The 576,716-nt window shown below is 42.0% G+C and overlaps 9 protein-coding genes and 8 long non-coding RNA genes across 45 annotated transcripts; 10 read left to right on the top strand and 7 right to left on the bottom strand.

Annotated features, from left to right (window-relative positions):
- Window positions 1–913: 913 nt before the first annotated feature.
- On the bottom strand, window positions 914–80,429 carry LOC134161266 (uncharacterized). The gene is made up of 5 exons (XR_009963915.1): window positions 80,280–80,429; window positions 17,681–17,833; window positions 3,479–3,887; window positions 2,828–2,954; window positions 914–2,355 (listed from the first exon to the last, which is right to left on the bottom strand). It is a non-coding gene; the product is annotated as an uncharacterized LOC134161266 (long non-coding RNA).
- Window positions 80,430–123,964: 43,535 nt separating this feature from the next.
- On the top strand, window positions 123,965–137,125 carry KCNG1 (potassium voltage-gated channel modifier subfamily G member 1). Of its 7 annotated transcripts, XM_062613941.1 has the most exons (5): window positions 123,965–124,343; window positions 127,746–127,841; window positions 128,138–128,253; window positions 129,511–130,312; window positions 130,820–137,125. In XM_062613941.1, exons 4-5 carry the CDS (start codon window positions 129,557–129,559, stop codon window positions 131,588–131,590), a joined length of 1,527 nt encoding a protein of 508 aa, XP_062469925.1. In that variant the 5' UTR covers window positions 123,965–124,343; window positions 127,746–127,841; window positions 128,138–128,253; window positions 129,511–129,556; the 3' UTR covers window positions 131,591–137,125. The 7 variants fall into 7 exon arrangements, with proteins under 7 accessions (XP_062469925.1, XP_062469926.1, XP_062469924.1 ...); XM_062613942.1 differs by lacking the exon at window positions 127,746–127,841 and having other exon boundaries at window positions 123,965–124,231; XM_062613940.1 differs by lacking the exon at window positions 127,746–127,841.
- Window positions 137,126–148,218: 11,093 nt separating this feature from the next.
- Window positions 148,219–159,343, top strand: DPM1 (dolichyl-phosphate mannosyltransferase subunit 1, catalytic). The gene is made up of 9 exons (XM_062613937.1): window positions 148,219–148,711; window positions 149,055–149,154; window positions 151,265–151,298; window positions 152,800–152,876; window positions 152,994–153,019; window positions 153,935–154,030; window positions 155,414–155,482; window positions 155,766–155,880; window positions 158,948–159,343. Exons 1-9 carry the CDS (start codon window positions 148,254–148,256, stop codon window positions 159,050–159,052), a joined length of 1,080 nt encoding a protein of 359 aa, XP_062469921.1. The 5' UTR covers window positions 148,219–148,253; the 3' UTR covers window positions 159,053–159,343.
- Window positions 159,344–167,724: 8,381 nt separating this feature from the next.
- ADNP (activity dependent neuroprotector homeobox) lies at window positions 167,725–198,360 on the top strand. Of its 10 annotated transcripts, none has more exons than XM_062613933.1 (6): window positions 167,725–167,864; window positions 172,756–172,878; window positions 177,616–177,771; window positions 190,702–190,814; window positions 192,211–192,303; window positions 194,139–198,360. In XM_062613933.1, exons 3-6 carry the CDS (start codon window positions 177,735–177,737, stop codon window positions 197,280–197,282), a joined length of 3,387 nt encoding a protein of 1,128 aa, XP_062469917.1. In that variant the 5' UTR covers window positions 167,725–167,864; window positions 172,756–172,878; window positions 177,616–177,734; the 3' UTR covers window positions 197,283–198,360. The 10 variants fall into 10 exon arrangements, with proteins under 10 accessions (XP_062469917.1, XP_062469915.1, XP_062469918.1 ...); XM_062613931.1 differs by having other exon boundaries at window positions 177,613–177,771; XM_062613932.1 differs by lacking the exon at window positions 167,725–167,864 and adding an exon at window positions 168,025–168,303.
- On the bottom strand, window positions 169,129–190,215 carry LOC134161263 (uncharacterized). The gene is made up of 3 exons (XR_009963914.1): window positions 189,718–190,215; window positions 170,667–170,764; window positions 169,129–169,580 (listed from the first exon to the last, which is right to left on the bottom strand). It is a non-coding gene; the product is annotated as an uncharacterized LOC134161263 (long non-coding RNA).
- Window positions 198,361–201,570: 3,210 nt separating the features above from the next.
- LOC134161262 (uncharacterized) lies at window positions 201,571–202,856 on the bottom strand. Its single transcript, XR_009963913.1, has 2 exons — window positions 202,783–202,856; window positions 201,571–202,488 (listed from the first exon to the last, which is right to left on the bottom strand). It is a non-coding gene; the product is annotated as an uncharacterized LOC134161262 (long non-coding RNA).
- A 23,953-nt stretch (window positions 202,857–226,809) lies between these two features.
- On the bottom strand, window positions 226,810–241,678 carry LOC134161259 (uncharacterized). Of its 2 annotated transcripts, none has more exons than XR_009963912.1 (3): window positions 241,528–241,678; window positions 228,770–228,870; window positions 226,810–227,646 (listed from the first exon to the last, which is right to left on the bottom strand). It is a non-coding gene; the product is annotated as an uncharacterized LOC134161259 (long non-coding RNA). The 2 variants fall into 2 exon arrangements; XR_009963911.1 differs by lacking the exon at window positions 241,528–241,678 and adding an exon at window positions 236,034–236,144.
- Window positions 241,679–247,738: 6,060 nt separating this feature from the next.
- On the bottom strand, window positions 247,739–266,383 carry PARD6B (par-6 family cell polarity regulator beta). Its single transcript, XM_062613925.1, has 3 exons — window positions 266,223–266,383; window positions 261,482–261,704; window positions 247,739–252,231 (listed from the first exon to the last, which is right to left on the bottom strand). Exons 1-3 carry the CDS (start codon window positions 266,286–266,288, stop codon window positions 251,402–251,404), a joined length of 1,119 nt encoding a protein of 372 aa, XP_062469909.1. The 5' UTR covers window positions 266,289–266,383; the 3' UTR covers window positions 247,739–251,401.
- A 7,745-nt stretch (window positions 266,384–274,128) lies between these two features.
- On the top strand, window positions 274,129–327,404 carry RIPOR3 (RIPOR family member 3). Of its 9 annotated transcripts, XM_062613917.1 has the most exons (23): window positions 290,672–294,850; window positions 295,776–296,140; window positions 296,388–296,513; window positions 300,423–300,569; window positions 303,369–303,447; window positions 304,014–304,037; window positions 304,165–304,218; window positions 304,936–305,085; window positions 305,666–305,729; window positions 306,127–306,170; window positions 306,890–307,015; window positions 309,166–309,311; window positions 316,136–316,265; window positions 316,609–317,187; window positions 318,246–318,385; window positions 319,127–319,259; window positions 319,966–320,074; window positions 321,225–321,386; window positions 321,534–321,692; window positions 322,747–322,949; window positions 323,200–323,283; window positions 324,224–324,314; window positions 325,371–327,404. In XM_062613917.1, the coding sequence occupies exons 3-23, from the start codon at window positions 296,413–296,415 to the stop codon at window positions 325,469–325,471; spliced, it is 2,826 nt and encodes a 941-aa protein (XP_062469901.1). In that variant the 5' UTR covers window positions 290,672–294,850; window positions 295,776–296,140; window positions 296,388–296,412; the 3' UTR covers window positions 325,472–327,404. The 9 variants fall into 9 exon arrangements, with proteins under 9 accessions (XP_062469899.1, XP_062469902.1, XP_062469900.1 ...); XM_062613915.1 differs by lacking the exons at window positions 290,672–294,850; window positions 295,776–296,140 and adding an exon at window positions 274,129–274,151 and having other exon boundaries at window positions 296,385–296,513; XM_062613918.1 differs by lacking the exons at window positions 290,672–294,850; window positions 295,776–296,140 and adding an exon at window positions 274,970–275,130.
- PTPN1 (protein tyrosine phosphatase non-receptor type 1) lies at window positions 327,256–369,626 on the bottom strand. The gene is made up of 9 exons (XM_062613923.1): window positions 369,410–369,626; window positions 341,919–342,009; window positions 339,979–340,079; window positions 337,938–338,036; window positions 335,097–335,234; window positions 333,096–333,305; window positions 332,238–332,399; window positions 331,419–331,654; window positions 327,256–330,706 (listed from the first exon to the last, which is right to left on the bottom strand). The coding sequence occupies exons 1-9, from the start codon at window positions 369,575–369,577 to the stop codon at window positions 330,499–330,501; spliced, it is 1,413 nt and encodes a 470-aa protein (XP_062469907.1). The 5' UTR covers window positions 369,578–369,626; the 3' UTR covers window positions 327,256–330,498.
- Window positions 369,627–369,702: 76 nt separating this feature from the next.
- LOC134161255 (uncharacterized) lies at window positions 369,703–474,848 on the top strand. 2 transcript variants are annotated; one of them, XR_009963906.1, is made up of 4 exons: window positions 369,703–369,879; window positions 378,797–378,858; window positions 474,398–474,510; window positions 474,607–474,848. It is a non-coding gene; the product is annotated as an uncharacterized LOC134161255 (long non-coding RNA). The 2 variants fall into 2 exon arrangements; XR_009963907.1 differs by lacking the exons at window positions 474,398–474,510; window positions 474,607–474,848 and adding an exon at window positions 387,085–387,356.
- Window positions 474,849–506,771: 31,923 nt separating this feature from the next.
- Window positions 506,772–512,739, top strand: LOC134161257 (uncharacterized). The gene is made up of 2 exons (XR_009963910.1): window positions 506,772–507,029; window positions 511,896–512,739. It is a non-coding gene; the product is annotated as an uncharacterized LOC134161257 (long non-coding RNA).
- Window positions 512,740–521,801: 9,062 nt separating this feature from the next.
- On the bottom strand, window positions 521,802–527,023 carry CEBPB (CCAAT enhancer binding protein beta). The gene has a single exon (XM_062613924.1). It carries the CDS (start codon window positions 526,743–526,745, stop codon window positions 525,756–525,758), a length of 990 nt encoding a protein of 329 aa, XP_062469908.1. The 5' UTR covers window positions 526,746–527,023; the 3' UTR covers window positions 521,802–525,755.
- Window positions 527,024–529,754: 2,731 nt separating this feature from the next.
- LOC134161256 (uncharacterized) lies at window positions 529,755–531,882 on the top strand. Of its 2 annotated transcripts, none has more exons than XR_009963909.1 (2): window positions 529,755–530,324; window positions 531,125–531,882. It is a non-coding gene; the product is annotated as an uncharacterized LOC134161256 (long non-coding RNA). The 2 variants fall into 2 exon arrangements; XR_009963908.1 differs by having other exon boundaries at window positions 529,755–530,333.
- A 1,886-nt stretch (window positions 531,883–533,768) lies between these two features.
- PEDS1 (plasmanylethanolamine desaturase 1) lies at window positions 533,769–554,638 on the top strand. Of its 2 annotated transcripts, XM_062613909.1 has the most exons (6): window positions 533,769–534,009; window positions 537,233–537,352; window positions 548,958–549,049; window positions 550,532–550,676; window positions 551,317–551,529; window positions 553,479–554,638. In XM_062613909.1, the coding sequence occupies exons 1-6, from the start codon at window positions 533,769–533,771 to the stop codon at window positions 553,598–553,600; spliced, it is 933 nt and encodes a 310-aa protein (XP_062469893.1). In that variant the 3' UTR covers window positions 553,601–554,638. The 2 variants fall into 2 exon arrangements, with proteins under 2 accessions (XP_062469893.1, XP_062469894.1); XM_062613910.1 differs by lacking the exon at window positions 537,233–537,352.
- A 4,396-nt stretch (window positions 554,639–559,034) lies between these two features.
- UBE2V1 (ubiquitin conjugating enzyme E2 V1) lies at window positions 559,035–575,647 on the top strand. 2 transcript variants are annotated; one of them, XM_062613912.1, is made up of 4 exons: window positions 559,035–559,185; window positions 569,800–569,948; window positions 573,264–573,389; window positions 573,783–575,647. In XM_062613912.1, the coding sequence occupies exons 1-4, from the start codon at window positions 559,170–559,172 to the stop codon at window positions 573,927–573,929; spliced, it is 438 nt and encodes a 145-aa protein (XP_062469896.1). In that variant the 5' UTR covers window positions 559,035–559,169; the 3' UTR covers window positions 573,930–575,647. The 2 variants fall into 2 exon arrangements, with proteins under 2 accessions (XP_062469896.1, XP_062469895.1); XM_062613911.1 differs by having other exon boundaries at window positions 559,038–559,191.
- Window positions 559,815–567,063, top strand: LOC134161250 (uncharacterized). Its single transcript, XR_009963905.1, has 2 exons — window positions 559,815–563,721; window positions 564,305–567,063. It is a non-coding gene; the product is annotated as an uncharacterized LOC134161250 (long non-coding RNA).
- Window positions 575,648–576,716: the final 1,069 nt, after the last annotated feature.

Raw genomic sequence — 576,716 nt, 5'->3', positions numbered from 1 at the left:
AGACTTCAAACCCTAGCATCGACAGAGGAGGCACCATGGCTTTTGCTGGCAGCATAAGCCAGCAAATGCTGTGCCCAGCCTGATCCCCGTGAAGGTGCTGGGGTGGCTCTTTGGAGAGAGGGCGGGTTGCAAGGGAAGACTGATGTCCAGTCTTCTGGCACAGGCTCAAACCCAAGACTCAGGGTTCAGGTTGAAGGGAGCCTTACCAGGCTGGGAAGTAAACCCACGAGTGTTATTCTGCTATCACTTGCAAACTCATCCTTTTTTATAACAAAAAAATATTCCCCTTGTTGTAGGAAGCCTCAGGTAATTCCTGCCTAACTTCACCTATCAGTCAGAGCAGGGTGTCTGTGCAGGCCTTTCCAGCTTCAGGGCCAATACTCTCATCTCGAGGAAGGTAAATGAAGATTAAATGGTAGCTACCAGCTACCCAGGAGAATGTGAAACTAAGGCCTGCCTGAGAGATAGAAGATGCTTCAAGGTGCGAATATGAAACATTAAAGGAGGAAGAAAAGTGTGAGCTATATTGTTTTTCTAATTCAATAAATAGACTGGAACTCACACACATCTTCATTTTATGGATAGAATGAGGCCCAGCTTGACATTCATATTCCTGGAATCATACCTTTATCTCTGCACAAGCTCAGTCTCTCAGGACGAAGAGCAGCAAGGTACTGATCCTGAGCTGGGTACTAATCGCACTGCAAACACATTTCTTTCCAGCTACAAAAGAGCAGTCTGTTTCCCTTGAAAACTGAAACCCTTAAATCAAATCAAGCAGTATTGACCAGGCTCCCATGGCGGGAGGCAGCAGTAGAGCTGACGGGTACCACCCTGCTGCTCCGCTGAGAAATGCTGCCAGCCCCTTGGGAAGCACCCGAACCTCTGCACCATCACCAGGAGCTGGGTCAAGGGCAGGACAATCTGTCTTCCTCTGTGCACCCATCTGTCCTCCGTGGAGCCAGGCTGAAGCTAACACGGCAGTGAGACAGACCATTATCCTCCCAAAGGGTCCAGGGACAATCTGAGCTTCAGGCATGAATTTGCTGCCTCTGGTTGCATCGAGGCTGAATTTGGCCTCTAGTGTTTTTGCTCCAGCTATGCCCCTGCATGTCCCTGTAATGGGATTATCTGATGACTGTTCAGAAGCCCTAGCGTGAGTATCTGGATATTATATCCTATTATTCTACTTACTATTCAACCTTTTTATTTTAAGGACAGCTTTTCTCTCTCCTCCCACTCCCACCTCCCTCATGAAACTGTGGAGTCATAGAGCAGTTATGTTACTATAACATTTGATAAGCTCAATAAAAAAAGCAGAGAACATGTAGTACCAGAAGGGATACAATGGGATTTTCAACTATTGCTCTGCCTTTGTACAAGAGTAGTATCTTTAGAGCACCAAGCACTGATTTAGCACTACCAGACATCTCCACGATAGCCTGAATCAAGCTATGACAGGTTTCAGATGACACTACCTCCACCATAACTATGTAATCCAAAGCCCATTACCTTTTGATATACACTGCTGGTTGCTAGAAAAAACAGGGTAAGGCACGGCTGGCTGTCAGTGGTAAAATATCTGAGACCTCTAGTTTTCAATGGCTAAAATTTCAAGCGCATAAATTATCTGAAGTAGTTCAAGCAGTCTTTAGAAAGTCAGCTCCTATCAAAAGCTGATTTAGCAGCTGTTTTGACAGCTTTCCAACCTCTTATTGGGAACCCCGTTGTCTTCTTACCACAACATCATTTTTACATGGCAAACGGGCGTGGGACATTGCTCTGGCTGTGCACTGCACATGTACAAACCTTCGTGCGGTTTAGACTGTAAGCCTGTGGATGAAGAAACAAGCCTTGATTGCTAGGTTGTCAGAGTTCATGGATTAAAGCTTACCCAAAGGAAGGATTACTTTTTGTTACCAATGTACTTCGTTTTCAGAGAAGAAACTGCATATAACAAAAACCCTTCACTTGAAACAGGTCCATAAAAGAGAAAAATAATTGATACTATGGTGGGTTTTTTATCACCAGAAAGGAATGAGGTTTTAAAGCAGTTTTGTTCTTCTTTACAGCTGCTATCAATTCTGACCTTCCCATATAACTCATCAGCAGTCTCTGATTCAGACTCTTATTTCTTCTTCTTTAAATAAAGGGAAAGAAGTAATGAATTTTCACAAAGACATCTCATGCCTCACAGTTTCTCAGAAGTCTGAATTAAAGTAGAACTACAAAAAACCAGCAAGCTTCAAATAGTTTGAAAGAAGTTCTTATCCTCACCATGGATCAGCCTTTATCTTCATGGTATTTCTTGCTCCATGCCCATACCAGTTCTCCAGTCATTTAGGTAGAAAGGAGCTGATATAAAACAAAATAAACCAAACCACAGAGTGAAGGAATTTGACCAGTTAAAATGTTTGGGACTTCTATAAACAAGTATCATAAAGTAGGAATGAAATCAATTAAACCAAAAAAAGTTCACACACTTTTCACCCACGTGGAGTCCACCTCATCAAGAGAAATACCTTTGCTGGGAATGACCAAATCTCCTCTGGTCTCTGGTTTTATAAATGACATTTCTCTTTAGCATGGTACCCACTATTTGCTATAAACAAGTGAAGAAACTTGACCTACACATGAGATAACTGAGGAATGATCCAGCTCCTGACAAACTGAAACGTAAAGAACTGTTCTGAACAAAGATGTGCTGGTCCCACTGGCGTGTTCCTGAAAACCAGGTCCCCTTTCAGAGGCATGAGAGAACTTTATTTAGAAGTGTAACTTTATTTAACTTCAGTTATGGAAACCTTGGCCCTAAGACTTCACTCACCTGGCAGTGCTGCAGTTGACGATGACATTTCAGTTGCCCTCATGCAGCAGCTCTCTGCGCCCATGGCAATGCTTCTGAGCATCTCCCTTAATGAGTTACTTGGGTGAAAACAAGTTCAAGCTGTTGCCTAGTGAGAGAAGGTTAATCTGATGTTAGATATAAATCCTTCTGCATAATTAGTGACTGTCTCTTGATGATATAAATAGTATTATTAATTACACTGATATTAATATTGCCACTAACATTATAAGTTTTCATTATGGATACAAATTGAGTTTGCTGCAGGATCACAAAGCCATTAACAGAAGGAATGTGCAAATCAACCTTATCTGATTCCCTAAGCAGGACACAGGCATAGACCCAGAAATATACACTACAGTGCTCTTGTTAATTTTCAGTCCATCACCACTTTCCTTCCCTAGACAAAGGCTCTGGGCACACCAATATTGAGACGTTATTGAGATGTTATGCCTTACCATCACTGTAAGAAGCTGCGGCTTGTATGTGTTTTGCCTGTTGAAATCAAGTGAGGGAAGGGTGCACTCAACACAAACTAGGAGAACTTAGGAAACACAAGCATGCCAAATACCCAGTTGCTATTTACATGTTATTGCATTGAGATTCTATTTGATTTGCCCTCAAGACACTTACTGGTCTTATTTATTTGAGCAGACAAGCCAGCAGCTGTTGTGGCAGAATGTCCCAAATTCATCTCCTTCCCTTTATCCATTTCTGTATGTTTAAATTCCCCTAATAAGTTGGGTAGATGCTGCTCAGCTGCATGCCTGTCTTTCTTACCCAAGCAAAGCAATCTCAGAGATTCAGTGTGCATAAACACCCCAAAGCAGAGCTTCTCTCCATCCTTTTTGGTCACCTCAAGAAACAAAATATCCCATTAAGATTACTGGTTTGTCACATTTACTGTCAGGTCAGAAATTCATGTTCCTCACAGTATTTCACTCTGTTCACCAGATTCTGCCTGCAGCTCAAACTGGAACCAGGCACAAAGTAAATTCTTTGGCACTTGCAGAAATTGGTGGAGTAGGAGAAGCTTCCCACCCTCCGAGAGAAACAAAGGAAATCTAATTAATATCCATGTCTGCAGGGAGGCTGGGCTTCTGTTTCTTTGGATTTAGTCATTAATCTGTTTTCATTACTTTCATTAATATTGCCAGCCATGATTCTGCTACTTTATACTTTACCAAGTTAATTAATGCTGAAGATTAAAATGCAGCTGCCTAAAACATCTTACTAGGATTCAAGGTGGGAAAAAATATATTCTAGAAATAAAGTTTTATGAAAGAACCACGTTCTGAAAGAACTGGTGGAGCAACATTCTTAGATGTTAGAAGCAAGCTGAGCTTCAAACAGCACTGTGATCTCCAGAATTTCTCATCTGTGAGACAGATTAGGGAAAACAAAGAAAAAACCAGATCTCCTTTTCTGCTTAAAAACTGTTTAAATAATATCCATACTTGGAGAGCGTTTTATCTGGGAACATAAAATCACAAAGGACCCCAGACCAGTATGTAATCAATGGATTGCTTTGCCTTCTGCCTAGGAATAACAGGCCCCAAGCGAAATCCCTGGGGCCCTGCATGGCTGAGCGGGCTGGAGACTGCAGATGGAGCTTCCAGCCTCAGGTTGCTGCTGGCTCACAGCCCGTCTGGGATTAATCAGAGGCTATCACCATCCCTCCGCCGTTCCGTGACTCAGGGGCTGGTGCAAGCGCAGGCATTTGAATTCGTGCAGCTCATAAAATAAAACTGCTTCTCATTACCATTTGCAAGCATGCATTTTGTCACAGGCTGTTAGGAAGTTGTAGATGCAATGAACATTAAGGCAACAAATACTTGGAGGCTTTCGAAACCTCATAAAAACAAGGGTTTAAGTCATACTTAATATCAAAACCTCAACCTTCAGAGATCAGAAATTGTGATGTAGGTGCTTAATAAGTATGAACCCATATACTGCACTTAAAAACCATGGAAGAACCAAATGAGAATTTGTGAGGCCATTCTACTGGAAGAATCTCCCACACACTTGTACTGTTAATGAAACATTACAATCATGAGTTGCTCAACAGGGTGGGGGGAAAAGAAGAATAAAACCAAAGATGCTGCCAGGAGTGCTAAATGCATACATTGGCATATTTGTACTTATTTCCATTCATTTTATATTTCTGAATTAATCTGCACAGGGGGGTGTCAGGCTGTGTGAGCACTGGAAGAAGGGAGCAGGGGGCATTGTGCCACCAAACTCATGCATCCTGACACGGAAACTGCTGCTTGGAAAGAACATTAGCATCACCTTTTGCACCCCCTAGGACAGCACTGCACAGCCTGCAGCCTGAAACACTCGGACTAATTGGAAAACCATCATCCATAGAAATTAGCTGATGCTTTTTCTTGCTGTCTTTTCAAGAGTTCATATGAAGGCAAACATTCTTCTGATCTCACTTGAGCTCACTAAGAGAGCAGGGATGCAGCAAAGATGTGCACAGCATGCTGCAGGTGCCCCCATCCTGCATACACAATGCACAGCAGCAATACAGGGCACTGACAGCAGTAATGGTATTTTCTATAATAACAGCCTGGTGCAATCTGGTAGGAAAAATGGAAAAAAAAAATAGAGTAGAAAAACAAAATAAGTGATTGACAAAACTGTCAGAAACACCTGAATTTGATCAGTTACCTACTCAGGTGAAATTAATACTGTAAAAATGATCCTTTGCTTACAGTACACTAATTCCATGCTGTGAATCCCATTCAGAGGCTCACAAGCCATGCTCTTGAAGTTTAAAGATAAATATCATGTCTCCTGTTAAGACAGAATTTAGTCCAATCACATTAATGCTTTTGTAGAAGTAATTGCATAGTCTGTCTCTAATTGTACATCAAAAGGAGGAACAGTTTTTACTAATAACACACATGAGTGAGTACAGATGTATGTGTAAGGGCATTTTGAACTGTAAAACACTGGAACTGGATGACAATGCAGAGTCACAGCCTCAGCTCAGGAATTAAAAACAAACAAAACCTATGAACAAAGAAAGATCAGATTTATGATCTTTGCAGCTTTAATTTAATACCTTATGTTCTGAAATGACAATGTTCTCATCTGCAATCAAACGAGATGTCTGTGGCACAGCCAGGCACTAGATGTCCAACCAGACTTTTTTCCTTTTTCTAACTGTTTTCTTCTAAACACAAGAGAAGAGTCTTTGAGATCTCTTGAGTCATGTACCCATCCTCAGGCACACACCACGGGATGGGAATCTGGCACCCACACATTCTGTCACTTCTAGGGCAGCAGCTTCCCTGGATGTGATCCAGAGTACATGATGCCCTGGCCAGGCTGAATGCAGTTCTTCTTCAGCCCTCCCAAGAACTACACCAAAAAAAAACCCCAAGACAGTTTGTATTCCAAACAGAAGACAGCAGGCAGTCTTTGACTTCAGAACGTCAAACAGCCTTGTGTTTGCTAGGATTTTACCTCAAGCTAATCAGTTAATTGGAGCTAAGTACTCTGAGACAGCACACATCCCTCTTCTCCTAATGAAGAGGCCACTGCCGCCAGGCTCCACACACAGTCCACTCACAGCTCCCTGCCCCTCCGACGTGCTCAGAATGTAAAGCTAAGGAAATCAAGAGGACTGCGATTGAACCCAGAGGGTTTTCAAACCCACTCAAGCACCGCAAAGCCTTTGGATGCGCACAGCTAGAGAATTGCAAAACTTTATTACTGAACCAAATCTTGCAGGTTTTATCCTGTCTGGTGTCTCTTGCCTATGAGCTGGAATTTGGCAAGAGTGTGCAGCAAGTTGCCAAGATTTGCTTCATTACAGCAGAACCTTGCAGAGCAGTCATCCTCATGGAAAAGGACTTTGGGTCCAAGTGGCTGCTAGTAATAACTCATGGCAAGTGATCACTCTGGCATGTAATTATTAACAGTAAAAAATAGTGCCATCTCACTGCCCATCTATTTGCACGGTTTAAACAACCCGCACAATAGCTGTGATTATTAACAGCATTGCCAAGGAAGAGTTAAAAACTCACATCTAGGTGAAATAATTTGCCCAGCCAGTTGTCAACAGCAGAGCTAAAGGCAAAGCCACAAACTGGCATTACTAGGCTGTGTCCTCCTTTTCAGGTTGTACTTCTAACCATGACTGTCCCTCTGTGAGGACAGCAGCTGCTCGCTGCTGTCTCCCAGGGGTGTTTTTCCTCCTCCCTCTCCTTTTTGATCCTTTCCAAAGTAATCTGTGTGCTGATGGGGGCAGCCAGGTGAGCCCAGACCTGCACATCGGATGAACAGCTCAACAGGATGATGCTTCCCAGGAGCCTTTTTCCCAGGGCTTGGTGGGGAGCGATGGGGACAGGACTGGCAGCAAGAGGCAGTGACAAGCACCGGTGGCTGTCACCTCTTCCACTGGCGAGACAGGATCCAAAAGATGTGTCTATCTGCCACGGGAGCCTCTGTTCTGAGACCTTCAATATCACATTTTATAAATATTTCAAGCAGTGAGACTGTTAGCATACAGTGCACCTAAAGGCATCCAGAAGCTGTCAAGAGGTTTCCTTCCCCTCACTGCCTCCCCTCTCAGACTTGACTGTGATCTATGTCTTGCAGGAGGTTTTCAGCTGTTTTGATTAAATACTTACACTATCTATCCCTGCACCAGAACCAAGTCCTCGGTTGATATTTTGACAGTCAATTTTGCCTCCTTTTTCGATAAAATTTACTACTTTTTAATTGATACACTTCACATCATATTTTCAGTTTTCTTTCCCACTGTTCTTTTAACAGCATTATTGATTCAAATGGATGCAATAAATCCTATTCAAAGGAATATGGTTCCTGTTTAAGATCAAATCAGAATGTCAAGCCAAGTTAACTGTTGTCTTAAAAGTTGTAGTTAGATCACAGGATAAAAATCTTTCTATTGGGTCAGATTCTGATTACAGATTCAATGAGATTTGCATGGTATGAGACAGGACAAACCTGACCTTTAACATTAAAAGTTAAGCAATAAATCTTAGCAATTAGTATTTAAATAGCAGTAGCAATATGCACACTATTAGTTACTCTGAAATCTTCAGGTACCCTCAAACCTTTAACACAGGAGAGTTTTCCTATTAAAAATACTACTGAATCCTGATGATGTGGATAAAACCATAAACAAAATACTAAAAATATCTTTCTGTGGAGAACAGGGATGTTATTTATTCCAAGCCACCCTGTGTCCAAAACTCAGAAAGCTGATGTCCACGTGTTTTAGAGTTCCAAAATTTCCATATATATTTGAGTTTTATATACAGGCTACATTAGATTGCCAATATTGAGCCCTATGATGATAGGGATACAAGATAAACCTGTTATAGCAAAAAGGCCAAAAGAGAGTCTATCCTGCCTCTATAACTCATTTAGAACAAGTAATATCCACTGCAATGATGCAGCAAGCATTGCTGGCAGGGAGAGAGAATAATCTGAGGAAGATAAATCATTTTTAAAGCATCCTGCTTTGTTGGGAAGCAAACCCAGAGCTCAGAAACTGATGTCCTGGCAACTCTGGGCAGCAAATGCAACCTGTAAAAATAGGGTTGCAGCTGACCCCACTCACAAATGTGCTGCAGTGTTTGATTAACAAATGCCAGGACAGCTCCTTGTTTTCCCTCTGACAGTTCCCAGAGCGAGAATATCTACAGAGGCAAAGTCAGGGTTCAGAATATATTGACTTCAGGTTGCGTCAGGGAAGGCTTAGACTGGATATGAGGAAACATTTCTTTACCAAAAGGGTTGTGTAACCTGGTCCAGTGGTTATACCAGGCTGGACCTGGAACCAGGCTGCCTGGGGAAGTGGGGCACCATTCCTGGAGGTATTTAAAAGACATGTAAGTGCGGCACTGAGAAACATGGTTTAGTGGTGCTGGGTTAAGGGTTGGACCTGAGTATCTTAAAGGTCTTTTCCTAACCTAAATGATTCGATGATTCTACAATTCTCACTGGAGAAACTCCCTAAATCTGAAAAAAACCTGCTAGGCTCTGGCAAATACTTGAAGTAGCACTTCCTGCACTGAATACCTCTGCAAGCATGAAATAGCAAATCTACATCTCTCATCCCACATCAGGCTTGCACTGCATTAATTCATTGATATTACTCTGAGAATTAGGACTCTTGATCTCCTGTGCAGTTTAAACACTAACCTACATACCAAGTTTTACCTGGATTCACCCCAAACAAGGAAAACAATACGTTGGGGTTTGTTTGGGGGCTTTCAAACATGTTTAACAACATCCTTTTATACTGCCTGATTTTATACATCTATCTATGCAACCATGAGGTCTTATTACATTCATAAAGATTAATGACAGTAAAGATAAGCCAAACATATTTTCACTTCTCGTCTCACTGTGCCTAGATCCATCCAAGTTAGGCATGTGCTTAAAATGTTAAACACAGGGATCCATGGGAGACAACAAACCCACTTGCATGTGTAATGACAGGCATACAGTAAACGCTTTGATGAAATAGGACTGTTTGATAGGCGTTTTTTAGCAATAAAGAAGTTAAAGCTTGCCATTCTCCCTCTTTAGACTGCCATAACTCATCCTGTGGCTTAATTTTGATTCTGTTTCCCTGTGTCCTTGTCAGGAGCTCCTGTTGTGCAGCCTCAGAAAACAGGATAAGCAAAGTAACAGGCAGCAGCACACAGCAATACATGCTGTAGGGAGGAAGCCGGTATTGATCATTAATGCATCAGCAAGACACAAAGGGCCAACAATTTGTGGTTCAGTGAAAGTGTTCATTCCTTTCACTTTTATTCCCTGTGAGCATCCTCCTTTCCCTTCCTCCACTTCCTCCCGCTACCCACTGTTAAAGCTTTCAGAGCCATAAATTCAGTGGAATGTGTTTGAACCCATCATTTATACAGGGTGATAAATTGGAGCATCATCATTCACAGATGCAAAAGTTCACCCACCAAAACGTAAAATGGGATTTGATATTTGATATTGCTGTGCAGAACTTTACCTAACTTCTACTTTATGTTGCACATTACTTCAAGTTACTTCAAGATGTTGGATCAGGTAGAATTTCATGGGTCAACGAGTGGCTGTTTTCAGAGAGCCTAAGACGGTTCATTTCTTTACTGCAACGTATGAATGTGTAGCATAGATAGGGATGCTCAACTCCAAAAACTAGATAAGAGTTGAAAATCAGAACCACACAGCTGTATTTCTGTGACAAGCCAAAGTCTTTTCTTTCAAATGTGGGGGTTTAATTATTTTGTTCTTTGCTACAAAGCAACAAGCACACCCTTTCTGCAACCTGAGGCTGGGTAACTGCCAAATACCAAATCAGGTTTTGATACAAAGCTAGATGGATGCTAAAGATTTCTAAGGGCCAGAAAAAACAGTGCAAGTTGAACCCTATAAAACCTGTCAGTGTCTCTTTTTAGCTTCCGTCTCAAGATAAAACATATAGTTTACTACCAAAGCTCAGGTTTTACCCTATTTGGAAAGACAAGTGATATAGTAGTAGGAGAACAAGATTTTCTCTTCACTCTCAGGCAGCAGCACCCCCAAGCCAAGCACAGCCACAGCCCAGGTTCACTGCTGACAGGAGTGTTACACAAAACAGAGCAAACACTGCTTGAGTTACAAGAAACAGGCTGAGCAGGAAGTCAGAGAGATGTTAAAAAAACTGGCTTCGACTTGGGAGCTGAATAAACTTGACACAGAAGTGGTGGCTGAAGAGTAAGAGAGAGAAGCCAAGTGTTGGTGCTTTTACACTCGTGTTTTGAAGAAGCTTCTTTAAAAATAGCTTTTAAATGCTCTATGATTATCTGAAACTTTGAGAAAAAGATCTGGAGGAAAATCACTCAGAATTGCAACCAAAACTCTCAGGCCTGGACTTGCACTGTGTGGTCCAAACACCTGGACTTGCGCTATGTGGGTCAAATGCCAAGACAGATCTGAGATATTATTGTAAAAACAACGGTTTCCAACTTTCCTTGTGGTTTTGTGGGGTCATCGGAAGCTATCTGGGAAGGCAGACTTGTGAGACCATGTCCTACTCCATGCTCCTGCAGACAGAGAGACACCCCTCAGCTCTGCCATGGAGAGGACTGCGGAGCTGTTTGTCTGCCACTCGCTTATAAAACAACCAGTATTTTTAGATATCTCACTCACAAAAAACGCTGCTCCTCAACTTGTGAGAAACCAAAAGATCCCAGCGGCTGGAAGCTACCCAGAAGGAAAGGAGGAATTAGCTTTCCTAATTCAAAGAAAAAAGGTTTTTAAAATTGCATTCCAGTAGAGACTGAAAGGCACTGAAAAACCAGATCACTTTAAGCCACTGACTTTAAGGTTATGCCTGCAGGGAGTACAACAAACTCACTTTGGGTTGAAAATGCCAATTTTTATATATATATATGTGTATATATATATATGAAGTAGACAGGAGGTAAAGGGTGTTTTACGGAAGTATTTTCTTATGCACTGACAATTTAATTCCCTGACATGCAGATATAGAAAGGGATGGGAAAGGTTTAGGTGAGGGAGGTCTTGATTATTTCCCAGTGCTGGTTCCATGTCCACCCCAGGGTAGCTGAATTACAAAAATCTCACATTTGTTATAAATTTCAACCTCCTGTTTTTTCTGTCGCTCTCTGCAGCACATAGAAGCATTTTAATGTGTGCAATCCTTAAATGTCAGTATAATGGAAAGCAGATGAGTCTTTTATGACAGCAATTTTTCACTTGCTTTTCTTGTTAAAACTATGCAGTGGGAATAAAAAAAGATCTAGATGGTGAAAAGTGTGGTTTAAATCAGACACCACACTAATTCTCCTTGCTTGAGCCATGCGAGGCACACAGGTACTAAGGCATCAGCCTCCTTTCAGAGTGCTCTGATGCAAACAAAACTTGGGAAGTTGAATGAGAATTCCTCATTAGCATCACCCAACCTTTTTGCTAGTCAAGCTTTGTTAGGAACTTAATAATGGGAAGCTGTTATATGCTATAGCACTCCGTGGGCATTGCATGGGACACTTCAGATGAGTGACAGTGCACGACCAGACAGTAACACATTGCGGGGCATAACAATGTGAAGGAAAAGCAATTTTTATCCCGTTCCTCCTCCTCCCTCGCCTTCCAGAATTTTGTTCATGGCACTTGCACAGCCTGCTGAAGGAGCCAAAGATTTAATGAGCATTTGAAAGTTAAATAATTTGTAGATGTGACTGTTCTGAAGACTCTCTTTGCCGAGAGCCAAAAAAAGATACGTCTCTGTACGCAGATGAAGCTGAAGTGCTCACAATTATCCGAACATCTCTCCAGAAAGTACAGGAAATGCCAATTGAGCCAGATACACACCACATTCAGGAAGGTCCCTGTGTAAGGATATGTTCCTGTTACATTTGCAAATGGATAAAGATATCTGAAATGATGACCAGAGTATAAAATAGCATTTAAAAGGTGGATTAAAGTTATTGCAAGTCAACAACAAAATAAATTAGATGATCCCTTTTACATGTACAATCAATATCTAAGATGGTAAGTTAATGAACTTCCTTGGAAAATAAATCAAAATAACTTCATTGTAGGGTACTGTAATTCCTTAGTTTGTGTTAAGTTCTGTTATTTAATGTTTTTCATTGAGAAAAAAAAAGCTGTAATCCACCAGTGGGAAATTTAAATAGGTCCCTTCTTAAGGACATGCAAAACTTGTTTTGTGTGAAAAAGTAAAAATAAAAATCCCTCACACTAAACCCCCACTTTCTTATGTGCATGCAGCAGCAATGTCAGTATTCCTACAGTTCTGCTTCAGACTTTGTAGTATGTAAAAGCTTATCTCCAACAGTCAAATGGATTCTGGGCATCCAATGTGAAGTCTACCAGCATCTGAATATCCATACATCATCTACCTACTGCATAAGTAGATGAAACATGTATTTTCTTCCCACCCTTTTGAAAACTTCATTTCAAACATTAAGGTACTTCATTACACTGTTATTCGAATGTATCATAGCACAACCTTAAGGTATTTCTCATGTCAGGATGGAGGCAGCATAGAGCTCTAACTTTAAAACAAACTTATATGTAATAAAATTAAAAGCAAAAAAAAACCCCCCCACGACCTAAAAAAAACAACCTCCCCCCAAAAACAACCCTCCAGAAACATATACAGCCTGGTACTGTCAGCTTGGCTCTAATCACAGAAAACCACAAAGTATCTTTCTCATTAAGCCAGCTGCTGACTTGTAAGCATCATCTGAGATGCTTTGCTTCTGGCTGGGCTAAGGATCCACTTTTTCAGTTGATGTGAGAACAACTGCCTGTGGCAAGTGCCTAAGGTGAAAAAGAGTTTCAGCTGTACCTTTCTCATATCCAAAGACCTCTTACACTCAGTGCAAGAGATGAGATGCAGAAGGCAGGCAGAACTGTCACTATTTTAGGATCTAAACTTACATCCCTTTTTCGAAAGTTCACAGAACATGTCTTGCATAGTTATGCTCGTTATCAGTAAAAATGGGAACTGGATCCTAAATCATCACCAGTAGCCTTTTAAAATTCAACTCTGAGACTACCAAGATTTCACTACATGGAAGAGCAGCTGTTCCCAAGACTTGATACCTTTTCAGTAATATAAGGTGAAATGACACAAAAATCAGAAAATAATAAAATGTTAGAGTAGTTCGGGTTGGAAAGGACTTTAAGATCATCCAGTTCCAACCCCCTTGCCATGGGCAGGGACACCTCACACTAAACCCTGGCACCCAAGGCTCTGTCCAACCTGGCCTTGAACACCGCCAGGGATGGAGCATTCACAGCTTCCTTGGGCAACCCATTCCAGGGCCTCACCACCCTCACAGTAAAGAACTTCTTCCTTAGAGCCAATCTAAACTTTCCCTGTTTAAGTTTTAACCCGTTACCCCTTGTCCTATCGCTACAGCCCCTAATGAAGAGTCCCTCTCCAGCATCCTTATAAGCCCCCTTTGTCCTTAGTTTTTCTACTTGCCTAGAAAGATATTTGTTGTGAAGTTACCAACTTTGAGAAGAACCAGACAGCTGCTTTGTCCATGCAGTGCTCAAGGGAAAACATGCTTAAACACCTCTACCTCACAATATTCGCATCCTGCCATGCAGGGGCAAGAAGTGTTGAGGCCAGCCTGAAATCCATAGCAAGGTTATGCTGATACAGGACTCAGTAATCCAGATCCTCAGCCAAGGAAACACAGTCACAGTGGACATAGCTTTCAAGGTGAAGCTACTTGTTTGCCCATGACCTCATTAACCACCCAGTGTGGGACCCTGAATAGATGCTGTGGTCTTCCAGCTGTCAGATATGCCTTGAGCGCACATCCTGTGGCTCTACACCACATAAAAGCTTTGCTCTTAGATTCATAGGCTCAGCAAGGTGATGGGGACGTTGCACAATTCTCAGCCAGGCAGACTCTTGTAACATCCACTGGTGTAGATGGATTATCTTCTTCACAGTGGACTAACTAAATACAGGCCTGCCTGTCTGCTGTTCCTACACAAAGGTCTTTAAAAACTCTTGCTGAGGTGGCTGAAGCAACTAGGCATTTCCCAAAGGGGGTGCTGCAAACCCTACACTAGTTTCCTCTAAAGCCTGCAACTTTGCTTGCTGTTAATCAGCTACTAAATAAAACTCACACCTTCCTATGGTGCTGTTTACTCAGAAGAGCCAAGGAAACCACATTAGGAGGTGGTTTAACCCTTCAGGTAATTATCTAAAGCAGCTGTAATTAAAAATCTTCCTGTAACTGAACAAACTGGCATCAATACTTCATGCTCGGAGGCAGAACAGGACTGCCCTGTTGCTTGACAATTTGAAGATGGCTGACAAACAAGTGGCAGAAAGTTGAAGAGATGATCTGCCCAACATAGAAGTTCTTTTAATTTACCATGCCTTGTTAATGAAAAAGGCTTTTACAGTGCTGAGCCACCTAAAGTAACTAACAGTTCAAATCAACTCTGTATAAAGGCAGAACAAATTGTATCATTTGCAATGCAAATGTGATTTCAAGCTTCATTAGCATCTTCTTTAAGGTCTAGTGCCTCAGCAGTAGGATAGAATGATGCTCCTCAGCCTCCTAGACATGCGCCAAATGCCCTGTCACTCCTTAGTTCCTTTCATCACGGAATGCAACAGAGGAAAGCTACATTCATCAAAAGCCAACAGTGGTAACACAACTTGCTTTGCTCCAATTTGGAACTAAACCCAAAAGGCTAGATTCCATTTTAGTGGAGTAAATTCCCAAAGAACCCAAATATTGCCATTAATTCTGCCTTTGCTTAAATAGCTTCCTCAGCAGTGGATGTGAATGAAATTGAGTATTAAGTTCCTCAAAACCAACCCAGACCTCTGTGAGCTTTCTTTTACTCTCAGAATTGCAAATGAAATCAGATTCTGACAAAAAAAAAAAACTTTATAAAACTGGAAACATATGATAAGAGCACCAGGGTTTGACTGCTCCCACCCTGCTCTGCTTTTCTCCCCTGCATCTCTTGTGCTTACAGCATGAAGGCCAAATTCTGCTCCATCACACAGGAATGCAGCAGTGAACAGTGGAGTTGTGACCCTGGGACCTGAGCAGGGATGGGAACAGCAAAATTACACGGCAAGGAAAAGCAATGTGCACGCATCAGGATTCATAAGTACAGGCACAGCACTGTGTTGATCCAGACCTCCCAGCATATGTGGATGACTCCATGGTAAACTATTTGGTGGCTATATAATATGCAATCTGTTTCATACCGAGTTCATTTAATGGAAGATACAGGATCGAAGTAATGATATTTTTGAAACATAATATTAGAGATACTTAAAGGTTACTTACAGAGGAAACCTTATTGGTTAAGTTGGGTTGTGAATTCAAGCTGCTATGATTACACTAGAATAGCCTTCCATGAGGGTACGAGGGTACCGGATCAGTAAAGCGCCACATAATAAACTTAAACAAGTCCTCAGAAATATCCTTATTTGCATAACTGGAGAAGACTTCCCGTGCACACAAGCCTCCAAGGATGGTTGAAGGGTATGGAAATAGCAGTGTTTTGACACCGCAGTCCACTAGAGGTCCTGCTCAACTCAAAATGATCTAACCTCCCTCTATGAAACATGATAAAATGCAAATGAAAATATGTCCAAGTTGTGCACACAGACTGGCTACATAGATGCATGTGCTAAATTTAGGAAATGCAAATATGCATCTGATTCATACCCCCAGTGACTGCCAGTGCAGGAATAAATCACTGACTCAGGCCAGGGTAGCCAGACCACTGACTGCTGACCATTCTGTGTACATAATCGCACCAGCTGCATGCACAGTTGAATAAACACCTGTAATCAAGTCAGGCTCTGTATTATTAAAAAGAAAGCTGAATGCCTGGTGCCACATTCGGTCTTAAATCAAAATCTTATCTGGGGTTCATGGAACAGTTTCCCAAGGTTTAGCACAGGGCTGGTGAGAGCCCATCTGGCATTCAGGAGTCTAGCATGAAAGTAGGTGCAACCAGTACGTCTATTGGGAGCCAGACAATGGTAGGGAGAGACGTGAAAAATCAAACTCTGTTGGCAATTCAAAAGCAGCTGGGTGTGAGCAAAAAGATAGCTGTGCAGCTGGTGGCATCAGCTAAGGCAGAAGGTACCTTCAGTGAGGCTGATGCACACAGAGTGTTGGTTGCACAAAAAAATCTGAATGGGGAAACAAAACACGGATTATATGTACAGACAAATGTGCCTTAGATGATGTGTTGAACTTGGATCATTAGATCAGCAGGGCTGGAGTTCAGCCACTTTGGGAGCTGATGTGCCCCCTTTCAACCATTCACTTTTTGGGAAAGTGACCCATAGAATAGTTAGGTTTTCTTTTTCCATGGGGAGCTGTGGAAAACTGAGCAGGCAAATGGAGTGAGTGGCAGAGGACTGGAATGCAAGGATGCTGTGAATGCATGGCAGTCACTCATTGCTTTTTCACAGCCCACTTTAAATCTTGCTCTGCCAGAGGTAGAGCAGAAGAGCCTTACTCAGCTCCTGGTTTGCTCTTTGAGTCATAACTTTTTATTTTATTGACAAAAGCAAGTTTTCCACCTTCTCAGCTCTGAAGAACCAGCACAGGGAGCAGATTCCCCTGCATGCATCACGAAGACACAGCACAGCTCTCACAGCCAGTAGCTTTTTCTGAGGAATGGCAGATGCAGACAAATAAAGACCAGCTGGCAGAAAAATCAAGTCCTGATGTCTCATCTGAGGCTCGAGTTTTACCTTTGCATTTGAGAGGTCTCCTTTAAAGCAACACAAGAGGCTTTCCAAAGCTGCACACATTCCATTGCTCTGAAAACTTCTATAATTGTATCTTGTGAACAGACATGAGTCATGAGCAAGATTCTGAAAGACAAAAAGGCTTTAAAATTAATCTAAGTAATCATCACATTACCATCAGTGCTGCTTAAGTCCTTCCTATAACTTACTTTGTCATTTTACAGATAAAGATAAGCACATGAACAGTGTCCAACTGGCCAAGCTACCACAGGCTATAGGTGGGGATATGGGAGGAGAAAAGCAAAATGATACTGAGGGTTAGCTGAAAGGGATCCAGCAACCTGGTGAAGGGACAGATAGAGAAAGCACTCGAAATAACTGAATAATATTTTCTTTCCCCCCAGAAAATATTTGTTTAACTTTGAAACCTGAGCATCCAAACAACAAGGCTGCATCTGCGTGTTCAGCTGATGTTCTTCCTCACCATTTTCATGTCTTTTATTTGGATATTCAAGTAAGCGATGTCCAGAGCCACTGAGAGTCCGCAAAGCTGCAGTTACATATCCAGCTGCAGCCCAGGACATGGTTTTATGCAGGGCTTTGGTATGGCCTCACTCTTTTGCAGGAGCCTCTATATCAGAAACATCCACTGCCTTTCCATTTCTTGGTAATGGCCCATCTTATCCTCCTTACAGTTGAGACAACTTTGCATCCTGAGCAGAGGAACATCATACAGCAGAGTCAAAACAAAGGAAATATTTGGAACCAAGACAGAAGCCAGAAATTTGTCAGTTTTGGAGCTTTGTCTGCAATAACCCAGGAAGAAGGTCACAGAGGGAAGGACCTGATCAAGCTGAGATGGTCTGAGCAAAGCCCAGTGTCCCTAGGAAGGTGATGAGGAAAGGATGGGGGAATTGTTAATACCATAACTACAGCCTTCAGAACTAGAGGTGAGGGGTACAAGGCCTGCAGTAAATATGGGAGAAATGTGAGATTCAGTAGGTACTGCTGCACCACACAAAGTCCTTGCAGTGTTTTTCTGATAGAAAACAAGGTCTCTCATGTATCACTTCTAACTTCCATCAAGTATCAATGCAAGTGCACTACATCGCTCCTTAAAGTCCCATGGAAGCAGGTCACAATCTTCTTGTCAGATCATAGCTAAGAGGCACTATACATATATTTATTTCCATCTATTTATATAGCTTCCATCACCATAGTAACTTATCCTTCTGTTAATGCTACACGATATCTTCCTTTATTCAGGAGAAGTGAAATACAGTTTCCCATTATGAGCACACAAGGTTACTGCACCATTTTCACAGGTGACTTCAAGACCACATCATGGCTTGCCAAATTCTGCTGATTACTTTGGCCTGGGGTAGAAGAAGGAAAAAGAAGCTCTTCTCCAACAGGGCATCAGAAACAACACTGCACTGGAGCGCAGAAAAGAGCAGTATTTATTCTTGCGTTCCGTTCCATCTCATGCCAAATCAAGCGCTCTAAATATTGGATTTTTTTTTTCTCCTAATGCTTAAACTACAAAAAATAAAGGCAAGAGAGAATCTGAGTCCAAAGGGAGGCTGCAGGCACTGGTTACTGCATCTAATCACTGAAAGCTGTAGGGCTCTGAATATATTTCTGATTATGTTTCAGTTCTTCATTATTAAAAATGGGCTGCAGTTGATTCATAGTTTTGCTGCAATCAGCTGAAACCCAATTACCATCACAGCAGAAACCACTTCTGATGCGGACTTTCAGACTTCCAGGAAGAAATACCACTGTATTTCTAATGCACTAATTTTCCCCAGTGGCAAATACAGCTCATTTGTTTACACAGTTTGGAACTGTCTATAAAACTTTGTACAAACTAAAAATTACATGGACTTTTAGAGAGGGTCTGGACCACTCAATGGAGCTGGATTTTTCCTTTCCAGTGAACTTTAATTTGACATGGACCATGGCACTATGTTACAGCATCAGCAAAACAAATCTTTCCACCACGGGAGGGAGCTTGCCTCTGGCCTCCTGCAGGCGAAGAGCCCACACGGCACTAACATGCCCTACCTTCGTCCTGCAGAGCCACATCCTGCTCTCCCCGGTTGTCTTCTATCTTTAAAGTCAAATCTTTTCTCAATAGCCCACCAATTTTCTTTAGAACCACCACGGGGTAGCAGCAGGTTAAGGAATAATGTTTATCTTTTCGCCAGACATTCAGCATAAGCAGTGTGAGCAACAATGGCTTGTCACTCTGCCCATCTCTTTTTCCTTCCCTCCCTTCAACCTGTCACTTTTCTCTGGGATTGCTCACACAAAGAACTAGGAAATTACTTCCATTTTCCCTGAATATTAGACAGTTCCTCTGTAGATTCACTTTTAGTGCATTCTTCCTACAGAACAACAGCCCAAAGGGTGTTGGCAGGCATGGATGGCAAGGCAGCTGAGGAGTGTCACAAGAATCAACAAATCATTAAGCCACTACTGTGTTCTACCTCTTATTATAGGTAGCTTGCATTGCTAATGTGTTTAATTATGGCAAAATATAGCCCACGTTCAGAAAGAAGATAGATTTGTGCATCAAAGTTCAGGCTGCAGTATAGAGAAGCACAGAGAAGAGGAAATGACAGAAGAGGGTTATTAGGAAATCGCCAGCAGGAGAGAAATAAAGCATGCTGTGTCTTTGTGCTTCTGTCCTTCTTCAGAGGTTGTCAGTGAAGTCACATCTCTATTGGCAACATCACAATCGTCTCCACAGCAACAAATGTGATGCTGCAGAACACTGAAATATCTATTTTTAAAAAGGTAGGAGGAAAAAACAAATATGGAGCATGTAGGGGTTGAGCAGCCACACGTCTAATGACTATAACGGAGGTGCATGGAAATACTCACTGAAAGAGAAGCAGAGCAAAATCAGCTACTGAAAACGTCTCCAAACGTAACATCTCCTGGACCCCACATTACACTTCACGGGCAAAGATAGCAAAGAAGTCACAGAGGCAGCAAGATTCTCCCACAGCCGGTATCACTGCCTTTGCTCCAAGGTGCTCCCAGTCCCACAGAGCCAAGCTAGGCAAGTGCCAGCAGACGTGCTCACAACCATGAATGAAATATCTGTGCCTGTGACTTGCATAGTAAGAGGGACCAGCAAAAGCGTAAGCTTGTGTTTTACACCGTGTTAAGGAGCAGTAACTTTTCAGAGGAGGACCACTCACCCTTAAAAGGGCCTAAGAAGGATTTGCAGCCATAAAACATAACAGGAATTAAAGTGAAAGCAACTTTACTTTCCAAGTCTGATCTAGATGCAGCCAAAATGTTATGAGAAGAATTGCCTTTAGGTTCCTTTAGCTGTTGCTGAAAACACTAGGAAAGTTCTGTTATAATTTGTATCATCCAAGGTTGACACAACCTCTTCAGGTTAGCTGTTCTTGGGAACAGCTTTGTGACATTTTGGACTCTATTGAAAACTTCCCTTAAAACGCAAGCGTGTGTGAATCTGAAATCTCACTGACTGGCTCTGTCCCAAACCTTTCTGCTCAGGTCAGGCCTCCTGAGTGGCTGAGAATACCTTCTCCTTAGCAGTCAGAGAGTGGGATGCTAGAGAGAAAAACCCTTTAATCATCCTTGAGAAAACAGCCTTGGTTTAAAACGTAAGCTGCAAGAGGGCTGGCTGCAGTACTGAATTCTGTAATGAACTTAATTCTTTCATTTCTGAGACAACTCTCTTTAAAAGCCATTTTGTCATGAGGCCCAGTAGGGCTGCCTACAAAAGGGAGAGGTGGATGCGTTCTGTTCTCCTTTACCCTCCCCTCAGCCATTCCTGGACTCTAAATAATGATCTTTCTCATGCACGAAGAAAGCAAGCAGGACACTGGCTATCAGCAAGTGCATTGCTGGGTGGGACAGGTCCTTCCCCACCGCATCGGACAGCATTTACTTACAAAAAGCACCCAGAAAAAAAAAAGAGTGTGGGATAAGAATAGATTTGGGCAAATGAGTAGCAGTGACCTGCAATGCCTCCGAATGCCTCATATCACATTCTAGACAACATTGCTATTCCCTATGTTTGAAAATTTTAATCAAATTTATGCAAAACATAATTCTAAAGAGATGGAAAACTCTTAAACTTTGTATAGCAAATATAGTACTGTAAATATTTGTAATTGGCTCTGCGAATTATGTTTTATACTGCTTTGGCTGTGCACTGTGTACGTATTGAAATCAGTAGTTTATCACCGAAGCTGGCTGATAGTTTCCACTGCATGCACACTAACAAGAACTGGGATATGAGAGTACAATAAATACTGTGGAATAAATGGGAACACTTCTCACTGCAGAAGTAATATATCTTTCTTCAAAATGTGTCTCTCTCCTCTCCGGCTTGACGACACAATTTGATTGTCTTCAGCCAATCTGGAAAAAACCCAAGCCTCAGAAAATGCCAATTTCTCAAAAAAACAGAGTAATGTATCAATTTTTAAAAAGGTTTCATCTGGAAATGTTTCAGACCCTGAAGGACTTCCAGAAAGTCTAGGGAGTGGGAAATGTTTGCCCTGCTGGCCAGCGATGTCTGGAACACAGATCTAGACTCCTTTTCTCACTGGATCAACCCAAATGAGTGCCCACGCTCCGAGAAGCCTGCTCTTGCAAAGCAGGTAGATCTCCATCAGAGTTGTGAAAAGCTTCCAGCCTCACCCTCCAGCACAGCTCACACTTTTTTTTTTCATGCCACAGTGAAAATATTTTTTTCAGGACAGGAAATCAGTTTCCTTCCCAACTCCATTTTTAACCAGCAAGCCAGAACAAACCCACCTACTAAAGCTTCCTCCGTGCTTTCAGAGGTTTCTCTTTCTCTGCACCTTGCAACAACTACAATTCAGATATGCATAAAAAAAATGAGAAATAACAAGGTGATGGCACACGGCTGTTCTGATTTCTACAGCAGTAGAGCCAGCTGCCTGCAAGAAGAATGAGGCACAAGAGAAAACCAGACTACCCCTCTCTCCCTTGTATGAATGAACCCATAAGATGAACAATCCTACCCGAAGCAGGCCCATGGGCACATATAGCAGGCTCCTGGCAGTGGCCCAGGCACACTACAGGGAGGATTTCTGCATTCAGAATCATGCAGTAAATTTTCAAATCTCCATAAACTAGAAAAAAACCCCAACATTTCTTTAATAAAGCAAGAATTGTGGAACAAAGCTAATGTATGCCCTTCACGCAACATCAACAGAGGCTCAGTGAGTTGTTAATGCATTTACATTGCTATGTAACAGGAAAGAGAGATCCTCTCTGAAGATTTTCAATAACCCTTAGACGCCAGAAGAGTGAAATAACTCTGTTAAAAACTAAGAGACTCTGAGCATTTCTCACATTTCTGTGTTCATAGCAGTAAACTTTCAGGTAGGATTGCCACACAGCCTGGAGAGAACAGCACAAGGTCACAGCTCTGCATTTGGTATCACGTGTGTTCACTGAGAAATTGAGTTAGCCCACATCAAAACAGGTCCAGGGACTTTCAACAGCATGAGTGCTTAGAAAGAAACCTCTGAACACTGATCTTGCACTGTGAACTCCGCTGAATTGCCCAGTCTACCCCTGCTAAACAATAGCTGTGCCCATGATGGGTGATAAATAGTTTCTGTTATTGAAACGACATGTGTCTGTAGGGATTTAAAGATATCTCTTGGTTTAAAAATATCTTGAAGAAGGTATCTTCTTACAAAAGAACTGCACAACCATTCTTGTCAGCTGAACTGGTACCTGGTAACAGCTTCCTTTTCTCTTCCAAAAGCAGTGAAACTACTTCAGAATACAAAAACATGCAATGCACTTCCAAGGGTTTAGTTTGAGAGGTGTATTCTTGACCCTCCAGTGTCTCAGCCTCTCTGTCCACGTTTGTGCCTCAGTCCCTATAAGCCTCTGTGTGTGTGTGATTGTCACCTACAAGCAGGAAGGTGTCCCCCTCATTCACCTCTGGGTTCAAAATGGTTCCCTATTCCCAATAATAGGTATTTAGAGATCTACATTCCTCCCAGTGACATTACTTTATCTCTTATTTTTATACTGATAACAGAATATTAGCATGCACAAGTGCAATTCGTATTTTATTATTTTCCTATCTCATAAAACATGGAAATTTAAATCACCAAGGAATTAGGGGAATGAAGGGAGCATTATGTTTAAGCAGCAACATAATGTGGTTTGCATCATGTAATGGGACATGTTTAATGTGGTTTTACAGAGCAGCCTTTCATCATTTACATTTGCCTCTGGCTTAATAAACTGTGTCATTCTGTTTATGTTTGTTACGGTTGGATATAAATGCTTCCCAGGCAGCATCCCCATGAATAACACCTGGAACATGGAAATTGGCAATCAACATTTTCATACATCACTGATGTGCTCCTGCCTCCCAGCCTTAAGCTCTAATATTTTATTTAGGAGTGTGCCAAGTATTTTCAATTCAATTTGATGACCAGCCACGAGCACCACTCTCAGACAGCGTAAAAGGATGTAAGGTTTCTGCCTGCCGTTCTCATTCTGAGTGACATCTTGTTCCAGGAGTCATCATGCTAATGAGGATACGTACACCTATTAGTCATTGAACGAGATGAAACGGGGCCTCGCCGTATATTTTGTCACTACCACAGCTAAGTGTCCTCCACAAGGGAGGATCAAGTCAAAACCAGATTTCCCAGTGACTCCAACAGATAATAACTCACCTCAGCTGTCTGGCGGCTTTGAGTACATACAAAAGCAGTGAGCAAAGACATGTTACTAGAGACTGTTCCCCTGCAAGGTCGTGTTTCCCAGTGAAAACCTGCCTCTGTGTCATAGTCTTCATGTGCTGAGGAAGTCCTCCACAAATGGCCCTGTCTGAATGCCCAGAGTGGTGCATCACAGAACCATGGCAGAAGTTCAGCCTACTACAAGATTAGTTGACTTAATATATACTTCTAAACCCATAACATAAGTAAGATTTCACAAAAGACAGAAATTTATTCTATGTATTGTGAAACTGTCAAGAAACAGCCCCCTTCACATTGCAGCTGCTGCCTTTTGGGACAGTGGAGCTGCTGGAAGTAACAGAACTGGAAATAAGGAGCATGGAATTCTGCATATGGCCCAAATCTAACCCTGGGCTGCTGCAGAAGCAGTGTCTCTGGTGCTATTCAGCACACATATACAGTTTTGCTCCACGACTTGAGGCAAAGCTGTGCTGCAGGTAGCTGCAACGTGTATAAAAGGACTCACTGCAGGGGGATAATGCAGCCTGCAGCAAAGGGAGATGGCCCTGGAGTTTCACAGCCTCAAGGACAGGAAAGGAGTGAAGTATCTGGGAATTTGGTGGAACCCAGAGCACAACAGAAAAGTTCCAGTAGGAACAGGCAGAGCTGCATGGGGCCAGGGCTCTTCCTAGGGGCACTGCTAAGCACCATTGACAGGGTGGCGAGGTCTAAATAAACACTACTTTTCCCAACGTACAAGTGGGGAAAACATGTTTATACACATTTACCAACTACACCACAGTCTGACTGCCCTGTCCTCCTCAAACCAACAGGCGTTTGCAAAAGAGACTAGTAGCTTTGTACCACAGACACACTTGAAATGTGTGGAGCTAAAACCTGAGCATCCCTGGCTGCAGTACGCTGTGATAGCAGAATGGTATCTCAGTGCTATAGGGATGCAATCTACACAGCACAGAGCAATGCTGTTGTAGCAGGGGAACATGACAGCGGCAGTCAGAAAATGAAGACTGATTCCTTGACAATCAGTTTCCCAGTGTAAACATAAATCCAAGAACATCCAGAGAGTATTAGATTTAGCAACCAATAAAACAAGAATAAGCATTATCGGGATTTCTTTTAAAATTGCTATTCATAGATACTTTTATGCAGGTGCAGCGTGTAGAAATCTATTCACTTTATGAAAGAGATTACAAGCGCATAGATCTCTAATCTCTTTCATCAGTTTTCATTGACAATTAGGAGTTGTGCCAGGTTGAGAGATGTCCAAGATTTCATTACACTGGGCAAAGCTGGAAGAGGAATAACAATTATGTTCACAGGGATGAAGCTTTGCTCTCATTATAAGCTTCACGCTTTCCTCTCAATACTGGGCTTCCATTTTTTCCCTCCGGCACTTTCTGGCTCCTGTTCATTTTGATGTTCATAGTCTTAATTTAAATCCAGACGCAGTGTATATGATACAGCATAACAGGTTACAAATCTTGTTTGGAAAATTGCCTTTTTTTTTATAGGCATGTCAAGGAACTTTTCATAAGTTTCTACCTAAAATGCTCTTCACAAATAACAGAGTTACAAAGTCAGCATAACAGTAGCAAAAGAGGATGAGAGGGAGAAAGAAAAAAAGGAAATGAAGCAGGTAATAAAAAAGATTTTCAAATGAGATTTGAAACCAAAAGAAGTGCCAGGAAGGTATTTCAATGGAAAGGAACTACTCTGCATGTTAGGAATTGCAGAGGAGAAGGTTCTTGTATGAACCTTACAGTAGAGGAATGCAGGCAAAATAGATCACAAGCTACACAGATCACTATAACCAGGACAATTCAGGGATGAAAGGAGAGCTTAGAGAAGGATGTGGCTACATCCCTACAGCATGCCTGTAATGGAAGTGGCAGCACAGAGTGTGTGAAGAAAGGCGTGAGATCTGAATTAGGCACTAATAGTCACTGTCATTGTCTTTAGACACAACTAAACCTCTATCCAGGACACAGTGGCTGTGGGATTTTTGGACAGCAAGATGTTCAGACTCTGCGCTCTACTGGCAAAAGAAAGGAGTCAAGAACAGCAAGAAATGGGCAGGCAGTAAAACTGTGCTTTTAGTCTAATCATCCTCTGAAGGCAATTACACTGTACTCTGTAATTGCATGGATTGCTTCCATTCACAGCAAACTTCATTTAATTCCAAATAATTATAAAAGATATATCACAGCTGCAGTATTAACACATGCATACCCTGTCAAAGAGTAAGAAGGTGGCAGCCAGAAAAGCAGATAGTACTTCTGTAATACTTCCACACTTGAAATCACTGAAGTTAATCCCTAAGTTCCTTAATCAAAACTCATCAAGAAAACAGTTGATGAAATCAGAATATTGCTTGAATAACTCTTGAGATGGGATTGGAGATTTTTGAAGTACTACATTATTAAAAGTGGTGGGCAAATCCTCATCAGCTTCTAATAATGTCAAGTGTAACAATCCACCTGGTTTTAGGAGCTACCTTTACCCATTTTAACTACAAAATCACTATTAACCATAAACTTTTGATCTCAAATAGGTTTGGAAACCCCATTGAAACAGAAGTCAATTCATTATGCCTGCAAAATATCAACAGAAAACAGTAAGGAAAAATTTATGACCGGCCCACATCAAAATTCTACAAAGCAAAAAGAGCCCCAAAGTGGAGCACATAATGTGGAAAGCATAATTTGACCAAAGTGACAATCAATAAGACCTTCACTGTTGCCTACCAGGTAACATTCTGTAGTCCAAGTTTAATTATTTTTCTTTACTGAAGATTTTATACAAAAATCCATTGCAGCCTCCTGCTCTCTCAATCTTTCTATGGTATGCCAGGAGTTAAATCACATATTTTCCAACACAACACTGCAAGAACTATGATAAATCCATTCTGCAATGGCACTGATACATTATATTCATGACTTAAAATGATAAAATACCCTTAATGCAACATTTTATTGCTTTCATAAATCAAATTCAAGTGACATTACTTTCTGGGAACTTCATATGAAAGATCTCACTCTTTTGTTAGACTTATTTCTGTGCAAAATACAGAGTACTCCTACCGCAGGTCATGAGAAACCCTTCTAAAAATTCCCCCAATGCCTGCAGTTTTCATCCTGCCTTTCTAAAGGCTGGCTCGTTGTGGCCATTCCCTTTTCTAAGCCACAATAATTTGCAATAGTCTGGAATAAATCAACCAAACCAATGACAAACTCATTGTACCATGAAGATGGAGAGATCAAACCCATCGAAATCCAGGCGTGTCTGAGAAGCTGCAAGTGCTCCTCTTTTTCAGGCAGGGCTCAGAATTAGTAGGCTCATTACAAGATCAGCATGGCTATGATGTTAGCTCTTTGTTCTAAAACAGGTACAATTAACCATGCCACCCCATGTATGCACTGTTTGATGTCCCTCCATCTGCAGTTCTACTGTCACACTATGCATATAGTGTTTAAATAAATACATCTGGTTTATTTGTTAAGAGCAGGGGCACCAAATGACCCAGTCCCTTTAAAAGTCATCTTTTTGGCACTTCTAGGACTACACGCTTACGGCATTTAGAGTTACATATGGAAGAGAAACATGGACACTGGCCCCTACATAAATGGAAGAGAATTCTCCTGGGAATTCTCAGCCTTTCTTGTCAAGTTTTACTCATTTTCTGCTTCCAGCTGGATTGGGAGCACAGTTTTTGCTGCTTTAAGAGAACTTCCACTTCCAGCCTGGGTGGGAATTGGGGTTTACAGAGAAATGTGGAAACAATTAAACTAAGGAAAAAGCTACCCATGTTTTAATTTCATGCTTAGGTTCATTCAGAGTTTGAGATGAAGGAATGAGTCATCAGTTTTTATTTTATTCAAACTCAGCCCCTGGAGAATGGATTACATGAAGTTACAGCCTGTACTCTGGCAATTAACCAGGTTCGCATATAGGCTGCCATTTTTCTGATCCTTCATATCTGAGAATAAGCCCAAAATCCACCAGCCAAAAAGCAGAGCCCGCATTACACATAGCAGACCCAACCACCGAACTGCTGTGGCTTCATCACCTCTGTCATTAACACCGTGCCAAAAAAAAAACAGCTCTGGGAGGCTCCAAACATTTCCTTGGACATGAAGGACTGTGCAAGGCTTTTCGCAAGAGCCGATGCTTTAGGGTTATTGGTTGTGACAACTTATAGGAAACACATCCAGGAATGCTTGATGTAAAACAAACCACAACTAAACAAAGAGCTACTTGCCTGTCTCATCAATGCCCCTTCCCCTCCCTTAGTGATGCTGGTGCCACAGAATATAGAGAAAACAGTTGAATGTTGCTTGTGACTAAGGATTAACCACAACTTCTGAAGTTTAGACAGTGACCTTTCCTAAAACACATGATTTTCTGACAAAAGCACTTGTAAATTAGAACGAGCTTGTCTGTGTTTAAAGGTTTTGGTAAGGGGGAGACACTGACTTTTTTCTGCGCTATACATCATTAGCTGTATCGGAGACATTTCCTCATTGTAATTCTGAATGGGAATTGGCGCTGTTCCTTGCAGAATTCTCTACAGTCTCATCTCGTCCCATATTCTCTTTCAAAAAAAAGTATTTTTCATAATGTAGTGCAATCTGGTTTCAAAAAACAGGAAAACAAGAATGTCCATTTCAGCACAGAGCCAAAAGCCCCTCTCCCCCTCCAAAGATGACATACAGTACTGCTTTAACTAGAGCAGATGAAATTTTCATAAGCTCCTAAAATGCATCATGACACTTCACAATATATTCGCATAGTAAGAACACAAAAGTAAGAGAGCCCTCTTGGTCACACAATACACGATCATACCCGTGAGCCAGACAAATGGGATGTTGAGACTGTGACTCTGTTCTGGGTGTCCAGTGACACCCATAAAACAGAAACTCCAAAGCAAAAAGAAATTTAAAGGCTTAGCTCAGGCCAATAGTTGTCTGAGATGATCTAAGAAGCCAGGGTGCGCTTTTCTGTATATGATCTACATCCCCTGCTGTTTAATGAATACTGATCCGCTGCACAGCCACAGGAGCATATTTCATTTGAAACATGGAGCTGTTTGCTGTACTTGCAGAGACGAGGTTTCAATAAATGCAATATATAAGACACAGGTCTGATATTTTTTGTCTTTGGTTACTTATTTTTTCTGTTTTTTTTTACTCATATATATGAGTAATAAAAAAGAAGATGCATTTGTTAATGATCAGGCTTTCATTTACATTAGCAACTCCAATGTCCTTCAATTAGTTGCTTTAACAGAAATGGAAACACAACCAAATTAAAGGTTCATCATAATTCAGACTTATTTTTTGTAGTTCATACCAAATCACTTATACCTTGCACGTGCTATCCCTTCTAAGCTTTCATTACCCTTTATACTGCAGCTGGGCTCATAACTCCATTCTTTAAGAACGTGATTGTGGTTTCAAACCATCACCCATCAACAAAGACATTCCTGATGGTGGGTTGTGTGTACCTTGTACTTCTCTGAGGTCATCAGAGGTTTTCATAGTCTTTGTTCCTTTTGTTTCAGCAATTTTTAAAACTAATACATTGCATAGACATCATGCTTGATTTGTATCTAACTTTGGTTAAAAAAAAGGAAGGGTCTGAGCCCTTGTCCTGGGTTCAGCAGTAGCAGTCATTTTTCCCCTTCTTGGTAGCTGGTGTAGTGCAGTGTTTTGACTTTCAGCTCGGGAACAGAGCTGATAACAAGCGATGTTTTGGTTTGGCCAAGGACTTTGTGAGCCTCATGCTCTGCCAGGGAGGAGGGGAAGCCAGGAGGAAGCAGAGACAGGACACCTGACCCAAACTGACCAAAGAGGTATTCCATACCACAGCACGTCATGCCCAGGATGGAACTGGGAGTGAGCCGGAAGGGCTGGGGGTCTGCAGGGTTGGAGGAGGTATCGGTCAGAGCTTGGTCGGGCTGGGGGGGCGAGTTATCGGTCGGCTGGTGGTGAGATGATGTATTCTCTTCCCTTGTTATTTCCTTTATCATTATTATCACTGGTGGTAGCAGTAGTGATTTGTGTTATACCTTAGTTACTAAACTGTTCTTATCTCAACCCGTGGGAGTTGCATTCTTTTCGATTCTCCTCTCCGTCCCTCCGAGAGCAGGGGGAGGGCAAGAAAAGGGGGGGAAGTGAGCGAACGAATTACCTGACTGGGTTTAAACCACGACAGCCCTCTTATCCATAACGCCATTTTTGTAGTCACTCACAACATGCAAGATAGCCCTATACAAGCAAATAGTAAATTCGATGTATTGTGAGCTTGATTATTTATTATTGTGTCTTGGTTCATTACTATAGCACCAGCACACATTAGGTTTGTTCTTTCCAGCCTTCCCTCGGGTTGTTTTGACAAGAGAAAGACTAATTGGTAGTGGCTGCTGATGGGCTCCTGCCTCTGCTTGGCCTTAGGACATTCAGCAGGTACCTGGAAGCAAGGAGGCACACTGCTGAGGACTAGGATGGTCCAGTTGCTATTTGTTTTGCAGCCCCTTTTGGCCACATATACTCAGTTCCGGTTGTAACCACTGCTCCACAGAAAACAGAAGGGATTACACCAAGATAAATTCTCAGCTATTGGAAGTCTCTCAAAAGCAGAAAGACTGAGGTGCCTTTTTCATTCAGATCTACAAGCTTCAAAAATCCCCTCTAAACCATACTTTGTATGTGCCAGCACATGCAAATCATCAGTTTTAGTAGTGAAAAAAAAGGATTTCCAAAGTGGGGAACACTTGAATTCATCATTAGAAAATCTGTCATCAGTTTGCCCAGACCACTTCATAGAATTTATGAGCACTTCATATCTGTCAACACTCGTTTAACTGCCAGCCTCAGACAGGCTTTTCATCTTACAGACCTCTGCAGTGAAGCACAGGCCTGATCTGCCCCACGAACATATTGTTCGCTCCCCACCCCAGGAGTTGAGAGACAAGTGATTTTTTACAAGGGTCTCAGCTTCAAAGAGTCAAGTCCTGGCTGCATCTTGCCAATCTTCTGCAGTCAGCAAGTTAGACATCACATCTAGGTTTGGCAGTGAGCCTCAGCAATCTCTGCATTCAAAAGAGAAAAATACATTGGAAGGGTAATTAAACTCCTAAAACAAGTAGACAGATCACCCTGCGGATGCTCAGCTCCTCTTTGTAGCCTATAGAGGGAACTCAAACCCAGCTCTGCTGGGACATTTTGCATCTCGATGGTGCCTAGGTGAGTTGGAGTGAATAGTCAGCTGTTTCTATTAAGATACGTGTGCTGGTTTGCGCACACAGCTCCAGCCACTGCACACAAATCAAGCTGTACATTCAGAGGATACCATGCTCCCCAAAATGCAATCATTTCAATATCTGCACATCTCAGGAAACGTAAATCTCCTACAATATGGCACCTGAGGCATAGCCTGAAAGATACTTTTGAAAATCAAACTCGTCTGGCAAGAGATGAGAGGATTACCTGGCATGCTACCTGATAGTCAAGGAACTAACTACTCATTCCTGTTGACAATTGAATAGGACAAAATAGATCAGCATATACATAATTTTTGGATAGATAATTCTGCACCTAAAATCCCCAAAGAAATGTTTTTGAAAAATGAAACAGAAGCAAGTGAAGGCACTCAGAGCACCCAGGAAATGTATGAGAAGCCCCCAAGGTTTGGGGTCTCATGGGAAGTTTTGTTGTTCTATTTGAAAGATTGGATATTTTTAAATCTCCTGCCCAGAACCACATCTCTTTGTTTTAAAATCCTATGAAATCTTAAGCAACACCAATAGCTGGCATTACAAGAACACAATGAATTACATCCAGATAACAGTCAGCATCATGAATTTTACAAGTGACAAGAGTGTGAACCACCTTCCAGGTCAGATCAGTCCTTGGTAACCCAGATTCATGAACAGCAATTTTCACTTGAACAAGCAGCAAATGAGAAAGAAACCATGTATTTCAGAGTTACAAGTTGGATTTACAATTAGAAGATTTAAAACAAAACAAGACTGAAGGAGATGGAATGTTGAGGGCTGCTATATGAGTCATATGTCAAAAAGACTCCAATCTAGGGAGGGTGTAGGATGAAATTCAGCATGCTGATTTCAGCATCTTTAGTATTATAAACAATTTCCAGTGGTGCTAGATATTCAAAGATGGTCTATAAACTTAAAAAGACCTTGAAGGTTGCTGATACATTTGTTGTTAATTCAGAGTGGTCTGTTTAATGTCACCTTTCCTATAACTATAGCATTCCATCTGCTCAACGTAACTGGATAAATTGGTATGTATCTGATGATGCTTCATCTGCATAATCATCCCTGTATAGATTGTTAACTCTTAGTAGAGGAAGCGAATTCATTGTAAGTGTCTTTAAAAGCTCAGCAAGTAAAATATAAAAAACTGTATTCATCCCAGTCACTACCTGTCAGCACTTGGCCCATTACACGGTACACCACAGTGCCGGTGGGCAGGATGTTTCAAATCAGTCAATGCTATGGCTTTGTTACTATGGTTAATGACATTTGCATGCTGCAGAAGGATCCAGTTTAGCTCCCGCTGTGCCATATTCGTTTCTCCAATAAAAATCATGCATGTTGCCAAACCCTGCCCTGTGGTCCTCTTTTAGGCTTCAGGCAAAATTCTAGTAAATGCCAACAGAGACTTTTCCAGACTACACACTTCAGTCTCTGACCTTTTAATATTACACATATACATCAGAATTATGTGAGTAATACAACTTACTATTGGCACTTTTCAACATATGATTACATGTAAAGTTCTGCTACATATCTTAGCGTGTATTAAGCAGCCAGCAGTGTGAACTAGTGGGTTTGATTCCCAGCAAGGAGCTCCAAACACTAACATTTTAGCCACACAGACTCATTCTTTAGCCTTTGACCAGTTACTTGAAAAAGCTTTGGCCTCAGTTTCTCAACTTGTGCCATGTGGCATGGGAAGTAAAGAATTATCTTGTCTATATAGCAGTTTAAAAGCCAAAATACAAATAAATAGCATAGTACTTGGGAATTCACAATAAATACATTGAGCATTTCAGATTCTCAGTTGATTCTCATCCTTAGCTAGTGCAAGTCTAGTTACAGCTTGACTCCCACATACCAAGAAGTAGACCCTCAAGAAACAGAAAAGCAACTTTAGAACTGTGTGCCTGCAGCACAGGCTGCATGCACTCAAATTCATCCCACCCAGCATTCAGACACCGCATTTATAGGGATGTGATGGCTTTTGTCTTGCTCAGAGCAAAGACTGATCTCACAATCTTCCAGGCAAGAAGTAGAAGAATATTTGGAGCTGAAAAATCAGCTCTGGGAAGTGCCATTACAGCTTACTCAGACCCACTGAGGGGCTTCAGCTGGAGTGCACAGCAAACAACAGGCTGTACGGACACAGTTGCTGGAGGAGGACAAGCGCTAACAGAAGGGATTCCATTGAGAAGCGAGGGAAAATGTAAGAGGTAAAAGGATGCCTTCTAAGAGAAACTGAAATGCTCTCTGAACGGAGTGCACGTCAGAAAGGAAGGCAAGTTTCCAGTGTTATAAATAAAATATATTTAAAAGTATATATATAACACCCAGCTGCATACAAATACACGCTCAGTCCCAAGCTGAGGAAGGAAAAAAAAAAGCTTTTTTGGTAGAAAAGATGGTGAACCAAGGAGGAGGATGAGGGAGAGCTAACATCAGAGTAATACTGCCTGTTTCTCAACAACCTTATGAATACACAAAATATAACCCCCAGCTTTTAGCTGTTTTGCAAGTTCTTAAAATTGCCCTCAAAAGCAAAATTTGGGTTTCATCTTCAAAGTGAATGAGGCACGAAAACCAAATACGTTAATGACAGATACAGATGGGATCCATTAGAATTTCAATCTAAAACCCTGGTATGTCCCAGATAGAACTCACAAAAGAAGAAAAGAAACAGTTTTACAAAGCAATCCTGCAATGACAGTCACCTCACTAACATATTGATAGGATCATCGAAGGCTACAACAAGATGTAGAGAACAGCATTATCTCATTTTGGGTGACGTTTGCTTTTTCCAGGTCAGGAGCTCACACAGTCCCTCTCATCTCATTTCTGCTGCTCTTCCTTGTTCACCTTTGTGCAATCATCCTGTAAACCAGGGAGGTTTTAGTGAGTAAACCACGCAAGACAAGCATCACTTCAGACAAAATACTTTCCAAAGCTTAAGGTGCGCAAGAACTAACTTGTTTTACCCAAAGCACTAGGTGTCAGTGCTTCCTACTGTACCTAGCTCCAACAACTGCAGCTGTCTGACCCAGCTGCATACAAATACACACAGTCACAAGCTAAGGAGGAAAAATGAGCTTCTTTTCTAGCAGAAAAGTTGGCAAATCATGCAGAGAGTTGAGATAGAGTTAATATCAGAGTAATACTGCCTGTTTCCCAACAGCCTTATGAATTCAGAAGTATTCAAGCATGAAAGAGGACAGCTACAAACTTCAGTCTTAATCTGACCCTCTACTGAGAACAAAAAGGTATTAATTAAAATGTATCTACAGGAAGCTACAAAAAGCTGCATTTTAGAAGCAGAGCCCTTTATGCTCTTGAGAAGAGCCAGCCAGGCAGCACACATGAGAAGAGGGGTTAAAACTACAGGCTGAGAAGAAAAAGATGGCAGCGGTCTTTCACCTGCCTGACTCAGGGACCAGGCTAAATTGCTTCATCTCAGCAAAATGAACACCATGTTTAGCTGTCTTAGAGGAATACCGTCAACGTTTTCAAAGCACATCACAGAGGGTAACATAGAAGTAGCTCCATAGGAATAAAAGTAGCAGTAGTCAGTTCTCCATCATCATTAATACTATCATTCCTGTTCCAAGTAAACCAGTACATTATTTTTCCCATGCCAAAAGTTCCAAATTCCATGATGCAAGAGAATCCTCAGAATAAAGACTTTACAAACGATGGCCTGCTTAATCCAAACATTTAATCAAGTTAAAGAAAGCAGAAGAGCAGCAAAAAAAGGGGAACAGAGGCTAAGAAAGAATTAAAACATGTTAAAAAAATACAAAATAAGACTCACACCTTGGTTGTGGCTCTTACTTCACGGCTTAGAAAGCAGCTGGCTCCATGTGTCCTAATCCCTGGCCTTTCTAAAAGCAAATGTCAACACTGATGCCTGACTGCAGATGACGGCTGTGCTCCATGAAGAGCAGTGAATTCCAGCAGTACCTCATCATTCATCCCTTCTAACTCAGCAGCACAGACAGCCCAGAGCATCAACCTAGAATGACATTTGGGCTCCAATTATATATCATTGCATTAAAAGCCCGGAGCTAATCTTGCGGCATTGTTTTTCTGTATAGAACTTATTTATGAGATTCCTAAATGCTTTTAAAAACAAAGCTATGAGGACAGCTCTAATAATTACAAGAAACTAATCACTTTGAAGGGTAATTTGTGGTGGCTTTTTGGTGGGGACTAGCTGCTCTCACAGTTGTGTTTCTGGGCCTTTTGAAGCTTCCTGATGAATAAGAACTTTAAATGCTACACAGTAGAGGTACAGCCCTCTCCAGCCTACATGAAAGCTGGCAATTACACAGCTGCAGACAACATAAAAAGCCTTTAAAAAAAATTACAGATATACTTTAATAACACCTCTGCCTTCTTTTAGCTTTGCACACTAGGTGCTGTTTGAAATGCTCAGTTCCTACAGGGCCAGAGATTGGGAACGATGAGAGGCTGGCGAGGGCTGCAGGAAGGGATGGCTCCAACGCCTTGCTCTGCATAGTGATTACACCCAGGATATTACAGGGCATGACAAGCATGTCAGGGCTGTTCCCCTTCCCCAGCACACGCTGCCTCCTGAAATTCCTTATCTTCTCCAAGGAATCTAATTATCAAAAGACAGAGCTGCAGGGGACCTATGAATTGTGTACATGTTCTTGCAGCGCTTAACAACTGCTGTGCGGTTCCTGTTAATTAATGCTCATGATTTGCATTTACATTGGGCCTAACTTGATTACATACTTGGTTCCATCATCAGGGGACTGTGTAATTCCCTGGTTCAATTGCAGAGAGGGATGTATTAGAGTCCATTGATCAGGAGGAGATAATTCAGGTGCAGCGTGGCACTTCACGGCAGGCAAGTGACAGATGACTTCGGCTACCCTGTGCTGTGCCATTTTCCAACAGTACATGATGTACCTAAGAACTTAGAGGTTCTATTTTTAATTCCTTTCTCCTTTACCCTCTTTTCCCCACCTCTGTGCTCTAAACACATACATTCCCTCTTCCTTTCAAGTGTGTTTATAGCAACATAGTACACGAGAAATAGGAATAAAAACTACTGAGAGTGCTAGTGAAGAGTTCTTAACAGACTTTCAAGACCTCTGTGCATAAACCTACCAAAGTAACACTTAGCAGTAATTATATCACTGTCAGGCTGTTCTTCATGTAACAAACTTAAAAGAAAACTCAAACATTAGGAGACAACAGTCAAATCTCAGTACTGAGTTTTCTTTCAACCAAATTTACATGAATTACATGTTTAGTAACACACATATGTTTTGATGGGGTTTTTAATGATGTAGAGGATGAGAAAATTTCATATCTATGTATATATATACAGACCCTTACAGATTACCCCCATGCTATTGTGTTTATTCATGTAGTTCTATGGATAATGTTCATTGTCCTTCCCACGGTATGTTAACTTCATATCATCACAGTTCCATAAATTCTGGCATCAGTGCTAGAATATTTACAACTTGACAGCTCAGTTATCCCTTCATTGAGATGCATTGTGTGGTGCAGATTTATCCTTGGAGAACTAAATCTCCCACTGGTTGTCAAACGTAGGATACCAACCAGCTATTCTTCTTGGGGCCTTTTCACCTTCCCACATCTACATGCTGGCTGGAAGCTGACCTTGCCCATAAAGTAGGCAAGCAGAAGCACATAAAGCATGAATTCATTTTAGTATTTCTAATGGTCCACACCACTAGACAGACACTGGTTTTGAGATCAAATACCTTCTTTCCCTTTATCTTTCCATTTGACTGAGAATCTTCTAAGATGTTTAATTCTTCAATGCTGGACCTAGCTTTACCCTTTAACAGCAGTGTATTTCCTTCTGCTCAGCTTGAAAGGATTGTTCTAACTGATTATCTCAGACATGCTCCAGGAAGACTTGCTTTTAATTTAATTTTTAAATTAAGAACATCATGTTCACATTAGGAGAGGCAATAAGGGGAAAAAATAAAAAGAAAAAAGGATTTCTCAATAAGTATTAAAAAGACCAGAATTTCAATTAAATTCATGGCCAGTAACAGTAAGGGTAAGAGGATCCAATTACAGCAACTCTTACTTCCATCAGATGCTCCATGGGAATAAAAATGATCACGTGTGAGAGTAAAAATTGAAATATGAGACCCCACATTAAGATGTTGGCTCTGAACTGCAGCAAAAAGCTTTGATTTTCTGCCACTTACACTGACAAGCAATGCCCTTCTCTAACTTACACAAAATCAGTACTTATCAACAAGGTTTCATTTGGGTTAATAGATATAAAGAACCCATCACAAGTACCTTGTTCTATATCCTTCCAGTGTGCAGCAAAGCTCTGTAAATTTTCTATAAGCTCAGCTATACTGTGATAAGTGGAAGCAGAATTGTGCCAGCCACTCTATAAATGGCATTTTCAAGACAGAAAGTACATATACATACTGTACAATAGGATGAGAGATGGAGAAAGTTCTTGTCTGTCAGAAGAGCTGCTGTTGTGGGGAGAAAAAGGATGCGTATGTCCAATGTCCCTTGCTTCTGAAAAAGAACAAAATAAGTCTTTTCCCTTCCTATTTGTCTCATAGCAGGGATATCATCTCACTGCTACAATTTATGAATGACATCTGAATTGAAAGCTTCTGCCCACTGCAAAAGGGGAATGCATGCAACACCACATAATCACAGCTGTGCAGTGATATTTACTTTAATACCCTGCCCAGACAAGCAGTAAAAGCCAAACAAAATGGGCTCCTGCAAAAAGAAGGGAGTGAAGTTTAAGAGGTTACAGCTCAAGAACCATATGCATTATAAATTTATAAGGCTATTTCTTTGCGACATGCACCTTTGCATTGTCACATATGCTCTTATGAATTGGTAAAGGTACACCCCACTCTTGCAAATCACTGCATCACTTCAGAAACACTGAAAAGATTTTTCTAGAGTTCAAACATGCCATTCCAACAAAGGAGAAAGCAGAAGGTGTTAAGCTACTTTTGCAAAAGCTCACTGCTGCAGTGCTGGGCACCTTGGCATATATTCCATGTTACCTAGTTCACATATCATAAAAGAGCTAAGAAATAACACAGAAAGCTGTAGGCTCAATCTTCAACTCTATATTCTCCCCATTTCATGTACTTCACCTAGAAGTTCACAGAAAAAGCCAAATTTAACTATTAAAAAAACCCAAACACCTGGGTAACATAAGCCCAGTTCTCAAATCACTGCTGTAAGTGGGGGTGTCTTGAGACTGAACTGTCACCCAGCTGGTCCAAGTCTACCAAAGAGATCCCGGAGGGGAAGGGTCAACTGGCCCAAACACATTTGTCACAAGTGTGTCTGGGAGCACAGTTTGTAACAGCAGCTCACAGCGCGCCCACGCAGGCTGCCTATTTGTTCATGGAGTTTAATTGATAAGCAAATGTCAGGTTTGTTTGGTTTTTAATTATTCCTCTATTCAAGCCATCAAAACGTTCTGGAACAGAGGAGACAGCAGCTCTTCACAAAGGAAAAGGGCAGTTTCATATTTGTGTGATAAATTTACTGCAAATAATGTGTGTGTTTGAAATAAGTGATCTCTCCAGAGGGTCTGAGAGTGTCTTTCCTGAAAACAAGTAGGAAAACACATTTTATAAGTTCCTTTCAGTTCAGGGCAATGGAAGAGTTGAGGACATCAGTGCAAATATTTCAGCTGCTATGTCCACGTCTGAATCCAAACACAATTTGAGTGATGAAACATTTCAGCCAAGAGGAAGGATAATACTCTTCAAACCTTAAAGAATTAGAAGCATCTAAATCTGTGCTGCATGGCAAAACAAAGCATACACAGTTTGCAGACAGTGCAGTGAAATGCTGGGAGACGGACGGCTCCATCAGCTGCTCTCCTGCATCCTGTGATTACAGATTGCTCATCCTCAGCCCCAGAGCAGTGCTTAATTGTACAATGTGCTTTCCATCCAGGAGATCTCAGAATACCTGGGAAACTTCACTGAGTTACTTCAAGCGCATATCTAGCAGAAGGGTCACTACTGCAGACCCAGTTTATTCCCTGCTCACAAAGGCTTTGTCTCACATAAAACATACACTACAAAAAGGAGGAAACTCATGAACTTATCATGGTACCAGATAAGCAGCTTACTGATAGAGACTTCACTGACAGACAGCTATAAAGACAATTCTCTCATTTCAAGCCCTTGGCAGATATGAGGTTTAGTAATCTGCATGGGGAGTCATACAGGACATGGTGCTGGGATATGCAGAGAAATACAAGACAGCTCATGTAAACACACAAAAAGACAAGAAAGCTGCAATGCTGCCTGGGTAGAAATACAAGACCCAGTCTGAGCCTGGGGCTCCACGTAACAGTGAAACCGGACAAAGATTATCTACTGTCTGAAGTCCATCCCTGGTTTTGTTTCTTGCAGAAAGCCAATTCCTTCGGGGGATAAACCAGCAAAAATTGAGTACAATACTAGGTGTACAAACACCCTTATTTTGGCTAATTAGTCCTGCCCCAAAAGGCACCCTTTAATAAAGGGAACCTCTCTAAACATGGCTGCTTACTTAGCTGCTGCTCTACTGGAGCTGGGATTTTCTACACAAGACGACAGGCAAGTCTAATACAGTTTTCTAAAGTATTTAAAGGCACACCATTCAATTCTCAGGTTCTAAAATAGCACCACTATTAAAGTCGAAATGCTAGAACACTGAGAACAATCTTTTTCTACAGGAAAACAGAATAATATTAACTAGACAGAATCGGTTCACACTGGAATTTTACCACATAAAGACTGATGTTCTGTGCAAAACCAACCAACCAACCACTCCCATGCAGATATTTGATTCGCAAGGGCCACACTGGATTTTCCACACAGAGGTAATGGATGTATTTAATTTCTGAAATGGTACCTTTTGAATATTACATTTCCAATGTGATGGAAACTTTTATTCAACCTTTATTCATAAACAAGCCCAGCAAGTTTCTGAGAATCTGGCCACACTGAAATAATGGTGCAATTTATACTCATATTTAATGTATGATGAAAACCCACTTTCACTCCTTGAATTTCCAGTACTTCTATTACTTGCGGTAAGACAGCCCACAGAGCGACAGGGTTTACTTTCTCTTTGTTTTCAGAAAGTAACATAACCAACAAACTAAACTCTAGTATTAAATCTCATGCAGTGTGGGACAGCAATGACACACACCAGCACTGACTGAAAGAGAAAGTCATTAACCTCAAAAACAAAAGATACTTTTCTAAAAAGAAATATCTTTTCCTTTATAAGGGGAAGTCACTTATATAAAAGGAGAAAATTATTGATACCATTTGACGAGTTAAACAGGGGAAGTTTAGATTGGATATAAGGAAGAAATTCTTTCCTGTTAGGGTGGTGAGGCACTGGAATGCATTGCCCAGGGAGGTTGTGAATGCTCCATCCCTGGCAGTGTTCAAGGCCAGGTTGGATAAGGCCTTGGGTGAGATGGTTTAGTGTGAGGTGTCCCTGCCCATGGCAGGGGGGGTGGAACTTGATGATCTTAAGGTCCTTTCCAACCATAACTATTCTATGATTCTATGACAATAAATACATGCAGCTGCAACAAGACCTCAACTAAATTTATAGCATCAGAGTGTTTTACCTCCTGCCCGCTAAGAGCTGAGCATAAGCAACACGAATAAAGGTGCTCAGCATTGTTCACATCCTCACTTTAGCTCAGGTACAGGCTATTGGGGGTATATGTGCTTTCAGAAATATTTTTTTCCAACATACAAACACACTTCACAGTAAAGTATCTGGTTCCATTTTTCTCATGTTTTAAAACGGATTTTAGACAAATAATGGCAAAGCACAATTATTGTCCTCATTTTCTCCTACAGGTTCTCCCAGTGGTGCTGGGACTCGACCTAAATAGCTGGATAAATGAGAGTCAGAAGTCAGCAGTGGAAAGGAAGTGAGATAACAAAAAACCATTACCTGATGGAAGATGCCTACAGAGCTCAGCATTTTTATCAGCGCTTGACTAATGGAACTTCAAAACTGGGCAAAATAGGAAGGGAAAGAGGTCAAGGCCAAACACCGACACTGAAAAGGATGCTTGTAAAAAACCAAAAATCCAAGCCCACAGACCACTGAGCTGTCATACACCACTCTTAGCTCCCAGCCATGTAAAAACAACTGGCCTGAAGCACACTTTGCTGCTCTTAGCATCAAACTTCACCCAGCACGGAAAATTAATATAAACCTTCATATTGCATTTTGATACACAAAACGTACATCAGGTTTTAGTCTTATCTTCAGGAACATGGGATAACACCAGTGAGGTGTCTCTTCAGTAGCGGTACCACTGCCAGAGGCAGGGCAAGGCAATACAAAGGAAGATTTTGGTGAGGAGGGAAAGTTTTGCAAGTAAGAAATAGGGCTTTGTGTGCTTAAAGCTGTTTTTTAATTCAGCAATTCTAAAGCCAGTCAGTTTAATACTTCACACTCTCGTGGACTAATTTGGCACATCCCATACTATGCCTCTTCTTGTCTAACCCCTCTCCCTTAATTACTAGCAATTGTGACATCAACCTGCCCTCTGTGGCTACCACTGCAGAAGCAAACTGCTTCCCACTGCCCATTTCTAATACCTTTCTCCTTTGGACACCTCTGTTTCCTCTCATTTCTTTTACTGATATAAAAATATTTTAAAAAATGCTTGTCTTAACTATAGTAGTATTAGAATTGAAAGTGTTTCTAGAAATGCACTTACCAAAGCAATTGGATGCTTTATGAACCCAAGTCTTTTGTTGGATGAGAAAAGAATCAATGTCACTAGAGGCAGTGTGTATATAGGTTGTCACCTGCAATCAGGGCCAGCCCTGAGACCTTCTGCATCCACAGACCATCCTGGAGGGCTGTGCCTGTTCTAGTGTCTTCAAAATCTGGTCCTTAACCAGAAGAGCCTTAATTACAGGCCCAATGAGAAGCACAGTAGCAAACATACCACCAAATTTTAAACCAGATAAATCTGAGTGTTGTGATAACATTGCTAAATCACCTCCTAAGCACTACTATTCCTCTTCTGGGCTCTCCATCCCTAAATTGGTATGACAGGGGAGCCTGGGATGCTTCTAAAATGCTTTGATTGTGTTTAGTTTTCCCTTTTCTTCCTTCACGTCACTCTTCCCTCTTACTGAGTCAATAGAATAATAAGGAGACTGTTCTTAGATTTGAAGCCAAGCAAGTAAGTGACATTCCTATTCATTATTTATCTGCTTTGAAATGCTCATAAATACTGCCGGTGATAATCACCTAATTTCTATCAATTCACTTCTAGGTCACCATCACATAAAAAGTGTCCTGTAGGTAGCAGCTCAATCCAATATTTATGAAATGATTTTTTTTAATGAATATAGAGAGACTCAGTATAATTCAAACTAGAGCTGCTCTTTGAAATTCCAAACTGGGGACACATTGAGTGGAACTAGATCTCAGTTTGGTGGGGCTTACACAATGCCTTGAAAACATCAATCTTTTAAAAACACATATAGCAGACCTAGCCACATTGTGCTATACAGAATTAGACCTGCATAAAATGTCACTCCACCTAATAAGTTCTGCTATTTCTGCTCAGCAATGTAGTAGCGTACCACCATGATTGTCAGCATCCATCTGGGATGAGATAACAGCAACCTGTCCAACAGCCACAGGCAAGAGATTTTAGAGGTGACTGCAGAGAGTTTTAGTCCACGCACAACTGAGCTGTCAGGTCAGGGGTGGGGGGTGTGAGTGGTGGTGGTGGGGAGGGTGTCTCATATCAGCTTAGCACAGCAGAAAGTTGGCCAACTGTCACCAAGAGATCTCACTAAGAGATCTTCAAGGCAAGCCCGAGGCAGAGCTTGCTGGAGCAGCTGATGCTGATGGTGCCAAACCCATGAATAGTGTCAGACCTCTAATTGGATTATACTTCAGTGAGAAACTTTTCTGTGTTGAACCATATGGTGCTTCACTTGCTGCTCTCAAAACATTGCAATTAGAGGCTATCCATTCACAACAGTGTAAAAAATAGCCTGGGGAATTCATGCACTTTGGGATCTTTAAAACTTCCAGTAGATTGTAAGGAAAACTGATCTCCAGGCTGGATTTTGTCAGACAACCTTGGTAACTCCATCACATTTGACATGTTTTAGACTATAGAACTGAATTGCTTTCACATCCTATTTTACAGGGCTGTGTTATAGGTTGCAGAACAAATATGTATAATTTGGGAAGCTTTGGTAAAATAAAGGGCAATGACTAAAACTGATACGTTCAGACTGCAGTTACTGACAAAGGATGATAATGAGCTCTGTTGTACAGTTAACATGGAAAAATGAAAAATGGTGCAAACCCAAATGAATAGCAGCATTTAGTGACTGTCATGACACAAGCTACGTATTTTGCTCAAACCAAAGACTAGAAATTGTCTATGGCTGCAGATTAAAAACAAATTATACTTATTACAACCTCTGCCAATGCCGTTGCTCTGTATAACCCCTCATTTTATCAGATCTTAAGAATTGATACAGATCTTCTGTAGAAGGTTGGAGGTCACAGTGCACTTTTATTGAAATGTTGAACAAAAAGGGTTCAACTGCTCCTCCAGTGGACACATTAGAATCATCTGTTTGCATTGAATGAATTTGTAATGCCTCCCGTGCAGGACACTGGCAGCTCTGTTCCAGCCATGTCCATTTGCCTGGTGCAGGGTTAGTCCAGAACAGCCTCTAGATCCCCTTTGGGAGCCCAGGGCGCCTCCATACACTGGCATATGTTTGAGAAGAACCTAAAAGCCTGTTTTCAGTTCTGGATAAGGGTCAAAGCCAGGACCTTCAAAACCTGTTGAATATCTCAGGAAGTTTTGACTTGCAGCCTTTGATACAAACCACCATTCAGGGGCCTGGTGCCACCATCAATCCACAACCTCCATGTTATTTATCTTCTGAATCTGTACAGCCAAAGGAATCTTATTAAGACAGGTGACTAAAAGATTTCAGGACAGCTTATACTGAAATTGTGCAAGATGATTTATGAGACTTTAATGCTACTGAATCTGAACTCCGAGTCAACCTTAGATGTGAAGCAAAAGCTGATGTATATCTGAATGCCAACAGCTGTCTCCTACAGTATATCTACTCTTTACACTGTCCCAGCTATTCCCTAACCCAATTTAGGCAGCAGTGATCAACAGCAGACCCAGGCAGTTGTGAGTTATTTTCTTCTGAATCCAACAAAGTTTACTGTGACTCAGTCTGATCTTCATTCCAAAACAGGGAAGAGAAAAGCAGCCAAGATGAAGAGAAGCAGCAAAGGGAGGAGCAGGCAGTTGGAAAGAAGAGCAAAAGGAAGCTCAGATGTCAAAGTCCCAGGCAGAACCAGCATCCTACTTTTTTAATCTTTCCTTCTCCATTGAATTCAACAGTCACACAGGCCCTGGGACAAACAGGGGAGCAGAAAGAATGACATTTGTAATGAATGCATATGTAATGAATAATTATACTAAAGATCTTTTTCGGTGTACATAGACACCACACATGAAGAGGATGATCAGAAATCCTGGTGATGGGCATGGAAAAAGATCTAAAGAGGAAGCTTCCACACTAAGAATGCCCAAATCTGTGTCAGGAACAAACAGAAGATACACTGCAGTCTTTATCTAATGATTTGCTCTTCTCTCTCCTGCTCTGAGCACATTACAAGAGCAAATCCTCCCTCTCTTGGAGTCATTTATATAAGAAAACAGCAGTGGCCAGCTCTGCAGTCACTCAGTATTGAAACTCGGGCTACTGTGAGCTGGCTCTCCAACTGCATGTAATCTGGTAGCTATTAGCAAGAGAAGTGAACTAGAAAATAATCCATAAGCAGCACATGACCAGAAATGAAGTTTAAAGAAGAGACTCCATCTCAATGGGAAAGCAGCCATGAAACATTGCATGTGCTCCTTAAAAACCCTGCAGCGGGCACAGTGCTTGCTTCTAGAGTTTTCCTGCACTGGGGATAGTGTTAGGAAAACAGTACCAAGGTTTGTAGTCTGGATCTCTTTTCTTTCATACCTGCCACTCACTCCCTCATTTGTGTCTATGCGGATGTCAGCCAGGCCCCTTACAAAGTCCTTTAAGGATTTGCAACACACTTTTCTTGCCTAAATGCCAAAAGTTCCTGCATATGTTCAGCATTTTCTTCCTCTGGAGACTGGTTCTTCCAGTTGACCGAGTGCCCTCAGTCTTTACAGGACTGTTTTATTGCATGACGAGGGCATAAAAGAGTCTTTCTTGGTCCCTTTCTACCTGTGGGACCACACAAAGGGTGTGTGTGAGGCAACTGAAGCCTTCCTTTCAAGGCTCATGCTGTTCTAATCAATGCTATAGGAGTTCATGCTTGTAGGTCTGGTGGTCCCAGGGTCAGCACCCAAGTGGGTGTGACTGCATTTTGGGCCAGTGTCTTCCAGAAGGATGGGTGGTAGAAAACAACTATAAAAAGGAAAAGAAAATTAAGAAAGCTATCAGGAAGAAAATATCTGAGCGGAGCAGAGTGTCAAGAAGGGCAGTATCAAGTCGAAGGAGCACAGAGCAATGTCATTGCAGATCTCTGAACTGGTGGTGATAGAAGAGGCCATGATAAGGAGAGATGGATGTCAGGAAAGCACACAGAATTAAACTTCCTATTTCTCAAGTGCGAATATACACAGCTCACACCAGATATTCAGCAGGAGCCCTGTCCAAAGACCCAAAACCACACTGAGCAATAAGCTCACGCATTCGACCCCAATGTTCTTTATGGCCTCAAGGTACTTGGGGAAGCTGGAGCACCAGGAGGAAGGAACCTTCCCTACACTGCCCCACAAAATGGACCACTCACTGCAGTCTTGTTGCCATAACAACCATAAGAAAAGTCCATAAATAGAATATCTTCTGCCAGCAGGATATCATATTGGCAGAGAAGATTTCTCTCTAGCTTGTTACAATGCACCTGCTCCTTATATATACACATATATATACACACATTCAGAATGTATAAATGAATTCATATATATTCATAAAAGAACTATATAGTCAGAAATACAACTGTGTAAGTAACCAAGCCGTGAGTATGACTGCTCTGAGTTTTGTGGCAACTATGGAAAGATTGCTCAGGAGCTCCGTTTTCTCCTCTGTGCTAAGGAAGACATTTTTTCCAAGCTATGTGGCCTAAGAGCCCTGCATAAATCCCATCAACTCTGCCTAGAAAGAGTATACCACAACTTCCTGCTTCCTCTCACCTTTGAGCATCAAAAGATAAACAAGTACTACCCAATTACTTGCAAACGCACAGCAAATAATCAGACCACTCAGATAAGAAGGCAATTTCTGTGGCAAGAAAGAAGCAGGGGATTTTTCAGGGTCCACACAGCTCCCAGACACAAACAGAAATGTTCTTTCTCAGATTGCTGTATAATGCAAAAACTTTTACCACATCCCTTCAGTGAACACCAGCACATTAAACCTTCTGTGACACTCGGGGTTTTAGACAAGAAGGCATTTATTATAGAAACTGCATTGCTATTATTGTTTCATTTTTATTTTTTTTTACTTTTAAGCTTCAGCTGTCACAGCAGCAAGGGGCTTTTAAAATACACTCCCCCGATAATCATAATAGCTACATCCAGCCCTTGCCATCAGGGTTCCCTGAAAGGAAGTGAATGCGGTAATTCAAATCCCTTCCAACATAAATGTCAGTCATTGTTTTCAAATCTTATATATTGCCAGCAATAATAATACCTCCGCCTTCCACCCCCCAGAACAAGTCATACCTCCAGAGCTCCCTGCAGCCCCTTCACTTGCATATTTGACATGCACACTCCAGAGGCAGCAAAAGCACATACACCATCACCAAATCACTTTATGTGTAATAGAATCTGTCCATCTCTCCTTGTGTGCTCACAATCCAAGAGCAAAGCATCACTTCAGAAATCTGTGTAGCATCCAGGCACCCACACTCTAGTCAGCCTAACACTTTCTTAGTGAGTGAGGATAATAATGTGCCAAATTTTAGAGACAGGGACAGAAGATAGAGAGTACAACTTAAATGAGCCATGTAGGAAGCCTGAGCCAGGACAGGGCCCTGTAAGAATCAAGTCCCAGGGCTAGAGCCCTGAGAAGGAAGTGTGTGCACTAGTTTGCAAATACAGGACCACGATGACTTGTTAAAGGATGGTGTTAGCTTTCAGAATCAATGAACCAGCAATGTAAACAGATACAGTCCAAGCTACCCAGGCTCAGCTCAAAGTTCAGGGCTTTCCTATCCTAAATCCAGGAGCTGTCTGATGGCTCTATCAAAACCCAGTGAAAACTCCCAAGGATCACTCTATGTTCTTGTCTGTTTAAAATTACTTCATTAGGTGAAAGAGAACAGTGCCAACAGTGCCCCCCTGCCCAGCTTTCTCCCTCACATGTGAAGCCACCTCTTGGACAGCAAGGTCCTCTGTTGCTGTGGTTTATTGTGGAGACAAGTATCACAACCCTCATGATACAGAGGAGGAAACTGAGGCATGGAGACATGGCATGTTAGAAATAAGGTCATCCAGCAAAGTCATGACTAACACTCAGGCCAACTGACCATAACACTATGTTTTACCCACAGGTGAAACCGTATCTTAACCGGGCCGTAACAATCTCTATGATTAATAACTCTCCAGAGTCCTCAAGTCTCACCTGCACCAGATAATACACTGAGATAAATGAAGATAAAGAAAAAGCTTCCCAAGAACCTGATTACATCCCTATTATTTACTCTTGGTCTCCCACAGCTGCTTTAATCCTACTGATGTTGGGCTAAACTTGAAAAATTAACATGGTGCATTTTCCACCACCATTAAATGTAATTAATGGACACAACTAGTACAATTAGTCAGCCAAAGATAAAATCCCCTGGCAGAAGTCCCAGCAATGTGAATTTTTGCTCTATTTTTTTATGTTATTTATTTGGATTTTTGTCTTTGTTTTTCATTTATCATAACCTTTTTACACTCTAAAAATCCACGCAGGTCTCAATTCAAACTCTGCTCTTAATCTTATCTAATAAATGCAGATGTTAGGCCATTTCATATTCCAGTTCACTGGGAAGTTGGCTAAAACCATTTTTTAAAATACCATTTTTTTAATCTAAATATCTTTCAAATTAGGTTTCCAGCACATCCAGTCATCTTGCTTTCTTTATTCTTAATCTAAATCAACGTGTATCACAATAAACACCTTGACTATGGGCCAGCAGACATTCAAGTTCAGCCTACAAAGAGCTGATTCCCAGACTTTGTGCTTCTGATTTGGAGCCTATAAGCCATTCAAATAAGGGTTCAATATTGGCACATAAGGAACCACATACGTGTGTCCAGTTCCTCTGGATAGATACAAATGGCTTTTTATTTTTTACCCACAGCAACACCATTTGGGCCCGTGGTCCAACCAGTTGAAAGCATGTAAAGCAACAGCAAAATCTTTTTTCTATATACTCAGAGTTTTCCATGTCAAATGTTATAGAAAATCTTTTCCAAGATATATAATGTGAGCTAAATCACCACAACTCTAGAATGAGAATACCTCTGGGCTGAAATTTAATGAATTTTTACAAGAGAAACTTAAAAGTATGGCTAGAATGTGCTGTGCACTGAACTTGCAATGAAATACACAGCCAGGACACAGGGCTAACATCACAGGTCTTTCAAAAGGTGCTTGCATTGCCACAAGATCTTCTTAAGGTCCAGAAACATTTAAAACCTCAGCTTTAAATCAGAGCTAAAACAGCTCATTAGCAGTGCTCCATAGTTCACTTTACTGGCAGGAAACCTACCCGGGTCTGTGCAGAAGGGCTGCATGACCTTGCCTCTATCCCCCACTTCTAATCAACATAACCTCTCAATTAGGGGATAGGTGAAGGTAAAAACTCATCTGGCAGCTGACTGGTGGTGAAAAATTGGTAAAATAATGGAATACTAGTAAAATAATGGCCAAGGAAATTGTGAATGCTCCATCCCTGGCAGTGTTCAAGGCCAGGTTGGACAGAGCCTTGGGTGGCATGGTTTAGTGTGTGGTGCCCCTGCCCATGGCAGGGGGGGTGGAACTGGATGCTCTTAAGGTCCTTTCCAACCCTAGCTATTCTATGATTTTATCCTACTCCACACAGTAACATGTGTATCAGATAACTCTTCTATTCTACAAAATAGATGTTTGCAGTAGAGGGCTGAAGCAACTCCACAGCGTTTCAGGAGCACAAGCAGCAAAGTTACAAGCACTCGCTAGTGATCATTTTACTCAAATCTTCCACCAGTCCTCTAGTAAGAAATAAGAAGCTTCATCAAGAAGCCTCCTCAAACTAGTATGGTACAAACTTGCCCTCTGCAGTTAACGTGCTGCAACAAACTCCTCCTTTTTAACTGACCTCAGTAGTGCCTTTCCCATGTGAGAAATGATTTCTTGCTATGGCTGCAGTGAGCATCTCTTTACCAATGATTCTTTCTTCACACACCTTCAGGCTTACTTGAAAAGCTTACATCTCATATCAATCAAAAGAGATGAAAGGCAAGGTTCAAAACAGCTACTTAAGGAATATATATCATACACATCAAGTGAGTGGGTTAATATAATTATCAAAAGTTCTTCTAAAGAACAAAAAAAGTCATGGTCAAAATTTGTTATAATGGCACGTAAGTTTTCACTGAATAATAATAGATACGTGAGCTGAAATAGTGATAGAAAACAGTGTGGGTAACAGCTATCAGACCACAAACAGCTCACAAACTACAGGTCACAGCTTGGGAAAAAACCTTCCACAGATCAATATTAGTAACAAGTAAAACCAATTACAGGCTTTGATTTTGCAGAACATCAGAGCACAAGTTCTCCTCATCTCAGACCCCAGAGTTCAAATAAATATTCTAATATTGATTTGCCTCTAAACACCTCACTTGGAACAGAAACCTGAACAGAAGAAAGCTGAGTACATGAAACCATAAAAATAAAGAAAATCATTCTAGGCTGAGAAAATTGGGGCTGTTCAGCCTGGAGAAGAGAAGACTGCGTGGAGACCTCATAGCAGCCTTCCAGTATCTGAAGGGGGCCTATAGGGATGCTGGGGAGGGACTCTTCATTAGGGACTGTAGTCACTGTAGGACAAGGGGTAACGGGTTAAAACTTAAACAGGGGAAGTTTAGACTGGATATAAGGGAGAAGTTCTTTACTGTTAGGGTGGTGAGGCACTGGAATGGGTTGCCCAGGGAAGTTGTCAATGCTCCATCCCTGGCAGTGTTCAAGACCAGGTTGGACAGAGCCTTGGGTGATATGGTTTAGTGTGAGGTGTCCCTGCCCATGGCAGGGGGGTTGGAACTGGATGATCTTAAGGTCCTTTCCAACCATAACTGTTCTATGATTCTATTATTCTGTTAAAAATAAAGAAGGTTTTAACCCTTACCAAAACAAAGATGATCTAAAAAACTCAGAGGAACACAACCACAGGACAATTGGCCTTTGAGACCTAAATTAACATGTGAAGAATTAATTATTAATTCACTATAAATCATGTGGCTTTATCTGCCTCCTCTGACCCTGGATTTTAAACCAGCCCCTGCTATATCTACCTGTGGTCTACTCATTCCATGCTTTGATGAGAAAATGCTCTGGAATCTCAGCAGGGCTGAGAAAGCACCAGTTTGGACAAAAGCTACACCATCCCATACACATTTTGTACGTGTAAAATATCACAGTGGAAGTACCGCTTACCCAGCCTAATATTTGAGGAACATTTTGATTGTACATAGATCCGTACAATCACCCTTTGGCAGCAGGCAGGGACCACTGGAGTTGGTAGAGATGGACTCCAGAGCAGAGTCTGGAAGTCTGCATACATGGAGAAACACAGTGCTGTTACCCACAGTACATGCAAGAATAACCAGGTCTGATCTTCACAGCCATCCCCAAAATACATTTCTCAAACCTGAACACAACATTTGCTATGCAGCAAGCGGCTGTTCTCTTCATACGTGACCTGCTGTCACTTAGCTGTTATATCCCTTCCCAAATAACTTCTACAGCTTTACTTTGAAGACATTCTTCCCCTAAAATAAACCAATTTTAATGTAAAATGATTCCATAGCATTTTGCAGTTGAAATATGCTTCTGCAAGAACTAATCCATACTTTATTTTGAAGAGAGAATAAAATCAGAGGGAAACACTTATTTCTGTAACACAAATCTATAACAGCAAAAGTCAGCTGTAATTTAATTAGCAGCTATGGCAGATTAGAAGATCTGCAATTCCTTCAGTCAAGATTTTTTAGGAACAATTAACACAAGACCAGATGTGAAGCCTTGAAATTCAGAGAGAACAAAGGTGGGAGGCGGAGATGCAAATAAAGACACAGGAACTTGAAACAAGCAAGTTGTTTTCTAATTTTTAGCACAATTCCCTTTGCTTGGGGCAAAACAGGTCACTGCTTTGGTGGGTCAAATGCCTAAAACCGAATCAATGCTTCTGCATATGCAGAATATAACTCCTGTTCTCAGTGTCCCTCCATTTAAAACGAAGTTGTTTATTCATTTAGAAAAATAGATTACTGGTAGCAGAATTATCTTTGGGGGTTCATGAACCTTTATTATTTGTTGCATTTAATAAGCACAGAGAAAGGAAAAGATCATGTTTTGACTGGAATAGCTTGTTAGCTAATATATCAGCAACGCACAGCAGCTGAAGATAAACACAATCCACTTCTAGTTGCTGTATTTGATTGTTTTCCTTATGGCTTAATAGTGTAAATTGAAAGAGAGCTTGAATGTTAGCATATCTGACAAGATGGTAAATTCAAAACAAGAAGCAAGCAAATTAAATGGTTCATGGGGAATTTTGCAATATCTCAAAATATGTCAGCCACCAGATGTCACAGAACCTGCAAGTGATGATGCACTGCAATGAGAAGGGCAAGACTTTAGCAATAGCACCCAACTGCACAGCATGTCAGGAAGTTTTCCTATTAATCTCTATAAATCTTAGAGACTTGGAATAAAAGGCATTAAACACACCTAAGACAAAACAAGCTGATATTTTCTCTGCCGTCATTTATCTCAAAATGAAAGTAATGTGTTCAAAATCAGCATGACAGAAAATACAAGCTACCAGTGCACTAAAAAGGAGCATTTAAAAACATAACAGGGCCAATCTGATCTTGCATAAGCACTGACAAGGACAATAGGTTTACTATCACAAATTCTACAGATCCAAGCAGTTACTTAAACTGCCAAAAATACGAATTCTAAGCTATTTTTTATTCGCACACACATATATAAAATGCTCACTGTACTCTCCATGCAACAAATCCTATGTAAAAAACACCATTCATAATAACTAGAAAGTACTATCTCCACTGGCTTTGCCAAACCAATTATCACATCCTTATGGAAACACAGAAAAGATGTATGGGTTAACTTGCACCACATCCTCCTGCTGATAGCAAAATCACTAGTATAAGAAGTAATAATAAAGAACTTGACAAAGTCTCACTCTTCATATTAGTTTCACAAAAAACATATGAAGCTTCAACTGACATAAAGATTAAATCTCATTCTATGCAGTAATAGAACTGTTTCATGCATTGTAGAAAAAAAAAAACTGCATTTCCCCAACAAAATAGCAATGTAAATCAAGAACATCTATTGAGGGAAAGAGTACAATAGGTATGAGTTAGAGAGAAAGAGATTCCTAACATCCTGCATTCAAATAGAAATTCATTCAGAGCAATAAATAGCTTCGCTCTGTTAATATAAAACCCTGTTCCTTTTGTGTGATGCAGTAATCTCCAGAAGCTGTGACGATATGAAAGAAAACACATACTGAATTTGACCAAGGAGATAGCAGCTTGTAACCTCTGATAGCGCTGTCCTACACTTGATTGCTTTTATTTACTCCCTTTCTCTTTAAAAATTAAATGCTGAGCACTAGAATTATCTACTGCCAGTACCAAAACCTTGTATACTGCATGTCTGATGTGAAATGACAGTATTATATTGCACAACTCAGTAATCATAATTTTTCATCTTCTCTTAACCCTACTGTGGAGTGTTATTGTTGTACAAAGCGCTTAGAAATTAGAGAGATGGTCAGAGTAACCGTGTTTTATCTGCCTGAAAACTACATTGAGATTTTGTATTAGCATTTGTGTTTTCCACTATGATGAGACACACAGGGACCCCTGTTTGCTACTAATCTAAAACCTAATGTTAGAAAATAAACTCTTCTAAGCAAACACAGTACATGGATTACTAGTGCCTCCCCGATTTAGAATAAAACAGGTCGTTGCTAGAGAGAAACAGTACCTTTAACACCTTCAGTACACTGTTTTTAAGTGTGTTCACAGTTACAACGGGAGTCAGAACCAGGAGGTGTGGCACACTCAGATCAGGGATATAAGCATACAGGATTCATGTTTAGTCAATTAATTAGCACATTAAAGTCAATTCAGGAGAAACGGTTGGACAGCAGAGCCAGGAAAGAGGGACTGGAATTGCTTATTCCAGCAGCACCAAATTCTTAGGTTTAGTTAAGCCAGTTTTTTTCCCAACTAAATAAAGATCCAGATCCAAGGTTGCTAAAATACAATGGTCCTGCAAGATTAGTATGTTCTGAAACCTGGAGTCTAAAGCCTTAAATGCAGACCTGCACACAACACATAAATGCCCCTCCAATTAGTTGTGCTTGGGGGTCACAAATAACATGGCCCACATCAGGCCATGCTTTCCTTAGTCTTATGTGCTCGAAGCTTGGAAAGCTGTGGGAAATGCAAGGCCCTCAAAGTGCAAATGACCGAACCTAATTTAGTCAAAGGTAAGGCAGCAAAGGGCTTGAACAAACCTTTAACCTATGCAGGAAAGAGCCCTAGTAAATAAACTCTGCATTTAGGGTTTTTGAACACTTATAAAGGGCCAAGAAGAGAATTATCCCATCTGACTCTGGATTTATAGGGTTGGTTTGCAGCGACTGAGGAGCTCTGAAGAAGCATTACTACCACAACAGGGCATCCAGGCAGCAATACAGCAGGATGCCTGTGGACACGCAGACCCTTTGGCATTGGGGTGCAGCAGGGTAACAGGGTTAGTTAACAGAACGTTAGGGTAAGAGTGTGTTCAAGTTCATTGAGATAACTAAAGATCACCAGTGAGAAAATTAAAAAAAAAAAAAAAGTGATTTTCAACTGCTTTGACCTCAAGTTGTTAATGAAGTGCAGGTCTTCTCACTAGGAAATGTGGTTGCATGATAGTCTGTAACTGAATCTGCATAACATATACATCCTATTTATTTTCTTCTGGTTGAGGAAGCAATAAGGGAAATATGAGGCTTCTAATTTGAAGCAGCTTGTGACATATAGAAAGGAAACAGAAGTGGTTTTTCAGTCAGATCACCCACTACGTCCAAAATAACAATCCACCCTATCCACTCTGACAAAATAACACATAATAGAACTAAAAACTGTGCTGATAAAAATAGTCTGTTAAGCTTCTCATTCCTCTGAGGCCTGAAGTCTATTTTTAATGTTGAGAACTGAAGTTACATATTCCCCACCGAAGCCTGTCTTGGCTCAGCCAATTGAGAGAAGCAGCCTGCAAAGTATTAATAATTCATCTGATTCAGTTTAGCTGGCATAATTCAGCAACCAAACTGCACCAAACTCACCTGCAAGGAAAGAGAGAGGGGTTATTTCCGAAGGAGCTCTCCTCCTTCGCAGCAGGTTCTTTTTCCATTTACTTTCTTTCTCTTCCATGTATTTATTGGTGATGAAAAGTCTTCACAGGCAGTCCAGGAGAAAAAAGGTCTCCATATAGGATCAGAGTAAGAAAAGCAGAGATATCAATATTGCCATTTCAACTATGATCCACCAGTCTGATTTGTTTCTGGTGAAAAGCAGGTAATTCTGTGTTTCTTGATAGTCATTTTGAGAACTTTTCCATGGTATACAACAAATAGCAAAGACCTTTGGCTGCCATCTCTTTTTTCCATGCAGTCTTAAAGATGAACAAAACTTAAATGCAACACATATAGAAGAACCCACTATTTTTTCATATTGACATGAGCCATGGACAGCTTTAAAAGCAAAGTCTGCTGCTTTGCCACACCAGCACTTCATTAAGCTAATTCCTACGTTTATGTCCACTCATTTTACATTCAAAGTATTTTCTAGAAAATGGGAATGAATTAAACCATTGGCTGCCTCTAGGTTTATTCACTCAATCGATCGCTCTGGAGATGAGTGGGAGTACTTATTCTGAAAAGGTTCACTCAGGAGGGAACATGGAGGGTGCTAAATGTATTCACACTGGTGAATAACATAGCTGAAAGTGAGAAGAGATGCAACTATGAATGAATAAGAGTGAAAGTACACAGAGGACTGAGGTCTGCAACTGTAATTTTTGATGACCACAACTCCACAAAGAGGAAGTTGAGAATCTCCTGAATCAGAGATTTCTCTCTTCTGACTAAGCAGGTGAAGTCTAAAACACACAGCTTTAGTTCTTGACAGCCCTGTTCCTTTCTATGCAATGACTTTGGCAGGGGAAGAGTTGCAGTTATTTGGTTTTACAGAGTGTACTGGAAACCAAAGACTTGCATCTCCCGCAGCTGTGGGTGCCCCTTCCTCATCTTTCCTGACCACATGGCTTCAAAGGGCATTTGCTACTCATGATAACCTGTCCCTTCATTACCTCCCTTGGAGGACACCGCTGTAAGTTTCTGACCAAGCTGTTGAAGATGGTACAGCTTATAGCACTCTCTGTACAGCTGTCAACACTACTTCATATGCTGAACAAAACTGGGACCAATGCAACCAACATGCCTAGGGAAGTCCCATCTCCACCACAGGCTCCTAAAGGAGAAGGGGCCAACATCTTCAAGACTCCTGTGGCTAGACATGAAGCAAGATTTACTGCCTAAAAGGATTTGTCCCAGCTTAGTAGCAATATCAGGTTTCACAACATTTTGCAAGTAACAGAAGTCCTGTGAGACCCACAATTACCTTTTGTATCATTGTTAAAAGTGTGTATGTCAAAACCCAAGAAAGATGAATTATATTGCATGGTCATTAATCATCCCAGCACCTGGGGACTCAAAGCTCTACAAAAGGACACAATGTTTGATAACACAGCTCAAAGAGAAAGTACATGGTCTGAGACAGCTTGGGATTTCATCGAGAACAGCTACACCTCCAAACAAAAGGATTAGGAATTTATGCTTTCAGCTTTGTGTTTTTATATATATAAGCTATAGCTTAACAAAAAACACACAAGTTAGTCTACTCTGGCATTAATTTCTTGGTGGTTTTTCATTTGCATGAAACAAACCTAAAGTAATTTGTGTTCATTAAAAAAAACAAGACTTTTCACTATATTGAACTTCACCCTCTCATGGAGCAGGTCATTTATTGAATCATTATTGAATTATCTTTCAGTAATTAACTCTCTTCTATATAGCAGTTTTTCATTTGAGTAGGTCTTAAATTATTACAGAAAGAGAGAATTAGAGACCACTTTTAGAAAAGCCATTCAGTCTAGGAAAATAGAATATCATTTGTCCTTCCCAGTATGTTATTCTGGCCCACAGTACCACACAGTCCTTAGGCACTACTGGGTCAGACACAGAATTGCTTGGAAACATTTGCTCACCCACACAGGGGAGACCACCTTCTCCTTTGAGAAAACTCAGCATTAACCAGAGTGCTCACCTTCCCAGCTTTTGTAACTGCTTGTGCCATGCTAACAGGAGGTGAACAGCCAGATCTGTCAAAGCCACAGGAGCCACCACTGCAATATCTTGCAAACAAATAAACCACAGGAAGGACTTCTTTCAAAATATAAGTATCACATTGCCTAGGTTAGCTCATTGAGAGGCACTTCAGTGCCTTGGAGCAAAACCAGAAGCTACACGTAAGAAAAGCAGGACCAAGCCAATGTACTAGAGAAGTCCTGTAAGTTTTCTGGCAACAGATTTCCCCTTAGAAGTCCAGCAAACATCAGTCCCCACCTTGGCATCCATCAACCTGAGCACTGCACCAGGGATGGAGTCAGTCCTGTGATAAAAGCAGAATATGCTACAGTGTGAAGTAAAGAACCATAGTTTTCACTTTGAATTGAAACAGATTCTCCTTCGTAACAAGCTTCCTTCTGCACATGATGCAGCAATATTGAGCATTGCAGAGACACAGCAGGGAAAAACACCACCGCTGCCACCACCTCATTCCCAGGAGGCCTCAGTCTTTGGGAGCTAAATCACAAAGTGAAGGTCATTCTATGATTGCAGCTACCAACATGATGGTCCCAGGGGAAGCAGTGAAAAGTGCTGTGGATATGCTCAAGGCTAAGAGCACAAACCTGTAATAACAAATTCTAGATGCAGCCTCCCCATGGGACACACGCTCAGGTGCCTTTATCAGTACTTACTGGTTCCCCATCACTGGCAGTCCACAATTCAGTATATTTCTCTTCTCATGGGGAACACTTTTTCACATTCTCATTCTTTTTGGCTCCTGTGATTACTAAATTAAGTAGTTACTAAATTAATTAAGTAATTACTTAGTAATCACATAATTGCAACGATAATTTCAGCTCTTCCTCATTATTGTCCAGTGAATAATCCTCCATCTTCTAGCAAACAAAGAAAAAGGAGTAGCAAAACAGAGTGATGAAATGGTACAACTATGTTAAAATAAAAGAATCAAGGTAGCTTCCCTAGGGATAGCTGAAAACAGTATTCATTTCCTAGGTGGAATGCTGATGGTGTGTTTGATTCAAGAGAAAACACGCTTTCCCTTTATCAAAAGTTTACACACACAGAGAATACCAAGCTCCTTTCATAACCTCTGTAAGACCAAGTAAATGAAGATAAAATCATGTCTTAATTTTTCTGCCACTTGTAAAGCAGTGATTTATCCCCATCTCCATGGGCTCCTTGAGCTGCCTCTGCAGGAGTCCCTGGCTAGTCAGTCAGTTCCCAAAAAATTCTTTAGTAAGAATCCACAAGAACAGGGGGTTTGTCAAAATATACCTAATCCTAATTCCTGTATCCTTCCTCCAGATATGCCACCCCTTTAAGACAGCTGCTTAATTCATGTGTACAACAACAGCTCCAAAACAAGGTGGTGATGGTGGTTTTGAAACACCCGAGAGCAAAATACTGCCTAAAACAACAAAAGGACCATGTACTTCCTGTGACCTTTTTGGCGTTAGATGGTGATGAGAAACAAGAATACACTTCGGAGCCCTACCAAAAATGGTACAACTGGGAGATGGTTGGCCTTCTTCAGTGTCGCTCTCCAGGCAGAAAGCATAACTCAGGTGAAGAGCCTTTAAGGTCTGTCTGCTCTTGCAACTCTCCAGACGTGCCTTTTAAGGAGTTTCTTTATTTTTTTTGTCACAATAAATTTCCATCCGGACAGGAAGTTCTAACAAGTGCTACATCAGGAGAAGGTCATTTTTATCTGATGGCATCTTGCATCAGCCTTTACATTGCAAAACACCACCACTGCTACATGAGAGCTTCCTACCAAGTAAAAGGAAATCACTTCTTGGTGGAAGGCAACACAGAACTGCATCCATGTATTCAAAAACTGATGCTTCCTATAGGACAATTTTCAAAGAGGAGGTTAAAATACCTCAATATTTCAGCTGAGAAACATACGCTTTAATTTATGAAGTCTGTGTCCCATTTATTTTAACAGACTGCAGTTCTTGGGTGGATCATTTATTCTTTACGGGTCTTCTTTCTTCTTAAAAGAGCAGTGGATGCTGGACTGCAGCAACAAGGCAAGCTGAGAAACTGTCATAGTAGAAATAAGTGGAGGGAAAAAAAATAACGCTGCCAGATGTCCAACTGCACATGGAACCATGACAGAGTGTTTTCATGTTCTCTGTCAGCAAGCCTGGGGGCTTGAGAATAAGCTTGAGTCATTCAGAGATGTGTAAATCATAGAAGGGTGGAAGGGACTTCAAGCATCATCTGGTTTCAAAGTTTCTAGGCACAGCATGACCTAGGCTAGATGTCCCACCACCCTGTCCACCCACATCTTAGAAGTGTCCATTGCTGGGAATCAAACCGTTTCTCTAAAAAGGCATCCAATACATTTTGACTGATTTAGCCTCTTTTTCAAGAGAAGAAGTTGTCCATGCAGACAGGAATCTGATCATTTGTCTGAGGATTTCCAAGCCTTGAATAGTGCAACTCCCAGGGCTGCAAACATCAAGTCCTAAACAAATTGCCACTGAACAGCCTCAGTTTATCCAGTAGCACGGAACACGTTTGTAAGATAAAGATGCCCTTGCAGTGACCCCAAAAGCAGAGCCACATCACCACTCCTACAACCCAGTGCTAATTCAGTGGCCACATTCAGCCTCTCATGGGAACACCAGTGTCCATGGTCATCAGTGCTGGGGTGCACAGGCTGCACCCTGTTGTGGCCCCCAGGGGTTTTAGCACTTTAAGCAAGTGATGCACTTTCAGGATGTGAATGGCTTATTTAAAAAAAAAAAAAGCAGATATTTAAACAGCTTTTATGTATTCCAAGGATTTAAGAGCTGGAATCCTTGGCTACATAAGACAAAGTTCTGTAGCCAGAGCAGAAATTTCATGCATGGAAAGAAGAATGTTTGGAGACTCCAGGAGCAGTTGTAGTTTTTTGCAGGAAAGCTCCCTGTAGGTCAGCCTGTCCTCTGGTGCGCTCAAACAAGAGAATAATAAGAACACAGGCATGGTTTTCCTGCAGAGATATGGCCAGTTCTCATTAGATTTCATCTGATTAGGACAGAGAATCCAAATAAAGAAGTATAAATTGCCAAATGACCCAAATTGCATCTTTGAGACACATCACATACCTCATTTGCTTATCTGTTTGTTCCCTGCCCTCATTGCTCTTACAGCAAACAGAAACAGATGTTTTGCACACTGGTACAAAAAATAAGGTCTTATTTCTGTGTAGAATTCATTTATTAGGAAAAGAAATTCACAGGTAACACTAAGGGACTTACTCTGCTTTTATGCTCATAACTCAGGCTTCCCGATTTTGCTTGTCTCTGCAATTTCAGTATATGAGGCCTGTATTATTAAGTTGCCTGGCACAAAGCTGGCATCATTTGCCTGCTCTCTGATGCCAAATGCTCTTGCTTGTTACATCATCTTCCATGACCTCAGGCACACAGCCCAGCAGCCACCTGCAGAGCTTTCCCCTCCTCCCTGCAGTCTTCAGTCTAAGCAGCAGTTACTCAAAGACTGAGCCACAGTTCCCACAAGACTGCAGCTCTCCTTCAATCTGACTGCATTTCTAGCCAAGCTTCTTTCCTGTTTTATGACGTTATTCTAATCAGCAGCGTCATGTAACTTCACAACTCCTGGACAAAGCTGTCTGGAGTCCTGCAGCTTATTTCCATCGAGTCTAATGGATAAATTACATTTCCCAGCACTGAAAGATTAAACTGACAAACAAGCCCCCCACCCAAAAGCATGGGGATTTTGAGAGCTCTTGCCATCACAGCAAGATTTCCCAAGACAGGTAGGTTACCACAGGTCTCAAATCTGCCCTAAGTGAAGAGAGCCCCAGACCAGGCAGGTTGAACACTTGTTTCAATACCCAGTTGTTTCAGTTTTGAAGCACCGGAAAAGTCTGCTATTCTGCACACCATTCCCTTTATTTCATCTGGGAAATTTTAATCCCTGCTAATGATATTCCTTGCTGACAGCTGGAGTTTTCAACTCACCCAGGGTCACGCAGCAGCTCCCATCCACCACTGTGCTATGGGCTGCCCAGAGGTTATACGGGTTGTGCCCAGTTTACTTTGTTACTACTGGCCTCAAACACTGCATTGCACTGTATAGGGTGGCTTCCTCCCCTCCAATTTCCCCTCTAACCTGTGCTCTAGTTTTTATGCCTCCAGTCCCTTTGATCTCACCAACTCAGCAGAAGCATGTAAGGAAAGGGAAAATCAGCTTCATTGTTATGATAACTAAAACCCAGTATTTTCTGAGGATGAAGAATTTTGCATTTCTGATTTTATTTCTATTATCTTCATTTCCTGACCTAGGGTTGTTTGTTTTTTTTTTAAGTTGAAAGCTGCATCTATCACACTGCAAAATGCCATTGCTACAGAAATCACCCATTGGATACTGTGCCCATGCAGACCTATGGATAGACAGAGAGGGGGGTTTTGTAACATCTTTATTGATCACCTTAACAACAAAATAAATCACTAACTTCTGCTGCACCTGGACTGTTGCCACCACTCTCAGCAGTGATCCTGCAACTCTGTATGCAAACATGCCAAAACATCAGCCATAAAAAGGCTGTGCTTGTGAAGATTAAGCCAAGCAAACCACTCCCACTGAGAAAGACAGTCACAGCATCCCTCCCCAGCTACCCCTGCCCACAGCAGCTCAACACTAGGACATGCATTTGTCCACCTGCACCATGACCTGTTCAGAGTCAAATGTATACGGAAGGTAACCTGGCAGGTCAAAACCAACAACAAACCAAATTTGTTTTCAGTTGTTTTGTGGTCCAGGATGGCAGAGGCAGGGAGGAAGAGCAGAAAGCAGCATCACCCCCCATGCTGCACTCCTACCCCTGTGCTGCGATGGACAACGTGCAAGACTCATTGCTCACAGGGCTCAAACAGGTACCAGCAGAAGATGTCAGGATCTGTTGAATCACATATATTAGCTTAGGAGGAGACAAAGCAGGTTGCTTCCACTTGAAATTGGAGTTTTAAACTATGAAGGACTGATTGCAGCAACTGTAGTTTGACTAGGACACAAAATTACCAAGAAGTCAAGGTATTGCTCTAATGCCTTCCAGCATGTGGAAATAGGGTTACACAGCCTGGCATAACCCTTCTGACTGAAAGGCAATGTCAAGACCATCACTTCCCACAGCCCTGAATTAGTGACTAGAGTAAACATACTTCACTTATGAGCCAACTCATCACCAACTCCAAAGTCTTTAGCTTCTCGGGGACCAACGTGCCTGCACTGCAGTGCTGGCACACAATGTTTCTTTCTGCAATCCCCACAAGAGTTACACTGGTCAATAATTTCTCTGCCATCACTGCCCTTTCTGCACTCATTTTGCTGTGACAGAACAAAACACAAAGCCAGCCCACACAACAGCAAAACTGCTATCATCAAAGAAAAGCCTCCTGCCCTCATGCCATTCTGCCTCCGAAATTCCCCTCTGACAGCTAAGCACGTTCACCCAGAGTACACCACGTCCATCAATGAACACTGACTCTCATTTATTACTTTTTACTGAGAAATCAGCAAAATAATTCAGGCCGTTTTTAGAGTCTTCCCTTCAATTCATTTGAGCAGCTATTGTACTTCTCTGGTTAGCTGTGTTCTGTTTTTCACTTACTTAGGTTTGTGGCTGATGTTTGTTGCCCCTCTCCCTCCTTTTCTTTTTAATTCAGTGGGCTTACTTTGGTCCCCATGACCCTATGACATTGCAAGAAATTGCAGAGAGGACTGCAGCTGTGCTCACGACCATGATCAAATAAGCAAATCCACCACAGAGCCCTAATAACCATCATAATCCTGAAGCTTAGAAAATGCCCCTGCCTGTTCGTCAGACCTAAGCCTGACCTTCTTCATGCTGCACACCTCATTACAGGGATCAGAGCAAGCAGCTTTGAACTCCCTCGAAGTTCAAAGAGATGTGGCCATTTGGATAACCCCTGTATCTGCTGTAAAGATGAGATCATGTTCAGTGAAAGAAACAGAAGGAAAAGTCAGTCCTCTTTCTGGCAACTGTGTCTTGCTAAACTGCTGAAGTGAACTTGGAAGTGTGAGCTTAAGAAAGAGTTACCATCTTAGACAAATACAAACCATTCCTTTGTCCATCCTACATGACACCTTCAACTAAAGAAGTGTGTATGAGCATACATCCTGCTCTAATTACTTCTCTATCAACTCAGCCCCATTGCAGCTATAGAAATTTGTGCTGTCCATTATTTGAGTTATACATTTTTCCATTTGTTTCAGCCTCTTTTCTCAATGCAGGCTCATCTGGCTGCAGTATGCAAGCTGCTCGCCAAAGGCGCCAATAAACATTAAACAGCAGCAACAAGCACATGTAGCTAGTCTGTCTGCAGAGGAAATGTGCCACAGAGGCATCATGGCAGCTAAGCAGTCTCAGACACATTTGCCTAAGCCTGTATCTATTTAAATGGCACAATTGTAAAACTAGTCTGAACCACATTTATATAAAGGGCTTACTAGATGAACAGAATACACGAATCACACTTTCTTCATTTCCATGGCCACACAAGAAACCACAAGAACTGCAGAAACCTGTAATTCATCATGGTGACATTTGCAAGCCCCTCAGCAGCCATCCTGACAGCACTCAAGTGTCACTCAGCAAGTGCAGGGAGGTCTTTTAAACTTCAATGTTATGCAACGCATATTTGCTTCTTTCAACAGCCCATTCAGTCTTCATTCATTCCCCTATTTATGATGCACAATATGGGGTTTGGGGTTGTTTTGTTGTTGGTTTTTTTTTGCTTTAGAAGTTTTCAAATCAGACTTTTCTATTTCTCTATCCACGCTAAGACAAAATATTTAACCAGCTTGTAATGGAAGAATCCTTCCAAGGTCCAAAGAAATACAACTATTTCTACACCGAAATGCTAGATGTCATCAAAACAGAAACCAACAGTAAACACTGCTTTAAACATGCAATAGAATATATCAAAATATGTACGACATCAGCTAAAGGTACATTCTCTGCACAGATACTACTTGACAGCTTGTTAACCTGCAGAGAAGTAGCTTCTGCCCCTCTCAGCAATTCAGGAGATTGTGCACCCAAAGGTGCTTTAACATCAGTAATGCAGGAGATCGTTTTCTTTCTCTTTGAATTGCACAAACCCATTCTTTGCCCAGTTAAAAAGGCATAACAACTATTTGAAGATACAAGGGGTTTTCTTCTGTTTGTTTTTACAGTTATTTATTGTACCTTTCACGAAGGACCTGTTACCAACAATACTAGAAAAGGGCAGCTCCATCTCATTTCCGTTGTAATGTATGTCTCCAAGTACTAGATCTATTACTTTGTACTGTAACCCTTGGAAAGCAAATTTATTGCAACATTAGCCACACTTATTCCCTGGCTGCATGGATTCTCTGACCATCCTTTGCAGTACAAACACTACTGCAGAGAGATAACACAGAGGATGATTGTGATGTTTGTTTCCTCATAGAATTTTTCAGGTTTTAGTTGGCCAATGGCCCATTTATACAGAATGGTAAAACAAAATGAGAATTTTAAATTGACATAAGTCTCACACTTAATTTCAATTTAGGTTTAGCCCCCTTGCTGAACACCAGACACTTTTTTACATGCTAGCCAACCAATCACGCAAATACATGTGATTATTTAGAGACAAGCTTTTTCTGATGCCAGAATAACATGTCAAGCACTGGAATTAAATTTCCATTTCTAATGTTTTTGGAAACTGAGCACATCTCCATTTCCACAGCTGAATAGGAGTTAGGGCCATATAACTTTCATGAGTGTGCAGCCTTCTACCAACAACCACAAAAAAATGACTCATTGCCTGCAAACTATGCAGCAGCTGTGTTAGCATTCTCTGTAATCTCAAACTTGCATTATTATATCCAACATAACATGCAGTATAAGAGGAATGTTTTTATTTAACCCAGAATGTTATATAACTTAACTGTCAGCAGCATCTTCTCAAAGCCTAGTTCTGTATCTTCATAGCTTTCAGCAGTGCCCAAGCCATGAAAGTGTTTATTAAGCACACACTATGAGCTATGTGATAGTAAAGATTTAGCTATTCCCTAACCCTCTCCCATTGCCCCTCTTTCCATATACCTTCTCCTAATCAGCTTACGGAAGTGAATGTATGCATGCTGATGATCTGGGGAAGTTGCCGTTGTTGGGGGGTTGCACAGAATGACCCACAATACCCTAAAAGCAGAGTCTGACCACAGAGTTTGCAGGTACCTTTGATGTATCTTGTCTCCAGTTGTGAATCTTTCAAATTGTCCCACTCTGTAAAGTGACCTCTGTAAAGCTACAATTTACCCAGCTTTCTCTTACAGCTTACTTACAAATTTTACTTTTTCCAATGCTTTGTGTCTAAGCTACTTGGAGTACCCCAGGTTACTACTATCATTTCAGAAGAGCAGCTCTTCAGACAGGTGAAGGAAAGCAGAGAGGCCACTGATGAATGATGTGGATTCAGCCATCCCCAGATACCGTGACTTGCATTGCAGGAGAATATGGTGTTCTTACCAAGAATATTCACTACCTAGTAGTATAACAAAATAAAAGCAAACAATAGCCACATTCACATTAGTGTTTCTCTATATGAACAGCTCCTCAAAATGCTAACCAAGTTCACATGTCTGTTACTTTGAGGGTGCTTTACTATATACTTTCATATTTAAAAAAAAGCTTTGATAAAGATTACCTCTGATATTCTTAACATTGTTTTCAGAACACAAAGCTATCTCCTGTATGATGAAAATGTATTTTTCCTTGGTTTTAATTCCCCTCCAACTTGCAGAGACTTTATTTGGATGATGTCTTACACCATCTATTCTGAGTTTGGTTTATTAGACCATGATCATTGCTGTGGAGTTGCTTCTTAAGACAGAAATGTGGAAATTCACATGCAAATCCCAATTTTAAACCCCCAATTGTGAACCTATTCCCAGCATTTTCCTTGGGGTCATCCTTCAACTGACGTGAATGCATTTTTCACACCTATATTGTACAAAAGCCCTGAATACATGGAATCCTCTCCTTCAGACTGACGCTTCATGAGGTTGCACCCAAGGGGTCAGAAAACTTCAGAGTTTTATAGAGATCCTGTGGCTGATTAATCTGAGCCTGAAACAGAATCCACTTATGAAGACCCTTACCTGTTCCCTCTATGTTAACGCAAGATCAGTTATGTCTAGCCTACCACCACTAAACGTCTGGCCATGCAAATCTTCAAAGGCAAGAGCTCCCACAGCCCATTGCAATGCTTCACTACCCTGGCTGTTGACAGGTGTTCTCTCAAATCTGATCCAAATCTTCCCTTGCCTCAAATTAAACCAAATAATTATTGCCTTAGTCTCTCTCAAAAATCAAACTACTGCCATTGCTTATGTTGGTGGTTCATTGTGTACTGTACTTGAATTCAAATCCAGCTGCTAAATGAAACCAAGTGTCTTCAAACCCTAATCCTTCCCTCCTCTTTATTATTGTCTCTACAGAGGAAACAACTATTGCTGGAAGGTAGAAGTACTTATTCATGAAGCACTCACTGGTTTAGCTAATGGCTGCAGTCCTGAGCTGAAACTAATCTGAGCTTTGCCTAAGGTTCAGTAAAATCCTTTTACTATCTGGAAATTACTCCTGCCAGTCTGTAGTTTGTGGCTCCAACACAGCAAACATGCTTATGCCTCTTAAGTCTTGCTTCTACAGTACCAAACCCAAATTACAAGTGTCAGCATTTAACAGTACAAGACTCTTGCTTCTAAGTGCCAAAATACTATCAGACCTTTCATATGAAAGGGAGCAAACCATCAGGAATTACTGTAAGACAAACAGATTTAACAGCTGCTGTGGAGAACAGCAGATAGTAAAAGACCAAATGAAAGAAGCAACTCACCCATAGGCTATGAAATGTTCTAATGAAATATATAAGTAATTCAAGAAAATTTAGGTGAAGTTCCTAAGCACTATAATTTGAAAGTTGCAGTGAATAAAGGCAAGAAGTTCTCTCTAGACCAATGTAAAAGTTTTATTGAGTTTCTGTTCAAATAGTTGGTGATAATATTTGGCAAATTAACCCACAGAACTCTGATATTCTGAGAGACAGAAGTTATTTATGACTGACAAAAGGCACAAGATACCAGACCACATTACTTTGCAACAGAGGGGCAGGCTATACCAGATGTTACATGGCAGTATATATTCTCAGTCCTTAATTAAAAGAAGAAACAAGAACAAAGTCCCAAGTCACAATCATTACAAAGCTTTGGAGGAAAAAAATTAAATGAAGTCTCTTATGATCCCCTATGGACTTAATTCAAGTGAGTGCTCGATAGAATGGGCAGTTAACCATATAAGCAGAGAGCTCTTCACTGCTTAAATTAAATGTGACTTATGTAAGTCACACTGTTCTTGGAAGCTTCAGGTATGCTCTCCTCAAGGGGGAAAACTCCAGACTATACCACAGCATGAAAGTTTAGTCGATGGAAAATGCAAGCTTTGGAGGTAAAAATAGATAGTCAACTTATTACAAAGAACAAAGAACTTGTGAAAAGGTATGCTATGCGTTGTGACATTGAATACAAGTTTTTTTCTTCCAAGGGGAGGATAACAGGAAGAAGCTTCATCACACAGCATTTCAAGAGAATTGCAGATTTATAATGTATACACGTGAACACTGAACAAGAACCACCTTCAGGAAAGAATGCATGTCTACTTCCTCATCTTCAGTGAAGCAAGACTATTTTTAAGAGGTATACAATCTTCTGGTAAAGGGAGACAGAAATAAGGAGTGTGTCTTTCAGCATCAGGAGGTGTTCTATACTGAGCCTGCTCTTAAGTGAGCAGAGAAACTGTCCCAAATCCTGCCATCTGCAAATCACACCAGAAAGTCTGGGGAAGTTACCAAAATGTGACAGTGTTTTCATAGGAAATTGGGACAGTTTGGAAAACTTTGGGTTTTCTGTTCACAATCAGAATTAAAGTCTTTGTTACCAAAAGAGAAACCCAAAGGATGCATTTCGGGAAGAGCAAACCTGAAATGAAACACAGGTCGTGATACCTACTGCAAACCAATTGCATTGACTGGAAAGACTTGTCAGGCTGCTCCCAAAACTCCAAGTCCAGGGGTCCCCGCTCCCACATGGCCTCTCCTGGCTGGATGCCCCCAGTAGCACCCCTGGAACAGAACAGCAGCTCCTGGGACTGGGCTGCACTGCAGGAAGCTGTAAAGGTTTTTGTCTCAAAGCCCAAAAGAGGGAATGGCTAAGCTTGCAACTTCACCTCCCAGGCTAGTTTGTGTGCAAGTGCATACAACTGCTCAGATGGGAATTAAGGGAGACATTAAGGCTGGCGACTGCTGAGCCAACGTAGGTGAAGTAAGAAGAGGTTTAACTTGTCTGTCCCTTTAAGTTTAACTCCAGATCCTGTCAGGGATTCAAAACACTTTCAGTTAAGTGTTTTTCCATGACTCCTAGCCCTAGGGTTAGCACAGAAACAACTGCAAGAAGGAAGAAATGCTTTCACTGGCCTGTTGGAGAAAGCATAGCTAACAGAGTTAGAAACTCTCCTGTTTGAAGCTGCTTCGCTTCATTAGCTGCTCAAGGAAGCTGAAGAAATCCCCCAATTCTTGTGAATTTCTTCAAGTGGAAATTTTGAAATCCTAATCAAGAAACCCCCTTTAGCTCCCCTTTGCCTCTCTGGCAAATTTACTTTTCTCATTCTGTTGCAAAATGTGTATGTCTCTTTCATCCAAAATTGAGAAATGAACAAAACCCCTCAGCGAAAGAACCACAGAGGTGAAGATTCTTCACCTTGGGCAAAAGCAAGAACCATCATCAGCAAGGGCACCTTTCATGAAGGTGTTTTACATGGTTCTCTGCCTGCAGGTTTTCTGATCATAGCTTTATTGCATTGTTTGATCCCCTGGCATGAGAGAATACTATATGAAAGATTATTACAAAGCAGCTGAACAATAAGAGATGACCCAGCCTTAATCCTACCTCTGCTCTCTTCATCCCATTGTATCCACTGACCACTTTCTGTACATGGAAAGAGATCTCTACCTCTTTCTGGCTAAATACACCATTAAGAATTGCTCTCAAGGAGCATTGTACATGACTCCTAAGACTGCAAATAAAATAAAATGGACTTTTAAGCCTGGGTGGTAGACCCAGCTCTTTTCCCCTTTAGCACTCCCTGTACAGACATTACACACTCTCAGTTATGCGAGACAGTAATAACTGCCCAGATTAACTGCAGTCTGGCCAGACTTGATCACATCTTTATTCTGCTCCTTATTCATGTTGTATTACTGGCATACCACCTGCCTGCATGAGCGAATTCCTGCTTCATTAAGTACTAATTACAGCTTTGCCTCATGCTATAAGGAGTGTTGTGAACTGCGCATTAATGTCTGCCAAGTGCTTGGAAATCCTGAAACGGAGGTGCAACATATTAGATGGTTTATTATAAACTCTCTAGCCATATCTATAGCACAAGGGCTGGCCACTGGATCAACTAACATTAAAACTTTTGTAACAGCAGCAAGGAAAATTGAGTAACTTCAGTTTTAAGTGGAAATTTGCTTGTGAATTCAAATTTTTAATTACAGACAAACTGTACTTTGAATTACTACCCGTCGTCAAACAGAGTAAAGAACATTTGAAATGCTCTGTCCTACAACAGGGATGCATGCAAACACAAAGACATGACTGCAAAACTAATATGCAATCTAAACATCTCAAAACTGCCAGCTTGTCTTAAATCATTGGTTTTCAACCAGCTATCTCTGCTCATTACAAATCCCTTCCCCTGCCACAATCTTTATTGTTTTTAACATAAAGCAGGCAGCAATACTAAATAGCATTTGTGCAACTAACACTTACTTTAGTGGTTATTTTACCTCTGACTGAACCACAGAGGCTGTTATTGCTGCAGGATAAATCTGCACAAAGTGGTCACTGAACAGTTTAAGCTTCAGGGTAAGATCCATTTCACTCCAGTGACATTAAACTACATTTGAACTTCTGAAAACCTAATTTTCTTTTGGATCAATATAATCAATACAGGTGTTAGGGGAAAAACAATTACATTTGCTGTACTTCTGCATTTCATGATAACACACACAGACTGTTTGCTGGCCTAGAAAAACTCTGCTTTTCTAATGAATCAAAAGGAAACGCTGATCATATGCTACTCTGAGGAGAAAAACAATGGACAGAACCTTTACAGGTGTTAGAACGTGCAATTATTTCCTCTGCTGACCAAAATCACTCTGCTCTCACTTTAAGATTCAGGAGTCAAATGCTCCATCCCCCCCATTCCATCTTCTGTATTGGACAGTTTTCTGGGATATTAAAACAAGGAGTATTGGTGGTGCCAGAGCTCTCTGTGACAGCAACCTGTGGATCAACTAGAAGGTCTCTAACTATAATATTTTCCTATATACCTAGCAACAGTGGATTTATTGAGACAACTGTCAGCTTCTCAGTGGAGAAATTATATCTTCTTAAACATCTGTGCAGTATGTAGTAAAACACAACCTTGATCCAAATATAAGAAGTGTTTAGGTAGGAGATGAAAGGAGTGGTCTCCTGAATTAGAAATAATATCCTAGCCAGGAGATACTCATGAATGTGGAACCTTAATATTTACTTAGGCTTTCAGCAGCACCCATGTGCACTGCAATTTGTTAACTTTTCAAATACTGCAGTGTACCTGGATACTAATACATTACCCACAAGAAGCTTACATATATATGTGTGTATATATACATATCAGAGCAGCATCTATTTTAAACATAGATCTGGGTTTCATTCTTTTTCACAAAGTCAAGGATAAAATACTTATTTCCATATTTAAAAGTAGGATTTTTTTTCCCCCCCTTATACTGGAGCTCTAGGAAAAGGAAAGCATTATCACAGACCTCAGCTGCTACTCTAAACCAGCCCAGAAACAAGAACGTCTGTTGGCAGCACCTGAAAAGGCTGTGTGGATATTGTGGATTCCTGTTTCAATGACAGCCTCGTACCCCTCTGCTCCTAACACAGCAGTTGGAGCACTGTTAGCTACAGAGTTTCTCCAAGTGGTCTGCTGAAATGTTAGGATCCACTGGCACTCTTCCCCAAAATGGAAAGGTCCAGCCAAGGCAGCCAATTCTATCAAACACCAATAAGGACCTGAGAAACCCTCTGTGAGCCAAAAATCGAATGGAGACAGCTCTACTGCACAAAAAACACTACACCATTAAGTAGTCTGTTGGCACCTTCTATCTGAATGTGTAAACATCCATGGTGGATTGCTCCAGTTTTCAATTGTTAATAGCATCCAAGACTGTATTGACTGTTTTAGACCACACACAATAGCTCCTGTGTATTTCACATGTTTGTTCTGCACTGTCTAGAAAATCCTGAGGAGATGTAACTTGGCAAACAAGTTACGGTACGGCACAAAAAAGTTTACCAGTAAACCTTCTCCTTGCTCACTGCATGTAAATCGCTTCCATTTTAATAATTTCAGTTCTGAACACTTGAATCTAGCTGAAGATTCCTCAAGAAAAAATAATCAGACATTATTTACACAACAAAACCTGCGCATTTTACCATAAGTCAGGCCCAAAAAACATGCTCGGGGAAGGGCAGTGAAAGGGAATGCGAAAGCGTAAAAAGCTTAAGTGCCACAGATCTGAAAGTCTTCCAAAGGGAGGCACAGGTCTGGCATGTTGCTTTAGAAAAGAAAAGGTGTTGCAGCAAGAAACACATAGTCCTGTCTTCCAAGGCATGGTTCTCATCAATAATGAATACCTCTTAGCATTCAATTGGATTTCTTCACCGCTTAAAGTCTGATACGGCTTGTTCATTTTCAGTAGGTATTTTTCCCCTTGAGGAGCCCCAACACTTTGTTGTCACGGCTCCTAGAACTTCCTTGCTGGCACTTGGCCCAGACAAGTTGTTACTGAACACACACCTTTAATATTCCTGAACAAGACATAAGATTTGACAATTCTGATAGAGAACAAGAGCTGGACAATCCAAGGAACACTGACTGCTCCCCGCATTCTAAGCACTTAAAATGGTACCCTGAATATTTACAGGCCTCCAATTGAACTTGTTGCAAGAATAACTTCAAGGAAAAAATTCTCACTCCTCTTTGGCAGAGAAGCTGTGACACCTACAGTCTTGTAGCTAAGTATTTCAGTGTTGCAAAAACTGCCAGGCATCAGTCTGGATATGGTCAATAATAATGCATTTGAGTTAGTCTGGGTTGCTGAAACCTACTAACTCATAGGCTACACTTAGGTCTAGCCACCTGATGTGCCTCTGGTCTTGTTTCAAATACTTTGTTTAGATTAAGCAGCTTATTTCTGTTTTTTTAATCCATTCATGAAGTTACACAAAGTAGAATCGCTATCATCTTGCTCAGCTGCATGTGTCGCAGTGAGGTGTAAAGCACCAAATTGATGGATCTCATCACTAGTTTCCAGATACGTAATTTCTCCTCATCAAATTTGTCTATACCAGAAAAGCCTGCCAAACCAAAAAACATATGGTTTTCCTTAGCACACTTGGAGACCCTATTGCTTCCAAGCACAGGAGCACTCCAAACACCATATGGATAATGAACAGATATGCTTTCTAGCTGGCCATACCAGTTTAGCATTCATGAGTAAGTAGACCCCATACAGTTTTATCAGACCTGTCTCAGAATATTCTCCCATTATCGCCCAGCAGTGAATTTCCAGAGTCCCCTGGATCTTTTGCAAAGCCAAGATCTAAGTGACATTGTGACTAAAGTGAGCAGAGCTAGAAGAGGCAGGCGATAAACAGCAGTCTGAGTCAGGCAAAGGTGCTAAGTAATAATAGGACAGATAACAACACTTTCCTCTGCTAAAAATGCATCACCACACAGTTGTTTTTTTCTGTCTCATCCTATTCTCTCCCCCCTTCATTATGCCTTACTTGGAAAATAAAAATGCCAGTATGATCTCAGAGAGCTGAATCTGCACTTCAAAAAAAATCACACAACAGTTGCTGTTGGAAGGGACATTTGGACACACTCTAGTCCAAGGCCTCAACTCCAGACAGTTGCTCAGGACCTTGTCCGGTTGGGTTTTTAGTATCTCCTAGGATGGAGAATCCGATCCAGTGTATGACACTTTTCTTACATTCAAATGGTTCCCATATTTCAGTCTGGGCCCATTCATTGCCTCTTGTTCTCACACCTGATATAACTGAAAGGAGTACTACTTCTTTACTCCTACTCCTCACACACATACCCACTAGGTATTTGTACACTTTAAGGTGCTCCCTGAGCTCTCTTCTCCAATCTAAAGAGTTCCTCCCCTCAGAAGATGCAGAGTCCAAATGTATGTACTGGAAGATGCCTTATGTTATGTGAACCTTTTGATTATGCAGTAGAAACATAATTCAACTTGTACATCTGACCACATGCTGTGAAGCTCTACAAGACAAATGGATAGAACACTGTTGACAAACATAAAGGAACAAACCTTATTAATCTGTAGTAATTTGAAGGACAGACCTATTCTACAAGCTATGGATTCACAGGGCAGCAGGCACTGACAGCAGTTTTCAGTTCATGAACTGTTAACTATACATTACACTTTCCATGAGATGAGCATTTCTGATGAACAGATTGTCTTTAGTCCATTGACTGAAGACAGCAAAAAGGTACAGACTGGCTGAAAATATTATCTAATAATCCTTAAGACAAATATTATGATTTTTACTCAAATAACAGCACAATCCATATTATAACAACCAAAGTTATAATTATAATTAATCAGTTTCCTCTTTAAGAAGCTCTTATGCAGGAGAACCACACTAATATCCTTGGGACTTAGATGAGAGTAGGACCTAGTCTACAACTTGCTCTTTAAGGAAAGGACTGACTTGGAATTTGAAGTTTTTCCATAAATTCTATTTGGGGACACAAAAGGTAGGTGAACAAATGGTAAGCTGTGTTGCCAACCACAAATTCACTCAAGAAGAATGGGAAGAGATTCAGAGGGTATATCAATAAATGGTTGAGAGTCCTGCACAACCCAATGGCAGAGGCAGCATTAAAAGCGCTTGGTCTCTCCTATGTGAAGCATTCATTCTCAACACTAACAATTTGCAGAATAGGATTAAGCTGGCCAAGGAAAGATTAGGAACTGTCATTTGTATGACAACATTCGCCTTTTCGAAAAATTGCTCTAAAAGAAACTAAGAACTGTATTAGGTTTACAAAATTTACCTTCTAAGGAACATAGGCTGGGAACATGGCCATTAGCAACTGTCAAAGACTAGATCCGGAAAGAGAGTTCTCCAAAACAAGTCTAAGAACTACTTAATCTGCGTTTTTATCTTTTAACCTAAAATTAGAAAAGATTCAGACTATAAGAATCTTGTAACCAGTCATTTGCAATGCCACTGATGAAACTCAGAACAAAGCCCAGACCACTGCACCATGAATTCAAATAGAGAAACATTAAATTCTTTCCAGGCCAGTTGGAAGATCCTTATGTAAAAAGGAAACAAAAAGTTAATTTGTTATGCTTTTCTATTCACCTTAAAAACTAATGGCCAGCATGCTAAGCTTCTAGCCAAATTCCACCTGACATTCATTATTTGTCTTGTGAATTGTATTTACAGCTTGGAGCCACACAGTGGGACATTCAGAGTTACACAACAGCAGCATTGCACAGGGTTTTAGCACAGAATTGCATCCCTGAAATCCTTGGCTGCTTTGTGCTGAATATGCTAGAGAAACCATTCCCTGCAACACAGCAGGAACCTGCAGTATACTGTATGCTGCCATGTTTTTAACATACCTTAATGATTTCATGTCATAGCACTGTCAAGGTTAAGCTTGTACAAAGAGCAGGAAGGACTGAGGATGCTAAAGTAATGGGAGACTTTGAAACCAATGACAGAACCTAAAGCAAATGGATTAAGAGTGAAAACACAAGTGCTACCGTGAAGAGCTCGTGCCCTGAAACTGAGCATTCTTCTCTGCTTGTAGATACACTTGATACTGAAGACAAACTTCTACTCACATTATTGGTTTTGAGGTTTGCAAGTGTTTTAGCTAGAATTCCCTGTGGTAACACTTTCATCTCTTCAGTGCTACTACATTGCCAGAATCAAGTCAAATCCAATAACATGGTGCAACTTGCAAATGGGATATTTGTTTCTAACACATTTCTGAATGATTTTCATTATTACTATTGAAGATGCGAGGCTCAGAAAGCCTCTGTACTGAACACTTAAGGGTTTTCTACAAAGCTGTAAGAAATTTTGTAAGAGGATGGTAACTTTATGCTGCCAATCTGACCACAGATCTCAAGTCTGTATCAGCACACGATAAGAATGCAACCACATCAGCTTTTTGCAGGAGGATGGAAGGGAGAAATATGAGTGCTGGCCAGGCGCAAATTCAGCCTTCGTGTTATCTAACCTGCAGGCATCAGAGTTACTGGAGGAGTTAATATGCAGTTCCAGTAACTGCTAAGCAAGACTATATAATCAAGAGAGCCATTTAACTTGTTAAAAGTGAGGAACATTCCACACCAAAGTACTGCCTTTCACTTATGCCCAAAGAAATCCTTCTAATAGCAACATTTAAAAGACTTTTCTCCAGACCCCATTGTACCATGTGTTTGCTCTTTTCTTCCTCTTGCAAAGCCCACTACTGAGAGACCAAAGCTGTAATTTCTTCTGCTTGTAAGTGCTCCACAGGTTTAGCTGACATTTAGAAACTACATTCTTTTCCATCACTGTCTCCTTTAAAGCAGCTGCTTTTTTAGAGCACACCCCAAGATCCGAGACTTCCTGGTACCATGGGAGAATGACAGGCAGACACATCCTGCAGCATCAAAGACCACACAGGTTCTCCAAAACATTGCCTTCCTTAGCAAGGTCGTGGCAAGTACACAAGAAAGTCATTACCAGATGTGCAAAGAGCACACCTAGCCTCTAACATGCAATTCTGTCGCTGATTGCCCCACTCTTCCCTTGGCCAGCACTCCACTATTCAGCAGTACCTGGAGCCCAGACTCTCCTGTCTAATGCTTGTTATTAGCCCTGTGTGGAGCCTTGGGCAAATCACAGGGACCAGCTATTACAAACACCCCCCTTGCACATCAGCCTGGCTTGTGCATTCACTTGAGACAGCCTGTAATTTCTTTGAATTTAAAAAGATGTTATTTACAAGCCAGTCAAGCTCTTCATTAGAGCAAAGCATTTACTGTTCACCATGTATGTACAGGTCTATACAAGATAAGGCAACTAAAAAGGACTTTGACAGTATCAGGGGCTCTACCCCCACATGCTCACAAAGGGGGAGCACACTCACCATGGAGGAACACAGCTTGCTCAAGGACAATAACCATGAGTCTGCTCAGGAGAAGTCCATGGGAATTGCCATGGTAGAGACTTGAGGAACACTTAGCTGATCCCATCAAATGACCTGCTAACCAGGGCCCAGACTGCATGGGAGGGTGGAAACTCCATCCCCCATGGATGTGATCCTGCATTAACACCTTTATGACCCTGCATGTGTAAGCCAGCCACACACATCTCGACAGCTTTTTATATACAGTAATTCTAATTTGGATGGAGCCTTTGTTTACCTTGTTTTTTCCCTGCAAGTCAGGCAGATAAGTAGCCTTCTCCCTTGAATTTACCTCCCAAACTCTACACGTCAACATCTCTCAGTTTACCAGACTGAGCATTTCCAATTTCCTTTTCACTAATATATTTAAGACCTTTGTTTAATTAAATAACATAGAAGTCCACAGGATCCATAAATTAAAAAGTCATCCTATAATTGCATAGTGGGATAATGATCTAAATTCTTTCAAATAATTCATTAGGGACTGTAGTGATAGGACAAGGGGTAACGGGTTAAAACTTAAACAGAGGAAGTTTAGATTGGATGTAAGGAAGAAGTTCTTTACTGTGAGGGTGGTGAAGCACTGGAATGGGTTGCCCAGGGAGGTTGTGAATGCTCCATCCCTGGCAGTGTTCAAGGCCAGGTTGGACAGAGCCTTGGGTGAGATGGTTTAGTGTGAGGTGTCCCTGCCCATGGCAGGGGGTTGGAACTGGATGATCTTAAGGTCCTTTCCAACCCTGACTATTCCATGAGTCTATGAAAAGCACTAATTGCTGAGCCTGACTCCACAGGTGTCAGCAGAGCCTGGCACCATGAAGTGAGGTAACAAGGAAGCAAGAAGTCCAATTTTACAGAGCAAATGAAAGAAGAAGGTGACAGAAGCTAAATCAGAGGCTCCACCGTACCAGCTCTGAAGTACCAGAGCTCTTCCTGCATGTAACATGAACCACAGTTTGCAGTTCCAAGGTTTTACAGTATCAGAGCACTGGATCTCCCCACTCAAGTTTCCTGCCTTCTAATAGAGTGTGCTTGTAGAGTAACTTGCTGGCAAATAGCAAGCAAACAGCTCCTCTTCTCCTGCAGGTACTTCATAAGCTATGGGCATGCCAGTTGTGTCCTCCCCTGGACTCTGCCTGCATTATCACACTCTTAACTCACACGTAGAAAAGATAGCAACCAGCTGTAAATGCTCAAGGGTTTCATTCCCCACTACTTCCTCCTTAATGCTGATTTGCAATTAAATGTTCTTAAAGCAGCACTGTGAACAACAATGTGAACATTTCTGCAAGCTCCACAATAAGCCTTGTTTTCAATCACTTCCTCCAACAGAAGAAAACAAACTATTTTTACAACCTGACATTCAAAGCCAACAGGCAACAAGACTAAGATAAACCAGTGCATCTTGAGGGTGATATGTGGGAGAGAGATGTGCTAAGTAGATGGGTTGAGTTTTTTTAGAGACCTGCTGAGCCACTGACCAAGAGCACAAAGAAAGTGGAATTGAGAGAGATGCTGTTCACTCAGCTGTGGAGTGGTGGCCCATGTGCTTTGGGGATCCAGAGACATAATGCACAGGCTGTACTGTAGCAGCAGGGATATAATGAGCTTTCAAAGTAAAACAGTTTCCTCAATGATTATAGGATGATCTCCTCTGCATTACTATGACAATTTAACGACACCACTGCGCTGCAGGCTGATACTGTCCAGATCATTTGAGATTCAGAAGAAATTTTTTCCACTAAGCTCAGACGGTTTAAAGACGGCAAGTTTCCCCACATACACACTTCCGATCAGGAGACAGGGAAATGCCAAATCTCAGCAGCTGTAGGCTGATCTCTCAGTTATTCCCAACGCCATTAATTCACCATCTTCCTTTCAAAGTTCACTACAGCCAATAGTTTCATTCCTGAAATTTCCCACACTCTTCAGACCCTGACACTGCCCGGGTGCACAGAAAGGGAGGAAAGGATAAAACAAAACTAAACAACCTGCTCCACACTGTGTCATGGTGAAAGTTTTCAGCTGCAAGTCTCCTCCTCAGAAACCCCTAGCTTAGAGAGGAAACCCTTCTCCCATTAAAGATCTTTCTTATTCAAAGATGGGCACTTTATATACTCACTATATAAGACATACTGAGAAATCTGTTTGGATATGAACTTAAGCTTTAACTCCACAGTTATAACTACAGTCAAGATGTGTATTCTATACTATTGATACTTTACCACAGCTTTTGATATTAGCAGGACCAAACACCACCTTCATAGCACAGGTTGTATTTAGCACACGCTATCAATTCAATACACCTTCTCCCTTTAAGAACACAGGTCCAGAAAGGCAATTACAATACTTCTATTTCTGTTACAATCAGATACTGACACCACAGTCATGTACAGTATTTGAGGCCTCTGCATAAAAACAAACATTAACAACAGGCAGTAATTTACAACATACTGCCATTATGTTTTGCTAGATGTAGGACTTTAAAGGTCTTACAATTGGATCCTAAACGTGTTGCAGTCATCTGCAGAGCATGTGAATTTAAGACTTTCTTTTGGACTCAGCTTTAACCATAGCTGATCCTGCTAGGGTTTTTAAAGAGAAAGCATGGAAAGTTGATTTAACGTAGAGTGAGTTATAGCAAAACACCAGACAAGCTCCAACATTAGCCCTTAAAGGACATTCTCATGACATTAACAAAACAAACTACTACAACAACAAAAACCCAGACTAATGAGAATCTGGACCATCTTCATTTAGACTGTAACTCAACAGCTGTTCATTAGAGGTTATTAAGCTAATAAATTTAGTACAAAAAGGTGCTCTTGAGAATGCTTAAGTGGCTTCTCAATTTTATTAGAGAGTTTGAGGATGAAAGTTCTTAAATTGTCATGAAACCCACACCAAGAGAGGCATTCACATAAACATTATTTTAAGAAATAGTGTAGTACAGAGTCACCTCATCCAAAGCTCACAACCTATTAGTCACCATCATTTCAACAGCCCCATATGTACGAGACCTTATTCTAACACTGGTTTAGTGCAGCTTTAAGTCTTTACACAATTAACTTCCTACAAAGAAATTACAAAAAGCATTAATGATAGCAACATTTCATTAATTAGTAATAAATACAACTGAATCAGTCAAACTAACCAACTCAGTAGAACTTCTGGTGCTCACAGCATGCTAATACGCTGCTAATTAAGACCATCAACATTCCTTTTAATTATTATATTGGCTTGCTGAAGATTTGATTCATATTTTACCAGCTCTCCAGTTCAGAACATATGCCATCAAAGCCTACACAAAAAGAAAAATAAAGCAATTCCATTCAACACTTGTGGAAATAAGTTCAGCATTTTAGCTTCCTGCTCCTTCTGCTTTCCACATTAGGATATGAATGCGAGAGAAAGACAAAGGAAAATGTATCTGAATGCATGCACACATTCACATACACAGCTACATATTTGGGGGAGGTTAGAAAAGGAAGTTCTGGGAAGCCTGATCTGCCTGCAGATGCTGGCTGAAGCTCACCTCCAAGATGTGAGGTCCTGGTTCAGACCTCATTCCTGCTCAATGGTACTTATCTTTTGGGATGTATATTTATGAGGAAATTAAACTCTCTTCTGCAAGCATCGTCATTTCAAAGTGCTTCCCAGCCACACAACCCAGCCATCAACACCACAACACTGCAGGCATTTTACAGCTATTTCTCCTGCTTGCAGTCCAAATATCCATGAACACTGGTGCCTTCTCTAGGTGAGAGATAGGAAGAAAACTGATGACAGTAACACTGCAAAGATCACATTAGGACCTACTCTAGAGTTTCTCCTAACTTGGAATAGTATCTGGTTTGCACCAACACAGAGATTACCCAACAAAGAAGTCAGAAAAACAGTGCTAATTAAAATCATATTCTCACCTCCTTGTATGTTGAGTTTCACAATACTTGGCTTACAAAACACATGCTTGTGTCTTAACCAGCCTTTCCTGGCAAGTTATGTTGCAGCTACATTATATTACAGCTTTCCTATAAAGTGAATGACAGTTCTTGCTCATGAGGAATGCTAGCACTCTCCAGCAGTGTGTGACCCTAAAAGAGACAGCCTTACTATTTTAACAGGAGTGAAGTACCACATGACAGATCCTTTTTGTGGTTCTTTTTAGTTGTCATTTGAAACATTTTAAATATAAACGTAGAAAGAAGTTTAGACAAACTGTCTTCTCAACCTTGTTTTAAACAATCTTAGCATTAGAGACACAATAATGGTACTGGAACAGTGGAGAGGATCCTTTAATAGAAGAAACTCGTTTGTGCTCTGCAGTGGACAAGGACAATAATCATTCTGAAGCATCTGCAGCCTGAGAGAGTCAAGTAAAGGATATATAGTGACTACATGTACATCAGAACCAGAAGAATTCTGGATTCCTCCATAATCTGGTGCCTCTGAAGCCAGAGGCTGCGATTCAACCAGCAGTAAACAGAGCTTTGTCTTCCAGAATTTGAGAACAATATATATTGAGAACAAATCCTCACAGGACTGGACTGCTTCAGTGTTCACAAGATTTGTGTCTCATCAAGTGTAAAGTTAAAGAATAAATCAGCAAATCACCAGTTCAGATGCATATCTCTAAAAGCAAAATGACAACGATTTCTACTATACTACAGCACCTCTTCAACCACCAAAGAGCCACTTAGCAGATCCTCCCATCTGCTTTCTTCCCTGCTTGGATTGCTTCAAGTCTAACAGAGCTTCTGAGCAAGCTGTGTGCTTAACAGCAAATACCCTGAAGAGCTGTCAAGCTAGGATTCAGAAATTGTCAAGTATAACCTCATGAGAATTTACCTTGAGGCAGAAGAGGGAGATGAGAAACAAAACTATCACCATTCTTCTTTTGCTAGACATATTTTGAAGTATTAGAAAAATATCTAAGGGTTTCACATACATTAAAACTGAAGAATGGCCTTTAAGCAGTAGAGAAACTTCAGTTTCGGATAGATACATATCTTACCAATCCTTCATTCACCCTCTCATTCCCACTTTAGTTCCATTTCTACAATATTAGTTTCCTTTAAGACTGAACACTGCCAGGAACAAGAGGTTTCCAGTGGGTGTAAGAGTTGCATCTGAGAACTTGTAATACTGAGATTGTAATCAGTCCTTCCTATGGACCAAATTGAAGCACACAGTCATCAATTTACTCTCATCAGCCAGAGACCTCATACTGTTACAGGAAGTGCGAGCAGCTCACAGTAACCAAGTCACTCTTCAGTGGGGAGAGAGAGGGGAAACATTCATCTGAGATGGCTCTCACAAGAATCCACATCCACGTGAGCTAACCAGGTCTTTGCCCTTTGCAGCAGTTGGCTTAGAAACATGGGATTCCTGTTGTTAACCTGTCTTGATAACGACAGCACAGTTCATTTCCCCCAGCAACAGGGCAAAAGGAGAGTGAATCGCTATATGCATGCCTGCCCAAGTTCTTTGCACAATCAGACTTTTTTTAACCAGGCAAGAAGCACAACTGTATCCACACATTACGTGTACAGTGTCAGTACCCCTTCCAAAAGGGTTTCTTACCAGGGCATGTTCCCAGGGAAAGAAATTTGCTCCAAGAAGAAAAGTTCCCTAGAATCTGACCCCCTTTATCTCCTCAAAAGGAACCAACAGCAAAAATTCTTCAGTAATTACGTTTTTTCCAGGGGACTTTAGCCAGCGATGGAGACATCTGAGGGGTATAATCCCTCCCAGTGCAGTATTCCTTGAAGGGCTGAAATCCAAACGAGAATGTGCCTGGGATGGGAAAGTAAGGGGGGGAAGGGGGGAAGGATAGAAATAGAGGCATTAAGGAGGACAACCGTTCTGTTGGTAGATAGGCTCATGGTGAAAGGGGATTATGATGATTAAAGAAACTTTTAAAAAAGCCTCTTTAAAAAGGAGAAAAAACTCCCCACATTACAAGAAACAGAACAAACAAAAGTGTCCTGGCAGAAAACGCTGCACTCCACTGGGCCCCGCACATGGAAAATCCCTCAGAAATCCCAGTCCTTTGTTTGGATTTCATGTTACTTGTCAAGGGAGGAAAAGTGCTCTGCACATCTTTGTGTTTTACCCGTATTTCCCTTTTATCTTGGGGAGTTTCACATTCATTTTAAGTTTTGGGTGCAAAAAAGCACAGTCTGGCTTACGTCTCAAAGGCTTTCTCAAGCAGATGGTAAGTCTTGTACACTGACACCAGCAACTAATCCTCCCTGTATTAGGCAAAGAAACATCTGGCAGATCAAGTTTTTCACTACATAGAGCAGCAGGTCGAGATGCATATGCCCTGCAAAAGACAAGGGCCAGAAAACATTGTTCAGGTCACTATGACATCTTTTCCATTAAGAACTCTTACAATTTGATGGTAAATTAAGCAAATAAATCTACTCAATTTACTCAGAGACCCAAGACTGCTCTCCTAACGGACAGGCTTTCTCTGCCTTCTCCAAGCTGTGTGAAATGCCAGCTCCAACCTCCAAGAGGCTTGACAACAACCATATGGAGGATGCTGTTGGACTCTTTCCCCTGCCCTGAACAGCCATGGCAAGGACCAAGCCTGGGACATACCTCTCATGGACCATTTCATCCTCCTGGAAAAGCAGATGGCAGAAGGAATGTGCATGTTGCAATGTGCATACAGATGTGCTGGTATTTGTGAACCAGATTGCCAGCTATCAACCAGCTATTAGGTTGCCAGGGCTTGCTGTTACACTTTCAGAGGACTGTGGATTTGGTTCAAGCACAAAACTTCTGCAAGTGTTTCGCACTACAAAACTATCTGAAAATTGATGCCTCAATTTGTGCTGGTAAAATTAAACTGCTAGAGGGTTTAGGCTGCTTTAGACAGACCTATATTACTTCACCCACTTGAAGAAGCCACCTGTGCCCTCTCCATTACAACTCCAACACTGGAACAACATTTGGCATGGAATTATTAGTCAAAAGTAAAAGTGAATTACTCCCAAGACTCCCAGGTCTCCACATGCTGATAAGCTATTTAACCAGTCAGCTATTTTTAGCTCTGCCAAGAAATCAGGATGCTGCTCACAAAACACTTCACCTTAAAATATAATTGCTTTCCTCAGATGACATTGTCAGGATCTGTTCTTTTCACCTTTAATGTGAAGCTTCAAAGAAAAAGAGATAAGGTGGTTTATTTGAGAAAGTAAAGACCATTCCTAATGGTAGAGAAATGAATGTATAATAGCCTTAAATTTCACTTTAATGCTACCAAGTGATTTATCACTCTGTGAAAAGATGTTGAAAACTAATGGATGTAAAATAACAGGGAGGAGGCAAATTGGTCAAGAGTAACAAAAGGAGCAGCACTGCACTGCCTTTCACCAAGCATTTCTGAACCAGCTTTTGGAGAAGCTCTTCTCATGGCTACAACCTCAAAACCACACAAGAGCTTCAGATGATTTGAGGGTCATGTCTTCAGCGCCTACACTGCTCACAAAAGGCCTTCTGCCTTCAATCAACTGCCCACGGCCTCAGAAGAACCCAAGACCACCCTTAACAGCACAATCTCCAATACCAAACCATCTATATCTATACCCTGCCACACTCTTACCCTGATAGCATCTTGCCCATCTCCTCTTCTTTTGATCCCTCAGATCCCACACTTACCATCTCCCACACACAAATGCACTATCACTGTCTCCTAGTCTCAAAAAGCCCCTCTCTAACATACAAAGTTTTGCTCTAGCTGTCCACTCTCCCTAATCTCCACAAGCCCTGGAATTTTGATCTTCTCAGGCTTAGAATGAATGAGACAGTCTGAGGTTTCAAGAGATTTGAAGACGTCTGATTCCTGCTTAGGTCTCTGGGATGTTTATGTAAGCCCAGAGAAATGCCATTTAAAGCAGTATTACTTCGGGTGTTACACAGCATCACCGAGATAAACCCCAGTTCTGCTGCACATAAAGCAACAGGCTCATTCATGGAGCAGCATAAATAAAACCAGAAACACCCCACCACCAGAACACCAAGTGATCAATGTCTAGCAAGACATTAACTGAAGAATCAAACAATAACCTATGCTACACTTGTGTTACCAAAACCAGAATGGGCACAATTAACCTTGTGAAGTGACAAGAGAAATCTTTCCTGTATCACAAATCACCTTCGTCCTCAGCACATCTTTTGACTGTCACACTCACATTTGCAGAAAGGATTCATCTTTATCTGAAGCTGTAATTGAATGCTGGTAGTTACCTTGGTGACATTTAAAAATCTATGGCTGTGCTTTCCTGTCAACACTTTATGATAAAGTGCCTTGTGGAACAAGTCAGAACACAGCTTAGGAAATAGTTCCTATGACAACTATATGAATTGAGGAGATGGCAAAGATCCCAAAATGTCAAATGGACAGTAGCATGCAGGTAAAGAAAATCCAGGCTGAAGTCAGTGTGCTTCCTAAAGCTGTGCTGAACTGCAGCTCAGAGCCTGGCTCCAGCCACGTCCATAATGCAACAGTCCCCAGCCCTTGAGGTACTTTCCATTTTCACTGAGACTGCCAAGAGCCCTGAAATTCATTAAGCAATCAATTCAGCTGATTTCAGCAGACCTCTGTTGGGACTAATCATTAAGAATGAGGGAGGAAGAGCCAGGCTTCCTGTGAATAGTTTGTTGTACTTCAGATATTAAATAAGAGTTGAGAATTTAATTATCGGTCAAAATACAGGACTCCCATTCTGCTTATGACAGCATGTCCATTTGCTTTCAGATACTGGAACAGAGCAGCTCTGGAGTCACATTCAGTCTGTATTTACAAACTGATTGTTCATCAGTAACTCAGACAGATTTATTTCATTGTCACTGGTCCACAACTACATGCTCCGGGTCTAAACAAGACACTTGGAAGCCAACACACCCTGCCAAAGCTGAGTCTCCAAATGGCAGCCTATTTACTGCAAAGTCATCCCTGGGTCCTTTCCCAGGAAGGACACGAAGTCATCCCTTGAGGAGGTGTGGGGTCAGTTCCATCCCGAGTACATGGTTGCTGTACTCCATGCATGGCATGGTGGTCTGCATAGGCCAACACTACAGTGTAGCTCTGTACAGCTGGGAGACAACCTTGGCCAAAGCAAAGGATTGCTGAGGATAGCCCCCATTCAATTCTTTCCTCAGCACTGCCTGCCTGCCTCAGTTTCTTCTTCCTCTGTTCCTGCCTTTCTCTTCCCTTAAGTTTGCAAAGCTTTTCCACCCTCTTCCAGGCTTTCCTGCTTCCTCAAACAGCAAGTCTCCTCTCCAGCACACAGACCTCAGAACAGAAGCATCTGGACCATTGCCCCTAAAGTAGGGAATTAATTCTCTTTTGTTGTAAAACTAAATCTGAGCACCGGTTTGTTTGGAAAACACTCCAAAAACTAGCTGGTTTTGACTTCAGTCCTTCCATCACATAAAAGCTGTACATGTCTAATGTACCTGTACCGTATCTATATTCCAAAGTTCCAAGCTCATTTCCAGGCACCAGTTTGGAATGCCCTGAAGATAAGACTGAGCTTTTCAGCTGCTCTTTCATTATCAGAGGAAGCCATTCAGTAGAACAACACATTAGAAACTTAGGTTATTTATTTTAAAGAGCATCTCCTACTTGCACAAGGGTGATGGAACATACAACCCCACCAAGCACACTCAAGCACATGATTTCTCAAAATCTGAGCCTCAAACATGAAACTGCTCAGTAGGAAGGCTTACAAGAGAAACAGGCTGCCTACATACTTACAAAGGAAGGTCAAACAGACATGAACATTGCAACAAGAACCTGTGTTATGGTCTAACTCCAGATGGCAACTAAGTACCAGGCAGCCACTCACTCATGGCCTGCCAGTGAGATGGGGAGGAGAATCAAAAGGGTAAAACCTGTGGGTTGAGATAAGACCAGTTTAATAATTGAAGTAAATAAAAACGGGGGGGGGGGGGGGGGGGGAGAGGAGTAAAACCCAAGACAGACAAATGATGTGCAATATAATTGCTCACCACCTGCTGACCAATGCCCAGCCTGCCCCCAAGTAGTGATCAGCCCCTCCTGGCCAACTGCCCCCAGTTTCAATACAGAACATGATGTGCTATTGTAGGGAACATTCCTTTGGCTAGTTCAGGTCCTGGCTGTGCTCCCTCCTGGCTTCTTGTGCAGCTCTTTGCTGGCAGAGCATGACACTGAAAAGTCCTTGATCAGGGCAAGGGCTCCTGAGCAACAGCTAAAACATCAGTGTGTTATCACCATTATTCTCAGACTAAAACACAGCACTGCACCACTAAGAAAGACTATCCCAGCTGAAACCAGGACACTTGGTTCAGGTGCTAATAAGCTCTTTAGCAAAATCAGGAGAAGGCATAGTCCTCTGAACACAGTTCTGTTGATAGTATGGGGAAAGGGCACATGCCTCAACCAGAAAACACAACAAAAACTGGCTTTTTAGTACTGCCCAAAGAATTTTAGCCATGTTTTCACTGGAACCTCAACCTGAGAGAGGACAAAAACCCAAGTAACTGATATGCCCAAGAAAGACAGTCTGTCTTGTTTACACTCTCACCCTCCAATAAAGTATTTTTTTTAACCTTAAATCCACCTGGAATAACAATAATCTTGCCACTGGAGACCACAAAAAGACAAGTTATTTGCATAAAGAATAGGCTCACAGAAGATTAAACTGCTGTGGAAAACGAGGGCTTATTATGCAAGAAATGTGATAAGCTAAAACATACAAAAAATCCTCCTCAAGATCTGAGCAACACAAGCTAAAAATACCCCTAGTGCATGTCATTTACAAATTCAAAGGGTTGTTTAGGCTGCGTTTAGATTGTGATCAAACAACACTCGATACGTTTTTCTCCGCTTATGATTAAAGATAGTGCTGGATTTTAGGTGTTCTGATTGCTTTCCTCACTTCATTTTTATTTCTATTTTTAGTTTGCACTCAGAGTTCCCTGCACCCTTGCTGAAAGCAAACAACAGCACTGGGAGAGGACCAAGGGAACGTATGGTTATTGCACACACTGGCCACTCTTCCTAATGAAAGGAAAGGGCCCAGAGTGGGAGCTATTGCACAAGAACAGCCTGGAAAGTGCATCCCTGATTTACACAATAAACAGCAGAAGATGCTGCATTCCCAGCCTTTATTTTTGGTCATGTACGTTCTCACAAACGTGTTTTGCAGATGCAAGCACTATTAGCCACTGCACACACCTTTCCAGTAGGCCAATGAGTGTTTAAACTTCATAGACCTCTTGTGCCAAAAAGGTTTCTAGGCTCTGAGGCATCAAGCTACCAAACATCGAAAACTTCCTGAGTCACAGGCATTCAGCTGATGTTACACTACACAAGGCAGCACCGAGATAGGTGAAAGCTAGCAGCAGGGCAGGTATCCTGCACCTGCACATCAGAAGTGTTGTGTGCTGTGCAGGTGCAAGGGAGGTGAATGAAGAGTCCCAGCACAACTCTTCAGAATTTTCTTTCTTTCAAACTGCAAAGCAGAGTTCAGTGCTGTGATAAAAGATTCTTGAACATAAATTACCATCATTTTTCTGTTACACAACATGATCTATCCAAAGCATGTACTGGGCTCACTCCAGTTTCCACTGAAGTCAATAGAATTGTAAGCATTCAGCACCTCTGAAAAAAAATCAGGACATGCTTATTCATGGGTATAATTTATGGTACCCAAATTAGAACATTCTGTCCTGAAGTTACCAGTGCAGAAAAGCATGGCTTCTAACTCCTTTCCCTGCCTTGAGGGCATTAATGGAGCAATGCTGAAATTTACACCCGCATTGTCAGTGAAATGCTTAGAACTGGTCAAACTTGTGAGTTGTGGTTTGTTTAAAGATCTGAAACACTGGCTCCAGAAATCTTTTCTACCCATTCACAAAATCAAGTCAGCTCCAACCAAGATTTTTGTCTATGAGAGCCCTTACTTCCATGAGGTTCACAAAGGAGTAACTGCCACGGAGATGTTCCAATAGAAGCACATTTCAATTTATGCATGAAGAACTATCATACTAGCAAGGGCATCTGGAAACCTAAACCCAAAAGTCATGAGTTAAAAGCAAATGACAGCTCTGATCATCCTAGTGGCCACTGTCGCAATGAAGTACTATTTACTAACCCCTCTTTATGTCTTTTGGACTCAAGCCTTCATTCCTTCTGGGTGTATTCACAGCTTAGGTTGATCAAGGGTGGCAGTAACAACTCAAAAACCAGTCATGGATCTTTTATTTCTTCTGAGCAAAGCAGACAAAAATCTGCAAACCACAGTTCAGTCTTGCTTGAAGCTCCTGGGATCTCTTCTGCAGTACTGAACTGAGGGTTCCTCTCAAGCTTCCTTATGGGGTGAGGAACAAACGACATTGTAAAGAACCAACCCCTTGGTTATTTCTGGATGCTGAGAAGTTTGGGACTGCTAAATAACCCAAATACCCTCAACCTGCACCCTACCCCTGACATCTTAGACTACCTTACATCACAAGGTTGGTATGACCTTTCCTACACATCTTCAAGATACACAGACATAGAAGCAGCAGTTTGTGGGTCTGACCATCCAGCCATGTCCACAGCATTCAGTTGCAAGGCAAAGAGCACAGCCCAGGTAGCCAGTCCCAATCCCTGCAGCCCCATTGGGAAATGCAGAAAAAGAGAATGGGGGACAAAACAAAAGCCACCCAACCCAACTGGCACATTGCCAGTTGATCCAGGTTGGTTCAGTTCAGATGCATTGCATAGCACCATGCTGCCAAACCGGCAACGAGACCACAGTGCAACATTGCCCTTTGTTTCTTCACAGCCTCCTCTTGGTCACAGCCACATCGCCCTAAGCATCTTCCTCTCAAGGAAGCACTGACGTGGTGGGAGCAGTCCAAAGGTTCTGCTCAGTGGCATTTAAAGCAAAAGAAGTCCTTTTTCTTTGAATTGCTAAGCAAGATCCTTTCCCACCTAGCCACTAAGGAGCTTCCTAAGCTTTTCATAGACCTTTTGCTTTGCAGAGCAGGTAGGCACTAGGTCAGCTCCACCAGACAGAGAAGCAGAATCACCCTCACAGCCTGGGGAGAGAGGAGTTAAGTGAAACTTGGCTGGGAATACACCAGAGCCAGTAGGAAGATATATTTGCCGTACACCAAAGTAACAGCTCTTGTTTTTATCCAGTATCCCAGGCCCCACACAGAGGACAGGCAGATGGATCCCACCAATCACTCAACGCCACAGTTGTGCCACACAAATGTGCTTGAAGGAAAACTGCAGCACCAAGAACAAGGCTATTATAGGAGTCCAGAAACAACAGCTTGTGCGTTCGCATTTCTATTCCAAGTTCCAGATTTCTTTAGAAAACATAAGGCCAATCTAATCCTTTTGACTTCGAATCCTTTAGAGGAAGGATGCCTAATCTGCTCATCAACTGAAAAGGAGATACAAACCTTGTTCCCCTCAGCTCTGCTCCAGACCAGACTTATGCCAGGTCCACCCTACCTTCCCAGGTTCCGAAAGTCAAAAGGACTTTTCAAGAGATCTACTTGCAGGTGATCAGACAGCATGAAATACAGTGATTAAAGAGAACTGGCACATGCTGTGGAAGAGCTGAAAGCAGCATTGAGTTTTGCAACTGCAGCATTTAAGTTAAAAATATCAGGCTGGTGGAATTACATAAATTCTAATTTCTAACAAGTTCCTAAACGTAACCCTCCAAAATGGCCTAAACCACAGAGCATGTGTAAGTCACCTGATGAAGAAGGCCTGAAAACAATCACCCTGCAACCCCCCAAGAGATGTCATTTCTTTGCTTCATTCAAAGATGTGAGATAAACTGAGACTGTGGACAAAGACACCTACTATCACATAGAATCATAGAATAGTTAGGGTTGGAAAGGACCTTAAGATCATCCAGTTCCAACCCCCCTGCCATGGGCAGGGACACCTCACACTAAATCATATCACCCAAGGCCTCGTCCAGCCTGGTCTTGAACATTGCCAGGGATGGAGCGTTCACAACCTCCCTGGGCAACCCATTCCAGTGCCTCACCACCCTAACAGGAAAGAATTTCCTCCTTAGATCCAATCTAAACTTCCCCTGTTTAAGTTTTAACCTGGTACCCCTTGTCCTGTCACTACAGTCCCTAATGAAGAGTCCCTCCCCAGCATCCCTATAGGCATAATGAGAAGGTACTAAACTTCAGCAGGAGAACTTCAGCAATTACATTTCTGGAACAATACCTCACAGTTTCGTCATTCTTTCCTGCATACCTTCCATTACTGGTCTCTCCTGTCCACTGAGGCCACCTTTGCACTGTGTTTTTTCCAGCTCCATGAGGTAACATACACATCCCTACACCCATTTAATAGCTCCATTTTTCTTTCCAAACCCTGTTCAGTCAAGGATCAGGTTTTACAAGCTCCCTCCAACCTCAAGGGCATATATAGTTAAGCGCAGAATTTAGTCCAACAGTAGAAGACCACAGTGACCCCGTGATCCCAGGAGTCATTCATTTGCCACTCCATCACACTGAAGGGCATGGAGCAGATTATTTTCAGAGTAGTCAGTATGTCCAGACTATTAACAAGGGAACAGTTCTGTGTCCTCTAGGAGGACGCAACAGCCATGCAGAAAGCTTCCTTTTGCACCCCATTTTGCATTTGTGCACACACACCCCATGCTTTCATTCTTGTCACGTCTGAATCTTTGCACATCTGTAAAACCATACATGTTCTCTGGTTTATCCACCACTATTCCAGGAACAACCCCCCTCCAGCCAAGCAGCATATGGTCTTTAAGCATCCTTTCAGAGGGAAGCTTCTAGGCTAGAAACTGGATGACAAACCTGGAACAACAGTTGAGAAACTTCTGAACCAAAGTTATTTCCTAGCTGACTTCATCGCGAACTGAAAAGTACAAGTAACAATTAAAAAGCTTTTCCATATTTCAGCTGTTACAGAGAAAAGGTGATATACTGCCTCGCACCCTACTCGATGTCTATGAAACCTGTAGGAGCCAAATCCTTCTCAAAGGCCTCAGACTTCCCAACCAAGCTGTACATGGTGCTTACAACAGCTTCCTAAACTTGCAGCACAATGTACTCAACCGCAAAGTTATGGCAATATTTAACAGTACGTATTTCACAGGAGGTGGTGTGGAAGCTCTTTGTAAAGCATAGTGATTCATTAACACAGTGCTCTAAGTGCAGAAACAATAGGAAACTGTTCTTTTAGGATTGCTAATCCATTACTGTAGTTTCATCATCTGCTCATGTAATGCAGCACTCAAAACCAGCTAGCAATTAAAACCACAAAAGGCAGGAAATACTTTACATTAAATCCCCCACAAGCACTGGCAAACTTGCAGTGATTTCATACCAGTGTAATTCAGAGCAGTACTCCTCCAATATACACAGCAAAGCCTGAACAATGACAGCAGAATGTTCTCCAGCTCAGAAACAGCCTTACACCCTGCATCAGTTTTGAACAAGGAAGTCTCATATTTGCAAGAGAAGAGATCTGTATATGAAATCATAACGAGGTGACTGATGATCATTACTTTGGTGACATTTAAATCTCCACCACTGTGCCTTGCTGTCGGCACTTTATAACACAATGAACTGCCTAGCAAAGGAAGTCAAAGTATTACTCAGAAAAATGAACTTCCATGACAACAACGGCCTTCCTCACACCTAAACGGGTCTGATGCCATCACAGTTCCTTTGAGAGGGTCAGCTTACCTGGCAAGAGAGCCATTTTGTGGGTGTAGTTGACTTTAGCCCTGTGAGTGTTACCAAAAAGATTTGCCCGCCAGGGTTGCAACACCTCCACCGATACTTTCACTGCCAGAATGACACTGCTAAGGCTGGTAAGTTAATTCCTGTTCTCGCAAACCACCGTGTAGACCAGGCTTTAACAGCAAAACCACGTGGAGAGATCCCAAAGCAAAGAGCCCAACAGTATTGATTGAGGTGCTTTCCACCTCCTCAAGTCAAACACTGGTCAATGCCCATTACCCATATTGCAAGTGCTTTAGGGTTAGCAGAAGCATGACTGCAGTGCAGCAGAGCAGGATATACAGTTGGACTCAATCTTAAAGATCTTTTCAACCTGCATGATTCTATGCAAACCCAGATTCAAGCCTTACTTTCAGAAAGTTATTTCTAGAAAGTGACATTAAGCCAATCAAAACTTGCCCGGGTGACCATTAGGACAAGTGTGAATGGCACAGCCTAGTAACTCAACCTAGTATTTGTGGTGGTTGTGTTTTTTTTTTTTAATGTAAAGAATTTGATCCATGAAACCCCAAAATTGACTGATTTCCCACCTTAAGGGTCTCAAATAAAATTTTAGATACAACTATTTCAAGGGTCCCTTGTGTTGTGCGTAATATAACGTTTGTTATCTTAATTGCTACTCAGAAGTTATTCTGATCTCAGTCAAAGCCAAGCAGATGGTTTTAGTGGAAGACATGCAAGTTCTGTGCACTTCCAGCTATGTAGCCTTGAGCACAATGATCTGTTTATTGATTTCAACACACATGTGGGTGGTTTAACTTAAAAAAACTAATATTAGGTATCATGTGTTACAAAGTAAACTTTTCACTGACAGGGAAGTTGTTTCTATAGTAACTAATGTTTTTCTAGCAACACATTTCACATCAGGGTTGCTATAGAAACAGAACTATAGAGATGTGTTCAGCAAATAAGTTGTCAATAGCTTTTCCCCCAGCACACTGCACTCTTTGCACCATGCCTACCTAAGGATGAACAAACCATCCACTGTGAATACCTGAGGAGACTCCAGTTGTTCTCTTAAGAGTGTGAAACGTTCCCTACTCATGTGAGAGCATCGTTTCCCCCATACAGTTTCATGACCACGTTTTTCAGGAGTAAATGAAATGCTCAGTTCTGGATCGGGTTATAAATCCAGACAAACTGGAGATGTTGTGCAGTGGAACACCCTCATCTGCAGGGAAACTCTGAACAGTCAACCCCAGCTACATTCTTCCTTATAGAAACCTCAGCGTGTTGCTGGTACGTGTCAAAGGGACATCAACTTATGCCAGGAAGAAGACTGAATCTCTCTGGTTTTGAGCATATATTTAGGCTTAAGCATTCCCAAGGGTAGCATACCGACTCCCACTCACATCAGAGGAAAGTCTGCAAAAAGATCACAGCTATAATCTGGCATTTACATAGTAGCTAGGATTTTAATTACTATTTGTTCAGTACCTTACCATTCATTCAGTAACAGCCATATGTACACCTTCAGGACTATCACTGCTCCTGACCTTTGCTTTTCCTTCTTTCCCACTTTCATTTTTCACTTTTCTGAAGCGGTTTTTCCTCACAACTCCCTCCACCCTTTAACTCCCCGCCCTACCAAGTAGATGTAGATTTTCATTTACATAAGCAGCCCTCTCAGCCTTTACCTGTTCATCCTACTTAACTAAGAGCTAGAGCAGACATGCTCCTATGGATTTGGCCATGATGGTCCTTCTTAAGGCAGCTCAATTACCAAACCAAGACAGGTAGCTGTAGCACAAGCTGGTCCTACAAGATGCTGGTGGCAAGCTATGAAAGGTAACCTCCAGCATCACAGCTGCTTAGAGCATCCATTTGCTACTCCTTAATGCTTCCAGCATGGACAGTAGTAATTGCAGAGGCACTAAAGTGAAGATGGCTCCTCTCAGAGCCACTGCCTTCCAAGGCTTTGTGGATTCAGGAAGCCACCACTGCTTCATTTTATACTCAATTCTCTACTGCATGGGTGATCACACAAGCAGGAAAATAGCATGGATTCACAGCATCAAGCCCTGTGAAACAACCCTAGTGAGGTGATGCACAACCTTCCTCAGCGGAGTCTGCTCTGATGCATATTTAAATGCTTTACTGCCTCTGTAAGTCTCCACTGGTGCTCTCTGCCTTGCCTTCTCTTTAAGAGAAGCTTTGTTTCTTCAAGCAAATTTGGCATCTGATCGTTGGCTCAAACATTAGCAAAACAAACCCACCCTTCAGAGATGCCACAATGAGGGTAAGAAGCTATAATTGACTAAACCCACTCTACTCTACCCGTGATTGATCAGCTCCAAATTTATCAGCACACCTACCATATCCTTCACAGGTCTGCCCTTTCCCAGAGCCATTTTTCAGATGGAACCTGCTGAAGCAGCTTAAACAAATTTATATGGAAGAAAAAGGAGCAATTTATTCAAGTGTCACTAAGCATAGGTTCCAAGTCAAAACCACTGAAGGTGGATCCACTGTTCCCAGTGAAAGAGCTGTTCCTGCTCCATTCTTTACAGTGACATAGAAGAAAACTGGGGTTTTCTTGTTGCACTGGGGTTACATGATAAAACTTTTTCAAGCACAAACTGCAGCAGTACTTGTTAAAGTTTTCCATTATTTAATATTTCTGTAGCTATGCAATGGCATAACACTGTATGTGACATCCTCCCTATTTCCCCCTCTGCCCCCACCTACCCGTTATGAATAGAAGTAGCAGGAAGACTCGGTACATCATTCTGAGGTGTTACGAGACAATCTAAAATCAAACTGCCTTTAAGAAACAGTTTTCAGGAGCAGAGCAATAGCATCCCTGCTTCCACTAAAGACTCAATAATACAACAATGCAGCCTAAACCAAATAGGATCAATTTTAAATTGGGGTAGTTCATCACTAAGGTTTATAAGGGACCACTCTATGCCAGGTATGACAGGAAGGAAATACATATTAGAACTCTGCAGAATGCCACCAGAATTCCAAAATAGCGTTATATGAGTTATTATACAGGCTGGGCAGCAACTTGAGAATGACTTTAAAATTCCTTTGCTAACAGGTTCTGTGAGTTACAGGGAATTTTCCTAATTCATATGTACAGGTCTCACCCACCCTGGCCTCTGTTAGCTTGCAAAGCCCTAGGCAGGAGGCTGCTTAAGCCAAAAATTGTTTGCATATGCCCAGGAAATGCTAAATATAATCTGGACAATACACAGACAAATCATTTTTATGAACTTTGTAGGTCAAGGTCCAAGCCTTTGTTTGCACCTAAACACCACCAAATAGACAGTGCAAATCTGTCCCAGATAGAACTCTCAGCACTACTGCAACTTAAATAGCAGGTTTCAACTGCAGCCTTGCAACTTTTTTCCCTACCTCTCCATCCTGATCTTTAAAGTCATTTACCTCCCCAGCTCCTGCAGCTGAGCTGAATAGTCTCACCAGCTTGCTTACCCCAAGGCAAGCACTGTTCTCTGCAGGTTCACAAGGAGAATGACTAATGACCGGTGCTGGAAAGCCAGGAAGAGATAAACCCACTCCAAACCCATCTAAACCTATAGCATTTACAAACTAATTACTATCCTCACTAATAAAGACAGAAAATAAGTCTCACTAGAATTAATTAGCTCCAATGTCATCATACTGCCCAATAGCACTAAATATCTCCTTTTGAAACAGTGATAAAAATAGGTCTTAAAATGCATGTCTATTAATTCTTGCTTGTTTCAGTGCACAGCCTCTTGATAAAGACTACTTCCTACAGGTCATTCAGGTATTTAGATTATTTCATGAATTAAGGAACAACATATAAATCAAGAACTATAATGGATCATTTCACTAGTAATCTTTCTATGCGACAGATATGTTTGGTCAAAAGAGCCAAGAAAAAGTAGACTATAAGATCAAAAAGGCTGCAGGTTATTTTCACTAACAGTCTTTTCAGGTGCCCCAGTGTCACCTAACATTTCCTAGCAGGTTCAGAATTATTTCATTCAGTTATAAACTAAATCTAAGCCACAAAAATAAAGACATACTGGAGTTACAGCTAAGACCTATTTACCCTCTCCTTTTTAACCCCATCTTAAAAGAAGTAATATCTGAACATGCTGGCACAGGACAAGAACAGACTCCCAAAATACAACCGAGAAAAGTGTAATAATTATGCACATTTATATTTTAATCACATGCAGAAGTATTGGCTTTCCCAAGGACTGTTATTTTGGCATCCAGGGTCATGTTAATGAATAGCATCAATAGAAGTGAGCTACAAGATCTGGGTGCAAGTTTAAATATGCTCAGTATTCAGATGTGCTTGAACACATATCCCAGCAGAGATTTTTAACAGCAGGCTGTTTAAGCTTAATCGCTAATGACCATAGCTCCGCTGCTAAATTAAAATGATATTGAGGGCTGCATAGCTGCATGTGTTCATCAGCATTTAGTTCCTCGAGATCCAACAATGTGATGGTTACCAACATTTCATTCATAGATTTCAGCTGTTCTAATCGGTTGTTACAGATAGAAGTGTTAGGCAGGCAAGTCCTATGTCCAGATTTGTTTTGAGGACAGCCTGATCCTATTTTTAGGACACATTACTCAAAGTCACAAGTAAAATCCCAAACGTTTCAAAATTCTTCATAGCCTTCACCCCAACCAGATTCCATCCGCCCCTCGTCCCTCCTAGGGTGGTTGCCAGCAGCAATACAAATTGTTCTGCTATCCACATGGTCTTGTTTTGATTAGAAAGAAAATACGTGCCCTGGAGACAAGCGTGTTTGTCTCCCACTGGAAAAAAACTGAAGTCTCAAGCTCCTATACCTTGCACAGTAGATGTATCTAACCCCCTCTGTTTATTAGTCATGTAAGATCCCTAGGTTCAGCCTCAGCCCAATCTAACTATCTGCTCAGCCATCCTCTCCCGTACATCGGGTCACACTAATAATTTCAGTGTTTAAGTTATTACAAACTGATGGAAGATTTAGAGTTTAGTTGTATTTCAGAAGTTGGCAACGTCTGAGGCTGTCAGTGATTTGCACTGCTTTTTAAGTCAAGGAAATGAGTCTGAGTGATTATAGCTCTCCGGCTTTAAGTAGGCAACAATCAGGGGCCTTCAGAAACTCATTTAAAAGCACAGAAGATGCCCTCAGGAAAAGTGTGGAGTTTGGCAGTGGGGAGCACAATTTCCCCAAGCAAAGAGAAGCAGTAATGAAAAGGGAAAGGAAAAAAGAGAAAATCCACCTTCTCAAAATTCACACAAGTCCTTCAGGAGGGCCCCTTCCCTGCGCTTGGCTGCAACTGCTGCCTACAAGTTGCTAGAAGCAAACCCTGCAACAAAATTAGCTTTTCCAAATGGCAAAAACAGAAGGTGGCAAACCATGACATATTCCCAGGCTCATACACCAACAAAACATCCTGTAGCAAGTGGTTTTTCTTTTTTAAGGAAAACTTCAGGCGCACAGGCTGGGAACATAGTTACACTCTTAATAAGGATGCAAACTTCTACCCCGAAATCAAATCACACTGAAATACCAAAACAGGTGATGTTTCCTACTTATAATATCCACTGGTTATTTTTGCAACTCTGAGAAGAAAGGTAGAAGAAACCCCCAAACAATTAAAAACCTCAAAATGAAACTGTTTTGTTAAGATGGTGGATAAACTGGATGCTTGTTAAGCACTGGCTGCTTCTTGAATGTTTGGCTAGCCATCAATCTCTTGAAATAGAGAGGTTTCAGGATTTTTTCAGTCTGATCCCATGAGACCTGAATGGAAAGCCCACCTCATAAAATATCCTGCTGCCTTATGAAGTCCCACAAAATCGCCTAATGACTGAGATGGGACTGAATTCACTGCACCACCAAAGCCAGAAGCCAAACATGAAGTGTTCGGAGTTGCGCATCTCAGATTCCCCCGGAGAAATTAATTGTTTTAACTGCAGTAAATAGCACAGCATGTTGACAGTGGGCTAGGATAAACACAATGATCAGAGGCCACTCGATACCTAGATCAAGTCACCATCCAAACTGCAGCCACATGAGCATTTCTGTGCCCTGCCCAGGTTTCTCCTAAGTTCTGCTGCTGCCTTTTCCCATAGGTAACTGTGCCCCAGTATGTGCATGACCTCTGAAAACGCTGTGTGATGTTTGCTGTTCAGGAAGGAAACAAACACAGCATTTTCTGGTTTTCTCCTTCATCCAGCTAGGACATCAGCTTCTCTACCTTATTCTCTTGGTAAGATACATCAGTGCAGGGGATAAATATTCCTGGTTAAAACAGAATACAAATAAATCTTTTCTTTTTTTTTTAAATCTTCTGGGTATAGGTCTAGTTTTATAGCTTTCCAAGGCACCATCTTACAGCACTATAAATACTGAACTGCAATCAGTAATGCTGCCTCAAAACAAAGTCAGTGTGGAGAAGAAAGTTGGCGGTAGGAGCACTAACTAGACTGTCTTGGTGATAGAGCGGGTACTATTTGTATCACATCACATTTTCTAGTCCAAAGCCAATAATACCAGCTGCTCAGCATGATGACTAGTCCTTAGCTCTTGCTGGAAAATGCAGGCATGCACACCTGTATTTCTACCATGTAAAGTCAACATAAACCCTGTGAGTGCAAGCTTATGTGCTCCTGCATCAAGACACAACTGAGCATGCCACTGGGCAAAGCACATGGCAGAGAAATCGCAGCACAAAGCACAACACAGAACATGAACTTCTACAAGCAATCAGAAGGGAATAACAAAGGTACATGCTAATGAACTAAAAATTATTCTAAGATTCTTGTAAACAGAAAATAAAAGGTACCTTTTCACACACTCCAAGAGGCCACCCAACATCCCACTATCCAAAGAGTTGATTTGGCATCAGGAGCTTTGCTACCAACTTCACAGCACAGGCTCACCCAATTTCACCTCTGCAAGTCTCTGCAGCTGAATGATGGGGGTTTCTCAAGAACAAGGCTCCAAGGGGTTTAGAAATCCTAAATCCTGCTGTAAGTCTGCTATTGCCATCACAAGAGCTATGAATAAATTGCCTCAAATCACCTAAACCCTCATGTCAGTGTAACTTCAAATAAGCTTGGACAGAAAATATCAGCTACCCTGGGTTTGCATGCTTTGTTCTAATAGCACTGAATGCATGGGTAACAAGATGAAGGGCACTTCTAAAAAGACAAGTGGCAAGCAGCAGTAAATTGTATTATGCACTAATACCCACCCTTATTGACAACACTTATCTGTAAAACTAAAGGTCTGCACAGACGGGGAGTTAAAAGCTCTGTTATCGTCAGAAATGGCTCTGTTTGCACTGAAGTTTATCCAGGCTTTGTCCTCCCCATGTCTGGCTTCTAGACCAGAGGGATTCATGGGGAGTTTCTGACTCCACTGAAAACAACAGCAACATGAACTCCACTGGAGCCAGGTCCCAAACACAAAAGAAATGCTGTTTTACCTGCACCACGTGTTTACACATGAATAAACCAGCAGAGGTTTGTAAGAAAACCTCATGAAGTAGAGCTCCCCCCTCCCCAGTGGAGACTACCACTGCACACACAGGCACACCACCTATACTCCATCTGTTTGATAATACTCATAACACTGCTACCAATTAAGTCCTTCCTTTGTATAAGCAGCAAAACTGCAAAGTCCTTATATATCCTTACGCCTCTAGGAGCAAGGTAATGCAAAAGGAGATGGTTTTGCAGCAAAAGAAAAAGCACTTCAGACTTTAATTTAAAACCCCCTTACCTGCATTGCTTATCTCCTTCTAGTTTAGTATCACAAACTCACCTCTGCAACACCAAACAGCTTACATTTTGTGTCTGGTCTATTCCGTCTCTTCTTATATCATGTACTGAAAATTGATGACTGAATGTGCTCCCATCCCAGGCATTCCTGAGCTTGAAGCTTTGACCTGAATTTTAAGTGTTAGGGGAGTAGAGTTTTTTAAGAAACAAAATAAAATCAGCCAAGTGAGATCAACACATGGCAGGGAGGAAAGCAGCACTGTGGGTTTGGGAGGAGAAAAAACATGAGAAAGCTGGGAAAGAAAAACAGGGCAGTAGAAACAGCACCTGTGCCATACACATGATATTGCTTTCAGCTGCTTCGTAGCTCTGGGTTAAATACCTCTGTCTCCACTACAGGTGTTAGCAATAGATGCAGATTTCAAGTGATGACTTTTAAAGAGAAACCAACATATTCTTCTGAAGAGTAAAGCAACTGAAAGTCTGTTTTTAAAAAGAACATATTCAACTACCCCCAAAAATCAGTTGGGGGCTGTTGAGACAGTAAGGAATACCCCCCCCACACACACCCCCCCGCCACTGCTGAGAGTCCCTTTAGCAACATCCTGCTTTCTCCCAAAATTTCTTTTTCAAGGGTGCCTTAAAAGCTGAAAGAAAAATATAAGAGATGTTTATTACAAGAATATATTCTCAAATTCCTGCTTGTAAATCAGTTGAACAGGTTTTGGATTTGATGTGTTATCCCAACCCTTTTCCTTCAGATGATGACCATTTTCATATCCAGTTTTTCCCAGTACTCTCCTGCAAGGACTTGAACTCACAACCCTTTTTCTTTTCAGCTGCTCACAACCCTGCTGTCTCCCTAGCTGCTATCCCCTGTTCAAATCGAGGTATTGAGAGTCTGCTTCCTTTGGCATTGTACTTTATGGGATAATGTACCTGTAAGATGTAAAACATTTCAATTTGCTTTTGTTTCCCCATGCTCTATAAACCAGTAACCATGCTACAGATTTACAAAATATGTTGGTACAGGATACCAGAAGAGTTCACAACTTCTAATATTACTTCTACATCTCCACTATTTATGCATCCACACAGTGAGATAGGCTCGAGCCTAGAGCAGATCTCCATGTGTGCAGATGCTGTGAGGTGATGACTGTGCTGCCCGTCACTACCATGCTGCTTCCCTTCCACCACTGCCAGTGACTAACAGAGGGACAGTGGTGTGATCTGTACATTTCTTGTACCACCCTGAGCATTCAGGGCTTTAAGCTCAAGCCCTGCTGGTGCCACCCTATGTCAGTGCAGGTGGACACCACTCTCAGTGCAGAGTAGCCCTTTAAAATGCCTGGTTTAGCTTTCAGCGTTCCCAGAAAATCAATCTCTGCACCTTAGCAGGTACCAGCAGAAACTCCATTTAACCTTAAGCATTAACATCATCATTTGACAGCATCTTTCATTATCCCTCTTCTTCAAAGCTTCATGGTGTATCAGTTCATTACCAGAAAAGATCAAAACATCATTTACAAGACAAATACCACAAACACAAGATTAATTCAGTGGACCAGTTGATTTCAAATGAGAATGGGGATGTTAATTTCAGTGTTAAAAAAAAACTCTCAATCCAGTAATTAAATTCTGTTCCACCAGATACAGTCAAGCATATGCCCTGCCTACACAAGGGCTGATTAATTGACCCTGAGATGACATCATCCACCTAGCAGTGGCTATCAAACTGTCCTACATGCACAGGAGGCAGTGAGTCCAAGATACCCCCTCCTGCTGCTGCTGAAAAGGAGAATGGGCTCTTTTGTGCTCTGCTGAGCTCCCCAGTCCTTCCACAACAGGTTTTTCTCTTCTGCTTGTCAACACCCTCTCCCTAAGGTTCCCACTGCCAGGATGAGGTTAAACAGACTTCCCTGAGGCAGAAAGGGTGATGCTGAGCTGGATAAATCTTGGCGCTACTGTCCACAGTCTTGTGTTCACATAAACTTGCTCCACCTTTACTGGCTTGGTGCTGAGCAGTGTTTATGGGTTTTGCACAGGGAACATGGCAGGGCTCCAATTCGAGCTGGACATCAGACCATAGACTCTGCTTTGCAAGTTTCTTTATCTAGATTGATGAACGCAAGCTTCAGAAAGAGTATTTCAGCAGCCTCATATAAGGGGCATTAGTCACTGCTGCTTTGGTGCCTAGAAAGAGCCATCAATTTTTGTAAAGCAGACAGTCATAACCTTAGAAAAGATGGAGCCAAGCTCACTGACCCTGAGCTTTCTTTCCTTTTCTGAATCCACGTCTCTGATGAGGCCAATGGGAGTTGGACTTTAAAGGAACGCAGGATCATGCCAACAATAATCAACCTACAACCAATCCTCCATTCCCCAAGACAATCCATATTGACATCCATTGCTAATGGAAACAGCTGCTGGATTGCAGGGTTTCCCTGGGTCATCTCAAAGTTGCAGTGCAACATCCAGCTGCCATGGTGACACAGGGCTGCACATCTGAATATCCTGTCATGCCTGGCAACCCATGAAAGCAGGAATATTACATTTGTAATCATAAATCCCCATCTGAGAAGCATTTAAGCCATGATTCTTATCACTAACCCATCTGACTTTCTAAAACAAGAAGAGGACAGGAGAAAGAAAGCTTTACAATTTAGAAAACAACAACCCCTTTTGGAAGAACACTTAATACACATGCAGTTCTGAAACTGCGATCACTAAAAGCAATACTGAAAGTAAAGAAAAATATATGGAACTGAACTGGGTTTCATGGCAACACCAGGGAAGAAAAACTGAAGATGTTGGTCAGAATGACAGGATTTTGTTTAAGAACACATGTACTGCTTTGTAGCTTGGAAAAGAAAAATTGATTGTCTAGACACTGCTATAAAACATGTCAAGAAACAAGTGTAAAACAAAGAAAGCACAAGCTATAATGAGGTAATAAACCATCCCAAATTTTCTATGTATGCCCATTTAGAGGAGGAAGAAATTACCCTAGACTTAACTTCGCTCTCTGCCACAGGTCAAAAGACAAGAAACATTTATAGAAAGCAAAATTCAGTATTAAAACCCACAGGCACAGAGAATTATTGACAGAGTTGAGATATGAGCAGCCTGGGACCAAATGACTTGCTTGGTCCTGAGCAATAGCCATGATGCAGTAACCCCTGAGAGCTAGGAGCAGAGCCTGATGCATTGTGAAAACAAGGAGTGAAAGGAAATCTTTTGGCTGGAAACCCCATTCTGATCCCTAAGGTTGACCAGCAACTGGTGACAGAGAATATGGTTATGTGAAACTATTTTGAGTCTATCTATTATTCCAGGTCACAAGACAGGTGAGTATCAGTGACCTTTCACTGAGCCCAAAGGAGCTACAATGATTTATACTTGTATTACTTCAGACTGCACTGTGCAATAGTCTTTTTTAAGCACATTTTTTAACTCATGCTTACCATGTTATGCAGCCAGATAACGTATACTACCCATACATATCAAAGAGAAACCTCAGAGAAGCAAAGAATTGCTACAAAAATGGGCGTTGAGCCAAAATGACCATGGGGTTCTGGGCTATAAAACCAAAAGTTGCAGGATCATTAAGAAAATAATCCACTTGTACTAATTGTATACTGCTTGGTTAATTCTTTTGGGTTATTTAACCATGCTTTCCAAGTCTGCACTAATTCACTCCCTCAGTTGTGGCTTAATGCTATCTTGACACGTTTGCTTTCATTAGCCTGCTGATTCATTGCACATTTTATGCATCTTTGGTTTCTCCTTTCCTTTTTCTTTACGTTTTGGTAAATAGATCAGACTCACATAAGAGTTTGTCAAGAGCCTGAAAGTCAGAGCTAGGAGCTGCATTTATCATTCCCAGCTGGCTTTGGAACCAAGATCGGTAAGGACAGATCCCCATTTGCAGCCAGCCAGGAGGCAGTGGGAGTGAGGCCCTTTCAGTAGGCAATAGGTAAACAGAAGGAACTGCAGGAAGAGGAGGGGTGTATCTGGCACTGAATCTCCCTGGAAAACCAAAGGGATGGCCCTTCAGTGGTGAGAGAAGCTGAAGGTGAAGAAAGAAAGGTAGGTTTCGTGAACAGAGGCCAGCTGGTCAGCCTGGGGAGCAAACTGCACCGTGTCCTGCTTCACAGAATATGAATCACTACCACATTGTGGCAAAGCTTTATCTGATGTCCTCATTTTCCTGCCGTGCTCAGTATAACCCAATGTGAGCTTCCACTGATTGCACTACAAGGAGGGAAAACTGGAGACCAGTCAGGACTGCACACAGTCACCTGAATTGCTGTGACTCCTAAGGGATGTTGAAATGATGTTAAGTGGGAAATCTAAACATAACATCCATCTAGCTCCTCTGCTTCCCACAGGGATTGTTCTAGTGCGCCTCTGTTCCAGACCTGGACACTGGTATTAATCCCAGCCTCCCCCCGAAAGTTAGACAAAATCCATCTTGATTCATCCTCCCAAAGTAGGTCCCCATCTCAGGTGCAGGCAGTGGATAAGCAGTATCAGCAGAACAACAGGCACTGGGGGAGATACTTCCCTTGCCTCATGTGCTCTGGAATAGCAGCTTATCTTAGTGTGCAGAGCAAAGCTGAGCAAACCCTGCAAGTCCCTTAAAAGAGAGAAATAGAAAGGAGGGGTGTGTAGGTGCTATTACCGGTGCCCTTTTGTAGTTGTAATAAAGAAATCTACTTCTCCAGTTAATTTATTGCCAGTTCTCCCTGCAACAAGAAGTCAGCAGGGAGCTGACTGGCACCACGTGAATGCTGCAGTTCCCCAGCTCATGCCAAGATTTGAAACCACATGGCCATTCTCGGGGAGACCACATGGATTTGTTACACGCCTGTGAGGACTGTAGGACCGTGAACTAGCAAATTATTACAGAAAACCATAAGTATAATATATTCATCCATGACAGACACAATATTATTCCCCAAAAGCATGGGAACATCAAGCTCACTTGCCAAGATTAACAGCTTGAAGGCCTTAACTTTACAAATATGAAAGAGGATAATAAGAAAATATAATTAACTGATTTCATTTAATAAAATTGAGTAATTGGCTTATCCTTTCTGTTCTGAGTTTTTTATGTAAATTAAAAGCTATGGAGAATTAAGTTGAAAAGAACTGGGGAAACTGCTACTTACTTATTTCAGCATGGAACTAACATTGTGATATGTTCCCAACCTGGAACATACAGATTTTCCAACATTGCTATGACGTCATGTCTTGATGAAGTAAAAGATCTCGGAACTGCAGAACCTCCTGTGTATTTTCATCAGCCCACAGCCACTATCAATGTAAATCTGCCAGTCACCCAAGAGGTGAAGATTCTGAATGTGCCTAATTAATGCAGAAGTACAAATTCCATTTCAAAGGTGACTTCATTACATAAGGTTGGTATTTTTGGGTACCGAAGGTACTGGAAGATGCAGGCAGGCATATACTAGAATTTTCTAAGGTATCTACCAATTACATTATATACAAAATTACATTCAAGTAATTATCCTAATGGTAAGAGGAAAGCTGACTTGAGCTACTATTGCTCTAGTCTCCAAATCTCACTTTCAAAGTGCTTGATAAACTGTTCTTTACTTTGATGCTGGCCAAAACCATGGCATATAATTCCACTTCATTGAATATTGGCTGGATCATCGTTATCAAAGCCAGTGCAACAGCACATGCACCTTTCAGGAAAAGTCGGAAAGACAAACATGATATACAAAAAAAGAGCACGATGAGCTGGTGAAAATCACCAGACCCCATCAGTGATGAACAGAAAGGCTCAGTAAGAGCTGCACAGGATGGAGGAAGCTCCAAATGGAATTCAGTCAGTAAGAGGGTGATTATTGATGATTCAGTGCGCAATAAACTTTCTCAGCCAAATCTCTAAGCAGCATTTGGGAGCACTGAAAAGAGAGAAATGCCAGTATTCAAAAGAGGGCCAAGTCATAGCAGGCTGGACACCACGGAGTTTAAAAATAGGCTGCTGGCTCCTGCTAGATCCACTGCTTTGAAGTATCGCTCACGTGGAGTGTTACAGTCTGCTTCATTCTCAGCTGCACAGCATCCTTCCCTGCCTCTCCCACCCTCGCCTGTGCTACTGCGGCCAAACAAGACAATGTTTCACATGCTGGAGGGGTTGTGAGGTGCTGGCTGGTGGGAGGGAGTTAATGGATTTTACAGCATTTGCAGACGCACATGGATAACCAGATAGACAAGGCTGACTATTCAAACTGTCCCTCAGATTAACAAGTATCACTCATGAGAATATGCAATCACAAAACACGGCTTCTGAACTCAGAGTAAATCAATAATTCATCTGAAATGATAGTATTAGCCCAATTAATAATTCACAAGTGCCCATAAGAATGTTTAAGATTATTTTTATCAGTACATCAGACATGCAAACCACTCCAATGGGTAACACATCTGATTCCCAGCACAGAAATACCCAGCTGCCTCCAGGATCACATGGTATAGAATTCAAATGTTAAGCATGTTCTCTTCCCTGGGGACCACTTGATGCCTTTCATTATTCCAGGTTTATATTCGTTATTAATCCTTTCCACATCATTTCTCCAGCTAATAGCTCCCCAATTACGTATAGCCTTAGTAACTACTAAGAGCAGTGAGCTTAATACAATAAGACTTCTGGACACATTCATTTTCCATACATAAAGGATTTTAGTGGCACAGTTACCCAGGGTCTTTCATTCTATACAAGTGATCTCAACCTAAAAGGAAATAAAGACAAGAAAAACTTTGCTTCTGACATGTGATATCTTTTCAGCACAAATACTGGAAATTGTAGGCTTTCCCTGGCATTTATCTGTATCCTTTGAAGTCGTACCTAGAAAAGGGGCACTAGAAATACATGCTGTCTATTTTCATCTCAGGTGAAATGTGAATATAGCACATAAAACTACTTCTGGCAGTATAATTTAGCAACATGGTCAAATAGGAGTTGTTAAATGAAGTGTTTTACTGAGCAGCACCAATGTGTGATGACTAGTAAGAGGCTAAATAATTTTTGTCATGTCATACAATTACAACAAATGGTAATGTTTATTGTCCTCTGAGCCAAATCTTCATCAGGCTCTCCCATAACTAAACCTACGTATTAGATACTCCAGAACATGATCCTGAACTTGTATGGGTACACACACATGGGAAACAGACCACAAAGAGCCCTTTTTTTACCAATGCATGTTCAGAATAAGATACAAATGTTCATGCATTTGCCTCTGCTTTTACTCCTTGTGCAGGTAACTGAGAAAAATCCATATACACGTGGCAGCTCCTTCATCCAAAAGGCAATTTGGACATGCCTGCTCTAAGTACCTTTACAATTGCACCATGTGCCTGTGATTAAGGGCTTTGATCTTCCACATATTCAAGCATGTGTTTTAGTTAAACACCTGCGTCACCTCATTAGTTCAAGGGGAACTATTTACATCTAAGTGCATGTAAATGGATGCATGTACAGGTATTGGAGCACAAGGTTCAGCAATGCTGACATGTTTGCATTTTTGCAATCATATTCTCAGGGAGGATAAGGTTTTATGGTGGCCTTCAATCCTGACTCACAGGGCCCCATCATGGCAGACAGGAGGAGGAATGGATCCCAACCAATGTAAAAGGCCTTCCCAGTCCTGTTGTTCCTAGTGGCCATCTACTCCCCTGCACAGAGGCTTTGATGAACAGCCACTGCATAAACAGCAAAGCCATTGCACCTTGGATACTGATGTACCTGGGACATGCCAAATTTGCCACTGAGGTCTGAGATGCTCTCTACTGGATGAGATGCTTTCAGAGATCAGGCAGGTGTGCAATTGCTCCATTCACCATGGTGGGGTTATCCCTGACTTGTTTCGAAAGATCTTTTGCACAAAAACAGAGATGTAATACAAGACACTGTAGCTTTCTTGCTTTAGACTTAGTAGTGTTAACAAGCTATAAATAGAATAAATCAGAATTCAGAAAAAGATTTCTGGAAACCTACATAAAAACCTGAACCATATTTGTTTTATTTCAGTTTGTCTTATCCACCACTAAATAAACAAAGATTGCCCAGAATGTGTGTAATCTGCAGCAGTACCTAAATCAGATTTCCTAATTTGCATGTTTTACTTTGAACTTCTGAGATATATTGTTATGCAGAGAAAAATAAATGTTACTTTCATTTTCCTTAAGCCCATTTTTATACTTTTCTGTGATAAATTATTCTTTTAATTTGGAGTCTGGAAAGGAGACCGAAAAGCTATTTTCTGCAGGCTGAACCATCATTGTCAAAGTAAAATGAAATCATCCAGTTCCACAAATCTAGAGCTTTTTGTAAGTATAAATCTTTAAGAAAATCTGGTGGAGCTGCTGTTCCGAACCAGTGCAGCAGGTAGTGATGGTAACAAGCCTGACAATGACAGAGCCAAGCAGAGATAATTTAGCACACATACCTTTTTGCTATTACTGTCTGAAATGTCCCTGGTCTCTATAGCAGCACTGCTGTGGATAAATATTTCCCTTCTTTCCTTTCCTTCTCTAGGTAAATTTACATTTTTTCTCTTTAGATAGCAACTATCATCCTAGACACTGTCATATGTGTGCCAAATTCATCCTGGTATGAATCTTTCGTCTTACAAAAGGTGTAGTCAGGAAAGTACTGGATTAAGTGGAACTAAACTGAAACTAATTCTGTTATCATTATTCTGCTTACTCAGAAGATTTACATGCATAAGAAAAGCAATATTTATGGGCCAGTAAGGCCAGACTCTAACCCCAGATATTATGAACTTGGGAAGAATGTGGCCCAACACTCATTCCTCCAAGTGTGATTTGTAGTTTACCTCATTTGGACCTAAGCTGGAAGAATACATTTTGCAGGATTTAGGCCTTACAGTGTTGTATTGCACAGCTGTAGCTCTTCCTGCCCCCATAAATCACGTTTATGAGAGCAGCTATAGTGATTACGGCCAATGACTGGGATTGGCAATGATGCTTCTGTTCGTTCCTTATCAAACCCAGGGACACAGAAATTCAAGAGAGGTTCCAAGGAGTCTTGTCTCACAAAAAATACCTCTGCCCATGGGAAGTAATCAGTATATTGAATCATGTATTGCTAAGGACCATGGAAATTGTGCATTGCCCGCTCCTCTCCTTAGACAGCAAGATCAGAGAGACGCCACAAGATGCTTAGCCATCAATTTGCTAAGCACTGCTCCAAACGCTATGTGGTGTTTCATGTCTCCTTCTTGCTCAATCTATTATTCCTTTGGAATCCTTCCACCTTTGTCATAACTGATTATAATTTCACTTTGATGAAAAACTTCGGACTGACTGTTCTGAGTCATGGCAGGCAACAACTGTATTCATTCGAGAGGTTTAATTTATATCTGGCAAACTTGAGGCGTACAGTGCACTGAAAAAGGACTCAAAATGATAGATACAAATTACTCCTGCTGCAAACTTTAAATGCACTATGGCTCAAGAATCAGTCCTTGTTTTATTACATAAATAGTAGAAACAATAAGAGAGTTCTATATTTAAGAGGGGTGCAACTCTGGGACTGATGTGATGAGTCTCAAAATAAGCATTATTTACTGGAGAGGATCTTCAGGTAGTATTAGGAAAGGGTTAAAAATGCAATAAATTGTGCATATGGCAGTGCACTGGTACATTAGGCTATAGGAGAGCAGTAAAAATTTCTAACATATGAGCACTCAGAGGGAATACAATAGATCTTCCTGCAGATAATCATCAGGAGCTGGAACTATCCAGACACTGGGGGAAAAAATTGGGCAGCTTTTCCCCTGCCCAAAGTAGCAAGAATTAGCATCCATGGTAAAAGTGATGCTAAAATCTTGCAGCATTGGAGGATGCTTCATGAAGCCCAGGGGCAACAGAGCAGGTGGGAATGGGCTATGGGATGAACCAGGGAGGAATTCTCCTTTTACAGAGCGGACTGGATAGGTCCCAGCCCCTCAAAGTGAGTACATTACGGCTGCAACTCTATATGCAGATAAAACTGTTGCATCAGCTTTTAAGGAATAACTCCTGCTCACAGCAGGAGACATGAGCATTTTCCAGGAATTAAAAAAGCTATCCATATACTCTGAATCGACGCTACTCTGACTGCAGCAGACAATCACTCCTGCCCACAATACAGCATCAGGGAAGTTTGTTAGGGAAGTTTTTGACAAGTCTTTATGTGATGGCTTTCAGACAACAGATAGTCAGATGTGACTTCAGGCCACCCAGTAGTGCTACTTCCAGCTACAGGGGAAAAGACCAACTGTAATTTCAGTAATTACAAATAAAATCAGTGTATACTCAGCCGTCACAAGCCCATAACAGCAGTACAATTATACAATTACAACCCTGAAATTTGACCTACAAACCAATCTCCCGGGCAGTGTATCAGCATCTCAATCCAGATAAGCGCAGATGATCCCTGGAAGCAGAACAATCATGTTCCACAGAGCTCCCCAGAGAGGCAATGCTATCCACACCCACCCAACTGCTCAGCAAGTTGTCAGGGAAGGCTTTGCTGAGCTGGCAACAGAGCAGACAAAACCCTATTCTGTCCCCAGGGCAGCAGCATGTTTTGCAGGAGGAGATGGGGATTTCTATTGCTGGAGTAAAGGGGAAGGCTCAGGATGCCATGGCATCCCACTCCAGACACCACTTGAAACCTGGTGAATTATTAATTAAACAAATTCCCCATTAGCCACATGCAGTCTCCACCGAGCTGCCCTGAAGCATACCCACCTCCACAGCTGCAAATGGCTTGCTCCTTTTGTCCTCCTAGTACAGCTCTACTCCATAAAGGGTTATAACACAAATACTATAACCTTAGTACTACCTTAAAAGTGCTTGTCTCCATATAAACACAGCTAACACAGTTTATGCCAGACCCCTGAAGAGAGCTGGACCCAGCCAGCTCATCAGTTTTTGGTGTTCAGAAAGTCATGGACATCCTGTAACTTTCTTGTGTTTGTGTTGGCAGATGAGTGCAACAAAAAGCCAAAAAAGAGAAACTGGGCAAGGCTAACATGACTAGTCCAATTTTCTAAGGCACCGATGACTGCAAAGCCATAAACCAAGAGGAATGAAACTGCAAAATAAATGCAACCAGAATGCAGTACAAACCACCCATAACCGTATCCATAAAAACAACTGACTAAATTCATCATTAAAGTCATTTTATATACTCTACACTACAAATTGCACAAGTACCTAAATGTCTGCACACAATCCCCAGTGAAGCACTTCTGAAAATCCCACCCTGCAATTACATTCTGGTTTACATCTCCTGGACATTAAACACTGGTCATGAGAAGACAGGTAAGTCACTTACCGAAACAGAGTAGATGGTATCTCTCCACCACACACTGTGTTGATGCTCGAGTGCCCATTTTCCAATTAAATTGGCCTGTGTTGTCAGACATCTTTATCTTGCTGTCTGACAGAGAAAGAACTGCCAAGAACTCATTAATATCTTTTTATCAATGTACTAACTGCTAAACTAAGATTTGATTAGCAGTACAATCAGACACTGTCATGACTATGACAGCACTGAGGAGATGATATAGAAACTGAAAAGTGTGGAGATTTTTTCCTATATTTGTAGAAATTAAAATAGATCTTTACCTTCTTTAGTCCTAAAATGCCTGCAGATACAAGGGAGCAGGGTGACCTTAAATTGTATTTGTTCCTACAGAGGAACTATCCATTTGTGAGTTACTTCAACAGATTTGTCAAGACAGTGCTGGTTTTGCTATTTTATGAGAGAAATAACAAATACTAACATTGTTCTTCAATTCCCAACAGCCCCAAAAACCAACAGAGAACTCAGTTGTTCAGTGCACACACATCCCAAATCCTCTTCTTTGCCAGATTAAACACAGAAAAGGCATAAAGGACAGATTTATTTGGCTCATGCTGGAAAATTACTCTTTTTTATTTGCATTGTGGCAGCCTCTAGGAGCCACAGCAGTGGATCCGATCCTCACTGTATGAGGACAAACAGAATTAAGTGTGTTAGTTAAACCACAAGATGCTTAAAACCTAAGGCGACGTACACGCCAAATAAGAAAGAACTATGATAGTATGTGAACTTCTATTCTGTTCAGAGTGCCAAAAGATGTCAGCAAAAGCTGTGAATGCTACAATACTTAAAGTGCAAGAGACACAAAAAAGCCTCAGAGCTATTTGAGATCTCGCTCAAGAGGTGTGACCCGACACCAGTTTTCATTGAAACTAAGGCAATTTTGACATGAATTTCAACGGGAAAAACAATGACTGAGCTCCAAAACTATGCAGCTGAAGCCTGCTGCCTTGAAGGTTTCTGAGCAGGAAGCTAGAGTCGTGCACAATTATAACCAAACAGGAAATGTCAAGAAATAATACTTATTTTTAGACAGATCCATGCGTTTCAGAAGTTCAGTAAATGTGAACGACTAATGCATAGTAAACACCAATGAAGAACCTCATTTTATTCCTATGATTTCCACCATAATTATTTTTAGAGCAACATGTCATAAACTTAATAAGAAAGAAAAGAATCTTATTAACTAGAAAGCTGGTCTACATTTGGTGGCAATTTTGCTCTAAGCAAGACATACAGCTGAACAATAATTAGGTACAATAACTACATTATACACGTCTTACTTGTTGTGTGTGAGGTTCCATTTTTGAATTATAAGAATTACACGTTGGTTTTCCTTTGAATTCATCCATCTGCTACCATTGATTTTTCACATGCTACCAAAACCAAACCTCTCCTTGAGATAGCTGGCCTGGACTCTACTTTTTTTTAATTGTTAAGAATTTCAGCAGCTATTGAACCATAACGAGATTCAATTAATAATTTGAATTTAGCAAAAGAGATGTTAAGGTTCACCACGCAGCCATGGAGTATCTGGGAGATGAGTTATTCATTTAGAAGAAGAGTATGATGGTGCTATATACTTTCCAGAAAAATACAGTAACCCATAGGGAAATTTTTGAAGCAGGATCAAAAGCTTTTATTTGAGGGCTACTTACAGCTAAATATTAACTAGTTCCTTTAGTAATAAAATGCAATCAGTTCCATAAAAAGGGACACAAAGGGGTTAGTTACTACACACAGCTAGGTGGCCAGCTACAAAGTTAAAGGCTCTTAAAAATATTTTACAAATGCTTTAGAGGAATGCCAGTTTCTCTTCTCTAAACAGATATTCCTCTGATAGGACAACCATACCTGGCAATGATTCCTGACCACCCCTTACCATGGGGTTTCTCCATTAACAGGTTTCCAAAGACTTGGCACAGCAGCTCCATGTGAGCTACAATCACAACGCTCCACCTGCAGCTCCTCAGTTCTTGCCTGCAGACAGCACCCATGAAGCTGAAAGACCCAAGTGAGAGCAGAGTTTCAGTCCCCTCATGGAAACAAACTCCCAGTAAGCCAGACTTTTATTGCAATACCAAGCATGTACCTTTAAATTTTACAAACATGGAATACCATGTTGTAAAGGACCTTTAGGATCATAATAATTTGAGTGCCAGTAGAAGGGTCAGATGGCTTGTACATAATTTTGCCAGTCAAATAAGATCCATATTGGAGAGCCATAGAATCATAGAATCATAGAATAGCTAGGGTTGGAAAGGACCTTAAGATCATCCAGTTCCAACCCCCCTGCCACGGGCAGGGACACCTCACACTAAACCATCTCACCCAAGGCCTCGTCCAGCCTGGTCTTGAACACTGCCAGGGATGGAGCATTCACAACCTCCCTGGGCAACCCATTCCAGTGCCTCACCACCCTAACAGGAAAGAATTTCCTCCTTATGTCCAATCTAAACTTCCCCTGTTTAAGTTTTAACCCGTTACCCCTTGTCCTGTCACTACAGTCCCTAATGAAGAGTCCCTCCCCAGCATCCCTATAGGCCTCCTTCAGATACTGGAAGGCTGCTATGAGGTCTCCACACAGCCTTCTCTTCTCCAGGCTGAACAGCCCCATCATGCCGGTGTTTATGAAATGCATTGTAAAGTCTGCATATGAGTGAAATTTGTACCAAGTCTAAAGTTCCCTGCAGAAGCTGGGCAATGAGAGTCCTCAGTGAGTGTGCTCTCACCTAGGGAAAGCAGTCAGAGCTTAAACACATTGCAGGGTCATATGTGGGACTTTCACAGTGCTACACCTCTTCCACAATGAAGGAGTAGAGGATATCAGAAAGCAACTCTCCATTAAAGTATCCATAGCAAAGCCAGAGGGTGCGCTGTCATCTGGGGGCTGCCTGATATTGAACAAGGCACATCTGTGTCAAGCAGACTTTGCAGCAGCTACACAGCAAGCGGGCAGAGTCACCCACCCCAGAGGTCATTCTTTCCAAGGGACGCAGAATCACCCCATGAGGCTCCTCAGGAAAAACGGCTTTGCTCACAGAGAACAGAAATATCACAGTCTGGCTCCGAGTTTGAGGGACTGCTTGAAATTTCCTTTAGGGATATGGAATGGCACTGAGCCACAGGAAGCAGAAGAGTAGTGGATGGTCAAAAGCACCATCCCCAGAGCCAGACTGCAGCTCCCCACCCAGATTCATTGCTTACCATGGTCAAATATTTATCTTCTTTTTTTTTCCTCCAGGGCTACAACCCCTCATAAAGTCTTTTAATCAAAAGTGCCCAGCACGGCTTCAAGCATCTAATCAAACACTCATTCATGTACCAATGTATTTAACAGCCAGAGTACAACTGCAAAGAAACAGCAAGATGATGTTCCTAACCAACAAAGCCAATGGCAAGAATCTTGTCTTCACAACTGCATGCACACTGAAGGTTGCATACTAGCATATTTCCTCTGAGCACAGTTACCCCTCGTGCATGGAGAGAGTGTAAATTCCTATGCAAATGGCCAGTCAGACACTTTCACTATTATTTGGGACTGTAAGTACAGTAATAACTGCTACATTCAGAATTCTCTGCAAGTCCCACTGAGCCTGGGAGCTCATTCAGGACCTGTTTTACAGTTCATTCTCCAGATGGCTCCCTTTCTAAAGGGAAGCTTTCCAGCGGCGAACATGTGCATTTTTTTTTGCTGTTGAAAATGTTCTGCCTTGGCAGACGCAAGAGAGTCAAAACTAGGGAGGGAAAACAAGCACAGGCTGTACAGAAACTTCACCAGCCTTGCAGAGTTAAGACAGGAACCCGGATCTCTCTGCTTTTACCTTACTGGCGTCCTGTCCACTGCCTACTGTGTTCAGTCACACTGCTGGGCGAGCAAATGAAGTGCACGCTTATCTGCGTCGTGCAGAACAAGGTCCCCTGTGAGGGCCCCAAAGATACCCCCATTCATACCAGCTATCTGCTCACTTAAACAATGCAAATAAATTCCCCACGTTCTAATTTACTGGGTAAAATCTGAAAGGGGGAGGTTGCTGTGGATTAGAAACATAAGGATGAGGTCTTTGTTAAGTATTGTGTTCATTTGCGGAGATACTGAAATGTAAATCATTTCAGTTATACTGTATACCCACACCTGTTTGCAACAGCAGTTACAGTAGTCATGCACAATGAGGTTTTGCCTAATAAATCTTTTTCTTTTCTGTTGTCAAAATAACTTGTAAAACTGCAACACGCAATATAATATTGTACAAATCAAATGTATTATGACTAAGACAATTATTTCACATTCACTGAATGTATCACGAGTATTGAAAATTGACCAAGCTAGAAAAATAAATGTAATGAAAGTTCATCTCATCTCCTTAACTATATCTTTGAGCAGAAGTTAATGCCTGAAAACTGTGTGCCTAGTCACCTCCGATGACATTTTGACAGTGTGAGGAATCTATAATCAGGGAAAAACTGGCAAATTTAGTTTGGCATTAAAGACTCTATTCCCCTTGAAGTGTTTCATACCATAGGTTCTGTTTTAAAGTAGGGCCATTTAGCCTCTCTATTTCTTTTCCTGCCCATGACAGACAGAAATTCAAGAGGGCTGACAGAGGTTGTTAACTGAGAGACTCCCATTCAAATCAAAATGCACTAGAAGGGAATGGCTGACCCCAGATTTCTCCAGTTCCTTGCAGAAGGGTTGGAGTCTGACACCCTGGAACTTCACCATTAAGTAAACCCAAGCACGTAGCCCTAGAAAAGTAAAGGATTAAAATATGGATGTTTAGCTCTGAGTTTATTCAGTGGAGAGGAAAAAGGGCAGCATGAAGGGACCCTATTTTTTTGGAGAAAATACCATCTTCTGTCCTGGCCATCCTTGTGTCCTCTTCAAAGCCTACTCTCAGCCCGAAAACCTTCACAGGTAACAGCAAGATGAAGGCACAGAGCATGCACCATTGTGCTCTTTGCTGCCTGTAGATCACTCCATTTGTTACAAAGGTGGTACACGTGTTTTTCCTGCTCTGCCTTGCCCATAAGGAGAGAGCTGCAATCAGATGAGTGGGATGAAGATGGGTGGTGGGATGAAAGCCATGGTTGTGCTGCTATGGGAGCCCAGGGGAGCTGAATGCCATGAGTCTTTTCCAGTTAAGGGGAAGAGAGCCCCTGCAAGGAGTTCTGCACTCTGCCCAGACAAATCAAGGCATGGACATGGTCACCTGGGACTCAAACTTACCAACCTGGTGCAAGGTCTACAGATACCCAACAACGCTTACTGGGAGTTGTATAGTAGAATTCATATTGGCACCAGTTACGTTCAAAAACACATTCCTAGGCCCACATGCAAACTATATGAATACATTCACTTCTTTTTTCAGTGCCTGAACACAGGAGAGGAATGATAATTTTCTTTGACTAATCTGAGGCAGATGCGGTAATGAAGTACTTAGGAGCATTAGCCATTCTTACTCCTAAAGCCGAACAATACTGGTGCTTAAGCACATGCTTGGAAAGGCATTTCTCAGATCCTTGCAAGGCTCTTGCAGTTCAGTAATCTGAAAAGAAGTGATCTGTTTCTGGAAGTCCGCCAGAGCCATGATAAATAATACACTGCTCCTGATAGTTTCAATACAGCAGTTCCCTGAAACTCATTTCAGCCAAAGAGCCTTCCACTCCTGTAAACACTTTTGCTGGTCTTGCCAGTGCCTGATGTAAATTAATTATTTAAACACAGTTGAAGGAGTGCATTTTACCAAACTCTTTGGGATATAAGTATTTTTAAACCTGGCTCTCTGATAATGTGCCACACAGCTACAGTTGCATGCCTAAGCTGAAAAGGAATTCAAAGTGACAAGAGTCACCCGCATGCAAAATTCTCCTGTTCACCCTTTGCTAGTGTGTTAACCACACAGTCAGATTAAGCAGAATTTATGCAAAATATGCAAAACATATGCATGTAGAGGTTCCTTTCCTCACTCATGCAATTACTGGATTTTCCAAGGTTAGATGCAACCTTAACTGGAGCAGAGGGCTGCACAGCCAAGCACTTGAGATATATGGCTAAGTTGAGGAACCGATAGTGCACAGGCCAAGCTAACCCCTGTGAGGCTGTTCAAGTACATCCATAGCTCTCTACTTGTTTAAATTAAAAGGAGTTTTCAGCACAGCTATGCTCCTGACTTCTGTTTTCCAGTTTTAGATCCTGTTCATTTCCCAATTTCTTTGTAAAGTAAGAGTTTATGCTGATTATGTACCCTACTCAGAAAACTTTGCATTTTTCAGCACCATGGACTATAGGTATCAGTACACATTATCACCCAAAAGAGTATTCAGAACATTGATCAGCTTATCTGCAGTGGGGATATGGGGGAGGTTGGCAGCACGAGGTACTGGAGTAAAATTTCAAGTGTTTGTAAATTCATTTTAGTCACATCGGCCACCTTGCAAGCATAAACATAACATCTTCAGAGCTGCAGATGGAGGAGGTATGTGTTACTCTTCACTCCTTCAATGCCAAGGCTAACACGATACCGACGTGCAGAAGCTCGTGCAGGAGCTCTCCCGAATAATTTTCAGCAAGAACAAACTGAAGCAGAAGGGTGGCAAAGCCTGGTTCTGCCCATGCACAAGCACAAAGCTCAGAAAGCTGTACAAGGAACAGAGCTACAGGAAAGCTTTTCTCCAAACACAAATGTCTGAGGATTTGTTTAATGATTACAGATGAGAGTAAGATGACCAAATTTCATCCTTTCTGCGCTGCAGACCCTCTCTGATCTAACACAGGCGAGATCCCTGTGATCAGTGCCAGGTGAGAGCCCTCTGGCCATATGTGAGCATCAATGCCAGAGTCACCCAAGGTTGCTTGTAGGTGAATTGAGCTCGGGGGCACTCACTGGGACAGAGTGTATTGGTGTGCCTTAAGGTGGGTAACCACATTTGCTCAAGTGCATCTCAACTGGCAATAAAGGGAACAAAAGGTGATTAAATTGACACATTTACCTCAAGCAAGGCAGGTGAGGAAATCTTTAACGTTCCTTGGAAAAAGGCATCAAAACCAAACGCACTGCTATAGTGGAGACTGGTGCTTACCTGTATATGTGCACCAAGAGCTTTGAGACACGCTTTGAGCAGTGGCTCTGAGGCTTTAAAGCCAATTTATTCTGGCTGGCAGAGCCGTTCCCTGGGGAACTGCAGAAGAGATGAACAATACTGCAATGCAAGTGCACATCTATGTGGCTGGGAGGGACACGTCCTAGCCAGGGCATAGAGAAAACATGAGGATCGTGTTTTGCAGGCACTCTGAAGGATTATTCCAGCGGTAGGAGGGAGTGCAAGATGTGAGGAGCATGGAAATAGAAGAACGTGGATTGTTGAGTCTAGTCCCCTGCTACTGCAGCCCTGTAATACACCACTTTTGGATCTAAGCACCTCTGTGAATTCCAGAAAAAGACAAATTACTATTTTACCTGGGTTATTTGTAATAAAACTCAGGGACATGTTTTGAAGCTTTATCCAAGGGAAAGTGCTCTACAGAAGCACTGCATTAAGAGTAATGGAGCTATTCATGAGAAAAGACACAGAAAAGCAAGCAACAAAAATGCCCGCATGGGCCATAAATCAGCAAATAAATGTATCATGGTGCAGTGACAGAAGAATAGGGTCTACCTGCAGCCAGCATGCCATCTGCTTACCTTGACGGGACAGATCTCCCCTCACAGTGGTCACCCTGAACTCCTCAGGGGAAGCTGGCAATGGCAGTAGTATTTCAAACAGCAATTCCCACCGAAACCCAGAATTGCTCAGGCTGGAAGAGACTTCAGGAGAACTCTAGTCTAGCTTCCTGCATAAGGCAGGGTTAGCTGTGAGAACAGATTTGGTTGCTCAGGGCTTAATCCAATTCATGTCTGAAAATCCCCGCAGATGGAGACAGCACAAGTGCTCTGGCTGCTCCACTGCTTGACTGTCCTCATGGGAAAGAAGTTTTTCCTTACTCTCAGTTTACGACTCTTCTCTCCCGTCCTCCTGCCATGCACCACTATGAAGAGCCTGATTCAGTCTTTCTGACAACCTTCTTGTTGATATTGGAAGCTACCACGTCTCCCCAAAGCCTGCTCTTCTGCAGGCTGGACTAGCCCAATTTCCTTCAGCCCTGCAGCAGAGCATGTACTCCATCCACTGACCATCTTGGTGGCCCTCTGTTGAACACAGTCCAGTCGCTGGATGTTTTCCCTGTCCTGAGTAGCCAAAACTGGATGCAGTATTCTAGAAGTCATCTAATGAGTGCCAAGGAAAGGCAAGTAATCACAGCTCCTCATTCAGCTGGGTTCCTGTTGTTACATCCCAGGATGCTGTTGGCTTTCTCTGCTTACAAGGCACTTTGCTGGATCATGTTAAGCTTGTGGTCTACCAAGACCTCCAAGTCCTTTTTAGGAGAGCTGCTGAATAGCAGCATGCCCAGAGTCCCATCAAATAGCTGTTGTCTGAAACCAGATGAACTGCTGTGTAGAGTGAACCATGAGGTCCCACTAGTGCCCACAGCTTGAGAATTTCAGAGCAAGCCATGATCAGAAGTCGAATCTTTAGCCACTTAAAGCCCTTCTTTCCCAGCAGGACTGTCACATTGAAAGTGCTGATAGAGCTGAAGGTTGACAGATGTTTCCTGCTTCCTTTCCTGTGGATGGTGCTAATGGCTAAAGTGGTTGCACTCTCACTCCCCTTAACAGTCTGTACGCAATACAAAAATCATAAGTACCATTTTCTTCCTATAATAGCAGAAATCAAGGTACAAATGGATCTGAGTATAAACAGAAATAAAGAGACAGATTTCCTTCTTCTTGAAGAAATTCCCTTGTTCAGTTTGAGAAAGCCACTGACACACATCAGATGGTATTAAGGGCTTTGACATGTTCTTTTCTGAGACTTTTTTGAACCCCTATCAACAGCAGCCTGTGCTATCCACTTTCAACCTAACATTTTGCATACACATTCTATAACATCCTTAAAAGACAAAAGCATTAAATTTTCTAAGACCAGGTGGATAATTCACCGCCCATGATTTATTCAGAAAGGTTTGCTTCTCTCTGTTTACAGAGCTTTTCTCAAACAGATGGCATTTTTGTAATGTATTCATTAGTTGCAATTTTCTGATGAATAACTTTGGTGAATAATCCTTGGTCTGTAGCTCGGGTTTGAAAATTCTCACCTTTCAGCCTTGTAGATATTTAAGTTCTGTTTTATAAGACATTAATTTAGCCTCTTGCTTTGTTTGGAAAGTGAGAGGTGAAAGGTGCTGTGAAGTTGAAATACCTTGTTTTGCTGGCAGCACTGCTGCTGACTGCAGAACAGTGCTGGAATTATCTGCAAGAGCCAGAGAAACCATAGAACAGGATTTCAATGTCAACAATCAAAGGAACAGAAGGGAAAGCAGCCACAGGCTACAACAGTAATGAAAGTGGGATTAAATTTTTCTCTGCGGCAATGCTAATTCCTCAGGGAGCACGGAGTGGTAGATTTACTCTGGGAATCCTCAGCCAGTTGGCCATGCAGTCAGCTTATCGCTACAGGGAAACTGCTAGTGCACTACTTCTTATCTTCAAGGGCATGTACCACTTCAGTTTCTCACATGAGCTCTGTGCTCATGAAGGATGCAGGCAAGACATGCCTGAGGAGTAAAGACCTTCATTTGCCAGAACAGATTTAATATTGGCCACAGCCAGCTACCTCACCGGACTTTCATGTCTTATACCAATGTCAATGCCTTGACGTTACCTGAATCTGCCAGCCAAGTGTCCAAATGAGGTGGTGATTTCTACAGTAAGTCCCAGACAAGTTGCAGGAGATTTATATTTGCACTCACCACCAAGTAGTAATGATTTTCAGTCATTATTGCTCAAAACTGGATTTGAAAACTGCTTACTTGCAATGGATAGCTCCTGCTGTCTGTCTCTCTCCGTAAGCCACTCTTGGTCTCCAGATGTTAATCAGATACTGATCTGAATAGCACAGTCAGGTGTGATTTATTAAATACTAAAAAAACACTGCATTAAACATTTGAGGTGGTAACGAGTTCTCTTTTTGTGCCATGCCGCCATGGCTCTTCCTGGCAGGATAGATATAGCTTGTTTGACAGACCCAAACCATAGAAATATGGGCTGGGAAGTGTCTCAGATCACTGAAACTCTCCCCTGCCCTGAGGCAAGGTCACGCATGCTTTCATTTGAGTCTTCACTGAACAGATTTACAACCTCTTTAGATCGCAGCTACTCACACAGTAATGGTTTTGTTCCGTTTGTTTGGGGTTTTTTCCTGCTATCTAAAGTAATCTCCCTTATTGCACTTTAGAAAATTGCTTTTTATCCTGGCATTGGTGGTCACAGAACAACAGTTTACTGTCATCTTTATAAATGTGTTTCTAGATCTGAAGACAGTTGCCATGTCCTTACATGGTGGTTTCTTTTCCAGATGAAATAATCAAATTCCATCTTTCCACGTCACTTCCATTTCCTGAGCCTCTCACAGTTTTGGTTACTATTTTCCTATCTTGTTTGCCTACATCTTTCTTTAAGAGTAAGTGTAATGTTTGAAACTGGATAGAGTGCTTCAGCCAAGTCTGACTAGTCCTAAACGGAACAGAAATAACGCCTTCTGATGTCTTGCATATGATCCTCCTGTTACTAGAGCTCAGAGCAACATGACTGTTTTGCAGCACTGCACAGTCTATGATCCACTACAGTCCCAAGATTCTCTTCTGCAGTATTTTTACCTAATAGTCCTCATTTGACATGTGATATTCCTTTCTATGTGTCATACCACAATTATTTTCTCTAGAATTTTATTGTGCTGAGTTCAGATGAGGGCTGCAGTGTTTATCAAGGTCATTTTGAATCTCAGCCTTGCACTCTGCTTGGAAACACTACAAATGTTCCAACAGTGCCCTCCATTCCATCACCCAAGTTATTACAGAAAACACTGACCAAAACTGTTCCCAGATTATTCCCTGAGAGACCCTACTTAATGTGTCCTTCCTCTTTGACAGCGATTATCAACAAAGGCTTTTCAAATACAGGCTTTCACTAACAAGATTATTACAGACTATTATACAAAAGCCAAAATTCTTTATACATAGCACTGTGGTCAGTAAAAACAGTTACCTCCCTTCTGCAGATAAAGGCTGAGCCATGCTAAGAAACCTTTACAAAGTCAAATACAAATCATATGCAGTATCGGGGGAAAAAGAACACGAGATGCCCTCAGCCTGGCCGCTGTCAGCCCTCTGTACAACTGCTGTTTAGCAGCTACAGTTGACGAATATCAGCATAACTATTCCTGTGTGCCCACACAATTCTGAACCACAGTCCAATTTAGTTTAGGGGGAAAAAAGCAGTATTTTGCTAAAATTACCATAGTATAGGCTGCTCATTTGTATTACCATAGCAACAAAGGACCTTACTTGAAATGAGACCCCGAGCAGTGCACAATGATCATAACAAGAGACAGCCCCTGTCCCACTGAGCTTAGAGATGACTGTCACCATCCTGCCTCCAGGTGCAGGAGTTCGGCTGCAGGGAACTCCCTCCAAGACCAGTGCCTAAGCAGGTAACATCAGAGGCCAAAAGTATCACAACCCCTGCACCCACTGCGGGACATAGCCCACAGGATGGGAGTGGGTTGCACTTAGAGTCCATGTCAGAACTTAAACTGCTGGTGTCTCCTCAACCTTGGCACCAAGATTTAATTCACCACTTTTAAACATGGAGTAAATCCCAAACCGAGTGACTTCCACCCAGATGTCAAACACATTTCATTTAAAAGTAGAGATATGGAATGTTGTCCAAATCTCTGACAACCAATACTGGTGTGTTAATCGTCTCCGTGCTTCGCAAGGGTGCCACAGGAGCATGGCATAGGTTTATCTCTCCTGGAGTCACAGCTCTGCAGTGGGGGGAGGGATAAGTTCTGATTTACGCTTTAAAGGACCCTTTTAACGCCGCTTCTCGAAGCGAAAAATAGATCATTAAAACTACCACGGAACAGGCAAAGCACCAGAACTTTTCCTGACGACGGCAGCAGCCCGGGATGCCACCTGTGGACATCACCCACTGCTTCCAGCCACCCCGGAGAGTTGCCCTGGAGGAAGGACACCGGGGCAGAGCACACGGGCGGCCCCCCCGCTCCGCAGCACGCCGGGTGCGGGCCGAGGCTCGCCGGGGCGGACACGGCACAACCCCGGCCCGCGGCTCCCGCGGAGGGCAGCGCCGGGAGCTCCTCCTCCGCCATCCCCGCAGCAGGTCAGCACGGGCCCGCGGGGACTCCGCGCCACCCGCCGCTGCCTGCCCCCGCCGCCGGGCGGACCATGCGGAGGGTCGGGCTCCCCCCGCCCCATCCCCCGGGGCCGCCCCCGCCGCCGCACGGCGCAGCGGCAGCGCAGCGCGGAACGCACGGACCGGCACCGACCCCCCCGGCGCGGGGCTCCCGCCGGCCGCGCCCGCTGCCCGGCGCCGCGGGCAACTCGCAGGCAAGTTTCCAGGGAACTTTCCTTTCCTTCCAGGAGCGCCTCGGGGCCGGTGCGGGGGGCAGCGGCAGGCGCGGGGCTGCGGCGGGAGGCAGAGCCCGCCCGGGGCGGGGAGAGGAACGGGGGAGGGGGTCCCCGGGATCCCGCCCTACCCGCCTGGAGGGGTGTGCGGGGCGGGGAGGAGGCGGGGGGGGTCGTGCGAGTCCGGGCACGGGTGGTAGCAACAGGTTTTCTTCCGCAGCAGGGATGGACGAGAGGGACTGTCCCCCCGCGCCGCCATCCCCTCCCCAGCCCCGGCTGCCCGTGCTGCCGGCAGCGGGAGGCGCTCGGCCGGTGGCGGGACCGCTCGGCTGATTCCCGGCGTTCTGCTGTCCTGTCGCGAAGGAGGCTGACGGCGGTCAAGGCTGCTCCATCGGGCTCGGTTTGTGATGCTCGGTCTTCCCCTTCCCGGCTCTCCCTCTGCCCGAGTCCTGGGTCTGCACAGTGCAGCGTGGAGGCTTGTGTTTCTGATTTCTTCTCTGCCTGATCTGAAGGTCCTTTATAGCTTTAATTTTAAAATGATTGGGATGTCTTTTACATTGATCTAATTACTGACTTCTGTTCGTTGGCCACTGGCACATCAAGTTAACTGTTCTTGATAGGCAGTGTATTTCTGGTGGATTTTTTTTCATGGGAAAAGACTTGGGGGGGGGGGGGGGAAGGACCGACACGCATACAATAACTCTCCCATGACTACGTATCTTCATTTCAGTGGCAAAATATGTATCTATATAAATCAATGACAAATCCTTTACTGTTTTTCAAAAGATGTTTAAGAGATTGTTTTGAATATGACTTATTAAAATCTGTTGACATCAGTATACTTCACAGCAGGATAATAACTACAGTTGTTAGTTCTGATGCATTTCAGAACATCTTCCTGGGGATGTAAGTTATCTGCAAAGTTCTATCACTTCTGATTGTTATCGGTAGAATTAGGCTTAGCTTTATAAGACCAAACATTGAGTAATGTTTGTCATAATTTAGTTTGTAGGTTGTCGTAAGATGCCAAAAAGCAGAACACTGTCCAGCTCAGGGAGAGCAATGTATAGATATGAGCATCTCTTTTCAGACGATCTGTTTTCAGGATGATTTTGTTTGATATTATATATTAACCTTTACAAGTTTTACTTTGATTTGTCTGGAAGCTCACTTTGCAAGCAGAGCTGAAGTTTGAGATCTGTTCTTACTACGTGAAGAGCTGCATGCCTGTAGCTTCAAGTATTTCAGGAGGGTATCCTGACAGTGTTGATACTGTATGGAAATAATCTGTCAGAAGATAGCTGAATTTAACACTGCTTGAGAAAACTGCTTATTTTATCTAAGGGAAGAATAGGGGAAGGATCATTAAACTGTAGAGCAGTCTCTGACAGAATTCTTTCCCAAAAATCACTGTTTTCATAGTCAGCCTGCACTGAAATCTGAAAGTTGTTTGGGTTTTTTTAAACTTAATTTACAAATGGTAAAAAGCCTCAGAGACAAGTCCCAGGCACTGGGATTGATAGAAGCGTCTAGGGGGGAGTTCTGCATCTTCCTTGCACGCTTGTTATCATCCAGGCGCAACTTTGTCTTGTCTGCATCACAGAGCAGTATCAGGACTCTTTGCAGGAGCTCTGATTACATCAGAGATGCACTGCAGAATTCAAAATACTGCAGAGGACACTGGGAGGGGAAATGATTCTTGCAGTGGAATTTTAATCTTACTCATGATTTCTGTCTCTTTCCTGCAGAAGGGCGTCTTTAATAATTCTTTCCCCATTGTCTGGCACCCTCCCTACATTTCGGCCGAGAGTAAGGGCAGTAGAGATTCAAAGACGTTGTATCTCGCTTCACATGCACACCACACCGCTTAACGTCACCAAGAGCCTGTGCTATGGGCCAGTTATTCTGTATTACTGTAGTTTCTAGAAGCCAGAACAACGATCAGGATTGTATACTGTAGTAAGAGACAGTTCTTGCCCCAGTAAGCTTACAAACAAAATAGGAATGATGCTCAGAGAGAAGCAATTCGCCCAAGATGAAAACACATTATCAGCAGGGTAGTTGGAATGATGAACTGGGCTTCTCTAACTCCCAGGCATCCAAAGGGCAGAATGCTATCTCAGCCAAGGAGGGATTTTACCACTGGGCCTTACTGAAGCAGAGCAGTTTTATCTGATGATTTTACTGCTACAGCGTATCCTTAGAGTTCATCTTGTTTAATATTGAGGAAAATTGCTGCTATACAATAATGTGTTTTTCTGACCTTATATGCTGTATGTTGTGTTTAATTCTTAATGCATTTCTTACAGCCATCTCCAATGCCATCAGTCTGCCATGTATGACTAAAACAGTTTGCTCGGTTTTTAAGCTCAATAGCAAGAAAGACCCTTCCATTAATTAGATCTCTCCCATCTTAAAGCAGTGTCGTAGAAGCTCCTTCCAGAGGAAAACAAGAAACATACAGAGAAGTGTATGGCTTTGTTTTCCTCGTTCTTCCATTCCTTTGAGTCAGGCCATCTTTTCTGTTGTCCTTTATTGCCTCCTATTCTTCCCCCTTAGATGTGATGCTATGTGTATCTGAGGCAAAGAACACGTAAATAACACATGTGTGGCATCAAATACTATAGCTGCCTACGTGGGATGTGTGGGCTTGCCAGTTCTCATTATGGAGAAAGAAGGAGCCACCTTTTATAACTGCAGTCATTCAGTGTGTTACGTAGGGGATTCATTTGTCCAACTTATTGTCTTGCACAGGTTGAAAAGCTGGAAATGAAGAGAGAAATTCTTGTTGCTTTGCTCTTATTTCACAGGTGATGCCTCAGGGTTACAGCGTGTGTCTGACACACGCCGAACATTTACATTCCCCTCTCCCCATTTCTTCCCATTGTGTCAACAATGGATGCAGTGGGAGATCAGACCAGTGACAGAGATGAACTGCCTCCTCATTTTTCCTGGCTGAGTTTCAGAAGATTAGTTGTTGCTAACCAACATCATCTGGTATTACAGAAGGGAAAACAGTTAACAGCTCCCATTTATCCATAGTCTTACATCAGTCATAATCTTTATTCTCTTTGGGCCAGCCCTGCATTAAGCATAGGTTAGGCAGAGGGGAAACCACAGCAGTTGCTCTGAGAAAAGGAGCCCTACACAAATATATATCAGGTAGTCCTGTTTACCCATACCAAAACTATAGCTTGAACTCCCAGTGGCATTACTTCTACTTGGGAATGCTTTAACAGAAGATCAGCTCTGAGGTCATTAGGAGTGCTTCATGTGACAGGACTGTATGTCAGTGTAATTTCAATTTCAACTGTTCCGTATTTCCTCTGCTCTAGCTAGTACTATCTGCTCCAGTTATCACTCTCCTCAGATCCCTTCATTTCTCTGAGTCCTGCAGCTTTTCCAGTGGGCAATGGCAGAGTGCCATCATCTGTCATGAAGCTCTGCTGATAATCCCAGCACTGGCTAGAATTTCCTAAAGTGTGACTTTAAAATACAATTATGTTATGTGTTAATGTGCCTTCCAAAAAAAAAAAAAGGAAGGACTTTCCGGTGAGCAGGCCTTTGCTCAGGCTCTCTCAGGGCAAGAGACAAACCAGAATTGATTGGAAGTGTATTTAGGTGCAGGCTGTCATTGTTTGCATTCACCATTACTTCCAGAGGAGCTTCAGAACTGCCCCTCCCCTGCCGCAGGGATTTCCAGAGTCATAATTCTGGAGCAAAGACAGAGCAACTCACCAATACAAGCAAGTAGACAATGACAAGGCACTGAAAGGTGAACGCAGTTAAGATTTTGGCATGGAGAACAGGTTCCTTGCTAACTAGCTGTCCTCAAGTCACTAGTGATAGTAATGAAGAGATCCCACTTTGTGACAGAAGCAAGATGACAAAGGTTACCTCTTTGCTTACCTCAGGCCAGAAAATAGTACCACAGCTCTTGGAAGATCTGAATCATGCCTTGTCCATTCTTGCATATTGTTGTAGGTTTTCTTCATCCACATGCCCTAAAGGTAAGTAAATTAACAATTTCTTTTTTGTACTAAAGAGGATTACAGGTGAGGAATCAGGAAATACCACTCCATCCAAAGCTCACCCAGGGCCACATATTTGTAGCAGTACGTAAAGACCTGCTTTTTTCAGTGTATTCCATCTGGGAAGTTCAGGAGCAGAACTGAGATTGTACTTTATTGAAAGCAGACTTGTAAGTCCCATTGCATCAAGGAAAGCCTGTTGCTATTAAACTGAAGTGAAGCTATCTTTTGAATACTTTGCTGTTGTGTATTCATGGTTTTTTTTTCTATAATAGGTATGTAACACTATTGATGTCATTTATAAACCCCAGCTTCTGCAAACGACAGTTCTGTGTGTAAGGAGGTCACCCTAGCAGGGGCACATATCCCCAGGGTGCATATCAAAGGGGAGGTAAGTACAGCCAGGAAAAGGACAAAACTATGTATTGCTACTGAAGCCAGGCGAGTGTAGTATTTATTACTGGCCTGTGAACTCAAGGCTAGACAGTCAGAATACTTGTGCATAATTAATGTATATTTAATGTACAGTCTACTTAAAGAAATATTCTTACCAAATGAAAGTCAGCAGCTCCACGTATTAAGCTGGAGATGACTGCACAGGTGGAAGAGCGAGCAGCAGCACTGTGTGTGAGCAGACTTTCTGTCTGACTTTTAAAACACAGTGAGCTAGGCAGGCAAAAAGTTTAACATTTCCAGGACCTGCTTTTTATACCCATTTGAACCCTGTGGTCACTTCTGAGTGGTTACACTTAGTGTTGTGTGAGCAGAATTTGAATGTGATTTTCAAATTCATGGTGAGAATTTTCTGGTTCCCTATAATCCGAGGTGAAGGCACTCACCCTGGCTCTCAGCCACAGTTTAATCCATTGTAAGGATTATTATATATATGCCCTGCATCACTTACAACCAAAACAATATTCCAATGGCTATGTAGAAATCATGTATTCCTTTGCAATCTTTTGTAAATGAGGCCATAAAAAAGGAGTTGCCATGTCATTAAAAGTGTATAAACTGTACACACACATTTTATGTGATTATCAATGTAAGGGGGGTCTTTTTCCAAAAATTGTTTCCATATGGCCTTTTAGAAGTAAATCTTATACTAACTGTTTTTTTGAAGTGTGTATTTACTGAATTACAATATAATCGACTTCTGCTTGTTTCTATATACTTCATGGTATTAAAATACTTAAGATTTTATGTGTAATACTTAAATAAAAAGATACAATTTCCTTTTCTACAAAACAAAATTGAATTCTATGTTCTTATGTGATATTGTCATAATTTTTATACTTCCATTCTGAACCAGGAATATCCTGCCACATGCTGAGATTATTCCTGGTTTCCTTCTATATCCACTGGGAACTTAGACCTCTGTATCTGAGACAGGAGAAGCCACCCAGTGTGACACATATGCTGAGCAGAGCTCCTGAACGAGTCAACAGCCCTTGACAGAGTCAGTTCTACCCAGCTGGACAAATCCAGCCTCACCACAAAGGTCTTCTAACCATACTCAGCCACTGCTATTTTGTTTCCAATTGTTTTTATCAACTATCAATGTTTTTGAGCTCTAATCACTGCATTTGTTTCAAACTTGAAATCAACCTTTTATTCACTTACCCCATATATCTGGTCTTTTTTGTTCCAGAAGACACTTGCAGAAGTAGCCAAGTGATGTGAAGTTATCTTCCAAGATGACTGTTCTACCTGGAGAAAATTCCGACTATGACTATAGTGCCCTGAGCTGCACCTCAGATACTTCCTTCCACCACACATTCTTTCCAGAAACAGAAACACTTAAGGGAGTCTTTTACCAAAGAGCCAAGCTAATTCACCCTCAAGAGGATCTCCTGAAAGGCTTTCACCCTGATGATCGGAAGCATCATATTATTATAAACGTAGGGGGCATTAAGTATTTGCTCCCTTGGACCACGCTTGATGAATTCCCATTGACACGTCTGGGACAACTGAAGTTCTGTACTAATTTTGATGACATTCTAAACATCTGTGATGATTACGATGTGACATGTAATGAATTCTTTTTCGACCGCAACCCAGGGGCATTCAGGACAATCCTGACCTTTTTGCGGGTCGGAAAACTTCGTCTCTTGCGTGAGATGTGTGCACTGTCTTTCCAAGAGGAGCTGCTCTACTGGGGAATTGAGGAAGACAACTTGGACTGGTGTTGTAAGAGGAGATACCTGCAAAAAATGGAGGAGCTTACAGAAATAAATGAACGGGAGGATGACCTCATAGAAAATGAAACAGGTGAAACAGTAGAGGAGACAAGAATTGGCTTGTGCATGAAAAAGCTGCAAGACATGGTGGAAAGACCCCAGTCTGGCCTCCCTGGAAAGGTGTTTGCTTGTTTGTCTGTTTTATTTGTAACTATCACAGCAGTGAACTTATCCATCAGCACCATGCCTGACCTGAGGGAGGAGGAGGAAAAGGTAAGTTAGCTTTTCAGGATGGAAAATGGTATGTGCTGGAAAGAGCAGAACAAGTACAAGGTCTGATGGTTCTGACTTCCATGCGGATTTTGCAGCTGTCTTTTGGGGGGGGGGATAACACAAAGAATATTTGAAATCTGACGTGACTCTTTTCAATTCAATTACTCGTAAGAGAATTAATCGTACCAAGTTTTATGTCCAAAGAACATTTTGTTAGTGTGCACTCTTCTGTACAACTGCATTATTACCTTGTTTAGCTTTGTGTTTGCTGTTTAGAAAGCCTGAAGTTACTGAGCAATATCGTCTGTGGAATATATAGTTCCTTTCTAAGGTTTGCATTTAACTTGTTCTATTTTGTTAGTGTGTTTCCCCATAGCAACAGCTTCAATTCTTTTAATATTTTGGGTTTAAAAAAAAAAACAACACAGAAACCTCTCTTCCTGTCACTGCACCAAGTAAAATAGTTATTATCCAGTGCCGATTACAAACTCCTCCTCTTTCCTGCAGGGTGAGTGTTCCCAGATGTGCTACAATATTTTCATTGTGGAGTCTGTGTGTGTGGCATGGTTTTCCCTGGAGTTCCTGCTAAGATTCATCCAGGCAAAGAGCAAGTTTGCATTTCTGCGGAGACCATTAACCCTGATCGACATAATAGCCATTCTGCCATACTACATCACTTTGCTAGTAGACACCACGTCAGTGGGCTATAAAAAGCCCAGCTCTGGGAGCATCTACCTGGACAAAGTAGGTCTGGTCCTCCGTATTCTCCGTGCCTTGAGGATTCTGTACGTCATGCGGCTGGCCAGGCACTCCCTGGGGCTGCAGACACTGGGGCTGACAGCTCGCAGGTGTACCCGTGAATTCGGGCTCTTGCTGCTCTTCCTCTGTGTGGCCATTGCACTGTTTGCACCACTCCTCTATGTCATTGAGAATGAGATGGCGAACTCGCAGGAGTTTACCAGCATCCCCGCGTGCTACTGGTGGGCTGTCATCACCATGACCACGGTAGGCTATGGAGATATGGTTCCCAGAAGCATTCCTGGCCAAGTGGTGGCCCTCAGCAGCATACTGAGTGGCATCCTCCTCATGGCATTTCCAGTCACCTCCATCTTCCACACGTTTTCACGCTCCTACATTGAGCTAAAGCAAGAACAGGAAAGAATAATGTACAGGAGAGCACAGTTCTTATTAAAAACAAAGTCTCAGATAAGTAATGCATCACAAGGGAGTGATATTTTATTCCCCAGTGTCTCTTCTGAGACCAGGGACAATGAATGAAATTTAGGTTACTGTTTCTCCTGACGTCAAGTGATGTTTTGTTGTATCAGATTCCATCTTTTAATTTGCTTCGGAAGCATTTTGCAAAGGTAACCCTCATATTAAAATAAGAAAAAGAGTTATTAATCAGGAACTGAGAAGTCTATTATTATGCTGTTTCTAGTCCCCCCTCCAGTATAATATATAGGATCTTTCACTGAGATCATACAGTGGGATTTTAGGAATTAAAAGTCTCTGACAAAAATAGAACACCATATAATAATGCACTTGTCAGGCTGTTTTCCCATTTGTAATACATATTTTTCCAACCGAATCACGATGTATATAATCATTAAACAGGCTGCCATTTCTCTTGTTCTTCTTGTATATAAATAATGTAAATACAACAAAATTGATGGTGAAAAATCTCTCCCAGTAAAACGCCTTAGAGCATAATGGAAATATCCATAGATGTTTAATCCCATTGTGCTCTTAAAAAAAACATCAAGTGAGATTTGTAATTCACAACAGCAACTGTGTGTTTCTCTGCAAGTCAGCCCTAAACATACCAGAAGAATCGAGCTGTTTGTGTCATAATCTTGCTCAAGATGTAAATACTTATAGCTCACCAGCGACAAAATTTAACTGAAGCTACAGTGCTGACCTATGTCATTGAATGCAGTAATCCCAGGAACAAAGTCTTTGAGTTTTATAGCATTTAATATTATTACTAAGAGGTGACTAGCTGCAGATCAAATGAAATATGCATGATGAGATGCCAGTCATTCCCTACCATCTGTTTCCATGTTTTTACTTTACCTCAGATATGAAACAGAATTAAAAGAGGCCTGTTTCCAGGGGACACCCTACCATTACTTGGCAAATCGAAGCTTCGGCTACCCATTCACATTCAGCATTTGGTTCTTTAGAAGGAGCAGAAAATATATGGTCGTGGGAAGTTGCCAATGGTGAAGAAAAGAAAATATCATTTGAGTCATGGAGTGGGGGGTACTGACAGCTTTATACTTTACTGTCCTCAATCAGGAGGGACTTAAGACTTACTTAATCATACGTTTGCCATCATGACACACATCATAGGATTGGAGAAAATTTTAAATAGGATATGAAATAGCAGTTAAGGTCCCAAAACACACCCATGTATATTCTTCATCCATGTGTGTGTCTTGGTCTAGGTCCTGCTGAAGTCAGTGGGAGCACAATGGGTCAGTGAAACACTGAGGTTTGGCACAGGTTTCTGTGGAGATTAATGACAGAACTCCCATTTATTTTAGAGGGAATGAGACCAGTTTGCACAACAGTTCAGGAGGAAAACTCCAGAGATTAAAAAAACCCCAACAACCTATTTGTTTGATTTCATGTGTGCTTAGAGGTAAAGAAAAGCTAATCTCAAGGGTTTCACCTTCCCTCCTCCCCTCCTTTTTAGTACTTATTAACAGTTATGAGCCAAGGAAATTCAGAAGTTCCCATCACATTCACCAATGCTTCTCTAGATTCATTTCCAGAAATACTATTACTTGTTGGCATTTCTGGAGCAGGTTGCTCGAAATGCCAGAATACACAATGGGTTTGTGATTTGAATGAAGGCCAAGGACACAAACATTGTCCTTTCAATAAGGTAGAGTTAGTTCCTCAACCGTTGCTGTTTGGCCAAGCCCATGCTACATTGGTTTTCTTTTCAACTGTCTTTAAAATACCATTTGAAGGTGTTCTGATATACGTGCTCTTGAAGAATAATTCCAGAACATTAAAAAAGGCACTTTACAAGTAATGAGGGCTCTAGCATTCTTCAGCCTGCAGTAGGTAAATATGCGCATGGAGCATTTCTGCAGAAGTCTAAACTCTTGGCAGTTAATTATGTGGCAGAACTACAAATGTAACCAGCTTTTCACTCTTGTTCTTCTAATTAGAGTTGGACAAAAAACAGAGACATCGTGACAAAAAAGGGACACATTTTCCATCCAAAATGCACTTAATTTCAAAACTTCGATCATCTGTAGCATTGGCTTCAACACAAGTGCTATACATCCTTCTACCTTTGTGTCAGCAGTCGTTATAAAAAGAACTGGTAATTAGATTAGTCCTGTGAGCAACAGTTGCTTATCTAAGAATGTGTTTGACAGGCTGAGCCATAAATAAGAAGCTGTAAATGAATACAAGGAGAAATCAAGAATTACCAAATAAAACCTAAGCTTATTTCCATGTTATGCTAGCTAATAAATCCAGAAGGTCCATCCATTCTCTCAGTGTCTTTCCATTAAGTTAATGCTCATTTATTTCATGTATGACTTTATTTTTTTATCCCAAATTATCGCTTGATTCTAAAGTCCTTGTCTGGCAACAAAAAAATATCACCCTGCAGTTGGGTTGAAGTTGGTTGAGCAAACCTGTGAAAGCATCTTGCCTGTTCTGCCTAAGCCAGGAACAAGTTAACTGCCCAGGAGGCACCCCTATGTGGTTTTGTACTTGGCAGCACACTGACTGTAAGCATATCAACATGTTTTACTGTGAATCACTGTAACAAAGTTGCTTGTATTTTACAGGAGGCAATACATACTGTAGTCCTTATGCTAAATAAACCCAGCTACAAGTCTTAAGAGCACATTAGTATGAAACCCACATGCTGTGTTCCAGCTCTTACTGTGAAGGCTGGGGGCCTAAAGTGATTATGCCTCTTTACAGTGTATTACCCGACTTTTTAGTCAAATTCAGTTAAATTATGAGTTGATTCAAAAGCTGCCTGCTTCCAGTGGCACAGCTGATAGCTACCAAGTCAGCTATCACTCCATTTTGCATTTAGCAGCATGTGCAGTCAACAAGAAAGTCCCAATAAAAAAACACTTTGTGCTTTTATGAAGAAAAAGGTTTGAATTGCCACTGATAGTGGTGCACATCTGCAACAGAGGGGCTTGCATTGCTCTTTCTATTACCCTCTGTACAGTGCAGTACTATGTACAGTATGAAATGAAACAGCGGCAGCTGTATTAACTTTGATTAATAAAGTGTTAGTCTCCTTGCATTTCCGTGTGCTTCTTATGGTACAGAAAGACTGTCACACGTGCGTAGGTATGCTTGACAACCTGGGGTCAGTCTGAGAAGTGAGCAGCAGCTAAGGCAGAGTTTGGGCAATGAGCATTGCTACCTGAAGCAGGCTGGCTGTGATGGAAAGTATATACTAGGAAAGAAAACCATCTCAGTATAGAAAAATATAGGTAGCAATTCAGCAGCTTGTATAAGGAAACCTCTTTCTTGCATGTTGTCCCAAGAGTCACAGTCACGGTTACTTGGGATATAACTTTAAAATATTTTAACCATTCAATATTTTAACCATTTAACCAAAGAATCATCAGATTTAGAAAAAAACAGGAAGGATCCACTGAGATTGAGAAAGAGAAAAATCCCTGATAAAACCAGCATTTCCAGGGGAAGTGGTAGATTAAATTACTTGCTCCAGAATCTTTCCCTCCTCTGTCATCCTGCCTCAAAAAAAATAACAAAAGCAACAAAAATCACTTGGTGAGTGGAACACTAATAAATGAAGACAGAGCCACAAGGCTTCTTTAACTATACATCAAGGAACATAATTTGCAAGGTGAGTTGGAATAATTTGTATTACACTAACATTCATTACAGGTCAAGGTCTTAGGGAAATTTCTCTTTAGGGAATACATAGGACTTGTCTACATTTGTCCCTTTATATTTTTTCCACTGTAACTCAGTACTCCAGATTTCCATAGTCAGAGGCTTTAGTAGTGTCATTCAATAGTCCAAGGCCTTACCAATGCCCAATTAAACAATAAAAAAGATCATGCAGAACCGAAGCATGGATTTACACATCATGAGATGCACATCTGGGAAGGAAAGCTGGCATGCTCTATTCATTCATGACTTGTGTGGGTAGAGTTTAACCGGGGATTCAGGCTGATGCAAAAGCAAAGACTTTTGCTGTGGAAGGTTCTCATTCCTACTGCTATAGCTCTCCTCTGCAACTGAAGTTTCATAGGAATCTCTCTAAACAAAAGCTTTCCACTCAAACAGTCCTTTAGGCTACAGACTGAGAGTAAAAGTTCATTTTAGGCACTTACGGAAGTGCCTGAAGCAGCAGCCTCGTCAAAAGATCTGAATCAGCACTGGGGATATGTAGTCCTCTCTGGGGTTTATTTTTTAACTAAGGGAGCCTGGAATGAGCTAGATCCCTAACTCAGGTGTCACATTTAAAGGCCAGTGTTAGATGAATTGGAATGTTATTCTTCAATTGCACAGAAGCACTAGTATCTACCAGCCTTAATGTTATTTGTCCTTTGCACATCTCATTCAAAGTAAGTAGGGACCAAGGAATATAAGGCAGCACAAAGAATCCAGATCCAGAGAAGCCAGCTTGTTCTTGGTCCAGGTCAGTCTGAAACAATAGAACAGCAGCAAATACAAAGTTCTTGGCAGTTCATGCCTGACCGTGAAATAGTCCTGTTCCATACAATTATTGATCTTTTTGCTTAGATAACAAGACTAGGAAGTTAAAACAAGAGGAAAGGAACAGATACTTTTCCTAACAAAGCTATGGCATTTCATATCCCTCTTTTGGGTTTGCAACAGGCTGAAATCTGGAGCAGATAATCCTAAACCTACAGAGATTTCATTGCCTCTGTATAATCAGAAATTAAACAACAAAGTGACAAATGTGAGTTCAAAGACTGTGACACCAATCTCTGCTCTCATGTCGGTCACTGACATTAACCCCTAACCTGACGAGTTGACTCTGACCCAGGTATCGGAGTTTCACCATTTTCACATTCATTACTCACCATTTTCATTTCTACCAGTAGTTGCCACAATAGTACATGGCCCAGTTTCTTCTGTGTTAATAGTTAATTTTATGCAAGATTTGACAGTCAATTTAGTATCTATCCAAAAGGTGACAGGAATGCCAAAAACAGACAAAAAATAAGGAAAAGAAAGCACCCAAGTACAATGCGTTCTGGGATGGTGGAACTGTGGTACCCCATAGGCACAAAGAGTGCAACCACCAGAAATCAGACAGAGCTGAAGGCATGGAACTAGAATCCGTGACAGTGGATGAACATCACCCCTGTCAACAAAAATACACTTCAAATAATCTATTGCTTAAACTGAAAATGCTTAACTCTAGATTTACGCATTCACCCATTTACCACTTCCTCTGTGGCATTTTAACGTTCCCATTTCAGCATTACTAACGCTCTCAGTGTTCTCAACATAGCAGTGATCGTATAAAAAACAGGAAAGTGAAGACCTTTTTCGATCCAAAACTTGTACTTCACTGAATCAATTCAGCTCTGTGCATGTTCTGTCTTGTCCTGTAACATTATAGAGTGTAAGTCCTTAGGACAGGATTCCTTGTTTTGTAGCTGTCAGTCACTATGTAAAATCATACACCATAAATAAAGGTAAATTTCTACACCACAAATAGAGTCAAGGAGATTTTTGCCTGTGCTGCCAAACTGAAAATGTTCTGAGTTTGGCCTATTGATTATTAAGAATAAAACTAGATCTTCCTCCCTTTTTGCTCAGTGTTTTTCTTTGTCATTTTCCAGCATCTCATGTCTTCAAAATACTCCCTAGAAATCACTACAGCTATTAAGACTGCTATTAGCCCTGCCAAAAGTGTGGTGAAGAAACTGCAGGACCATAATTATCAGGGGATGTTTCGGCCCCATCCAACAGGGTTTCTCCTTTCCCTTCGCCCATGGCAACTAATTTAGAAGCAAATGTCACTTGAACAGAAATAAAGTTCTGCCATAACTGAGGCACAGGAGGCCCATCAGGGTAATTAGAGCACATTTGCTATACTTTATAAATATTAATTCGTTATCCCTGTAGCCCTTCTGACATGAGTTGAACAGTCTTGAGCAGCACTGAAGTCAGCTAGGGCACATAAACACATGTAACGCTGTCAAGCTGCAGTTTAAGCTTCTCCTTCATTAGGTACCCTTTTTAATGATTGCAGTTTTGTAGCCATTCTTAATTATGGTGGTAATTTTATTCCTACATTCATTGTGGGTGCAGAAAACAGGGCTGCAAACTGTAATAATTACCTGGCTCAAGTGAATGACCTGGAACATAAGTACCTCCCAGCCATCACCTAGAGATTAGAACATTTAAAAACCCAAGGCCATTCATTTCCAAAACCGGACAGTTAATTTTACAGGTCTCAGTCATGCAAGTAAAGTGGTCAGCAAGTATAATAACCTTTAGCATTCTGTAAAAGATAACAATCTAATTTAAATGGTGCCTATCACAGGAACAAAGTTGTGTGGACTAGCCTAGATTTCTACAGTTAATTTCATAGAGACATAAGGTTTTAACAAAGTTGCTGAATGAGACATGAAAGTAATGCTCTTGCTTTCATCAGTGGTGCACCTCATGTCACAAAGAAGCCGAGTGATATCATTCATAACTTTCACAGTGGTAGTTCACAGGTCAACCGAGGAAAAGACGACACATTTCACTCAAAAGCACTTTTGGGGAAATCAAGCAACAACATCCTCAAGCAAACCAGATCCAACACTAAGGACTTGCAGGTGTCTTTAACTTTAGAGAGGACTGTTTCTGGGGACAACCTGAGTAGGAAAAGCTAAGAATGCAAAGTATCGCATGCACAGGAAGTGCATGAAGTTATCTTCACAGTTTTTTAGGTGAAAGCAGAGAGCACAAATTCAACATGGGAATCACAGGATGAAAACGAACATAACTTGAACATTAGAACAGGAAAGAAAAATTAGCAACAACAGCATAAGGTGAGCTTGGCAACCTCATCCCACCACAGAGGCTGCTGTAAGCCCTGAAACTGTGTTAGTCAAACTCTCCTCTTGGTGGGACCTGTGTAAACCTGCATGTGCAGTTTTTCCCTACTGACTCTTTGCTCTTCCACTGACAGCAGAAACTCCGACCCGCACCTAAAGTACTTCAAGCACCTGCACAGGACCAAAGGCATATTTAGTTTTGTAGTGTACTACGACGCAAAGCCAAAGAGAAAGTTTTCCCTGTGAATCAAAACTTGTCATTATTTGCTGTATTTGAATATGGCTGCTTTTCTAACTATAAAAGCTATAGTACTCGAGATGCACTACTAGCCCCAGAGAATGCGTTGCTAGAAGAGTCAAAAGTTACTGAGAACAATATAAATCCAGGCTGTGTCAGTGTTTGGGTAAGAAAACCGGTTTTCATCAATGCAGAGTGGAGAATGTGCCTGATTCAAGGATCTTACATTGCCATCTACGGGCTGCTCCTGGCAGTCCTCGTCTGAGTGCCAGACCCTTGTCCTGAAGCATCCATCCCCACCAGTCTCTTTAAAAATACGTATAAAATATTATGAGAAATGATGTTTAACATGTAAAGAAAAATACCCAATCCACTGCACTGCTTGGCTTCTGCATGCGCGGCCTCTCATTTGCCAGAGAAGGCTGTTAGATCTGCCCGGAAACAAGGATGAAGATCCCACCAACATAGTTTCTGGTGAGTGTGAAGCACATACTGACACTCCATAAATGTCCATAAATCTATTTACACAGCATTTATTTGGCTGGAATTTATGTAAGTAACATTTTTCAGAAGCCTATCTGAGTAAAATTAACAAGCCTCAAGGTTAAAAATGCAAAGACCTCCATCGCTTGTGTAAGAGCAGTTGGGTAAGTAAGCAGTTAGGATTTTATTTATAAAAGAAGTTACAAGAGCTGCTTCAAAAGAAAGAAAACTCATTCAGTTAGTTGTATCTGTGCAACTTCTCAGTGTCCAAGGAGTTCAGAAGTGCCTTACCCAAAACCCTCACTACCACTTTGCCAGCCCCAGTCCCCCTGCTGCTGACAGAGCAGGAAATTTATCTTGTTTAAAGGGAAGAATAGAAGATTCACTGAGCCAGTTCACTGACAGTCACACAAATACATGGATCAGTCCAAGGCAAAGGGCAGTGAGGTGTCAAGGAAAACTTCACTCAGTGAGGCATCTACTACCACCCAGCTGACAGGGCTCCAGCAGGGATGCAGTTTCCCCAGCCATCCTAGGCACCAGTATGAAGCTGGGATCAAACATCATGCAAAGGAGAGATCTCTTTCTAATGACCTGGTGAGGTTCAGGTTCTAAATTTGCTTCCCTGTTGTCTGAGGTTTAGGAAAAAAAAAAACCAAACCAAACACATCTATTTCCAAAAGTGCACTAGAAGCCTTAAGGGGGGAACAGTGCGGTAGCTTCTTACAGCTCAGATGTTAAAAACTACCACATTAAACTTTTGTGGCAATTCATGTAGTAGTAGGGATGCACACACATTTAGCATACTGTCCATTAGCTGGAAATAGACCAAGCTACTATAAGTTCTGCATGTGATCCTTGCTCTGAACTTGTATCAGTAGAATTACTTAAGTAGCTTTGTCACTCCCTCTACTTCTGCAACCTGAGAGCTCGCTGGACAGAGAAGAAACAGGTAAAGAACAAAACCAGGTAGACATGAAGAACAGGCAGGGTGCAGCCACAATAAATAAGAAGTGTTCCTGTTACAGCACAGCTATCTCATCTTGCCAGCTCAGCTGGACTCCTGAGGCATTGCAACAGTAGTGAATCATAGGGAGAGAGGAAAAGAGAGTAAGGTGCCCGGCAGAGTGGGAGTCTGTCAATGTTGTGAGCAATGCCTGAACAAGAGCTTTTGCAATGTCACCACAGGTGTGGGAGAAAGGCTGACAGCCTCTTCCTGTCATCCACTCATTGGTAGACAAAAGAAAACTGAAAACAGCAGCAGTGTCACACAACTAGTCACTCTAGGACACCATCTCCAGGGAGAAAGCATTAGTTCCTCCAGTATGTATCAATTCAAGTTATCCAGCTGAATAATGGAAGAAGGAATGGATTTATTCCTTCATGTATTCCCCGAACTCCAATGAGTTCCAGCTCCTTGGACCAGCTGATTATTCCTTTGACCTAAAACTAATAATGGGAAGACTAAAAGAAAGCTGGTTTAGAGTGCTGGCAATCTTGTCTTGCCCTAGGACAAGTCACAGAACTTCCTCCTTTTGTTCAAGTTTAGCTACTGCTGGAATATCGAACATTCAGCAGCATCAAGGTATTATAAATCAGTCTCCATCAACATCTATGTTTTGAGTGCAAAAAGTTAAAACCTGTGCTATTCTCAGCAATTGTTACATTATGTTAGTAGAATAATGGTGCTTCTTTTTTTCTTCAAAGAACTGCACATCACTGCTACCACTGATTTTAATCACAGTACAAAGGGAAAGGAAATAAAGAAGGAAACCTAAGAACCTCAAATATGATCAGTGTTGAAAAAGGCCAACAAGATGAGAACATTAAGTTTGTCACTATGAAAACTGAAGAACTGGTTGAGGTAACTGCATCCAAGAAACAATTACAAGAAATTTCATCTCAGAATTGGTGCTTTGACTTAACTCTAATACAGCATTAAAGATGCTTTAACTGAGGAGATTAGCACGAATCAGGGCAGCAGATAAGGAGTCCCCAGAAGAACTTTGGGCAGAAAGCACAGGAAAGGGATTAAATTATTGTTTTTAAAGTGTTGATCAGTGAATCAAGAAAGAGTGATTGAAAGAGGAGCAGCAGGGTTCTGAGTGTTGAAGAACATCTTGGTGCTCTCATCTGAAAGGCAGGAAAACCAGAAAGGCATTAACAATACAAATTCAGTTTTAATAAATTGAAGGTGAAAAATCACCTACAGAACACTTCAACGAGTTCCAACCATTGTTACAGCTGCTACTTCCCACTGCTACAGTAACAAAACAGAAACTTGAGAGCAGAGCTTCAAAATGATATTTGGAACTGACAATATGCATGTCCTGGAAGTTATTTCTATAAATTCTGCCTTAAGGTAGAAGTCTTATGGTTCCATCACACAGCATCTTGAACATACCTGTGCTCTGGATGTGTACAACCATACATTATATGTACATATAAATATATCTATAAAAAGACAAGTTTAAGCACTTTGGTTTTTTTAAGGATTTCAAACCCTCACATTGTGAAGTCTGAAATCTGTTTCACAAAATAAGAACTTCCTTTCCCTGTTCATGAGCAGGTGAATGCCCATTTGTACAAGAGACTTCATTTCCCAGTCAAATATATAAGGAGCCATTTTAAATTTGGAAATACCCTTTCTCTGCAAGCAGAGATTTGGTCTCCTAGCAACAGCAGGAGCACCTTGTGAATGAAACTACGGCTTATTTGCACAGAAGGGCCTCGTGCCACGGGCACGGAGAAGCCATAAGAACATAAAGCTGCCACCTCTTCCCTGCGTGACAGATGGTGCTGGGTCAGGTCAGCAAAGCCTGCAGTGAACACGCACATCAGGAAGGACGGTAGCTGAAGCCATGCACCTTGTGTTGCGGTCTGGATTCTCCTATCTAAGTGGTCCTTTCCAGACCTTGGTCCTGGATACAGCTGTAGCCCAATTTTAGCTTTCAAAAGACAGTATAATTTTAAGTTGCCCTGATGCAGAGTAGGAATAACTTCCTTTCTGACTGGAAAACTGGTACCTCCATAGGACTAGACTGAGTTTATATCAATTTGCAGCTTGGATAAGATTCATAGGACATATAATTTTGGATGGAAGCTATCTTTTTGTTCTTAGTCTGAACATGAAATACTAGAATTGTGAGTACTTCACAATAAAAAGAACAAGAGGTCAGAGCAGCACCATCACATAGATACATTTCAGTTGGCTTTCACAACCAACTGAATCAAACACATGAAATACATTGTGAAGACCAAATGAACCCATTCAATGGTGATGACTAGAGAACAGGCAACCAGAAGCCATTTTCCTGTCCTGCTGTCGAGACCAGAACATGCCAGTTGCTTTTTTTGCTACTGTATGGAGAAGACGAAGAGCATGCACCTGTATGGCTCAAGATCCTGACTGCGTAATAAAGATTAAAACATATTTGCACTGCTTCTTTTCCTGCTCTGTATTTATTTTTCCTATAAAGATTTGGAAGCTGCGGTGTGTTGTAAGCAGTTTATTATTGTAAAATAATAAACCAGCAACCAATGACTTCAGCAGTCTTACAGCACGGATTCAGCAAGAACATTATTGGGACTAAACTTGTGACACAATGCAAGTGGCAGGATGAGTTCAACCAGTGAACCACAGCAAATGCAGCAGTAATTAACAATTACAAAGATATAAATTATGGACAGCCAGTGGTTATGTTCCTAGATTTTCAGTGTACTTTCTAAAAGTTCTATTAAAAGCAATACCTGACATCAAAATTATTACCTTTAATTTGCAAGTAGGGTTTTTTTTAATTCTTCTTTTAATATCTGCCACCTAAGTGTTAAAAAAATAACCTCTTTATAAACATTTGTCTGTATGAACAAAACCCATGCCTCCTAAGGAGTTCAACATTTGTGTTCCTGTTACTACCAAGTCACAGACACCATTATATCAGGCAAAAGGAGAAGTTCAGTTTTTTCCCCAAGGTGTTGTCTTACTGATTTTGCTCATGTGCATTGGAACATGAACTTGTTTCCCCAGTCACTATAAAGATCACCTTCTGATGTCTCAGGGACCACTATAATTGTATGGACCACCAGCTGAGGAACACTGCCCTGTATTAAGAATGTACTAGCAGCGACTCTATGTTGAATTTTATGCTAGTGTTTCTAACAACCCTTTTCTGTACAATTCTCCATTTTGGCTTGCACAAGTGTTTTGAAACAGCATGTGAAAAAATCAGGTCAAGTCTCTGAAATAAACAGCCCGCTGACAGCTCACCACAGAAACATAATTTCCATTATATTTTTCCAAGGAATACTGTAGGTGCTGTTCAACTGCCCCACTCCATTTTCTGCTATTTTGCCAGGCTTTTTCCAAAAGAACTGTACCACAATGCATTTTCACAAGCTGAACCTCAGCTCTTGCTAAGGTTGAACTGCATCCTACAACACAAAGAATGATCTGGTTTATTAACTTGCAGTGCCACCTAGCAAACACCCTTAACATTGTTTTCTTGATGTAGTTTCACAAACGACATTTTAGAGCTTTCAGATATTAAAAAAGACCAATTTGTGCTTGCAGCATTTTAAGCATCTGGTGCATCGTTTGGTTTTGAACAGTTAAATTCATTAGAACTGATGTTTGCAAATAGGATAGTAATAGAGATGCTCACATAACCAAAATACGTTCTGATACATGAGCATTAAGAACTAGTTTTCGACACATCCCTCATACATTTGTCTACAAACAGTTCCAATAATTGTTAAGGATATTTTTTAAATCATACACTTTGATAGTAGGTCAGTGATTAATTTATTGGAGTTTTGAGAGACTCCTGCCACCAAAATAAGGAAGATTTTAGCCTATCCAGGCACATTAGTACCTTGCATGCAGATGTCTTTTAGACCTGCATGAAAACCAGACCAGTTTGATTTGTCTTGCCTTAAAATAACAACCATACCCCAAGACAAAACAAGCTTAGCTATTTAACTGTGCCTGAACCGTGAAGCTATTCTACATACTTACATGTCTGACACTAGAAGGCAGCAATTCAGAATAAATGCTCAGCCACCTTCTATTACCCCCAAACCTCTAACAGGAAGCTCTTCCCCGTTTAATTCCTTTGCCAAATTATACTACGCCAATTAAAAGAGATTATAACTAAACAAGCAAAAAGCAACCTAAAGACATCAAGAGTGAAGGACAAAGAGAAGAATACACTCTGCTGACTGACCTTATCCTCTCTGATAAAGCATCTTAGACCAACGACTCTATAAGCTCCTTGAACAAAGCAGCTCATCTTCATTCACAGTGTCAATATGTTCCAAATGTTTAGCCAGCACTTTGGCACCAATACAAAATAAGTTTTATTGCTTCTCTTGGAATTTCTAAACAGAGTTCTGCTATTACAATTCCTGGTGATCAGAGAAACCACCACATGTTTTATAGAGTTCAAAAACTAAAGCAAGTCAAAACAAAAGATGTTTCCAATAATAAGAACAGTTTTGGCTTAGTTATGATCCTCTGGTCCTTGATTTTTCAGCATATCTCCAGAGTCCATCACTACATGAGGACTCTATTTACAGGAAGACTTGTGGATCACGTCAGCAAGCCAAGGGGAGAAGAAGAAATTAGTAACAGCCCAAGTATGTAAAGAATTAAATTTGTACAAGTACCAGAGACCCCATCTTTGTCTCAGATGCATGGCACATGCTTTTGTATTTGCTGCGAATTTAATTGCTATCCTAAGCCAAGGAAGAGAACATGTTTCCCCTCCCCAAAGAACCTGTATTTTGCATACTCCCGAGTTCTTTCCAGATTAACCATCTCTATGTTGTATGGCTCAATTAGTTTTGCACAGAACTCTATGCAAAACGAGCAGAGGCATTTCAGATGCTGCACTCCTGTAAGAACTTTGAACCTTAGCCCCTGCAGACTGGCAAGAATGGTCACTCCAGAAAGTCATTGAAATAGAAAAGATCCTTGAAAGTTTGTCTGTGACCAGCCTGACTTGATGCATTTACTTTTTTTGCGAGTTCTGGTATCATTCTTATGGTTTTGAACCATTTTGATTCATCTTTATCACTGCTTTTGGACAGAGTTCTTGAGATCCTTAATTGTCAGGCTGGTTTCATGCTTGAAACTGTGATACAAGAAATGCAATTATAAATTCGCTACAGAAAGGCCTCCAACCACTGCAGGCTTTAATGTCACCTCCATTTTCTTACCCAGAATGTGCACGCATCTGCTGCTAAAATGCTGTAACAAAGGAAAAGACTTTACACGTGATTTCTATCCTCTGGAGGTAGCACCCATTTACAATTAAAAGGTCTCTCCTTTTTCTCCACATCCATAGGTTCACCTTGCTTTGAATGATAAGAAAGGAATCACTGTGTTAGGTCAGGTGGGTATGTGATATACTATCCACTGTTGAGCATTGGGAAATGGGGTATTAGAGAATTATTGCTACTGTTACCTTCTCTGTTTCAGTTTCTTCTTGACAAGACAGTGAAGAAATGATAGGTGAAAACACAGATCAGACATTTCAGACAAGTCCCTCTGGTTTCTAATTCCAACAAGCTGAAACCCACCAGAAGTCAGATAGTTCTGACTGAAGTGGGCCTCCACAACTGTTTTGAAGTCCTCAACCAATGACTCTCTTACCACGTACCACGATGCTTAAACTTTTAAGTCACAGCCTTCAGTATTTTCACTGTCTCCTAAATTGCAAGAAATACGAATATTTTTAAATGCACAGTTTCCTTCAGAAGAGACCAAGATTCTTATCATCAGAACCCATGGCATGTTATAACACAGTAGGCAGCATGGATGTTCTCAGATTTATTTTACTAAAATATGCATTTTGACTACTAATTCTAATGATACTTTTTTTCCTTTTCTGCCTTTGTGTAATGTGAAGATTAGTCATGACAGGTGTTTTTTTCCTCCTCAGGAAGCAAAGGAAATCCATCCCTTAATTAAGAAGATAATTACTATGCTTAAGTGATGAAGACTCAGGCAGCTCTCTGTTGAGAAGCTATTTATTTCTCCTCCTTTTCATTCCGTTTATCTACAAGACCATTTTAGATATGTGTAGCTCTTGATGCCAGTTAACAAAATAGTGCAGTGCCACTGGCGATATGCACCTACCACAACTAACAGGAAGAACATTTAAGAAATACGTCTTTGTACTTGCAGAAGGGAGGCCACATATCTGTTTTTTTCTCTCTTACCTCTTCAATTCATACTCTTAGATCTTCCAAGCTCTCAGAAAAGCATTTTCTGTATGTTTTACAAACTTTCCGGGCTCAAACTTGATGTCTTATTAACATTTAACCACAGTTTCTCTACACAAGTCAGAGAACACATTTTTTTGGCCAGCCAGCAAGTGAGGGTAAGTGGCTCTGAAAGTTCTTCACAGAACAGCGTTGCTGTATGTGATGATAGCTGCAGCAAGCTCTTCTCTTTCATAAATACACAACACTGCTACAGAAAAAAGATGGTGACCAAACCACTCTGCTCAGTATTGTTTTGGCAATTCCCCATGATGAGCTCAATAGTGCTACTGAAGACCTCAACATTAATTAGTTATTTGGTTTTGCTCACTACATGCACTGTTGTGATGTGTTTGGCAGTTAAAGAGAAGGAGTAAAAACTTTCAGCACTTGACTCCTGTGCTTTGTCACTCTCTGGGTTGTAACTACTAATCAGGACTTGTTCTCAATTATCACACACACAATTAAGCAGTTATTCCAAGTTTTCACTGTTAAACAATAGCAAAGAAGCACTTTTCTTTCCATTTCCATGGACAGTTTTGCATTTTTATAAAAATAATCAGACGAAACACACATTTTTAAAATACCATTTAAAAAGCAACACAATACTTCTATCTCCTATGTCATCCACATGATACAGTTATGACACAGAGAAGATGAAACCCTATGGTACATATGCACTAGTTTTCACCATTTATATTTCTAATACTGAGGAAACATTGGGTCAATTTTAGTGGCCCAAGCCATGAGCCCCCCTTTAATATCTTTGGCTAACACAGAAGCAAATTCTTTGACAGTCAACTCCTGCAGAATTCTTACAGCCTTCTGGGAATCATTTCCTAATTTGCAAATAACATATACAGGAAAGGGTGTCTGGCCATTAGTTCTCTGCTTTTCTTCACAAATTCTTTTTTCCAAGTGTTCCAGACACTGTTCATCTTTTTCTTCTAATTTACTCAAAGGAATGTGAACAGAGTGTGCCAGACGACAGATATCCACTTCTACCTGTGGACGAACATCTAGCAATACATGAGGAACTTGCTCATCCAACAGTTTCTTGTATTGCTCTACAGATATCCTGTCTTTACTAGACAGCAGATGTAAAGTCCTACACTTGTCTGTTGCTGAAGAACCACAAAATGCCTCATAATCCTGAAGGCAGGTGACAGATGGATTATCACCACAAACAACACAGTCTGGTTTCTTTGGTCTTAACTTGATGTTGCGAAATCTCCCTTCTCGGGCATCAAACATCAGCATGAACTGATTGAAAGACGAACCCATTCCCGAGACGATCTTCAGCACTTCCAAGGCCTGTATGCACCCCATGATGCCTGGCACAACACCCAGCACTCCCCCATCTGCACAGTTGGTCACTGTCTCTGGTGGAGGGGGCTTGGGGAAGAGACACCTGTAACAGGGCCCTCCCTGGTAGTTGTACACGACCAGCTGCCCCTCCAGGCGCAGGGCACTGCCGGACACCAGGGGCTTCCCAGCCAGAACACAGGCGTCATTCACCAAGTACCTGGTGGGGACGTTGTCGGAGCAGTCGGCGACGACATCGTACTGCCGGACCAGGTCCAGAGCGGTGCGAGGGCTCAGGGCGCCGCAGTACGGCACGTACTGCACTGTGGAGTTCAGCAGCCGAAGAGCTGCCGCGGCAGATGTGGCTTTGGGCAGCCCCCGGCGGGCCTCCCCGTGCAGCACCTGCCGGTGCAGGTTGCTCGTCTCCACCACGTCGTGATCTACCAGACCCAGGCGGCCGACACCGGCCGCGGCCAGGTACTGGGCCAGGGGGCAGCCCAAGCCGCCGCAGCCCACAACGAGCACGGAGGAGCGGGCCAGAAGCAGCTGTCCCCGCACGCCGAGCTCAGGCAGCACCAGCTGCCGGCTGTACCGCAGGATGTCGGAGGGGCTCAGAGAGGCCTGGGCGGGCAGCGGGGGGAGCTCGGCGGGAAAGGCGGAGGCATCCTCCTCCGTGTGCGCGGCGTCCCCCGCGGCACCCCCCGCCAGGACAGTGGCCAGCCGGTCCCGCAGGCCGCGCAGCTCCCGCTCCCGCCGGCTGATCTCGGCGCTCAGCCGCTCCGCCTCCGCCATGCCGGCCATAGCCGAGAGGACAGCGACGAACCCCGCACACCGCTTCCGCTTCCTCCCGGTCACCTCTAGAGCATCGCACTTCCGTCCGCGTCGGGCGCGCCGGTTGGCTCCGTGTTCTGGCCGCCGGTTCCGGGTGCGCCAGCGCGCCGACATGGCGGGCGGCGGCCGCGGGGGTGACAAGTTCTCGGTGCTGCTGCCCACGTACAACGAGCGGGAGAACCTGCCCCTCGTCGTGTGGCTGCTGGCGCGCACCTTCCGCGACAGGTACCGCCTGCGGCGCGGGGGGGACCGGGCTGCGGGAGGGGCGGTCCTGCTGCCGGAGGGAAACCCCGGAGGCAGCTTTAGCTTTGCCCCTCTCGCGGTCCCGGGGCTCGCACCGGTCGCTGTGGTGAGGCTGCAGCGGGATGTGGCGCTGTTGCGGCTTAAGAGCTGAAACAGTGACCTTGGGTCACGGTTTATCCTGTAAGCGTGGTCCTGTGGCGGTAACTACAGCATCCGGCTGTCAGAAAGTCACCTTGTATTCGATTCAGGCCCGTGCCGCTCGCAGTGACACGGGCAGTGAAACTGGGTTTGCCGTCTGTTCATTTAAAAACGATTCTCATTTCAGCGGAAAGGATTTTGAAATTATCATCATAGATGATGGGAGCCCCGATGGGACACAGGAAATTGCTGAGCAATTGGAAAAAATATATGGATCAGATAAAATAGTGAGTTCTATATGCTGTATCTTTCATTTTTATCATATTGGAAAGTACTTGAAGTCTGGGGGGAACAGGAACCCTTAGAGAACCGGAACCCTTAGAGAACCAGAACCCATAGAGAACTCTTGGAGAGCAGCATCTCTGGATTACCTCCTTAAACAAGTTATTTAGTTTTTCCACAGCACTCCAGGCTAATGTAAAGCTACAGATGTTCTGCAGCAGCTTAGCAGCGTCATGGGCTAATATGCAGAATCATAAACTGTTTGCAAAGGTTTTCAGTACTTTGTGCATTGCTGCGTGCTGTGAATAACAAGTAGTGGTTGTTAGTTGTTACTTTGCGCACAGCTGAGGGAAAAATGAGGTCAGGATAAGGTTTAATCTCATTTTAAGTGACTGCAGGAATAAGGAAATTGGAAAGATAAAAGCTAGCCTGGACTTGTGATTTTTGAATCTGGTTGCATTCCTCAATGACAGGACTTTTTTCCCCCTATTTAATATATTACTATATAACCATCAATTACAACAAGATACTGTTACTTCTTTGGTGTTTACAACTTAAAGCCACCTTTTTTTGGCAATAAAGGCTTTATCACAGAACAGTGAACCCAACCTTCTGTGTGCTGGTTGTGCTGTAAGCAGGGGCACTTTCCTAATCTGTCACTGTGTAAATGCATGGGTTTAAAAAGTATCTGTGAATTAAGTACGATTTAGAGATTGTTTTAAGAACAACGTGTATAAGAAGTTTTGGAGTCTGCCTTTTTTTATCCTTTTACTTTCTTTTTTTTTATACCAGCAATAGAAAAGTTTCCTCACTGCATAAGAGTTTAGTTTTGAAGTTTAACCTGTGGACCATCCCCTGATGCAGTGTTGAGCTGAGCACAGTTGAGTGTGAATATGTGAAGGCACCACCATCAGCTCACACTGGCACCACTGCAGAAGGGTAAATCTGCTGAGAGTTTTCATTAGATGAATTTTCACTGTTTCCTGATATATATATATATTTTTTTTTTTTAACCTGAATTTTGTTTCCTGAGCAAAGTCACTGTTCTGATTTGCGCTCAGTTGTCATCATCTAAACAACTTGATGGGGCTTCTTGCTTACTACATTAAGCTTACTGAATGCAATGTGCTGTTGATTTAATGCAAGGCCAACAGCTTCACGGAAGTAGATGAGGAACTAAAGTAATTTTTTCTTGAGTTAATGTTCAAACCTAACTATATATTAAAAAGCAAACAACCAACCCAGAAACCAAAATAACAAATCAGCAGAAGCACTGAGGATTAACTCCTTCATACCTATGTCCATCTCCAAATTGCATTGCTTATGACCACTTAGATAAGGCATCAAAACTGGCCAAGATTTAAAATGTGTTTCAGAATTATGTTTAGATAACTGCTTAAAGATCTACTCTCTCCTCCCCAAATGCTGACTTATATCAGTGGCACTTTAGGAGTTAAATTACTGTCATGATGATCTAGAAATGAGATTCCTCTTTTGTTAGTGGTGGTGACCCCTTTTCCCCCTGCACTTCACAGAGCCCCGCAGGAGCTGAGGAAATGGGGCCTGGGTTTAAAGCTTGGTCACTCATGTTCTGGATGATTGATAATGTTGTTATAAGGTCATTACTCCTGGTTATGTCCATATGCACACTAAAATCTTGACATTCATATTCAGTACTGAAAGTGATTACTTTGGGAAACTTGCTAAAATATTTGCTGTTAGTGTCTGTGATCCCTGAAGAGTAACGGTGCTGGGGAGACTGTTGTTCAGATGTATAACTGTGTTTCAGAGAGTGGAATTTGGGGAAATCTTTTAGTTACTGAGATGGCACTTTTAATTTGGGGTTATTTTGTTGATTTTGTTTTTTACTGCAGAACTACTAAATAAAGCTTAAGAGGTGTTTGCTTTTAAATATGACCTGATCGAATACCTGTTTAATATAATGGTTTGTGTCTCATATATTTTGACAGATAAATTTATATTAACTAGATTTCTAAAAATCAAAAGTTCATTTTAAGATATTTTTGTACCTTGAAAATAGCAAATTTAAGGTGTCACTAAACTGAATTAAAAACTGTTCTTCGAGTAATGTCTGTATCTTAATATGTTCTGCAGCTTCTGAGACCCAGAGCAAGAAAGTTGGGCCTCGGTAAGTCCTGGCTAACTCCGGTTAGTACTAAAAAAAATAAATCTGCTGTATTCTTTGATTCTAGTATATGAAGTTTGAGTGGGAAAAAAAATCACAGCAACTGGATGAGCTTTAAGGTCTCTCCCAACTCAAACCACTCAAGGATGCTATGAAATTGCATTAAAACTTGTAGTATGAAAACTATTCTGAAATAAAGTGGAGATATTTCCATCTGTTAAGATCTTTATCCCTTCTGCCTTAAAAGAATGGAGCCAATGATAAAATGCAGTTTGTTGTTTGATTTATTGTCAATCGCTATCTGCATTTCTTGATAAATATCTTGCAATCCCCCACTGGTAAAACATCTGAGGTGTTCAGTGTTCTGGGTGCTGCACCTGATTTCCCCAGTCCACTGAACAAAAATCAAATTCTAATTTTGATACTGAATTTTCTGGTTAAATTTTCTATACTTTTTTCCTCTCATTTATCTAAGAAACTCCAAAAAGCTTACATGCTGTTATGTGTATGTTTTCTACTTTCTCATCCCATGTCTTAATTTGACCAGTATTATGGATTAAAACTGACTGAATTTGACTGTTTTGTGTACCATAGCTACCACTTGTGCACAATATACAAATCTGTGACACTTCTATGATGTAACTCTGCAAACAAGGGAAAGACAGGGAAGGCAGCTTGTTCACTAACCAGGAGTTTAGTTTTCTGTAGCAGTGCCTGCTAAGGACATCAGTTGAGTGTTTTGCGTTCAGTTTTATCTATTCCTCATGAAGTTAACAGAAAAACTCAAGAGTAATTTGGATAAGTGAGACTAATCTGCCAGTTTTTCATATCTGCTGTGCTGCTTTACGGTCTGCAGATACAGTGCTGCCTCTGGATGACATGACTGGGATCAGAAATTTGCATTCTTGAGGAAAACTGTAATAGCAGAACTTGTTACAGCTCCTATCCAAATAGCTACACCAGTTCATCCAGGATGAATAAAACACAACAAAGTCTAAAGAAAGAGAAAAGGGCTGTCTTCAGATTAGGTACCAGAATATTATTCATGGTATCAAGAACTAACTAAAATCTATATACAACTACTAGTAAATTCTGAGTCTAGAAATCAAGGGGGTTTTAACTGTTGGTGATTATGTTCTTGTCTGTGTCCTATTTCTAGTCTTCTGTGGCTCACAAGTGCCTGTGGCTCTTCTGAAAATGATATTTCAAATAGTGACCCACTTACCAAGTCATGCTTCTCTGCGCAGCTCTAGTGCAGCAGGATTTGCCAATTTTCTATTTATAAAATCTGTTTATAATCTATTTATATTTATAAAATCTAGTGCTGAAACTGGAGGGAAAAGGAAAAGGAATTTTAATGTTTGATCACCAATACATCATTTTAAAATAAATTTTATGAGGTTGTAATTGATCCTTTTCTAGTAGAGATTCTAGAAAATCATTGAAGACTGTGCAAGATTGCACATGTTAAAATAGTGAGGGAAATTCTTTACTGTTTCATCAGGCACTGCGTATATTCATGGAATGAAGCACGCCACTGGGAATTTCATTGTTATTATGGATGCTGACCTCTCTCACCATGTAAGTCTGTATTTTATCTACCATTTTTTTAATCTGCTAAAATTAAGTTTTCATTGATTTTTTTTTTTTTAACCCCCACTGCTTTATCTTTTCTGATCTGTTTTCTTTCCATTTCAGCCAAAGTTTATTCCAGAGTTTATCAGGTAGGTGCCGATCATAGTATGAGAGAATGACTTCTGAACGTTTATTGGTTTGTAGTAGTATTTGAAAGCTTTATATTCTTGTGTAGCTGTGGTAAGAAAATTGGCAAGGAAAGAATTTGAATAAAAGTGATTGGCCCTCATTAGATTTGTCCCAGAATAGTCCAGGAAAATAATTAGTTCCTAACTGGAGCAAAAATCCCCAAGTTTAAAGTAACAGAGTGCACGTGTGGCTAAGTAGTAGCTCTCTGCCTTGTAATGGCTGTGCAGCTTTAAAAAGCATATATATAAATGTCATCTTCTGATTCTGTTGATTTCATCATGTAAAGATGTTGAATAGAGGACCATGTCCTCAGTTATTAGTGAAATACTTCTCTTCCTTTTGCCTACCTCCACCTCCCTGTAACATTTCAGTTGGTGAGAAATGGACAAGAGGCATTACATTGGAGTCTAATGGCAGCAGTCCGTGTAATTAACGACCTTCTTGCCTAATAGAACTGGAGGCCTTACATTTTAGATGAGGTTCTGCAGCAGTCTGGACTAAGGATAGTTCCAGACTTTTTTTTCCTTATTATTGGTTTGTGTAATTTAAATGTTTAAATTTGTATTTAAAATCATTGTCTTTTATACTAGAGAGAAGCTTTAAAAATGCCTATTCATGAAGTAGTCTGTGAAATTCTGTGGCGTAGTTGGTAAAAGATAATCATGAGATTCCCTGAAATGGGTCTTTATAGGAGAATAATCACCAGGTTTTTAAATGCATAATGCTATAAGCACCATAAGGATTGCTTTCATCTCTCCTTATTCATTCAGAGGTTTGTAAAATATGGATTTTGTAAAAAGAGTGATTGTTTTTATTTTGTCCAACCTTCATACAAATAATCCTCCTGTTTCTCTGATAAAACCAATTGCTTATAGAAAGCAGAAAGAAGGCAATTTTGATATTGTGTCTGGAACAAGATATAAAGGAAACGGAGGAGTATATGGCTGGGATTTGAAAAGAAAATTAATCAGGTTGGTATTTTTCTACATATTTACACATAAATATGTTATTTAGAAACAGTAATTCCGAGGATTCAGCTCAGTCTGAGCTGAACTGAGTCTTCAGTCAATAGTACTGGGTACTGCAAAATTATGTTAAGTAATAGAAGCATGAATGGTTTGCAAATTCCTTAGTTAAAACCCACCAAGAAGGAATGTAATGACATAACTAAGCTTGAGAAATGGGTTGGAACAGTGAACAAACCTGCCTGGTGTCAGGTTGGGACAGTCAGCTTCATCATCCAGCAAATGACCTGAGACTGTTGTAAGTTTAAAAACACATTTAGTTAGCTCTACCAGCTGTAACCAGCTTTTCCCTAGGAGTAAATCACTTGCTAAACCCCTCTGTTGAAGCTCTGATTTGTCATCAGTTAAGGATTACCTGGCGTGATCAATGCTAACAAGTGATTGCTTAGACCTTGCTAGAAAACAGTTACAATGAACACCAGCACAAAGAGGAAAGTTCTGTCAAGGTTGTACAAGCATATGGAGGCTGATGTCTCAGGTTTACAGGGGCTTACAGACTCTGAGGAGGTAGTTGACAAGTTTCTGCATAGTCTTTCACACCTAATTTAAGAGAATAGGAATAATTTATATGTTACTGTAAAGAATTAGGAGCAGAAGTTGTGTTAGCAGTCTGATCTGGAGGTGATACCACAGGGACTGTGTTTGGGACTTCTGTTTTTAATGCTGGAATAAGTGCTCACCTTTTTGTGAATGTAAATAAAATCTACACCCAGCAAAAGAGCTGAATAGACATTACAGAGGAATCCTTTTACTTCGTGCTGGACAAGGTGAAGGATTTACACCTTTTATCAGTGTGTAATAGAGTCCTCAGCAAGATAATCGTAACTGGCCTCTCAGTGTTGTGACATTCTTCATCAGTGGAGATGATCCTTATCATGCTATAAGAGCAGTGTTACCAAAACTGAACCTTGATTTTTTTTAATCCAAGTCTCACATTTGTCCAGGAAACATTTTTATTCTCCGCCTACAGTGAATGTTAGAAGAAAAACATTTTGGCTGTTGTCAGATGTATTGTCTCAGTGTGTAGTTGCACTAACAGTTCTGCCAGAAAGAACCAGATTGTAAACCTGATTTCTAGAAACCATTTTCTCCTTCATAGTTCAATAATCTACTGATAATCTGTTTGAAATGCAAACATTAGGTTTTCATTTCAAGATTCTGTGATTTATTTGTCAAATCTAGAAGTGAAAATGTATTAGAAATAGTTTCATTTTCCTTTTTCTTATTTTCTTTGCTGGTAGGATGATTTTTGCTTCTTTTCTAGAAATTCCGCTTGATCTTCTGGAGTTGTGCACTGAGCAATTCTGACATTCATCTTTTCTTTCACAGTCGTGGTGCCAATTTTCTGACTCAGGTTTTGCTGCGACCAGGTGCATCAGACCTAACAGGGAGCTTCAGGTATGGGTCTGGTTTCCAATTCGTCAAGTTTATTTGAAATTAAGAAACTGCTGAACAAGGAACTGGAGGAAGAACAGACCTTCCTTACTGAGGGCTATGAAATCTGTTTGGAAAGGTGTAAGAAACAGACTAGATTGCAAGAACTGACTTTGTTAAAGATTGGTTTTTAAATAGCAATCATCTGAGTGAGTGATTCCAGTTAAAATTCCTACGCACTGTCTTGATTTCTAAAGTTCAGACGTTGTGCTTCAGATTTCTCTTTTCTTTTTGTAATCATTTACAGGTTATACAGAAAAGAAGTCTTAGAGAAGCTAATGGAAAAATGTGTTTCTAAAGGATACGTCTTCCAGATGGAGATGATTGTTCGGGCTAGACAGTTGGGATATACTATTGGAGAGGTATAGTGAAAGTTGTGATAAATATATTGTGCTTTCATTTCAATGTAGATACAGATTACTGGGAAAGCAGGAAGTTTTGTGAGCTTCCATGAAGCAGCAAGATTATCAAATCGATCCAGAAAGGTTACATATGTACAACTCTATTTTCCCAGCTTTTCCAGGTGAATAGGAGATCTGAAATCCAGCTGCATATTCATTCCCCTGGCTGATATGCTGCTCAGATCCTTCTCTTCTCCTGTTGCGATTTCTTTAGCCACATACAATTTTACAAGTTTTTTCAAATGAGGGAAGGCTAAAATACACAGTGAAGCTGCCCTGAGCCTTTTCTTTCCTCCTTCATATTGTACAGACATCTCTAGTTAGGTCTTTTCAAATCACTTTGTTTTCTCCACCAACCTGATTCTATTTCAGATTTAGTCTGCTCTCCATCATTTATTGCCTTGTTATTTTCCAACTTGCCACTTCTAAACCCTTTGAATGTGCTGTCTACCATTAGAAAAGAACTCCAAATAACTGGTAGCTGCTGTATTTCCAGCAGTCTGATTGTGCCCTTTTATGTTTCACTGAATTGCTCTTGCTGGTGTCTTTAAAGATGATTTCTTTTCTCTGGAATTCTTTGTGAATCTCAGAACCAGTTCCTTCATCATAATTTTCATGACTGACTTGTCAGAGAATTCTGTTGGTGGTACTTACCTCTCTAAACCTGAACATCTTGCACTTCTCGATCACCATTGGGCAGAGAATTTCCACACAATAAAGCAAGTTCTTTTCTTCCACCTTTCTCACTTATGGAGCAACATCACTATCCTGTTCTTAGCTGAGGTTTACAGTATTTTCTTTGGTCTTCCCATCCAGCTGGAGTCATGTACTGCTTTCTAGTATTACTGAATTAAATCCTCACCTGTACACCCAGAAACTGAAAACTCGGGCGAAATGGGGTTCATTTACAATACATTTTTAAAACAGTAAAATACAGTTCTCTGGCTTGAAAAAATTCAGTCTTGGATTGTTTATACCTCTTAAGGCTGCTCCTGCAAAGACCTTTTCTCTCCCTATTATTTGATTCCCACCATCGATGTATTTACATGCCACTACTGGTTGCATAGCATCAAATATAAGACGTTTGTCCTCTGGTTCAAGGCCTAGCAGTCTTGACTAAGCTTAATGTCTCTCCATCAGTGGTGGCGCACGTGCTCTCTTCTGTCATGGGTCAGTTACACCATCCTCCATAATTCAGCTGTATGTTCTCAAGCATCTCCTTCCCTCTGCCTTTGGATTCTCACAGCTGGGAAGAGTTCTCCCTAACATCTGAAAAGTTGCTTCATTGTTCTGCTTTGCCCTTGCCTTTAGGATTGCCTTTGTGATATCTGTAACAAACACGACAGTATTCAGGTTGCTGATGCATACCTAGCATGACTATGGTATTTTTCCTGTTCTCTGTATCATCTCTGTGTTGTAGCTTCCTGGAGTAGGAAATTTTCCATTACATTTCAAGTGCATTGATACAGTATTTCCTGATCATTACTTATGATCTTTACATAGTTTATAATTATCCAAACCGTAATACTAAAATTCCAGCAGAGGTGACACTCACACATCTCATTCCTGGTTTGCAGGTGCTGGAACTTTACACACAGAAAAGGGGGTTTATGCAGCTGTAAAATGTAGATACAATTCTGCCAGAAAAATATTTCTTAAGCAAAGTTGAAAATGAAGATTGAGACCTGCCAGTCTAATAGGAACAAGGGGATAATGAGATGAACTGGCATGAGCCATACCTGAATAGTCTTGTTTGCATCTGTTTCATTTTGCTGTACTTCTTTACTATACGTGAAATGTACCACAGTGCATGGAATACACCCTCTGGAAGATGCTTCCTTTAGAGTAATGGTAGAACTTCTTATGCAAGAAAGGCAAAGTCCAGAAGCAACATGGTGGTTAACTCCTATATTGAAGGGCAAGACTGACACCTTTTACTACATGAGATGTTAACCATTCTTTCATCGTGAGTCAGGAAATGTCACTGCTATGACTACATATTCAGTAGCGCCCCATAGATCAGCTGTCTGTACTTGCTTGGGATCATCAAAGGGACTCTACTAAGAAAGCCAGAGCCACTGCTGAGTCTCTCTGGATGCCTTTTTAGGTATCTTTTTACCATTTTCTTGCCCTGAGTTCTCTTCTACCATTGACTGAGCTAGAGTTGTGAGAAGTCCTCAGCCCTGGCACACATGCAAGGGTGTGGTGGGTTTTGTGTCCTGCTTGCCAGATGATTGTGGTTGAAGCTGCCAGCAGAACACTAAGCCAGTTTTCTAATGACTTTTGCAAATGCAGTTCTTTATTCCAGTCCCTGAAGTATTTTAATTCTGCATATAAACATGTATGGAAATTCTTGAATATTCTAATACAGTGTTGGCAGAATGTCCTGTTTATGTCATCTGTATGTGATGTAATTACTGAAAAGCAGCATTTACCCAGAGTTTTATGAGTAGGGAGTTAATCTGGTCAGTATAATCACTTCAGTAAGGAAACCCAAATTAGTGTTTTAAATGCCCTCTAATCCTGTAAATATTCTATAAAATGGTCAAAGAGCAATAAAGACAGGCATTGCTTGTAAAATATACACCAGCTGCCATACCCAGATGTCATCTTCCAGGCAGTGGTGAGGTGCAGAATACTGTTTCATGGTGGCGGGAAGTTTTTGCCTCCCTGAGGCGTTGACTCAAAGGTATTGAATTTCAGTGCAGGAAAGCAGTGAAGGTTCATTTTAAACCCCCAGGCTTTCAGTACACTTAAGCTATTAAGTTTCTTCTGACTGGTGTATCATCCAGCCACTGAGTAGTGTCTTTGGATCACCTTTAAAGGTGATAAACCAAATAATTTCATGCTCCCCAGCTATGGGGCATCATTAAAACCACCAGTAAGAGCTGGCACAAAGGAAGCTGATCTGATGTTTGCCTTCTTCCCATGTCTAAACCTGCTGTAGTTCAAAAGCCATTCTTATGTTTACAGTATTTATGATTCTTAAGGTTTTGAACCTTAAAAATAGTTTTGCTTGTTTCAACAGGTTCCTATTTCATTTGTGGACCGTGTCTACGGAGAATCTAAACTGGGAGGCAATGAAATAGTCTCCTTCTTAAAGGGGCTCTTGACCTTGTTTGCTACAACGTGATAGTTTATCCTAAATTAACTTTTTTAGGAAACCCTTTTCTGACATCTGTGTGGTTTTTAGTACATAATAGCAGAAGCCTGATAATTTGTGTGGTGACCAGAAGACCTTCTATAAACTAACAGTTAAATAAACCACCAGTAATGAACTACATATGTTGTACCCCAGAATGCTCCTTTCAAAATAAATGAACTGAATGTTAAACTAAAACCTAATAAAGACTAATGCTCTATTCTATTTTTGTAACAATAATGAAGTCTTAATAAAGAACTAATGATCTTTTGCATTCAGAAATGAATCATTATTCAGCAGAAGCTAAAGATGATTTTGAAATGAAGACAAGCAAGGACATAAAGAGAATACAGAATTTATCTTCTCTTTGTTCTGTGGTTTGCAGATAGTATTTTAAATATATACCAATTAGTTCCCTTTGCTCAGCACAGAGAGACATGTATCTTAAATCAGACATAGAACAGTCTACAGCACTGATAAAACCTAGGTAGCTTAAGACGAAACCCAGATGAATACAGTGATTTGTTCTTTGTAAAGCTGTTCCTAGACTGGAAAGAAGGAATATTCTTTGGATAAGAAAGAGAATTGTAGGTGTGGAATAATTTTGTATTCTGTGTATTTGTCCAGAAGCAGGTGATTCCCTTTTCCCATTTTCTTTAGAATCTAAACATTTTTAGAACCTGTAAAACAAGACTATGGCATCTCACCCAGCTTCAGGGTGAGACCCAGTTCACCTCACTGGATCCGAGAGGTTTTTCTTTGGTCAAACAACAGTTTGCAATGTGGAATCTGTCTTTGTTCCAGATCCTGATAAATGAAACACAAACAAGTAACACTGGGGTTTTTTTGTTTCATGTTGTTATATGGATGAAGAATATGTCCCATTTTTGGGGGGTGAGAGTAGTTCTGTGGATATCTGTATGAGAAAATTAATGTTAGGAGAAGCCACAGATGTTGCTTAAAAATGATGCCTATTTGGCTGGTGTTTGTATTTCTTTAGTACAGTAGATAGAATTTTTAATATTAGAAAAATTAAATAGAAAGTTTGTAAATAAATGATAAATTCATATCTCAGTTACTTATCACAGTGACAAAAATGGTTAAATACAACTTTAAAATGACAGCATGTTTTCTAAGGGACTGCTTTAGACATACTCCTTTCTTTAGTGATGTGCTACAGATTCTGGTATTTCTCTCCTTTCCTGACTATTCAGAGCAAACATTAATTTGCCTTAAAATAATACAAAACCTATAGCTGTAGGTTTTGAATCTACAAATCACTGGATTAGTGACTTAACTGTACGTTTTGTGACATTTGCCTGTACTTTTCCAGCAAATTACATATAATTTCATTTGGTGCAGGCTAATCAGATTTAATATTCTATACAGAAATAAATCTCTGGCTCTAGAGGGCCACTGAAATCTCCAGTGAGTAAGTTTCATCTACTTATGTTCCATTATGAGGTTTTGTGGCTAAAATCAACATTTTAGATAGGTACAAAGTTTTTAATGACCCAATAGGGAGTTCTTAGATGTTTATTCAGATTTACATACTACTGAGAACCATTTGGTAGAATACAAATTGAGCCTCAACCAGGTCATATTTTTCTCAGGCTTTTATCTAACAATGTATAACTAAAGTCCATTGTAACAGTTACTCATAACCTAAGTGCTCTGAGTTAGGGTTTAGCTTTTAGAATGTGCATGCCTCCTTTGTGATTATGAAAATGACCTGGGAAATTTCATTTGCCTGTTTATGAGATCATGTTTGGAGGAAGGTGCTTTTTAAATTAAGATCATAATACATGGCATGGATTCTGTGTGCTCTGGTGTGTCAGAGTTTGAAACGTGACTGGGCTATATTCCAGTTTTAAGTAAATAGGTGATAGTTCTTATTTGCTTAAAGGGAAATATTTAAGATATGAAGAAAGTAAAGACACAAAAACAAGGGCTTCATGGCATCAGGACACAAGTAGACACTACAACGCTTCTTAAAACAAGAAAAGGTCATAAGCATGAAACTGATTTCACTACCCTGCACCTACCTACTTGTAGAAAGCCCTGCTGAAAGGAACTAATACATGGATCTAGTGGGAATAAAAGGAATTAAAAACATCCCTCAACACCAGCAGGTTGAGAGAGGAGATTCTCCCCTTCTACTGAACTCTTGAGAGACCCCCCCTGCAGTCCTGCATCTGGTGCTGTGGCAACAACACAAGAGGGACATGGAGCTGCTGGAGTCCACAGGAGGCCACGGAGCTTCATCAAGGGCTGGAGCAGCTCTGCTCTGGAGCCAGGCTGAGAGAGCTGGGCTGGTTCAGCCTGGAGAAGAGAAGGCTCCTTAAGGGGAGACTAAAGTGCCTAAGGGGCTGACAAGAAAGCTGGAGAGGGGCTTTGGACAAGGGTAGGTAGGGACAGGACAAGGGGGAATGGCTTTAACCTGACAGAGGAAGGATTTCAATTAGATGCAAGGAAAAAATTCTTCCCTGTGAGGGTGCTGAGGTGCTGGCACAGGCTGCCCAGAGAAGCTGTGGCTGCCCCATCCCTGGCAGTGTTCAAGGCCAGGTTGGACGGGGCTTGGAGGAACCTGCTCTAGTAGAAGGTGTTCCTGCCCATGGCAGGGAGGTTGGAACTGGGTTATCTCTAATGTCCCTTCCAACCCAAACCATTCTGTGATCTTTAAAATCCCTTCCAACCCATTCTGTGATTCTGGTATTCTATCATCCATATTTCTTGTTTCTCATTTTCCTTTTCCTATTTTTTATAGACCCTGCTTATCCCCTCATCATAATTAGTCTTTCTAATTTCCTCAGACAGAAGCCGCACCACACCCTACTGTTCTCACAGTGTTAGTAGCAGACTATAGTAACATGACAGTTCTACTATAGTCTTTAGGGATCAGGTGCCTAGAACTCCATACAATGTCTTAAATATTCATGTAGTAGAGATTTATACAGTGACAGTTTTCAGTTCCTTTCTTAATATCATGGCAATACTTGCCTTGTTTTGGCCACCACAAAACACTGACTTGACATTTACAGAGAATTTTCCATTTTATGTCCCTGGTTTTACAGTTCCACATGGAATCAGGTTTTCTCAGTTACATCCATATACATTTCCTAAGAAGGCACAAATAGCTAATGCACTTTCTCTATTATACTTTCTTAGGAGTCTGTGTCAGCAAGCACTCAATCACTTGGCAAGAACAGCAGTTTTAATTCCTTCCTGGCTTAAATCTGTATATATCATATATACATTTGGTTGGGCATGTTTAATGAAGAGGGGGGAGATGGTAACTCACGTTATGCACCAGTAAAATTCACTTTCTCCTGAACAGCAAACCGATTGCCTCCACTGGCAGGCAGGCAAGACCCTGGGAAGAGCTTCTTCTGTTACTATGGGCTAGAGATTTAAGGTGGTGTATGAAAAACCTTACACAGCAGGCTCAGTTGTTCAGACCCATTAGACAGCCAAAGTGTGCTGAGCTTCAAGCATGCAGTTCTGGAGTTTTGCATGGCATATCCCTAGGATTATCCATGAGCTAGGTTTGGTGCTTGCACTCTGGTTTGACCGTGCTTCTGAATGCACACCCTAGTCAGAGCTCTGCTGACTGACTTCAGCAGCCCTCTATCAGCATGAAGTGTTTCATCAGACAATCTGAAGCCCCAGCTGGGAGGTGAAACACATAATTGGGGGCTACTAAAATAGATACTGCCCCTTCTCGAAGGACTTTGCACCTGATGAGCTATACTACATGGCAGGAGGGCTTTGGGCAGCTGTGGTCTCCTCATACCCCACACTCTCAAATAGCCCTGCCACAGGGATATGCAGTACAGTTCACACCCTGCGGTATAACTGTCTCTCTTACTCACATGAGGATTTAGGTATGTAATTCATAAAGGCAAGCAGTTTAATCCCCCTGACCTAGATCATAATGATTCTGAAGCTGGAACAACGACTTCAGACAGCCAAGGCTTCGTTAATGTATCCAACTGAATGTGAAGCCAGCATCAAAATGAGATCCCGAGCTTATCTTGTTCGGGTTTTGTGGGTGAGGATTTGTCTGATCTGAGGTTGGAGGGAATTAGCTGCAGTTTTGGTTTATGGAGTTTTTTAAAATCTGAGCCTGCAATAAAGATGTACCTAGTTGCCAATATAAGCACTATAATAAAACATATTTTCCAGTGGACTGCGTAGAAAGCCAACTGCAAGGTTGCACAACCTTCTGCATATCCACAGTAAAATATACTGATGACTAATCAATAATATTTATTTAAGGGTCTATCAAGATTCCAGTATAAACATGGATTGAAATCTTGGCACAATGAATTAAATGACAGATTGCCTACTGAGTTCAGTGCGTTGATGACTAGAGCAACAGCTTTTCAGTGGTTAGCATTCCAGAATTCAACATGAGGATCACTATGACCACGGTATATGCAGACGAGAGGATTGCTTATCAACCTTTATCACTGTTTTATGACACATCAGCTGCAAGGTGCCATGCTGAGGAAGACATGAATAAAAGAGGTAATCACAGAGATTCCGTAAGCACAGAAACTTTTTTTTACTTCTCTGTTCCGGCCACATTTTACCTTCTGGTAGCCATTTGTAACTTCTTACAGATTGTGATTGTTACTGTTCAGGAGAAAACATACTGGTACTGGAGAGAAGGAAATGGAATTGCAACTTTTAACCAAAAATTCAATTGGAAAACTCCACACTTGAGAGAGAGATTTCACCAAAGCAGCAGTGGGCAGAGACCATAGTGTGGAAGGTTATTGCAGCAAGGTTTGTTGCACTGACTTTTCAACAGAAATGGCTATCAATGGTACATCATCATAAAAACCCAAACCAACAACAAGAAGCTACCTTATGTTTGGCTCACAAACATCTTTCCTGTTTTGACTTCTGCAAACATGTTGCACCCTAGGTGAGCCCAGACAAAACCACAGTTGAGAGCTTGATGTTTCCTGGGAAGCTCAGGGGGGCTATCAAGCTCCCAAAATGCTGTGCTCTCAGGAAGGGAAAGATCTGAGCACTGAATTATACTTACACTTTTGTTCCAGAACAGGAAAGATCTTGACTGAGCTCCTACAATCACTGTTGAGAATGCTTTGGGGACTTCTGACCCATTACTTCTATGCAATCACATGGGGGATACCCAGGAATTAAGTAATTCGTTTTACTTACTACATGGTGAGTTTCATGGCATGGCTGTAATGTGTTTGGAGAGCTCTCGTTTCCAATCCAGTTTTGCATCCTGCTTGCTCTCTCAAGGAAGGCACATGGCAGTACTTCTGATGGGTGGATTCTGTCAAAATAATGGTATTACTTACTGTAATACAGAATGCAGGGGAGGTAAAAAAGACAAGCTGCTTGAAAGTGATGGGTAACGGTTGGACTTGATGATCTTAAAAGTCTTTTCCAGTCTGGTTGATTCTATGATTTATCCTAGATAAGTTACTGAAATACTGAAGTTAGGTGATTTTTAAATTTTAAGCAAGTCTCTCACGCAGTGAATCCTGTCTGGATGCAGTGTTTCTGAACACAGTGATAACATGCAAGACATCAATCCCACATCCGCAGACAGAACGCAATTTGTCTTGGCAGCACAGCATCACCTCCAAAGCATGTGACACTTGACTGACCAGCTTCCAAGGGAAATTTAAGTGTCACATACGACAGATCAATTTCTCACTGGTCTGACTAAGACATCAACTTTTCCTTTCAGGTTATCTCAACCCACTAAGCAAACCTATCTGAAGCATCTCTAATCACAGAGCCGCTCAGTAGGAGTACCTTCTCAAAAAACAAGGAGAAAAGAAGAGTACTTTGTGTCAAGGCATAGTTCTTCCCTACTTTCACCTTGATACAGACTAAATCTTGTTCCTTCCTGACTGCTTTTCCCAAAGTCATCTTCATGGAAGAATGTCAGAGAATTCTAACAAATGATGAAGTGTCTAAATAGCACTGGAGCTGAATGGCTTAATGGGTCTCTAGGATCATTGTCAAACCACTGATCTCAATGCTCCTGAGGATTAACTTGGGTTTATTACTTAATTACTTATGTTTGGTGCTTACAGCCATTGACAGTTGTTTCAGTTATTTTGTATTTGAATAAAAACCACAGCCCCACTGCTGAACTAGTACAATTACAAATGTGGGCACAATTTTGACCTGAATCAATAGCACAACACAAGTCCAATTATACCTATTCCACTTTGGATTGCTAATTGTGTCCTTGCTGGTGTTAAGTGTTTAGGGCTATGATTTTACCCATTTTTCTAGTGGTCACAGTCTATTGTGAGAAACAATGCCCGCTTCAGTAATATAAAAAGTGTATTAAGACTATTATCATCAACTTCTGTTTCATTTTGTTCACCTCACTCTGTACACACAGGAGAAAAAGAGACTCAAGGCTCCTTTTCTCCTTCCCCACTGCTGGGGTTTTCCCTTTAAAATCAATCTTTTCACACAAACTTTGTTTTATCCTCATGTTTCAGTACAAGTCCCAGTACAGTACCTACTCTAGGAAGGCAAACTGAAGTTATAGTAGAAAACCCAAGCCAGCTTTCCTTGCTCTCCCTAGTTGAGATGTATTTCACATACGAGTATTGCAGTGGAACTTTAATGTACCTCAGTTCTAGAATCCCTTTCAGCACTGAAGCACCAGCTTTGTTTTTTGCAGGTAAGTTTTGTGTATTTCTATTCTGTTGCATGTGACTTACGCAGTCTTACGACCACTTGTGTGAAGATACCATGAACGTACCTGGTGAAACAAAGGTCTGCAGATGGTCACCAACAGCGTACTTCTAAATTCTGCTCAACTAAAAAGATTTCAAGCAAGCTAACAACACAATATCACTGAATTGTCCATAACAGCTACTTATGTGATTGTGATACACAGCCATTTACATACCACCAGGGTATCGGTCACTCGAAAATGTAGGAGATCTTTGAGTTTTAGGAAGTCTAAGTAATTTATGACAACTTTTCTATGCTTTTATACTAAAGGCAATAACTTTAAAACACAGATTGTTCTTTTCTAGTATTGCAAGTCTTAGTTATAGCATGTGTGACTCTGAACCAGACAGGTTTTTGATGCTGAGGATGGAACCGCACTTCATCCTTCAGCTGTTTGTGTAGCTTTGAAGTAACAAACCCCAACATTCCCTTTCCCTTGCAGAATGTCTTTTTACAGCTCTATCAAATTGGACCTCATTTGCTGAGGAGATCTTGAGCATGTTTGTCTTCACCCACCGGGCACCATCAATCACACGTGGAGCCTTGTCACGATCCAGATGTTACAGCAGGTCATCAACCTCTCAAGCACTGTTTCGGAGCCGCGTGTGTATGAACACATGTGCACGAGGCTCGCCAGGCACATGACTGACATCCACCTTCGGGCAACCGCTTGCCTTCAGTAAACTGGGCCAAAATACGGCAGTTTTAGCTTCCAGAGAGCGCGTGAGGCAGACCCCGCCACCTCACCGCCCCCCCAGCTGCCTGTGCTGCACCAGCGAGGCCGTCGCCCAACTCGAGGCTTGCTCCCTTGATGCTCGCAGGGCTGCGGGTGCGGGCCCCTCCGCCGGGCGGTCCCGCGGAGCGGTGCGGTGAGGAGCGGTGAGGTGCGGAGCGGTGCGGTGAGGAGCGGTGAGGTGTGGTGTGGAGCGATGAGGTGAGGTGAGGTGTGGAGCGGTGAGGTGCGGAGCGGGGAGGTGAGGTGCGGGGAGGTGAGGTGCGGTGTGGAGCGGGGAGGTGCGGTGAGGAGCGGTGAGGTGCGGTGTGGAGCGGGGAGGTGCGGTGTGGAGCGGTGAGGTGCGGAGCGGTGCCCTCAGGCCGCGCTGCGCTGTCCATGGTGTGAGGCGCCGCGGACCCCTCGCGAGGGGTGGCCCCGCCCCTGCCGGCGGAGCGCGGGGCGGGGCGGGCGCACCCTGAGGCGCTGCCGCCGAGGCCGCCGCACGAGACCGTGTGCCGAGGGCCGCGCGGTCACGTGCTGCGCTCACCGCGGTCACGTGGGCTGTGCGACTCGACTCGCCAGGCGCTGAGCCCCCGCCCCGGCCGGCCCCTCAGGACAGGATGTAGTCCCGGCCGGGGGCGGCGGAGGGATAACCGGGGCGGTGTCAGCTGCCTCTCTGGCCCCAGCCGCAGGGCGCGGCGCCTCCTAGCGGGTCCGGGGTAGATCCCGCCGGCGGCTCCCTCCGTCTGTCTCTCGCGAGAGCGCCCCCTCCACCGCCCCCTGCTCGACGGGGTTATGTAACCGGGCCGCCCGGCGGCGGCGGGCCGCGGCCCGCGGGGAGCGATGTGGCTCCGGGCCGCGGGAACACACCGGGGCTCCGGCCCCCTCCCCTCCGGGGCGCGGCCCCCTCCCCTCCCGCCGGACAATGAGTCCCGTATGCTAATGAGAGTCTCGCGTCACTTCCGCTCTTTCTCGGCCGCCATCTTGTCCAGGGCAGGTTCTGGGCAGGAGGGACCCGGCTGTATTGTCTGCAGGGAGCCCCCCCCGCCCCGCAGCCCCACACCCCCCGCCCCGGGGACCGAGCCCAGTGAAGCCGCCGCCCCCGCCCCGCGGGACCCGCTCACCATAGGCCACCCCCCCGCACACTCGCCCCCTCTCCCCCCCCCCCTCCCGCCGCCATCCAGCCCCCTTTGTCTCCCCCGCGCCGCCGCCGCCGGCTCCGCTCCGCCCGCCCGTCCAGGGACCCGGGCGGCGCCAGGGAGGCAGCTCCGCGCACCCCCACCCCCAGCCAGAGGTGCCGGGGGAGCGCCCGCCCTCGCTGCTGAGGAGAGCCCCAGTCAGGTAGGTGTGTGCGTGAGTCCGCGGTCCGACCCGGGCGGGGGCAGCCCCCGCCCGCCCCCTCGCTCCCTCCCTCCGCCCGGCGGTACCGCGGTCCCCGGCAGCCCCGGCCCCGACGGCGGAGCGGGAGTTCCGCGCCCGCCCCGAGGGGCACGAGCCCCGCGCCGTGCCGGCCGCCCTGCGCGCTGCAGCCGGGGGGCTGCGGAGGAGTTGGCGGGCGGCCCCCTTCCCCCAGCCGCACACATGTTGAAGGGACTTGACCGCCTTGGGGAGGCCGGTTCCGCTCCGGCCGGCTGCGGGGACCGCTACGCTGCCGGCTTCCCTCCCCTGTGCGCGGGGCCCGCGCGGCGCAGGCAGCCCCAGCCTCCTCCCTTCCCCCTCCTGGTGGGGGGGGACCACACATGGACGTGTCCCGGGAGCGGCGGCGGGGGCTGCGGTGGCGGTAAGGCGATGAGCGGGGTGATGACTTGGTGGCAGGGGCCGGCATCCTGGCACTGCCGGCAGCCGGGCGCGGGTCCCGCCGGCTGAGCGAGGCCCCGGAGAGCGGCGCTGGCGGGGAGCAGCCGCCTCCCTCCGGCAGCCTCTGCCCGCGGGAAAAGGCGCGCTCTGCTGCCGCTGCCCCGAGCCGGGCACCAGCCGCAGGATGGAGCGTCGTTGACTCACCCATCCCTCCATCCCCTGCCTCGGGCTACAGTTACCGACACCCGTTGCTCAGACAAAGGCGGGGGAAATCAAACCCTGGAGCCCCGCGCCGCCGGCGGGAGCTGCACCCTCCTTGTCACGCACCCCCTTCGCTTGGCGGCTGTAACCCGGGGAGGGGGGGCGGTGGAGGCGGGAAGGGGAAAGGGGGGTGATTTCCACAGCAGGTACGCGGTGCACGCGGCGCGGGTTTCCCGGTCAGTCGGTATTGTCGGTCCCGGGTTATGGCCGTGCGAGAAAAATACCAGCCCCCACCCAAAATGCACCGCAGCCCAGCGCGGCGCGCGGAGGCAGGCGGTAGGGGGCGCCCTCCCCGCGCCGGGCAGGGCTGCGGGGAGTTGGGGGGGAGCGAGCGGGGTTGCGGGGCGGGGGAGCGGCCGCAAAGCGCCTGCTGCGGCCCCGGGCGGGACGGGACCTGCAGCCCCGCAGCGCACCTCACCTGGCTGGGGCTGGGGCTGGACGGGAGGCAGGGGGCAGGGTGTCGGTCGCTGTATCGCGCCTCGGTTGTGGCTGGTGGTGCCGCTCGCTCTATAAACTTGCATGGCTTTCTTTTTCTCACACGTTCTGAGCGCATGGCTGCAGCGGTGGAAACTTGAGCGTGAGGTGTTGCTGAAGCGTCGAGTGCTTTGTCTGGGGCCATGGGCAAGAGTTGGGATAACGAGGCACTTTGAGGTCTTCATAGTCTTTGCTTATTGGATGTATTTAAGCCGTTTGGTAGGTGTGAAACAGGGTTTTCTTCCTTTTAGAGACCTTCCCTGTTTTCTAGGTTGTTTTTACTAGCTGTCTTTCTATTTATTTTTACTACTGTTTTCTGTTGGGAGGCCCAAGGTGTGAGCTAATGGAGACGTGTGATTCCTACCTGTCAGGGTACATGGACTCATCGTAGCTGCCTCCTGTGTGGGCACATCCAGTACATGCTGCAGGCCACCAGCATCGCTGCCTCTTGCAGGGTCTCAGCTACTTGGAAGAACTTGCACTTTGGGGACTCTGGTAACTGTGTAGTTACAAGTTGCCATCCTTCTAGGTGAGAAAGACATCCAGTTTAAAAAACAGAAAAGCATTGCTTTTGGTTTTGCTTTTAATAACAAACCAAAACTTGGTTCCCTTTTAGATTTGCATTTGCAGATGTTGGTCAGTAATTTGATATCAGCACATCAACGTCTACTGTGATGGGTGTTGAAATCCTAAAACGTTAAGAAGAGACAACACTCGTGTTGTCTCTTTAGATACACCCCATTGCTAATAACATTGCACTTGAAGCTGATGGGTTGTAATATTTCCTGAAGATATATTACAGCAAGTTCTTAAACTTCATTCAGAATAGAATGACACACAACAAGCAACTTGCTCTCCAAAAGTAATACTCAGCTAAATGTTTTTGTACTGGTTTTTTATAGTAAGCTGCCCTTTGCTAAAATTATTTCTTAATTAACTTCTTAAAATGCCTTTTTGGTATCTAACAGAAATGAAATGCCTCTAGCATTTGGGGATAACTCTCCAAGATCATTGCAAACTGATGTATTTTTAGTGCCCCATTATTTAAAATGCCCCTTTTTTTTTCTTTTTTTTTTGTTTTTTAATTTGAAGTGATGGTCCATCAGACAGATTCATAGAAAGCATCTCTTTAGGTTACTACTATTTATGCTTCAAAGTATATTGTGAGGAACTGCTAGAGCTTAGAAGTCATTAAAAGCTTGTAGGATGACCTGGGGTTTAGGAGTGAGATTTTTGGATACGCGAGGGGTAAGGAAGGTGAAAGGTGGCTGCCTTTGCCTGTAGGTAAGACAGACAAGAGGTTGAGCAGTATCTGCTCTCAGAAGTGCTTGGGAATGAAACCTTCACAGGAGAGGAACTTCCTGACTGTTTTGGAAAGTTCTTGCCCTGTGGTATTAAGCATCAGCTGCACAAACAGAACATCTAGGAAGGCTGTGTGTGCTCTTCAGGATGAGATGAATAACTTTATGTTTTTCTGTATAGGTAGGATACAAGTTACCAGTTGTCAGAAGATGCCCATTAGCATTTTCAGAATTGGTATGTGTTACAGTGGTATATTACAGCAGCATTTTAATTAAGCTTTAATAGCATAAAGTATCACTTGTTAGGTACTTACCAAGCTGAACTCCACAGTTACTGAATTCACTATTCAATTCTAGATGAATGCAGGTACAAATTTTCTGTGGCAGGTAAGTTGTGCTTCTGGCACACTGCAGAGTGAATAATAATAGATGATTATTCCCAGCCCAGCTCAACCACTCCATAAGAACAGTAAATACAGAGTAAATATTAAAATTTAAAGAGCATTCCTGGAATACATAAATATACCAGTAGTCAAAAGTCAGACAGCCCAAATCTGCATTTTATAACTTTCTAGTAAGATGGCAGCTGATTTGATAGATGTAAGGAAAAGAAATTGGAACCAATGTGCGGGAGCAAAGACAGCTCATGGGTTAATGTATTTATTTTGAGGTGGCTGCAGATAAGATTTAGCAAAATTATTAGGGTGAATTTTGTGGGTTTATGTTTGGGTTGTGTTTTGGGGGTTTTGGTTTGCTTGGGGCTTGGTTTTGATTTTTTTTCATACATCAGGAATGAAGAGGAGAATGTCAGATGTAATACGGGTCATTGTCTGAGGGGTCTGTAGGACGTGGGTGCAGGAGAGAGGCAGCAGGTAGCTGTAGGACTGCAGTCATTCAGGCGATTAATGTGGGTCACAGGTATCTTTTGATCTGCTTTATCTGCATGGCAAAGATGGGATATTTCTGAAATTGTCAGTTCAGATGAGATTGTATGTTAATAATGTTTGCTGGGATTTCCTTTAAAGGTGTATGTAAATGCTTGCTTAAAAAAGATAACAGCGAATTTGTATTGGCCTGCATCTAAACAAGCATTAGAGTATTTGTTATTAAATAAAGATCTGCTCTGTGCTCACATTTTTATTAACATAATGTGGAGGTAATCCCGCTCATAGAAATAGATCTGTTGATACAAGGGTATGCTTCCTAGTACTAGTGTAAGCAGTGGAGATGAGAAGAAAAGGTGCCGGTCTAAGGACAATGTAATGGCAATGTCTGTATATGCTTTGGAAGAAAAAACCTCAGGATTATGTTAATTTAGTTTAAAAAAAAGAAAAAATCCTCTACGTTTTGTGTAGGTGAAAGGTGTGTTCTGACTCACTGGACACATTTTGGGAAGAACACCCTTGCGTTGCTGGTCAGGGCAGCCAAATGAACCTGCTCATTTTGTGCTTTCGGGAAATAGCTAGATCCGATACAAAAACTAAATACATGTTCTAGGTTTGAATCAAGACATTTTTGGAGCGGGTGTAACTCAGTTATCTACCTGAGGGCCATATGCCTCAAGGAGAAAGCTGCATTGTTCAGAGCTTCACTATAGCTAGCTGGTGTTGAAAGGCAAACATGAGGCTTGAATTTAGTGTCTCAGTCTTATTTCACAGTAGTGCTTTTGGATGAGTATGACAGTTCTTGGTTTGAATAAGAATGGAATAAATACCGTGTTTTTTTTCTGCAGTGAGTCAGTTGAGTTACCACCATTTATATCCTTGCTTTTTTTAAGGTAGCATTAGAGATAATTTGGGTGAAAACACCTTAACAGGCTGTTGGGTCCTAAACCTGTGTAGTTTAAGCTATGAACACATCACACCTGCAGGTTCTTGACTATCCAGAGCATGTGGCAAAACGCTTCATTTAAAATCCACATCCTACATACTATCTAAAACAATTTACAAGGAATAGATACTAAGTAACTGTGTAAACAGTCCACTGAAGTAATACTCTTCAGGTCATGGGGTCCCTTAGGTGTAGGAGAGGGCATGCTTTCCAGCCTGGCTTTGTGCTATCCATGTTTCTTCTCTACCCCCAGCTCTCCTCTCTGAGGCCCCAGCCTCGGGTTTTCTTTCTTTCACCCCTTTTTATCTGCCCTGTGTATTGTTTTCTGATTGTGGCTCTGGATCTGATGGTTCTCCGCTTGTGCTGCAGCTGAGCCAAAGAAGTTGTTAGTGTTGCAGATTCATAGCAGCAACAGTAAGGGGACAAAATGTCACTTGAAAACTGAGTAGGCAATATAATTGTCTTAAAATGCTTTCCCCTCTCTTTCCTAAAAAGTCAGACTTATGGTTGTGATCTTTTTTTTGTGTGTTTTGTTTTGTTTCCCCATTCCTGCTGCTGCTGCTATGAAGCCTTTTGAATATCGAAGGTTCCCGAGTCAAACCGAAGACAGCAGTAGCTGAGGTGGATTAACGCTGGAATGTAGTCAGGGATTGGAACACTTGGGAGCTATGCTTAGACAGAAAGGGAAAGAGGTAAGAAATGTGAAGTGGTAAGACTGATTTTTAAGCTCTTGTTTACAGACTTTACCCAATCATGTCATGCCAGCATTTGTGCATAGCGTGTGTCGAGTGGTAAGGCAAAGGAAAAACAATTAGCATCAGCCTACTTCACTGACTATTTTTACACTTCAGATACTCAGATGCTAGCCAGTTGGCGAGATCCCTTCAATATCTAATTTATCTACTCCCTGCAAGCATGTATTGGCATTAGTTTTGGATGAGCTTGTAAAAGTATTTGTATGCTCTCTTTTGTTTCGTTGATTTGTTCTGCCACTCACCGCAGCATGCAAGCCATGCGTTTTACCAGGCAGGACGCACCAGGGGATGGAGTTTCACTATTGGTTTAACTGTGTCTGTGCCAGTGCTGCCCCTGGACAGGGCAGTGTGAGCCACCTTACTTGTACCAGTCCCTATGCTTCTGTTTGGGTGAGCAAAGGAAGGTGCTGCCTGAAAAACATTTCTCAGTGGGATCAGGTCTCTGCTCTGGCTGTTGACACAGTGGTGATGTCAGGAAAACATGGCACAGAGAAGACGGGGCTACCATTTTCACTAGCAGTCTGATCTGATTGCAGTTTCACAGTCGGTGTAATCCAGTCATAAATGATGTGTATATTGATTACATGCTTTGTTCTTGCACATTTCACAGAGACTTGTATGCTGCTTTGTTCAATTACACAAATGTTTTTGTGAGCTTTGGATTGAAAATTTCAAGATGATTCTTGATTTAATTTAAATGGTAGCTGCTAATTCATGAAACATGCTTCTGTTTCCAAAATAATTCTTATTCTGGGATTGTCCATGCTTAGCTACAATCTAGATGAGGATTATTTTGGAATTGTAGAGTACATTCATGCAGCCTTTTTTTCCTGATCACTGAAGTGTGGATATCATGGTGTAAGCAAATAATATCCTTTGTGCTTCAATGATCTCCAGTCCTGATTTCAGATTTCTTCAAGATGTGCAGGCTTTATTGCATTTCAAACTGAAGTGTTTAAGAAACAGCCCTAAACAAGTGAGGCCATCATATTGAGTATGTATATTACATATTGATTTCACTGCACATACATGGATGCATATAAACATCTATCTTTGGAGATCTTGAACAGTCACAAAAGACATTATTTAAGATGACAGTAGGTGCATAAGCGTACTTGAGCTGCTAGTGCCTCTAATTTAAGATTTCCTATGCACTGAAGTGTAGCATGCCCTAGAGAACGGATGCAATTTAAAACTGCTTTTCAGAATGCAGTAGAGATTGCCAGAGGGTTTTATTGATGTGTGTTCAAAAGATCCTCCTTTAGAAAATGTTTAACTTCAGGTAACAAGTCTTTAACACACCCCATCCTGTGTCACCAAAAAAAAACCCAACAGACATTCTCAGCAGAGTGTAAGAACGGAAATAAGGAGTTGTGGTTCCCAGAGCAATTGAAATTTGGCCATTTTATATTTTATATTAGTGCATAGAAATGACACAGTGTACAGAACTTGTACTACTCAACAAAAGTTGATAAGGAAATAGTTAATTCCCTTTCAGTTTTGCAGTTAGTGTACACACCCACCAGATGGAGCTTCTGGCATCAGTGGAAAATTCCAGAAATTGAGCAAGAATGAGAAGTGTGTGAATGACTTAGAAGATCCCTGTCTGCTGGACTGCAGAAGATGTTTTTGTAACCTTTAAATAAAACATGAATGGAGAGTAAAACACATCAGCCTTACTGATTCCTTTCACTACAACTGGCTTCCATAGAAGTTCTTCCTCTGATGGGAAGTTGGGAGTCCTTAGTGCAAGAGTCACCAACCTGAAGCTAGACAGTAAGCTCCAAACAAAAGGGAAAGCAGTTTTGTAAGCCCTTGCTGACAATTGCATATAACCACTGAAACAGCATGTTCAGGTTTTTAGCCTAAGAATTTCCTCCAAAGGATTAAGTGGGTGTTTTGTTTTTAGTACCACATTTTAGATGGCCTTCTCTCCTCTCCTGCAGCAGTATTTACACAGGATGTCAGAGAAGTGGTGTGAAACAATCCTTTTTGACACACCGCTTGGCAGTTTTTTGGGGGTGGCTGATTTAATCTCTGAAGAGATTTTTAGGGTTTTTTCTATTATTTTTTTGACTCAAAGACTTTAAAGAAATAGACTGTTTGTGAGGGGCAGTAGCAGCAGTTTCATGCACACAGTGCTGCAGAAGTTTTACAATGCTTTGACCAGTGAGAAAATACATTTGTTGATTTTCTTCAGTTCCAATAGTCCTAGTTTTCCAGAGGCTGTGACTTGGGTTTTCTGTTCACTTTTTATCTTTTCAATGTGCCTCATCCTGTTTTAAAGTTAAAGGACTTTGCCTATAGAAACAAGTTAAAGGGCTTGGGGCTTGTGCTTGCTGATGTGTTAGCCTAGGGTTGAATTCAAGCGCTGGTCTAACATGGCAGCTGTAAACACAGAATAGTTACCTAGTTAGAATTGAGAGGTGTGTGTTAGAAGTTAGCTAAAGACGTCCACGGTACATGGGCAGAAGCTTGGTGCTGCAGATGATTGTGCTGAGGAGATGCTGTTTAAAATGTTACCATGAGAAGGGAGCGCATGCTGTTACAAAACAGCCTCCATCCTAGGATTATAGCGGATTTGAAAATGAGCCCTTAGTTGTCTGGCATTTCAGATGTGCAGTTAAACTGCAAATCTCATTACCTTCACAGGAGATGTGGGTGCATAGCCCTCTGCAAACTAGGCCAGAAACGCTTAAATAAAGAGGAAAGAGAAGAGTCCATCAGAAGGAAATGAAAATGCATAATATAGGCCGGCCATAGACATGTTGGGAGTAGATTCTTCATTCACTCAGTGCAGGGAGGGGTGATATTTAATTGTTATCAAGGAAGTTTCTGGTAGTTTTAAGTTCTTCCAACTTCTTCGTTCTCCCTTATGCTTCTCCTGATGTTATTTTTGATCTGCTTGCTTTTCCCTGAGATACCTTTCTGCTTCCTGACTATCACTCTTCCTTGCTCAGCTGTCCTGGAATTGTCAGGTCCTGCTTTGCTGCAGGGACAGGCCATTATTGTCCTCATGTGAACATAGAATATTACACACCATCATGCTATATAGGATCATTTAATCTGCATACAAGAGGAGGCTGCTTTTCTATTGCTGTGGGAACCATCAGTAGGTTAATTTTCTTCCATATTTTTCTTGCATTTTAAGAGATTTCACTCAGTGTTGCACTAACAGCCTTCTTTGCAAATGTTACTTCATGGGTGGCTTTTTAGAATGTGCTTCTAAATGCAGTCAGCTGGGCAAATGATTAAAAGTAGACCTTGTTTTAAATGCAGTTGGAATAGGGAGATAAAGAGCAGTTTCATGAACAGTCTTACTCAAAAACATACAGCTGTTGCCAGCTCTGTTACATGCTCCTGTGTTGTGCTGTTCTATGTAAACCAAGCTTAAAATACTATCAAAATAAGGGCTAAAATGAAAGATTTTGGGATTATATAAAGTCAGAAAAATGCTAGGTGCTTGGTGATTCTTGTCAGCAACACAGTGCAGGGAAATGATTCTCGGTCTTTGGGAGGCCCAGTGTGGGATGAAGTACTTCCCAGTGCTCAGTATTTGTGTCTTTAGCATGATACACTGTCACTGACCTGCTCTCAAGGCTGATCAGTCCTCATCCATAAGTGTGCTTTCTGCAATGAGGATTCAGCAGGAGAGAGGTAATTTGGACTTTGGTAGAGGTACAGGGATACAAATTCTAGTCAGAGAATAATCCAGTATGAAACAAAATAATCCATCATCTTTCCCTATTTGAAGAGGTGGCTAGTGATATTTGAAAAACAGTCTGTACTTGAAGCTGCAGATGTTCTGTCTGAGTAATGTTTTTAAACCATAAAAACCTGTATTACTTGAAAAAGTAACTATAAATGACTGGACAGATACTGCTCTTGTAAACTTTAGATTTGGTTGTTCCAGACTTCACGATACTGATGTTATGTCGTGTGCTTCCAGTCTGTTCAAGACTGAGTTTCTGCCCATGGGTGATGTGGGTTGAAGAGGTACCAGACTTCCTACAGAAGTACAATCATTTACATGCCGTTACCCAAAACCTCACATCCTCCCTCCTACTAGCAGCATTGTAACTGGAAATTTTCATTTGAATGCTTCCCAAATGAATGTATGTCCTTAGGGTGGGGGCTGACAGCCATGTCACCTCTCTGATCTCCCATTGTCTTGTAATTTAATGCGGGACTGCATTTATATGGTTACCTCCTAGGAAAAATTACCTGTACAAGGAAGCGCTGTTGATACTCATCATGTGTACCTCATTTACAGAGGGTGCAGCTATGCTGCAGGTACTGATAGCTCAGGTGAGGTTTAAACTGAGGACAGCTCCTTCCCTCAAAAGGTTCTGTGAAATGTGAATAGGAGCATTTGTCTCTTTGTCCTGCTGGATTTCTGAATTGGGTAACTTCATTGAAATCTGAGCACTAAAAAATACCTCAGGTAGCATCGCCCACTGAACTGTGTTTAAGTCACAAACCTGCTAAAACTTCCTGCAGCACTGTTGACTTGCTGGAGTGCACTCCTCAGTAGCTCTGTGTCAGAAAAGGTACCGTAAACATGGTTTATAATTAGCTTTGGAGTCCTTTGCAATGGAACATACATTATAAATGTAAGATTGCCCTTACTACGTTTCTCATCTCTTATCTTTAACACTTTGTTTTGTACAGCAGGATATGATCCTTCTTCTATGTCCGGGCTTTGGCCTCACACAGTAGGTGTAATATAATCCCTGAGGTGGGTGTTCTGGAAGGAGAATTATTTTTGGAGGCTTTTGCATGAAACTTGTCCAATGAGTCTGAGACGCCCAAGCACCATTAATTTCGGAGGTAAATGCCTCATAATTTATACTGAGTAGATTGGGAAGAGTTAAGATTTTCATTTGGCAAAGTATTGGCAAAAATAGTTGAAAAGATAGTTCTGTTTGTTTATTCTTGACATTTGGAAGTTTTAACTTAAAGGAACATCAACTTGAACTCAAGGAAAAGGGGGGGGGGGCGGACTTTGAGCGTAGTCTGGCATTTCACTGTGTATTAATCAGTTTTCTGCTTTAAATTTCCTCCCCTCTTTTGGTTTATTAAAACCAACAGAAGCAAAAGTGAAAGATTACTTTGCAAGAGAAATGACCTAAAAGTACTTTCTTGCACTGGGGAAAAACCTGTGAGCTGTGATATGGAAGTTCAAATACATGTAATTTAAGTTGAATGTCCCTTTAAGTTATTCCTTGGAATGTAACATTTCTTATTTGAATCTCAATTGAAATATTTCCTTTTGGAAATTCAACTGAAATGGGTTTTATTAAGCTATTTTCTATCATTTGTCTATAATTTGGTCTGTCAAAGTGGGTTGGGATATGTATAAAGGGAGGGGAGGGAACAATACAGTGCAATGATAAGATAAAGCCAACGGGGGAACAATCTCCAAAACAAGACCACCAAAACAAATGAAAGAAAATAATTAGTCCCAAAAGAATTTATTTTAAATGTCAGATTTTTAATGTCAGTATTTGCCTTGGGAGGGTGGGGGGGAGGAAGAATGCATGAAATGTGGTTTACTTTAAATTTTATTCATGCTATTGTTATTCCAATAAAATCAGGTTGCTGATAAAATGATAATGTATATTTAAAGTTAGTAAGTTAAGTTTGCTCTAGTAAACAGTGGGAAAGCAGCACTGGCATTCGGCCAGTAGAGAAATGAAAGCTGTCTTAAAGATTTAGTGTCTGGATTGCACTTACGATGTTGATCCTGGATTCTTACTGCTTTCTGTTCTTAATGATAACTGTTATTGAGAAATAGTTAATACTTAAACCCAGGGTGTCTATAGAGAGCTATCCTGCACTTTTGAATGAAGTAGTTTTTAGGATAATCTGAATTTTCTGCACTAACTTGTTACCAAACTGCATGCATTTTTTTGATTATGCTGTTTCCCTCTGCTGCAGCCCTTCCCTTTTAGTATTGTTATGGATATTAAGAAATTTGGGGTTGAATTATTAGAATGAAAACCATGGGGTCATGATCTGTACCTAACAAAGGCAATTGCAAGAGTAGTGGGTTTAAGTGTGTGGGGCGGTGTATTGTGTAGGGAAAAGGAACAGCTTTTAGAATAAGGGTTTGAAACATTGCTTTTTCTGTAGGAAAAAGATGGAGTATTGCATGCTGGGAACAAGTGCTTTCCATAAGGTAGCTAAATTTTAAAAGTACATTTGTTTCATTCTGTTTTAGGCTTTGCTTAAGTTTCTAATCTAGTAATTTTGTCCTTTCTGCAGTTTTCAGTTTGCTTAGACCTCTGCAAAACTCTCTTCTAAACCAAAATTCAAACCTAAACCAAACCCCCAAACCTGGGCCACAACTGCAGTATGTCATTTCTGAAACATTGTGCAATGTGTACAGAGGAGTATTCAGAGGATATTAGTTAATAGTATAAATTCTTTCTTTGCTCTCTTTTGTTTTCCATGATTTCAAAATTGCAGCTATTAACAGCAGTGAATTTAAAGATGTGAATGTGTTGGGTGACTACAGAGAAATGACCAAAAGTAAATGAATTTGCTGAAAGGTGGTTTGCATTGATACTTCTTTAAAACCAACCAACCAAAAACCCAAACCAACAAAACCTGAAAGCCCCACTCATCAGGAATACCTCAGCAGAACTCCAAGTAAACGGTCACATTCTTTTCTCCTTTGTTCTTGTGAATAGCTACTTGGAGGAAGTCTGAGTAGATGAGTCAGGACTGACTGCAGTTAAATGTTTTGGCCACATTTCCCAAGGAAACAAAGCTTATACAATTTTTCAGATTGTGGCTTGTCTCCTAATCTCTCCCTCCTCCCAGCCAAAACAAAGTTGGCCATTTTCAACCAAATTCGGTAGAGATAGCGGTCACAAAACATAAATGAGCACCTTTAAGTTTCCTTAAAGGTTATCTCCAGTAAGAGAAGAAACTGAGGCTTGGACATTCACAAGTTTCCTTCACAATTCTCCTATGAGCCTGTTCTTCAATCGGATGTAGGGATGCCAAGTGGCTGCGAAAAACTCTGTGGGAGAAGTTGTAAGGGGGAGGGGAAAGAAATCACACTGCTTAGGCCCCGGATTGTAGGGGGTTGACTTTTCAGTGCTGGATGTGCACCAATTCAGAGGTGCCAGCTAGGTGTTCTGCCTGGAGCTGAACATAGCAACTTGCCTGTCATTACCTAATGTGGAGCTAGCAGGGGGTTATGAAAGGAAGAGAAGCAGTAAATTATCTTGGCTTAGTATTTGAAGTATTCAGCTCCAAATGAGAGTTGTTGGTGCCTGACTGAGTGCATGTATAGTATATTATTCCATGGATACGATATTATTACAGGTACAGCAGCAGCTCATGATGCCCCGTAAAGCTTTTCTTTCCCAGAAAGAAAAGCAGGCTCGTGCCAGGGAAAGGGATATGTTAAAAAAGAGGAGGAGGCGACAAGACTATCTCAAAAGAAGCGTGGAGCCGCAGAAAAATGCAGAAACAATAAAATGGCACAGGGATGATGAGAAGAGGAGAGAAAATGAGCAAGTTAAGGACAAAGATATCAAGAAGCGGTGGAGACAGGATGAGAGAGAACGACGAAAGAATGTGGACGCTATGAATTGGTGCTATGAAAGGGAAGATGAGAAGAGGGAAAATGAGCGAGGTAAGGACCAAGAAGGCCAAGAGCCAGCAAAGAAAAGATGAGGAGAGGGGGAAAAAGTGACAAAAGGACGGACCTTTTGAAGCAGCAGAGGGATGATGAGGGAGAGGGGAAAAGATAGAGTAAGAACATTTCCATTTCATAAGCATGTGCAGATATAACAGAAAATACTGGTATCTTTGTTTCAAACTGATAGGAAATCTGTTAGTGCACTAAAGTTCTTACACAGCTAATTATTTTAAGACAAGATTGATCTGAGTATAGATGCCTACAAACTCAAAGTCACAATGGGATAGAAAAGGGCTGGTTTATACATTGCTTATAAAATTGTCTGGTTTACACACCTGCTCACACCTAATACCTGCTCCAGCAGTACAGGTGATAATACTGTGTTTCAGACCACCAAAAAGTCCAGGCTTTCTCAGTCTTCATAATCTTGAGTAAATGAGAGCATTGGGAAAGGAAGGATCAACCAGACATGCTCATAAGAGAAGGTAAAGCTGATGCTTTATTTTATCCTTTTTAATAATGTGCCCAAGAGATAGTTGTAGTTACATCCCCCAGTTTATCCCAGGGTGAATTATTTAACAAAAGTTGTATGGAAGTGTAAAATTCACAGAATGCTTTTAACAAGCAATCAGTTCAAGAGATGCACTTGTCTGTGTCATGACATCTAAGGTGTTGGCACCAAATCAATTGTCGTCACATTTGACGTGATAAATTCAGCCAATGCCTTGGCATCAAATCCATAAAACTGATAACCAGTGGATAGTTATACTATAGTAGGCAGACCCCTTCTAAAGTTGGAGTTTAATTAAATTTTATATATTTTATTTTTATCTGGAGTTACAAAATGTTGTGCATAGGGGGTTTCAGTAGCCCTAGAACATGAGCTGTAGCTTATGAAACAGCCAGTGGGTTTATACTGGATGAGGTCTAGACCTTTGGAAGTTTTTCTACTCTTGTTTAGAAACTTCAGCCCCTCGAGTAAAAGGGATGGTGCCTTTGCCCACATGATGGGTGTTTGCTCCCATCTTTACAGCTGGGGTTGTGGAGCCCTTCTTGAAAGATTAGGTTGCTTTGCCTGCAAGGGTGTTCACAGTAAGCACTGAGGGAGAGGGCTGTCACACTTCATCAGTGCCACCTCTAATCAGGAGTAAAGAACCTACCTATCCAGGAATGAGAAAGTGAGTCAGTTGTCTGCATCTTTTGGTTTTCTATATTTAACATATGTTTGGTTTAGGATTAAAGATCTACGTTTTTGTACTCCATAAGAGCTTTGTGCTCCCCTGGTTTGACTGATCAGTTATAGAGAGGCAGCGTGGAAGGACACAGCCACAATAAGGGAGTTGTGTAAATAACAGGACTGCTGATTCCTTTATGGCTCTGTACTGAATGTGGCTGAATAATCTTACTACTCAACAAAACCAAAATTGTCAACATTGTGAATATGCATAAAGCTTTTTCTTTTAGTGCTGGTCCTTTCAGTTGAGTCCAAAAATAAATTTAGAGTGTTTCAGGGGAAGGATAAGGAGTAAATGTTACTTATTATAATGAGTAACTTTAGGTATTTCATTGTGAGGGAAAAATGCTCTTACAATGAGGTAGCAGCTTTCCACCTCTGTCTTCCTGTGAGGTTTTCATTGCAGGCCTGAGAACCATCAGGTGAGAAAATAAATTGTATGTCAAGAAAATTGATAAATTCATGTAAAAAAGAGCTTTTGCTTCCAGGGGCCTCATTTTTATTTCTGTAACTTTTTTTCTTCATTCCTGATTTTCACTCAGGACTCACTAGGAAATTTTGATTTGTAGCTTTCCTTTTCTTGATTGACGGCTGCTTCTCAGTTCTGTCAACTTAGATAAACAGAACTATGTTCATACATTTCCAAAGGAAATAAATGGAATAACCAGCTAGTGACTTTGCAGTTACTCCTGTAGCATCACCAGCAGTGTTGGCACCACGCTTTTCTTGTATGGAGGGAGGAAGGAAAACAGGGAAATTAAAAAACACGTGTTCCACTGGCTTGGTTCCACCACTGGACGGGGGCTTCAGCAGAATTAATGGCCATTGTAAGGAGCATTATGATCTCTAGTCTGCTTATACGGGTTTGAGATGTCTGAGTAAGAGGAAGATGCACCAGGGACTAGGGTTTTCTTGTTTATAGCTTTGGGGGATTCCATAACTGTGTTTCACTTCCTATTTCACAGTGATGCACTTTGCAAACCTTGTGAAGACATCTTCCTCAGTGAGATGTCTAGGATCGCCTACAGCTCTCTGCTGGCTGCTCATGGAAGGCTTTCCTAATGGTACAAACCCACAGTGTTGTAGTCAGGAAATGGTGTCATTTTCAGTTAAGCATAAAGAGAAGAAAACCTCTGTCCGGGTTCCTTTACACAGCAAGATTTTCCTCCAGATTTCTTTAGGTCTGTGTTTTTAGAAATTTCTTATGCTTGCTGCTTGTTAGAGCTGTAACAAAACTCAAACATGAAGCAAGCACAGTAAGCACTTCAAATAATATCCAGAAATGAAAATGACATGATGAGGCAGATTTGGAATATTTGCTGAAGATTTGAGTTGAGAGGAAAAGGCTGTCTTGTTTGAAAGTGATGGATCTTTCCCACAGTCAGAATAGCATTGTTACCTTGCGGGTGCTTTGAAGCTGTACACTACAGGATCCTCTGTTTCATTGTTCTGGCTAAAGCTGGCAGAGCTGACACCGGCTAACATCTGTTACCTGGTGGTACCAAAGGTAGCAGGCTGCAAGACAGCTCTTCTGATGAGGTCCAAAATACAAAAGACCTTCTGGAGAATTAAGATTTTAGTTATAGTGAAATAGAAGGAGCTTTGGGGGGTCTCATGACAGATGGAAGCTTTCTTTTTTAACACCTCTGATAATTTGACTAATGTGGGGGTTTTGCTGTTCCTTCCTCTCATGTTTCTTATCCTGTCTCCCTTCCTCTAAGGTTATAGTTCTCAAGTTGTGAATATAGCCTATTATGTATGAGATCAGTATTCCGTCATAAGGGAGGACTGTTGTTAACTGTTACAATATAGACATTATAAACATTATACAGACAATATAAACATTGTGCAGTATGTTACAATATAAAGCAGGCATGCAGTAATGTATTTTACATTAATTTCTAGATAATGGCACAGTAATCTTAACTCCTTTTTTGACTCAGTTCTCTAAGTACTTCCAGTCCCTTGGTAACTCATGTTAAAGGGCTGAACTGCACGGGCATGTTAACTTGTGCTTGAAGCTGATGCAGTAGGGATAGTTTATTAAATGCTAAAAGTGGTTTAAAATCACTTATAATAACATAACAGAAGGATATGTCAGACTTCACGTTCTGGTTGTCTTTAGAATAGTGCCTGCAATCATTTCCATCTGGAATTCGAAGCACTAGTGAGAGTAGCAAGTTGGTGAAGAGGTAATTTGGAGCTGGAAGCCCCTGCAGTCTATCTAATGGCTAAAATATGGGTATTCTTTAAAAAAAAATAAAGTGGTATGCTGAAGAATGTGGGGTTTGTTGAAACTTCCCTGTGACTACGTGGTGGTTAATTCCTGGGCCAGACCTTGTTTCCTTTCTGGGTTTTTTTGTCATGCCATAAAATTAGAAGTCTTGATTTCCTGTCTTAGGATATTTGCACTATTCAGTTTCTAACACTAAGCAGATTTTTTTCTCCTGCTCACACTGGTGCTCCTGAGAGCATTTCAGGGTGGTGCATGTTTTTTTCCCTTGCCTAGTATTTTCTCTTACCAAGAAGATTAGACCATTGAGTAGAGAGAAAAAGCCTTTTGCTGCGAAACAATGCTAACCTTGAAGTGAGGTCCCTTTTCATTACGGCAGTGAACCTGAGTGCTTTGAAAACACTGAAGGAGCCTTTGATTTTAAACAACTGAGGGGCCGTGTTGGTGCCTCTTTTCACCTGCATTTTTAGTTGCTGCCTAAACCTTGGCCATAATTATTAATTTAAATCAGTCAGCCTATAGTATGTCCTGGCCCATTCCCTTTTCAGGATGTGATTCTATTGAGGGAACTGAGCTGCTGGCCAGGTCCTGTGGAATTCTCAGACTTCAGAAGTCTGTAGCCATTTTGTGCCCTAATTTTGAGGTTATAAGATGCACATATCAGAACCGCACTTGAGATTAAGTTCTTCCTTCCTGGGACTCTTCCAGCCACTTTAAAGCCACAGAGGGTGCTTCAGTTCTTCCAAGCACAATACCTTGTGCTTGGTACGTGGTATTTTGTGAAGTCTCGTAACTGTTGTTCCTCTGCCTACCTTGCAAATATTCCTTGCTTTTCCACAAAAAGCTTCCACCCCATTCCCCCTTCAGATTTTTGGATGAAGATCCGAGTGTACTTCGTTCAGGCCTTTTTGTTAACACATGCACTAGCCAGGAAGCTTGTCTTAGCTCCTTGTAGAAGTGAAATAGTACTGCATAACGTTTGTCTGAAATAGTCACATATGAAATAAAAACCTGAAGTACACTGTTTCTAATTTAGCAGTGATATTTTGCTCTTTTATAGCTTGTTTTTCCTGTTTATGTTTGGCTACTGAATTATTCTAGGTGTTGGTACCTGGCTGTGGACTAGGCCTTTGTGCTTGGTACTGCTTAAATACAGAGCAAAAGAAGGTTCCTGATATTTCTTACTGAGTTAGTCTGCCTCCTTTACCTATTTTGTGACTGTCAGCTGTTTTGTGTTACCAGCATACTAAGGATGAGGGATCTCTTCAGGATTTCTTGTCACTAGGTTTTTGATCCATTTTCTGAGGCACCTGAAGATCCTACATGGATATTTCTTATAAGGACATTGTTGATCTTTGTTTTCAGTAATCATTTATTCTCTCCATCCAGCTCTAAAGTGTAGATGATGTGTAAATAAGAGATGTTCCAGGTGTCCTCTCTTAGGCGTCAGCTTTTGATCAGAAAAGGATACCTCATTTCCAGAATAGCATTAATGTCTAAGTGATGATTTGAGATGCTGCTTAATCCCAGATGGGTTTTTTTTGATTGTGATGTCCACAATCAAGGATGTACCAGCAGTGTTGTGTATATTGCACTTAAAATTGGAGTTACTTACTGTAAATGGAAAAGAATGGAAATGCTAAAAGCTTTTTGTAGTCACAAACTAATAATACCAGACTGTCTCCACTAGCTATGGACAAATTCTCAAGAAACTTGCTAAATAAAAGGAATTTTATTTGCTTAAAGGTTTTCTTAAGATCAGGTTTGTTGGGTTCAGGTATCAAGCAGAGTTTGCAAAGTAAGGTTGAGCTTAAGTTTTCAAATGAAGATCTAATTATATCCTCAGGTAGTTATGATGTGCTGCAATAGGAAGATCTTGATGATTTCTTTAAGACTGAGGCAGGCAAAAGGGCAGAGGCAGCAAGATGGTGCAGACAGAATAGAGATCTTGTTTTCAGGCAGTCCTAAATTTGCTTTCCTTATCACTTGAGTTTATATATATCATGTTGTATTTGGCGTGTCTCAGTATATTGGACATGCTAATTAAGAAAAAGCATTTGTTTCTTTTGGTGAAGAAGTTGTTAGTGGCATTTTGTACTAAAATAAGCTATTTGATTGAGACTTGTGGCTGACTTTCAAGTTTACAAATGATTATTGCCTGAAGACAAACTCTGTCCTGACTCACTTTGTTATGAGAAAAAACAAAAGGTTTCTTTACAAGCAAAATGAGAATATTCTTTAAGTGGGGACTTTGGTTTTGAAGGAAACACCACAACTTGCTAGGTGCTTTAAAATGTAATGTTTTAATGCACTGATGTTTGTTTAGTGGATATTAATACCTTGGGTTATTCTGGAATAAAATTGCTAGGACATTATCTCCTTGGGTTTGAAGTTCACTTGAAAACACCCATTCCATTCAAATCCTGAACACACCTGCCTGTGCTGCTTCATGTAAATCTCGATGAAAAAATTAGAGCATACAGGTAGCTATGGAGAAGCTACTGAACCATCACTGAACCAACGCAATAGAGTGAGAGCAATGCTTACTCAGTGCCTATAGAGAAAAGGAATTAGTGGAGCCATGATTAATGGCTTGGCTACATTAATATTTTTCACTCTGGCTCCATGAACTGCAGCAGCAAGAGCTTTGAATCAATGGATGTTCTTGAGTTAAATCAAAATTGTGTTACTTTATTGTAAGTTAGTGTTCAGAGCCATGCCTTCAATTCTGCTTAGGGAAGAGAGGGAATAGAAAATTAAGGAAGCATATTTTCTTACCAATTTGCAATCTGTGTTGGAGGATATAAATCTGCTTTGCACTGTGTGGTATTTTTTTGGTTTCCCTTTAATGCAGTTCTAGTATCACCCAAGTCAGATCTGGTTTAAGTCATAAAAAAAGTGACAGTGGGCTCAGCCTTGAAAGCCATTTCATAGCGATTGGCCTAGGAGAAGAAACTGCAAATTGGAGTTGCTTTTTCCATCTAGAAGTGTTAAACTTCACTTACGATTTCAACTACAGATCAAACCTAGAGGAAATGGTACTACTTGAGTATTGCAAATAGGACACAACCTTACTAAAGCACTTGCACTAAGCAGTAAGCTGTTAGGAGTTGGAATTCTCAGACAACAGCATTTTTTCCCATTAGTCTTTACCATCTTTTGAGCTAATTTGTTACTAATACTTCACAGAATTGGCATTGCTGGTCCTCAGCCCTACTGTTAAATATTTTCTATTACTGTGCATGCATTTAAAATGGACCTGGCTCAGCTTTAAGCTGTATCAGATACTGTTTTCACAATTGAAGCAAAATTGCATTCTTTTAGTAAAGAATTTTTAATTATATTTATTGAAGTAACTAAATCTAATATTACTCTGAAATACGTAATTGTACTCTTTGTGGTCTTAAATTTTTTAATACAATTTCTCAACACAAATCCCTGTTTGCAAGTTAAATAACCATTAACATTTTCAAAAACTCTTCCACCATTTATGTGCTAGTACTTTGTCATAAATGGCATTATTTTTATTTTTACTTACTCCAAAAGCATATTCAGTACAAGTAACAGAATACAGCCTGTGCCCAGAGGTGCTCACGCAGTAAAACTGATACCAGAGCCTGGGCAGGAATGGATAGAAGAGCAGGGCAGAACTCGGCACATACTGTAGTTACTTAATCAAAGCCTTATACACATAGTACAGAGTTATAAAATCTTGTGTCTGTAGACAGTGATTTTCTTCTCGTCAATGTGTGCCTTAAGAAATAGCTCTTAATATAAGAAAGAGGAAAGGGACATGTGGCTAAATTAAGAATTTCAAAGTAACAAGAAGTTAAACCTCAGATTCAACCCTTATTTCCTAGTCCTTTATGAGGATTAAAAATAATTCACTGGGCAGGAGTGAGTAGCAGTCAGAAAGGATGACATGAATCACATTCACAGTCACATAGGGAGTGTCTCAGGCCTGGGTGCTGTCTGGGTTGCAGATGAAATACTTGATTATAAAAGACTAAGGATGAGAATGGATACAGCATTTAAAAAGAGCAGTTCATGATTTCCCATACAAAGTCATTAGAGGCTTTAGAGGGAGTAACCGGGAAGAGAGCAATTCACTACCGTGATCTGTTTAATCCTCACCTTCTCCAAGATGGCAAAGAATGCCTGTAGAAGTGCTCTTCAGAGCTTCATTAGGGGTCCTATTATGAGACTTGTAAGTGACTCTGTTAGAAGGTATTTCACTAGAATGGTAATTTCTCATATTTCTAAAGTGTGTTTGAGTATCCCTAAAATGAAGGTGCCAGATAAGATACAGAACAGTGATGCTTTTCTTATGAACTTGGTTCTAAATTTTTTCCAATTCTAATCCTTTTCACTGAAACTAGAGTTAACTGAAACACCTCTGCAGTCACAGAAATGAATACACTTGCATTTAGAGTTTTGTATGTGAAGAGATCAAGATGGTTTTGATTATACAAAGTCCCTGTAACTTGAAGGAAATTAATACATGACATTAAAATACCTCTTCTTCCCCCCCCCCCCCCCCCCCCCCCAGCTTGTGCTGTTTGAAAATTATCATCATTAGTCACTTTGCATGATGTGTCTGACTTCATTATTGCAAGTAACTGTAAATGAGTAATTTGGAATCCCTGAGGTTTATAGGCAAGGTCTGCACTCTTTTATTTTCTATCTTTAGTTTCCTAGTTTTGATCTAGGGCTGTTTAAAATGACACTCTTTGCGTCTGGTAATCTGTGACAGTGGCCAGCCCCAGTACAGGTACCAAAATCCTTAATGATCAGAGCTGCTTTGGTACTTCCAAAAACTCTCCTGTAGATCTTTATATAAACTCAGGCTTGTTTCCATTTAGTTTCTAATTTCTAGTTGTGATATGAATTCTAAATGTCATGATAGTTTTATCCTTTTCCCCAGGAGCTATTTCTGAATTCATTGAGTTTGAAGAGACTAGAGCCTAGCAGCAGTACTTGTAGGTTGTGAAACTGATTGAAGTGGTTTGTACTAGCACTGTTACATGCAGAACTTGTCAGTTTTGTTTTTTCTGAAACTAAACAGTGTTAGTGACTGCCTTAAAGCCTTGCCCAGTAAAAGTTGGTAGAAGTATGAAGATAAAAAGGCTAGTGTGCAAACAGACAGGTAATACTTTTAAGCAGTCTGCATGATAGTGCATATAGAATGGTTGGTTTTGATCAGAGAGAGTTGCGGTAATCACAGCCCATATCCTTCGTACTTTGAGAATTTCTTACTCAGCTCTTCGTAGCCTAGCACTTGCCCTTGATCTCATGATAAAAGGGGAGAATTCTTGTCTTAAAATTCTTAATGGCTGCAAACTTCTGTTAACTCTGCATCGAAAGTGTTTTAAAAATACTTTCAAACTGCAAACATAAAAAGGCTGGGTTTTAGTTGATGTAGATAGCCTTTGGCCTTACGGTACATTAATTTGTTGGTATGAATCAAACCTTTTATTGTTCAAACAAAGCAATAGTTCTGAATTGGCTCAGAAATGTTTAATGATCAAAACCGCAGCTTTTATCCTGTGGGGCGATAGCCTTGATGCAACAGGCCCCTGAAGACTAGGGAACAAAATAACTGACACTTGCTATTTAAGAAGCTTCCTTCCCTTCTCTTTGAGAAAATCCTACCTTTTTGTGGCTGGCTCCACCCTCACTTCCACAGTAACTGTACATGTTCTGCCATTTCGCACCTTCTTAAAGTGCAGATCACTTGATGCTGATTGTTCTGTAGCTGAGCAAGCACTTACTGTAACAATAGCAGCAGGCAGCCTGACAACTCCTGCATACACAAAATAAAGAGTAGTTATTAGTGTTTGGAAGAAGTCTTAGTGGCAGTGCTTGAATCTGGGAATCCCTGTATCTTAAAATCTTAGACTTTGTTTTAGCTGGATAGCCCCAGTCATTAACAGACAGTTTAATTGTATGGGGAGCTGAAAGGGAGGGTTGTCTTCTAGGAGGAAAATACCCAGCTACACTTAGAGGTGTTAAACCATCATCTCTTGTGCTTTTTCCAGTGATTTATATCTCTGAAGGGCTCTAACCAAGCTTTCAGGCCCCAACTTAATAAAAGAATGTATGCTAAATAGCTTGTTGGCTCTTTAAAGCTATAATACAGTACATGGAGGAAACAGTATTAATTTCTTATCCTATCTGCAGCTGAACGCAAGAAACATCTCTCTCACTGAAGAGATACCATTAAATCTGTTGCAAGACTGACACAGACCTTGAAGCTCAACTCACAGTTAGGATGCATCTGCACGAAACATAAATTGAGGGTTTAAGTACTTGAGCATAGGGGGCAAGCTTCATGTAAATACAAACACTTAAAAAAGAGTTCTATCCAGATGCAGCTTATTACTCCTGCAGTAGTCGTTACAGCAGTCTGTTGGGTTCTCAAGTGCTCTCAAGTTTGTCAGCATCTAGCTTTATGGCCAGGCTCATTTAAGAACAAATAAGACAGAAAATGTGGTAGTTTCTTAGTTAATGGTACAGCTCTGATACTGAGTTACATGGGTAAAATCAGACAGAAAATGACTAGTAATTAATTAACAGTGCAAGACTCCATCAGACACATTTGACTTAAACCTTTTCTCTTACTTTCTTTTTCAATAGAAACTATGTTCCAACTTCCTGTCAACAACCTTGGCAGTTTAAGAAAGGCCCGGAAAACTGTGAAAAAAATACTTAGTGACATTGGTTTGGAATACTGTAAAGAACATATAGAAGTAAGTATTACACCTCCCAAATGCTGCAGTTAGAGTTCAGAGCTCCAGAGTCAGTGGGGCTGGGAGGCCTTCGGTGTATGATGATATTTATTTTTTCAGACCTACTTTGCAAAATGTTAAGTTTTTACTTTGAGTTTTGGAGGAATCCCCTGTGTCCTGTTCCCACACCACAGCCCTCAGTTTGCATTGGCCTCTGAGAATGATTCTGGGGGTCTGTCTGAGCCTGGTTGTTTGGGCATTGGTTTTTAAGTTCTCCATGAAGTAGGGCTTAATTTGGGATAAAATGTACCTGTAAACACTCTTTAGAAAGCTTAGTGGAGACAAGATGCACTTCAGGCTCTGTGTGACTGACTTGATACCTGTTGAAGGTAGGTTGTCTTTTGTTTATGTTGGATGCTTTAAAATAGCATTTTCTAACTAAACATTTAGGAATGAAGTGAGAACTCATTGTGGTACAGGATGTTCTTGGGGACAGAAGATGGTCTGAAGTTTGCATGAAGTGTTTGTCACTGCTAACAGTAGGTTAAAGAATTGCCTCTGTACCTGTGTTGGTTCCTACAAGGGAAGAGTATTTGTGCTACTCTTCTGGACAAACACAGTAACTACCCTCTCAAAGTGCAGCTTTCTCCCCTGAGCACTCAACTGTGCTGGCAGTTCAGACACTCTCTGAGGTACTCAGCAAATGATGACCTGTTTGCTTTGGCTCTCCTATTGGTGTCTCTTTAAAGAGCATTTAGGTGAGAGAAGGAAATGCCAGTCCTTCCTGCTTGGAAAATTTGTGGAGCAAGTATCATTTGTAAGGGTAAAATTCTGAACTGGGACAATGTTATTTTCAGTTTCATTTCTGTGGAAGAAGTACTGTTTTTGAGTCCTTATGTGCTGCAGACTTACATGCAACGAGGAAATGCAAAGTACTTTGTGACTTTTCTTAATAGGAATTGGGCTTCTTGGACATCGTACGTGTGATCAACCTTAAAACTTTATCTGAATGCCTGTGTGAAATTAATTAAAACCATGACACCCCCCCCCCCCGACCAAACAATAAACCAGACATCAGAGTTATGGTAAAGTGTCTACATGATCTCAGATGTATAGCACTAGCCCACCTCTATTCTATGACTGCTTGTGAAAAAGGCCAGGTATGTAATTATAGTCTTGGGTTAATTATGAGGATGAGTATTGAAAATAGTTCTTCAAGTGTTTTATGATACTGAGACTATTCACAACTCTTCACCTGCAAAGAGGTGCATCTTCAATACCTACACTTCCTTAATAGTATCTCCTGTCTGCTGGCAGCACTCGAGGATTGCATGGATGCTTGCAAAAGTTGCTTAAGGTAGCTTTTGGTCTTTGGTTTTGATTCTCTGTACTCTCTTCCCATCTCCCCCTTCTCCAGGATTTTAAGCAGTTTGAACCTAATGACTTTTATTTGAAAAACACTACATGGGAAGATGTAGGATTGTGGGACCCATCGCTTACAAAAAATCAGGTTGGTAATAGTTCATGTTGACACATCCCATTCTGAAGGTGGTTCTTACTACAGGGCATTGCACAGAGATGCCAATGGCTTTTGCTGCGGTTTTACCCGTTAATCTTCATTTGTTATCAATTTAAGGGACAGCAAAAGCTGTGATGGTTTTTTAAAGTAATAATCCTGGTCTTTATCTTAGAGGCATGGATGGCCATGTACTGGAGAATTCACTGGTCAAGAAATCTCACTGACCCTTTGACAACTGCATATTAAGAGCCTGTTTTCAAGCTTAGCACAATTTCACCATCCTTCAGATCAGTGATTTTTATACAGCTCGTGATAAGTTTTTTAGCTGTCCTTCAATACGTTCTCATAGTGTGTTCTCATAGTGTGACTACGTCCGAGACTTGGTTTAGGCATAGTAGTTCTATACAGCAGAATTAAGTCTCACTTCTGAGATGTTTCTGTGCCAGAAATAAAGGAAATTTGAATTGAGGTAGAAGTTGAGGGAGGAAATAATTTTGATTCTGATTAAGCACATTTAAGGCAAGTCATGTGCTCTGCAGTAACCACTGATGGTACAGTAGGGTAACACCAGCACTGACAGAACAATGAGGTGGTTAGAAATCCCTCTGCTGAATAAGTTCTCTTTTAGCATTTGAAAGATCAGGGAATGCCTCTACAGGAAATGGGAACCTGCATTATGATGGATTCTTAGGGCAGCGTTAATCTATATCTAAAAATACCCCTTTATTACTGTGCTCCATAGAAGACACTGGTGTGATGTCCTTTAGTTAATTCCAGAATTAAAATTGTAATATGGAAGGAGACAGCTTTTGTTTAGTTTAATTTGTTCTATCTTGTCTCCAGCCTCCCGGATGTTTAAGGCTTCAGAACATGGACAGAAGTGTATATTCCTACTTCTTTATGCAGAGGGAGAGTACAACTCTCCAGCTACTTCAAATGACCTGTGCACAAGATCTGTGCACAAATGATCTATGCTTGATGCGCAAGACTTGTTTTGACACTCATGATGAATGTAACTATTTCAATGTAATGTCTTACCTTACCTGAAATGCCAGGTTGCTTGTGGCTATCTCCAGGGCCAGTGTTAACTGTTTTTTCTGTTACAGCAGTTGACAAGAACCACACCAGCACCATGTTAAATGTAACAAAGGGGGCAGGGGAACTGCAAGTGTGGATTTCTCAAATACCTTTTTTTCTGATTTAAGATTGGTTTTAAAATTGAGTTTGTTTTGATCAGAAGGAAAAGGCTTTGGTGGCTTTGAGGGCTTGTGTAGCCTTAGAATATGAGTTGGTAAACCCATTTGTTCACCAAAAATAACTTTTGAAGAGCATCTTACGTAAAAGCCCTGGAATAGCTAAAGTTATATATCCATCTTCTATCTAGAAAAGTTTGGCAGACCTTGATGGGATGCAACGCATATTTCCTAGATGCAGTCTCACTCTACCCAAACAGTCATGCTTCCCTTACCTCCCAGAATGAGCTTAAAGTGAACTTCCATGCACTCCGCTGCAGGGAATGAAGCTTTTTCTTGTCTGATGGAGAAGGATGTTTATGATTTAGCCTTGCATGTTGAATTTATGGGTAAACTCTTGAGGGAGCTCTGAACTGGCACTTGCCACATCACGTGTATGTTCAGATGATAGACTTTAGGCCCTGATCTGCAGGCCAAAATCTGGAAAGAAGAAATGAATCTAAAGCTTTGAGACTGTTCAGTGGGTCTTCAGACTGTTGCTTAGAACAGGATTGTTAAGAGAAGAGTGTGGATACTGTTTTATCTAAAACCTGCTTTTCCGTATTTAGTTTCTGCTCTGTTCTTTGTTTTAAGGACTATCGGACAAAGCCCTTTTGCTGCAGTGCATGTCCATTCTCCTCGAAGTTCTTTTCAGCGTACAAAAGCCACTTCCGGAATGTTCATAGTGAAGACTTTGAAAATAGGATTCTCCTTAATTGTCCTTATTGTACGTTCAATGCAGACAAAAAGACTTTGGAAACGCACATTAAAATATTTCATGCTCCAAATGCCAATACACAGAGTGGAGGCATCAGCACTTTCAAAGATAAAAACAAACATGATAGCCTTAAACCTAAGCAGGCTGACAGTGTAGATCAAGCTGTTTATTACTGTAAGAAGTGCACTTACCGAGATCCTCTGTATGAAATAGTTAGAAAGCACATTTACAGGGAACATTTTCAGCATGTTGCTGCTCCTTATGTAGCAAAGGGAGGTGAAAAGTCACTCAATGGTGCAGTTCCATTAAGTTCCAGTACCCGAGAGGAGGGGAGTATTCACTGCAAACGATGCCTTTTTATGCCGAAGTCATACGAAGCTTTAGTACAGCATGTTATCGAAGACCACGAACGTATAGGATATCAGGTGACAGCAATGATAGGTCACACTAATGTAGTGGTTCCAAGATCTAAACCTTTGATGCTGATAGCTCCAAAACCACAGGATAAGAAGTCTATGGGCCTCCCTCAGAGGATGGGTCCCCTTTCCCCTGGAAGTGTTCGATCTCTTTCGTCCCAACAGATGATGAACAGACTCACTATACCAAAGCCTACGTTAAATTCCGCAGGAGTGAATATGATGTCAAATGTGCACCTACAACAAAACAATTATGGAGTCAAGTCAGTACCACCAAGTTATGTTGGTCAGCCAGGAGGGAGGCTGAACTTAAGTGGTAGTGCACAGGTTTCTATTCCACAACAATCACAATCAATGAAGCAGTTTTCAACAAGTGGAAATGGAAGGCCTTATACTCTTGGAGGGGAACAGAGATCGCAGGCCTCAGCAAGATACTCTCTTCAGTCTGCCAATTCATCTTCCCTTTCATCAGCTCAGTTGAAACAGGCGTCGTTATCTCAGTCACAGTCAGCCTCAAGAGTATTAGGTCAGTCTGGCTCAAAGTCACCTGTAGCAGCTACAGGTCCTTCCCCTGTCAATACGTCATCCACACAGAAGTGGAAAATCTGTACAATCTGTAATGAGCTGTTTCCTGAGAATGTGTATAGTGTCCACTTTGAAAAGGAGCACAAGGCTGAAAAGGTGCCTGCAGTAGCTAACTATATAATGAAAATACACAATTTCACTAGCAAATGTCTATACTGTAATCGCTATTTACCCACTGATACATTGCTTAATCATATGTTGATACATGGTCTGTCTTGTCCATATTGCCGTTCAACCTTCAATGACGTTGAAAAGATGGCTGCTCACATGCGAATGGTTCACGTGGATGAAGAAATGGGACCTAAAACTGATTCCACCCTAACCTTTGATTTGACATTGCAGCAGGGTAGTCACACGAATATCCATCTTCTTGTAACCACCTACAACCTGAGAGATGCTCCTGCTGAATCTGTAGCTTACCATGCTCAGAATACTCCCCCGGTTCCTCAAAAGCCGCAGCCAAAAGTCCAGGAGAAGTCTGATGTACCTGTAAAAAGCTCTCCACAAGCAGCAGTTCCGTACAAAAAAGATGTGGGGAAAACCCTCTGTCCTCTGTGCTTTTCAATTCTAAAAGGACCCATCTCTGATGCACTTGCACATCATCTACGGGAGAGGCATCAAGTCATTCAGACAGTTCACCCGGTTGAGAAAAAGCTGACCTACAAATGCATTCATTGCCTTGGTGTATATACTAGTAACATGACTGCCTCAACTATAACGCTGCACCTTGTTCACTGCAGAGGTGTTGGGAAGACCCAGAATGGCCAGGAGAAAGGTACTTCCTCATCTCGGCTCAGTCAGTCTCCAGCTGTAGCACCCGTAAAACGTACTTACGAACACATGGAATTCTCACTGATGAAGAAGAGGAAAATGGATGACGATGACTCCCCTTCTGCCTTTGAGGAGAAGCCTGAAGAACCTGTAGTTCTAGCATTGGACCCCAAGGGTCATGAAGATGATTCCTATGAAGCCAGGAAAACATTTCTTACAAAGTATTTTAATAAGCAACCATATCCCACTAGGAGAGAGATTGAAAAGCTGGCTGCCAGTTTGTGGCTCTGGAAGTCTGATATTGCATCTCATTTTAGTAACAAGAGGAAGAAATGTGTAAGAGATTGTGAAAAGTACAAACCTGGTGTGCTGCTCGGTTTCAATATGAAAGAGTTAAACAAAGTCAAACATGAAATGGACTTTGATGCTGAATGGCTGTTTGAAAACCACGATGAAAAGAATTCCAGAGTCAACGTTAGTAAGACTGTTGATAAAAAAATAAACCTAGAAAAAGACAATGAAAGCTCCTCAGACAGCTATGAAAATATAGAAGAGGAATACAATGAAAGTGGGAGTCCGTTTGGTCAGCATATTTCCGACAGTGGTGGGAAAACCTCTTCTGATAGCACAGCGGAGAACCCAGAGGACAGCATATCCTCCAAGGAAATCATAGAAGAAAATACATTACAGTCTCCAGAAAAGTCTGATCAAAAACAAGAGGAAAGCTCTAAATACGAAGAGATTATTTCTGCTGAAGAGCCAACAAAACTGGTAGGTGATGTCTCAGATAGCGACGGTGATCAGGATGATCAAGATGATGCTGTTGAATGGAAAGATGGAGCTTCACAATCTGAAAGTGGGCCTGGTTCTCAGCAGGTTTCTGATTTTGAAGATAATACATCAGAAGTAAAGCCAGAGGTGTGGACAGATGAATCCTCCCAAAGTGAAGATGCAAGTAGCAGTAAACCAGCTGTTGAGACAAAGGGGGGTGGATCTGAAAGTGAGGAAGAACAGTCAAAGTGGAAGAATCGTTCCTATGGAAAAGTAGAAGAGTTTTGGTCTAAGGACCAGTCGCAGTGGAAAAGCGCATCAGAGATTGAGGAGAGCTTGTCAAATCAGCAGATGGAATGGCAGAATAGCACAATTGACAGTGAGGATGGAGAGCAGTTTGACAGTGTGACTGATGGAGTAGCAGAGCCAATGCACAGCAGCTTAACCGGTGTGGAGCTGAGCAGCCAGCAAGCATGAGCTGCTCGGTTCAGAAGCATCAGTAACAAGGTCCAGTCTACAACTGTTGAAACACTTTCATTTCAGTCTGACTGCTAAGCTTACGTTTTAACTGGTACTGCCTTTCGAGTGCTAGGTCATGGCATGTGGTGGTTGTGGCCACTGCTGTTCCAGTGGTTATTTAAGGACGCTGTTGGCTGATCTGGCTTGAGAAAACCTGCTGGGATGAGCACAGTAACTTAATGTGAAAATGGATAAGCTGGTGGCTCCAGAATGCACACAGAGAAAAGCAGAGGTTTATTTTATCTGCATTTTCAACATTTATTTCACTCTTGTACATGTTCAGTTGTATGTCTTTTTAAACATTACCCTTTTTCACATGGTAGTGTAGGGCCAGCCATACAAGCTACCAGTTCAACGTGTATAGTAGACTATGGGGGAATTGATTTTTTTCATGTATCATTCTGAATAGTTGAAATGTATATTTGTACAGTCTTTTAGACCTATTCAAGTGAAGCTTATGAAATTGTTCTTGTGTACCCATCATAGATTTGTTTCTCTTTTTTAGTGTTGCCCTGCTGTGTAATAAATGCTGTATCTAGTTTACCTAGCAAAAGCTTGAAACTGCTATAGTATGAATTTTGACAAACTTAGTTTTTGCACATAACCTTGTACAATCTCAAAACAGAGGCCAGCAACATAAGAAAATATATCTGGACTCTATTGTATTATAGAATTTTCTTGTTCTGAATATCCTTGACATTACAACTGATGACAAACGTATTTCAGAGCCATTTTCTGAAATCTTTTAAGCTAAAAAAGAAAAATCACATGCAAGAAACAAGTTTGCAGCTACTAATTTTGACACCTTTTAGATCTGTATAAAAGTGTATTGTGTTGAAGCAGCACACTGAAACAAAAGTGCTGTGTTTTGGATATTTAGTTTTATCTTTAGTTAACACCAGCAAGGTGTTGTATTCATTTATACCATCTAATATATGACACACTGTTGTAGTATGTATAATTTTGTGATCTTTATTTCCCTTTGTATTCTTCATTTAAGCATCTAAATAAATTGCTGTATTGTGCTTAATGTAAATATTTGCTTTATTACATGCAAATGCTGCATTCATTCCTTTTTTGGTTTTTTTTTTCTCTCCCCTTTTGTTCCCCAAAGTGCTGCACAGCTCTGCTGGGGGGGGGGGATTTTGTGCTCAGCACTTCCTTATGGAATAGACTGATCTCCTTCAAGGATGTTGAAAATCCTACAAAACCATCTTTGGTTGAATTTGTCTTTACTAGTCAGTGTTACAGAATACTAATTTATAAACAGGATTGTAGTGATTTGCTTGTTCTGCAGCCTGGGGAAACAAGGTCTATGAATTACTTGCATTTTTCATCCCTTTCACCTATTAAAACGTTACCTAGAATTGTGCCTCTCTGAAGCACTATGTAGGGAGGTGAAATGATTGCAGAGGTATTTGAATACTTGCCCTTTAAACATGACTGAGCATGCCTTGCATGTTACAGACTTGTCTTGCCTTTGAAGAAAAAGTAACCTGAATACTTAGGAAATGAGTGTGTTACAAATTGGGGGTGGGTTTGGTCAAACCATTTTGGCAAGTGTGCAGTGTAAGGCAGCTGTGCAACCAGAAGCTTATCAAGATAGTAATCCTGAAGGGATCTAAATTGTGAGGAGAACAAGAAACTGTCCTTAATGAACAGCAATGAGTTTGCTTCAGGCACGTCTCATCAGGATCAGAGAACCTACTTGGGATATTTTAAAAGAGCTAAAATGACCTGTGAAAGTTTTATTAATGTCGTTGTCTGTTCTTCAACTTTAAACATTTTAAACAGCAAAACAATTTCCCAGAGATGTTGAGAAGACATTTAGCAGTCTCTGGTGGGTATAAGCTGTATTCCCACCTGTACAACAAATGAGCCAGTATAATGCAAAGATGAGAAAATGTGTATGGTCCCATGTTCTGCAGCTCACTTGTGCTGCTGCTCCTCTTTGGAATGAGCATTTCTGGGTGGTGGTGAGCTCGTTCTGTGTTTGAAGTGATGACTGAAAGCAGCTACCAGTAGGTGAAGATGAAAATTAGGTTTGCTTTGTTCTTTTCCCCTTCACAGAAGGGATGCATACTTTCGTTCTACTTTCTTAACTCAGAGGAGTGGAAGTTGGACTGGCTCCCAGCTATGCAAGTGGTAGAAGATACGTTTTAAGACTAATACAGGAAAAATACTTCTGCATTCTACATGAGCAGAAGAGCTCCTTGTGGGCTTTTTTATCTTCTTTAAAAGAAAACTTGAGCCTCAATTCATGTTAGGAGGCTTTCCATTTCATTGGAAATAACTTTTCAGTGAGTCAAGCAAGAGTCTGTTAACTACCACTTACAGATGCTGATGGGTTGGTAATCCTTTTCCCAGCAAACCCAGGCACTTCCAAGTTCTAGAAGAGGTTATTCCTTTCTAAGAAAACTTGGTTATGTTCCTTTCTCGCTCTGTAGGCTGCTCTAGGTCACAGGAGGCTACTGCCTGAAAACTGAAGACATTTCAGGGTGTTTTGTATCATTTTGTGGAGGCTTTAAGAGCTTTTACAAATGCAGTTCTAAAAAACTTTAGTTGAATGAATGAATAAGTAACAAAAAACTCCAACAGTTTAATGGCAGTGCCTTTATCTGTTACCCAGCTCTTTTGCTCACTGCTTATTATCTTGTAACTGAGTCATATTTGTCTCAATACCTATCAGGTATTATTTAGTGGCTTATTTAGTATTAGTGAACAACAGGTAATAAGTTTCTGAATTCTGAGCTTCTGTAAATAGTAAGACTCTAGAAGTAAATATGAACTCTAGAAGTGCTTCATTTGCCAGAAAATTCTATGATATGAAATACTATTTTATGTAGTGATTTAATTAAAGATCTTGTACAAAACCAGTCTGTCATACCAGGAGTATCAAGAAGGATTGAGGATGGTTAGTTTCAGTTTTGGCCTAACCCTTCTAGTATTTTAAACAAGTTACTCTTAACCTGGATTTTAGCCTAGGCAAGAATTCCTGTCTGCACTGAATTCCTGTCTACATTGGGGTCTAACCACACATTTTTGTGCAAGTCAAAAAGCAGAAGAGGTAAATGGCCCAATAAAATGGAAGGAACCTTAAACCCAGTTTGTGTAATCGTAATGTACTGCACCATTATAATTTTATGAGATGGAAGTTACCAATTTTTATATACATTATTAAAGTTCTGTAGCAGAGCTCCAGAAACGTGCCAGCTGTGCTTGCAGAGGAGCCAGCTCAAGCTGACATTTACATTCCTCTATATTCAGTGGGAGACCCTGAATGCATGAGTCAGTCCAGGCTTTGGCCAGCACAAAGACCATTGACTCTTCTCTGAAGAATTTCTTTCAGGCAGTTTGAATTGAAGCAAAGTGAAGTGTGGGTTCTGTTTTAAATACGCTATCTAAAATATAAAGGTTGTAACAGTTGAGAATGAAGTTGTAGGATATCAGCATAGATATCATTTCTAGACAGAAGACAGCTTTGTACAACAAAAAGAACCAGCTTTCTGAGCTGGTGTGACCTGTAATTTGGCTTTTGAGGAATACCCGAGAGTGCCAAGGACAGTCAGAGATCATTAAGGGTAGCTGCATTTTATATGATGCTTTATTGCTATGGGTGTTCCTTGTGCTACCTGCTGCTTGGAGGCTCATTGCACTGATCTGCAGCTGAGATGCAGTGGTTCAACAAGTACATGCTCCCTTCTAGCACACTCTTTCTTTCCATTCCCCCCCCCCCCCCCCTTTGAAGCATGCTACAGCCAATGTGCTTCTCTCCAAACTAAACAGTTTTTCTCCAGCAGGGACAGACAGATGGCTTTAGCTAAACTCCTAGTTTTCTATCTGGTACATCATACACTAAAGTCACACTTGATCCCTGCCTTTCCCTTTGGGTGTTGTGACTTAACCCTTGAGCTGCACTGGGACTTCTACTCAAAACCTTTTTACGTGATGCTGCAGACATACCTGCACTGAAATTTTATTTCACAAGCTTTTAACCTACTGCAAGTTCAAGTGACATTTAATGCTGCCATCCTCTGTTCAGCAGCAATATTTTGGTAGCAAGAACTTGCCAATTAATATTTGACCCTTTGACTTGCATTTTCAAGACAGAAATCTGAACGTTCCCTCAGTATTTTTATAGGAAAATTCTCTAATTCTTACCACCAAGAAATCAGTAGCTTGCAAATATCCACTAATACAGTAAACACTTTACCGTTGTCTTGTACATATATTTCATACACCGCTGTGGCATTAAAACAAGTTTATTTCCATTTTTATCAAAACCAAAAGATTTCAGGAGTTTGTTGTGTGAACCGTCTCTTCATTTCTGTTAATAAAGCAGCCGCTACTTGGATTAACAGGTTGGTATAACTAGTGTCTTCTGTTCCTCTCATAACTTATCTGCCTCACTGTAACACCAGCTCGTTTATAATAATCCATTACAGTAACCTGCATTGCAGGGGCAGAGACAGTGACTACATCTGACTTCTAGTGCTTTATGTTTTAATTTGACTGTATCTTTCATCATCAGCCCCACTAATAAATATGAAAAGGTTGAGTTCATTTATTTCTGCAGCAGAAAAGCATTGGTCTCCATGGTTACTCACAGCCATGTAGCTTTACTTGCACCATAAGCTGCTTTTTTCCCCTTCACAGAATTTGCATTGGATCCTCCATCTTGAGTTTTTTACAGGTATTTTTAAAACAAGGGCATTTATTTCCGTCTCTGCACACTGGGCTGTACGAATGTATGCAAAGCCAATCACCTGGAAAGTGCATAACCTCTTCCTAATGCTCCTTATTCAGAGAACCAAGTGGGTTTGGGGTTTTTACGCCTAATTTGAAATAAATAAAGCTACAGGTACAGAGATGAACTGTGCTACTCCTGGTCCTGCCTAAACAGCATCTGCATCACAAAGCAGCACACCCAAAGCTCCATAACAGCTTTGCAGATAGTTTATTTATACCATTCCACTTTTATTACACAACAGCTCATAAATCCCTATTCCTGTTTTGGAGTGCTCAGAGCTTCAGCCATGTGCTATTACTGAGTTTTTAAATTCTGACATTGACTTCTCTTGTAAAATCTGATCATTTGTGTGTCTGTGAAGCTGGCACCATTAGCACAGGATAGTTTCAACAGGCTTCCAGAGCACTCTTCAGCCTTCTGACCATCCGAGGTATAAAAATGTGAAGGTAAACGAAGTGAGGGTTTGTACATTCTCTCCATTGATTTCAAGTGCAAACTACTGTGATCAAATCTTAGAATATACGTTCCAGCCTCCATATAGCTAGTACAATATGATCAGAAACTTTTAGCTGCCCTTGCAGGTGCTAGCCAAAGATCTGAAATCTAACAGTTGCTTCTTCCTAATGTCATCAAGGATGAACTGAGAATAAACTGGGGCAGCCTTTCCCAAAAACTCTTTTGTTAGCCAAAAATTAATTACTTTGATACTTGGTACCTACATAGTTCATAGGAAAAAAGGTCTTCGGTTCAGTAGTTGGGGCAGGTCACAGGGGTGTGCTGCTGACAGACGTCTCTGAAAGAAAATAGGATGAAAATTAATCTTAAAGAACAGGCAATGCTACTTTAGGGTGTTGACAATGTAAGAGACATGGGGTGGGGGGAAATCAGCTCAGGACTGAGGTTACTTTACAGTACAAGATCATTGGCTTTGTAACCAATGCTGACAGTGTGAAGTTTACCTTCACACCTGATTCTACTGACTTGGCAATCAGCTGGATTAATAGTGAACAGATAAAAATAGAGTAGAACACAGGGGAAATTAGCTTTATAGCACAGAAAAATGCAAATTAATTGGTAACCCTGGAAAATACTGACTCCAGAAGAAATGCAGAAAGGGATTTGGGTTTGCTTCTGGGGTGTTTAAGAATTCAAATAATTGATTAACCCTGAATTGAGGAGATAAAAATCATTTTTCTGTAGTGCAGCAATTCAAACCTCTAGCTACAATCACAGTCTCAATGGAAGATGAAGAGCCCCTCTTTCCCTTAAAGCTAACGGTCTTCAGGCTCTAAACTTAACCTATTTCCAGAGAACAGTTTGCTATTTAGATGTAATCCTCACATTTATTTGTATTTAATTCTCCTTCATATGTTTCAAGCTGTGCAGCTGGTTACAAACATCCACTGCTAATTCTCTGGAACAGACACTGACTCCCATAGCCATCTAGGCACAACTTAAGAAGTAAATACTCATTTATACTATCACCAAGGTACTGGCTGGCAGAGCTGCAGCATGGACAAGAGTTCTGCTGATCAGCTTCTGATTTGCACATCCTGGAGATCAATACCATGCTCCAGAGGGGCATTTGCTAGCTGTAAGAATATACACACTTTGCTAGGAGGAGAAACATAATCATCACCAGATGCATGTGGTTATGGAAGTTTTTAAGTCCAGAACCAAACAAAAGGAGATGGGCTCCTCTTAATGGACCGAATACTAAATATAAAATGTAAGGTTTTTATCTAAGATTGGAAATCAGCAGTCACAACCACTGAGTGAGACACAAAGAAGAATCTGAATTGATCATATAAGAACTACTAGTAATGAGGTTCACCTCTGCAAAATAGGAGAAAAATCCCTAACCAAAGCAGCAGTAAACCAGCCAGCTGTAACAATTCACAGGGAATACCAACATTTCCTCCATTCTCCCTAAAATAAAGGCAGAGAGCAAGGAAAGTTGAAGGTCACTCCAATTTTCGAAGGGAAATAATCTGTCCTTCATTTCTAGAACAATATTGCAGTGGTCACACCAGGAGAAAACAAGGCAGGAAGTATGTTATGAGTTAACAGTAACTGAACTGAAAAAGCTAGGTGACAAACTGTTTGCAGAAAGCTCTGATCAGAGCAATCAAAGTAAGGACAGGAGCCTCTCTAAAAGCGGACTCAGGATTTCCCATATCTCATGAAATCACTGCCCCACTCTATTTGTAACCAGTTATTTTAGGACTTCTCAGCACTGCTATCCAGAACTTCTCCAAATAGATGATGCTATGATTGAAGTAACAGTTTGGGGTTTGGTTTTTTTGAGATCCTTGCACTAGTACTCTGATGCCTTTATGAATAATACCTTATTATAATGATCCATAGATAGACTTGTTCCCTTCTGACCTGCAGATACTGTATGTTTTCTGCATACCCTCTGTAACTGTGCCATAAATACTTACAAAAGTGCCTCCTCCTGTTTTACATCTACCCCACTAAACTTGCACCAAGGAACACTCATTAGCATCTTATATTAAAGGAACTACTTTAGCCTTCATTATCTTCAAGTATGGCTACTGAATCCATAGTAAATGAGAGGCAAAGATCCCAATCCGTATGACTTGACTGTTTTACAAGGAAAGGGTGTGAGAAAAGCTTTCTTTCATAGTGGCACAAATGCCATACAGGGTTAAAAGACAAAGGCATAAGGAATCTCTGTGCTGTGCACATCACACACACTGAAGATGAAATAATTCCTTTGTGGTCGGGCTGCTGTGAAACTTAAAGGAAAAGTGATGCGGTTGCCTGCTAAGGAGTCAGGGGGAGAGAAGAGGGTGAAAACGTCTTGAAATTCCAAAGCCTATTGAAGTCATCAGAAAAGAAAGGTTTAAGTAGTAGCAAACAGCCTTTCACCTCTAGATTACTTGATTCCTGTGTGTCACAATCTTCTAAAGGCCAGATTATGGCCCTTAGGAAGTAGGTGCTCTCATTGGGTACAGCCATACCATAACATACAACCACTGGTGGCTCTGACTCCAGCAGTGGCTTGCTGAAGGCCAAGTGGCATTAAGATTAAACTGTCTTTATGTTTAATCCAGGCTATAAAGGCCTTGGGCAAGGTTCTGCCATTTCACTGGTGTCTATAAGCACTTATGGCACCTATCCAGTGTAAATACATATCCTTATTTCTCCTCTTATCCCTTAGGTGAGTCTTGAGACAGCAGAGCAGAGTGTAGCAAGCTTACCTGAGAAACACAAGATGGAAACAGGTATCTTTGTTGAGATGCCCTATAGCCTTGTCTACTTCATCCCAAACCTGCAAACTATTAACGAACTTAAAGATCCAGCAATGAGTGAATAAACTGAGGAAATAAGGATTATAAGAATCACAGAGGAATTTAGCTTTTGGAAGGCAGCATACCAAGTTCAGATGAAGCTAGATCAAATAGTAGAAATGAAAGGATTAAAACATTTGTGAGAGCTTTTGAAAAATAAAGTACGCACAACAACTCTGCACTTGCAGGCAAATAAAAGAAATGGCATGTAGAATCATGCCTGAAAGATTAAAACTTGTGGTTGCAGCTTTAGGGACTTCAGTCAGTTGCATTTCAACAGGCAGTAAAGTTATCCAGGGAGACAAGTTGTGTGACATAGTATCTAAGGCACTAAAAGCACCCCTTGAGAAATACAGTTTGAAGCCCCTGAAAGCCAGGCCCCCGGTGGACAGAACTGAATATGTGAGAGCAGGAAGAAAATGACCCATTTAAGAGCACAGTGGTTACTCTGACAACTGCAACCCAGCATCAGAACAGCAAAGCTGGGTCAAAAGGTGATCACTTACAGGTTGTATCACATCCAGGAAACAGCTTAATTCACAGACAATTAGATTCTACCTTCTATTGAAGAAAAATAAATGCTGGGCTGAGTGTGTTTGCTTGCTCAGTTCCATTTTCATTGCCAGGCTTCAGTCAGCCTGCACAGCAACATCACTTTAAGGCAAGCGCTCTAAGAACTGCTGATGGGAAACAATTTTCTGTGTCCACTTTCTATCGAGGAATGGATCCAGAAATCCATTTTGGTACTGCTTTTATAGTGCAGATGCAAGACATCAACCCCTGTGGGACCATGAGCTCAGCGCAGCTAGACCAATTCACTGTCCACCCCCTGCTCTTCTCTTTCCCAGCAGCTTCTCAAGCAGATCAGGAACAAGTAGTGCTTCACCTGCCTACAAATATAATGAATACACTCTGGGAAGCAGCCAGGCAAGTGCAGTGGGTAAGGTCTTTTTGTGGTGCAGGGGCACTGGTACAGTCAGAGCGGAAAGGTTTGGCATCATTATAAGGCTTTCTGACCCTATTCCAAACAGTCTGTTTATTCAGGCTGCTTGTGGTGTGCCTGACCACAACAGCTAAAACACTGAGCTGCTTTCCCAAACAGAGAAAAGAGAAGATTACCTACAAAAAGGAGGATGGTTTTTATTTCACATAGGAGAAAGTTAACCTTCCACATGTTGCATCTCTGGAAATGCAGCTGCTAACTTGAACCTTCCCTCTTACTCTAAGAGCAATTGTTCCAGAGCCATCAGAAAAAGTCTTCTTCAAGGTTACTGAATTTAAAGCCTTGGATGTCTTTACAATAACTGTACTGGGGTAGCTATCCCTCTGAACTGAGCTCCTGATCAATTCTCAGCTTCAAAGCTGAGAAAGAAGTAATAATAAAATATAACTATTCTATGAGTTTGTCCACTCCACTGGGCTGTGGCAATGATTTTCCCTGAAGTACTCTTCATGTTTCCAGAACTCCTGAATCCATTTCTTTCACATCTGCTGCCTACCACCTGAAGCAGCACTAAAATACCTTTCCCTTGACATCAATAAACATCTTTGCTCCTGTTAGTTTACAGTGAAAGGCCGCCAAGCTCTCTGGAGTGGATCAGCACTGCTGCAGATATCCAAAGAAAACAGAGCAGTTCAAGGAACACTTCTCTGCAGAAACCTGCAACAGAAATCTGAGCTCTGCTCTGAAAGATAAAAGGGGATACTTGGCTATTTGGCAAGAGTTACTCTTCAGATTTGGTCCTTCTCACAGGTATTAAATCAATGCCCAGACTTCAGTCTATGGCAAAAACTGAAACCTGTTTCTTCAGCACCTTCAAAATCAAGCAATTATTCTCATTCTTTTCCAACTAAGTTTCAAAAATGACTATTTGGATTCCTCTTGATCTTAACTTTTAATATAATTTTATATGATAATGGTAAACATTTTCATTTCCACTAAAACAGATTTAAAGTTCAACATACTTCTTCAAAACCCATCACCTTTGACTTTCCAACCAGCTTCCTTTCGATTGCCACCAGCCCATCCAGCACAGTGCTGGTGGAATCCTGAGACACACTTTGGGGAGAAGTATGACCTTAAGAACCAAAATGTGTCTTCACACGAGCTCTGATGCTCAGCACAACAAATCCTCACCCACATGTTCTTCTCTGTTAAACACTTGCTATGGACCAAGGAAGTCATTCAATAAGGATGTTTTTTAAAGAGAACAAGGGGTTTGATACCCACTAATGCCGTATCAAGAGACCTCTCTTGCTTAGGCTTGCCTCCATGGTAATTCTTAACTCCCATTTGTGGGGCTACTAACCCCACTCTGCCAAGACAAATGAAACCCATCTCTTCTATAGCATGTACTTAATAAACATGCTACTGAAGATGTAACATAGCGCCTCATCTACACCAATGGGAAGAAACAAGCAGTTTAAAACCAGTGTGAAGTCTTATCCTTAGCTAAGTAATGTAACTTCTCAGAACCTTCTTGAAGCTTCTCGAAGGTGTTTAACCAGCGTCAAGAAGTCACCTCTCAATTAGTTACTTCAAAGCAGACTGAAGGCTGAAGATAAATCCCAACAACAGCTTTACAAACCAGTCAAACACATCTGCACCTTGGGAAACCAAGGTCGTGTGATATGTCCCAACAGAAAGCAAGTCGTGGCAGAGCCAGACTTAAATCAGGACTGACAGGGGAATTCTAGCAGAGCCTGCAGCACTGGTTGAAGACTTCACCACCTACAGCTGTCCTCCCCATTCTCCCCCTGAGGATATTTTTCTCTCAATCCAGCGAAGGAAGTGTGTCACCACATCAGAGCCATCCCAGCTCAGTCTGGCACCCTGCCTCCAGTCACTGATGAAGGCAGGTTTGTACTAAGGTGCCAAAACTATTAATTGCAAAAACCAGAGGATGGGTGTAAGTTCTGCTCTAGTAGTAGTTTCTGTCCTAAGGCAAACACAGTAATATCAAACCACTTCAATTTTCAGAATGCAGCTTCTGAACCCAGTTTTTGCTTATCTCCCAGTTTATTTTACCCAGCGTGACTTTCAACAGCTAGATTCCATTCTCAGCTTCACACGCACAGCATCCTTAAGGTAAAGAAGCCCACCTATTATTCTGTAATGCTAGAATGTGACTGGATGAGGAGCACAAGGAGCAGAATTCCCCTCCTGAGAACATAAAGTCTTTCCTGACTTGGGTAGCTTTGCCCATCATCAGCTGGAGTCAGCCAAGCTGGACACCTGACCTCAGCCCAGCACATACAACAACTTCCAGTAACAACCTCTGCACATTCACTCTTCACAGGATTCTTTCTAAAGACCATTTTACCTTCCCCTTTTCCTTCAAGCCTGTGGGATTACTGTGAAGGCTTTCCAGGTGATTATGGACTCCTACCTACATCAATGTTCTTATCTCTGATTGACCAACAGACTGGGGGGAAATAAAAATCCTTCCTATGGAGGTCTGTTACTAGTCTCCTAATTAGAGGACAACATAAACTTTGAGGCATACTGTCCTTATCAAATCACATTATTTGTGGGTCTCAAAAGCAAAGAAAATAGTTCACAAACTGACTGTGCAGTTTCAGTCTTAGAACAGCTTATGAACTAATACATGACAGAAATAAGAAATTTACTGATTAGAATTAAATTCATTCCCTCACCAGTCTGCTTGGTAACTCACAAGGCACATGTCTTATCCTTCTTAGCACAATCATATTACCATTTCCATCATAAATCATAAGCTTTTTCTTCCTTTTGCCCTAAATATTCTGTGTAAGCACTTCAGAGGAAGGCCAGTTCCATGCAAGCTCCAAAAAGCATCACATACATCCTTTTGGCTGAAATTTGTCACTAACAAATACCTTTCATTTCTGACTTATGACTAGAATCTCTTCAAGGGAAGGATAAATCAGGCTTCCCTTTGTGCAATGCACATGGAAAATGGTCAAACAGCTATTTTTATTCTATAAATACTAATGAGATACCTAAAGTCAAGAGAATTTAGAAAAAGTACAGGAGAAAAAAACAACATCCTTCCCCCTCAATCTCTTTAGCAAAGATCTATTCAACAGCTCAATATTGATCACTGCACAAATCAATAATGTTGCTGAGGCCATGGGAAAGCACAGTTTTTGAGCTGTTTAGTAAGGAGACAGAAACACAGGGGTGCAGCAGCTCTTCTCCTGCCAAAAGAGTGGGGGATGCAGAAGAGATGTGACCACTTTGCAGAATCTCACTGCAAAATGTGTTCTTCCTAAGTGTACAGTCTAAGGTTTTGTGCTTAGGCATGTTATGCACCAGGCTTTCTTCTCTTCAGCGATGGATCCAGCTCCTCACTAATTGAAGCATTTTCCTGATACACTGTTAGCAGAAGGAGCTTGTTCTTTAAAAAGGAAAATCTGGATTTGTTTTGCTGCTGCCATTTGTGACTGCTCTGACAGGCTGTGCCAGACTGCCCCCGCTTCAGCACTCTCAGACTCTCAATTTGTTTCTGATCAAGAAGTAGTAATATATTTGGGGCTGCTCCTCATGTGTTAATCTTCTGGAAAGCCTGAAGGGAATAGGAGAGAGAGAATGGATGGGACAAACTAAGTTAAATACTAACAATAGCACCCAGCAGTTCTACCTGCAGGAGCACAAGGGGCAGAAACTGCCGTTTGACCCTCATATCCTTCTGACACAGGTATTCTCCTTTTACTAATAAGATAACTCTATGCATTCTTTAGTCTTTACTGCAAGGTCTGCTCCCAGAATTTCCACGTCCCTGTCTAGAGGCACAGTCTAATGAAGTGCGTAAGACAGGGGCAGATCCAGACAGGGCCCAACACAGCAAACTGCTATTAAAAAAGAAAAAAAACACCAAAACCCCATGGGACCAGATGGCTGCATTTGAGGATGCTCAAGGTGCTGGTTCACATCATTGTGAGGCTTCAGTCAGTCATATTAAAGGTCAAGGCAATCAGAGGTTCTTGATGAAGGAAGAAAGTAAAATGTCAGGCTTGTCTTCAAGAAGGCCAAGGAGGAAGACAGGGCAGATCTACAGGATATTCAGCTGAATCTCAGCCCCAAAGTATATATGGAGCAAATCTTTTTGGAATCCATTTCCAACATTGCAAACAGAAGGAGGTGATTGAAAAGAGTCAGCACAGACCTAACAAGGGCAGTGCTTTGCCAACCTCATTTACAGCTGGTTAGAGTGCAGCTTTGCAGAAAGAAGTACGGGTGGTCCTCAGAGACCAGAAACTGAACTTTTGACTCAGCAGAGCACTCTGGCAGTGAGGGAAGCTAACAGCATACTGGTGTCAGTATGAGCACAACCAACAGGCTGAGGGATGGGGTGGTCCCCTCTATTTAGGCAAGACTGCATCTGAAGACCTGTGTCTGATTTTGGGCTTCCCAGGAGCAGGATTTGCTGGACTGACATGCTTGGAGCAAGTCCAGCAGAGGACAGTCAAGAGGCTCAGCACATGGAGCACATACATTATTAGAAGAGACTTAGACAGCTGGTTTCTTTGATCTGAAGAAGAGAAGTGCAATTTAGTTGATGTCTTCAGCTATCTAATGAGTGAAGACAGAGCTGCTTACCGAGAAAACAGGGCTGGACTCAACTCACAGCTGCATAGCAAAAGAAACCTACAGGCAATGGATGTGAGTTGCAGAAAGAGGAATACTGATCAGAGATAAGGGAAAAATGTAGTCAAAGTCTGGAAAAGGTGCCCAGAGAGGCTGCAAAATCTCCCTTCTTGGAGATTTCACAACTTGACTGGACAATATACTGGGCAGCCCAGTCTAACTTCAGTCAGCCCTGCTTTCAGCAGTGAGTTGGGCCTGATGACCTCCAAAAGTTCTAACTTACATTACTCAGTGATTGTAAACGAGGCACAGAGGCAACAAATTACTTGAACTCTGCCTGTGGTCTAAACCACGTTAACCATAAGCTTTAAATTCAGTTATTTCTGGTCTATTATTCCAGGGTGTTAGTCCATCCCAGGTACCGGATTTAGTGCTTGTCATTGTTGAATTGACTAAGATTCAAGCGAGCACATCCCTCTGGCTAGCCGGTATCCTGAGAAAGGCAGCCCTGTTCTGGAGCACACTCCTTGCAGAGAGTGCATCCCACCTCCTCCTCCAGGTCACTGAAAAGGTATTAGGCAAATACCTGACAAACTACACCTGTAACTACCATCCAGGCAGAGTACAAGCCATTAACAACTACCTTGTCTGTCTAATGATCCAGTCAGTATTTTCATCTATCTAGTAGTCCACCCATCTACATCCTAACATCCCAATTTGGATACAAGGGTGCTATAGGTGTCTGTATCAAAAGACTTCCTAAGGACAAGGTACACAATACCAACTGCTCTCCCCTTATCTGCAGTTATATCACAGTTATATCATTCTGATGACTTCACAGTTAGAACAAACTCAACATTCCCAATAAAGGAACGGTGCTAGAAAAAAATATTCATAAAGGGAAAGTATTAAACCAGATAGGTCCTAGTCCTACTATGTTCCCATGTAAGGCAATGGGAACTGAAAGCACATGGCACCTTGGAGAATCCAGCAGATACTAGAAATGTGGCAAAATTGGAAGTGCTAGATTTAGCCTGGCGAAATATACTGTACTCTAAATGCTCATTGGGAAGGCATTCAGACAAACACACTGACCCACCCACAAGTCACAGGAGATGGAAAATTACACTCAGTTTCCAAGAGTAATACAGCAGGAAACAAAGATCAATGAGGTTTGGCTTGTATGTCAACCACTAGTCAGCGGCTGTGATGCTGTTCTACAGTAGTACAAGAAGAAATCTGTCCACAAATACGAGACTAGCCAGCATGCCTACACTGTCAAATCAAAGCTTAATGTCCTGTCTCCAGCTGAGACCAACAGCTGATGCTTAGAGTATAAAAACAGGGCCAGTATGCAGCATTCCTGCCTTGAATACTCTGCTAACCTACAGGAATTTGGAGCATACAGGCTCCTAGAAATAGAAAGGTAACTGTGCTAAATGACTTTGATCAAGTTTAACATACAGAAATCTTTCATTTACAACTGCAACAGTGAGTTCAACATTTTGGCGATACACTGCATGGAAAAAAACCCTCCTTTAGTGAATATGGAGACTATTTCTTGATTATAATTTCTACTCATGGCCTCATGCAACTTTAGAATTCAAAGAACTCCAGTGCATTCTTCAGTGTGGAAAACTAAAATCATAGTGTGCTTTCCTGATTCCCAAAGGGATGTGGTCCCAAACTCCTGGCGCAGATGCCTTTTCTAGTTCTGCTGCAACAGGACCACAGCTTCAGTCAGTATTAAAGCTGAAGCCACAGAGGGGCACAAGAAGGTTTTCGTTTTCTTTCTTTGTACTTCTCCTAATAACCCCTAACATCCTATTTTCTTTCTGTCTGCTACTGACCTGTGAGCTGAAGGTTTTTGCGAGACCATCTTGGTTACTTCATGGTACCTTTCTTTAGTGAAAAATGCACATTCAAAGACCAATACCAAACATGTGGGGCTCATTCACCCCACCCCAACTTGCATTACCTTATATTTACTGACATTTCATTATGACTACAAGTTTTTCCACTCAGTCTCTCAATGTTGCAGGGTCTTGTCTACAGCTCTCTGCAGTTGGTGTTCACTTCTGTGATCTCAAAATAACTGCCACCAAGCTTTCTCATCTCATTGTATGCCTCATATTCCAAATCATTTGTGAGCACTGAACAGCATGCTAGAGACACAGCAAGCATCTGAAAGACTTCTTTCCAAGCCTTTTGCTCAGGAGCAGATAAATCTTTGGGATCCCAACAGGATGAAAGAGTCAGCACTACACTTGTATGCTTTGCAGGCCTGTCATGGAACATACGTGAATAGCAACTTGAGCAACCTGACATGAGAACAGCCACAGTGCTTAAGTGGGAGGAGAAACAGCCCAAAATAAAAGTAATAATAGTCCCAACAGTGATACAAGTCTCCATTTATATCTATCATATAAAGAAACACAGTTTTGTCATAGTAATAACTGATACCAAAAACTGTTAGGGTCTGAAAATTATTATAATAGTTTGGTTTTACAATTCTTTATGGTTCTTCTATGGGGGTACTTTGGAAATGAAAGAGTTAAGAGAAATAGTGGGGAGTTTGTATGGATTAACCAGACTTTTCTAGAAGAGTTACTATCAGTCACTATTCTTCGATACAGTAAAGTTATGTCAACTGACAGAGAATAAAACAGCCTGTGCATGACTGCAAAGGCAAAGCAAGGCAGGACACCTCACACAGCAGGGTGTGGGCATTGCACAGGGGCTGGAGAAGGGGCAGAGGATCCCAAGCCAACCAAACCCCTTGGAACCTGGCCTAGGGCTGGGACAAGGGGTGAGTACAGGTGTGCAGAGGCAGCCCAGCTGCTGGGGGCTCTGGCACACACATACACACATTTTCAGCAGACTCTGTTGCATTTTTGTTCTTGGCAAACCAGAGCAGCTTGGGAAATACTTGCAGGTCTGACTGTTTAAGCTGGAGCAGCATTGCAGGGAACACGCAACAATCACCCAAGACTGGCTCACAGAGTAACTGCTGCTGGAGGAAAAAAATCATTCCCATAATAACTGTTTTGCAGCACACCAGCTTTGCTTTGTACATCACTTCACCACCCAGCTGATGCACAGAAAAACAAGGGCAAACATGCTACTTCCATACCTTCCCCCCCCCCCTCCAGTCATCTTGACACATGGACTCTGCGACAAACTGAATGCTATAAAAGCCCCAAAATATCTGCACTGAATATAAATATATTATGAAATAGCTTTTAAACTCTGCCCTAAAGCACTTCCTGATTGGCTGCCAATGATGTCACACATCCATAAAGGCCAATGAAACGCAGGGGTTAACAAGTCTCATTTGTGTGCGTGATGCCCAGCAGGAGCCCAGCCCAGGACAGGACAGGGATGAACCATCCCATTTCCCAGGTAGGTCAAATCCTGGGACCTCAGGTGTGGTGTCCAGCAGCTGCACTGCTGTCTGTGCTCCCAGATTGATCTTAATGATATCTAATTAAGCACTGCTTACCTGGGAGTGAAACCTTCCTAAAGGATACAGTAAGCCACTGTCAGTTTTTAGGTAGTAAAGATACTCATGCATATTCAAAGCAATCAGTCTGATCTCACCTAGCAGTTGGGATCTTACATTTCAAGTCAAAGGTGAACTAAGCATGGTCCCCTTTGCAAACAGGAACTTGACCTTCAGCCCTGTTTGAATAAACTGTTATTAAAGTGAGTAATGTTTTACAAAAGCCCTAACAAACCTAAAACCTTCTATTTTACAAAACTCAAAAACTAACGCCAGAAATACCAACTAAGCCTTTAAAACATACTATTTTGGCACTCACTCCTCAAACAATAAAATATGTTAACTCTTTCTATGCAGTCATGCTTAAGGCTGACAAAGAATCTAGATTTACAGGGTTAGGGGTTTAGATGATTTTGACAAATGGAGCATTCTATGCAGAGAGAAATCCGCTGTGTAAAGTACTAAGTGTGTATGATGGTCAATTGCCAGCGACCAATATTTGTTTCTTACTATGAATACAATCCTTGGAACTGGCTTAGTTTCAAATGTTATTAGGTAGACAGCATGTGGTGTTGCAGTAAGGAGACTTACGCATGAACTCAAAATATACTGAATTTGATCACTATTCTAGGCAGTTTTGCTGCCAAATGTGGGCTAATTTATATATAGCAGTCTAGTGAACAGTTTGCACTCATACTTCCACAGCAAGCATGGAAGCAGACCATGTACAACCATGAAAATTTTGCTACATAAAGCTTTGTTTTCCAAATCCTTGTAAAAGGTTTAGGAACATTCAACTGGAACAAAACTGCCAACTACATGGCTCAAACACGGAGCTGCTGTCCGGTATGGTACCACTGCAGTGCTCAAAGAACTATCACAACGTAGGAGAACAGGCTGTGTATTGCTATCTACTATTGTTCCTTCTGTCTCTCTTTTCAGTTGCACATTAATGGCAAAAATGCTAAAATCAGTCACAGGAAAAAAAAAGAAAGCCCCCAAGCTCAGGGTCTAGAAGCCTCCTGCCTTCCTTGACGACTCCTAAAGGATCCCTTCACCGCTGAACCTCGGCACATACCATCAAATATTCCAAGTGGAACAAATTCATTAACTTGTAAACACTACTTAACTAACTGAAAGCCAGCAACAGAAACCTAGAGCGCTGTTAAATCAACTTCAGGCAGACACTGCATCTCATGTGTTAATACTTGCCATCTGCTCATGTTGCATTTTTTACCACAAGAAAAAAAATGTGACTGCTGAGTAAAGACACTTCAAAAACAGCAATAGGAGAAACCTGACCTCACTCAGCCTGAAACTATGGCTTTATTTTTATGGGGTTTACACACGCACACACACACTCCCTGTCTCTCTATTAAAACCAGCAGAATCAATGTAAAATAGTCTATTTAGCTGTTGCTGCCTTATAATAGCTATGCTAGGAAAGCTTACAGGAAAAAAGAAAGTGCCTGTGCATGTTTGGTACTCCAGACAGCAAGAAATTTGCCTCGGGGAGAAACACTTTGTGAAAGAAGGTGGGGGAAGGGTAATACGCTGGTAGACTGAGCCATGAGGAACCAGCACAGGAGTGTGCTGGAGGCTTTGGGAAAAATCAAGTTTGCCACTACGGCTCCTACAGGCTCCAGCACAGCAAAGCACCTTTCCGGCAAGACAACCATTACATCACGCCCCGAACTGCCTCTGACCACAGAAAATGGCCCAGCCAGGAAGGGATGGATGCCAACAGATGGAATGTGTCTCCACTTTGTGAAACATGCCATTTCTAAACTGATTTTCAAAAATCAGTGCTTTTTTTTAACAAAAGTAAGAACTCCTAACTTCTTATCCCCTTGAAAACTAAAGGAGACCAACATTTTGCCCCAGAAGTTGGCTGTATGACTTAGAGGACATGATGGTATAAGCTTTATTTTAGTTTTGACCAAAATGGTATTTCATTTGCTATGCCGTGTGCTTCTAGTAATAATCCTAAAGGGTGCTCAAGCATTTCAGTAATGCAAGTGAAAATGAATCTGCTGCAGCACAGGTCACTAAAGAATAAGTAGTTCTGAAGTTACGTGTCATGAAGTCCTGCTTAGCTGTTGCCAAGAAAAAGAACTGCCAGATTTTGTCTGGAATTGCCATTTGTGCCTTTTAACAGTTGTCATGTTTTAAATGGGTGCTTATGAAGAAAGCATCCAATGGACTATTTTGGTGTGACAGGTACACAGAGCAGCAGGTCCTGATCTAGATGGGCAAATTCAAAAGCAAGTGTCTCTACAGAAACTGCCAGGGAGAAAAGGACACATGGTGATGGTGCATGAGGTGAAAACGTATGTGCTGGAAGCTGGACAAAACCTTTCCACAGAAACCACTGCCCAGTAACTGCAAACACTGACTCCAGTGTATGCCTCAGTTATAATGATAACTCAATGCATGAAACTTGAAATGGTGACATCTGGCTAAAGATCTCTCTCATCCATTTCCTGTTACTAGTCCACAGAACTATTTTACCTTCATAAAATTATAGCATAGTGTAATGTCTCTGGATGTCACCTTTCTTTGGCTGTATTCCCAACATTACCCACCATTTTTAATTTTGCTAGAACTTATTAGCTGCTGGGGTCCTATTCCTGATAACTAGAAATAGTGGTGGAAAAAAATAATACCGTGGTTGTAATCAAAGTGAATAAATATCAGCCTATGTCACACACAACTGAAAAGAGACACTAGCAGGATATATTCAGGCCACAAATATCTGAATACAAGGCATTCTTCATAGTGAAGATAACTACTCACCTGGTTCCAGATCCTTCACACTTAAAACTCATGCCTTTTTACTCCTACCCCAGATCTTTCAGCAGATCTTTCCTCTCCACAAAGGAGCCCAGGTGTTTCTTGAATTCACTTAGCATTTCCAACACTTCACTCATTGTCACATTAATGAAACCCGTATGTTTTACTGTCCTCAGTTTCTTCCTTACTGCCCTTTTCTGGAGATAAATTAATTATGTGGGTAGCTTTCCCTGAGCTAGAAAAAAGTTGCACAGATTTTTTCATAATTTTGAAGACTAAGTAAAACTGCTTATTTTCTTGAGACAGTTTTGACGTTCAGAAATAAAGACATATACGCCTCCCGTTACAACATTCAAGTTCCTATTTTCAAAGGTATATTGGCCCAAGATTACCCCTTTCACGGCTGCCCATTTAAGAGCTGCTTCACGGATCAACATGGCAGACTGCATACATTGAACTGAAAGCTCAGAGTACAGCTTGCATTAAGTCATCTGCAGCGATTTTCAACCCCAGCGGGCTTCTCTGCCTCTTCTCTAGCATCCCTCCACACTGCAGAAGCAACTGCTGAACTGCCCCAGTTAATAGCCCAGCATATGAAAGAAAATGGAATTTTGGTTTCACTTTACTTCCCCATACCAACAAAAGATGCAGCCACTGTTACCCTCATCACAAGAGCTTGGCACCTACTTCACTTATTTGACTTCTAATTGTTCCTGGGTTTCATTACTGCCCTGTAATACAGGTATTCATTCCAAATGCATTTAACAGTTATACATGCTCTTGGATGAAATATAAGTCTTTAAGAAAAGGTCCCAAGCAAAATCCAAGTGGAAGAAGTACAAACAATCACCAAGACAAGAGCAGTCATCAGGAAAATGAATCACAGAGAAGGCCAGGAGAATCCCTCAGGAGACTTCCATATGTCACAAAAATGCTTTCCTTTCCATCCTTTCAGACAGAAAAGGCAGAGGCACTGAAAGTGAGTTGATAAAATACGTCTAAAAGATGGTGGGTGTCCCATGTAGGAACATCTATGTGGCAGCACCAGGAGATGGAGGAAAGAGTAGAGAGGATGGGGGGAGTTAATGAGACATCTGTGTGAAGCTGGGGGAGGGCAGACAGGAAGGCAGTAATGAACTCCATAAGCAGAAGGTGCCACAGGGCAGGAATAAGACTCCAGCTTTACTGGAGCAGGGAAGTAGAATCCACGTTTTCCAGAGTTATGCCTGTGTAAAAATTGTAACAACTTCTGAGGGCCCTTGCTTACAAAGGGCATCTAGTAACAGCAACATGGCCTTTAGCAGCACTGTAGTCATTTCATAAAAGGGAGAGAAGCAAAAATGTCACCAGTGTCTGGAGCTTCACTTAACCTGTGGCTGAGGTGGGAGGTAATCTTTAGTGAAAGCTGAGATTCAGACTGATTTCACAAATGACACTATTCCACGGATCACTTTGCATACAAGCTGATAGTCACACACATACTCATGCTTAGCTTTATTTGCAAGTATTTATACAGGATCAAGATCTGTATTTCCCAGCCTTCGTATTTCATCCATCTTAATCTGTAAGTATACTTCCAGAAAAAGTCAACCTGAGTTACAGTAATTTATATAAGAGTTGATGCTGAGTATCACTTTAGGATCCCGTGAAAATCCACAAGCTACATCATGTTCCATATTATAAAAGCCAAATCAGGATAAAAATTCCTTTCAAAAATACCCTCATTCCAACTTTATCCAAATTTTAACATAGAACTTGCTCTGTGTGGAATACCTGGAGTGAGGATTTTTCTATTTAAACCTTTTACTAGCTCATAGTATCATCCCGGTCTTGCACCAGTTTATCCAGCTATAAAATGGAGTCTTTGTTTACCTGTCCTTTCTTAATCTTTGAGGATAGGACTTCAAGTGGAAAGCCGAAGCGTTACAGTAGTTCAGCAAACAGGTTTCATGCAGAGAAAGTCTCCTACTCTGGGTTCTGTGGACACCTGACTGGAGCACCAGGTCATGCTGTAGATTTATGGTAGAACCAGAAAGAAGTCATTGTGTATCTGTATGCCTCCACTTCCCATCACCAAGATGGTGCCTGTGTTTCATTTTGCCCATTTGCCTGGTGTGTTTACCCAGAAAACAGTTTGAACCTGGAATTGCTGCTAATCCCTCAGGATTTAGCACCCTGAACCCACTCAAGCCATTTAGCCCCCAGTATAAAGTGTGATCATTTTTTAAAAGTAAAATACTTGTAAACAGAAAATCATTTTAAAGGTCAACTTTTTTTGTGTGCAGAGTTCAAAATAGGAACAAAATAAACACAGAAATTTTTGCTTTTGTCACACTGAGACCACAATTTCTACAGACATTCCTCTGATGAGACACCATTACAGAAGTATATATTACATGGTTACTGAAATAAGTGGGGCATACCATGCTGTGGAGACAATAATCCACAGAAATATGGTAAAACAAAGTTCCCAACAAGCTCACCACAACTATGGCTGGCAAGAACATCATTTCTCAGTGTATTATAATCCATTTGAAATGTTTAACCCTAACATCATATTATCTGCAGTATATTCCTTCAGCTCAGCTAGTTTCAAACATAGCCACTAGAGCATAAATTGAGAAAAATATATAAGCAAAGAATTCCCGAAACAGGGAAAACAGCCATCTTTGTTAATAAGGGAGCATTTTGGAAAACGTGGTTAATTTCTCTTAAAAAACGATGCATAGACAGTACACGTGTAACAAAGAAATGAGGATGCTGTCAGAGAAATCCAAACAGGTAATACCGCTAATAAAGGGACCCAACAGCACCTCTCACCATGTGCTGCTCTGCTGCCCCCAGGCTATTCATGCTGGAGACACAGCAGCCAAGTTTTAGCTTTTATTATTTTATTGCTCTGGGGTTTTTAAGAATCGACAGCAGCCCAGCACAGGTTTATGAACAATAACCCTGAACCTCTGGGATTGGGAACGGTGAGTATTTTCCAGGCATTGTTTTGTAACACTGAATGCACACAATCCTGTTTAACAGAGTGTGTAACAACACAGCCTCCTATGGAAGATAGAAATGCTAGTACAAACAGAAAACCTGATACAGCTGCAGACATCCTGTACTGCCCCAGAAGACAGGCCACAGCAGAGCTGCAATGTATAACATGCAAATGCTTAAATCAATAGTGGAGCAGTAGTCACTGCTTGCTGCATTCCTTACAGGAGCTGCCAAAAGGAACGTAAGAAAAAGAGAAGGTGAAGAGACATTTACCACCTATTTCACTGGCACCAGCTCCTATCTTTCCTCTAACTAATTCACTTTAACTCTGTGCAGGGCAAGGTTATGTAAAACATTTCTGAAAGAAGATTTTTTTCCTGCCCTTCAAGAGCAAGCATCAAAGCCGAGTAAACCATGTACTGCAGAGTATGGGCAAAGCTCAACAATACTACCCAATAGAGTCACTGGAACTGAGCTCTGGAGGAGGAGCTCTTTACATGCAGAGCCTGGGTTTCTATTTTCTGGCATAGATTATACAGTTTACAGAAAGGCAGTCTTTTACAAACCTTTACATATGTAGCCAGAAGCTTTTGTTAGTGAGATGCAATTACAGCTTAAAAACAATTTCTATGAAAGAAAAGTGATGAGAGCACTAATGAAGGTGGCTTTCTGACAAACCAAGTTTTTCTTAACTGTTCTTATTCATCCATTTGATGCCAGTACTGGAATTTTGCAGCAGGATTTGGCTCAGTCTCTTTCAAAACATAAAGGGGCTAATCCCTTCCCATCAGAGAACAGGAAGTCAGGAGCCAATCTTAGCACTGATTAAAAAAAGAGAATCTGGACTGTTATTTTAACTTCTTTGTTGCACATAAACCAGAGAATTTTTGTTTCCTCCTACCATTTCACATGATGGCTCAATTCAAAGCTGATGTCTCCCCTAAGTGGCACTAGCTTAGTACAAGAGATCTATTGCACAAACTGCTCTCTCCAGGAACTATGGTTTCTCCCCATCACTCTGGATATGACCCAGAACATGTGCTGCGCAAATCCTTATTTCTGTCCCTCTGTGCCGTCCTGCTTTGCACAGTCTAACAATGACACTTCTACTACAAAGACTTTTTATACCTGCTTTAAGTGCATTCAAACAGGACTGGCTCAAGTAGGAACAGGCAGTATTTTCTACTTGACTTCTGTTTGTGCACACTTGAAAACTGCATTTATTGTCAACAGTGTTGTATGTGTGCCTGCTGGAGCCAACAGGCCAAGCTGCCACTTCTCCCCAGCTTTCCTGATGTTCTCAATACACAGCTGTGTGCATGTGTACATAGAGTGTTCAACCCCAACCACTCTCATCTGCCTCCCCAAACCAGTGGCACAGCTGGATGCCAAAGTACAGGGCTGCAGCCTCTGCCAAGTTCTTTCACTTTACTCCAAGCTCAGGCAAATGGCAAGAAACCCTGGCTTCCCTCTGGGAATTGTGCTCCCTCAAAGCACTGGGTGAATGAGGGCTAAGGCCATAAGGCTGAAATCTTGACTTCTGAGCCTATTGCATCCCCTCATTTGAAACTTCCCCTTTTTAAGTGGCATCTTTCAACACAATACCAGTGTTACCTCTCTGGGGCTCCCAAACCAGTTAATGAATCAGTCCAAATCAGACTGGAACTGGACGGACTTCAAGCACAAGCTTCAGGTAAAATAAGCTGAACACAGCCCCAAAGTTCTTAACTAATATTTAAGTACATATTATTTTTCCCAACATTAAAAAAAGGCTGGTAGTATCTAGCACTAGAAAATTAATGAGTTTTAAATCTGAACATAGTACACCACCAGTTTTTACATACTCTGCTCTATTTTCTCTCTTCTCATCTTTCCCATCTGGTATGTTTGAGTAATAATTTAGCAAATATTTTTCTCCAAGGCTGTCAGAAAAATCTCATAGCATTTTGAAAACACCAAACATTATCTTGTGAGGTAAATTAGGACACAGAGAAGTAGCATGACATATATGTGATCACACCTTGTCAGTGGCAGAGACAGTAACTGAAATCCCAATATGTGCTGCTTCAGAGTTTTCAAGAAAAGAAATTGCTAATATATAGCAAATAGTGAAGCTGAAACTATGTCAAGTTACATTTGGAGGATGATCTGCAGAAGTTAAAGAAACGCAGTTTCAATACAGGAAAGATTTCTTGTTCCAGTGCTTTATTTTTGTTAAGACTTCTTTATGAGAATTCAAACCCAGCCAGCTGTCTTCTACATTACACAAAACTTAACCCTACATAGCTCCTTAGTCCTGAGCTTTCTTCTCTCAGGGGATGAATCTCCTACCAATCTATGGAGACTGCAGCCAGAAGGTCTGTGTCCACCTCCACTCTTTACACTGGGAACCACAGAAAAGAACTGCTAAGTACAGGTCTCTTTCCCAGCTACTTTAGTCAGAATTCATCTGTAAGTTTTGCTTATTACTGAGCTAAGATGAACTAATGAAGTGCCACACAGAAAGCCACATACCCCATTATCAGTTTCCCAGTTCACTTTGTCAGGATCTACTGCAGGCATCAGAAAAACCCTTAGCCAAGACAAGACAGCAAAACCCTACCTCAGAGAAGCAGCTGCTGTTCTAGAGATTACAACATTAGAAAGGAAAAGACAATTAAAAAGCCTCCAAGAAAATCAATCTAAAACATGCACTTTTTCCTCATACCATCAGCATGAGAATTTCTATCAGCCTTTCCCTGCAGCTATACAAGGGTTAAAAATTACTCTAAAGAGAAATATTTGACAAGATTCTCAGCCAATGACACTGAAAGAAAATGTCTGGCTTTAAGAAAATGCCAGCCATCACAAGATGTATGACAGAACAACAAAAGATGCTGACACTCAGTTTTCTTCCATTGGAAAAGATACATGCTAAAATAGATTTCCCATCCTTTTTTCTAAAGTTGCTGCACCCCATTCAGCCAGGGCACAGATCACATCTTGGAATAAAAGGTTTGGAATCACAGTTTCTCCCTTGCAAAGTTCAAGCTTTACAGAAGGAAAGCTTTTCCTCCACAGAGCTGCAAACTGCACAAGAGGAAGTTATTTCCTCTCCTCTATTCCCACAGGAGGTGTTACATTCTTATAACCTGTCAGGCTTACCCAGGCGTATTTTTAATTTATATTTAGTATAAGGTCATTTCTTTACACACTGCCTCTGGATATTCCTAATACAAAGAGTGAATTCTGACTACTTCCTTTTCTCTTACAGGTCAGATACCTTTCCCAGTGCTGCTGTGCACTGGAAGTCCACATGAAACAACTTTCTGAACACACCAAAACCACCTTGAAAGATAAAAAAGACAAACATTACTGGATTTTTCTGCATCTTAAAATATAATTGCAAAACACTGAAAGTAAGATTTCCCTTACCTTAAAATAGCATCTGTGTTTAATTAGAAGTGGAAAAAACTTAGCTGAAATACATATAAACACACATACTCAGAGAGTGGGGCACTCTCAAACTAGTTCAGTCAAAGCTACGGAGAGATGATACGCAAGCTGAATACTGTCATTTCAGAACAAGTTAAAGTCACCCACAAAAATGGTCAGGAAAGCCCTAATTTTCAAATGGCAAAAGATGCCAAAGGGGCATCTCTGCATTGGTGTCCTACATAATAGGGGAAAAGGGATGGAAGAAAGAAAGAACAGAAGAAAAAAAACAGATCTGGAGAGAGTAGCAACATTTGGATAGTTGGCAGGGATCTTAATAAGGTTTCAGGCAACAGTCAAGCCAAAAGGAAAGTTACTGTAGAAATTCAAACTCCATTGACAAACAATTGTCCTGTCCCACACACTCACTTCTGTTGGGAGTAATTCTGTACCCACACAGAGCATTGTCATTAAAAGCCAGAATTTACAGTGAGAACCACAATGTACAAGCTATTAACAAGCAGTTATACTGCATCATTCAAAGGCCCTTGCAGCCAAATAATCCCTCTTAAGTGGTACCCAGTGGAAGGCATTGTCTAGGGGAAGTTTTGAAGGGTAAATAGACAAACTTAATTCCCAGTCTTCAAGAATTTGTGGTTGAAGAATAGATACTTTAATAACCATTGTTGGATTTTTTTCCAATGAATTTGTCTAATTGCTTTGGGAATATATAGCACCCTGTGCACCTAAGTTCCATAGCATATTAACACATGATGGAAATAAGTACCTCGATGGAAATAAGTACCTCTCTTTTTGTACCATGAACCTGCCTGCTGCTAATTTCATTGGATGAGCCTAGCTCTTGAATTATGGGAATGAATAACCATTCTCTATTCCCCTGCTCCACATACTGAATGGCTTCACAAATCCCCATCCTATCCATTCCTATCCTCCTTCAGGCTGACTCTTCCTCTGTTTAGAAGTTTCTGTGAGAGAACTTCCCCTTATCTGTGCTCATAGAATCACTGGGAGCATTTCTGCACACAACCTTGTTACCTCTCTCGTTGTGCTTTCTAGTTGTACTATTCCGGGGGAAAAGGATGGGAGGAAGGGAGGGAGGGAGAGAGAAGACCAGTACAGTAGGAAGCTACACCATTCCCTGTTTATTTTTCTCTAACATCATCATTCTAAGATGCCTTCAAGCATGAATACACAATTATACAATATTTCAAAATTTTTCTTTGTAATTATAAGGAAAAGAAAACGGAAACCACTACACTGTCTTCAAGCCCAACTCAAGCCAGCTTCTGAGTCAATAGTCTGGTTTTCCCCACATTCTTACTGGCGTCCCAGTTGCACATTATTTGTATAGGCAGCTCAATCTTGTAGAACTTCCAGCTTTGATATATTTTCCAGACTGGGTATCTGCTGAAGGTTTAACATTTCTGGAAAGTTTCATGGAACAAGACCAAGCCAACTCAGATAATGAAATTAAGGAAAAGTATATGTTGTTTTGCTCTTCTGAAAAGCTCCAATGCCTTCATGAGCTACAGAAGAGATTTTAAATTGGCAGTGCACTACCCTCATATCAGGGACATATTTTCCCATTCCTATGAAAATATTATGAAGTTTGGCCAAGTTACAATTCTACTGAGTCTATGTAAACTATGGTTTTCTAAAGATTCACTAGAGTCTGAAGGCTGAAGATGAAATCAGAATGCACCATCTCCTGTCCACACCCCTGTTAACCAGACTGAAGAGTCATTATCCTCCTTAAGCAGTTACAGCTTGTTCTGGATATGCAGAAACTGAACTGGACTTTTCCTGCAACTGAGGCTTCCAGAGCTTGCTGTGACACCCAACAAAACAGAAAGTGGTTCAGCTGTAGCCACATGCTCACCAATACCTGTGTATTATTGCCTAGCCAGTATTACGTGCACTGGTACGCAGCCCCTTGAAATAAAATGAGGAGGGAAGCATAATGGCAGAAAAGAATTCAGGGAAGTAGCTGAGACTAGAGCGAAGACCCTGCTAGAGGTATGCCCAGACTGAAAACAAGGTAGATACCACATGGAGATGGAGGAATGGAAGGGATGAGTTCAGAAAAGGCTAACTGGAGACTGCGATGAATTGCTGGAGAACAGAAGATTTAGAGAATGACCTGGGAGCTTAGAGAAGGAAAACAGAGTGTAAATGTAAGCGGTGTGAAGACGTTCTTGGAAAAGAATAGGGACAGAAAGGATGAAGAGTACATAAAGCTTCCGTGAGTCCACATCAGATCCCATTATCCCTGACACCTAACATTCTTCCTCTATAGGCAAATAACCCTAAACCTCACTGGAAGAGTCCTCACCCCCCTCTATTGCTCATCCATGAATGACCCTATAAAGTAATTTTGACATAATTGACATAAAACCAAAGACTAAACAGAAAGAACAATCTCTGCGTATGTCTCTCACTGCAAGATGATGTATAATAAGCTTCCCATTTGCATATGCATATACAGACAAAATGCTTTCATTCAGGAGCAAAATGCAAAGATCCTAAAAAATTACTGCTGGAACTATTCTGCTGTAAGAGCACATTTGATACAGAAAAGGGTATTTAACATCACTTCCCCAACTGCTGGAAGCAACTTTAAAAATACTCACATTTTTCAATGACGAGACAGTTGCACACTGAAGTAATTTGCAAACTGCAGTAAGAAAGGTGCCACGGCTCTTCTCTGCTTCAAGCACTTGCTCTTCTAGGAGGAAAAATGGTGTGCAACCCATTTTAACAATGCCTATGGAGAGATTAAAAATATCTAATGAAAATTAAAAGCATCTGTGCTTTTCAATCTTACTGTAGCTAGAGATCAAAAGTCAAAGAAAAAGCTGTAACAAGATTTCAGAGTGAGCTATTGCTAATATAAATATCCAAGGGGCACATATGCAGAGGCAGACTACAGATATTTACAGCCATGAGAACCACCAGTGGTCACGACCTAAGGCTAATTTTTCTCCTTACCTAAGGGCAGACTTTTGCTCCCTGTTCATCACAGGGAACATGTAAGTACTTGCATAGTGTCTAAAGGTCTGGCAACATTTCAGCAGGGAGGTGAAAAGCCTCCCAGAACCCACAAAGAGACAGCTACTACTACTGGTGAGAATGAGAAAGTGGCCAAAGTGGTAGGAGGAAGTAGACAGCAAAACAAATGATAACAAGTGATTTAGCTGAAAAAAAGGTCAGGGATTATTGACCTAAAACATACATGTCTTCAGTTTCAGTTGACATTTGAGCCATAAGGGAAAGCTAACTAGAAACAACACTGTATATATCTGTTACAATACAGAGCAGTTTGCAAAGACTCTCCAATAATGACTAAGCTTCACCTTTTTTTTGAGAGGTTGAGCACTGCCCATTTTAGGCATGGGGAAGGTGAGGCTGAACAGGTAAATTCATTGCTCAAAATGTACCAGTGGCAACATCACAATTAAACCCCAACAGATTCCCATCCTATATAACCATTACACAACAGTTCTTTCCTTCCTTACTCTTGAGAGTACAAGTTAATTTCTCCCTTGAAAATCCCCATGGATGCTAAGCTTTACATTTAAAAGTTCTAATTAAAACATTAACTACTGCTCAAATTGCCAACTGAATCTTGTATTCTCAGATTCCTGGATTACAGCTGGTAATGTTAAGGAGCAAAATTGCCTCCAAGCCAACCAAGATATTACCCTCCCCTTGATAACCAAGAAAGCCTCTGAATAGAATTCTGCTGCACTATTCAAGGTGCCTATAGCCCAGCAAAGACTGGTGCTTTCTTCATATTCCAAATTACTATGTCTGTACAGCGGTACTAAGGGAATGGGATCAGGAAGGTTTGGGTTTTTTTCCTTTCCCTGTATCAGAGGGGGGAAAAGTACTAAGGAGTTCTTACCATACTTTTGGCACCAGTATTTGTTTAGAGTTTTATTTTCCTGTTTCCACTTCCCAACCACCTATAAACATGGCATTTGCAAAAAAAGACCAAAACGGGTGAGACGCTTCCAGAAACAGTTGGTATGGAACATGATTCATTTTTCACAGCTCTAGCTGATGTATACATTCAAGTATGGCCAAATTGTCAAGTATGCTGAGAACCTGTTAGCTGCTTCTTGGACTGGAGTACTCAGTTATGAAAACTAGGCAGAGGTTTCTAAGCAGATTATCAGTTGACTCCCACTTTTGTTCTAAAATGCCTTGTCCCAGTTTCCTGTCTGAAGCTTTCTCCTGGTGCTAAGTCCATAAAATAAGAACTCGTTGCATAAGTCTGTTACCACATGTAGGTGTAAACATGCAAACTACAAAAAATGAATTGCATTTAAAGAAAACCTGCTGAAAGTCAAGTCAATTGCCCTATCCCTCCAGACACAATAAACCTTACTAGAGGATATTACTTTGTACAGGGGTAGAGCCTAAAGCTTAAATGCTGCCGCCTATCTGGATTTAATGCTACAAACACTTGGGTTCCTTTCACTTTGAGTCAGTTGAAACTGATTTTAAGCATTACACAATTTATCTCGTCATGTTTTCATTATATTCCTCCCAGAGGCCAACTTGCCCTCAGTTGACACAAGTTATATCATGCTGCTTACTAAATATGGTGAGGGCATCACCTTAGTGAGTCATGCTGGCTTCCCTCATTCAGGATACAACAAACACCAAAGCAGATACAACAGAAGATGGGAGCTCAGAGATCTCTCCACTACTACATATCAACAAATTAAAATGGGGATGTCCAGCTGATGTGAGACTTGAATTTTTGAAGTTATAAATAGTTTCAGATAATCCTTCAAGCCACAAAACAAATTATCATTATTTTAGCATTAACATCAAACCCATAACTAATGATTTTAATTTACCATTAGGAATTGTAGAGTCCACAGCAACAAATTACTCAGTGATGTTCCAAACCCATAAGCACTTACATGTGCTGAACCATGAGCTAACATACTGATTTAAAACCAAACATAAGACAACAGAGAGCAATAAACATCTGAGTGCTCCATATAAATACCCGGACAGTTGACCTATAAAACACATAAAAAGGAGGATGTAAATTTTCTAATACAAGGGACAAACCTCTAGTTTATGCACTTTGGCACATATGTGGTTCATTTCCATCACTTGTCTCTAATCAGGGGAATGGTCTCATCCAGGGTCTCTGATGTATCACATCTGAGCTGCATGAAAAAAAAGTATCTGACATGAGGATGGATCTTGCAGATAAATGCTATTTTTTTCATACAAACATTTTAAACCAAACACCTATTCAGAACAGACACGACCAGGACCCTTTTGCAGTATGTTATGAAGTACAGATTGGGAAAATAACTTCCTTTCTCAAGGAACCCCTGAGACAACAACAAAAAAACCCCCACCCAAAACCCAATAGTAGATGACAGGATGCCCACATCAAAACTAGACTCAAATCCGTTCCTCTTCTCCACAAATTTCCACACTCCTCCTCCCAAGAGATCACCCACTTTCTATTATGAAATACTGTAGACATGACAGGCAATAATGGATTTACAATGAAAACTGCCTCTAGACCATCCTTCATGCTTTGATTTTACTGGAGAAGAGACAACTCACGCTACTTATCAATCAGGTTTTGGAAACAGTCAGATCTTTGAGTACACCACTTAGAGTATCTTGCCTTCAACAGGCATTCAGGTGAGCAAGATTCTTCACACAACATTATAGCATAGGCACAACAGAGGAAGCCTCTGCTCCCTAGTCCCTGTCAGCGTCCACAATAGCCAAGTGCCCTAACACAGGAAAGATATTTGGGTTTTTTGTTATCTACTACAACCAAGCCTGTTTCTGGTAACCATAGGAGAGCTTGAACCTTATCTGAAATCCTGCTGAGTGTTGTGTCAGCAAAAATTACCCAATTTCCTACAGAAACAACTGCCAGTGCTTTGTTAGGTGCAGGTGAGATATGCCTCCAAACAGAGCACTACAGCTAATGGGACGTACAAGCCAAAAATTATGGACAAGACAAGAACTGGGAAGAGCTCTTTAATGAAAAAGATGAAAGAAACCCCAAGAAAACACTCAAACAGGCATTCTAATTTGTAAAACAGAGCTGCAACACACTGACAAGAGAAATAAGAGATGCAGCTGAGCCCACTTATACACAAGTTTTCTTTCTCAATTATAGTGGAGTATAGGAGGTCTTGGTTCTCTTCTGGATTAAAGCTGTCCTGCTTACCATTTTAATAGAGGTAAAGAATACAGAGGAACAAGGACATTTGTTCCTCTGTATTCTTTACAGAATACAGACTGTATTCTGTAAAGACATTTCTGTCCCAAAGACTGAACTAGAAGATATCCTTCCTTCAATTTCACAGGAAAGAGAAAGGAAAGCTTAGCTAGAATTGAGAGATTCTGGCATTGCACTAATCCTGCAGGGAACTTTCTGGGCATTTTGAGATTTGAGATAAACCAGAACCTCAAATAAGGTATAAATACCTGTTATAAATCATTTAATCCATGGACCATGCTGTATAAACTCTAATGCATGCTTAGCATTGTACTGATGATCATATGACTCATTTGTGTTTGCTGTTTTTAAGAAGCTGTGTTTTTTAAAGCTGAGCATACACCAAGATATATACATATAGAATGACTCACAGTAAGATTTTATGGTATTTTTATTACCAGAATGACTGCATGTGTTTTGTAACAGGAGATCAAACAGGCATATCAAAATACTAGTAGCTTTCTACTGTAAACAAACCAACAGCATCTCCAATATTACTTGTCTCAACACTACATCCAGATACGTACACAGACACCTCCACCAGCAGTGACACAAGTGGATACACAGACACTCTGTATGCACTTTATAGCCAACAGCAAGGGAGCTCAGGCACTCATGCAAGATCCCTGTGAATGGAGTCAGACTTATATTTCCTCATGTTAAATAAAAATACAGAATTAATACATAACGAAGAAGCTGAAGCAGATGAATTCCAGGCTTGTTCTACTGAGTTATTTTGATCAATGGTAGGCAAAAAACCTCTCCTCTATCACAAAGCACATGTGAAAGCAGATTGGTGATCTTTCTGAGGTGAGGCTCATGCTCAGGTAAACTGCATCAGGTTAAAATTTGAGCCTGAAACTTCCAAACATAAGGTAACAAACTTGTCTGCTAATATTGGTTTCAGAAAGGACCAGGGAATAGCCTCACTTACAGCTAAACGCTAGATAACCACTCTAAAGAGAAACACAGTTTGGGACTTAGTGAGAAAGAGGGAGATGCTGCACACATCCAGTACAAAACTGCCAACACAAGGTCAGAGCAGACATGGAACAGATTTAAACCATCTTTCTTTGAGGCTGAAAGCAAAAAACCAATATAAGACACAGGAGAGCTGATCTTCCAGCAAGCAGCCTGTGATGAAAGGAAATGATATGCAAATATGATTCAAGAAGAGTAATTCTGCAGCAGTCTGCAGAACCACAGCGACAGAGGAGTTCAAGAGGAGTCAGCACATGACAAAGGGAAACGATTCTCTTGGTACAGCAACCTCTCATGAGCCAGAGAAGGCAGGACTGGTCTGAAACCCCACATTATAAAACAAGATTTATTCCCCCCTGTGCAATGTATTTTTCTTTATCTTACTGAAGATTTAGCTCTGTACAAACACCAGAGCACAGCTGTCCCTGGGAAAAACATGTATTCTTCTTACTCGATTCTACTACACTATTGGAGGAGGGGGTGAGGAGGGAAGGTTTGATTGAGCTTTGTCTAGTTCAAATCTGCAGGAAAAGCTCAAGGAGGCAGCAAATCAACAGCACTGAAGTCAGTTCGAAGACAGGATAACCAAAGTAGGAATGGTGAATTAGAACACAAACCAGGAAAAGAACATTGCATATAGGGCAGTGGGAGCTGATCCTCACATACATACACTGCAGTTCAATCTGCACTAGGTAAACAAGATTCCTGTTATTTGGTATTTTATAAAAGCTATTTTTTTCCCCCAGGAAAATAATAAAATCAATTCCTGAGAAGTCAGCAAACCTTAGCCACAGGAAACCAAACTAAACCACCTCTTCCTCTTTTCCTCAGTGACAAAACCAGGTTTCACACCTGGAGCCTCAGGGAAGAGGTTCCCAAACTGCAAGTCAGGGAGACAAAGATAAGCATTCAGCAGCTTGTCTGTGGAACCATAATAAAGCAAGGTCTACAGACACATCACTTCCATGGGACGAGTTCTGCAAGAAGGTTCAACACCTTGAGAACCACTAACCTGTGGGTTTATGAACTGATGAGTAGATGACGCATCAGAATATGTATTAAAGAAAAAAAGAGGAGTATCAAATATAAGCAAGATTTTGTATCTATCCATAGACCCTCTTCAAAGACTAGGAGCCAAAGAAATGGAAGTAGTGAGTTTCCACAGGTAGCTAACCCAGCTGTGCATGTCTGAATAGATGTAATTTTCAATCACGCTTTAAGATACACAAGAAGCACAAAGAATCTTATATAAAGAGGTAACCAACAATGCCCCATGGAAACAATATGAGAACAGCATGTACAAGAGTCTGGTTATTACAATGATATTTTTCTTTTCCTTTTGTGTCACTGGTTCAAATCAGAGCTCAGTTAAAAAAAAAATCACAATGTGATAATTATACCTGAGAGGCTCTGAAGCCACTTAAAAGACATTAATTCACTTTGTCGAAGACAGTGCCGTAAGGAAGACATCACAGAAAGTTATATTTAACGGGCACTGAAATTCTTCTAGCACAATCTCTTCTCTGCAAGCTGCTCCCTCTGTGGCAAATGTGAGGCATGCTGAGCTGTATTTACACTGTCATTGGAACTTACCTACTGTACAAGTGTCCATTTTCAGTGCTGTGCCATGCTGTGCCATCCAGGTACAACAGTATGACACTGGGAATAGCATTTTGTCTTCCTAGCACTGAGGACCCAGGTTTTCCCTCACTGCACTATTTGAATGTATGCATCAAGAGTGCTTCTAAGTGAAAAGCAGCAGCAGGCTCAAAGGAGGAAAGCCAAATCCCTCTATGTGAATACTTTATTGAATGCCCAGTTGAGAAAAGCAAGATTCCCCTTGACTTCCATTGGCATAGACAAAAGATCGAATTCTTGCTAGGCACAGAACCTGGAATCAGTTCAAATACTGCATTATATTTATCAGATTCCCAGATACTACTTGATGTACTGCTGAAAGGAACCTTCCGTTGTAGGTATAGAATCAGCACACTGACTGCAGTGCTTTGATGCTCCCAGATAAGGTCAATAATCTGCATATCAGGGAATTATTCACAGCCTGCAGATTGTGGAAACATGTTTTCAGGGGCAATGCAAAGATAGTGTGTTGAAACTAGGTTAGTGGTTTTTGTAGAAAAGGTTGTGAGACTCCTCTTGCCAGGAAGAAGAATCTGAATCCATCCGAACAAGCTGAATATCTTCCCTACTCTGGAGCCAAAATAAGGTGCATGTCTGATTGACAGGAAAAAGCATAAGGTACATTCAAAATCTTAGTGTGAGCTCCCAAACAGAAGAATTGAGTGAATGAACTTAACAGTAAATCAGACAGAATATGATCAGCAGTGAAGAGCTATTGATTCAAACCACTTGCTTTGAGCAAGCAATATAGTATCACTGAAGCAATCATCATCTTTCAGGAATGAAGTCAAAGGATTTTTTGGGCCCAAGAAGCCAATCTCCTGTATTCTGCATTTTGCACAGACTAAATGTGCCATACTAGAGAATCTAAAGCTGACAAATGTAAGCCAAGATATATCAAAAAAGAGACGGCATGCTCTGAGGTTCACATGTTCCTTTATAGCTATTTTTGTCAAAAGCTGAATGGAAAAAAGAACTGCTCAAACAGCCAGTAATACTGAACTATTCTTACTAGGCAGCTATTTCTCCTTTTAAGTCCCCTGCTAACCATGTGAGACTTTGATAATCCAAGCTTTTGTTTCTTTCCACTCTATGTCAACTCCTTCTGGAAGCAATGATGCCTCCTTTCCATAAGCAAGGCATGCCAATGACAAAAACCAGAAACTTCTGATGGAAGTCAGAAAAAGATTAATAACTGACTCTATTGCTGACTGATTTTGCCTGGAACAAGGACGACGGCCTCAATTCTCTAGAGCAGAATTCACATCCAAGGTGCAAGGAAGATCTGTTCCGTAATCAAAGAACATTATTGATTAATTAGCTTATGATATTTTGCATAAGCTGCCCAACATGTTCATTTGAGTTTTCAATGGGCTCTTGCAGCCCACACCAGGATACTTTGGAGCCACCTATAACTTACAAGTTCTGTCTTTTCACCAAACAATGCTGGAATACAGGAACAGAAAAGTGGAAAAAGGCTTAGGAGGCAATACTGGCATTTGTTCTGTGTACAGAAGACAATGTGCAGAAAGACCAGCATACCAATGTCTTTTGTTTGCACTAAAGCAGGGAAGAATAAAGCCAGGAAACTGCTTTTCAACTGCCTAAGAAACACTGGCCACATACTTTTCTTACCTGCTCCACTTTATCCTGTCTCAATCCATTTATCTCTGCAATTCCTAGTGAGACAAGGGGGAATCATCCAACAGAAGGGGGATCATCCAGCAAAATAGCTCATAGGCAACAAGTGTCCAAGGAAATGTTGATCACTTCCTGCCATCAGAAGTGCATTCAATGCAATTAGCAACCACTGCAGCTGCCAGTAACACAACAGGCATTGCACAAGGTGCTTAGAAATGGAAGAAAAACGTTGTGGTAAGTGCTAACAGATAAGAGGAAACCCTCTAGGCAAACTTGGTCCATGCTCTAAACTAGCACTCCATGAAACACTTGGAAAGGGTTAAAATGCATTGGCAGCTCCTCTACCTAATCTTATGGATTTAGCCTGAGGAAGGAAAGAAAACTTGACCGCAAAACTCCCCTTTGTTATTTGGACACCATCACTCATGTAGCTTTCAGACAGCACTTTAAACAGAAAGCCTGAGGTAAGCTGGTGTCCCTCAGGGAAAGGTCTTGTTTAACATCTTCCTTGCTGACATGGACAGTGGGATTGAGTGGGCCCTCAGCAAGTTTGCGGATGACACCAAGCTGTGTGGTTCGGTTGATACTCTGGAGGGAAGGAATGCCATCCAGAGGGACCTCAACACACTTGTAAGGTGGGCTGATGCCAACCTCATGAAGGTTAACCATGCCAAGTGCAAGGTCCTACACCTGGGTCAGAGCAATCCCAGGCACAGCTACAGGTTGGACAGAGAAGAGACTCAAAGCAGCCCTGCGGAGAAGGACTTGGGGGTGTTGGTCGATGAGAAAATGAACATGAGCCGGCTTCAGTGTGCGCTTGCAGCCCAGAAAGCCAACCGCATCCTGGGCTTGGAGCGTGACCAGCAGGTCAAAGGACGTGATCCTGCCCCTTTACTCTGCTCTTGTGAGACCTCACCTGGAGTATTGTGTGCAGTTCTGGTGTCCTCAACATAAAAAGGATGTGGAACTGTTGGAACAAGTCCAGAGGAGGGCCACAAGGATGATCAGGGGACTGGAGCACCTCCCGTATGAAGATAGGCTGAGAAAGCTGGGGCTGTTCAGCCTGGAGAAGAGAAGGCTGCGTGGAGACCTCATAGCAGCCTTCCAGTATCTGAAGGGGGCCTATAGGGATGCTGGAGAGGGACTCTTCATTAGGGACTGTAGTGATAGGACAAGGGGTAACGGGTTAAAACTTAAACAAGGGAAGTTTAGATTGGACATAAGGAGGAAATTCTTTCCTGTTAGGGTGGTGAGGCACTGGAATGGGTTGCCCAGGGAGGTTGTGAATGCTCCACCCCTGGCAGTGTTCAAGACCAGGCTGGACGGGGCCTTGGGTGAGATGGTTTAGTGTGAGGTGTCCCTGCCCATAGCAGGGGGGTTGGAACTGGATGATCTTAAGGTCCAACCCTAACTATTCTCTGATTTTAAGCTGAACAGTAACACACCTCTCTTGTTCTAGCTGGTATGTCCAAACAGGCAGTGACAACTGCGAGGATAATGGGTGTGCTAAAGCGTTTTACAGCCATCAGCCGCCCCGTCGTTAACCCGCGTTCCCCAGTCAGTCACTGCACCCGCACCGACCTTTCACGCCCTGAGGGCAGGCCCTTCGCTGACACAACCCAGCTCCTCGCACAGGCCGCGCGTTGCGCCTGGTGTGACCGCCACACCTAAGTGCGGGCCCGGGCAGGACAGCGCCGCTGCCACAGCGCTGGCGCTCCCTCCCGGCGGGTTTCAGGACGGAACGCACGGAGGGCAGCACTGGAACCGCTCCCGCCCTGGGGCCGCGGCCGCCATGAAGCGCGGGCCGCTCGCACCCACCTGCACCCGCCCGAGCGCCACCTGGCGGGCGAGGCGCCCCGCAGCCCTTCCCCGCGGCGGCCGCGCTGCCAAGATGGCCGCCCCGCGCGCGCCGCCGCCGCCTGCAGGGCGCGTACCGGGGCTGCTGCCCCGCGGCGCTCCTCCGGCCTCCTCAGCGGCTCCGCCATCGCCAGCTCCTTTCCTCCACCTGCGGGCAGCGAGACAGGCGCAGAGCCCCGGCGGGGGCCTCGCCTCCTTTCCCCTGGTGATAAAGTGAAGGAAGCCAGAGTCGCCTGGCTTCCATTCAAACTGCAGGTGTCAATCCAACAGTGATTTTGACATGAACACCATCATCCAGGCAGCCTTCAGCTGGGAGAACTCCAGGATGGGTTTTGCCGTTCTTAAAAGTGCCCAAAGAGCTCCCAAAACAGGTACAGCCCCTGTGTGGGATGGCCCAGCAAAGGGAGTTGCTATCATGGGAAGGCATTAGAAGAAAGGGTGGAAGAGGAAGAACTGGTAAGAAAAATGTACTTGATCTGCAAGTGGTGGAATGGAAACCACAAGTCTCTTGATTGAAGCAAGCGTTAAAAGCAGCACATCCACATTCACAAAAGGTGCTTTGCAGGGACTGAAGATGCTCACTGGCGTGTAGCTACTCTTACCTTCTAAAGCCTATTCCACGTAAGTGGAGCAAATGTCACTCTCTGCAGAGCCTGAGTCAACTTTCCAGCTCAAAGAAGGTGATGTTGCGCCTCTGGAGACCTACTTGCACCCATCGTCTGCAACAGAATGGGTTTGAGGGAAAGATTTCGGTTATGGGGGTGCTCCTGAAGGAGGCTTCTGCACCAACCTGCACACAGTGCTGCCACTGCAACAGAATTCCACATCCAGTTTCTCCTCAGCAAAAAGGAGTACTCTTCCTCCCCCCCTGCACACAGGTTAACTCTAAAGAGGATCACTGCGAAACAGCAGGAAAATGCATTCTTTTCAAACAATTCTACCAAGCTCCCAAAGTTTCCTGGCAAGTCTGTGCAGTCAGCTTCACAGGCCTGGACACTGACACAGCCACATGCTCAGGACTAGTGCAGCTGGCATAAAGAGACAGTCCAAAACTGGTATCATAGAATCACAGAATGGTTAGGGTTGGAAAGGACCTTAAGAGCATCCAGTTCCAACCCCCCTGCCATGGGCAGGGATGCCTCACACTAAACCACGCCACCCAAGGCTCTGTCCAACCTGGCCTTCAACACCACCAGGGATGGAGCATTTACCACTTCTATGGGCAACCTGTGCCAGTGCCTCACCACCCTCACAGTAAAGAACTTCCTTATATATAACCTGAACTTCCCCTGTTTATTTTAATAATATCAAACTTACTGCTTGGAGAAGGCCATTCAATGAGAGCAATCATTAAAAGCATGGCTGTACAGCAGTTCCACTAATTTGGCAGATGATCCATTAAAGAAATGTCCATTTAACAAAGCTGCCTCAGGTGTACGGGTGCCCTGCTCTGACTGAGGTTGCAGACACACTTCAGGCAGGTAGCTTGGTGACATTACCAGCCCTTCTAATACTTACCATGAGCATCTTATATTCATCATGTTCATAAAGACTCAAACATAGAGTCATAGAGTAGCATTTGTTAGGGGACAGAAGCAAAGTTTATTGAAACCACTGAGAATAAGTTAACAGATCCACAGTCCTGAACTAGAGTGTTACATAGCCTGAAATATAACAGAAGACAACAACAGTAAGAAACAATAGAAAATAGATGTAAACAAACCACCTCACACTATTTCTTCAAGACATGCTACTAGAAAAGCACACTAGGCATAAAAAGCCAAAATACTATGGTTAAAAAGGACTCAACTGCAAATACTTAGCAGTTCCATATGAATGGTAAGAGAAAAACAATGTTTTAAGTGCTCAGTGTATTTAAGACACCTTCTAAAATGGTTAAGATGGGCCTGTTGCAAATAGCAATATCAACAATATATGTACCATCATCTGTAATTAGGTACTTACTAAACAGACCAGACCATACAAGCTTCTTTCAGGTAATTATAGAACTCACTGTGTATTTAATAACATTAAGATCTGAAATAAAAGCCACTGAAGACATTTCAAAGATATAATGAAAATATGGGGTGGCAAGTGTTTTTTGGTTAAGATTGTAATTTCGCAATCACCTCAAAATTCTATAAGCTGGCATTGGCAGTAGAAGTAGCCTACCGTTTTCCATCATTCACACCCTAAAGCCAACCCTTTGTACATGAGAGGACAGAAACAGTGGAATGAATGAGGAAATTGTTCTGGGTCAAAAACCAACCATCAGTATCTTTGCCATGTCACTTTAGCTCCCATCAGTTGTTTGGCTCAATTCATCACAGAGCCACGTTAAGGCTAGCACTGACAAAGACAACAGGTAGTAAGAGGAAGAGACACTGGATCTTTCAATAGCAGTGTTAACTTATCATGGAAACTTTAGCCAAAGGCACAACAGCACCACTTCCAGATGGCATTTTAATGTTCCCACATATCCGCTACTGATTCTCCTATTTATGGAAATAAAACAAAATACAATTAAAATCATCACTTCATTTTGCAACTTAGAGGGAAGAAATAAGCAGTCTAACTTGAGGTTAGCTTTCCTTTTAGACTTTATGTATTATATCCTGTACCCATCGTAATATCTCTTTCTCACCACTTCCCTTTAAATGTCTTTGTTTCTCAACAGCGAACTCCTCCCTCTTTACTCAAAGCCTGAAATAAGATAAGCTTTTATAACTCCCCCTATCTCTCCTTCCATTTTGCCTCAGCATTATGCTCCTGTTCAACCTTATAACATTTGACTTGCTTTTCCCTTTTAGACACTGACCTTGCTCCTTGATAAAACGATTTGGGTCAGGTATTTTATATTGTCAGCTGTTCAGGCCCACAGATTTTTAATACAGTGCTCTAACTTATCACACTGCATTAAGGAACACGAAAAGAAGAAAATTCAGCACTAAATCTCTTGTACAAAGTTTTCTAAAAGCCACCTGCTTTCACTCAAAAAGTTCACTGCCTTTGTTGGAATGTGAAGTGCTCTCCTGGCATGTCATTAAGATGGAAAGGTAGGCATAGAAAACTTTAAAAATAGCTAAAGCAGAAAACCACACAGCTCTTTGTAACAGTAAAGACCCCAGCAGGAACATTTCAGTATTGCCGAAAATTAACAGGTTCTTCAGTGATGGCCTCCTATACCAGCTTCAGAACACTGAAAAAAACCCCACAACCCTACAAAGGGGAAAATAATCAGTGTATAAGGAGAAGCAGAAAGAGCAGAATGTCAAGGATTTAAATAGTAAAACTAAAGAATTTCACAGCTATTTACAGGATATATTTAACTCTGCCAGAATAATGTATTGTGCAGAATATGCTTGAATGCTTTCACTTAGCAAAATCGACTGGCCTGCACAAATACCTTATTTTGCGTTCATCGTGATTGTAGTCTCATTTGCTACAACTGCTACACAAAATTAAAAAGCGTTATGAAAATGAGGCGTTATATGCTAGAGGAAAATTAAAAATGCAAAACTAAGGCAACTCTTTGTGATTAGGAACTGAAAGCCCTCATTTCCACAACACGGGTATATGACACAGCTGAGCCAGCAAGGCAAGGCCCACAATGAGAGGTGCTTAAGAAAATGCTTCCACAAAAGATGTGACTGACCTCTAAGTAGGAAAATACCAAAATGCTATCCCTGCCTTGAGCAAGCTACCAATATGTGGGAGAGTCAAGAGACAGCAATATTAAAACAGGCGTTTATTTTCAGCTGAAGGTACCTGAAGGGAACAGAATGACTTGCAAGTAGCAAAGGACACAAGTTGTTTCTGTTCTTATAAGAACTAACAGGCTTAGGATTTAGTTGCAGAAACACGCAGCTTGCCATACAGTGCTACACAGGAATCTTGTTTTACTCATTGGCATGTGTTCTTTATTTCTTATTTAACAGCAGTATGAGTGGCACTTGATAAAACCAACAGAATCCAGCTAACATGAACTAATACTTTAAGAAACTTTTTCCCTGCTAAGTGTTTTACTTTGCCCTGTCATCTTAATCAAGCTTAAACATTCATTTTTGTAATTGTTACTTGTTTCTGGCCCTGTATAGATGTGTGACTAATAAAGCAGATCTTAATCCAGAAGTGAGACAAGAGCTGTCAGTGGTTTTACCACAAGAATTATGTGGGTATCATGGACTAAAGTATCATATCATCTCCTTGGAAATGCTGAACAGAAAACCAAAATAAAGATCCCAAGATTTGGACCTGTCTGACTTGCTGCAAATCACAGACAACCACAGATGGAGAGGTGAAATCGATGTTGTGATGGTATCAAGGGAAAGGCATAGGAAAAAAAAGTCTCTGAATAGTGAAACTGAACAAGAGTTTCTAATTTTTTCTTTTCTTCATAGAGACAAAAATAAATCATATCAGCATTTAACTGCCAAAACGAAGGGAGGGGGTGAGGGGAAGCTGTTTTAAGGACTGATTTCGAAGTCTTTTATCTTGACAAGAAAAGATTTTAGACGATCTGCCCAAAGAGAATGTTATTCACTTTCCATCAGCGGCAGGCTCAGTGGAATAGCAGCTACCTACAGGTCAGGAAGGGGGACACCCGCAAGCACTCTCTACTCTTTGTCTTGTAGCCTTCCTCTCTTTTGGGGGTGGGGGAGTGTCTTAGCCTACAGTGTGCAACTTCAAAACCTGCCTCTTTGGCTTCAGGGATCTCAAGCGTCCCCTATCCATCACCAGGATGGTGACAGTCTGCAAGATCACTGCTGTCACCATCCTCATGGAGCTAAACAGTTAGCATCTCGTAACTACCCGCACCTAGGACTCTCAAACTAAGCATCATTCCACGTAACCACATCAGCTCTCTGATCTTACAGTCACCAGCAGACTTGGTTTCCGCAAGACGCAAGTAACAGCCGCAGCCATAGTCACTTACAAAAGAGCACAGAAACACTTCCTCAGCTCTTCAGGAGCTCAGCACCAGCTCAACTTTACCCAACACCGCATCCCACACACGGGAGACCCAAAGTCGAGGCCCTCCTCAGCCAGAAGGAACGCGAACACCCCGCGCCCTCGCGAACAAGTCAAGCCCCGGGAACACCGGAGCCGGGCAGGACGGAGCCTCTCGCACAGCCCTTCCCAAATGGCCCAGGGGAGAGGGGCAGAGCCTCCGCGGCTCGGGGACAAGGCGAGCCCGAGAGCTGCTGATGCATCCATGCCTGCATCCACCCGGGGAAGTGACCCCGGCAGCCTCCGACGTGCGGCGGCGCCGCGCAGCAGGGGTGACCTGCCCATGGCGGCCGTGCCCTGCACTGGGAGCCGCGACCCGGAGGCGGAGCCGGCCCCTGCCCCGGGGTAGAGCGGAGCCCCCCGCCTCAAGGGGTGCTGATGAGCCCGCCCCCGGGCCGGGGCAGCCCCTGCTCGCCGCTCCCCACCCGCCCTGCTCCGGGCCTACCTCTTTAACCCCGGTGGCGGGGTCAGGCAGCGGGCTAGCCGCCGCGCTCCGCTCCCCTCTCCTGAGCCGCGGCCGCCGGCAGCGGGGGCTCCTCCGGCCGCAGCATCACCCCGGCGGTCCCCGGCTGAGCCCATGGCAGCGGCTGCTCCGCCCCCGGGCCGTGCCTCCTCCTCCTCCCTCCCTCCGCCCGCCCGGGCCCAGCCGTCGCCGGGGCTTCCCTCAGCGCTCCCAGCGGGCCGTGCGCGCCCCCCAGCGGCAACAGGCGGGACGGCAACCCGAGGTGGTGACAGCGCTGCGCTGTGACAGGCAGCGATCGCGCACCAGAGCCCGCGTCTGGCTTGGAATCGCTGGGAAATTCAAGGCTGCAGCTGCAAATTCAGCTGTAGGTGCTCAGGAGTTCTCCGCGCCCCTTTTGCAAGGTATCTACATGACCTGAGGTTAGGGACCTTCAGTTTTGCGTTGGGCAGAGCAGCACTGACACAGTGCTAAGTCACAGAAGCATCCTGGCCTCCCTGAGGATTGAGTGGCAAGCCCCTCGGTGGAACCTGCAGTTACAGACACTTCTCAGCCCTTCTGGATGCTTCTTCACTGCAGAAAACACTCTTCCTTCAATTAGGCTCCTTTAAAATATACTCTTAAACCAAAGTGACATTTTAGAGAAGGACAGATGATCAAGACGGCAGTTAGACACATAACCTGCCATCTGTTCTGGTTTAGTTGTTCTTCCTCTAAGCAGGAAACAAGACCTGTTTGGTAACTGCTATCAGTCCATAGGACCTCCCCATAGGACCGGGGAGGATTTATCAGTAACAGCACAGTTCTCAATGCTGAAATATGCAGTAGCTCCCACTAATCCCTTCGAGACATCATCTAATTTTATAATTTCCTACTACATAAAACCACTTCTGAGTGCTTGCAGAGCACAAGGCCACAGCAGGCCTGCACCATCATCTTGGCTTTGGATAAGACCAAATTATTGCTGAATAATGGCAGAAATATAAATTCAGTTTAGCTTTTGTAAGAAAACATCAGATTTATAGTCTGTGGTTTGCTGCAATCAAAGCAGTGATGGAGGCTTGAGGAGGTACTTGAAGCAACAGAAGAAAAAGTTAATGGGGTTGCAAGGTTTCCTCAAATATTTTCTAAAGAGTAGGGACAGAGTGGGCTGAACCTGGTCTAAGTTACCCTGACAGCAGCATCAGACAGATTTTTTTTTACAATAAACTTGTGGTGACTACAACCATCTGAAAAATCATAAGGCATTTGCAAATATCTCCCACTGACCAGCACTGCTCAGAGCAGAAACATGCTGCATCTCTGGGCACTTTACATCACATTTCAATTTACGCTCTCCATGTCTGGCCAGCGTCTTGCCATGTACTGGTGGAGTTAACAACACAGACGTTCTCTCCTCAGCCACCTAGGTGCCATTTTTACCCTGTAGACCCCAAGGGTTTGAATTCTGTACCTCTGAAAGAGCATTTCTGTCATGGGAAGATGCACCTGATAAAACTTCAGTGGGATTTTGCAAGTGTATTTGGGAACCTTTAATAGATCAGGATGAAATAATCCTAACATGTTGCGTACTGTTACAAACCTGTGTTACCTATCCCAGGAGGAAGAGCATGTCTGTTTAGAAGAAACGCAGCAAGCCAGGGGAAATACACTATTGTGTTTTAAAAGTGTAACACCAACTTCAATTCCTCCTGATTATTTCATACAGACTGTACCACCCACATGGGTTTTAGCACTGACAGGAATTCTTTACCATAGAGGAAACCTCTCAAGAGGAAACAGCACTAAAAAGAACAAGTCATGCTTTGTATTTCTGTTTCCATGACCAAATGGCTTTGTGACCTCTGTGTCTCAGCTGTAAGATTAGGATAACCCTTCTATCTTCACTATCCTAACAGTTTATCAATACAAAGCACAGTCAAAATACAAGGAAAGCCACATGTTGAATTACTTCATTTTTTCAAGACACTAACTTTGCAGGATGACTCAAAAATCAAAGCTTTTTGACATGATACAGACCCAGTTACTAACAGAGTTAACAGCATTCCAGTTTTAACACAACACCCAAATTATCTTGTGCAAGTAGCTTTTAAAATTAAGTTTTAGCTCAATGATTCATGAGCTTGCAGGTATATATAGTTTTCTCATCCTCCAGCACAGGACAGCAAGAATATGAAGGGCAAACTTAACAATAAGGTTATTCAGGAGTTTCAGCTACTAGGATTTAAAATTCCTGAATTACAAGTCCAAGTGTTCATGTAACCCTGTGCAGCATTCAGAAAGTCAGAGAAATCTGTGTTTATCTATTCAATACTTTCTCCTCAGCATTTATAAGCATTTCAAATCCTTTGCATCCTCCAACAGAAAAATGAGAAACCCCCCCCTTTTTTTACTGGGTGCACAATATCCAGAACAGCAGCAAAGCAGCAAAAACGGGAAAATAAAAAAGGAAAGACCTTGCAGGAATTCCAGTGTTTCACAAGAGGAATATCCAGGAATATCCTTTTTGTGCCTAGGTTATTGTTAAAACTATAAAGGTCTAAAGAGAAAGACTAGGCTTGCAGGCAGAAATAGTATCTTGTATTTGACCAGTTTATACAGCTTAATATAATGGACAAACTTTTGGCTATTGCAAAATGAAGTATTCCTTTCTGCAATACACCTGAACTCTCACCTCCTTCATTAGCCTATCTCCATTTGCTTCCTACTTTTATCTCCATTTTGTCTGTCATCTGTGAATAACTAGGCCACTTACTTTCAGAACCAATTTAGACACGCCAGATTATGATACACATCATTTTACCTATTGTAGCCACACCAATACAATCGGTTTTATTCAAGCAGAAACCCCTGCACTGGATGATGTCCCTACCTTCTCTAGCTCCTTCCACATCATCTGCTTTCTCATCTGTCCCTCAAACTCTCTTCCTTGTTCCTGAGCATTGCCTCCAAGCTGTGACTACAAAATAAGAAAGTCATATCAGTAAGTAGCCATTACCAGGTGCTCAAGACTGAAGAAATGCACCTCAAAGAACCATATTCTACTGTGAAAAGCAAACATGGCAGGCAATAAATATGCTCATATATATTCTTTCAAACCTAATGTCACAGAGTCTTTCACACTGATGAAATGCAAAGAATTTCCTTACACTATCAGGTAATAAAACTGTAGTTCAGGTAGAAAGGAATGTTAATTGTAAGGACAGGAAATACTATGTTATTAGCAACACTTCTGAACTGCTGTTATAAGTAATTGATGGTTAAACAGCACCATGATACTTCAAATTGCTTTGCGCTTCGTATTTCCAAAGCACTTTTGAAATCAAGCATACTACATGAAGTCCTCAGAGACAAATTCGTCTTGTATACAAGTGATCTGTCATAGCTGCACAAGGAGTCTGAATTTTTAAATCTTGGCTACATCTCACCTCTCCAAGAACCAGCTGTACCATTTCTTACATACTTCTAGAGCATCCAAGAACAATATTGTTACCATACAACACATTTTTCCTCACACTAGTATTGGAAGCCGTTTATGAAGCTACCTTGAACCTGATTATTCCTCTCTAGCTTTACCACATGCAACTATTACGTAATAGTATCTGAATATTGATGATGTATTGCAAGGAACACATATGCATCAGAAGTAATTCAGGCGTGCCTGAAATTAGACTGTCACAGTTTTAAGATAACAAGAAAGCTTCAAAGGGGCATGTAGCACGAGTCAATCTTTTTCCTGTTGGTATACAATTTCTAATCATCAATTTCAGCTGATTACATATGAAAACCCCAGAAAGTCTTTGTATCTGCAACCATAGATGAACTTTCAATTTCACCGAATAACTGTCTTAACACCTTGTTAACTTTTCTCAAGGTGTTAACTTGAGATAACTCTTAAATACTGCTGGCATTTAAAAAGACAAATGTTATTCCATGGTATTTAACAGTTGCATTCCTTCCTCAAGGAGGCAGCAGTAGGGAGAGTTACAGTCTGTCTTTACAATTAGTTTAGGAAAACTACCAGTAGATATTACAGTGATTTGCAGAAATAGTGTTGCTAACCTGCATGAATATGCATTTCAGTCTCATTCCCTTGCAGCACCCCAGGCTAGCTTCTGTACTGTCCCTCCACTGCAGATTCACTCCAGGTCAATACTAGCAGTAGTCGAGTCTGTCAGTTCTTGTCCAACCTTAAGCGCCCTGTCGAGCTTACTACATCCTAAGGAAATGTTCTCTTTGGTCTTTGCTCCTGCAATAATCTAACCCCTGGATTATTAGCAGTTTTAGTTTAGGAGAAATTCTCTCACACACAGAAGCTTGTTGGAAGGCATAGAAACATTAATGGCTACTAAGGACAGAGCTATATAGTCTGTGCTCTTGCCCCAGTGAATGTACTCCCTGACTCAGTGCTGGTTCCACAGCAAGGAACACTGGAGGAAATGCATGTGCAGAGTCTGCGACACTACCAGACTAAATCTGTGGAATTACATAAACCTTACATGGAACAGTGCCCTCTAGGTTCAATATTTTTTGACCTCCTTAAGAATTACTTCTGAGGGAGCTAAAATTCACTATGAATCAAGTAACTGAAAGCTGGTAAGTGAAACTTAAGATTCAACTGCACTTTTTCAATCCATCTCTAGATACTTGATTTCATTATACAAAACTTTACACACAGCTTTATTGCTTTTTACAATCTTTCTCAGGCCAATCAGGTCTCTTCTACCCATGTTTGTTACACTAAAAGCATTCTATAGTGCAGATGGCTTTTTTCAGTCTGGTATCCTTTTTGAAAATAAGCAATTAGAACTGCATACTACATTAAAAGCATTGCTGAACCATGATTTTATACAGCAGCAATGTGTTACCAGTTTTGTCCTTCACTCCTTTCCTAACATAATTTGGTATTTTATGCTAGCAACTATGGGGTTGATGTGTTCAGTAAACTATCATAGCTCAGGAGAGGCTCCTGAGAGGCAAGTCTGCCTGGCATTGATCATCACCTATGCAAAATATAATACAGGTTTTTTTTTCCCCACGCATGCAAACTGAACCTACACTGAATTGTTTGTTGGCTCATTGTCTCATCCTGCAGCCTGCCAGCAATCCTTCACATTTTGGTCCTCTTTTTTTTTTTTCATCTGATCTATTTAAAATAACCAATACCTAAAAACTTTCAGCCCCAACACTAGACAGTTACTTGCTCCCACAATTCAAATGTAAACAAGAATCAGTAACTTGGAAATCTCTCCCAGTTTCAGAGCTTTATGCATTTGGACAGAAGGTCTGAAGTCAGAAAAACATTAAACCTGGATTTTAATCCAGGTAGGTTAAATTTTTAAAGCCATTTCAAGACTCCCATACCAACATCAGCATTCCTTTAAGAAAGGGGTGAGCTATCGGCTTCCATGCAGAGTAAAGAAATTTCTTACAGCTACAAGCCTTTCAGACTCAAGTGCACAGATGAAGGAGACCAGGTTCTTTCAGCTGCATACCAGTATTAAGATACTGGAATGCTGTTCTGAGTCTTTTCGTCACCTCCCCATAGTTACATAGGCACGTATGAGAAGTACTGAACCATACAAATGAAACCAGTCACGCATGTATGAAGGAAGGTGTAGAATACGAGTCATGTGAATGGCCCCAAGACCAGCAGGCACAAAAGCCCTACACAAAAGGGCTAAAGGAAACTCAAGTCTTTTGTCACTAAGTAAATGTTTACAAGGGCTGCCAAGGCATTAGATATGGGAGAAAACATTCACAAGGGGAATGGGTTCAAGATAAAACTTCAATATCGATGATTATACCAAGTACTTACAGTAACAGTGACAACCTCCACACTACCAGCAGCACTTGACAAAGGTGATGGAGGGTAAGGAACCATCTCCCAGGCCCCATGACCTAAAGTGTGCTATGAGCAGTCCTCAGGCAAGTGGTAGCAGTGTAAGATTCATTAGTTGCAGCTACTGTAGGAATAAGCACATCACAGGTTAGTCAACAGGACTGAAGGACAAATGCTTTGAACCATTCATACTCAGGGAGCAGAGGAAGAAAATGTTTAAGACTGCTATGAAACAAGAGCCCACTTTGCTGCCCTAGGGTGGGGGGCGAACCATCTTATTTCACACTGGAGCATAAAAGGATATATTTGTCCTCATTTTTACTTGTTTCACAAAGTAATCAAGAAAAAACACACTTTATTTCTATATCCATTTATTATTCCAGTCTGTAAAAATATAAGACTAATATACAACTACATCTAGTTTGATTTTGTAAAATCATTCTTCATTTGGTGATACCAATGTACATTATACATTAAAGTTGTAAGAAAAATACTGATATTTGACATTTTAAACAAGTTTCATTCATGTAAAAATCACATTGCAAGTAAAATTTAATTAGAAAATATGTAATATTCACAAAAATACACATGTTAAAGACAGCTTGTGAGAACATTGTCCCAAATTTAATTCAGCTGTGGAAAAAAAAAACATATGCTTCACAGTTAGGCTTGACTTATCCAGTACCATAGCAGAACTTCAAAGTAAATGCATCTTAATTCTATTAAGAATTTGTTCTTTTTCCTATTAAGGTGCACTTAAATCTTCCAGTTGCAAGTAAGGAATGACTTTTCCCCCCACTGTGCATGTACACAACATATATAACACTAGTCCAAGGACCTGTAAGTTTTCCATTCCATTTTGAAACAATTTGGATATTTTATAAATTAATTTATAAAATCTGGCTTGAAAATACAATTTACATATACAGGATACTTAACACACAGATTACATTAATAGCAGCGTAGCATTGTCAATCATGCGTAGCATCTTCACCATCACTTTGGGGTTTTTTTCTCCTCTTTTTTTTTTTTTTTTAGTTAAAAGATAAAATCTCTATAAAACAGTCAAGCCTTGAAGTATTTTGTTCCAGGGAGGAAACCGTATAGATGTTAAAAATTTAGGAGGTAGTGAATGAAAGGCTAGTAATATCAGCGTTATTTTAAAAAACCTTATACTGAACCCCAGCATCGTTTCTGTATAAAATGAAGTTTCGCCACTCATAATCAACCGTTGATCATCCTGAAGTAACAATTTACAAGTATTTTGTAATTAACAGTGTATGCATTAGTAAGATATGGAAGAACTTCAGAAACTTTATGGTAACTGCAGCATTAAGCAATTACATGCTGTGCAGTCTGTCATTGCAACTGCAAATACACACTTTAACAAAACAAAACATTTTTAGGTTTATTCTTTAACGTTTTTCTCATGTACCAAATTCGCGGTTTTACTACGTGTTACCAAATCTCCCTAAAACAGAACGTGGTGTGTGCCAAAGACACACTGGATTAATCAGTATCTCACATTTAGATTAACAGGCTTTCAGGAAAGGTCCTAAGAGAGTAATTCTCATGCAGTTTAGAGTAGGACCCTAGTTAAATTTCTACAAGTCCTTAATACTGGCATATATAGTCAAAATATTCATGCGTCTGTCAGGAGTACAGATTGGGTAGCACAGAGCTTGGCAGCACACTAACCTTGGGTGATCGGACCTAAGCAATAGGTTACCTTGCAACACTAACACTCCCAGCCTCAATCCTCCTGTGAGTTAATAGCTCAAAGCTATTACCCAAGCTGCAAAATACTCATGTGCCACATTAGAGCTATAACAGCCTTCCACCGAATGAAAGTGTTACACCTGTGTTAAGTGCACTACCAGTTCATTTTCTGTATCTGTGGTCCTCAGGTCTCTTCTCATCCAAGTGCCTTTATTCCTTTGCTTATTCAGAATACATTCAAGTAAACAAAAGGCACAGAAGTGCAAACTAGCATAATCAATGAAAGTCACCCTCCACTGATGGTTTCATACAGGAAGGACAGTCTTTTGATACAGGAAAAGACATTTCAAAGTAAACAATCTTCCTTAAATAAAGGAATTGTAGAGCAGCACTGTCAGAAAACATGTATAATTCAAAGTCCACATGCAGAATGAACAGTTATTTTCCTCATTTCACACTAAGTGGGTGTAGTTACTTCATTTTTAATAAGTATTAGCAAAATAAGTAGAACACTTCAAAATTCTTGCTCACATTGGAAAAGATTTCAGGGCCTCTCCATATACACACTGAAGAAACTGTAAATATATCTGACAAAGCAGAACTCTAACCTGTATTCGCAGAGGTCCTTTGTCTGTTATGGTAACTCTCCATGAATCAAAATGGGCATGAAAACCTTCCTTGTCATCTACAAGACTTAACTCCAGTGGTATTGACAGCCTGAAAATACTACTGCTCATCAGATATGAATTTCAAATCTGCATTTAGTGAAACTGTAGTAATTTCTGAGCATTTTTGTTTACATCATTAAGGAAATCTTAAACAGTTTTACCCTCTGATATCCTAAAAAGACTCTTACAGATACGTTAACATTAAACTTAGTCTCTTGTTAGTAAAGTTACCAGAGGTAGATATTTCCTCAAGATAGGCTGAGGGGGGAAAAAAAAAGAAAGGGGTTAGTCTTCTTTCCCACTCATCCTATCTCCTCACAGGGTAGAACAAACTTCCAAGAACCTCGACTGCTGGCTCTTGTAAGCACAGTACCACAGTACAGAACCGGTAGCACCCTACTACCTTCTTAGAGGTTGACATAGACTACTGTATCGTTGGCAAGAAGCTCCATCCATCCTTCTCCCCAGTCCTGTTAGTCCCCATCTCATTTTTCTGCCACAAATTATGTTCCCAGAGATGGGTCAGCTTGGGAACTGATTGCCGAAATGGCAAAGCAGGAGATACTAAAAAGGGAAAAATAATGCTGAAAGCCTCTTCTTGTGCTTCTCCTTGTAATTGCAGCTGATCACATGCACACTTATGCACTTGCAGTATCAGGACTTGTCATTGGTGTTTTATGTATAGCAGCTTTGTACTATTCAAAACACCCAGCCAGTGGTACACAGAAAGATCAGCATTTACAGTGTAGTTCATAATAACAAATCATTTAATATCACATGGCTCAAGCAAGCTCTATTAAAAGCTTTATTCTGATTTAAAACTTTTTTTAAATCTAGGGATTTAATTTACCTTTCTAGCAGAAATCTTTATGGCCTCTACTGGGACTGTGATTTTAACAAGGATTATGTTATGTTATTGCCATAGCATTAAGTTTACATTTGATTTCTTTGACATTTACTGTGGTTGCACATTCACTTACAAAGGAACAGTCAACTTCAGAAGCCTCCACCTTCAAATCCTGGCTGCTGTCAAGTTGCTGACCACTGTCGCAGGTGCCTATTGCTCAATATGTCAGTCAGGAACTAGACCAGCCACAAACATCTCTTCCCACTCCACCTCCTACTTATTTTTCAGTTTCCTCATACACTGAGCCACACAAACAGCTCTACCAGCTAAACAGCAGCCTGGAACAGGAATGAAGTGGCCAAAGCAGCTCCATCATACGTAAGCAGCAGATGAACATGAAACCACAGTACATGAGACAGTCAACCTCACACAATAATGGAAATTTACTTCTATAGAACCGGTAGTATTCTGCATTAAAAAGAAATAAAGTACCTTTAAAAGAAAGCTGACAGCCATCTCTTAGCTATCCTTCATTTTCAATTTAAATTCTCCTCATTTGACTTCAGTCACTTCTCAGTTATCTTCCATCTTTGTGAAGTATTTACACTGAAGTGCACTATTAACTGAAGTTAGTCAACTTATATAATTTTGAACTTCTTGTATTTACTTTTTTCCCCTCCTTTTACTCTAACTGCAGTGCTTGATAGAAGGAGAGGTATCAAATGTATTATTTCTTAAGCCAAATCAAAACATGTATGGCATCCTTAGTACACCAGTGTAATTTCACAGTGTTATAATAGTTCCATCTTCTTCTAATGACTTATGATCTGAATCTTGTACTTCATGTTCCATGCTAATGCTGCCTGCTGAATGATTCAGATTCATCTCAGTGGAAGGAAGAAATCCATTCTGTGTTGGCTCATGAAGGAGTTCAGTTTGTGCCAATGATTCCAGGCTTTCGCTAGTAGGTGGAGCTTTTGGAATCTGCTGTGGCTCACCACTGTCTTCAATAATAATGTCCTCTTCATCACTCTCCTCTTCCCCTTGCAAGAAATTTGCTAAAATATTTGGCGTGCTGCTTGGAAGGCTGGATTCAGTGGACTGGCCAGAGCTGCCAGAAGTCCGACTGTTCCTCACGACATTATTTCTCTGGTTTGCTGGTCTTACTGTAATGATCAGGTTTCGGCTGTTTGCAATCATCATGTCTGTAACCTGATCAAGGCTTTTTCCTGAAACCTCTATTCCATTCACCTCCAGTACTTCATCATTGACAGCCAGTAAGCCTGTGCTTTGAGCCAGACCTCCAGGGACAAGCCTAGATATGAAAATCCCTGGCACTTTCTCTAATCCATGTGGTGTTACTCTGACACTAGAGCCGTCTCGTATATAGAATCCAAGGGGTTTGTCAGTCCCGTATTTGTAAAGTCGCACCCTGCGATGGGTTTCAGGAAGAATATCTACATCTATAATGGAAGACACTGGTCTGAAGTCCTGTGGCATGCTAATGACAATGTGTGGTTTCTTCTTGTGATTATCCGGACGTAACACATTTGATAGAACGTTTTTCTTCCTCGTCAGAGTATCCGTACCGAAGGCACTGTAGTCTGCATCTTCTGTAAGAAACAGCACATTGGTAATTAGGTCACTTCATACGTGGTCCCTATCACATTGCTATCATGTTTTAGGTTATCTAGGTTTCTGGCTTACTACATTAGAAACTTGTCTCTCTACACATGAAACAAGAGCTTTAATGTTAAGACATTCAAAGTTTGTAATATTTTTGGTTTCCTTCTACCAAACTAAAGATAGTACAGAAAACCCCTAAAGCAAGTTAGTAGCAGCAGAGACACAAAGAACTAGAGCTGCTTTAGAGGAAGGTTAGAATGGAATGGGTACATTCCTAGAAACATTTTAATTTTACTCAGAGTAATTCCACTGGTTAGTTTTCCCTCCTCGGGCTTCAGATCATTGGAAAAGGAAGAATGAAAAAGGGAAAGCAGCCAGCGTGCCTATTATTGCCTGGCTCCTGGAAGCTGGCCAAGTGACCTGGATTCAAACTCCAGAAAGCTTGTTCCATTCTGCACCCTCCTCCCTGCCCCCATGCACTGTAGGTAAAATGGCTGAGAAGCAGAAACAAAGAGATCTTGCACACAAATACTCCAAGCCAAACCGTTCATAAAGCAATGCTGGAACTGCCACAATGTGATACAGAAGTATGCAAATGGCTGAGAGTTTTAAAAAAGAAAACATGCAAGTCATACCAATACTTCTCATTGAAGAGGAAATGCTCTATGGAAGCAATTCTGATGTCTGAAATGCCTATTAACCAAAGCAAGCTACATTTTTTCTTCTTAATATGCTATAACTCTCCAAAACCAAGGAACCAAAACACATCCGGGCCCAAGTTTCCTTGGATTTACACTTTTATTTTTGCAACGTTGTATAGATTTACTGCTCTGGATAAAATAATCAAGCAGACCTGCTTTGGTCTAACCCTGCAACTCAGAGAAATTGGGATTTCTTTGTATTATCACATTAAGATGCCATTGGTTCAGCCAAGAAAGTAAAAGACACTATACATTTCAATGTGTGAACTGAAATAACTATGGAAATGCTACCCTAGTGTGAAATTTCAGGAGAGCTGTCAATTGCTGCTGAAAAAGTACACAGTGAGAGTTGGTAAGTCAGATTTCTTTTCCCCTAGGCTAAGACGAAGATATACAGACATGTACCAGTTATAGCTGGACTCTTCTGATACTTTAAGCAAGAGAATGAAGAAAGAAGTTCGGAAGTTTGTGAAGTCTAATGCTATTTCAGCACGTAATACTAACTCCTCCCTTCCCCAGACTCTAGGCCTGCTGAAAACTAGAAGTTTTTTTAAGAATGATTGCTCTACTAAGGAAGACTTGGACTTGGTCTTCTAAAAGAAAAAGGACAACAAAAAAAGTAAGTCATTTAAATTAGCCCACAAAAAAAACACAAAGGGGTTTATCATAAGCTCACACCTTGTACCTACACAAGAATAATCACAGAGTTCATCAACGGGGTTTAAAAATTGTGTCCTGATGGCAGCCTCAGTTACACTATTGTTTTTCATTGCTTAAAAAAAAACCAATCACACCTTAAGGCAGGCAAAGCTCTTTGCTAAAGACAGACTATCTTTAGCATTAAAGGTTATAAATAAACAACTTAACAGACACAAACAGGAATTATTTCTGAAGGTAGCTAAGTCTGTACAGCCATACCCTGGAGTCACTTTTGTGACAACATCAGTTCCTTTGGGAAAGCATGGATGCTTCCCTGGACTATTACAGCCACCCTGCAGAGTTAATTTCTACTTCTGCTGTTTCTCAGATGTGGCCACCTTTTCATCCAGAGGGGTGTCTCTGCAAGCCTTACTCAATGAGCAAAGGCAGCACTAACACAAATTGTTTCATATGTTACGTTAGACACCCCACTGCTCTCACTTCATGTGTGGCACTCACAGCACTGCAGGGATGTTTCTCTCCCACTTCATCCATGAGGCAGCCTCTGCAAAGCTGCTTCCCTGCAGCCTTGCGATCAGCAGGTAAAAACAAAGCTACATGAAGGAGCGGGCTACCGAGCACAATATAAAGTTTAAGACAAGTGCAAGGTCCTGCACATGGGATAACCAAAGAGCCCAGTACAGGCTGGATGTCCTGGTGGACAAACTTAACACGATTCCACACTGCGCTGCCACAGCGAAGGCAAACTGAACCCTGAAGCTGCATCCGCAGGGGCATTACTAACACAGAGAGATGTGATCAACCCCCTGCTCAGCACTTGTCAGGCTGCACCTGCAGTAACTGCGTCCAGTTCTGGTCCTCACAAGTCAATGAAGATGTGGACAGACTGGAGAGGATCCAAATGAAGACCATGAAGGTGATCAAACTGCACTACGAGGAAAGCCTGAAGGAGTCTCTTGTATTTCAGTGTTTAAAGGATGTCTTCCAAAGGAATGAGGGTTTATTTGACTCCTTTTGTTTTCTTTATTCCCACCCCAGTGAGATCAATCACTAGAGACCCCATCTGGAATATTGTGTCCAGTTCTGGGCCCCTCAGTTCAAGAAGGACAGGGAGCTGCTGGAGAGAGTCCAGCGCAGGGCAACCAAGATGATTAAGGGAGTGGAGCATCTCCCTTATGAGGAAAGACTGAGGGAGCTGGGTCTTTATAGTTTAGAGAAGAGGAGACTGAGGGGTGACCTTATAAGTGTCTATAAATATATAAAGGGGGAGTGTCACGAGGATGGAGCCAGGCTCTACTCAGTGGCAAACAATGATAGGACAAGGGGTAATGGGTGCAAACTGGAACACAAGAGGTTCCACTTAAACTTGAGAAGGAACTTCTTCTCAGTGAGGGTGACGGAACACTGGAACAGGCTGCCCAGGGAGGTTGTGGAGTCTCCTTCCCTGGAGACATTCAAAGCCCGCCTGGACACATTCCTGTGTAACGTTATCTAGCTGTTCCTGCTCTGGCAGGGGGATTGGACTAGATGATCTTTTGAGGTCCCTTCCAATCTCCAGCATACTGTGATACTGTGATACTGTGAACAACCTCCATGGGGACACAGGGAGTCCCCATCACTAGAGATTTTCAAGATTCAACTGGACAGGGTACTAGTTAATCTCATCCAAGGCCCTTTCCAACCTCGGCTATTCTATGAATTGTACAAAGAAAAGCAGGAAAGTAGAAGCAAACAGAATAATCTACACTAGCTATACTTGAGAACATTAAATGATTTTTTTTCTCTTAGTTTATTTGGGTTCCTGAAAGGTTCTCTCAGAAAATGGAATTAATGTTGATCTTCAGAAAGAGAGGTCAAGAAGGAAATGTAATTTAAGGTTAAACTAAAGCAACATTAGGTCTCGGCATCAACCAAGGCCTTAGAAATAGCCTAAAATCTGTTCTTCAGATGCCCAAGAATGTCAAATCAGTTGTGTTGAAGAGTGGGTTGATTAAAAACCAATCCATCCAACCAAACCAAAGTGTGTAACAGGTAGACTATGGCTGAAGTGTCAAACTGCCAAAAATACAAACTCGCCATTTACTCTCAAATGCATTTGGGGATATCTGAGTGAAGATCAGCCATTATAAACCCTGTGTTGCATCACTGAGCACTAACAGGGCTGTTTTTCCAGACAACATGGAACAATTTTTTTAATGTTTGCTTAAAATTTATGATCAAAGGAAAAAGTGTGGGAAGTTTTGCCCTTATCTCCACTGACAACCCATCCAACCAGTTTCAAGTTAGACATCTGGTTGTTACATTGGGAGGATTTTTGCAATTCAATGAGTTGCAATAGCTTCTCTTATTTGGAACTACAATTGCTTACAAAACAACTTGGAAAGGGCCATTGTGAAAGATACTAGGCAGAAGGGTCTTACTTTAGATCTTTCACTACTGAATACAAATACGACACTAAAAATGATGATATAGGTGAAGATTTTAGACAACCAGAGGACAATGGTGACTCAAATATAAAAATTCAGAATGTTAATGAGTGCAAAGGGTTTTTTTTCTGTCATGGATTTCCCCTTCCCCCCAGCAGTTGCATCTCAGTAATCTCAAAAACTAGGCAAAACCTCTAGTTTCTCGTGCAGTGCATGTTTCAGTAGTGTAAATCTCATACTTCAGAACTCCTGTTTTAAGGCTGCACAATCTATGTTAAAATCAACGAGACTGGATAAAAATATTCCAAGGACCAGGAAGACACTACATGGACGAGACATGTCATTTCGCCTCATTTCAAAAGCTTCACTTCAGTTTTGGTTTGTAGCAGTGACACATTTCTAGGCATTTAACACCACACTGCTCCAGAAGAGCTCTGTTCTGTGGGAAGTTCTCCAATAAGCCATGAGTAAGCTGGAAGTATTTCAACTGATTAGTTCCACATTGTTCAGACCTTAAGCCATATCACAGTGGGTTTTTTAGACTAAGCTCATCTGTAGAAAATGGGAAAATTGTACATGCACCATTTATCCATTTTAGAGTGCAAGCTGCTGCTGAAAGATCTGGGATATGGGCACTAACATATAACGTGTGAAGCAGGCATGGTGGATGGGGCTTGGAGCAATGTGGTCTAGTGGAAGGTGTCCCTTCCCTTCACAGGGTGTTGGAACCAGATCATCTTTAAGGTCCCTTCCAGCCCAAACCATTCTATGATTCTACTGCTTTTAATACAAGAATTGGTTTAAAACCAGAAACGTGTATCAAAACACTGTCAGCTCTGATTTTCTTACAATGCTGTTCCACATGCACAGGTTCCAGCATTAAAAAGGTATTTGATTTTTAGGTTTTTCCCTCCTTAAATTTCAAGTGCACCAAATCAGATTCTTGTCAAAGAAAGAGTATCTGATATTTTATACATTGTCATATCAAAACTATATCATTATTTGACATTCTCAGCTTGCCACAGCAGCTATAAGGCTTCTTCACCTTCATAGCAGGCCACATAGCAGGATTTCTCTTCCTGCCACTCAGGCCTTCTGTGCCTACATGCTAAGTGTGGTATGTACTAGATCTACAAACATATACACATTTATTTTATACACATCCAATAAGTAGATTTATTGTGTCCTGCAAATTATCACAGAAACTTTGTGCTCTTTATCCAACAGTAAGAGCTATTCACAACTTCCACAAGAAGAAACGAGAGTTCACAGAAAGCAGCACGCAGCTTGTCCTCCCACAACTATCAGCTGATAAAGCTTAAAACTTTTGTGCAAATCAAGTTTTCCCACAGCTACTACAGAAACTACTCTCAGTTGCAAGAGGACTGGCTTTTCAAAGATTATATATCTGTATGTGAAAGAATAGATTGGAATGTGCTTTTTAAACAAAAACTGAGATCACAGAAAAACATTTATTAGAAGAGAGGACTTTAGAAATCTCTTTCAGAAGACAAATGTACAATCAAAAATATTTAACAGTGAGCTGGTGCTTTTGTTTTTAGAAACTTACTTAAATTACATGACACACTGTTGAAATAAAAGTATCCCAAACTTGCAGGCCATATGTCAAAACATTTCAGAAACTACAAAGCACCAGAGGGGAGAGTTTTTGCATTGTAACTAGCCTTAGTACAAAACTAGCACAGACCTCAACACAAACAGTTAAAGTGACATAATTTGTGGGGAAAGAAATAGTGAAAAGTTGATGAAAACTCATCTCCAAACCTCAGTCAAGCAGCATGACTCTGTTTAACCTCTCTTCACTGCTAAGCAAGTGCTCCAAAGCAGGATTCTGCAGTACAAAGGCATCTTTGTTCTGGTACTACCTAATCAGTTTAAAGCTGCAGCGGAAAATATTTTGGCATAAAGACAGAGGACAAGGTGTTAACTACAGATAGTGTTAAGGAGAACGTCCACATAGTGAAAGAATGAGTCTTCCCTCTGGAGTTTCAAACTCAAGGTGGCACAATCTGTATATACTCATTACATGGTGTTTAAAAACTACAGCCCACAAATGCCAAATCTGGTTTCAATTTAGTATTGTTCAAGACAGATTTTAACACGTTTTCCTGATCTGTTTGCAAGCAACACAGAGCTACCCACGCAAGTTACATTTGCAGAACCCCCAAATAATTAAATTTGAATATACATGCAATTTAGCATTTTTTAAATAAGCCCAAATTTATCATGTCTTGTATTGAGTCCCAAGTTACAACAAAACATGGATCTAGGAAGTGACCTACGTTTTTTGGGAGAGGACTCAGAATAGGGATGATATTCTATAAAGAGCTGTTTAAAAACCAACTTCTTTTAATTTTCACTAAAATAAAGCCTCTCAGTGAAAAGTCTACCTCAAAAGGCACAAATGAATTAACCAAAGAATCCCGGTTTTACTATAAAAAACCGTACACATGCACGACTTGCAAGAATTGTACATTGTAATTTAATAATTTGCACATGAGTTTGAAGGATGTTATAATCAAATACACCTTCTGTTATCATCTCTATTATTCTTGTATTTACAATGCAAAGTCCCCCACATTGAACTGCCTTTGAGGGTTTGTGTGGACTGTGTCCACCCCCACCCTCCCTATTTGATCTTCAGGAAGATTCTTCTCACAGACAGAGTGACTACTATACATCTGGATTTAATTATGATACATCAGTTTAACCTTTACATTCCAGATGTCAGCAGTACCTGTTAATCTGTTAGACTGCAGAAAGAAATTCTGATAAGGGAACTGTTTTCCAGAAGCTAACAGCCACTCTTGACTTGCACAATATCAAGCTCCAGTTTAGATTTAGCACTGAAGCAGTTTAAAATGTTTTAAAGGAATCTGGCTAAATACAATTAGAAGAGTCTAAGGGGAATAACATGACTTCATTTAATTACAGGATCTCTAAGTTTCTTACTACATTAACCAATGCACAAATGCTTGGGACATCTTCTGGCTTTAATAAATTAAAAGTCAGAACAGAAAAGGGTGCTTACTCTGACATAATTTCTGACATTTTAGAGTCACATTATCACAACTGTCACTTGTTAATAAATGCAAAAGCATCTTGTTGCTTCTGTTTCAACCCCTTAAGGTGTTCTTGGATGCAACATACTAAGAAGTTAATACTATTTACTAGATTTTATTGTAGCCTTCTCATACCTTATATTAGCTTCCCACAAATTCTATCTAGCTCCTAAATTGATAAGATAATGTGATAGAATGTCATCTTTCAAGACAGTAAAAACCCTCTCTTTTTCCCCACAGTGGCTTTTTATCAAAGATCTCAAATTCCCAACTATTATTGATGGAAACACGAAAAAGGAGAAAGTCCCATTAGAAAACGCACAGAATTTTTTTCAGATTGAAGAGAACGCATGAAAAACATAAGAAGCCTTGCAGGTAGAAGAGTAACTAGTTAGTTACAGTTCCAAACCATCACAGATCAAAGCAGCCCCATCAATATAGCATCAATAGCAGGTATTTGTTCGGATATTTGATTTTCAATTTCAGAGGTAGGGCCAGTAAAGATCTATGCAGTTGAATGAATTAAACATACCTAAACAAATTAGGCTGCACAAATTCCGATACATCTCTAACCCCTGCAATGCAGCTTTAGCAGCAAATTATCACAAATAAAATACAGAATCAAGTCATTTCCTTATTTTCCATCGAACAAACCTCTGTTCTGTATTATGCAAAGATGCTAAATGAAGCTAAAGCCTCAATTTAATCAACAGAACTATCAAAGCATTCACAACTAATTCAAAACACAGTACAGTGCTGGACTCAGGCGCCAGCCTGCGTTCTTCATTCCCTGTAACTCCACATCCAGAAGGCTCTGGTGTCAAAGGGAAGGTGATGACAACTAATACTTTCTACACAGCTTTTCCCGATAGTGAATTCTAGGCATGATAAACTTAAGTGGGTTAATCTTATTTCTAGTTCTGTGCATTACCAATCACTTCTATTGCCAAGTCCTCGCACCCGAGTAATAAGGAGTAATCCGTCATACCTTAAATAATGGTGCAGGGAAGGTACAAGGTGTTAGAAATGTAACACTAGTAACATTCAGCATTAAACATGTAACACTAGTAACAATCTAAAAACATATGGTGTTAAAATATAAACTCAATAATCCCACTCTGACAAAGTGGCTTATCTGTTCTCGTCATATGGCTACTGTAGGAGATTAAATGGAATCATAGACCCTTTCTGCCTTCAGGTGCTATTAAAACAAACAGTTAATTCCTCTGGCAATTCAGGACCGAAAACATTAAGTGTTGCTATACCACACAATCCTCAATACAGACAAAACAAACATTTTGCCAGCAACACAGCAGCTGGCAAGCAGCCACAGTGCTTTTGAATATTGTTTTTGTGTCAGGCTGCTGTGGATCTTATTCATTTTTTGGAGTGGGAAAGCTGATAAAAGCTTTTGATGCTCAAGTATTTTCTAAGGAAAGTAAGTCTGGCTTAGCAACAGTCAGAAACAGTGCACATCTTTATAACACTGCTAAGGAAAAAGCAGCCTGCTATTCAAAGAGGAGTTGACTGGCTTATTCTAACAGGAACTGCATACACATGTTCACATATGTACATACAATATATGCACACTCACACCTGTATGCAAGTCAGCAGAAAACCACAAAGTGCAGAAATCAGAATTTCTTGACTTCTCTGTATTAAAACAATTTCAAATCACATTGCTAGATTTTTCCCTTCCCCTTCACATGCTCTCCTGGACAAGAACAAATACAACTTCAAATCTGGTGGGTTTTCCTTCATGAAAAAAAGTAGACACTAGAAAAATATTGAGAACTTTGTGCCTAGAGGACATGCTATTTTTAAAGGCAGACCAACAAACCGAGCACGCTCACATTTGAGGTTTGCTAATTGAAATAAGCTTGTCATTTTGAAGGTTTTGGAATGTTTTATTAGAAAAGTATGACAGGAGTAGAATATTAAACTTAGCCTTTAATTTATACTGACATTTAATACCTCGTAATAAGACTTTCAAGATTCCTTTCTATCCTGTAATTCTCATCTGATCAAGATTACAAGTTTATGTGAAAGGCATTCAACATACAGAACAAAAAGCCCTAGAGGTTTAAAGTTTATTTTCACTTGCTTATATAGAACCAAAAAGAAGCATTTGCTAGAGATTTAACTTGACTTTAACGTAACTAAGTACAAGAAAAAAGCACAAAGTATAAATAGGTTGCCTGAGGAAGCTCTTGCAAAACAGATGAGTTGTGAATACCTTTCATGATCCATAATTATTATGGAATTTAACATGATGAAATAGGACTGTAGGGTTTTTTCCTCCATAAGTCACACTGGTTACTGTATAACTGGAGAAACAGATGATTCACTGGCTTCACGTGCACTTACCTTTTCTCTGAATGAAAATCCTGAGTAGAGGATTAGCTGTGGAAACTGCTTTGAGATAGTTGTCATCATTATTGATAGGCAGCAGGTCTCCGTGAATGTCCGTGTATCCTACCAGAACATCAACATTTGGTATCTTGTGCACATGCTGCAGTAATCCATAGAACTCCTCAAACTTTCCAGGTTTGGATCTCTCCAGAGAAAATCGTCGGAATTCTGCTCCAAACTACAACAAAATATATTGTACATCATTACTATGGAAATGTAACATTCTCAAGCAATAGAATGATTTGAATGCTGAACTAGAAATGATATGGAATTAAAAATGCACTAAAGATGACAACCAATAATTTTGAAGTGACAAAAAGGTCAGTATAAACTGGATTTGGTGTTTGGCTCCTCCCCCCCATTCCCAGTAATAACTTTTTCATCTTGATAAAAGAATTCACTAATACAGCAGTTTAGCATTAAGGTGACAAACTAGTGCCAAGAATAACTGCAGATTCTCACACACTCATGGAACAGCCACGCTCTCAGTAAGAGATAGAATTCATACCCAGCACTGACGTTGGTGGCTCAAAACCAAGATTATGATTAACCTCCTACGGTATGTGACTACCTGGAATTTTCTTCAAAAAAATTTCACAGCACTTCAGAACAGTACGTATGAATTGTTGTACAGCTATGGTTGACTTAGGCAAGACTGAGAAGCTTTCAGGTTCCCAGTTGTTTGGATAAGAAGTGTAAAAGCCACTTTGGCCCGAGACTACAAAATACAGCTGCTGCTTTCCAGCACAAACTCTGCAGTAAAGCTGTGGTGAGCTGATCTCAAATCAATTCTGCTCTTACCAAAAGAGAGACAGAAAGGAGGCAACCAGCCACTACTCCTCAAAAGGACTCAGAAGATCTGCCTGCATGATCAAGACTCTTGACTGCAGAGTCTCATAATACGTGGTTGTATCCAGATTCAGATTTGAAAAAAAAAAACAACCTCAAAACTGAATCACTGGCACTGGACTTTCAGAGGCAGGATTTGCATTTAGTCAGTATGATCATTCAAGAAAACACTCAGCTCCCTGGTCCATACAAACGCCTAAATCACCTATATAACAAACACCTATTGATTCAGTGGTGGTAGGCATAAAACTAAACTAGGTGCAAGTGAGAAAGCAAGCATCTGATGTAGACTAGATATACTGGAGTATTAGTATGCGTAACTAGTTAAATTATAGTGTTCTGCCTAATACTGGCAGGACTTAAAGCAAATAGAATATGGGATAAAAATAACCCCAAACCCTCCATGTCAGGTACACACAACATACCAAAGATGCTAAAATTGATAGCAGCAGCTTACTAAAAGCAGACCAGCTTGTATATGAACTGATCATTAGAAAACACGAAAACAAACAAAAGTCAGACGGTAGCATTTTTTTGTGAACTCTATTGCTGACCTACAGTGAAAAAAGACTTTTAAGTAATGACTTTAGTGAGTTTAGTTTTAAACAGAACAGAAGGGCACATGGAACAAAATACTGACTGCAAGTTTGAGCCTCAGTATCACATACTTGGGTATACATTACACACCACAGATATGAAGGTGCATGTTACCAAGTGCCCAGACCAACTTTTACTTCACTTTTGATAACAACCTTTTGGAGCAAAAGCAAAAGCTTTAGAGTTCTCACATACAAATAAAGGCATGAAAATAAGGAGACAAGGATGCCATTGTTAGCACATTAACACCATACTAACTCCAACAGCACAGTAGAACAAGCTACACCTACCACCACCCCATCTTCCTCACAAAGTTTCAAATAAAGGAATTAGGTGGGAACATTCCTCTTCAAGAAATACTCCACTACAGTAACATTAACTAACGATAAGGCAGGAGGGATGATTCATACCCACGAACAAGAAAAACAAAGCAAAGCCTACAGGAGGAACTCTCATCAAGTCAGAAGCAGCACGCTTAATCATGACGTAAGTGAAGACTTTAGCCCGTGCCTCTCAAATCTTCAGCTATGTGAAGTACGAATGCCACAGGAACTGCCCATGCACTGCATCAACTGAAATTGTTTGGCTTCCAAAGACTACATAGTTTAAACATAATGCAGTAATAAACGTTTAAAAAGCCAACAAGTCCACTTGCAGTTTGGAGTAAATATTAACTCCCCTTCAGCAAGCACGCAAAGGGCCACATTTTCAAACGTGAGGTTGTTTTTTTTTCCTCATTATTTTACACATAGTTGGTGCAAGCACCAAGAGACTAATAATCTATCATTTCCTTACATGGTATGCCATATACTCAATACTACTATAAAGCAGGTAAAAGACAAAAGTAAAACTATTTCATTTCACAGTTCATTTTAACCCCCTGAAACATTTTCATTTGATATCAAATGGTGCACTCCATCCCATTCCAGGCTGCAATTAGGGGAGATGAAAGACTGGGAAAAAGTAGCTTAAGAGAAGGCTTCTTACCTGAGCTTTTTACAAACACACACTGTTACACTGCTAACTCAATCGGGAAAACACAGCACAAGCCATGCCAGTATACTAGGAAATTACTAGAGTAAGATTTGAGAAACATCTTTAAGTCGCCGCAACACAGCATACTGCTGCTATGCTGTAAGCCTTCAGCAACAACAGAACATGAACTACAGTAACCATCTGTTTTATCAGTATATTAGATTTCATTCTGAAAAGAAAAAGTATTATTCAAAGTCCTAAGAGGACAGGGAAAACCTGAATTTTGTATCTAGAGAGCTAGAAGTTTATCTGGGGGCTTTCATATCACCACTGGGAACTCTAGCTTGGGGTACAAAAGTTGATTTTCTATGACGAGAAAAAGGGCTACCTGAAATTAATATACTGTGGGGATTCCTGATGTGAAGTTCAGCCCAGTTGCCATAAGTTGAATAAGCCAAACTAACAAAAGAAATTTGCTCATATAACTGCAAGTACAGCCAGGCTGTGCTGGCACAACTTTGTCAGCTAGGCAGGATTATTGATCTGCAATATCTAAATACAGAGCTATACCTCACTCATAAGCCCTCAAACACTAGACCACTCCACAGTAATGGTACCCTTCACCTCCCACACAAGGAAGGAAGACGACTTTCTTCCTTCTCTTTAGATTAGCTTATTTTCATAAATGGAAGAGAACTCCTATGCTATATTAAATCAAGGTGCTGTTAAATAATGCATTAGTGACAAGTAGTTCTAGGAATGCCTTGAGACCTGCTACATAATACATACTTGAGAGAATCCTTGTTTATTAGAATGCCTACACATCTCCATACAAACACCAAAGAACACATCACATAGGTGATCTCTAGATATATTTTAAATCAAGGAAAACACAATGGGGGAACAGTAAGCCTAGTTTGGGGCTGAGGAAATAAGCATTTTGTTTGTAAGCACATTGTAGTGATTGTTTTCAGCCTTGTAAGAGCACAGATAAAAGACTTCCCCAACCACAGTAACAGCTGTAACTAATTTGGCATACCGGGTAGACCTGTGCTTTCTGGTTTTGACCACGTGAAAAGTTAAGGCTTGAAAGAAGTCATCCTCAAGCTACAGAGACAAACCATACATTTTCTAGAAGTTTCAGCACTGTAGCAGGCTATCCTTAAAAACACACACAAGTCTTGACCACTCACTTCACCTATACCATAGCTGCTGAAACACTTGACTGGCAGGAAAGGAAGATACAGGATACAGACAGGCTGCAGATGAGTTTAAAATAAAAGCCAACAGGAGACATATTTTTCTACCAAAGGAACAAAAAACAACCCCCAGAAAATAAAAAAACTAATTTCTCTCAGAACAAAATTTTGCCAAAAGACTTTGCCCAACAAGCACACGAGAAATTAACAGGAAGAATGGATGCAGATACACCCGTGAGAGAATTTACACAACTGTGCAAAGCTCTGACCACAGAAACTGTTGTATAAGCCAGAAGATACCGATACACACACAAGAAACAATTGCCAGTGTCAAATCCTCAGATAGCCTCTAAAAGAAGGCAAGCTCTATTTTAAGATAAGTCAGTCAGGGCTTACCTCTAGCAAGTAATGCAAGTTATAAGAATATGTTCTACCCCACCAAAAAAAAAAAAGCGCGAAAACACAGTCACCAAGTTAAATAATAAAGAAAGAAGTATAGAAACAGCCCCTAAGTTAGTAGGGGCTTTCTCTAATTCAGACAGCAGGTTTTGGAGTTTGTGAATTACGACTCTGAACACTTATTTTGGCCCTGTTATACCAAACTTTCCTCAACCATCTACTTCTGTATCCTTTTCAGTCTATGCAGAAACGAAAGGTGCAACTCCACCAACCTGCTTTCTAAAAACACTTCAAAACCGCTTATTTCCACCCGCAAACAGCGCTCCCCGTGCTCAGCTCCCGCTGCCTCAGCCTCCTTGCAGCCGAGCAGCCCAGGAGCTGGCTGGAGACAGGCCGGGCAGGTGGGGAAAGCAGACGGCCCCCGCGGACAGCCCAAGCCCCGCGGCCTGAGGAGCGCTCCAACCCCCCCGGGGCCGTGCCCCGGCGGACACCGGCCCGTCGCCCTCGGTGTCACCAGGTGAGTCAGCAGCGCTCCCTGCCCCGACCCCTCACCGCCTCCCCCCCCCCGCCCTTCTCCACAGCGGCACCGTGACCAGGCGCCCCCACAGGGCAGGGCCGGGCCGGCTCCTACCCGGCCGCCGCCGCCCGCGGCCCTCAGCGTGGTGACCAGCACCTACCTTACTCTTCACCTCCATGGTGCCCAGGCCCCGGCTGCCCGCGGCGCCGCGGTGAGGCCGGTTCATGCCGCCGGAGGGTCGGTGTCTCGTCCTCGTTCCGCCGAGCTGCGCTGCTGCGGGAGGGAGGAGAGGGACAGAAGGAGGGCGAGCGGGGCAGCCCGAAGCCAACTGCCCCCCTGCAACCGCGGGCGCTCCAACGATCGCTGCCGCTGCCGCCGCCGCCGCCCTCAGACAGAAAAAGGGGGCGGAGCCACGGCGGCTCCTGGCACCTGCCGAGCCACGGCCAGCCGCGGGGGCGGAGCGGAGTGACCACGGCGCCTGCGCCGCCGGGAAGGCGGGGCCGCGCACCTGCCGCTGCTGAGCATGCGCAGTGGCTGGGTGGCGGGAGGGGCCGCACACCTGCGCGGAGCTCGGCGGGCTTCCAAGATGGAGGCTGGGTCCCTGTGCGGGTGAGGAGGAGGGGTGGTCGTGTGATAAGGAAGTCTTTCTTTCCCCGTATCCTAGGGAGCAGGTGTGGGATGTGCCTCGGCAACCTTCGCCCTGCAGTAGCCGGGTCTGATGTGTACACACAGGGCTGCGGTTCCCCGCCTTCTGCTCAGGCCGCTCAGTGCATCGCCCCCTGAGGCGGGCGGGACCAGGGCGCCTCAGGCGGGTTGGGGTCCTGCGGACTTAACGCAGAGCGCACAAGTGTTGGTTCGTGTATTGACACGGTACAGATCGGGATGGCAGTTTGAACTGTTGCTCTCTGAATGCCCATCCGGGGCATAAAGATGCCTTTGGAGTTTTCATTTTAACCACAAATAACATTGTAGTGTCTAGTAACATCTCAAAGTGGTTGCCTCTGTCAGAGATATATCTAACATATCAAAGGGGTATAAGTCTGAGATAGATCTATTATTTTCATATAAATGTCTGCCTAGCTACCCTGAGAGAGGTGCTGACAAAACCCCTTAGTGGAGGGACCATAACTAACTCAAAATCTGAAGAGGAAAGACTTTCATTTGTATAGTTTTATATGCAAGAAGAAAGCATGTACATTAATCTAGTAATGTCAACAAACCTTTGAAATCCAGGTCTCTCCCTAATCTATAAAACTGATAGAAGAGAACTCAGTGTGAAGTATCTGTGTGTAGATGGCTGTGAAGGGAGTTCAAATAGTTCCTCGCAGCTGAGGCTAGGTGCGAGTGTCTGTTCACTTCTCAAGTCTCAGCTGGTAGTCAGTAATTAAAAAAATAAATCCAGTGCTGAATCACTTTTAATTTGGTGCTGGTTTATGTACACCGTGCCAAAGGCAAAGGAATTGCAGCTATCGCTCAAGACAAGCCAAGTTGTAATTAGTACAGAGGATATTGTTAAGTATAGTTTGCTGTCAGACAGTGTCTAGGCTAATTCAGTCTTCCCGTCCTTTATTTAGTATGGTTTGGGTTTACACTGCAAAAGGATGCATGGAGAATTCAGTCTAAATTTAGATAAAGTCTGTGATCCTGGTGTAATAGAGGATAGACTACAAGACTTGGATAAAACCTCTTATTTTGTCACTTTGTAATTACAAAATTGAAGCATTTGGACTGCTTTCCATTTGTTTCTTTTACAGAATGCTTTGCTTAATGAGCGATAGGAAGGCACAGAGTACAAGTGACAGAACAGTGCCTTCTCCAGGCTTTAAAAGTTATTGGCTTGCCTCTTTTCTTTTGGAGAGAGGGAGGAAGAACGTCCTGAAGGTGATCTGTGCTTGAAGCCATCATGCAGTTAATTTTATTGCTATAGATTTATGAAGTATCATGTAAGATAACTTCTTCTGTTGTGCATTCCTGGCATGGTTGGAGTGCCATGTGGTGGGTGTGGTGGCATGCTTGAGGAGTCAGGGCAAATTCATTTCAAGTCACTGGAACCAGCCTAATAAAAAGTATTAATCACTGGCTTGCTTTCATCACAAGGAGCTGATGTATGAGGAAGGAATGTGATAAACAGTTTGATTTCAGATAAAGGTAGGGAGAAAGGCAAGCTTTCTGTGCCAGTTGTAACACAAGTTTATAGAGCTATTTTAGTCACAAGTTCCCTAAAACCTGTGATTCAGAGTTGATCAAGCTATTCATGGCACGTTCAGTTTCAGCTTTTGTGAAGCTGAAAGACAGGTTGGGTTTCCTAATATGGACAGTTGGGGAAGTCTTCTGGGAAGCACTTTTTTTTACATTGTTTGTTTTGGTGTAGAAATTCAGACACTAAATCCACCATGGAGTATAGAGACATTCTTGGATTATAGAGACTTCTTTCCCATCGGGAGACTTCCCACTTCTTAAGTGGAATGGTGTTCCATACAACCCTCTTGGGAGTTGAAAGAACACTTCCAAGAATAAAACATAGAAAATGCCAGTCAGTGTATGCTGACTGTTATCAAGGACCTGCCTAAACTTTTATTGTATAGATCAGGGTTTATGCTGGTTTTGTATTTAAGATAAACTGTTCATTGTTGATACTGTCAGTGCTGCCTCAGAAGAGTATTTGTTACATTCAGTAGATTGTAATCTATTGGAGTTGATGGGAGGTTGGTTATTTTTTGATGGGAATAGGAAAAGGGGAAAAGGTAAGCTTTATTTAAAAAGTTATAATAGGAATGGCATACCACACATTCTCTGCTTTCTTCAGACAAATAAAACCCCACCTGTACTTGCAGGCTTTCATTTTGACCTTCTGCAAATTTGATATATTAATCTTGCATAACACTTACAGGATCATAGAATGGTTTGGGTTGGAAAGGACCTGAAGATCATCTAGTTCAAGTGCCCCTGTTTTCTTTCTCCAGAGTAATTTGTGAACATTATTTATTTGTCTTTCCAGTGCTCACTGAGTATTCTTAATCTAGAATTTGGAAATGTTATAGTTGATGAAAGGAATAATCACTCCAAAATCTCTTTCAAACTTCACTTGATACAGATTATAGTTTTAATTTTATCTTAGATAAGTAGATAAAAAGCTTCACCTAATAAACCTTTTGGAATAAAGACTTTGCTTTTAAGCCCATCTGCAAAGCAAGTTTTATTGATATTTGTGAGTAAAACAGTGCTCTCTGCTAGCAGCTACAACCCAGAATAAGTAGTACTGTAAGTGCCGCCTACTGAATAGTGAGTACTTGTGTCTTTTACTATAAATAAACTTCTTCTACAGAATGAGGGTTGATCTTAAAAATATTTGTGACTACACAGTGTGCTTATAAAGCAAATTATTAGCTTTATCAGGTATGAAAGGTAATTTCCCATCAGAAAATGTAACATTTGAGCTTTGAAGTGAAAAAACTACTACAGATGCTAACAGTTTAATCTTTTATAAACGCCCAGCTCCTGTTACATAGCACCTTGCTGCATAACTTTGTTGGACTGTGTTGTCCTTATGTCCCCTTGTCCTCTGGGCATGATGTTTAAAATGCTCTGCATTGCTGTCTGTGTCATATTTTGAGTTTGTACTCTTGTAAGTCCCTCCTGCCCCATGCTTTTTTATGTGCTGTTTCAGAAACCTCCCAGCTAGCTCCCTTTTCCTGTAGTTGCATACTTGTCTGTCTCTGCCTCTTTTCAGATGTTCTAGAAACAAATCTGTGTCCTCTGAGCTGGCCCCACTGCAAGTCACAGTGATCTGATAAGGAGTGCTTCAAGAACGACAAGTAATTGCAGGACCTGTTATGGTTCTGTTACTTGTCTGGCTCTGAGAAAATGAATTAATTTCACAAAATGATATTTGCATCCAGTTGCAAAACTAGTGATAGCTGTTTATAAAATAATAATTACTTACTATGATTGAATTATTATTGGATAACACATGAGTTACCTAAGATTGCTCACACATGCTCAAAAAAAGGCACTGGAAAAGCCTGCAATGCTTATCATGGAATCAGAATCGTAGAATCACAGAACGTACTGGGGTGGAAGGCACCTTAAAGATCATCCAGTTCCAAACCCCTGCCATGGGCAGGGGCATTTTCCACTCGATCAGGTTGCTCAAGCCCCGTCCACCCTGGCCTTGAGCACTGCCAGGGATGGGGCAGCCACAGCTTCTCTGGGCAACCTGTGCCAGTGTCTTGCCACCCTTGCAGGGAGGAACTTCTGACTAAGAGCTCATCTCAGTCTTCCCTGTTTCAGGTTAAAGCCGTTCCCCCTTGTCCTGTCACTAAAGGCTCTTGTAAAAAGCCCCTCTCCAGCTTTCTTGTCAGCCTCTTAGGTACTGGAAGCTGCACTGAGGTTTCCCCAGACCCTTCTTTTCTCCAGGATGAACAACCCCAGCTCTCTCAGCCTGTCTGCTGCCTGCATCCAATTGCAAAAATAATGATAGCTCTTTATGAAATAATTCATTATTATGATTGAATTATGATTGGATCATATGCAAGTCATCTAAGGCTGCTCACACGTGCTCAAAACAGAAAGCCTTGGAAGCGCCTATGATGCTTGTGATGTGATGCAGCTCTGGCTGGGCTACATCCGTGAAGAAGGTGGATTAGCCAGTTAAGAGCGGAATCTGGTGGCAGGTTCCGTGGCGCTCCTCACCTGCGCGCTGGTCCCTCCTGTAGGGCGGGATGCGGGGCGGCTCCCGGCGCGGAAGAGCGCCGGCAGAGGGCGCTGCTGTGCCCTCTGGCTTCGGCGGGCGCTGTGTCCGGTCCCCAGGAGCGCGGGGCTGTCGGTGAACTCCGGGGCCTGGCGGCGTGACGCTGGCCACGGCGGTGCTGAACCTTCCCGATGCAGTAACTGCTCCGTCACTTTGCCGTGCTTGCAATTGTAGATAAATTAATCTTGCAGTGGTTTCATATTTCATTAAGTGTTGAAATTATACACACACGTGAACAAGTCAGACCCGCTGTGGAACTAGACTTTAGGCAGGCAGACGTTTAAATGCCAACAGACTAGAACTGTCTCCGTTTATTAACCAGATAAGACTGAGGCAGTGGTAGTAAGGAAAACTAGAGATGTACAAGCCAAGGGGAGCAGAAAAGCAGTTCAGTTTTTCCATGTATGTCATATTTGGAAATACTGAATCTGTGAGTTCAGCCACTGCCCCAGTAGTGTTCAGCGTTTAGAAGATAGGCTTTGCTTCTGTTGGCTCATCTCTTCGTTTCCCTCCCAAGTTGTACTACCATGAACTATAAACTTCAATGCAGATAGATGCTCAAAGAAGCAAAAATAATCATGTGCTTAGAATTCTGGATGTGTGTAATTACAGCTTAATCTTACTATAACACACCCTCAGAAATGCTGCCTAAATGGTTTTTATGTAGGGATGGTTTGTTGTACCATGGTCTGAAGTTTGTTGTGTTACATTAATGAAAGTGCCTAGTCTATATCATGAGAGACTGATAGATAATCTACTTCTAGACAGATGGCTTCCTATTTATTAACATTTTAGTAGCATCCTAAAATTAAAATAATATAGAATGAATGAGAGTGTGTGGAGACACAAGCAAATCTTTGCATACATACTGCTTGCATTAAGGGCAGCGAGAAAAATGATTGTTTACTCCAAGTCAGCCTGATGTAAAAGATCATATGAATATGCCCAATTACTGAGTTGCTAGCTATTGCTATTATAAACAGAGTTATGGTTTATAGCAGCCTTTCTAAGAGTCAGTTTAGTCTGGATCTTCCTGAGAAGCCTGCTCTGCCCACAGAGTTTGCTGTCTGTACTTCAGTTGGTTTAGAAAACAAACAAAGATCACTTAATTCAGTACTTAAACAATAAAATTATAGTTAATCTGATTATGCCAGAACACTGGAAAGGCTGAAACACTGAATGTATAATGTTGTTGCAGCCATTCTGAATATTTCATTTTAAAATGATCTTTGTATATCATACATGATAGATGTTGAGTGGCTGAGTTTGTGAAGTGCTTTTGTGTAGTGCTTTGAGATCCTCGGAGGAAATGCACTAGCATTTGTTTAATGCCCCTTTAGGCCTGAGAGACATCAGAGGGTGGTTTATTTTTTCATTGTAAATACTCTAGTGGTGCCAGCAGTGCAGTATTTGCTGCTTCTCAGATGCATGAGAATACTAAACATATGTATTTTAAAGGAAATTCCAGAAGAATATGGAACTAGCCTGTAACAATAATCTGTAGGTTTGTGCCCATTGTTTTCCTGAATATGTAAATTGTTACATTGTAGAACTGGCTTTGAACCCTGCTATATAATTAGCTGCACTGAACAGCAGTATCCAATTTGGGAAATCTGTAGCCAAGTGTTTTATTAGAATTTCGTGGAAAAGGAGAATGTGAACAAAACCATAGAGCAAATAATCTGAAATGCAGTTAAAAAATAATGAAAACCAAGCACTAGCCACATAAACACACCAGATGAAGACACAGCAAATGAAGATCATAAAAAGTAAACTGGAATAAAACCAGGGAAAGCCAGTCCTCAGCTGAAGTAAATAGGGACATGTGCACCGGGAGTGATGGAGCCTTGGTCATTTGCATTAGTCTGTGTCTGTGAAATTTATTATAAGTCTTATGTTTAGGAGGAAATTACGGTAACAGTAAAGGCTTTTTGGTCAACTGGTTGCGTAGGGTTCCTGCAGGGATTTGCTGTTCTGACAAATGTCCTCCTGCAAATCCAGTTAAGTTGATTTAAAATAGCCCCTGTGTGCTCCACCCTGCTGTGGGGCTGGCACAGAGATGTGAGTGCTGCTGCAGCTCACAGCCTGTATCCTGATGCAGTCCTGGGCTGCAAGAGTTGAGCTGACACCACTGGCTCTGCCGGGTCTGAGGCTGGAGTGCACATAGTCCAGCTTTGCCAACTGTTTTACAGGACTGGAAATCCTGAGCAGGCAGGATGTGTAGCTGGCTGCATTCTGAACTGCTGCAGGTATATTTGCCAGGGGGATTCTTCAACCAGTCAGTGGGATTGATTGTAAAAACCCAAAATACTGGGAAAAACAAGAGAACTGTTAGTAGAATTACAATAATTAGAATGTGTCATGTACTTCACCATACAAGTCTGTGTATTTGTACCTCCTTGCTTTGTCTTGCTAGGTACAGCAGCTCTGGTACTAGTCTTTTCCGTGGTGCATCACCATTGCCTTTTTCACTGGGGCTCCAAGAACCAATGAGTTTCAAGACCCAGTATGAAACCCCTTTTACTTGCATCTCAGCACCTTCTAATATATATAAACCCTGAAGTGCTTAAGTTATTTGCTCAGCCAACTCCATCAGCCCATCTGGTTTTGTCTCTTATTGCTCACTTTCATGTTTGTCATTTCCCTCATGGATCTTCTTAAAAGCATACTCAGCTGTGCAAGAGATCTTCCTTTGCCTCTTTCAAGCCTTTCCTTTAAGCATGCACACAGAAAAATACAGATCTTAATCAACTTTATAAGATACTGCAAAAGAAAGCAATGACTTTGACCTAACAGGTTCCTTTGTGGGATCTCTGGGCATCTGGTACTTTAAGAACTTAAGTGTGATTTATCCTCCTATAAAAAAGCAGAAGAGTCTGATGCATGTCATGGATGTTGCTGAGTATGTCTGAAAGGGAGCAAACACCATTAGTAATAAAGTTATCATAAGAGCATGTGCAAATTCCATAGAGTCAGCTCATTTTCCTCGTGGGGAGTGTCAGGCTTCCTGTGCTGTCAGTCAATCAGCCTTATGGTGCTAAAAAACAGAGGGACAAATAGAAGAGGGATGAGCCATACCGTAATACACAGTGCTCTGCCCAAGGCAGGAACCCGATTGTGTATTGGTGTTTACAGAAGGCCGGGCAAGCATTGTTCAAAAGGAAAGGTGTGTGATTGTGTGGGTTCATGTGGTGAGGCAAGGACCAGAAGTATTGCAGCCTGCTTTCTACATCACTATTTCACATCTTTTTGCCAGGATTATTTGGAAGGTGCTTGGAAAGCTATCGAGAGGGAGACTGTTCTCGAGGAACAGTAGCTGCGTGAAGAAGCAACACGGAGGTCAGTGGTGGGTGCAGCAGGAGGACTCAGAGCAGGCTTTGGTTAGCAAAGAATCAAAGAGAGCAAATTACACATCTTCAGTGATGGAAAACCTGCGGGAGGGCAGGGTGGAAAAAGGGAGGAGGCGGTAAGAGAAAGAAAGATGATGATTAGGGCAAGACTGAGGGTTGTAAGAGGAGGGAATCTTGAAAGGGATAGTGAAGAGGGGCAGGGGAGGATGGGCAAAGGATGGTGAGGATGGGAAAGGAAGGGAATCCCGGCGTGGAAGAAAATGCCAGAGAAGAAGTGAGGTGGTAAGAGTTGGTGGGTCAGGGGAAGGGAGGAATTAACGGGGGTTACAGGGCCGGGTGTCTTCGCGGGTGTAGCCGGTCTGTCACTGCCCTGCGACGCCGCAGGGCCCGGAGCAGAACGGCCGGAGCAAGCGAGGGGGCGCCCGGCGTGTTCCCGGTTCATGGCAGAGGGTCCGGGCCGTGACCGCGGGCGCGGCATGTGCTGGAGCTGCGCTGCACTTTCCCAGCCCCCTTGCCAGGATGAGGGGGGTCGGAGGGAGGGAGGGAGGAGGGAGGAAGAGAGGGAGGGAAAGAGGCAGCGAGCGGGACGGGGCGATCGGCATCCAGCGGCAGGCAGGCGCTCCGGAGCCGCGGCTTCCTGGAAACGGAGCCCAGCTGGGTGACGGGCCGCGGCGATAAGCGGCGGCTATCGGGGCGCTCCCGGCGGGCCCCGCTTCGCCGTTCTGCCGCGGGAGCTGTGCGGAGCCGCCGAGAGGGCACAGGGGAGTCACCCGGCCGCAGAACAGCGCGGGGTGACGGCTCCGGGCTGGGAGAGGCAGCGGTACCCCAGGCTGTTCAGACCGCGACCCCCGCCCCGTTGGGGTGGGAGGTTCGGAGCTGGGAAGCGTCGGTAACGCCGCTTGGGGCACCGGGCAGAGAGACTGTGTCCGAGACTCGCGGGGCAACCGGGAGGCACCGGCGCCTTATCGGTAGGTGAGAGCAACAGGGCACGTATAGAGAGGGGCATGTCATCCTGAGGGGCAGCGTGTCACCTATGGGTGAGCACTTCACCTATGGGGGAGTGTATGTCACCTACGGAGGGAGTGCATGTCACCTTAGGGGGGTGCGTGTCACCTTAGGGGTTTGGCTTCTGAGGAGTCTGTGGGCATCTGTAAGTAGGCAAGCTTGGAAGGATGCTGATCTTCCTACAGGGGCTACACCAGTGCAAAGAGGTGCGGTAGCTTTTATCCAGGGTTAACACATTCATGCCAGGTTGGAGCTGGTGGAAAAGTAAGAGCAGTAGGACAGTTTGCTGTCCTGTAGGGTTTGCATTTTGGAGGTGTCACTGTATGGGCTGGCTATATTTTAGTTAACTCTTTTTGTCTGTTCAGAGGTTACATTTTATATGCTCATAAATGCGAATTGAGGTTTTGGGTCACAGCCCAGTTACATTTTGCTTCAGAGAAAGTTTAATTTCCCCTTTTAAAAAGTGTTTTAAATAAGTTGGACCATATGGAAATGGTTCATCAACCAAAGGAACTTCAAGGAATTTGAAAAATATGGTTACCTATTTCTTGAGCCATTTCTTGAGTACTGAACCAGAGTCAGGGTACAGCACCAGTACCCAAAACTCCCGATTCAGTCATTTCCTTTGTTGGGATCAAGACTTAATCCATCTCTGCCTGTGTTTTCACAGCTGTAAAATGGGAGCTACACCTATTAATGGGGGGCATTACATATCCTTTTTAGAAAGAATTAATTAAAAATAAAACAACAGAGGTAGGTCATTTGTAAGGATAGTAAATAACGCAGAATATATGTGGGGTAACATTTCACATTGAATGGAGAGATACATCTGGGGAAGATGGGGTGCCTAAAGGAACATGCGTATTAGAAACTTCTCTGTTGTATTTGTTTCTCATGCAGCTGATCGCTTACGTGCTTGTGCTCTGAGTTCTGCAGCATGAATGACATAAGCACCACATGTAATGAGTAATGCAGGAAAAGCTGCATAAAACCTGCCAAAATGGGGCAGAGCTGTTACTGAACGTCAGGCCAAGCTTGCTTCATGCCCCAGGTCCAGAGAGGAACTTGCAGGAGATACAACACATGCAATATGGTAGTAGCTTGGTAAAATTTTCTTCCAGTTAGAGTCTGGATCCTGTTTAGAGGAATTCGAGAGCTTCCTTGAGATGACAGGTCCTGTGTCCCTGTCTAGTGCTCAGTTTTGAGTCAGTAACTGCAGTGAAGCAGTGGTGTTTCTGTTAACAGCATGGAGCCAAGAATCGGGAAATATAGGCCAAACAGTGAGTTATGTAATGGCATTCCCTAAGGGGTAGTATAAAGATGAGATGATTTCCTTCTGTCAAGACAAAGAGCAGCCGTGCAGTTGCTCTACAATATTTGCTCCAGCCTGGGTTCCTTAGGAGCAATCCTGGCAGTGAGTTGGGACTGGGTAATACAGATCCACCAATATCACTACTCCTTTCCACAGCTAATTCCTTCACAAATACTCCTTTGCAGTATCCTCATAAAGAACTTGAGGAGTGGAATAGAGAAAATGGTGAGAAAAGGAAACCAGATTCAGTCTACAGAGAGGGAAAAGTTATGATTTTAATGTGCCTCTTTCTCAGGGGTTTGAGGAGTGATAATGTGAAGTTCTAGTGCCCCAGGACAAAACAGAGGTTCTGTGTATATATATATATGTAGTTATAACAGGTAGAGCAAGGGTGTGAGAACTGTCTCAGAAGGTGTGTTAATTACGCCATTTGGATGCAATGAATAGAAAGGCTGGATTGGAAGTGAAGGAGGTATTTGATGTAAAATAGAAGTTTTAATATGCACTTCCATTGGACGTGAAGGAGGTATTTGATGTAAAATAGAAGTTTTAATATTCACTTCCATTGGAAGTGAAGGAGGTATTTGATGTAAAATAGAAGTTTTAATATGCACACTTGATCTTAGCCAAAATGCTGAACAGACAGAGTTGAATTATCCAGACTGTTATTGGCCAGCACTGGATTTCGGAAGGTGATTGGCTGGTGACAATCCAAAATGCTACAGATGGCAAAGTCTTGCATAGGGCATCAGCTGGGCTTTAGTGACTGCAGGTGCTCAGGGTCCTGGGTTTAATCCTGATGGTCAGCGTGTGCCTCTGGAAGCATGGAAGGGATATACATATTTATGAAATACCAGCTTTTATCCACTTTTTTCAAATTTTCCATTTCTGTTGCCAGTTTATTCTCCCTGAACACAGATTGCTTTAAACCAGGACGTCTTCAAAGACAGAATGCCTGGAACCCATAATTTTAATTCAATTCAACTTGTTAGGGAAAAATCTTGGTTTTCGGCCAGTCAATGCATTTAATCATTAGTAATCTGGAGGATCAGAACACCAGGACGATATTGTCTTCTTTGTTACTAGTACAAAAAGTACTGTGAGTGTAGCTAACAAACAGATTTATATGTAACTGATCTAGATTTGAAGTTAGATGTTTCAAATTAAATAATAAAATTTGTTTCATGGGGAACTTAAAATGAAATTATTATTGGAAAAATAACTGTGTCATCGTATTTTCTTACTCATCAGATACATTCTTTCCATTAATTCTTCTCTGATTTGCTTGGTGGAGTAGCAAAAATCCACTTTCATTATTTTTTTAACTCTTGCTACTCGAGGCTGAGTTTAGTGACTGTGATAGCCCATGTGAATTGCTCTGGCCCTTGTATTATGGGTTAGGATCCATGGTAGAGTTTATATCATGAAGTGTGAATCTCAGTTGCACAGTAAAATACCCATAATAATTCTCACTGGATTACAGTCATATAGTATGGCTTTAAGATTTCAGACTGAGTTGTCAGGATTATTAGTGATTAAAACCTCCTGTTCATTTGTTGACTTAGCGAACTGAATTTGGGCTGTAAACTTTTATTCTTGTTTTTCTTTCCTTTTTCTACAACTAGATTGTTCACACTATGAATTCTGAGCATGCTGCATGCTCAAGCTAGCATATCCAAGATTTCAATTCCTATAATTTCAAGTAAGGCCAGTAACATCTACTGGTCCTCAGGAGCTCAGAGATCAAGGGCTGTTTGTTTCCATGTGGGCAAATAATACCAGGGGCATCTGGAATTTAACACACGCTTTGGCCTCATGTGCTTCTTACATCTCTCATCTGTAACATGGTGATAATACAGTAACATTTACGTAGTCATGGCAAGATAATAAGAAATTAATGTTAATCTTTTTCCATCATATAGGAAGAGTTATATTTATAATTAAGGAATGCACCTTGTTTCTCTTAGCTGAATACTTTCCTCACTTATTTCATATGGCTGGAGCAGCAGTAACACAGCCCTCGTCATTTTGTTGTAAAAAGGCTGGCTCCTAGAATGTGTGCTCACCACAAGAGTTTTTTCTAATCATTGGAGAAACATTCTTAAATGTGTAATTTTAATCTATGCATAAATATCAGTAGCTAATATTCTGCGATCTATCAAGGCAAAAAGGGTTATGTGATTACATGTGTTCACATCTCTCTCTGCTTCACATTCTTGCAGACCAGAACAACAACATAACTTTCTTCTTCAGGATAGTTAATGTTTTGGCCCAGAATTATAGCACCAGATGTGTTGCCACAGAAACAATTTAAAGAGAGAAGGGACTGGGAGCAAATTGTCTTTCTAGTGGAAAATGTTTTAGAGCCTCTCATTGGTTTCTATGTGTGTTATATGCGTGCACAGCACAGAATAAGAATAAATACATCTGTTAGCATTTTAAAATGCTCTATATAGGGTTGAAAATATTCTATTATGGGCATGAGTTACGTATCTGTGACAGTTGTTGTTAAATCTTGATTCATTTTTACAAACTTCGTCCCTGAAAAGTGTGCAGTGTGCTGACTGATTTACTCAGCTCCACTTGCAACATGCTTTGGAAAGTATTTCCAGTAATAGCTGTTTCTGTAGAAGTAAGGAAACATTTGACTACCTAAAATTAGCCCAGATTTTGATGCTGAGAGTTAGTAGCACATTCTTATGACAATTGACATGCTGATGAAAAGGGGGAATGTATATAGGGCATGTTTTGATTTAATCTTGCCCAGGAAGCAAGCCTTAAAGCAGCCAAAGAAAGCCCTTGATTTTAGCTTGTGTTCTTTTCTCTCAGAGTAGTTGCCACAGGATACTCTGCAACATAGCCTTTCTCAACTATTATGAAAATATTTGTCTGAACAAAATGCAACATGAATTACCTAAATATCCCCTGTTCACTTTTTTGACTAGAAGGGCATCTTTATCTGACAGTTTTGCATACTGTTTGGGGTAGGTTAATGGGAAATACACCTAGGAAGACCACAACTTCAGCAAACAGGTTGGTGCATGTAATAGTTGTGTCAGAAACTCTCCAGACGTGGATACATTCAGTTATTTGCAAAAGTTTTATTGTTCTATTTATGCTGATTTTTGACCTAATTAATTTAACAAAAATGCAGCTGGAATTGTATATGCACTAGGATTTAATTTTTATAATAGATGTATCAGAAAAATCAGCATCTGTAACTAACAGCTCTTGTATAAACTTGACTGAAAGATCCGGGGAAATTTTAAAAAGGCCAAGATCCACACATAGAGACTTGTTTCCATAGTTGTTGGTCAGTCATACATTTGGAGGGTCTTTCACCCTGCAAAGTTAGAAATAGTGCTGAAGGGAACATCATTGCATTTATCTTCTCAAAAGCCAGGGTGAAATTCCTGTCTCTTAGGAGTGATGCAAAAAATTTACCATATGCATCTGTATGTATAATGCTACCTGGGACTTTGGAAGATAATGGACATACATTGTTATGCTGAGAAGCCTTCTTTTATTATTTGTTTGTTCGTTCAATATTTTCCATCTGTGAAATGTATTCTAAGTATAGTCTTCATACAGCCATGCTTTTAAATGCCCCTCAGTTTGGAAATATGTGATTTCTTCCCTTTGTTACTCTTTTTTTTTTTTTTTTTTTTTACAAATAGAATCATAGAATCATAGAATAGTTAGGGTTGGAAAGAACCTTAAGATCATCTAGGTCCAACCATGCCTTGAACACTTCCAGGGATGGCGCATTCACAACTTCCCTGGGGAACCCATTCCACTGCCTCACCACCCTTACAGTAAAGAACTTCTTCCTTATATCCAATCTAAACTTCCCCTGTTTAAGTTTTAACCCGTTACCCCTTGTCCTATCACTACAGTCCCTAATGAATAGTCCATCCCCAGCATCCCTGTATCCCCCCTTCAGATACGCGAAGGCTGCTATGAGGTCTCCACACAGCCTAATGTAAGACCTTCACTTTTCCATTGATGAAAATAATTTATAAGAGAAGAAGTATCAGAATATATCCAGGTGTACTAGAACTAAGAGCAGTTACTTAGGCTTAAGAAAACAGTTCTACCTTATTTTAAGTATCCTGCAAGAGTAATCTTTTGAAATCTGTCTGGTTTGGAACTAGACTGCATGCCATGTCACAGAGCTGAGTTTTGGCTGGTTCACAGGCATGTACATCACCAAACAAGATCTGCCACAAAGATAAGAAATTAATTTCACTCATGCATTCCTTATTCAGGCAGAACTCCAGTTCTGGGTGTGGAAGGAATGTGGAGCTGGGCTTAGAGCCTGTGTCTGCACAGGTTAGAAATGAATTTTCAGTGTACAATTTGGATCTGAATCTGCATCCCTATGGCGCTAGAAGACCACAGATATTTGAATCTAGGTTTCTGGTTTGGGTGCTCTTTGGGGCTGAATCAGTCCTATGTTTGCAAGCTGATTCAAACATCCCTTTAATTAGTTCACATCACTTGTCTGATCCCAGGAGCAGATAGGTTAGCCTCTCTTTAGGCAGCAGAGCTTTCCCAGACAGACATTGTAATCTAGAAATATAGGTACTTATAATTTTCTTAAAAACGTCCTTTGGGCCTGAGATTTCATGTGCTTGGTTTCAATCCAGTATTGAATAAGACTGGAAAGTCTGAATAATGTCAGTTCAGCTGCATTTGACTTATTCAAGTGCATTTTAAAAACATGTACTTTCCACTTACATTTTTTCCATAATTCTCTGCACTTACATAACCTCTGTTTTATTATTTAAATGGCCACAGACTTGAAGAGAGGAAAATCATTCTCCAATGCTGGAACTCAACAGATAAACAGGGAGGCAACTCAAAGACCTTGGTGTGCTTTAAAACCTTACTATTTACTGCTTTAATGTCAGCATGAGTAGGTTTATATTTCTACTAGTGCAGACAAATACAGCGTAAATAACCTTCACTTTACCTACGCGCTGAATTTCTGCAGCTTTTGCATTAGGTAATTGAGATTTTACAAAAAGTTTAGGTGGTTTCTGCAGGTTATAAGGAAGGATTTTGCTTGATGAGACCTAGAAAGTTAAAATAGTAGGTCAGGGTTTCAAAAAAGATTTGACAGACAGAGGGATTCCAAACGCATTTGCAGCTCTTTGAGCAATTATTGCAATAGGGTGTATGTACTGGGTAACTGTGTGAAAATATGGCTCATATTTGATCTATACAGAAAATTCATAGGCTTTTCTAAAGTTTTGAAGGTAACTGATTTGTAGAAAGTTGGTTCCTGACTTAAAAAAAATAGTTAAAATGGATGGATCATGTCTGAAAATGCATCAAGTCTAATTCCTTCAGTAACTTCATAGCTTCAGCATCTCTGTGTTTGTTGTATGTCTGCACATTACTGTGTGCCTTTTTTCATGCCTTTAATACAACAGTATATGCACTAACTATGAAGATCTATCACTAGGCTCTGGTTATTCATTGTCTGGAGTGGACACAGTGATCTTGAAGGTAATGCCACCTTTGAAGAGAGTCCTGCAGTAGAAAGCTGATGGGAAATACTACTATAATTAACCACAACTCCCACTGAAACAGTAGAGCCATCCTTTGTGTAACTCCGCTAAAGTCATTGGATCTTGTTCCTAATTCCACTGTGGCCGAGTTGTGCACCTCCCTTTTTCTGAAGTGCTCACATGCCAATGTGTTGTGTAACCATTATAATTTGTTAACAAATAAAGAATTTAAACAACCTTAGACAATCAGTGCAGGCATCCCAGCTGCCTGCAAACAAATGTCAGAAGTACAAAACAAGTAAGTAGCAGTGCAAAGTATCTCATAATTGCTTGAGCTTGGGTTCTTCAGGAACAAAAACATAAAAGGAATATGTGTTCTGCAGAGAAGGCTTTGGATGAGAACATACACTGCATCTTCTGGTAAGATTTCCAGTCCAGACATAGTATCTGTGTCTGCCCAGCCTAGCTTGTTTTCTCCAGAGCTGTAGTAATACATGATGAATCTTTCTCCCATATGTGTATGAATTTGACTGGTTTTCATTTCATTTAAAGCAATAAGCAAGTATACTTTGACCTGTAATTGTCAGATTATCTTTACAATACAGTAAAGCTGTAGCTTATTGTAAAATCTCTCTTGAGTAAGCCAAGTCATATGGAGCAAAATAACATTTTTCTGTTATAACATTGAATACACTGTCTGCCATTGCTGCTGTAACCGTGTCAGAGTCTGGATTTAATTCTGATCTGAATTAGTATATTGTTGGAATATCTTGTCAACATGTATATTTTGTATCTGAATAGACATTGCTGAATTTTGAAGTTCACCCAAGAGTAATTTTCTGCCAGTAAGTTCTCTGGGCTGTGTATTCTCAATGACAATTCTGTAGAGTATCACAAATGTGAGTTCATAAGATCAATGATCCATGCACACCGATGGTTGGAGGGTCATGTTGCAAGTGTGGGAAAACTGCCAGGGGACATAGAACATCACATACTGTTCTGTCTGCTGCCACTCCAGCCAGGCATGGTTCCTCCTTAATGGGAAGGAGTATCACTCTTGTGCTTACAGCACCTTTCAGCATTCTGGACGCTGCTGCCATCATCTCAGGCTCATCTGGCAAGATGTATGATCATCACATCTTTCACAAATCGTGCCTGACTGATGCCAAGAAAGCCAATCAGTGCACACATGGTACCTTTGATACCACTGGACTCATCACAATACTGTGGTATTTAACTGTTTTGCCTATGTGTTGCCCTGAAATATAAAGTTCTTTGCTGGTGATCTCATCCATTGCCAGGAGTCCTTAAATTATTAATAATTAATTATTAATCACTTCAACAGTGTGAATATGGACTATGCAGTTGGCCATCAGTTTTTGTGTTAGAACTCTCTTCAGCTAACTATAACTCTATGAAAACCTGACTGGAATTTCCCTACATATCACATGCTGAAGGTGACTATTGTTTGTCCTTGTTCTATAGGACAATAGAAGCTAATAAGCTAAGGATCAGTATGTTCAGTGAACTGATTGATAACCTTGAGTCTTTTGCTCATTGGTTTTGGGTAAGAGCTCTTCACACATTTGAGTCAGTGTATGTGTTGGCACTGCAATTCACTCCTGTATTGAAAGGAAACTGAGAGAATTTTCTTAGAAGGGGCCTAGTTTTGTCAAGTGGCATGATACTATTCAGCAAGAGGGGTCTCAATTGTAATTGATTCATGGGAAAGTAAGAGTCTTGGTAACATAGACTAAGTAATTTACATCACAGAAATAAGTTATTTTATGAGTCAGGAAAGACTTACCTACAGATTATTTATAAACTGAGAACTGATACTTGTTCTACACTTACTGCGTAGCCATACTAACCCTTGTTCTGTGCCTAATTGTAGTATGGCTGTACTACTATAATTTTGTCTCAGTTGATGTTTTTTCAAATGATGTAGGCGTATGACATTAAAAGCTTCTGCAGCTGTATTGATACGGCAGTGCTCTGTGCTAATACTACTTATTCTTTGATCCTTTATAGCAGTACATCTGTACTAGTGAAGTCCTTCTAGTATCTAAGGAGACACAAGTCATAAGTCCCTCTCTACAGCTGTTAAGCCTCTGTCTATATTACAGATTCCTACCCTCAGTTAAATGGGGTAAGGACTGTGAAAAATTGTTTATTTACCAACAAGGCTGAATTAGCAGAACGTGGGAGTATAGAAGCAGTTATAGTGCGCAGTAAATTTGTGTGTGTGTCAGTACTAACAGTTTTAGGTCTGATAGGAGAAGCGGGAATGGCTTTAAACTGACAGGGGAGATTTAGATTAGATACAAGGAAGAAATTCTTCCCTGTGAGGGTGGTGAGGCACTGGCACAGGTTGCCCAGAGAAGCTGTGGCTGCCCCATCCCTGGCAGTGTTCAAGGCCAGGTTGGACAGGGCTTGGAACAAACTGCTCTAGAGGAAGGTGTCCCTGCCCATGGCAGAGGGTTGGAACTGGGTGAGGTTTAAGGTCCCTTCCAGCTCAAACCATTCTAGAATTCTGTGAGAGTTTTAATAGAAAGCACAAGCTGGCCAAGTTGCTCCATTCATTCTAAGATAACTTTTGTAGTAAATGATACCAATATTCTGATAGCAGTGAGGTGCTGGTAGTATAGATACACAGTGTTATATTATCTGCAGACTACTAATATTTTTCAGAACTGTACTAGATGTATTAAACCAACAAAGCTTTCTTGTGTAGCTGTATAGATCTGGCATAGCTGTGAGTGCTAAGAGGAATGTTAAAAAATGAAAGCCATAAAGATTTAGCTGTGCTGGCAAAGCACTCGCATAAGAACACTCCTTTTGTCAGGAATGCCAGTGTCTTTTGGGGAGAGAAGTAGAAATAAACTGGCAGAGTACTTCACTTATCTCTTCTGTTGGAGTTTTGTTGTTGTACTTACACATAGATGCTGACTAAACCAGTCCACAGTCTAAGAAAAACTCCTTGTGATGCTGAAAAATATGAAACGCTAAGCAGATGTGACTGCTCGTTGCAGTAGAAGCTTTGACTCCTTGGGGAACAAACAGTTGGGTTCAGAGTCTTTGAAGAAGTTTGAGACAGAGAGCTGATTGAGGGTTTTTTTGTGCACAAAACTGAAACGCATTTTCATGAGCGACTCTTGCCATGTTTGTTGATGGTATTCATAACATTTCAAGGGACCTTAAAATTAGATTAGCTTTTGGCCTAAATGTTGAAGTGGTTTTAGATCTCAGCAGATCCTGCTGCGCAACTTCTGTTTAGCACTTCCAGTTGTGTCTGCCTTTTTTTTCCTTTCCAGTGAGTAGCTCTCTTGTGCTTGGGCTGGGTGATGCAGAAGAGGCTGACATTTCCAGGAATTTATTATCTCTGGCAGAAGCCTTGTTAATGTCAGTTATTGATAAGCAGGAGAGTAAACATGCGTCTGATGAGGCAGGGCACTTTCCATGGCTCACCACTAGGCTGATTTCATGTCGCAGCACACACAGCTGCTCCAAACAGAAATTCTTCTGCCACTAATTCGTTTTTAAGATCATGTTTACAGTATGATTTTGGTTATAACAACTGCTTCTTGCTCCTTTCTAATGTAGAATATATTTTTTATTGTTTACAAATTTCAGCTGCATTAGGGGGATCATTTTCAAGTCTTGGTAGAAATACTTCTGATTTAAGAAATTAATGTGGCAACTTATTAACCTTTAATGAATATGACCAAACAGCCACTCTCTATTTGCTGATTGTGAAATATTTGAATTATATAGCAATAACAAAAACAGAGGGCCGAAGGAAGGAAGCTCATAAAGGCCAAGGCAGATCTGCAATCAGTTATTCTGATAGAAGGCATCACCGCTATCCTTTAGAGATGTGTTGTCAGAACTGTTTATGTGAACTCTCCCTACCCAAGTCCTTTAGATAAAGCACTTGAAACAGTAGTCTTTACTAAGCTATCTTTTATGGCTAAAACAGGTTTAAGGGGCACTCCATGGAGTAAATGATCATTGTAGGTGGAGTAGTCTTTCCTGGCAAACTAGGCCCAGAAGGCAGTGCACAAATTTGACTCTTCTGATTTTAAATTTGGCAAAAGAGTACTACTTCAATTCTGTTTAGGCTTGAAATAATCCAAAGCTGTCTTCTAAGCAGAACCACACTGACAAAACTTGAATATCTGGTTTAAAAGTAAATGTAGTTCAGTTTAAACGGCATTTTGCTTAACTGCTCACTTCACCATATGTATCCTAATATACATTAGTTTTCTGCCTGTTTGCAAAGCCATGTCCTTTTGAATGCTTAGTATTTAAGAACCAATTAGTTCCATTTTGTTTTGTTTGGATAGTTTGCAATTAAACATTCTTTCAAGTGGGCTTTATTTAGCTAATTCTGTCACAAAAATAAGCTCTAAAGGAATGAAGAGAAGTTCAAACTAGCCAATGTTTATTTTTATTATTAATAATTTATATTATGGTAGTGCCCTGGGGAACTAGGGCCCCACTAAACCCAGTTTCCTCTGCATGTAATGACCTTGTCTAAAAAAGCCTTAAACAGCAAAAGATTCTTTCTTTGCTGCTGTGACTTAGTCAAGGGACCCGCTGTATACTGCAAGGCAGTGTACCGATGATGAGCATATAAAGACAAATCAAGAATAGTTTTGTAAAGAAGCTTGAGCAAGGAACTAGAGGGAAAACCTGAAGCATCTTTTCTATAGCAAACCATCACTAATGCATTTTTCCAGTGTGAGCTCCAAATCATAACTACAGAGATCTTGTTTGGCCTCTCTCTGAAGTTACGGCAGTGCTCCCAGTGACTATGATGGGAGCAAGATTGGACAGAGAAGCGGTGGTCCTAAAAACCTTATCTGTTTCCAAGCTAGCAGCAGGAGACACTATATTTCAGGGTCACATTGATAGGCAAAGTTAGTTTAAAAAAATTCATGTTTAGTCAAATTTCTATCAGAAGTTACTGTTTTCACAGCATCTGATCCTATTTAATTATTCTACTTTATGTTGTACAGAAGTCTTGAAAAATGTATTAAGAGTCTTTTCATGCCTGCTAAACGCAAAGGAGGCACAGCACAATCCTGGACTTCATAAAAACTGAGGATCTGGCCTGCTCACTATGGGATACTTTTTGTGAGTTAAGTGAATAGGACTGACAATGGGATGAGCAAGGCTGTAAAGTGGAAGTGCCTTGAGGCTAGTGCAGCAGTGCAAATTGTCATCATCAGTGCAATTACCATCCATCTCCCCTCCCCTTATGTGGAAGCACCAGTCTTTTATGTTCTCTCTCCTTAATTCTGAATTCAAAATCGAGACACGAGTTTTCCTGACCTATATGTTCCATATTCCTGTCCTCATTAGTTCAGTTTAAAGCTGGTAAAACATCTGTTTCCAAGTACAGCTGTGTGGTTAGTATGTAGGCCTTTTTTTTCCATACAAAAATCACTAAATCTGGTTATTTAAGACACAGATTTTATAGGAGCTAGAGTTGGGCTGTGCAAAGTTCACCTCATTAAAAACAAACCCAAACCAAATAAAAGCAGGGAATAACACCATAAAAAATGTGGGGCATGAATGTCAGAGCATATGTATTAGGAATTGGTCAGGAATGACAGGGAAAGATATATCCACATGTATTCAAAGGTTCTTGGGAGTTTTCCACAAGTTTACATGCTTGTTGAGTGTCTACAGAAAGGGAACATTAGTGCAGAACATAGTGTTAGGATTGCTATGACAGCTGCCCTCATTTGTAGAAAATATAATGAGTTCAAGCCTGTGTTAGAAGATAACAGTGTAAATTCAGCCTGGATGAAATGTTCAAACACACTGGTGTTAGCTGGTCGGTGAGAGGCATTCTAAATTGTCTTGATTTTGGTATCTCTTTCCAAAAAATACACCCATTTTCATTATTCTAAGAGAGGCATCAAGAGTCACTAATCAGTTTATGGAAATACTGTCTTTGAAAAAACTAAGTCTGTGTCTACACAGCATTAAAGAAAATACTTTGATTTAAAACATAAAATATTTTCTCTCCTATTCCCCTTTTATATGACTTTTTGTGTACTTTTCCTCTTTTTCCAGTGTTCTTTGGGATACTGATCTTAACTTTGAAACTTCATTATTTCTGTGGCATAAGATTGTCTCAGTAGCATTTATGGGAATAAAACATGATTGAAATAGGAAGTTGACTTAATGGTTTAATACTTAATAAAGGTACAATTTTCTTGATCAGACAGCTAAATGACAGATAGTTTCTCCCACATCAGGAGCTTGCCCCAGGACACATACCAGTATATTGTGATTCACAGCCTTCAGTTTATGAAGATATCAAACTACATCCCACATACTGTTGAACATCAGGTTTCACTATTAGTGGAAGTTTGTCATCTGTTTTGGTTAATATAGTCTTCTCAGTGTAATAATCAAAACATGTATTTTATCCAGCATGGTGGTTTCTATTGAAGCTTAGACTAGGGACTTTCCGCAAGCATAAGGCTGAGGTAAAGGATCTTCCTTATTTCATAATTGACCTGGAAATGGCCTTTTAGGAGGCTTCTGCATTAGAAGGGTGTGTGGATGGAGACATGATCGCACCTGATAAGTCTATCTGTAGCTTACATTCAGGCATAATTGGAGAAAACAAGGAGAATGAAATATATATTACACAAGAATGTTCCTTGGGGTTCCTAATTAAGAAGGAGGAACCTCTCCAGGACAGAATTGGTAGGAATCAGTGCCTTGCTGCTAGGCAAATTTTCCTTTGTCAGAAATGGAAGAGCCTGTTCATCACTTGTAAATTGCTCTCCCTCAGCGCCATCTGCTTCTTCTCTTGTTAGGAATTTGTTTTTAAGTATTCATTATAATGTAGCTAACTGCAGACTCCAATGCTGCCAAAACTGAAAAAGCTGCAAGTCAGGCTAGCGTGTGGAGCCTGCCACATTCCTCAATCTCTGATTCAGGCTTGCAAGTTTGTCATCAAGTTGGAAATTGAAACCAGAGGAGCTAGCAGCAAGCCCTATGCTCATAAATCAGCTGATAATGGGTGAATTGTTCTGTGCCTTCCCCTGAGGTGGAAATCAAAACTCAGTGCAAAAGTACTCACAGACCCTAGAAGAGCTATGATGTAGGCGAGCATGGAGAAACTACATGGGGCTGTATGAATATGCCACATACTGGCAAAGGAAGTAAATGAGGATTCAGGTTATGTGCAACCACTGATTCTTTTCTTCCTACAACATAACCAAAAAAAGTTACAGTGGGATTTGCAGCCAACCTTGATTCCGGATAACAAATTTCGATGAAAGAAATAGGCACAATACATCAGTGTGTGATCCGTGACAAGGTCTCCTTTGTGCTTCATTTGTTTGATATCTGCTGCCACTAGAGGGAGGTACAAAATTGACCACAAAATTATGTCTTGAAAATACTTTCCAGGTCATTAACTAAGCCCAGGCCAACATTTGCTGCCCGGATTCTACTGGAAATCTGGAACAAATGACCGATTAATTTCCTCTGGATGTGCACCACTGTCACTGAGAATAGAACTTGGATCTGTATGCTTAGATGAAAGCTAATTAGAAATACAGTAAGGTTTTGAATCACAGGCTTGAAAAGCAGGTCTCTTGGACTTGAAAGTTAAGTCCTGTGTTCAAAGAACCACGCTAAAAATGGTTACATCAGAGACACTACCTCCAGCACAGGGGAAGATATCTGAGGGGACTGCTTATGATATTTTTATTTATTGCTGCATAGGAAACCTGGACTCCAGAACTTCATTCCAGAAGCTGCCATAAAGCTATAGGAGGGGCCTAATGACTAAAGCAATAACTTGGATCAAAGCTGTTTATCTGATTTTCCTTTTATTCATACCTAGCTTGAATGTGGCTAGGAGGAAACTATGTCAGATATGCAGTATTGAAATATATATTTAAGAGTTGAATCAGCCTAGATAAAATCTGCAAAAGTACCAAAAGGAGTTACACACTGAAGCCCCATCTTTCTAAATAGTGTAAGCTATGAATGTAATTCTTACTAAAAAACAATTTAACTACCTCCTAAGAGCCTAAATTACTTCTGAGAATGGGATTATATTCCTGAATCATTTGAGACTTTCAAAATACAACCCCTCAGATCTAAGTTTGGTACAAAGTAAAGGGCCCATCTAATAATCTAGGTTAAACAGGTTTAGGCCAGTAAGTTCTATGGGACACATGTAGATATGTAGAGAAGCAAAATCTTCCACCATAGCAGAATTGCTATGTAATTTCTCACCCTGCTTGGTCTTAAACCAGCAGAAATAATTCCATGCTGGAAACAGCATGAAACCATTCCTCCAGGAGATCTAGTCATGCTGGGACATCTAGTTTAGAGCATGCTTTTCTAGAAAGGTTGGACCAGATGATACCTGAGGTCCCTTCCAACCTGGTATTCTGTGATTCTATGAGAAACGTTTGGTGTCAGTGAGTGAAGAATGGTTGTTCATGGCTTTGTACAGCTGTATCTGGTGGTCTTCACAGCACTATAGCTAAACAGTAGGTAGCTGTAGGGTAGGAGATAGTTTCCTGCAGGGATTGTATTTTTCTACAAAGGCAGCTGAACAAGTTCATCTGCCTACATTGTTTTATTCCTATTTATTTTTATTTATAGGAATCAGCAGGGAGAAAGATGAGTAGGGTGAGATGAAAATGTAACTGCAGTGGCTCTTCCCCTTTCTGTGTTCCCACAGGTTGGAATTCCAATGTTAAAGTGAATTACATAAAACCTTTTCAGATTCTGCTGTGAATCCTTGTGTTATGAATACTTTCCACAGAAAGGATTTACCAGAAGAAAGGATCTGTATTTGAATGTAAAGCTGTGTTAGAACAGCTGTATTGAGGTGTAGCATCAAGGGCACTTTCAGTGTCCCTAATTCAGATGACTTTTCATCTCTAGAAGAATAACCAGAGAATTTTTTCTTACTTCTGCCAATGAGTGTATAAATAGCATGTTTGTCTAACAATTGAACAAAAATGCTTAAAATTTAAGGGGTTTTAATCATAAATTTGGAATGTTTATCTAGCAACATAGACATTGCTGCTGAGGTCAATGGTTTTTCTAAGGAATGCTCAAGAGCAAAGATTAAATGCAGTGTGTATTTTCCCAGTGGATTCAACACTGTGCTGTACACAAGCTGGTCACTTCATTCTTTGTTCAGTAAGCTTTCATTACATCTGCCTTTAGAGGTATTAGGGCTAAGTTATGATGTTATCACATCTCAGGAGTTTCATTAATGTAGTGGTCTGGATTCTTTAGATATCCAACACTGCAAATTAAGTGCCAAAGTCTGGAGATTTCCAGACTGTTCCGTGGTACATTGAAATCACAAGAAGCTTCAGTGATTCAGGCCCAGATCAGCCCTGAGACTTTGTCCAAAGTGTTTTACATTATTGTAATACATTGTGATAATCTGATTTCTTTTTCTTTATCAGTGTCATGAAAGACTCAAATGCCATTGTCTGCCGCAAGTGTTTTGAAATGGATCCCACCCATCATAAGCATTCAGAAGGGTTACTTAATTCCATTGTGCCTGAGTTTTGAAATAAATGAGATGGAAAAAAACATTGTGATCACATCAATGTGATGGTAGACAAATGTAGTCCAGTTTGCAAAGTTAGTCTTAAATTTGACTTATGCTAGAAATTCTCCGGTGTAATTATGTTAAGGTTGTCTTTTCACCTATTGTGTTTGCAGTATATATTTGTATCAGCTAAAACTCCAATACAGATGCAGTTATAACAGCAAAACAGTTGTTGTGATGAGTTTATAATAAATGCAGGGAAGTGGAAAAGTAACTTAGCACCTTTGACTGCAGGGTTTTTTGAAACAGCAGATAAAAAGTTGGAATCACAGATCATTGCTAGAGTAAGTAGAGAATGTTTCTGAAGTCCCTAAACGTTCATCTGCTTAATCACTACTGACTTGGGGTAGATACAGTGAAAATCGAGTTTCAGTAGAAATGGTGTAGAACCAATAGACATTAATAGCAAATTTGGCTGTTATGGAGCAATTTTATAAAACCATGCTCTAAAATGACATAGATTCCAGGTGGCAATCCTACAATAAAATCTATATACTATGCTATACAAAAATCCACTATCTCAGAGGATTCTCCGTACAGGCACAAATATAAGCCACATATTTTAGGATCAATGCTGCAGTCCCTCCGTTAAAACGTTGAGCACCTCTGATACTGAGGAAAGGATTATGCGGTGTTAATACAAAATTAAATCAACTCTGCTCGGCTTCCACAAGTAGAAGACAAAGTGGCTCTGTTGCCCTTCCGGGTAGAGCTAAGGTAATATTTACAAATAAAATTATGTATAAAACTAACAACAATAGTCTAAAAAAGTAAGATGAAAGTTAACATCGGGTGGTGTTGGACAAATTATAATCACATAACATATCCCAAATTACAAACATGATCCTGAGACATTGAAGTGATCGACATTTGATAGTTTGTGTACAGTCGCTGTGTTTATTTTCTATGGGGGCTAACAATTTATGTGGTTTCAAACTGGCTTTTATTATGTTGCAGCTGCTGCTTGCTGAAGCGAGTACTGACACTAGTGAGATACGTGGCCACATGTACCTGGGTTATCAGCTCGATGTGTGCATCCACGCTTAGCTGAAGGAATCAGAAATCTGGTACGGTTTTTGTAGGCACACAGCTAGGAACAAGAGTGTGGCTCTTAACCAACTGGTCACTCGTGATTGAAATATTATACATCTGAAGCAAATGTGAATACCTTACTCTAGCCACAGTTTACCAAGTTCAAGTGAACCTCTTGGAGGTACTAAAAGAAAAACATGCCTACTAATTCAAAATACAAAACACAAGCAGAAATATTTTGCAAGAAGTCAATGAGTCATATTTTCCTCATAAAATTGCTGAAACCATTGTGCCCAGAAACAATTAAATATGTGACTAGGGCTGGAAAAGTTTAGCCATAAACACAAACAGACACCAGTTTTTTGTTTGTGGAGGATGAAGGTCCTTTGGCTTGAGGAATATCCTAATACCAACAGAGACAAAGCAGACCATGCAGTTTGAGCGTGCTCATGGCTGCATAGAAGGTCAAATGTTTGGCTCTGTGTGCCTGGATACTTGGTAACACTGCAGGTTAAATGCTAATAGTTTAATATGGCAAATCACTGAAACAGGGACAAACATACTCTTTTAATTTGAAGAAAATGCTCATTTGATTTGTATTAGAAATACATTTCTGAGACCTGAATTCTCAGTCTTACAAAATCCTTTGTATTAAAGTGTTTGAGTCAATTCGTATGTGGTAGCTGGGAGATCTGCTTGAGACTCACAAGCTTTGTAAGGCTTTTTCAAGACTCCTTTTGTTTTTATCAGTAGTTCAGTGTTTCTCTTGCCCCAGCAATAGACTCCTCCAGTTTGGTCTGGTATTTTTATGCTGTACAAATGCCAGCCATGATAGCTACTGTATTCACACTGTGCTTTTGGGGAAGATTAAAAGAGAGGAAGTTCCTCTGCTCCCCAGGGTATAATCCCTGTGTTTATGAGAGTTGGAGACACTGCCCTGCGCAGCAGAGGTTGCAGGTTTGAAGACAGATTTGAACTCAGCTTTGTCAGAGGTCCTTACCTGATTTATTTCTAGCCTAAAGGGAGAGTTGAATTTGAGATGTGTCCAGATGCTTTTTCTCAGGAGCAGTTGTAACATAGCTCAACACTTCTGTACAGACACTCTGGCTAGCAAAACCCTCTGTTTAAACAACCGCATTTATAAATCTTTCTTACAAATAAAATGTTGTCTTGACATCCTACTTATGGTCTTCTACTCAGAAGTGTGAAGTGAGCTGTAAGATTTGTAGGTCGCTACAAAAAATACATACAAGTGGTATTTGACTCCGTTGCTGTTATTTCAAAGAAAGAAAGATAACCCCTTTAATGGTGCTTTCCTAACATTATTTAAATTCTCTTCATTCTTACAAGAAGGAGACGTGAAAATGTGCTTATGAATTGCTTTTGGAAGTAGCTACAGGAGGACGTGACCCGGTCAGTGGCCTTGAGGCCTGAGCATTGTGCAGTTCAACAAACATCCCATGAGAATTTTTAAATGCTTATGGCTGTGGACAAGTGAGGTCCAGTTCATCTCTCATTTGCAACAGCACATCTTCTTGGAGAGCTCTATTTGATTTATAAAGATGTGTGCAACAGGATCAAGTCTAGGCAATTTAAGCAATTTTTTTCTTTCACCAGTGGAGTTTTGGGTGGTCTGTACATTTCCAAGCTAATGTTTCACATCTAGAGCTCTGTACCACAGAGTTTTACCTCGGGAGTCTCCTCATCATTTTCCACTTTCTGAGCCTCTCAAGGGTCTGCCTCTTTTTGTTTGTTCCTTGTCTACATGCTTTCAGTGTTGTGCTATGCAGGCTTTAGGAGTTCTATGAAATCAGGAAAGCTTTTCCTGCACTTCCTTCCTCTTTTACCCATGAACTAAGTTTCCCAGGTTAGAGAGCTGAAGAACAGATCTTGGGAATCTGACTTAGCCATGATGAGGGATGTGGTCAATAACCATGAGGCTATTCCCTTTATTTCTTCTTTTGGCTGCTTGTTATGCAATTACATTTTTCAGTAAGTTGCATATTTTTTTTCAGTCTAATGATCCTTTTGATGGGGTGACTGTTCACAGGCTTACAAGCAGTGGAAAACTAGAGGAAAGAATGGAAAATATTTCAAAACTTCAGCTGTGATATGATGCAAGTACAGTCTCTGATTAAGGGTGTAGAGGAGGCATCCGTTCGAAGCAAGAGAACATAAGTGCTGTACAGTTTGATTAAAAGGTGATTAAGAGGCATCTAATTTTTTCCATGTAACGGATTTCCATTGATACTGCTGAAGCTATGGAGTTATGTAGATTTCGATGGACTGAGATACAAAATGCCTAGCCATGCCCAACACCTCTTTTGACAACTAGGTAGCTTGCAAAGCAGGTAGCTGGCTCAGATTTGTCATTATTACCTCTTGCTCTTAAATCTTCTGACTGTATTTCACAGATGGATTAATAGGTTGGCAAAGCCTGTAGAACAATGGAGTGTTAGGCCTCAGCCCAGGGAGCTAATGAAATAGGCAGGTCTCACTGCAAGATTGCTGCTTGTGGAAATCCATTACAACTTCTGTTACTGCTTTGGTAGACAGTGATACCTAAAGCATAGTCACTTACAGTAAGTAATTCCCTCTACTTGTAGACTAGCCCAGAATTAGCAAAACACTCTCAAATCTCACCCCTCTTGGGAGGTATATTTAACCATACAATTCTTTATATGCAGTCTGGAAGAGTATTGAGTTAGGTTGCTCTCCAAGTTAGTGGCAGAGCCAGGAGAAGAGTCTTATCTTAACATTTTGACATTTCTGGGCTTCTAGTCTCACTAATTGTAGCCATAGTGATGGGATACTGTCAGGCACAGGGTTTTCTTTCCAGTATTTATTGTGATAGATTAGGAGCTCACTGTTTTTCAGAGCACGTTCTGTAGTGCAGGACATTTTTGTGTGCATCATGTAGAGCTCTTCACTGGAGTTTGTGCTTCTCTCTACAAATAGATACTCCAGCTTTTTGTTTTACTTGGTTTTACTCAGTTGTGGTGTTTACGTTACACCAGCTTGAGGGGGGAAGGAAGGGAATTTTTCTGTATATTAACTGTCTGGGTGATTTTCTACAGCTGCTTGAAGGATATGTCTGTTACTTATATTGTAACTTGGATTCTATAGACATATGGCAGAAAACACAATTCTCCAGAAAGCAAAAGATTTTGACTGATGGAAAACAGAGGACAGCAATCCAAGAGCAATCCTGGCAGAGGAGGAGTATGAACCTGAAGTTTACTGTTGAAACTAGACTTCTGCCTTGGGCTTAAGTACCACGCTCAGCCAGTTCTACCATTGACTTCAGTGTGGGTCTGCACAGATGCAAAGAACTGCTTTTTTGGACCTGACTAAGTCTGGAGCTTAAGTATTGTGCTGGCATACATAACGATTTGGAAATATAGTGGTTGGCCTGAACTCCTTAAGCAGTGGGACAATTACAGAAATGTAGAGAGCCTGTGAATTGAGGCTAATCTGGCTTTACATAGAGAGTTTGTAAAATCAGTCAGAAATTGAAGAGGGCATAGGAGATTTCATTTTAGACTATTCAGTCCCTTATTAATTGTATTGTGGATGACAACAGAGGAAACGTGTATAGCAGACAGGTCTTGTTTTTCTATTTAATCTATTGTCTGTTGGTTTGGCTTTCCACTTCCATGCAGCTCAGCACTTGCAGCACCACAAACCAGGACTGCCAAGAAGGTTTTTTCTCATCTGTTTTTCTGTTTATTGCAGAAGCTGACGGAGTTACTGACTGGCAGGCATGTCAGTCAAACTCACATTTGTGTCCCCCGGTGATGGGGGTGGTATCAGCAGGAGCTGTTCCTTCACTGGCTTCAGCACTGTGCAAAGCAGAAAACTGGCGTAAGTAACACAAGAAGTAAAGCACCTGATCGTCTGGGCAGCAGACATTAGGGACTGTGAATGTATTGTTTAACCTAGGGTATCTATGTGTAGAAGTTGTTCCTTCATTTTTATCTTAAAACTATTGAGTGTTGTCATGGCTCACTGATAAATAGCTGTACTTCACACCTCACTATCTTACACACACTGTACTCCAGAAATGGCTGGGTTTCAGAATCTATGTATCAGACTATTAATAGTGTCCATTTACGTGACCTTTCCTGCTAGCAGCCTAGTTGTAACTGATGCTTTTTGACTAAAACCTTGGGGGTAGTTGTGGTAATTAAAAATCTCATAGACTTTTATAAAGGTGGGGATGTTAGTGGTGAGTCCTGGCAAAATATGTAACTGAACCCAACTCAAGTTCCCGTGGAGTTATTAAAGGAGAGCAGCATTACGTGAGAGGAAGGGCTGCTTTCTGGCAATGCCACAAAAGAGAGGAAGGGAGCAATACTAGAGGCCAAGAAGACCACTGCAAATTCACTGCTATCAGTAACAGGTCTATCGTATAGCCAAGGTTGCAGTCCAGTCTTTAAGTCTTCAGTTGAGTTGCATAATTGCTAAACCATCCTGCACTGTTCTTCCCTTTTGCTTATCATAACTTGTTGTGTAGCACTGCTCTATGCAGATAACTGCAGCTTTTCCACTAGAAGTGCTCTTGTTCTTTTTCTGATCCCTCTATAGGCTGTCAAGTGCTTTTAAAAGATATGACATATAAATGGAAAATGAATATAATCTCTGACTGCCAATGCATGCTAGAATAATAACAAAGTGAATCATTTAGCAGTATCATATAGAAGCATTGGAAAGTATGCTTCTAGAAGTATTGTACTCAAAAAAATCCTGTTGTGTGCCAGTAAAAAACCTGACTCATGTCATAAAATATCTTTTCAAAGAACCAAAGGGCTGAATTAAGCTTTCAGCTAAACATAGCATGGTAATGCATGAGCAAAAACGCAATTCCAGCAAGAAAAAGTCTTCACATTTCACTAAATTAATTTGTTGTGGAAGCTGAAAGATAATACTACACCTAGCAAAGGCTGGACAGCTAAATCACACCAATCACTAAGGGCTTGAGAAAAACACTGACATTAAATTATAGAAACAGACTTGAGCTCAAGTCCATAGTGAGAGTTCTAGCAGGGAAAGGATTTACCAGGAAAACTGTTGAACAGCTGTTTCTTCAACAAAGGCACAGTCCAGTGGGGTAAGAATGCTCCAAACAGAAGAGTTCATACGTCCCTTAAGACTATTCTGTTGCTTTTAGCTGCAAAATGCCTCTCTACGCATTTTGGTTTATGATGTTGCTTTTCATTATTTTAAGTGCTTAGACAGACAGTTTTGTTCAGGAATCACCACAAGAAGGAAAATTTGTTTACTGAATGCTCAGTCACAGCCCAGTGAACACCCAAAAGCCTTTCCCAGCATAGTGAAGAAATTTTTTAATCACCCTTTCCTAACTTATCTCTCCTCCAGGCACTGTTGCAAAACACAGCAGGAGATTGCAGGGGCCCTATGCAAGCTCTGTCCAAAAGATGACACACAAATCAGGTCCACATGGAGATGATTCTTAAGCAGACGCTAAATATACTTTTGCATTTCTTTAGCAATTTCCTTTTGAGGCTCTCTGTCAGACACACTATTTCATTTTTCTTTACAATGGTCTCTACAGGAAGCAAATGTTATTACTGTTATCTATAAAGTGTGAAATCTGATATTTAAATTAAGTTCCCAAGGGAAAGCAGCAGCATAGCATCTAGCTTATAGCTGCTGTCCCTAAAGGCCTTTGTCAGCCACTTCACTTTTCTAGGAAATGTATGAAAATGGGATTCTTAACATCAGTGCACTGAGTATGTATGGGCTGCATCAGTCAGTGGAGATACTGAGGAAAACAGTGAGTTTTAAATCCCAACCTATCCATGCTTAGATGCTGTATTTTCACCTGAAGGAAATGATTTCCTGAATTTAAGATTTGCTATCCAAAACTGTGAAGGTAAATATCAAAGTCCTTTCCTTCCCAAAACCTGACAAAACACAGGAGTAATTTGGGCTTTTTAATTTTGAAAGATAGCATTATCTTGTATCTTCCATATGATATCTTGCTAAATAGTGCACTCGTCTAGAGCGTGGAACTGGATGCTATTTCCTTCTTTGCATGAAAGAATCTTAAGTAATGATCCTTCTAGGAGATTCTTTCAGCTGCTGTTATTGGATAGACTGTCCCTTCCAGTGTTATTCCTGTTGAAATCCTCTTGCTTTGCATGGAATGCTCAGTGAAAACAATGTAGGTTTCTAACTTGACAGCTATGTTCCTCATTATAGGTAACCTGAGCTCCAAATGGTGTGGTTAATTAATGCTTTACATTAAGCCATCATAAAAACCAAGGTAATCACCAGGGTGAAGAAATTACATGTCCAGTAATGTTTGGCAACCCCTAATTTTATCAGATTTTTTGGTGGATTATATGTTAAAAATGGAGTTAAGTGGAAATGTAGCACCAGGGTAATTAAAGTAGTTACTCAAGGGTTTCTGTAACTGGACTGGGATTGCCCTCAGGTGTGGTGGGCCTAGGATTTAATCACCAAGCTCAATATCCTTAGGCCTCCAGTCACATGCTTAGAACTTAAACCAGCCAGTGGCAAAGTATTAAGCTTGTTGAGGTTCATCATTTCTTCAGGTGTGCTGGATTTAGGGTGGAGAGCGTAGAGAAGGTGGAAAGCTTCTCTAAGAGCAGCCAGTTGGCTTGGCTTGGAAGAATGGGAAACTTCTTTAGGTAATGTTGTTTTAGAGTCTTGACTTACAGAGATTAATAACAAAACTATACAAAAATAGCTAAGACTTAGAGGAGTGTATATATAGAGGTTAGGCAGGCAGGAATCTGACAATATGAAAGAACTATTTGCAGAACACTTATTTTGTGTTTTAAATATTGTAGATGTATAGAACTAATGGGGGTGTTTTAACTCTTTAGGTTAGTACAGAAAATCCTGTGCATGGGACTTCTGTTAGAAACAATATTTAGTTTTGGTTTTGCAGTTGCTTTTAAAAGGAAATGAGGTGTTGGACACTGAAAAAACACCTTGATAATTCTATCTTGTGTGCAATCTGGATAATTATGTCTTGTATGCAATCTGGGCTTGGTAGTTTGCTTTGCTAAAATGTGGTAGGGCTCTAAGCCATCATTTAAATCGATGGTGAATGCAGGCAAAGAAATAGCTAATTCTAAAGGCTTTTTATGTTAACTTTGTGCTTAGGCCTTGAGGAGTTCAAAAATTTGTTGCCTTGTTTTCCTGACTTGTAGGTCTCTACACTTGAGAGGTGCAGAATGGGAATGTCTTTGTCCTGCAGCGTGGCTTACTTGACTAATTCCATAGTTGACCCAACAACTGGTGTGAATGTGCACACAGAAACAGGGCCTTAGCTAGCTTCCATGTGTGTCCATTAAGATGACTGCTATCAGTACGAGCATGAAGTTGTTATTAGCCATTATAAAAATCTTTTCTCTTGCTTGCTGTGTTCCCCCCCCTCCTTCCTGAAGAAATAGGGATATGCATGATCCTTCTTTATTTGAAAAAGGGTAAAAGAGAGAACCAGGAGGCTTCTTGGAGTCTGCGTCAAGCTTGGAGAAGGAGATGTTTCTTATAGTGAAATTATTATTATTGAAGCCACAGAAAGCTTGCAGCTTTTCTGCACTAACTTTTCTGCCTTAACTTTCTAATGTTATCTGTGAAAGTTTTCTCTGCTCTTTTGAGTAAAGGTATATGGGATTGGACATACAACTTGTAGCCTGGAAGCCTTGTGGCTTAGGTATCTTTTCTCCTAGGTCATAGGGTTTGCATCTTTCCCGTATTTCTTTTCTCTTTCTACAGAAAGTCTCTCGGCAGAAGTTCAGTGAGATCAAGAATGTCACTGAAATCCCCCAAGGCTTATAACTCCCTGCAGAAAGGGGCAGTCATCTGGGATCCAAAGCCACTGCAGGTGAAGAAAATTTTTGAAGCTTTGAAGAAAGGACTTAAGTAAGGACTTTTCAAATATTGTAATTTGCCTCACCCAGTCGTGCTGCTTAAGTCTGTATATCGCTGTTCTGTCTCCATCTCTAAACAGATGTAATGACTTTCCCAGACACTGGCTTGAGACCTTGTATAACAAGTTTCTTTCATTCTCAGACAGTCTGCTTGCAGACAAAATGCTGTGATGTTTTTGTTTGTTCCTAGCTTGTAACAGTTCTCTGAAAAGGCAGTGACAGATCAAACTCTGTAGGGAGATTCCCCATCTCTTCGGGAGCAACTGAGTCCTCCCTTGAGGAAGGGAGGCTTTCAGAGCATGCAGGGTGGCAGGCAGGAAGTCTGCAGATCAAGGAGAGACTTGGATAGGGATGGGAGAGCCAGATCTGGGGGGTGATTGGCAGAATGCTTCTGGAAATGGAATTGTGTCGAGTTGCTTTGACTCAAGAAACTGACTTAAGACCAAGTCTGAAAGTGAGGGTGTGTCCTGCAAGGACACAGTGGGAGGCTGGTTCATAAACTGTTCCTATTCTCCCTGTGCTAATTAGAGCTAGATATTCTTGTGGGTTGGGTTTTTTGTTTGTTTGGTTGGTTTTGTTTTAATAGACTTCAGCTTTGGAGTTCAGAAGTACTCTTTCCTCTCTGTGTGCCTTGTTGTAAGGGAAAGGTCTAAGCAGATCCACCTGAAAACTTCAGCTGACTTGAGGTGATGAAACAGAGCTGTAGTACAGCTCCATCTTCTTATGGCAATGTAAATAACATTATCTTGCTTTAAATGTAGCACTGTTTTTTTATGGTTTATATGCATAGCAAATGTTGCATCAGTACAGACTTCAGTGAAAAGGCCAAAGACCAATTTTGTCCATTGTCTCCCATCTGGCAGAAGTGGGATGCATGCATCAGGCACAGTAGAGTTCAAAGGATGGGCTGATTTTAGGGTATTCTGGCTTTGGGGAAGCTGTCAGTTACCTGATAGGAATGCTGATATGGCAGCTATTATAAACCAGGCAGGAAGTGTGGTAAGTGCTGTTTGCCTCCATCAGTGGTTGAAACTCATCAACCTTTAACTGAGTCCTCAAATCTTTTTATATCAAAATACACATTTTGCATCTTTACAGTTGATGTTGATGGATCTGGTCTAATATTGTAGGAATACTTACACCCTGAAGTACCTGTGGGAATATAAAATACCTCTCCTTGGATTTGTAAACACAGTAGCTCTTTCTGCTGGCATCCTACTAACAGTATGTTACTAATTCACGTATGTTACTGCTGTCCTCAAAATTTTGCTACTATATTAATTCGTATCATAGTTTGTTTTCTTAAGCAAAGAACATAAAACGTGGTGTAATAATAGATCATAAACTTAGATGTGTCACATTTTTGTTCTGATAAAAGGCTATAAAGTCTTAGCCCTAAAAATATCAGTCAATGTCTTATTAGTGGATTTTGATTTAAATCAAATAGTGAAACCAAATGTTTTTGCAGAGTTTAGAATTTATCAGAGCTTAGGGAAGAGAAACCATAAAGTGAATCAGAATTTGTTCCCAGTTCTGCAGTGAATGCCGCATGGTCAGATTCCTGCCAAAACTGAGGAGCTAGCTAATTGACTAACCTACAGAAAACAACTGTATCAAATAGCAATGTAAAGTCCAAATTTTAAGTAGATGCAGACTAAGTCCACTTGGTGCTGGAGTGATTTGAATTTTTAGTACAGAGCATGTTTTACGTGCCTGCTGCTTTATAGCTATAGAAAATAACTCTTCTGTTAACCATCTGGGTACCGTTTAATCAAGCTGGCAATACTAACATACTTAAATCTAAAAGTGAGGAAGCTTTTCTAAAAGGTAAGTGAATTCTGTTCTGCTACCAGCCTTGGCTACTTCTGCACTGAGCCGTTAACAGGCAAGTGTAAAGAGCAGACCACTCAATGCTGGAGCCACTGGCTGTCTTGGGGAGCTGGTTTTAAACAGTAAGAAAAGTAAATGCATCAAAGCAGATGTTTTAGACAATTTCACTTCTTCACAAAGTTATTTTGACTGCTCAGAGACTGTGTCTTATAATGTAGTATTTACCAAGTGACTCTTTTTCTCTTTTAAGCACAAGAGGAAAAAGTTACCTAAGTGTGCTCTGTATTAAAAGCAGAGTTGGAAGAAGATAGTCTAAGAAGAAATAGGTTAAGTCCCTGTGTGAACTCCTAAGGGACAATCCTTGCTTGCAAGCAACTCCAGAAGCCAACTGGCACCAGCTGCTTCACACCTTGCAAAATAGCTCTAATTCTGGAAAATGTAATGGTTACATTAAGAAATTCTCATGTACTAAAAGGTGCTATTCAGCTGTTTGCTAAAACACTGAATATGTCCTGCCTTACATATGGAGTACTTCTGTGAGCTTGGCTTTGTAGTTCAAGTGTTTCCTGTTGCAGTTCTTTGACTTTGTAAGATGGAGTTGGTGGCCTTCTTTAATTGCACTGTAGCATCCAACATCTTGGAGGAGTAAAAAATATTGAGGGGGATTCCTAATGTACAACATCTTTAAATGTTAGACAACAAGTAACCAGAAACTTCTGGCACTTGTGTACAGATGCTCCTTGAGGAGTGACTTTGCATTTAGGGCGATTTCCACAGACAAATGCCCTTTCTTGTCTGTTGAGCCATATCCCTTTATATAGCCATTCATATCTCTAGAGAGTAAAACAAGAGAAGTTTTCTAACAAAGGATGTTGCTTTAACTTTCTGTTGAAAAATTCTTTGGGGAGTGTTATAATGAATGCACCAGAAGAATGTAACACTGGGTTTTATTCCTCTCCAGTGAATACTTGGAAGCACACCAGGCTGAACTGGATTATCTTTCTGGTCGACACAAAGATACAAAAAGGAACTCCAGATTGGTAAGATGCTTTTAAGGTTAAATACTTAAATACTTTAAAAATAAAGCCACAAAAGTAGATGTTCTCTCACACCTGGGGCTTCAGGAACTGACTCTGGATGGACAGAAACGGTGATAAAGACTGGGTTTGATTTTAAGTAGCTGGTGAATGTGTCCTTCATTCTGTTGTGTTCACAACAACCTGGAAGTACCTTCAGCGACAGGGGTAATGAAAAGACAACTCATACATCCAACTTTGCCTTTCCTTTGGGAAATAATAACTAGATTTAAAAAAAAAAAAGGAAAACCCAAAACCTCCCATGTGCCATCACCAATGTCCAGGTCCTTGTTATAGATGGTAGCAAGACTGTCTCATTTAAAGCATCTGCAAAGAGAAACCAACCAACCATGCACAGAAAATGAAACTACTTTTAAAAATGTTGGCATGTCTCCTTGTAGTAAATAATGCATCTTAATTTAGTGTAACTTCAGATAAGCCTTGTGAGTCTCTAAGTCAATATGAAAGTATCGTTAATATGTACAAAATACACGTGCTCTTCTGTTCAGCCTCTGCTATTTTCCTTTCAGGCTTTCTACTATGACCTGGATAAGGTAAGACTATTGAGGATGAGATGAAATGTTGCAAACAGTGAAGAATGGATGATGTGTCTGCTGTGTTACTTAAAGGCATGTTTAAGAAATAACTTTCTCAAGACCCTCTCTTTCCCTTCTTCAAAAGCAAATCCGCTTGGTGGAGAGGTACATCAGAAAACTGGAGTTTCACATAAGCAAGGTAAGGGGGTTTTAGATCTTGCACTGCTACATAAGCAAGCTGTCTAAACAGAAAATATTTTAATTCACCTGAAGGGGCATAGTGCTGGGTCGTCCTGAAAGCTGTAACCACTCTTTTTACAGGAGGAGGGGAGTTTTATTTATTTATTTTCTTGAATGGTTGGATTCAGGCTGAATGTTGAGCACAGCCCAACCTGTGTTTGCCTGTGAAACCAGTTTGTATACCCTGTCGGTTTATTCAGAAAATGCTGCTGCAAGGAGACTTACATGTTCTCCTCCCTCCCCACAAGGGGCCAAATGGGCAGTCCTGTGGAGTGAATGTCTGCTGTCTGCCCTCTGCTTCCAAAGGATTGAAATCTCCTTCCTGACATAGCTGTAGGTGTTTTAATCTGTATTGACAGAATTGGTTTCTTACTGTCCAAGCAATTTTTTTCCCTGAATGAATTGTTAGTCTACTCCTTGTCTTGTAGTCTTGATAGCAGCAGAGCTGATTGTTTCTCAATATCCCATGCTTTTGTGCAGGAATGTCTACAAACTGTAGCACTCTTATCAGTCTGTAAAACGCAGGAGCTGCAACATTGTGCAATGCTGTGATAGTGGGATTTTGTTGTTTGTTTTTTCTTTTGCCAGGAAAGACTGCTGATATTCCTTTCCAAAACTTCCTAAATCTGCCGGGGTAATTCTTGTTCATTCTTCCCCTACCCTCCAAATCTTACAGGTAGAGGAACTCTATGAAGCTTACTGTATCCAGTGCAGACTACGAGATGGCGCTGCGAATATGAAACATGCCTTTTCCTTGTCTCCTTCCACCAAAGCCTCCAGAGAGAGTCTAGTGGAGCTTTACAAGAACTTCCAAGAGTGCACAGAGGTAGGGAATACTATACATGTATAATGAAGACCAGAAAAAGCATACTAGGTCTTAAAGCTGGCTTTCTTTTTAATGGTGCAGGTTAAAAACTTAACCTATAAATGAATTACAGGTATGTAATGTGAACTGAAGCTTGTGAGGTAAATAAATGCCTTACAGGAAAGCTCTTGAATTCTGTGCCTCTCTTTTTTTTTTGCCCCAGTTCAGCTTGGCCTCATGCATTGGCAAAGACGAGTGAAAAATCCTTTGAATTTCTGCTTTAATACTGGGGTCCACTATGACTTCTACTGGAAGTAATGGGATGAAAAATGAATAATGAATAAGCTATGCTATTTTTACAAAACAAGTAGTGGAAGGTAACTGGCAGTGAACTGCTGAAGTAGTCACATTCTTCTGTGGAGCAACATCATAATTTTCTGTCTTAAAAGTAGCATGAATGGACTCTTTATCAGCCTCCCCTAGTGAAGATGTTACTGTGTGTCTAATAAGAAAAGAAGTCATTAAAGAAAATAGCCTTTATGGGAAGGTAGCTACTTTGTGCTGCTTTTCAGTCATAGTGACTGTTCATTCCTCCTTCTAGGACATGTGCTTTATAGAAGGGGCATTGGAGGTCCATTTGGGAGAGTTTCACTTGAAGATGAAAGGTATGTTCATTTTTGTTTCTTTCAAGAATCATCAGTTGATTGGGGGTTTCCTATGTAACAATCTGATCCACTGAGAGTACACTTACTTAATGGCAGTTGCTTCCACTGGCTTTCTGGATGAGACCCTTAATAGAACTTTGGGAAATTAATGTTTGCTTTGGTGCCATAAACCATATCTGCAATGGTATCTATACTTGAGTACAAAATCTGACAAGCTTTCTTTCTTTAACTCAATTAATGTTTGCCCTTCTAAGAGTAGTTTGGGCCAGTGGTGTAGCTTCTGCACAGTTAAGCGCAAGGGGGTGTTAGCCAGGTAGTTGCTTTATTTATTGCAAGCTGAGGCTTTGGGGGACATTGTAAAATGCTACAAGTATTAGAATTTTCCTTCTCTTTTCAGGGTTGGTGGGCTTTGCACGTCTCTGCCCAGGGGACCAGTATGAGGTGCAGTATACAGCAATTCATTTTGTCCTTTATTTTACTGCTGTGAGTTTGCAGTGGAGGAACAGGAGAGCAAAGGTGCAACATGTGTAAGGCAGGCAGGAAGTGGACTGTGATAAAACTGCACTGTTCTGATGAGAAAAGTGCTTTAGCACAGTCACTAGTTACTCTGCTCCCTGAGATTGAAGAGGGAAAGGTATGATTCAAGTCTTAGGGGGTTTAAAAGACTGCAGTGATTGTCTATCAAAGCCAACCTGTCAGGTCTTTGTCTTCAGAGTTGCTCTGGAATCAAATAACAGTTGCTGTCTGTTTCTTGGAAGGTTGCCTTTGGCATGATTTGAATGCGTCCTAGTATCTTACTGGGTTGCCCTTGGCATGATTTGAATGCATCCAAGGATCTTACTCGGTTGCTTTCCTACTTCTAACAGTTCCAAATGAATTCCAGTGTGCATTCTATTTCAGTACCCCTACACTTACTATGCAACATAGCTTTGCAGTTGTTCTAGAATGGGTGGGACATGTCATTTGGTACTGAGTTCAAGTGTTAAAACCTGCAATCTGAATTTCTGCCTCCAGTTCTCTAGCTTTATGAAAGTTCCTAAATGTATAGTGATCAAAGGAATGGTTTCACTTCTGCAGTACTGGCACAATGTGAGGCCTGTGGATTGAAGGGAACATTCTGGAATATGTTGACCCAACATCATTTTCTCTTTGGTTTCTAGGTGTTTGTGCGACTGGGGCGCCAAAAATGGAGGTTGAAAGGCAAGATTGAGACTGATGACAGCCAGACATGGGATGAAGAAGAAAAGATCTTTATACCGAATCTCCATGAGAAGCTTGAAATCAAGGTGTGGTGTATAATGGTTGGATTGGAATCAGTGGGTTAACAGGTCTTCTACCATATAACTGACCCGTTAGGCTGCCAGATATTTGCCAAACCTCTGAAGTAGTTTGCTTTTCCTAGCCAGGTAACAATGGCAGTTAAGCAATGTTCTGCCTACTGAACAGACATCTACTTCTGTTTTTCTTGGCACTTGTAACTGTATTGGTGCATCCGCTTTCCTGTGTTGCGGAGTCTGGTATATGTGGTTGGTTGTGTATGTTTGTTGTGTGTGGTTGTTTTGTTTTTATGTCCTAGATCAATATCTGGGATTTTCTAAGGTGAAGTCTAGACGTGGAGACAAAAAGATGTGTATGTAGATATTATTTATGACCCATGTGGAATATTAACTCCCTGGGGTTCTGTTCTCTATTGAAAGAGAATTGCGTATATGGAAAACATTATTGCATGTGTGTAGGGTTTGACTCTGTAGTTTAAATGTCCCTTTCTCTGGGACAATGCAGATTCTGTTGTTGTATTTTAATCTAGAGATGCTCCGTATCTGCAAAGAACCAACGGCACTTATGCACTGGTACAAACAGTCTGTACTTGGTATCTTTATTTAGGGAAAAAAAAGCATCAGAACTCTAAAGTGCCTTAGAAAAATCATATCCCTAACAGTAAGGGCCCAGTGCTAGTGGCCTGTGATGTGAAGGTGACACATTATGAGTACCCCTTGAGGGAAGTATGTAATTTTCATAGACCCTTGTGCAGCTGCCTTTGGCATTGGTTCTGGTACTTACCTGGCAGGTGGAGTTAATCCTTAAACAGCATTGCCACTGTAGTCTGGCATCTCTTGTGGGCTGGACATTGCAGCGTGACTCCTGTCAACCTAAAAGGAGCTGTGATCGAAGGCTGTGCTGGATCCTATTCTACTAGGAAACAGTGCCAGTGCAGCGTTTCAAGTGTTGGCAGCTCTGTTAAAGCAGCTATTTCAATGTTCCCCTCCAATCTGGCAGCAAAACTGGGTTACATAGGAGAGACTTTTTGGCATCTTGCCCTAACAGCCTTTGGAAATGTACTTATAATGCATTTTTTTTGCTGCCACTGCACAATGAATATCAGGTGAGAGGCTAATTCAGATCCCCGTTTTCCCATAATAGCTGTAAAGCCTTGTATTGCTTTGTGTGACAATGATAGCTTTATTCTTTTTGTCAGCTTATGAAAAGACTTTCTTAAGCTGACTAATGTTCTCCACACCCTCCTGCTCTTTCCACTTTGTACTTAATCATCTTTGCCCAGTACAAATACATAGCAGGCTTAAAATTAAAAAATAAAATTGAGAAGTGCCAAAGAGTGTTCCAAGAGGAGCCTGGCAACATAATTCTGCTCCACCTTAAAGGAGATACAGGCATGGAACTAATTCCTAAGTGGACTTCAGTCGTTTATTCTCAGACTCTGTGCTGAGTGTGATTTATGTGTTTCTGAAACAATTTGATCTGCATTGGAAGCATGTGGAACTAAGCAAGTGTTTGACTGGATTTGTCATTTGTTTTTTTAAGTAGCTGAAGAAGCAAAGTGCCAGCCTGGGGAAAATGCAGGTCTGCAAATGCATTGCTAACACACTCGGAGCCACCTGCAGAGTTGGAGGAGAGAACTGACACAGTTCTGATTTTGGTCCTCAGCTGAGTTTAGGACAACTAGAATCCACTGTGACCTTTCAGACAGTTATGCTTCCAGATCCTTTAGGCAACTGAGCTGACATAGTCTAGTGTAGGTAGGGTAATATACTTCTTTGTAATACAGATTTTTTTGACAGTGTTGTTACAATGTGTAGACAAGCTAGACTGTACTAATAGCGACTGTCTGTATGTATACCTCAGCTAGAATTTCCAAACTTCAGACTTAATTTTTCTTAAAATCAGAGTCCACCAAATTCTCTTGTCAGATGTGCTGCACAGCTCTCTCCCCAGCTTTTCTCTCCTCCTTTGTAGCCATCTACAACATATTCCTTGTGGGGATATTGGCTCTCAACAGTTTAGGAGCCCAAAACTGAGTATTGAGGTTTTAAGTTTGTTGTGGGCCTTGGAGCAGATCTGAGCCTGAAGTGTTCTTCTTTCCATGTACGTGACTGAGGATTGTCTGATAAGATGAAAATGGATGTGTTTGTCCCTGCAGGTGACAGAGCTACGAGGACTGGCCACTATTCTAGTTGGTGTTGTGACGTGTGACAGCATAAACTTCTTTACAACCAAGCCTCAGGCAATCATTGTGGACATAACTGAACTGGGAACCATCAAGCTACAGCTGGAGGTCCTCTGGAAGTAAGTACAGCTTCAGATAAAGCTGGAGCTGAACAGTTGAAATAAATTAAAGGCTCCCAAGTATCTCACTTAGTAGCATTCAACATCATAGTCCTCTTTCTATTTGCAGAGCAGGTGCACTATATAGCAGCCCTGTGCTTCCTCACAGCAACCCCACCTCCTGTGCTTGATCTGTGGCACCAGTCCTTGTGAAGGGGAGGGGGAAAGGGACAGAAGCTGTGTCTATCACCCTTTAGTTCTATGTGTTGATGTTGCTAGAGCCATGGCTAGCCATGTGAATTGATAGTAGGCTTTTACTTAGCTTACCACTTAGCTTCAGAATGAGCATTCAAGTCTAACTCCAAGCAATGTATGTACACCTATAAAACATGAACAGTTATTTTAAAGATGATGAAATAATACTGAAAATAGCAGCTTCTATGCACAATGAAAAAATATGTACTTGCAATTTTAGGACAATCACTAGTACCAGGCCACAGTTTGTCAAAAATGAAGCTTTCCCAAAGACTTAGTACCTTTATATTTGCACTGTGATTATTACAGTTATCAATATAAGGTCTGTTTGTGCACTGCAGGGAAGCTTGGTTACAAATGCACTTTTAAAATAGCTGAGGATTTTCATGGTCCCTGTGATTTGTCAAATTGTTTTATAATTTGAACCTGTAAGTCAATTTGTGTAGTGGATTATTGAAGTTATTAAAAGCAAATTCTGACTTTTGTGGGTGCTGCACTGGAACTTCTTCCTCAGTCTCTGCACACCACCATGGATTTTTGAGGTAGTGCTGTTATTTCTGCTTTATGGCACTGTCAGTCCATACTGTGAGTCTTGTCTGCAACAAGTCAAAACTTCTTAACCTGTTTTCCATTTACTCGTTTGGGTTAAATTTGGCCATCTTAGTGATGTGCCCAGTGAAACAGCAGGCGCTCTACACTTGTACATGGCTTAATGCGGCCCTCAGTTCTTCCCAATTCAACATGGCAAAGAAACATTTGCACGCACCTGTGTGATAAGGACGTTCTTAAAAGGCCACTTTGTGATGACTTGTGGATCTAGACTTGTAGATCCAGGAGAAGCAGAAACCTAACAGTGTTCAAATGAGCAAGGGCATGGAGCTGTGCCTTGCAGGCCAGATGCTTCCATGGCTCAGCCTTATACAGCTGTTGAGTCTTTCTTGGTTTTTAAGAATTGCCAAAAAATAACAAAGCTTGTGTATGCTGAATGTGTGATCTGCCAAATATGCCCAAAGAGATCTTTTGGTTAGAGAAAAGTTTTCCTGCCCTCAGGGTAATGACCAAATTATTTTATAATCAGACTTGGTTTTTAATACCTGTTTTTGTTTTTCATTACCTTTGGAAGCGTCGTTTGACTTAACCCTTATCACAGTCTTTTACAGCCACCACCATGAGAATGCCACAAGTTTTCTGTTGCAATTGCTGTTCAGGTGCTTTGAGGTTGCATTTCTGGGGTTGGGGGAAGAAAAGCTTTGTTGATCAACAGACTGTTTTTTGAAGGTCTTTTGTGCGTGCTGTGGTTCTTGAAATTTACTATTGATTTGTACTTGCAGTTGGGCTGAAAAATGAGTCTTGGCAGCAGCATCTGGAAATTACTTTCAAACATACTCATGGTTCTGAGTTGATGAGAAACTTGCACAACAAAGTTTTGCCTGCACCCATTGTTTACAGCACCTTTTCCTCCTGAGATCTAACACTGGGCATCAGTATATGTTTTGGTGAGGTGCTGCAGCTGCTCTGAGACTTTTGAGGCTTCTGTTTCTTATTTGAGAAGCTGAGCCACTAATTAGTTGGGTAACAAAACCTCATTCCAGAAGCTTGCTGTGATCTTGCATTATATTCCCTATGAAACTTCCTCTTACTCATGCCAAGTTATGCATGTATTCCCCCTTGAATCTGAAAGCAGAGGTATTCATGGCAGAGTTATTGCAAACTGTAGGGAGTGGGGATGGTGCAAGTTGCATTATGTTTAGGATTTTTTTAAGTAAAAGTAGCTCTTAAAATGACAGCCCTTTTAGGTGAAAGCCAATTAAAGTATTATGTTGTTTTGACATTTGTATGTCTTAGTATTGGGGAAGGAAGGAGAGAAGAGGGGCATAAGAGGATTTACAGGCTGTCATACTTCCCCAGCAAAGTCTGATGCCTTTATTTGTCATCATTCGCCCTTCAACAAGCACACACCACCAAAGCTTGTCTTGGCTTTAATCTAGATGTGAAGTGATCAAAAGCTCTATGTACCTTTTCAGAGCAGAAAGGACTGCAGACAGAACCCTCTCCTTGCAGAGGCACTCTTGTAAAGGAAGTCCCTTTTTCCCTGATTTCAAGCCGAACATAAGCTTCACCTGTGCAGTGAAGAAGAAATCCTTTATTGAGCAGGGTTTAAAATCTGGTTTTGCCCTAATATGGGAAGTGCTATACTGAGAGATGGCGCGTTCAGAGTAGAGTCTGGAAGAATTGCTTTTACTCTCTTCTTGTTAACCCACACAAATAGCATCTAACAGATCAGTTCACTTCATCTGCTTTTGCTGAGTCTGTTTGACTTTCCTCACTGTCAGTATCTTGCATAAATAGTTATGCACAGAAATTGTTCTTGCAGAAGGCACTATTTGAGGAAAAACCCCTTCCTATTCTGGGATATTGCAGTTTCTCAGATAATGGCTTGAATCTCCAAAACAAATTCTATTTGTAACTAAATGTATATTTTTTAGAAAACTACAGTTCCAATTCTGTTGCCCCTTGGTTGCTGGAGTAGCTCACAGCTTAGAGCACAGCTTTTGCTCAGTGAGATGGGCAATTCTGTGGCATTTGGGACAACCATCACTCAGCTTTAGAGCTGTCAACAGCAGAGCTGGGAACAGGGTTAGTGGTGACACGTTTTCTTTTGGGGTTAATCCCCACTTGGAATGTTTCAGTGTATGAGAACTCTGTGTCTCTGCTGTGTTTAAGTTTGGTGAAATGCACTGGTATCCTACCAAGTGGGTTCTCCAGAGCAGCTCTGTGCAGAACTGGCAGGCTCCTCTTTGACAGCCTGTTTGCTGAAGTTGCTTACAGAGAGGAGAAGTTGTGTGGTGATAACTCATGGTGTTTGTATTTTTCAAAGGCAGAGCACTCAACAGCTGCTTTTTTCTTTGGTTTAAGAATAACTAAACAAATCCAGCTGATACGCCCAAACTTCCCCAAGAGGCAAGCTTTCAATCTAGACCTGCTTTGTGAGAAATCCAAGTGTGGATCAGTCTTCCACTTCTAAATGTATATTTTCTTTAAATAGACCACTAGTCTTCTGGGCTCTAACAAAAGTTCCTTCAGCTCCTTTATAGATTATGCCGTGAATGACCTTGGGCCTGTTGCAGAATGGCTTTCTTGGCCAGTTTGGCAGAAGACTTTGGTTTTTTTGCCAACCTAAATAGCAGTCTGAATTCTGTGTCTCATATGGAGGACAAAGAGAAAGCCTGTATTCTCTTTACAGAACTTCAGTTAGCACCCTGTCCTGGGATCTAAGGGTGCCAGCCAGCCAGAACCACTCTTGTGCTTTCTGCCTGCTTTGAGCATGTGCTGGCCTGGCTCACAGGCCTTTGCGGAGGAAAAAACCTTAAGGGGGAATAAGAAAGGAAAGTCTGTTTTTTCTGGATACAAATCTACTGACAGTTTTGCTCTTACAGATGAAAACTTACGTGACTGGGTAGTTACTCCTGCAGGTATCTTTAGCCATTAGTCCACATCTGTGCTTCTGATGGAAACGTGCTTTCTGGTGGGAGTGATGTTTCATAGCGTAGTCTTGTGTTCAGCTGTACTGACCTTGAAGCTGGTGCTTATTATGCATTAGGGGTAGGTGAAACCTAACAATAATCACACTGTTTAAGTTGTGTGGGTATTTTCACTGGTGTTCACTAGGAAAAAAGAAATCTCATGATTAACAGCGAGTTCAGTCCAGTTGACCAGAATTGGTGGTGCTTTGATTTAATGCAAGTGTGGATTCACAGGCTTAATAGTGGGATTCAGAGAGGTCTATTCAGAGTCCTTCTGGACGGTGGTGTTTAATACATGGAGGGACTGGACAGAAGGGGAGTGATTAGGACACAGTCTTGGCAGTGAGAGAAAGGAAGGTAAGCCCTGTGGGGCTGAGGACTGAATTGGGTTCAGCTCTGATATGCTCTGTCTGATTACTTACATTCTGAGAACATCACCCAATGGAAAAATGCAGCAGGGTCAGGGAACTGACAGAAGTCTCAAGTATTTAATCACTCCACAGCCTTGGCGGTTGTCACAAAACAGCATCTCGCTGGGAATCCATGCTCAGTGCTGGCAGGTCTGAGGTACCTCAGATGTGTGTGGATGCAAAGCTTCTGATGTCATGGTTGGTTTAATCTAGGAAACAGGAGCTCTAATGAGTTGTAAACCCCTTCAGGGTCAGGATGGGGCTGTGTGTTTTGGTCCTGAACACTAAAGTCCTGCAACAGTGCTAGGGTAAGCTAAGGGAAAGTTCTGTGCTACTTCAGATTGCCTGGATGGCATTGTAGTGTCATGCATTTAATGCCAGCATTGTAATTAGTCATAACCAAAGGCCAGCATGTTTGGCAATATAGAAATAGAATTGGGGCAACGAAGATGATCAGACATGGGGCCACTTTCACTTTTTAATAGAATTTCTCAGTGTTGGAAAGGTGTTGATGGATAACACTGTACAGGCATAGCGATGTTCACTGTGGGGAATGTGGAAAGTAAATGGTTAGCCACTGTTTCTCTCAGTACAGCCACAAAAGACCCCCATGGCAAAGTACTTGTCCCACAATTTCAAGTGAAATAAATAGTGAAGTTTTTGCAGACTTGACTTCTGCAGAGGTTTTTGTGTCAATGATTTCAGGAAGTGACCAGACAAACTAAGGAAGAGCGGGTGACAGCTAAAGGCAATAGTCTGCTTGTGAAGTCTGCTGCATGACAGATCTGAACTATGGATTGCCTCAGATTTGAGTGTGTGTCTGGGGAAAACCTACTAGATTTGACTTATTTCCTGTGCTTTTCCCCTGAAAATCCCCTACTGGCTTCTGTCAATGTCAGTGTGCTGGGAGAGATGGATTCACAGCTCTGCCCCAGTATGGTGTTCTGTTTGCTGCACAAATGTGGAACAAGACAATGTATCATGCCCAAAGAGCTTACAACCAGGGGAGAACAGATGCTTTAGACCAGATTTCATTCTTTCCTTCACCCATTGCTTTGCTCTCTCACCTTGTAATCTTGCAGTAACAGGGAGCATGTGCTTGGCTGGAGGCAGCTCAATAGTGGTATTTTGCCAGTGGGTTTCAGTAATTGTCAAAAGGGCAAAAGAGATTTAGCTTGTCATTCCTGCCCCTTTCCTCCAAAGTGTCATTTTGCATTGCTATAGTAAAAGCTGAAGATGAAAAATCTGAGGAATGGACCCCTGTGACTCTTCTTAAGAAATGCCATGGATGGGATTCATAATTTTCTTCCATCAGTAAACATAGGAGGCTTTGCCTAAAAGGCTCTCGCTGTCAGAAACCTGATTTATGTTCTGCATGGTGAGCCAATGCAGATGGTGGTTGATGTAACTCCATGGAACCGGCCTGCTTGATGAACCCCAGCTTGGTGACAGCATTCATGTAGACAATTAACCTGCATTAGGTAAGCTCACAGAGCGATGCCTCCATGCTGAGGAAGACACTGCAGGATGCTGCTGAGAATTGTCCCTGTGCAACAGGAGAAGCTGGAGAGAACTGGAGCTCTGCTTTTCAGCTCTTGCTGGAGAGCAGAAGTTCCACTCCATGTAATTGATTAGTCCTTGTGATTGTTTGGATCTTTTCAGACTTGTAGTGGTTCCGTGCTGTACAGCTGAATGCAGCTGACTTTATCTTACTCTTTGCTCGTTACATTCATATCTGTGGGATTACACATTTGTTATAAACCATTAACTTGTTTTCCTAAATGGAAAACCAAACTCAGTCCTCATGCCGCAGGGCATATCGGTGGGGAACAAAAGTAACATGTAATACACCCCACCCCCCCCCAAACTTGCTTTAAGTAACTTAAAATATGCTCTCCTTCTCCTGGTTAGCTGAGTTGAATTTTGGGAGGCAGTTTGTCCAAGTTTCCTTAGACTCTTTGCAGAGGAGTTGGGAAATTAATGGCTGTGATGTAGTAGGTAAGTGGGAAGTCTTTAGAGTGGGACTTGTCAAGCTCTTCTAGACCATAGCTGGTATCCTCTGGGAACTGGACTTGTCCATGACTGTATGAACCACACAACTTGCCATATCCCAGCGCACAGGTTTCCTCTGCCAGCCAAAGGAGTTGTTTATTCATATTTGAAGGATAATGAAGGTGGAGGTTTTTAGTAGCTTTTTCAGGTGCTATGTGCTCTGCAGGGGGGAAATTTATGGCAGTTTTCCTTTCTTACATGTGTTATAATTCCTGCCTATGTCGGATGTGGTATACATCTCGCTGCTTGTCCAGTGGCTGCTGGCAAGCAGCTGATGCTGTACTTGCCAGCACTGTGTAGGACATGGCAGGGGGACAGAGAGTGCTTCAGATTTATGCCCTGTTGGACTCCTATTCCCAAGACTGTGGCACATGTCTCTGTCTAAAGGGTGTTGAGAATTCCGTGTAAAACACAGAATCGTTTTGCCTACCTCTTTCTCTGGTACAATCAAAAGTATTGGTCAGAGAGGCAGTTTTGCTTTCCTTTTATTCCCCGTGTTGTTTAGTAAATGTCACAGTTCAATCCTAACGGCTATTCCTGCTGCTAAATGTTTCTGTGCTTTCCGGACTTACTGACACTTGGGTCTTTGTGTCTCTTTCTACAGCCCCTTTGACACAGAAAACCTGTTCTTGTCACCTGGAACCACTGCCAAGTTTTCTGTGAGTAGCAGGAAAAGCTCATTATACAACTGGACCCCACCAAATACTCCCAGCTTCAGAGAGAAATACTACCTGGTGAGTATGCCGAGGAGAGCAGAATGCAAAGCACAGACCTAAGACTTGACTCATTCATTTGAGAGGGGTTTGGTTTAATGGTTGTTTTACATGACCCTTTTAAATCTGCCATATATCTCAAGTGCTAATAACATCACTGATATGTTCACCTAACCATCAAGCCTTCTTTTGTCCAATCTACACTCGCCTGGCTGCCTTGTGCAGAAGAGCCCTGTGGTTTTGATCAGTTGGGTGTGTACATTTCCAAGAACAGGAACCCACAGTTCTCTTAGTTCTCTATCTTCGGTGGTATCTCATGCTTTTCAATTGTCTCTATGCTCACTGTTGAATCTGTTTGCCGCAGTCTGTTTTGCAACAAAGGCAGAGCCAAGCGGATGGAAGTGATGCTCAGCCTCCCAGCATACTGAGCTATTTGGCTGCCTGTGATTTCGATGTGCATAGGAGGAGCAAGCCTTGCACCCCGGCAGAGACAAGCGAGGCAGACTCGTTCAGCTCTGAGGATCAGAAAGGGACGGAATCCAGAACTGCAACTCCAGCTCTAGACCACAGGACGTTGCCATTGGTGATGATCCAAGAGACTTGTGCAGAAGAGCGGCAGCATCCTCTTCCAGATCACACAACTCTGGATATCCTGAAGAAGACGCCGTGTGTGGATGGATTTCCAAGTAACCCACCGAGTTTTCGGAGTCGTCACAAAGGTGGAGATTCTTTCCACCAGACCAGAACCCACCGTCTGACAGAGCATGAAGACTTCAGCCAGAAAAGCTTGACTACTGCAAATGACCTAAAGCTAGACGGACATACAAAGTCAATTGATAAGACTCTCCAAGAAGTGTTGAATTTGCTGAAATCACACGATGTGGTGCAAGCCCAGCTGGAGAAATTGGAATACCAGGTCTCATCCCTGAGGGATAAATTAAAGGTATGTTGGAGTTTTACTGTTGGTAGATGGTGTAGCTCCCACTGGTAGTCTTAAAACTGCAGAGGTTCCATGACTGCAGTGGATTTGAGTTGATGTAGCAGTAGCAGTGTTCCCAGAAAGTAAGTTTGGCCACCAGAGGTCAGGCACTACTCGGAAAAGACAGCCCTGAGAGCTGACTACAGCGGAGCCCGATGTTGCACAGTCCCTCTCAAGAGACAGCCCTCGGGTGCTGTGTGCAGGTCAGTAACTGTGAAAAAGAAATTAGGATGTTGCCTGCAGTCAAAGTGGAAGCAAGCATGGGCTCAGCAGGGTGTGAACAGTGTGTGCCACAGCCTCTGCATTTTGTCTGCTTCCGAGTTTTGTTAATGTTTTCAGATTTAGTGTACCCGGAGATGACTGCATCAGTTCAAACCAAACATTTCTCCAGGGTCCCCCAGGTTTTGCAGGCAGCTCAGACTGTCTGACAAGTTGTATGATGCTGAAAACATTTCTTTCTTTGGAGTAAAGGTCTTGGAGAAGAGCTTTCTGCAAGCAGTGGGTTATTCTGCAAACCTGGGAGCACTGTATGTGGGATACAGACACTGTAAGGCTTCCTCTGAGGTCTGGAATAATAAATGGTGTTAGCCAGTGCTCTCACAGCAGCCTTTCCAAGGGGAAGAAAGTTACTGGCCCCATGAAGTCCATTATTGATATCAGAGTTCTTGGTTACTACTGGAATGTAACAGACCCCTAAGATAGTTACTTCAAGATCTAAAACAGGGAGTAAAGGAAAGTGGCACAAGATGCAGAGGAAATCAGCTCTTATGTCAACCTGAACAGGCAGGGAAATCCAGAGAGGAATACAGACAGGTCAAAATACAGAAGCACATATTGAATCCAATTAGAACACTATTTTTGGATCAGTCTGGAGCAGGAGGTAACTTTCCTGGTGTGGCAGGAATGAAATCAGAAAAGCAAATTGATTTGTTATTAAGAGTGACTGGAAAAACTGCCAAGAACTCATGCAGAATGGCTTGATAACTACAAATAACAGCATCTTTCCTCCCATTCCATCACAGCTAAAGCCACTTCATCACAAACACTCATCTATGGAAAGCTTAATGGTGGAGACAGTACTGGAAAGTTTTGACTTTTTAAACGCTGACTGCAGCGCTGATGAGCTCTCGTTGTTCGGAAGCGTACGGACAGCCAGTATCAGGTATGCGTCTGCAGCACTTCCTTATGGGGGGTAAGGAGGGCTGATCCTGGGAATGCCTCCTAATACACTGTGCTTGCCTTGCACAGTTGTGTAACAGCTGTGCAGAGCTGCAGCTCTGGGCAGAAACCAATTGCTGTGAATACTCCAAGATTCAGAATAGCCCACAGAGTGTGATGGAAGTGCCTAATGTGTAGACCTGCTAGAAAGAGACTGCAGCAAACAGGCTGATCAGGATGATACTAGACAGCGCTACCCTATCTATGAGTAACTTACAGAGCTCTTCTACTTGTTGCTTCATTTGAATTCAGTTTTGCAGGTTGTGCACTGAAATGGAACATTCCAGAGCTATGAGCCTGATCCTGGGAGACTTATTACATTCTCACTATCAGCGAGTTGGGAGGCACCACAGGATTTGTCTGTGTGCTGCTTCTGCACCTCACCTGCTGCAGATGAGCCAGCAACTCAGTTCATGCTATCTGGAAACATCTTTTACCAGTATTGGTTCTCCAGAATGGGATTTTGTGGGATCAACTGATCCAGCATTACTGCACTGGAAAAAGTTAAAGTCCTCATATTTTTAAGAAGTGTTATCAATGCAATAAAAAAAAGTCTGAGATCTGTTAAATGCCACAGGGTTTGTACTTCTGCAGCTTGCTTGCAGGCTGCTGCTGAGACTGTGCATCTTTAGCTTATTTAGCTATAAGAGTCTTAACTCTCTCTTCTCTTTTCTTTCCTCAACAGCACATACAATGACAACACACTGCAGTCCCTGAGCTGTGACATGAGAACAGAAACAAGAGATGTAACTACAGGTGATGACAACTTAGACACACTATTGGTAACTCATCTGAAGCTGTGCAAAGGCCTTTTGCAGGTGAGGAAGAGCCTGTGGTTTTGATTCCAGTTACAAAAATGAATACGTAGCTGGCTCCTTTATAAAACAAGGCTCAGAATAGAAATTGAGTCCAGAAATGCAGTGTGCATGCTCAGAACAAAACTGCTGCTTTATTTCAGCCTCTGGGTTTTGCTGAAGCTCTAGGTAATACCTTTGTGTCCCAAGCAGGCTGCTAATGCAGTAGGGCAGATTTGAGTTGAATTGTGTATTGAGTACAGGGGATCAATTTCTTAATGAATGAAAACTGCTACTTCTAGAATGAAACTGGCAGCATGTAGGCAAGAAAGAACTCCTGCCTCCCCTCGAGACCTCATTCCTCAATTAATTTCAGTTACAGTGCTCAAGCACATTATCGTCCTCAAAGTATTACCTCTGATGAGGATGGGCAGCAGAGGACAGTGTAACAATTAGTATTGATCTGCTCTGCAGTTGTCAATGGACAGGGTGGAGGAGGATCAAGTGCCAGCCAGCCTGTGCCAGCACACTGTGATTCACTCATCCTATTCTGCTGAGCAGCTCTGCACTCAGGACTCATCCGTCCCATGATGGGCAAAGAGGCCTTTTGAGAGCAGCTGTGTGTTTTCTCATAGATTACAGGAGATTGATTCCAAGAACAAACCCTCATTCATCTTGTGCTCGATGCTGCCTTTGTTCCAGCTGCTAAGATAAGCATGTTGTGTTTCAGAAACTGAGCTCACCCACTGTAGCCCAGGTTGTCCAGAAGAGCATCCTGGAAGAAGTGTCGGAGCAGACACGGGTCCTTGGTGATGTCTTGGATATGTCTGTTGAAGAAAGTGAGTAACTGCATTGTTCCAAGGCATGCCTGAGGTGTGAGAGGGGCAGGTGACTCTGCTGAAGCTTCTCCAGACACATCAGGTTTCATCTTGAATGTCTTACACATTCACATAATTAAACCAGCTCTTAAGCTTGGATTCTCAGGGAAAACGGGGCTCCTTGTTTGCTTGTTTTTCCTCTGCAAGGAAGGAAAGGATTTCAGGAACTTTGTCTCAGACCTAGTAGCTGAACTGGTTTGTCTTAAAAACAGGGATGTTATGGATGACGGAGTTTGCAGTCGAAGAACATTGTAACAGCCTTAATAAAATCCTCTTTTATGGCTCTGCTTACTGCATAAAAGCAAACAGCCCAAATGTGCAAGGAAAGTTTGGTGTGCAGTTTTTCCCATCTTGGGCCTTCCCACTACTCAATCACTTCCACTGACTGCTGAAGGTGACAAAATGATAACAGCCCAGTGGGAGACTGAACACTTTTGGTCTCATCTTGGTAAATAGAGTGGCAGGAATACAGGTTTTAATTGGAAGCATTTGCTGACACATTTTATGCTGAAGGATGTGAGAATAAACCCTTCCCTGGAGCAAAGCTCTGAAAGGCCTGTGGTACAGCATGATGAGGAGAGTGTAGGAGTTTTAAATGCAGAACACAAAGGTAAGAGTGGGAAAGGGTTTAAATAATAGCAAGGAGCCACAAGGTATTGCTTGAAGTGCTCTTCTTCCTTTGAAGGAAAGCCTGCCTCAGCCTCTGCACTGAGGTTCAGAGTTCTCCCCTTGTGAAGGTAGATAAGACAGGATCTCTAAAGTGCTTGGATATGGCACAGCTCTGGTTGATAGAAATGGAAACAGTTCAACTCACAAAGCACTTCTGAAACTTGACTTGGATAAAATGAATGAACACAAGGCAGAGGAGCTGCTGTGTGTCTCATTCAGGTCTTGTAATGACAGCTTAGGAGCTCAGCCCAAGCCTGGTGAAATCAGTGCTTGCAGATGTTAAAATACTGGCAGCAAATCTCCGGCTTTGAACAAAGCCATCTACAGAACACAAACACAAGTCAGTGCTGACACATCTCGACATATGCCATCTGGTGCCTCTTTTCTCATGTGAAATCCAAAATCTGCTAGAGCTCACTGTCTTTAAAATGGGATTTTTCAGTTATTCAGAAGACTAAAAAGAAGAAGCAGTACCTGAAGATCTGGAGTGACCTTGCAGAGCCCAGCAGCATCTTGTTTGCTTCAGCAGAAAGATTCCGTCACGCACTAAAATACACCCTGATGCTCAAAGTGAAGGAGAAATACCCCCGTCAGTTAGAAGCAGGTACTGAGCTGCCACTCAGGTTTCTTTTTGTTGCATGGCTGGACATTGTCTTTATCCACTTTAAACTACAACTCTGACTTCTTTGAAGCAGTTTACATTAAACCAACCTTTCTTTTTCTCCTTTGTTCTTTCCCATGCTGCTTCCAGTGCTGCAGAGGTTGCTGGAGCAGATTGTCACCTGTGATGGGCTGCTCCCCTGCCTGCCCCTCCAACCAGAACTGGTGACTTCATTCCAATTTTACAGCTACCTGGAGAAGCACCACATCACCAGCCTGGAGAAACACTTGGGAAAACTTGCTAAAGAAGGTAAGGGCAGTGCTTGGCTCCCTCCCTTGAACTGACAAGCCCAGCAGCTGGCTGCTGCTCTCCCGGTTACTACTCAGGATGCACTACAGAGCAGAAAGCAGCCCAACCACTGCATTGACAATGTTTCCATTTTAATTCCCCTTCTGACCAGGTAACTTTAATTAGAACAGGAAAGACAAGCCTGGCTCCCATACATAACGAGGTAAAAACAAAGCAGAGGTGGGAAGATGGGTTTCTTAAGTGTCCTAAAGAGTGGGTCTGCAATAGTCTGAAGTTCAAGCAGAAACAGCTGGCAGCAATCTAGGGCTGGCTCCAGGGGCTGCGTAAACGTCTGCAGCTCTGTGTGACTGTTGTTTGCTATTACCTATGTCTGGTTACAGCTGCGGTTACACATGTAGCACGAGTCCAGCACATGACAGCACTTACAGCTCGGTCCGTGTCAGAGAATTACTTTAAAAATAGTCCTGATATTGGCTGCATCTTTAGTCTTGTTTTGATGCAGATGAGTCATCTGCGGCGTGCCTGAGGTCTGTGTGGTGCTGGCCAGGGAGGAAGTCCTGGGATATTCTTCAAACTGGAACTGCAAATCCAGTGCCTGAGCTCATTGTTTTTTAAGAGACAGAGGCTTTTCTCTTCGACCAGTACAGCAAGATCTGCCAGGGATGGTTACAGTATTTTGCTTAATGGTGTTTTCCTTACTGTAGACTGGTCTGCTTGTCCTAACACCCAAAGGCGTAGGAGTAGGTGCAGTTCTTTAGCACCGCATGTTGTACTTGATGTACCCAGGGCTTCACTGCACTCCATGAACTAATAGTGTGAAATAATCTCTGCTCCATTCATCAGATGGTCTTGGCATAGGAGGAAATGAAACAATGCCAGGGAGAGAAGACAGGATGGCCAAAGGGCCAGTTGTCCCGATTTGCTTCCTGCCACACTTGGCTTGTGTCTTACGCTTGTGAACAACTGCTGGTGGTGAAAGGAGAGAGAATTAGAGGGGTTTGCCTTCTCTTGGTAGTGCCTTCAGCTGTCAGTGACGCTGCCCTTTCTCTTGCAGTGATGTTGATCGAGGAGCTGCAGTGCCCTGGACGGCTGAAGACTCTTAAGAAGCTGAAAGGAAAGCGGCTGAACCGGCTCCAGCCGCTGCCGCAGACGTTGCGGCTCCTGGGGCTTCTGCAGCTGGATGACAACCACCGCGTCAGCAAAGCGGCCACGGCCTGTCTGTGCCGTGCGGCGGCGAGCCGGAACTGCAGGGAAAAGGTAAAGGCTGAAATCTTCCCGGCTTGTCTGAATGGATGCTGAAATACGTGGATCTGGTGTCCTGGGACAGTGCTGCTGCCCGCTCTGACCTCCTAACTAGAACCTAAACTACATCAGTACTCAAATGCCTTGTCCATGTCTGTTACTCAGTTTCAGCTTGGTAACACCAGCAGTGCTTACTTAGGTCAGGTTGAATTTCAGTGTGCAATGATGCTGTAGTTTATAAAACCTTTTTTTCTTTTCAATTCAGGCTCTCTTGTTTTACACCGATGCTTTAGCTGACTCTGACACAAGACTTCAGCAAGCTGCTTGTTTGGCTCTTAAAAACCTCAGAGTAAGTATATGGCCCAAACTGCCACATGCAGAAGTGTGTCTGGCTTTAGTTTTAAGCCAAGTAGGGTTGCTTTTCCAGCTTCCTTGTCTTGTGAGTTAATGAATTTTTTGATTGCCAAAGTTACAAATTATGCTGCTATTCAAAAGGCAGCAGCACAGGGAGCTGCAGGGATCTGGGAGTGTTTCAGTTTGATATGAGAGGCACAGTACAGTGGTAGAAAGAGTGGTTTACTTTCTACAGCGTTGTTGTTGGTGAAGGACAACAGCCACTGTCTGACTGGGGGACATCTTGCAGGCAGAAAAATTAGCCCCAATGAGCTGTACGTGGAGCTGGTTCTAAAGCTTTAACTGCAGAAATTGAAAGTTAAATCAGTTAATCTCATATTCAACACTAGCTGATTATAGCCAGGAAATAGCAGTAACATTTGCATCACTGCTGTAAGAAGCTGCCGGAACAGATGTAAAGCTTTCCAGCCGCCAGTTTGGTAGTGAGTTTGCATACAAGGCATTACTGTGAGCACAGTTTCTACAAACAAGTCACAAGACAGGCCCAACAAATCATAGCATCAGCTACGGTGGAAAAACACCTTTAAAATCAGAGTCTTGTCCTCAAAATCGGCTTTGCAAAGAAACCGCTGCCCTTGCACAACCTGCAGCTGCCCTTTCAGAGAAGGTCCTGACTGGTTTGTGCTGATTTAATGGTGCTGCAGCAGTGACCTGTACCTGGGAACTTTCTTTTTCTGTGCCCTAAAACAGGATAGGAAGTATCATTCCTTCTTAAATTAGCGAGCCTGATCAGAACTGATCTGTCTGGGGGTGAGTGGGGAGGGAAGGAAGGCGACAGTAGAACTCGGATGCAAGAAGAGGTGGGAGTCAGTATTGGATGTGTTTAGCTTGCTTGCTGAAGAGCCACTCTTGCAAACTGTTCTGTTCTCACACAGGGTGTTGAGAGCATCGAGCAGGTTGCCCAGCTGTGCCAGTCCGAAGCAGAGGAAGTGAGGAATGCAGCCAGAGAAACAACACTGTCCTTTGGTAAGTCTGTAACATGAAATAGTGCAGAACCAGAACAGGCCTGAACACATCTGGGACAATGGAACTTTTATCAGCAGCTACTTCATAAACACCGAGATAAACTTCGTACCACATGTAATAACCACAGGCTCTGTTAGAGTCTGCAGAACAGGACCAAGGCCATCACTGTAGGATAAAGTGCTTTAAGAGCCACTAACCTTCCTTTTAAGAAGGTGGCAAGTAGTACTGATGGTGCTGCCTAACAGTAGTCCTGGCATCAGCAACATTCTCCTAGATGTAACAAGGACATTAGAACCTGGCAGGTCACAATAAAGCCTCTTCCAGCTCCGAGATTAGTGAGGATAACTGAAAGGTCTCTTAAATATAACAAAAGAAGAACAGACCTCTGTGGGTCTGGTAATCTTGTTTAGCCACCTACAAACTGACTGGTTACTTCTCATCTGATATTCCTACTCTTCTGCAAATGGCTCCACTCTGAATACTGGAGGGGTAGAGTGCAAACAAAGTGGTTTTACACTGTCCCATGTCCTGTTAATTCACCTGGACTCAGCAGACCTGCAGTGGAGGGGACCTTCGGTGATGAAACACGGGTGTTCCCTGTGTGCTGCCATTGGTACTTGTGCTTCTGCTGAGGGCAGAGAGCTGCGCAGGCTGCCTCTGCTGAGCAGAGTGCTGGGGAGGGTGTCCAGTTTATTCAGGAGATAGCAGTTTCCCTCTTCTCCTCTTCCCAAAGCCACTTCAGTTCACACTTAAGTTCTGGGGATCTCCAGACTTGCTTCTCGGAAACACTCAGATTCACGTGCATTACACAAGTTTTCCAGCTGTGATGTTCCAAGTTGTTACTCATGTGGAAATGTTTACAGAAGGCCTGATTTTTCCATGGTGGCTTTGAGTAGTTTTGGGGAAACTATTCCCTTAGAAATGTGTTTGTCACTACTGAGAGGTCTTGTTGTTCTGAACAAGGTCACAACAGCAGCATTTCCAGAGAATCCTGGTTTTTAGTGTTTCTGGCTGCTTTCTTGTCCTCAGTGTGGGCCGTCTTCTCCTTCCCCACAGGTGAACAGGGCCGGCAAGCCTTTGAGAAGATGGACAGGATCTGCTGTGAACTCAGAGACACCGTACAGCAAGAGGCTGAAATCGAAATCACAGTGTTTTAGCAGCAGGGACAAGGAGCCACATCGTGGTGTTCCCACAGCCACACATGGGTACCTGAGGAGCTGGTTGTGGTGTTCATCAATACCTTGTTTACTTATGCCCTGCTTAAGTAAGCACAGATCTATTCCCAAAGGGGCCGTTTGCAGTCTGCATGAAGCAGGGGGGAATACTTCTTTACTGTCTCAGCACATGATGAAATACCAAGTGCTGGACAAATGAAAACTGGGATCTCTTAGAATATGGAACCAGGTTGAGTTAAACTCCCCACCTTACAGGAATCAGCTGCCCCTGCTCAAGAGCTGTTTTTCCGTGAAGTTCTCTATTTATTCCTTATAGAGGAGAGAAACGATCCCTCTCCAGCAGTCCATCTAGAAGCCAGCAGACACCAGGTCATTTACAGCAACTGCCACATCCATCAAAGACTAGCCGGTGGTATTGCTTGGTGTTTCCTTCCCTTGTACAGTTCAGTTGCATAAGGAAAGCTTTAACAGCCAATTTCATCATCATTGCAGCTTAGGACAGGGGACTAAGCAAGGACTGACACATGGATCCTCAGCAGTTACTGTACCTGGCTTGTGCAGGTCTGAGAGACATGGACAGCGCTGGAGAAGTTGGTTTGTTGTTGTTGGGTTTAAAATGTATTCATTTAGCCATAGGTCAAAACTTCTCATAATTATACAGCATTGTCAGGCTCCTTACTCAGCATTGGCTACCCTCCAGTGAGCTCACTAAGAAGCCTGGCTTCAGGTAAAATACTTGACAGGGTTTGGCTTTTGTGTGTATATATTTTTATACATAACTTTTTCTATTTAGTATTTATTTGTTGGATTTCATCCTGTTTTCTACAGTTCTAATAAAGCATTTGAGACAAGGTCCTGTGAGTGCTCCACAGTGCTGGGCACAGGCAGACAGGCCAGTAACCCCCAACTGGAAGGGAGGATCTTACCTCTAGTCAGGGTGTCACACACCACTCCTGCGGTCGGTCTGTCACAGGTTCACACAGGCTGAGCTGCTGTGCTGCTGCCGGGGTTGAGTTTGGAGATGTGCAGCTTGCTCACACAGCTGGAGGCTGTACTGAGGAGGGCTGGGTAGCAGGGTGTAGTGCTTGGGTCATGCTGCACCATAGCAAAGCAAAACCTCCCAGGCTGCTTACCTGTGCTGTGATGCTTGCTTTTAATGTACCGATTTCTCTAAAAGCAGGGAAAAGAAGTTCTAACTTTGGGAAGCTCTTCACTGCCCCAGGCCTGTCTTCCCCACAGTGCCCTGTCCCTACAAAGGGACAGGGCAGCACAGTCACCTTTCTGCCTGCACAAAGCTCCTGTATATAACACCACTCCATGCAGCTTTTGGCAGTTCTCATTCCAAGCACCTCTTCTCCAGTTGTAGCCTCCCTTAAAGATACAAACCAACAGGTAAATAAGCCAACCACCACGGCAGTGTGAGAGTTGCAGGTTAGGGACATATGGGTCCACTACCCGGTGCCTGCCAACTGCAGCAGCCAGTTCCAGCACAACTGGAACTCTTTGAAAACCCTGTCCTTGAGTATTACTACACTTGTGTTATCACACTGATTGCCTGGGCCAAAGTGGTTAAAATTTAACTGTTTAAAGTGAAAGACTAGAGCAGGGAGACAGATATCCTCTCCCTGACATGGCACTTGCTTCACTTACCTCTCTCTCTCACTGGAGCTCTGACCTACATGTAAGTTCTTCCAGTAACATTTAAATCCCGTTCCTTGCCAGCCCTCACCCCAGGAGGAGGGGAAGCAACACCACTTGCACGGACCTTCTTTAAAAAAAGAGTTTTATTGTTACAACTAAAATGAGAACTGAAAACTCGTATGGGAAATCATTGAAAAACTGTACAGGTTACCCAGAGACCTGCAACTGTTGTACCAAAACACTGAGCTTTTTTGGGGTTTTTCTTTTTTTTTTTTTTTACAAAAGTTTATTCTATGGCAATCTGTAAAAAAGAAAGACCTGATGAGTAAATATTTGCTTAAGGCATATAGCAGAGCAGCTCACTAACTTTCTAACAAGTTTAACATGGATGTTCGTCCATTTTCCAAGAACAGGTTAACCAATACACCCACTTTGAAACGCTACTGTATATACACACCCAAACTACTACATACATATACAGGACATCGAAACAAAAATGCATACAGTTCAGTAGGATAAACCTTACACACAGCTCACCAGGCTGGGGGGGATGTTCCACAGCCTATCGTAGGACAGGGGATGTTTGGAACAGAGGGAGAAATGGCAAACACCAGGAAGAGGGATGGTCAGAACTCTTTTCTTAGCAGCTGCAGAAGCTTTCTCTTGTGAGAGTGATTTCCAAGTGAATGGTTCTGCACCCAAAGGAAGGATGCTCTGGTTTCCTGTCAGGCCTAACATTGCATGTTCCCTCCTGGGAACAGGACAGTTCTTTCAGTGCCAGGTCTTCCTTTTCAAATGGGCCACTGCTGCAGGAGCTGCATCTCTGCAGGTCACAGCAGGCTGCCACTGAGCTCTGACACAAGAGGTTTCCGTCTCCTCCTCTTCCAGTGGCAGCACAGCCAGTGAGCCCGTGAACTCACTGTGCTGTTGCCTGCCCCCAGTGCCCTGGGTGAGGTGTGGGTAGGGCTTACTAAACTCTCTGGAATGTCTGTACTATACTTACTCAGCTGAAATGAACCATGCCGAACAACCGGGTTACACTGAGTACGCAGGAATTCAATAGGAAGTCATGCCAAGGATTGGGCGAGTACATGTTATCCGATAAACACCAAACCAGTCTAGCGCTGAACGAAGGGACTTTCAGCAACACCCTTGGAACCACAACCACTTAATGATCAGGTCATGCAAATATAATTTCTGGGCACATCAGGAAGCAGAAATATAAGTTCTTTCACCTTTCAAGCACGTGGTATTTAATCAGGACACTAGAAGACTTTACATGCATTTTAATACAAATGGGGTACAAATGTTGCCTTAGAACAATATTCTACCAGATGATGGGAGAGAATAGTGGGGACAAAGCAATCACATAATGTATCTTAAATACACAGATGAGCCATTATATATTACCATTTTTCTATACTCATTTTTCATGTTTCCAATAATATAACTAAATATTGACTGATTACAACATTCCTCCTTTCAAGTACTGGTCTGACCAACAGTCTCACAGGTAAAGTATTGACTCCCAGTACTACCTGAGGATTTATTATTGTACTTTTGAAAAGCCCTTGATGCAAGCTTAACAAAACACAAAATAGAAATAACTCCCACCCCCAACCCCCCCATTCACCAACTTATTCACTGAAGGAAGAGCTACACCCAGACAGCTTTGCACAAATAAATATGGAGTGGAGAGACTTACGTAAGGTACTCCATAGCGATGCTTGCACTGAGAATGGTGGTTAAGTGCTATCACTCTAGAGAGACTTTAAAAATAAGAAGAACTGATTAGTAACACTGTTGTGAATCAGCTGTCATGGTTTCAATCACTACAGCCGCCGGTAGCGAGTTTACTCCTCTGCGCCATGACGCAAGCAAAGACACCTTTGCTATCATTCCATTGATAATTTGGTAACACGCGAGGAACAGCACTGACAAGTGTTAGTGCAATGCTGACTTCCAGTCACAGTTCTACCAATGCACCCAAATCCTTATTTACAAGCACTCTACATGATTTGAGTCCCGGGCGCGGCACAGGGGCAGCATCCCCATCCCCTGCTGCAGAGGTGCAGGGCTGCCCCTTGCACCATCTGCCCCGTGATGCTGAAGAGTGAATCTTCAACCGAACTAAAGCCAGTACATTAAATCTTTGCTTTGAACAAAGCAGCACACAAATGTTTGCATCATGAGCCAACCGATACATCCACAGACCAACATGGCTTCTGTTGAGCTTCCTATGTCTTAAGGAAGCTGCCCCAGCATTAATTGCTCTGGATTTACGCAACGCTTTCCTGCTCATCACCTGTGGTGGCTCCGAGCACGTCACCTCCCCTGCCCTCACAGTAAGCTATTCCTACGGAGCAGAGTGAAACTGCATTTTACATTCCAAATGATGAGGTTTAAGCACTGACCGTCTGAATGCCAGCTGCACGATGCTGGTGGACATGTTTTGGTTGAATTTCCCTTCCTGTTTCTCTCCCTCCCCTCAACCTCTCCTAACCCAGAATGTAAAAGTAAAACCAGCTTTACAGAGGATGGTGCAATGTAAATAGGCGCATGTGCAAGTAGAGTGCAACAAAAGTCAATGAGGGGGATACAGTTATTAAAGGAAAAGAAGAAAAAAAAAAGAGCTTGACATGTTGGGATACCCTGAGCAAATGCAGAAGCCTGTTTCTATAAACACATGTAAAACAATAAGCTCTTTAAGAACAGTTATGCCAGGATTAAATATATCAATACCACAGGCACTGCCCACAACTCAGTCTGCAATGATGAAGCAAGTTAAAAAAACCCCTAAACCAAAAACCCCAACCACAACACCCGGCCCCAGTGCCCTCCCCTTCCAAAAAGGTACATTCTTCAGGTATGTGGGGTTCTTTTTCTGTTTTTGGGAACTCGTCAATATAAGTCATGTATTTGGTTACAACACTTGGAGAGTACAAGCAAGTTTCACTTGTGCCTAGTTTTTCTGAAACAAAAGAAAAAGAACAAGAACTGGCTTTTTAAAAAAGGCTAAAAACAACAATGTGTTGTAGTTCTACTATTGAGTCTAAAAAAAAGAAAGAAGTAGAGGAAAAAAAGGAAGAAAAGGAAAACAGACTATTTGGCATTTTCTCTGCTTACTCCTGAATATTTTAAGGCCCTGAGATTAGAATATTATGTTCTTGGGACCACAGGGCTAGATAAAACCCTAGTGCATCAATTCTCTCTTTAAGCCCTAACCAAAGTTCCGGCCTTTCAAGCTAAGATCTACCTCCACTGAGACGAGGCTCAGGTGCCTCCATTCGCTTTCCTTCAGAGGAGCTGATTACAAACCCATGGAATCGGTGGTGTTTTCTGTAGGGTCTCTCTTGCTGGCACGTCCATCAATGAAAACACACCCTGTAACAGAGGTAAGCTCCCGCCGTCAGGAAGGTGAACATGCATATATTCACTAGAAATGGCTTCCAGGTTGTCATCATGTTCTCATCATCCTCTTCTGAGCTCTCCGACTTCTTTGACTCCTCTTTGCGGGGTGAGAGATGCAGGTTTTCACCAACAGTTCTCCTCCGAATTTCAGTGTCTTGACTAGTGCTTAAGGACAAAGACAGAAACATTCAGTTCTGGAGGGAAATAACCACTCAGCGCTGGACTCTCCGTTCATTTGGTTGCTCTGAATACAACTAGTTACCATGCCGGATGCCAGCAACACCAGGCCATGCGGGCATCATCCCCTTCCCCGGCACTCCGGTAAATCAGGAGTGACACCTAGCGGTTACGCAGGCAGGAGCCTCGGCTTCGCTGCTGTCATGTACACAGCAAGTCCTTACAGTTTAGCTTACAGTGACAGGCAGAAAGTCCTCTGTTCACGAGCCCACTCTATTGCTTTCATCAAAAGTAGCTTTGCATGCAATTCCTTTCACGTTTCTGACTGTGGCTAAAGCCAGGCAGCCTAGTTTTCAGCCACATGACTAATCCTGCCTCTGAGTAGTGAAAGAGCTTCTCTGTAAATTAACATATACTGCACGTAAATCAAGACTGAACCACCTCATTATGCTGTCACTTCTTTTACTAGCAGGATCCTGTAAGAAGCCCTGGCTTATGTGTGGAGTTAAAGGAACAAGAGCATAAGAGCCTTACTAAAAAGAGTGTGGGCTGGAACTATTACACTAGCTTGATCAAGGTCTGTTCAAGCCCTTCTGTATGAAAAACTATTTATGAGCAAACATCCTACAACCTCTCAACTCCATAAGCCAACTGGACACTCTTCTAGGACAGTTAAAAATGGGGAAACTAAACGCGTTACCTGTCCGTGATCAGCGGCACAGATGAATGACCTCTGCCATCTGGAACTGTCTCTTCCACAGTGCTGACCAAACACCTCATCTCTTCCTCTACTACTTGATGTTTAGGAAGGAATTCTGTGTGTTCATGCATCCTTCCATTGTGCATTTCTGATGTTCGCTTTGGTGGTCTGGGAGGTGGTGGGGTATGTTCAGGAGGTGGGTCCAGGTCTTCATTGGAGAGCTCTTTCCACTGTTCCTTCAGGGAAGAAAAAGCCCTATTAAGCTTTTCTCCATTTCTTTTACGTAAGCTACTGTAACTTTTAACATGGCAGGGTCTTTATACCTGTTCATCTGCATTGGAAAAAAGGAACTTACAGAGACACAAGCACTCCAAACCTCAGCGACATCCAGCAGACAACACTATAAATGCACAAATTATCACCTACTTCTGTAACATTCAAATAGTGCAAAATAGAATCTGTGCTGCTGGAGTTCTGCTTGCAATAAAACAAGCTTAGAAGATTTAAACATGATACTGCAACTTCTGGTATATTAGAAAGTTTTTATGATCTCAAGTGAAACACAAGGCCAGTGAAGCCAGTCTGCACACCAATTATGGTGCTGTAAAGTACACAGGGCCACCTCTTATATCATGGGTACTTTTGTGAAGGTTCTTACATGCCACACTGTAGATCGTGACAGACCGTAAAGCACTGTATTTAAGAACCCCATAAAAACTACTGAAGCTAAAGCAAGCATGAAATGTAAAGGCTTCTCTACTCTGCTCATCCCACGTATCCTCTCGAGTTAAAACAGGCTGTGCAGGCAATAGGACTCACTTGCACTGAAGCATCTCCCATAATGAATTTTGCCCCTTCAATAACAGCTAGGTAAGAGAAGCGGAGCTGGTCTGCTGTCTGTATGAGCCCCATGCGGTACTTCCTCATCTCCAGGAGGACCTGTTTAATGTCCACAGAAGAAGGATCTTTCCGCTTGTCCATCTGAAGATAAAAATTTGAAACAAGCTTTATGCTCTGATGAGATGCTCAATGACTCATTTTGCAGGAGGACCTCCACATTACCCTTCATATTATCGAGTTAATAAACTCATGCAAGACCGGCAGCAGCAGCTATGTATTGGGTCTCTAAAAAGACAGCCACTTGGCCTCAAGACGTTGTATATTTCCCCCTTTTGGCCTTTTTGTTTTGAAAATATAATTAGGAAATAAAAACCCCACCCAGGACATTTTAACCTAGGCCTGACTTCTTTGTATGACTGCTCTCACACAGGGACAGAATAAAGCCAAGGGAACTGCACTTTTATCCTGAAGTCAGGACAGTTTCCTCCTGCCTAAGGCAAAGCTGACTCTGTAAAAGGAAATGCATTAGATTTATTTTACATTGTTCCAGGATAGTCCATGCTGTTACTTAGCAGACATCAGTGATTTTTTTAAACCAGGAGGGCAAAGCCCATCTTTGTGAATCACACTAAAACTAGAGACTCTTTTTCCCCACACTCAATATGGCCAGTCAGGAACAAAATCTGCCTTGGAATACACTTCCAAACCAGAATATGAACAAGACAATGGGGAATAGCATGCAAAATACTGCACAGAACATACCACAGCTCTTCGTAAACCCACAACAAACCCTAACTCTAGAGACATAGCACATAATCTGGAATAAGTAGTTCTTACCAGTAGAAGACATGTATCAACCAAACAGAAAGTTCCGGATCGCCCGATTCCAGCGCTGCAGTGCACCACAATGGGCCCATGCTCCGGGTTAAGGGAGCCAGATTCCCGCACTTTGAACAGGAAATTGAGGAATGAAGCAGGTGACTCCGGGACACCGAAGTCAGGCCACGTGGTATAATGAAAGTGCAGAATCTCTCTGGTTTCCTGTGTCTGTAAAAAACAGTATTTAGGAAGTCTTTTAGCTTGGATATACAAGTCACAGGTATTCAAAGCACAGGTATCTATCACAAGTTCTAAGCAGCAAATACAATTCCTCATGGATTTCCCTAGGAAACAGTCACTTATATATTTAGACATTCAGCTTCAAACCCTTTTACCTTCAAAGCAGTTTCAAATTGTGTTCCTTTGGAAAAATTTTAGCTACTCCCTTTGAAAATAACTCTGACTCCCATGGAATGGAAGCATGTGCCCGCTCAGCTTTGTGCGCTACTCAGACTTCATGGCTGTCACTACATCTTTAGAACAGCTGGCTTAAATTCAACTGACAAAGTTCCACCAGTCTGAGGGAGCTTTTATAGCTGCACAGCTCAGGAACTAATGACAAAGAATTATCTCTGTGAAGGTCTCCATTCTAAGCAAAGAAAATTGGATCAGTAGATTTACTAATTCCTAACATAGTTCAGTTTATTCAGTAGAGTTCAGGATCACCAGAAGACAGCTGGCACTGCCCTCCAGTTCCTAATCACAGAACATCATTTGCAGATTTCTCAAAATGAAGTACCTCAAGTTATAAAAGCCCTTTACACTTTCTGCAGACAAAGCCCTCATGTTATCACAGCTGTTTCTTTACAGGTTTGTTCCCAACTTGAATACTTTTTCTAAGACTACTAACCCACTGGTGCTCACAGCCTCCTGAAGTACTGAGCTACAGCCCTCAAACATGTCTATGGCAGACACCGTAGTTAAGACGCCACAAACTACATCAACTAAATCCTTGCTCAGGCATAATTTGATCAAATTTGTATCTGCTGCCATGCCTCCTGGCAAAATGAAGCATGTGAGATGCTAACAGATGAGCAAAGGAATAATTGTGTCTCCATGAGTGAGCAGCGCACAACAGAATGCAGGCTAGCATATCCCAACATAGACACCTAGCCCAGCATCAAGGACCTAAGACATTATCTTCAGTGACCTGCATTCATAGGAAGTGAATGGTGTTCTTCCTTAGCCAGTCTCCCCAAGGAGCTTCAGATTAGCTCTCACTGCTCTAATACAGGGCAGTGTTGAAGAGAAGAGGAAGGGTGGAAAACAGCATGTATACTTTCATTTTGGGGTTGCACAAAAGAAGAAAAATATGAAAGAGGAGGAAGAAAAAAAAGACAAAAGAAGGAGCAAAAAGATGACAATGAAAGAACATGAAAAAAGGAAAAAGAGGAAGAAAAAAAAGAAAAGGAAAAAAGAAAATAAAGAGTATTTCTCTTAAAGCCAGTGGTCTGATCCTTGTATTGAGCTCCATACAACTTATTGCAGGACCAGGACTAAAACAGCTCCTGCTTTCTGACAAAGACCATCAATGCAAAACATGAAGATTTAAGTCAAAAAAACCCTACAAATAAACCTCAGAACCAGACACATGCAAACATGTACCTTAACAGGAGAAGCAATTATTTCAGCTATAACACAACAGCACTAGAACATCTGCTAAGTGATTTTATAAAGGGTTCTCTGAAAGGTAGTGACAAACTGACCTTCACACTCGGTGCACAGCTGAGACATGAAAATGACTGTAGTTTCCCCAGATACGTTTCATAAATATTCAGGAGTTTCATTTCCACAACACACAAACCAGAGGCTGAAGAACAACCTCATGCAGAATCACCAATTCCAGACCAAAATCTGCTATAATTCACAACCGTCTTTTTTCGAGGCCTTGTTGATGAGGAGGCGAATCTCACCTCAGAGGGACTGAAGAACCTGACTGGTGCTATTTTCTGTACTTACTGTAAGGTTTTCCAATTCTAGCTGTCGTACTGTGTAATAGGATTTTATATCTTCAGATATCAATGTTAGTTTCAAGTTTGTATCTTCAAAAAACATTTCTTTCTCCTCCTTCTGTGGCCAGTACTGTGCACACTTGACCTAAAAACAAATAGGAGACATTTATATATCATTTATGTTTGTGTAAAAGGCAAGGAATAAACATCCTTAAATATAACATTTTCTAATGAGATAATTTCTCCATCTGCTTTTATGGTATGGAGAACCAGTTCTAGCATGAAGAACAACAGTCTTCCTTTGTACTGCAGAACCACATCTCAACTGAACCTCTTGTATGAGTCAAATGATTTTGACCCTGACTGAATTGAGGATGGAGGACAGGTCTGTTTAGGTAGAGCTCTCTTCCTTCTACACATAAGCTCAGAAGTGTGACTTATGGAATCTAATCAAAATCACCAACGCCATTATCTGTTTTAGCTTGTGTCAGAACAAACAAAACCACAAATCTAATAACTGTCTAGGTATAAAAGCTCTCTCAACACTCTGCCAACATCTGAGTTTCGGTCTACTCTGCATTTTATTTATTACCCTCATGTCAAACATTTTAATTTCAAAAGAAGAGATAGATGCTAGCAAGAGCAGAACATACTGTGAAAAGCATTATGTATTCCACGAAGAAGCTACATATAGAGAATGACACCACTGCTAATTTGCAAGTGTAACATCAGATGAGATTTTGGGTTACTCCATTCACTTACCACAGAAATAAAAATAGCAGTGAGATCATTTGGATTTTGCATGGCACAGTTTAGAAGTAAAGAGGCAAACAAAAACCCTGCATTCAGCAAACGCTCCCATTACGTACTTCTGACTGAATTTCAATTTTCTCAGTAAAGTATCACAGAGAGCTGACTTTTGTAAAGCCTGCTACGTGCTAGGAGCTGAAATGAGTCAACCAAATAGCAAAGTAGCACATTTTGCAGTGAAAAATTGAAACTAAGAACTAAAGAAACTCATCAGCAACATGAATAGGAAGCCTGGAGCCAAGTTTCTGACAGTTACATCTAAGGATATCATGACTGGGTGAAGTGGCCAGCTTCTTCTGCCACTAAGTACCTCTGAAATGGGATTATGACCACTATCTAACCATTGCTAACCATGCAACAGAATGGATTGCTGGACATGGCTAATGTCTCCTTTATTAAAGGGCAAATCATAAGGGTTTAGAGTTGACATGGAGGAACAACGAAAAAAAACATTCTCAAGACTAAGATGAATTCTGACAGGATTGTAATAAGTAAGAAAACTCTTCAGTAATTTATTCATGGACTAACACCAGTTCTGTTCCAGTATTTCTAGTTCTTACTCAAAATCCATTCTCTAGTTTCTCAGGGTGTAGAATGCATTATAATTCTCTGCACTTTTTCTCTTATTGATGTTAAAGAGACAGCCACTGGCTTTGTGTCTCATTTCTCCACCAAATGTGTCTGCAAACAATATTTTGTTGTGCTCCACTGTGCAGGCCCCCCACTGATGCTTGCTGAGAATTGTAGCAGCCTGCCCTGAGGGATCTCAGTAATTCATTTTGTTCAGAACTACTGGCAGTGCAGAGAATGAGGGGGAATGGTTGGAAAGGAAGAAACTATTGAAAATATGGTTACTGCAACTCTTTTGAAGATTAAATTTCACTTGCACTACAGAAAAAAGCAAAACTCTAAAAATTCAAGGCTGCAGTTTATTAGAACACTACTCATTGCACAAGAATTTTCCTGATTATTGGGAATTCTTTCCCAATTACGCTGAAGCATGTACCACCCAGTTATCACTGGTGAATGCCCAATGAACCCGCTACCCCTCCTCCAAAGTGTCTTTATGCTGACTACACTGTAGCATTCAACTTTAAATTGTGCATTTCTATCAGTCTTTAAAATTGCTTTTGTCTGAAGTCAGCACAGCTGCCAAGTCCACTTTAAGGATGGCAGATGTGGAATTAGCACAGAGGCAGAACTCTGACCCAAGGATGAAAACCATGCCTGGTGGTTCCTGTCATCACCATGAGAAAGGGCGAGGCATTTCCTCTCAAGACAGCATCTACCCGATGTGCCAGAGGAAGCAAAACCTTTTTTCTATCTGAAGGTAAATTACTTCAAAATTAACCTCAACTGTTTGTTCATCTCTTGTTTCCCTTCACCTTCTGCCTGTCTTGTCCAATGTCAACTTCCTGAAAGGTCTGGACAGACCTTAGACCACCACACTTGTCACAGTGAGTAAAGCATAGGCTTAACAGCTGGTTCCACATCACCAGGACATACCAGGTGAAGTGCTTCCAATCCTACTTCCATTCTCCTAAGCCCTCTTATGAATTTTGTAAAACAACAACAATGGTAGAGATACAGTGTGCTTTAGAGGTACCTTTAATAATCAGAGCTCTTACTGCATGAAGGAAGCCTGAAGTCAAAGTGCCTCTCTAGCTACTTCAAAACCATTTCATAATGCTTGTGAATGAACACTTGCTGCAAATGGCCTTTGACAGGTACAATCTGTGTACACTGGAAAGAACTACATTCAGATACCTAGGGTAGCAATAGAGAACAAATTCAGGAAAAATCAGGACCTACAATTACAAACCAAGTCATTTTCTGACTGTGCTAAGATTGGTTCGCTGGATATTCAATTCTAGGCATAATTTCTTAGATAATATAACTTACAGTCATTTCCTTCCTACCCCACCCCATTCTTTGGGTTGGTTTTTATTGTTGTTTTGATTGCTTGGGTTTTGTTTGTTTTTTTTTTAATAAAGAAAAACCATGCACTGAACACATAGCTAGAATTAAAAGTACTTACAGATCCCTTTTCCATCACTCTGTTCAACATGACAACACCACGGCTTTTCTGTTCCCAAACCATCTCCCAAAAGTGACCACAAGTATTTGGCAAAGGTCCCTGCAGAGACAGAATCCCCAGAAATAAGCATTATTTTCTGTTAATGTCAGTGCAACGTTCCCCACTAGAAGTTACTGCGCTAGGCAATAAATTTCAACAAGTAACAAGCAACTTCTCATTTTGAACTGTAAAAAATGCAGTGATACAGGTTTAAGTTCCATTTTCTCACTATGAGCTTACCCATGAAAGCATTGTTAATCTTCCCCCCCCATATAAAACAGGAAGAGAGAAGTAGTCTCACTTGCGAGAACAGAACTGGGAGTGAAAAATGCTGAGAATCTTCTTAGGAAAGGTGCACAAAGCAATGGGGAAATAGGACCTCATTGACTAAGAGCTGAATTAACACCTATGTTAGACTATTCTTCTATTCATCACTGTTATTCATAACACTTGAAAATTACTTGACTGAATGGACATTCAAAAGACTGAAACAATGCCAGATCAGTAACAAATTACATGGTTTTCTAGAATCTTCATTGATCTGCTTTGGGACTGAAGCAAAGCCAACTCCTTTTAAAGACTACTATCTACTCACAAAGTAGATGTTGTTGTAACTGTGTGTTTGTGCTATGTTCCTTTGGTATGTCCTACTCCAAAACCATTGCTCTGAATTTTGGGCAACACAAGCCAGCATAGTATCATTGTGCTTCTCATATGTGCTATGCATCACTTTGCTTCAGCAGAACTGCAGGTCAGGGTCCTCAGGAAGAATGACTGGATTTAAATAAAGCCACTCAAATCCATTAAATTCTAGATCAGAACAGAAAACTAGTAACAGCTTAGCTTCACATTTGACTATTCCACATACCATTCGACCCTATGATCAACCTCCCTTTTCCTAAGTGGAGTAAGAGCTGTGTGCACAGAATCATTTTCATAGCAAACACTTCTTCCTTAGAAGATTTATCTTTATTCTCTAGAAACAGGAAGGAAGAGCTGCTGCTTGAAAATATTAATGCCAGCCCACCTTTGTCTAAAGCATGGAAGGAGAGGTAAAAAACAAGGCAAGATTAAAGACCAGAACAGTTTCCAGCAAACTGAACATTTAGGACAAACAAGAGTTTTGGCACAGTTGCTGGCTCTCAGAAGAAGATGACAGGCTACCCGTGTATTTTTAAATCGGTTATATAAATAGGTGTGGAATTCACAGATTCAGTGAAAACCAGCCACTTCCACCCCCCCAAATTCCCATCACTGAAGTCAGTATTAATAGCTTTCCTCTCTCACATTAAAGGTACAAGCATCTGAACTGCCCAACTTAAGCCTTTTGGAAGTTGTGGTATCAGTAGGTACGTTATTTGTAACTGCTACAAAACCACCACTTTCAGAAGGATGTTTAACAAGAAACACATGATAGAGCATTCTGCTAATCTGGAACAGAAGATTCCCTAATATATTTTAGTTAACTTCTGCCCCAAGTACTCAAATACCTGTTATAGTTAAAGTATGTTATCTCATACAGGTTTTGAACATCTTTACATTCACAAATACAGTTCTGTAAATGTGAAGCCCTCCCTTGAACTTTACCGCAGTTCAGAGAATGTAACAGGCCACTTAAGACCAGTGGTATGAAACCACTGTGTTGGTGGTGTTCCATGTAGAAGCATGATTCATTTCAATCACATCTAAATGCTGCTTGTCATAAGCCAACAAGCAGATTTGTAGAAGTATGTTAGTTTGTAGCCTCAATGGGTCTAAAGTCAAATATAGAAAGTGGCTAAAACACTCCACAAAAGGTCAGTCTGAGCTGACAGGAAGCAAGAAGGAATCTGCAGCACTTCTATAAATCTGTTCTATGTGCATGCTTACGTATGCACACAGATGTCAATAAGCACTTAAGTAGCCTTACAATAAAGAAAACAAACACAATAAGGCTAAAGAAAACCCACGAAAACCGACTCCAATCACCATGAGATTTTTATTGTTCACTACCAGCAATTACCTGGGTAAGGATGTAGCTCCTTTGGGCCTCTTCCATTTTTATCAAACTAGCATTGATATAGTCATTGTCACCTTGGTTTAGCTTAATTCGACTGTGATCAACTGCAGCATAATTAGAAAACACTGGTTAATGTCTATGCAACACAGCACAATCCATGCACAACCTCATCAGATGTTAGGATCAAAAAAGCCTAAAGAGTTTAATGACAGCACAGAAGTGTTTGCTGGTGCTTGTAACTCTGGAAATACAATACAGGTCCCTCAAGAACAGTGCTACAGCAGGGCAGTAACAAACAGATGTTGCACTTCATCTTCCAAGAATACATTGCAAGAATGGAAGTATTTGAAGTAATCTCAATGGTAATTTGCAAACCAGATCACACTGACCTATTTGTACAGTTATCAAGTTACTGTTTTTAAATAAATCTCATTACACAACTGCTTATCTTTTGCAGCTTAAACATTCAAACCCATCTTGTTCAAGGTTGTTAAAGGTTTGCCTAAACATACATTGAACAAACAGAACACAGACTTCTTATTTTTCTTACAGACACTCAGCTACTGTTCCCCAACCCAACCACATCTTCATGCAGAATGAACAAAACCCAAGAATTCCAGAAGAGGTAATTTCATTGCTCTCTTGTTAGTCTCAGCTTGCTCCACTTGGAATTAAAATAAACCAAAACACCAACACACACACACAAGTTCCCACATTTTGCAAGAAAGCCAAGCAGACTGGAAGCAGTATTATCTAAAGGCAAAGAGCAACTATTTGTTACTCACAACCCCAAATATTAGAACTGCTTAGTAAAGCAAACCATGTGCAACACTACTATTCCCAGTCAACTGCCCCAAAAGACTTCAGGAACTTTCAACTACTAAGAGGAAGTTTTCTGATATACAATAATACTCTTGTCTTTGAACAGCAGACATCTGCCGAGTGGTAGAGCCTATAGAAACTCCACATTTAAATCAGGTGGCAGTGCTGCACCCTTGAAGAGGGAATGAAGAGCCAGAACAGGCACTGTCACACAGCACAAAAGCAGCAGTTTATTGAGCCAGCTGTGAACTTTCTTTAGTGTCTAATACATTAAGTATTATCTGCTGACCATTAAACTACTGTCCTGCACTTTGTTGCACTCCGCATGTTTTGTTTGTTGCGGCCTCTCTTGCACCCCAGAAGTTCAGACTTCCCTATGCCCGGCATGCTCTGCGTTACTGCCTTTGTACGTGGGATCATAAAAAGGAGGACATGCTGCAACACCAAACTGTGCCTTGCACAGAGAAAACATGCTCAAGGATGTACTTGGCACCAGAATATGTAACAAAAATTATTTCAGAAACACAAGTCTCACTAGTAGTACCACCTTTGCTAATGGCCCCTCTGTTCTAATTAGCTTAGACTTCTTTCTAGAAGTCATGTATTTTATGCAAGACTGTTTCCCCTCTCCCAACAGAAGCAGTTATGCTTCTATTGACTAGAAGATGCTCTAAAAGAATCTACAGATTCTTATATATTCTAACAGAGATTCTTCTATATATTCTAATATATATATTCTTATAGAATCTATAAGAATCTGTAGATTCTTATACTGACTAGAAGGATGCTCTAGTAAGTACACTGACACAGAAAGGATACTTGCCATCTTATTAATGCTACTTCAGTCACCATTCTTCCCTAGCACAAGAATTCAGAGGCAAAGTAAGTTCCTTTCTTCAGATTTGTGCCCACTAATACAGAACCTACTGCATGGTGCTCTAGTACAATCCTATGAATATAGAGGCATCCTGCGACATCTATCTCAAAAAGATATTAACAAAAAGAATTGTTTCGGATGCATATCCCCCTAACAGAAATTTTGTCCTTACAAAGAACATTTAGCTGTTACAAGAAGTCATTAGAGGCCAACCATCAAACAACGGAAAAGAAAGCGTACTTACAGGGGCTGACATCTCTGTACCTATTTCTATTTTTGTTTCTGGGATGTTTGGCCACTTTACATGGAAAGTCACTGGCTTCATGCCTGATGTCCTGAAACAAACAAACAAGAAAAAAAAAGCCTCAGATATTAATCCATCTAATATCATTATACCATTAGTTATTTTAAGACAAAGACCCATTTGACTGTATCTCACGTATAGGAGTTCTGGACAGAAAACACTTTGGGCTTCAAATTAAGAGCTGAATTTAAAGTTATCAGAATACAAACCTAACATTATTTGTGTGTTAAAATGTTATTAGTTTGCATAATAAAGTAACAGAACATTTACCAGAGATTATGCTTTTACATTCCTCATGGAGCAATTGCTCCCAATAACACTGAAATTATCCATTCTACTTGTGACTCAGCAGCAATTAAAAAACATTGTGATAGAAAAAAACCCCTTGTCTACCTCCCTTGGCTTCAAACACACACATGGAGTGGTGACTTGTCCAAGATCACCTACATCTTTATCATATCAACAAGATGTCATAAAGCTGCAAATGGTGAAAGTTATTTGTACCCAATTCACATGCTCAGCTAAAGCGGATATACGTATAGAGAGAGAGTTCTGGCTGGTGCACTGATGGCTGAACTGTTATATGCACTTTTTTTCCAGACTATTTCTTTGTTTTAGACAATTTCAGAAGTTTTAATGAGAATTCTGCTGTCCTTGGACATTAATCCCAATCTGTAGAAACTGAACTGCACATTGTAAGTAAATACTGTGTAAGCATGCAAAAAATCACAGAGCTAGAAAATTCAGGGTGAAGCTCTTTGATTTAACTGAAATTAATGAAAACCTATGGAACGGATTTATTATAGAACTGGTATTTCAATGGCATAATAAGTTTAAGTAATTCTAAGACAGACATTGTGCATGAAATGAGTATGTGAACCTAGCCCAGAGGCCACTAAAAAATAACCATTAAAAAGAAATTATGGAGTTAAATTCATGCCCTTTCAGTGGATGGCATTAATTTTGCTAAATACTGTCAACCAAATGAAGCAGAGTTCAGAATTAATTAAGTTTTCTGTCCAGATACAGCTATATTTGTGCATGGTGTTGATCCACACCCAGTATTACCAGAGAACAGGTTTCTGCACACATAAAGTCAGTGCATTTGGAGGGCTGCTTGTGATATACAGATCACTTGCATAGAAAGGTTGGGCTCTCCTCTATGAGTAGCTCTGAATTAGCTAAGGCTCTGGTTCAAACCGTGGTAACTTTCCAACATCAGAGCAGGAGGATTTTGTACCAGCTCAAAAATCCCTAACACAGAGGCCAAACTGAACTGGCTTTCTCTTCCTCTCAGTTTTGCACAAATAATCATGTACATTGCTAACAATTTCTTTTTAAGTGTGCTATATACTGCAGCTTATTATTTGTTCATCTTTCTCTACCCTACTATTCAGCTCTGTATCAGTTTACACAGAAAGCTACATGTCAAGGGAAGAATTCTATTTTACATATACCTGCTCAAAATTAGTACAGTATTCTGAAATGGCTCCTCTCTGAAATAAGCCCTGACATCAGCTGCTATCTTTTTATAACTTAACACATGGCTGCCAGTATTTCTGCTTATGAAGAATGCAGCCTGGAGAATATGATCTTGACTGCCACAGTCTAATATCTCAAACACGAGGCAGCTAAAATGGGTGTTTTCATAAATTCCATCTCTGACACTAGGTTGGTGACTTCGTATTTTGCAGGGGTTTATTTTTCTTCTGTACTGACTGTACAGGATTAACAAGAGACAAAACCAGGGGACTAGGAAAAACTGCCTTCTAGATCTCTAACCACATTTCCCACAGAGCCTACATGTTATTTCTTTTACGTGTTAAAAAAAGAGAAAAATAACAAAAACCCAGCACTTAGGATTCATATTATAAGAACAGCAAAATGCAAATGAAACCAGAAGACCCTCAGGCATTTTTGCTGTAAATGCTGGGCTAAATTAGCAGCAGCACTAATCTACACTGTTTCCTTTCACAACGTTAACACATTTGAAACGAAGTGTCCCCTTTTTTAAGAAAGGAAGCGGATGAAATGCTTCATTACGGAAATGGAATGATACAAAGGCATTCTGATACAAAAGCTTTATACTTAAGCATATATGTGTAAGTGCACATACACACTACTCCCAGCCTTGAAGAGTTCCATAGATTCAAATACCAACGTCCCATATTTAAGGATCTGAAACTGGTAATTTGCTGTTCTGGGAACAGAGAACTGGCTGTTACCTCACTGCCAAATACTGGATCTGTTTAAAGATGCTACAATGTCTAAAGGTACTGAAAGAATAAGGGAGTCCTAGGAGATGCACAGAGAAAATGAAAAGAAGCCAAGTTACCCATGTACATCCCAGAAACACAGACAATTTAAAAAGCATAATACATTTCTGGAGCATGTTTTCAACTAACAAAAAAGAACTGGAGTGAGGATTGGGTGGTAATAAAATGAGGGACCGAGATACAGCAACAGGCAACCTGCTGCCTCCTGAAAAAAATCCAGCTAGCACACAGCACTTCATTTCTGAACGTAATGGACACCAATAAAATCCAAAATCCTGGAGGCTATGCATGCCTGGACCTCAGCATCAAAGCCAAGCCTAAGAGGCATACTCTTCTCGGCAACATAGGATAAAAGTGGTTTAGGGTTTTGGTTGGGTTTTTTGGGGGGTTGTTTTTCTTATTTGGCTACAGCAGTTGCTAGGACATCTAAAGTGACCCCCCAAAAAAGTTTCTAAGATCACTTCCAGAATATGAACCTGACTTCAATGGAAATCAGATGGCCTTCGGTAGAGAAGGCCATTGGAGAGAAACAATGTACAACTGGCCATGTTACAGGCTTTTTGTACTTTCCTCCAAAACCTTTGTTACTGGTTATTGCAGGAACCATGTAACACTAGTGTTAGCATGGTTTCAGAATATGTCAATAATAATACAATAGGATGATCTCCATGCTGGAGAAAGCAGAATCACTCACAAAAGGAATTATTATGCTATGAGGAACTTGAAGCCAGTGATGTCATGAGAACTGAAGGCAGCGGATGAACACAGGGGTTGATAGTTACGAAACTCCTTCTTGAATCACACTCACAGTCACACTGCAGAGATCCCGTCAGTTAAAAAGGAAGCTCGACATTTCATTTAAAAGGTCGTGCAATATAAAACTTTAAAGAGGAAGGGCTAGAACTGAAGTCAGTTTTCCAAAGTCAAATGCATCTGTTTTTGAGCATGAGTCATCCCATGCCACTCATCTCCTGGTTTTAAGTCCAGTACTCTGTGCAAATACCCCCAAAAGCTTCAGGGGTGGAAAGAGGAAGTCTACTGAAGCACTGTTCTTCAGACGGAAAGTTCCTGTAGCTGTTCATGTGCAGTAGTGACTGGAATAAGAAGTTCTTTCATGATTTACAGAAGATTGCTCTCAGTTGCGCAAATTGAGCTCCATTTGGCCTGACAGCATCACGCTTCTAACCACAAAGAAAAGGACACAGAACGCAAGGGCAGATGAGACAAAAAGGATCAGTCCCATGAACACAGCCTTACCTTCCAGAGACCTACAGATGTTCACCAGGAAGAGGTGCTCATGGTGGGTCTCAGCCCCTTGTCCCAAAGCTTTCTGCATCAGAATACCTGACCCTCCTGCTATTAATATGCAACAGCAGTGATTACTCTGTAGCCCACAGCACTTTATTTCCATTCCTCTCAGCCTTCAAAAAACCACCCTCAATTCAGGCTCCCAACCTGTAACTACTCTGGAGTCTCAAGTCTGACAATTGCCCCTTTGGACAGTAAGTATTTTCTGCAAACTTGCCCTAGCCACTGGCACTCTGCACCACACTATAGCTTCCATACGTACACTCCTAGCACAACAGCACATTTGACAACACTTTTTCCATCTTGTTCAGACACCAACAGGAGATTAAGAAAGATATACCCCAAAATCTTGAAGTGAGTATTAGGTCACATGAAGAACTGTTGATGACATCAGTCATTCAAGCACACCACAATGTTACACAGATCTGCATGTTACTATTTCCAATAGAGGAAATAATGTCTAGTCTAAAGGCCTTCATATTCAACAGAAAGGCTCCTGGGGAACTTTGCTGCAGGCCTTAATTTGATCACACTCTTTTATTATACCATAAACTCTGGAGTAGCTCAGACTAAGAGATAATGATATACTGTCATTTTAACAGTTCTGTTCCTACGGGAAGCAGCAATTGCCAAGATCTTATCATAGGCTACAGAAGTGCACAGTAATCTATCTACTGACGCAGTCTCACTATGGAAAGCAATTCACAGCAAGTATATAAAGACTTAAATAAAAAAGTAATTTTAGCTTAAGAGCTTAAAACAAAAAAGTTTCTTCTTAAAATGAGCACTGAAAACATGATGACACTGCTGTAAAGGTGGAAGAGTAAAGAAAAAGTTACAGTAAAGTCAAGTGAAAGCTGCTGTTTTCTGAGATGTCATTACAGGCTGATTTCATAATGGAGATACCACTACAGTTATATGAGGTGTCAAAGACCTGTACAGAAGAACACAAGAAAAACAAGCAGTACAAAGGGTTCCACAATAAAAAACTACTTTACACAAATGGGAAAAGGTCTTCAGATTCAGTGTGTAAGGGAGCAAAAAAATCAAGGCCAGCCTGAATGGAGGTTTGAGCAACCCGGTCTAGTGTGCCTGCCTATGGCAAAGGGTTGGAACTGGATGATCTTTAAGGGTCCCTTCAACCCAAACCATTCTGTGATTCTATGATTCTAGGAAATTGAGCCATTGAGAAGCAGCGAACTGACTCAATGAAAGTACCTTGCTAAGATACAAAGCATACATACATCAAATCTTCATTCAAACCTCTTTAACAAGGAAGACTGGATTTCTTATCCTGTATTTTTTAAATTTTACATCAGGATATTTGGACACGGACAAGAAATAAGGATGTACCTTACAGGTAACAAGAAGGTCATCTAAAGATCAGGTAAATGAACAGGGAATTGCATCACATGACATTAATTATAACAACAAGCTGCAGGCTTTTAGCCAGATAAATGAAATAAATGTAGCTTTTAATACCCTTTGAAAACATTTTATCTAGTCTCTTAGTTTTGCTTTCAGGTAAAATATGGTAGTACTGATTTTCTTATTAATCTCCCTCAAAAAAACCCCAACTGACCCATATGCCAAGCTTCTTCCTGACATCATGCATGAAGAGAGAGAAAAGGACAGGCTTGTTTAAAGTTCAACACCACCATTACGTGAGTTTAAATGAATAAATAAATTATATTGAGAAAAAAAAATCCCACACTTGCAACATCATTTTCCTAGAAAGCCCCTTGCTCGTTCAGCACTACATGGGCAATCTGAACAGGTTGTCATAAGCAGAGCTTCTGACACCGGTCAGCTGGTTCTAGGCACGGAAATAATCCCCCAGGAGAATGTAAACTGGACACGATTGCGTTTTTAAATCATATCAGCATGTGGAAAAGGGTACTGTTTTTTTTCTGGGCCCATGTTTATTGCAGCTAGATTACAGATTGTTTCTCGCAACTAACTAGTTTCAACACATCTAACCGTAGAAATTTAAGAATGATGAAAGTAAACCCTGCAGTTCTTTACTGTGCCCACTTCGTCATGGTAGAAAACCAAACACTGTAAATGCTCAATGAAACACTTGCATCTGAACAGTTCCTACAACTTGGGTATAATCTTCCAAAAGGGAGCAAGCCATTTTAACAGTACATTCATTCTGCATGTTGTCAAAAGGATGACACTGCTGTAGAATAAATCACTGCAATTCTGCGGAACTCGGCTGTTCCCATTCTCGATTTGCTTCAATGTCATTATCTGCAATGAGGAAAAAGTGATTTTTCAACTGTGCTATTTTTGAGGCTTGCAGCAGAGCTAGGCCGATCAAAGAGCTAAACTCTAATATTAGGCTAAAGAATTACATGCAACTTCTCAAATTTCAGTAAGTTCAAAATACGGCTTGTCCTTGAAATTTATGACCCATAACAGAAGAAGTTCAGAGTAGCTGGCAAGAACACTCGACTTCTGCTGTTTTGTAGCCGTGTACTCACTGCCAAAACAGGAAACAACTGAATGGAGGGTCAGTATAAGAAAACAACTGAAGTTCCCTTCTTCATGTCCATGGCTGTTTTTCCTCCCAGACACTCAATCTATTCCAGAAGCGTATCTTAGACATTATTGGAAGTATAGAGACTTCTGAGAAGAAGAAATGGCTTTTTCTTGACAGCACTTGTGCAAAAGAAAAGCTCTGCTATCTGTATCATCAAACAAAGTCATTGCCAGGAAATAAACCACAGTCTCATTAAAGTGTCAAGAGGTTCTAACTCAAGTTACTCTTCTCCTATGAGAAAAATAATCACAGATGAGATCCAGATCTTGATTTGCCCAAACATTACAGGTGTCCAGACAGAGTTTTGGTTTAACCTCATCTCAAATAGACTGATGCATCTGACAGTCCAGACATCTTTGTAACTCCTAAAGGAATTTAGTCTGTATAGCAAATCCAGACCTTAATATGTTTGCAGCATGGATTCTGTACAAGTTTTAAAATGTGTAATTCCTGGCCTGTTGTGTATTCCAGGCTCCATAAACTGACAACTGTGGTTATAAACAAAGTCCTCCTTTCCTAGTTACCCAATATTTTCATTCTGACATCTCACAACAGCATTATTGCTTTTACAGAGCTACTAGCACAATAAAAAAGCAAACCACCCAACAAGGTGAAGACCATGTGTGTAGACCTTGAAGGCTTCAGGGAGGGTGGGAGTGGGGAGGCTGTAAGTACTAGAAGGTGAGGGAGGAATGAGGAAAGCTTCTTCTCACACCCTTTCACAGTAAAACCAGATCACTGTGCTGCTTATAACTAAGGTATTTTCTGGAGTTTAAACAAGTGGCAAATGATAAGGTGCAAACTGGAAACAAAAGGACAAGAGATGGATGCCCTTGGAACCACTGCAGGTAGTTTATAGTTTCTCAAGGGGATCTCTGACTTCATGAAACAGGAATCATAGAATAACTTCTTATTTATACTCACTCAGAATCCTCCCCTGATTTTCAGAGATACTACATACAGTGTTAATCTCAGTTAATGTTAAGAAAGCAAGACGGTTCTACTGCCTCAAATTCCTGCATAATCCATGATCACCATTTAATCTTAAAATAAACCAGTTCATTTAATTAAAAAAATAAGTGATAAATTACATAATCATATGTAAGACACTTCTTGCTCACTGCTTCATCATCTGTAGAGGTGCCCTGCTCACTTGTCACACTGTTGCTAGTATTTTAAAGTTTTCCTGCTTTTTTAGAAATTAGGTTTGGTTTGGGATTTTGTGTCCTGTTTTTAAATCATCAAGCAGCCACGTATTAACCCTCCCAATTCCTCCACCATTATGCAAATATTTTCAAACACATACTAGACTTTCAATCATTTAAATTCATTTACATGGTTCAGCTCAGGTTAATATACCAACGTGAACACTGGTGTATTAGCACCAATTAATGTAGTACACTGGGCACTGAAATTCAGTATTACTAGTTCAGTATGTAAATCCAGAAAGCCTGACTTATTTACAAAGCTCAGGGTTCTGCTGCACCGGGGGAGAATCCTGTCTTTTAGAAAGGTTTGAAATAATCTTTTGTTTAAGTAATTTCAAGGATTGTGCTAGAACAAGGGCAGCAGCCTTCAGATGAAGGCTAAGTAGCCTGGTTTGCAGGGTTAATGCCACTAGTAACAACCGGCACTCATGTGGGAATTTCCAACTTTAAAAAAAATCTAGTAGCTGGCTTATAATTTCTTTTGTAAAAATCCACAATGAAACTGAGATTAAAAACTTCCTAATAGCTGTCTAAAAGCAGCCAACTGACACTATACCTCTCAGCAACCAGAGTCCTATTTACTAAAACATAGCAGAAGGCAATACTGCGCTGGCATGGTCTAATCTGTAACAGTTTTATCCAAAACCCTTTGCTAGAAGGATAAAGTATTTTTATGCAGCAGAATGAAAACCTACTTCAGTTACAATCAGCAGACTAAAATCAGGACTTTGGTCTGAATCTCACCAGGTAATTTGATGGATGAAATCCCTAAGTCTTAATAGAAAAGAATCCAAGAGACAGAAGAAATAAACTGAAGTGTTATCCTTTGAGATTTTCACTCTGTTTCAGGACCTATCATCAGGTGGTGATTCTTTACCTGTCATGATTGTAATAGGGACAGCCTATTCTTGGAGCCCTGAAACAGGTTATTCTAGCAGGCAGTGGCTAATTTATCATCAGAAGACCAAGAAAAGGCACTGAAATAAAGGTAGGAAAACAGTGAGACTTCTTGTTCTGGATAAGCACAAACCCAGTTGTAAACTTTATGACCATTACAGGAATTACCCCAAATAATTCAGATTTAAATCTCACCTTTTTAAAAAAATAACAACTTTCAAGAATAAGAAACCACATGAAACGACTAAAAATAATAAAGCCTTGTTTCTTTTATAAATAAATAAGTAAGTAAATAAATAAATAAATAAATCACTCACGTTTTGCTAATATCAGACATTTTACTCTGGGCACAAATCAATACGCAGAAAGTGAATCAGTCAAGCCTGATTTCTTGTAAATTGTTTTCAGCACACTGAAACATTCAAAATCTTGAAGCAAAGGAATGTTCCTGTAAATGAACACAGCTACATAGCTCCATTTAATAACTTACCATCCTCTCCCTTCACACAGAAGGCATGTATGATCTGATCTTACAGTTAATTGGGCATGCTGACATACTGCCCACTGAAAAGAATACAGATGTTCAGAAAATCTGGCATATTTATTATTACTGTTAACAAGGAATTTGAGAGGCTCCTATGGTACTAGGTGTTGTATCAATATAGAAGTACAATATAACCCTCTGCCTAAAGAGAAGCTCCAGGCAGGTGCTTAGTACGGGATCTACTGTCACTGTTTAAGGCCTGAGTCTATTAACATGCTCAACTAATGAACTGTAACAGAACTACTATAATTACCAAAGGACCCACACCGTCCAAACACACAGTTCTGTGGCTTTGATGCGTAATATCACTTGCCAAGTCTGAAAACAAACAGCCCTGCATATTTGAGGAGCTGAAGTTTGAGTCTTCCTACTAAGCCTCTATTGTTTTTTTTAAAAGAGAGACTTGATTTTAAAACTTACAGTTCAGATTCACTGAACTACAAATGAAACCCATCTGTGGTATTTGTGTCCTTTCACCTTTTCCTGGAAAGTATGTTGACTAAAAGCCAAACAAACAGCACTTTAACTGCTTAATAGACAAAAACCACCGTCATGTTGCTCAGGACAACTATTTTTAAGAAACAAGATTACAGATGTTAGGTTTTTTCTTTTTTTAAAGAAATGCCAACATTAGTCTTAGCAGCAGTTTCAATTTACAGAACCGCACAACTACCACAGCACTATTTTTAAGTCTTTCGTAGATAACACGTTAACCACCTCTAGGTTACTAACTCATCTGAAAATACTGGTCCCATTAACAAGACGAGTCAAGTCCAGTATTCCCTATCTACAGCAATATATGCTCATCAACAATACAGAACTTCTTAAAATAATAGAACTGTCCAAGAAAAAAGGGCAGGCAACAATTCCCAAGAGATCTTCATTTTGTCAAGGTCATTTTCAAATTAAGGTGCTCTATGTGAGATAGAGATCTAATTATCTAGTACACACCACAACTAAAAGCTACCAGAGAAAAACAAAGTCAGCATTAGAACATTTTACCAAGCCTCTCTTAAGTTTAAAAGCTGTAGTTCCACCACAAGGTATGTTTCCACAACATGGCCCATACAAGAAGCCCACACAGCCACTTTCCTGATGTGTTTATGAAATGATCCATGAAAGCATAACTCAAATCAGACCTTCCCAACAAAGGGTGATTCCCCAGACATTCCAATTGGTATGATAACACGTATTGTGTTTCCTCCCCCAGGGAAAGGCAATTGTGCGCTGAAGCCAGAGTACAGAAGTTTACAGTCTCCTACAGATAAATGTTTGCTGTTTTATTTTTTTCCCCTGGAGTTTGATTTTCCACCCATACATTTCAGAGAGTTTAACTTTATATCCATACATTTAGCACCAGGACAACTCCCTGGAAGGTATCTCCCTGAATACGACCACAAGGATTTTTAACCCTGGACTCAGGAAACAGAAACATGTTTTTTACAGCTTTCAGCTTGTTCTGAAGTTCTGCTTCCTTTTGAAGGTGTAGATGAGGTTCAAATAGAAAAACCACACATCTCTCTCTCGAATGGTGGCATATCTACTTTAAAGTGGTGGTCCATCCAGTTACTCATAATAAAGACCAAAGAGTTTACAAATAGCACTTGAAAATGGGAAATAAGATGACCTCAGAATTTTTGGTGGGTGCTCAAAACAAATATTAAAAGCTGGGGGGAATGAGAGACGACTACACAGGGACAATTTGACCAAAAGCAAAAAATTCACCCATGTCACAAGTCTTATAGCACTAGATGTGCCTGAAAACAGAAAACCTGAGTATTTAAAGATCTCCAGAGTTCTCACATTTACATATCGAGCTCTTTACCAATTCAACAACTTGATTTGGCACCTTACAATACCTCCTTAAAAACCACAGTCAATGCAATGAGTAATAAGGAAAGGAGGAGACTTTGTACATTCCAACATCTATCATCAATTCATTTTTGTTATGCTCTTAATACAACATTAGAATTTGCATGCAAAGGGAAAAGATAGGCTGTATGTAAGAATGAGCACACACATAATCCTTTGTAGGTTTATTAGAGAATTAAAGCTACAAAAATATCCTTCTAGGACTTACAAGGGAAAATATCAGACATTTTTTCACATCACTGCTATTGTCCTTTGGATGCCTTTAATGTCAAGTTTGTTGATGTTGCTGTCATTACATTCCAAAATAAACATTTATGTCAACATGAACTGCTAAAACATTTGAAGGTTTCAATGGGAAAGAAGACAGGCCTTTATGCTGATGACACTGATCTACCCTATCTCTTCCTAATAGCCAGTTGTGTCCTGCTTCAAGAGTAGTGAGAATCACAGAATGGTTTGGGTTCAAAAGGACCTCAAAGCTCACCTAGTTCCACAACCCCTTGCCACGGGCAGGAACACATTCCACTAGACCATGTTGCTCCATCCAACCAGGCCTTGAACACTGCCAGGGATGGGACAGCCACAGCTTCTCTGGGCAACCTTTGCCAGGGCCTCACCACCCTTGTAGTGAAGAATGCTTTCCTAGTATCTAATCTAACTCTCCCTTCTGTCAGGTTAAAGCCATTCTCCCTTGTCCTGTCACTACGTGCCCTTCTTAAAAGCCTCTCTCCAGCTTTCTTGTAGGCCTCTTTAAGCACTGGGAGCTGATCTAAGATCTCCCCAAAGCCTTCTCTTCTCCAGTCTAAACACCCTCAACTCTCAGCCTGTCTTCATAGAAGAGGTGCTGCAGCCCCCATTCACTGGTTAAGGAAGTCATCCATTGAAGACAGTCAGAAAACACCTCTTGGTTGCTATAATGGATGCAACTTGTGTTCTCCAAGCAGATTGGTTTTCATCGACAACACCCGAACTCATTAGCTTTCTAACTTAGGAGTCAGTGTTTCTCACTACCATTTTAGGAATCCAACCACTTCGCTGCAATGCTCTTGGTTTGACAGCTGTGTTGGAACATCTATATATTTCTCCTTTCAGAAGGGAGGCTATTTCTCTGAGCAATTTTTTTAGGCTCTTGTAGGAATGCTTTTGTCTTCCCTGGTCTCTAGAGGCAAAGGAAGAAAGTTTTAGATTAGCTCCCCTACCCCATCATTAGCACTATAGAAAACCAAACCCGTCACTCATTCAGAGCCATGGAATCCAGGATTGGAATCGAATATTTCCTTTATGTTTTTGGTGAGAAAGTCTTTCTAAATACAAAAGCACTTCTACATTAATTGTCTATGGCCCATTTTCCATGATGACACAAACCCAGAAACAAAAGGATTGTTCCCTAGGAATCAGAATTTTTGAAGTTTGCCTAGTTTTTATTTTCTTGATTTCAGTTGGTCTTAAAGTCTCTTCCCATCATGAAAGACAGAAGCAAAAAGAGGATTTTATGAAAACAGGATTAATTTGCAAGAATCATTTTCTACACCCAACTGACTAAAACTAAACTCAGATCTTAGCTACTGTAATTTAGAGACTAGAGTAAGCAAGCTATTGGTGTTAACAGAAGCAAATAGGAATTAAAATAATTTTTATCTCAAGTTAAACTAGTTCTATATGCGTTTAGAAAGTACAGTCTGTTAAAGCAGATTTAGACACCAGCTTGCCATATGTTATGTTAAAATTAGACCAATTTTTTTTTTTGTAAAAGCAACAAATTTATGCATGAAATATGTCTGCTCAGTACACCCAGGTTTTGAGGAACGCTTCTGCTCTTCCAGTAATCTCTGCAGAATGTAGCAACTAAAGCTTATTAGAAAAAAGAAACCAGTTCAGAATTTTGAAGTTATTCTTGACAATACCTCTTAGAACTGTTAACACTTTGCACAAAATGAGCTCCACCAGCACTGTTTTCCAAGTGGTTATTAGTGCAGTTATTTCATGGTACAGTTATCGGCAATGACTTCTAGATTTCAGGACAGAATTTGTAGTAATTTTTACAGGGTCTGTACAATGATCATCTCTCAAAGATCAAAAGAAAAAAGCATTTTGAATGCAAACAACAGCATGGAAAAATTCCTATATAATGGAGAAGGGCAACTTTCTTGGAGGGTAAGAAAGGAGGAATACACATACTAGACCAAATATATGTAAACAGCTTAGAGAAAACAACAATTACTTCATTCCAGGGCTCATGCCTCTTCCTCTGAGGAAGCTTTCAGTTTGAATTCATACAAGCCATAGACATGACTTTAGTATATATGTTTAGTGTAACAAAGCCCAGATGCCACATAGTGTTCTGTTGCGTACATATATTCACACCGATCGCTCAATTTCAAAAGTAACGGACTGGTTGCACTAACAACATTTACTGTACCTAGTTTGTTATATGACATGCACATTAATATAATTTTAAAAAGTAATAACATGGGTACCATTGAGAACTAGAGACATTATAAGCTGGTTAAAAATAGTAATTTAAATTCCTAGCTTAGTCAGCTTGGCAGAAACAGCTGTGTTCACTGTAACCTCTAATTAGTTTGCATATTATAGGAGTTCTAAAGGTTATTTCCCTCTCAGACACCTACTAAATTAGCCTTTACAGCACAATACTGTTACCAGATCACATGCAACAGCAACAGATTATTCAGACTTTTAGTGTGAGGTGTCCCTGCCCATGACAGGGGGGTTGGAACTCTATGATCTTAAGGTCCTTTCCAACCCTAACTATTCTATGATTCTGTGATTTTAGAGACTTACCACTATTTTTTTCTGTAATGTTTCATTTATAAAGGCATATATTCTTACTTGCTAAGGTACAGGCAATCTCCTTTCTATGTGGAACATTAAGAGCCTGTATTGAAAGGAAAAGTAAAGGTCCAGTTCATAGCCGCTTGCTTATGAACATGTATTCCTTGCTTAAAGATTTCTGTACTTTACTCCCAGTAATCAGTGCACAAAAGTTTTCATGTAGCTCATGTATCTGTTCAGCAGCAAAAGAATGAAACATGTAGACTTGAATACACACCTCAAACACAGCACACCAGAAATGCCATGAAGTTTATTTTGTAAGCCTCTGTGTTTTAGAAGTAGCGACCTGGAGGTTGAAGCCATTTTTGTTCAGATGAAGGAAGAAATGCATTAGAAATCAAAGGTATTTTTTTTTAGCCAAACTACATTTAATACTAGATTTTGGCCACACAGCCCAAGTTTCTGCTACGTCATCCTATGAATACATTACATAGGTGAGGCTCTCAAGACATTGACTGTCCCACCAACAGTCTAAATGTCATTGAACTTACATGGCAGGAGTAGCGGCAAAGCCAATGCTGAACATACTTGCATACGAGCTAACAGTCAGTTAAAAATCAAAACATAAGTGGCTCTATATGTACCAGATTCTTACTCTGCAGAAACAGCTAGAGCAGTGACAGAGAATGACAGATGAGGAGCAACGTGCATTATCAAAGTGTGTTTGAAACTGGCATTCACAAAATAAGTCATATTTAAGGCATCATGGTTTTGGTTTATATGTATTATGTTAGTTATAGCATCAATATTTTTATAAACAGGAAAGGTGAGAGAATTTCTTGAATTATATTTCTACTGGTGAAAGCACATTTTTAAATATGCTTTCTAGAGACAACTACAAATAACTACTGTAACATAAAAACCTGTTAAACCTTTAAAAAAGCAAGCAAAGCAATACCAGTAAATGTTTCATATGAAAAAGAACTCAGTTTTAATACAAGTAAGCTTGGTTCACTACCTCGAAACACTGAGCAACTACAACCAGAGTTTAAAGAAGGGTTTTCTTCTCTCATGGCTAATGGGTGTCATTCTTCATTAATGATTTGATTCACTTTGGGTACCTCAATATTCTAAAAGATAAATAAGACTTTCTAATATATTTGCAAATGTTAAGGGAATGAAGTCATATCATGAGTACAATGTGGCACATATTCAGACCACATCAGGATGGGACAGGAAACAGCCGTGTTTCCCACTTTCTACTAATTTCATCAAAATTCTCCAAGTTGTGAGCTTGTAAGTAGAGGAAGTACTAAAACACAGAAGAAAGGAAGTGGCAGGAATTGTTGAATAGGAAGTTGTGAACTTTGCATTACCTACTAAAAAAAGATATCTACATCTTATTTACTGGTAAACTTCATTTCCTTGAAGATGTTTGTACCACACTGTTTTACTGCCTTTCTTGAGATGCCATTTTTAAGTCAAAAACGTGAGGGGGATTATTAGATTTATTTAGTATCAAGAAACTGTTCATTCAAAATGATGAACCATATGTTACAACAGGTATCAGCTCCATAATGTAAGAAGATTTCCCTCCTGCATTCTGTTTTTTTCCCTACAAACTGGACTATAATACAAACCCCAGGAAGTTCTGACCTATGGCATAAGAATGCTTCACTCTGTTGGCTATTAGTAAGAATGCAGGCAATGAAACTACAGACTCGTTCTGCCAAAGCATACTCATTACACTATTACCAAAGCTTTTTACCATTTTTAACATAATGAGATTCAAGCTTAAAGAGCATGTACAATTAACAGGATTGCACAAACCATGTTCATGCCTCTGCGTGCAGGGAAAGGCCAAACTCGAGCTTTGCTCCTACAACAGGACCAGGAAATAGTCCTACTTTTAGCAGTTAAGTTTTTCAGCATACTGCCATTCTGGTTTGTGGAACTTCGTGTAGCTCTAACTGCTTAGCTACCATTCCCAGAGAGAAGCTGCAATTATCCTTTTTTACACTGATTTCAAGAAAGACTTTTGGACTGAAATCTGAAGAAACTACTACAAATTCGCATGAACAGCTTGTTTCAATTGGGATCTGTTTAACATGGCTGCTGCTGTTATAATTACAGATGCCCACATCACTGTATTTATAATATTCAAATTTGGGAAGGAAAATTTTAGTGATGAGTAAAAGCATACTGAATTCACTGAATGGTGCAACCTACAGGTTGCCAAGCTACTGCAGTGCACACAAAAACCTGCTGAGAACAAACAGTACTGCTGAAAACAGATGTTAGATAAAGCAGAATTTGGATACTTCTGTTTTCTCACATGACTAATATGTGTTTAAGAAACCAATCCAAGCTAAGCTAGTTCAATAATAAAGCTTAGAGCTTTCTACACCTAAGATGATCAGCTCAAAATCTATGGACCAAGTACAGTTTTGGGGACAAGTTAAACACTGACGCCATTTCCCCTGTCCCCACAAACACAAGCTTACACACTTGTTTACCCAACTATATGACTCTCAGGTCATGTACTGGCGGAAAAGGCCACGTTACAAACACGCAAGCATGTTGTTTGATGACGGGGACAGGACACACTGTCCAACCCTCCCATGGCTCCAGGACAGAATGCCTGGGCACCTTTGCTCTACACCTAGGGTTAACAGAAGAAGTGGCACACAGAAAAGTCAATACTTTCTTTGGAAAGAGAAACTTAACCCTTGAATGCTGACAGAGATGTAACATTCACTGAACTGACGTTCAGAGAGGTTAAGCTGCTTAGATCCGAGGTAGGTTTCTGAGCACTTTGTTGCCCTTTACGCACAAATAATAATGCATATTAATTCTTACAGTGAATATCGATCCTGCATTTTACTTATCATAAACATAGTTTCTAGTGCATGTTAGCATTTAGTTCTCACACAGGAAAGGTGAATATGAGTATGTCTTCAGAAAAGACAGTATGTAAGAAAATCTGCCTATAGCCAGCAAGGCTAAGAACTCCCTGTGGAAAGATACAACTCCTCCCTTAACCCCAAAGCAGCCATACATGAAATGCTAAAACTTATTCTGTATTTTATTATTTCTCCACGTTGCAAAGCAATACTTTAAGACACTGACAGAACCAACCCTGTTCTAGAGACTGTTTCAACTGTCGCTGCAGTGAAAGAGAGCTTTCAGCTCCAGCTGTGCAGGCCATCTTCTCCCCATCTGAAAGCAGTTCGAGAGTTTAAAAAACAAATGTCAGCGTTGAACAGTCACATCACATAATCAAGATAAGCTTTCAGACATCCTCACACAGGACAGATTGGCACCCTGCATTCCAGTACATGAAAAAGACTGCAGAACTTGACAAGCTAGGCCTTCAAAGGACTATTTAATCCTCTCCATGCTAATGAAATAGATTTGTGAGTGAAAGTAAGTTGCAGAGATCAGATGAGATAAACAGTTTTGCCACTTTATGCATCTACTAGTACTGCTAGTTTAAAATAATTCATCCTGAGAACACCAACTGATTTACCAAAACCAAGTAATGCTCACAACTTCTACCTCTGTAAGGCCAGCATCCCCTCTGGAAATGCATGACTCCTAGTACTTCTTAAACTCCTCTTTCCCAGCTCAGACAGAGTGCTGTACCTAACACCCCACAGCTCCACTAGACGCTCTTCATGTTCCGCTTCCTGCCAGCCGAAGCCGGTTATCAGTCTCCACTAAACATGCTTTACAATTTGGTGGCTATCTCAAAACCCTCATTTGCAGCCAGACACAGCTGAAACTAGGAGGTGAGTATAAACTACAGTAACTTCCAAACATCTTTAAAAAAAACCCTTCACCCCTATCACATCCCCTTCCATTCCCCTGGCCCTGAAAAGACCATTACACTGCAGGCTTCTCAGCCCTGATCTACAAATAAAGGTTATCAACATTAGAAACACGCACAAGTGCTTCCTCTTACATGAACAGTACTGATGGCAAAATATTTTTACTAGAAGACTGGATTATTTTTCTCTAAGTACTCTAAGGTGGATTTTTGCCTGTAGAGAGACAGTTTTATATGGAACAGACTGCTAGCAAAGACTTTAGCACAAGAAAATCCTAAAGTTGTAGACATAATTACATGAAAAGAAGAAATGTCTGTGTTTGTTCCTAAATAGGTAGCTATATCAACTTATTTAGCTACTCTTAACGGATAATAAGCACATAACAGAAAACCTCACTCCATGTGGTAGAGAACTTCGCAGACACACATCAAATAGGGAATTTCCTGCTGTCAGTCAGTCACAGAAAAGTGGCCTGTACACTAGGCTACATAAGGCAATCAAGTAAAGCCAAGCATAGTGCACTTGGCTCCTAGCAGAGGTTCTGAATGGTAAGTTTTATGCAAATTATTTATGCTTAAACCATGACAATTATAAACAAGAAATCAATGACACATAAGACATAAATCAATAGTTTCCATGAAGCTTTTCTCTGCCTGCTTCTTGACAAGCTTTAAAAAGACTTGTAAGATTAGACCTCTCCACTAATGTCAGCTAATAAACCCAGTAACTTAGCAGCTGTAAAGATTTTACATATTTTCAACCCCCTATTCCAATCTTTCACCATTACTGAAAACAAGCTGAGTCTGACAGACCCACAACAAATAAACTCCAGAACCTGGAAGTACACCCCAAAACCAGCCCTATTCCTGAGCCTGCCCCCTAAGCAGGCAGCTAACTGCCTCTGGGCTTTGGACCTCAGGTCGCTTACATCTTCTCCTTCCCCCAGCTGAAACCACCCATGCTCTCCACCTGCTTCTGCCTCCACCAGCCAGAGCCAGACTGCCACATGCTTTCTCATAGTTTATCTGTCTGTTAATAGGTTATCACAGTTACTCAGTTATCAGAGTGATAATCGTAGAAGAACTGAAAGTAATTGCTATCTAAAGGAAATTATTAATGAACCATCTACGTAATATTTCTCACTGGCAAATCAACCAACTAACCCAACTCAATACTGCACTTTTTTAGTACACTACCAATTCAACCACAGCTAATGTTGTAATACGCAAGGATAAAAAGAATGGGTTTGTTGGGTCACAACACACATTGTCCTTCATGTATTTAATATACTAGTTTTGAAACAGTACAAGGGCAGACCTGCTCTGGTCACGTAACACTTCAGGCCAATTCTGAGAAGATGCTAGTACTGGGAATGAAAACATGGTACAAGTTGAAACAAGACTCTTGTTGATGTCATACTACACATTGCAGTTAGTAACTGCCATTGTCACAAGTTTAAGAAACGAGTAACAATGTTACTTTCCAATGTAATTAAAATGTCAAGGGAGTAAACAAAAACATCCACTTCCACTTGTCTACTTCTCCATCCTTTTCTGTTAAAACTTTATGAGATTTTTTTCTTCTATTTCTGGAAATATTCAGAAGATTTCTATAATATGTGTATACGTATTTTGGCTGTTTAACAAACCATGTCGCACTTGGCAGTTTCGTGCTCCAATGACCCACCCTCTCCTTCTTTTTAAAAGAAGTTCCTCTTACTAAAACCTCCTGATTGTGTCAGAGTTCTGCTTTTTCCAGTAGCCCCCATCTTCAGTCACTTACGCCTGCGCAACACAAAACAAGGATGTACAGTCTACACAGTGATCCAGCAGTTTGGTCCTACTTCAAGCAGCTACAAAGACTGTACAGAGACAGTGGAAAAAAATAGGCCCTACACAGTATAATGGAATCACCATCTTCTAAACCAGTACGGGTTATTCTTCCTGACAGAGAAAGGAAGTATACTCTTCCTTAGTTGAAGATGCATTTTTAAAATAGACTTCACATTTGCTTCCTGTGATCACATTAAAAGGTCACACTGTTTACGCTGCTGTAACCTGTTACTGTGGGATTAGAAATTATATAAACAAGCAATTCTCAGTCAAATGTGCACCAGGGAAGAAGGTTATGAGAACATTCCTCTTTATGTGTACAGCACTTGTTCCAAATAAATATAAAGAATCTGAGAAACAGAGTGTCTTTTGTAGAAGGGCTTACAGCATCAAGTACTAGATGAATCATGCACTTCACAGAAGCATAAAATTCTGGGAACTTGAGATACAAGAATAAGCACCTGAAAGATCACAAATAGAACAGCCACTTTATGTTCAAAATACTACTATTGAGTAGCATTTTTAACAAGTGATTATTTTAGTACAAAACAAAGTATAGTGAGCTGTCTGCCTGCAGCAAGATCTGGGTAGCTCCACACTTGCCACTGGAACAGCATGGAAGTTTTTCTGTAATTGCATATACTGACGGAATGCAAATGTTGCTTTGCTGTTGCTTTATCTTGTGTTTCTACTGATGTAGAAACTGTTTTAACCTTCTTCTAAGTACAGGAAAAAGACTGCACCACGCAATTCAAATCTGATTCAACTATCTAACAGCTGGCGAGACAAGTAAATCCTCCTCGTCTTGATCTCTTCACCCTCAGTGCTGAAGGTGTCTTTTTATCTCTTAAACCACATCTTCCCAAAGCATCCACAACAACCAGGAGCTGCAACAACTCTGAAACTATTTAATGTCCTGGATCCTAACACAGAACGAAACAAGACATCCTATATACACACTAGAAATCTAGTTCCAGTCCCTAACAAAGGAAACTGGCCTTAATGTAGCTATCAGTATGCTACTTAAGGAAATCCAGTATAAGATTAATGATGGATTCAGCAGAAAGGTTTTTTTTCCTCTGTTTTCTTCCATGGAAGATATGCCCACCTAGGAATATTTTTCCATTCCAGAGGATAACAAAACAGCAACTAAATAAACTATGCGTTCAGTATCAGTGAAGAATTTTGTGAAACAAATCAGTGCAAAATAATTCTCTTGAAAGTATAGTATAATCTATCATGCCAACAAGAACAGGTAGGAGACGGCAAGAAAGTGTATGTCAAGAACAAAAGCCACCAGGAAAAACAAACAAACAAAACCCCATAAACCCACACAATTCAGGAGGAATTACATCTTGAATTGGTGCTGATGATAGATATTTGTAGCTGAAAAACATAAAACCTCTAGCTACACTGGTTGAAAACACAGATCTCTCAACTAAGCTGTCTGCATGTTGCTTCCACAAGTAGATGCCCTTTACCAACTTGTTACTCCACTAGTTATGAATGCAAAACCAGTAACTTACAGATATAATGTGTTTATCGGTTCATATTCTAGGCGAAAGTATTGTGCAAGGTGAAAGCATATGGAAAAAAGAACTTAGAAATAAAAGAATTAGAAATAAAAAAAATAAAAAGGGAAACATTTCCAAAGGCTTCCTATTACACCAGCTCATTCTCCTTCCCAACAAGGACATCAGATTTTTCACTGCTGTTCTATGAACCTTTTTTCTTAACTGCAGAAAGCACAAACCCAATTTGAAAGTAGATCAGCTATCACTATTAGCAGAATCACATGAATTTCCAAGAATCACTTTTATCACTTTTTCTTAGTATAATGACAGGCAAGCTGTTGAATCTTAGCTGCATTCCGTGTGGGCGAGAGAAAAAGCACATCTAAATTCACAGGGTTTGGTAGAAAATGAATTGGCGTTTGCACCACAGTATCTACAAAGTGAACACACAAAGGTATTCTGATGCTGTATCACAGTGCCTCTCCCAGCCAAACCAGCAAGGGCATGTCTACTGGCACCAGAAAGATAAACAAAAAAATGTTTCTTGTGCAAATCAACATGAAACAAGTTGACCAATGACTAAAAAAATAAATCTCAATGGTAAGTGCTGTAAACATCAAAGCTTCCAGATCAGATCAAGTTTGTTTTATTAATTATGAACATTGCAGAGAATCTGCTTCTACATTTTCATAACTTGGTTCTTTAAGGATAAACTGCAGACATTGTTCACTATGGCTGCTCTCCTGACAGCAATGCTGTGCACACTTTGGTGCAGATACAAATGGTCCAGTCTTATTGTTCTAGTCTACTATGTTGACAATAACAAAGTTTTCAATTCATGTCATTCTGTACAATGCAGGAACACTGACGCACCTCACAGCAGCACTGAAAATGATACAAAATCTTTGGCAACTCTCTAATGTTTGTCCTGTATCTCAGTTTATATGAACCTCTTTCCAAATCAGTTACAAAAATAAGCAGATTTACGTAAACTTTAATATGAAATCCTACACCCAAGAACATTTTAACTAACCATTCCAGCTAAAGGGTTTGGGTTTTGGTTGTTAATTTGGTAGGTTTATGGTACAATATTCAAGTACTAATCAATTTGTTGTTAATAAGCCTCCTACTCAACTCACAGTTTGAAGAGCTTTTGCTCCATGCCAGGAACTTATCCCTTCTACTTCTGGGCAACAGCCTCTGTTTTAAAAGAGGTGAACAGGGCTGCAAGACAGCCTACAACCACAGGATAAAATCCTCCTCTGATGTTGAACTGCCCAAAGCAGCAGACCTTTTTGTCACACAGCACTAACTTAATTTGCAGGTACTTAAAAAACACCCCAAACACAGAATCTCCGAAACCTACTAGAAAACTACTTAATATATTATGCATAACAGATACTGATACTCTCTACACGGTTTTTGTTCCTTCCCTTCTTGTGTCACAAAAGGTGTAATTTTGTGTTTAAAAAAAAAAGCTAACACTTTACTGAACACAAATCTCACTTTGCATATGGGGCCAGTAAAGAAAAAAAAAGTTTATTTGCCTACTGGAAAATCAATTCAGTGGCATTATCTGGCGGCTCAAACAACCCACCCAATTCTCACATTCACTGGAGTACAAGGGATGCTTGATACTTGAAGCTTTTACCCTTTTTTATAGATGGGTTTTCACTTCTTTGTTTGCAAACTCTCTTCCTCCAACTTCTTTTAATTAAAAGAATACACAAATTCTGAATTTCAAAGAATTGATATCCTCAGATATTTAATGGGGCTAAATTCACAATCCAAAGAGATTATTATGGCACGCTAATGACACTGACCTAAAACCTGAGAACTGATACCTTTACAAGCAGCAGTAATATTTATGTGTAAACCATAGTTTAGAAAGCCTCAGCTATAGAGAACCCTTGGAGAAAGCCCATTTGCAAAGCAAGTATTACAAGAAAAGATTTAATTTTAATGTTTTGTTAACTGTTAATTCAAACCTATCCCCAATATATAGAAAGTTATTTTAGTTTCCAAAATACCTGGTCTGCCACTACCACATTTTATTCTCTACTTACAAGGGCTATTTCTATTTGAATTTAACATCGTTTGGCTTATGGCCAACACTGCATTCTCCTTAACTGTCAGTTTCCTTCTATATATGTACCCTTACAGCAGACAGAAAGAGGAATAAGTAACGTGTGAAAGAACACACCAAGGCCATAAAAACCTCCCGAAGGTGCTCAGAATCAGGTGTAGTACTGTCTGCACATTGTACAATTTCTACATTTTTAGCAAATTCTATCACCTTAACAGTAAGCCATAAGAGGCTCTACTTTTCAATGTTCTATTTACAGCAATGCTATCACAGAAGATCTGGATTCAAGTACTTAGATTTTAAACTCTGAAAACCAAGTAAAACTAAGCAGCTCTAAAGCTCTATATAATGGAACTTGCTCAATCTTGCATTTGCCATCAGTAGACACAATTGGTCTTGATCTGAAAAAGTTAGCAGCCTAACTAACCAATGCAGCTGAGTGCCCTGAAACATTCTCAATATCACAGAACATACCATCACTTGCAAATGAAGGCAAAGTCTGATTTTGTCACAGTTACTGGCTTTGCAAGCCACAGAGACTAAGCTACTCCATCACTGGAGCCTCTCCCACATTTGTATCAAGATTCAGGGGCTGCATAGCACTGGAAAACATGGAGTATCTTTAGCTGTACTGAAGTCAAAAAAAGAGACTCCTTGCAACTGTCAGTTCTAAACTAGCTTTCCATAACCAGAGCCAATTAAGCTAAGCCTCGAATGAATCAACATAGCATGAATTAAGAAGTGGTGAGGCTTGCATGCAGAGACCTGCATTTTCAAGTAGCAAGAACTGGCAGAATAAAGTACAAAGATGCATTTATAATAAGTCATGCTCATGCCACAATTTATCTGCTGCAAAGAAGTTTAAACTTTTTTAGCACCAGAGCAAAAGAGTAACCCAAATGCTTAGAGACTGCAGCAGTGCAAAGCCTTAACTCTCACTGAAGCTTATAAACTGAAAACACAGTAGAACTTCCTGTTCATTTACTTTAAATACACAACACAACCACACAACTACCCGGTCTACGGGGTCAACCAATTCACAGTTTACTTTAATCATTAAAATCTATATACATATTCTACAAATATTTTTCCAGAGACAGTGAATACATTGAAAAAAACCCTTTCCATGCCTTTTCTCTCAACAGAGATGTCTGAAACATCCACGATAGATTTTTATCTTCCATAATGTAGGTAAAGCCTATTAACTTTCATAATTTGTAGTATTTTAGTTTAGCTTAGAGAGGTTGGAGGAAAATAAAGTAACTCACATTAATATTAGAATAATAAAGAAACTGAGAACAGCTGCGTGTCTCTTGCAGGCCTCAAACCAAACTGTAACTGCACTTCAACTTTCCAGAGTACAGGCAGCAGTACAGTTAGTTCTGTTTTCAGTACACTCGCCTCCAAACATATTTGAAAATCTAGACTACATCCAGTTTGTTCTTATTTTGTGTTCTACTGACTAAAAAAAACAATTAGAGAACAGTGCAGTTTAATTTGCTACCTTCTCTGCATGAGCTGTCCCCATAGATGTTTCTGTAAAACCAAGAGTCAGCTCTGCCTCCATCTATGTTGTATGGGATTCCAGTTGAATGGTAGATCAGAGAATAATTCAGAGGTATCTTTACTGTTACTGATAAGCACATCAAAGTTATATCACTGGCCAACATACTAAAGTCAACATAACCAGCTTATATAAACACAAGAAGCAACTCTACCTGTATTTGAGGGTTGTGTTTTTAAGGTATCTCATTCTATCACCCTGTATAAGAAGTTAGAAACTAAAATACCTCCTAAAATTCTGAAAACCTTCTGCATACAAAATTACCATGAAAATCTGATATTGCAGTCACTGTAGCAAATGAAAATCCATTGTTGCTTTGACATTCTGGACAAGTATCGGTATCTTTTTCTCCCCTGCTCTAAAAGCAAGCCTAAACTGTGCTTCTCTTAGCTCTGGGCTATTGCTTCTTTGTTGTCACATCTCCAGAGTGAATGTTTTTCATTCCTATTGATACCTCTAATTATATTTATGCAGGGTGCTATTATTCACTTACCCTTAAGCATTTGTTTTCTATTGCATACCTTCACCTTGGTTATCACACTGCAAAGCTCACATATAATCTGCTGTCCATTTTCCTTTAAGTTTGTTCGTATGCTAAGATCAGGTCTTATTTTACCAGTTATCTTCTAAGCATGTTTCTCTACAACAAAAGCCATGGACAGAACCAGACCAGTCCTTTCTATCTACTGGGTCTCTGAACACCCTCAACAGGATCTCGTAGTTCTTGTAGCAATTAAATCTAGATGAAAGGAAGGAACAGCACTAGGTATTTAAAAAAACAAAAACCAACAAAACATGGAGCGTTTCAACAGTGTTCACCCTGTGGCAGCGAACAGTTGCACTACACGTGCAGTGCCCAAGACATGATTGTCACAAAATCACCTACACAAGGTCTTCATTTTGAAATGCTTTTGTCTCTGTCCTGTGATTATTTAAGGTTTAAGAAAATAATCCAAATGTTATTCTTGCACAACTGTACTATTCTCATAGCTGAACACAGCTTTCCCTTGTCCAGAAAAAAAGAAGCCTGGACAATTTTAATCCTTCAAAGTCACATGGCACCCATGTAGCCATCCTTCTGATCAGCTTCCCCTCCCTGTAGCATTCGTTATTCCTCCCCTAGATGCTGTGCAGTTCTGTATCTCTAGATTATAGATTTAGCCAAGAAACAAGAGGAGGCGCCTGTTAGTAAATTGCATTATGTTTCACATGGAATGCTGGTGAACATTTCTGAATTTTAGCAGTTACAATCATAACACCCAGATACAAGAAGCCCGTGGTACAGTTAACTTGGAAGATGACTTTTTTCTGCACCAACAACATACATTATTCTACTTACTCCATTCTTCAGGCCTAAAAATACCTAAAAGGATTGGTATTTTTAGGACAACTGCATTGCTAATGTCACAGCCCAGAAATCAAAAGCACGGATTATAGCGAAGTACGTCGTTCTTCCAGATGTACACGATCTGCAAAATGTCATTTTCAACATCTGATATTTAAAAGATGCTGTTGAGGAGTTACATGACATCAATGCATACACTGATCAATCTTTAAAAAAAAAAGCTCCACCTCTTCTGCTTGTCAATAGTTGGATGCAAATCAAAGAAACACTTTAATTTTTGAGTTGAGTTTTAGTCCTCAATCAAACCTCATGCTGTGCCACAGTCTGAGCCGGCTACTGAGTCACATCATTCAAAGATAGTGGGACAAAAATATCACTGAATGCTGATCCTGCATTGAAAATATTCCACAGTCCCTCGTTCTCTTTATACGTTTCACTTCTGTAATTAAATTGCACCCACAGAAATACACCACCTCCATGACAGAGATATATTACTCAAAATCATTTCCTGAGCACTAAGCCTGCAACATACCAAATCATCAAGAATGGTTTAGCAAAAACATAACGTCATATATGCACATGACTTTCAACTGATACAGTTAGCAAGCCCTGAAACTCCGCAGGAAATTAAATACTCTAACAAAAAAATGACCTTCTGAAAAGCATGCTCAAGACTTTATGCTTATTCTCTAATAGCCAAACAACTAGAAGTGTTCATCTTGCAAATTACTACATTTAAAGCTTGCCTGCCGTGATTCTGAAACTGGAGTTCATCTATTTCACTTTTAGAAAAGTCCACTCCTTCTCTTAAATGTGTATTGCCAGAGAAATCCATAGCGAAAGGGAAGCAAAGCCTAACCTCTATGTTGCAAATATGAACTTAAAACTAATTAGTTTACGCAATATAGCAGTTTAAACATTCAAATGGATTTTACAGTAATACTGCCTGGTCTGACTGAACACACCCGCCCACCCATTCATGCGCTTCATCTCCTTTTAAACTTCATTCTGGATAAATGTGCAAGGAACTTTTTAAAGGGAAAAGCCTTCATTTATCATGTGTGTGAAGGTGGATCCAACGAACAAATATTCTTACAAGTGTTCATGTTTGCCACACACGTTTTTCAAAACGTCACCAAAAAGCTCTAAATGCAGTAAACGAAATAATAAAAACCAGTACCAGGTAACTGTACAAGTAACACCAACAAGCTGGCTTCCGGCTATTATTAAAGTGACTGAAAACCTAGGTGCATGCAATGCTGCCCATCACTGCTAACAGAAATGAAAGACGACAAACAGGATACTAAGACTTATTCCCTTAGCGTTAGGAAACGGGCAACTTTAAACGGTTACTGCGAATTCCTGTCCATGCTTAGCTCCAAACGGAATCCGGAGCGAGAAAAAGAGCGGGGCTGAGGGGTCCCGCAGAGACAACCCCGGCTCGCCCGTGCCCCCGGGCAGCCCCGTCGCGGTACGGGAGGTCCCCGCCCGCTGCCAAGCGGAGCGCGCTGCCCGCGGGGTGCCCGTCCACCCGCAGCGCCGCCGGGGGGGAGCCGCCCGGCGCTCCCCGCCCACGGGGAAAGAGGTGAGAGGGGCTCCGCGGCGCGGGGGCACCGAGCGGGGCCTCCCGCTGCCCCCTCAGCGCCCGGCGGGAGGGAACTGGGGACGGGAAAGCCCCGACCAGGGAGAGGGGAGGCTGAGGGACCTCGGCACAACGGCGCGGGGATGGGAGGGGGGCAGGACCAGGCGGCAGCAGAGGGAGGGTGAGGGAAGGAGCGCTCCCCCCTCAGCACCGGGACCGGGGGGCTGCCCCTCACCTGGTAGATGGCGGCCCAGCTGCCGGCCTGGTCGAGCCGGTGGAACTCCTTCTCGATCTCCATGGTGGGGGCGCCGCGCCAGGCCTGTCCCCCCCGCGCCGCTCCCGCCTGCTGCTCCGGCAGCTCCGGCTCCAGCTGCTCCCGAGGCCGCGGCTGCCCGCTCTGCATGTCACCCCTCCCTTCTCCCCGCCGGAACTACGCACCCGCCCCGGCGACGCGACGTCCGGGGCGGCCCGAGAGCAGCGGGGTCTGAGCGTGGGGCGGTGGGCGCGGGGGCGCGCGGCGCCAACGGTCTGTAACGGTCGCGGCGGGCGCGAGCGCTCTGTGTGGGGGCTGTAGGTTCCCCCCGTTAAACGCCCCCTGAGGTGGGGTCCGGCCCGGACCTGCTCGGCGGGAAACGGGGCGGGCGCGGCCGCCGCCTCCTCCCCTCCGCACCCTCCCCGCCGACCCGCCCGGGGCCGCACTGACAGGTAGGGCGGCCCCGGCAGGGCTGAGGGGTTGCAGGTTGGAGGTGGCAGCGGGGAGCCCCGGCTTAGTGCTCGGTAACGGGGTTTGGCGGCGCCGTTGGGTGTAGCTCCTGGGCTCCAGGCTGGTCCTCTGGTTCCTGAGCCGTGAGGAAGGGCCCGAACTCATATTTTCAAGCTCTTTGTCTGCAGCAAGAGGGTTAGAAACTTGTCAAACTTCTCATGAGGCCATTTGGTTGCAGAGGAAAGGCTGTGAAGGGTGGGCTGGCAGCAGGTGCCTGTCCCGGCAGCGCAGGGTGCTTGTGTGTACGCGTGTGGTCCACTTCATGGATGGGGAAGGCATCCTGCCTGTAGTCGGAACATGGAGAGTTCATTTTTCACTGTTACACAGCCCGCAGAGTGAAATGTGTTTCTGCCAGTTGTCCCATACCCTTTGACTTAAAGGAATGTGTGATGTGACAAGCTCCAAAGGGAGTTGGATGATCTGTCCTCGGCTCTTGGATTCTTACTCTGAAATGGCCTATACTAGCAAGGTGCTACATGCAGTCCTATCCCTGGAGGTAAACGTGTCATTCTACTCCACCCTTTTCATTAGGCCATTCATTTCCAAAGGAAGGTGTAGCCTACAAATCTCAGAGAGTCAAGGTCTTTCTTCCTGAGTTTCAAGACCAGACATTCCAAACATACGGACATAGTTATCCCATGTATAATGCTAGACTGTGCTTCCTTTCCAAAGCAAGAATTTTCACTCCTGATATCAGCCAGCTTCTGTTTGTTAGATTACTTCTCAGGCTTTTAGAGTATACTGTTCCTGAGGGCTGGTGCAGGCTTGGCATACCTGGTGTCTCTGCAACACGAATGCTGACCCAAAATAGGGTTTGTGAGAGTGGATTTGTAGGATCAACATTTTTCAGGAGTGAATTTGGTTATAAATACCCTAAGTTCAGCATGGATTGAAGACAGAATGGTAGAGTTGTCACCAGGCAAGATGTATCGATGTTGATAAAGACAAAAGTATTTCATAGCTTAACTGCAGCCTTCACACCACTTCATTGTTCCTGCTGGAGGAAGCTTTTCCCTTCTTTTGCTAATAATTCTACTGCACAGTCTTTGGAAGAGGCTCCCTTTCACTGTTCAGCCACCCAGATCCAGACTTGCTATATAAGTGCAAATGGATGCTCTCTGAGGAGAGGACTAGTTAAGAGATGTGAGCTGAGGGGGCCAGAATTTTGGGAAAGGGTTAATAGTAGCACCCACAGCAAAGGCAAGCTGTGAAAGCATCTTTATAGGATGAAAGTCTTAATCTAGGTAAACAATGAAACATTAGTCAGCTGCTGTGTTGCATAGAGGCATTAGCAGATGGTATTAAAAAGATTATTTTCTTGCCTTTTTTACTGCATGGGATTTCTCTTGATTTTTGGAACTAGGAAGATGCAATGTTAGCCCCATGAATTAAAGGGCTTCCACCTGTTGAGACTTGCTTCTGTGTCACTAAAAGATGGGGGACTACATCTTCTCTTGCAGTCTGGCTGTTCTGACACAGGATCTTTATCTTGAGTCCAGGTGGTGAATTTTTAACCTACTGGACCTGGGGGCATAACAAGTTTAACAACTTTGCTGCTTTCCCCTTTCCCTGTTATTCAGGGTCATGAGTTATGAGCATACGTGGAGAGTCTTGCTGTGTTTCAGTGGTACCATACTGAGAGATGAATCTTTATAATGTCACCAAAGTGCAGTTCCTGTGGATGGCCATTTTTCATGCAGACATAAACCTGATCCTACCTAGAAGAGGTCAGGGCTTGTGATGCTGCAGCTAAATGCAACTGAATTACTGCAGTGCATAAGCATTTTATAAGGGAAGATAGCGTACATTCATTTGTGCTTATGTCACCTGAATGGATGTAATAAATAAAATCTGTGCAAGTTCTTCAGTCAGTGATTCATCAGCAATATATTCTGCTAAGTGTGTACTGTTGTCACAGAAATAATTGCCTTGAGTGACAAAAACTGGTATATTGCCCTGAAAAAAATGATATTCAGCTGAAGATTTCACAGAGTAACCCAGAAAGTAAGAGACTATAAAACTTGCTAGTGTGCCTTACATTCTTCATAGATTTATGTCTATCACAGTTGCAATGTGTGTGACCAGTAACATTTTAAAATGTCTTGTTCTGGTTCAATCAATGACTTTTATTAAAAAATTGCAGATTTTGGAGGGGATAGACTGTGTTATAAGTGTTTGCTATTTATGCCTGTAGAAAAGAGGTAAGAAGCAATTTGCAGCAGTGATACACATTGTGACTTCTATTTCAGAAACAGTTTGCAGTTAGATTCTAGTTTATGTCAAATAATAAGCTTCATCTCTTTGGCATCCTGTGATGCTGCAGCAACGTAAAGGGCACATATGCCACTTCATGGAACCATCAAGTGCATTCTGAAGGTGGGCATTCTGGAGTCCTCCTGCTGAACGGAAGACCACCCTACCTTTTACTTTGTAACAGTTGTAGGGGTTTGTAGTAATTTTTATTTGGCTCTAATATACACAAGGCTCCAGCTACCCACAGAACGATGTGAAACAGGCTGACCTCAAGTTTAAAAAATAACAGTAGCAGAACAATGAAACTAATTCTATTATTTTTAATTCACTTAAAATCCATAAAATGACTTATTCAGTCTAATAATTATAAAATTTTAATTTGCTGTCTGCTAACAATATTCAACATTTTGAGATGACCTACTTTAAAACAGCCAGTGTCATGAATCTTCATTAAAGTGTCTGCAAGTATGATACATGTTGTTCCTTCACTGATTTTTGAATGCAACTTTGTAGTTACATTAAGCCAGTTCTAGCAGGCTGTGCCTCCAGCGTGCAGCTGGGAAGGTTGTCATTCACATTCCACACGCTTAATGCCACTGCACTGTACACATTTGTATCTCTGTTTAGCAGAAATACAGTCTGTGTGCAACAGAACTAAGACTTGGATCGTCTGGCATGTCCTTTTGGTGTTATATCTGAGCAATTCCTTGTTCTGATTTTCTCTTTTGTTGTAGTTCAAGATTGTTACTGTGTGAAGATCTGTCTTGATTTTCCTCTCACAGATTTTACAACATCACACAAAGTTCTAATGATTCACATGTTATGCCTTGGGTACTTCGAAATACATGGAAGTTCATAAGCAAAATCCAGTGCGATTGGACATTGTCATATGGTGGGATGAGACTGTTTCACTTCTGATTTTGTTCTGATGTTAGCATCAGTTTTATTGTGATAAAATTATTTTGGATCTTTAGTACTGTATGTAAGGTCAGGACCAAGCCTGGTATACTGTAACTTGGTGTGATTTCTGTGGTGAAAATGTACATTAGCTTGTAATTTTTTAAATACTGAAGTCACAAATTAATACTCAGGCTCACCTAACTTTAAAGCTCCCTGAAGAGACAGGTGATTGAGAGCGGAACTTACAAGAGAGTGTGCTTAGTGAAGACTCAGATTGAGAGACTACAGTAGGATGTAGTAGAATTAGGAAACTATTAAATATTTTACTTTATGTACTTCTCAGAGGCTTAGGTATCTGAATCAAGGGTTCAGGAAAGTATGTATCTCAATTGACAGATGGGAGCCACCTTTGGGAGCAAGATGCACAAGCTGGAGAAATTTTTTTAATAGAGAGAAAATGTTGTGGTGAACGTGAGGTAAGGACAAAATTACTATAGGCCAGGTCTGAAGCAACTCATCAGAAAGGACACTCACATTTTAGTCCTACTGGGGGTGGATGTTTGTGCAAAGCAGTTTCACATACGTAAGGGAGGCTAAAAGATCTCACCAGACTCCATGACCTCATGGTTAGGACACTGCTGAGACACAAAAGATGTTTCCCTCAGGCAGGGGCAAGAGTTGAATGCAGGTCTGCCACATCCTGGTATAGTAAGAGATGTAACCACTTAGCTGAAAGGCATTCCCATCCACAGCTCCCTTCTTTGTTTTCAGAATGTGGTCTACTGGTTCTTTAAATGTGTCTTCAGGAGCAGGTTTCTCAAGGGATGTAAGGGTGGAGAGCCTATAGGTGAGCTGGGGCCTTAGACTAAAAAGAAAAATTGACATAGGCAATTGTGCTAAAACTGAGGGAATTTTGTGCATATTAATTGTTCAGGTAGAGCATTTTAGACTCAAAGTTTTAGGCTAGTGACCTCAGCATGGATCTAGCAGAGGATTCATTTTTTACTGGACGCTGCCCAGGGCTACTGTAGTAGGATGCTGGTGTCAGAAACCATTCACAATTTATCAGAAAAGATGCAATTAAATGATGTGGCTATTGTAACTTGAACAGTGGGAGAATCAGTGTTGAGCTTCAGTCTGGCTTGTAACCCTGTATCCAGTCTATCCTTTTAAAATCAAAGGAATGATTTTCTGCTATCTGGCTTTCCTGATGTTTGCCTCTTTAGGCCAAGATGAAAGAACAAGCATTTGCTAGGAAGAGAATACTGAAATAAACTCTACCAAACTTGTCACCACAGATAGGGCCACTAGGAAATTTGAATTAATCAATGAACCTCAGTTAAAAAAAAAAAACACAAACAAACTCAGAAGTGTTTGCATAGTTGGTTGGTGCTAAATTCCTAGAAAAATTTACAGGGTAGGATGGTGAGAAGAAGGCTAGTATTTTGTCTGGAATTCCTGCTGGTGTTCTTATCCTGCAGTACTAAGTAAGTCCCCAAGAAGAAAAGGATGTAGTACATAATGAAAAGGATGGAGTACATAATAAAAAATTAACTGGCTCTGGACAGTGAAGCTCTACATGATGTGGAAGTCATTTGGGAATTTTCTCTTCTGAAAGACCAGGAAGCAGGATGAGTATTTGTTCTTCAGTCAACACTGCCTTTTGCATTTAGAAGGAACCATTTCCTAGCTGCTCCTTCAGTCAGCAGAAAAGGTTTTACTGGATGGATGTCTATATATCTAGCGAGAGATGTAGTTATATACAGTCACTTTGGCTTGGCAGTGCTCCGAAAATGACTCTTCAGCTTGGCTTGTTCTTTCTGTGTTCATTCATAGTTTGACAAAGAGGCATTAAAATATTAGTACACAAGTGTGTTAACCTATAGGGAAGAAAGATTTCTTTATTACATCTCCATATTGGGTCTGTTGGAGAGAATGCTTGGCATCTTTTTTAAAAAGACAGCTTCTTTCCGAAACACATTAGGAGAGGTGGCACCACTTTGCTGTGGAGTAATCCCTCCTGTGAGTTCTAATCTATGGGAAGTAAGTGGTGCATTTGACCTTGTCTCGTAATGAGACAGATGATGCTCTAGAGGTTTTAGGATTTTTTGCAAAAGAGGAGATGAGCTGAGCGTAAGAACTCAAACTGCAGTTTGTAAATGTGCAACAGAAAATTTCTTCTGATATGCAGATATCAACAGTCCTTGTGTCCAAAGCACTTCAGGACTGAGATGGTGAGAGCTGACCCTAAAATGTAAATGGTACAGAGTCACTAAAGTTCCGCTGCAGTGAAGCATCTTACATGATGGATGCAGTGCAATGCAAAACAGAAGTCCTCAGTGAGAGGAGACAAGCACAGCTATGAAGAAGAATGGCGCATGGGTTCACCTGCTTCGGATACCCATCCCCACAGAGAGAATCCGCATCTCCTTGGATGGCTGGGAAAGGGGCCAACATGGACGCTAGACCTCTCTCTGATCAGCTGGAAAGCCCATCAGAGGTCGGTTTCACTGTAGTTGGTGCATAAAGGTGGCCTTATTCAGAGCTTTACAGGAACGATGGTTGGGACCAACCTGCATAGGAATTCGGCTGGACCAGGAGCAAAAGAAGCTGCGGAGTGGAAAATGAGGATAGATACTAGTGATGAAAGGGAGATGCTCTCACGGTGCGGGACGGGGAGGTAACGTCACGCTCCTGTGAACGTTTTGGTGGCACCATCTAGTGGCTGAGAAGCGTTACGTTACGTGAGGCGCCCACCCGCGTGACCAGAGCAGGGGAAGGTCCCTGTCTGCATCGCCTGTGCCACAAAGCTGTGCTACAGTCCTCATCAAGGGGCCATTGTAACCGTGGGTCAGCCTCAGCTTGAGCTTCAGCATGTCTTGACATGATTAGCTGGCTGTGACCTCAGTGGTTGCTTACCTTAACCTATCTCATTGCGTGACTGACTTCTCCAGCCTTAGTAATGGAACTGGGCCCCGAAATTACTTCAATGAAGAGGCTGCTGAGAGAGAGCGTTACCTGTTGCAAAAGAAATGTATGCACCATTAAAAGTAACCGCTTGGTGTCACTCTTTCCCACAGTTAATGGAAGTTAAGGCTATAAATTGTTTACTCCGTACGTGTCTCTTTTGGAAACATCTCTGTAAACAGGTAGAAGCACAGCTGCCCATGTAAAGAAACAAATGTCTTCTTTGAGATTAACTGTTTCCTGTAATGATAATAATAATACCAATATCTTGTACTACTCATTGCAGTGAATCTGATTCTCCAAGGATGAAGATGAGATTTAGCACTGGAGTAGATGTGGCATCTAAAGTGTAGGCAGATGTACTTGCGGAAGGCTGCAGCCCTGTTGCATGTCATAACTACTCATTTCTCAGCTCCAAAACACATACTAGAGCAATTGTTTTCCTCTGTGTGGAAACCAAAACCATCATTTTTCAGTTTATGAAAAATATAAAATTTAGCACAGAATTATTGTTGCAGCAGTGCTATAGGGTCTCATGCATAGACTGTCCCTTTCTAAATTAGGCTCTGCATGAAAGTAGTATGAAAAGACCATCCTTGACCCATTTAATCAAGTAATAAGTAAAGTTCTGCTTTCTCCAGTATAGGGTCTGAAACTGTTAGTGTATTTTTGAAAACTTCACCAGGGTGTCGATGGAGGGCTGTTAAGAGTTGAGTCATTTAACTTTTTACACTGTTCTTTGCCATTACTCATTGTGAAGATGCACTTTTCCGCTTGCAAAATGTTTTAGTCTAAAATGCTCTAGCAAGGAAAATTGCCCCTTGCATGATTTGCCTTGTTTTGAAAGATTCATTTCAGTGACTTCTGAACTATTTTCTTCTTGGTAGGAAGCAGTACAAATAAAAACCAAATAATTTTATAACACAATCTAGTGATGATTGGAACAGAATTGGATTGGTAATAGGAATGTCTGGATTTGAATTTCTAGAAGAAGGTTCATTTCCATAAGATTTCCAGTCCTGGCTTGCAGTGTAAAGAGGGTAAATTAATATCTGGATTTATAAGTTCAGTTGAAGCCAAAGGGGGCAATAACTGTTTATCCTAATGCTGAATTGGACTCGACAAGCTCCACAATTTTGGATGCCTATCCCAGTAGAATCAAAGGTCTTAAATATTCAGCCAGTCACAAATATGGGCTGAAAAAAGCCACCTGGATCATAGAGACCTGTGCCCTACAAATGTGTGCAACCATTTAAAAGCTAGTTAGCCCTCAAATTGCACTCTCCACAAAGATCCAGAGCAGCAGAGCATTTCCTAACAGCCTGTATGAAATTTATAATCTACCTTACAAAATACTAAAAGTTGCAAAATCTGCAAAGCATTGCGGGGGAAAAGCAGAAGAGATTAAAATCCTTACTGGTGCCTTCAATCCTTAAAATGGTGGAGGATTAGGTGACTGAAAACATTCTGTGATCACAGAATGCAACCCTTCTCGCACTTTAGAGAGGAAGGCAGTGCCTCCCCCCAAATAATTCCAACCTGTGTAACTTGAGGCACGTTGGTCTTCATCCCAATATACACTGATTCAGAGTTTTTAGTCAGTAAATGATCCATTAGAACCTGGCACTTGAAAAGGAGAATCTAAAAGGGTTGGATCTTGTAACTTATTCCACTTCACAAAAAAAAAAAGAAAGAAAAAGGCAGGTACTCATCCAAATTCGAACATGCATTTCAGATCTTCTCTCTTCACTTTCCATAGTTCAAAGCAACATGATGAAGCAGGTTGCAAATATACTAAATCTGTTATATGGGGTGCAAGATACATGACTTCATAGCAGAGTTCTATGTTACCTGTCAGGCTCATTCTCTAGCTCTTGGGAAATAAAAGTCTTCCTCTGGGAAGGGATAACCAAAATGCTGTTAGAAGGACTGGGATACCAACACCTCTCGTTACTGCCTCTGTTAAAAGAGAGTAAGAATAACTTTTTTAGTAAGTACATCAGTTTGCACTAAATTAACCTGAAGAAATAATCTGTCAGAATTCTGTGTGGAAAGGAAAGAAGGGATATATCTACCTGTTACCTGTACTTCGAAGTTTCAGCTATCAGTGATGGTGTGACAAACTGTGCCTATGGGGAAGTGTACCCTGTATGTTCATGCATGTAAACCTTTTGCTGATTCTGATATTTTTCAGCCTTCATGGGTTCTGCAAGATGCGTTTAAGGTTGATGTCATGCTGTGGCAGAAGCAGCTAGAGGTAGAAATTTGTAACTCATAGATGCTAAAACTCATGTTACCATTGGATGGCAGTATAGACCTTACTGCTCATAGTAATCACAGCAGTAATAATTTTATTCATAAGAATTTTAGGTCAAGCAGCAACTAATAGGGAAACAGTTACTCAAAAGACCTTTTAATGGCTAACATGATATTAATAACATAAAATCGCACTTGCAGAGCTGGCTTTAGTTTTGCAGCATTAGATTTTAGGAAGTCTATGTTGAAATCTTGCTAGGTTGCTTAGTTTTCTAAATAGAGATTTCAAAATGCAGTTGATTCTGTCACATGGGACTCAGGTACTGTGTGCTCCCTACTGTCATAAAAGATGTATGGGTATGTTTTGTGATTAGAGGTTACTTTACCCCAAGGCTTTCACTCACTGTTCTATGCTTTATGCAATGATTTATATGATGAATGTTTTCAGCAGCCCTTTCTTTAAATAATCCTTTTTCCTTACAGCAGATGTGGCATATCAGAGTTTGGAATCACCATCACCTGTGTATCTGAGGGTGGCAGAATGGGTGAGTGCTAAAGTCTGCAGACCTGTAGGCTTTCAAGCATAAATATTTTTCACCTCAAGTTGAAGACACAGTGTTCAAGGGGGTGTCTGCAGTTCATTCAGAGTTGTGGCTGCTGTTTTTACATATGAAGGAAGCATTAGCTTAAATTTGAGTTAATGATACACCATTACTTTAATGCTGAGGCAGTTACGTCATTGCTATCACTATGGGCATAGTGTGGCATTCAGTGCAAGCAAACCAGTGGCAAATTTGCCTTAGTTTCCTGTATGGTTTTACAGTCCTGTGTTCCTTGCTGCCAGTTCACTTGGTGTGAGGCTAAATGAACTGCTGACTAGACTTGAGGCTGTGTATCCAAGTTGAAGTGTTTGGCAGCAATACTGACTTAGCCCTACCTCCTTTGCCACCTGCTGCTGGTTTCTGTGGTACACCACCCCTTCATTTGTGCCAGCCCAACTATTTATGCAGCTGCACTTGGAAATGGAGCTGGGAACACATATACTTCAAATAAAATAAAATAAAAGAAACAAAACCCAACCAAATTACTTTTTTTGTCTGGATTAGTTTTAAGCAAGATTAGGTCTCCGGTGCAGTGAACCACATGGCTACATAAACAATTGTTCTAGAACAACAGAATACACTGATGTTGAGGCAGGATGATTACAGGAGACAAATATCAATACCATAAGTCAGTATTGCCACTAAAGACTTCACCTTGGGACACCACAATTAAATCTATAATTTGAGTGATTCACAGTAAACTGTGTTTTAAAGTAATGTTTGAAATGATTGTGTTTGAAGCTACTTCCGTATGCTATGTCCTGATGGCACACAGGCTTAATGTGGGCCCTGTAGTGACAGAAAATGGCTGTGGAAAGAGTGCCATGACATTCTTTTTACCTAGGAGTAAAATGAGAGCCTTCTAGTTTCAGATAAGCCTCTAAGTGTAAAAAATAGTGGTAGAGTGCATCCATTTTTACCAGTATTTCATTGAAACAAGTGGAACTATTTTCATATTGTCCTCTAAAACCAGTTATTTTTCTGGAGGCATATCTTACTTCTTTTGTAATGTGGGAGTTTTATCACTCTTAATTTATTTTCCGCACAGGAAGAGGAGCTCAGATGAGCTCCATTTCAGTTAGTCCAAGAAGGGCTCAATAAAGCTGCTTAAGAAACTACCACCACATTTGGGATGAGGGCAAGTAGATTGACACATTGTATTTCCCCAGCACTGTATATAAGGAAGTAACTTTCAGCTGAAGCATTTTTTACCATTCAGATACAGTTAAAATTTCAAATCTGGCCTACTCTGAGAAGCTGACAGGCCAGAAAAACAGGGCTGCAGGGGAAAGAAACCTCCCTGCAGAGCTGGTCTACCTGCCAGGAGAAAAGGGACCTATGAAACTTTCTTCCAACGTATTATCTAAATCTTATCTGCTCAAACACTTCAGGGTTTAGGAAGAGCAGCCAAAGTCAATTCTTGCTTAGAGTGTTTAAAACAAAAAATAAACAGAAGAGAGAAGTTGTGCGTGTGCAGGAGGAGGTGTTGGGGTGGAGAATGGACAGGGTGGTGGGATTGGGGAGGGAATGTTTTAACCTACGTTGACTCTTCTGAAATCTTCTTGGAAGTATACACTGGTTTCTCAAATGACAATGAAATTGCACAATCCATAATTGTGGTGGTGGAGAATTGCTGGCGGGTATCCAGAGGCCAGTATTCTCTCTGATATCAGCAGGTAGATGAAACAATAGCTGGTATAAATTAGAGAATAGCTTTGACTTTACTGTTTGCTGGTTATCTGATTCTACAAAGCCTGAAAGATGCTTCTGAAATGTATAAACCTGAAACTGAATTTTCAGGTCTTTGTTACTATTTTAAAACCCTAAAAAAATCCCAAACCAAAACCAAGCTTTGCTGACTGTGCAGTACTCCAAATTGTCTGAAATCCCCTTTGCAGACACCACCAAGCTGGGTGGGAGAGTTGGTCTGCTGGAGAATAAGAAAGCTCTACAGAGGGATCTGGACAGGCTGGATCAATGGGCTGAGGCCAATGGTATGAGGTTCAACAAGGTTTAGTGTTGGATCCTGTACCTGGGTCACAAAAACCCCATGCAGTGCTCCAGGCTTGGGAAGAGTGGCTGGAAAGTTGCCCAACAGAAAAGGACCTGGGGGGTGTTGGTCAACAGCGGCTGGACATGAGCCAGCTTGTGCCCAGCAAGCCAAGAATGCCAAGAGCATCCCGGCCTGTATTAGCAATAGTGTTTGGGTTAGGCTGCCCAGGGAAGTGGTGGAGTCACTGCTCCATAGGTATTTAAAAGGTGTGTACATGTGGCACTTAGGGATATGGTTTAGGGGGGTCTTGGCAGTGGCAGACTAACAGTTGGACTTGATGATCTTAAAGGTCTTTTCTAAATGATTCTGTGTAAGAGTGAGATTGAAGAGCTGTTATAAAATTAAACTGTTGATGTATATTCTGCCTAGGGTCTGTCTAGCAGCAGACAAATCCACTTCTGTTCTTACTTAGAGGTGTAAATAATCCAGATGTCATTTTTATTGCAGAATTATGATAGTGTCTTCCCAAATTGTGCTTCTTCACGTATCGAGTGAAAACTAGGGTTGGGGTAAAACTTGCAGCTTGTGAATTTTCCAATGTATTCTATACACTATTTGGCTTTATATTTCATGAAAGAAGAATAGTATTAGAGTTTTGTTGGAACAGATCTTGAGAGGTAACATTAGGTATCAGATACAGGGATGTTTCTGCCAAAACTTTGTCTATGAGATTCTCAAGCTGAGCTCTGCAGAATATATTCAGGGTGGAAGGGAGAAGAATATAGAGAGAGAGTTTCTGGGAACAGAGTACAGGATGTATCAAGGAGTTCAAGAAAAAGGTAGGGTTAATCTATTTCCACTCTTTGGTTCTCGTTACCTTCTCTCAGGCACATCTTCCATTCTCAGCACCTTACAGCATTGATCTTCCATTATGATATCTACAGGGGTATCTCTTCCAATTTGTGTGAGCACCACTGAGAAATCAGTTGGGGAGAAGCATACTAAGGGCACAAAATGTTTTGTAGCAGGGAGTGAAAGCATTCAGATGAACCTAAATAGACCTAAATGGATGAAGATTTCTCTTATATTCTCGTTCTATTCCAGTGCTTCAGTAACTTCATTATTAGATATTTTCTCCTAGTGACAAATCTTTATTTCTAGTACAGCTTGTGGCTGTATTTTTGCAGAAGGTATCTTCAAGTGAGGTTTTTCCAAATGTTAACATGAGTGGAAGGATAAGCCTTTATATCTGGAAGAAGTGTGTACTTTTATATACCAGGAATGCTAAGAGATACTCCAAAATTATTTTCATATGGTATTTTTACATTTTAAACATTTTGGAGCAGATACTGTATCCATCCAAATGCATATATAAAATGCCCATGAGACTGGTCTGCAAACACATTAGGAAGCTGAACGTGACTGTATTATCTGCCATGTGCACGTATGGACATTAGCAAGTACCTGCAGTAGGTGGGGAATGTGAGCACAGTTGTGCCAGCTGCATGTGTAGTCAGAATAAGGAAGGAACAGTTTTATATGCATTTTGAGCTTACATTTGTGTGTTTAGCTTCTTTAAAAGTCAGTTACTCTTTCTGTTTATCAGGCATCAGGCAGTGAGCATGCCACATATGAATAATTTTTTAGTGTTCTTGCTAAAGGATTAAATCACAGGTCTCCTGATGTATAAAGAAAGCCCTTCCAGCAGGGATGAATCTCTCTTTTGAACTGATAAAATAGGAGGAAATTTAACCAAACCAGTTTATTCTAGTTCCTATGAAAAATATTGTCTGTGAAAACATAAAAGCACTTAGAAAATGTCAGCATTTCACTCTTATCTGTGTGCAGATCGATATGAATGGGTCACAGTAACCTCCCAGAGAGCAGGTCTGCATGACAAGCAAAACTAATATGTATCTAAGGTTCTTTAAAAAAACCACAAGCTACCTTTATCCACGGAGTATCTGCTCCTAATGGGATACTTTATAACAGATAGGTCTGAATGATCTTGTATTAAGATGACTTCTTTGAACTTCGCATTGTAGCAAAGTAAAACTTCCATCAATATCCAGGCATATTTCATCTAGGTGTATGTATTTTGCATTGCTTCTTGTTTCGCTTTCCTTCTTTGTCAAATGACTGTTTTACTAGGATACGTTTAAACATTTTTAACAAGCAGAAAAGTAGAAGTTCTCAAGTGGCATGTGTAATTAGCACTGTTGTGTGCAGGAAGTGGTGCACATCTCAAGCTTAGAATAACATTTTTATAAGCTATTATCTAAGAAGTTTCAGACAAGTCTGTAGCAGGCGCTGATATGAATGGAATAGGTGCCAGACTGACACAGGAGCATGGTGCAGCACACTGCTGCAGATGTGTCATTTGGCAGATTAAATAATATAATTTTGATGTAGCAAAGCTCCAAAAACCTTTTCTGCCCCATTGTTGATGCAGCGCGTGATTCAGCAATAAAATTTCTGGTTGGGGTGCTAGTGCTGTGTCACAAGTGCATAGTCTTAGAAGCATACATTCCCTTTGTGTGATGTGAAGATACCAGAAATTTGTTTGGAAATTAAAGATTCAGGCTCCTAAGTATTAATGCTTTTGAAAGTCGCAGGGTAACTATGTAGTGAGTCTCTGCAGATCTTGTGTGGTGTACAGAAAATCTGAATCCAGCTGAGAACTAAATGGTAAAACAAGTAAAAAGACCTTAAAATACTCTCCAGTCTTGATGTCTTGGAAAGAATTCTTGTTACCTAGATGCACAGTCCACTAATAGTGGTAAGAGTCCATGTACCCTGTGATTTGTGTTTAGCACCCTTGTAGTTTAATTAGGAGCCAGGCAAAGGTTGATGTACTGAAGATAGACCTGGTATTATTGCAGGGCTGGGTGTCTGGTTTGTGGCTCTGTATATAGTAGAGTATGTTTTGAAACTTTGCTGGATCAATTTCAGCTCTTTCTCCAAAGCTTTACACGTAGGGAGATTACTGGGAAAAGTGATGTTGATCCTCTTGGTAATGGGGACAGAGATGCAAACTCTCTCAATATGATGAGAAATAGTTTCTAAGATGCAAAGTATTCAGTAAAAACTCTCTGTGAAGGCCTGTGTTCACACTGTTTGTAATATTCTTGCTTTTTTTTTTGGTTGCAGAGGGCTTTTTAGTAGTCAATCAACTAATAAAGGCGAGTAGTCCCTAATTAGAAGCACAGCTCACATCCTGACCACATCCTCAGCTGTTAACTTCCTTTAGAAGAAGAAAGATGGCCGTAGAGAAAGATGGGAATTCAGAGCTAGGTGCACTGACCTGTGTTCCAAGGGAACTGCCACTTTGTGCTGACAGAGGATTAAGTAAGGACAGCTAACTTGCCATTTAACTGGCTAGTTGGTCATGCACAACTCAGTGTTATGAATTTCCACATCTCTTCTTGTTAATAAATTCTGATTCTTTGCCCCCATCCTATACTGCCATTTGTGCCAGTTTGCTGCTGATTTTAATGAAAATGAAACTGAGCTCTTACTACAGGTTAAGAGACTTTGACAATTATTTCCGTACAGCAGTAATTCATTTGGTCTAATAAAACTGCCAAGAACTCCAAAAAGAGGCAAACAAACAAAATTCCTTTTGAAATGTCTTTGCATAACTCTGCAATGGCTTTCAGAGTCAGCAAAATCACATCAAATATGTTTTTTTAAATAAAACTTCAGGGTAACTCTCTTACAGTTCGTTTCAGGGTCATTTTAGCTTGGGGCTGTTTTGTTCTTTTACACAAAGAACTTTCAGATGGGACAAGGGACTTCATTTCAACTACAGCAAAGTATTTTCAAATATTAGAACATCCTGTTTTATGAGGTGAAAAATCTCTGCTGCCAGAGCACAGATTTAAGTGCTGGAAAAGGCAGTGTCTTCACAGAAAATTGGACTACTTTGGAGTGAAGAAGAATGCGGATCTTTGAAATACATTCCACCATGCGATATTTAAGTGAATCACAAAATCCTGTGGTTCAAGGTTTTATTTTCCTTATCTGAAATAGAAATATATAGCTTGTAAGGGGTATGATCAAGAACTGGTTGAGAGCTTTTTTAGCAGAACATTCTTTGTCTAAAAATGGTATTCTCCATCTGAAAATGCTGCTTTGGTAGAAAACACTTGTAGACATGTACCTTTTACAAACAACTTCTGAGAACCAGAGTGGAATTTCCAGTCAAAGTAAGAGAATGTGTTGGAAAACCGAGTCCAGTAGTCAGGACTGTCACTCACAACAGGAGCTTTAACTTTTGTCTCCTGTGTTGCAGAGAAGTGCCTTAAAAATTAGCTGCTTGAAACTTGGCTGCCTGTACAAGAGTTAAGTGCTCATGTTCTCCTCTTGGAAAAAAATGTGGAAGCTCTTCGGTTTGTTCAAGTCCGGAGCTAATTGTCGATACTTCAGGGTTTTTCCCAGTTATTTTTTCATGTTTAAATACAATGGCTTTTAGCCTTTGTAAAATCTTTCCATGCATCTTGGCTTCACTCTTCCTATGGGAAGATGGGATGTGTATGTGTCATGTTTGTCTTACATGTGTTACCCAGATGAACAATGCCATGGGATGCGTGACCCACCTAATGGCTTGAAATCCTGGCACTGTATCATTGGTTGCAATAGGTGGGGCTGTGTACACCCAAAACCAAAAATTGTGTGTTTGAACAATAAGATGATTGGGGATTGTTTGCATTTAGGTTTGCACATTCTGCACATAAGCCATTGATCCCCAGCAAATAATGAAGAAGAGAAAATCCATTAAATAAGTTATGCAAAATATCATAGAACTTGTCAAATTGACAATTTCACAAGAAGCATCCAGCCAATTGTTTTAGCAGTAGAGCAGTTTTTAGGGATTAGAGAGAATCCAGACTGTTCTCAGGCAAAATCCAGCTGAGGTGAGGCTGGTATTTTGCATTAGAGATTAAAAATCCATAGGATTGTGGAATATGTTGGATTGAATAGGTTTTGTGAATAATTACTTTTATGGTTTTCATCCCTGCGATGTAGCTTCTATCAATGTAAAGCCAGGCTTGGGAGAAGTACATAATGTGTAAGACTGAAGACTGTTACTATTGCCCTAACAATGGGAGATGCTCAGTAATGAAACTGTGATCAAATAGAAGCAGCTCCATGAAGCTGGCAGAATACCTATTGCAAAGTAAGAGATAAATCTGTGGCTACTTTGAAAATACAGTCTTTGTTGCTCAAACTAAGAGCAGTCAGTAAGAACTTACAGATGGAAATGATTATGGTTTAAATGTTACAAGATTGGGATTAGAAAACTTGCTCCACAACTGCCTTTAATTTTGTCTTTAGGAAATAATGTAAAATCAATAGGAAATATTTTTTCTATGTTGGGCAATGTGATCAGCAATTTGGTAACCAGGGGGAGAACACCAACAGTGCTAAGCACTGTGATGCTGAACAGTTGTGCAGCTGGAAGAGTTGACTTGCTGGATGATCCCCAGTGTGGATATCTGTTTACCTGTGGTCAGAGAAGGTGGAGATCTACAACCCCCAAGTGCCTTTAGGGTAGTCCAACACATACTGAAACTTAGGTACAGAAAGAGTGCCCAGGTGGGTTTTAATTCAGACTAATATTTAGGAAACCAGAATAAATGTCTTGGTGATAATATGACTTGACAAAACTTCACTTTGATTAATACACGTGTAGCTGTGGCTAGGTGTAGCTGTAGCTCACAGCACAGAGACTGCCCTGTGACCAGTCAAGATGGGATTTGAGTTGTACTCAGTTTTATCATTTGGCATAGCTGAATATATCTGTATTGCTACTGCTAATTAGCAGCTACAGAGATAATGAGAGAACTGAGATACGTGAGAGAGTTATTAGACACTTACACCCCATTTGAAACACTTCATGGAACAGATATCTGCACTTCAGGCAGGGCGTTTTTCCATGCAGAATGGGTATGCTATTGTCCATATTTGTCTAATTTCAGCCTAAGTAGTTCCAGATTTCAACAAAACATGATGTTTGTGAACTTTTTCCACTTCATATGTCTCTAATGACTGAATATATTCAGGATTTGAACATATTAATGCTGGGAGTCTGACGGTCATGATGACCTAGGCCAAAAGAAATTGGTGAAACTGACTTCTGGAATGTCCATGCAATGTATTGTGCATGATTCCAGTTTAGCTTCAAACCACTGAAGGATATACAGAGCTCATTTCCCAAAATGTCCTTCCTGTTTTGAATTGAACAAGAATATAGTCCTTGAAGAGGCACTGAAAGAGAGAGAGCTGTCTGATAGTGTTTGCTGAGCAGCCTCAAATTGAAACTCAGTCTTCTGTGAAGAGCTCCAACAAACAGGAAGGTGATGGAAGATTTCCCATCCAAGAAGAAGATTTCGTTAAGGATTGAATTTTAAATAACTGCTAAATAAAAATGCTGTTTCCAAAATTATTTCCATGTTAGTCTACCATAGGATTTATAGAGAGCTCGGGAAATTTCTCCTATAAACTTCTAGAAGTCATTGGCTGGAATGGTGCAACTTTGGGTACCAGTGACTGGAACTCTCAAAAGAATCGAGGAGTTCAGACTTTGGTGCTATTAAAATTACCACGAAGGCCCCAGTTCCACCTTAGCAGCTCAGCTAATTGCCCATTCTGTGTAATTCCATGGAAGATTCTGGAACACTCATTTAAAATCAATGCTGATTTCTTTTTTTAAGGCGCTTTTCAGAATTTCAGAATGACTTTCAGGATTAGCACTCAACTTTCTAACAAACTGTACAAGCCTGCATTGCATTCCTGATGTCCTCAAAGTTCTCCCGGTGCAGGGCATGGGCCTGAGCTAGAATCTGATTTTGTGCATTGAACAGAATTTGTACTCTTGGATTCCAAAAACTAGGCACTGGACGCCATGTACAGTAACAGGGTACTTGGATGCTGAGTCCAAGAACTTCAGAGTATCAAGGCTTTTGACTGAAAGGAATATAATTTGAAACGTCAGTATTGTGAGTGGCAGGGCTCGTGCGAATACTGCAAGGTTTTATTTATTCACTGTGCACATTTATTGATGCAAATTGTGAATGAATACCTGTCTACATCAGATATGCTTAACACATTTAGGTCCTGTTTCTAAATGTCCTCTTGTACAGCAGTGAATTCAATGAATCAGATGCCTGCTTTTGAACTGCACAGATATGCTACACAAAACACCTCTGAAAGACACATTTTTAGTCAGTTGCTTAACAAGTTTAGAAGCACAAAGTAGATCTGCAGGTATGAACTATGTGGTTAGAAATGAACACAACTCAATTTCGATAAATAAAATTAATGATGATTGAAAAGTGTTGTTGTAATGGAATTAAATGTTATGAGGGAAACAAAACATAGTTTAAAACAATGAGTTTAAAACGTACAGCTCCGGGGAACATGGTCTGCTCGTTCTCTCTAGAAGAAAATCCTGCTAGGTTTCACTGACCAGTGTGGTTATTGGTTTACAGTTTCATTCACAAGTTTTTGATATTCACTAAATATTTTTGCAGCTCACTGATTGTGCTCCCTACTCTTCAAGCTGTCTTACCCCTGCAATTTCTCTACCTAGAATGAATAACGAGAATCTAATGGGAGGCTCTTCCCATGAGGAACATCCTCAGCTGAACAGACCCCAAGTTTGACCACAGATTGGTGGTGTCTTTGTTGGACTTTTCCAAAAAGACAGAGTCACATGCCAGGGTCTGAATCAGAGCCTCATCTGTAAGTCACAGGTTTAAATCCAGTCGCGACAGCAATTTTAACATGACTGTTACTCAGTGTGATGTGTGAGACGTGTTAACCCTCAGTCTGGTTTCTCTTTAGCTTCATGTTATGAAAACACCCTAGCACTATAATGCTAATTTTAGTTCTTGCATAGAGTTTTTAACAGTAGCTTCTTGAAGGGAAGGCAGTGACATTAATCCCATTTTTAGTTAAAATCTCAATTATAGAGAGGTATTTTCCAAAAACCAGGAGTGTGAGTGACAGGCATCTCACTCCAGTGCACCAGCTCTAGGGATCACAGCTCTTCAGATGAGACCCTGACATAGAGCACCTTCTTTCTGTCTCCAGCGTGAACTTGGGTTGGAATGCTCTCAGCAGACCCTCAGGATCCAGCAGTGCCATGCTGGGAAACCTTTGCTATTCCCCACCATGTGTGATTTGCCAGTTGTTAGTCTGGCATTCTAAATTCCTGTCAGTGACACTGATTTCAGCTGTGGCTATCCCAGTATTTCCTACTCTGTTCTATATTATATATAATTCCTTTTCTGTGCTTAGCAGTATTTTGGGAACTTTTTGGCCTTCATTTTTTACCCAGCACCTTAACTGTGGCTCTGAAGAGACCAGCAAGATTGTTTTTCTATCCTTAAACTACTTTCTGGATCTCGTGTTATTAACACTGCCAACTTTTTCAGTCTCTACTTACGACCTGTTTAATATTTAACTCAAACAAACAGAACTGAGATTTTTTTTAATACAAAACTAACTATTATAGGCCAAAAGAGCTTTTAATTATTTCGTTGCAAATCATTGAAAATGAAAAGCATTAAAGAATAGGGCTTTTCTAATGCATCCGTAAGTGCTACAAAAAGTAGAATGGGAAGTAACAAGTATTTAAGGACATCTTTTTGCTGTGTGTACTGTTTGTGTTAGTGAGATTAGTACTTCTGAGTAGTAACTTAAGAAGGTGCTGTGCAGAAAACAAAAGCAAAATACTAGGCCTGTCATAGTTCAACTAATTTTCTGCTATTTTGCCTTCAATCTCAGACTCTTAACTCACCCTCCTGAGCTTCTGTGATAAGTTTCTACTTGTTGCTGGCTTTTTCCATAGTAAAAGTTTTGTCCCCGTGCCAGCACATTATGTTCCTGGTTAGAGCCATGACGTCAAATGGTACCTGGCTCCAGGCCAAGGAATGCTGCTGGGAAGGACTGAATGAATGAACGGAGTTTTCATTTCACATTGTAGTTGCCTCTTTTGGAGCCAGGAATCTTCGTGTAATATTCAGTCAACTGGCTAATGTCAACTTATCAGTGTTTCTTAGTAGAACTAGAAGGAACTTCAAAGAGGGCTCACAATAGGTACAGCAGTTCAGGAAAAATGTTGTCATAAACTTCAAGTTCAGAGCCAGTTATAGTCACTAGAACCATAAAGGAAGAAATATGTGATTTAATGCATAGCAGTTGCTAAATTCTAAATACAGTAAGAGAAAGAACCTGTGCCTGCAAGAGTTCCTATCTGGTGTTCAGAAACTGAAAAGGAAGACAGATTCCAAATTCTAAACATTTCTGTGAGCTCATGTGGTATTGCATTTCTTTCAAAAAGGATGTATCCTTAGCTCTGCATGACAGCACTGCTTTGAGCTGTGCATTTGCAAAACTGAGGCATCAAAATGACAGTTCTAATCAGAATTCACTGCTGTAAACTCAGCAATCCCAAAGTGCTCATAAGGCTTTGGCCCAGAGTTTTTGCTCTGATTTTATGAAATTCCATTTATAAAGTGTCTCTCTGCACTGGAAGCTGACGTTCAATTTACTGCCAGTTCATTTTCATGATTTCCTCATTTTTGAGTCCTTCCAGGAGTATGAAAACAAAGGCAACTTTGGTAGCATTTCTTTTCTCACAATTTACTCAGTGGTAGATGATCTATGTTCTGTCAGTTAGTCCCAAAGACTAAAGTGTAGCTAAACCCGTGTCACATTAGTTCTCTTGATTGCAGCAGGTACAAATCCAGCTTCTTTCATGGCCTATAATCTATTGTATGAAGTTTCAGTTATTGCAGTCAGTTTCCATGTCTTTTCTAATGACCAAACGACCATGGTAGGAATAACTGTTCTATGGCCATACTGTACACGTTGTGTAATTCAGTGTAATTGCACAGAATTTTCCAGCAGCTGGCTGGATGGAAAGAGTAAATTGAATGCATAAAGCATCCACGAAAGTTAGTTAATGCACATATTTGGCAGAACAGTGCACACTCTTAAGCTGATAAGGAATAAACCAATACACGTAGGAAGATGCATTGATGAATTCTGCAAGAGATCAGTGGTCCAGGATGGATGCAGACAATGGCATGGTGTACAGCTGGGGTCCATGCAAGACCTTCTTTTGTATAAAGCCAGTAACTGGTGAATTAAGGACTGTCTAATAGTACTCAGGGCTCTTTTATAAGACACAGTAAAGAACAATACTAAGCATCCCAATCTATAAATTAAAAATCAGTGCCTTCAATAGGGTATTACAATAGGAAATGTTTTCCTGTTTCATAATTAAAGGACACTGTCATTCAGATTAAAAAAAAAACCAAAGCACATTTTAAAATTAATTTTGCTAATGGCTGCTACTCTTGCATGAATATAAAGGCACTTTTAAATCTTCCACTTGGTAGGAAACAGTTACAACTATTTTGGCAACCAAAAAACGCATGACAGAAAAATACCTGGATTCCTGGATGTATTTACTTGTTTCTTTGAAAGGATTTGTAGTGAAATCACTAAGGATGCTTAAGGAAAGCATGACAAGTACAGTTTTTATGCCAGATGAATCCAAAGATTCATATGAATCATTGTTCCTCATAAATGACTAAATCCACTACTTTAAGCCTAATACTGCAGGTATTTATGTATGTGATCACGTTTATTCCTTTGACTGTGCTTTTGAAATCAGTGGGATTATTCATATTAGAGTTAAATACAGATGTAAACATTTGCAGCACTGAACTGAAGAAGTTTGGGTTTAAATACAAGCCTTTAAAAACCGTGGTCATTCTCTCAGTATTCATCTGATTAGTCTGCGTTGGACAATAAAGGAAGAAAATATTTTGTGATCCTCCTTTATTTTCTAATTTGGATAATAAAAACATAATAATGAGGAGGAAAATAATATCCATCCCTCAACCAGGTGGTGATACTGTTTTCTTCTGCAACTTGTTTTGAAAGGTATTAAGTAGGATTGGCATAAGTTGTTTTTCTTTCTTGCCCCAGCATGATTATGTGATTGTGAGTCTTGTGTATAACTTTGCCATCACCAGTTAATCTTCAGCTTTACTGCATGTAATTATATGTACTATAAATGGTATACCATAAATAGGCTGAGAGCTTTTTGAGAGGTGAATGATCTCTTCACATGCAGTATGATACAATCTCTGAGCCAGTTCTCTTCAGTACAGTTTGAAGACAAGTAGTCTTTTAACCTTTCATCAAATAAGCAAAGTTTAGTGCAGAATTGGATACAGAGAAAAGCCTGGAGTAGCAAACAGTCCAGGACAATGCACACCTCAGTGAGTGAAGCAAGCGCAATGCGAGCAGTAGCAGTGGCTTCCTTTCTTTTCTGACGAAACCAGCAGCAAACAAAGCAAAAAATATTCAGTACAACCTCTCTGAGGATATTGTCAGTGAAGAAAACGCCAGTTTATATGATCAGTGACAAACCTCGCTGGGATATCTATAGATACATCGTGCCTTTCACACTTGGGATGTCAGCCAGTCAGCAAGCAATCTCTCAGGTCAGATTCAGTGGAACCAGAAGAACTTGTTGAGCTGGTGAAGCTGGGATCCATAAGAGAGCTTGCAGTCAGCTCTGTCTGTTAAGCATGGCTTGCATTTGCTAAAAGTTTTGACATTGTAGCTTTGAGGCTTCTATTTGTAGCTGACTGTGAGTGAACAGGGATGCAATAAACTTGGGTCGTGATGTGGGAAACAACTATCACAGAAGGATTACAGAACAGAGGAGTATGTTCCACTGATCACAGCTCACTGAGATAGCTTCAAAGCCATAAGATGACACATGCTTCCAGTCAGAGGCCTTTACCTGGAAAGGAATACTCATCAGCCACACAGCCAAAGGTAATTCTAGGGTAATAGTGGCAGCGCTGGCACTTTGTACTAAAGCAGCACAGTGAAACATGATGTCAGGTAACTCTCCTTCCAGTGAAAACCAACTCAGAGCAGTGAAGTGCTGTTACTGCTTTGTTAAGTCACAGGTTTGTTCCAGCACATCTCCTGCACCTCATCATACCTCTCACCTACAGGATATACACCTCCAGAGGCCTATAGTGTGGACATAGCCTGAGGCTTTAATGCTCCATGCTTTTTTCCTTATAAATTGTAACATCTCCTTCTTTCCCGCAGAAGTAAAGGGCGCAGTAGTGGGTGTGGGAATTTTGTAATGGGTGGACCTCCAAACTTCACATTTTATTTGGGTCAGTTCCCCAAAAGTTCCATGCTGCTAGCCCAACCAATTCACGCTGTTTTGATCAGCAGAATTAAGCACAATATAATAGGACTGGCTTATATGGTGACACTTCTGAATCCAGACAGTGTCACAACACATAAGTACAAAGAGGTAAATAATGACAATTAACTGGACTTCCTTGAACCTCCCCAGAAATATTGTTTTATTCACAGCAAAGGTTCAGAACTGCTCATGTTTTAATTGAACCACTTCACTCATCCCTAAATGAAAACAGTTGCAGTGTCCAATGTACATAGCCCCAGGCACTGTAAAACAAATGAAAAGATTTTTCTTTGTCTTATTTATTTACTTGAAGCTAAAGAAAAATGCCAAACTTCTGCCCTTGAACAAATCACCACTTCTTACATACTTCACCCCAGGCAAGAAGTTCCAGGTTTTTCCCAACTTACGAGTTCTTTTTGTTTGTATTTGTGTTTGTGTATCTGATTTGTTTACTTTTCCTGCTTCTTAAAATTGTCTCTTCTCTTTAGAAGTGGGGAAGAAGGAAAGAAATAGAGGTGAAACCACAATATGTTTTCATTTTCATGTAACAAACAGATCTTCTTTGCACAAGCTTCTGCAGGCACTAAATACCAAATATGGCTTGAGACAATAAATTATAATGTCCTTCACAGAACGCAAAGCTGGGAAAAGAAGAAATACAAGTGTTTGCAACATGTGTTAGGGGATATTATAGCTGATCGGCATTTTGATATTAACTCTACATTGTCTCATCATTTCTATCTGTTAAAGATAATAATGATATTGTTTATCTTTGTGCTGCTCACTTTCAGTTTGCCCAAGTCTTTACAAGTGTGAATATGTATCATTATTTCTGTTTTTCAAATAGATCTCTTATAAAAGTAGCAAAGTCTCCATGGAAGTTAAGGTTGGCATTTTCAAATGATGGAGCATCTTACGTTAGTCTTCATTGAAGAATCAATGCTGCTTGGTGAATATTCTGTGTTGTAATTTCTAAGCAAGCTGAATCTTAAGTAGGGCAACAGGGAACCTGATCAGCATTAGAGAAAACTCCTGGAGGGGGAGATATAAAGTGGCCCTTACCTCTAGTTTCAAAGAGAGCTGAATTACCTACAACACCATGGTTGAAGATTTCCTTCCATGTGTCAGTGAAGCATAAGGAGAAGCAATTTGTTTAAACTATGCCAAGTCAAGGCTCTGCAGAGATGAGATGTTGTAAGGGGGCTTAACAGAAAGGAGAGAGAACTCTTGTTTTGTTCTGTTTAATATATTATTCTGTATGTGCCTTTTGTCAGAATCTTGTCTTTAGACACCTTCACATCAAGGTTAGATATCATTTCATAGCATCTCCCTGGACTCTGGAATTTTACAACAGTACAGTCAAATGAGCTACATCCCAGCAACTCCATGTTCTGCAAGGACTCAGAGTCCAAGGAGCTCAGCATCAGATTCAGTTTAGTTTCTGTACCCTGGATTCTATCACTGTGTCCTTGGTTCACTTTCTCTCACCCAAACTAGCATTTTTTCCTTCCTTGATCATTCAGCAGAACATTTATTTCTTATCACCAGCTGAACCTCACATAGTTATGTGCTCAAACACACTGTACAAAAATTAGCTGGGCAGGTCCTATGAAAAGCTGAAGCATTTCATTGTGTGCGTCCTCCTTTAACAATCCCTACTGAAAAATGTACGTTTCAGGGATAATGAGGTGATAAATGAGATAAGGAACATTCCTGTCTTCGAGGCCTGTATGTCTCACACCTCCTCCTGCTGCTGCAGAAGTCAAAGGTAAACTCTGCATATAGAGATTTGTCCTGAAAATACTGAATGTTTGGGGAAAAAAATGCTTGTCCATTAGATGGATAATCTTCATCAAGGCCTAATTTCTTTGAAACAGGGATGGAAAAAAGGTTTCTGACTTTGCAGCTCCCTGCGTACAGGTAAACTATAAACAACAATGTTCAGAAAGTCAGCTCAGTTCATAGGTTAGTCCCTTACCCACATAGGTAAGTTTTGTGTTGTAAACAGGTATAGGTGTATGTAACATTTCGGATGTAAGAATACATGTATTGGTTAAAAAAATTATGTCAGGAAAATGTCCTTCTTGGGTAAAGGTTGAGTACATTTGAAGAGACCCTGAGGATCAGCAAGACTGAAGTAGGGAAGGACAATACAAGAAGTTATATTATTACAAAAATGCATCCAAAACAAAGATGTGTCTCTGGAAAAGCCATGTTTGGATGAAGGGATGAAACCTCACAATACATACAAACAGAAATCTCTTACTTTCAGCGCATCATGCATATATTTATAGTGAAAAAACAGATGTATTTGTTTAATGTTTGTGATTTCTCAATCTTCTGCACTTTTTTAGTAAATACTACTTAAAATAATTGCTGTAAAATCAACACAATTTGCTTAGTTGGGAGTTTGGGATTTTTTGTCACAGAATCATAGGATATTTGTGGCTGGAAGGGACCTCTGGAGGCATCTGGTCCAACTCTCCAGCTCAAAGCAGGACCAACACAGAGCACTTTATTCAAGATTCTGTCTAGTTTGAGTATCTCTAATGCTAGAGACTCACAAGCTTCTCACAGGGCAAGCTGTTGCTGTGCAAGGCCACCCTTGGAGTAAAAAGTTTTGCTTGTGTTTAAGCTGAATTTCCTGTGTTCTATTCTGTGCCCATAATGAACAGAATATTAACATAGCCAAAATTAGGCACACTTTTGAGTACAACCTTAATTTTCTCATCTGTAAAGTAAGCCACTATTATAATAACCTTTATAGCATCAGGAGGTAAATAAGGCTGTTGCTGGTATTGAAACACCTCTGCTTCTGTACTAGAGCAGGCATTAGATGTCAGGTTATGCTGGGTTATACTTTTGCTGACTTTTAACAGTAATTATTTATTGTTCAACAAAAGCCTTGAAGTGCCTGATAGAAGAAATACATTGCTGGTGTAGTCATTTGTATAATGCTTGAGAGTTACAAATATGCTTGACTAAAAAGTGACTCCTATAAATAGGTTGGCACTTTGAGGGCTCCAGTGGAGGAAGCCACGAGCTTCAGTTAAAAAGGGAACTCACATGAGACTTCCCATGGCCTCAGGAAAGAAAGTACATTGTAGAGTCAGAGAAAATGATGGTCTTCTCTTCTCTCCTTGCCCTGCTCTCTCTGATGATGTATTATTTTATGTCATATCATATCTTGCGTATTTTAACCATGGAACTAACCTTTTTATAAACAGAGCTAACGGACATCTATATCATTCTTTTTTTGTTTTAACCCCTGTTAATGATATCTTGGTTTGCCCTTGTCCACGTAGTGTAAAATAATGTTTAGATGATGGTGTTTTGCTTGGCTTCTCTCCAGGCTTTTTTCTACTTGCCTTACCTACTTCTCTCTGTATGTGTAATATCTGACTAGTGATATATGTAATATCTGACTTGTGATCCCACAAAAAGGAGTGTAATAATATATTACAAAGTGGTTTTTACTTTCCTCTCCCAGGAGACAGAGGCACTGGCAGTAGTAATACCTTTCTGTTTGTTATAAAGGAACAAAAGTGGTCTTGATGTGGATGATTTGCTTACCTTGTTGAGTAAGTTTTGCACAGGCATTGCCTGCAAAAAAACAAGACTTGAAAGCTCAGGCAAACCATTTCCCATTGAACACATAGTGGTGTTGCTACCTTCTCAGTTCAGTTTCATCTCTATTAGGAAGGTCTGCCATCTCCAGTAACTGGGCATGGTACATGGTATGTGGTGTGCTTGGAGCACAGCAGGAAGATGTGCCAAGCACATTTTGCAGAGCTCATCTGGTTGCCAGAGTGTGCAGAAAGCCTGAGTCTTATCCAGTCTGTTTGTACAGGATATAACCTCTGATAACAGAGATTTTCTTCAGATACAAGGACTTTGCAGAGCTCTGATGCAGGCTGTACCTACCATGGGAATGTTCCTTGGGTAACAATGTACATTTAATGCATCAAAGAGCAGTTTTCTTGTTCAGTCACTATAGAGTCCTTACTCATCTAAAAATTCTGTTGTAAAAACAGAACAGAAATTGATCCATTGCATTTAATGGAAAAGATGGTAGAAACTTACCCTCTCCTGGATGCAGAAAAGACCTTTCAGTTCCTAACATCTTTATCTTAGTACAGCAGATCACTCCCATCTTGCTTTGAATAGCAGAGGATATAGATGGAACACACAAACTGGCCTAGTAAGCTGCCTTTTGATGAACACTTAGGCTTATATCACCATATGCTATTCATTCCTTAGCTATTATACACAGAAGGATTCAAATAACAACAGTATCATCATGAGTTTTGAAATCTCCAAAGACAAGAACTTCATAATTCAGAGTAATATTTAGATTTTTATCTTGAGTTGATGTATTTGTGTCACCAACCTGTGATGGGAAAGAATGAGAGCTATTCCTGACAACCACTGAATTCAGGAGTGATTTTGGATAAAAGATTTTTGCTTTATGTTTCTCCTAACAGTCTTTGACATCTCTTCTCACCATTTACATTAACTATGTTAGTATCCAATACTAGCATGTTAGTATTGGATACACAGGGAAATGAAAAGAAAAATGACATTTTCTAGACCTCATGTCTGTTTGACTCTGCCACCCAATGGTGTACTTTATTATTACCTGCTGCCTTCCCTCCATTGCTTAGGACTTGTTCCGTTATGAGTTAATTTTTTTAATACAAACTTAGTTCCAGTGATACAAATTTCACATCAATGTAGTAACATTGTCCACAGATAGGAATCGTAATGGGAAACTGTCACATAGGAAAAAAGAGGTTTTTCTGTGTAGATTTTCAATACTAGCACTGTTGAATATAATTTTCAAACTCGGCTTACATCTCACTTTTGGAAGTTTCAGATTCCTCTGAGATCAAAGTTTCTTTGATGCAGCATTGTGGAAGCACAAGAAGAAATAGAGGATGTAAAAGAAAGGATTTCAATTCAAAATACTATCTTTTAATATGTCATAAAAATGTAAAATATCTGCCCCTGAAGTGGTTATATATATGTATACACATGAGACCTTTATAAGCTTTAACCATACGCCTGAAATGTATTACAGTGTCTCAACCCCTTCTAATGACAGATGCTGCTTTAATATGAAAACCTTAACTCTGTCTTAAGCCAGAAAATATGCCAAAGATACCCAAGCAAAGCATTCCTGTGATCTTGATGGGATAACTGGGCAGTTCTCTGGAACATGTACTTCAGGAAGGTGAGGAGTGGAAGGGGCTGTCAGGATTATTGCCAGACAAGTCATTCCTCTCAGGTGCTTATTAGTGGAACATGGAGGTTTGGAGGAAATGTACAAACTCATTCGTCCTTATCAGCAAATGTGTCCAAAATGCGTACTGTCAACTGTCAACCCCAGCAGGCACTGTACACACTGTACCCTGAGAGCTCAGTCACGATGCTCTGAGGTTGTTTTCTTTGCTTTTCTACCTCAAGAGTTATACAGGTGTGTACCTTGCGGGAAGACAAAAAGGGCGGGGGTTGAGAGGGAGGGAATGTTTAAGCAGCAGGATGGTATGAGCATAGTGCTGTGTTGGGAACATTTGGTTGAGCCCCTGTGCACAGGGTGATTTTAAAAAGCACAGTAGAGGTTTTCAATGCAGTGAAGAGGTACTCTGAGGTTTGGATTGAGTGTATCCACTGACAGTGCTCAAATGCCAACATATATGATGAGAGTGATCTGTAATATTTATAGGACTTGCAACCTAGCTAAGCCTTGAAATAGTTAAAAATATGGCTCCATCTCAGGACAGAAGGGACGTGGCAATATTTTAGACCACACGATTTCAGGCTGTGTTCAGGTTTTACTGAAATAAGGCTGCATGGCTATTTCTCACCTAATTTTGTTTTGCTGTATTGACACATGAATATTTGTTTTGATTGACACATGAACATCTGGTTTTGTCTCAACTTCAAGGTGCCAACCTTGTGTTTATTTAAGCACCTCATAGAGATCCTGCTTGGAAGGGACCTTTATTGATAAACTTATTACTTGAAACAGGATGAGTTGGTTCACTGCACAGGGTAACTCCAAGCTTGAGGAAGTCAGTGTATTGCTGGAAATGCTGAGCTGTTTGACAGTGACTGGTGAGAGCGATGGTAGTAGTTATAGATGTGCATGATAATGTGAGACATCATAACTTATTCACAATATTCCTGCCTAAGCTGTGAGATATTTTTAGTTGTTTTGGAGTGCCAAGATTTCAGTAAGAAAAGGAGTGTGTAATAGACCACTTGGGGCAATGTGAAATCTTGCTGCAACTCTGGGGCTTGCCTCATACCTAGGAAAGGAGCAGGAACACGCCTGAACTCTGGAAGGACAAGTATTTTACATTTTGCTGTTGTGGCAGACAGCAGGCACAGGGGTTTCACTGCACAATCCAAAACAGTGGAGCCAGCTGGACTGAGTGGGCAGCCTGCCCACATGTAGTGACAGAGGTTATGGGGAATGTAGTTTGGTTCTGTCAACAGCATACAGGAGGAGCAGTATGTAGCCCATTCCCTAAGGCATTCTGCTTTACTCAGAATATGTCAGGGTGCTTTGGCTATCTACCTGCTTGTGTGCCAACGGACAGTTGAAAACCACTTAAGTAGCTCCTAAAGCAAATGAAGTTGCTTAGCAGAGACATGATTTATTACTTCCATCTGAGAACAGCGCTCTGTTGAAGTGAACAATCTCCACTATTTTGTGTTTTGGTGTTAATCTGTGTAGCAGTCTGGATAACAGCAATTTTCTTAACAGATTATTTTTTAAAGTTGTAGAGCAGTATTGAGGTGTTAACTCTGATTTCCCGGTGTTTGTGTTGCTGCTGTACTCTAGATATTGAATTAAAAATTAGAATAATAAGTAACTATTTACATGCGCTGCACTCTCAGAACATGGGATAACTTAGGTAAGTGACTTTTGTATTTGTTACAGCTGTCACTTGGGAGACATTATCAGTTGTAGTCTCTACTAAACTGGTTTAGGGAATCTAATGAAGAGGAAACTAATGAATAATGATTAGCAAAGTCTGACAGACGGATGAAATTCCTTGGGGAAAAAGCACCATTTCTCTATAGCTTTCTGTCATGGTGGAAGTATAGCAATGCTCCGGTCACTTGAGTCAAAGCTGTCACTTGAGACAAAGATTTCTGCTCTGAACTAGATATATATTAAAAATTGCTTAGTTTACCTGGAGTTAAAATCCATGAGGATTTATTTTCCACTCACTTATACTGGATTTCTACATGTGTAGCTTCAATTGCTACTTTGAAGCCATCCTAATTTCCACCAGTATAAATAAGAGGAGAGATGAGCCTCATCAATTGCTTGGAAAAGTCCCATGAAATGTTAAGATTGTCTGCGGAGTTGCTCAGTGTCTGCAAGCAGGAGTGATGCTACAATAAATTTAAAAAAGAAGGAAAATATAGTGCTAAAAAGCTGCATTTATGCAAAATTCAAGCTTAGTTTTAGACTAATTTGAAAAAAATTGACTTAGCTACCCACTACAGCAAGTACCATTAGGCATCCTTGCGGGGTGTAAAGTAGGCCATGATGCAACTGAGCACACACCAAATGACAAAGCTTCTATTTCTATTCTATATTGTGGATATTTGTGTTTATGAGGCAATTTGCTGGCATGGGGGAAGCAGCAATGAAAACATGATTCTACAGTCCTGGGATGGAGCTTTTTGCCAGTTCATAAATGCATGCAGTGGAAACAATGTTTCTGAATAAAATCAAAGCGCTAAATGAACTGTTCAGTCATCTCAATGTTTCCATTTGGAATGCTGAATAAAGAGCCCTATTTCTAATCCAAGACGGTTTTTATTAGCACTCAGTGCATTTAGCGCAAGCACAGACCAGTTCTGAAATCAGCCGGGGTACAGCTTGAATAACAGGCAAGTTATTTTCTTCATAAACACTAGATTTATGACGGCCTATTTTTTTCTGCTCATGGAAGACTAGTTGCAACTTGTTTGAGGAACCTGTCAGAGCAATTTATACATTCTCAGGATCTTTGAGAGAAGAAGGGAGATTGACATCTCTGTCCAAACAATACTGCATTTATACTGTTCCATCTTTTGCAGAATGCCACAAACTGTTGGTGCCGTGGTTACCTGTGCCACTTTATCTGGAACTGGCTTCATACCATACTCACCAGCTGGCTAATTCAAATGAAAGATGGAGGAGTTATCACCTTTCTAAAATGAAGGTTGCTTTTCATTTATTCTCTGTCTCATCACTTTGTTGGCTCACATCACCATCTGTTCCAGTTCTGCTGCTTACCTTGCAGCTATTATCTTGCTGCCTGGCAATTTATGTGAATGTCCAAGAAGGTACACTTAATCTGGGGATAAATACCCCTGGTAAAACCCACCCTTTCATAGATAATAAATATTGGCAAGAATACATGAAAAACATCAGCCACAATTCAGATCCATTTCTATTTTTGTTAACTCTGTTGTGCAGATGTGTGTGCCTTCCTTCCAAAGTTTCTCTGTTCCCATATGTAATATGTGGTCAGTTGACTTACTTCCAGATCTTAGATAGCTTGTGTGGACAAGGTGAGGAGTCTGATTATGAAGTGAATCTCACAACTGTTGCCACTTGCAGTCTGACTGGTATTATGGAGTGGTCTTCAGCGCATGTACTGGGTTTCTTTCAGATGAAATGGAACTGTTGTTCTTCAGGAGCACAGTGAGCAACTCCAGCTGTAGATGAGAATGCTGCTCCTGAGAATACACTAGAGTTAGTCCCAAGTAAACCCCTGCCACACATGCAGTGTGACTGCTGGGTTCTCTTCACCAGTCATTTCTGTTGGATGGTCCCACTAACTGACTTGTTTCTGTTACACCCCGTGACTTGCCAGTCTAGTCATAGCGAGAGATGGATGAATGAGTGACATATCCAATACCCATCAACCTTCATGCTCTTCAATAAAACATCGTTTTTCAGTTGCTTTCTCTCTGAGCTCCTGTTTAATGTTTCACACAGTACAGGAGAAGATAAGGTCTTCATGCAGTACCAACATGCAAGATACAGGTTGAGATACAGTTTAGGAGGGTAAACTTTGCTTTCTTCAGGAGGTTGGGCAGCTCTGTTGTCAGCCTGCAGATGGCTGTTGTCATGTGCTTATGTTTCTTAAAAGCACATGAAATGAAACACAATTTGCTGCTGTTCCATGAGAAAACCAAATGAAATAACCTACTTGGGTATCAGGTGGTTTGTCCTGACTTTTTATTAGCTAAACCAAACTGTGAGATATTTGCATCTATTTTTCCCAGCCCTTGAGAATTAATTTGGTTTGGTCATTAAATGTCTTTCTGTTGGTCTTTTTATGCCTATTCAGTAAGAGTTCCTGAGAAAATTTTGTACGGAATCTTAGCAGTCCAGCTCCATTTAGAAATGGATTTTGAAGTTTATTCTCCCAGGCCGGAACTTGCAGTAATTACTTGGGGTAATCCCACTGACTGTCGCTTTTTATGGTACAGCAGATCTGCTTAAATCTGGCCAGATCCTGGAGTTTGGAACAGGAATTCATTTTTAATTGAGTTTTAAATGGCTATTCAGTTTATAATGTATGTGTAGGCACATCTGTATGCCTGTGTATGTGGTCACCAACAGGGCTTACATACAGGAAAAAGGCAGGAGAAATTACTTTGCTGTAAATATACCATTAGCTAAATTTTAGTCTTTTTGAACTGTTAAGCTGAAATGGTGCCAGAGTGAATTGTTGTGTTGCTGGAACTAAGTAAATGCATATTGCAAAGTAAATGAAAATGTGTGAGGAATGTTGCCTGTTTGTAGCTGCATTAATTTAATGCAACTGTACGCATCATACAGTGTCATGACTGAATGCAAAGAAAAACAAAATCGTGCCTGATGAAAACATCTGGATTCAAGTTTTGGTGCCAGTAAATTCTTCCCCAATGGTAAAAAAGATTGTAAAACCACATTCTTTTTGGGTTATGTGATTCAGAAGGATTGTATATTAAACAGTGTTTTGTTCCAGGAAGCTGCTTTATGCTTCATTCTGGCTCTGTTACTGCTGTGCCACCTGAAAGTATCAAGAAGTCTGTGATGAAAAATCAGCTATACTGTCTCTTGTACAGGGTTCTTTCTGTAATAACTGTGATACTAAACTGCTCCTGAAAAATTTGTCCTCAGTTGCTTTTTGCTCTCTTATTACTCTGGAGATACAGCAATCGTGAACACTTGGCAGCACTGTTAGCTTCAGAAAGCACTGCTTTCTGTTCCTGTACCCTGCCCTGGTCACTGGTACCCACTCATCTGATGACCCCAACCATTCTTCATCAGTCTATGTGCAGCCTTCATGTGGAGCATTGCCAACTCTCATGCTCTGCATTCTTCTCTATTGGCGGCTGCCACTCTAGGGGAGAACTGCTTTACGTGTTGCAGGAAGTCTGAACGTGTGATGGTGAGGTACTTCTGAAATGTTATTCTGAAATGAGCAAATTCAAAGTACTAATCTGGTGCCAAATATATTGCTTGGAGTTGTTTCTAGCAAAAACATCCAAGCAGTCAGTTTGTCAGCATTGAGACACTGGTTCTTATTCAAAACAAATTCCCTCTGTGACCACTCATATGGAGCTGACTTCACCTTAGTCTCTGCTCAAGCCACATTGTGATTGGCTTTAGCAGTCACTAAGTCCAATATGCTCTGTTACTAGATCCAGATTTTCCAGGCGGGTAGAGTTGTAACTGCATCAATTCAAGCCAGCACAGCATGATTTTAGGTCACGTCTACACTGGGTGCTTGGACTTTACTCAGCTATAATCAGCTATAACTGAGATCCTAAATCAAACAAAGCCTGAGGGTATGTCTACACTTAATCAGAGGCATGAATGCAACATGTACAGGCATGGTTAAGCTACTTTTAAACAATAGCAATAATGGAACAGCAGTGTAAACTTTACAAAAGGTTGTCTAAGCACATTGGGAACTTGGTGGATGTATGCAAATGAGGAGTTGTATTGAATTCCATGCCTCTACTTTCCCACTGCTGTTGCTAACTCATGTTGTAATTGTGTCTCTGACTGCAGTGCAGGAATTCTAGCAAGCTGTTTAGTTGCCCTGTTACAGAAAATAGGACATTGACTGGAAAAAAAACCCAAATAATGCAAAGGTAACATGTCTTTGCTAGATTGCCAACTGTGTGATCTGAAACTCAAACCGCAAGAAGCATTCACACAGTTTCCTGTTCACTAGTGTGACATCCTTTCAAGTCAGAAACTAGGCTCTTATAATGACCTCAGTGGAGGAGCTACATGTCAGGTGGGGTTTGTTAGCATTACTCTGGTTTGAAATTAGAACCAAGGAAGGAAACACTAGATTGCTCTTTCTAGTGAAATGCTTATCTATCATAAGAGGCATGTGGCTTTAAAATTGTTTCTCATACGCAAAGAGTATGCCTTGGATTTGCATTTCAACCATTTTGTTAATTGTAGTTTTATGGTCAGCTTGCAAACCCATCTATTCCAATTTCAGTTGTTTCAGTTCATAAAATGTCTGTTGGAGAACAGCTGGCCCCAGAGTCTTGGACAGCTTCTTCGTGTGTAGCTGATCAGTTCTAATTCAACTGGAAGTTACTACCTACATGAACAGCTTCACTGAACAGCTATTTTGTTGTAGCCTGTAGGAATGAGTTGGTCTCATTTCCCTTCCTAGAGGCTAAAGGTGTCCATGTTATAAAATCAGCATGCTTATTCTAGCCCTAGATTGAAAAAAATCTGAGAATTCAGAAAGTGCAAGAAAAGAACTGAAATGTCTTCAGGGGGAAATTCAAAGAACTTTATTTATTGCACATATTCAAAACCAGATCAGATTTGATTTAGGGCCCCTCACTGTAAGATACGATACACAATATGAACCAATACTGGTATCTGAGGTCAGACATTCAATAAGCAATAAGAGACAATTTTAAGAGTTCAAAAAAATTGCCAGTCATTTTATTAGATTTTTTACCTCCACAGCTCTAGAAATATTTTTCTAAAATAGATCTGTTCAACCTCAATTGCTGTTAATGATGGAGGAATTAACTCAAAGAAATAAAATAACTTTTTTTACGTAGTGGATCAGATTAGGTAACTGCAGTATCACCCGATTCAGTTGGCAACTACATTGAATTGATGGTTTATTTCTGCATCCTGCAGGAACCTTTCATCCTGCAGTGTGTGTGACCTTCCAGATTTGAGTGATTCTAAGTTGTCCAAATCTGAGAGGACAATACTATATCTACAGTGTATGCCATGTTTACAGGCTCTGGGATAATTTATCACAGGAAATGAGTCTTCCCAGTAATTAGTCTGTTTTCCCGGTTACTCTTCATCCTGTTAGTGATAAAAATGATAGCCATCAAAAATGTCTTGGGGAATGTGGACCTCCTCTTGTTTAGAAATTGGCCAGACACAGGGAATGCTTCTTCCATTAAAGGCAGTAGTCAAACGCACAAAGCTAGTGAAGCAAGTCAGGATACCTGCTTTGGGAAGACACCAATTCTTCAGATATTACGCTTAATAACATACAAGTGAATTCAGTAGGGTTCAGAGCTGAGTACTCTTGGTTTTGGAGATTCAATAGCAAAAGCTTATTTGCAAGTACTTCACAACCAGCCAGAAAGTTACAGTGTCATTTGACATTAATATATTTGACTTATAAAACAAGCTTTCAAGGAAAACAGTCTAGAAACAATTTGGGGCAGGAAACAGAAGTGTCAAAGCAAGGTGAAACAAGGTAAAACTGGCCCCACATGGAAAGGCAAACAACTTAAATGGATTGCTGATCCTGTCACATTAAAACCTTTTAGCTGTCTTTTGCCCTCCATGCATGGGGTTTGGTTGGTTGGTTGGATCTTGTTGGTAGATCGGCTGACATTTTGTCAAGTGTTTATTTCATTGTCTGAGACAGGCTGATACGTGAGATGTACAGATGATCTGAGCTGGCTTTTCGAGACTGCTTACATGTATTTACAAATATTTCTGTTTGTTTAATTTGTGACAGCTAATACTGGCTTCCAGCTGTTTATCTGGCTGCGCTTTCATATGCTGGGGTTAAGGATTCATTAGGAAAACCCAAAGAGAATAAAAGAAAATGGTGAAGCTGTGTAAAATCAATAAAGAAACCTTTCAGATTTCCATTATTTTGGTGTGAAATTGCAAATCTGCACAGAAGCCAAATGTTACATGGGGTAAAATCTGAAATCATCAATATCAACATAGGAACCCTGTACTAGTGCGGGGCAGTGTGGGACTGTGATACCAGGAATCAGTTTCCACCAAAGATAACCACAAAGGCATAGTTTCACCATCATCCAGCTACGTGAGTGTGCACAGCCTGTGTTGATGTTACCCTCTGGAGGCCACCTCTTGGGTAAATAAAGGACATTTGTTGGCTTGTGAGTTCTGTGTGCTGACAGACAGTCCATAGTACCAAAGCCACAGATTCATTATAGCTGTTTTGCCTGAACCTTACAGCAAATGTTTCAGATTTAGATTAAAAACCAACTCAAATTAACTCTAACCTGTATGAAGCTATTTGACAAACGTCTTAGCTTTGAAGAGTGGAATGAAAGTTGAAACTGTGGAAACTCACAGTTTTCTGTATGTAGGTATCTATTCTGTATTATTTGTATTATCATTGTGTCACTGAAACCCCAAATAAAATGGAGGGAAAAAATTCTAGTCATTTTACACATGCAGAATCACAGCTGAATTAGTTTTGTTGACATTAGTTTCAATCTAGTGTTGTTGATAGAGACCATTAGTGAAGACAGAAGATTTAAAGCTCACATATATCTGAGCTCTCATGAAACATCACTGAAGATTGTGAGTATCTAGATCTGAAGCTTAGATTCAGATTCCCCTTATATTCATTCAGGCCAATTGCAAAGGTCCTTAACATTGCTTTCATCAGGATAATGACAGTAAAAGCTAAGTGAAACATGTTTCAAAGCCATGGCACTTGTGATAGTGATTTGGAAACGAAACATTAATTTTTGTTTGGTTTGGGAAGTGAGATTTAGTCATTGGTTGCCGTATGAGAATGAAGTGCACTCCCTGGGCCACTCCTTCAGCTGGGCAAGGGCTACTAAGTTAGCAGTGTGCCAAATGTGAAGATTTGCAGCTTGTTGCAGAGGACGGTGTATCATAAACATTGCTGTAATCTCACAACTAGATGTGACTGCTGTCTAAGGTCACAGATGATGCCAAAAGACCAAAACATTGAAGCAGATCTCTCATTCTCCAAATCATGCAACAATCGGACATCTGCATTGGCATTTTTTAGGTCTTTTGGTAAGATTTGCAGTGACATGCTCTTGTTTATTTAATGTGAATCATTAACTCTTGGAAACCTGTGATACTGTGTTCCTCTTGTAGGAAATTTGTTGGAGGTGGGAAAAGGGGCACAAAGCAAAGAGAAACATGGGCCAGAGACTACTGCGGTACAGTAACGGTACATAATTGGGCTCAGTGTCAAGCACCTCAGCAGCTGGAATCAGCTTGTCCCTACAGCTTCTCTCAGTATGATACTAAATGGAAGAGCAGTCCCATCTTAACACTTCACTAGATAATCTTTTGAGCTTTATTCTGAGCCTAGCTTCCAGTGATTTGGGAACTAGAGCTTGCCATGAATGGCTGAGGTTGTCATGCATGTAACCTGCATGACAGCACTGACTGGCTCTGTCTTCCCAAAGCAACAAACACTGCAATGTTTCCTGAGTTCCTCCTCACTTGAGAGCAACCAGGATTCTCCAGTGCAGCCAGAGGTTTACAATGAACTTCTTTCCTCAATGCTAATCTCATTCCTGCTCTATTTTTTATGCTTTGAAGCTGATAGTCAAGAAAAAAAACAACAAATCTGTTCTCCAGAAGTGTCTGCTGCTTTACGTTTATCCCTGTGGGATGAATGCATTGGTGCACATTCAGTGGAGGAGATTATCTGGAACAGAGGAAAGTACAAAGTTGGAAAGTAGTGAATACCTGAAGGTGTTTGTCAGAGGTGCTTGCTTATGAAATACTCAGCTTCATTCAGGACTGCACTGCAGTTCCTGAGCTGTTCTTTCACTTCATGTAAGATAATGCCCTCTTCACTGGAAACTACTGAAACGATTCCATAGCAGAATGTAATACTAGTTGTGCCATGTGAATGTGCCATATGACAATACTGAATGACATGGATCATGTCACTGCCTTTGGATAGTCATGGTGCTGCTGTTTACCAGGGCTTTGGGACATAAATGCAGAACGCTGCAAGGCTGCTTTTCCTTGGTGGGAATCCTGACACAGACCATTCTGCAGATCTGTAGCAGGCCCTTGACTAATCTCCCTGGTTGCTTCCCAGCCCATTGCAAATAAGAGATTTATTAAGCTTTTCTTGTTCTTTCGAAAGCCTCAGAGAGACATTTTCATAGCAGAGGGAAGCACAAAATGCAATGTAGCATCTTGCATTCAGCAACTTGCTGAATCATCCCTCATGGTCCTGGGGGCAGGAAAGTGTTGTACCATCTGCTGACCACAGTTAAGAGAATTGACACACATGACAATTTTGGCAGTGGAATAATATTGAAGCCAACATTCATAAGGCTTTGCTTGATTAAAACCAGGACTACCATACAGTCGGTTATTGTCCACTGCCCTGCCAACTAGTAGCTGCTTTGCTTTGCTTTTCCTTTTGGGGATGGTGGTGGTGTTATGTAAGGTCATGAGTAGAAATACCCAATTCTATACGCTTTTACTTGTAACAACAGCCTTGGCTTGTTCCCACTGTTTGTTTATTTACAATGTGGCCTTGTGGCTTAAAACAGAACAGAGCTTCCTAAAACAAACACTTGTTCTGCATCTCTCTCTGTCTAATTTCATGCACTCCTCTAGATTTTGAGCTCTCTGGTACACACGTTATGTCTGTGTGGTAATGCCCCACTACGGGCCTCATAGTGGCCTGCAGTACAGCCAGTGCAGCCAGTTATCCTTGGATATAGTACAACTGTAACACTGTGATGAGAAACCAATGCAATATTTGCTTACAGGAAAGCATCTTTCTGTCATATATCCCATATGCAATAGTTCTCATTCAGCTTACTTAGTTCTCATGATCACGATGCAGACATTGCTTCCTTATGGTTTAGTAACGTCCTGTGGCTCTTACCTGCCTACACTCACTGCTAGTGAGACAGAAAAATTCCTAAATTCTCCAGACCCCTTCCTTCTCTCAGACTTTACAGCGACAGAATCATCACCTATTGCTCTCTGTCACCTTTGGGATTCAATACCCACCTTGCTTCCAGTAGACATATGATAATCACATAAATGTTCATGTTTTGCTTCCTGTAGAAGGGGCCAAGTGTGCACAGGATTTGTCCCTGGTGCTCATTCCTGTTACATGAACACAGTCTGTAGCAGTAGAGTTGTGTGCTTAGCACGTTCTACAGTGTCACAGAGCAGCATGCTCCTGCTTAATGTGAGCAGGGACTTTGTGATGGGCAGTCAGGAAATTCACACTCACAGCAGCATTACCTGGCATTGAACAGACTGTTCTCTCTCCAATTCTTCTCACTGGGATTTTTCACCTTTAAATTCCATTTCACAATAACATGCTTCTGCCAACACTACCAAAGGCATGTCATCAGCAGCTGAAAATGTAATTTTCTTGTCATATACTGTTGCTTAATTATTTATATTGCTAATTAGAAATATGAATAATTTAACATAATCTGCTGAGGATCAAGGTAGAGACAACACCACTCTACATGTATTTCAATGAGAAAAAACAATATGAAGGCTATGAGAATCACCCTGCAGTCAGCGTGTGCCATCTGTGATGGAGCTTTATGTCTTCTGCCAGGCAGGTCCTCCTGTTTATTTCCTTACTGTCACATTTCTAGAGGCAAGATGACTGTCATGTTTCTTGAAGAAGGATTGAACAGTCAGATCCAGCTCTTGTACTCAGCATAGTAAATCACGTAGCTCAGCTTCTTTGCCATCGTTATTTCACTGAGCCCCGTTCGTCCCAATACGTGTTGCCTGATTCAATCCAGAAATTAATTAAAAACCCATAACTTTTTTTTTTTAACCCCAAAAATACTGGAGTTGGGTGGAACTGCAGCTATAATTGGGATCAGAGTCTGAAACAAGAAACAATATTGGCCAAACTGTCTTGACCTTAGATATCTCTCCACATTAAAACTGAAAAGAAGAAAGGCAAAGTCTGTTGTCTCTGAGGAGTGGCATATATGATGTCACATTAAAACTGCAAAGTAACTCCAGTGAATAAACATTATCACCAAAGAACCGTATTTGTATGAGTAAGAATCATTTCATAACTGAAAATTACTGTGATTCAGATGCTATGGAAGACCTCATAGGATCATGTAGCAGTTACAGAAGATGTTTGACATGTTAATGTCTGCGTATTCTCTAAGGGCAGTATTTTTAAAAAATGCTTCTATTGGCATATCAAATGTCATCTAATTTATGGGTCAAGTAGCAGATCTCTGTGTCCTTCAGGTACTCCTGAAGGATTTACACATTTTCCCTTGGTCACACCAGTAAAATTCCTGTTCCCACTGCTTTCTGCACTTGGCTATGCTTAAGTTTGGGCAACATTTCATATAAAAGCTGTAACTACAGTTGTGGTGGGCGTTCAGGCAAACTGTATACAGTGTGTAATTGAGTGGAACAGATGTGATGACATGTGGATTGTGCTACTGCTCCATGCCGCTTGTGAGGTTCAGCACAAAGGTTGGTACTCAAATGCTGGCAGGTGTACACCTGCCTCTGTTGCTTTGTAGTGTATTATTTCTCTGGTACGAAAGAAATGTCTGGGAATGGAATGTTCCAATAGTTCTGGTATCCACGTTTCTAGAAGATGTTGGAGTTGTAAGGAGGTTTTAGAAAACTGCTATGGAAATTAATCCTGGATAAAAAAAAAACACAAACCAAAGAATGAGGAGTGAATGGTTTACTATATATAGTCTTGAGGGGGAAAAGAGTAACTAGTTGAATATTTAAGATGTGAAGTAAGACATAACAAGAGCTAAGTAAAAGATAAGATCAGACATCCAGGTATAAGAAAAACACCTATTTTTAGCAGTGACTATTGAAACCATTGGAACAAACTGCCAAACACATAGGAAGATTCTTCATGATTTGTCTTCTAAGGAATACTGGGTGCCCTTCTGAAAGACTTGCTGTAGCCAAACAATATTATTAGTGTCATTCAAATGGTTACTGGTGTAGTATCAAATGACCCATGATATATAAGGGGTCAGGCTAGAACAGGGATAGCCCTTTCTGTCTTTGAGTCACGGGAGTGTAAACTAACAAAACTTCAGGTTGGAATTTATACCAAAACAATGTAAAGGTGCAAATAATGCACCTTTAAATGCAGAAAGTTTCATGAAGGAGAGGATGAATTATACCTGAGGAAATTACAGCTGAAAGAAATACAATGAGAGGAATCCTAACAAAGTGAAAGAGAAATTCTCTTTAGTGAGCATCTGACTTTAAATCAGCCATGTTCTCATAAAGATCTAATAGTAAGTCTCACAAGCCACCTCTGAATTCCCTTAGGTACAGTATTAGTATTTCTGCTGCGGATTGAATCTAACATATTGAATCTAGTTCTGCTGAGGACAGAGGGAGTCAACTCTTAACAATGACGAGGAAAAGGAACAGGGAAAATCCCAAGCACCTTCCCATAAGCCACCTGAAGAACTTGTCCCACAAGCCTCAACTGTTTGTTTCCATCAATACCACCCTTTGTACACAAAAAAACAACCCGTGCCTGGACCTGCTGGTAGCACAGAGAGCAAAACAGCCGGGGGATCTGAGAGACGTGTGTCAAGACTTGTTCTTGCACCATGAGTGGTATAGCCAAGTGTAGGGATTAAATATAGTGAGCCAGCCCCTTCTCCAATTGGAAGAGCCCAGCTCATCGTATTTTGGTTGGATTCAAAACCTTAAGGTATTTTAATGATGGCAATAATGGATTTTTGTTCTTTACCATCTGTAATTGGAGTTTTAAGATTGACTTAAAGTATTACCCTTCACAAAGATTAGAGTTTTTAAAGGAAACATGAGGGTTTCTGTTAGTTTCTATACTTACATGACAGAAGAGGCCAATCTGACACTCACTAGCTGTATGGCTTACAAATGAGTTGAATATGGTTGGTGAGAATGGCTGAAGATAGGCAAAACGTGCATCATCTTGGCAGACGCAAATGTGCTCCTGCTGCATACATTGCATATTGAACAGACCTTGTGCAGGGTTGTATCCATGTCTGAGTCTGAATTGTAGAAGTAGCTCGTGTCCAAGGACTGGCTGGACATCTCTGGGGTGTCACATTTAGAAAAACAATAAGCTATTGCCAAACTGAGGACACGATCATGAGTTATCTGGCCGAGAGCTGGGTGAATACTACTGGCAAGTATTCATTTGACTAATTTGTTTCCATCAGCTTTGAGTCATATGTGTTCTGTATCTTCATTCTTCATCTGGTTGCATTCCTTCCCAAATTAAATATGGGGGTTTTTGTCAGTCAGCACAGAATGTGTTGCAGATTATTTTTAACATTGCTTATTTAATTTTATTCTTTTAAGCGTTAGGTATTTGTGCTGATAGAATCAGTGACACTGAAATTTCTGAAGTTGCTCTTTATGTCCAGTATCTGGAATATAAGTGGTAGTTTGAGATTCCAGCAATGCAGTTTAGGATCCCCAGAGCTAGTACAGGGAACGCCAGCACTGCTGTTAATGCTTATGATTTACTTTCCTGTTTTGTGAGTGGCAGCGTTTGGCTGGACCTAGTCAGAACTTGCCATGTTAGAAGCTTGTGCCCTTGAGTGTATCAGACCTACCCAGGGATAAATGCTCAGCTTAGTGGAAAGGACAGGCAGACTGATCTTTTCATCCATTATGGAGGTTTTTTACAAAGGCAAAACAGAATCTAGGGCAATATAACTTCTCCCTTTCCCTATGTCAGTGATTTTCTGAGATCACTTATTGCAGCAATGCTGCAGAGAGGACTAATGGAGCCAAACAAGACAGAGCCAAACAAGAGCTGTGGGAAGAGGAACATGTGATGGGATACAGCAGAATGGATGTGCTGGGAAAATGTGGATAGGATTGATTTGGAGACTCAAAAGTAGACAGAAGTGTGAAGAAGCACCTGCAGCATAATATTGTCTCCCTCTGTATTTCTCGGGGGCTGACAGCATGAAATGTGATGCAAAACATGGAAGGGTGAGGGGGTGGATTTTAAAAATCAAAGCTAGATAGATGAAACCTACAAGCTGAACACAACTGATTTCCCAATTTTGCATCATTCCTGTAGTTCCTGCAATCTGAATATCACTTTTACCGTTTTGACGATTGCTGCAACAATTCCTGTCAGTCCTGAAAATTCACCTGTACTAGTGGAGAGAACACAAGCAGACACACTGAGGCAATGTGTAATTTTTTGCTTTACTGTCTTTAGGACGGTATTAAAAGCCATCAGAAGCAGCAGCAGAGATTCAAAGCAGTGTTCTGTTCTCAGTTCCCTACATTGCAATATGATCAATTCTTTGCACTGTTCTAACTTGAAGCAGCATTTAGGCCAATATAGAAGGATAAAAATTACCACAGGTTTCTGAAGTGTCATTAGATATGTGCTTAAATATGTATGGCATACATACATATGCATGTATGCATATCTGTATATATGTGTATCTACAGATATCTATCCACACACAGTTCCCAGCACACTGAAGCCCTGATCTCTGCTATGGCTTTCTTATTATACATGTGGGTTCATACAGTTTAGATTTATATAATTTAACATGTCATTTACATACACCCAAATTGTACTTAATTTGTATTTAATTCCTGAAGGAATATTTCCTTAAAATGGTACATTCCTTTTCTGTCTCCTATAATAGAACACCTCCTGCTTCACCTGCCTAAAAAGCCTTTTAGGTGAAATCCTGGTTTGTGGGAAATCACGTTGAAGCCGCAGTACCACAGCAACCAGCAATTAAAAACAAGCTGATGCAAACAAGAAGAGCAAATATAATCAAAAGACAGACCAGACACACTGCATTCTATGAATTTTTCTCTCATTCTATTGTGATCTGTTGGCATTTGTTCCTTGAGGCTTTCTGTGGCTCTCAGAATTAGAATTTGTGCCTGTAAATTACTCTTGCAAAACAGCCTCTTCAGTTTTGGCTTTTCAGTTTTCCTCCTCACATATTCCACACACAAACACACACACACACAAACACACACCCAATTGTTTACCCAGTATTGGTTCAAACAAGGATGAATTGATACTTGTGGTGGTGCTGCAAGACATCTTACTTGAATTTAATTGTGATCAGCATCTGTTTAATGTTAATGATAAGGGTTGATCCCTTTCTCATTGGTGAAAGGCAGAAGGGCAGCTTCCTTAATGCTGGGCAAAGGACAAGGTATCCATTAAGGACTGGTTAAATGCACTGCTATGGAAGTAGAAGGTCTTACCTTCAAACTAAGACACAGAGTAAACCATACTTAACTAGAGAAAGGGTACCTGTGGTGCCCAGCTGCTGTCATGATGGCCTCAACAAATCTGTTTCCCTTGGGGCAGGGTAAGAATGTTGCTGTGATTCAGCTGATGAAGCTTACACTGTAATTACTGAGTTCTCAGCCATATGCCAATTTCCAGCTGCTCCCCAATAGGGACATTACATTTTTATACCCCCAGTTCAGCTTCTCTGTCTCCCAAGGTTCAAAATGTTCAGCTTCAGACTCCGGTTCTGTGTTAATCTTAGTGTATAATTGCAGCCAAATCTTTCAACAGTTAGGTACAGATATTTCAACTTCATGTGTAAGAGTTGGTCTCAGTGAATCTTACTGCAGTCAGGATTTGGCCTCATACTGTAAATATACTTTGGTGCCTTGTATGTTCCACTCTCTCTGAAGCACAGGACCTTTTGAAGTCTTCACCCTTTAGTGAATAGCCCAGAAGGTAAAATACTAATGTCTGTTTCATCAGCAACAATGCCAAATGTGTGGAAAATCATTGTATTATGTCATATTATGTCCCAGTGCCACAGTAGCCTCAGTAACCTGAAATAAATCAGGCACAATGACCTAGAATACAGGAATTTCCCATGAGGAAACAGCTTTCTGCAAAGCCAAGGTCTTGCCAGTGGCTAGGCAATACAGAAGAAGGTGCCAGTGGTATGATCCCTGTGCTTGCAACCATGCTCAGAGCCAGGCACAGCGCAATCCCAGTGCACAATAGACACACGACCAGACTGAAGACATATGACTGACTGCTGGGGTTTACAATAAAGCACTTCTGAGGTCAGCAGACAAATACTCTGTGTTGATAAGAAACCTGTGAAAATAAAAAGGTGTTATCACCTGAAGTTTATGATTGTTGACACACACATCTATTGCCTTTGTGCAAACAAGAAGTTTGGGAGCATTAGAAAGCTCTCAGCATGGAATCAGAGACAATAGTTCTGGCCAGCAGTTCAGACGAGGAAAGGAGTTTTTAAGGGAGGAAAGCAGCTTGAAGGAAAGTATGAATTTAGAAACAGATCTTCATGTTTAATAAGATAATGTAAGGCTAATTCAACAGTAAATATATCCAAGAGAATAATGACAAAGAAGAGCAGACATGGAGTCCCTTCCTCACAATACTGGAGCACTGGAAGTGTCCCTGCCCGTGGCAGAGAGATGGAACTGGATGATCTTTAAGGTCCATTCTAACCCAAATTAGTCTGCGATTCTGTGATCCTACAGAAAAGGCTGGTTGTCAGAGAACCTCATGTGGGGCACTCGACTAAATAATAGCAGACAAGCCACAGAGGTGTGACCAGAGAGAATGCTGAAAGGTCTCATACCATCAGCAAACCTTTCTGTAAAGACCATACAACCAGTGGGAAAGGACCAGTTGATGCAAACCCCTTGTAGCCATGGGAATGATTTTGTGACAGGCTGTGACCTTCTAATCTGTGCTTTTTTGACAAGCCAGGGCTTAAACAAAACCCTGATCAGTGTTATATCTTAGAAGGAAAGATGTAGCAACACACATGAATTTAGAGAGCAGAGCATGTGTTGTAGGAAAGAACTTGAAGGAGGCATGAGGACCTCAGCGTGTTGGCACATGGATAGAGCTGGCACAGGACTATGGCTGAACCTCTGGAAATACTTGTCTCCATGTAAAGAACCAGTTAGGTTTGCAGGCAGGGAATCATGTTTTACCTAGCATATGGTACAGAAAATAGTAGCTTTCTTCAGAATTTCACTTGAGGACAAGGAATTCGGGTGAAAGCAAATCTTGAATCCCAGTTATATTGTTAGTCCTTCACTTCTCAGCTGGTGCATTTGGTGCTTTCTAAGAATGCTTTTAGCAGCCCTTGACAGGAGATTTGTGAGTAACACTTTGAAGTAAAATGTGCAGCAAAAACCTGAGCAGTTGTTCCCCACCCCCAGGTTTGCTGTATCATCATCATTTCCTTTGCTGTTTAACCCTTTCGTATCTCATTTTGTCTGGCAGGAGGGTTTCAGCTTCACACTGGTTTTATACTTGCTTTACCCTATTGCCTGTTACCCCATTGCCAGGCTCTGTTTTGCATTTTATACTGGTTTTGTCTTGTTCAGCTGATTACAGTTAGTTACAGCTAAACCCCAAACTCAGAAACTGCATATAAGAATTTACTCTGTAATGAATTTTTCATCCATTATAGTAATGGCTTAAGAAGTACTTGGAAAACAGTCTGTCATGGTTTAATTTAAATGAATTGCACAAAGGACAAGGCTGGATAGTAGCAGCATCATTTCTCCTGCACTTAGAGCCTGGTCCAGTAATAGGTACAGGGTTTTGTCACTTAAATTTATGACATACATGGCATGCTTCTCACCAAAAGGTAGAAGCCCACATTGGTGTAACATACTGTTTAGACCTGGATAATGAGGAAATTAGAGCCTTTTGTCTTGAAAATATTTTGCAGCAGTTTTCCTATAAGACACTTAGAGCAAGGTCACTGATAGGATGATGAGGACTGATGAGCTAGAACTCCAGGATCATCAGAGTTCCCTTTTCTGCACGGACCCCTTCAGATGAATGTGCACAAGATGCATGATCATCTTTCACATCTGCAATTTCTAGCAGTGTAGAAGCAAAAAAGTTATATTCTTGAAATATTGCAGCAAATTTTACAGTACAGGATTACAGTAACAGAAGTCAGTATTCCTCATCTAGTTCCTTTGGTCGTATATTCATGGTATATTGATGGTATATTCAGTGCTTTCATGCACTGAAGCTAAACTTTTATAGTTTTCCTTAGTATTTGACTGACTTACAAGTATAAAATGTTTTAGATATATATTTTAAGGTGGCAGCAGCAGCTCTTCATGAAGTGAAGGCAGTGAAAATGAAGGTCAGAGATCACAGAAAGTCTGTTCTACCTCCACAGAATCAGCCTGAGTGTTCCATTTTGCAAATGAATCCTTGAATATTGTTTCATCTGTTAGAAAAAGATAATGATCTCAGTCCTCTCATAGCCTGTATGGAAAAAGCATCCTATTATTCAGTTGTAGCTTTGCTGTGGCCAGATTGCCCACCCGTCAGTGGTGTAGCTCTATTACTGAAGCAATGTTTTTTTACTTTAGCCAAGGATCTACTTTGGTGCTTTCACCTTCTGATGTAAAATATGTCCAGAATGAAAGGTATTCTCCTGGTGTAGTACAGAAGTGTAGTAACAAATACTTCCTGGTATAAATGTCACTGGATCAGACTCTAGCTTTAAATGTGTATTTACCTTTATGACATGCTGACTGAAGCATTTCATGGAACCTTTTACTTGAGAGAGCATGAGAGAGTTAAGAGGGGAGTGTTTGCTTTCATGTGTTTATCTTTCCCTGTACTGTACAATCTGTTCATTCCACTTCTCAGCTGGGGTGTATGAAATACAAGTGCAAGTGTCTACTGCTTTGCCTGATACCAAGCGGAGTACTTTACCAGACATTACTCTGAATGGAACTTGCACCGTTTCCCTTCTTCAAGAAGGCTGAACTGCTCATCCTTTCCACTTCCTGAAGTCATGGTAATAATGCAGTTGCACAGGATGCTCTTGTTCACTCTTCCTGTTCTTTTATTCCCCCTACACATCCTCCTTCTCCCACATCTTGGCAGTGTATGCATCACTTAAAATTGCACAACTAAGATTTCATGGACATTTTGTTCAAATATTTAGGAAAAAACCTGATACTTAGGAGGTTTCTGATGTAAAGTGAAAATCTATGTTTCTTTTTCAGACTTCTTAGCAACTGTTGAACAGGTGGTTGCACCTTTGCTTTCACTGCTCTCATTATGATCAGTGCTCCCTTACACACACTGCTCACCATCAATCGCTCTTAGCTCACTGGGGAGCTAAAGCTCAGCGGTTTCTGGTTAAGGATCCATGTACTTATTCTGGTGGCAGAGCCAGGCTCTGTCCCATTGCTTTTCTATCATGTGACATTCCCTGTGGTCTGGAGGCGTACTAAGTCAGTGGTACATCCGAAGTGCCAGATTTACTGGTCATGTTTTCAGGGCAAGTGTACCACTCATGCTTTTAGTGAGCGCACTGATCTTCTGAGACAGAAAACTGTCTTTTCCTTTTGCAGAGCACCTTATAAAATGGGTCATGATCCAAAACGGGCCTTCATTTATGATGGTAGCATGTTAAACATACATTAAAGCTATGTATTGTATAAAGTCTGTTGTGTAGGTCTGTTTGTTTTCTCCTGTTGTTATTCCCCTAACCTAAAGCAGACAGCAGTTTGAATGAAGTTTGGTGTGGGGGAACCTAATGAATCCTTGTGTGTTAAAGTGCAGGGGAAATGGAATGCTGTATTAAAAATGAAATGTGATTCAGGTAACAATAGGCTGTAGTCAGGGGAAAGCAATGTCACATGAAATTAAAATCATTTCAGCTGGGCTGGTAAAGTTTCCAATAGCATTTTACAGTTCACAGAACAATTTAGACTTTATGCAAGGAAGAAACTAAACAGTTAATGATTATGTAGAAAGCAGCAGACATCAGAATCCTGACAGCTTAATTGCTGTGCTGACAGCTCTGCCTGTTCCATGGCTCGGGTGGTATTTTCACCTACAAAGCTCGCACTGAATTTCAGCAGAGGCTGGGACTGGAGACACTCCTTGTTACCACACCGGCTGCAGGGAGGATGTGTGTAGGTGGCTCGCTCAGGCAAAGCAGGCAGGCAATAGGAGTAACAGGTTAAAGCACTTGTCAGACAGTCTCAACATTCACTTTTGTGGAAGGGGATCAAGCCCACATTGAAAGGTGTCTGAGAAAAGAGAAAAGAATAAACAGAAGTTGGTTTAATTTAATCCAGTGCTTATTTTGCGATTAAGAAGGTTTTTATTTTTTGCTTCCATCTTGAATAAAAGAATAACAAATCCAAGGAGTCTCTGCAGAAAGCAAGCCATGAAGTGTATTTCTCTGGAGAAATTTGTATCTGTTAGTAGCAGCCACTTTGTCTGTACAATAAGAAGTCGACTTCTTATTTCTGTGAAGAGACTGCCATGTATTTTTGATGCTGCTACATTTAACAGTGCTGCTGCTGATTAAAGATTCAAATATTTTAAATATCAGCTCAGGTCACTCGTTTTGTAAAAACCTGGATTGTAATGAATTCCGTGATAAGGTGTTTATGAAGATATGGAAGGATGCAGCTGGATTCTCCTGAGGCCATTTCTTTGACAGTTCCACTCTGATTTTGCTTCTCACATTTTACAGTTACTTGCAGGTTTGAGGAGCTGGAATTTTTAATGCTATGTACATACTGATGTGCAAGACAGAGGTAGGCTGTGTGGACGGAACCCAGCCCTGGCTGGTTTGGCAGTCCCACTCTACTGCTTGCTGTACTGGTAGGAGAACTTTATCAGACTAGGAGGTGTATATGGATTGCATAGAAAGCTGGGCTCCTGCACTGTGCTCTGCAGCAAAAATCATACTTTTTTCCTTTTGAAAACAGAACCATTTTCAAGCAAGTGTGGCAGCTGGTGGAGAAGTTCTCTGTGCACTCTTCAACCTGCTGGTATTCTGTAGTGCCTGAGAGCACAGTGTATCCACAATGCTCACTCTTTAAAAAAGCACCTGAAAAAACCCATGACAGGACATAAGTACATCAGATGAGCTAATAACACAACAGCCTTTTCTTGTAAGCAGAATGAGACTTTGAGTTAGTTTCATTGTTAAGCTGTGTGCATAAAATAGAATGACCGTGTCTGATATCATCTAACATGCTCCCTGTGTGCAGTTAAAAGGGATGTTCTTTCTGTGCTGTGTGAATGGGCTACAGATGTTCAGAATTACCTTTTTGTTTTCTGTGGCCTTTGCTAGTTCTTTGTCAGCATTCAGAGTGAAACTTCAGTGGATAAAAGCACTGAGATGGAAATCAAGCAAGCGTGGTGTTGGGGAAAGTTTTAGTAACCCACCTGTAAGAACCACACACATGCTTTTTATGAAGAATTCAGAAAGGCTTTTCAGTAATTTTAGCTGCAAAAAGGAAATGCTTTCGTGGCTTTTATAACCTCTCAGGCTCTACTCAGTTTACCAAATACTTCAGGTTGACAGGCAGAAAGAAAGAACAGCCCTTAGTGGGGTTTCATTCACTGACTTCAATTTACACTGGTCAGTATTCACACCACCTTCACGGGACCACTGCGTCTGACTAGGGGCCTTCTCTGCATTGTGGGGAGTGCTTTTGCTTGCCTTTGAAGTCACAGTGGGTCCAGCTTCTACTCAAGGTTCCCTAGAACATGGTATTTCAAGCTGTGTGTAAACACATTGAAATTGAGATGCCTCTATCACACAAGCCACTAACAGCCTCAGACAACCTGCCATTTCTGTCTGTGTTTGACGGCAAGACTGTGGGCTGCATATATAATGTGACAAGGCTTGTGCTGTCTCCCTTCATCAGAGGCTGGATATGATTGGGAAATCCTGTCTTACCAAAACTGAAATGTCCCACAGATAATTAATTTTAACAAATGAAAGTATCCTTCTGTTACTCTTAAGCCCAAGTTAGGTCTGATTAGATTATAACTGCTGATCATGGTTTACAATGCAGACAACATGTGTACCCAGGGGCAATATGTAATGCTGCTCACATGCTAATCTCGCAAAACACGTTTTATTTCATCATTGTGTTCAGGTTTTGAATTATATTGGTTGTTTGTACAAAGAACAGGAAAGACGCTAAGATGGCATCCCTTTAATTATTCACTATATATAAACCTGAATCTGACAAAGAGGAGGATAGGGAGGGGGATTTCATAGCAGCTTAAAACCGTTTGAAAAGGAATGGTGAAGATGGCAGAGGCAAAGTCTTCTGTAACGGTAGACAATATAGGAAGGAGAAACGACCACAGATTTTAGCTTGGGAGTTTCAAACTGGACATGGGAACGCTTTTTCACCAAGTAGGTACTGGGGAACAGATTACCTGCACAGACTGTGTTATCTCCTTCCCTGGAGGTTTTCAAGACTCAGGCAAAACCACAGCCAACCTGATCTAGCACTGATGATAGTCCTGCTTTGAGCAGATGGGGTGCCATAACCTCCAGGTCCTTTGAAATTTCTATGGTTTTATTTATTTAGGTAGCTTAACTGTCCATCTCAGTGAAGGATTTATTCCACTTTCAGTTTAGTCTATCATTAGCACATGTAGAATGAGCCAGATACCAAGCATTCAAGCTCTTTGTGAGGAAATTTCCTTGTAAAAGTGAAGAGATTTAGGTTTTAGCTTGTACCATATTGTCTTGGGCTTGCATTGTGCACACAGTGACAGTAGTAAACAGTTCATCCTCAGGCACAACTAAGAGCTGTTTGAAGAAGATAGCCTAAACTAATGCTTGAGCACCGATGGGAAATACAGCAGTGGAGTCTGCCACAATGCACATCCACTCATCTGTTAAAAGATGCCAACTTCCCTGCTATAGTTGGCTCAAATTTGGAGTTAGTACCAAATTTCAGGTTTTGCAATCCTTTTGTGCTGAAAGCCAGGATTTTCCAACACATTATATTAATACGTCACTTGCAGCTCTTACCCCTGCCAGACACTGAGGGATTCACGTAATCTCTAGTGCCATGTGGCACTCTTGTGCCTTATATCATTTTTCCTGAAAACAACTGAATGATGGTTCAACACACATGATTTAATAGCTGATGTGGCACATGGCCCGGACTGGGAGATGTCCAGGGTCTATTCAGCTACCGTGAGTTTTTGGCTAACATTCTCTGAGGGACACATAACACCTAGTGTAGTAGTTATTTCCATTCAACTCTTCAGATCCCTCACGTACTTGCTCATTCAAACAGGAAAAGGCTATTATGTACATATGTGCAACAGTGCAAAATCTATACTAGTTACCAAAGTAAACATGGCCTGGCCTTATTGTGAGTGTGTAGTAAATTGGTAACTTTAGAATCTGAAATGAATAAGAAGTGACTCAAGACCAAGAATGTTATTGAGATACAAAGATCAATCAAACAGTCTCAGTCAGTGAGGACAGAACGAGATAGTGGGATTTAAAATGGAAAAGGAAATAGATGCAGATGTTTCTATAAAGAAAAATATGGCAGCAAAAATTACAGTCCCAGTGTGATCTGTGTGATGTCTCTGGCACTACATAAAGGATGACTTGTATGGTTAGTTAAAATACAGATCCTGTTCTCATTAAAACTGGGCTAGTAACTTCAAGAAGCGGGAGGCTGTCACATATGAATAGATTAAGCATGAAGGAGGAAGTGGAGACAGTTAAGAGTTTGATAGTTCCAGATGAAGGATGTGCAAGTAAACTGTTCAGGTACTTAAAATCCACATAAAGAAACGGCATGTTCTTTTACATTGAAATAAAAACAATTAAAATCAGTTAAAGGAGTGGAGAGAAACACTGATTTAATTTTGTGTGATACTTAAAATAAGGTTAAGTGTCTTAACCAGGGAATTACTATCAGGTGAGTATGAACAAAAATAAAGATCTTGATAAGGACAGACTGCAAACTAAGGATTAATTTAGTGTGTTGGTAGATCTCTATATGTAATAATGTAGAACTAGTTCAGGAAAAGTGTTGCAGAAATTATATAAGGAATGACCCATAGAGACAACAGGAAGCTTAAACATGTGATCTAATACAGCAGTTGCCAAATGAGAGCTGAATCATCTCATAATATTTAGTTCTATCCCCTTGCACAGACACTGCTTCTCCTCAGTGCCTGGAGTCTGTCTAGTGTATGTACAGGCTTGTGTCTGCCATGCTTTCAGCCGTAGCTGGCAAAGTGGGAAAGTGAGATGATAGAAGCACAGCACAATTTATGACCTGCCTACCCAACAGCAGGAGTGTCTTCCTCTTTACCAGTTCCAGAGACCCCAAGTGTCTTTCTTACAGGACAGTCCTTTGTGTAAGAGTGGTTAGTTTTTCCCTTCAGTGCTGTTGGACATGTGCTGCTACTCTCATCTTTCCTTCTCCCCATTTTCACTCCATATAATTTTCAGATCAGGCAGTGTTAGGCCACTGTTGTCATATTCTCTGCGTCACCTGGTTGCCTCTTCTGGTACGGTCCCTTTCTAGTGGGTTCATCTAGGCACTGGCTCTGGGGGCACTCAAGTGGGATGTGCTCTCCAGGCCCAATATACACAAATACACACAACACCCACACATGTGTAGACAACTGGAGTGGAGCTATTACAGAAGTGGTGGAAGAGAGCTTCACCCTCTGGTAGTGTACAGCATACTTACCTTCCACAAAGCTTCTTCATATCCTGTAACTAATAAAGCTTCTCAGACACATTGTGCTTCTAGCTTCACTCCTGTCTTTCATGACATGATATTAGGGAGCCAAATTACTTGTCTATCCACCAATTAATTTACACCAGGATCTTGACAAACAGTAACGCTGCAGTGACTAATGGTGACAGTAGTGCTGTATGTGTCCAGATTTGTACATTAACTAGGTTTTGCTGATTCCTGCAACAGTTAGTACCTATAGCATGTAGCTTTCTGTGGTGATTTAAGAAGGACATAAACCAAAATATTCTGTCTTCAGAAGAACGTAACAATAAAGCTGTTTCAGTTCTGGACCAACAAAAGTTCTCAGTAAAAAATTAACCCGGTCAGGTGTGATTCTCCTAGTTTATAGCAAGATTCCACTTTAATCATGGCAATGTCAAAGAAAATAAACAATCATGTGTGGTATACAAAGCAAAAACAGTTGAAACGTTTTACTATGAAATATTATTTGTCCAGGTGTTCTAAAGTGTTACACACTGGTTTTTATAACTGCTGACAGGTATGTCAATGGGGAGGTCAGTTATCATAGAATCCCAGAACGGTTTGGGTTGGAAGAGACTTTAAAGATCATCCAGTTCCAACCCCCTGCTATGGGCAGACACACCTTCCACTAGAGCAGGTTGCTCCAAGCCCTGTCCAACCTGGCCTTGAGCATTGCCAGGGATGGGGCAGCCACAGCTTCTCTGGGCACCCTATGCCAGTGCCTCAACATTTCTTCTTTATAGGTAGTTTAAATCTAACCTCTAGCGGTTTAAAACCACTACCCCTTGTCCTATCACAACAGTTGTGCATATGTGCCTTTTAATGAATCAGCTAATGAAATCCCATAGAGTGTGGCCCCAATTCAGGAAAGTACCGAGGTGTGTGCTTAGCTGTTCAAGACAGCACTACATTGTATGTTTGATTCTAAGAATGCACTTATATATAGTTCGCGTCAGTGAGAGTTAAGCACATGGTCAACACATGCTATTCTAAATCTTTGAGTTACTTCTAATTAGAAATTATCTTTGTCCATATTGAAATCCATTTGGATTTTCTTTTCATGAACTCTTAGGAAAAGAAAATGTGTTTCTTTGAATATTTAGAACAAGTAAATGTCAAAGTTTTATCCCAATGTGGTTTGTATTTTGTAGTTTCATGTTTGAGTTTTGGAATAAGAAAGTTTTTAGTGGCTAGAGTGATATTCTAGCTGGGGAAAGAAAAACAAGCAGTGCAGTGAAATGAAGTATCTAATAACAGAGGCTGACCATTAGTCCTGACAGAGCTCTTTCCATATAATGTACTATCCTCAAATAGGCGAGATATGGCCTTTCTTTATTTTGAGTATTTCATCTGTGATGATTCTCTTGGCACTGGCATCAGTGATGAAAACCTGTCAGATTGTCTTTTTCCTCTGAATAACTCCACGCTGATGCTTTCTGCTGTCAGCATCTCCTTGCAGTTTGTTTCCTTTCTTCACTGGACCAACACCTCTAGGAATATTGACATAGGCAGGATATCAACTCTTTTTGTTATTGCAAACTATCTTATGCTTCAGGTTACATCTTCGTATGTAAACTACAGTGAGTGTTTTGCGGTTCACCGCAACATTTATGTTGCAAATTACTTTATACATTTGGAAAAGTTTCCCTTCTACCCTATCTTTTTTCACCTTAAATGACTAAATTTAGATTTTACTTCCTATGGGCTCTTAAATTGGAATTCCACCTGTAGAATCAAAGCAAGCTTTAATACACATATTTACTTGAAATACTGTGGAGAAATACTTGTTCATGTCAGCTGGAGATCTGGTCTTCAAATGCTTTCCTGTTTTTAGTGTGTCTAGAGTGCATGATTATGGTAGGTCTTTCAACATGGTGCCTTTTATCACTGAGGAAGAAAAGACAGGAGCCATAGCTGGATGCTCCAAGACACTTTAGTGGGAGTCTACTGGTCAGCTTCACGAGCAAGAGAGGAAAGAGCAAGGGCAGAAGGCGTTCAGAAGCCTGCAGAGTCCCTTATCCTGGCTCCCTCTGAGTTCTGTCAGAAATTTGTTGCAACTTTTTCATGTCATCACAGTAACTGAAACTAGCACCAATGATGAACAGTTGCAGAGAAAAGAAACCAAAACTGAAGACATGACACAAACGAATACTTCTTATAAGGAACAGTATTCAGAGTTCGCACTCCTGCCAGAAAAAGGCAGAGAAGTGAGGCTCTTCCACCTGCAGAACTTATCACTGAAACACTAATGGATCCTCAGAGCTACTCTGGAGATGGTGGCAACTTACTTGAACTTGTTACCAAGTGGCCCAGACCAGCTAGAACAAAAGCCATCCAAAAAAGCCAAGTTGTGATAGAATATAAATTAAAATACTTAACCTTTTAAATGAAGAAAACTCCAAATAATTAGCTAAAACAGAATAGAAACGAAAAGAGCTTGTAAACAAGCTCCCTGCCCAGTGTGTGGGCAGTGGCTGTTCTGGTCTCTTCCCATCACCTCTGAGCCCTGGGTGCTTGCTCAATTGTGTCTCTCTGCAGTCTCACTAGTGCAGCCGCAGGCTCATAGCTCCTTGCTGTGACTGTCTCGCTCCATTTGTCTGTCGTGTTCTTTCTTCTGGTCTGGAAGCTTCTGTCCCAGACCAGTCTCAATTGCTCCTCAAGGGAAGAAGCAATTTCTCACTCCATCCACAGGATTTCTTCAGACCCAGTCGCTTATTTTTTAAAGGAAAATAACACACTAACTAAGGACAAATCAGATACTGGCTGTCATAGGAGTCCATAACAAATAAAAATTGGATTTAAATGATTTCTCTGAAGTCACAGAGTATTTATGGCCTAAGCAGAATTAAACCCAGTACCCTTTAACTGGTTTATGGGTAAGCTTCCTCTCTGAATAATGCCTTACTCTTGCCTGGAGTGCTGAGGGAATGAGAAGTTTCTCTGTAAATTCTGTTTTCATATGGAAGTCTGTAGGAATTATTCGCAGGCTCTTCTGTGACACTCTGCAGTGACACGTTGTGAAGGGGAATACAACACTTCAGTGCTTTCCTAACTGTCTTGCTATTGTTTTGTGCAAAAGTAAAACGTTCACAGTATAAACACCTTGCTTTGGCGAGAGTGGGAAACCTCATTAAGTCTGAGCTTGCTCGATTAAGCAAGAGAAAGGGAACCTTATGCATGTTGCATGACAAAACCTTGTTTGTTTTGAATAAATCCACTCAACTTGTACACTGCCTATTGCTGTGGGGAGAGCAGCAGCTTCTGCTGGGCTACCAGCAGCAAAGAAAAGCAAAACCTCTATAGTATTAAACTTCCTGGTTTGTCCTGTGGTGCCAGCGAGTCCCCAGCTGATTGAGGCAGGAGCTGTCCTCAGGAAGTTCACGGTTCAAAAGTGGGTAGGAAACAATCGTCTGCTTTATTACAAAAATACCAGGAGAGGAAGCAGGGCTGGAGAGAGGCAAGTGACTTGTTCAGTTGTGTTCAGTGATAGAAGCCAGCATAAACCTACATCTCTCCCAGCTTCATTACATCGCTTCTTCCTAACCCAGTATTGTGTATAGACAAAATATGAAACCTAAGAAGCATGAAATTTGAATAGCTGGGGTACTGTCGTTAGTTCTAAGTTGGTATCTCTCTCTGTGGCCCAGATTTCAAAACGTAAAAGTGCTCACGCTGCTAAGTAAAAATACTAGTGTCAAAATTGTGAAACTGTTGAGATGTTCCATTCCCGTTTCCATACAGACATCCCTTCCAGCAACTTCCTGGGCAAAGACAATCTAGGCTGCTCTCCACCTTTCTTAGTTGGTTATAGCACTGTGTTGGTTAGAGTAGCAACCAGCTCTTAAGTGACTCCTTTTCTTATCATGAACAGTCTTGAGCAGTCAAATGTGTACAAGCTGAGCCAGGCTGTTAGACCCTTGCTAAGGTAAGTAAATAATCACATACACGGTTTATCACTTTCCTCTTCTAGCTTTTAGCGTTATAAGAAAGAAGAATGCCAAGTCCTGTAGTCTCTGGTAATGTGTGGAAACTCTTGCCATGAAGCTATGAGCAACATATGAGCTGCCTGCTTCTCAGTACTTCCTTTTTGCTGTTTCTTTTACTAGCCCAGTAGGAACAGAAATCCAGCCATATCAGTGGGAACAGCTATATGTTTGCAATTCCATTGCCATTTTTGATTTAGGACACTCTTATTTTGCTTCAATAAAGTACCCAGAGCATTTAAATCTATAGTTAATTTCTTAAAATGGAGAAACCTAGTCACACAAATGCCATATGGAGTAGATGTCTTGACATGCACATTCTAAACCCAGTGATTAGCAAGCTTTTTGTAGTCACCAGAAGCCAAGTTGGGTTATCCTACTGTGATTCTCTTGGGGAAACTATTGGACATCATGGGATCATATGATGCCATGTGGCCAAAATTACAGGAACTGTAACTCATCAGCAAGGTGAGGACAGCTTTCAGGGAGATACCACAACATCCTGTCACTTTGGAAATTCTAGCTACATAGCTGGGAAGCTACAACTTGCCTAGCTTCTGGTTTTAATTTTGCCTCCCAGATGTGTGGCTCCAGACGCAGAGGGCTAGCACGCAAATGGGTTCTACTCCCATGGTAACTCAGGAGACTTTGATTTTGATGTATGTAATATCAACCTGTGGCCTTGCACCTCAGAAACACACAACACTTCCCACTTGTGGTGAAGTAACTTTCTTTCTGAATATAAAGGAGGAAAAGAAGAATTGCATGTTAATAGCACATACAGTCATGTTTCCTTTTATAATCTGACACATATAAAACTCAAAGTGAGAGAAAAATGCAGTGTAATTTTTCAATAAGCTGAAATAAAATACACCATCACCAATATGTTGTTTTATGTGACAGGTTATAGTTATCCAGTGTATTAGTTCTGTAATCAAATCTAATCCCAGCGGATTAAGGACAGCCAAGTTGCTAAAATAACTCTCATAATAAAAACCATAGACCAAGTGAATCATGGCCTGTATGAACAGAGCAGTGAATCACGTTCAATGACAGAAACAAAGGCAGTCACAGAAAGTTTTGTACCTATATATTTTAATGAAAGATAATTTCAAAATGAAACTATCTTCACTGAAATAAGTATTACATGGAAAATATGACAACTATGACACAAAGCTGTCCAGATACATTGTGTTTAATAACCTCAGAATAATAATGTTCAAGCATAGGAAATACCCTCCTGGGTCAGTCCAATTGTCTGTCTTTGACAATAGAAAAGGAGATGCTTTTCAGAGGAAGCCATGAGCTGGGCCACTCTCTGAAGTCCATCTCCCTGGTTTTCCCATGGCATTCAGAATTGTTGCATTAGGGAGGGTGGAGAGTACATCTCTGAGGGTACATCTACCCTGAAGGAACTGATGAGTCAACTCTGTGATGAAGAGCTTGGTGGTGGCTGTAGCAACAGAACTTTCTGGCTGCCCCATTTATGTTTTCAGCTGTTCTTTGCACGGATACTGTCTATATATGGTGCCAGAAACTCCTTTGGAAAACCCTGCCCTGGAAGTGATCTGTTACACTGTGCTGCTGGGTGATGGGTATCATCAGTGACTCTCTGGTCAGTTATCCAGAGTTGAGTTACCATTATTGCAACACAGCCACAGCATACAAAGACTTACGACAGTTAAAAACAAAGCCCTTCCATCTTACTAGTGCTCATATTAGGGATGTAGAAGCACGTGCCCCTCTTTTTTTGTAGTGAGGTATAATTGGACTTTGTTTATGGACAAATAAAGGGCTTCATTGTAAAGGCTGATAGGCTCTAATTGGGAAAAATCTGGCAAAGATTATTTGTCAGTTTTGTGGAATAATGCTGCCTGTCATGCTTTTACCTCCAGGAACTGGAGAGGAGCCAAGGGAGATTGTTCTGCTCTAACTGTTCATGAAGAGCTTCTTTTCATAGCACACCAAAAAAAAACCTGAGAAGAAAGAAAGAAAAATTAAAGAAAAAGAAACTTCCCAAAACAACGAAGTTTCAACACAGATGATCAGGACGCAGGAGTGGCTGGGCCAGGCTGTCACCTTCAGTTGCACAGTTTTTTGTGGCTTACAAAACAATTAGGCCTCCAGAAAAATGACTATTATTCCATGTTAATAATGCTGTTATTTAAACACAATGTCTTATTCTGATGGCCACTCACTCCAAGCAGGATGCAGGAATCCCAAAAGGGGATTGAAAAGACAAAAACAATCCAGTAGCTGGTAAACAAATTTTGGAAGCTGAATTCATCTCAAAAGCAGGATTTAAGAAATTGCTTGAGCACCCTGTGTAGATGCTTGCAAATGAAAACATGCAGTTATTGGGGCATTTATTGTGCAGACAAAGACATGACCGGATTTTAAGCTAGAAGCAAAAGTAACAAATAAATAAATAAATCTTTACAATAAATACTACACAACTTGCTAGCAGTGAAGTCAATTACACATTGTAGCTGTTTGTGAGGGACAGCAGCGGCTTCATAAGGTTTTGAACATTTACAATGAGATTAGGTATCTTTCAAGAATGCATGTGTTAGTTTAGGCTTAAGAAGAATTATAGCCTCTATTCAGGTCGAATTAGAGGACCATAATATTCCCTTCTGGCTCTTTCAGCCTTTGGACCTATAAGTCCACTTCAGAGAAACTCCTGTTGGCTGAAGGCTGATGTGCTGGGTGGGTGGGGGCTTCAGGATATGCTTCAAGGCTGATTTTGTTACAGGGACTCTTGATGGGACAGGAGTTTCTCTACCTTCTGATGGCTTAGTGGTGTTTATGGCAAACTAGTGACTTCATTGTCTGTCTCACTACAAGAATGAAGCAGGGGGAGAATCACCTTGGCTGATTCTGTATTTAAGATGTTATTTTTTCCAAAAAAAAACCCTATAGGTTTTTACCTCATTATGCAAACAGCTAAATTGCCATACGCAGAGGGCAAGATCTGGGATGTGACAGAGATGTTCCAAGATACAAATGTCAGATAAGAGGGGCACAAGTGGCAAAGATTTATATATAGAATCAGTGCTCTGGTCCCCTCACTTTGCATATAACACCTATAATGTAAAAGCGATGTGCTGAGAGCAGGTAACTTTTAGGATTGTATCATATGTCTCTGCTTCACCTGAGACAACTCACACAGTGGCCCTATTTCAAAAGATGGTTTTTCTTTAAAATGTCACGAAATGCTACATTGCCTTTGACATGGACTTTCATGTTGCTATGGTATGACCAAACCTGGGTGACAAGGGTTCTCTAAGGAAAAAAGCAAAAATTTCCATTCTATGTTCTCTGACTTAAAATGCTCCATAAAATAGAGGGTAGGTTAGTGTCCAGCCGCATCATGTAGTATCATCTTATTGTTGTATGTGGAATTATTCTTGCATATTTTGTAGCCTCAGGACTTAGATCACTAATTTCTCTGTGCTGTTGTCCTTGTCCTCACTGCTGCTACCTTTGGAGTCAGGATTGACTACTAAGTGATGTGTGGCCCCCTCATTCCTGGAACTGGATACATGATATTACCTGCTAGCAGTGCCTGATATTCCATATAAAAAAAGACTTGGAAGCCAGGTGCCTGCAAAACAGAGGTAGTATCTTTGCCTTGCCTCTGCTGCTCCCAGCTATTTCTAGCCAATAAGTAACGCTGACAGGAACTGAACCAATATGGCAGTGATGAATACTGTGCCCAGGTGTCTGGATGTCATGTCCAATATCCTCTGTAGTGCTCTGAATCCTTCCCGTTCCCAAAAATGTAGTTAGGAAGTAGCCTCCTTCTCCTGCCTGTCTCTATATTGAGCTTTGGTATTAACATGGTCAGAAATGGTCTCTCGACGTTTTTTCCTCTTTGGTAACTCCTGCTTATGAATTTGGGAATAAACATAAATAGCATATTGTATATTTCAGGTGACATGACTTCTTTAAGTATGTGATGTTCAGAGCATGTCTTGACCTCCAGTTGGTCCTCACATAAAGTAACATTGACAGGACTTTGTCCAGCCTTTCGCAGGCAGAAGGAACACATCTTTGTATACATTCTTCATACCCGTATCTTTTGTTTTATCAATTAATGTCATAGTAGTGGAATGTGGAAACTGCTATTTCTCAACTATTTTGGAGAAGGCTGGACTAAAATGCTGTCTCTCCTTTTTATGCAGGACAAAATGAGACTCTGGGCATATTATGTCTGATGAGTATTTTCCTAATTGTTCCAAATAGTCTGTCTCTGTGCAACAGCTTCTCTCTTTGACAAAGTTTTGGATCTGGGACTTTTATACTTTGAGGGTTATCCTTCACCAGAGGAGCCTCAGGCCAGCACAGCACGTGCTCTGTGGTACATGCGTACAGCTCTGATTCACAGATATTTATTTTATCTAAGGTACTTTGTCCATGCTCCAAGGAATCGGCTAGCTGTTCCTGTGCTTAGCTGTGTTTACAATCACTGCCTGTTATCCTTGCATGCTCACTGACCTCTGATTTCATAGCACGTTTAGCCTATGATTGTTCTATGGTAGATTTTTGTGCTACCAGTATCTCTTGCAGATCTCAGAACTTGTTAAGTTTCTCAGCACAACTGATCAGTATTCAGTACAAACCCAGATCTCCAAGAATAAGTGGCAGAGGGGATGCTACCCAAAACTTGTCTTCACTCCTAGAATGCTCTTCTTGCTCCATAAAGTACACAGGCTTGCCCAGAGTTCTTCCGTTATCTAAATAAAGAGGGTTTCAGAAGTAGATATTGATATGAAATGCCAGAAAAACAATCCTCTTGCTGCCAGTTTTAAATCATTGAACTTATTTTAGCAGTAGGGAGAAGTTAGATCTGGAAAGCTCTGCAGCTTGTGCTACAGCTGCAGGATGGATGTTACCTCACATTGGCAGTCAGTGCTCCTGGCAGACCTCCTATGCTGTGTGCAGGACAAACAAATGCAGAAAGGGACAATTTGTGTCTTGAGTTCTTCTAAATATGACAAGAAGAGGGCACAAAACTTTTCCTAGGTATTTTTCTCTGTCACATCCACGAGAAGATTGTAGCTCCAGAGTTAAGGAAAACTTGGGAAAAGGAGTGAAAACAGGAGACAAGAAAAGGACAGGAGAGGGCAGTGGTGGCATTTTCCCTAGGAGAAGTTGATCTGAGATCAAGCTGTAGTCAAATGCTGTAACCAAACTGGCAAACTGAATATAAAAGAACCAGTGATTGCAATGTGGATGAGGAGAATTAACCATGATAAGAACTATGAGTAGAGATGTTTCTAAGTCTCTACCTCCTACTGTCCCAACCAAACCCATGTTTTGTACTTGCTAAGCAAACCACCTCTATTTCTAAATTACAGATGGTTAATAACAGTAGTTGCAAACAATCCAGGATGTCCTGGCATCCTGATAGGATACATTAAAAATGAGGCTTTAGCTCCTTCTTCCTTGAACTGGAAGAAGGTCAGAAGGGAAGGGAACTGTAAAGGAAAGGCAAGGTTAGGAACTGTTACTGCTGTGGAGTTGAAGCCAGAATGAATTGGGAATAGCAAAGCTGATTCTGGAATCACTGTTACTGCAGTAATGGCAGTGCAGTACGGTAGGGTCTGTTGTGCTGTTTGTGACCAGCTTGGCGATAGGCCAGAAATTGATGCTTATATTTTTGAATGCACATTTTAAGAGAGGCCTCAATCAATCCTGTGTAGATGGAGTGTACCCGTGTTTGTAAAGAACGGGAAATAGAAAGAAAAATATAGGTGACTGTGCGTTCTATTGGGAAATGCATCTTTGCATCTCTGTGCACAAGTGAGTATGCAGAGAGAAGGGCACAGTCAGGAGAACCCTGTCCCACATCTCAGACAGACATCTCCTGAGACACCCTGGGTTCACTGTGATGGTCTTTTCTGATCAGGTTCTAGCTGCCAGGATTTGAGTCTATTTCCAGCAGTGAAGACTCACAGAAGCAAATAACTGTGTAACTTGGAGTTACTGTTTGTGTGCCAGGAGACAGAGGGAGATTCTGATGAAGATGGATAAATGCTGATGCTAGACAAATACTGGATGAGAAAAAGTCCCTGTCCTAAGAGTTTACAGTTCAAAGGAGGAAGTACAAACATATATTCAAACAAACATATGTTAAACTTCCAAATAAGATGACACAAGTTAGATTCTAAAAATGGGCAAAAGATTTTTGTTCTTATCTCTGAAGAAGCCTAAGGAAAACCAGCTAGCTAATCCCAGCAGAGGGAGACTGGAACTGAGGGAATGAAGAACATTCCAGCCAATTTGCTGATGACTAACATACTTTAGAACAACAGGCTGCTTTTTAAACTTAGAAGGTGACTTGCTGAGTGGTTGTTCGCTGTTCACTCCCTGCTCTTGATAAGGGCTCCCACAGGACATTCAGTTCTTTCCAGCTTCTCCCGCATAAGTTTATCTGTGAACATCAGTACAAAGCAAAGGGGAAAGAGGCCAAGCAGGTTTGTTTAATCTCTGCTGTGACTAATAATGGTGTGCTGGGCTGGCTGCTCAGTAACGCAGCTTGACATCACTAATGTGACCGGCCTTTTGCAGCATCTTCCTATGGCATTCCATGTTGATAATTATCATGGGACAACTAAAGATTTTAATAGCAAGACTCAAACGAAATTAATTTCTACCAAGCTGGGAAACCCAAAGGTCTGTGTGAACATCACAGTGAATGTCACAGAACCTTTGGCTGAGGAGCTGCTGAGGCCATGCAGGACTAGGCTTTCTTTAGCAACTGTAGAATTGGTAAGGCCTATTTTGGCCTGACTGCCTCGTTTTCTGTTCACTTTGTTTCAAACTGGCTGCTGCGAGTGAGGGGTAGGACCAGATAACCTCCAGAGGTCTTCTCTAACCTAAAAGATTCTGTAATTCTGCAATTCTGATTGAATGCTGTTTACGTTATCACACTTTTGTATTTAGTATTACTTGTTTACTACTAGTGCCGTATGTGTGCATCTTTAAGCCCTATAGAGGTAATTTAACCTGTGTCAGTGGTGTCACTTTTCTGAGATTCAAAGATCTTTTCAAAGCTACTAAGGGAGCTTCACCACGTCGATCAGGATCAACTCCTTTTGGTGTATGATTGCTCTCAATATTTGTTTATTATATCTACCTGGTAATAAATACTTTGGAGGATGGGCATTGTATTCCGCATGAAATGTAGTATTTGGCTCTGCAGCATTGCTGCAATAGAAATCATAAAGATATGTATCTGGTTTTTTTGCTCTGACTGGGTATCAACTGAGCCAAATGGGTGAAAAAATGATCAAGGATCATGCAAGAAATTAGTGACTAAAAGACTGAAGAGGTGGCAATAGAAGCCCAACCAGCCAAGTGTTTCATGTCTTAGCTCCTGAACTGCAGTGCAACCTCTCCTCTTCCTCTTTGGTCTCAGAAATGAAAACATTACTGCAAGTGAAATGAAAGTGAAATGCTTGTCTGCTTTGCTGAAGCAGCTAAAAAGGAAAGGGAAACTTTCAGTAGAGGCCTACAAAGGAGTGCTTGGGATGATGACTCAAGCGCCTTTTCAAAGGTATCATGTTATACACTTGTTTTTGTTGCCTTAACACTTTTATTCTTGAGCTAGGGCTTGGGTTTCAGCTGCTCCCATATTTGGCAGCCCCAGATTGTTGAATTGGTTTTGAGCCTTCTAATTTTCAACCTTAGTTTATTAGCAGCCAGTTCATGCCTATTTGCTCTTCCACCAGCAATGACATTTAGTTTAATCTGTTCTTTTCCTTCGTATTTTCCTCTTGATGTATTTATAGCCAGAAAACATATTCTTTTGCTAAGTTTCTTGATCTTCTTTCTTGTATCACTCTCTTGCTGAAGGAAAATTCACCTTGATTATTTCAAAGGAAGACTTAAGGGGCTGGGATTACACTTCCCCACTGCTTCAGCTTGTGATAAATAATACATCTTTGCAGTAGTCCAGGGAGAACTAATATGTTCTACAGAATGAAGCCTACTGACTCTCATCAAATAGGCTAGTGCAAAGTTGGAACAGAAAAATGTGTAACTCTATTGCAGCCTTACCATGAGCTGGACTGTGGTAGGCTTATGAAAGATGGGGAGTGGTGACAGAACCACCCTCTTCAGTGTTGCCAGAATGGTTGTCTTTGTGCTCAGCTTCCACAGAAGTTGTCCTGTAGCACACTGCTGGGGGCTGAGCAGTTGTAGGAATGGGGGTCTGCCCACTGGTACTGGGGCCTAACTGCATGCTGAGGGAGGTGAGGGTGCAGGATCAGGACTTCCAGATTCAACTTTTAGTCTTATTCTTCAAGTTGAACTCTTCCAGCCATAAAAGAATTTTCCATTTTTATGTTAGTAGAGAAAAATTTGAACGTCTGAGCCATAAAAACTCAAAATTAGAGCAGAGATAAAAAGAAGCCAACTTTTGCCCTGTTTAAGCTCTCAGTTGGTTAAGCCAATTTAGAACATGTAGGTGAGGATGGCTGTCCCCATAGTGGCGTGCAGGGGTGATGGGAAAGCCTGTCCTTCATTGCATCAGCACGAGATGTAGTGCAAGAATCCTGTCTGAAGCAGGACTTTAAGCAATTGAGTGGGAATCCCTGACCCACATCTCTTCTCAGATAGGTTAATCAGAGTCTACATAGGCTTGGTGTGGCAGCAGCACAGGCTAGAAATGGAATTTAGCCCTTAATGGAGTTACTTTAATTTTGTAGGTTTTGGACAAGTATATACTCTCCCTGTTGAAAAATATAATCATTACATTCTAACTTGCTCTGATGTTGCATGTGTTTGAAAATTGTTATGCGTTCAACTGGTGAAAAGACAAAGTAACTCATACTTTCTGCTCCCAAGATTAGTGCTCAGCTGATGAGATTGGTTCTGATGTCTCAGGCTGTGTTATGTTTTTTGTTGGCTCTCTATTCTCTCAGTCAGTACCAGAGAGAAGAGCAGTGGGACCTGCCCGTGCAGCTTAAGTGCAATTTGATTAATAATGATTAATAAATCGTATGTTTGATTATTTTGGTCTGGCCTGAATTCAGATTCTTGTTCTCTCCCAGCAGTGGGAGGGCTTGTTCAGCCAAAAAAAATCCATGCCTAGATTTTTACTTTCGGGAAGTTCAGGGGTTTGAGATCCAAAATTAGGCTTTCACCTTGTGCCAGGAGAGAATCAGCCACTAGATTAAGAATTTGGATGCTTTCCCTCACAAAAATTTCTGGGAGTTGTATATCAGGTCCAGGATTTCAGATCTATTCCCAGCGTACGTCCAGAGCTAAAGCTGTGCCTCATCTTCTCATTCCAGAGATAGGAAGGGGGGGGGGGGGGGGGAAGGGAGAAAAGAATAAAAAAGTCAGAAAGGAAAATGAGATCTTTTTAAACAAACCACTGATTCATACAAGATGCCTGATTATGAAATATTGGAATCTTTCACCAGCAAGGGAAAAACTTCCCCGTGAGGGCTGCCTGGAAACCCATAACAGGGAAGGGGTTAATTGTTCAGTTTACAGCTGGGAATTGCTGGTATCCAGGAAACAAAACCATGAGACCAGCTGGAGCCTGCTGGAATCCCATTCATTTTGGCGGAGGTGTCTGTGGTCTCCAATTCTGACATCACTGCCTTTTGCGTCACAGAGGAATGCTTAACCACTTCTCCCTTGCTATTTTTTCCTGCCTCTCTCTTATTTCTGTGACGGACTCAGGATTTGCAAAGCAATGAGAAAAGGCAGTTCACAACCCCCCAAGTCTCCTGTCATCCATGTAGCTTGAAAGTGACCCCATCAAAGATGTTGGGAGATTTTTGATGTGCAGGAGAAGCCGTGCTCAGGAAGAATAGATGGGATGTGAGTTATTTCTGTTTCCAGTCTTATGGAGCACCTTGCTGTAATAGAGAGTGTTCTGTCTGACTGACTCTAAAGAGAAAATACTGTTATGGTTCAGATACTCTAGAGTATGCCAGAAGAGCTGGAAACTCTGGTCACAGGCTCCCTGAGTCCTTGCTCAGTGTCCTATGTCTTTCCTGCCCAGACAACAAAACCAGTTTGAAGACACAAGTCCACACTTTGGTTCTGCTGTGTAAGAAGTTCTTCTGAGACCCAGAACACTTTGAGCACAAATAAGAAATCATAGGCCATTTAGGATAGACTATCCTGCTCCTACATACCTAACTCTTTGTGCTTCATTTTGCCTACCCATAACCTGTAGATAATAATCCTTCAACTATTCTACTTTTCTGTTCTGTTGACATGTCTTTCTATACCCTAAGTAAAGCTGCCTGAAAGTCTTTAGTACTGCCTGTGGGCATGGAATGCCATTGCATGCTCCCCAGTCTTTCGCTGGTCTGCAGATCCTGCTAGCATAGAAATAGCAGTAAAACCTGGTTTTTCCTCTTTAGTGTCTGCATGAACACAAAATTCTACTGTTATTTTTAGAGTTTAGCTTAATTGACTGAACGTGACCAAGTAACATGATTCAGGTGCAAATGCTGCTCATTGGGATGATGTGAAAGGAAGTTGCATTTTTAGCCGCATGGTGAAGCGGGCCAGTTACAATGAGAACTCTGCTGCCCAGTGCAAGCCTGTGCCCCATCCCCATTCTGCTCAGGAAGGGACTGACATGAATGTTGAGTGTGTTCTGTATGGAAGATGTCTTGGTTTAGGAAAGGTTGTTTAAGTATCTCAGGACTCTGTTTTTCAAAGCCTGTTCACGTCTGGTATTTGTCCTCAGCAGCTGATCTGCAACTTCACTGCTCTGTAAGCAACCACTGATTATGCTGTTGTTCTTCTTTTCATGATTAACATTCTGACCCTTAGTATAAAGTGCCGAATAGAACCATCATTGCAAAGGAATCACTGTGGTAATCCTGAGAAAATGCATATGTGTGACTGGGTCACTGGGGAAATGGAAGAAAAAAAAACCAAAATCACTCTTGCAAAATTTGGCAGTAGACAGACTGTTAAAGGATCTCTGTCTAGAAAATATGCTCTAGGAAATTAACCCACAGTATCTATATGAAAGGTTTTCACTAATTTAATATCACTTTTTCAAAGTGTGTTCTAATAAATGTAAAGATTTGCCTTCTTTTCCTCGCCATGTTTACACAAACATTAGTCTCGTCATAAACAGATCTGCACTCTCACTCTTATCCAGCTTTTGAGGCTCTGAGGGAATTTCTATACCTATACAAGTAGGAAAGATTCCTACTTGTGTATATGCATAATGATGTATCTGTCAGCGTGACAGGAGTTGAAGCTCAAGGTCTACATGACAGTGGTCTGTGGCCTGCGCAGGGGTCTATAAGGATAGGACTTGGTCCTCACTGTGTCTCTGATTAGCAATGCTCATACTTTGCTTTGCTAGATGTGAGGATCTTTGGTTCAGCCAATGTGCCAATGCCTCATCAGCCGACAGCCTGTCTTGTCATGATGCTACCACCTCTGTGTGCACAAGGGAGAAAGGAGAAGGACATCCCTCCTCTCCCGCTGCAGCACCACAAGTTTGGAGACATTGGAACAGTCCAGGCTAGTCTGCACTTTGCTTCCATAGGGTTGGTACTGATCCTAATGAGATATTGTAAGGGTAGAAAATAGAGCAGGACGGGACATGCAAGCAGCAGCCCTGCCACGGCTGGAGTAACACAGCCAGTGTGAGCACCACAGCACACAGGTTACACAGACATCCCATGGAGCTGTTGTGGAACTGTGTCTGGAAGCCTCCAGCATGCTGATATTGCTAGATCCACTGGCATTATTGAATTTAGGTGTGGCATGAATCAATTATTTAGAAATGGAAATTCCTAAAATCAGGGGCCTAACACAGAAAGGTTCTGATTTTCAGGAATTCTGGGCTTTGAGAGGTGCCACTAGCTTTCCTGGAATCTGCTGAGTGTTCAGCATCACAGCATGGCCTCTTATTTAGGTACACAGCATCTGAAAACGTCAACTTTCTCTTTCAAAGCAAGCAATGCATGCAGTTGGACCTCTTTTTTAAGAGGCTGTGGTTCTTTCTCTGCTGTTACTTGGAGGTTCTCAGCAGCATTGGGAATTGGGCTCAGAAGCGCAGTATTTGTCTTGTTACACGGTTTCAACTTTGCCTAATGCTTTGATAATCTGGACTGGGTGAGTGCTAAGTGAGATCTTACGCTGCTGCATTTAAGGCAGTGGATCTGCATCCGTTTCCATTTCTGGTGCTTTACTTCACTGGCAGAAGTAAGGTTTTTCATGGCAGACAAAACAAAAGCAACAGAGGGAAATAACCCTTCTGTGGAAAGTGCAATGGTTTTGGTTTGTGTCTGTCACACAGGCTGCTGATCTGTAAGCGGGGCTTGCAGGCAACACAAATAAACAGGACAATTCACAGTACTATGCTGGGCTTGTATCCACACTCACAGATGTTGCTGACTTCCACTGCACAGGAGGCATTTTCACAGGGATGAGTGTAATCAATTTAGTAGCTGGACTTGGATTAAAACAGATAGCTGGTGCAATCTGCAGAGCTGAGTTACACATTGCTGGGAAGCACAGGCAGGGCTTTGTCTATGCTAGTCAAGCACAGCAAACACCTGGCATCATTTAACAGCTTGACTAAAAATATAGTTTTTTCACAGTAATACGCAGGAGAAATGTGCCTTTGACCCCCCCTGGGTGTGGTATGAGGAAAGCCACAGCCATTGTAAGAATGTCATTAACGTCAATCAGGCAGAGATCAGAAAACATCCCCACCCACCCACCCTGTTATGGTGTGAATGTGTCACACAAACACTATGAACAGCAACTAGTGCATGGGATTTCTCTATCTGTTTTATTTGAGCCCTATATGTTTATTTTTAACCTCCATGGTGTTTACCACCCTTTTTATCATCAAGTCACCCATCTTGATTGTCCAGGCTAGGGTCATTCCAACTGGGAGTCAGTGGGAAACCCTTTGTGCTTTCCAGTCTTGTCCTCCTTATCTTCCCATTTCTGTGTTTACAGATCCTTTCCTCATGATAAGTGACACTTCAGTCTCAAAGCTGTATTTTGAAAGCTAGCCTGAATTTTAATCAACAGCATGATCAGGGTATCTTACAGATATTATACAGCGTGTCTGGCTGTCATTGTGTGTAACCCACTGAGTAGGAGACTTGGCATTCAAGGAACTGTCTGTGCGTGTCTTTAATGATAATAAGCTATAGTTAAGTCTTTAGTACAGCATATGAAATTTTGTACCAATTAGGATGTAGTAATGCCATCTTTATATGAACTCAGTACCCACCACAGACAATGGCAGGAGTATTGTCTTAATGCCTGGGGTTTTTTAATGATTTTCTAACTTAAAGCTGAGGTTTGGTCTTGTACTTACTACTTGGAATGAGAGTGTATGAACTGATGTAGCAAACCAATCAAAAGAGCTAAACATTCAAACCAGGGTGCGAAAGAAACCATGCATTTACAATTAGTTTGGTGTTGTGTCATGTCTGCATGCAGGTGCTGTTTGAAAATTAATCGTGGCTTACTGCCTTCTTCAGTCTCCATGTACAATGCTCATATTGCACCTTTTCCTTTTCTTGTCATCCCTGTTTATACTTTTATTTATTAGATTAGAAGAGACCATAGTAAAGGTCTGAAAGGCCATCACAAGATGAAAAACAGCGTACAGAAGTAACTTGCCTAAAGTCATATGGCAGGTCAATGGTTGGTTTTAAATCACATAAATAAATGTCCATTGTATCACACTGCCATCAAGATGATGTAAAAGAACATCCTAACTTACACACAGCGACAGTACCATCCACGTCACGGAGTCTGTGTGCAAAGGCTGCTGGTGGTTGTTGTGAGACTGTATTTTACAAAGTTAGTCCCAAGGGAATGTTCTGCAGTCAAATGATGGCTGAGGGCTCTGGCCCACCACAGCTTCCTGTCTCCCTCCCCAAAGGCAAGAATCAATGTCTGTCGCATCTGTGAAGTCGCAGTGGATTTGGATTATTCTCTACATTTTTATTTAATTATACCCCTTTTTTTGCTTCTTAAGAGACTCTTAAAATTCCAAGTATAATAAGAAATAATAATAACCAATTAAAAAGCTGTGGGTATTAAGTGGGAAATAACAGACTCAAACAAAGTCAAGGATTATCCTGGGAAATGATGTTTATGGATCCTGGAGCACTCAGTTCTGTGAGGCAATCTGAGGTTTTGGTTGTACTTAAAAATGAGGCAGCTTTGCTTTACAAGAAGATTTGACAGACATCACCAGTGCAGATTTTCTGCAAGGTTGAACGTGGAGGTAGAGGAACTGTTGCACCTCCATTCCCCTCATTAGCACTCCTTACGATATAGCTTGTGCTCTTTGTCGCATTAGACCCCACTCATATGAAGGCTGTGTTAACCAAAATAGTCCTGTGGCAGCAGCTACGGTGTCAACATGGTTATACAAGCAAAACCAAATATTTTCCCCCATATACTGTATTTCCCTTGTAAAGTTAATACAAACCATATGAGTAAAAGCATTTTTTGTGTTGTAACTCCACCAGGAAGATCAAATACTATTTGTATGCCATACAGCGTGCACCAAAGAAAAGGGCAGGCACAAAGCAAACATGCTGAATTGAGTCTATGATTAGTGGCATCCAAGAGATTTTGATCCACACTGTGCTCTCCAGCTGTATTTCTGTAAGCAAGATGTCTCAATGGATGTAACTGCCCAGTCAAGGAGTTACAGTTGGACAGTGTGTTTGTATACAGAATAATATACAGGAATCTATAGCATCATTTCAGATGGCATTTGCTTTGAAAATACAGCCTATGTGGAGGAAGTTGAAAAGCCCGAGTGTTGCATTGCTTGGTCTTTCTCTTCTTTTACAATTGAATACTGGGATTTTAAAGACATCTTATTCAAACATATTAAGGTATGACTTCCACAGTGGGCAAAAAAGGTTATACTTTTTTTACTAAAAAAACATCAAGCCTCCAAAAAACAGCATGTGAAAGCACTAGCTACTGAAAGTAAATCCTAGTTGATTTACCTCCATTACAGTTGGAACACCTCAGCTTTCTGTAATGAAGACAACACTTTTAAGTAGAACTGCAGCTTGGGCTTTAACATGAACTGTGTAGGATATACTGAAGTCTATACTGAATGCTTCATGAATTACATTCTGATAACAATCCTAGACAAAATTAAGTCAAGAGGGAGGAAAAACAGTTTGTCAGCTCTGCAAGCTGAACACTTCTGCGGAAGCGGAGGACCAAGGATTTATCCTTACAAATTCCTGTGATCATCAAGTATTATGCGAAGTTCAGGATACTGAGCAGACCATCAGATTAAATTGGCTTCATTGGTTTAATTTGGAATCCTTACCTGCAAAAGGATGGTGTACAAACTCACAAGGATTTCTGGATTTGATATTTTTGTGTAGCCTTTCTCATGTGAATCAGGCTTTCAGGATCAAGGCCCTCATCCAAAGGCTGCTCAAGTCAATGGAAAAAACTCTCATTGTCTTTATTGGGCTTTGGATTAGGCTCCAGAAGTTGAGTCATACATTGAATGGAACATTGTTTGAAGCAAAACAGGCTCAAGCCTTCATTCACGTAAAGGTTTTAACTGTTACATGAAATTTCTTGGATACTTCCTGTGCCCTGTTGCCCACTTCCTGCTGCCTCTTCGCCTGAAAACACACACCATCAGGGAGAAGACCATGAGCCCAGTCCCTAACTCAAGTGGTTTTCAGCCTGTTCTCTGCTACCTTTTCTCTATCAAATGACAGAGACTGTGTCTGCCATATGACCAAAATGCAGACTGACAATGTAACAGTAATGCTCTGGTTAGATTATGTGACCAGAATATGTCCCATCTTGTGACAGGACATCCACACACTAATGTAACAAGGAAACGGTTCCATGTCACTCCTTTGAAAACATGTCTGGCCACTGGGTCATAAAGGACCAAAGTTTACTGTCCTCAAGCACTTTCAGTAGGAACCACCGTTGCCAAGAGACCAGGCATTGATGATCTAATTCATCACCTTTCATACTCCCAACTGAATACATACCTAACCTTTTTCCCCCAAGAATGTAGGGGAAAATATCTTTACTTATTTTAATTTCAGTCTTAAGATTAGCATTGTTATCTACCAGTTAGTATTTGTAGAGGGAGCAGATAGACTCTTCTATTCAGTAGGGCTTCAGAACAGTGAAATAGTGGTTATACCTCATACTGCCTGTTTTACTGCTTGTTTCACATCATCAGGGCAAGAACACTGGATGGAAGGGTGCCTTTGTACCTATTTTTACATGTGACGTTTAAGAGGTAATACAGATTGTGAAGATTTTCTCCAGATGTGTTTTCTGGTTTTGACAGATACCTAGAAATATGAGGGATGTCTTGATGCCCTTATGTACAGGTACTTCATATTTATTAATCTCCATTCATTAGGAAGTGCTCAAAGTGACTTTTTATCCACCAAGCTGTCATTACTCACCGCTTAAGCTCATGTCATTTGGTTGTATGGTTTTAATTCTTATTTCCAAGTTCTGTGTGCCAAAGCCATAAGAGCCCACAGAAAATAAGAGACTAATGACAGAAACCTAGAGCAGGTAATCAATCCAAATCATGATTAGCTAAATAGGATTTCAATTTATGTGGAAGTGCTATCATGAATGAGGTATAGTGAGGTTAGCTGAATGTGAGAGATTTTGTAAGTCATACTCAGAAGCAGGACTTATCCCCAGGTCTAACGTTGAGGGTATTAATACCAGAGCAGTGGTTGCTTTAGGGTTCTCCTGTTGTGCTGTTGTGGTTAAAAATTTAGCAAATCCCTCTACCTAAATAAAGAGATAATTTTGAGCCCCAGCAGTCAGAGTACTTGTATGGAATGTGGGAGCCCAAGTTCAATGCATATTTAATAGTTATACAAAATAGAACAGTTCCAATGCTGTGTTCCCATTGGAAAGTTCAGGTTCAACATAGTGTAGTTTTCCTTTAAAAATAAACCCCAAATAACAGAGAAACCCTTCAACGGAAAATTCCCAAGTAGCTTTTCCTCTCGAGCTACCTATGGGGCTTGCCAAAGGAGCTGACGTACAATGAGATTTTTGCTCTCTGTAATTTAAATCCAGGAGGTTTTTTCTGAGGGTGATTCATTTTATGAAAACACACAACAAATAAACAAACACATCACTGGAGTTAAGAAGAAGCATGTGTTCCGGATTAGGAAACACAGCACCCCTCGAAAGCTCAGCTGGGCCCATTCATTATACAGATAGGGTTATTGTTGTCCATTTCATTGTCTTCTTTTTTGTCTGTGCTTCTTTTCTCACAGTGTCTCCCTTCATTTTTTTCTCACTGGTACACTCCTCACTCCATGTGTCACTCATTTGCTTTCCTTGCTTCTAGTCTTTGTCTAGACCAGGATGTGGAATGTGTTAGCTAACACCAGTTAACAGGACAGAAGATAAGACAGTGAGCCTTTGACTTGTTTTAAATTGACTTAGATATAATAAAATACTATTTTATTGTTAATTATTACTATTTATTATTATTTTATTATTTTTATTATTAACACTGCCTCATTGTCTAGGTGAGATAGCGCTTTATTTCTCTGGAATGAATGCTGAGTCCTTTCAGGAACAGTGTCAGTACTGGTCCCATCACTTGCAGCCTTGCATAAAGCAACACAGATGAGACCTGCCGTATGCAGTTCATGCTCTTGGTCACTCTGCAGAGGGAGAACCAGGTTTGCAGATGTTTGTCTAGACCAGTCTTTTCTAGACTTTGCTAAAACTGTTGAAAACCTGGTTAGCTGTTTTGTTGAAAACAACACCCCTGCACTACGTGTGTGTGAGAAGGTGGGTAAAGCATACCTCGTGCTTGGAGTAGAAGGTAATAACAGAGCTCAGGTGCTGCAGTTTGTTCCAGGCACTCAGGGCTATCTCTGTTTCCTTAACAAATGAACTTTAACTGAACTGAGCATGCAGAGCTCATGCAAATATGCACTGTAAGTACAATGGGAACAGGGAGAAGTAAACAGCAGCAGTTCAGAAAAAAAGAAAAATCATCATCTGATTTCTGTATTACTTCCAACCTAACTTGAGATTCCAATTTTCTCTCCTCCCTATCACCACCCATGTTCCTACAGCAAGTTTGGAGGCACTCTAGTGAAATTACAGTGACTGACAGCAGAAGAAACTCGAGCAAAATGAAACTAATTTTTCCCATAGTTCCATACAGGCTTTTCTTTGGTGTAAAGGAAATGCGTATGTGTAACTATATCCAAATTTGGCAAAGATAAGACTTTTGTATCAATTCACAATGAGTCTCATTCATTCCACTGTAGCTGAAGCGCAGCATCTCACACTAGAATATGATTAACTTCTCCGTAGAGCAATATCCTCATTGTTTTTTTGTCTTTTAAGTGTATCTTTGGTAAGGCAGAATGTACCTGGAATGTATCTTGCTGCAGCAGACACAACAGCTGTGCCCTTTGGGAACTGACACTCAGAATTCCTTAGCTACAGCCCAGTTGTCACAAGAAGAGGTGATTAATCGGCCATGGGGCTGGGACAGGCCAGTGGGGCTGAGGGGTTGGGAACTGGCAAGGAAATGGCTAACTAGACTCAAGGAACAGTAAAGCAGTCCAAAAGCTGGAGCAGAACTGCTGGAGAGATCTCTAGTTTGAAAGCCAAAGATTTCCAGGCAAAAGCCAGAAGGGCCACATAAACGTAAATGAGTGGGTGGACAGAAAGGATCAGCCATGTATCCAGAGGTCTTTCGATTCACTGACCCTCTTTAGCGCCAGATGCTGCTTTTAATGCACAGCTGGCTGGTGGAGGAGTCTTTCAGTGTAAACAGAGTGGGAGATGGATCTAATATCCAGGATGGAGGCTCGAGCTGTTTGCCCACTACTGTACTTGCCCTGACTGAAGGTTGGGATCTTTTTGATCATGTCCTGCATGTTGTACTGTACTGAGATGAATCACTTCCTGCCTTTGCCCTTTTTGCTTGCTGCTGCATCACGGCAGCACTGCTCTGGGACGGGATCCTGAAGCCTGGGCTGAGCTGTTTGTGTTCTCTGTGCTCTGTCCTGGCGCCTGCTTGAGCAGAGAAAAGGCTGCTGTGCGTCTAAACTGCTGTGTCATACTTAGTTATTAATGACCGAGAACCACATGACACAAAGTTCTGGGAAGCTCAAGCAGATTCCAGGAAGGGGTCAAGGAGTTCAATAAACAGTTTTATTAGAACTTGAATTGCAACCAAAAGGCTACACATTGACTTTTTCTTTTCATACAAAAACTTTGTGATTGTTACTTGAATTCAGAAATCCTGTGAATGGCAGAAAAAGCACAGAGTTATCTTTTTTTTCCAGTTGGTTTTTATGTCATTGCTAGCTTGATGCTGTCCTTGATAAGGAAACCTGAAGTCACTCTTCATTTACATTTTTCAGTTACCTTTCTAGTTTGTTGGTGAACTGTAGGGTTATCTGAATTTTAACCCATAACAAAGTACATCATGATTGAAGGGTCAGATTCTTGCCTGAGTTATGCTGATGGAAATACAGAAATCAATGGAGAAATCCTAAATTGGTGGAAAACACCAATATATATCACATTACTGTAAAGCCAGAGGTAGGCATGTCACACATCATGGTTAGAAAGAGAGCTATAAATTGTGGATTAGTTTATTGCATTAATAATGTGCAGGGTTATCATTCAGGATGGCTGATGCCATATCAATGCATATTGCTGAGAAGAGGTTGGAAAGGATCTGCATGTTGACACAGAGGAGTCAGGTGGCACAACAAGAAGATACGGGATGAGTCTCAGCAGGCAGATGGCCATGTGTTGGTGTCCCTGTAGCAAGTGGCACTAGCTGGTTCTGTGTCCTGGCAGCAAGCCTGTGAGCTGAGTGAGCTGGTGCTCAGTAAAAAACAGCTTTGCAGTAAATTGCCTTTGCTAAAGTAATTGCTTTTACATTATCTCTACCACACACTTGTTAAGGACAAGCTATGGCTCTTCCCCACTGAACATGCTTTTCATTAGCATTTCTGGCTTTACTTCTGTGTTTCCTTTTACTGCCATCAAGCACTATGAGTTGTCTAACACCGTGTATAGTATAAATTGATCAATTTGTTCATTCATCAATTCATATGTGTCAGAAGAAATGGGAAACACATCTCCTTTTGAAAGTGACCATAAGGCATCCATTATAGTAAATATCAATGATACATTAGTGAGCATTTCTATTGCACTGCTTCTGATGAGTACTGAGGGACAGGAATTAAGTGTCAAAGCCAACCTCTTCTGAAGTAAACTTAAAGTGCTTTTTTGCCTTACTCGAAAGTGAAGGAATGTGACCAAGTTGCTATGTGAAATAAATAGAAGAGCTAAGACATCGATTCAGGTCTGCCTCGTACTCTACTCATCTGTCCATGGAACAAAATCTTTTCAGTGCTAACTCTTGGGGGCTGTTTGCTACAAACCATAGCTCCAAACCAGAGCTCTGTATGATAATGTTTAGCAGTTCTGATTATGAACAGACAAGAGCAAAATTTTCCCCACAAACACATTGAATGCACCAAAGCTCTGCACCAGGTCACTCACTGGGTACTGTAGCTACCTTTGAAGTAAAGCGCAGCAAGTACTTAACCAACCATACACAGCTACTTGGCAGTCTTTAATGGAGGAAGTGAAAAAAATATTGCATCTCTTTGAAATAAACGGGGAATTTTCGAGAGGCAGAATGGAATTACCCGTGCTGGAATCTGACTTCAGCTCACTGGTTTTAACTCTTGCAAAAGCAGCCACACATTTTTCAGTGCTCATGCTGGTCACAAGTTCAGTCTGACCTCTTCTCCTATGGGTGGCATTCCACACATACTGGTACGTCCTCCTGTGAGGAGGTGGGCTGGCTCCTTGCGGACTCAGAGAAAACCACTGTGTTCTTAACCTGTAAGCCTGCTTCCACACTGCTTGGAATTTATCAAAGCCTTTGGCTAAAATTCACCATCACTTGTTAAGACTATTCCAAGGGTTCCCATTAGAAAAGCTTTTTGAAGCATGGCATAGTCAAACTGTTGAGTGCTGCAGGACAATGGCTGATGTCTGCAACAGTTCTGTGACATCTGGAGCAGTAATTTCTGGTCTAAGGCAGATTATTTGCAACGGCTGTTAAGTTCTGTGCTACTACAGAGTGCTCCATAAACTTTACTTCATGTAAAAGCTGCTAGTAGAGATTCAAACATACTTTTTTCATGCCAGATAATTTGCATTTTAGGGTATATATAAAGCTGTGATGGGAAAGTGTACTTGTGGCATATACAGGCTCCTCTGAACTTCTTTTATCTTAGGCAGCACAGGTAACAGGAGGAGTGAAGGTACACTGACACCTTCTAAGTCTTTGGAAATATGCTAGTTCTCTGAGTACTGAAAATGGAGGTACAGCTTAGGAGCTGCAAATCACCTTAAGCAAAAGCACTAAATAGTATCTTTACCTCAAAATAGGAGCCAATTCTAATCAAACACGTTGTACATTTATAGTCAGTCTCATAGTTTCCTAGGATTTCTAATCTCAGAGGAAACAAAGTACAAAAAGTAGTGGAACTAACGCATCTTGGTTTTCTGTGCCTTTATGTCTCCTGGTGTGTGTTCTGATGGGAGATTTTCCCATAGCTGGGCATTTGCTGTTCTTTCTCATGGGCTTTCTGTGATTCCTTGTATTGAAAACAAGGTTGCTTCTATTGAAATTTTTCTCTTCATGGATGCATTAATGAAATCTCTATCTGACTACTTGAAATCTTAACATAATTAAGATCTCTGTCTTTATATCAGATTTAGTGGAAAGCTGCCAGTTGCTTTGAAATTATAGAGTTGATCGATAAAGAGACACATGTATGTAACATGCAAACATAGCACAACCACATGAATCCCATGTCCTTAGGAAATCAGGTTACGGGTAAGAAGTCTAGAACGAGTCATTGGAGAAAACCCAGCCAAAGATTCAGTTAGCTTGAAAATGGGGAAGATTGCAAAGGAAAATTTAGCATCTCACTGGATAGCTATTTCTCCCAAATTTTCAATCAAAACCCAGTTTTTGGTAAAATCTATTTGCTGCAAATGACATTACATAAAATTAAACTGGATTTTCATTCACTAAAATGTCCATGGAAAGTTTTAGATCGGGCTTGATTAGAAAGTCCAAGAAAGCTTCCAAACAACAACCAAACCAGACAGGAAGATCTCTTTTAGTTGGAAAACATAAGGATCAACAGAAACACGACATGTGGGAAAACATACATGAACTGAAGTGAAAGTTCTTAGGAAGTGAGGCCCATTCAGTACCTTGCTTTGGATTTGGATAACAGAGAAAAAAAATTACCCTCAGGACTTATCCAAGCACTAGTGTCCTGTTTATATCTTGTGGTCTTATGAGTAACTGGCTGGAAAAAAAACAAGAATGAAAAGATAACAATTACAATAAAATTAAATTAAATAAGCCAGTGACTCATTACAGAGCAGTAAAAACAAAAACAACATCATTTAGGACTCAGTAACAACAGCAGAATTGAAAGGAAATACAAATATGGCTAGACTGGTTTCCTTGTATATACAATCAACCACACCGAGACAGGAAAGGAGTAGAACTGATCACAGAGTTATTTAGTGGAAGGCTGAAAATGCAGAAACGATGGATTACAATACTACAGTACTTTGGCAACCAGGTTAATTTTTCTGGGAGAAAAAGATACATAACATACATCTCATCAAGGTATCCCACTGGAATTGACAACAGGATTTATCCTACAGACTCCTGCTTCATAAATCTGCTTTATTAAGCAATATTGTTAGGCTTCAGAAGAGTGTTATCAGTGAAGACCCATTCATGACCTCCTTCATACTTTTGATATAAATTTGGGGCTAATCCCAGAGTAAGGCCAATCCAAGGCAGTCTTGAAATATGGAAGCAAACTAAAGCTCAGTTTTTGTATGACTCTTTCGGGACATTAGTGAAGTTATTGTGCTTCCAAAGCACAGCAGTGCTAGGAACTGCACATCCTGAACACAGCACTTGTCACAGGAATCTGACATGAGCCCTCCACAGCTCTAGTGCTTTGATCTTGAAGAAGCTCTGCAAGATTTATTCTGAAGAAGAAAACGTACTATATAGAGGGGTACTTTGACTTTCCAATGCCATTCAGTTGGCAGTGCCAGTAAGATGCTGAAAAATTCAGGGGAGGATATAAAGGTCCCCAAAGTTTGGGGTCACCTCTGAACAAATTTGATCTGTCTCTTCTATCATGTATTTCTAGTGTTCTCATTGTCACAATCTCCAAACGATCACTTCTTTAGTACACTAAGTGGGATGGAGAGATGAGCACAGTGACTCTTGGACTGCTTTTGAGTTGTTTTTGATCGTTTACAGACCTTTAACTTTGCTGCTGTAGAATGGTTTTGACCTGAAGCTTTAGAAATTCTGTGGAAATACATCTTGTTTAGTTCTGGTTTAGCCTTGCATCCAAAGAACAAAAAGCATGTTATAAACACAAGCAATGCATGTTCATACCACTAATAAGGTATCTTATGTAGTATCTTGGAGAAAAACAAGACACAAAGCAGTGATTTCCCCTTATTTGCTCTGGGAGCCACTAGGAGAGGAATAAATAGAAACTAAATCTCCTGACTGCTTGTCCTGTGCTTCAGCCACGAGACCAGGCTTCATCTGACAGACACTGATTTCTGGTGTGTGCATTGTTTTTCTGCACAGATGGTAAATCCTCCTGTAGAGTAAACAGCCTGTAAAGGGAACAGCTGCAGATGCCTTTTTGACAAGCACCTCGCCTGATGCTGGCCATGTGGAAGATTTGTACCCGTCAGATATATTATACTGTCCTCATCTTCAGTTGTGCTGTGTTGTTTACAGCCTGCTTCCCTGGAAGTCAATAGAGCTAGTCCTTCAGTTCTTGAAAAGACATGACTAGTACTTTTAACTGTTTCACACCGAGGCTTCTGTGACTGGACTGTTTGTTGCTGCTCTGTGCTTGAGTTACTTCTGCCCCTGGTGTGCTAGAAGTGGGCAGGAATTTTCCTGTTACTAGAGGCTAACATTTACCACTCTATACGTTTCAAAGGTGTAGGGCTGAACAAACACATTCCTCATAAGCAGTTCAGCTCTTTCACCACCATAAAAGATGCTGCCTGGCTGATAGCACATATGGCAAGGTCACCAGCAGTTTCTGGTTTGCACACATGGGCCTTTTTCTAGAGGAGTTGTCTCTTCAGTGAGGAAACATTGTCTTGCCCCTTGCCTCCCCAGTCCTGGGTTACCAAAAGAATGACACAGAACTCTCATGTTACATGTTTGTATTCATTGTGCAAATGTTTACTGCTGACATCAAGTTCCAATTTGCTAGATGCGTGCTCTGGTTTTGATGAAAGTGTGCTGAATTTATGCATCTGCCCTAAAATAGTAACTTACCAACTGGGCTTAGTATTTTAAAATGTCATTGCCACTGCTGTAACACATGCTGGCAGTAAGCAGATTTTCAACTGAGGAGTCATTCATGGAAGCTGCTTTTGTAGCAGAATCCATCAGTTCTCTAACTCATAACTCAAAGGTAGCTGCTACTTTGCTTTTCTTAAAATGCCAGAGATTGTGTCCTACAGATACTTGATTTAATCCTGGAAAGGTACTCAGTTTGTTACTGGACAAATGTAGTGGCATCTGAAGAGGTTACAAATTAAAAAGTGCTAATAGAGAAAAACAAACAGCGAAGAGCTTAGAGGTATGAATAATACCCAAAGAGTTTTCTGAGAGGTTATTGGGAATTCACTGGAAACCACCAAACTAGAGGATGTGTCCACATCATCTGCACTGACATGTAGTCAATTCAGCATAAACTAGGAGGCATGGACTGAGTCAGCCTCTTTTCCACCTCTTTAAAAACATCCAGAAAAAGTGTACTGCCAGGCGGAATAGCTGGGAAGCAAAGAGGAGATGTTCTGGAAAGAACCCTCACCTCTGTGTTTTGTGACTGGGGGGAAACAGAGCAGCACAGATTTGAGCAGTATGAGCTCCCACACTTGGACAGGAGCTGCAGCACAAAATGTGCCAAGTTGACCATGACGTGACAGAATGGCTGAAGAAATAGGCAGAAAGGAGTGCTTTGATTTTTAGATTCAGGAAGGCAGAAGAGGAGCGTAGTCTTGAACTGAGAGAGGATCTGCTCAAACAGATCAGCTAGAGGCAGAGGATAACAATAGCTGCATAAAGGTACCACAGGGTGCCTGTTAGCTACCAGAGCCACACACTGCGAAGCTCAGAGGTCACCTTTTCAATGGCTGCACAGCTCAGACAGGGAATAGCTGCTGAGGATCTAGCTGCAAGGTTAACCCAGCTTGATTCCCAGCTTGACCTAAGACTATCCTTAACCCTGACATGTTTTGAAACTTAAGCTATTATTAAGGTATAATGAACAGGGACCACTTTGTTTTAAACATCAGTATAGACCAGGACTAATTTTATGACAAAATGGTCCAGCAGAATGCTCTAGTATCTCTGTCCATCTAATACTAGCGTTGCTACATGAACTGCTGAGAAAATTAGTTTAACAGAGAATAAGAAGATGTTCTATCTTGGAGATCCTAAACCTATTGGTTTTAGTATCTCCCTGAAATCTGTAATGAGCTTACACCACAAAGATAATAGGCAGTAAAATTTGTAGTAAGTTGGTTTTCAGTAAGCAGATGATGCGTACTTGGGAAGTGTTTGTAGGACAGGGTATCTGTGTTCACCAGGCCTTTATCAACACACAAATGTAATGGAAAAAATAAACATTCCTAACTGGTATTTGAATTCCAACAAATATTTTAGCCAAGAGCTGAACTTAGAGCAAGGACAAACACTGCCATGCACTGCAGTGTGCTGGATGTCACACAGATGCCCAATCAGCTGTGGTTTGTTCCTCTGCAAGCCATGGGGAGCTGGAGTCATTTGCAACAGAACACATTTGTGTTTTCTACAAGGCAAACAAGTGACGGGAGAGGGGAGGAAGCAGCAGGCATGCATCAAGTGGTCTTTAAGCAGCTAGCCCCTGCCAAAGGAAGATAAGGAGAAATGAATTAGCTACTCTGGAACCAACTCCACTTCTTTTTCTTAAATGACTTCGGCTTGGTGCCTGGTTAGAGCACATCCTTGTTTTGAATGCCTCGTTTCCGTTCCATGTCAATTTTCTAGTGCTAAACTAATTTGCTGAGGCTCTGCTAATGTCCCTGCCAGAGGAGCTTCCATCTCTCTTATCTTTATTTACTCAGAAACATCGCAACAGTATATTTTAGCTCTCTTTTCCTTTCACAACTATTTTCAGCATCATTCCCCATCTATCCCAAAAGTTGCTTCCTGCACGGTGATACATCTTAGCAAGGGGACAATGAAAACCCAGCAGCAATGTCCTAGATATGTGTTGCACAAAGAAGATTGACAAAGGACTGACTAGCTGGTAACCCTAACCGAGCTTCTGAAGTTCTGCCATCAGGTTGGAATGGCACCAACACAGCCAAGCAGCACAGAAGTGTGTAGATGCCCTGCAACCTGCCACATGCTTTTACTCCATCAAGGAACCCACTTTGCTTGAACCAGTGTGGATTGTCTGTATTGCCTCTGGCTGCCTTTCACAGGAAGCTACAGAGCTCACTGAACTTGGGAAGTCAGCAAGGGTTGATCTGGCACTGGGCAGTGTCAGTCCCTGCTTCTTCCAAAATTCCTTTGAGGAATCTGGGCTGAATGGTTTGTTTTAGCAAGTAACTGCGATGTGAAACAGGGATATGCTTTAAGTGCTGGATTAATGTCATGAGATGGATCCATGCACAGTCCATTATCATGCAGGATCTTAACCTAGTGGCTCCACATAGTTTATTTCAAGCTTGTAAGTCAGTGGAGTATCTAATGGTTTTGTAACTAAAATCTGTCCTCAGGTTCATCCATTCTGCTTGTGTCTGCTCCTTTCTCCTTGAAGGCTGACCCATTTTTCCATCTGGAGGACCGGGACGGGGCTGTCCTCAGAGCATCCGCCGGGCCGGGGAGGTTACTGGAGGGCGAAGGCTGATCCCTCCCTCTCCCCAGGGGCCAAATGAGGAGCCTCCCTTGAATGACGCAGGATGATCTTGCTCCCAAGAGCTAAGCCTGATGTTTCCCTGACAGGAAAAATGACCCCTGCAGCAGCTGAGCATAGTGCCTTTCCTGGGATAGCACTGAAGATGCTCCCTCCCTACAGGCAAATACATCCAGAAGGATGAAGACACTGGGCCCTTCCTCTCTCCTGGAAGCTGAAGATACAGGGGAAGCCTGTTCCATAACTTCAGGGACTTAGCCATTTGCTGCTTCTTACCCTCTTTTCCTCACCTGCTTACTTGTGACACTTACTGGGACCAGATTTAATGGCACATTGTTTAGAACATACCCAGGATAAAGCCTTTTTGGTTTATTCTGTCGGTGGAATAGAATCATAGAATCATAGAATCATAGAATCATAGAATCAAGCCCAGAGTTGCACTGATTAGAGGTTCTCTTCAGTTTCCTATTAAATCTTTTTTTAATTACACATCATTTTTAATCATGATCTCTTGGCTGATATTAAAAGGGAATGCAAGAGGCTTTGGCTTTGGAATAAACAGCTAATGGCTTTCCAGTAGTTTCAGAACAACAAGGTACCAGTGCCACCTCGCTAGTAAAATCTGAGAGCAACACACCAATGACTAAGCCAGGACTAGCCTTTCTCTGTTCCACTGCTGTCACGTAGTCACTTCCATGTTTAGCTTATAGAGCCATTAAGGTTGTTGGACAGAAAATGTTTACCCCTGGAGTATGTTTGCAACATGGGCAAACTTTGACAGGTTGTGCAATGCTGCCTCTGCTGCACACAGAGGCACAGTGAGCACACAGTGAGCTGGCCTTCCCCTGAGCAAGGGTGCAAGTTATCAGTACGAGTCCTGAGTTGCAACCTTCCTGCTCTGAGTACTAGTACAGAACCCAAGGATCTAATCACCTGCTCCTCTCCCGAGACGCACAAGACTGTACAAAAACAAAGGCTTTTTTTTTTTCTTGCTGTTTTCAATTGGCAGGGAGCACATGTACTCCAGGGAACAACAATATCAAATTTGAATTACTCTTTATTTCTATGACAGCTGTGCCCAGAATCTCAGACTGGGACCCTGCTGCAATGTACTGTTCAAAACATGTCAAGAGAAACTACAGCATGAATGAATGGAACAGAAACGGTGAGAAAAGAAGCAAAAGTAGGAGGAAAAATCATTTGAATAGGATGACAGAGCTGGTGAGAGAACTTGGTCAGGAAAAACCCACAAGTACTGAACCCACATCTCCTCAGTAGTTAATCATACATTTACTTTACCACACTGCCCAGTTCCTTTTTGTATTAAGAAGGACGCATGTATCCAGAAGTTATGGCAAAGTTATTACAAGTTTCAGTTGAGGTTTTTCTTTTGTACAATGCCAGGACTTGTCCCATGAAATTACAAGCTGAGCTGCTGCACGCTGCTCCTCCATGGGACTGCTGCTCCTTACTTCTGCACCACTGGGATGAAGCAGCCTGTCCCATCTGCACTTTGGGAGGAACTGAGATTATGTATTACACCTTCCCCTGCATATTCATACTCTACCCAGGAAAATGAAAGTTGTAGTATGTGCAAAAATATCTCCGCTAGCTTAATCTAACTAGCATGAATAATAACAGCCACAGAGATACACCTGAGAGGATATTAACATGCTATAACCAGATTACAAACGTAGACACTGCATACACGCTCTGGCAGTGAAACCCACATTGCCACAGTTTTGCTGCTATTGTTACCAAGCTGTATTATCCTAGCACAGGTAAACCAGCACATGCTGCAATTATTCCTTCCCCTATTTTTGATGTATAGATACATTCAAAGGCTCAATATTTTAAAGAAACCAGCTACCCTTACACTTTCATTCAGATAACCCCAGCATGCTTTTATTTAGTGTGGCAGATTGTTACTCTGTGTGCTAGAACTGAAAAATAATGGACTCTGGTGTTACTCATTTCAGTGCCTTGCTACTGGCACTTGGGTTTTGGCCTTTGCAGTGCAGTATATACCTCATATCCTTGAAGAGAGGTGAGTTGTGGGAGCAGAAGCAGGGGCTCGTGTTTACTCAATAAGCAATAGGTTGGTTAGCATAGTGTCTTACGCAAAAGACACGTACACTGCCAAACTGCCAGGCTGAGGGGGACTGAATTCTAAGAATGGGGTTTCTTGAAGGCAGTGGCAATAAAACTCCCCTGTTAGGTCCTGCAACAAGTCCTGAGGCAGCACCCTGCCAGAGATGGCTGTGTATGAGCACACCCTCCAGCACAGTCACAGCAGGAGCCACCTAAGAGTAGAGAGTTTTTTCCCCAGTACAGCTCTGTCATACTCGCTTCCTGGAGCGGCTTCCTCTAACAGCATTGGAAAAAGCGGTGTTAACAAAGCCAGCAATTCCCAGCTTTGTTAACATTGACTCTCCCTTATCCAACGTGCTTCTGAGCTCTCCTCTAAGTCTGGCAAGAGCCTGGTTTTCCAGTAGGCTTTCTCCAAGAAACCTGGATTGAATGAAGTATTTTTATGTCCTTATATTTTTGTAAAATCAGCTATTGAAATTTTTAATGACAGTCACGACATAGGTGACCTCGTCTCTATACCCAGCATCCTCCTGATGTGTTGCCATGGGTAGCTAGCTGGAGTTGGCTTCATGACTCCCTTCCCTTCTTTCCCTCGATCTGTTTCCCCTGTAAGATGAGGAGCTCCATACTTGTCCCATGCTTAGTGCAGTGAGCACCTTTGACGGGCTTCTATAAGCCACCAGAAAGAGCATGGAACAGAATCCCTATTTCAGCACACTTTTGTTATGAATGCAGATGTTACGCCAAGCCTTTATGGTACAAACTAGGAACAGTTTCTCTGGGTTTATAAATGGATGTAATCCTGTAATCTCACTGAAATTAATATAAGTAGTCCCACCTGCAGAATTAAGCACAGACTCTCTGCTCCTTTAAGATCAATACTATTAATTAGCACCTTGGGTTTACTACTAATTGTTTAAGAACCCATTCCTGTAAAATTTCATCTGATTTTGACAGCAGTCTCCTTGGCATAAATATACTAAAGATTTAGCTTAAAAATCTGCATTGGCCAAATCAGGGCCCCAGATTGCATGCTTGGGAGCAAAGATCCTACCTCTTGTTAGCTGTTTCATTCATAACGCCAGCAGTCCAAATCCTTGACTAGAATTAGAGATGCTGCTGTAATACAAGTAAGTATTAAAAAGGAAGCTGCTCTGTAGCTCAATGAAGCATTCTCTTGCGTTTGGCCTGGAAGCCTGCATCTCAATTCTCCTGCCAAGCCTTGGAGCTCACACCCCATGGACAGACGCACATGGGTTTTTCCCATCAGTTTCATCAGAATAAAACTGTTTTGTGGTTTCTTGTTATAAACTCTTTACAGAAGCTAATTACTGTTGGCACAGAATTAACCACCAGTTGTATAAGTGAAATTTTCCTCAGCTTCGTATCCTGTGCTGCATTCACAACATCATAAAAGAAATGTGCTGCCCAGCTGCCTGTGCTATGTGGCAGATGTGCTGCTAATGCAGGATCAATCCATCTGCCCATCAGGTAGAAGTTAAAAGTCCTCTTTTACTTTTTAAATAAACAGGGAGTAAATCCCAGTGTCCTTGTCAACGTTTCCACTCTAAACAGAGCAGATTCTAATGTTCAAGGCTGCAAGCAAACTAGAGAAGCCTGCAGTTTCACCTGAGTATTTAATATACTTTGTTTCAGTGACATGTATGTGATATGGAAGACTCCATGTAAGACCCATTCTCAGGCTATTTTACCTGCTAAGTGCTGAGCAAGTGTTTTCATCCATTTAGAAGAGCTGCTTTAACGGGGAAAATAAAGAGAAAAAATCCTGTGGAGACCAACAAAATCTGTGAGGTTTGCATTTTATTGATGGAAAATGAATACAGCAGGGTCAATGGGGCATCAGTTTACAGGGTGCCCTAGCTCCACTGGTGAGTAATATGCTAATTAACAGCTTCGGGAATGCTGCCAAGATCCTGCCGGAATGATTGCAGCACACCAACAGACCTCTCTTACCTCCTGAGCAGACATTCACATAAGCAACCATAGCTGTTGGTATGAGCAAGATGACCTCTTACTATTTCTTCCAGTCTGTTTTCTAGGCCAAAAGATACTAGATCTTGTACCTGACCTCAAATATAGATCCTTCTTTTCATGTTCTTGGCATCATGAATCTCAGTAGCTGAAAGTCAGACCTGATTTCTGTTTAAGCAACGTCAGTGTTTTCAAAAGCAATAATAGAAATGCAAATAATCCAACAGCTTCCTCTTTGACCAACATGAATTAAACAAATATATCTCAGCACTGTATCTTTAAACCTAGGAACTCTTTATACTGAAGCTGAAGTAAAAAAATTACCTGTTTACATAAGAAATAATGAGGTTTTATATGCTGGTCTTTCGTTTTGTTTTCTCTTATTGGAAAGTAAAGGCAACACTGATTCAAACCAAATCTGTCAGTGAGACATACATACTTGAAGGATTAGTTTTGCTGTATTCCAAGTTATATTGCCAACTGCTGTCTCCCCAGAGTCTTGAATATTGGGAAAATCTGGTCTGAATCTTAAAATTAATTGAAAACCCCACAGACCCTTGTGTAGAGTCTTCAGTAGCAACTGGTCCTGCCTCCTTGTAGACTGTAAACTCTTTCTGTTTAGACCTGCGTTATTTTGTGAAGCACAGTGCAATCTGTTAAGGGAAGACACATTGTAGATGTGTGAGAGGCTGGTGTAAGAGGTCAGAGTCCAAGTCTGTATGAACCACAACAACTCTGTTGGTTTCAACGGAGAGAATCTGATTTATGTCAGCAGAGGATTTGGCCCACAACAGGCACAGTGTGTTCTGTTCTTTCTGTTTGGGGTTAGGAAGATGAAGGTGTCCCATATCCAAAAAAAATACATGCCAAAGAAAGATAATAAGCAGCTGCTTTGAATTGTATCTGGCTTGTAGGGGTACTTCGTATTTAGTCCTGTTGGTAAGACTTACTTTGTTCTACTGTGGCTTTGGTTTCTATACAATTCACTATTCTCAAGTTTGCCAATAAAAACCATTATAAGACTCTAAATGCTAAAGCTTCGGAAGACATTCTTGATGAGTAAATGAAAGAAAGCAAAAGCAATGTGCTTTTAAATGTTTCCCTTTTCTGCCTACAGCTGCTGGCAACCGAGGGGCTGTTCTACATAGCAGAGTTTACTACTCTTCTTGAGAAGAGATGCCTTCAATGTTTCCCGTTCCACAGTCCTCCTGAGAGTGAAGATGTACTTTCCCCACTCCTGAAAGCCCACAGAGGATGTTGGCCTGAAGAAAGAACCCCATTCCAATGTTTCCTGTTCAAAATTCACCCCTTTTTTATTTGAAATTGGCTGTTTGCTTGGCAGGCCAAGCTGCTGTGGGCAACTGAATTTAACATGGAGAAGCATTCGTACGGGTGCACATAAATTGGCACAGATTACCTGCTGTCAAGGGCTTTGCAGGGGAGGATTAGCCATTTGATGCTGGGCCTGAGGGCTGTCATTTTCCTTTGTGTGTGCACATATGGAAATGTGTCATTCAATTTCTCATGTACTGCTGCTGTCACAGAGGACCTAACTTGTCCTTCAAATCATCAGACTAGTTAGTGTGACACTTTCTTCACATGTCTCCAGATCAAGAATGAAATTTTGCTGCATTCTCAGTGGGTGTGCACCTCATGCACCTCATCTTCCTTAGCGTTCCAGTGTGTTACTGTAAAGTGTTGCACTGGAAAACCTCCTGAAAAACAGCTTTCTTTTAAATGTGGAAACTCCTAGTGGCAGAATTAGCTTTTCTTCTTCTACTAAAGGACACAAAATTAACAGTAAAGTTACTACAGGAGAGCATAAAATGCACCTTCTCTGTGGGAATCAGCTACACCAAGCAAAATACAACATTCCTTATGTGGGGACAGCTGAGCCACTGAAGCTGTAGAATTGAAGTAAATGGCATGCAAAGCCACAGTAGAATTGCATGGAGTGTATTATCCTTCCATCCTTTTCTCTAACCTGCTGCTCTCAAGCTACTCAGTGCTATTTCTGAGAGCGCTGTTTCTTGATATTAAAAAAGCTAAGGAAGGAAATAAAAAGGGTCAGATGGCAAACATCAAATCTAAAAAGAGCAGACAGTGGCAGTGAATCCCAGGAGATTCCAGTTAGGATTTTACCTTTTATTTTATTAATTTTTCCTTCCAAACTTTCACAGGAAAGCGCATGTTACTGCTTTCTCAATATTACAATGTTTGTCTTCATACTTCCCCACTCTCTTGATGAAATTCATTTGACAAATCAGAAGTATGACTTGGGTGGAATCAAGATTGGGATTTGGGGTATAGGTCCACAAATTAATGCTTCACCTGGAAAGTATGTTTGGCATTTTGAATGTCAAATAAACTGAGAACAACATCCACTTCTGCCTTGAAAGCCATTGTCACCTGGAAAAGTCCTGAAGCTTCCTAGTCTACAGCCATTGAATCAGGAGGATTTGTACCTGCACATAGCTCTTCTATGGATTAATAACATAGTGCAAGTCCAAGCACTTTTGGGAAGTTTTAATCTCCATTCAGGAACACAAAGAATGTCAGCTGTTTACTTGTCCTTAAGAACATAATGCTATCATCAGTGATAAGAAACAGGCTAGGGAGCCTGTTCTAGGGGAGTTTTTCAGGATAAAACTGCCTATCTCATGTCTCCCACTCTCCATCTGCCCCAAATGGAACTGACCAAAACCAGCCAGTCACTTCTGGGGAAAAAAAACACACCATTTAATTGTGAAGTTTGCTTGCTTGTGTCTAATGAGCTCAGGGAGGGACAGATGAGAGGAGGATCAACACTGTGAAAGGGTTAAGTCTATGCAAAACTCAAGCTAGTTCTTCTGAATCCAGTTCACGTTCACTAGAACCTACTCAACCACTTCTTTCATCAGTGGACGTAGGCCAAAGTGCCTGTCGATAGACTTTTCATTTTTATCACTGAAGTGCTGTTTTTCCTTGCTTCTGTCACCTTCAGGAAAGCAGTTACCCAAGTACCATTTGAGGAAGCAAAGATTTAGTAATAGGCAGCAACGGGGGATGTATGACACTGCACTAAGGAACTTCATCTCTGATTAACAGCAGGTTCCGTAAATGTTACCCATAGCAGAGGGACCACTGGATGCTTCCCTGTCTGAAGTTCCTTTATGGACGCTTTCCCCACTCACTTAGTGTTTGTTCTTCTGCAACAGCAAGGAAATGAAGAAGAGGAAGGAAAAGAGGCAGTGAGCATACATCTAATGAGGAAGAAGGCAGCTTAAGGTACTAGAGGTACCCCTAAAGCTTATGCAACTGGCCTGTGCTCAGCAGTCAGTGTCCAAACAAGGCATAGAAGCAGCTTTCCTGTTAGACAAAAACCATGAGAAGGAAAGGAGAAGTGGAGGCCTTTGGGTTACAGGAAATCAGTATGGACCGACCAACGCCCTGTCCAGACAGCACAGGCCCTGCCCTTTCCCCTCACCTACCACACTGCAGGCCTTTATCAGTCATAGAGCAGTTTGGGGTGTTGTTCAGCATCAGCTAATGACGGGTGTCTTTTTCCCAAGTGAAGCAATCTGAAGACCCATTCCTTTTGTGTGACTTACCCAGAGGCCTGGGGGCAATTCCAGAGACCAGTTTTTCAGCCTATTCAGACTGTTATTTTTGCTAAATGAGAGTCTAATAAGGTAGTAGCTTCACTTCAAACAAAAAGATAGAAAAGGGCAGACTTCCTTCCACACATAGACTTTAGCCAGGTCTTGTAAATTTACTTCTTAGGCAGGGAGGCCAAAGGCTGCAGAGCAAGTCTGATGTCCAGCTGCCCAGTGTCAGTAAGCCTTTACCCCTGCTCTGGAGGAGTCTCTCCCATGCACAAGAAAACCCTTTGGCTGTTTTCTTTGCACACTGCCTCTGGACCCCAGGGGTTTTCCAGTATATTGATGGCCTCTTCGTGTGGACCTCTGCACAAGATAAAAAACCTTTCCTCCTCTAGAGGTTCAAGCTCTATAGAGGTGATTTGCGATAACTGCTGCAACCACAATTTTGAATGCCTAAGCAGGTGTTGCATTTCTTGCCTGAAATGACATGATTTGTATGCACTTCTGTACTTTTGCCAAGTGTTTCAGCTTCCCAAGTGCCAGATCAAAAATGAACAATCTTTTTAAATAGGACCTAGGAGCATACCTGGAGAACCACTGGCAAGACTATAGATGTCAAGCCTTATACTTTCACTGGCTTCTTAGGCGTTTCATTTAATTGTGTTGAATCCAATAAATAATTCTTCTAATTTCTTGCTGTATTTAATTGTCAGCAACAGAGATGGTGTTTTCACTTCTGGGCCTGAAGAACAACCTGTTTTTAACAGAGGACAGAATGTTATGTTATGCTCAGCGCAAGGGAATCTGCTGAATTTGAAGGGCTGTGGTTTGAAATGCACTCATCTGCAGCTTAGAGTTTTGGAAGAAAGAGATTAGTTTTGCATGCTGCTATAACACCAGCCATTTTTATCTCAGTCAAGTTTATAGGGCTGGGCTTCATGTTGGGAGTAGTCAGCATCTTGCTAAGTTAAATTGTCATATCTGATTGTATACTGAGACTGAAGAATACCCTCCAATACACCTAAGCATGCATTTAACTTATCTGTATATATTATAATGGTGCTTTAGAGTCCCAGCTGTCCAACAGAACCCAGTTGCGCTGGATGCAGTACAAACACAGTGCTAAAGTCAGTCCCTGACCAACTGGTTCTGTAAGCCCGTGCTTTGTTTTTGCACTGGGAGATGTATGGGGGTTTTGAATGTGTCAACCCCAATGCTGCCATTCAACTGAGTCAAAGGTACCCGCTGAGTGGGTGGATTTTTACAGAAGGCCTGGCTAATTTTTAGACCATTAGTAACATGTAGTTGAGGAAGATAAGGTAATGAACAGTGTGATCCAGTCTCATGCTGCAGAGTGCAAAGAGTTCAACTGCTAGAGTTAAGAAAGAATTATTTTCCCCATCTATGCCATTGCACAAGAGGAGAGGTGCTTGAGCGAGGGGATGTCTGAACTGCTGGGTGTGGGGTTACACAGAAGGCAGGCCATGGGACATCCTGAGGTTTATCCACACCCAATACGGAAAATGCATTTTTTCTTATGCTTCAGAACTGGGAAGTGTATAACTAGTTCTGGAAAGGCAGCCTTGCCTTTTGATTCCTAAATAGCCAACAGGGAGCATTAAAAGAGGAGCTGCAACCTGGAAAATGCATCGCAAGAACAGGAGTCTGTTCCCATCTCTCTGTGCTTAGCCTGGGCTAAAAGTATTGTCCATGATGACTTTGCCAAGGTGGCATGAAACACCCTTAATGCTTGTGAGCACTTCAGAGGAGAAGGACAAAAGATTATAAAAGAAGTGGTTGTTCAATATTTGAATGCACAATCCATGTACAATCAATTACAAGGCTTAAAATAAGGGATTCTTTCCACAGTGTGGTTTAGGTGGATCAGTGTAATATCTTGAACCAAGTAAGCTTCTGATTTCAGCCTTATCAAGCAGGACATCAACAGTTACTGGGTTTCCGTATGTTCATGGAGCTGTTATGGACTCACAGAAAAGTAGAATCATAGAATCATAGGATAGTTAGGGTTGGAAAGGACCTTAAGATCATCAAGTTCCAACCCCCCTGCCATGGGCAGGGACACCTCACACTAAACCATGCCACCCAAGGCCTCGTCCAACCTGGTCTTGAACATTGCCAGGGATGGAGCATTCACAACCTCCCTGGGAAACCCATTCCAGTGCCTCACCACCCTAACAGGAAAGAATTTCCTCCTTATATTCAAGCTAAACTTCCCCTGTTTAAGTTTTAACCTGTTACCCCTTGTCCTGTCACTACAGTCCCTAATGAAGAGTCCCTGCCCAGCATCCCTATAGGCCCCCTTCAGATACTGGAAGGCTGCTATGAGGTCTCCATGCAGCCTTCTCTTCTCCAGGCTGAACAGCCCCAACTTTCTCAGCCTGTCTTCATACGGGAGGTGCTCCAGCCCCCTGATCATCCTTGTGGCCCTTCTCTGGACTTGTTCCAACAGTTCCATGTCCTTTTTATGTTGAGGACACCAGAACTGCACACAATACTCCAGGTGAGATCTCACAGGAGCAGAGTAAAGGGGCAGGATCACCTCCTTAAAGTACAAGAATGTCCTTTGTTTTCTGTACAAACCTCAGTAATTCTCCTTTTAATATGTGTGGCTATGACTGCAGGAAAGAACTGTCCTGCAGAAATCTAGACATGTTTTCCCAGCTGGGAAAAAATGATGTCCTCTACTTCAGCTCTGGTTTCTAATACTCATTGTTCACAAGCAGTACATACATCTGTGTTTAGATGCCTGTACATACTGTTATAGCACCATTTTTCAAGTTAGATTATAGCATAGCGCAGGTAATTAAACAATGATCTGTATACAAATTAAAAGGGTTGCTACATACCTTTAATGGGGAAGTACAATTACAGTAATTTTATGTGCATACAGCTGCATGAAAGTGCACATGGAGTTCTGAAAACTTGGGCCTGTGTTTTGTATGTGTTGGTGCTGTTTGCACATGCAGATGTGAGGGTTACTCACACTCTGAGGCTGCCTTTGAAGCTCCACCGCTGCACAATTGCCATGTAAATGTGCCGGCACTCTGAGACTCCATAGCTTTTCAAATGGTTTGGGAAACACTACTTAAAAATTAAGACACTTCTTCCCATTTCCTGCTCACCATTGCCAGAACTGAGTAATAGACAACACACAGCTGAACAGATGCGTTTCCTTTTGCTTCTTCCCAAATTGTGCTGGAGTTTTGCTGGAATGCCACAGCACTCCAAGCTATGGCAGTTACAGACTGTCACCAAACAAGCCACTTGTTCAGTTTATTACTCTTTTACTATTCATTATAACTTACTTAACCACTGGGCAGACTCAAGGTGAGCTGATTGTGTGAAGTCCATTCTGTGAATAGCTGAGACTGGTGAGCCAACAGATGTCAGCACGCAGAATTGGAAGGTGCCTTAATCCATTCATTTGGTGTTTAAGCAGTATTTTGGATTTAACTGCTTCACATCCTACTTGCCTTGTGGTAACACAAACGCTTGCCAGCACACTCATAGCAGGTTTTTTCACTGTGATCAGGCTCCAAGCCAGAACTGATGTCAAGGATCACACTGATGAGAACAAGTTTCTGTAAAAGAGGCTGTGAACGATGGCATATTCTTAATGCATTCGCAGTATTAAGACACTTTTTCTTTTCAAAGTCTGAGCTCAAAATCAGCTGGGAAAGCAACGCAATTCCAAGTGACTTCTGACAATGTAGGTCAGTTGAATGCAAAAGTGAAAGCACATGTACCACCAGATTCCGACGTCTGGAGGGGGAGGGGATGTCAGCCTGCCGGTGCAGAAAGCCCCGCAGCTCATGGGAGACTCGTGTTTTCCGGTGAATGACAAGCGCTGCCGTGGATAGGAAGGGGCAGAACGCAAGTGCCGGTGCGGGTGTGAGTGCAGCCGGAGGGGCTGGGACACGTTAACTCTGTGCGTGCGCTGCCCCCGCCGCCCCTCGCTGCCCCCGGTGCTGAGGCGGCGTTCGCTTGGCCCCAGAGCGCGGCGCTGCCCGAGCCCGCGGCAGGGAGGTGGTTTTGGTGCTGCCGCGATGGCGTGATGCATTTTCAGTTACCAACAGCGCTAATTGCAGTACCAGTAAGCGCTTCGCCACTCACCGTCATGTGCTGCTGCTTACAAGAACTGAGTGGAGCCGGGCCGAGGGAAATCCCCTCGAAAAGCCAGAGCGGGGCTGTGCGCGCAGGAGGGACCGGCACCGCGGGGGGGTGAGGGCGGAGCGCGGCTCCGAATGAGCACCGGGGCGGGGAGCGAGCGGCAGCCGCCCGAGGCGTGCGTGTGCCCGGGGCGGCACCGCGGGTGCCACGGCCGCGCCGGGACGGGACGGGAGAGGGAGCTGCCGCGCCGGGCTGGGCGGAGCGGGGGAGACCGCGGCTGCGGTCGCGGTATTGGCACCGCGGTACTGGATGGAGTCGCGATAGATCGGGGGGGGGGGTCCTGCTGAGCCCCGCCGGGACCGGAATAGGAGCCTCCCCGGGACACGGTTGTCAGCGCTCCCGTACTGCCCGCCCCGCGCTGCCGCTTCACGTTACCTATGGAAATCATCGGGGAAACGAGCTACGGGGTGGGGAGGGGGGGGATTCCCCGCCCTGTGGCTGAGTAAAAACGATTTGTTTATACACTCATTAATTTGGATTGTCTTCTGTATGAATTTTAATGGATCGCGGTGCCACGGACGCTCTTCCAGGATATAAGTGTTGTCATGCAAATTAATTTTACTTGCTTCCAAAGTAGATTCCAAATTAGCAGCCACACAGGGAATTAATTAGGAATAGCTTTTGCCTACGCAAAAAAAATAAAAACCCAGGCCCTGAATCCCACAGTTCTTTAGGGGTCACAGAACACTGCTGCAAGACAAGACTAAGATGCTTGAAATGCATCACCATTGCTTTCAGAAAGAACACACAGAGCATAAAGGCTTTCTTCATATTAAAGCAGATAGTTCACCCTCTTTTAAACTTCTTGTAGGCAGCATAATATATTACTAAAAATTCCTGAGGGAGTATTAAAAATAATTATTTCTAAGGGTATGGAGATGTGAATGTGTTTCTGTGGGGCAGGATAAGGCGTGAACTTGCTGCGTATCATCTATGCAGTGGTTGGCATTGTGTACTTACTTTTACCCTGTGGTAAACGTGAAGCTAGCTAGCCCAGTATGAAAGAGGAAGTCTCTCTCTAACGTGAGACATCTTGGTAAGCACCGTAGCAAAACAGTGGGTTTTTTTTTTTTTTATCTCCTTAATGACTTGAGGATGTTTCTAATACACATACATCCAGTGCGTGAGGGCTGTCAAGTTCTGACTACGGTAGTGTCCTATGGCAGCGTGCTGCTCCATTTGACCAACAAGAGCTGTCAGAGCAGGTGATGAATGAATAGTTCAGACTTCAGTGCTGAGAGAGGCCAGCCTGTGAGTAATGGTCTGTCACTGGCCTCAGATCATGAGCTGTTTGCATAACTTTGGCTCAGGACAAACCCAAGCCAAAGATGACAGATGATGCCATGTAAGCCTTCCCAGTTGCTCCTGTTGGCTCATTCCAGTCTGATCCAGATCAGCTGGGCTTCAAGGTCATTAGCACTCTAGCGCCATTTAATGGCAAGGGTGACAGAGTCTGTGGCCTGCCTCCCACTGTATTAAGGATAACGAGGGAAGGTGAATAAGAAGAGTTATCTGCTACTCATGGCTACTCTGAAGCTTCAGCAGAAGGGAGACCATGCTAAGTAACATAAGCTACTGCAGTTCCTTCACAGAAGCCACTGCCCAGCTGATGTCCCTGGTGTGCATGTGATTGCTTTATGCACAGACTAGAACAGTATCATGCTCTTCTCAGGTTTTAGCCACTTCCTAACTTTGTGGTTTGGTGAGCAGAGTAATATGTTGTGTTTGGTGGCCTCAGAAGGTGACTAAAATTAGAAATTGAGCTGGATGTGATTTCCAGTTGGACTTTATTAGGCCAACTCTCATGCCTGGCATTTCACTCTTATCCTTCCTCCTTGCCCTGCAAGTTAGGTACTTCTTATTCATGTTGGGGGGCTCAGAGGAAAGGCAATGGTGTCCTTATACCTGACCACTAACTGACCTCCTATGATATACATGAGGAACACACACATAGGACTGAAGTGTTCTTGGCAATGCCGGACTAGTTGTCAGCTAGCCAGCTCATGTTGTGTCACCAGGAAGAGCAGGAGCTTGACTCAGTGATGGGAACACTTTCCAGACCTGTGTTCTTTGTGCTCAGCTCTGTTCTGATGGGCATAGCGCTACCAGGTTTGACAGACACATCTTGTGCTTCCCCCCTCCCTTTTGTGTATGTGAAGTGTTGAGAAGCAGTAGCACTGGGGTGAGTGCACATTAATTTGGTTTAGGATCTCCTACAGGTAAACAGTTTTCATCATCCTTAAGGGAATTCTTCCTGCTGTAGGTAGAAGCTTTTTCCTTGGCAGACGGTAGCAGGCTTCAGTACATCCTCCCAGTCCTTCCCTCTTCCTTCCCTTTGGTTTGAGATTGAGACAGAAACAGACCCTGAGAACCCAATTTTCATCATTAATCCCCTTCCTTATTGCCTGGCGCCTTCTCTGTATTCCCTTGGAAACCATCACATGGGAGAATCATGGATGGGGGAATTGTCTGGGTATCACAGAAGGTTCTGTAATGTACCTACCCCTCTTCCCATGGGCAGGCTTGGGCTCTCTTTCACTAGGGGAAAAAAAAAAGAAAAAAAAACCCCAAACCTAAACAACCCACCCCCCACCACCAAAAAACAGACAAACAAATAAAAAAAACCAAAACAAAAAAAAAAAACAAAACAAAAAAAAAAACCAACAAACAAAACGCAACATCACCCCCCAAAAAAGGAAACTGTTAGGTGTTAGGTCAGCAACTCAGAAACTGAGAGAAGGAGAAGGCTTCTGAGGGGCCTCCAGTGGATGAAAAGGAGAAGGAAGAGGAACTTGGTGAATGCTGCCTCTGGGTTGGCTGAAACTGTGCGTTGCAGTGGGTGAAGAGGGCACCTTGTTTGCTCACACCCCAGTGTTGGGAAGGGTCTGTTGCGTAGTTTTTCCTCTGTCTCACATCTGGTCATCATTGGGCACAGCACTGATTGTGAGGACAGCTGTAGCCTCGCTCCTTTTATCTCTGTCCCATTCAGTCATGCATCCAAATGTGGCAACATCGGTTTGAGTGTAATCTGCTCCTAACACTCGGGTCTAGGACCTGTTGCAGTTCAGCTTGTTTCTTTCAGGATCCTTCACAGCATTATTATTATTATGGAATTAAGGAAAAACATCCTCTGTGACACCCAAGGAACCTCCTCCTCCCTCTAAGAATGCCTTAAATTCTTGGAACTGAAGACCATCTCACCTCAGTTCTGCAGCAAGTCCTCCTCCAGACTGTTTAACCTGAACACCAAAAGATACTTGAGATTTTCAGTTGTGCATCCCCCAGTATCAGTAGGGTTTCATTCAGTCTTTCCAGATCTCTGAGGTTTATGCTCATGTCAAGAACCAGGAGGGAACAAAGTTTTGCATGGTTGGAGACTTTGCTGAAAGAATCTAATCTGTCAACCTGTCCCTTACCTCAGTGACCCCATATGTGGGGAAGCTGCAGTTTGTAAGCAAGCAGCAACACCAGAATCAGCCTGGTTTGCCCCGTGTCCATGCTGCTGCTGGTGTGTGCGAGGATGGCTCAGTGGGTGGATTGCCTTTTCCTTGTTCCTTTTTCTTTTTCTTTTTTATTTAGCTTAAAAATATGTTGTTGTCCTTTTCTGGAGGCATGACCCAGCCCCAGGCCTTTCCACTTCTTTGTTTGTTCTGAAGTGAGGCCATAGTTTCCCCCTTTCAGGCAGCCTTGGCTTCAGGCATCATGACAGAGTGAGGAGTTGCTGGTCCGATCTGTGCAGCTCCTTTCCAGCCAGTTGTTGTACTTCTGGAATACCAGTACAAGTCTCCCCCCATTCTCCTCCCTGCTGCCTTATCAGAAACCCAGCCAAAGACCCGTATGGGCCACTTGCCAGCACATAACTCCTCTATCATGGGATGAAACTCTTGATGCTGCCTCTTTTAACTTGTTTTTCAGGTAGATCCTACCCTTTGAACACTGACATTTTTCATACACTGTCATTCAGACAGTTCATCAGGTCTCTACCCCAGCATCTGAACTTAACAAATGTATGTGCTTAGTTTTTGTGTACTAGAGTAAACCAGAACTTTCCACGGTGCCTGAGGTATTCCATCACAGTGAATTCCTCTAGAAACTCCTACACGTGTACAAAATACTGCTTCCAAGCTTGGGCATAAAAATGTTATACTTCTTTCGTGAGTGATTAAGGAGTGATCTCCCTATGACAAGACTTCTGTGGGTTCCAAAAGCTCAGGCTGCATGCCCTAAGGTGGAAAGAATGAAATGAAGCCCCGTTCCAGCAAACTGCCAGGTTTGGCCTTGCCACCCACCATCTTCATCCTGCATCTGCAGTCCTGTGGCACTGGTTGGGTGCTTGCGAGATGGAGAGGTGGTGGAGGACATCCCTCCATGAGATTCTGTTGCAAAATGGCATTGCTGTTTTCATCTGAGATGGGGGCCTAAATTAGAGCGTGGAGACATGAATCACTGCCGTTCTGATATGGTGTCCAGTGATGATGCTAGTTTCAGTTCTGCTTGTCTAGCCACTAGTTCTTTGGTCTCCTCCCAGAAAAAAAATGATATTGCTTTTCTGTTCACTCAGATCACTGCCTGCTTTGGGAATAATGCAGTATAAAGAAAAGAAAAGATGTCCTGGCAGTTTGCAAATGGAGTCTTTCAGTGAAGTAGAAAATAATCCCACAGAAATGTCCATATATGTGGAAGATTTCTGAACAACTAGCTAGAACAAAGCAGTGAAGCCTGATCAAAGAGAACAAACTCCATCATTTAAGCTGGTTTTGTAATTGTAGTATTTTATCAACAAGTAGATATTGCTGGAAGGGCTGGCTGACTGGGTTGTGCAGATGTGTAACATCTGTGCACATTTGGCCTTTGGAAAGTGTCCTACTGATGGTTCATTCCAAAAATTTTATTGGTTTCCTAGTTTTTCTCTTGACCGGATAAAGGAAGAATGCTTTTTCCAGGGTCATCTTTGGTGAAAGTGTTTTCTGGTTCATATCCAGTAGGCCTGGCGGAAGAAGAGTTCAGTTCTGCTCAACAGAGTAGACCACCAAAGCCTTGTCACAAAGTTATGTCATTCATGACAATCTCCTTTGGGCACACAGTTGGTAGGGCTGCTGGTTAATCTACACCACAGAGGGAAAAGACCTCCCAACCTGCTCGTTCAGTATAACTATGTTTTAGAGCGTACAGAAGTCAGGAGTCTTGCTCAAGAAATGAATACTGCTCAGAGAAAAGCATTTTGGTATCTTTTAAACAGCACTGGTCAAGGTTAGGCCTCCATCCCCATGTGTTGGGCTGGCTATTGCAAGTGCACAGGATCAGAATTAGAAGGCAACAGCATCAGTTGCATCCCATTCCAGATCAGATCTGCACTGTGTAAAACACGCATTTGTTGACATACCTGCATGGAGGAGAAGGGACAATGCAAAAACCAGTGCCTTTGCTGCTCACCTTCTTTTTGATGAGTATGTTCTGTGATTTCTAAATTCCTTCCATATCCTAAGACATTGGACTGGTCCCTCTGTTAGTAAAACACGTATTATACTGAGGTTTTATTCATCTGTGCTCCCCATCTGGGTTTGGATGAGTATCTTCTGTGCAGCCCCAAAGGGATATGATTCATGACAGGCCTCTTTCTCCACTCCAGAATTCAGGGAAACCTGAACTTTGGACAGGGGAGGAGAAATTTATCCCCCAACATGTTCTTCCTGACAAACTCTGCTTTCTATCCCCCAACAGCAGTAAGCTGAATGACCTTTTCTGAAATGCAGGCTTTATGGGTAACTTGGTTATTGATTGTTCAAGATGACGTTTTTTCAGTGTTCCTGTATGAGCTTGGGATACCGAGAAAATAGCAACATACAGGCAAGCTTAATGAATGATTTAATAGTAGTAGCTGTTTTTACTTGCACACTTAACTTGCACTTAATGCAGACAGCTCTAAGTGCTTTAGAAAAGGTGATATTCCCCCATTTTGTGGAAAGAGAAACTGGAGCACAGTTCAGCTCAGTTATTTGTTCAGTATCACTTGCTGCTAAGTATAGAAAAAATATCAGTCTCACGTGAGAACCATTAGATAAATCTTATTTTAAAGGAAATACATTCCTGTCTGGAATGTTATGGAATTTTGAGATCTTAGGAAGAGGTAAGAGTTTTTAAGCTGGGCAAGGAAGCTGCTTCTCAGCCCTCTCCAATATGTAATGACTAGTTTAATGCCAGCAAGAATATGAACTTAACTCTGTCTTCCTTCTTCTCCTTTTTCCTTCTCTTTCCAAATCCGTAGATTTGGTGTTGTTTGGATGAATGGACCCCTTGCACTTGCAGCATTCAGCAGCTGCTCTACCCTCTTTGCTTCTTGCTGGTTTTATTCATGGCGTGCTTATTTCTTGGAACTCATTCCCTGTACTTTCACTTGCACTACCAGGCATTCTGAGAGCACGCAGACTCTGATCCAGGGAGGGGGGCATATACTCAACACCTCTGGATCAGCCCCCGCCTCCTTGCAGCGCTGCCCATGAGTTCTGTGGTTTCTTTGTTCTAGCCTGGCACAGTTCCACTGCGGTGAAATCAGCTCAGCCCCATGAGCTGGCAGATGGCACGGACGGGCTAAGGCTGGCCTTAGCTTTTGCCTTATTTAGTTTGTTTGCTAATGGATGAGCACTTTGTCCCCTTTGCAAAGCTGACCACTTCCAACTCCAGCCACTCTCCAATACCTGATCGCAGCACAAGTCCTGGGAAGTCCATTGACATTAACATGCATCTTGAAAGAAAGTTGCAGGAGGTAATTTTGAGCTGGGTTTTCTTTTTACAGCTCATGTATGTGCCAGTAAACATGACTCCAAAGATGTCCTGACTGTATCCATATTTGCACAGTAGCTACTTGGCACAGTGAGTGTTCAGATCTGTTTGTCATCACTACTACACTATAAATGTTAAACAGTAGTAATAATTGTAAAAACACCATAAAGTAGGCTACAAATTACTTTGGCTTGGTCAGATTCATGTGGGGTTTTGGAGGTTTTTTTTTTGTCTTAAAATGGTTGTTTTCTGATATTAACATCTCTCCTGTTTAGCTGACTTCCAGCCAAGGCCTCCTTCCACTCTAAGTAAACCAGACCTGTGTTGGGTTGACCACCTGGTGTACTCATTATGAAAAGTGTGCCCATCTTTCCTTCTGAAAGTGGGACTTCTATCTCCCTAGACACAAACACATGGCACACGATCCCATTTTAAATGCCACATGGGATTCTGGAAATACTCTCCCTGGTCCCAGCATACTTTTAGAACTGTTTATCTGAGCTCTCTAATGGTATGCCAAACCACCAGGTGTTCTGTGTGCCTCGGGCTCCACTTGTTCTGGAAGGTTTCCTTGTTTTTTGTTTGTGCAGACAGTTATCCCAGTCTGGATAGTGGGTTCAGTGTGCCTCTCCCAATGCTATATGCATATTCTTATTGACTGAGAGAATCTTTTCATGCTTCCCCATGTTAGGATTACTATGAGCACATTTCAGTGTCGACTTCCAAGGACTGCAAAGGGTGTTGGACAGGACTGCATGATGGCTCTTCAAGCTGTGTCTTCCTTGATCATCTTAAATACTAACTGTGGTTATTTCTTGCTGCCGTACAGCCCCTTCCTTCCAAGGCACTTGAGACGTTAGCTGTGTATTTCTAAACATGTTTCTGTTTAATGTCATGCAGCAGCTACTATGTTGTTGTCAAGATGAGCTTATGACAGTGAAAACTGGAGGAAATTACATGCCCTTGTGCTATGCAGAAGGTCAACAAAGATGCCCATCACGTCCAGGAAACTATAAATAGATACTGTACAAAAATCAGCAGAGGAGAGGTCATCATGTGAAACTGCGCAAATTTATGTGCCCAATTTGGGAGCTAAAGGTTAGGTTCCCCATATGGACAGAAATAAATTTCTTTTCAATTTCCTTCTGGAAGTGAATTCCTCCTTTCTTTCTCTAAGTGCCTAAAGCAAAAAACCCACCCTGAAGCATACAATAGAAGAGTCTGGTTCAGTCCACACATCAGCAGAGTCATTCTTTTTCAGCTCCCAGATGAAACAACCAGCTCTGTGGTGCTGTCTTTCTCCAGTGTTTCTCAGACCAAATTGTTACCAGATAGGAACCAGAAGAATTATGACACCAGGGAAAAGAGCACCTCTTTGGGTACCACATCATCACCCTCAGTTTTGTCCTTTAGGAAGACAATTAACTGCTTAGTTGTTTATGCATCTCAAGTAATAAACACAAGCTGCTCTTGGATACCTGGGCTCAGTGGTGGTTTTGATGGCAGTGCTTTGTCTGCTCCTCCGTGTTTACACACATGACTAATTTGTGCATTTGCAGGGATTACTCTTCCTTTTCAAGCAGAAAGCAGTGACTGGATCAAACCCAAGCATTGTTCAAGTGACTTTGTGGTTTGTTTTCTTGTTTTCGTTTGTAAAGGTCAAACTCATAAGGATATCTTTTTGGAGGTAAAAGGTAACTTGCACTCAGCTCTTCACAGCCCTGAGCTGCAGAGAAAGAGCAGAAGTAGGTCTTGGTCAAAAGCATTATAATCCTGGCTAATTTCTCTCATTAGATACATGCTTGAAGTGGAAGTTGGTCACGTCTCCCTGTGAGGCCACCTTCCTATCACACCACACTGCCTGTCTAAATGTACCCACCTGGATTCGGGTTTCAATCTAATCCAGATTTCTGTTTCTGACCTGATTTTTCCGGAGTGCCAAATGACTCTAAACTTCAGGGAGACATGTTTCATAGTAGGCACTCTCCTGCCTTATCTGGGGTGTAAGTGAGCAGGGCAGGAGGATTTGGTTTGCTGGAGATGAAATTAACCTGTGGCAGTGTGGATTTTGAATTGAGCAGCCTCTCTTTGGGTACCTGGCAAAGTGACAGAAGAAACTGGTCATGGCTAATAAATCCTTCCTACTCCACTGGGGTGAGGGAGACCTTCAGTGGATGATTCTTAGCTGGTTTTCAAGGTAATGGCCAGTGTGAAATTCTTAGTAAGGAATTGCGTGTTACAGGCAAGTAAGTCTAAGTGCCAGTGCCGTGTTCTGCAGGGTTCTGATAGTTCTGTGAGGCCTGGCCTTTCAAGGTTGTTTATTTGGGAATATCAGAGACATTGTACATACACACTGGTACTAAGAGGCTTAAGAGCTAAGCTCCCGGTTTGTGCAACTTTTGGCATGCTCCATAATAGCTAAGTGCTTCAGAGAGACATTAAAGTAAGAGTACATTCGTTATTGAACAGGACATCTTATTCATCTGAATATGTCAGGTTTTTCAAATGGAAGTACTCAGAGGTGCAGAATTGGTTTCCGTGGATGTTTTGGTTTGGAAACAATAATCATTAAGAAAATGATTTTGAAACAGAATTTTTCATTGACCTATTGCTTTGTTTTTCCCCTTCAGTTTTCAGTTGTTAAAATCATCTGCGTTTTTCCGAGTAGGTACCTGGAAAGTTTTTGAAATCTGAGGATATTCACAGGGAAGCAGCAGCATTTCCTGCTGATCTCAGCTTGGATGATGGGGGAGTAAGACAAAATTGACAGAAACCAGGTAGGATTTTCACTGCCTGCCAGGCAGGTTTGAAATCCTGCTTGGTTTCCTTCCAGCTCAACCACCCACCTCCAAGGGAGCCTGCTGAGAGACAGACAGAGCTGAAAGCCACAAACCCATCTCTATAGGTCTTCTAATCTCTGGCCTGCCACTTTCCTCCTCTCGAGGTCTGATTAGGGGTGACTGCTCTTGTGTGCAGCCCGTCACTGAACTGTTTCAAGCTGGGTCTTCCAGAGTAATGGCTATCCTGCTGGGATCATCAGGATCTCTGGCTCCCGGGCAGCCTGGCAGGCTTGGGCTCTGCTCTGCCTGTGCGGCTCTCCAGGCAGGCTGCATGGCACCAGCCCTCCCCAAGGGCTCCAAGCTCTGGACACTTACTTGCTGGTTCCCACCTACTGTCTTCTCCGAGGGTCAGGCAGCCACTTCCCCTGCAGGGCAGGTATGCAAACTCTCCAGCTCCACCATATCATGTTCAGCTTCAATTTGAAGTACCAACCTTTTTTCAGGAATGTGAAATTGCCCCCTAATTCATAGCAATTGCACTGTAATGAGGCCAGGTGAGGAATATTCTTTAGGGTGTAACTAGGAGTGTTCTGTGAGAAATACTCATCATTTTGGAAGTTATAGACAAATTGATTCCTGGATCACTCTGGGAACTGATCCTTCCCATATTTGAAAGCCTTTTGCCCTGAGCAACAGTATTGAGTCAGAGCTGATGTGGATCAGACTCGCACTATTCAAACCACATTTGCTGGTTCATCAATAGAAAATGTAGAAAAAAAACCAAACACGTCCAGATTAGAAAAGAGACCTGGTCCTGTGGGAGAGTAAATCCTTGATTTCAGACATGAAATTTTAAATTGAGGAAGCTACCTGATGGAGGGCCTGGTGGGTCAGGGGGGTTCTGCCTTTGTTACCTGCTTTGATCAACAGAACTGCACACTGCATTGCCGTAAGCTCACCAGCTTTCAGCAAGCTGAAGATCCTTCTTTGGGTGTCAGAGAAGGTGTTGTGATTTAACCCCAGCCAGCAACTCAGCCATTTGCTCACTGCCTCCCAATGAGATGGGGGAGAGAATCAGAAGGGTAGAAGTGAGAAAACTCCTGGGTGAGATAAAGACAGTTTAATAGGTAAAGCAAAAGCCATGTGTGCATACAAAGCAAAGAATTAATTCCCCACTTCCCACTGCAGATAGGTGTTGAGCCATCCCCAGGAGAGCAGGGCTCCATCTCACGCAATGGTGCCTTGGGAAGACAAACACCATCATGCTGAACGTTCCCCCTTCTTTCTTCCCCCCCCCCAGCTTTCTGTGCTGAGCATGATGCCACATGATTTGGGATATCCCTTGGGTCAGTTGGGGTCAGCTGTGCTGGCTGTGTCCCCTCCTGACTCCTTGTGCACCCCCAGTCTCCTCGGAGCAGAAAAGGCCTTGGCTCTGTGTGAGCACTGCTCAGCAGTAATGAAAACATCCCTGTGTTATCAACACTGTTTGCGGCACAAATCCAAAACACAGCCCCATATGAGCTACTATAAATAAAATTAACTCTATCCCAGCCAAAGTCAGCACAGGCTGGGACAGGCTTGTGACATCTCTGCTGAGTGTGTGAGCTGTGGCAGAGGCTTTGCCACGTACTCAGAATTGTGTCTGGGACCACACTAGTTCATTTAGTCCAAGCTACTGAAGTGAGCTGGGGTGGAGGGTGAAGCCTGGAGATGAAATTTCCATATAGCTCTACCAGTGAATCACTGCGAACCTGTGGAACATGGCTTGAATTCAAAAGGTTGACAACATTTAACCTCACAGAGCTCTCAGGCACTGGGACCTGAGTGCTTTAGCCTTTACTAAACAAATACTTTTAATGATTTGAGCCTTAACAGGAAAGTCCAGTGGGGGCTGTTGAACTCTGGAATTCGCTGCAGGGGGGCACAGGAGAGATTAGAGGCCACGGCTAATCAAAGAAAATCTGCTTTACATTGTACTGCTGCTTGCACAGCCCTCAATTCAGATCTGCAACTCCCTTCTGCCTTAGAGGGAGCTGCATGTGTAGACTGACCCTTTCTTTGCTGAGCTTCCCTGCCAAGATCCTCCAGGACAGTGTGTGTTTCTGAGGCTGTGAATTCATGTCGGTGTTCCCAGCGAGCTCTTCTCTCGGCACAGCTCGTTGTCCTGGTTTTTGTGCTGCCCTGTCTGGAATCAGCACACCTTTGCCATGGGTATGGGGACCCTGAGCCGTCAGCTGAAAGGAATTTTTCAGCTGTTCTGGTCGAGTGCGCAGCTGCACCAAGAGCTGTGCCAGGAGCGTGAGGAGTGAGGAGCCACTCAGTGTGAAACCACAGCCTCCATCCCTCCAACTGAAAACACCGTGATGCCAACAAACCACTAACGGCAGAGGCATTGGCTGGTCCTTCATTTCTCCTACAGGTAGTGGAAGATAAGGATGGGGCCTTCAGATCCTGTAGAGCTCCTCAACCCGGTAATCCAGATGTTTTAAAAAAGCCTCCAAACTGAAGTGTAGGTGACCAATTGGCTTGTTCCAAGGTTTATTCCAACCCAGCTCTCATGTTAGCATTATGGGCCTTGGAGGCCTTGGATCTGTGCATGATCATAGCAGTTAGAGCTGTGGCAATATGAAACATCTCTGCCCACAGGCTGTTTTTCCCACAACACTGTCAAAACTCACGCATCTGGATCTCAGCTGGCAGAACTGTGTGGCATTGCTGAGCATCCACTTCAGGCAAAGTCAGCTACCTTATTTTAAGCTGTTTGTGGTGGTTGGAGGCAGCCTGGATGACTTTGTACTGAGACAAATGCACACGGTTCTGCTAACTCGTCTTCCCGTGAAGCACTGTGGAGCAATAACTTTCAGAAACAAAGTGGTAAAATATAGCCAGAGTGAAGTAATATCTCAGATAGCTTCCTCTGTTTCTGCAGTGTTTAACCATGTTCATAAACAGGCTTGAAAATGCTCTAAACCTGTGTTATGCACCTACCATGGTCCCCCTTAACTGCTCATTACTCCTGGGTAATACTCAGATTGAGGGGCCTAAGCACCAGAGCCCAGCTACACGCTAATCTTCTGGCCACATCTACATCCCAGTTGGAACATGTCTTTTAAAAGGCAGCCTTTTGCAGTTTCATAATTCAACTACCAGCTAAACTCCTTATCAGTGTGATTCTATCAACAGGAAACTGGTAAGAAAAAAAAAGAAGTACCCAGCCCATACACCACGATGTTATCTAATCTCTATCCAATCTGCTTTCTGCTTGGGGATGCATGCAACAGACTGCAGTAACTGTATGTCAGAAGGTCAAAGAATACATGCAGAGGACAACAGTACAAATAAGCTGCTGGGACTCAAAGAATCCGAAGTTGAAGCAGATTTTTAAAGCTGCTTAGTAATCAAAATATCTCACTGTGCAAATCAGCCTTTTTCTTGTGCTCACAGCTCCTCTGTTTCGTACGCACTGGAGTGTTTGTCACTGCATCAGAGGTGTGACAGGAGTATTATGAGCACAGAAAGAAAGATGGAAATAGGGTTTTGTCTTAAAACATGTACCTGTACTTGGCAAATATGGAAGAAATTGGTTTCACTTATTGTGAGAGACATTTTTGGAGTGCAAAAGTCAGTTTCTGAAGTTCAGGTATTGCAGGTTTGTGGGGATATAAGACTTAGCTAAAAGCTCTTCTAAATACATATCTATCTCAAAGATATAAAAAAGATATCTAGGTTTACAGTTGCTACAAATTGATAATTGTTAATGTTTGTAATTACAGTAGACTGCTCTTAGCACCTGGAAGATGCTATAGAACTGCTCTGATTAGAAAAGATTCAGACTACCTCTGGTGCTTCTTTTCACTTGAGGTTGTGCTCACCAGAGACTGAATGCCAGCTGCAATGGTTGAAACAAGACCCTTATGTCAGATACAGTCATGGCAAAAAGGAAAGCTCAAACAGCAGATCATCTCCTTCTGCCCTCCAGAAAGAGGTGTAATAGGAATAACAGAGTACGTACCAAGGCAGCTCTGACCAGCTGAAACAGATGGCACAACAATCTTGTCATCCTTTCCCACTGACCCAGGGTTGCCTAAAACCTCTGCAATCCAATTACTGGGTTTAATTTGATTGTGTTATTGCAATAAGCGTATTATTTAAAGCCTGTACAGGTATGTTAGCTGGAATATATGTGAAGCTTGCAAATTAAATGCATTAAGGAAAGTGGACATGGGTGCATGTTAACAATCCATTTAACAAGGACAGTGAGGAGTAATCAAAGTGGGAAGATTGAGAATGAGAATTTAGAGTCAAGCAGTTTCTTAGCACTTCCTTTTGTGGGTTAGGGAATTAACTAATTCTGGGTTTTGGAACCCTTTTCTTGGAACTGGTAGGGGACATCCTGGTAAGAGAAGAGGCTAAAGCCAAATGTGACTCAGCTGAGTCACATACATAATCGTGCTGCACTTCAGGTGTGAATAAAGGAAGTGGGAATAGGTCTGAAGTGTATAATGACATGGGAGGGTTTTATTCAGAAATAGTAACAACTGGGAAAATTTCCTTAACTGGTGGGGGAGTTCAGCAGACTCCACTAGGAAAAGCTGCTCTTGCGAAAGCAGCAATCACACACTCAGAAGGACTTTAACCCACCTGTCTCTCCTCTACCTGGAAAGGCTGATTAGTTCTTTTTCTGGCTAAGGCACTTCTTAGTATGCTATTTGTAAGCAAGTAGTTGTTTCTGTAAAATTTGTCATTGATGCCTGTATTAGAAGGGGAGATCTTAAACATTGAAGATCAGACTGGTGCAGATTAGAAGGTGCTGCTGCTTTCAGTCCCAGTTTGAATACACAGTGGAAATTGCTTCTCTGTCTGCTATTCCTCGGTGAAGAATGTGTACACAGAGATGAAGAATATGAGCTGAACCAATCTGATGGTGGCCTTTAAGAGGTCGTCACATTATTTGGATAGCAGACCATCTGGGAATCTTGGGTATAGCAGACACAAGCCAAGTTATTGAAAACTTGGCTGTATTAGGCCATGAATGGAATTCCAACTTGTTGCTGAGTTGGGGAGTGAAAATGAAATGTGTGTATCTTAGAAGATGCATTGAATTGATAAAGATGGTTTAGCCCACAAATGCACTGCTGGTTCCTGTGTAGTGAAGGAGCTGACAGAGGGGATTTAGGTCTATCTGCTTCCTTGATCACTGGTGTCTGAATGAACTGGAACAAATCATGCTGAGGCCTTTTTGCCTCACTGTTTCTGAATGCAAATGAAGGTGATGCACCTTTGACAAGTTCCACACTGCAGGAGCAACAGTATAGGCATTCTAGGGGGAGTGACATATGTAATCCCTGAATGGACGTTAGAGCAATGTTTATTGACTAAAAGGACTAACTTCTAGCTATACATGTATGTGTCTTTCTAGAATTTTCCCTTTTGTTTTGCCTCACTGTTTCTTTAATTGCATATTTTTTTTTTCCCATTTCTCTTTTTCTCTTTTTTCTCCCCAAATCAAAAGCTCCCCAGGCTGTCTGCAGAAATGCCCTCAGTCTGTGCTGGATGCACTTAGGTTTTGCAGTCACTGAAACCCATGAAAATTGTCTTGTTGCCTATTGCTGTGCTTGGCAAGCAATGTTCAACCTGTGTTGCTGGTGTGATCTCCTTGGCCTGGCAAGCTCTGTACTCACTTCCCTTCAAGTGGTTAAGTTAGTGGTTGTTTTGTGTCTATAATTTAGCTATGGGAAACACATCTTCCTCGCAATGTGGTACTAGAAAATTCCCTAGAACTATTTAATGTTTTTCCTTCCCACTCAGTATTATGAAGCATTCATGATAAATTACTGAATGGTGGCAAATGCTGTGTGTGCACGACTATACCAACATGTGCTTTTTATAGCATACAGGTCTATAACAAGGGCATGTAAGCTGTCTGTCTGCTGTGTGTTACACAGTGGGATGGCACCTTCCTCTAGCATCCTGCTTTTCCCCTTATTATTGCTGTTTCTGCCTGTTCAGCCCACTACTTTAGCTAAAGGAACACATGGAAGACATGAAGAGGAAAGAAAGGAATTAAAAAAGGGGATTGTTTGTATCACTTTAACTTAAAAGTTATACGGCCAAAGCAAGGGTAACTCTCATTACACTCCTTTAAAGATGCCTTTATCAGTGTAACTGACCAGGGCAAGTTAATTCAGCTCTGGTCTTTGCAGAGCACCTGCTCTAATTCAGCAATGTTTATGGGTTTGGATATGAGTCTTTATGTAGATAGTTGTGTGGGTGTGAAAATGCAAAGTGAAACGGTTAACCTAACTCATACATCCTTCCTTATTCTTACTCTTGCTCCTTCCAGCTTGGACAGACTCCCACCAGTCAGAGCAGCACGGTTTCACAGAAACTGTCTGCTGGTCGTGAGGATCAGCACAGTCAGAGCTGGTCCTGGGAAGCTTTCATTCCCTAAAGCATCCAGGGAGACTCAGGGCCAGCTGAGGTGAAGAGAAAACTGGAGAAAATTAGGTGTGAAACTGCCACATTCCAGCTTAAAGTAGGTCTGTCTGAAGTTAGCTCAGCCTGAGGTTGGGTCCTTTTCCAGAAACTCTCCATGCTGGGCTGTTACCCAGAATCCATGTCATAGGGAACCTAGGAACAAGGACCTCCTCTAAAGAGCCTCCTGGACAGAGATGTGTTGGGATGGTTTGAGCCTCATGAAAAAGCAGTGGTTATATAAACAAAGCATCCTGTCCCCTGTGTTTGAAAGAGAGTATTTATGAAAGGAATGTGCCAAAACCCACAAGAGGTGAAGGGACATGTAGAGCCGCCTACACCCTCCATATTCCTTACACACACAGTCACTGCAAAAACAAACAAACAAGATGAGACTGGCTTTGCCAAGATGGTTATAGACCTGGCTCAAAGCAGCCCAGTGTCCCGGCTGTAAACAAAAGTGGATATGCATTATTTGGGAAATGAAACAGATTGATCCGAAGAGCTGTGCGCAAATAAAGGATTAGGAGAAGGGAGGAGTGGCGGCAGGGCATGTCCATGTTACTGCTGAAAAGTGCATAATGGGGTAAGTGAGACTGTGTTTGTCTGGGCTCAAGCCTGTGATTGTACATGTGTCTAAGTGAGCGTGACTGCCTACACACAGCTACCCACCCTCTTGGGAGGGAAGGACCGCGGGACAGGCCTTGTCATTTCAGCAGCGGGGACAACTCCTGGTCTTTCATCTGGGTTTTTTTCCTTTGGCTCTGCCATAGGCTGATGGTGCTGCCTTGAGCAAGCCATGGGTGTGTACTCGTATCCATGCAAGCACATATGTGTGAGTACCCGTGTGCATTTCTGAGAACGCCGCATGTCTGAGCTTGCATGCAAGTGTGTTTATACAGGTGCGCACGTAAACACGTGTGATGCATGTTTGTGTGCAGACACTCTGAATCAGGAGGGGTCTCTCTGTACATTATGTGTGACTTTGTGACTTCGGTGGAAGTTGTGTGTTATACATGTAAGTATTCAGGAAGCTGGCTTTGTGTATATGTGCTTCCTGCATGTACATAGGTGCTTGCCCACCTGTGGATGGGGCTTTTCCATAACAGGGAATGCTGTTTCATCTTCTACAAGCCAGTGGCAAAATAATATTGCCAAGTGAAGAGCTTATGCAAATCTGAGCCACTGACTGGAGCAGGATAGCTACAGTTCTGTAAGGCAACAGTGAGCTTTTGTCTCACTGGATTTGTTGAAACCTTAACCGGCAATATATCAAACTTTGCAAAAGTGGAAGGCATCAGTTTTGATTTCACCGCACTGAGATTCTTTAATGTGCTCTAAATGCAGCAGGTCCTTTGGATTCAGTTATACCACAGACATTAAGATAGGGCTGTATCTTTCCTTCATCACTTACGGTCAGTTTATTAAATGATGCTGGCTTGAACACAGAGGTCCAGCACCAGCCCAAGAGCTGAAAGCCACTGCGAGGTCCCTAGCATTGGACCAGCAGACATTTGGCATCTTCATGTCATCTGTGACAAATGGGATGTGTATATGGAGGGGTCTCAAACTCTTCAGGCATAGCAGTTACAGTGATTGAGCTTTGAAGGGGATTGATAGGGGTGTTTGAAGTTAGGATTTTAAACAGGCCTGTAATTCACCTTGACCATCTTCGTGATAGAACAGATGCCTAACTGGAATGCATAAATTTATTTCCCCCTCTTGCTGTTGTTGACATTTCCTCTTTTAGGTGTCTGTTTTTTTAACATCTCTAGGAATCATATATTGCAACATTTCATTTTCAAAGAAAAACTTATCTGTGCTTAGCAAAACTGCTCTTCCCTTCAGACAATACTTGGTGTGTGCATATAGATGTGTGTGCATATAGTTGTATGTGCATATAGATGTATGTGTATTTATGAAATAATACTCCGATTATCATCTGCACTACGCTGTGTACTGCAGTATCCAGTTGTTATGTCCTGGCCACATCTAATAGGTGCTGTGCTCAGCAATGCTGCACTTCATGGTGTCGGTTGCTCTTGTATGATGACACTGCCTTGTTGTGGGTACTCAGTGGTGTCTGCTCTTCACAGATGCAGTGCTGTGGTATATTGTTTCCTGATATCGTTTGCTTTTAGCAATGGTATCATCCAAGGCCACTGCAGGTAACCAAGTTTACATGATTTGCACTGTTTAGCCAGGCCTGCTTTGTAGTTATGCTCATAGCATCAGATTATGGAATATATGTTGAGAGTCCATGCAATGATATCCCTGTCCAGTCTTGCAATTTCTTATTGAAGCTGGGAATTCTTCTATTTGAGAAATTAATCATTAAACTTCATTTGATCTGCTGAATCTGTCTGTGCTGTGCTATACCTTATTGAAGTGTCACCTTGTATCTGAATGTACATCTAAATGGTTTGGGACTTTCAGTGAAACAGCTGTGATTTCTCTGTCAGAAGGGTTTTTTCCTTGCTTTTCCCAACTATAAAATTAAACAAATCCTCAAAAATAGCAAGCTAATTGCTGAGGACTGTGCAGTAACTGTGATCAGTGCCTAATTGGCTTTGGATTCCAGGCAACATGCAACAAATTAGCTTCAGTCTAAAGAATCCATCTTTCTGCAGGCGAATAAAGCACTGTACGCACAGATCCTAATGACATAGCAGTGCTGTGGTATGACTGTCTTTTGTGTCACTTAAGTGCACAGTATTGTGGTTCACTTGTGACTTCATAATTAAAGCAAGTCAAATAATGTTTAGTAATTTTAGCTGTTCAACCTATTTGCTTAAACAGTGCCTGACTCTTGACAAAAAAGACAGTTAAAAGCATGACTGTGTGTACAAAATACTTATTGCACAATTTTGCATGCACAATTACCCTGATGGCAGATGCAATTACACACCACGTATCCACAGCTGCATGCACAAATTGGCAAGTGCTCAGCCCTGGTTTGTACGTAGTCTGGTGAATTTATTTGACACGAGAAAGCTTCAGGAATGAAGTCTCGATCTGTAGACACAAGGAGCTAACCTTTCTGTAGGATATGCCTCTATCCTAGCTGCCCTCAGAAATGAGGGTTGAATTCCATCCCCACTGCCTGTTCAGGCATTGCCCTTTTCCCTGGAAAGCAGTAAGGAGTTTCGAACTTCATCCGTCTGTCCCCATGGAGCAAACAGCATCACACTCTAAATGACTCTGGTATGATTTGACTTCCCTGCTGAAGACTGTGTCCTCCATTAGCAGAAATGACCTAGTTGTGTCTTTGCTTTATGCTCTGGGAGTGTTACTGAAGCGGTTTGCATGGTTTCACTAACTCATGATGTTTTTCATGTTCTCTGTTGGCCTTTTTCTCTGCCTTACTTAGTTCACTTTGACCAGCAAAGCCACGTAGTTACTAATGCTGTGTGGCTCCTGCCCAGCTGAGAGTGTAGTTAAGTACCCGTAGTCCAAGTTTCAGACCAGGCCAGATCCAGATTTCCAGTGTTCAGCACTTGCCAACAGGAAGGCAACAATTTCAAAGCAGCCCCCTTCCCATTCTGAGGCTTTGTAATTGTAATTAAGAGGCAAAATGGCCAATGCCTTGCAGCTCTTGGTGGGATGCTAAGGGCTGGGCTTTTCCAAGGGCTTGGCAGCTTCTTGGGAAGCTGAATGAGGCCCTCAGAATACTTGAATTCATGCTGCTTTTCTTCCAGAAGGTAAAAAAATACCGTGTGACAGCATGAGTGTCCACAAAGCTATTTATTACATCTGCCTGGCACAAACTGGCAGAAAGCAGACTGGCTATGGATGAAGCTGTGGCTTTTCTTCACCCTGCAGCTGTAACTGAAGATCAGTAACAAATCAGTCACCTCGGGGAGAATTCCTGTCAAAATTGCTTCTATCCCTTCAGCGTATTGAGGGAGATGAGGTAGGGAAGCATCATTATTTATTACTCATCTGTTGCTAAGGTAGAACTCACTGACTTTCAGTGGCTGATTTCAAAGGAAATCCTATGTAGGTAACCATGGGTAGGGAAGCTTTCAGAGAGCTGAAAGCTTGCTGTGGGGTAAAGTGTGTGTGATCATTTGCTGCCTGTGACTGAAAGGATCTAAACAGGAGCCAGAAAGTCATTTCGCTCCATGGGAGAGCACTAACATTATTTTTCTGGCTTACACAATGGATCTGATCCTCCTGTCACTTACGAAAGCTTTGGAGCTATGTAATCTTATCTGAGCTGCTTAATTTACTTCAATACAAGTGAAAAGAGAATTCAGGGTATCGCTCCTATGAGAAGTGAGCAGGCAGGGGCAATATGTGTTTGTCTCCCTGGTAGCCTTGTTCCTTTTACTCAGACCTTTTGTTAAGCTCTTACTTCCTGAGCATCTTCTATCAGTAAATAATTGTTTTCAATATGAGAAAAGAACATGATTGAGATGATTCTTTGCACAAGGACACAGTGGGAAGAAAGTCCTCCCATTTGTGAAAAGACCTTAAGCAGTCCGGCCTAGTGATGGACTTCTTAAGGGAAAGAGGAAGGAAATGGCAGGGCTATAGCCCCCCTCCGATGTTAGACTGCTCAGTTCCATGTGATGGAAGAGCATCTGGTTGATTATGCAACCTTCCCTCCTAAAACACAGTTCTGTGTGCCCCACCGAGACCTTTGCTCCATGATTATCACCATGGTCGCACAGTATATGCCTTACTTTGTCATGTGTCCCAGCTTGTCGCTTGCTTCTATACACCAGAAAAGCAGAAATGTCACATTAAAAACTTGCATCTAGTCACTATGGGGGCAAACAGTGTCAACTGGAGACTCAGAGTGAATCCAGCAGACACAGGTGTATTGTGGAGGTGACACTCTCTGTCCTAAGGGAAAGGTTTGTCATTTGTCTTTCTGCACCATGAGTCATGGAGCAGCACTGAGCTGACAGCAGCAAAAGAAGCCAACAGGGCGAGAACATGTGAGAACAGAAGAATTTGTTTAAAAGATGCAAACAGTCAACAATCCCTAATTTAGCTGCAATTCCCTGTGGCTGGCAGTATGGAGAGGGAAAAAAGACGCTATTTTTAATGGTCCCCAAGCTCAGCATTATAAATCAGCAACTGATCTGATTTAGAAGTAGAAAGATGTTTTTCTCTTGTTGTCCCAGGGAATTCACTCTGAGATTTAAATGTCAGGGTCTGTCTTTTGTTTCTCACTTGAAGTCTGCACTTATCTCCAGATCTGAATGGGAAGTGTTTTGCCATGCTGACAAACTTCTCAGAAATTCAGGAATGTTCCTGCGTTCACACTGAGTTGAAACTCACATCTTTTCTGCACAAAACCCATAGAGAGCACCCATGCCAGGGTAAGTAGTAGCCTGGTCATTCTGAGAGCTAGTTGGGATAAGGAAGTTCTAGGTGCTGATCTCAGTTCTCCCCTGCCCCTATCAGATGCCTTGCTGCTGGAATGCTGGCTATTCAGGGGCTGATTTTACTAATCTAGCTGGGATCTGGGAAGCCTTTCTTAACAAATGCTTCTTTAAAAAATAAGTACAAAAATGCAGCTTGATAGAGATCCTTTCTGTTAAAAAGTCCTTTTAATTGAAGATTCCCAAGCAGCTGTAGATGACAAAGCTGTAGACAAAGCATGTGCCAGGTGAAGGCTTCCCTGGCCCATTCACAGCTGGGTTTTGGCTTTGCAAGAGCAGCCAGCAGCAGAAGGGCAGGAGCTGCAATGAGGTCAGCTGTGAGTGTGAGTACCCACAGGGGATGGATTGCCCAGTGGAATTGGTCCATTTTTCTCATATTTGGGGTTGTTTTTTCCTGTATAATCTTTCTGCTGTAGCTCTTCTGGTCAGGAGTGTGATGAGCTGTAACCTGACCAAGAGAGCTAGCCTGACAAGAGTCCCTGGTGTAAATACAGTCCCACTGGGACAGAAGCTGAGTTCATGCTGGGCATGTGTTACTGGCAAGGTAGACTGACTTAGCTGTGCAAGTGTGGTAACAGGCCCAGTTATTTAGGGTCTGAATCATACACAGAGGATTTGTTTACAATATGAACAACAAAGTCTTTGCTTGTCCTTTTAGTCAAAGAAGAGGCAGTATGTAAATAGAGCTGTTTACCACTATTTAACTATATATCAGGTTTTCACCTTCAAAGGCTGTCCAGGTGGTTTATTTACCATAAATGTAACCTTGGACTAAAGCTGAGATGCTTAGATACCACAGTGATAGGCACCTTAGAAATGCTAAGGCAAAGATAAAGAGAGCACCATCAGATTGAGTGAAATGAGAAGAACTGTCTGGCCCCTTCACAAATACTGAGAATAAACAATAGCGATCTTTGTACTTGGGCTGTAGGCGTGTTGTCAAGGTAAATGAGACCTGGCAGAGGGCCCTATTGTCTCCTTTCCCACAACTCATTAAGATTTACTTGTTTTATCATCAATGGGTATAATAACCAGAGCTCTGATTATGCCACAAGGACATCCCAATGATTCATGACACACAGATTGCATTAGTCATCAGAAGGGTCTTCTCAAAAGGTTTTCTCCTTGTCTTGTAGGAGGTAGAACCAACATTTTTAGAGTGGGCTGCTCAGTAGGGAACACTAAGCTGATAGTACATACTTGTGTGAGGTCCTGTGCATCCCTTATCTAGCCCTCAGCCCCTTAAGTTTATCCATCAGTGACACCCTTCCTTAATGTGCAGCATCAACACCCACACACAGAAGTTGAGTTGCAATAGGGCTGGAGGCTACTTTACTTCAGACTCTTTGCCAGCAAGGATTGCAGCACATAATGAATCAACTGGATTATGCTTACCTTGAATAGGTCTGCCAAAAACTGACCTGATTTCCTCTCCCCCCACTCTCATTTCATTGTAAGGAGCCAAATGGGTTCTGGATGCAATACAGTGCCACTAGCTCAGTTGCCAGCCCACAAAATTTTGCAATAATACACCTTTGTCTTTCAGTAGCATCTCTTATCAAACAGTTCATAGTTATTGTTACAGACCTCAGTGCCTCGGTGGAGCAGATAAGTGTTACTCCCCAACCTGCAGAAGGACCAAATGAAATGTTGAAAGATTAACAAGATCTACGAGGAACTCAATAGTAAAAGTAAGACCACGTTGGGCTGTTCTGCCACATTAGCTATTATGAACATACACCTAATAATTCCCAGGTGCAAATGCAGTACATGAGATCTCAACACTCTAGTTCCTTGTACCACTCCACAGTTCACTTCTTAAGGAGGTGGTGAAAGATCTGTGGTACTGAATACAGTGGGGCTTGTTCCTCAAGAGGTGGCAGTTCAAGTACAGTTGTCCCAGCACTTTCATCCTGAGCTCCCTTACCTCTGGCCAGATCAAGCTTTGCCAGACCCATTATGGACGCTGACTTAGAATACACTATTGGACATGCATCCCACAATATTTGAATACTGCATTTAACCATCACTCTGCGGAAGGGATAGGGCTATGAAGACTTCAGTCTGTTATACTGTATTTATGTTCCTGGGGGTTATTTTGCTGGAGATAGTGCTTTCGAAACAGAAAATATAACATGCATATCTCTCCTAGCTTCTAGTTGAACTAATGGATGTGCTCAAGCTATTGGAGAGTTACTTGCATAAATAATGTGCTGTAGGGTTTTGTTCTCATTCCCTTCCAACACGGAGAACTGTGTGCAGCAGTGTCCTGTTTCATGTTTATTTGTTTTTAATATACACGCAATGCATAACAACATTCATGTAAGACAGCAAGATCAAAGTGGAAGGGAATGGAACATAGTGAGAATTGTGAGGATTCTTAGTTCCCGGGGAGTTCTTTCCACACTCTTGGACTGGACCACAAACCCCAGTACTTCAGGGTCTCTCCAATTCTGTGGTCCCATGTACCAGCTATGGGGAGCTGGAGAAAGCCCATGGCACTTTGCAGGGCAAGCAGCATGTGATTCTCCCAGTCTGCAGTCTGTGCCTGGGGCCTGTGCCTGTCACACAGCACAATGCAGAGTTTACCCCCATCGTATTGTGGTATGGGATAAGACTCAACCCATTCCACTGAGACCTGGGATGCAACCACCACTAACTAAATTCTTCATCTTTAAACTCTGGGAAGTCCTTCTCATGCCTGACCTTGGGTCATGGGCGCACAGAGAGAGGGAACAGAGCTGCTGTTCCCTTGAGAAGCATTGCAACAGACAGGTTCAACGTGTTCAATTAAGCAAGTGTTAAACCATGTTTGAGTACAAAAAATTATTTGTGATACTACTACAGCATGGAGGAACCATGGAAGTAACAGGCTGATTTTTATGAGGGACATGAAGGATTTCTTTAAATGAAGTGAGTATAGGATTTCCTTTGCTGTTTCTTTATACAGAGGAGCTATTTAATATGATGTATTGCATACATCCAGCTCATACATTTAAGTAATATATGATGTGTTAGATATAAAGACTGTTTTTGAGGTTTAACTGTCTCCCAAACATCTTTATGATCATGTAAGTGTTCATAACTGAACTCTTTCTTGAATAAGATAAATTACTTCTTTATGTATATTTGGATTTGTACAAACAAGTTAATTTTTGAGTCCAGTGCTGCATAACTTTGCCAAAGGAAAAAAATGAGTAATAAAGCTTTTTCATAAGTGAATTTTTACGTCAGTTATATCAGCAGAAGTGGAGGAACTGTGCAATAGCCATACTGCTACTTGCAGAACATTACTTACTATAAGCCAAGCACTTGACAGTTTCATTGCAAACATTTACTGTCTTTGGACCTTGTCACAATTAATTCAGAATCTGAATGTGAGGTTTTTACTCATACAGATCTTGGCAAGACAGAGCTTTTTAGGATAAGTGTCATCAAGACTATTTGCAGGGAAATCATAACAAGACATTTTTCTCTATGTGCTTTCTAAAGCTATTTTTTATCAGTAAGATTCGTGTCAATGAGGTTTTTTTCAGTCAGTTGAAAAATGGATTTGTAATAATATGCGAACTCTAAGTAGGCAACACCTTACCCAATGCAGTGTACAACACACGAACTACCCTTGCTCCCAGGATACGCAGAAAGGGTCCATGGAACACTGCGAACTAGAGACATGTTTGCGGGACAAATCAAATGAAATTCTAGGTAAAGATTATGTTCAACATAAAGCAGAGCAAAATCCTTCCTGGTTTTCCACGGAAGAGATGGCTTTTGACCAAGCATTCTACCAAAAGTTGTTACTGTGGTGAAATGCAGCAATCGATCTTAAATATCATAGTTTTAGCACCTGAGTAGTTCTTGCCATTCAATCCCCTGAGTCAGATATGTCTGTGTCTCTATCTCTTCATTGGATGGCTAACAGGAATGTGTTTCTGCCTATGGATCACTTCCAAAATATTTGCCCCAGCTTAATTAATGGTGTCATTTACACCAGTCATCAAATACGGGGCTTTGTGAATGGATAAGCCCTAAAGACCCTTCAGAATGACTGCCAGAATATTGCTAATAGGATACATGTTTGCTGGAGTTTTAATAATATGGGTATCCCTGTGTTTGACCTAATGAATCTCAGATGCTTTGAGAACTTGTGCTGTTCAAATCAAGAAAGGACTAGGGCATTTCCGTGGGGAATGGGGACCTGTTTTGTGAGGGACCTTCCAATCAGTTGACTCCTCAAGGTTTTGCAATCTCCATGATGCACTGCATACTCTTTTCACTGTCTTCTTGTCCACTGACTGTGTTTATGTGTGAAAACATAGGAAGAGTTCTGTACTGAGTCACACCGCAATCTGCTAAGTACATCAGGCTGGCATGCCAGGTTGGTGAAGTTCTTGTCTTGATAAAGGTAACAACAGAAAAATAGATAGGCAGAAAAGTGAGGGGCAGGGAGTGGGACAGCAAGTGTCAGGCTTGCAAGGGGTGCAGACAGATGGCCCAGCTGGCTCCTCAACCTCAAGATGCAGATAACCTGCATCAGATGTGAGTGGTGACAGTCTCTCTGAGGTCATCTCATAACCTGGATCACTGTGAACCCCAGCAAAGCTAACAAGGCTTCATTTGAGCCACACAAGTCAACCCCATAAGTGGAATGAGATAAAACGAGATTGAAACTGCCATGCAGATAGTGCAGTGAGGCCACAGCAACACGGGGGAGGAAAGCACAGAGAGATCACATTGACCCGGCTGGCAGCAGGTCACATCTGTGACTGTCTGGTATGTGTCTGGCCAAAGGGGTGGTGATAGCAGTACAGCCTGTCAGACACCTTCCCTTTGGGTTAGGCCATATGCCTCAAACTTGCGCTTTTTAGTCTTAGCCAGCAGTAATTTGAATTGTTGTCCTGAAAAGTACTAGGAAAATCCCAGCCACCTTTGTAAGCTGAAGCAAGGTCCTGGTTGGCATAGTGAGACAGAAATCAATTGACTCTTTTAGAGCTGCACTTGCTAATGCCAACAATGTAATTTGTTTTATTAGTCTGTATGGGCTTGATCTAACTCTTGCTAAAGTCAAGGAGTGAATGCAGAGCCTGTCCTGACAGTCAGCCTTATCACCATCAGCAGAGACGGAGCTCATAGCATTTTATGTCTGCTGCCAAGAATTAATTGTGTTCAAGTTAATGCCTGAGTTAAGATTAAGCTCTGCTTGATTGACAACTCTTGCTACGGCAGGAAGCATAAACCACAAGGAGCTGACTTAGAAATGAGCCATTTTGCCTGGATCACCTTCTGCAGATGGGAAAAAAGAAATGCAGCACAGTGTGTGTCAGGCTGCAAGCAGATGTCCACTGCACACAAGTGCTGCATGCTCAGCAGTAAGCTGCTGGGGTAGTGCAGTGATGAAAAAGGGCTTCTCTGGTGACAGCCAAAAATGAGCAGGGGTAGAGAAAGGAAAAAGGCAGGAGGAGTTCAGGTGGTGTGGCCAGCGAGCTGTCAGGGAGCACTGGGCAAGTGGGCAGTAGCTGGCCATAAACAAGCAGATCAACTAGGGGAAAATTAAATCATCAACGTACCTGTGTGTATGAACAAAACCTGCATGGGGTAGAGCCAAGCCTGGCTGGGGCCTGAGCTAAAAGCCTGATGAGAAGGAATGGGAAGAAGCAGCTGCAGTGGTTTAGGAGAGGGCAGTGGATGATAATGAACCTTTACACAGTGAGGCTTCCACACTGCCTTGTAGGTTCTGTGATGAGAATTGCTTTAAGTTCAATAATAATCAGAATTAACATTATATCCCTTAATAATATACTAGGTGTGCCCCTATTCTTTGTATGTTTTGGGTTTGTGCCAGGTCTAAGACAGGTCAGATTCAGCATTCAGAAACTTTGGCAGTGTCTGCTCAGTGTTTTTGGGACCAAATGGTCAGAGAACATTGGAACACCGGAACACAGAGCACTGGAGGGGATGAAAACAGCAGCAGTGCTTCAGAGGAATGCTTCTTTCAGTGTAAATATATTTTGTCGGGGGGTTCTTTTGGTTTGGTTTATGAGTTATGAATATAGGTGCAGGGACTATTTCTGGCTCAGAGCATTGAGCTGGTAAAAACTGTCCAGGTATCCTCTCTTGTGCTTAGAGACACGAAGAACCTAAAGTGCTCCTTGTCTTTGTTTTGGTTTGGTGCAGTTGTTCAGAGCGATGTGAGGTGTACACAGGGCGTGTTGATGCTGGGCCTCGTGGGTGAGTCTGTCCAGAGGCTGAAAAGCCTGCCTGACGCCCTAGCACTACCTAAGGTTCTGTATTGGAATAAGCAGGGATTTTTTTGTTTTCATTAGAGATTATTATTAATTACAAGTATTACTATTCCATTTCAGAGTGCAGCTTAGGAGTTGCAACATTTGCAACTTCTCTCTTGGCTTGATATCTCATGGCAGCTCAGATTAGGCTGGGAAACACTGTCAGGAGGGAACAGAAGGAACCTCACAGGCTAGTGAAGGCATCAGTCTCGGTCAGAAGAGCATTTACAAACCACAGATTCCCCATTGCTTCCAAGCATTCGGCTGTGCAGAGGCACCAGCACACTATGTACTACTGTGCTCCTGTTTTCTTGTGAGCATGACAATCCCACAGCCTCCATTTAGGAGAACGGTGCACTTGAAGCAACGCCTGTGGGATGGTTGTCTTGTGCAGGAGCAGGATGGAGCAGCTCCTGCTGCATTTCTGCAGGTGGTAGTGCACTGTCTGGCTCAGACAGAGGCAGCATTGCTGATCAACTCATTGACAGCAATGCCCTGATAGCACCTGTGAGAGCCCAGCAGGACCTGAGGGCTGCTACCCCACCAGGAACAGTGGGTTGGACGTTGCTTTCCCAGTGGTAGGTACCAGCTTTGAGCTGCAGATGATTTGGGAAGCACAATGAGATCAATGAAACCCCAGTCCCCCCAGTCCCCTGCCTTGTGAGTGTGACTGCCAGCCCCAAGTCTTTCTCCCACAGCTCTGTGCATAGCAGAACATGAGCTGAGGCACAGCTGGAGGAGCATGCTCTATCTCTGATGCTGCCTGGTCAGCCACTTACTGCCACGTCCCATATCCCTTCACAGTGTCCAGCCACACTTCAAAGGAATTGAGAGGGGAAATTGCTGTAAAAAGGGCTGTGCCTTCCCTGTCTCATCTGAGGGATCCAGTTCAGAGTGTCCAGCCTGTTTAAAGCCTGAGCTCTTCAGGCAAAGAACGTGTATTATCTAGTTTGTATTTTATGGCAGTATATTAATGTTTTGTTATAATAACAACAACAACAATAATAATTAGGGCTGTGAGAGCCCTGGAGGGCTGGAGGGGAACCAAGCCCTGCAGGTTCTCTCGGATGTTCAAGTTTGACGAGGTTGAACCATCCAGGTTGAACCCCCATCATTGGTGCCCTCTCTCACCCTACCGGCTACCATTGTGACCAGGAAGTCTGCTCCTGTTCTCCACATGTCAGCTGGGAACTGGGATACCCTGGGGCTTCTCGAGGGAGGAGCCCACAGTTACTGAGGAGGATGTGAGTGAAACTCACTGAACTTTCATGAATGTGGGCTGAGGGTCGTGAATCATCAGATCTACAGCTGAGGCCAAGCCTGAGTGGGTCTGAGAGTCTGCACAGAGCCACAGTGTGATCTGGGATTGCAACACCGTCCTTTGTCCATAGAGCGCTCTGAGATCCATGGGTGAAAGTACCCTGTGTATGTCATTTTAGAAACACTGTGAAGGCATTAAAACTGAATGTGTTAGGTAGTGCTATAGGTAATAGAAGATGTCTTCCAGAACCTCAGTCCCAGTGTCTTGTCTTTCCATCTCCTGAGTGGGTGACAGCGGGATCTGGAACTGATACTGGGAGATAAAAAAGAGAATTCTTCCAGATCCCTACACAGAAAAAATTATATGAAACTGGAAGGAAAAGGTGCTGCTGATGGACCAAAGAGTCAGCACCCCCTGTGTTCAAGATACTGTGCCAAACTGAGGCACCACGTGCATTTCCCAACGAGGCAGCCTGACAGTCGTTGCGTGGGATGGGGGTCCAGGCACTCATGACTTCTCCTGAGCCCTAATCCCAATTCCCACAGTGTTGCCTCAGCTAATCGCTGCCTCAGTTTTCCTCACTTGTAAAATGTGGGGGTAATAACTGTGCATACCTCACAGAGGGCTGTGAGGATTCGTTAATTAAACGATGTTCGGGAAGTTCTTTGAAGATGAAAAGCCCTATATAAATGCTGGGTGTTACTAGTGCTTAGTGAGTACCTTCACAGCCACAAGCAGGGTGTGCCTGCAGGAAGCAGATCCATAGGCTGAGACTTATGGCTAAGTGCCTTTAAAAATAAATATGATCAGTGAATGCACTGGAGGTCAGCTTCCCCCTCCTCCCCCTTGGGGTGAGCTCCCACCTCAAAGGAACTAGGTTTTTTCTTTGCCTCCTCTACTCCTAGAAAACACAAAAGAGCTTTGGGAGTGCTGAGGAGAGATGTGTACTTGTACTGGTGGTGGTGATGCCAGGAGTTCAGACATTGCAAGCAACCAGTTTATTCTAAACCAAACAGGTACAAAAATCTACATGTTTCATGAGATGTATTGTCCTAACAGGTACCAGAAGTCTTGGGGAGTGAGGGCTTGGGAGAACAGCAGCTCTCACAAGTCCACTTTGCCAGGAAAATGTGTGTTTCCCTGGGTTTAAATGCTTAGGGCAGCATTGTCACTCTGAAGGCAACCGCCCAAGTGACACGCAGGTGGCCAGTCATGGATACGAGTCTCATGACTCCCTGTTCAGTCATACTAATGACATGCATACTTTAGGTATACGAAGGCGAATCTGTACTTGCTCCTTCATACGCGTGTTTGAATGAAAACAGAGATGCTGATTTCCTCTTCTTCTCTGTGCCCCTGGAAGATCTAGTATTTAATATTCACCTGACTAAGCAGAAATAAAAGGGATTTTTGATTAGGTTAATTGTTTTTAATGACAGCCTGCCACATTTGACAGATCTTTCTTGTGAAGCCTCAAGACAAGCAAACTTCTCTTTGAGATGTACTGTGAATGTTCCTGTATTTAGGAGGCTGTGCTGAAGTTTCATTTTCTGAATTGGGCAGGGAGGTCACTTCTTTCACAATTCTCCCCAGGTTTGCCTGGGAATGACATACCTAAACAATAATGTAGGGCCTAGTGGAGATGTCCAGATGGAACTAATGGCAGGAACCGATAAGGTAAAAGTTGCATTTACTAAAGCCTAGGCAAGACTTGATTGCATAAAATTAACAAGACCAAAATCGAACCAGGCTCACATGTTCCTATGTAAGAGATTGAGACAAAAGTTGTAAATTCTTCTGAGATAGATGCGTAAAGTGCTTCAAAAGCAAATGCTAGTTATTACATGATTTATAACACTAAAATTCAACAGACATATCATTGGTTCTTTATATTCTAAGAAAGACAATGCAAATACCTGAGTCATAGCTAAGGCTGAGGCCAGAGGGTACCAGTCACATCAGGAATACTGTTGGACTGCTGAAGGGAACGTGCAGAAAGATCAACAGAAATGTGTAGAGTTTACAAGGGGGGGACAGACATCCTGGGTTTGAGAGCACAGAGACCTGCAGGGAGCAGCCAGTGAGTAACAGGTTCTGCTCTGTGTGCAGTCTGGAGGGCGTTCTGTTTCATTCATCCTGCAGTGCCCTCTTGGTTTGTTCCTTCTCATCATAAAGCATATCAGGTAGCTTGGCCATGCACTGGGACACACTGAGCACCAGGCTGGGACACAAGGGTACTGCCATTGACAGGCTGGGATTCTTGAAATCTTTGTGCCTCAGTTTACCCATTGATTAAGATGATAACCTTAAAACGATAACAGTTAAGCGTTGTTGTGATTAATTATTAATGTTAGTGAAGCGTTTTGAAGTTGAAGAGTGCTGCATGCTGGCTAAGGATATTAGTTACCTCAGACTCATGATGAAATTCTTATATTTACATAATGAACCAGTCACGGAAGAGGTGCAGAGATGGTCTCTCCTCGTGAACAGATTCTTCTAATTCAACTATCTCATTATCTAAATCAAATCCTTTTTTCCATGGGGAATCTGCTTTTGGAGCAAGCAAAGCCCACATGCTCCATGTGAGACTCCCAGGATGGCAAGCAGCCACGGTACCTTTACTAATTTCAGTCCCTGCCCATGAAACTCACCTCACCCAGAACTTGTTTCAACTTCTCCAGCTGTTCTTGGCATGTGTTGAGATTTCATAAAGTTGATGCCATCAACTCCCACACATATGGCAAGGGAGAGTGAGAGAGAAAACCCACACACAGTAACTAATATATAGGGAGAAGAGGTATTTGCATGGGAGAGCACAAACATGAGGTTTTTCTAGCTGGCTCCAATGGCTCTTGACTGTTAATGCCAAGATGCAAAGGGATATGCAGATGAGAAGGATGACTCAGAGAGTCCTTTCCGATGCATAACTCCAGGAAGACGCACAATGCTTGAGCAGGGCCACTCAATACGTTTTTATGGAGGTCAGCTGGGTGGTTTTTACCACATCCACACACCGGTGTGGGGCAGTGTCATCGCGTGGGCTCTGCCAGACTTGGCAGGTAGCACGTGGTGGCTTCCCAGCTGGGAGCTGTAGTGGCACATTACAACCCTGAGAGACTGGTGAGGAATGTAGAAGGTGACACATGTCTAGGCCACTGCAGAAGCTGGGAAGATCTTATTCATGGTCCAGATTCAGAGTGCAATCTGCCCTTTGTGTTAGTTTTGCTAAAACATTATACCTGTGGTACAGTAGTTTTGTTCTCTTAATATGTCATTTTTCCTTTTCCTTTGGAGGCAAGTGCATAATTTATCAGACTTTCTCAGCCTGTAAGAGTTGTTTTCAATCCATAATTCGCTATCAAGATGATACATGATTATCTGATAGGTCCTTTAAATTTATAATCTCACCCTAGTTTCAGTAGGAAAAGTCTGGAAACTGCAGGCAAGGGAGAGTTTGAACACAAAGCCAGAGTGCAAGCAATAGCACCCATGTCCACACTCACATTTAGAGCTGGGCAGATTTCCAGGGGAATCCACATTTGTCTCTTACAGCCAGGACTTGAGGAGGAGCATTTTTTCAGCGCTGAACAGTCACACCAGATTTTGCTTGGGGTTTGTTCTGCCTGTTACAGGACAGCAAGCTGTTGTAGTGGGGATAAGGCAAGAATGGAAACAATGCCAAGACTCAGTGCAACACGGTTTCTTACACTGAATGGGGATGAATCTCAAGTTCCTCTGCTCACTTACCCTCAAAATCACTGGTGTGAATGGACGCTAGACATGTATCAAGACTCATTGCCTCTGTGTTAATGAGGGACTGGGTAATGTTCATCCCTTGTCAGTCTCTTTCACTAGCTGAGAACAGAATCACTTCCTTGGAGCTTCTCAGCACAGTTCAGCACTGTTTATCTTCTTTGTGTTGTTTAGCGCAGGATCCAGCCTATCCGCTGCAGTTGCGTCATTAGTCATTAATGAGCTGCACACTTAGAAAGCATTTAAATGTATTTTATAGTGATTGAAAGACTACAATGACATTTTGCTAATGATCTCCTTGCATACCCAGAGAGCCCTGCAAAAGCTTTGCCACGTTGTGGGGTTTATTGGACACCAACTATCAGGCCGTCCATTTCCTTTCTATTTATATTCTCTAGTCTAATGAAACCCACAAATCTTTCCAGGTGACTTGTTTATTGGGTGAATTTAGAACAGTTAACATTTGCATTTGTTAATTTTCTAGAAAAACTGGTATTACGAGTTGCTTGGGACTCTGGCTGCTATCTCGGAGTTCATTGGATACCAGCTGCAAATCTTGGTAATAAGACTTTGTTGATGATTAAGCCCGTGATGTGATTTTCAGTGGCACAGAGCACCTGCAGCTTCCTTCAGCTTCACAATGACCTGAGGAGGACTCAGCACCTCGGACAACACCTCAGTGAGTCCTGGGCACAGTGAAAATTAAGGCAGAAAGTCTGTAGAGCCAGATGTTCACAAGTGTGTGCACAGGAGGGGACTGTTTGTGTAACCTGAGTGTGCCTCTGCTCTGATGTCTGACACTGTCACAGTCATAGAATCATAGAATGGGTTGGGTTGGAAAGAACCTTAAAATCATCCAGTTCCAACCCCTGCCATGAGCAGGAGTGCCTCACGCTACACCACGTCACCCAAGGCTCTGTCCAGCCTGGCCTTGAACACTGTCAGAGATGGAGCACTTACCACTTCTTTGGGCAATCCATTCCAGTGCCTCACCACCCTTACCGTAAAGAACTTCCTCCTTATACCTAACCTATCTAACTTCTGCTGTTTCAGTTCAAACCCATTGCCCCTTGTCCTGTCACTACAGTCATGGTACCTCTGAATTGTTCTTATGAATTGAATGTTTAAGCAGAATACGAGAGCCAAGTCCTAAAGCTACTCATGTGCCAATACATGAATGTGAACTGATTGTATTCTTAATATGTTTGGGTTTCTGAGCTCAGGCCCTGAATTTTGCTATTCCCTTATCTGAAGAAGTATCTGTTGTACCTTCTCCCCAAGGTAGTACTCACAGTTCCCTCTGTGCCCTGGAGTTTTGTTCTATCTTTCCTTGATTGCATGATCAGAAATGCTTTTTCAGTAATTTCACCTCATTTCTTTTCATTAATGAAAGATCTTTTCTCTCTGCAAAACCATCTTCTTTTACTGGGTCACTGTTAACTCTTCTGTGCTCTATGTAATGATGCTGGAGATTTTTTTGTAGATAGGCATTATGCCAGTCTCCTTCATAAAACTGAATTACATCTTGAGCAGGTATGAACTTGGAACAATTCCTGCCTCCCAGGTAAAATAACTCATCTCATGCATAGGCTTACTATGAATCCTGCACAAACTGGAGAGACTGGGAAGGTGAAAGGAAATTTTTCTAATTCATAGCTAAATTTCTTCTGATGAAGGATATGTACAACCAACTGCAAGAAAACAAATGATAGTTCTGATTTATTTTCCACTGTAGGAATAATTGGTAGCATTGTTCTTCTTGGCAAAGATGAATAGTTGGAACCAGACTATTTCACAGAGACAAATTATCCACAGGGAGAGATTTTTGAGGCAGTCATAGGATGCGCCCTACAGAGTGTGATTCTCATGACATTAAAGCAGTACTCATGGCAGTGTGAGTAACTTCCAATGAAAAAAAGAAATGAACCTGATAAACACAGCATAAATGTTCTATGGAAAGGGCAATAAAAATACTACGTTTTAGGCAAGGTCTGGCTTCCACCGAAGCCAAAAGAGTGGAGCTTAGTGAACTTAGCCAAAACAGGAAAAAGAATTTATGACTGTGGAGGACGAAGAAATACAGCTATGAATCTGAGCTGCTGAATAGCTCTATACCACAGAAGAGATCCCCCAGAGTTTTGCAATAGCAACTGTTGTGTTACTTTGTGGAATTTTCTGATCCTTTGATAATGTTTCCTCCTTTTAACAGCAAAATCCACACTGCTTCTTGAAAGCTTTTAGAATATTTTCCTGATGTTTTTATCCTAGAGGAGAAGGCAGGACTACATCTGGTATGTAGGACAGGGAGCTGGCAATCTGGATTCTTTTCAGCTTTGTCACTAACCCATGGTATGACTTCGGTCTACTTATTGTACAGCACCGTGGCTTGGAGAAGCTATGGGGAGTCTCTGCCTCAGAGAGGGCTCTGTTTGTGCCTATAAAGGGACCTCCTTGGCAAACTTGGCCCTTGGCATTCCCAGCTCCTGCAGTGGTTCTTCGCCTGGCAAAAAAGCTCCCACTTAAAGAACGTCATGAAGCTGTGCTGAGGTGCAGGTTCTCAAGGTTACCCACACATGCTTCTTTGACTCAGTCTGTGATCTCCACGGAATTGTAACACCACAGCTTTGTTTTCAGTTACCTTAACCCCAGTGTCAGACAAGCCGTGGAGAAAAACAAGTGTTCGTTTAGGAACAATTGAACTTGAACATTGAGATGCAAGGCTGGGAGGAGGTAAACAAGTCAAATGTAAAATAAACAAGTAAAAAATAGTTCAATTCTGCCTTAAATTTTGCAGCCAGAGGCCAGTGTTTTAGGCCACCCTCTCTGGAATCTCAAAGAACGTCCACATGCTCTGGCACTGGGTTCCATTGGTCCCAGTCCTGAATATACACCACGCTCCATCTTTCTTTGCGCAACTCTTTGGAGTTCTCCACACTTTTGTTCCCTAGAAATTAGGTTTTATAATATAAATGCCTCTCTAATTGGCTTTTACCAAAGCCAGCAGCCATGGATGTTTTACCAGTGGTTCCTCTGGATTTAGACCTAATTGACCAGAAGGTGTGTGACCTCTACAAATGCACCTGCTGGCCCTTCCCAGGAACTAGGTGCCTTATTATTTCTCCCTTCCTCATAGCTAGCCTGCAGGCTACTGCTTCCCACCCACTCCAAGCTGCTCCCTTCATTTCTTTCTACAGAGTTGTTAGTGTTATTCAAGACACCGGTTATACACAGGTTCTATTAAGTTACTATTCATGATGTGTTACCGGATTCCTAGAGACCTCTATATGCTAATCTCTATGATATAAATTATTAGTTGATAAAAAGTTCTTCTGAGAAGACTTATCTATGAGAACAGGAATTCCTCAGCTTCGTCATCTGCCCCAGCCGCTTAGGCTAAGATTTCCAAAAACCTGCAAAGATGCTTTGGTTTTAATGTCTGCTTTGGAATGAGTCATTGAGCACCTTGAGGTTCATTTGACCTTATTTGATTTCGGGTGCTTATCTTGAAATGAGGCAACTGTCACTGGGTACCTTGAGATTCCCCTGACTGCATTTGATTTTGGGTGCCTGCTCTAGGGGATGTACACACTGGAAATAACAAGCTAAATAAAAACATGGGGCTTTTGTAAGTGCCTTCCACTTTAAAATGGGACTTTCAGTTTCTAAAGGCTGGCAGGGAGTTAGTTTTGAGTCACTCTTTGTGTGGTCATTTTTATTCTGGAATTAGAGAGTTCTTGTACAGAATTTCGCTAAAAATGTTGTGTCAAGAGGCATTGTCTTTTGTTTCATGAGTTTGCAAATATTCCCAAACAAGTTTGATGTAAGCCAGCAAGACCCAGCTTTTATCCTACCGAATAAAAGCACCTCCCTGAACAACACAATCCTGCGGCTAACTGGGAGCTGCCAAAAGGGAATGCACCCCTGATCTTACCATGCCGGCAGCAGTAAGGCCCAGGCTTTTTGCCATGGCCCAGATAAGGTAGTTTACAGCTGCTTCAGGGGGTCTCTGCAATACTGTCACAGCATCATGTTTTGATGAGACTTTAATACTCTTTCTAAGTTATGTGAGCACCTCTGATGGAGGTCATTACGTGTGTACAGTTTGTTTATATCGTTGCCTAATTATGCCCAATTAAAACTTCACACCTACAATTTGTATTCACAGTTTGTAAAATTCCCTTGCTTTGAGTTCTGCACTACTACTGCTAGCAGCAAGGCATACAGCAAATTTCAGTCGTTATCCAAGTGCCTTAGAACAAGCCACTTCCATCAAGCCTCACATCTTCAGATGACAGCAAAATGGCCCAGACCTGAAGCAGCTGACTCGATGCCACTGTGACTGTGGCTTACGTGTCCCTTAACAGAGATTGCACACACCTCAGCAAGCTGAATTAAAATGATAGTGCACAGGCAGCCAGCGTATACCACCAAGCCTGATTCTGCAGATCCTCAGGCCATGAGTGAGCTTACCCACACAGGCAGTCCAGTCTGGGGACTCCTACCGATTGCAACACTGCAGTAGGTTGATTTGCATACAGAAGATTATTCATGTTCTTGTATTTATTCAGTCCTAGGTACCATCAACTCTCAGTGACCTTCCTGGGAGTTGGCAGTGTTTAGGACTTCATCATATCCCATGGATCTGTCCTAATTCAGCAGTTCATTTAACTATGTCAGTAAGATTCATACATATCCTCCAGTGATTTGTGGAGTGGGGAACACACTGAAGACATTTATGCACCTCTAATCTACAATCTAACTGTGCTTTGAAAGCAGTGCTGTTGGTGAAGAATAAGCCAATGCTATATTGTGTGTTTATTTCTAATGCTATTAGGTTTGGTCAGATTGGGAAATCCATGTGCAAGGGAGCAAGTAGGCAAGTACAAGCAGCCAGTCCAGCTAGCTTTAATGGTGCCATGTGTGAGAGCTCACCAGGACTGTGCACTGGGGCCACAGTGTGTGGGACACAGCAGCCAGAACACACAAGTCTTACTCAAGCATGGCAGTTACTCATGACAGTAGTTACACGGAGCCAGAGGGACTGACCGGGTTCTACATTATATTCTCATTTTTGTGCTGATGTCTGTACATTGTGATCGGAGTTGTAGGCAACCAGTACATGGCCATAGTGTTTGGACAAACGGACACTAACAGCCCCTCTTCACAGGCCTCTTCTCTTAAAAATGCTCATTTTCTGACTCGGCTGGGGAGTTTTGCAACAGATCATAGTGAATATATTCAAATGGGAAAGTCTCCAAATAGTGACTGTAACATTATTACAAAGTATTATTAATAAATGAGTTTACTTTGGTTTTATTAGCTAGAAAAATAAACCCAGGCCCATGTTGTTTGAGTGATACTCGAATCAGGACAGACAACATTAGGAACACAACTGGTATAAAACCTGCCACACAGTAAATCAAAGGACAAGAAAAGTACATGGCTCTTAACGTTCTACTGTAACATTCCTCACAACCTCTCTGCAGTGTGGGGAGCTGCAAGCCAACATTTTTCAACTGTCCTGAAGAATGTGAAATGTAAATGTTTAGAAGACTGTTTTTCTTGCCAAGCTGAGAGCGATCATAAACATCAGCTTCTAATAGAAACATTTTAAGAAGATGCACTCCTTGTTGCCAGCTTTTGAGAGCAGCACCATTTAAATTAGATCGGAGTTTCCTTGAATTCTTGACACTCCACTGCTGCCTGATATTTGCCAAGAATTGTTGGATTGATGTTATGTTTGAATTTAAAGTATGAACTGCAAGTGTGCTAAATATGCTGCTTAAATGTCATGTGGGTAAACAAGAAATTACCTGCCTAGGATTCATTTTGAGGACAGGCCTGAAGAAAATCTTGAGGGAGAAGAACCACGGGTTTAATTATGATACTTTATTTCTGTGGCATCACAAATGTGCATAGTATTTTCCCTTCAAGTGGAGTTTACAGATTTGTTCAGCTTGGCCATAGCTAATAATATACTAAAAGTCAGCCATGACCTACTCCTTACTGTACCCACTCCACCTTTCAGCTGAGAGTTCTGTAAATATCATTGATAAAGTAATGCAGTAAAATGCCATTACAGACCTGTATTTGGCAACACTGAAATCCTGATTCTGACAGCACATTATTTCTTCATTATAACATCCTCCCTGTATTTATTATCAGATAATCTTAACCAAAATGTTCAAATCTAGGGAGATGCTTTGTGAACTGAACCAGTTTTGACTGACTATTTCAGTTATATCACCCTGAAATGCCAAACAGATCAAATTATACAAGTTTAGCATTTTCTAAGTGAAATGTTTTAGCTTTGGGATTCAGAGTTTCCATTTTAGTTTAGCACTTTATTATATTTTTAGAAACCCTTAAAGCAAAATTAAATATTTGAATCAAAGTGTTTCCTTATGAACCAAAACATCTTTTTTTTGTCACTGCTGCTAGTGAATCAAATTTAGTGTATTTTTAGAAGGAAAAAGCCATCTCTGATCACAACCGAAAGCATCTCCTTATATAATCCATGTCCATATTCCTCAAACTCCTTCATTTTGTGCCATGACAGCAGATGGGTTAGAGATGACATGGTTATAAGTGGATCCTGGTTACGCATCTTTGCAGTTTTTATTTTGGTAAAGACTTTAAAATAACTTTGGGAAAATCTTGCATAAACTTTCCAGCGTCTATATATAGCCTTCCGCTTGTTTGAAACCGCTTTGTTAATTTAAAAGAGGATTTTGAAAGGCAAAGAGGGCAGTTGTAGGTACCAACCCCAGGGAAGTAGATACTTAAAGAAGTACCACAAATTTAGTACTGTTTTTAAATCCACAGTACTGAAATAGCAGTGCTACGTAGTGAGATCATGAGATTTCATTTTCAAGAACACTAATAGGTTTTTGGTTCACTCTTTTATTCATTTTTATGTTTGTGCTTTGGGATGATCACGTTACATTTACAGACTACTTCTGCAAGTGTGGTAGTGAGGACTGTCCAGATGCCTGTTCTCCTCCATAAGCCCCATCTGAGAACAGCTGAAGTTGACTGTGAGGCTTATGCTGACAAGCAAGAAGAAAACACGTTGTCACTATAAGCAGGAGATGTCTTGAGTGGAATCAGAAGTGTTTGAATCAATTGCTTCTTTTTACATTTTGGTTGCTACAGAGACCAATACAATCTTTAGATGGAGTTAGCAACTCTTAACCTGTGTCAAAGAAAGAGACCAAGAATGAGCATGAGTCGGAGAAGACCAGTGAAGCCTCACAGCGTGGAAGGATGTGAAAAAGACCCAACAGCAGAGAATAAGAGGATGTGAGCTGTGCTGTGCTCACAATGAAATCATTGGGAATTTTGCCATGAAAGTAGAACTGAGTTGTTCTTTCAGGTATGAAAAGTACTGCAAATTACTAATACGGAGCTCACGTTAAGAAGTTAAGACAGGAAGCTGTTTTCTTCCTAGGTTGAGCCAAGAAGATGCAAAAGATGGGTCCCTAAACTAGCCAAGCCTTGGCAGAAGTCTCGCTTTCAGCATTCCTTGAGGGTGTTTTTACTTCCTATTAATATATATTGTAGTTCTCCCACTGCTTCCTTGAGCTCTAGTGGCCTTCCTTCTCTTTTCCACCTGATAAGAACCTGCATTGTAACCTAAAGTACATTGGAGCAAACAGATGTCTTCGTGTTGTCTTTTAATAGGCTTTGAATCAGAGCAGAGAGGTTATAGTTCTTAGGTTTATACTTTGATTTACAGATTAGTTGGGACATTTTGCTACTGTTTTGATTGGAGCACAGGTAGCCCTAGAAATGACAGAAGCAGCAAATACATAAAACAAGGTTCATGCCAAAGGGACAACCATAAGAGTTTATATATGCAGTGTCGACGCGCAGAGCAACTTGGTGGCAGAACCAGGAATGAAGGTGAAGAGTCCTGAGTTCCCTCCTTGTGCTTTCACCATTCCATCATGTGGACTCCCCATAATTATAAAATTGTGCAAAGAGTAACATCCAGCAAAGACCAGTTCTGCGTGGCTCCATTGAGCTTGCCAAGGTTGTTGGGGCAGCGAGGGAAGACACGCATAATTCATTTTAAGAAGGTTTTTTTCCCCCCTTTTTGTCGTCTTCTTTGTGGTGGCTTGTGAAATGCTGGGAAGGAACAGTACAATGAACAGAAAATGTTCCAAGGAAACCAGCCTTCTCCATGCCATTGCCCAACAAGAACCCAGTATACCAACCACGGAGCTTTGCATAGGAGTGCATGACACACATGGGAGCTATAATTTCTGCTGGCATGACACCTCGCTTCCTTTCTGAATCCACAGAGCAGAGAAAAGGCAGAGAATCAGAGTCTCTCCCTGCCTGGTCAAGGCTTTCCCTCACCTCCAATACAAATGCAGGTACAAAATTATTGAGTCCATATTTTTTTGCATGATTTATAGCCATAAAATACAAGCTGCCTTTGAGCACTTGGCTCTTCCCCTCTTGCAAGTTAGGGCCAGATGCAAAAGAGGACTTAAGCACCTACAACACAGTAGGTTCCTCCCTGCTCAGGATAACATTTCTTCCACTACCAGCAACTTTATGTCTAGACATGCCCAGAACTGCTGTGACCTGAGCAGCTTGGTGCAGAATTCCCACCTAAAACCCACTGAGATCCCGGAAGAAGTAAAGAAGCATCTCTTTTCTCAGGACAGCCAATTCAGATGGAATATTTTGAACAAGCCTAATACACACCAGCAGGACCAGCCTCCTCACATGATACAGTCATAGCTGCCTGCTTTTAAACTGGACCAGATGGGAGAGGTGCTCTCTGGCTGGATGGTTTGGTTTGACTGACAAACCTGAGCAGAGCAGGAGTCATCCTTAGCCATTTTGCAGAAGGGTCCAGGCCTGCCCCAGTCTTGTGGGGATTGTCTAGGAGAATAAGCATTCCCTCTGGGAATGAGATTGTAAATCTGAAGGTTTCCAACACAAAGAAGAAACAAAACCACAGGCCCCTTTCAAGGAAAACATAAATGCGGAGAATTAAAAAAGAAGCAAAAAAAATAAAAAAAGAAATGAAGAAACCACAGTTATTTTGCTGGCTAATATCATGAAAACATGATAGTACTTGCAGCTTCCTGCTTGGACCTGGCTTGCTCCGAAGTTGTTTTGTGTGTTAATCATGTGGTTTAGATGATGAAGATTATGTCTGAGTGAGCTGGTTCAGATAAAAGGGGAAAAGGCAGCAACCAAACCTTCAACCAAAACTCCAACCTAAACTTTTCTAAGCTTCAACTAAAATAAATTTTTAAAAAGTATTAACTTTCTTTATTATTCTTTTGTTTGGCAATAAGATTTTATTTAAAAGTGCTGTTATTCATTAGCTACAGTTACTCATTCAAAGCTTTGCGAGCGCACGATGCCGTAGGAAGAACTGCTGTTATCACTGCAAACAGGTTCACGGAAGTACATTACCATCCCTTTGCCTGAATTGGGCTGTTTAATGGGACTAATGGTTTTAATCCTTTTTACTGGTTCCAGTATAACTACCACCACTGAACAAGTTTCTGCCCAGTTTTGTTTTCTAGGCATTAAAACTATGTTCTTTAGCACTTTGCTACATAATACATTTCCATACCCATTTTAAATGGTTGTCTCAGCTGATGACATACTTTTGTGCTTGATTTGCACGTTTGGCATGAGGGGTGCAAGGGAAATACACACTTATTCCATTTATGTCCAAGACAGACAACTTTGCAGATGTTGAATTCATGCATAACAAGCCAAATATTCTCTCATGCAGACATTAGGCATCAAAGTACAATAGTTGTAACTACTGTCCTCATCCTCCATTACTTTTAGTTATGCAGACTGAGAGCCTGGCACTTCCAGATGTGCTAGAAAGCATCTTACACACCCTGTGGACTTGCTGTAAGTCCATGGGTTTGATTGCACAGTCATGAGACAGTGGGGAATCAGGCTTTAGGTATATTGTATATAATCTGGAGAATCAAGTCTCCTGTCTTACCATCCCTTCTAATAATTTCTAGCAAGAAAATTAACTCTGTCCCAGACAAAACCAGGACATACACCAACATGCAGGAAAACTGACTGGAAGGAGCCCATAACATACTACTATGGGGGACAGGTTGCTGCTCAGGGAGATACCATAACATTGGGCATTTCACAAGACAGCTGGACCCTGATCCTTCCAAAGTACAGGCAAATAAATGAGATGCTCAAATTAGGACTCCTTCACTGTAGTCACCAGTGAGATGCAGGTACCTTCAATAAGAGGTTAAGCTTCCCAAATGTCAAGGAAACAGGGATTCTAACAGTACAGTAAGATTAATCTAGACTTCAAGCCTTAGAGCTGAGTACAAGCAAAGGTAAAGTATCACAGGACACAAGACTGTGGCAAGCACTGTCTGGAGACTGCTGTTCAATCAGTTGATCCCTCTGCACACCTGCAATTACTGATTTTGAGTGGGTACGAAGGAGGGAGCTGCTTTTCATGACAGTGGCTGTTTGTGCAGCGGTTCAAGCCCAGCTTCAGTCAGGTTATATTAAAAACAGAGTGAGTAAGCCAGCTCTAGAGACAGACTTCTACCATTATAAACCAAAGAGGCTTAGATTAACATTTGAACTTTTTGAATGCTTATTCTAATTCAACCACAGAATCTTCTGAGTGTCAGCCATCACTCATTAAGACATGCAACCATTTATCTGTGGTTCAGCCATGCACTGATGCACAGGTTTTGCTTCAGTGGTGCAAAGTGGCTGTGCTGGGGTGAATGCCACTCAGATAAAACCAAGCACTAACTCTACACTTTCATATTAACTCTCTTCCCTCTTCCATAGTTGGGAATATTACCATGGCCTCAGATTTAGAGTGAAAACAAACAACCCACTTCAAAAATAAACTGCCCTAGGAAGTGCCTTTGAATTTATTGTTTTTAATGCCAAATTAAGAGAACATCACATGTGAATGTAAATCATTTTCCCTGCAGTGAATGCAGAACAAACATCCCAGTGTTTTGCTAATACCTGGAATATAAAATTGTTTATAAACAATGGCAAATCTGACAGGTCTGTTTTATTTCTCTTCCTCCTCCATATCCCTCAGTGTAAATTAATAAATATTAATGAAAAAGAGAAGCAATAACACTTAGCTGTAATTTTTTCTCCTCTTATTTTATGATCGTGCTTAACTTAAAAGTGTTTTGGGGTTACTTTTAGTTATATATATGATTGTTTGAGCTTTTTATTAGCTGTGATTCATTCTGCATATCAGAATAAAGTGATGCTCGTCTTTCAGTCTGTATCTGTTCCATGATGCTGTTATCTGTCTGCCCTTGAGCTATCGGTAGGTATGGATTTGCATGTACACTGTTCTCCTATGGCAATAGTATGCCAGGAATGACCGGTCTGGTATTACCTGGTCAGGTGAGGTTCCATTCAAATAATGCACATGCCACCAAAACAATTCAGATCAAAGGTCTGTCTTTCAACAGAATTAAAATGTAAGGACTTCTAAAGCAATTTTAGCAGTTGGCTTTACAAATGAACTTATGTCAGCTGCTCTGTATGATGACTAAATTGCTTATATATCTAATCTTATCTAGCTATCTGTCTGTCTGTTTTTCAGCATTTCAGTACCCATCACCATATTATCTAGGCGCCACCATAAGATTAAGAAGGTCTGCAGTGACATTCTCAACATGATCTGTTCAAAGGTCGTTAGCAGAGCCTTTCATACTGGAAAAGATCGGAGGAGAGTACGGAAGTGAGCCACAGAAGGAGAGAAAAAGGCAAAGGAGGCGGTAAGCTGTCAGAGCCATTTTGGTTGTGCTCATCCTGTGTGGCTTGCTTAGCTAGTACTGAAGGATAGGAACCCCATGTTGCCTGCCTTTATTCTGCTACAGGGACTATACTACTTGTGGTACACTTCTGTCACCTGAGCAAGTTATCTCACATGGCCTCAAGATCGCTGTCCCTGTGCTTTCTTCAGATGCTGTTTACATGCTTGATCTTTATGACTTCTGTATATGACTGCTTCAGAGCAGGATATTTGTCTCAAAAAATCCTAGTAGAGAGCAAGCACTGCAACTCGGGGAACCACCTTTTCCAAACTAATGTATCAGTTAAACTCTTGGTTTTAGCTTAGTGTGCAAATCCTACAACTGTGTTTGAAGAAGCCGAAAAGGGTGTTTTTTCAATGTAAACAAAGTTAGACAGGACCCATGGAATCAGGAAAGATGATTTTATCCCACAGGCCCAGTCCTGCTTCTTCTGAAGTTGGTTGCTGTAGTGTCTCTGATTGCCATGAGCACACACTGAGGACAACCTTGGGAATGTGCATGGTGAAAGGTGTCACTGGCCATCCTGTGTTCACTGATGCAGTCTGTTGCTACTGTTTCAAGAAGTAGATGGTAAGTGAAAAATTTGCCAAACTCTTTTTTTCACCACTGCAATTAAGAAGCCTGGTTCCATCCTGAGGAGGCCAATGACAGTATGTTGGCGTGTTGCTCAAACCAACCCCCGGAGGTTTTTTGTACCCCTTTTGGTACAAAAACACTAGGGGATTTACACTAGGGGATAAATAGGTGGTTCCAGAGCAAGAAGGAAAGAGCCAAAGTTGGAAGCTAACCACAATACGTGGGTGTAAACGATTACCAAAGGCTTCCAGTAACTCTGCTATCATCAGAGACTGGCTTTATGGGTATGGCCTCAAGAAGTTTCCCTCCACTTAATTAAAGAGGCAGATAAGTATCTAGGTGGAGTGTGCAGATAGGTTCTGAATGAGTTACCCACTAAGGCTGGTTCGCTGCACCTATTGTTAAAGCCAGAGTATAATATCAGATTAATGCATTATATTTGCCTATTATAGCACTATGTCATCATTATATGACATGTTATAATTAAAGCCCTGCATTAGAAACAAAACTATTTGGCTTGGGATAAGTTGCCTTTACGACTTCTGTGGTTATGATTTCCTCCTTTTCTTAACCCCTTAAAACTGCATAATATAGCTATTTGTAACTGTATAAAGAAAGTTTCTAGTTTCAGATTCTAATCTCAGGTAATTCAATGTAAGTAAAGTCAAAATCTGGCACATAGTCTTTTCCCGTCTCTGAATATTTGCTAATAGAGGGAAATCCATGTTGTTTGTGTCAAGAGTCACCAAGATGGGCATTAGATTAAAGGACAGGATGCGTAGCTCACCATCAAGGCCTCTCAGTTATCATTCGCTGTCCACATCAGTTCCTGATTTTGTACAATTCCCTATTACTTTTCAGGGAGGAAGCCACTGCACACTTTCACTCTTCTTTTTCCTTCCTGGAACCACACAAGCTAAAATTGGTTATTAGACTAGTTTCTGGCCCTAGCTCTCGGGAAACCAAGCTCACAAATGCAAATCTGCAAAATGGGTGTGTGATTGCGTGCCTCACTTGGAGATACGATTAAGATTACAGTTTGGGTAACTGACTATGCTAATGTCTTTAATTAGTGATTTGCATATGCAAGCTTTTAAATTTCAGTAGTTGGTGATTCATGCAGTTAAGTGCCAACCTTAGCCTTGCTGTCAGATTTAGACAGACCACGGATGCCAGCGGTACCCCTTCTCCCACACATCAGATGCGCAGAGCGTTACCAGCAGTCAAGGTGTAATTTCCCCAGAATACCCAGGCTTTGCCTGTTTGAGGAGCAAGGGTGATGAATCCTCTGCTGTTGTTTGGTAGCAACCTTTATTATTTAATATTTTGCAACACTCTTATATAAATCTAATTGATGTCTTTTATATTAGCAACTGAACTGTGCATTTGTTTGGTTTGGAGATGGCCACCTTAATGAAGGTTAATGATGAAAGGACAGTTGCCAGTAGCTGGGGGTGATATCCCACTGTCAGTCAAGCAGCTGGTGAGAGTTTATTCTGTTGCTGCAATGCTGGTAACTCAATAATTTGCTTCCTGATTCATGGGTGACCTTTCACCTAGACTTGGAGAGAGCTGGATTTGGCCTTGCTAACTTGCTTGTGCAGTTTTAGGGCTTAAGCACACCAGGGGCTATTTTGTTATTTGTTTCACTTAGATGTTGGAAATGTGCGTTCTCTTCATGGGGGCTATTTGTCCCATGCAGGAAGGCCCCAAGTGTAAGCGCCAGATGTCTCAGATCATCACTCTGGAGTACATACAGACTTCTGATGTGTATAGCTGAATGGAGACACATTTTTAGCATAATAGAATTCCTAAAGTGAAAATCAGAAAGTAAAAATAACAATATCCAAAAACGGGATTCTGTTTTGCCCAGAAAAGTTATTTCTCCAGGTTTTGCCAGTGGTACCATGGCCACTGCTCAAGGGGAAATTTCCCTCTGTGGCTGCTTACTCACACAGGTAAGTCACTCAACTTGATCCCACTGTGACTGCTCCTGTTCGCACGGAATTGGTGGCTGCGGAGAGATGACTCAGAGGGAAAAATGGGATATAATGGGGCACGCATGGGCATTCCAGAAGAGTGTGTTCTCTCCAGTGCTAATTAATGTTCTGCTATGCAAAACACTTAATAATACAAAACACTGCTAATTTCTTTTTTCTTAAAACACTTCCACCAGCCTCTTGAAAATGCTTTTATGAACTCCATTCAGTCCTTTCCCATGTTGTTTGACAAGTCTCCTAATTATGTCGATGGTTTATTACCATGATCTGTTGTTTCTGAACAGGGTGTTACTACATACTTAAAATTGTGGTGATGCCCCCCAACATCAGGAATTATATACTGTAAAAAGGAAGTGTATTCAAAAAGGGAAATGCTGAGGCCTCAGTGCAGTTCTGTGAAAGCAGAGCTCATTCAAGGAGAGAAAAGGGAAGACAGTATCCAGCCTTGAGCGTGATTTCAAATACCTTGAGAAGTATGAGGCATGGTAAAAATATGGCCCCTGCAGAGGATTTCATCATGAGGGACAGGCTTCTGTAGTCACTGGGTGAAAAAAAATTACTTTCTAATAGCATCTGCCTATTTTACATACATAATGAGCCAAACTCCATGTGGTCACATTACTGCCTGGAAAGCGTTTGGAGTGAGGGACAGTTGTGCTTCCAGTCATTTTTGCCAGAAGACTTTCCCAGCTGAATTCATTTCTATTTTTAGCTCTTAGTATAAACTGTAAATAATTAATAGGTGGTATTGTTAAGGCCTCATAGCCCATATTTCACACTTCTTTAAACAAATAGTACCTGAGACACATCCAGAAGTATCTATTGGCAGGTAAAGAACCGAAGCAAAGAAAGGTGAGGTAACTTGCCTGAGATCCTGCAACAAGTTTGCAGCAATGGCAGATACAGGACCTTGCTTTCCTTTCTCCAGAATCACTAGGTCATCCCTTCTACCTAATTAATGTGGGACAGAGTCTGCAGCAGAGGCTGAAAAGCGACCATCTGGGCTTAATATTTAGTACACAGCCAGTGCAGCACCCTCCTGCACATGCCAGGTCCCACCAGTTTACTGAGCTGTGTAGTGTGGCCAAAGCCCTCCTGAGATCTCTAGCTAATGTTTCATCTTAGAGGCTGGAGAAGAGCACAAATTAGCTTAGAGAGGTGTTTGTTTGGAGGTCACATTCACCTCCCTTCTCCTCAAGACATGGTGGTAGGTGAAGGAGGGAAGAACCTAGGAGTGCATTTGTAAAGAAGCTTATAACAAGTGGGCTTTTCTGCCCTGGATTTGTGCACAAGAGTGATTAGATGATAAACTCCCATGGATCTTGACAAGCTGTGGATGCAGGAGGTGAGTGAAAGGCACATGAAAGGCAGCACACCTCAGAGCGGGGCTTTATGCAATATGAAATGAGTTTTACATGGATAAATGATTTTCCCATTTGTCCCCTTCATTTCCTAAAAAACCCCTCCTGCATAACTGCCAGTGACAAGCCCTTCTCAGAGCAAAGCCTGTTTTGAAGGCCTGAAATGCTGATATCAGAAATGCTTATGTTTGACCAGCAGAGACAAAGTGGTTCACAGGAAAGCAATACAGGGCTGTTGGGAGACGGTCCTCACCTTCTCCTTCTGTGAATACAGATGAGGATGAAGCCAGCTTGTGGTTTTCATGGCAGCACAGCATACCCCTATTTTCAGAGGCAGAAACACGTGCTGCAAAGATAACTTTTCTTTGAGGAAGAAAGCCAACCCCATCATTTCTGGCCTTTATAGTAATCAGGATAACCCCCAGTGTGTGACAAATAGAATGGTATCTGCCTCAGCCTGCAGAAACCAAGAAGTGTTGGACCAAAAGGTCCATAGTGCCTCTTCAGTACATGGATCTGTTGATCAGATTAGGAAAGTACTAACTTGAGAGCACACGCACTACCTTGATTAGCAGTTTCATAGTCTTTCTTCATAGCATCTCCTTTTGCTCTCCCAAGTAAGTGGAGCTTTGTTGGCAGATGGAGCCCAGGAAAGGGTTATCACTATTTTGATTTTTATCCCTACTTTTATTTTTCCCATATCTAATGCTACCTTGAAGGAATAGGAGAGGAGAGGATGCTGCGGGGGGAGGGGGCTGCAGCCTGCATCCTGCTGCCCTGCTCCCTGATAGACAGTCGCTGCTGGAAGGGGATATGCAAACGTGTTAGGAGGAGGCTGTCCCTGAGCTGTTCTGTACTGCAGAATGCTGCCCTGCTCCTGCCTGCCTGGGCTAGGGCAGGCACCCCACAGACTGCACTGCTGCACCCTGATACCCCTTTTCCGGGAGTTACTTGTGTTACAGCAGGATATTGCCTCTCTTTTACTTTAAAAGGAACATTTTAGTTTTACCAATCGTAGTAAACTGACTCTAATGCCAGTAACGCATGCCTAATTGGCAGGGTTTAAAGGCTGATCATTTCAATTTATGCCCAGAACAGGTAGGGCAGCAATGAAAGCCTCTCCCACCCAACCCCACCCCTTCTCACCAATGTGCCTCAACCCTGCCCTGAAGGGACCACCTGGAGGGCTGAGAAGGGAGTTCCCTCCCTCTGCGCAATAAAAAGGCACAGTCCTACAGTAAATACCAGGTTAAGCTTATGGCTGCTTAATAGTCAGTGTACCTCTGGTAATAAAGCTCTTGCAGGACTCGTGCAGAAGAGCACCTGTTAGTGAATCAGTGCAAAAGCAGGAGCCATTTGCTAAAGTTTTGCCTTTAAGGACTTGGCAGAAAAACACAGGAGTGGAATTTTCACTTCACGTTACCATGAAATCAGTGGGAAAATAGTTCATTGTCTGTCTGTTGGAAACGGTTCCCAACACTGCCACAGCCTGCAATAGCCTTCCCAGAACTGTGTGCTGTTTGGTATCACTTCCTTCTTTTCAGGCCTCTTCAGCACATGGAGATCTGCCTTCTTGTCCTTCATGCAAATCCCTTTCTAATCTGTCAGCCCAGCTCAAGAACTGAATCTCCTACAACCACGCATGGGGCTGTATCACAAGAGGTTCAGTTGCATCATTCACACCTGTTCTGAGTGTCCCGTCCCTCACAAGCCAAAATCCACAGGAGACAATTCTGGAGAAAGGTGCAGTTGACCCGTATTTGTTATTGGCAGAGGAAGAACTACCAAGGAGTCATGGTTTTCCCCTGACATCTAAATAAAATGCTGTGCAGAAAGAAGAAAGGCAAGCCCCGTGCAAACGCTGTGTCCCTGTGAGCCTCCAGCGAGCCAGGCTTAAGCAATTGCAGAACTAAAGTAAAAATAACATTTTCCAGTAGCCATTAGTAGCTCTTAGATTGCCCAATGTAGGCATCATTGCTTTTCTCAGCACCTGCTTTATCAGTTGTCTTCCAGCCCATAGAAGTCCATGGTTCTTGGCATCTTGCTGATGTGGAATGGGTTGTTGCTTAAGAATCCTTTGATCAACAGCCAGGTACTAACACCGTGTTCTGAAATGTTGGCTTGCCAGACCTGGCCAACATGCAAGCTGGATGGGCTCCTTCAGCACAGTAGGAAGAAATCAGGATTCCTTTGGGCCTGGTTGAGTCCATCTCATTCATCATCTTTCTGGACACCTGCCTTTTCTATCATGGTTTCCTTCCCAGGGCTTCTGCCCATGCTACAGCTGTATCACAGCAGTATAATCCAGAGGCCAATCAGCCATACCTGAAGCTCTAGAAGGATGTGTTTCAGGAGAGCATTTGGCACATCCAAAACCTTACAGTTCGTATTGAGCATTGTTTTGCTTCTGCTCTGGTAGAACATACCCTGAAAGAGGATATATGAAACATACTGACAGAGGGGAGATTTAGATTAGATATTAGGCAGAAGCTCTTCCCTGTGAGGGTGCTGAGGTGCTGGCACAGGTTGACCAGAGAAGCTGTGGCTGCCCCATCCCTGGCAGTGTTCAAGGCCAGGTTGGAGGGGGCTTGGAGTAACCTGCTCTAGAGGAAGGTGTCCCTGCCTGTGGCAGGGGTTGGATCTGGAGGAGCTTTAAGGTCCCTTCCAATCTAAACCAGTCTATGACTCTGTGATGCACTCAAGTACTTTGTGGAATTGGAATCCAGCAATAGCTGTTAGAACACAGTCTGCACCCCAGCTGTCAGATGTTTTATTGTTGGGGTCAGTTTTTCTTCTGGGAAGTACAAAAATGCTGAAGCCACTGTCATCTCCTTTTGTACAGAAGAGACAGACAAATCATGCCCTGTGCATGAGTGGCTCTCTCGAATTTGAAAGCCCCCAGAACATTAGTGCTCAGAATTTGCTGGGGCATGTGCTATTTAATCGAGTAAGGAAAAATTTTCCCAGAGACAGTGTGATCTCAGATCCATGTATATACAGATCCATGTAAATCCATCCATGTAAATACAGATCTATGCATTTGTCATTACTCATGCAAGTAATAATAGTTCCACTGAAATCACTACAGCTACGTGTATAAAGTGAAGCACATATGTAAGATCAGGATCTAAATATATAACAGGCAAATATACCTGCAGCTATGGTAACTGCACTTGTAACTAGAGATGTGCAGGTGTGCATGCAGCCTCTATAACATTTAGGGGCTAACTGATAATCTAACATGATAAACTGGTGAAAAAGTCAGGACCAGAAACTGTATCTTTTGTTTCAGAGCTCCATATTTATTCCTTGCCCCTTAATTTCTGTCAGTGTTCAGCACTCATTGACTCTTCAGCTGAGTAATTTGCCTTGAAAACAGTTAAGGACCCACCCTGTGCACGCAGTAGCTCAAGTCACACATAAAGGACTTCTGCTTTCTCTTCTTCTCCTTCAGATTTGGGGCCTCAACCCACTCTTCTTAATTCTAAGCACAAAAGTATCTTCTGCCACCGTGAGTGACCATCAATAACTCAACAGCAAGAAAGCAGGCCTGCTCGGAAGTTGTCTGTCTTCACAGAGCTGGCAGAAAGCTCTGTGTGCTGAGGTTAGACATTAAGTAAGTGGCTTTGGTCCAGCTTTCATTCCTTCAAGCAACCCAACTCCTTGATAATAACTCCTTTTTCTGTAATTCTGCTATCTTGTTGTGCCAAGTTTATCTCACAGATTTTACTCTGCGCCTTGTACATTTCGATGTTGCACATGCTTATGTATCTTAATAAATTACAACTCCAGGTTCGTTTTCTGGCCTTTTGTGTTTCAGAAAATGATAGAATCTGTGGTTTACTGTTTCAAGTAAGACACCTGGGCTCAGAGAAGTGCAGCAAATCACTGTCAGAGACATCCACCCCCGAGTTATTGTCTCGATGGCAAAGGCTGGGGAAATCAGCAAAACAATGTGTCTGCTAGGGAGCCACCACCGCTCTTCTTCTGCTTCTCAAACCGGCTCCAGGCACTTTCTCTTGTTCTTGTGATTCCCTTCCTGAATTACTTCAGCCAAGTAATTGTTTCATCATGTTGCACAGAAATATTTTCCCATCGTGTCACCATGACATTCATTTCTAAACCCAAAGCTCCTCCGCTCGCTTGGAGAAAATCTATCCGTGAAACTTGTGTGGATGCGGCTCCCAGGTGAGCTGAGGGAGGAGGGGAATGCACCAGACAAAGCGTTAGAGGCATTTTTCCATTGTTTGACAGAGGCTGAGATTCCTATTCCTGTAATTTCTAGACAACATCAATGAGCTACTTACCACAGGCTTAATGAACTGCTGTTGCAATATACGAGCAAACCCAAGGTATTTATAGAAAACAAGCTGTTGCGTTTGTTTGTGTGGGGATAGGGAGCACAGCATCCCATCGCCTCTATCAAAAACACAGTTCTTTGACTGCCATGAATACAGAGGTGTCTGCATTCAAGCAGGTCTGCTGAGCAAGCCAGCACTTCTTAGAGGATTTATTCTGCAGATATAGTATAAAATTATGAGACCTAACTTAACCCTCTGATTTAAATAGCCTGAACTCTGAGAGTGCTTTGATAGCTATATAATGTGTGATATGGGAATCCCAGAGGCAAGAGCAAATAGGATGGGGCAAGGTGAAAACTGGATGGAGATCAAAGTCTTCCTTAGCTTTTAATTAACTAGCAAATATTATTGGAATTCATTATTATTTAGTATATGAATAGCTTTAATAGTAAATATATAAATTTGTGAAAAGTCTAAAACAAATGAGGGTTAAATTTGGCACTGCTCTGTGAAACTGTGGCAACCAGTCCAATTGGAAGGTTCGGAACTAAATGCGTCCCTATTGTAAATGCAACCCAGTTCGCTTCAGCAACTATTAACCCTTTTAGCCTCATTTTGAATCCCAGCCCTATTGTTTTGCACATCCAGGCAGATTTAACCACCACCATTTCCAGGAGAGGAAGAAAGCCTTTTATTTAAAATCATAGAATCATAGAATAGTTAGGGTTGGAAAGGACCTTAAGATCATCCAGTTCCAACCCCCCTGCCATGGACAGGGACACCTCACGCTAAACCATGTCACCCAAGGCTCTGTCCATCCTGGCCTTGAACACCGCCAGGGACGGAGCATTCACAGCTTCCCTGGGCAACCCATTCCAGTGCCTCACCACCCTTACAGTAAAGAACTTCCTCCTTATATCCAATCTAAACTTCCCCCATTGAAGTTTGAACCTGTTACCCCTTGTCCTATCACTACAGTCCCTAATTTAAAGCATTGGAACAATTCAGCAGGTGAGGAAGTAATCACAGAAAGCATTTTCTTTTCCAATTGAATTTCCAATAGATCAAACTGAGCATATGAGAATTACAGCTACCCCGAAGTTAGGAACTCCCAAGGACTCCAGCCCCAGGGGTGATGATCCAGGCACCACGTGGCTGTTCCCAGGATCATTTCAAGGAGAAACTCTGGGAGTTTCAGGTAGTTTTGCATCAGGCTAACACCGCACCATAAATTTCACATGATCCTGATGTTAGTCCGAGGCTGTATCTAATCTTTTGAGGTGTTTACATACTCACCATAGATTGTGCTGCTCATCTGCTCAGAGTGGGGCAAAACAGCCTCGGTAGATATGAAAGCATCGGGAACCTCAGAAAACCTCAGGTTATTATCCAAGCGTAGAGTTTCTACCAAAGTTTAGCTTAGTATTGCCAAGATCAAACTCTCAGACCATGTTTTGGTGTTTGGGTCCCAGCAAAGAGTTGAATGGAACTTCATTTGTTTAATGATTTCACTTCTCTGTTCAGTGAGTATCTCTCAAAGGAGAACCAATTCCCTCACATATTCCATGTACAGTTTTGGCCACACAGGTTTAGTTTTACTTTATTGATTGATTTAAAAAAGTGTTCGGAATGTGAACAGAATTGTTTCTTTGGGAGAAGTCAATGATATTCCTAGTTTTGCTTGGATTTCCTGATTAATGTAGTAGGAACCTTTCAACGTATATGCATAGGTTTACATTTTTCTTCACACTTCACAATCATATATGAGGTTTGCCCTAAAATTCTGACTGTTAAACAGTTGTGCAGACTTAAACATAAAAGAGGCTAACACTCAGGAGAGTAATAAAGACTTTCTTTGGAATTAGCAATCAGTAGCAAAAAGTTACAACCACATTTGTCATTACCTCCCATCCACCATAAAGTCATCTTTGTCCAGTACAAACTGAACGCAGAACCCTGGCATTCCAGTTTGGTGCTGCTTTAGACTCACTTTGTGTTGGTATGAATGACAGGAAAATACAAGACAATGCTTAATTGCATCTTAAGCGATATCACTATAAATAACAAAAGCAGATGTGTAATTTGGCCTCATATACATGTTTTTCTCTTTATTAAAGCAGATATTGACTTGCATTGACTTTTATTCTGGTCACAGCTAATGAAACATTGCTGGAAAACTAGCTAGTATGAGAGTAATTTCATAATTTCATACACATCCACATCAATGACAATTGTTCTAGCAAGGAAATGGTAAACATTGTGCACAAAGCTTTTTTCAGGCTGTAATTTCAGTATCGGAAGGCTATTGCAGAATAAACCCATACTGTTACCAAATGTGATCAAGCCTCCCTCCCAGTAACCCTTTGGTGCATGTGTGCAATTTGAGTGATTTTATGTGACAGAGGAGAAATGATTCATATAGCAAGAAGTGCCAATACCCCTGCATCTTCCAAGAGTCCCTGATGGAAGGCAGTGGGAAAAGTGTGAAAGAAACAGCAAAGCGTCACAGCTGCACAGGGTTATACATGCTTTGGGCAGATAAATAGAGAGTAATAAGTTGTATTCATTGATAGAAGAACTGCTAACAAAATTATAATTGTATTTTTAAATATTTTGCTTTAAAATTATACATATGATTCCTTTTGCAGAACTAAGCACAACTGAATTCAAACACCTAGCAAAACAGAGCTAGGTGCTTTGAAAAGGGCATGTCCGTGCCAGGGATTTGACCTTACAGACTTCGTTCTACATAGGAAGACACACTGTTATTTTAGAAGTGAGGAGAAAGCCCTATATGAATCAGTCAGTGTAATAAATAATTTGAAGGTTAAAAAATAAAAGCCCAAACAAAATGCTGTTTATAAAGTTCCATAAAATTCCAGATAGACTGCAGAGTCCTACCACAAGCTGTACGGAGTTGCTTTAGGAAAAGAAGCTCAAGAGACCCTGTCAGAAGACAACTGAGACATACCAAGTACTGCTTTCAGTCAACAGAATCTTATTTGTAATGGGAAACTATATCAATATTTGGAGCTGAACCACTGCTTGGACAGGGATTTTCCAATTCCCCTGCTGCGATTAGAAAAGGTATTTGGAATCTTGTGTCTGCTTTAGTGCTTGTAGTTTTCTCAGATTCATTTCCAAACTGCTTTTTTCCAGACTATTTCTTATCTAGGAAACATTTAAGTTACAAAGGCTTTTCCATATGCTTGTTTATAAAGCAGGGTATTTCATGACCTCCATGCATTTAATAGTGCTACACAGCTCCTAAAATATAAGTGATGTGGGTAGTACAAGACTAAGAATGAAGGATTTGGGAATTTTCTTTCTGACTTTCACAGATTCCGACACCAGTGTAAAATTGGTGCATTTCTGTCCTTAACTTTCCTGCCTGCAACGGCATCTTTTGGACAAAAGCTCACTGCTGCAGAAGTTTCTCCTGACTAAGGAATCTATAATCCTACTTAAAAGATACATTGGAATAGAGCAGAAATTCAAACATCATTCTTTACATTGCAGCAACACCACCCTGTCTCCCCTGAACTGTGGCAGGCAAAGTTTAAGGATGAGGATTAGCTCATTCATGCCTGGTAGAGCTCTATCTCCAAAACTGGAGTATTATTTAAACAAATATAAATACCTTCAGTACATCTTATCTCTCAATCTCCCCTGCCTTCCAGCCCCCATGAACTGAACTTTTGTTGGAAACTTTGTCATTTAGACAGAAAGAAAGAAATATGCCTGAGGTCAGCTTCAGTCCTGCAATTCCACCCTCAGCAGCACTCGACTGACTGGGAGCGCTGCTTGTAAGTTTGGGTAACATTACATGGCCTACAGCACAACAAGAAAATAGAATCTAACGATGTGGATAAGTTTCGTAACTAGAAGAATAGTAGAATAAACAGCCACAGGAGGCTGGAGTAATCATCGTCACGAGGGACAGTCAAGACAAGATCTAACGTCTATCTTGCCTGCAAGAACTTGAGTCATGCTGGTACAGGAGCTAGCTCACCCAAGAAAATCTATTCTTAGGGTCTCATAAAAACAACTGAACTGCACCGTACAAGTTAAAAAGCAAACAGAGGAAATCTGCGTGAGGAGTAACACTCACTGCTCACTACTGCACGGCTCTTAGTGCTCACTACTGCACGGCTCTTAGTGCTCACTACTGCACGGCTCCTTGCAGGAGCTGCAGAGGCACTGGGGGAGGCAGGGAATGCGTAACAAATTTCAGTGAGAGCTCTCTGAAGCATTTCCCCGCAGGAAGCCAGGATCTTAAGTGTCAAAAAAGCAGAACAGTTTTTTCAGCAGAAAACCTGCTTTGCTTAAAGAAACACTAAAAATAAGCAACAAATTGATGATTTGTTCCTCTGCAAACCACTGCTGTTTGGATTGGAATGCACAGGGGCGAATTCAAGTCCACAGCCTTTATACTAAAAAATCCTTCTGTGTTCAGCTGTCAAACAGGGCACAGGCCACGAAGCAGTTTCTTTTCTGGAGCACAGGGAATCTGGATCTAAAAACTTAATGCTTAAATTTGGCCTAACAGGAAAATGGAAAATGCTGAGTAAGACCCGATCATTTGCTCAGCTCCCTCCATGTAACCAGCTTGAGACTGTTAACTTCTTACAGGGGAAATAACACAGCCTGGGAGCCCTGGCAAGTCTGGCGTGTTCCTTAGTTCTCCCTAAACCAAAGCGATGGCCTCCGACAAACCTCCTTCTCTGCCACCCCACCCTTATCTGTCACTTGCCCCCAGCAAACACACATGCACACAGAAACAAACAGCTCTCGTCAGAGAAACTCTCTCTGCAGGGTTTAGAAAGACATCTCAAGAGGAAAGATGAGGGAGTTGTTCATAAGCCTCTCACCTGGCCGGGTTTCATGAGAGCTTCCTGAGCAATGCCCGAAATTACCGACATCCAACAGAAATGCTACTTTCTCATGTTTATTCCTGTGAACTACAAACATAAGAAAAGCTGAATCATAGAGAATAGAAACTCGGTGAAGAAAAAACACAACATAAACAAACCCTCATTTCAAGCTTCCTCCCTGACTTTTTCTTCCTCCCTCCCACTTCAGGCTTGGTGTTACTTTGCCAAAGATTGGTCATGGTTTGGATAGCACATCTTGCTCTACACGTTCAGAACAGCAAGAAGTGCAAAAAACTCGACACAAACACCTCCTCCCCAAACAACACCCAAGCGGCAGCTCAAGCAAGTGATTAGAGGACATAAAATGAGGCAACAAGAACTGGCTAAAGCTTCAGCTCTGCTCTTTGCTGGGTTTCTCTGGGGGTTTTGCTTTTTGGTTTTGGTTGGGTTTATTTTTTCCTTTCTCTGAGTCACAGAGAAAGCCAAAAGAGCAACAAAAATCCTGATCCCAGATCCCAGCATTGAGCCAAATTCAGCTAGAATTTCAGCCCTGCGCTTAATCTCATTTTAAACGTGCCTTCAAAATAAAACAAGCTACTTTCTTTAACCTAGTCATAAAGTTTATTAAAATTGTTCATTAATGCTTCAAATGTAGCAAGAATGCATAGATCCCAAAATATACATATGTATTTTCTTATAGAAATAGATTATTCTTTATAATAAAAAAAAAAACCTGTAGGAACATCTTTAACAGATTACTCAATTCATGACTGACAGTTACACGAGATTGCATCATGTACACAGCATTCCCAGCCATGCTTAAAGGATTGCATCACTTTGCCCTTGCTCCCCTCTCGCTCTTTTAAATAACCCCAGCGCCCAGCAGCCTGCAGAGCCCGTCCTGGACCGGGGCACCGGGACCCCTGGACCGGGGCCCCTCTCTTCCGCGCCGCCCCGCTGACAGCCCCCGGGAGATCCCCGCGCTGCGGCGGAGCCTTCTGCCCACACGTAAATAAAGACAGAAAAAACACAAGAACAAACCAACATAAAAACCATTAAAAACCAGCCCACCGGCCCCCGGGCTCGCCCCCGGCCCGGCGGAGCGCAGCGGAGCGGGGCGAGGAGCCGGCGGCTCCGCTAGCCCCGCGGCCCGGCCGGGGGTCAGCAGCGAGGCGAGGAGGCGAGCAGGGGCTCGGGCAGCTGTTTGAACAAGTTCCTGAGGGTGCTGAGCTCCCGGGAGAGCTGCTCCACCTTCTTCTGCAGCCGCTCGTTCTCGGCCGTCAGTTCCAAGACTTTGTGCTGCGTCTCCAGGTTGCGCATTTTCGCTTTGTCGCGGCTCTTGCGCACCGCGATGTTGTTCCTCTCCCGGCGGAGCTTGTACTCGTCGCTGTGCTTGTCCACGCACTTCTTAGGCTTGTTCTTGCCCGCCGCGGGGCCGGAGTAGCCGCCGGCGGCGGCGGCTGCGGACTTGGAGGACTCGGAGGGATTTGGGGTGCCGGGGGGGCTGGAGGAGGACGAGGTGGACAGGTTCCCGCTGCTGCCGCTCGGCACCGACTGGTAACCCAGGTAGGAGCGCACGGTGCTGCCGTAGGGTGAGGACATGCCCCCCGGTCCCGGCCCGGCTCCCCCTTCTTCCTTACGGGGCCCTTTGCAAGAGTCCAGTGTCTCGAAGACCGGCTCCACCTTGGTCTCCACGATCTGGGGCGGGAAGCAGCCCGGCAGCCCCCCCGGTTTGTGGCTCTGGCTGGCGCAGGGGTGGCTGTGCCGGGAGAGGCTGATGTAGGTGTAGTCGGGCTTCTTGCTCCCGCCGCTGCCTTTACAGTCCTCGGCGAAGAGATCGGAAAGGAAATCTTGGCCGGCGCCGCTGCTGCAGGGAGGCTCAAAGTTGCCCCCTGCTGCTGCGGCGGCGGAAGGCGGCTGCGCCGGCGGCTGCGATGCCAGGGGGTCCAGGTAGGGGCTGAAGTCGATGGCTCTCTCGTGGTCCCCTACGGTGAGCTCGGTCATGGAGCGGCCCCCGGCCGCCCGCGGGTGCAGCTTGTTGAGAGCAGCCAGACAGTCCGCCTCGTAATAGAAATTAGCCACTTCCATGGATTTAAAGGCGGGAGGCTGGATGGGGAGGCATGCTGCGTCCCAGGCCACCAGGCGTTGCATGAAAGCAAAGGGGGATGCGGGGAGGAGGACAGGACGCGGGAGGCCCCCCCGGCAGAGGGTCAGGCTGCCGCCGTCGGGGTTGGGGCTGTATGGGGGGGCTCCGGACCCGGCCTCAACCTCCGGTGCGGGGCACGGCCCCCGGCTGCGCTGCCCACCGAGGCTGGGTCAGGTCCTGCGGCTCGGCGGGGCTTCACCGCTCCGGGAGCTGCGGCGGGAGCTGGAGCGTCTCGTCCGGACCATCTGGTTCTGGGTCCCGTGTCCTAAAGTCTCTGACTTAGGAAAGTTCCTTTCCCCGGTTATTTATAGGGGGGGTGTATCCCATAGCAACAGGCGCGTCACCGCCTGGCAGCCTGCCACGCTCGGTATGCTCGGTAACTGCCGCCGCTGCCCCGGAGGAGGCTCCCGGGGCGGGTGTTCCAGTGCGGTGCCCGCCGAGCGGCCGCGCTGCGGACGGGACTGAGCGGGGAAGCGGGGGGCCGGGCCCCGCAGGGGCGGCGGGAGCTGGGGTCCGGGGGACACGCACACACGTGGGTCGGGACGGTACCGCCGGCTCCGTGCCCGCGGGGCTCCGTCCTTCGCTGCCGGGAGCGGGCTGGGGGCTGGCGGCGCTGCCGAGGCGGGGGGTGCGGGTCCCGGCTGCGCCCCTGTTCCCTTGGGAAATAGAGGGAAAGAGAGATTTTCCGCAGCCCTTTAGGTGAGGCAGGGGAAAGGCTACAAACAGACAGCTCCCGTTATTCTCCGTCCCGTGCTTGCTTGAGTCAGTCCCAGGGCAGTGAGCACCATCCATCTGAATGGGCACAGAGAGGAGCAAAGAGGGGTCGGAGCAGGGCACGAGGCTGCTGCAGGCCCCCTGCATGCCAGCAGCGAGAGTCGAGCCAGTGCAGAGCTCCCCTTGCCATCTCTTTGTTCAGGGATGGTGGCTTTATAGTTTGCCTTGCCATATTTGCTTTGTGTGATATGGTGCAACTGTCAGGAGGGTACACAAGCGACAGGGAATCAAAGGGGACTGACTGTATCCCACACGGTTCAGAAGGGAAGTGAGGTACGTGCATAGAAACATGGAATCCAAATGTTTTTAGAATCGCGGGTTAAGTTTGGGAAGGAAGACTGAATCTTGATGTCCGTTTTAATTAAAGACACCCACCTTGGGAATCAAACTTATATTTTCACTCTCTTACTCCCACATTTACCTGTCTACAAGCTGGTGATTCATCCCCAGAATAAAGGACATTAATTTAAAACAAAACATATAATTAAAGGAAGTAGGAGTGTCCTTCGCCTCAGTAAAGAAGACCCAGCACTGCAGGGAAAATGACATTGCCTCTTAGAATAATGTGAAGCAATCCTGCGGTGTGGGAAATATTGTAACGTTAAGCCAGAGGAACAGGTATTGCATTATACGATTCAAACAGTCAACTGTTCATAATGTCCAAACCTCAGAACTTTGAAAAGAGGAAGAATTCAAGAATCAGGCAGTGATCATCGGACTTTTTCTCACTTTAGTTTTTAATTTGCTTTTTCTTTCCACATTTTAAAAGGATTTCTTTTCTTTCCATAGCAGAAGTACCCTAACAGGTTTTCAGGCTTCAAATAGTTCTAGTTCCATCTTTATCTACCAAGTTAATCTTTGGTGAATGCACCAGAGATTAAATTGGAGCTGGGCCTGGCCAGAGCGCTGGGTCTGGAGGCTGGAGTTGGAGCCCATACCTTCATAAATACAAACATCTGTATTGGGTGCAAATACTGGCAAGTCGCAGTGAGCCAGGGCTTGTTCTTCTGGCTGTTTACTCCCTCGTTCTGCGCCTTTATCCTGCATTCTGATCTGGCAGTTACCTCCAGCCGCTGCCCCAACTGGCCCTTGTAACCGAGCTCTTGAAAGTTGGTCTCATGTGCTTCCTACCTCCCAGGCATCTCAGGGACCCAGAGCAGGAGGTCTCCTGCTGTAGTGATGCCTTTCTCAGCATTACCCTGACAGGTCTCCAGCCCACCGCTGCTGCTGGGTAAAGTCGAGCTCTCAGAGTGTTTGGTGACTTTCCTGGGCAGTTTTTCAAGACATTTTTGGAGATCTCACTTTGCCCTCTTCAAGCTTCTGACCTATCCTCCCCTGCTCTGCAGCAGTTGTGCTGCTGCCTGGGCTGATCTTCCCTAGCAAAATACAATGTCTGTGCAACTGTCATGTGAAACAGATTATATCAGGGATGGTGTGGCCCACACCTCGCTTCCAGGCCAGTGCTGAGTAATCCTGTAGTCACCGAGATCACACGTCAGCCAGGGTGGTAATTGAGGTTGGATGCCCAGCTTGTCCCCTCCTTGCCTTCTCCCCCCTCACCTCCCTGCTGTACCTGAATCGCTTTAAACTTCCTCCAGCTCACCTCAAACCCCAGCATCCACTCTCATGGAGCCAACGTCCGTTCTCAGCTTCTCATGGGAACCTTGTCGGCGGCTCTAACCACTTATCCAAAACCCTGGCATTCGACAAGCAGGTTCTGAGCTAACTCTGGTCTCTCATAAATTGTTTCTGCACTTGTCATAACAAATGCATGGCCAGAAATGGGGTTTTTGGAATGGGAACAGGTGCAGAGAGAGCCTCGCACCGTGAGGGTTGAGGGGAGGCCTGAGCACACTGAGCTCTGTCCCTTGGCCTGGCCACATGTGCAGAGGCTGCTAGTAGTCATCCTGGAAAACTCTTCAGAGAGATGCTTTAGATAGGAGAATAGATACAGAGATTCCTGGTGAAGGGATCCAGGCACTGCTGTGAAAAACCCAAGGGCAGCAGGTTTGCTCTGTCTCCCAACAGAGTAATTTTGAACAGGAAGGCAGCCCTTCTGTGAAAGCACCTTCTTCCTAGTGATTCCATGCTTTCTTTTCTTCAGAACTAGTCAGCTGAGGAAGGAGAGACAGCATAACTCACAAAGCACTTAGTAAGAACATAAAGCATATTTGAGCAAAAAGAAATCTGATGCAATAGAATCCAGATCCCTCTACATTCATGCGTGAAACAAGGTAGACACTGGGATGGTAACAGAAAGATACCAGAAAAGGTGGAGGGGAGAATCTCAGTGCTCATTTCTCTCATGAATTAAATTCTGCTCTTCAGTTTTTCTTTTGTCCTGTAAAAGCCACAACTTTCCAGCTCCGGGCTCAGACCTACGATAAAGCATTGCAAAGGCATTTTCTTCCTGGAAATGGTCTTCTTTTCCAGGATTTTTTGCAAGCTTTCCAGTTCATGCGCTCCAGGTCTACAGCAGCTGTCCCTGGAAGGACACCAGCTCTGGGGAGACGCTGTTGGTTTAATGGTGATGGCTCAAACACTGAAGTGTTTATAAGGTCTGTGGGCTGAGGACCATACTCTGGGCTGTCTGTAATTTCTGATGTTTCTTGCTGCAGACCTGTTTCAAGTATTACTTCCCTTGCAGTAGCTCTTAACAGATCAGTAAGATCAGAGCTATAGCATGCTAAACCGTGTGTGAGCACAGCCTCTCACCCTGCCCTGCAGAGCAAAACAACAAGGATGGGCAGAAGAGGGACAAAGAGGAAAGAGGCTTGTGCCAGAAGTTGAGAGTTGCATCAGTGAACAAGGTGCTGTAGGTAGTGTGTTGGAAATGGGCTGAAGAGGAGAATGTGAGGGGTTCCAGAGCAGAGCGGTATCCATGCAAACAGGCAGGCTGGGAGAGAGCACAGAGGTGGTGTGGGAAGGTCTCGGGGGGGTAGGAGGGGACCTTGCGTGAAAGACTGGCTTAAGTGGAGCGATGTTGCAATAAGGGCTGCAAAACAGAGAAGTAAAATTGAAATGTATTTCTGAGCATGTTGTGAGCTGTGTTTGCTCCTCTTCCTACCCCCAGGTACCTCTTTATACAGCCGCACACCTTATGCCAACGACAACTCTTAAGTTGTACCTGGCAGAGGCCAGATTTCAGTCTCTTGCTTTCCACTTGCTGTTCTCTGCTGTAAAAAAGCAGCACTTATGAAATGTCAGGCAGGGGCAATGTCTCAACTCGGAGAGAGGTTGGCTCTCCTTCCGCCTCCCCCAGCCCTGAGACCAGCCTCAAGACTTTGCCTCATTTTAACATAAAAAATGATTGCCACATGCGTTCCTCTCTTCTGAAACCGCAGCAGCGATACCCTGCCTTGCAGTCTCCAGTGGCAGGGAGCTCCCCAGGCACTTGCAGGCTCTGTCTCCTGGCCTCCTTCACTTCTTTTGTTAGAGACCAGAGTCCTCCCCCTCCCTAAGTGCTCCCTCTCCCCTTGTTTCCATGTAACACAGTGATGCTCGGGTATTTGTTGGTCTTCTGCTGATTTTTTGCTCACCTCTGACCTAGCATTTGCAGCGCTGCGTTGCTCAATCCCACTTTATCTACACGTTGCTCTTTGCCCCACAGTGCTGCAGGGACGACACCTGGAGATTGGCACCGCTGCCTGCAGACAACATGAGCAAAATACCTTCCCCGACCCAACAGAAAATTTTCCAGAGCAGATGGGAGGTCAGAGCGTCCACTCTGTGGCTCTGCAAGAGACAGAGAAGGAGGGAGAGCCAGAGTGCGCACCAACACCCCCGGAATGGGACAGTGGCAAAGCAGAAGCTGCAGTCTCCAGTCCTGTGTTGCAGAGAGCTGCGCTGAAGCCATTTGGCTGGCAAGACATGGGCTGTCTTTCCAAGCAGGGACTGTAAGAGGTGACTTTGTGGTTTATGAGTAGCCTGTTCCCTTGTATTCCAAAAAAAAAAAAAAAAAAAATGGCAAAGAAGCTGCTGTCCACCAGCTTTCCAGAAGTTTTCCGTAGTTGTCTGACATTTCCTGGGTAATTGTGGCCTCTTTCTTTGATGGATTTATTATGATCATGTATTAATGCTTTTTTCTAATACATGCAAGCTTTCAAAAGATCCATCAAGGGAACAGGAATCCTGTCCCTCCAGGAGACCTTGCCAAGTGTCAGAATTTCCTAGTACAGAACTTGTGAATTCATCTAGGCAGTTTCTAAAAGAGGAGAGGTGTTCAGAGGTGCTGAGGATGTAGGCTGGGTAACTGGGACTCCATGGTGTGCTGCTGGGGTGACATAAACCGAGGGAGGACTTAGAGAGAGTGATGGGAGAGCGGGCTTAAGAAACAAGCCTTTTCTTCATTAAAAGCATTAAGGTCCATGCCCTTGACTGTACAAATACTTTCTTTTCCCTCTGCTCTCAATCTTGTGTCGAGCACCATGGAGAAAGTGGAGCTGCCAGGCATCAGTTAGGACTTGTTAGTGTGAGTCCTGGCACCTAAAAGCAGCCCCTGGGCTGGTCTGTGTCATCTGGCAGCTGGCCTTGGTGGACTGGGTACCAGGCAGGGATAGCCATGGAGTACCATCCTCCACACACCTCGCCTTTTGGTCCCTGTCGTCTCCGTGTCTTTGCATTTACAGCTTCAGACGGGAGCCGTAGGAGTGGCCATTCCAGCTCTCCCACCCACTGACACTTTCCCATGCCAGAGCCCAGCAAGGGAGCTGCAGCCAGTTTCTGCTCCCTTTGTGCCTCGTGGAGCGGGAACAGACTGGAATTGCCTAAGTGTAAAGGGGAGAGAGGTGAGCCCGGAGGGTGCGCTGCACCGACGGGCCCGTGCCGGTGGTGGGCAGCAGCCGGGGCTGCAGGAGCTCCAGGAGCCCTGGCAGGTGCCAGCACAGGGTGAGGCAGTGCCCAGGGCTGTGCCGGGGGCAGTCGGTGTCGGCGTGTCCCGTGTCCCCGTCCCGGGGTGGCTGTGGCTGAACGGGGGTCACGGCAGCTCCGGGCGGGCACCGAGCTTCGCACCCAGCCCGCGCCGCCCCCTCGGCCGGGCCCGTCACCGGGCTTGGGGCGCCATCTAGCGGCGCGCGGCGGGCACGGGGCGGGGCCGGGGCCGGGGCGAGGCAGTTGGCGGTAACCGGCGGCCCGGCCCGCGCAGGGCGGGCGTTTGAACGCTGCTCGCCCCGAGGCCGCTGCAGCCGCGCCGCCGGCTGTGCCGCCCGAACAGCCCCCGGCCTGTTTCCCGGGAGCGGGCAGCGGGACGGGCACGGCACGGTGGGGCCTGGTGTCTGCTGCCCCTGAACAAACCCGACAGGGATGCAGCAGTGCGGTCTGTCGTGTCCCGATACAGCCCTTGTCGCCCCAAAGAGCACACAGGTTTTCCTCCGGAAACACTCTCAGTGCAGAGTTCCATTCAGAGTCTCAGTAGCCTTGCTCTAGATGTGGGACTATGGAACCATGGAATGGTTTGGGTTTGCCTTGGGAAGGACCTTAAAGATCATCCAGTTCCCTGCCATGGGCTGGGACACCTTCTACTCACAGGCTCCAGTGGAGCTCCAAGAGCTGCCACACCCAACGTGCCACCACAGGGGTCTGGCACCGCATGGGCATAGTGCTGGTGGAAACAGCACCCTGAAAGTGAAGCAGTGTCAGGAAACCTACAAGTGACCTGGCACAAGTATCACCTGTGAGGGTGCTGAGGCCCTGGCACAGGGTGCCCAGAGAAGCTGTGGCTGCCCCATCCCTGGCAGTGTTCAAGGCCAGGTTGGACACAGGGGCTTGGAGCACCCTGCTCTAGTGGAAGGGGTCCCTGCCTGTGGCAGGGGGTTGGAACTGGATGAGCTTTAAGGACCCTTCCAACCCAAACCATTCCATGGTTCTATGATTCTATGATCAATCAGACACCTGGTTTAGTGTTTCACCCACTGCAAATGGATCCATTTTAAATGTTTAAGTGAAATCTGTTTAATTATTTGAAACACTTGTTATTTTAGTGCCATTTTATCTGATGCCCAGGTAAGTCCGCTGCAGAAATCATGCTCATAGGCGCACTCTGGTACTGAGACATCGTGTGGGGCTTTCTCTCCCACCCCGGGGTGCGTTTCTTTGGGGCCACCGGTGGGCAAAGGACCGCTGGATGCCAGCGGACGCAGCGCTGCACCGGCACGTTACGGGGCTGCCGCCGGGGCACCCCGCAGCCCCGGGGCCGCGCCCGTCCGTCCCGTTCCCCCCTCCCCTCCCGCAGCGGCGCGGCTCGGCCCCGTTTCCCGATGCTGCCGCGGGCCGCAGCTCCGCCGCCGGGCCCTGGGCGCTGCCCGCCGCCGCCCGCCGGCCTCCAGGAGCAGCAGCCGCCGCGGGGCCGGGCCATGGCGAGCGCCGGCGCCGCCGACAGCGTCCGCGCGGAGGCGGAGGGGCCGCAGGCGGAGGCCGCGGAGGAGCCCGAGGGCGGCAGCCGGCGGTGGGGCGCGCAGCACGCCGGGGCCCGCGAGCTGGCCGAGCTCTACTCCCCAGGTGAGGGCGGCGGCAGCGGGAGTAGCGCGGGGTGGGGCGGAGGAAGGGACCCTGGGGGGCTCGGCCCGGCCCGGCCCGGTGCGGCTGCAGAGAGCCCCGGGTTAGCGATGCCGCACGCTGGCGGCCTGCGCAGGGCGGGAGAGCGCGGCTGGTTCAGGGCTGCGCTGCCGTGGGGGGGTCTCTGACGAGAGCCTGCTCCCGGTGAATGCTCTGCCCTTTGAGTGCTCATGCAGCCTTCACCTTGGATCTAAACGCAGACGTGCGAGCTCGGGTGCTACCCCCAGTAACAACAGGAGCTTTCATTTCAGGGTACTTGGTGGCTACTTGAGATATTCACTCCTGGCACCTCGGAACTGGTTGGGGGGTGTTTGAGGCTTTGGTTTGGCCCTGTCTTCCTGAGGCTTGTTGTTTGTCAGCCGCAGCAGCTCTGTGATTATACCTTGGAAATAACGGTAAAGTCCTTATAATGGGGTGTGTCGTTGTCTTTAGCTCGGTGAGAGTGATGCCAGGTATTCCTGCCATTCCTGTCCTTCATTCCCTGGTGAAGGACTAGGAAACGGAAGATAAGTTTTCTCCATCTTGTGGTTTGTGGTCAGCCAAGCACCTTAGCTTGCGTGTTCAAGGCCATTACTGGAAAAGCAGGACTTCTCACTTGCACAGAGCCAAGTAACGATAAGAAAACAAAGGCATCCATTAGTTTGCCACTTTTCCAGACTGTTCAGGGCAAGTGTGCCCATTGCATCTTGCATTGGTCACCTCTTTGCCTTAGAGTACGTAGTGTGTGACGTCCTTCAGCTGGTCTAGAGGCACAGCTCTGATCCAGGTGGTGACCAGTTCCTGTGCTTTACGCACAAGCAAACACCAGCTTTACGATTGCGCTGTGCTCTTGCTCATAAGGAAAAGATTTTCCTCCCCAAAGAACTTGCTGCTCTTATCTTCAGCTGTGGACGCAAGTTCCTGGGAAGTCTGTGGAGCAGCACGTGTATAGCGATGCCCATCAGCAGTGAGCTGTGCTGGTAGATTAGATGTGCGTTTCTTTCTGGTGTTACATAAATAACTTACATAAACAATGTCAGAATATGTGTTACGGTGGAAGCACATGATGTTGAACTACTGAGGAGGAAGTCTTAAGAGCAGGGATTACATATAATTGTGCAGAGTGAGTATGACTCTGCGGTATTTCCACTATTTCTTTAAGCACGTACTTACTGGCTTTGGCACCTTATTCCTTCAGGTGGGGTGTACTTTTAAACTTGAGAGCATCCCTGGCAGTGTTCAAGGCCAGGTTGGATGGGGCTTGGAGCCACCTGCTCCAGTGGAAGGTGTCCCTGCCCATGCAGAGGGTTGGAACTGGATGAGCTTTAAGGTCCTTTCCAACACAAACCATTACCCGTGATCCAAGCCCAAGTTGTTGGTGCTGACTGTGCTCCTTTGGCTGATTCACCTTCCCAGTCTGTCCAGAGCTGGGCTTGCGTTTCTGGACTTGGGTATGTCCAGGCAGTCACCTTGGGATCCCGTGTTCAGAGTACAGAGCTGTTTGCATAGGCTGAACTCCTGGGACCCGCTAGTAAGGAGCGAGTGTTTCCCCACAGTCAGCTAATTGTTCCGTGAGGATCTGCCCACTTCTCTCCCCTAATCAGGGTGTGGTTTCCTTATGCAGGGAGCATTAATTAACTCTTACTTTCATTACTCCAGGGATCTCTTTATAGTTTCCCACATTGTCACCTGATGCTGCCTGGAAATATGCTTGTTCTTGTGTCCTAATTTAATTTTAGGATTCTCTGCTACTGCAGAGGATGTTGGTTTGCACCCTGATGGCCTCTAGAAGTCTCTGTTCACAGCGCTTTAAATGTTGCATTGTAGGCACGTTGAAGAGAACACTGATCCTCCTTCAGTGTTCCTAGCTTCCTTTCCACTGCACGGGATAGTTGAGAAGAGTGACTTGATTTAGCATTTAGGAGGAGAAATTTGATCAGGCAGTAGGTCAGTGTAGTGGAGTGGTAGGAAAGAAGCTCCTGTCCTGAACGCGTGCCAGACATGTGAGTGTGCCTCTGCTCCTGTGAGAGGATGTGCGCCTTGCACATAGTCCTTACTGACTGCTCCCCTGCATGTTGCTGTGCCTCAAGCTGGAGTGGTACAAAGTGTGTAAGGCTGCAGGAGAGAGTGGGAATGGTCAGTGGGGCTAAACTGCTCTGGAAGGCCATGGGCAAGGGCAGTAGTGCTGTCTGGCCCCTGAAATAGGTGAAGAATGAAGGCTCTGCTCCTGAGCATGTCAAGAGCTAACTACAGCCAGGGCCCTGCTGGGCCAAGGTGGTGGCTCAGATCATCTTGGATTTAGGCATTAAAGGTCTGTTTCTGATGACTTAATCCATGTGGGCCTTGCACTGAGCGTTCTCTTGCTCTCGGCATCAGTGCCTTCTGAGGCTCTAGCAGTGACTGACAGGCAGAAGCTTTCTGCTGCTAATCTGAATGTTCAAAGTGTTACCATACTCTGATATGTCTCTTTTTATAGGCAATAAAAGAGGGGGTTGTTCAGATACGGTAGTAGTACAGCATGGTACAAGAGAGAATTTTTGCCAGATCTTTCTCTTTGCTTTTTCTGTCTCCTCTCATCTTGCAGTGGTTGAGAGGTCATAGGCTTCTGCCTGGGAGCGGGAAGGCAAAGACAAGGCTGCAGGAGTTAAGCAAGCTTCGGAAGTATAGCTCAAATGTCAGGAAAGCAGTTCTGGGGTCAGCAGAATACAGGATGATGCTTTTTCCTGCAAGCACCACAGCTTTATTTACAAGCGCTGAGATTCTAAATACTGCAGATGATGAGGTGACTTAACTACAGGGCATCTGAAGCCAAGAATTTGTTCCCATATTCAGCCATCCCAGCAATACTGAATATTGAATGAAAAGGAGATTTGAAAAAGGATGTGATGCAGAGGAGCATAATGCCAGCAACCGCAGGGGGAAGGAAACTAGGACAATGTCAGATGATGTCTGATTTGTCCCTGTTATTTGGGCAAGGGCACAGGGAAGGGGTTAGCAGTGGCTGGAGGAAGAAGACTGTCACAACAAAATATGCACACCTCCTGTGAATAAGTAAGTTTCTGTTCTGGTTCCCTGTCAGACAAAGGGAGTCAGTCATCCAGGCAGTGGAATGTCCGTATTATTGCAGATGTCAAAATGTCCACTCAGATAAACTAAAACAAGCCTTTTCTCCTTTTTTCCTCAACAGGAAAGAGGCTGCAGGAGTGGATCTCGGTCATCCTGTGCTTCTCTCTCATCTGCTTCAATTTTTACAATCTCCTCTTCTACTTGCACCTGGAACACATGCCCTCAGTGATTGTTGGGATCTGTAAGTAGGAGCCGTTCGCTGCCATAAACAAGACTGTTGTGATGCTGGAAACGAGTGTGTGATCTCTTAGGCTTGACTTGCTGTTGAAAGGGACAGGGATGTTCCTGTGTGTGCAATTGCACTGCCTCTGAAACGGAGGCCATCTGCAAAAGTTTCTAGTGCTCTTTTTCAGTGGCTTCTTATATCTCAAAGGTGAAGTTTTTAGTGTAGCTACTGCAGAGGGTGTTCTTGTGTAGTCACTGCAAGTGTGAGGACTATTAAGAGGGGAAAAGCCTTCATGACTGTCACAGCTGGCAACAAAATACATTGATTGACAAGAATACTCACAGGAACTTCCCAGAGAGCAAAAGCCCAATTATTTCTGGAGGCTGAGAACTAAAAATGAGTTTTTGGGAGTGTTGCGATTTCACACTGAAACATGAAGTTTGGCCTTTGTCCTGAATGCAGCTTTTTTGTGGCAGTAAATGGGACTATTGGTCTCTTATTACTCTGTTTGATTGGGAGCGTAGGCAAGCAAGTGCAGTATTGTATCTCTGCCTTAGATGTGTAGAAGTATTTAAGTTGTCAGTACAGAGGCAGCTGGTGTAGGTGCGGTGAGAGTTGGCGATTTCATCTGAAAAGATGGAGAGGAAGAACTAGTAAAGAATTCTAGTATGATGCTGTACACCTTTACTGATAGAATGAGGAATTGCATGGGATTAGCTGAAGGAAAATCTTGTTTTGGAATAACCTGAGTGTGAAAAGGGACTCCACAACATTCATTACATCATTCAAAGCCTAAACCTACGTACAACCTGAATGTTGCTTAACACTTGGAGCCTAAAGTGTCAGTGTTTACATGAGCACTGTGTTACTGAGCTGGTGTTGAAACGCTGTGGCACAGAAGCTTTCTTGGGAGCAGGCAGAAGAGAGGGCAGTGGAGCGGGCTGAGCTGCAGCAGGTGGGCAGCTTGGCTTGCTCAGTCTGTCGGCATTTCCTGGGCAGCAAATGTTCCTGGTGGCTATGTGGTTGTGTGCGTATGGGAGGTGATGTGGGAAAAGGAAAGAGGATTAAATTTAGGAATCGGAAGAGCCAGCTCTGCAGTGCATACTTCGCATAACTTTCTGGTTAGAGTCTAATATGGGATGAGGGAGGGAAGAGAATAGTAACTAAGCATTTCAGCAGCCTTCTGCTGTCCTTGAGATGGATGTTAAATGCAGGGTTAGCAGCTTCTGTTGGGTGTATATAAAGGTTTACATATTTTAATATGATTTGCCAGTTAACTGAAAGGAAACCAAATGGTGTCATTCATCAGGACACCATGTAAGCTAGCTACAGGTGTTCAGCTTCCACGTTTCATAACAAAAGTAACTTGTCTATAAACTGTGTGAATTGTTGTGTTTTAGAAGAGAATGGTACTTGTTGACAATTATATGTATAAAAACCCCAACCAAGCACCAGCAAAACACAGCAGCAGGTTCAGAGTGATACATGATAGATGCCGTGAATTTTTGCCAAAGCTGGGAAGAGGTAATTCCTGATGCCTCTTTAAAGATAGTTTTCTGTTGGGGCTGAGGGGGAGCAGAGACTTCCACTGCAAATCACACCAGCTTGCTTGGCCTCATTTCATTTTGCCCGCTCTTAGCTGATGAGGTGGAGGTGTTGGGAGGAATGGAGAAGAGCATGACATGAGAACTGCTCCATAATGATGTCAGGTGTAGACAAGAGAAGCAGTAATGATGCTTCACCTGTAGTGCAATCTGTTTGCAACTGGCTTTCATCTCTGTTAATATTGATAAAAGCTTGAGTTCTCTGATATCCTGGTTACCAGTTTAACTGATAAAGCGGCCAATTCACTGATAATATTATTTAAGTAGTGGTGAATGATTAAAACAGCAGAATCTGGATTCTGTGTAAATAAAGTAGTGTGGAAATAACTGATAGCGTGTACAAAAATGAGTTCAATAAAATAATAAGTGCTCCATGCTATCTTGTTTTCCTGTCTTCAGTCCATCATTTCTCCAGGTGAAGTGTGAAAGATGTCTGTAATACAGCCTAATTTTCCCTATGGATTGAGTTCTGTGAAACTCATCTCCATAAATGCCCCGATTCCCATGTACTGCAGTGCAGTGGGTGAGATAAGGAGCATTGAGTTACAGACATGGTCAGATGTTTGCCCATTGAGAGCTTTCATGAAGCTTAGACTGGAATGTTGACCTTTGAGTTGAGATGGCAAATGAAACATTCTGCTAATAAAGACGCGGCTCTAGATCGTGTGTAGGAATCCAAAAGTGATTGGTGATCCAGTGGGCTGGGTCCGATCTTCACAGGCCTGTTCCTTGGGATGTGTTGCTAGCACTCTCTGTGTACTCTTATGTAAATATGTGCTTTGTTTTAAGAAATAGTGAGTAGCTTGAACCTCCTGCATCACTTCACCTTCTGTAAACCCTGTCTCTATGGTTAAAGGCTGTGTTATAGCTTCTTTTTTTCATGCTTTTAAAGGCGTAGCTGTAACATAGGTAACACTGTAAATATCTATAAACTCCTAGGACAGAAAGATCTGATCCTCCCCTTACTGGCATTCCGAAAGCACTTACTTCCTTGTGTGGTGTGAGCAGGCTGCTGAGAAATGAACTCAACGTGGCGTGCTGTCATTTGCTGTGCTGAATCACCTACGGGCACTGGGGCTGTGAGGAGGGAACTTTACGACGTTGGTTTAGAATAGCTTTTGAACTCGGTTGTTTTGTGCTGACTAAAGATGATCTTGCTGGAAAGGAAGAGGCATGTGAGCCTCTTATCTCTGGAAGGCAATTCCCTTCCCCTCCCCGCTGTCAAAACGAAAAGAGAAAAGAAAGTGGGCAGAGGGTTGATTTATTTTGTTGTTTGGGTTGACTCCAGTCGTGCCCTATTCCGTGTATCTTCTGCTGCTCAGAAGCTATGAAAAATCTCCTTTTCATGCAAGCTGATAACGATGTAGATTTGAATGTGGTACCATATTTGTGCACACACATGCACACAGTGAATGCCAGGGCAGCCTCGGGTCGGAAAGCTGATGTGATGGAGGGTTAATATCCAAACACTCCCACTGCAGCAGGACAGCACCCTGGCAGTGCTGCAGACCCAGAGCAGCTCCTGCCCTGGAAGAGCAGCTCAGCAGCGCTGGAGACAAGGCTGGCCTAGGTGTCGCTTTGTGATAAGCAGAAAAGCCTTGCCAGAACATGTGAGATTAGGTTTGAAATCCCCTGCACCCTCAGGTGACTTTGTGGTGTCCAACATGTTATTTAGTATACAGGAGCTCTCTCTGTGTGTGTATATATATATATGCAGTGTATTAATAGCATCTTGATGAAAAGTTTGGCAAGTCACCATGGATTTCTGGTTTTCATTTTCCCCTCTCTGCTCATGTCTTCTTACAGGGTTTTAAAGCCTTTTTTTTCCAGGTTGAGTGACTTGTTTCTGGCATCTGACTTTTATCTGCAGCCACATTTGTTCTTAACGGATCCTGTTTACTGCAGTCTTACAAAGGAAATCCATTAAGTTTGTGTTGTAACCTGTTTATATTCCCAAGAACTGCCCCAAGTAGGGCAGATCTCTTTAGAAACATCTTGTGACATAACACAAGATACAATTAGTGATCGTTTGAGAGGCGGGGAACTGATTTTTTTCTAAGCCCATTAGAGGCACATGTTTCAGTATAGCAGATGCTGTGGGTTGGCCGGAGCAGAAAGAAATCACTTGGTTCACTTTTAAAATAGAAACTTGTTCTGATTAAGGCCCACAGCCCCTTTGTTTCAAGCCTGAGCAGCTCTGCAGAGCTGCACTTGGTTACCTGCATTGCAGAGCCAAGTGATGGGTGTGTGATACATATGAAAGCTCTGGCACACATTGGAGTAAACACGCTCTAGAGACCATCAATGCTTTATGAAGTGCACTGATGTGCCCCTGCATCAACATCCTGCTGCCTTGCAGCGAGAGACACAACTGTGGCGATGTCACTTTGCTTTGGATTTGTGCATTAAAGTGAGTTTCCACTTGAAATCGTGATTTGAAAGGTCCTTGAAATGACACCAGGGAAACCCTCAGTTAACAAAGGAAAATCATCTTTTGCATCAGTGCAAGTAAGACAAATCTTTGTCAGCCACTGTCTCACTCCCTCCCTGAAGCAATTGTCAGTTACTTCTTATCTGTTGGTAACTTTGTGTTTTCCATCCTAAACCCTATTATCTCTTAAAGGTGGATACTTTGAGTGAATGTTGCATTGCACAAGTAACAATTGCACTGTCCTGACACAATCTATGTAACGTCAGAGACACAGAATAATGGCAGAGTCACAGAATAGTTTGGGTTGGAAAGCACCTTAAAGCTCATCCGGTTCCAATCTCCTGCCACGGGCAGGGACACCTTCCGCTAGAGCAGGTTGCTGCAAGCCCCATCCAACCATCATCATCTCCTGACAGATTCTGTAGTGCTGTGTGTGTTAACTTGGGCTATGGCCTTTCTGGCACCAACAGACGCTGGAGGCTGTTGGTCTTGACAGTGGAATTACGGAGTACATGGTTTGCACTCTGCTGGGTGATGTGTCTGTTGTTATCTGTTCTTTGTGTAACCCGGATGAGGGGATGAACTTCTCCATTGTCCCAGCAGAGCTCTGGGGCAGAGTGGATGGAGGCCATACCTTGATGGGGAGAGATGAGCCCTTCTCCCTGCCGGAGATTGGTTTACCCTGGGAGCAGAGGGAAGCTGGTGACATGGCTCCGTCTGTGCTTTCACCCTTGTGTGCACAGTGGTGTGCTTTTGCCCCTTATGTCAGCAGCAGGGCTGGGACAAAGACAGCTCTGTGTGCTTGGCGAGCTGTCTGGGGCTCTCTTAAAGTTGCAGGGGACTTTGGTTTAATATAGGTCTCGGTGGCCCTGGTTTACTTGGAATAGTGCCTCATGCACTTCAGAACATGAACCCATGTTGGAGTGTTGCCCTGATGGAGTGGGTTGGAGTGAGTGGTGACAGAATGATCCGCTTTGGTGAGAGATTATGGATGCTTATTTCCTGCGCCAGGCGAATGCGCAGGTCTGTGGGTGCCAGCCTGCCTGCACAGAGCTCCTGGTGCTGCCGAGAGCCGAACTCGCTCTGTGGGATTCCTGGGGGTGTTTGCAATGGGTGAAACCAGAGGGTCGGTTTGATCAGTCATACTAATGAAAGTAGGGGGGGCTTTCAGTGAGGGAGAACGTGCTCCGGGGTTTCATTCAGTAACCATTGCTCTCTGTTCTTGTAAGCCATCCAGAAGAAAGTGATTAATTGCTTTTTCTAGTAAATGTATTTTCAGGGAAAAGAATTACACACAATGGTACTTTTTGTGCAAGAACCTGAGGCCTAGGTAAGGCTGTCAAGATTTAGTTATTTAAATATGATGGGTGCTTGCCCAGGACTCCATCAGGTGGAGAAATAGCTGCTTTGGGTTAACAGGCTATGATTAAGGACACCAACATAAAATGTGGTTCCTATTATTAAGTTTATCAGGTAGTGATTCTTAGCCAAGTCATGGCTTAGGATCTGCTGATGTGTGCCTCCAGGGGAGCTGGTACCCTGATGCCCTGGGGATGCGCTTTTCCTGGGAGCTTCTGGCAGTATTGGAAGCTGTGTGGTTTCTGCCCTGAGGCTGGTGTTCAGGTCTGTTGCAGTTAGAGGTGAGGCAAGAGCTATGAGAGGTGCGCCTGGTTCTTGGGAGGCGTTTCTGGGAGGCAGTGGATTGTATGGCTTTCCCATAGCAGGGAGTAACTGGAGCATACAGTGGAAGGAGAAGAAATGTCTGCTGGATCAGTAGTGTGCCAATCTTGCGAAATATGCGCGTGCAACTCGGGATAGACCTTTCCCATCTCTGGAGCCTATGTATTATGGACATGGCTTATTTGAAAACCCAATTATACTCTAATTAATGCATATAATAATATATCCAGGCCCTTTTATTTCATAGCTCAGCTGTGTTCTCTGCTTCCTTGCACTGTTAGGTCCAGTTTTGACTGAACGTTTCTCAGCTTTAAATAGCCAAAACAATTAACTCATCTCCTTTGCTTTTAAGCTGCTACACTTTATACTTCTTGAAACGGGATTTTCTTTGCCTCATAACTTGCCATAGTATCAAGCCCTGCCTTTTCTATATGGAAAGCCACTAAATGTGGAATGCAGATGACGAAGGCATTTTATTTTTATAAGCATATACGTAGCAAAGCAATGTTGCTTTAGCATATTGATTATTTAGAAAACCAATCTTTCTGTTGTGGAATTGGCCACTCCTCGGGCTCTTCAGTGCTGTAACATGTAATCAGTGACTGTACCTCTCAATGACATTGCACAATAGCATCAGGTTATTTAATAACATCTTATGCTGGTTTTTTTTCCTCTCTCCAGAGACTCTTAACCGAGTGGTTACAGTGAATAGGAAACTTTACATACTCTATTGCAAGGCTTCTGGGCTACAACGTGAGGGTTCTATCTGTGCAAAGCCAGGCTTACACTTGGCTCTGTACCCTTTTGGTGAAGTACAACTTTCTGTTGCAGGACATGCAAAATAGTTCTGTCTCTGGAGGCACGAGGTGTTCAAATGTCCCACTTCATGTGGCTTCCTTTGCTCGCACCGGGAGCACCTGGGTTGCAGGAAGTGGTATGTGACTGGTTCACGAGAGAGCTTGTCTATTGAGGCTGCAGGTTGTAATCCTCAGTTTGGTACCTAAGCAAGGAAGAGGAGGAGTGGGGGCTGCTCTGTGACACAAGCCTGTATGTTTTACCTGTTTCTGAAGAGAACACAAGCAGGAGCAAAGGCATCTTTGTTGACTGCATGTTTGGGCAGCGTCTCTTGGAGCCATTGAGCATGGCCTGGCAGGTGATTTGGGTGTCTGAGTACCACAGTCATGCTCTGGCACATCCCCTGACTCAGACCAGAGGCACCCACTCCCTCTGTGGTGTCCCAAGGGTGCTGCTGTGCCTGCAGGCTCACCCGAGCAAAGGATCACAAGTGGCTGGAAGAGAACAGCTGTTCTAGCAAATGTGTGCATCAGTCATGTGTTCACTTACTTTAAACCATCTGCTGCTGGTTGAGGTTCATTCACACACCTGTGGTCTCCCTGTCTGCGAGGCCTTTTTCTTCTCCCCTGGTTCAGCAGCCTAAAATCCAAAATAAATCCTGATGTTTTGAGCAAGTTCTGCAGCTCATTTCTTAACCACAATGCCTTCTTCCCCTTCTGTGCCTTCTGAGTGCTCACCTCTTCAGCTATAGGCTGTGGGTGGACTGATCCTCCATCCCACTGCTCAGCAGGCTGGAGTAAAACTAATGTGCACAGAGCTATGTTTCTCTAATGCTTTACTGGTCTTGCTTCCCGTGAGTGTGTGAATCCATGCTTTGCAGTTCATAGGTATCCAAATTGTGAATATCCTGCCTTTTCTGACCTTATAATAAACTCTTAAGACTGACAGCCTTGAATATGAATTCTGTCACCTTCCCAGCCTTGATGAGAGAGCATCAAGTTCTTATACCACCTTAGAGAAGTAGCTGGACACCTCTGCCTTGGTTTTCCCATTTTACCTAAAGACAGTGCTAGGTATATGAGAATATTGAGTTCAATACATTGCTGTTTGTACTTTCAGAGTCCAGAGGCAGGATGCAAATGAAGTGTTATGATGTTAGTCATGTCTCTGTATATAACCTTTGGTTCAGTTCTGTCTCTTTTATTATGACGTGTCATACACAGCTGCTGCAGAGTGAGCAAGCCCTTCTACAGTCCAGCTGAATACAAAGGTTTCTGGTAGTTAGGTTTTTTCTATACCGCTTTAGTATAATGCACTGCTTCAGGCACCCTTCATTCTTTCCTCTTAGCTTTCTACCAGCTGGCATCAGAGTAACACACGGAATAGCTATGGAACTGTCAGTATTTTGCCTCTCTTTCTGTTGACTTTCCTGCTGTTATTTCAAGCTCTGATAATGCAGTGTGCTGGAGGGGATGGGGGTTAATAGGGTGATTACCTCAGCAAGAATGGTATTTTAGTCGTTGCAAAGTGGAGTGTTGTTTGGATATCTTCCCCCTGAATCAAGGCAGTTTGCTCTTTCAGCTGCTAGGTGCAGATCTAAAAGCTATTGTGTTCCACCCTATTTCACTGTAGCTTAAGTGTGTGCCCTGAAACAAAAAAGTCTATAGAATTTACTGCTTAAAAAGGAGTTATGTTCAGTACAATGAAGTGGTACATAAAGGGTGGCGTATCTCTGGCTGTATGTAAGAGTTTGGGCCAAACAGATTATGGATTCAGCAGTGGGGATTGATTTCTAATTGGAAAAGAAAGCCTTTTGGGGTAGTAGATGCCACACTAATCCTAATCTATTTCTTCTCCCTTTTTGCAAATGAAAGGTGAGGGGAAAGCCTGCAGAGGTGAGGGATCAGCTAAGGAAATGGTAACTAGGAAGAGGGCTACATCTGAAGTGTGCTGTGCTGCATGCACTGTAGGTAACGGTTGTGCGCTGAAGATGGAGAACACTTGATTGATAGTAACAGAACAACCTCCTCCTCTGTCATGCTTTGAAAATTACCTGCTCTTTAGCAATCCTGCCAATGTCACAAGAACTTCATTAAGCTGGACTCTCAAGGCAGCTGCCCTAAGCTTCCTGGAGTAGGAAAGTCAGGCACAGTCTGGATCCTGACCAGGGTAAATAAAAGTTGTGTGATTTGTGGGGCAAGATGCATGTTTGTTGTAGTGTTCTGGCATATCTCAGACTGCTTTTAAGTTTCTGTGAGGGAGGGAGGAGCAACAAGGTGACATCAAAGCAAAATGAACCAGTACACAGCAACTTTAACTTTTGGGCTGGATTACAAGTGAGTTGGAATTGTCTTGCCTAACATCATAATAGGAAAAGGGGTCCCTGCCCATCGCAAAGCCTCAATGCTATAAATGAGAAGCAGTGCTTGAACAAAGTCTTCAGACACATAGAGGAGACAAATGCTGGCAAGTGGAAAAGAAAGCCAGGAATCCTCCTAGCTTCATGGACATCTTAGGAAGAGTTAGTGCAGAAGAAGAATTAGCAGAGCAGAAAATAAATGTCCTACATCACCTCTTGTTTTGCAGCTCCTGCTGTTTTCAGAGCAAAGACTCTGTTGCAATGGGTGAGTGCTGCAAACAGCCTTAATTTGGTAAATTAGGTCCAACAGCATCCTGGGCTGCATCAAAAGGAGCATGACCAGCAGATCAAAGGAGGTAATCCTGCCCCTCCTCTCATGAGACCTCACCTGGAGTATTGTGTGCAGTTCTGGTGTCCTCAGCATAAAAAGGACATGGAACTGGTCCAGAGAGCGCCACAAGGGTGATCAGGGGGCTGGAGGACCTCCCATATGAAGAGAGGCTGAGAAAGTTGGGGCTGTTCAGCCTGGAGAAGAGAAGGCTGCGTGGAGACCTCATAGCAGCTTTCCAGTATCTGAAGGGGGGCTATAGGGATGCTGGAGAGGGACTCTTCATTAGGGACTGTAGTGACAGCACAAGGGGTAACGGGTTAAAACTTAAACAGGGGAAGTTTAGATTGGATCTAAGGAAGAAGTTCTTTACTGTGAGGGTGGTGAGGCACTGGAATGAGTTTCACAGGGAGGTTGTGAATGCTCCATCCCTGGTGGTGTTCAAGGCCAGAGCCTCGAGTGACATGGTTTAGTGTGAGGTATCCCTGCCCATGGCAGGGGGGTTGGAACTTGATGATCTTAAGGTCCTTTCCAACCATAACTATTCTATAATTCTAAACACCAGAGGAAAAACTAAAGAGCTGGGTTCCAGCCACGCTGACCTGGCCCTGTGACCACTCCTCTGCTTTTTATGGACCCCCAGGCTCCAATGAGGACTGCCAGTGACTGTGCCTTCTGCCCTGAGTACCAAATGAAAGTAGCTAATTGCTAACTGAGCTGCTTTGAAACTATGTTTTGAGCACACAGTCTTTATATTTCTGTTATTGTGACCCATTTACCAGTGGACTGCAAGATCCGCGCAGAGTGCTTTAGTTGGCGTGAACTGTGGGTGATTTTGAGGGATTTTCACTGGGATCAGATGCTCGGTTCCCAGGTGGATTTGCACAGGATGCAGCAGCTACTATGAAATCTAGGTCGTGCTTCAGCTGAATTCCTTTAACCAGACCTGCAGGTAACGTGTGTGCTGCCTTCCCTGTCAGAGCCTGAGCACTGGCTCCACAGAGGATCACCAGGTATGGCTGGGTGCACGTTCACTGCGGGGACCATCTCAGAATAAAGAAACAGGAAGATCTTTGTGATGTTTTTGTCACCTGAGGAGATGGCCCTGGGGGTAGAAGTGATCCTGAGGCTTAGTTTGCTTTATCCTTCAGCAAATCTGGACTCCATCCAGACCTGGCTAATCTAACATGAGACCTGCTCAGAGCACGATGCTAGAACCACTGCCTCTTGTTCTGTAAAGGGCAGGGTCTGGCAGCCTGAAATGCCTCAAGCACAGAGGCAGTATCTCACCCGTTGCTGTGTTGCTATAGCCATATCGCTGTGCTGTCAGCCGCATTCCTCCAGCTTCTCAGTTAAAAACAAGGGAGCTCTTTCAGCCTCTTCCTCTCTGAATCTTCTTCCTCCGAAGCACAGCTTGGCAGCAGAGTGCCTGCGGGAGAATAACTCTGACTGTGCTGGAGACTTCATTGCTAAAGGGATTGGGAACCTGGGAGCCAGATGACTTCTGCAGGTGAAGAGCGATAGGTGTCTGTTAAACACCATCTGTGACTGACTGGGAAATATACACTTGTTCTGATCAAATGCCATCTCTTGTGTCCTTACTTTTAATGTCAGGATTAGCCAGAAACTCGGGTAGGTAGGTTATCCAGAAAATGAAGGCAAAAATAGGGCTTTACATGCATGAACTAAAAATCACCCTTACTTGACCACGGTTTTAAAGTTATTGCAGTTGGCAGCTAGAAAAATCTTGCTGCAATAAGCTCTGTTTAGTGGTGTATCTGACTCGGTATGCAAATACCACAAGCGCATTCTGTTCCTTACAGACACTCGGTAGCTGGTTTCTGGGGCCTTGCCTACAGCATTGCAGGTGCCACAGTTTCCAAGCTGTTCGGTGTTCCAGTCTTGTTTTGTAAATAGTATCACTGTACCCAGGAATGGCTTCCTCCTTAGTGCTTATCTGTACCCATCAGTGTGCAGTGCTGCTTGTTTACCCACATAAGGGACCAAGGTTGGAAAGGATGGGTCTGCAGATAGCATTATCTGCTGGGATGGTTTAACAGCCTGGTAATCTGTTAAACGCTATTGAAGAGGGAGGGTGGGCAGATGTAAGTGATTCAGATATAAGTGATGGAAAACTGGTGTTCTCCATACCAGCTATTGTAAGGATTTGTCAAGCTCTTCTGTAGAAAATGGGCCAAACACAAAATCTTGCTCTTTAATGAACACGGTAACCATCCAAATGGTGTCTTGTTGACTTTCTTTTTTCCTAGTTGGTCTGACCTTATGTTTAGTCAGATTGAGTAGGTCTGTGGTTGTAAATATCTAAGTTAGACTTAAATAAGTAAATTTATAAACCAACCATTAGATGTGAGTATGTCATTAAAACTGCTGTGTACATCTAACTGTCCCTCTCCCTGTTCAAGTTGCAGGAGTTATTACGGCTGACTTTCTATCAGGACTGTTTCACTGGGGAGCGGATACGTGGGGATCCGTGGAGCTACCCATAGTTGGAAAGGTTTGAGATTCTTATCCTTATGCTTGGAAATGTTATGAAATGCTTTTCTGAAACACTTCCGGTGTTCCCAGCTGCGTTGGACTGTGTGTGTAAGCTGTATCTTTCTTGCAGTCTTGCCAATGTAACCAGCTCTCCCACCCCAGAACCCTCCTCCACTGAAAGGCATGGTGTATTGCTGTTGAAGTGCCATGTTTATGCTTGGCCTCAGTGACATGTGCAAGGTGACACTGCCCCATTTTATCACGTTGTTGAAGGTTTGCACAGAGTTTTGCAATCCCAGTGTTCCCAGACCATTCCCAAAGTACTGTGGGAATGGCCTGTGCCACAATGAGTGTGGAAACCTGGCTAGACTACTGTAGATCTTCTGAAAGGCTGATAAACACAGAGAAATGAGGGCTGTTCCTGGAGCTAAACCCTCTAAAAGCCACCTTGTAGAACAGGAAGACACTCCAGTAAGAAAGCTTTCCAGCTTCTGTGCTACTGGCCCCTGTTGTAATAGCATTACAATGGTGATGACTGAGGTTTTAGATTTGGGATGTATTTATACCCCTGCAGCTACAAATGCCAGGTGCTTAGTGGAAGGTGCGCTGACTTCTGTAATAAGCAATAATCTTTCTTAAAGGTAAACTTCTTTATAGCTACCATTAATTACTCTTCACAGTGCAATATTAGTATGGAAGTATATGGGATATTCCTTGTAATTATCAAGAGATACATGAACTAGAACAATGGAATTAAGACTGTTGGGTTCAGGCTTGTTCTTGTTTACCTTTAATCGACTTGGTAGTCCTTGGGTCCCTGTATCTCTGGGCCATAGTTCAAAGACAAAGACTGCAGGAGACTGCACTCCATAAACAAGAGTTCACCTTTGCATAGGCTGTACAGGATCTGTGTGTTACAGGTAAATAAGTGCACTTGTGTTCCTGTCCCAGTCCTACTGACTGCATTTCCTCTGTCTTCTCTGGGACTGTGTATTCAGACACAATTTCTGCTCCTAGGGGAGGATTTTATATTTGACTATTTGACTTCTGTTGGTTTGTCTGGTCATTTGACTTGCCTTTAATGCTGTCCTTTTAGCCCCCACAAATTATGAGGCTGAATTTACTTTCTTTTAGTGATCTATTGGTTTATGCTGCTCAGAAAGTGACTTACATTTGTGAATGTCAGAGGCTTATATGAAATTAGGATGTTAATGCTTGAGGTTTTAGATCTACAGACTAAAGGTCTGAAGTGAAAACTAAGAAGGATAAAACTGAAAAGCAAAGAAAAACTGGATTTGGGTCTGGGAACTGAATTGCTTTGCAAATCAAATTATCTGAAGTGTTGTCATCACACGAGTTTGAATTCTGCGTACGTGCTCTGTAGTGGGAACTCAAACTGTCGTAGATCTGCATGTATGTGAGGTTGGGGAGGTTTCAGTAGTTTTCTTTCTAAGATCATTTTTGAGCCATGGTTTCATGTTTGTCAATTTGTTTTTTTCAGGCTTTTATCAGACCCTTTAGAGAACATCACATTGACCCCACAGCGATTACCAGACACGATTTTATAGAGACCAATGGAGATAACTGTTTTATGACACTGGTCCCATTGGCAAACATGGCGTACAAATTTGTTTCTTTTTCCCCAGGTAAGCTCTTGCTTCTGACTTGTGTGCATTTAGCATTTGTGTTGGTATTTATATGAGCATTTCTCTGTGTGAAGCTACGAGAAATCAGTGAATGCAAGAGGACAAGTAATAGCTCTTGGAAGCAGGACGCTCCTGGGAGGAGAAAGGGAAACCTTCCTTTTCCTTGATGGTGGGGCAGCTAGATTCTCTGGCTCAACAGACAGTCTGTGGCTGAAGTCTTGCAAGGAAGCATTAGAAGTTATAGTAAATATTACTTTTATAAGAGGGATCAAACTGTGTGTATGGAGGAACTCATTGTTCTGAAGTGTGTAGAAATGCTTCCTCTTTATAGAAACACTTGCAAACTGGAAGTGGGAGAATTAAAGAATTAATGTAATCTTATAGATGGTAAACTCAGTGTTGAACTTCTTGTTTATAGCACATTACACATTGTCAGACATGGTGCTTTCCAGCCTGTCTTGTGACAATTCTGGAATTGCTTATGGCTCACTGGCTCTCATGATGCTTCTGTCAAAGCAGCTTTGTTGGGGCCTTTGTTAGTCCCTGCAGCACCAGGCATCTCTCTCTGGGCAAGACAGCATCTTCCTACTAGAAATTTACCTTTTCATAAATGGTAAAGATACACATCTTTGTTTTGCAGAGGCATTATATGAAACGTGTCCTTGGGAGTGTTATGTCTTTGCACTCATCATCTTCATAACCATGACGAACCAGATTCACAAGTGGTCTCACACGTACTTTGGTCTTCCACGCTGGGTCATATTCCTACAGGACTGGCACATTATCCTGCCACGGAAGCATCACAGGATCCATCATGTGTCTCCACATGAGACATACTTCTGCATTACAACTGGTACTGCCACCTGGTTCATACTGCACCCTCTCTTTAGTAGGCTAGTGCAACTTACCTGGCAATATGTAATTTAGTGACAGCCTGTTAAATACCTACAAAATGACATGGTGAAGTTAATTGTGCTCTTGGCAAAACTAGTTTTCTGTTGCATAAAAATGGGGGGGGAAGGTCTGTGATTGGCTAAAAGGTAACTTTCAGCCTGACAGGGTAGTTAGTGGTACTGAGATCCAATTGCATGGTACCTTGGTAATCTCACGCTAGTAATGGATTTCATTCATTAAAGTCTCAAAGCTGTTGTTCCATCAAAATTGCTCATCATCTGCAAGTGCAGCTTACCTTGAATGCTCATTTCTAAAGCAAGGCTTCAGGATTTTCAATCTTCATCCGTTCTGATTTGGGGCAGAGGAGTACGAGAGCTTACAAAAACCTGCCTTTCAGTTCCTCTTATATCTATATTCCGTTTTATGCCCATTGTATGGGCAGGTGTACTCACCCACCAGTGTTGCACAGTCCTGCATCAAGTTAACTGGGGAGCTGGAAATAAACCACTTGCATTCTTCGTTCTGTCATTGGCTTTAACACACAGATTCTGATGGTTTTGAAATCTCTGCTAGGAAACAAACCTAATTCTCATGACCAGAATGTCATGTAAAAACATGGTACAATTAAGAAGCGTGACTTGACAGATGGCAAAAACCTTGCCACCTTAAGAGCTTTTTTCACTCCTATTATGTCCTGAAAGTTTAAGCCTGGCCATTACCAGCAGTCTTAGGCTAGTTGCTTTCATTTCTCATTTAAAAACCAAAAAGCATGTGCTTTTGTTCACTCTGTGCTTTCTGTAAGTGTTCATACCATACTAGGCTGACATAGCACAGCATGCAGATTGTATGCTTCAACTTTCCATTGGAACAAAGTGTTTCTGCAGCCCCAATTCTCTTTCTTCTAGGATAGAAAGGAGGAGGACAACAGAAATGTGCAATCAATGCACTATTTAAAAGGGGCCTTTACCGAATGAAATATGACTAGTTACTGTAAGGCACTTGTTAGTGACTTGACTTGAGTAGATAGCCAAGTCCCAAGAGTATACTTGGTTTCATGGCTGACCTGTGTACATAAAGGTCTGCCACTGTATCATTGCCAAGGATGGGGTCAGATAACAGAGCTTTCTAGCATTCCCAGTGTTAAAGCTTTCAGGCTGACTACCATTTTTAGACACCAGGGAGGAGTCATCCATTCCTTGAGGGTTACTGGCTGGGTTTAATGAGAATTGCATGGGCTGACTTCCTAAGGGGCATCAGTATACAGTGAGTTAGTGGAGCTGCAGGATCACAGGTGAAATGGGAAAGGACATCTTCAACTACAAAAGGTGGCTGAAAATAGTTCCTGTTTTGGTAGCTGTAGCTGTCTCTGGTTAGAAATGGTCTAGCTCTCTAGAAACACATTTTCAGCAGTGAATACCCTGAATGTTCTGCCTTTAGTATTTCTGTCCCATAATAGCTATACACAGTCTCAGACATCACCAGCAAGAGCAGCTCTTTTCCTGCTGCTGACAGAGCTGGTTGCAGCAGCTTTCCTGGGTTCCTGTCTTGCTTGCACTATCCTGCATTTCAGCTCTTCCCTCTAACATGAACTTCTAGCTCACTGTTTCCATTGTGGTAAGAGAAATGTACATAGAGTCAAGTATAACATACGCTTACAGAACAGTTCTGTAAGTGTGGGATAACTAATATAACCCTGTATACATCTGTCTCTTCCTGGTTGTAGGAAAATCTCTTGCTTCATTCAACTTGATGGTTCTTTTCTGATAGGTTTGCAATGGCCATAGATTAGTCCATTGCCCTCTCATTTACTTTGTTTAATTTAAAGAATGTTATTAAACAAGCATTGCAAGACATTGAACTTTGGATGCTATTGGAAACTAATCCTCTTTTTCCCTTGCAATCACTTAGGTTGGCTGAACTATCCATTAGAGAAGATAAGATTCTGGAGGTGTTTGGAGAACATTATCCAAGCAGTTACGGGGGAGAAGCCAAGAGCCGATGACATGAAATGGGCTCAGAAAATTAAGTAACTTTTGCCAGCCTTCTGCAATCCTTAACTTGTTGCCAATGTTGTTTTTTTTAAATACAAAGCCATCAGCCAAATTCAAGACCTGCAAAGAAATAACAGACTCTAAAGCACAAACTAAAAAGTGCTAACAGACTGCAACAAAATGAACTAATTCTTAAAACAATACTTGAAATGGAGATGATTACTCTTACTGAGCACCTTTCTGTTTGGCCATGTCTGCTTACATCTTAGGAAGTACTTCATCACTGTGTCTCAAAACGCTATCGGGCAAGCCAGAAGGCAGGACAGTCACTCCATTGGTACATGGTGGCGTAGTAAACATGTGTTGTATCAACATTATTTAACACTTCAAAAACAGCTTGTTGCCTAAGACCTACAGGGAGAATGGTGACAGCAGTGTGTCACTGTGTGTTTGAGTCCAAGTACACTGCATGAAAACAGTGTGTCAGAATAATGGAAGCCTATAAAATAATCGCTGTTCAATGCACTTAGTGATCGATAAGCCTACAGCTCTATTATGTTGAATTGAATTGATGTAATGTGGGACAGACTTTGGGAATCTTGCTCCACCAGTGGGCCACAAATCCTCAAGTGTCTTCAGTTTCCCTTAAAATAAAGTTGTTTTACTCTCTACGTGGAACTGAGCTGTTTCTGCATAAGCCTTCAACGTACGAAGCCTCTGAGAAGAGGGAGGGCACCCAGTACGACACATGCTCGCGTTTGTTCACGCGGAGTGCTCGCTGATGAGTCTTCTGTTAAGTGTTCCCTACCCTGACAATAAATGTTTAAAATAGTTCTAGTATTGGGCACATTGCAAATAGCTGTATTCAAGAGCTCAAGGTATCAAATTGTAATGTTAGAAGGGAAATTGTCAATGACTGGCGTTTTGTTCTTTTTTTTAAGGTGCTTGCTTGTTTCTGTAAATAATATAAAGCCTTAATCTCTTCTGGTGTAATGGAATAATATTTTAATGTGATGTTTGAATGTATATAATATATTTATAACAAAGCAGTTGGATAATACTAATCATGTTTGTTAAGTCTTGTTGCTGTTCTTCATTCATGCATTGTCACTGCTTAGTCCAAGAGCTTGATCACTGGTTGTAAAATGCTTTGTGCTATTCAGACCACCTAAAACACTTCGCAGCCTGTTACATCATCTTTAGGGTGAAGTGATCAGTTGCTAGTCAGCTCTCTAAGAGCTTGACACTATATTAGGCCAGACCTCAACACCTTTCAAGAAGTGCAGTTAACTCTGCTTTGGATGCTAAGGAGTAACTGCTGGACTGGGATGGGCAAAGTTCCCCATAGAACATCCAAGGGTACTTTATCATGTTACTGCAATTTGGATCTTGTTGAATTCTTTCCTGAATGAAAACTTACAGATGGTCAAATCTAGGACTGCTTTGCCTTCCCTAGTTGTAAATTGTGTTGAATACAAACTGTTCCTGAACAGCACAGTAAGGTGGTTTGGAGTCATAGGCTTACACTAATCTTAATCTTGATGGACCACAGCTTCTGAAAGTGTTGGAACTTGGCAGCTCTCCTCCAGTGGAAACTGCTGGGTGCGGTTGTGTCTGAGCTGGGTTCTGCAGACCAAAATCAGAGTTGTACCTTGGTTGCAAAATATTTAATGTGCTTAAATGATTCAGGCCCTTAGAGTGGTTTGCATCAAGTTCCAAACCCATTGGAGAACTTTATACCATTACAGGAAACTTATCTGTTTCAGTTGTCCCAGTTGACATCACATCCCTGCATAGCTTTGACAGGAAAGAACACTTCCACCGGAAGTGTTTATAGGAGTCTCAAAATGAATTTAGTTGAAAGTGGAGGAAGAGGGAGAAATACTCCCTCAATACTGTTAATTATTGCCTGCTGCTTCCAGATCCTTTGCGTTGAGGAGGGGTGGTTCTGTGCCAAACATGCAGGCACAGTTGTTCCTAGTAGTTTGATCTCTACTTGTTTTAATTTCCAGGCACTGAGAGTTTAGTGTTACATTAACGAATCGATATGAATATAAATTTGGGTGGGGAGAAAGGTAACTTTCACTCCTGTGGAAGTTAGTGTGGCAGTCATTACTATGAATCATAGAATCATAGGATAGTTAGGGTTGGAAAGGACCTTAAGATCATCTAGTTCCAACCCCCCTGCCATGGGGGCAGTTAGTTCTGTTAATACTTGCTGTTTGTGGCTGTAGCTTACTTTAAAATTCTTTGGTGTGAGAATGCAAACTACAATGTGTCCAGAGCACAGAATGCTTCTCCTTCCTCTCCTCCCCTTCCAGTGTAGGTGTCCTGCAGCTTAGATGTGTAGGAGTGCTTAGGAAACAATGTCTGTTGCTGTGAGTACAAAGAACTGCAGTGGTTATTTCTGCCATCTCAACAGCAGTTAGATTCACCAGTGCTTCCATCTTGAGACTCCCATAATCCATATTCTAACAGATTTGTAGCCATCACTTGTCTGTCCCTCCTGCCCTCATCCCTTTCCTCACCCTCAGCCCCAGTTTGAGGTAGGTAAACCAGTGTCAAAGCCCAGTACAGATCTGGGTGGATGCTCAGGGCTCCTGTGTAAAACAGCCTGAAGCTCTAGGTTGTTTGGGAGCGCATCTGACTGCAAACTGAAATGCCAAGTGAACAGCAGTGCTGCAGTAACCAGTGGATCTGAAGCACATGAATTATTAGATTTTCAAGAATTAGAATTTCACTTCAGTGGTGCTGTTAAAGGCAACTGCTGTTCCCCAAACCTCTCTCAGCCACTTGATCTGTGGTCTTCCTGGAAGCAAATCTGAGCTGCTAATACTGGTGGTGGCTGGGACTATCAAGATGTTAATCTTAATTACGAGAAACTGGGGCAGTCGTTAATCTCTGGATGCTGTTTTCCATGCTGCTGCTGTGCTCCACTCCTGAGGCAGCTCTTGCTCAGGGTGACCCAAGGTGACTGACGTGGCTGGACCCTCCCAGGGTCCTGTCTTCACATCACTGTTCATAAGGCAGCGGCCTGGGGCATGGCCCTGAGCAAGTTCTGGTTTTGTAATCCTCAATCTTTCCCTCTCTGCTGTGAGTCAAGGTGTATCACAAAGCTTCCTGCCCTTGGAGGACCGAAGAACAAACCAAGGTATTAATGAATACCTTGGTCTTCATGCTGGCTTCTGGAAACCACTCCACCCTTTTAAAGTAGTGAATGCTTCCACAAAATCAGTATGGCAATTCTGGAGCAAAAGGCTGCGTGGATCCCTCTTAGCATATGTAAATCTGGCTAAAGATAAATTTGCCTTAAGTTAATTAGGAACGGATTAGAGCTAAAGCAGAATAAGAGACTCCTTTTAAACTCCGCAGACATGGCCTGCATTACACTGTAAATGCTTTTGAAAGTGGTTTTAATTCAGTCTCTCACCTCTGCAGAAGGATGTGGTCAGGCTCCTGCTCACAGAAGTCCTTCCAGGCCTTCAGCTTCTCCCAAGTCTGTAGTTGCCTTCCAAGGAGCTGGCTACACGTGGCCATGCAGGGGCCCAGCAGGAGTAGGCGTATTTCTCTAGGTGTACCTATGGAACTGCAGAGCTGGCCGGGGACTCACCTGCATGGGGAAGCGTTGCACTCTGTGGACAAATTACTGCAAGTCTTTAAAATCCTGCTCAGCCTTTTCTTAAAGCAGTGTTCAGGACAGCCCGGTGGGTTTGGGTTTGCTGTTTGCTTTGATGTCCCCATGGCCACAGTTCAAACTGCTCAGCTTCCTGGTGCCTCTTGGCTTCCAAATGTTTCAATTTGCTGCTGGAGCAAGTTACCAGTGTTCTCGCTCCGTGTCTGTAGCCTTGACCTGTCTGCTGCCTCCGTGCAGTACTGGGGACCAACAAGAAGCCCCACTCAGAGATAGCATTTGCTGAACAAAGGTGAAGCAGCCACCATGTGAGGAAAGGGGGCATTGAGTCAGCCTGAGGACCATGGTGGGGATAGAAGTGTGTCTGGCGTGGGTTTGTCCCATCTAAAAAAGGGGTTAAAAACAAGGTCCAGGACTTGTCCTGTGTGAACAGCCGTGCACCAAACAGGCATCAGACTTGCCTACATAAGATAGGACCAAGATGTTTGGCTCAGGTGTGATGTCTGTCCGTGTGATGTTCTCCTGGAACTTGACTAGCAGCAGGCATAAGTGGAAGGGGAGCTGTGATCGGTAGGGGGTTAAACCAGTCACTCACCTTGCCCCCTAAAGCTGCTGATACCCATTTGGGTGCAAGAAGGTCTCCATCTGCTTGACACCGAGCATCTCTCTCCATCGCTACGCGGGGTGTGCTCGGCCGCGGCGGCAGCGCGGCCTCTGCTGGGGCTGCTCCCCGCGGCCCGGGCAGGTTTGCTGGGCTCGGGTGCCACCTAGCGGCGCTGTGCGTGCCTTCAGCCGCCGTCCGATGCGCGGTGCTGGAGCTGAATGAAAGGACACCCAGCCGGCAGCGGAAGCATGGCTGGATTGAAGTAGCTTCAAAGAATATCTGATACCTTGCCTCTGATGGCTGCTAACAGCTGTGTGTGTTGAAGCTGGCCTAAAGGAGCAAATGACCTCAAATGTAAGGGGTCTGCAAAACCTTTTGTCTTGTAATTGTTCTGATGTCTTGGGGCACAGTTTTCGGATCAGGTGTTGCAAGACAAAGCAGAATTCATTTTCCTCTTTGTTTTTTTCCATTTCCCCCCACCCCCGTCTTACTACTGTTTCAACCGGAGGAAGTGGAACATGTGCTGCTGGTTAAAACACAGCACTGTGCCTCTTCCTGATGTTCCTGATGCCTCTTCTGGATTCATGCTATTTTAGGCCAAAAGGCGTTTTTCATAGCTGTGTATGAGACACAAGGAGGCAGTGTGTGTGGTTGTGTCCATGTCTCCCATAGCACAGGGAGGTTCTCTGGGCCCCTGCATGTCTGCACTGTTGTGCTGTGCCGTGGACGTGCCCGCCGTGCAGCAGCCCTGACCCCGCACCCTAGGGCTGAGCTGGGGCGGCTGCAGCGGAGGCTGGTGCACGTCTGTCAGTGTTGGAGGGCAGCAAATTGAACTGCCTTACTGCAGGTTCAAAGTGCTGAGCTGTGTCTTGTGGCCTCCCTTCACTGAGCATCACAGGACGAGGTTCTGATGCAAATGCATGAGCAGCATCAGAGCATTACAAAGCGGCTATGACTACCTGAAAGCAGTAGGAGAACTAATGCTGCTGTGCTCTGGCTGTAATGAGCATAGCTTGCCAATTACTCATATTAATTGCATTGAGTTTTATGGGGTTGACAATGCTTGAGTGCTCTGGTGCTTCAGAGCGCCCCGGGGGGGCTCGCTGGGGCTCCTTCCCCCAGGGTTTCCCGCTGGAGCGGTGCAGAGGCACTCCCCACCGCCGGCCCCCCTTCAGACCCCGGGGAGCACACCCGCCCGCGCAGTGGAACTCTGCAAGCTCCCTGCCTGTACCACAGAGCTCTCTGTGCAGCCCTCTAGCCCCGCCCGCCGCGGCCTTCTTAGCGCGCCCGCCCGCGCCGCGCCTTCGGAGCTGCACTTCCCGCGTTGCGTTGACGTGTGGCAGGGGGCGGGGCTCCGGCGGCAGCGGCGCAAGATGGCGGCCACCACGGGTGCGGGTGAGCGGGCGGCGGGGCCGTAGGGCCGCGGGCTGGGGGGACCGGCCGGGGCCGCTCCTCGCTGCGGGGCAGCTCCGGGCAGTGCGGGCGGCGGCGCGGCAGGCTGCGGGCGCCCCGGCTGGGCGTGTCGGGGCCGGAGGGGCGGTGGCGGCCGCTAGGCCGGGAGGCGCCCGGGGAAGGGGCGAGGGCGGCGGAGGGTCCGGCCCGAGGGGCGCGGCCCGCAGGGGTTTGGTGCCTGGCCGCGGTGCTGGGGCCCGTCCCCGCTCCTAACCCGCGGCGCTCGGGCGGGCTCGGCCGGTGCCTCCCCGGGGGCTGCCGAGGCCTCGCGGTGGGAGCGGCCCCGACGGGGCGAGTCCGGCCCGGGCCCGGGAGGGGCCTGTGGAGCCGGCCCGGCGGGAAGCGTGCCCCGGCGCTCTGTGTGCCGGCTCCGGGAAGCGGCGCTGGGGCGGCGCGCTGGGCCCTACGGCCGGGCAGGGACCCCTCCGTCCGGGCCCGCAGCCCTCGGCCCGGCCCTGCGGTTCGGGCCTGGGCGCTGTGAGCCGCAGAGCGAGCCCGGCGCGGCGGCTTGAGCCTGGGCTCGGCACCGCAGGGCCGCCGGGCTGGCTCCTCTTCTGCGGGTGAGCTCCGTGTGCTCGGAGGTGCCCTCCCGGTTCCCTGTTCGCGGTGGTCTCTGAGCCGGTACTTAAGTTACGTGCGTGAAATCAGTGGCTTTAAAAACCTTATTCACTAATAACATCTTCCTGTTACATCAATGGAACTTCCTTGTCAGGATGTGCGTGCTTCCAGAAGTCAATATATATCTTTTTGCCTTTAAAATTGCTTCTCGCCCGCTTTGAATAGTGACACAAATCCTGTCTTTCCACTTAGCATCGCATGTTAAACAGAAATACTGCAACTAGATCTTGAGTGGGGTGTTCTTTGCTGACATCATTTAATGAACTTAGATCGAATAAATTAGTTTCACTTCTGTTTAGCGTGTTTCATTTTCCTGTTTTCATAAGGCCCATATGGGGTTTTCCATGTGCCACTGTAATACTTGTCTTAAAATTGCTTCCTCTCAAGTTTGAAATCACCAGATTTCTCTTGAAGATATAACAAAAATATCTTGCAGTTCTTTTCTAATAGATAGGTCTCTATTAATGACATGTTTCAACTTTTAAGAATAACCATTGCAATGCAGATATCTTGTGGTAATCAAGATTATGAATGCAGGCTGCAAAATGCAGTGGATGCTGTGCTGAGAACTGTGCTTTACAGATCTGTGTTTGAGCGTAACCTGATGGTGAGGTGTTGGAACACTTGATTAAAATACACAAAAAATATAGCAGAGCCTTCTTCCCCCTCCTGTGTCACGTTGTTCTGGCGGCCATGCTTTCCCAATAATCCTCTCAAGCTGCTGACTTTTCAGTTTGTGTTTGGCTGGAGGAACAAGGCAAGTGTTCTGTTGTGCAGCTTCGTGGATTAGTTGTCTGAGCGGTCATGGAGAGATATGTGTGGAAAGGGGCTCGGACTGTGGTGGTGAAGCCCAAAGCTAGTCCTGTGCACAGCTTTTCTTTTGCAGCCAGTGGTCTTTGTGATAAGCTGCCATTAACCATCATCTGCTAGCCACATGGTGTCTTTTGGATTGCTTCCTACTACTGCAGGGATTTCTGAAAGCTGTCTCTTCAGTGCTGGAAGTGTGAAGCGGTACACAGCCAGGTGGATGTGGGTAGGGGCATCGGTGTCTTGTGGCTGTAGTGTGGGCATTTGACAAGCGCTGCCGTTCAGCTACTCGTGGGATCCTGCGTGTTTAACTGCTGCTGAGGAGATTGGGGTGGAGAATAAATCAGTTGTGACTTACAAACATGTTGCAGTAAGTGAACTTTGCAGTAAACCCCCAGTTCAGTCTGAGAGAACCTTCAGGTACAGACCAGCATCTTACACTGAGCCTCAGAGCCTTGTCTGGCTGTAAATCATGGGCTGCCTTACCAGCAGTGGTCTGGGTTTTCTTCTTGTATTGGTAAATGATGGAGATTCTCCTGATAAAGAGTACAACATAGTGTCCAGTTACTGGTGGTGGTGGTGGCACTGCAATGCAGTTTGTACTGTTCCCTCTTGACACTGCACTGAAGGCATTGCCCAGCACATACAAATAGAGCCACCACATACAAATAACAGCACCTTGTTCTCCATCATTGTTCACTTCGCTGTGGGCAAGTAGCTTAGTAGTGTTTTTACTCAGATGTAAAATAGATTTTGCTAATACTTGTTTCGTGGAACCTTAATTTATTCATAGTTGCTGATAATAACCACTTGAATATGTTTGATACCATGAGTTCAGCAAAAGAGCTTAAACAGAGGCTGAGGATGGAAAATGAGGCTGTGTTTAAAATCAGCTACTGACCCAGAGGAAGAAATGGTAACAAATGTCTATGGAACTTAAGGAAGTCATAGGGCTGGTGCTGGGAATCAGACAAGAAAGCCTGAGACCTGTATCTACTAAACAGGTAGAAATTATTAACAGGAGAAAAAAACAGCCCTCACCTGGAAGAAATGTTATGATGCAAGGTCCAGCAGTATCAGTTGCCCCCCAGCAGTGGGATGGGGAACAGAATCAGGAAGAAGGTAAAACCCATGTTTTGATATAAGAACAGTTTAATAATTAAAATATAATATACTACTGCTAACTACAATAATAATAATGAAAAGGGAAATAACAGAGAGAAACAAAAAACCCAGCCAACTAACAAACAACAGTGAAGCACAGTACAGTTCCTCACACCTGCTGACTGATGCCCAGCCTGTCCCTGAGCAGTGATCAGCCCCTCCTGGCTAACTCCCCCCACTTTATATACTGAGCATGCTGTTCTATGGTATGGAATACCCCTTTGGCTAGTTCAGGTCCTGGCTGTGCTCCCTCCATCTTCTTGTGCCCCTCCTCACTGACAGAGCAAGAGACTGAAAAGTCCTTGATCAGGATAAGTGATATTTAGCAAGAACTAAAACATCTGTGTGTTATCAGCATTATTCTCAGACTATAGCCAAAACACAGCACAGCTACTAGGAGGAAGATTAACTATCCATACAAATATAGAGTTCTGCATTGCTGATGATGTGTGATTTCCACACATACAATTAATATATTGATAAAAAGAAAGGGTTGACCTTAATCATTCTAATAAGGCCCTTCATGGGAGACTGTGAACGCTCAAACTGTAAGTTTATGTCTATCCGTCCTTCAGACTGAAGTGTCACGCAGAAGCACTCGGCTAGCTCAGGTACCAGAGGTGATCTACCTGGGAGATCCAGGGCTCCTCAGAGGCTCATGCACCCCGTGGCCCTGCAGGGAAGTTGAGCTGTGTGGAGAGTCTGTGTTGCAGTTAGACTACAGGAGCTTGCTCCATGTTGCTGTCCTGCATACTCTGATATTATGCTGGGTCAAATCCTGACCATGCTGGCCTGTGAAGTCCTGTTTCTCTAGCTTTCATCCTGGAGAAAGTTTAACGATTTCTTTCAACCCACTTTTCTCTCCCAGATCTGTTTAGGGGGTCTCTTGCAGGGCTGTGGTAGATACAGTGATTACCAACAGGCTGGATGCACTGAGCAGTAAAATGATATCCCCACATAAAAGCTAGGCGAAGTCAGAGGAATGTGAAGAACTACAGAAGGGTGATTCATTAGGTGTACAGTCACGATAGTGCTAATACATGTATCTTAATACTCCTAATGGAGAGAAGAGCACAGCTCAGTTTTAGTACAGTGTATTAAAAGTATGCATTTATAGTGGTTGAGGGACCCATAACATTACTGTGTGCTCAAATCTATGCTTGCAAAAAGCAAATGCAACATTACAGTGAGGAAGAAACTGCGTATTGAAGGGTATGGAAGGTGTACCTGCCTCTGCAAATGGACCGTGATGTCTCCTTTGGAGGGCACTGCACACAACAGTCACTGTTATCTCAAAATAAATATTGCCAGCCACTGAGTACTTTCTAAGTCTGTAAGTAACATACTCAAGGGTAGAGAAAAAGTAATTGAAGAGAAAATAGGAAGATAAATTATGCCTTCTTAAATGAGATAGACTGTAAGAGCACAGGAAATAGCAGGTGCTAAAGATTGAAAGCTTCTTTGAGTATTGTAATGGAAGGATGCAGCAGATTAAATAAAAAGGTAAATAGTTTAAGATTTACAAAAAGATACTCAGTTGAATCTTTTAATATATAATGATGTAAGTTACATAACATTTGAAAAACACCATTCTGGCTGAGAATTTAGAATGATTTGTATTGTATTAAATATGTAAGTAGCGAAGAATCATAGAAGATATAATACCGGCAGATAAGGTGTGTGAAGTTCGGAATTGTCAGGTTGTGAGGATGTTTTTTAACTATTGCAAGTCAAGCTGGAATTACTCTGTCTGCACCTACTGATGAGTTTGTGTGCTTTCCTCCCAGGTCTGACCTGGGCCTGGCCCAGAAGCAAAGCCTAGCAGTGTGCATCCTGCCTCTGCCCGCCTGTGCTTAGCTCTGCTGTTAAAGCTGTACTGAGCAGGTAACACTGCCTTAGTCTATCAGTGTGGCATCTTGCTCTTCAAAGCCTATCTCTGAATCAGTGAGCCTACTCATGCACTCGCCTCTTGGTGGGTGGTGTGAGTGTAAGAAAACTTAGCAATACTTTGTGATAGAAGAGGCAGCTGGAGGAGAGTGCTGGGCTCTCAGTCAGTGACATCCGTTTCTTTTCACAATGCCAAGAGGAGATGGTGGGGTTTTCCCTCTTGAGATTTCGTGTAAAGATTTTGTCCACGATGTTAGTTCAAGGTGACTTATTTTCTGAATTAACTTCTAGCTGAGCTGGTTATGTTTTGCTTTTCACCTGTGATATAAGTCACAGAATGCATCTGATTTTAACTCTCCTGCATCTGACAGGATGTATTTGGCTCCAGACCTCAGTGATGCTGCCAGTCTGCCTCAGACAAATGTTTTAACATGATCTCTTTCCAAGTAAAGTGCTTAAAGTGTTGAAAGACAGAACCGGTTCTCTAGCTTACACAACAGAAAACACTTCAGTTTGTTTCAAGTGCTCAGGAAGCTATTTTGGATCTGCACAGTAATTCGGTACCTGTCTGTGTTATCAGAGTGGAAATCATGACTATAAAGATGATGCAAGAAATCTGAAGTTCCTGTCTCCTGAAAGTTTTTGTCACAGTTGCTAAAAGCCTTTTACTCAGTTTTAAATATTCTGTCAGTTCAGAAACTTTCTATACCACTGGATGAGGAATGATTTCATTTCTTTACAGTGGCAGTGCTGCAAGGGTCAGCTGTCAGATTTTCAGTAGTTGCAGTCTCTGCAGAAAGATGAGGAATATATTGGAAAATATGTAATTAGGGCTTAGTATCAGATACATAAAAAACAAGCAATGGAAGGGGCTTTAACGTATTGAGCAACAGAGGTGTTAAAAGCTGTTGAATTTCAGCTCACTTGAGTTACTGTGAATGGGGAGCTAGTACAGAAGCAGCTAAAATTGGCCTGAAAGGGCATTTGGATAAGTTGCGTGTTACCAGTGAAGATGTCAAGTAATCTTCAGCAAAATGAGGGTTCCCCTCCTTAGAGCCCCTAACAAGTGAAGTGCATTTTCTGTGTGCTTTGCTGGGCCATGTATTTGTCCTTTAATCCTGAAGAGAAATGCTTATAACTTGATTTCACTTTAGAAAGGAAAGAGAAATGTATTCCTGAAGTTTTTGAGGTGTATTTTTTTGTTCTACAGACATTGACGAAAACATTTCAAGTAGAGGGTCTACGCTCAGAGGCATGTTGTCCACCTTGCTTCACTGTGCTGTGTTCAGCTTGTTAAGGTTTCTGTGAATATGGAATTGCTTTTGCTATATAACTGGGGAAAATGGAAGATTAAAAAGTGTAGTCTGTCACAGAGTGTTGATTGTAACTTGTTAAAACCAAATTATATACTTCACATGGAGGTAGATTCAAGATGGGAAAAACCTCAGGCTGGTAAACTATCGTAAGACACATTCAGTTGTATATCTTTAGTAGTGCTGTAATGTAAATCTGAGTGTGTTTTAAGGACTTTAAGAATCCAGGTTGGCATTTAACTGTCTTCCAGGAATAATTCTATTCTTTCCAAGTACAGAACTTTCCTCCCTGAGATTGACCGGACACAGGCAAATTCCTTGTGTCCTCATTTCAGCTTGCTGTCTCTTTCTTCAGCGCACTGCTTAGCAAGCAACTGAGTTGTGAGGAGTTGTGGTAGTGAAGGCTCATCATTACTGGTCTTGCCTGGCAGCTCTGGTATTAGGTGAAACCAGAAGGTCCTGATTCTGTTTGAAGGCTGAAGAGGATGTCATCCAAAACCTAACAGCTTCTTAAGTGCAACTTTGAACTCTGTAAAGTACACATCCTCACTTTCTGGGAAACCCAGTGTGTGGTTTAGTTTTATTCTCTGTTTTTTTCATAGAAACAGTTAATGGACTTTTTGTAGCTGGTGAACTAGTGTGCAGGGTTGAGGCTTCACAAATGCACCTTTACTAAAAGGTGAGCTTTCAGAAAGACTGCACAAACCTGTGTCATTGGAGGTCTTACGTTGTCAGTACAGTTATCATTTAACTTTCATAGGTTTGCTGTTGCAATTAAGAGTAAATACCTCCTTTTGCTTGGAAATGCTTTTTCAGTTCCATTTCTGCAAGTGTTTCACTGTGGTCAGGCAAGCTGCATGTGAAGCTATTTTCTAGATATTAATGTGTTTGTTTCAAACTGCTATTTGAGAGTCTTCTTGAGCCATAGCAAAGGCTAAATTAAAATGCATAACAATGTACTTTCAACAAACTGATTACTTTTTAATTGCCTCTTACTTTATTTAGGTTTTCTTGTGTTAAATGAAGGACTCTTAGAAAAACAGGTTGGTTTGGTTACTGCCTTGAACGTCTCCATTCCTACGCTGAAAAGATTATGCAAGGTATTTACTGGAGGGTGGGAAGATGACACGTAGTTGACTCAGGGTTGTGTCAGCTGGTGCAGAACATCTCCCAACTCTGAATCTGCCATGGTTTAGCCATAGAAAGCATTTACCAAATAATGTGTATGCCTAGAACAGGTCACTTTCTAGGAATCTAGGTGGAGAGCGAACATCAATGATAATACATTTGCATGCAACCACAAGTGATAAAGCTTGTGTGGTTTCTGGGGTTGGGGTCCCAGTGGGATGTGGTAGCTGACCATGAGTGCTGCAGGCCATTGCAAGTGAAGAGGAGATGATGTTGGCTTAATGGCTTCATGCATCTTTCCAGGCTGATAGAAGGGTGAATCTGGTCTTTTACTCTGCCTTCCTTAAGGGCAGGTTATTTGGAAATAATTTAAAGCATTTGTGATTGTATGGCCATAGTCTTTTACATGTAGATTTGGTTTTATTCCTTTTGAATCTCCTGAGAAAGTGTCAGGGAGGAGCTGTCATTTATTTGGCCCTGAACTTGCTTTCTGTAGTGGCTGAGGTGCTGCTTTTCTGTTGCACCTCCGAGCTTTAGCATAGGGATAAAACATTTTAGAAGGCAGTGATGCTGTTAGACAGGGTGGTTTGTTGTAAAGTGACCAGTCATCTCCCATGATAATTTTATTTTCTGTGACGTGCATAATATCTTTAATATTACATGCTTCTCTTTTGGCACCTCCTTTTGCCACTCATGCTCCTGTAGTGCTCACAAGTGAGCAGTTATTGTGAAAGTAGGATTAATTTACGTTAACTTTTCCTGTGTGATAGGAGCCAGTGCACGATATGACTAGCTAGCTCTCTGTAGACCTCAGACTTGTCAGAACTCTGCCATCCTGTCTGACTCTTGTGGCTCTGATTCATGCTGAATCAGAGCAGCTGGATCTGGGGAGGGCTCAGAAATAAAGTGGCCTTCTCTTCCTGTAAGGTTGTAAAGCCAAGCTGAGCTCTGGTTAGCAAATGTCACAATTAAAGCTGCCTTTCAACCCTGCTTGTGGCCTTCTCAAATATATACGTGATGATGTCATTTGTAATTACATGATCACTTAATTTTCTTCACATGGGATTCCTGCCTCACTCTGAACAGGGTACGTGATGCTCAGAGGGAGGGTGGACAGGCTATGTTTTTTTTGCCTCCTTTAATGCGTGGCCTGTGTGTGCTTACCATAAAGCTGATTCCTCCTGGGTTATTTGCTTTGGTCTAAGTAAATATCAGTAAATTATCTTTGAGCCACTGGTAAATATGGAGTGGTATTATCAAGTGCTGAAGCACAGAGACTTGAGAGGATGTTTGTTAAGCATCACGATGTTGTGGTCCACAGTGAGCATTTCTTGGCAACATGGCACATTCAAGGCAGGTCTTTTGCTGGCTTCAGCTTATTGCATCTGTGACTGGGGAGAGGCTCTAATAATAACCACGACGGTTTCCTTTGCGGCATCACCTGCATTGTTGAAGAGCTCTGTGTCAGACCCAAGGGTGGAGTTCACCCTCCAAAAGGACCTTTTGCTTCTTTGTTGTCCTCCTTCGCTGGCTGTTTCTTTCCCTAGGCGCCAGCAGGCAGGGCTGAAACCCAGACAGCAGCTCCAGGCATCACAGCAGTGAGTCATTCCCCATCACCAGCGCTCCCATGCATCCACTGCTGCAGTAGTGAAATAGGTTGTGTGTGTAAGTAAAGGTGGAACCTTGTCCTTCAACTCACACTCCAGCTGTTCCTGTTGGAGGTAGACTGCTCTCTTCTCTGTTTCCTCTAGCTACAGCATGGAGAGTTTTGGGAATGTAGTTAAAACTGGGGTGGCTAATCATGATTCAGGTATGAGCTGCATACTTGAATCTTCATGTGCCTGAGGTACACAAAGTACACACTGCATACTTCTAAGACTTGCTGAGAGGGGAGATGCTGGAGCTTTTTAAGCAGGGGAAGCAACAGTGATTCCCAAGAGGTCATCTTACCACTGATGGTTTGGGGCTTGGTTAATCTTACAGGGATGGCTTCACCAGCCCCAACTGATTCATTTCCTTTTGCAGCCAAAGATTGGTATTACTCAGCAGCCATGGTAACAGTGCGGTCTCCCTGAGAGTTGAGGATGCAGATTTGGCATGGAGCTGTGTTTGAGTCGTGCTCTGCAGCCCCCACATGTGTGGTTTGGTATAGCCAGTGCAGGTCTTGCCTCTTCTGGTGCCACTATTTGGACTCCAGGTTTCTCTTCATACAGCTGTGTTACTGAATCATGCTTCCTTGGGATATTCTTGAACATGTTATGTTAGATGCATGTATCAAAATGGCCAACTTCCGTTGGGTGCAGTCATTCAGGAACAGACTGCTCCAGCATGGATACCCAACGGGGTCACCAGTCCTGCAGCAAACCTGATCCAGTTTGGGTTCCTCTCCCCACAGGGCCACAGCTCCTGCCAGGAGCCTGCTCCAGGACAGGCTTCCCATGAGGTCACAGCCTCTTCGGGCATCCCTCTCCTCCCGTGCTGTAGGTGGAGATCTGCTCCACCATGGACCTCTATGGGCTGCAGGAGCACCCGTTGTGCCCTGCACCGCAGGCTGCAGGGGAATCTGCTCTGGCACCTGGAACATCTCCTGCCTCCTTCACTGACCTTGGAGTCTGCAGACTTGTTTCTCTCACTCCTCTCTGCTGCTGGTGTTACACAGGGTTTTTTTTTGTCCCTTCTTAACTATGCCAGAGGTGCTGTCACTGTTGCTGATGGGCTCAACATTAGCCAGCAGGAGGTCTGTCTTGGAGGCGGCTGGCATTGGCTCTGTCAGACACAGGAGCGGCTTTCTTCTCACAGAAGCTAACCCTGGAGCCCCCCTGCTACCAAAACCTTGCCACACAAACCCAGTACAAAGGAGAAGTGGTGGCCTAGGCTGCGTTTATGTTTTGTGATGACTGAGCTACAGATACCTTGAAGAAGAACGAGTAATTAAGTCCCTTCTGGCCTGGGTTCAAGATCCTTTCTTGCTGCAGACTTAGTGTGTGAGCTTGGATATGTCACATAAGTTCTCTATGCCATTGTTTTCCATTAATGTGATAGGAATAAGAGCATTTCCTGTTCTGCTGTATATTTTGAGGATAAATGTACCAACACCTAAGAAGTGCAGAAATTCCTTGGTGGTGGAGGTCATGCATACAAAGAATGCTATTGCTGCTGACAAAGCCCACTTAAATTAACTTCAGATTAACTACTGTTTGGAGTTTTATTTGCCTTGAATGGTATTTTGAAAGCTCTGAGTAAGTTGGGTGCTGTTGAGCTCTGATTTTGCAGAATCTCCTAAGCTTTTGTACTATAAATCATACAGACAAGTGCTAATTAGAGCTCTGTGATACTGTGTGTATTTATGAATGGACAGACATTTCCTGTCATTTTACTGCCTGCCCCAGTACCTGGCCTGTCATTCTTCTAGTGTGTTTAATTGTGAATACCTTATTTTGCTTGTAAAATCCAAGCTAAGTATGAGGATATCCTTTTCATAGTGTTGAAATGTTGTCATTGAGAAACAGATGCTATTTTTATGGATTTACCCAAAATGCTTGCTGTAGAATGACCAAAAGTATCAGGGCAATTACTTTGGGTTCATTTATTTACTGGATTTCTCAATTCAAAACGTTTTTCTGATGTTTTTCAGGAGTAAAAGTTCCTCGTAATTTTCGTCTGTTGGAAGAACTTGAAGAAGGTCAGAAAGGAGTAGGTGATGGAACAGTTAGCTGGGGCCTTGAAGATGACGAAGACATGACACTTACAAGATGGACAGGAATGATTATTGGACCTCCAAGAGTAAGTTATGTGCTTAACTATTAAAATAGTACTGTTACTCTTATTTCTCTTCTCCCTTTTCTTCCCTTAACCTAACCACTGAAGTAGAAAACAAAGGAAACGCAAATGAGTGGGGAAAAAAAAAACACTTTAGCAAGTGATTTATGTTGAAGGTTCAAGTTCCATATAATAATGGGGTTCATGTATCTGTGTGTCTTTTGCTTTTAATTTGGAATATTTTTAGTGCCTTTCTCTGGTTAGTTCTGTTACATGTCTGCTTTATATTTACAGATTCATTAAGACATAACTTTTGAGATTCCAGGATTCTAGTATCCTGTACTCTTGAATACAGCAAGGTTTAAAATCCTTCGGCTAGTGAGATTACATGTGGAGCTAATGTAGGTAAAACATGGATGTTTTGTCCAGTACTGCTAGTCTTTCTGCTGTTTCTTGTTGAGTTCATGGGTTGGTTTTTATTGCAGCAGTACTGACTTGCTCTTGTAGAGTTTCAGCTAACTTGGGAAACTCAAATTTTAATGAATTTAATTTCTTAGTGTTCTTTCCCAAAGTAGCGTCTTACAATGCTACTCGTCTTTGTGGTGGTATTGTTGCGTTCTCAACTCTCTTCTCCCCTCGAACCCTACTAAACTGTGGGTCCCCACTCTGGTAGTGAACTTGAGGACTTACTGTGCTTTGTATGTATGCATGTATTCTAAACCCAAAACTTGCCTGTTATCTCCAGTTTCACTGTGTATCTCTGTTCTGTGTCTTTAATATCCTTGCCATGTAGTGCAAGTAGCTGAATCTCCTTCCTGCAAATAGTAGATGTTGTCTTCTGTATCTGGCCTCAGTTTCACTTCCCAGTAATTCCAGTGTTCTCTGTCTATTATAAGGAAACCTTTGCAGATCTTTAACCATGCTACTGCCCTATGTGTTTCCCTTCTGTCAGTTGCCTTTTCTGCCGCGCCATGAGGTTGTACAAGAATCCATATTACAATGGCATTACATGTGCAGTGTTCCCATCCAGAAGTGTTGTTTACTTTTTTTGTCTGCCAGTGTTAACATTTCCCCATTTTTGATCATTTCATTTGTTTATGATATCATTTGCTAGAACAGCATTTGATTCTAGAACATTAGGAGAGCGTTAATGAGCAGTAAGACTGAAGAAAGCTTGCTGTGTGCATACACTTCATGGAGAATTTAAGCAACCTTGAAATCTAATTTAGAAGATTAAATAGAAACTGCAGCGTGCAAATAGACATGTGCTGACTTACTAGAAGTGATAGAAATGTGTAGTTCATGTCATACTGCCAACCAAGGCTAGAGGACTACCACGGAAGATGGTTCAGCTGTGCCTCTTTTGTCCTTCTGACACACTTAAGGATATAGATGTTTTCGAAGTGCATCGTGCTTTCTTATTGCTTGAAGGCAATGGGCTGTACTGGGAGAGATTCTGGGAACTTCGAGTCATTCTTGTTTGATAAGTGATTGTCCTGCTTTCAGTACTGTTCTTGGTTATATTATTACCATTTTTTTTTTTCCTGACTAGGATGTGAGAATACTGGCAATGGGGGAATAAAAACGAAAATCCTATTTCCTTCTGGGTAGAAAGCAGTCACACTTGAAGCAGGTGGAAGAGTCTTATCGTGGGCATCCCAGAGAGAAAAATGAATCGTGGTGCAGAGTTAGATACATGCTGCTGCTCTGAATATCCCTGCTACCATACATGGAAGCATCCTTCTCCTTCCCAGACTTTGTGCAGATAGCTTTGCAGCCAGTGATTCATCTTGTTTATACAAGCTATTTAAAAACAGTGGCACTGTCACAACTTCAGCTTTATCTGCACGTATTTTATATTGCCTGTGGACATGTGCACAGGCAAGGGTTTCCATTCACCGGTCCTCACGTGGTGTGGTTATTGGCAAAGACCCTAAAAACCTGCATGAACCTCTGGGCTCTTAGTTGCCCTGTGGGCCACACACGCTCAGGGGCTCAGCAGACCTGAGCAGAGCTGACAGATGACTTTTTCCCCCCAGAACTTTGTCACAGCGTTCAGCTTGTCCCTGCCTTCGCTGGTATCTGAAAGGCTGGCTGCCTGAGGCGCTGGGGGAGTGACCAAGAGGTACTGGTGCCAGCCAGCAGTGGCCAGTACCGATTGGAAGCCCCTTCATCCACACACATAAGAAGCAGCCGAGCCAGGAAGTCAGTTCTTAGGTTTTTGGTAGTGGTTTGCGTCAAAATACTCATTAAGGGAAATTCTAAGATGTTCAGGGGCGTAACAGACCCTGAGAGGGATTGCAAGGAGTTCTAATATATTGTTCTTAAGATCCTGGTGGAGCGTTCTGCTCTGCTGCCACAGGTGAGGAGGAGCTGCTTCTGGGCTTCTGCATTCACACGTTCTGGATTTTTGCTCGTGGTCACTGCTTTGTGAGTTTAATGTTTGTTACAGCATTGAAGTGTGGGAAATGGTGTCAGAAGCTCTGAACGTGTAGATCTTGCCTGCCTAAATTTGCCCATGATGATCCTTTTGCTGTTGTATGCTGCTGCCAGCTTCCTGCCTTGCCCAGCTTAGCTGAAGCTCTGTGGCCGGCTGCACTGGCTCAGCACATCAGAATGAGTTACTCTCAGAATGCAGAATAACCTTAACTGTTGCTTCTTTTAATGACTTTTAAATATTGAAGATTCAGTGTAGCCTTGTAGTCTCTCATCTATTTCCATTGTTTAGTTAGTTAAGAGCTCTTGATCCAGGGTTTCTATTAGCTGTGAAGTGTTACTGCTGTGGAGACAGTGGTAATGCTGTTTGGGATCAGGATGTACTTTGCAATGGGAGGAATTCCCCTTTCTGAGAACCAGCAGGTTGGTTTATGACCAAGGAGTATTTTCAAGTGCAGTTCTAGGGCAGGCAGACGAGATAGTTTCCTAACTAACTGTTAAAGCTATGGCTTCAATTTCAAGGAAGAGAGTCTGGTTAGTAAACTGGTAAGACAAAGCTGCTTTATAAAGATAGCTGAAAAGTGGGTATCTGAGCTATATATGATGATTAAAAGAATCACTTCAGTCGGTGAATGGGAAGCAATGCCAGTTTCATTCTTTATATGAAAATTGAATGCTTAAAAGACCAGTAGAATTTATTACCCTGAAGAGGTAATATTCAATACCATTCTATGATACTCTGAATATTAGAAAATGAACCCAAAACAGAGGTAGCCAGCACAATATATAAGTGGCTGCCCTCATGTTAAGTAGTTACCATGTCCCTAAAGTAACCACTGTTTTAACCAAATGCTTACTGAACTGCCTCATGTAATTGTTTTCCTCCCTTTCTTCTCCCCTCAGACAATTTATGAAAACAGAATATACAGCCTTAAAATAGAATGTGGGCCTAAGTATCCAGAAGCACCTCCATTTGTAAGATTTGTAACAAAAATTAATATGAATGGAGTAAATAGTTCTAATGGAGTGGTAAGTTTTTTGGTTTCATTCATTTTAACATGGTTTTCATGTGCATCTTCCAGTTAATGCTTTTGTTTTATACTTGCAACTTGCTTAACTGTTTACTGCTTGCTGGTGCTGTTTGCCTTGAGGAGAAGGAAAAGGGGGTAGGAGGGAAGTGGACATGCCAAGTGTGTTCTCAAATCAAAACGTGCAATTAACTTTTCCTGCCCTCTTGCAACTCACAAGTAGTTGCATCATGCAGGGGTTTATTATGCTTTTACGAAACTGCTTGCTTGCTTCTGCTTGCTTTGGTTTCTCCCACTCAGATTTCGTAGAAGCTCTTTAGTTGGAGGGTTTGGGGTAGTGTAAGTGTATCAAACATATCAATTCTGACAGGAATGATCTTTTTGTCTATTTTAGGTGGACCCCAGAGCCATATCAGTCCTAGCAAAATGGCAGAATTCTTATAGTATCAAAGTTGTTCTGCAAGAGCTTCGGCGTCTAATGATGTCTAAAGAAAATATGAAACTTCCTCAGCCACCTGAAGGACAATGTTACAGCAATTAATTAAAAACAAAACAAAAACAAAACCATGCCCCCCTTATTCAATTTAAGCTGTCTTCATTTTCCACAGTAGTAAATTTTCTAGATGCATCTTGTAGACCTCAGAAATACTGGAAAGGAAGTTCCCATTCAAAGGAAGTTTTTTCATGAGATACTGTAAATGATACTAATTTTTTTGTTTGTTTGTTTTTGGGGTTTTTTGGGTTGTTTTTTTTTTTTTCATTTGAAATATAAGTTGTGCTATAACAAATAATCCTGTCGTGTAACCACTGTCCACATAGCTGAACTTCTGGTATCAGGAAAAGTCTATTTAAATTTATTACTGTCAAGACCAGTGTGGCACATCTAACGTAACTGTGAAAGCATCCATCCCACAATCACCTTGCTGTGTGTCTGGCCTGGGGTTTGGGTTTTTTTCTGTCTTTTGCAATAGAGTCGAAGCTCAGGGCTATTTATTAGAGTAGACACAAAGGTTTTTGCTTCCAGTACTACACTGGGCTTTATGGACTACTAATGGGGATGTGTGCTAACCTCAGTCATCCCTCCCTTTGTGCTATCTCTAGTAAAGGCTGAATGTGACTGTGGTCGTTTTGGGGTTTTTTATTGTTTTGGGTTTTGTTTTTTTTTAATGCCCTGATTCGGGCAAGCTTCCTTCTTCCCTTTGGCCAAGGCATAGATTGTATTTCTCTTCCTGGTCCTCCTCCCCAGTGATGTGGGCTTTGGGTGAGGGATTCAGGGTTCTTTTAATCTCTTCCCTCTTCCCCTCTTTTTAGCGGGGATGCTGCTTTCTTTTTGCCCCTCTTTGTGACTCTTCTCACCCCTGGCCAGCAGGGGTAAGCGTTGGGGCAATAACTTGACCTGTTCCCTCCCGCTTATCATTTTGGTTTTGCAACAAATTTAGTCTTCACCAGCCTGGGAAACAAGAGTATCTATTCTGCTCGCAAACTTGGATTTCCCCTGTCCCTCCAGCACTGCTGCCACACCGCCAAGCTGGCCACGGCTGATGTTATTAGATAGGCTTTTGACGTGGTGAAAAGAGCAGTAATTTACCAGGATTGCTGAAACCTTCTGCTGCTGCCAAACTGTTACGGGGGAAACTCTGCACACAGAGATTCTGAACACACACTCCAGCTCAAATAGTTGTGTTTTGGTGCTTTGGATTGACCCACGAATGTTAATTAACAAAATATTGCACTTATGTTTGGCCCTTCTAAAGATGTAATGACTACAGACAAATCAAATAAGTGGTAGATTTCGTTAGGATTCTGTAAGTCTTAGAAGAGAAATCTCCTCAGTGAAGATTCTGGTGCGTACAGCAGATCGAGGACCTTGATTGGCTTTGCATCCTGGCAAATCACTGCCTTTTCTGGTTTACTGTTTCGGACCACTAGCTGCTGAAATGTGGATGCAAGCTTACATACAACCAACCTAGTGTGTCCTGAGTTTTATGAACAAATTCAGTGTTTGTGTAAAAAAAGAAAACAAAAAAAAGGAAAAAAAAAAAGGAAAAGAGTAAAAATGAACACATTTTAAAGCAGCAGCTATCAAGTCAATGAACAATTGATGTTTCCATTAACTCTTTTGAGGAAAATATTAGTTGTAAGGATTTAACATCCTCTGTAATTAAAGTTTAACATAACAGTATTCCATAAGCAGCCTTTTTATTGTATCAGACCATTGCCTGATTTTAATATAATAAAAAGTGTGCATTAATATTAGAAGGCTTTAATTGTATTTATGTTTAGAATTTTAATCCCTTATGGAATTCTTGATTTGCTGGAAGTATCTTCCTACAGATCATGTTTAACTGAGAGTCTGTAGACTGGTGGTGAAAGGCAATTGTCTTTATCCAGCTGCTGCTGCTGTGCCAAGGAGAGGCTTTAGTCTTAGATTAAACCTCAAACTCCCCTAGACTTGACAGTTGGTAACGTTACATGATGCTTGAGGAACTGCTGAAGTGAATTTCTAGATACATGTGCTGGCTGGAGGTGCTCTGTCATTGCAGTGACCTTTACATGCTGTGGTCCTGAGGAGATCAAATCCCCGCACAGTTGCATGTTAAATGCTGTCAAGTTCAAGGAGAGCTTCACGTCCTGAAACTTTACCTGTTTTCCTTCAAATAGCAAAGGGTAAAAAGCTGATCACTCCAAATCTGGATATGGAATGGGGCTGTGAGATTTCAGCCTTTGCCAAGTGTAAAGCATCTCCGCTTCAGAGGGTTGCCAGAAGGTACTCGTGTGTTCACTTGGGTGTTGCGGTGGAACAAGGTCCTTCCTGGGTTAGGAATGAAACAGGGAATGACCTTTTGTGAAACTTTGTGAAACTTGCTGCTGGCTTCTAGCCTGGAATTCTCAATCCTCTGGTAGCTCGGAGGGTATCTGTGAAGACTAATACTTTGTCAGCATCATGTGTGGGTGTTTATTTAAAATAGCTCGGTATGTGAAGATGTTGAACGGGAATCGGAACAATGCTCGATAATTATAGCATGCTGCTCGATTATCTCTGTTTTTCAGAGCTGTTGTAAGTGCCCTTGCCCTGTTTTGGAGTTGGTTGGTGCATGTTCGGGGCCTCCCCTGACCTTCGGACCTCAAGTAACAGTTTTAAAACCTTGAAACTGTTGGGTTTGCTCTGCAGGTTGTACAGGTTGGAGCATTCCCCTCTGACCTGGGCTGTGCTGTGCTGGCAAGAGCCATGTGGTGTTAACATTTGCCATGTGAAGTGGGGTGGTACCTGAAAATCAGAGGGGTTCACTCCGAATTTTCTCACCCATGCTCTCTTCACTCTGAACCA

Source organism: Pezoporus occidentalis, unplaced genomic scaffold (assembly GCF_034315485.1).
Source record: "Pezoporus occidentalis ecotype Australia unplaced genomic scaffold, CSIRO_AGI_Poc_V1 ctg171, whole genome shotgun sequence".
NCBI classification, from domain to species: Eukaryota; Metazoa; Chordata; class Aves; order Psittaciformes; family Psittacidae; genus Pezoporus; species Pezoporus occidentalis.
The sequence above is the reverse complement of the archived record's forward strand: the minus strand, read 5'-3'. Positions and strand labels throughout refer to the sequence as shown.

Bases quoted from the DNA above. Each gene is read 5' to 3' on its own strand.
- UBE2V1 (XM_062613911.1), top strand. From the start codon at position 559,170: ATGGCGGCCACCACGGGTGCGG. The intron at 559,192-569,799 runs GTGAGCGGGCGG...GATGTTTTTCAG, and splicing joins GGCGGCCACCACGGGTGCGG to GAGTAAAAGTTCCTCGTAAT. The intron at 573,390-573,782 runs GTAAGTTTTTTG...TGTCTATTTTAG, and splicing joins TAAATAGTTCTAATGGAGTG to GTGGACCCCAGAGCCATATC.
- KCNG1 (XM_062613942.1), top strand. From the start codon at position 129,557: ATGACTGTTCTACCTGGAGAAAATTCCGACTATGACTATAGTGCCCTG. The intron at 130,313-130,819 runs GTAAGTTAGCTT...TCTTTCCTGCAG, and splicing joins TGAGGGAGGAGGAGGAAAAG to GGTGAGTGTTCCCAGATGTG.
- RIPOR3 (XM_062613915.1), top strand. From the start codon at position 296,413: ATGTCAGTCAAACTCACATTTGTGTCCCCCGGTGATGGGGGTGGTATC. The intron at 309,312-316,135 runs GTAAGTACAGCT...CTCTTTCTACAG, and splicing joins CAGCTGGAGGTCCTCTGGAA to CCCCTTTGACACAGAAAACC. The intron at 320,075-321,224 runs GTGAGTAACTGC...GGGATTTTTCAG, and splicing joins GGATATGTCTGTTGAAGAAA to TTATTCAGAAGACTAAAAAG.
- CEBPB (XM_062613924.1), bottom strand. From the start codon at position 526,745: ATGCAACGCCTGGTGGCCTGGGACGCAGCATGCCTCCCCATCCAGCCT.
- PTPN1 (XM_062613923.1), bottom strand. From the start codon at position 369,577: ATGCAGAGCGGGCAGCCGCGGCCTCGGGAGCAGCTGGAGCCGGAGCTG. The intron at 338,037-339,978 runs GTAATTGCTGGT...CTGTCTCTGCAG, and splicing joins GGAGCTACATCCTTACCCAG to GGACCTTTGCCAAATACTTG. The intron at 332,400-333,095 runs GTAAGAACTACT...TTTTATCTTCAG, and splicing joins TTGATACATGTCTTCTACTG to ATGGACAAGCGGAAAGATCC.
- PARD6B (XM_062613925.1), bottom strand. From the start codon at position 266,288: ATGAACCGGCCTCACCGCGGCGCCGCGGGCAGCCGGGGCCTGGGCACC. The intron at 261,705-266,222 runs GTAGGTGCTGGT...ATTTTGTTGTAG, and splicing joins CCATGGAGGTGAAGAGTAAG to TTTGGAGCAGAATTCCGACG. The intron at 252,232-261,481 runs GTAAGTGCACGT...TGTTTCTTACAG, and splicing joins GATTTTCATTCAGAGAAAAG to AAGATGCAGACTACAGTGCC.
- DPM1 (XM_062613937.1), top strand. From the start codon at position 148,254: ATGTCGGAGGGGCTCAGAGAGGCCTGGGCGGGCAGCGGGGGGAGCTCG. The intron at 149,155-151,264 runs GTGAGTTCTATA...TATGTTCTGCAG, and splicing joins TATATGGATCAGATAAAATA to CTTCTGAGACCCAGAGCAAG. The intron at 155,483-155,765 runs GTATGGGTCTGG...AATCATTTACAG, and splicing joins GACCTAACAGGGAGCTTCAG to GTTATACAGAAAAGAAGTCT.
- PEDS1 (XM_062613909.1), top strand. From the start codon at position 533,769: ATGCTGCCGCGGGCCGCAGCTCCGCCGCCGGGCCCTGGGCGCTGCCCG. The intron at 537,353-548,957 runs GTAAGTAGGAGC...TCCCTGTTCAAG, and splicing joins CTCAGTGATTGTTGGGATCT to TTGCAGGAGTTATTACGGCT. The intron at 550,677-551,316 runs GTAAGCTCTTGC...TTTGTTTTGCAG, and splicing joins ATTTGTTTCTTTTTCCCCAG to AGGCATTATATGAAACGTGT.
- ADNP (XM_062613927.1), top strand. From the start codon at position 179,084: ATGGAGTATTGCATGCTGGGAACAAGTGCTTTCCATAAG. The intron at 179,123-180,279 runs GTAGCTAAATTT...ATATTATTACAG, and splicing joins GAACAAGTGCTTTCCATAAG to GTACAGCAGCAGCTCATGAT. The intron at 190,815-192,210 runs GTAAGTATTACA...CCCCTTCTCCAG, and splicing joins ACTGTAAAGAACATATAGAA to GATTTTAAGCAGTTTGAACC.